Below are 576,716 nucleotides of genomic sequence, written 5' to 3'. Positions count from 1 at the left end.
CGCAAACCTGCATTAACGCAGGTTTGCCTTAAAAAGTATAGTGCCGGCTAGCGCCATTCCTAGATGCCGGCCAGGCACCATGTTTATGGAATGGCCCTAGCCTGCGCTAAGGCCCTGTTAGCAACCTTGGAAAGGACGCTAACAAGGCGGGGAGGCATAGGGGGAACCGAGCTTGTGCGCCAAATTATGGCGTTACAGTGTTTAGAGGCAAAAAAAATTGCCTCTAAGCAGTGTAGCGCCGTTTTCTGCCGCACAAGACCCATGGACATGGCTCCTGTCTTAGTATAGACAGGAGCCCTGCTCACCACCCCAATGGCCATGCCCAGGGGTCAAGGGTCCCCTGGGCATGGCCATTGGGGCCAGCACTGTGCAGGAGGCCCCAAGTCAGGGCCCCCGAGCTGTATTGGGAACAAAAATAATACTCACACGGACTTACCTTGGATGGGTCCCCCATCCTCGGGTGACCTCCTGGTGTGGGTGAGGGTGGGTGGGGGTTTTCCTGTGGACAGGGAAGGGCACCTGTGGGCAAATTCCATGGTCACTGACAATGGAAATCTGCCTACAGGTCCCCTTACTCCTGCCCAGACACCAGACGTTAAATAATGGCGTTAAGCAAGCTTAGCACCATTATTTAAGGCCCCCATCCCCGTGCTGGATTTTAGCACAGGGGGATAAATATGATGCAAAGGCCATTTCATTCTTTTCTGGACGGGAACACCTACCTTGCATCTCATTGACGCAATGTAGGTTTTCCCCTCCAGAAAATGACGTAAAATCCATAACTTTGGCGCAAGATAGTATAAATATGGAGTTAGGTTTGCGCTGAATTAGCATTAAAAAAATGACTCTATTTCAGCGCAAACCAAGTATAAATATGGGCCTTAGTGTGTATAGCCAAATGTGCTCTTTAAAGGGTGAGGGCTGGCATCTGACAATTTTTTGCAGATAGTCCACATTCACTAAACTCTAAATAGCGACCTTAGTGTCTACATTTTCAAAGGGGCATGCTTCCTTTTATGAACCTTTAGCTACTGGGGTACATCTGCATTTCGTTTTGCACTAGACTCTAACCCTGGTGGGGTTGACCCAAGTGGGGACGGTGTTTTTTACCTCACTCCATCTGCAATATGTCACTTGAATCGAGCGAATGAGCTGATTGGGCAAGTTGACAAAGTCCCTCCATGTGTTATTCACTTGGGTATTAGTTATGTTTTCTTGTCTTTTTATCGGTTGTTTTAGTGTTAGCAGGGGCAGCTCACGTAGGGGCAAAGTGGTGTGGCGGGGACACAACAACGTAAAATATATATATTTTTTTAAATAAACTTTCCTCTGGAGCCGCCACCTTGCTGCTCTTCATGCTCCACTTGCAGGCACAGGCTCTCAGCCTGTCCTACGGTCAATCTGAACGCTGCTCTCGCATGAGAGCAGCATTAGGATTGGCCGGAGCGCCATGCTTGGCATTCCGAGGCAGACTTGGAGCCTCTGCCTGCTCTCTCCAAACCGGCAACACAGGGCCGCGTTGGAGGGAGCCCAGTGTGCATATGTGTTTGGCTAGCCCTAGACAGCCGGCCAAACACACCTCCGTCCCAGTCATCATCCGTGGCCCCGCCCCCTGAAAAATAAAAACGATAGTAAACACTGTTTACTATCGTTTTTATTTTTAATTTGCAGCTCCTGCTGCTAGCGGAGGGGTGGGGCGACGCTCCACTGCCATAGCAGAGGAGCCACGGCTGAGTGTTAGTCTTATTGTTCGTTATTCACATGAATATACTATAACCCAACATAGTAATACGATTATTGCTTATATGGAGGCAAATGAGCAGACAGGTGTTACTGGACCATACATTCATTGGTCCCATTCTCTGTTACATAACAACATTTTGGGACCTCTTCGGGACACACTCTCATTTTGTAGGTCAGCTGTGTACACCTTGATGATGATGCCATCCAGAACTGAAAAAAATGCTTCGAAACAATTAACTAAGTTGTGTTTTTTTTCTAATTGGTGATCATACATAAGGGTGGGGGACGTGGAGTCATGGAGTGAATGATTTTAATAGGGACCGCCAGAGCAAAACAAATTGAGACATTGGGCTCTTGATTGCTGTTCTCTTCTCGAAAATCATAAGGCTGAGGAAGGCATGTGATGGGAAGCCCGCTGACTCAGAGGGACCACAGTTTGCTGCTTGAAGGTGCTACTGTGCCATGCTTGAGTTTCCTTCTCTACTAGAGAAGTGCAGCTTACTGATAGATATCAGACAGATAGGGTACTTCCTATGGCGCACCTGTCAGTCACTGCCATCTGAAACAAAAGGAACCAGATATTGAGTGGATAGAACACGATCTCACAGACGTCCGTTTGTCATAAAACTGTAAATGGGGCCCTCCAAGTCTAGATTGGACCAATTTTTCTATGGAAGCACACATCATCTGAACTTGTGTCCACCAACATGTGGGAGGAGCCCAAGCTATCTGTACTCCCTCGTTTTTTTGGTTGATCACCCAAGGTCGGACGACCTAAATTGCATCCCACTTCTTGAGAGAGAGAGACCTATGCAGCAATCATATTTCCCACATGAAAGGGTACATTAAAAAGATTGCATATTTACAAGCAAAGTGTACTATGGCGTACGATGTAATTACATAATATTTCAGAACATATGAGGTTTGCAAATGTCAACTGAACACTCTGCCCAGGCTCCTGCCCTTTTCATTTGCTTGTGTTTGCTTCGCTGTCTTGTGCAGGTCACTCCCCTGGCATCCCCTCGTGTGAGCCCCCTGTCCTTCTCTTTACCAGTCAGACTCTCTCTCATGCTTCCCTACTGTCTGCTGCTACAGTGCACTGCTGATACCCATGGTGTTCCTGCTCGAGAGGGAGGGCACCTTCAAGTGATGAATACATTTGAGGAATCACAACTCTGAGGAAGGTGGGGTTGGTTAAAAGCTCTGTCAGCAATTAGCATCATGCTAATAGTAACAGCTTAACTACATGGGCCACATTACACAAATAGCATTGACGCAAAAATGGAACAAAGGCTCTTTCACACCATTATTGTTCCTTTGTCCATTGCACATGGGGGGGCAGATTTACTAAAAGTTCACACAACGCAATGCAGCGAGGCAAGTTGCTGTGCTGCATTGTCTGAATGGGAGAGAGGTGGACAGTGGCATTTTTACACCTACACTGTTCACCTTTCTCCCTGCACTGGTGCTCTTGTGATTTCCTAGCACCATCGCATGTACCATTGCACCATATCAGAAGGGAGCACACTTTGTGGTTAGGATTCTTTGTAGAGAAAAGCATGCCTTCTTGCACAAAAACAATTCTCAGAGGCACATTATTTCTCTGTCTATGTGTGCTGTAGATAGCAGCACACATGGATTAAGGAATGGACGAGGAGAATTGTTTTTGCCAGCCTCTGGAACAGGCATGGCCTGTCCTTTAGGGCGGAGGAGCCATGCCCCCCACCTTTGCCCCTCATGAAGAGTGTCTGTCAGGCCGAACAAAGGTCAGCCTGACAGACACTCTTCATGTTCAGGTCAGGCAGCCAGGAGCAGACATGCAAGATTTACGCTGACTCCTGGCTGCCTGAGCTGAACTTTGCTGGGCTGAGGAGGTCACAGCTCCTATGGGCGTGACCTCCTCAGCTCAGCAAAGGTGCCTCGAGGCCCTCCCTTGGGTGACGAGGAAAGCGTCACCCATTGACTTCGACATGTGCGCTTCAGGTTTAAGCCCTGAAGCGCCCAGGGCGAGTGTCAAACAATTACCCCATACCACTCTGTGACGAGGCTGGGACTGCTGCCTTCCCTCATTGGCTGACCTAATCCTCCTGGGACCTCCGAGGCTGAAGGTAAGTGTGTGTGTGGGTGTGTGTGTGTGATCTTTTAAAATGAACGTTTGGTGCGTGCGTGCATGTTTGAATGTTAGGAATGTTGTTAATGGATGTACGTGCGTGTGTGTGTGAAAGAATGAGTGTGTGTGTGTGATCTTTTAAAAGGAATGTTTGGTGCGTGTGTGCATGTTTGAATGTTATGAGTGTTAATGGATGTGCATGTGTGTGTGTATGAAAGAATGAGTGTGTCATCTTTTAAAATGAATGTTTGGTGCGTAAGTGCATGTTTGAATGTTATGAGTGTTGTTAATGGATGTGCGTGCGTGTGTGTGAAAGAATGAGTGTGCGTGTGTGATCTTTTAAAAGGAATGATTGGTGCGTGCGTGCATGTTTGAATGTTATGAGTGTTGTTAATGGATGTGCGTACGTGTGTGTGTGAAAGAATGAGTGTGTGTGTGCTTTCTGCCCGCCCCCCTCTCTCCTAAAGCTACCTGCCTCCACTGCTCTGGAAGGCACACTATTTTGATGCAAATCTAGGTGTACTGCCGATAGTAAAACTGGGTTTGCTTCAAAATACATGGGAGCGCCCATGCTCCATCCATGCAATACCTACTCGGCGCCGTGAAACACAACGCACCTCAAAGTGGTGTGTTGCACTTATTTTTTTATTATTATTTTTACAATGCGATGCAAGGCAACGCAATTTGGCCCTTACATGCCTTTGTACATCTCGACCTGCATTCTGCGTCGTGGTTGCGCCAAAACAGTGTTTTAACCACAACGCTAAATGTTAGTAAATATGGCCCTACATACAGATTTTTGCACGAGAATGAACGGAAAAAACAATGGTCCACAAATAACCTTTCTTTCAGAATCACGAATCAAAGTGTTTTGCCCAACGTATGTTGTATTGAAATTAAGAAACAGAGAAAATTGACATTGCCTCAAGCATACTTGAATGTTTTAATTTTCATTTCAAGGGTGCCAAAAACGAATTTATTAAATTACTTAGCAAAAGATGTGCAAACGTGCTTTGATTGTCATTTGCGCCGGTGATGACAACTGGTCCCAAATCTGGCTCAAGGTCGGTTTTGCAAAAATAATGTGTTTGTGTCCAGTAGATGGCACTCTTACATAGTGGCCTTGAGGACAGAGTGAGAAGCCAGGATTTTGGAACTGTTTTTTGTGACAATAAGAAGACAAAGCATGAAGTATATGTCGACGTATTCGCACTAATGAGAAAATTAGAATGCAAAGGGTAGTAACTGAAATGGGTTCGTTTTATGGAGTGGAAGGCGCACACCAAGTAAACGACCTATGCTTTTAAGGGAGATTTCTAGACCTTTTTTAGAAGATAAAGCAAAACAGTGATCCTTTAAAGGCAAAAACCGCCAGCTTTGATAATCATTATGTTGTTGACTGCATCATAATGATGCTGAAAGAGTAAAAACAAAATGGTGACTGTTTGAAGAAGTTTTTTAGAAACATATAACCAACTCATTTCTATCTTTTTTCATAAGCTTAGCAAAATAACATTTTATCAAAGCAAAAAAAAACTGTACGTCCTTAAAGTTATTAGGAGTTAGTGAACACCCCTTCAGCCTCATTACTTGGCGATATTGTGCAGTTTGCCCTCATTGTTCAGTTACAAAGGCAATGCAATGCACAGTTCAAGGTGTTTTTGGGCTGCATGTTTGGCTACATGGAGCTCTGAAATGAAAGCAAGTTCCCCCGTGTCCTCAATGTGACAACCTGCCAGGCTGTACAGAGCGATGCATGTTAATGTTTTTGTTACAGTTTACCACGATGCACCAATTCATTTTCCGGGCTCCTTTATGCCACTGACTGCCTCCTTTAGTACAGGATCTGGTGACAGGGCTGTGTCTCAAGCTGAAGGTTAAGGGAACGTGACAGTATTGTCTTTTGTTTCCTTTTCTTTTTGACTTTGTTCTTTAACCCTTGCTTAGACGCCTAACAAAGCTTGTAGTACAGTGGAAGGAGCTGGGTGATGAGACATTGCATGTAAGTATTTGCAAATGTAGATGTTTTATTTTAACTCTGTAGCCAGAGACCTCTCCTGATCATGTTTGGTTTGTAAAGTAAATGTATCAACGTTGAGAGCCCTGCCTAGTTTCAGATCTTGTCACAAAGAACAGACTTAGGGTCATTGTGAGTGTGGCGGTCTTAAGACCGTCGCACTGGTCTTAGGCCCATCTGCCACATTACAACAGTGGCAGTTAGACCACCAGGGACCTGCCACCTCCGCCAGGATCATGGATCATGGATCCTGGGGACCTAGCGGTGGCGGAAATCGTAACCTGCCAGGGCAGCACTGCTGCCCTGCAGATCACGACCTTGTTCTCTGCCAGCCTTTTCATGGCAGTGTTACCGCCATTAAAAGGCTGGTGGAGAACAGGTGCAGGGGGCCACAGGGGGGCCCATGCACTTGGCATGGGCTGTGCAGGGGCCACCCTGCACAGCACTATTACAATGTGAACATTGTGAGTATGCTGGTGCACCCTGATGGCTACAGCATTGCTGCTGGCTCGATTACGAGCCGGAGACGATGCTGTAGCCTGTTTCCCGCTAGTCTGACGGGTGGAAACTGTGGTTTCTGCCCGCCGACTTAGTGGGAAACTCATAATGACTCCGTGGGGAGGTCAACGCGTAGGCGGCTGCCACCCTGTCGGGAGATTGGCGGACAGGCTTTCCTGTCCGCCAAAATCAAAATGAGGCTCTTAATCTCTGACTTTTCTGCCAATGTATTCGTGGACCCTGGAATACATAGTGCCACAGCACTTTCTGAAACTGTGCAGGTTAATTTAAGACATGCTGTTTATAAGATAAAGGGAGACTGTGATAGATGACTTAGTGAAATTCATTTTGTGGTGGTAAACTCAGTATGATAAAGAGGAATATATTACCCTACTTTGATTTAGAGCGGAAATTGCAGAGAAAGGCAGAAACTTCAGCTCTTGGAGAATGTCTCTTGGGTTCTGAATAAAAAGGCTGTGTTTCAATGGGAAATTGTGAAGAAGGCCTGCAGCGGGATGGTTTTGATGCCTGGACTTCCTTCGTCTGACCGGCTTGTGAGTGAGGAAGGCAGCTCTTGTAGTTGCACGAAGTGTGAGAGTGATGCCATTGCATCTTCAGATATTTGTGCATCGATCACTAAACACAAAGGATGTTTGTTTGGATCTCAATTGTTGAACTGAACTGTGGCATACCTAAGATGTGCAATGAGTCGCCTGCCTTGCATGGAAGTCGACAATACAGTATGTTAGTCCTCACCACCGAGCAGGATCTCTACATTTAAATGTAGACATTGTAGACTTTATTTGCACAGGCGGAGATAAGGTACAGTTTTACAACACAGACAAGTACGGAATGATGGCACTATGGTGGACTTTGAATACCTGAAGCCTAAATGCTATAAAATTATACATTGCATATTGTATACAGCAGTTATGCTATTCAAGTCACGTCTAATTGTATGAACTCTATCACAGTGAGAGACAAAACTATATGTGATGCTGATTGTTTTCTTCACTTTTGCTCACTTTGTCTGAACCTGTGTGTGCCCAGTGCCCCATTCCTTCTTTTTCTGGAGAAATTGAAGGGCCCGATTCATTCTTTATAAGGATCCAGGTTATAATACCATGAATGGCTAAAATACATGAACTGAATAAGACTTAGAGTGAAGAGTTTAGAAGGGCGTGCTGGTTTCATGCCTTTTCTTCATGTTCCACCAGGGACTGGAATCTATTCACCAAAACCTAATTTGATAAATGTATTAGTCACCAGTGTAAATACTTAAGGTAGTTCCGGAAGACAATTGTTTGTGTTGGGCAAATGGCTGTGAAATGGACACTGATAGCTATGCTCCCAACTTTCACCAGTCGTGGGCGAGAAAACGGGAACCTGTTCCAGACTTTCTGTAGTTGAGGGCAAGAAAAAAGACCCAACAAGCAGCTGCTTAGTATAGAAAGACCTGCTTTACCTAGGATCTGAGTAAAGCCAAGGGTCAGTTCCATCCAGAAGTCATCCATTGTAGGCCATTCTCACACATGTGAAAATATCCTGTGTCTACTAGCAAGCATTTTGAACAGTGTGCTGTATATATTTTAAAACATCCTATGGATCCTTTTGGGGGTCAAACAGGGCTTGTGTAAACATGCCAACTGAATATATTTCTGTTTCAAAGACCAATTCTGTGTATTCAAGAGATTTAATTTAATCTGCATCCCTCTGTTCTCTCCACGGGATAACTCACATTCTCTTCTAAGATCTAATAACTTGTTCCCATTGAGAGGGGTGCTCAATAAAACTAGGGCCTGATCTAGAGTTTGGCAGATGGGGTTACTCCATCACAAGCGTGATGGAAATCCCATCCGATGTATTACGATAACCCGTCCGTCAAACTCTAAATCAGGCCTCTAGTTCCTAATCTATGCCCCTGGCCTGGTGTGAAAAGGAGTTTCATCACCACATGTGTCTGGGGTTCTCCTGCCCCAGTTCATCAAAGCTGTTGTGTTGATAATTTATTGCCACTGTATGTTAGGAACGGAGCTATCAGTACATTCATTGAGTTGAGTTTTATTTAGGTACTCAAGGAACATTAAGGACCACAACGCACCTGAAGAATAACAATCTCCTTCTGTCAACAAACTCATCTCTGTCCATTCCTCCAAAATTGTCTCTAAAATGCCCGTGCGACTTCAAAAGGCCCATCAGTGGTAGGCCTGGTGTACATGTGTCGGTTGATTTGGGTTTCTGCAGGCATCGCCTCGAACATTTCATAGCGAGTCAAACAAAATGAGGATGATGCTATGAGTAGCTCTTCCCTCCCACCCCACCAAAGCAAAGCACTTCAGGAAATACAGTTTATAGTCAGGAGATGCCAGACTGCCCTTAGTTACTGGGATATTTAATTTGTCCAGTGCTAATCCGTGCCTCTTTGTACCCATACTAAGTTTTCCAAGTCTGTCAATATGTATTCCAATTCTTTCATTTATGAGTGAGGGCCCAAAACTGGCAAACTTATAAAAAGTACAGTAATCTACTGAGCACAACCTGCTTAAGTACAGACATTCTACCCATAATTGATATTAGCATTGATTTCCAGGATGCGATACAACCCCTTGACAAATGTTCCACCTATCCGAGGATATCTTCCTATATTTCCTCGTATAAATGATATGCGTATGCCTAAATATAAAGATTTAGAGCTGTGTTTTTCCCAATCAATATCAGGGCACAAAACCTACCATGGTGCTAACGCGTCCTTTTATATTAATTTATTACACATTAGGACTCGTTTTAGGCCAATGAATCTTGTGACCCAGTTGATAGACACAGTAGGACGAGATAGCTGATCAGTATGTCAATCAATATATCAATAATGTCATCAATATTTACTACAACAGTACACTTCACTTTGGTAAAAAAAATTAATCAAAATTTAGCGACGCAACCATGACCTTTCAGCCATGAATAACCACACCTTTATTAGAATTTTATGTATTTTATTCCCTATTGATTAGAATCTACGAGCAAAAGAGTCAATCTCAATACCAAAAAGCATAATAGCATAGTCACGATATGGCAACTGTGATAAGATTTCATTAACGCGAGAATCACAAACATTAGAACATAACACGGCGTAAACATAGATCAGAATACAGCAAATGTCATATACGTATCAAATCAGCATAGCATAATGTCAGTCATTTGTCTATTTGCGTCAGTCTAAGTGAACTCCTGTCCTAACCACAGATTAGCATCAGCATGTTGGGCTTCATGCAAAACAATTTAGAACACCAATTTGGAAAACATCTAACTATGGTCTCTAACAAAATGAGCAGTTGGTACCTAGAAAGGAAAAGCAAACAGACAAATTACAAATTGCATTGTCATAATTACCCTCCAAAGATTAGTTCAGCACCCAGGATCAGTCTTCGTCTTCAGGACATCAGTCAAAACGCCATCAAACAGGACTCAACTAAAGGGCATAGGGGACACTTCCCTCATAAGGAGGAGAAGTGTAAAAATGGGCAGTCTATAGATGAGGATGGTTTAATAATTCTCAAGTCACTGAACTGAGTGACAGAGTTTCTGGATAAAATCAATCAATCAATCAATCAAGAATTTATAAAGCGCGCTATGTACCCGACAGGGTTTCGAGGCGCTGGGGGGGGGGCGGGATTGCTGCTAGCGTTTGAAGAGCCATGTCTTGAGGAGTCTCCTGAAGGTGAGGAGGTCCTGGGTCTGGCGTAGTGAGGTGGGGAGAGAGTTCCAGGTCTTGACGGCGAGGAAGGAGAAGGATCTGCTGCCAGAGGTCTTGCGCTGGATTCGGGGGACGATGGCGAGGGCGAGGTTGGCCGAGCGGAATTGACGTGTGGGGACGTAGAAGTTGAATCAATAGCATTCCCTACCTAGTTATCTCGATTCTTCTGTGATATGGGTTTTTATCCCTTTTTCATAGTACAGTCCCCCAACATTTTATTGGTCATTTACTATACCCCACTATCTTTAACCTATCAAATTAAACATTAGGTAATCCCAATTGTCACCCCACGATTATTCATGACATTTTGATTGGTCTTCACAATTGACGTCTTCGGAGGTGGCACGTCCGGGGGTTACTTCATACCTTGGCACGTCTTCTCGGGTCAGCAGTTCCATTGTCTATTGGTTTAAACGTCCTTGTACATTACATTAATCTACACTTGTTTCAATTTTGTATACAAAACTCAAACTAAAGCGGCAAGTATGCGGTTGTGAACGGAATTACAAAGATACATGCATCTTCCAAGTTTGAAGAAAAATAACATTTGCAGGGTCATGGCCCTTTGCGAGTCAGCACACTGGAAAACAGAAAAAATGCATTTAATATGAGAGCTGAGCAACTAAACTACAGCTCACGCTAACTTAAGGCTTACAAGGAATTTCAATATGGTTTCATCAATACGAACATTAATATAAGCTTAATTGAATCTAATATAAACATTTTATTCATCATTATTAGTTTGCGTATACACTGGTGGCTATTTACCGCAGGCACAAATCAGATGCGTGTTTAAGCAAGTTTGCTATTATTACAGTTTCAATGCAATATCGTCACACATTAATATAGATATTCTACTTTTAATATAGGTTATATAAATCTACGCTCTCTCAGTCCCTCCTCTGATGACGCTCGTCATCACACAAAACTTCTCTCATGACCCCTCACTTTAATTTTTCACTTTGCGCATAATACGCATTTCAACATCTTGTTCCTTGTGTGAACTTTCCCAAATCTCATTGAACATTTTCTCTCTTTCACTTTCTTTATTTCTCCTGGTTCTTTTGGTCCAATTTCTTTTAACTTTATCATTGATTTTGCATGCTCCCCATAATCCTAATAGACAGGCCAGAACAATTATTAGACCCATTAGTATTTTAGCAAGTACCCCATTCCAAATGTTGGTAAACCAGCTCCCCACTCTGGCAATGCCCTTTCCAAATTTCTCCCAAACTCCGGGTTCCTTCAAATCCTTCAAATCTACGCTATCTCTAGTTAGGTTAGTAAGCATACCTCCAATCTTTTTACTATTGTCTGGAATGAATGAGCAGCAATGGCGCTCGTTGAGCATCTTGCAGACCCCTCCACTCTTTGCTAAAAGAATGTCTAAAGCAAGCCGATTTTGAAGAGTCATAGCTCTTTCTGCAGCAAGTTCAGTATCCATCAGGAGTATAGCCCCTGTAAAATTTGTCAGCATGTTATCCACAATAGTAGACAACTTTTGAATCTTCATAGAATTCAAGATAACCCCTACTGAAGGCATTATAGCTCCAAATATATCACCAATGACAGCAGTCACTGATTCTCGTTTTTGTCTAGCATGTTTTAATTCAGAAGTTTTAGGTATTTGTTTTAAGTCATCAATCTGGTAAATTTTTGGGAAAACTATCCCCAAATAACATGTCCCATACCATCCCCTAGGGAGACGGTAATAAGCATTTAGTCCACAGATGTAATAGATCCCAGGGATCGCTGGATCTTGTCCATTCAGCATAAATGCCCACTTACTCTGAAACAAAAACACATGTCTACATTGACCCGTTCCCACAAACAAATTGTCCTGCTCAGATTTTGGCCTATATATACAAAGCCTACCTACATGTAATGCATCTATAGCTAATTTGCCTTGTGTCTTTATTGCAGTGTAAGCATAATCATTTGCATACGTGCGTTTCATCAGTGTGATCTAAAAAGCTTTTCTCTACAGGTGATAGTAAGCAAGTCAGGTTATTGTGATGGGCATAAGCAGTTCCAAATGTAAGCGTCGGCTCAAAGAATCCTCTAACTATTTTTATATCATGCTCCTTAGCTAGCTTATTCAAGAATTCAATCACAGGCACAAAAGAAAACACAACATCCAGATTTGAATAAAAGTACTGCACATGCTCTTGATTATAGAATCTGGTTAGTAGCAAACTACAGCTAATCCCGTATGTTAATGGAAGGCTATGGTATGTAACCCCTTCATGCACAGATGAAGGAATCTTGGTACACACATAACAGTCTTTCGCATCCATGGTCTCCACATATTCATTTAGCAAGCGATAGAAGACATTAGTAGAAAGTTCCCCCCTTGAATGAGTTCCCTCATGCAAGTGTCTTGCATCCTGCTCAAATCTTTCCCATGGTGTTAGTGTTGTAGTTTCAGGTTTTGAAGTAGCGTTAATAGTCTTTTTCTCCAACCACGGCATTCCCACAATCACTCCTACAATTATTATTGCACACACAATACCTATTATAAGGCTTAACCAACCACACACCTTACTCCCCTTGTTACTACCTCTATTATAAGCCATGTCTGTATAGAATCAGATAGCAGAATAAAAATCAATTAGAGGATGATTTTAAAATTCTCGTTTTCACTCGCACCAGGACCCCTTTTGTCAAATTAGATTAGCAGCTTGTTGTAATCGGGTTTCTCAAAGTCAAATCCGGTTTTAATGTCACATTCGGTAATCCATAAGTCTTTTTTCTCAGTTTTCAATTTAGATTTTTTAACCAAGTTTTTTTTTTTTTTAAATCAGTTCAGGTACCGTAGTATTGGCCTGGTACTTCTCGATCAAAACAGAATGCTAGGAATTCTTGTTGCCATTCAGTTGTTGTAGCATACCCCCATTCAGGACATGTACATCTTCTGTTTGCGATTCTTTTTCTTTTCAACCTTCGTTCACCTTGCTGTTCTCCTTCACTTAGATCTTCCACTCGAGATGTATCGGTTTCCTCTGTTATTGTTTCATTTGGTATGTTTCTTATCCTTAAGAGTGGCTTCTCTGGCCAGTTATCACCCTTATGCGTCTTATTTCGATGTGTCTTTTCAGGACGTTGGACAGCGCCCTCCTCTTGTGATATGGTGTTTTCACTTGATAGACCTGCGACTGGCTCAGGGGATGCTGGCACACTCTGATCTCTTTGTATTACTTCTCCCTTTTCTTCTTCTTCTTCTTCTTCTGGATCTGTACCGGGTTCAAGTTCTAACCCGTATCTGTCTACTTCTGGGAGAACCTCTCCTTGACTTAGTTCTCCTGCTGCCTCTACTGAGATAGGCACTCTGTCACCTCTCTCGAACTCATTCACTGTTTGAGGGATGAGGCTGTTCTCAGTGGGCCCTTCCTCAGTCTCAGTTCCTTCTTGACTGTTTTCTAGCCCTGAGACTTCTCTTCCTGGAACTGTTGTGCCGGAAACTTCAAGTTCCTCATCAGCAGGACACGTTACCTTCTTTGTGTGACTGGCATGTATCCAATTTGGAACTCCTGCACACTTCACAGCAGTGGTAGTTGTCAAGATTACTTGATACAGCCCTTTCCAGCGTGGCTCCAAACACGATTTTCTCACGTGCTTCTTGACAACCACCCAGTCACCGACTTGTAGGGTGTGGCCTGGATCTCCAATCGGTGGCAATGTGTTAGCTTCTACCTGGTGAGAGAAACAGCGGATCACATCAGCCAAGCCTTTGCAGTAGTCCAACACCATATCATCTGTGATATTCACTAGAGCATTTGCAGGTACTGCTGGCAACCTCATAGCTCTACCCATGAGGATCTCATGGGGGGACAGTCCTGTTTTCTTGTCAGGGGTGTTTCTCATCGACAACAGCACTAAGGGCAACGCATCTGGCCATTTCATATTGGTAGCTGCGCACATTTTATGCCATTCTCGATTTCAGAGTACCGTTCATTTGCTCTACTAGTCCTGATGCTTCAGGGCAGTAGCTACAATGTAGCTTTTGTTCGATGTCTAGTGCAGCACACAAGAGTTTAATCACCTCATTGTCGAAGTGTCTGCCCCTGTCTGACTCTATAGAGACCGGAAACCTGAACCTTGGTATTAGTTCCCTAAGTAGCAGCTTTGCAACTGTGAGACTGTCCTTTCTACGTGTGGGGTAGGCTTCAATCCAGTGACTGAAAACACACACAATCACCAACACGTACTTCAATCCTCCACAAACAGGCATTTCAATGAAGTCCATTTGCATTTTGCTGAACGGACCGCCAGCTCTCCCAATGTGGCTCAAAGTTACCACAGTTCCCTTTCCAGCATTCATCTGTTGACAGATGATGCACCTGTGACAGATAACCTCAGCAGCATGTCTGAATTTTGGGTTGAACCAGTCAATTTTAAATGACCTGATCATTGCATCTCTCCTAAGGTGAGCCTGTCCATGATATAGCCTGGCAAACTGAGATAGAAGGCTGTTTGGTAAGACTAATTTCCCTTCCTCTGAGACCCACAAATCATCGCCTACTGTACACATTACATTCTTTGACAGCAACGTTTTTCCTCTTTGCCTGCATGACTTTGTAATGTTTTTAACTCATCTAGAGTATCAACAACCCTTAATGCAAGGTTCAAACATGTGTCATTTTCAGTTTGCGGTAACAATTCCCACTGGTCCTTGAACGATATACAGTTCAGTGCGCAAAATCTTGCGACTTTATCTGCATAACCGTTTCCCATGGACACAAAGTGTTGTGACTTAACATGAGCATTGCATTTCACCACGGCAATTTCAAGAGGTAACTGAATTGCATGTAACAAATCCTTTATTTGTTCACCATTTTTCACGGGAGAACCAGAAGAGGTCATGAAACCTCTCTGTGACCATAGTTGGCCAAAATCATGTACAATTCCAAATCCATATCTGCTGTCAGTATAAATAGTGACTCTCAAGTTCACAGCTGCGTGGCATGCCTTAGTAAGGGCAATTAATTCTGCCACTTGTGCAGAAAACACTCTCTCGAGCCAGGAAGCTTCAATAATACCAGCTATGGTACATACAGCATAACCAGCTCTCAGTGTTCCAACAGAATCTCTTAAACAGGACCCATCGACAAACATGATACAATCATTTTCTTTTAACTGTGTGTCCTGAATATCTGGTCGTGGTTTGGTACATAATTCTGTTACCTCAAGACAGTCATGTTTGAATTCTTCCTCATTGTTAATTTCAGTGTTTTCAACAGGAAGTAAAGTTGCTGGGTTCAATACAGTACATAGTTTGAGTGAAACATTCGGTGACCCCAGTATGATTGTCTCATACTTAGTAAGTCGAGCATTTGTCATGTGCTGCGTTTTGGTTCGAGTCAACAAAATTTCAACTGAATGTGGAACCATTACTGTTAGGGGATATCCCTTGACTATGCCTTCACACTGCGTAAGGCTCTGACCAACTGCTGCAACTGCGCGCAAACAACCCGGTAAGGCTGCTGCGACCGGGTCCAAGGTAGCTGAAAAATATGCTACATGGCGATTTGCACCTCCATGGACCTGTGTCAAGACAGACAAAGAACAAGCATCACGTTCATGACTAAACAGTAGAAAAGGCTTCGTATAATCAGGCATACCTAACGCTGGTGCCCTGCACATGCACTCTCTCAATTCCATAAATGACTCAAGCTCTTCTTTGGACAAAGCTATGGTATATGGCTCATCCTTGATCTCCTTGCATGTCAGTTTTATCAAAGGTTTTGAGATAATCGAAAAGTTGGGTATCCACTGGCGACAGTAGCCCACCATTCCCAGAAACATCCTGACATCCCTTTTTGTCGTTGGAGGGTTCATTTGCAATATGGCTGTTATTCTTTCTTTTGATATTCTCCTGGATCCTTTTTCAATTAGAGGCCCTAGGTATTTCACCTCTTTTTGAGAGTATTGCAGCTTCTTAGGTGACACCTTATGCCCATTCTTTCCCAAATGATTCAGTAAGGCAATGGTATTGTATTTACAGTTGTCCCTTGTTTTGGACGCGATCAGCAAATCATCGATGTACTGCACTAAAGTCGAATTGAAAGGCAGTACTAAGGATTCTTAATCCTTTTTCAATATCTGATTAAAAATAGACGGTGATTCAGAAAACCCTTGAGGAATTCTGCACCAACTGTACACCATATCCAGGAATTTGAAGCTGAATAAAAATTGGCTATTCTCATGAAGAGGTACCGAAAAGAAAGCTTGTGACAGGTCTATAACGGTGAACCACTCAGCATCACATGGAACCTGGAACATGATTACTGCTGGATTGGGCACTATGGGGCAACATTTTACTACAATCTCATTTATTTTTCTCAAATCCTGCACAATTCGGACTTTCCCACAAGGCTTTTTCAGACCCATTATCGGTGAATTGCACGGACTGCTCAAAACTTCCTTCAGGACTCCCTGTCTCAAAAAATCTGCAATTATTTGTGAGACTTCAATGAGAACTTCTTGTGCCATATGATATTGAGGCACCTGGGGAAACACTGCATTTGGCTTTACCTGTACCTTAACTGGTTCCACGCCTTTTATTAGTCCCACTTCCTTTCCTGTCAGGTCCCACACTTTCTCTGTTACTGTTCCCTGTAGTTCGACAGGTAGATCAATCATGGTAAGCATCGGGAACAGGGTAATTAAAGGATAATCCTCATTAGTCGTCCCTGTTTCCCCCTCTGAAAACTGACCTTCATCTCCCTCATCATCACTATTTGTCTGTACTTCGATTCCATCAATGGAACAGGTAATTGAACATTTTGTCTTACACAGTAAGTCCCTTCCCAGTAGGGATACTGGACTTGAATTGCAGACTACAAACCTATGTAGCCCCTGGAAGTTGCCGATCTCAACCTGTACTGGATCTGTAATCGGGTTTGTCAGATATTGGTTTGCTACTCCGACTACCCTTATGGTACGCCCTGAAAGTGGTAATTTTGGAACCTCCGCACTTCTGACTGTAGAGCGCGTACCTCCGGTATCAAGCAGCAACGAGACTTTGTAGCCCATCACCTTTTCTTCCACATAGGGACCCCTCTGATTTACCTCTAAAGATGCTGCAAGTCTGCACTCTTCGCTATCTGAGCTATCATCTGACCACTCTTCATTCATGCCATTATCACCACGTAATGGGAATTGTTGTACTGTATTATTTTGATTCATTACCTGACCTGTGACCTGTTGAGGAAGCATCACCTGCTGCTGTCCCATCGGAGCCATTGGTAATTGCATTTGCTGTCTAGGTACCATGGGAACCTGCTGTTGTACTGGTTGCATTTGCGCTGGCTGGAAACGCGGCATTTGCATCTGCTGCATGGGCTGTACCCCTTGCATCTGTACCAGGTTGTTTTGAAAACTCAGGTTTTGATGTCTCAATTTTGGACCGCTCACATTTTGCAATGTACCGACATTAGTGCTTTGCTGAACAACACCATCCTGTACCACATTCGGGCACTCCCGTTTCCAGTGCCCCACGCCCCCGCACGCGTGACATAGCGACATCTTTTTCGCCCCTTGTATGTCATTTTGAACCACAACAGTATTCAAGTCTGGACCGCGATTCACAAACCCTCGGCCTCGACCTCTCGGCTGTGTCTGAAACACACCATTCATTTGCGGTTGCTGCTGTCACATCTGTTGAACTCCATTTCCCTGTATTCCTGCCTGTGCAGCCCTTATCTGCATCACCATCACTTTCTCTTTCAGCTTTTTCTGCTTTAACTCAATTTCGTCACTACAGTATTTCGCATACTGCAACACTTCATCAATCGGCTTCGCTTGCCAACAAATCAAATGATTCTTAATCATCTGGCTAACTTCTGGTCTCAGATTTTCGACGAATCTAAACACAAGATGGTTCATGTCCTTCGGTTCAATAGTCTCAGTACCACTGTAGTGTTTAAATGCTTTTAACAATCTCTCATAGTAAGCATGTATTGATTCCTTAACCTCTTGTGAGGTCCGGTCAATCTTCTTCCAATCAGTCACCTTCAGCGACACCTTTTGTTTCAAAAACTCAATCACCTTATGATAGTACTTCATCACTTCTTCAGAGGGTGCCCCGGTCACCTTATCCCTTGCCGGCTCCTTCGTTGGCCAATCTATCCCTCTTTTGCACTCGAGCCATAAATCAGGCGGAACAGTGATCTCAAACCAGGTATTCAAGTCTTCCCAAAGACACTTTGCAAGTTTCACAAACCTGTCCGTCTGTTGGTACCACTCGATCGGTTTCTCCCTTAATCTGGGATAATCATTAGTAAAGGATAGGATGTCTCCCCTGGACCATGGTACATGAACTAAGACACCACCAGCTGTTTCTCGCATAGGTAGTGTTTTTACTGATTCCACATCGGGTGAGGCTTTGGCTTGATTTGACCCTGGACTGTCACCTTTTTCCTTATCCCTTTTCTTTGTCTATCTGCCTTCCCATTTTTCCAGTGCACCCCAGATTTAGGCACTTTGCAACAACTCTTTTAAATTTGCCTTCATTCCCACAGACCTCATGTGCTCAAAATCTTTGGAGTCAAAATCTAATCTGTAACTTCTTTTCAAATGTTTAGTGTTCCCGATATCAATATTGTATTTATCTGCCAGGTTCGCTAATCTCTGATGCACCTTGCCTACTTCTTTGGTAATCTTGGGGCACAGGAATCTCAATTCTGCTTCCGTGTATGACTCCAATCTATTTACTCCCATCGTACCTTCCACTAATTCAGCAGCTTCTGCCCCTAATCTTACAAAATGTAGGTACTCATCTTGCCTTTCCTTTTCCGGTTCAACTGTAGTCACTGTAGTCTTTTGTGAAGTATATGTCTTTTCTAGCCAGTCGTTTAGCTTTTGTACTGTAAAACCATGCAGCGAAATGTTCCCTGCATGTATCATGGGTGACTGTGAAGCATTCGTACTCATCGTCTGCGGAGTTAAAACCCCTAGCCCTGCTTGACGCATTGCTTCCATGGGTGCTCCCACTGGACTAAGGTCTATTAAAGACCTTGGCTTTTCAACTGCTTGTTCTCCCGGGCCATTATCTGGGGGGTTCCTATAGACCCTCCTCTTATCACATCATGGGTCATACCTCTCTGGTCACATATGTCTGTTTTGCCTTGAGCATACAATGGCACTGGTGGACCAACAGTAATTGGCAACGATATGCCAGCAGGCGTCTGACCCGGTCCCAAACTCCGTGGAGCAGTAACTCCATAGGTCTGTTCCAAAGTACCAGGGACAGGCACTAATAGCGGACCAGCTACTGGGTTGTACCCTGGTATCAATTGTGGTTGCGGTTGGGACAGCAATTTCGGAGTTAACTCAATTTGCACTAACTTTGATTTCGTATATATCGGTTCTGGCGGCACTATCAGATTTGTAGTAGTCTCAAGTACTGGAACGTCTGGGTAGATTCTCTGTATCTGCGGTGGAGGTTGCAACTGTATTGGTATGTCTGGTGCAGTGGGTACACTGACACCATTCTGTATCAAAGCCGTATCACTAGTCTGTACCGTATCAGCAACTCCCTTCTCCTGCTTCTGGTTCCCAGGATCCATGCTAGTGCTTGGAGCGGTATCGCTCACCGCGTAAGGTGGTGGGCGATCATGTAATAATCTGTCCATTGAATTCCTCATCATCTTCCTCTTCCCAAGTTCTTTTATTCTCTTTAGATTTGTTTGAATCCTTATCTGTTTTACAAGAAGCTTTCTTTCCCTGTGTTTCTTCTTCCTGTGCTATCGCTGGGAACAATTTTAATCCGTCAACAATTCCCCTTCTCCACATTTTATTTTCGTCATCCCAACTAGCTTCTGCATAAGATTTTTCTGCCCTTCTCAGTCTTCTCTGAAACTTCTCTTACCTCTGTTTAAGAGCCATTAGATCCCAAACCGCTAAAGCCTCATACTGAGCTGGCCTCGGAGGTGGTTTCTGTGTTATTAACATCCACCTCAAATTCTCTAGCACCCTCGTATTGACCGTTCCTTGTTCTGGGATCGCTAAACATCCCTCTTTCTCTGTTAATTTGCACCACTGTTTCATCCACAAACAAGGCGCGACACCTTTCTCTTCCATAACTATATAAGCTGGATTACCCTCGGATGGTGTAGGCTCCCCATCAGTTGCTACAATATATGCGTCTCCTTTCAGAGCGCTCTTAAATGCTTTGACAAAATTCATTTTGCGATTTTTCTCATATTTGTATTTAATCAGGAAGTGACTTAGTTCCCAGGATACTCTTCACCCACCTTTCTCAACCTATTGCCTCTCACGGACGGCTGCCAATCCGTGCGCGACCCCTCTCGACAACTGATCTATCTCAGCGCGGCACTACTGACGTCACACTCACACACTGCAACTGACAAAGTCTTGCAGCTCGTCCGCACCTCACTGAATCCACACAAACTAAATGCAATTTATTGCGAGCACCTTAAATGACAACACAAATCTGACGGTTTACTACAGGAAGGGTAACACATTTGCTTCAGAACTTTACAGAGATTTCACTTGAAGCCTCGGCCGCTACTTTCTCCTTATCAGCTCCCGCATACGCAAGCAGACTTCGACCCGCAAATTCTACTCTCGTCTTGTCAATGGCTTGTCCTAGTGCACTTTAGAACTTGCCAAGTCTCCATCGAAGGTTTCACACATGCACTTCAATTCAAACTCGACTTGTCAACCACGCCCGATTGACCTATTAAACCGCACAGATTACAACATAAACCCAAGTGTCTCCTACACTTGTCAACATACTCCGGAGTCTTAGACCACAACAGGTCCGTACATAAAACAACCAACCACGTGGATAATTTTGAGCATCAAGCGCCACACTCATATGAAGAACGCCGACTTCCCTACTCTCATACTACGGAGTACGCCTACTCCTACTAAAACAACATTTACCTGGCCTAGATACGCGCAAATTTCACAATCACCTGCAAAAGGCATAAGCTAAGCAAGCGCAAAAACCCTATAAAGACACATTACGATGCCGAGAACATTCCCATCTCACTTAGGCAGGCTCTGAGAAACCCGGGAAAGTCATGGTGAACTTAGAAATCCATCATACCTCCAATTTGCATTATCACAGAAAAAAAAAAAAATTAAACAATGATTCTCTGTCCTAGGGCCCCAAAGGGGCAAACCGTCGCTCTGCTACCAGAACTGCTAACGCGTCCTTTTATATTAATTTATTACACATTACGACTCGTTTTAGGCCAATGAATCTTATGACCCAGTTGAGAGACACCGTAGGACGAGATAGCTGATCAATATGTCAATCAATATATCAATAATGTCATCAATATTTACAACAACAGTACACTTCACTTTTGTAAAAGTCATTAATCAAAATTTAGCGACGCAACCATGACCTTTCAGCCATGAATAACCACACCTTTATTAGAATTTTATGTATTTTATTCCCTATTGATTAGAATCTACGAGCAAAAGAGTCAATCTCAATACCAAAAAGCATAATAGCATAGTCACGATATGGCAACTGTGATAAGATTTCATTAACGCGAGAATCACAAACATTAGAACATAACACGGCGTAAATATAGATCAGAATACAGCAAATGTCATATACGTATCAAATCAGCATAGCATAATGTCAGTCATTTGTCTATTTGCGTCAGTCTAAGTGAACTCCTGTCCTAACCACAGATTAGCATCAGCATGTTGGGCTTCATGCAAAACAATTTAGAACACCAATTTGGAAAACATCTAACTATGGTCTCTAACAAAATGAGCAGTTGGTACCTAGAAAGGAAAAGCAAACAGACAAATTACAAATTGCATTGTCATAATTACCCTCCAAAGATTAGGTCAGCACTCAGGATCAGTCTTCGTCTTCAGGACATCAGTCAAAACGCCATCAAACAGGACTCAACTAAAGGGCATAGGGGACACTTCCCTCATAAGGAGGAGAAGTGTAAAAATGGGCAGTCTATAGATGAGGATGGTTTAAAAATTCTCAAGTCACCGAACTGAGTGACAGAGTTTCTGGATAAAATCAATAGCATTCCCTACCTAGTTCTCTCGATTCTTCTGTGACATGGGTTTTTATCCCTTTTTCATAGTACAGTCCCCCAAAATTTTATTGGTCATTTACTATACCCCACTATCTTTAACCTATCAAATTAAACATTAGGTAATCCCAATTGTCACCCCACGATTATTCATGACATTTTGATTGGTCTGCACAATTGACGTCTTCGGAGGTGGCACGTCCGGGGGTTACTTCATACCTTGGCACGTCTTCTCGGGTTAGCAGTTCCATTGTCTATTGGTTTAAACGTCCTTGTACATTACATTAATCTACACTTGTTTCAATTTTGTATACAAAACTTAAACTAAAGCGGCAAGTATGCGGTTGGGAACGGAATTACAAAGATACATGCATCTTCCAAGTTTGAAGAAAAAGAACATTTGCAGGGTCATGGCCCTTTGCGAGTCAGCACACTGGAAAACAGAAAAAATGCATTTAATATGAGAGCTGAGCAACTAAACTACAGCTCACGCTAACTTAAGGCTTACAAGGAATTTCAATACGGTTTCATCAATACGAACATTAATATAAGCTTAATTGAATCTAATATAAACATTTTATTCATCATTATTAGTTTGCGTATACACTTCTGGCCATTTACCGTAGTCACAAATCAGATGAGTGTTTAAGCAAGTTTGCTATTATTACAGTTTCAATGCAATATCGTCACACATTAATATAGATATTCTACTTTTAATATATGTTATATAAATCTATGCTCTCTCAATGGCATGGCACTCTAGTGTGGCGAAACCGTGAAAGCCAAAAGCACACTCCAGCAAATACTTTGGCATTTGTGATTCATGGATTCACCATGGATTCATAGCTGATATTACCAATTTATAATGCAGAATTCCTGCTATTTGCGTTCGTCATATTGGTGCTAGAAAAGTCTATGGACAAACCTGTATTTGAAAACAGTGGTGCATAATGGAAAATGTATGTAATCAATGTGGATCAGTGATTTCCTACATAAATGATTAATTGTAAATATGTGTTTACAATAAGAAGTATGGATTTTTTATTTATTTTTGCACTTCTGCCTAGCATGAACTAAATCCTCCAGCGTAGCTAAACATTTTACATAGGATAAGAAGACTTCCAAAGAGATGGCGATTCATTTCTATTTTCCCTGCCTACATGTTCCTTGACAGTATGCTAAATTGTCTGCTTATGCCTGGAAGTGGTGTTGAAAGAGTAAGCCTTTAAACTCTATCCTGAAACTGTCACACAATCAGTTTGGGCCTGGTTTAGATATTAACAGACGGGTAATTCCCATCACAACAGTGACGGATATCCTGTCCGCCAAAATCTTAATTTCATTTTATCAAATGGGATTTAGATTCCGGAGGATGGGATATCCGTCACTGTTGTGACAGAGCAACCCTAATGCCAAGATCTAAATCAGGCCCTTTTTCTTGATTGCAGGAATCAGTGACTTGAAAACAGATGGAACATCCCCTGTGGAAGCTTTCTTCAGATATTTTGCTGTTTTTATTGGAGGTGTTTTTAAGTAGAGTGAATCGGCACTTCTGAGCCAGTAAAACCTCAGAGATTAAATATAGCGGGTAGTAAGGGTGAAGATTGGCCGCACTCGAAGGGGAATGTACATTGATGTGCAATATTCGAGGAACAGAATGTGGTGCACGTGATCAAGTGCCCTACTACCCCTGGACATAAACAATGTGTAAACTTATACACAAGTAATAGTAAGCAAAACACATCACAGCACACAATATGCGATAGTAGAACAGAAAAAAGTCATAGCATTTTGTAATTTTTTAGTAAAGGTGGATAAAGAAATCAAGCACATCGGTATTCAGATCTTGTCTTGAGAGGTGAGTTCCTTTATTCTGAGCGAAGTAGTATTCAATAAGCAAAGAGCATCATTCCAAACACAGCCAACACGTGTTTCGTCACACTGGTGACTTTTTCAAGGCTGTAGAGAAACATATATATATGTACTTGATGTATCAATGGCAGATTTAAATACATAAAACAATTGTATGTGACAAACGGATATTATCGTATACAATAGTTGGTGCGCGTAGGTGACAAGATCAAAGAAATCAGGCAAGCAAATACATGTACCATGGACATGGCTAAAGAATTCCAGAAAAACACATGTGTGTACCTAAAACACCCAAGTCTACAAAACTGCAGATTAACAGCAGATATTTTGCCTGCTAACCCTGAATTAGATGGTGTGTGAAATTTGAATATCCAAGTGTAGTGAAGTGGAAAAGAGCTCAATTCGAGTGACTGAAATCCAAGTGATAAAACTGAGAAAAAGTAGCAAGAAGGTTTAGACAAAAGTGAGAACCTAAAGTCAGACGAATAAGGAGACTAAATGGTCTCAGAGCATACCCAATCTGACGTAATGGTGACAACAAGGTAAGTCTGAAAGATCTCAGAAATAGTAGTAAGTCCAAAGAACTCTGAGTTATCTAAAGAAATGGGGGGAAAAACAAAGTACACTTAAGTAAATCATGTTAAACATGAACCAAGCGTTCCAAGTTGGGAGTGAAGGGATGCAAAGGTATCCAAATATAAGAAATACCTGTAGCTATTAGTGCCGGTATGTATGTGCCGTATAGGAAAACAGGGCGTCCAAATTGCGTGAGGAATAGCCCATCAGAAGGACCATGGTAAGTCCATTTGTAAATTTCTAAGAAAAAAGTGCAAGAAACCAAGGTTATACAAGAGTACAGAGGGAAAAAAAACCCTAAGGGGAGGTCAGAGACACAAGCAAAAAGGCGCCCCTGACAAAAGTTAAGAGATACGGGGTAGCACGAGTGAGATAACTGGTACTAATAGAGAACACTGGGTAACGAAAGTGAGTAAGTCAGAGAGATAGTAGTTTACATATACTGTTAGCGCTGTAGCAGTATTGAGCTCCTAAAAACACCTGGTACCAAAATAAGGTAATGCGTAATGGCGCATGTGTGGTTAAAAGAGGGGTACGGTTAACAGTAATACTCTGAGCGGGCGTACACACAGCCCACGAAAAGGCACAGCATATCCTAAAGCAAAAAGCGCCCTAAGCGCGAGTGATTAGTCGAAATCCCCAAAAGCTAGACAACTCTCCGTCGGTGCGAAGCGGAACCAAGGTTCCGACTTACCGCATGGCAGTCAAATGCCGTCAGCCCGTGGAAAGTCGTGTTTTCATCTGTTCTACATAGAGCGCTGTGAACGAGTCTATGTAGTCAACGTAAGGCACGTGACTACAGACGGGCACAGAGATAGAGGAAGGACTAGTGATAAACAAAAGACGATGGAGGGTGCAGAAAGCCAGTTGAAAGGAGGAGCCATATTGGTGTGTGGGTTGTTAACCCCAAAAAAACTCCAAGTGCTAAGTATATAACGAGTAACTAGGAATGGTTGGCATGCAAGGTGAGTTTATGTATATAAATATGCGGTAAACAAGAAAAAAGAAAAAAAGAAGAAAGAAAGTAAAAGAAAAAAAGGAAAGAAGAAGAAGAAAGAAAAGCCCTGGTCCCAGTCCAGCCACAGTCCTAGATGTTGCCATATAGGTGGACATCCGTAATACAAAAATAGTAATAAGTAACATATAGTATACAAAGTTAGCATACAGTCATAAGACCATAGTTGTAATTGTATAAGGGTATCAAGAGAAAGTAACAAGATTTAAGTGACAACAGGATTATTTTACGAGTGGTCAAACACAATTTTACAGGAAAGGAAGATACCTAATACAGAAAGGAGAAAACTACCATTTTGAATGTTATATTTCTTTTGGCAAAACCAAGAGCAGTATAAATATAGAAGTTTACATAAAACAGAAAGAGGCCCCCCAAAGAGAGGAACAATAGTACATATAGATGACTACATTTGCAATCAGGATCGAGCTAGTTAAGAAAAACATGTAACTCCCGGTCCACATTAAGGCCCATATCCACAGCTCTGAGTTTCAATATCCATCTAGCCTCACATTTACGTAAGTCCATAGTCCTATTACCAAACCTTGGTGCAGTGGTGACATGTGCAATGCCAAGGAATCTGATATTAAGAATGTCACCCTCTCCATGCAGTAGGTTGAAAAGTGTAGCAAGAGGGTAATGTTGATTATGGTTTCTAATAGCCCTAACGTGCTCCTGTATTCGTTCTTTCAAAGGTCGGATTGTACTGCCCACATATATTAGACCACAAACACAAATTATGCAGTACACCATATATTTGGTGTTGCAGTTGATAAATTGTCTGATGTGGTGAGTGACCCCAGTATTGTAAGAGAAAGTCGTGGTTTTATTGAGAGCCATTGCACATGAGACCGGGAGTTGCCATTTCAGTTCTGACATCTTTATTTCAAAGGACTGCTGGATTCATTGGACGATGTGCTGTAATGCAGTCAATATTAATTGTGTGTTGTGTTCTTCGCCACTTCATATAGATTTCAGGCCCACTGTTCTTTCCTAGGATATCTTGGATTCAGGAACCTTCTGAAAGTCTTTCTTGAAAGACTTCTGATTCCAGATACTTCAACTCAGTCTCTGAAGGGTTGGGTCCCGATACTTGTATTAAATCTTTTTCATCTGCCTCTTGAGGTTCTTTCCCTTTAGGGTTATTCCTCCCTTGCAAACTTTCTTGCTGCCACCTGCTAACAATGCATTATTTGCTCTGCAGAAGTAGTACTGCGGTTAGAGGAAGGAGTCATGCTAAAGTCAGGTAGCACAGAGCTCAAGAAAACACACACACACACACTAACGCTAAAGTCAGGTACTACCGAGATCAAGAATGAGCCCTACGAATTATTTTATCTAAATACTAAAGTACCAGTGCTAAATATATGAGGCAACCATAACAAAATGATTCTACTTACTGGATTAGGACACAAAAGCCGGCCCTACGCACGAGAAGTCCGAATGTCCAAGACAAAATCCGTACATTCACTCTTCGTCTTGTTGATATGAAGGTACAAAAGACACATAGAAAGGTGAGAGATAGAGAGATATACACTCCCCTCCTGTAGCATTCATAACATTCTGGAAGACCCAACATTCAAATGAAATGTTGGCCATGTAGGCTGGCCACCATTATCCTGAGGTGAGCACAAAAGTAACACGAGAGAGTATGTTACACTAATGTGGAAGCTGACTGTACTTAACTCAGTCCTGCAATAGAACATTCAAGCATCTTTGGACCGTATTTATACTTTTTTAGTGCCGCATTTGCGTAATTTTTTGACGCAAAAGCGGCTCAAACTTACAAAATACAATCATATTTTGTGTTTGCACCGCTTTTGCGTCACAAAATGACGCAAATGCGGCGCTAAAAAAATATAAATATGGACCTTACTGCCTAAACTGAAGAGCCAAAAAATATAAACATCCATCTCAGAATTTCAGATAGGATCACAGAGCTTGAAAATGTTTCAATGTGCTATACAACCGTTTAACAGTTTAATTTATTGAGTCATACATCAAAAGGTTGGAACTTTTCATGCCCCATGAACATGGGAGTGAATGAAATGTCTCCTGTTTTAGAGGCCATAGTCAATTAAAAAAACAATAGCGTGAGAAAAGATAATGCATTCTCCGGGGCTACAACGCACATCCTTGGTTTCCACGAACCAATTAAGGCTGCTTTACCAAATGAAAGCAGGAACCCTGTCTGAACGACCGAACCCCCTATCAAAAAAAAATGTGCCTAGAACTAGGCCTTCTTATATTAGTGTTTGATGTGTCACGGGTGTGCCCATATATAATGTTGCTCTCTTGTGATCTAAAAAGTAGGCACAAGTTAACGCACGTGGGTATTACATATTGCTTTTTAAATAGTTACGTCAAAGAAATCAAGTTCAGCTTTTTCTTGGTTGATGAAGTTATGTCTGTTGCAAGCTGACAATCATAAAGCCACATTTTAGGTCAAAGAACAGTGCAAACGTACACTTGTCAACTAGAATGCCAGCTTCAGGCTACACCAGCAGATTTAGCAAATTTAGGAGGCGTCGTAGCCAAAGGCCGAATGGGCATTAAGAGTTATTTGCAAATTCAAAAAGCAGACAGCCCGGCATGTAGAGGTGGTACAGACAGTGCTTAATTTGTGATTGTTGTTTCCGGTGCTGAGCACCGGCACTTGTTTCTGAGTGCCGGGGCTTATTCTTATGCCTCAAACATTTGCTGCGAGCGAAAGACATATAGGAAAGACGGATGACGGGAAAAACGAAAAAGAGTCACAAAGGGAGAAAGTGAAAAGCTGCAAGAGTGAGTTGAAGGGGCAAGAAGTGGCTTTATATGGATTGAAGAGGCCCGATATGGCTTTAGGATTACGCCGCCTCAGTATTCCATGTTCACATATTTAATTACAGCAGCCGCATGTTTAAGAGGAGGGTTTTGGGCACCGGCACCTTTGTGTTTACAAATTAAGCACTGGGTACAGATACATCTTCAGCAAAGTTTCACACAACCATAGAGGTGGATTTAGAGTATAGTGGTCGGAAGCTACTCCGTTGGGAGAGGGGAGGACATTGCCTCCGCAATCCTGAGCAAAATATCTCCATCATATTTAGAGGTGTCATACAACCCCGTGAACAACTCTAAACAGCCGTCCCTGTCCGTGTTGTAAAAGTTTGACGGGAGGCTTAATCAAACAGGACGGCCAACTGCCAAATTTTTCAAAGTTTTACTTTTTCGAACAATTACTCCCAAAGTGGGAGTTTGTTTCAGGATAAAGTAAAATTAATAGCCCCCATACCACTTTGAAATAGTACATCCTGAGACCCCCTCCAGAACAGACCACAAGCAACGTCAGGTTGATTTCAACCTACTTGCGGCCTTAGCCCTCGTCAGTGAGCTATAGCTTCAATTCTTTGGCACAGGGAGACACATCTGAACATAACCACCCAGGGTGTGACATAAAAAACACAAAAGGTGATGGGAGGATTGCTTGCAAAAAGTCTAGCCACTGGCTATCACTCTGGGTAGCATTCCATCCCACTTATGCAAAACATTACTGACCCTTCTCCTCATGGTACTAGTTCATCCCAAACTTCAAGGCAAGAAACACAAGCAACCCCAGACCATTTCGGCCTCTTAAGTGAGGTTTAGCTCAGACAGGAATCACCAACAAACTAGATACAAACACACACACAGACAAAAAAAGCCCCCTTCTTCGCAGTGCTTCTTCCTGGTATTGAAGCCCCACCACAATTATCGTCCAGTCTTAACAAGGTGAGGATGCTTTCAGAACATACCAAGCCACACAATATGGTGCTTAGGAGCAGGAGCTTATCTCAACCCTGCCCCTCTCTCTAACTCTCTCTGTCTGTCTCTTTCTATCTTGCTTACTGTGTCTCTCATACAAACACAAACACATACACACATCACGCACACACACACATAGTATATGTGAGCTTGGGGTGAATTGATGGTGCCTCACTCTTGCTTGCACTCTGTACACCTGTATATGGCACACTGAACTGCTGTATTCCTATTGTGAGGTTTAGGGGACTGCTGGGCACTCGAGTGCTCTGGCTTGAGGTTGAGTGGGGGCCACCAGGAGCAGGCAGGTGGGCTGTTTTCCTGTGGCCCTGGGCTCCAGCAGGTTACGGTGTTCTCAGGGGTTGATTCTAGGCCTCCTGCTTCTTGAACCTTCACCAATGGGCCCTGGCTCATTCCAGCACCACAGGGCCTCCAGCAGACTGCGTGTGCCAGTGTAGGCCTCTGGTGCCTTCAGGCGCTGGGCAGGTTTCCTGAGGGACTCCGGTGCTGAGTGAAGTCTGGCTGAAGGGGAAGAGAGGATGGGCCCAAGCAGCATTGAAGTGCCGTCCTGTCTCCCCCACCCCACCGGGTGTCGTTGTCGCAGGGAGACCAGGAGCCATCAGCCCAGTCCCGTGGAGGCGCTGCCCTTTAGCACCCCCACGAATCACCGCCTCCACAAGTTGGGCCGGTCTCGGAGCTCCAGTCAGCTGTTCCTGCTCTCTGCAGACATCGCTGTGTATCCTCCCATGGCCCCTGCTGCAATCTAGGCCACGGTCACTCCCGTACAGGTGGGCCATAGGTCGTGGGATTTCCCAGCCCTGATCTTGATTCAGCCAGCTTAGGCAGTAGAGGACAGTCGCTCCACTTTCGCTGTGTCCCCCTGCCAAATCGGAGTGGCCGCAGCAGGCTTCCTCAAAGTTAGGCAGGGAACAGCGGCGGTGGGGACGCAGAGACAGAGAAACATGTCTCACCCGTCCGCCATCTTAGCCACACCCCAACAGAATGGTTTTAAAAGACAAAAATTCAGCCGTGCTTTCCTTTCCCTGCAGCCTAGTGCCTTTAGTAGTTCCATCAAATCCCCCTGCTCATAGTCCATCTGTAGACGAATTTGCCATTTGGTGCGTAGGCTTTTCATTCGGGGTAAGGAATACAGGAGATGCATCTATAGAAGCCAGACATTAACCATCAAAAGCATCCCCTTGTCCTGAGGTAGGAAACCATTGGAGAAGGCTGGAGGGACCAAGGTGGAGGGCCCAGGCAGCAGGCAAGGCAGTGTCACAACTGGAGGTAACACCATGGTTTTTGAGGTGGGAGACCTCTTGGAGCAAGGTTTGAAGTGATCACTGGGCAAGCACGGGTGTAGGGTGTGGCTCACCATGTCCTCACCCTGTTTGTAGTGCCTGCCCTTCATCCATTGCAACGTGTACTCAACCTTGGAAGTATGAAGTGCATTAAGGTTCATGCGGGCCTTCTCCAGATGGTGCTGTAGGGGGACTGAGGGGTCAGCAGTATATAGGTGGCTGAGGGATGCGATGTCATCCTCCAAGGTCTGCTACTGCATCTCCCTCTGTTTGTTGGTGAGGGCAGCATCTCTCATTAACTAGCCCCAAATGGTCATGTGCTCCAAATAGGAGGAAATGTGGGTGCAGAGTTGGAATTTGCCCGGGGGGAGCAACAGCGTGAGGCATTGAGGTGCCATGGTTTGAGGCTCGGGAAGGACAGTCCCGGATCCAGGGAGAGGAGAATCAGGGAATGGTATGAGAGCTGACCCTCAAGGATCAGTGCATTCTGCGAAAGGGTAACTGAGTGGGAGACTAAAACGTAATCCAGATGGGATTGATACTATGTACCAGTAAACGGAAAGTAAACTTGTGTTCTGTGGGGCACGAGAGTCGTCAGATGTCTACAAGACCAAACAAGACTATGATCCATAACAATGTCATCCAGTATGGCCCGGTCACAATTATTGCCCACATCGAGCAGGCTGGTGCTGTCCATGGCCGCATCTCGGGACAGGGTCCAATCCTCCCCTATCAGCCAATGGGTGGCATTAATGTATATTAGGAGGCAATTAAGCAACAGGACAAACTGGCTTTTGGGCCCTGTCAACACATATACAGATTCTGCATGGAGCATCCTCTCACCAAAACGGAGCTTGACCAACGCATAGCAGCCGTCCGGGTCAGTCCATATCCCGAGGATGGTAAAGCGCAAGGAGTTACACAACAGGATTGCTGTGCTGCATTTCTGGAGCTGTCAAATCCTGTCAGCCGTGGTAGGGGGGTGGCTGCTGTGGATCACCCTCCCCACCCAGTCGCAATGCAACTTCTCCAACTTTTCTGGGGAGAGGTGAGTCTCCTGAAGGAGGGCTACATCAGCATGCTTGGTTTGGAGGTACACCAGTGCCTTCTTGTGCTTGATAAAATGAGCAAGCCCATTCACATTCCAGGAGATGGCAGTCAGCATCTTGGGGGGCCAGGAGGGAGTACAGACGGCCATTGAGGAGCAGGAACGCTAAGGCGGAAGGGAGAAAGGGGGGGGGGACAAAGAGGGGAGAAGGAAAGGTGAGGAGCACAAAGGGGAAAGGAGATACACGGAAAGAAGTAGAGATAAGAGGGAAAAAAGACAAAGAGAGGTCCTAAGCAGAGGGGGAGGTAATGAGGTTGGAGGGTAGGGAGTTAGGATACGAAGGAAAGGAGAAGTCGAAAGGAAAGCCCACGGCAGAAGGTGGTGCAAGGGAGCACAAGGGGACGTTAGAGAGGATTGAGGAGAAATCGTCCAGAAAGTTCAATCCAATAAGGGCAAAGGAGTGCTCCAGAAGAACACCAGGATAGGGGGCAGCCAAGTGTAGTCTGGGGAGCGCTGATAAAGGAGCCCCTCCATGAGGCCAGCCCGCAGAGTGTAGTGGGCCTCCACAGTGCCCAAGTCCAAGCTGACCTCTTCCAGGCCATGCAGGGCAGCGGACGACCACTGATCAACCCCAACAAGGGTCAGGAGCCAGGGGCCCAAAGTCACAGCAAGCTGAGGTGAGGGGTGGGGACTGAAGGGTTGCTGGGAGGAGGTATGTGGGTGTGCATCCCACTGGGCCTTCCTACACTGCGGAGCTCATCCGTCAGGCAGCCCATCTTTGGGGCAGCAAGACTCCACCTTCACGTTGGTCCTTAAGATAAGTAAAATATTCTGTGCATTAGAGTTAATAAACTAGTATAACATTAAGGACATATGATGATTTCTTCTTAACTTACTCACCAGTAGAGAGAGCTGCATTTCTGACATTTTCCCCTTTACACACTGAAACTTAGGGCCTGATTTAGAGTTTGGCGGCAGGGTTACTCTGTCGCAATGGTGACAGATATCCTGTCCGCTGAAATATAAATCCCATTATATCCTATTAGATTCATAATTCGGCGGACGGGATATCCGTCACTGTTGTGAAAGAGTAACCCCTCCGCCAAACTCTAAATGAGGCCCTTAGCCTCCTTGGTCAGGCAGAGTACCAGTACTCTGAGGGGCATCGCAGGACAGACTCAAGTTAGGCATGTAGCAATCCACTCATGTATTTACCTCAAGATTGCTTTGGATTGGGGAGGGCCTGCAGCACAGTGTGATTGACAGTTCAGGCTCCAATTGGCCACTGTGCAGTCATTCACAGTGTGACTGTATGACGCAGCCAGAACTGCCATGTCTAATAATAGGAAATCATGATTTTGACTGTGTCCAGCCAAAAGGTATTTCCATTTCAAGTGAAATTGGCACCCACTTGCACAGGGGACTCTTGTCATCTCAAATCTCTAGTTGCCTCTCTTCCTCTGGCCCATCATGCCTGGTGGCCCAACAAATTTTTTGTGCAACATATATTAATTGCCATAACTATGAAGTGTGCCTTCTTTCTACTTTTGGTGAAAACAAGCAGTTACAGCCTGGGCAGGGCCTGGTTGTGACTTCATAAGTGCAGTGAAGTAGAGGTTTCTCGATGGTGTGGTGTCTGGAGTAATACTTGTGGTGTAACCCTGAATTCCTCAAAACACGGCTTCAATATATAGTACAGAAAACATTGGTTATTATGGATCTATTCATGTAGCATTTCACAACTAGCGGGAGGCTCAGTAAGTCCTCTCAATAAGACAAGTTCATATAGACAATCAACTCTCAGCTCAAGTGAGAATAGATTAGTAATAACTTCTTTTTCATATAGAGAGAAACATAGTGTGCATTCAAGGCACTCCACAGTGGAAAAGAAAGAGTGAGAGGGCTTAGTCCAAATGAGCTAGGACAGAAGTTATGCAATAAGTTCAACAGCAAATCAAAATAATGGAGATCTTAGCTACAAGAGGCAAATTAAAAGAGAACAGTGGTACTATTCCCTCTCATCTTTTCTCAAAGCAACATCAATATTAATTTAACACAATTCAAGATCATTAGTATAGTTGGCATTTTGACTCAAAAGCATACAACTTACAAAGCAGGGTCTTCATCGGGAAAATTAAAGCTTACCCACCAATACATGGAATTGTAGGCTACTAATATAGAGGACGAGAAGTGACGTGCCTTCACTTCAAACTTCAGAAAAAATCCGGAGTCTCCAGATTTCCAAGACCTCTGCTGGTCAACTGCACTGAATGGGAAAAGAGAACTATAGTAGCATAAATGACAACACAGCATACAACAAGTGAGTTGCTTGTCCCCAGGTAAGGTAGGATGGGTGAGGGATAGCTGGTAAAAAGGAGAAGGGACTCCCCCTTTTCTTTAGCTGGCTTGAGAAGGCAAAGAGAGACAGAGAGGAGGAGGAATGGCACACAAATGAGAGGTATTGTATAAAACAAGGAGCTTGCAGACCGCCCATTGCTTACAATTCATTTGTTTAATTGTCACTCCTGTTTGCTGACTTTGAATTGGCCAACACCTGCTGTCTTTACTTCCTTTTCTTTCAGCTGGAGCATGGACTAACTACTGAATGACTCCATCTGATTGCTGTCTTTCCACTGATCACTCTTGGACTGAAGTAATACTTTACTTGTTTCTTCTTTCCTGTCGTCCTTCCTGAACCTCTTGCCATTTGTAGCTTTGTTTTAGTGTGCCACAGGCACTTCAAAGACTCTCTTTAGTTCTTTGAAACCGTTGTTTATCGTGACAAAAGATGTTATCTGCTTTCATTGTGACAATAGATGCTATTTGCTTCTAAATGTATTTCCATTAAGACATAGGCACAATTGCTTTCTGACTGTGATAGAATATTTTGCCAAATGTCATATTTTTTTCTTTTTCATGCTTAGGGGGATTAACTGATTTGCTAAGAATCACATGGGCATTGTGCTGACAAATAACAAGTACTGGCAAAGCCAATAGGTTTTGCCTTTTAGAAGTTTGGCTCTGCCATTGCCTTTCATTCACACTGTACAGCATGGGCATTGCTAACTTTGGCAATGCTTTGTAGCCATGCTGTATAGCACTGTGACTGTTGTGCAGCATGGCTACAAATAATAATAAAAAGGCTATGATGCATCCGGCTCTCATGTACCTTTAAAAAAAAGTGCAAAAACAGGGTGGGAGCACACTGCCTTGACATTCCAGTACCGTTACCACTCAGATGCATTCTGGTAAATGCAGTGCATGGTAGCAGCTACTTCCACTAAACAATCTTTAATTTTCACCATGGTTGGTGCAGCCAGTGCTGAGTATCTCTAGATATAAGCTCATGTGTCCTTCATTAGTAGAGTGTAACACATATAGTTAGAGGTGCTGTAAATGCTGCTCAACAGTCTTTTGAGGTCAGACTACCACTCCTTGAGTGCAGGTGCATTAGCCCTGGCTGCGTCATATGCTTTCTTAAATTAGTTTTAGCCAAACTGCAAAACATCCTCTCTGCTGTACAGCATGGCTACAAAACATTGCCAAAGCCAATACCTGTCATTCACCTGACATCCGCTTTATCACAGAGAACTGGCTCAACCTGACATTGCCCTGACATCACCACAGCAATCCCAGTGGGCCACAAGATCACTTGACAGGACTGCCTTCGAAATCAAGGAGGAGGACTCACTCTCATCTACAAGGAATCTTACAAATGCACAACATCCTATTCATGGAACACCTGCACTTCAAGCTACAAATCATAGAAAACTTCCCCTTGAACAGAACCCTTGCCTACTGAAAATCCAGACCATGAGCCATCTTTATCAACTTCATCACCAACTAAGTCGCTCTGCTCACCATAGACTCCAGAGCCTACATTCTCCTTGGTGACCTCAAATTTTACCTGGAACACCGAAATGACCTCTGCTCCACAGCATTCCTTGAAAGCTTGAGCATCATCAGACTTACCCAGCTCATTCCAGAACCAACACACACCACAGGACACACACAGAACCCCATCTTCACCACAAGTAACAGCATCAAATACAATTCCACCACACCGCTCATATGTATCGACCACTCCATCATATATTTCCAAATCAACACACCTCAAGTCACCACCCCTACCAGGGTCAGCATTTTAAGCCGCAGCTGGGGCAAAATTGCAGAAGCATTAAGGCTCAACGCCTTCAGCATGGATCAATCTAGTTCCACAGACAACCTCAACAAGGACATCCACAACTTCAACAACTGGATCAAGAACTGCGTGGACTCCCTCGTACCCATCAAACCCAACAAGCATAGTAGATCACACAAGTAGGCCAGCTGGTACATAGAAGACCTCTGAGACACCAAACAACACTATAAACAGCTAGAAAGGAAATGAGAGCTAGGCACCACACCAACAGAACTACCTACAAAACTGTACCGAGACGCTAGCACCAGCAAATAAGTGACACCAAGAAACAAGCATTTGCAATGCAATAGGTCTCACATTTTCTTGCGTTAAAACTATTGGAATTATAAATTTATAACTGGACTTTTCTTGCCACATAAATTGGTCAACCATGTCTCATATTTTCACCTTTTCCTGCCATGTTTTGGTGGTCACTGGCCGCTACTGACATCCGAAATCACAGTTCTTTGAAGAGAGACGAGAAGATGACTGCATTACCTCACTTTGTAGAAACATCTGAACAGAAATTGGAAAATAAGGCTGGAAAAGTATTTTCTTTTCATTTTAACTGAATGAAAAGTTTTGCAAGCATTCTTGCCTCGCATTTTAATGAGCAGAGCACCCTGAGAAGATTTGTGACCCCAATAAAGGAGCTAAGCAATGCCCTGTGTGTGATGTTGTGAGTGCTGGCAGGTAGGGGACCTGGATAGAGAGACTCGAGATGCGATGCAAGGCTGAGCAAGTTTCACATCATTGCTTCTAGGTTTAGCTACATTCTACCAGAAAGATCATATTGTGTCTTTCATGAGCTAAACGACCAGGTGTTTCTTTTGTAAAATAAGCTTATTTTGAGGACCAGAGGTAAACGAGGACAGCACTGGAATAAAGCCAAAACAAATGTCAGTGACATGGGAGGAGATCGGAGGAACGGAATGCTGAAATAAAATGCAGGCAGCCTAAAACACCCACAGTGAAAGGGAAGTACCAAAGAAATAACAAAAATAGTCCGTCACAGCAACAGATAAAGAACCCAAAGTGGAATAATACAGTAGTTGTTCACTGGTCTGAAACAGAAAAAGGAAGAAGAAAAAAGCAGAACTGCCCACTAGGGAGCAAGAATTTTTAAAGTGCACTGCAACCAACAAATGAAATTGCTTTAAGCCATAAGAAGTATACACGAGGCCGAACGCTTACACTTGACCAAACAAAAGCACTAGTGGACTGCATCAAAGGAAGCTCCAACAGCTGCATGGAGATCTTCTTGATCATCAAGGATTTCACCTCACCCTGAGCCACTGTCACCAACATCACTGCCTCCTAGCAACTCTGTGACAACCTATCCAACTTCTTCTACAGCAAAGTCACAAACATCTACAGCAACTTCACACACAAACCCAGACCCAGAGAACTCATTGCTAACCTACCCACCACCAACCAAGATGGCCACCTGAACGAATGGACAACCCTCACCAGAAATGACACAGCAACAATCATGCGGACCATCCACTTAGGAGCCCCACGCCCTCACAACATCTACAACCTGGGAAGATCAATAATCAGCACCACCCTGACCCATATCATCAACACCTCCATCACATCTGCCACTTTTTCAGAAGAATGGAAACTTGCAGAAATCAACACCCTCCTCGAGAAGCCCGTCTCCCAGCTTCTCTATCTAGCTAAAGTGACTGAGAAAACCATTAACAAGCAACTCACAACCTATCTCAAACTTCACCATCTGCTAGACAACGCTCAACCAAGATTCCGAAAGAACTGCAGCAAAGAACCACCATTCATCGTGGCCACTGATGGCATTTGAATCATCCTGGACTGAGAAGAAACAGCAGCCCCTCATCCTTTTTGACCTCTCTGCGGCCTTTGACACTGTCTCCAATAACACCCTCTTCAGAAGTTTCCAAGAGATTTGCATACAAGGATCCGCTCTCAGATGGATTTGTGAGTCCTAGTCCGGGTATGTCACAACACAACCCAAATTATCCTGTGCTCACTCTCTGGTAGCTTGGCACAGAACAGGCAGGCTTAACTTAGAAGGCAATGTGTAAAGTATTTGTGCAATAACTCAAACAGTAACACGGTGAAAACACCACAAACATATATCCCACACTGGGGTTTAGAGAAACAAACACTATTTATCTGAATAAAATAAAGTCAAAACAATGAAAATCCAATGTACACATGCAAAGTTATGAATAGTAGTCTGTTCTACACTGCGAGACAGGGGGAGGTGAGGCGTTGTTCCGTCGGGTTGCAGAGGGGAGCTGGTGCGGCGTCGGTGGTGAGGCATTGGTTCCTTGTGACCTGGCTTGGTCGATGGATCCAGTCAGTCAAGATGTGATGTGTTGACTTCACAGTGTTGCAATCACACTGCGGGTCGTCAGCAGGGTCGCAGCGACATCAGACTTGCATTGCAAGCCACGGTCGTTGCGTGTAGCGAGGACCATGGAGCCATAGCAGGCAGCGGTGTAGCGTCGGGCAGCGGCGTCTGTCCTGGAGTCGCTGAAGTCAGTCCTGGAGTCGCTGAATTTGGAAAACTAGCTAGAAGCCAGTAGGTGAAGTCTTTGTTGGTCCTGAGGCTTTAGAACAGGAGGCACGCTCAATCCAAGCCCTTGGATAGCACCTTTGGGGAAGGCAGAGTCCTTCCAGCAAAGTTTGAAGCCAGCAGGCAGCAGGGCAACAAGGAGGGCAGCAGTCCTTTTCAGAAAAGCAGTCCAGATAAGTCCTTTGGGCAGCCAGGCAGTTCCTCTGACAGAGTTCAAGTGTAGATCCAGAAGTGAGTGATTTGGTGGGGTCAGAGACTAGCTGTCTAGGTTGAATGCACAAGGGGATCCGTCAACCAGCACAGACCAGACGTGGATTGGAGACAGGCTGTTAGGCACATATGGGAGTATGTGCAGAGAAAGGCCCACTTTCTAAAAGTGGCATTTCTGAAATAGTAATATTAAATCCAACTTCACCAGTAAGCAGGATTTTCTATTACCATTCTGACAATGCTAAACATGACAGGGCTACTCCTGCCAGCACAGAATCTACCACTTAAAAGTATATGAGGGCAATTCTAATGCTAGTCTATGAGAGGAGCAGGCCTCACAGTGGTAGAAAACGAATGTGTGAGTTCTTCACTACCTTGACATGTAAAACACATAATTACATGTCCTGCCTTCTACCTACATAGCACCCTGCCGTATGGTTTACCTAGGACCTACTTTAGGGGTGACTTATATGTAGAAAAAGGGGAGTTTAAGGCTTGGCAAGTAGTTTTAAATGCCAAGTCGAAGTGGCAGTGAAACTGCACACACAGGTCTTGCAATGGCAAGCCTGAGACATGGTTAAGGGGCGACTTATGTGGGTGGCACAATCAGTGCTGCAGGCCCACTAGTAGCATTTAACTTACAGGCCCTGGGCACTTCTAGTGCACTTTACTAGGGACTTACAAGTAATTTAAATATGTCAATTGGGTAGGAATCAATGTTACCATGTTTAGGGGAGAGGGCACATGCACTTTAGCACTGGTCAGCAGTGGTAAAGTGCGCAGAATCCTAAAACGAGCAAAAACAGGGTCAGAAAAATTAAGGAAGGCAAGCAAAAGGTTTGGGAATGACCACCCTAAGACTGTCAAGTCTAACAATCAGGCTGCCACCCCTCACATCAGAGACCAATAAATTGACATAAGGAAACCCACAGGGTTCGTCCCACTGCCCTACCTTTTTCAACATATCCATGACACCACTCACCAACATCATCCAATCACAAGACATCACTGTCATCTCCTACATTGATGACACCCAGCTCATGCTCTCCCTGATGGACAAAATGACCGCCAGAACCAACTTCACCAACCGCATGACCATGGTAGCAGACTGGATGCAAATCAACTGCTTGCAGCTCAACTCTGACAAGACAGAAGTACTGGTCTTCAGCAATTTCCCCAGGGGACTCCACCTGGTTGCCTTCGGAGCTAGGGCCAACATCCAAACCCACCGACCATGTAAGAAATATAGGGATCATCCTGTACGACAAGATCTACATGATGGCTCAAGTGAACATAGTGTGAACCTATACATCCTGCTCATTCTGCAAAAAATCTTCAGATGTTTGCCTTAGATCACCAGACGGACCATCATGCAAGCGCTCATAGCCAGCATGCTGGACTACAACAATACTTTCTAAGCTGGAGTCTCCAAACAACTCCTACACAGACTCTAGACCATCCAGAACACCACTGCATAACTCATACTCGACCTCCCATGCTGCACCCACATCACATCGCACCTACGGACCCTCACTGGCTCCCCATTCCAAGCGCAGCCAATTCAAACTTCTCATGCACACATGCTAAGCCCTACACAACACAGCCCCAGAATACCTGAACAGCGGCTTACACTTTCACCATCCCACCAGACACCTGCACTCTGCCTCACTCTCACTCGCACACATTCCCCGCATTCACAAAGTCAAAGCTGAAGGTCGATCATACTCTGACATCGCACCCAAGACATGGAACGACCTCTCTTTACACATCAGAGGCTCCTCCTTACTTCTTGAGTTCCACAAGAAGCTGAAGACTTGGCTCTTCTTAGCAGCACCTTAGGGACCACAAAACCACACACATGCCCAAGGGCATGCATACCATCTCAGGCGATTAGTATGTTATAAATCAATATAACATAACATAGGTGAAACCTATTAGCTTTGCCAATGCTGTCTGGTATTGCTCACTTGTATGTCCCGTAGGACAAAACTTATATGTAATTGAGCATATGTGGATACCGCCTGCATGTGTCCTTCGCTCTGATATTATTAACACGATGTCACAAGAATTAGACATACATTTAACAATATTTTTTCTCACACTTCTTGCAGGCAGAGACAAACTTGATCAGCTTCTGAAACTTTGCAAAGGCTTGCCTATTAATTAGTAAATCTCCATAGTCTCGTTGTTTTAAATAGTTGGTTATGCTGCTTTTACCGACAGCCCCATGAAGCTTTGCAAACACGCTTATCAACATAACATCACACACCATAACATGACAAGACATAACAAAACACCCATATGTGCTGTATTTCAGACACTTTATACCCAGATAAAAGCTCTTATTCACAAATTAGCTACATAAAGTTCAATTCTAATTCACTTGATTCAGCACTCCTTCTCTGTGGCAAAGGGAGTATGCATTGAGGACCACACCACTCACCTTATTGATATCAATGCGTGGTGGAGTCAGTTGTGTACATTAAAGCTGCAAATGCTCGGACAGAGGCTACCTTTGAACAAGAGACCTCTATATCAGCGTTCACTCTTGCATTAATATGCTGGGGGGTAGGGAGACTGGCAGGGCCGCATTGGGAACCCAAAACAGCCCTGGCAATTTTGTCAGACCAGCCCCGGGGTCGGGGATGGGGGTGCAAGGGCGAAGCACTGCTGCTTTTGTTACTGGCGGCCGATTTTGCAGCACCACTGCAAATCCGGCCCCCAGTAACAAAACAAGCCCCCCACCACTGCAAAACCATCCTCACCCTTCCAGCCTCCCTGGAAGACCCCTTAGGCAGTTGTTGTGTGCAAGCTAGTTAATAGTCTAGACTTTACATATCACGTTCCACTCCTCCTGCGGATTAGATAAATCAAGGATTTTGAGAATAATATAACAAAGACCTAATTCCTCTTTTGCAGAACACAAAATAGGTGATGCATTACGAGCCCGTGATCATATTTCCTGGGTAACTTAAATTCACCTTGTGCTTGTGGACATGCCTCTTGTGTCATAATGATTACTTTTTTCTGCCAAATTAATGGGATAAACGTAAATAAACTGATGCATTAGCTGATGTCTTCAACAGTCTAGTAGAAATTTTAAAATTCTGTACTTTGTGATATGAAGCACAGTTGATGTCATTTGACATCACAGGAAGTCATCTATTTAAACCGGAAATGTAATTGGAAAAGCTATTTACATATACCCGGATGGTCCGTGGCTCAAATACCTTTCATATGTGAATTATGCGAGTCAAAGTGTAATAATAATACGCTATTAAACAAAAGTACAGAGGATCCTTTCATTATTCTACAGTCTGAGATGGCAACATATTAAAAAAAAAATTGAAAATGATATATCCATAAATGGAATTTTAGCACCGTCCACGTCTTATTCATTCACTTCCCAGTATTTAAGTGGGACGGGTGTTGTAAGACATTTTGTCGTACATGGTGGCTTGTGGTTTGCTTTGGGAAACTAGACCCACTGTGCCCTTTTATTCCTCACAGCTGGTGTTTAAATGGGCACCATTGCACCTGCTGGACTGTTGATAGCTAGGTCCTTGAATCTTTCTCATGGTTTGTAAGGACCACACACTCAAATCACCTGTTTTGATGTAATATTGGAAGTTTCCATTTTGTACTTGAATTTTTGGATAGTTTGTTCTCCAATTGTGAATAGGTTTCTAAGGCATTCGGCTGAGGTCTGTCCCATAATACTATGAATGTCGCATACGAAACGTAGGGCAGCATATGAAGACTGTGCTTGATTTCTCTTTCACTGCACTCTCCTTTGGGGGCTTGTCTGAAGTGTAGATTGCTATTTTCGTGTTTATGAGCCCACATGAACCAGTTCCTGGGGGGAAGGGGTTCTGAATTATGGGGTTCCAACTTCAGGTTTGATGGCATAAAAGGTACAAAGGCAAGCATTACATCACTTGACATATGTTGAAGTTATCTTATCTGAGGCTCTAAGATAATGCACCTATGCAACATCTTGGGTGGTTTTGTTCTCAAGAATGTGTGAGGTAATGTGTCCCTTCTGAAATTAGATAGACAGCACATAAATCAGCATAATTAATTAAATAATTCTCAAGACCCACGAAGGCTTAAGATCAATAAAGTTAGAAAGTGCTGTACAGAAGTCAAAAATAATATTCAAAATGCATGGTAAATCAATATCAGGAATCAATCAAATGCAGCAAAGAGTTGGACATAAAGTAAAGTCTCATTCTAAGTCCTAAGTAAGAGTATCAAGGGTCTGCGCTCAAAGAGTCGGGGCAAATCAGACTAGCTTACGCCCAATTTTGAGGTCTTACAAAGAAAAATACACATGTTGTCAGGATTAAATTAACTAGATGGTGTAAGATGCCACCAATCATAACACAGGATTTAACACAGCACTACATAGCACCATTCAAACACCATCCCCTAAATGAAAATCAGTATGACCAATTGTGACCTAATGACTTTGGATGTGACAGTACAAATCTAGTTACATACAAAGAAACGACAAGATTATGAGTGAATGATCCTACGGGGAAAAGGCAGGAAGAACCTTCAGTTGTTAGTTGTAGGGGAAAACTTCAATCTGAGTTGTTTGAGAACACAAAGTCAACACAGGGCATTTCAATAGTGCACATTTTCCTATGTGCGATTAGAGAAGTCGTAAAACCGCACTTCATGGCTGCAATGAAATCTATGATGAAATCAGACTCGATTTAGGCCTTGTTTGGGCACGCACCTGAAATTACAGTTTGCAAGCAGCAGTGCCTTTCGTGATAATTGCAAAATGTTCACGATGTTAAGCACACATTACTTAATAATCAGAAAAAATAAAAACATATTTTTAAGGTATGTAGTTGTTTTCCATAAATATAAAGCAAAACAGCAGGTAAGTAATACAAATAAACATAGAGCCTACCCAATAGGCTCACACCATCAAAAACAAACATTGCATCCGTCTGCATCCTTAAGGAAAAGGGGCATAGGTGAACAGAGTATATCTCCAGACACTTTAGGAAGCAGAGGGCGATGAGAAAAGAAAGGGAAACAATGGAACTGGATAACTACATCTCTCAAATCAACGTTCTACTGTCCCTACAATTACAAATATTAGAAGGAGTTAGAGTAGGCTCATACAATTCAGACAGTGGAGGTAAAGAAGAGAATAGGGGAGAGCTAGGAAGAGCAGGGACGTAGGAATCACCATTTGGTTATCGCACATTGTGAAGTGTGTGAATGTGACAGCTCACGCCTGGAGAAGGTAGAAAGTGGGCTTGAAGAGCATCAGCTGATGGGCATAAAATGAATGAATAACAGACCAAAGCATGCGTTTACAATGAATGCCTTTTACAAAACAGTCTTTCCCACGCACCAGCCACTACCACGCACGTCTTGATAATGCATGTCATTACCATGAACATACATGAAGGTACATTGTAAGTACCTTTACCATGCATACACTTCGCATGCATACCACTAACATGCTAACATTTACCATGCAATATTGACCAGCAGTCAGTGTCCAGCACTTTCCATGAGGTAAATACTTGGAAGAGCAAGAAAGATTATTTTGTTCCCAATCACTGTTCACCATCTTCCCCGAGGTAAGTACTTGGTGGAGCAAGAATAGTAGTTTTGCCCACAGTCAGTGTCCAGCATCTGCCCTGAGGTAAGTGCCCCCTCCCTATCAGTGTCCAGTACCCAATGTGTGTAGTAGACACATTTTATTTTTAATAAATAAACTTTTCATAATTTTCCTACAAATAAGGACTTTACCTTCTTTGGAGTATAACTAGAAAATCAACAGAAAATGAGGGCTGCAGGTAACTTTCACAATGTCTGTAAAATATTGACAATTTCCGAGTAAATATTTGTTTCTGGGATATTGTTTGTGTTGTTAGAGACCGTTAATGGTTAAGGCCTTCCTTACTTGTCTAGCTAAATGGAAGTGTTTGGAGCTGCCTGTGGATCTCTCACCCCTGGTCTCACTGGTGTGTGTGGTCAGGTCAGAAGACAGTGTACCACTAGTGACCAAAAGGTGGACTGAAGCTTTTGTATGTATTTAGTGAGTAAACAATAATTTAAAACAAAATATGCATTGAAAAGTGTATTTTTTCTGTGATTTAAACTGTGACTAAATGTATAATTATTTTGTTTGTTGAGAATAATGTGTTTTTGACCCTCTTGACAGTATGCAACAGCCATCTTGGTTGGGGACAAGGGAGATTGCATTTGTTGAAATGAAATAAAGACAAATGTGTACATGGTGATTGTATTAATCTGTTGAATAGACTGCTTGTAATATGCTGAGATGTGTTTTTAATGTTTTATTTCTTAATGCCGAAAATGCGGAGAACAATTTTATACTGTTAGATTGGTATGGATTGTGTTGCGTCGCCATGTAATCATGATTTTGTAATTTGCTCAGTGCTTCTTTGCTCTGGGATGTGTGCATGGTACAGAAATGTAGGAAAAAAAATTTGCGCAGTGCTGCGATGTATTGCATGTTTTTTCAGAACATTGCTTGATAATCATTTGTGACATGCATTTTACTATTTATATTAATTTACATTAATTAGTGTATATTTTAAATGTATTTAACAATATTTCTCTATAGTGAATAAAAATACTCCGGTATTAAAAGTAATACACTTCCCCACCCAATATAACTCTATCCCTTGCCAAGCACTGTAGATCAGCTTACATATTTCATAAAAGGTTAAACTTAGAAAAGGGAAGTAAAGAAAACACAAAAGTAGCAGAAAAGTCCTTATGAAACAAACTGCCAAGCAAAGTGCATTTATGTACCCAGCAAAACATGACAATTGATTACAAAAAAGAAAAGAATAAAAGTAGATATTACAGGTAGGGAAAAAAACAGTTATATAGTGTTACAGCAAAGAATAAACACTGACATTAAACAATACAATTCGAAATGATATAGTTTTGATAGTGAAGTGTAAAATAAAAAAAAATTCAATACCATACCATATTCTTTGCTGTAATTGGGATGGGTGGCTATCTACCTCAAGGAATAATCACAACGCTTGCAAGGTTGAACCCTCAAAGTCAGGCAGGCAGGGAAAAGGTAACTTTCTAAAGGTAACTTTTTCTTCTTATGTTTTAAAAACTCGATTTCATCATTAAATTGGAATTTTAATAACTATTTAAAATAGTTGTAGCTAGGCCTGCCACAGTGAAAAATACCTTTTGGGTGCTAGTCACTGTAAGGGCATGTTAACATTAATTTTCTATATGCCCTACTTCTAAATACCATGCACCCTGCCTTGTTGGCCACAAGGCCTAAATAGGGGTAACTAAATAATATTTAAAAGGGAGAATCTGATCTGTCAAAAGGATTTATTTAGACAGGTTGAATTGAAGTTTTTACACTGCTATGTCCAGACTACACAAGGTAGGCATGAAGACCTGTTTGCATGGCTATTGTAGTGGATGGCAGAATAGGCGATGCAGTCCACTGGTGGCATTTAACTTTCAGGCTCTGTGTATATCTTTGACCATATACTAGGGCTTTATAGGTAAGCTAAATATACCAATTAGGAATATGCCAAATCACCTATGTTTTTACTAGTTAGCAAGGGTAGAGTGCACGAAGTTCTAAAACCAGCAAGAACTATGGGGTCTAACAAATGGAAAAAACTCTAGGGTGACCCAGAAAATGCAGATTACCTACACATGTAGACATACTGAATTTCAGTTTTTTAATTCTATTTCCTAACTATAACATCCCTGTAACCTTTGTTTTTTTAAGCAAATTTCTATTTTTTTTAATGTAAAGTAATTTTAATTACTATACGTTAATCCAACCACTGCGGCCAGGCCTTGCACCAAACCCCTTTAACCACGTCACACATGGCCAGCAATTCAAAAGAAAGAACATACTCATCACAGTCATTACATGAGATATTGAACTAAAAAAAGCAAGGATTTCAAACACCTCTATTAAGGTTTATGGATAACTTTTCAAGGTGAATATGCAGAGAAAAAACACTTGTTTTGCCTGACCATGTGCTAGAAATTTGGATGATTAGCGGCTTACACAAGTGGAGCTTCAACTTGAGCACCTACTTTGTTTATAGCTGTGCTTCCCATTGAGCTTTAATTACTGTGAAATGAGCATAAATCCTGTCATATGTATTTATCCAAGAAGAGACCACTGTTTTGTGCAAAATGTCTACCCAACAAGAATACTTTCTACTGGCTAATTAGCAAGTGATTTCTCATTCGGTAAACAACAGACATCTTGTCTAATTAATTCTATAGCTCTGGGGAGGTGGTGGTCCCCGAGGTGTGGGAGGCCACTCACCCTCCCCTCAGCCCCGCATACCTTATTTTCATAGCACTGGGAAGGTGGCAGGCCCTGGAGTCCGGGTGGGTCCACAAGATATTTCCTTATCTTCTTAGCCCTGGAGAGGTGCCAGTCCCTGGGGCTTTCAGTAAGCCCTAGGAGGGACGGCCCGTGCACCCCCTCCTTACAATAATATACCCCTTGCACCTGGCCCACCTAGAGGCAGAAATAAAAGCAATAAAGGAGACAGCATTTGTATTTTTTTTTTAAATCAAGGCGAAAATCACAACTATTCCCGATTTATGCCATTCATTTAAAAAAGAACCCTTGGATCAAGGCTAGGGGGTTACGGTAATGGTACCCTACCCCCTTTTTTTTTTTTTTTTTTTTTTTAGACTTGGCTGAAGCCAAATCTCAAAATGGCTGCCAAAACATCCCGGTTGAAGTTGCACGAGATCAGGAGTATTTGTGAATTTGCTGCAACCCTAAATATACAAAGTGGGATTTCCTTTAATTTTTCCTAAACTATTGAATGAATTTACACCAAATAAAACAAGGCTCATCTGCGGACCAAAAGTTACCTTTCTGTCAAATGTGGTGTAATTCCATCCAGCGGTTTGGGCTGCAGGTGTGTCTTAAAAGACTATTGCCCTCATTTTAAGATTGGCGATAAGTGCCGCCTACTGCCGCAGTGACAGCCACCAAAAGACCGTCGCCGCGGCTAACATCCGTCCACCAAATTATGACCACAGCCGGATTTCCACCACAAAAAGGGTGGTAATAGAGCTGTGGATACTGGCAGATGGTATTAAGGTGGCGCTGCTACCACCTACAGCGCCACACCAGTAGACCGCCGCCAGCCGTATTATGACAAATTGTTCTGCTGGCGGTAGCAGTGCCCCGTCCCGTTTCCTGACAGAAGACCCCCTGGATGCAGGTAAGTTGGGTAACTGCCAGGGGAGGGGGGTGGGTGGTGTTGTGTGTGTGTATGTGTGTGTATGGGGTTGTGTGCATGAATGTGTGAGTGTGTGCGTGAATGCGACTGTGTGTGTAGTGTTGTTTGCATGGGTGTATGCATGTGTGAGAATGTGAAAGCGTGTCTGCATGTCAGTGTGAATGCTTGTACGGATGTGTGCGAGATGAATGGATGTATGTGTGAATGAATGCATGTATGCCTGTGTGAGTGAGTGTGTGTATGCGTGGTGCGTGTCTGCGAGTGTGCATGAATGAGGGGTTGGGGATTGGAAGGGGGGAGCATGGATGGAGGAGGGGTGGGGGCCATCTGGGGAGTGTTTGAGGGGGGTGGGTGAGCCTCCTACCAGTGACAGGGAAGGAATTCCCTGTCACTGGTAGGGCCTACCGCCATGGTTTTCGTGGTGTTGCGAACACCGCGAAAACCAACACCACAAAAACCATGGCGGTAGGCAGCGTCAAAATGCTGCCAGCGGTACAATAGCGCCAATGTCATAATGTGGCAGTATGTACCGCCAGCCTGTTGGCAGTACTACCGCCACATTATCACCGATCGCTGGGGTCATAATGACCCACTATGAGAATTAGCATGGGAAATGTACTTTTTTTGACACCCCTCCTTTTTCTTGGCCCCCACTTGACGGATCATCCCGAAGCTTTCCATGCACAACATGACCCTAGAGAGTGCTTTTTTTGGGAAGTTTTGTAAAGATTTGTCAAACAGGGACAAAGATATAGGCATGTCAAAAATTGCTTTTTCTACGGAAACTAGGTCCTATCTGGCAGGTGCTTACAGATGCCTAAACGTCAGCGGTGCTTGGTAGCACACTGCTGCTTCAGCAAATATTATTAATCATTCTTTTGCTGAGTAAAGAAAGGACCGACACTCCTAAGCTCTGTGCAAATAGTTTTAATCTCAGTTGCTGAGAGACTGAATACCGTCAACACGTTTCAGAGATCAAGCCTTGTTCACAGACAATTTAAGGAAAGAGGCTACAAAAGGAATGATCTTAAAAGAGGTCTCGAAAGATTTAAATTCAAAGCTCGCACTCAAGCTCTGATAACAAGAAATTAACAATTGTCAAATGCAAAGGATTACATACACATAAGACTGATATTAACATACAGCAAAGAAAGCCAAGAGATCCGAAAAATATTTAACAGACATTGGCATCTGATTTTCAATGATCCTAAAAATGGAAGAAGATTGGGGAAAATATATCAAATAATGTTCAGGAAAGCACCATCACTAATTAGATAAACTAGTCAAGAGTCACTTTTCAGAGTTGGGTGTCAACAATTAGCTAGGCGACTTACAAGCTGGGTTTACCAAATGCAATAGTTGCAAGACCTGCAGAATTGGGAAAAACATGAAGCTGATTAATGATAGAAACAAATGGCCAATTAGAATTAAACAAAGAATCACATGTGAATCCCAGTTTGTAGTTTATGCCCTTGAATGTGAATGCAGCCTACAATTCATTGAACATACCACTTACATGCTCAAAGACAGAACAATTGAATATGTCAGAGCCATATAACTTAAAGACATTAGCTATGCAGTAGCTAAACATTATGTGAAACATCATGACAACTATTGGAAAACCATGAGATTCTATGGCTTAGATGTGGCGATGAGACATAAATGAGGGTGGAGACAGAACTAAGAAATTACTACAGCTGGAATTGAAATATATAATTCGAATGAGAACCAAGTCCCTCTTCGGTCTCAGTAATGACAAAAATCTTTGTCTTCTTCTATGACAATAATGGAAAGAGACAGAAGACAGCTCACTTCGTCACCCAGGGAGATTAAGATGACTATCACTATGTTATGATAATTAGAAATTGTGATGGTTTACCTTATTTGAAATAACTTTGATTATTGATGGTTTACCTTATTTGAAATAACTATGATTATTGAATTTCAATATTTTTTTAGTTTAAAATGTTACATTTAAACTGACATTTTCACCTAGTTTTAATGTTACATTAAACTTTGGTTCTTTTCAGAGAAATTTCTGATATGATTTTATTCAAAATTAGATATTATTACCATATTTATCTATAACTTAACTTTAGCCTTTGTTTATTTCAGTGAATATAGATACATATTATTTTTTAACATATATATGTATAGATATATATATATATACATATATACATATATATGTATATATACATACATGTGTATAGAATGGAAATGGTCAAAGTACATTACAAATTGAAAATATTTTGTTTTTACTACTAGTTCTTTCTTGCGAAGTTGTGGCCTACTGTGTAAATGTAGCAATAACTGCCTGCGATGTAATGACTCACAATGCACTGCCTACAGTGTAATAGAAGTACCCCATTGTTATACTGTGCTTTAAAATCACAGAAGTGCAGTAAAAAATGAAACTATTTTTATTACAATTGTTTATGTATTTTAGGTTGAAGTCTACCAGACAGCACCGCTGTCTGGTTTTATTACAACTTTGTGTGGGCATCCTGAAAGCTTCCCTGGGAATGCGTTCTGTCCATTGCTGTCCATGGGCCTTGTGGTCTGTAACTCACATTTTTGGCTTTCTAGTTGTTGGCTTTGTTTGTTTTAGGATGTCCAGCTTCGGTTCACACCTCCCATCGGTCAAACTTTGTTCACTGTGTTCTTCAATGAACACGCTTTCTGTAAACAAGCCTCTAAATCTTGTTCTTATCCTGTCATGTTTGCTGTGATCACTTAGTCAATCAATCAAACATTTATAGAGCCCAGCAAATCACCTGTAAATGTCACGAGGTGCAAGAGCTGTATGCTGCTGCATGGAGGAATGATCTTTCAAACATCCAGGTCTTTAGTTCTCTTCTGAACCAGTGGAGGGACATTGCAGTACTGAGGTGTAGTGGGAGGTTGTTCCTAGCCTTGGCTGCCAGGTTCAAGAAGGAGCATCATCTGCTGTTGTCTCGGTGGATTCATGGAGTGTCTGCAAGGAAGAGGGAAGCTGATTGGAGGTGTCTGGTCAGTTGGTGGAAGGTCAGGTACTTGTTAAGGTATGCTGGTCCTTCGTGTGCAGGGCCTTGAAGGGGTGGGTCAGCATCTTGAACTGGCATCTTTTCTAAATTGGAAGCCAGTGTCGTTTTTTGAGATGGGGTGTGATGTGAGCCCTTCTGGGGAGGTCGAGTACAAGTCTTTCCGCTGAGCTCTATATTGTCTGGAGTCTCTTCAGGAGGCGTGCTGTGATTCCTACTTAGTGTGTGTTTCCGTAGTCCCATCTGCTGGTGAGGAGGGCCTGCATGATGGTCCTCTGGTGTCTGGGGGGAGCCACCTGAAAATCGAGTGTAGCATGAGAAGGGCACGGATGCAGGTGGATTAGACTGCGTCAACGTATTTCTTCAGGGATAGTTTGCTAGCCAGGATGATGCCGAGGTTGCGCGCAAGGTCTGTTGGGGTGGGGGTTGTGCCAAACTCTGTGGGCCACCATGGGTCAGCCATTGGTGAGGTGTTGTTCGCAAAGATGAGGACTTCCATTTTTTTGGTGTTGAGTTTTGAGACAGTTGTCGATCAACCAGTATGTTTTTCATGCATCTGGGGAAGCATGCTTTTGTGGTGAAGGGATCTTCAGACAGTGAGAGAATGAGCTATGTGTCATTGGCGTAGCAGAGGATGCTGAGTGTGTGTGTGATCTGACAGTGATGACCCGGGGGATCAGGCAAGTGTTGAAGAGGGTCAGGCTAAGGGGCAATCTTTGGGGGACTCCACAGATGATCTTTTTGGGTTCTGAGGTGAACAGTGGGAGACTGATCTTTTGAGTTCTGTCGGTGAGGGACGAGCCAATTCATTTGAGAGCATTTCCTTGAATTCCATTGTGGTGGAGTCTGTTGATCAGGATGTGGAGGGAGATGGTGTCAAACGCAGCAGACAGGTCCAGGAGGATGAAGGCTGCTGTTTCCCCATTTTCCAGAAGGGCTCTGTCATCTGTGGCTGCAATCAAGGCTGTCTCAGTGGTGTGATTATCTTGAAATCCAGACTGGGAGGGGTCCAGGAGGTTGTGGTCTTCTAGGTGTTGGTTGAGTTGCTGGGTGATCGCTTACTGGAGGACTTTTGCTGGATAGGAGAGTAGAGAGATGGGCCGGTAGTTCTTCAGTGCAGATGTTTTTTTCAGGAAGGGCCTCATTTCAGCATGTTTCCAGACCTCCGAGAAGGAAGCAGCAGTGATGGAGGTATTCAAGACCTTCCTGAGCTTGTTGCCGATTGTCATGCTTTTGAGGTTGAAGAGATGGTGGCGGCAAGGGTCTGCGGGTTTTCCCGAGTTTACAGAGTTCATTTGACATCTTTGCATTCAAAGACTGAAGTCAAATGTCAGTAGGCTCTGTCTTCTGGTGAAGCTTTGGGTTTACTTTTGTCTTCTGAGGAAGCTTGGTGTTTATTTTTATTTTTCTGACTTCAAAGTGAGAGAATTTATGTGGCAGCCCTGCTGAATACCAATGTGAGAGGAGACAATGTAGGATTTGTTTTCTTCTAGCAAACAACAACAAGCATTTGCAATGCACTAGGGTCTCGCATGTGTCGGAGTTACAGCTATTCCCAGTTGTAAACTCCCAACTGGATTTTTCTTGCACTAAAAGAAAAAAACAGCACGATCGCGCTGCTACAGTTCACTCGTAATAATACCTATCGGCAAAAGTGCAATTAAGAACGTAACCGGCAAAAGTGCAATTAACTGTGTAACAAGTCGATAGTATGCAAAGCGCTCAACTTCTGCCCAGCAAGATCGTGCTGCGAAAATAGAGAAAAATTAGTCCACAAACCTGACAGGAAAAAGCGAGCCTCGCATGTTTTCTGTACTTGGTTGCTGCGCTCGAGAAGGGCTCACCACCGGAAAAGGCATGATGTATGCATGCCTTCCACTAATCAAAGCAAGAAGATTCTAACAGGCAAGCCAACGTGCCAATGAAAGACACTGACGTGACGTCGACGGGGCTCCGAGCCCTTTTCTAATACCTAAAGCGTCTCGCTAGCGATACGCATGCGACGCAGGCTCGACCCTAAAAATGAACTGTTTTGATGTTTCGGAATATATCACATTTAGTGCAAATGAAGCGCATTTTTTGTAATTTTGAAGTGTGGTGGAAACAAATATTTGAATACAATCAAAACATATCAATAGTCTAGCTGATGACATTTGCACACATTATCATTTGTGCGCAGTATAAAAGTATTTCAGTGTAAATATCTGTTGTCTGTAATGGCAGTGCTCCAACACACCATGCATACTCCACACTATGCCACTTTACGACACTCCACTCCATTCTATAACACTCCACTCTACACCATGGCACTTTACTCTATGCCACTCATGCCGTGACATAATATATCACTCCACTCTATGCCCCTTCACTGTAAGCCCCTTCACTCCACACTATTTATCCTACTCCACTCCAATGTACCCCACTCCACTCCAATATATCCCACTTCACTCCAATCTACCCCACTCCATTTCACTTCAGTCTACTTCGCTCCAATCTACCCCACTCAACCAAATCTACCCCACTCCACTTCACTACAACCTACTCCACTCCAATCTACCCCACTCCACTATATCCCACTCCAATGTACCCCAACACACTCCAATCTACCCCACTCTACCACAATCTACTCCACTCCCCTCTAATCTACCCCACTCCACTCACTCTAACTCGATTAACCCTATCCAAGCAATTCCAGCCCACGTCAATCTATTCTACCCCACTTCAGTCTACCCCAATCCTCCCCACTCAAATGTACTCAAATCCAGCCCACCCCACTCTACTCCACTCCAATCTACCCGACTCCACTCCAATCTACCCACTCCACCCCACCCTACTCCAACCTACCCCTATCTAGTCCACTTCAATCTACCTGACTCCTCTCCAATCTACCCCCACTCCACTCCAATCCACCCCAGTCCAATGTATCCAGTTCATTCCAATGTACACCCCCATTCCAAATTCCACCTCAATCTATCCTACTCCTCTCCACTGTAACCTACCCCATTCTACTCCAATCTACCTGACTCCCCCTCAATCAACCCCACTACAGTCTATCACAATCTACCCCACTCCACTCCAATCCACCCAATCTACCCCACTGCATTTCACTCCAATCTATCCTGCTCTCTCTACCACACTACACTCTACCAAAATCTACCCCACACCACTTCACTCCAATCTACCCCACTGCAATCTACCGCACTCCACTCCATTCTACCACACTCCACTTAAATCTACCCCACTCCACTCCAGTCTAACCCACTCCACCCCACTTCAATCTACCCCACTCTGCCTCTATCTAGCCTACTCCAAACTATCCTTCCCCAATTTACCCCTCCCAATTTACTCCTCTCCAATCTACCCCTATCTACTCCACTCCAGTCTACTCCACTCCAGCCTACCCATTCCATTCCACCCACTCCAATCTAATCCACCCCACTCTACACCCCAATACACCCCCTGCAGTCCAATCTACCCCATTCCACTCCAGTCTAACCCATTCCACTCCAATCTAACCCATTCCACTCCAATCTACACCACTCCACTCCAGTCTACCTCACTCCAAACTACCCCACTCCAATCTATCCCACTCCAATCTACTCCACTCCATACCACTCTATTGTACTCTAATCCACCCAATCTACCCCACTCCATTATGATCTACCCCACTTCACTCCAACCACAATCTACCCCAGTCCACTCTCTCTCAATCTATCTCACTCCACTCCAAATTTGACTCCACTCCAATATATCCAACTTTACTTCAATGTACCTCACTCCAACCCACCCAATCTTCCCCACTCTATTCTACCCCAATTTACCACACTCCATTCCACTCTACCCAATCTACTCCATTCCACTTCACTCCAATCTACCACACACCACTCAAATCTACCACACCCCAGTCCAATGTAACCAACTGCACCCCACTCCAGTCTACTCCACCCACTCCACCTAAACTACTCTACTTCAATTTACCCCATCCCAATCTACTCCACTACATTTTACCCCACTCTAACCCAGTCTAACCCACTTTAGTCTATCCCACTCCACACCACTCCAATCTACCCCACCCCATCCCAAGCTACCGCACACCACTCTATCCAAATCCACTCCAATCTACCCCACTGCACTCCACTCCAATCAACCCTAATCTAACCAATCCAAGCTACACCACTCCAATCTACCCCTCCGAGCTCCAATTTACCCCACCCAACTCTAATATACCCACACCAATCTACTCCACACCACTCAATCTACCCTACTTCCCCAATCTACCCCACTCCACTCCAATATATAACAATTTACCCCACTCAAACTACCCCAATTTACCCACTCCATTCAAATCTGCCTACTATAGTCCAACCAATCTACCCCACTCCAGTCTATCCCACTCCACTCCAATCTGCCCCCACTTCACTCCAGTCTACCCAACTCCACTCCAAGCTACCCCAATCCACCCCACCCCACTCCACTCCATTTGACCCAATATATCTCTCTCCATTCTCCCTCACCTACCCCAAGGTACCCTACTCCTTCTATGCCACTCCAATCTACCTCAATGCAATCTACCCCACTCCAATCTACCCTGGTCTACCTCAATTTACCCCAATCTGCCCCAGTCTACCCACTCTACCCCAATCCACCCTAATTTACCCCAGTACAATCTACCCAACTCCAATCTACCACGCCAATCTACCCAACTCCCCATTTCAATCTACCTCACTCCAACCTACTCCACTCCAATCAACCTCACTTCACCCCACTTTCATCTACCCAAGTTCACATCCACTCCATTCTACCCCACTCTAATTCCACTCCACCCCGTTCTACCCCACCCCATGCCACTTACTTTTAGCCATGCTGAGCGGCAGCACTGGTGTACAATATGGCTAAAACAAATTGCCAAAGCCAATAGCTTTCGCATAGGTGAGATGCGCTGGCTTTGCCAATGCTTGTTTGGTGCTTGTTATTGGTGTAATTTTCTTATTCAATAAATGTATCATCTAGTTTGACTAAACTCATTTATTCATGGTAAAGCACCAAATATTATCTCATTTCAGTTTATTTGAAGTGTAAGATTCTAATCAAAAGGGACAAGGTGATACTTCAGGTAACAGGAAGGCAAACGTCACCTTCCAATGACGCTGAAGTTACGTTTTTAAATTTGCATAAATGAAAGTGAAAATAGCAGCCGTGCAATATTGCTCTCTAAACTCCAGTGTTTAAAATATGGTTTATGCAAAAGTGTACTTGACAACCTTTCTGGCAATCTGCTGCGACTAGCGGTCTGCAGATTATGACAAAGTTAATTTGTAGAAGAATGTGTCTGAAGCCAATCCTTCAAGTGAAACAAACATGATTGTTCTGCATGATTCTGTCGCCCTCAAACTATTCTCTCATAAAATCAATTTTATGTGTAGAGGGGCGAAATCTTTGCTATTATATGAGGTTCCTATTTTACATGTGACTCTATATTTTGCCCACTATGTTCAACAACGTTGCTCTTCTCACTGCCATACATCTAGTCCCTTCCAGGCGCTATGCGCTGCTATGTTTATATTACCTGTTAATTCTCGGAACAGCCATTCTCATTTTATTTTTTGGCGCTGCATGGTACAAAGAGATGAAGTTTCACTCTCTCTGCAAAGGGTCGGAGTCTAACAAATCATGAATCCTTGACTTCCATCCTGGATTCCAAGCTATTTATGTATATGTACATATGTACTGCTCTTTAAATAATAAAGTGTTCACACCTTCAGCTTTGGATGCAAAGCATTTTGGGGTATATTTACAAGCCCCTAGTGCCAACGGAGCATCACTTTTAGCAATGCTCTGGTGGCGCTGTGCACTGCGCCATATTTGCAAGGCGACGCTAAGTCACTTTTTGTGGCTTAACTACGCCTTGTAAATATGGGTCTCTCTGATGCAGTTTTCTGCGGCAGAGGGGCGTGCAATGGGTGTTGTTGTGGGCGTTCCACCACAACACCCATTGCTTTTTGCGCTGCCCCAGATTTACAAAGAATCGTAAATCTGAGGCATAGCCAAAAACTAAAGACACCCCAGGGTTAGCGTTAGCATGGTGCAACGAGGAGAAATACTGGTCACGTCTTCAGCTTCTTGTGGAATTCAAGGACTGAGGAGGCCGCTCTGATATGCAGGAGAAGGTCCTTCCAGGCTTTATGCATGAGGTAGGAGAAGTCACGACCGCTTGTTATAGTTTTGCATATACAAGGGATGTGTATGAGTAGGAGTCCGGCTGAGCAGAGGTGTCTGGTGAGTTGGTGGAAGCTGATGCGGTTGTTCAGACATGAGGGACATATATTCTGTAAGGCTCTGAACCTGTTTGAGGAGTTTGAAGTCAAGTGCCAGTGGGGTTCCTTAAGGTGTGGGGTGATGTGCATGCATGGTGGGATGTTGAGGGTGAGCCTTGCTGCTGAGTTGTCTATGGCCTGAAGTTGTCAGGCGCGCATCTGCAGAGTGCCTGTAGTGCCAGGCGTACAACTGGAGTCGTCAGGCGCTTGGAGTCGTCAGCCGTATACCAGTAGTGCCAGGGGTTCACCTTTTTCCTTTGAAAAACTTAACTCTGAATTTTCTGTAGGTCAACGACCCACAATCTTAGGATAGTGGAAATCTGCATTTGCACTGTCTCCAGAACCCCACTTCCACATCCATAGGGAAACCTTTTTTTTCCGTGTAGAGAAATTACTCCCCTAAAAAATGGAAGATTATGTAGGTGTTAGGGGAGTTTTCCCTCCATAATTACCCATTTACTCCAATTGTTTTGTAGCTACATTGTCGTTAATTATGATGGCAAAAAAATGTTTGTGCATACACACAAAGCTAGAGCTTTGTGGGTATTCTAATAATCCCAAATGGTGAACATGACATCCCCTGAGAATACCCGTTTTTGCACCCCTCTTGCTAAAATGTAATTGTGGAAAAGCCACCCATCTTGTAGATTTTCCTCATTGTAAGTGCTAACACAGCCAGTCCCCTTTCATCACATTATAATTGTCATGCACTAGAGGCCGAGTTACATAAATTGTGGTAGGTGGCTCCAATCTATTTGTCTGCATTAAATTTAGAAGGGTGTTGTTTTGCCTACAGTTAGTGTTATTTATTATATACAGTGCATATTTACGCAGCTAATTTTAATTAAACACCAAAAAGACAAAGTGCAATAATGCAGCTTTTTGGGGTTCTTAATGTCTACACCTTAATAAGGCTTTCTTGCTGTTCAGGTTATAAAATAAACATACTTTAGCAAATATAACAAGCATTGGAAAAGCAAACAGGTCTCGTCGTTATTGTATTATGCTGTAATTGCATTTATATGGATCTTACTTCCCCTGACGAGGCCTTGAACTGCTTTACAGAGTACCCATGCGCTGGAACCCAAGGATTAGTGGTTAATATGACTGCTGAGCTAATGGGTTTGCCAATGTTTGTCTGTAAAGTATTGTTTGAAAAAAGTAAAAAAATAAAATTCTAAGGAGGGAAAACAAACATATCTTATGATATCTCAGAACTGTGCATTAAATGCAATGTTTTTAATAAATATTAATGGCATGGTTTATTTTTAAAATATTTTCCAAACCGTAAACTCTGAACAGAATTTTAAAAGAGTAAGGAACTGGTGGAATGCAACAGTGGCTCCCCGCCAACAGGAGCCGCTGCAAATCCTAGCCGCTGCAAATCCTTTAACAACGAAATGATAATAAAGCATACGTTTATCATGCTTTTGTTGTTAAAGGGGGTGGGGTGTTGGGGGTGATAGGGACGAGGGGAGTGCACTGTGCACTCCCCTCAGTGCACGTGTGTTTGGCCTGCTTCTCGAGCCGGCCAAACGCACATACTCACTGTGCTGTCTCCAGCCCGGCACTGTGTTGCTGGGCTGGTGAAAGCAGGCACAACCTCCCAGTCTGTCTGGGAGCACCCTAGCTGGGTGCTCCCAGCCAATCCTAACGCTGCTCTGAGCAGCGTCAGGAGCAGCCGCAGGGCAGGCTGGGAGCCTGTGCCTGCAGTGACGAGGGAAAGAGGAGCGGTGTGGCGGCGGAACGGGTAAGTTGTTATTTTTAATTTTTTACTAAATGTTTTTGTTACCCCCTCTCCACATTTGCACGCTACCCCGCCCCTTTGGAGCACAGCGTGCCACGACTGGTAGAGTGTAAAGAGAAATGCTTGCTGAGGCCTAATTTACATTCTACAGAATTTAGCAAATTGGTTCTTACTAGCCCAGGCAGCAGAGTTATGGGCCTCTAAGAGAGGTGCCTTAGATGTCAGCTGAGTGAGTGCAGCTGAGTGAGTGCAGTAAATGGCCCTTCCATCAAGTCTGTGTGCCAAAGCTTGTGCTTTCAAGCAATATGGGGAATGCCTGAGGTACATGAAAACCACCCAAAATGCCTCCTGTTCATCCACACCCCAGCAAAAAATATCCCTGTTTCTGTGCTTTTCCAGACATGTTGGTATGGGGTGGAGAGCAACCGAGCATGGGGGCTGTATTTGTAGGGGGAAGAAGAACACAAGGGAAAGACCTACAAAACACATGCACCCTGAGGGAGTGCTGAAGAAAAAACGTAGCTCCCTAAATGTGAACAGTGGAAGGATACAAGTCAACCAAAACAAAGGACCAAAAAGAGTCTATGTTACAGGGGAGAAATAACATAAGAAGAGGAAGACAGGTCAATGAATAAGGAGAAAACAAATTAGAGTGACAGTAAAGACAACCAATGGTAAGCAGTGGGCAAGCTGTAAACCCAAAGTAAGTAGTAAGTTCACAATAGGTCTTTCACCGCCAGACATGATGTGCTGTCTGGTAGCGTGACCTAAAACTGGCTTGTCTTTACCTAATTATACACTAAACAGCCATATATAAATAATATTACTTCCGGTGCACTCATTAGCAAAGTCTGTTCTGTAGCACTATGATTTGAAAAAAAAGTAACAAACACTTCTACAATTTATGTTATTAAGGCACTACGCTTCAATTGGGTGAGCAAAATGTTTTGTGGCTTAAGCCCATATTATGCACTATATTACATTAGCATGGCCAATATGTAGGTTTTTCCTACTTTTTAACCTTGTTCCAAACCATGTTCCTAAACACAGTTTTGTATTTTATAAATTACTGTTTGCTGGTTGTTATGTTTTCCGAAATTATTCTGTAATATTTTTAAAAAATCCAACCAACATGAATGGCAAGTATTAATTACTGTTAAACTGCCCTGCAGCATTCATTTTGTTGATCTCAGAAGGATGAAAGCCTGAGTCGGCCATGCCAGGATTTGAACCTGTGAACAGGTGCAAAACAAAATAGAGTAAAGATAGCATACAAGCACAAGATGATGATATAACGTAAAGGTTTACATGTCCTTTTGATGCTCATTTTTAACGCTCTGCTGGATTCACACAGTTTTTACTGGAGTTTAGCTTGGATGTTACAAAACATCATTTACAAGGCACAATCAAGTTTCCAAGTCAAAAGTGGTGAAATTGTGCTGGTAAAATTATGAAAATGTGATATGATCCCACACAAATTCTGCCACTAGCTGGAATTTCATGTGAGAAAATCTGCTCTTCGGGGAGCTTTTGGGTGGGTCCACCAGAAACAAACTTTCGCAAAGGAAATGGGTCTCGCCTTTATCATCAGTATTTTTAATTAATGTTGTGCGCCAAAATGCTTTTTTTGTGGCTGCTGTGTGTACCATAAAAAAATAAGAAAATAAGTGTCATAGTTGGACTCTTGCTCTAGGCAAGACTGCTTGTTTAGAGATGACAGCACTTTTGTTTGTAGGCGACTAGGCCAATCCTACAACAAGTTTGCAACTGTCGGCCCAACCGTCCCGGCTCACAAGCAGTACCTCACCAAAACCCAAATAGTAAAAGGTGATTTGAGCAGCCTTTACGCATGGACTCAAGAGTGTGAATCCTCAGGGGAGTCGTGGTTAAATGGAGTTTACCCTTTTCTCACATGAGCAACAAGTCTCAGTCACACACAGGCAATGAAGGAGATGCAGTAAAGTTTTCAATAGGTTTTATTAACAACATTGCAATCTACTGTAAAATGCATGAGCTGCAATGATAAGGATAATGAACAATGCAAGAAACAGAATTGTAAAAATGAGAGTCATGAATATAAAGACCCCCACCATCCTGCAATAAATAACATGAGATGTGAAATAGGTCCTAATACCCCTAACCTAAAGAGAGCTAGGTGTGGTAAATCTATTCTGCCAGTACCATGTCCATGAGAAGAGTCCAGCAACCCTCAATACTTCGGAATGAGTTCTCTAGATCAGACTTCGTGGGGACACAAAGGCTGGGCCTGCATCAAGGTGACATGTAGCATAGATAGCGTGATGGCATCTGGTGGGAATCCCTCTGATAACCTTGTCTGCATGAGATGTACTTATACAGATCTTGTAGGACCCCTGATGTAGGTATGTTCCGAAACAATAGCTAAGAAGGCATGCTTGGGGCGGCAATTATATAAACAATTCTTTCCAAAGTACATTATGTTCCTGTCACACATAAGTGGGAAAGGGACATGTTGTGAATACCTATGAATATCACTTGTCTTTGACACTGATGGTGACGCCTTCACAGGATGGCACTGATAACGTGAAATGAAAACATCTTCCTAACTATAAACATAGAAGCCATTTTAGAAGAAATAATTAAATAAAGGTGCTAAAACAGAGCAGGCTAAGTAAGTTAAAAGTCACTAGGTGACGGGGCACAGGCCTACAAGCCAGAAGGCTTAGCTATCTCCTGTTTCCCAAAGCAACTAGATAGGATTCACTACACCCTCCCATTTGCCGGAACAAGTATGGCACCAAAATGATGACGCCAGAGAAGGTGAATGAACCCAAGCTAAAAGGCTCTGGACTAAAACAAGCTAAAATCCAATTAAAATATGACTAAAATCCAATTAAAAATGAGCTAAAAATAACTAAAACATATGAGGAGACAAAATGTCGACCATGACAAGTACAGCAGGCCAAAGTTAAAGGCAATGTTTGCAAAACCCTGAATTTTTAGAATAAGCCAATGGTCAAATTAATTTAACAGTAGTCATGATCTTGAAGAATGTCTTCAAAGCCATCAAAAGGAAGGGCATCCAGGAAAGAGACCACATCGTCAGGTGTCAGATCGATGACAGTATTGACAGATCCACAGAGCAGTAGTGTGCAGCAGCCTCAGGTGCAGGATCACCCGCGAGGGCAGCACCATCCAAAGTGCCTAAAGCAGCCAGATAGTCCACCAAGGGCGACTCGTAAGTTGCCTCGCGAATCAGCCTCCGTCTCAAGGGGCACGACTGTGAATGAACCATTATCAGAAACATCAGCAGTTCTTGGTCCCCAGGAGGCACTAGCGGGACAGCAAGGCACACCAAAGGTAGATGTTCAATCAGGCACCAGGTGCACTGAAAAACTGTTTGCACACACCATAGGACTGGGCGGAATGACAGTGACCAATCATGCTTCAATTCTTCCAGCAACGAAGCACCAAAGAACTGCACCATGCGATCACGGCATAGATGGGCTGGTGGTAGTAGCTCCATCACTCCGCATAGCTGAGAAGGCACAATCACTGCGTATCAGGAACAGCAGCAGCAGTATTGCGCTGATCAATCCCAAAGTCACAGGAATGCCACTAAACACACTTGAAAAGAGTGAATGGGGATAGCTGAAGGAATCACTCTGAGACAATCTGGAAGATGGACACAATTCCAAACCCGACAGCCTTAAAGAAGTGCACAACCCCTGTAGTGCTTGAAGTGTTGAATATTCTGGACGAATCAAAGGGACGGGAGTACGCTTAAGAAAACAGGCCAAGGAGGGACACCTGTTTGCAAATCATTGAATGACTAACAGAAGCCTCACATTTTCTTCCACTGAGAATGACCTCTGTTTCGCTGTTCACACATTTATATTCAAAGGGCAACTCCCACTGTTTTTTTAAATAGCTATCGCCTAGCCACTTGCATCTGCCCACGGCAAGATGTTTCAAGCATTTCAAAAATCAAAAGGTGGAAATGGGCAGATTTTTAATGCCATGCACGAGCCATACTGTTGATGGACTTTCTGCAACCGTGAAAGGCAACTTTTCTAACTGTTCTATATGCAGCATGGTGAAACTTTCTTCCCTTTTAACCACTGTATGTTTTTACCTGGATAAATTGAAAGCAGAAAACAGGTCACTACTGTTAATGTATTTTCATGGAACGCAGCAATTTTTCAGAATCTGAAGTGTCCAACCTAACTACAAGATAGAACGAAGGTGACTTTGTCCATGGTGTAAAAAAGACATGTCATTCTGAATGATGTCTATTGTAGATGACACTATGTTATTTAGAGAATATAGGGGGTCATTATGACCCGGCGGATGGGGTTAATATGGAGGAAAGTACTGTCAACAGGCTGGAGGTACTTTTCTATATATTAAGACATTGGCAGTTTGGCCCAAGCCAAACTGCCAATGTACCACACCGCCCGCCGCGGTGGTAATGACCGCTGGGCTGGAGACTGCAGTCTCCGGCCCGGCGGCTGTCACTTGCCGGCCTGCGGGATTATGACCCGCCTACCGCCACAGTTGTCGTGACAACCTTACTGCCACGAAAACCATGGCCATAGGCACTGTCAGTGATGGGGAATTCCTTCCCTGTCACCATAGGGGTCTTCCCCACACCCTCCCCAGGATTTTCCCCCTCTCCAGACCCCCCTTCCTTCACACACACATGCATTCACACACTCACTCCCACATTCATCCATGCATGCAGACATCCATTCACACACACATCCACACACACATACATACAAGCACACATGCATTCACACAACACAACATACACACACTAATACATCCATTATCCACACACATAGAAAATGTAACGCACACCGCAAGCACAGACATACACACACACACACACACACCCACACACATACAATACCCCCCCCGCTCCCCTACCCTGTCGGAGCACCCCACTTATCTGTTGTGAAGGGGCCCTCCGGCAGGTAACGGGACGGGGGCGCTGCTGCCAGCAGCAGCGTCCACCAGCAGAACACCGCCAGGCTTTATCATGGGTCATGATGCAATCTGCGGCGGTCTACTGGCGTGGCGCTGCTGCGCCACTTCACTGCCATCCGCCGGCATGGCCACAGCCGGATTCCCACCATCCTTCTGGAAGAAATCCGGCTGTGGTCATATTACGGTAGATGGCTGGTAGCCACGCATGGTCTTTTAGTGGCCGTCGCCACAGCGATAGGCGGTTTTTGCCGCCAGAGTCAAACTGACCCCCATATTCTGTTGGACAGAGTGTTCATACCGTTATCAACAACAGCTAAAGCCTTTTCCAAATTTTCCTTATCTATCTGCCTTAAATACACAGCTGCTTCTATTTGGGAAAGCTTCCAGATCTCATTGTATATGGCATAGATAAATCTTTTAGAGCAAGGCTATCTGGGACCTAACACGAAATCTTGTAAGTCTATGTCTTCAAATAGCATATTAAGATGTTCCTTAACTGCTGCTAAGGTGTTAGCCTGTAACCATTGTTGGCACAGTTTACCCACACTGTATGTGGTAACTATACCGGAGTGTTGACCGGAGACAAAACGAGGGTCTGGCTGGCTAAACTTGTAACCCCCTGAGGGATTAACAAAACACATCTGACACCCATTTGTTCCTACTGGCCACAATAACCACCTGCCAGGACTGGAAAGTGAAGAATTACAGGTACCAGCATGAACTGTTGAATCAAATCCTTCCTCTGTGACTTTCAGGAAGGTCTGCCAATAAGTCAAATTTGCCGGTGTGGGGATACTGGGCTCATTCATTTCCTTCATTTTTGCTAAACCTAGACAGGATGTCTGTTGAACTTTATCATTTAAAAAGATCATTTGAACAGGAATAAGGCATTCTCTAAATAAAGCTTCCCTGCCCTGAATTTTCCAGTCTTGCGTTCCCCATACACTTCTAACATCAATAGTGTTCTTCCAGTATTCGTATCCTTCAACTGCAAGTCGAGAAACAAAGGAATCTGAATACATCAATTTTGTGTTTGTTAGAAAAATCTTCCTAATTTTAGAAGGTGGTAACTTGAAGTAATATGATTCTGCATTCTTGATGCCATGTCCAGAAAAATATGTGAATTTATCTCACTAATGGTTTTGGTTCCTCAAAGGCAGAGTTGAACAGTATTCCCACTGTGTGCAATTAAATATTAATCTATGTCTAGTTGCTTGGTGCAGGTTGTAATGTACCCAATTATTATGACAGAACATCTCCCCATAAGTCTTTGTGTTAGTGTACACATCATCACTTTCACATACAGTACAATCCTGCAATCCAGCTAGCATGGAATCAACAGTTGTGAACATCCCACCTATCAGAAACATACATCAGTCATGGAAATTTTGAAAACATATGGAATTTGAATGATCTCAGTAGGCCACTATATATCAAATGGAACTTTAGCCCACACAATCCCATCAGGAATCGGTACTGCTGAAATATTCACAAGGGACAAGACTCTTCGGACCTTATGTGAGGAAAGATACGGAGTTAAAACTTCATCCAGAGGCTTAACACAAAAGTGTTCAGGAAGATAATGACCATTTATAAGGAAGAAGAAAAAAGTCACAAAACTAATCCATAATAGAAAGGAAAGCAATGTCAGAAATGTCCACAGATAATTCCATGGATAAATTAAATAGTTATTTTTAAGCCATATATACAGCTTACGTGTCTTTGAAAAACTTTCAGTAGCCAGTGCGGATGAAGTCGGAGAAAAGTCATCAAGGTCGATGAAATAACCAGAAGCAGTCTCTGCAATTACAGGAGCCGGTGCATTACTGGTGGGTGGATCCAGTTCATGTGGAGGCTCATAGTGGATGACGGAGTCAGTTTGTGTTGAGTTGGTGTAAAAAACAGCCATATCTTGGACAGTTGTTGTCCCTGAAGTGATAACAGGAATCAGCAAAAGCTCATCTCCTGCCCTCCCCATACTCGAAGAGGCATTTATAGCATTGTTGTACATGCTGGTGTAGTCAGAAGTGTTGTTGTTTCTTCTTTGAAAAGGTATGTCCTATTGGGTAGTGAGAGGGGGCCTCTGGGTCTACTGTGCAGGACTGGCCACATGGTGTCGTTTGATGTTGTCAATGGAGACAAATACGTTTACTCTGGAACCAGTCAGCGGTGGTAGGATGACAGTCATGGTACCTTGTATTCCCAGGACTTGGACCGGTGCTTTGTAGGATGGGCTGAAATCCTTCTTCACAGCAATCTTCTCACAAACCAGATCCCGACTTCAGGAATCCAGCCTGTAGAAGTTGTTGGCAAATCCCTTATTCCTAAGGTGGCAGCACAGGCGGATGAGTACTCTTCACAAAATTGCTGAAGCTCCTGCAAGACAGTAAGATTTTCATTTATGTCAAAAGGTGTGTCTGCTGACACCAAACCAGGGCCATCTAGATCTGGGACATACATAGGTATCCCAAAGAGAACCTCATAAGGAGTGCGTCCTCCCAAGGACCGTCTTGGCAGATTATTCTTTGCTCTCTGGACCCCATATAGTTGATGAAGCCAACTGTGGCCATAACCTAATACTCTAGTTGTTAAGGACTGCTTTAGATCTTGATTCCTCCTGTCCACAATCAAATTACCGTTGGGATGGTAGGGTGAGGAGTAATGGAGTTCAGCACCCATCGTCCTCATGGTATCCCTGAATGCCTTAGAGGCAAAGACCGGCTCTGGTCCGAATGGAATGCTGCAAGTGCATATGTACTGATAAAGATCAGCAAGTCTTTTATACCAGTTCAGCGGACTGCTGAGGCCATGCTCACAGGAATCTAGATCAAGAATCCACAGCAACTAAAATGTATTTGTATGCACCATCATGTTGAGGGGGACACAAATTGCAGTGGCCTATTGGATACTAAGAGGGATGTCTGTGGTGGGCGTTTGATATTTGACGCTTTATTTGCTGGCAAATGTCACAGCAAAGAACATGGTCTGTTTGTATGGACCCAGCCACCAGAAGTGTTTCTCTGATTGTGGCTGCAACACTTGCATGTGCAGAAGTGACACCCTGATGCACTGCTTTCATTAGATCTAATCTCTCGTCTTGGTTGGTGATCACTCGATCTCCAATCCCAGGAATTGTTGCAAAGGCAACATTCTGTGCACTGATGTGGTATGAATATTTTGTAGGGCATGCTTTTGGGAGAGGCTTGCCTTCGGCCGAAGATTTCACGGCAGCCAAAATGTAATTATCCAATCTCGTTTAAGAACAAGTCACTGCAGCAACAGAAGCCGTAGCTACTGCGGATTTGGCCGCTTCATCAGCTAAAGTGTTGCCAATAACGTGTACTCCTACACATTGGTGGCCCAATGTATGGACTACTTGAGCCTTAGGTAGCTTATCCTTAATATCAGCTACCCTTCCCCACAGAGCTTTGTGTTTTATTGTGTTCCCCTTTGAGTCTCTGAACCCAGTCAAACGCCAATGATTAAGATAATCATTGTAAGAATGGACACAGTAGTACGAATCACAATCAATGTGAGTTTCCCTGGATCCGTATGTTCCAGAGCTAAGATAAGTGCTTTAAGTTCTGCCAGCTGAGCAGTCCCCCAGGGTCTGCGCGTAGGTATTGTGTGGGTGGAATATACCATCCTTCATCACTCTGCTCACAATTGCATAAGCGGCTGAGTATTGATGTTTAGTACATACGGCTGGTTATGCTGAACCATCAGTGTAAATGACAGAATGGTATCTGTCAAGCGCCAAGATGTCTAGAGGTGGGGGTACTCCTGTTCATTTTGGAGGAATTCTTGAGTTTGAAGTTTTGGATCAAAGATATAATCAACATTGGTGGAACTCAGGGAGGTTACTCATTGAATGCAACATGGATGTAATGCTTTAGTGTTATGAACGCTTGCTTTGGTGATGGCCTCTAAGGCGAGGTAACGACAATAATGCGTTTCCCTTGGGCAAGTGTCATTGCTTTGATGTCAGCCATCTGTACTGCTGTTAGAATTTCTTCCGTAGGTGTAAAACATTGTTCTGCATTGGAACATAAATTTGATTAGTTAAAGATGACATAATTGAACCCTATAGAACCAGCAATTATTCTGATGACCAAATTTGTTTTGTTGTCATGGGTGTGTAAGTGTTTTGCTTCTAGCATGTCTTGTTGTAATCCTCTAAAATGTGTGTGTGTTCTATTGTGCAGTATCTGCTAGAAAAATCAGGGCATATCAAATCAGAGAGTGGCATGATGCATTGTGCATAGTCAGGAATGTATGTTCTGCCAAATTTATAGAACCTAGTATAGATTGTATTTCTTGATATTATTTGGTGGCTGGAGTTGAGCACATCTCTCTAAAAATGCAGGGACAGGCTCTTGCCCTCGTTTTACAGCTCATATCCAAGGAACAATACACTGAGAAAGGCTATTTTAGTTTTCCTAAATCAAATTTGTGACCAAGGGCTGCGAATCCCAGAACGATCCAGTCGACCCTGGCATTATGAATGTTGAGGTCGTCACCTGCAAGATAGCTGTCATCCACATAGGACAATGCCTCGAGATCAATATCATGCAATATTTATGTTACACGGCTAAGAACAGCCCTGGGTTGTTCTTGTAGCCCTGAGGCAAACAACAGAAGAGTTTTTGTGAGCCAAATGAGAATGCAATCAGGTCCAGACTTTTGTGTGCTACGTTTTGGCAGAAAAACCCATTGGAGATATCCAATGTTGTTTTTTATTTTTTATGCACTATGTTGCTAAATAGTGCTGTGCTGTGTAAATTTTGTATTGCATATGTTCATGTATGACTGTTTAAATGTCTGTAATCTAAGACAATTCTATATGAATGGTTGGGTTTAGCAAAGGGGAATAATGGGTTATTCATTGCAGAGACACAGGGCTCAATTATACCTTGGTACTCGAGCTGAGTGAGGATCTCCCTCACTGGAGCTTTGGCTTCATGTTTAATGGGATATTGGGGCTGAGGCTGGGGTGTAGACCTAATCGGTATTACATGGTAAGGAGATTCTTATCCCAACCTACATGGTTGCAGGATTGCGCAGGTGCCTGCGCTAAAGCCCAGTTGACAGCGTGAGCGTGTTTCACCACCTCTAGAACAAGATCAGAGAAAGAAGGTAAAATTACATCTTCCCCATGTGGGAGCTTACGAATGTGTTTAGGAGGCCAATCTCTCTCGGCCAATAGGATATCACAACTAAGTTCATCCCAGAATATCATACTAATTGTGTGCTCTATGTCTCCCTCAACCTGAATATTTAGATCATAAACCCTGTCGGGTGGGAGAACGCGCCTGTTCGCAGTCTCAACTGTAATCAATTCGCTAGTCGCTGTTGCACTCAGATGATCTTTCAGACTCTGGCAACATATCATGACTTCTGCCCACTGTTCAGCAGTGTCACCGCCCATGTCTTGTTCTTCAGCAATGTTCTCAAGTTTACTGACATTTTTAATTTGAAAGTGCTGCCACCTTTTTCTTTTTAAACTGTGGCTTTTGTTGTGGGGACTTGTCTTCTTTTTTGTCTGAAGACCGCAGTGAGTCTTTCTTCTGTATCATGTAGTCAGGACGTTGCTCTGATCTTCCCACTCTCTCGCTACGTCTATCCAGTGCACCTGAAAGGAACAAGAGGAAAATGAATCAGTATATCTGTCAGGAGCTTTTATATTTTCTCTTATTTCTGAGATTATATCTACTTTTGGAGTTCTCCAGGCGTGGAGAGGCTGCTCTCTGACTTTGTCTGTCTTTAATTCGCTTTTGTTTCTCCCAGTGCTTTTTAGAACCCTCCTTTGCTTGTTTAGTACTTTTCCTAGGGGTGTTACTCTGTATTTCAGGCTTTTCCAGCTTGGCTCCCAAACTATCCTGTCCTATAATGGTATAGGTATCTGAAATAATTTTCGGTAGCTGTTTCTCCTGTTCCAAGTGTGGAATCTCTCGGTGCCAGTGGCAAATAGCCAATGCTACCACTTCCCCATTAATGTTACTGAGTATTATTGAGGAGACTGCGTGGAAGTTGCACATCAAGTTCATCTCCAAATCCAGGGCTGGAGCGTGTTTGCTAGTGTAAATCGCAACAAAAACTGTACCCCATGTGGCGCAGTCATCCACTGAGGGAACCATTCCGAATTGCAAACACATTGTGAGAATTGTATGTTTTTCCTGTGGTCCCAGATGGGGAAACACAGCTTCCAGCTGATTCGTTTTTTGGGCTATCCAGAATGGGATTTTATCTTGTTCCACGGGCACTTTGCCCATGATACAATGTACTGTTTGTGGGTTGATCCCAGTTGTGGTCTATTGATATCCAGCGGGTGCTGGTGGTGCTGGACGCGCTGGAGTTGTGTTCAAAGTTTGTATTACGAACTGAACAAGTCGTCTATATATAATGTTACTAGCTCATTGTAAAGATTGCGCAGATCAGCTGCCTGCATATTTTATACAACGTGGTGAGGTGTATAGGTGGAAAACATAGGCCACGTTGGTCCCTCATTACTTCAAAGACCTAGCCTCACATGTTGTGTTACGTGTGGTAGGGCGCCATTAAACCAGTTCTGATGTTCTTAATAAGTAATCAGTATTTCAAGATACTGGTATGCTTGGTACCTAAGTGGTACGTTCGCAATTGTGTATGTGTGGAATATGTATGTTCTAGGGTCTTCCTCAGGAAAGGTGACCCAGGAATACAATGTTTCTGTTTGGTAAGCTTCATTAGTTTCTACTACAAATGTAACATCCCCACCCTCATCTCTTAAGCAATGCCCTATCAGATGTAGTTTTATTGCATGTCTGACATTTTCAGGAATGTCTATGGCATTAGCCATATTATGAAATGGGTAAAGAGATGGAATCCCAAATGGGGAGAAAGTCCTTTTAAGTGTTTGAGCTCAAACAACCTACAGCCTAGTTAGGTGCTCCCTGTTCAGCTGAGGAGGATTTCCCCAAAGACCCTCGACGTCTCTGTATAGTGGTCCTTGGGCTACCTGTTGCGTGTGCAACAGATATACTCAGGGCATCCTTAAATTAGTGATAAAAACACCATTGTTGGTGGCGCCCTGTCGTAGTTGGACTCTTGATCTAGGCAAGACTGCAGGTTTTGGGATGACAGCACTTTTGTTTGTAGGTGACTAGGCCAATCCTACAACAAGTTGCAACTGTCGGCCCAACCCTCCCAGCTCACAAGCATTACCTCACCAAAACCCAAATAGTAAAAGGTGATTTGTGGCAGCCATTACACATGGACTCAAGAGTGCAACATCTCAGGGGAGTCATGGTTAAACGGAGATTACCAATCAAGTTTCCAGGTCAAAACCGGTGAGATTGTGCTGTTAAAATTATGAAAATTTGATTTGCTCCCACACAAATTCTGCTACTAGCTGGAATTTCATGTGAGCAAATCTGCTCTTCGGGGAGCTCTTGGATGGAACCACCAGAAACAAACTTTGGCAAAGAAATGCGTCTTGCCTTTATTTTGACTATAGGCTTCACCAGTGTTTTTAATGAATAAAATAAGAAACAAGTGTCATAGTTGGACTCTTGCTCTAGGCAAGACTGCTGGTTTAGCACTTTTGTTTGTAGGTGACTAGGCCAGTACTACAACAAGTTTGCAACTGTCGGCCCAACCGTTCCAGCTCACAAGCAGTACCTCACCAAAACCCAAATAGTAAAAGGTGATTTATGGCAGCCATTACGCATGGACTCAAGAGTGCAACATCTCAGGAGAGTAGTGGTTAAATTGAGATTACCCTTTTCTCACATGAGCAACAAGTCTCAGTCACACAGGCAAAGAGGGAGATGCAATAACGTTTTTAATTGGATTCATTAACAAGACTACAACTACTGTAAAATGCATGGGCTGCAATGATAAATAATGAACAATGCAAGAAACAGAATTTTAAAAACATTAATATAGAGAATCCCACCATCTTACAATAACATGAGATGTGAAATATGTCCTAATACCCTAGCATCATGAACCTAATCTCTAACCTAAAGAGAGCTAGGTGTGTTAAACCTAATCTGCCAGGACCATGTCCATGAGAACAGCCCCACAACCCTCTTTACTTTGGAATTAGGTCTTTAGATCAGACTCCATGGTGACACGAAGGCTGGATCTGCATCAGGGCAACGTGTAGCATAGATAGCGTTGATGGCATCTAGTAGGAATCCCTCTGATAACCTTGTCTGCATGAGATGTATTTATACAGATCTTGTAGGACCCTTGACGCAAGTATGTTCCCAAACAATAGATAAGAAGGCATGCTTGGAGCAGCAATTATATAAACAATTCTTTCCAAAGTGCATTATGTTCCTGTCACACGTAAGTGGGAAAGGGACATGATGTGAATACCTATGTATATCACTTGTCTTTGACGCAGATAGTGATGCCTTCACAGAGTGCCACTGATAACATGAAAGCAAAACCTCTTCCTAACTATAAACATAGCAGCCATTTTGGAAACAAAGTTAAATAAATGCACTAAAACAGAGCAGGCTAAGTAGGTTAAAAGCCACTAGGTGGCGGGGGCACAGGACTGCAAGCCAGAAGGCTATGCTATCTCCTGATTCTCAATAAAATTAGATAGGATTTACTACAAAGGTGTAATGACGTGACTGTTACTGGCAGCTATGTCTTCTAGTAGGCAGCCTCATGCATCACCACATATGTATGCACTATGAAATAAAGTTGGCACAAGGTTTTTGTTTGTTAACCAATCCATGGTGGAAGATGCTATAATAACACAAGCTTTCATAATACATTCTGTCACAACCACTCCCACCCACATGAGTACACAAATAATACAATTCCAGACCAATCTTTACTCCAAAATTCTCACTCTTCACAAACATCTGCCACATACACTCCAACACAGCAACATTAATTCACCCACCTCTCATCCATTGCACAATTTAGAGCCTTAGATTATGATCCACATGCTCTTCCACCACCCCTAACCCATACTCCTTCCACCCTAAACAGAAGCAAACAAAACAAACAACATGCCACGTTTAACAACTTCACATCTTCCTGTCTATTACACAACAAAGTTACTCTACAAAAATAACTAAACTCATCACATCACTCTCAGCCACCTAGTCGACCACCAAAACACACAGATGCAACAAAATGCCTCCTCCTACTGCTGGATGAGGAACAAAATATAGAAAAACAACACTATTGTGACCCTCATACAGTTATCACAACTAATAACACACCTGCCACAAGCTCAAAATATACTGATCACCCTTCTCCAAAACAAAATTATACCACCACCAAAACACAATTTCTAAACTGCCAGCTCATAAATGCTCGATCACGCTCAAAAAACAAGCACCACATCTACAAACTGCTCACTTACACATAACCTGACTTACTATTCATAACAGAATTATGGTTGGGAGATGACATGGCCCCAGTGTTGCATGAAGCCGTTCCTCCAGGCTATGAAACCATCCACAAAACTGTATACGCAAAAGTGGAGGTGGACTAGCTATTATATTCAAACAAGCAATTGATCTCACCAAAACAGAAAACATCTCAGTGCAAGGTTGTGAAGCCCTCATCACCGGATGCAACCCTACACCAACTTCCTCCTGTACCTTTCTCCACCTTTACAGACCTCTGCCTAACAATTCAACATTCCTAGACACATTTTTAGACACAGTTTCAAACCTTATAACATTATTTATCCAATATCTGCAGTCTTGGGGACCTAACCATTTGGTTTGACCAGTGCTTAATTTGTAAATAAAAATGTGCTGGTGCTCAAAGCCCTCCTCTTAAACATGTGGCTGCTGCAATTAAATGCGCGAGCACAGACTACTGAGGCGGCGTAATTCTGAAGCCATCTCAGGCCTCTTCAATCCATTTACAGCTACTCCCTGCCCCTTCAGCTCATTCTTGCAGCTTTCTGCTTTCTCCCATTGTGGCGCTTTTTAGTTTTTCTCTTCCTCCATCTTTCGGGTGTGTGTCTTTTGCTCATGAGAAATGCTTGAGGCAGAAAAATAAGCACCGGCCCTCAAAAATAAGTGCCGGTGCTCCGCACCGGAATCAACAGGCACTAATTAAGCACTGGGTTTGACAAACCCAATATGCCACAATCAAAAACTATCACCACTGACCTAGTCACATTGAATCTACATCAGATTGTGCTCAATCCTACACATATCGCTGGGCACATCCTAGATGTCATTTTTGCAAACCCAGAACTAGTTACAGTTCAAAGCATGATGCCAGTCACATGGCCAAACCACCATTTGTTAACTTTCCAACATAAAACACCACAAATAAACACACCCAAGATCACCTGACCTATATCCATCTATCGACCATGGAACAAACTCAATTTTGAAGACTAAGAAACACAACAAACAGCCAACACTGATCTAGACACAATAAATTCTGTTAAAAAACTTTGAGTGGCCACAGGAAGCTTTCGCTATCCTAATACCACTAAAACAAAAATCAGGACAACAGAAAACCAACACCTTGGAGAAATACAGAACTATAGAAGATAAAACAACAAATCAGAGGGCTGAAACAAACTTGACTCAGAACAAACAACATTCAAGACAAACTTCACCTACACAAACTTAACAGATTATACAAATCATCAATCAAAAAAGCTAAAAAACGTTCTGCTAAGACAGAATTCGAAATGCTAAATCTACACATAAAGAATTTCATAAAATTCTCAATGAATTTCGAAAACCTAAATGCATGGAAGGAACTCATCCCATTACTCAAGAATTCACAAACAAACTGGCAAATCATTACGCAACCAAAGCATATACATAAAGAAAAACCACCAGCACTAACATGTTTCCTAAAATCCTCTGCACTCCTTCAAACAAATATCATAAAGTGAATTTATGGATTTGGTCAAAGCAAGCAGGCCTTCCAGATGCCCTTCTGACCCCTCTCCAGCACACATCTTCAAGAACATTATTTTAGCTACCTCTGCTGCCACACCACTAAGAAGGATCATCAATAATTCTATAACTACGAAAAGGCATACATACGCCCGTTATTAAAGAAAACTAACCTGGACCCACGTGACCCCAACAACTACAGACCAATTACAAATGAACCATTCCTGGGCAAACTGAGAGAAAGAGCATCATTCGCCCAGATGTCACAGTTCATTGACTATAACTCCATACTTTCAGACTACCAAACTAGATTCCGCCTAGGAAGAGGCAATGAATCTGCACTCATTGCAGTCTGGGATGATCTTAAAAACACCGTTTACCTCAAATGGAGTTGCTGCACTACTTCTCTTGGACCCCTTAGCTTCCTTTGACACTGTTGACCATGACCCTAATTCAAAGACTCCATGAAGCTGGCATAGAAGAAACTGCTCTCAACTGGATCACATCCTACCTTCAAAACAGAACAATTTTCTTCTATTCTCCCCCTTTCTCATCCAAACCCTACTTCACAAAAGCAGGGGTCCCTCAAGAATTAATCATCTCCTCTATGCTTTTCAACATCTACATGATGTCATTATCAGAATTGATCAATGAATTTCAACTCACATGCTACAACGATGCAGATGACACACAAATACTCCTTAAATTGGAATGCCTCAAAGACATTGGAAACTCACAAATCTTCAGTTGCCTCAAATTCGTTGATCAGTAGATGACTTGGAGCCATCTCATACTGAATGCTTCCAAAACGGAAATACTCACATGTGCCGACTGGAAAAATGATGACCCACTGTGCGCCTCGCTTGACAATCTGGGACCACCTCCTCAGGTATCTAAGGAAGTTAAAAAATTTGAAATTACCATAGACTCCAAGTTAACAATGAATGCCCAAGTGGAAAAATTAGCACAATCAAGCTTCATCACATTGAAAACCGTGACACATCTTTCCCCACCTCGGATTTCCACACAAGGTCTAGGCTACTTTCTCTCTTGTACTATCTAAACCAGGTTACGCCATTGGCCTCTACCATGGATCATCTCTATCTACTATGAAAAAACTACAACGCATTCAGAACTCGGCTACCAGACTACTACTACATGTAAAGCGACAATCCCACATCTCCCCTGCCTTGGGGCACTACATTGGTGACCAACTGCCAGAAGGTCTACCTTCAAGCTGCTTTGTATCACCCACAAATCAATATATGGAAGAGGACCGATTTTTATTGAGGAAAAAAATCCCCAAATACATTCCACAAAGAAATCTTCGCTCAAGATTGGCACCTCACCCTAAAACACCACCATACAAGAAAAAGATAATACATGGTACATCCTTTTCTGTTCAAGGAGTCAAAATATGGAATTCATTACCTCCATATATAAGATCCATGGATAACTATCTTGTCTTCAGAAGACTACTCAAGAGTTGTCTCTTTCCTTCTTAACCACCATATCCAAACAGCAACGGACTGAGTATGCCTGTGTTGGTAAACATTTATTATCTGTATAATTACCATTTCATAATAATAAAATATATTTATATACTGCTTAAGCCTGGTCAACAAATGTATATTTAATAAAGGTTAAATTTATATATGTGTGTGTGTGTCTGTGTGTGTGTGTGTGTGAATATATATATGTGTGTGTATATAGATATATTTGTGTATATTATTCTATGCTTAACAAGTTCCTAGTTGTTAGATTAGATACTTATGAATCCCTGCTTTTATTTTATATATCACAATGAGCAAATGTCACCTTAACTATTTTATCAGCAAGCATTTTGCTATTGAAAATTGGGGAAAGATAAAATAATGTTAGAGAAGTACACAGATAAATTCAAATTTTGCAAATCTTGAAAATCTGTGTTTATACAACGCAACTTTAAATCTCAAAATATTATATTCATTATTTTATTCCTTATATATTTACGTACTCTCCACGTCCCCACTCTCTGACTCATCCCAAGCCCAATCAACTACTGTGATCTTTAGAATAGCCCTGCCTAAGCTCTTCCCTCCTCTACCGCCCCTGGCTCACCCCAAACTTCAGGTTACTACTATGATCTCCCAAACTACAATACTGAATTCTCCCTCACTTATTTCACCTTTGACTCATCAAAACCCCTTCTACTACTACAATCTCCCTAACCCTTTTCTACAGACTCTTCCCTCCATCTCTCCTTTACTCATCCCAAGCCTCATCCTGTTACTACAAACCCCCACATAACACTTTTAAATTCTTTCCTCCTCTATTCCTCCATTATTCTATTCAAACCTACTAACAAACTCACATATCCTCTGCACAAATTAACTAATACTAATACTGTACTCATTTGTACTCATTTTAATCCACCACTAATCCTTTTGGGTTCAGGAGTAGCGTGCTACTCACTGAAAAGTGCTTTGATGCCTCATCAGGGGTAGCAAGCACTATATAACTACAATTACAATTTGAATTGGTAAATAAAAAACATAGAATTTTATTTGTGCCAAAGAGGTTTTTGCATAGCACCGTGACCCCACGGAAAATGGCAGCAGCTGGGCTTCCAAACAATGGTACAATTAAAAAAAAATATGTATGTGACAGACAGCAAGGGGGTTTGGGGGAAATGGGGAGAGCAGGGGGTATAGTGGAGTGAGACAGAGTGGAGTGGAGTAGTTTGGGATAGAGAAGAGTAGATTGGAGTGGGGTAGATTGGAATAGATTGTAGTGGAGGGGATAGAGTGGAGTGGGGTAGATTGGAGTGGAATAGGGTGGACTGGGGTAGATTGGAGTAGAGTGGAGTTGGTTAAGGTAGATTGTGGCTGAATGGAGTGGGGTATATTGGAGTGCAGAGGAGTGGGGTAGATTGAGGTATATTGGAGTGGAGTAGATTGGGGTAGGCTGAAGTGGAGTGCAGTAGACTACAGTGGGGTAGATTGGGGTAGATTGCAGTGGAGTGGGGTAGACTGGGGCAGAGTGGAAGGAGTGGGGTTAAAAGTGATAGAGTGGAGTGGAGCTGAGTGGGGTGGAGTGGGATGAAGTGGGACAGAGCTGAATGGAGTAGGGTATAATGGAGTGGAGTGAGGTAGATCGGTGTGGAGTGGCGTGAAGTATATTGGAGTTGACTGTGGTGTGGTAGACTGGAGATGAGTGGGATAGATTGGGATGCAGTAGGGTAAGCTGTGGTGGAGTAATGTAGAGTTGTGTGGAGTGGGGTAGATTGGAGTGGGGTAGATTGGAGTGAAGTGGGGTAGATTATGGTTAAGTAGGGTAGATAGAAGCTGAATATTGTGGGGTGGATTGGAGTGGATTGGGGTAGATTGGAGTAGAGTGGAGTGACATAGATTGGAGAGGAGTGGGGTAGATTAGGGTAGATTGGAGAAGGATAGGTTGGACTGGATAGATTGGGGTGGGATAGATTTGAGTGGGGTAGAGTGGGGTGGGGTAGATTGGAATGGGCTAAAGTGGGGTGGGGTACATTGGAGTGGAGTGAGGTAGATTGGAGTGGAGTGGGGTAGATTGAAGTGCAGTGGGGTTGACTGGAGTAAAGTGGGGTACATTGAATTGGGGAGAAGTGGGGTAGATTGGAGTGGAGTGGAATGGAAAGAGGGTAGATTGGGGTAGAGTGTAGTGGAGCGGGCCAATTGGTGTAGAGTGGAATGGAGTGCAGAAGAGTGGAGTGAAATGGGACAGATTGATGTAGATTTGAGTGGCTGGAGTGGGGTATACTGGGAGTGGTGTAGATTGGAGTGGGGTTGATTGGGTAGATTGGGGTAGTTTTGGAAAACATGGGGTAGATTAGAGTAAAGTAGGGTAGACTGCAGTGGAGTGGGGTAGATTGAAATTGATTGGAGTGGGGTAGATTGAGGTGGAGTGAGGTACTTTGGGGCACTGAGATAGATTGAAGTGGAGTGGGGTAGATTGGAGTTGGGTGGAGTGGGGTAGCTTGGAGTGGAGTGGTGTGAAATGGGGTGTCATGAGGTGGTTTGGGGTATATTGGAATGAGTGGAGTCTGGTAGACTGGAGTGGAGAGGGGTAGACTGGGATGGATTATAATAGAGTGGGGGAGTCTGATGTAGGCTGGTTAGAGTGGGCAGATTGGAGTGGAGTTGGGTAGGTTAGGGTAGATTGGAGTGGAGTTGGGCAGATTTGAGTGGAGTGCGGTTGATTGGGGTAGATAGGAGTGGACAAGAGTGGGGTAGATTGGAGCAGAGTGAGGTAGATTGGAGAAGAGTGGAGTGAGGTAGATTGGGCTAAATTGGACCGGAGAGGTTTGGGGTAGATTGGGGTAGTTTGGAGTGGAGTGAGGTAGATTGGAGTGGGATATATTGGGGCAGATTGGAGTGGAGTAGGGTTTATTGGGATAGATTGGAGTTGAGTTGGGAAGATTGGAGTCAAGTGGAGTGCACTTGGGTGGATTGTGGTAGACTTGAGTGGGGTAGAGTGGGGTACACTGAAGTGAAGTGGGGTAGATTGGAGTGGAGTGGGGTAGATTGAAGTGGAGTGGGGTAGATTGGATTGGAGTGAAGTGGGGCAGATGATAGTGGAGTGGGGTAGATTGGAGTGGTGTGTAACTGTGGTCGTTTGGCTACATCTCTTGCATCGAAGTGCATATAGGGAGCCTGAAAGTCCTTTCAGTGGAATACAAATGAGAATAAGGACTTAAGCACAGGTTTTAAGGAGTAATTGATCAGTTGCTGCACTGCACAAACTGAAGGACTTTAAACAGACACATACTATGTATGCGTACAGAAAATGTGAAAAACATATCAGACTGAGGACACAGGTTTTATGGAGAAATTGATTAACTGCAGCTCTGCCCAAAATTGAGGCACTTTAAAAGCCACATACTTTGTGTTTGAAAAGGCACAGATGTGTCCAAAATGTACATGTTGCTTAGCAGCAACCTCGCTTCAAGCAGGTCGCTGGACTGCTAATCTGGAAAAACTATAGGAGTCAATTTTCAGGCTTCTGTGCGCTTTAAACAGACACATACTTTTTATGTGTAGAGAGGAGGCACAATTCCATGCCATTAGTTTGGTGCTATAAAAGGAAGCACCGAACTGTCATACAAAGTCACAAACTGCTTTAATAGTCTTTGCCATTTGATTGGTGCTGTAAAAGGAAGTGCACAGCTCCAAAACAATTTAAAACCTGTAGGATGGAAGTTAAAAGCAACCGAGAGGTGTAGCATGGAAGTGGAAATGATGGACAGACTAATGAAAAAAGTGCCCTGAATTACAGCATGAGCAGCGGCAGGACAACAGAAGGACAATAATCAAATGAAATCAATTGGTACTTGGTCCACGCTCCGGAGAATTAAAAAGAAGTGATGTGAGGCGTATGGTGGCCATTTAGGCGTCAGCTAAAAAGAATGGCAAGTCAGCAAATGGTAAGTAATGGGCAGACTCCAAGCCGTTTACTGTATACAATACTCCTCACAGCAACAGCACAAAAACCTAAACTAGGGCTCTACCAGCTATGTGTACATTATTCGATCCATTGTCCTACCCCTCATCCCTCAGCAGAGAATAGGGGGCTACTGAAGGCTAGGGGTGGAGCAATGAAGAACCCTGTGATGTCTTTGGAATGCAAAGAGTATGTGATCCACATCTGTGTCATTTGTGCCACATCTAGCATTTTAGTGAATTGACGTCCATGATCAATTACTAAAAGGGGAAACAGATTCTGTTAACAGATTCAAGTCTATTTTTGTCCAGCGGAATACATTCGAAAATCTTAACATATGTAAGCTGCTAGTTCATAACTCTAAAGGTAGCTGCTTTTTGGGAGGGGTTTCTTTTTTTATGACAGGGATTGCTTGGTCTTTTGCACAACGTGTTTTTTCCACATTAATTTACCTTTTCTTGAGTACAAAAAACTTCCAAACGTCCATAAAAATATTGCTGCATTGCATTCCCTTCTTTTTCACACTCTGGAAATATGCTTTCTTGCTGGATGAGTTATGTGTGTACTTCCACTGTGCAAAGCGTCATGAAAAATGTTTGTGAGCAACCATAAAGTCACAACATAAAAGTGCTCACATGGGTTTGTATGACAATCTTTTCTCCCTCTATAAAATCCATTACTAGGCCTCTTTCTTTGCTGAAACAATAGGTGTAAAGTATTCTTCACTTTGGGCCTGATTCACAAACAGGGCCTGATTCACAAACACAACCAGCATATTGACACGTGTATATATATTCATACTCACGGCTACACGTTCTCTGACCCATTTTGAGTTTTGGATTTCACATACACTGTGGCAGGTTTCCAGGGGTACAACTCTGAATGTCATGGGAAATTTTTCCAAGTTGCTATTGCCGCAATGCAGAATTGTACACTCTGTGAAACGCCACATTGTAGAAAATCAGCCTGCTGTCCACATGTACATTTTTTCATGTTATTTGTTTTTCTCCACAGGCAAAATATTTTGTCTCATTGAGAAACCCCTGTGAAGTTTGGACGTGTTCCATTTCCCTTGCAGCCCTGGGGGTTTTCTCTAGCCTTTTATTGGAGCAAATGCCCAACCATTTCCAAGGTGAGAAGGATTAAGAGGGGAGTTCACAAAATGACAAAGCAAACTTGCCTTGGATCAGCCCATTCCCCATCACTGGCACGGCACTTAATACTGCATAATTATATGCAGTAGTGGAGTATAATTATGCAGCAGTAAAAGCATTTAAATCTGCTAGCTATTATTTTGCGGATGCCTGGCGAGCGAAAAATCACCAGCTCCCACTAAGATTGCCACTTTTTCCTCAGAAAAACATTGGCTATTTGTTCACGTTTTGAGATTCCGCAAAGGCCAGGATGTTTCATTTAACAGGACTTTATATCAAATAATTTGTATTCTTTTTTTAGCAAGGGTTTGCTATCTTTGTTCACTTTATTTTATTGGGTCTTAAAGACTGCCCTAGAACACATTTTAAAGTGTTCTTTCCTTCTACATTCTTTTCTTGATCTGTTGTTAGGCAAGACCTTTTGATTTTAATAAACGTGTATCTATTATATTTTTACTTATAGGAATTTCAACCAACCCTCTTCATTCATCGGTCTGCTGTTGTGCCATTCACATATTTCCTCCACCCAGTACAGCATACATCATGGTGGAAGGGGCCCACTTCGGTCACTAGATAACTTCACAATGAGTGATGACATTCTGCTCATTTACTGTGTGCTTTCCCATCCAGAAGGGGCAATGCAGACATGCAAAAAAATCTATTTCTGCAGACACAACCAATGTACCACAGACTAACTCTTAAGAGAGTTAATATTTGTGAGGCCTCATCGTCCCTCAACCCAGAGCATAATTCTACTTTTATTGATGGTGCTCAGAATGGAATGGTTTCTGAGGCACGCACCTTTAACAAAATCCATCCTAGTCGTACCTCATCACTTCCATAGAACACCTTCACCAAGTTGGTAACTTTATATTTTATATTTTTCTTTTCCTTCAAATTGCTGCATCATGTTTATATACTTTCTGCTGACAAATGTGTTGCGGTGGGCAGGAGACAGGAGCGCAATTCCTCTTTACCCAAGATTTGTTTATCGCATAAAACGCATTGTGCCACGTAAAGCAAGCTGCCTTGATGAGTCCATATGATCTGTCATGTATCATCAGATTCAGCTACAAACACATCAGTGCTGCAGAACTTTTTTTTAATATATTACGTGAACTTGCCCAAAGGCATTAGAGCACTTTACATAAGTATAAGACAGCATTACACAGAGCCAGGTTCATTTTTTATTACGGCACAGGGAGATTTAGGGCCTGATTTATATGTTGGCAGGAAGGGTACTACATCACAAAGGCAGCAGAGAACCCTTTCCATCAACATGAAGGACCGCCCGCATTTAAATTGGGAAGGTGGACCTTTAGTGTAACCACGGCAGAGACTATTCTGTCTCCACTGTGGTTACACCACTCTGGAACTCTGATTGACTAAGGGCCATCAGAGGTGGCCTTGTATGTCTGCCCACCCAACTTAAATGAGCAGACATACAGACCAGTTTTACTGTCCATCACTACAAGGGAAAGCCTGACAGTAAGGGGCAGTGAAAACTGCAAAATACCCCCTTTGCTTTTAAAAATAACTCATATGGTGATGAGGTAACATTTTTTATCTTTTCAGAAACAAAATCCCACGTTGGGGGTTTGTTTTTGAAAATAAAAACCAAATAGAAATTTTGCTGTGCGACTCCTTCAGGTTTGACTGAGCCATATGGCAAATTTACAATACAGTGGCAAGAACCGCCTTGTCAGGGGTTTCTGTCAATGGTTGAAATGGCCACTGGCCTGATAGACATTTCAAAATTTGGCAGTTGGGACCTCCTCCAGGCAGCAGTGGCTGCTTGTGATAATGTTCGGTGGGGTGGTGGGTGGTTTGTGCAGGGAGAGGGTCATGCGGGGGGATGCGCCAGAGGTGGGAATAATAAAATGTGTTTTTTTTTAAACCCACTTACCTGCTGCATGCTGTCTCTGTGGTCCTCGCCGCCTCTGCGCTTCTCTGCTTCTTGTCTCCCCACCAACCCAGATGCTTCTTCCATGCTGTTATCCAGAATGAGAGATGCACCTGCATTGGTCTGAGAAGCCTGAAGTGCCGCTCAGCTGGGGACTGGGAGCCTTTACCCTGGCTGTGCAACACAGCCCGTGTGGAGAGTTCTAAGTGTGCATGTCGGTTTGGCCAGCCTTGGACCGCCGTCCAAACCAACATGCACACTTAGTTTCCATACTATTCCTCCTCCCCGTGCTGCTGACGAGGATTGCCCCAACCTTATGAGGAGGAAGCGAAAAATAAAATGATAATACAATAATTGTATTATCATTTTATTTTTCTGCTGCCTTTCAGCAGTGGAGTGATGATCCTCTGCCATAGAGGAGGGCAACCCCTGCCATCAGGGTAACAGAATAATTTACACTGTCTCCCTGTCAGAGGATGGGCCGACAGCCAAATATTAAATCAAGCCCTAAGAGATTTGTCCAGAATCATAGGACATTTAGCCAAAGCCTGGGTCTCAAACCTGTTTCCTGAGGACTAAAGACTGGAGCTCTGGCCGTAAGTCCACCTCTCCTCCCAAGCACTTTACATTTTTTTCTCCCATAAAGTCCAACATTCTGTGTGCCCATTGTGGACTGTAATGTCCTCTCATCATGTTCTAAATGTCAGACGGCTCCTTTCATTGCAGCCTAGATGGAAAGCAAAATGATCAGCTGTAAGTTCTTTGCTCCCCTGCTGCTGTTTGTCATTGCATGCTCCCTAAAGGCTGCTTTCGCTCTTCCTCTGGATATCAGCCCTCCCGCTTTGTTCTTTTCTCCTTACTCCAGCAGTATTTTTTTGTGTTTTATTTTCCCGGAGCATCGTCTGTGTGATAAGTGCTCTTTAAATTCTTAAGCTCAACTGATATGACAGACTGGTAGACCAAGTAATTTTAAATAGAATTTCTTTTTCATATTTTCTACATTCGCTGAAACAAGATATAATGTATCAGAGGTGAACAAAAACAGCACTAGAAACTTCCGAGATTACACATCTGCTTTATATATTCTCAAACATATAACTAATCATGATTTAGTCCGTGAAGCATCAAGATTGGTGACAAAATCATGAAACAATTTTCACGTTGTCACGTTAAACCAACACAAAAAATATAACTTCAGTATTAAGTGGCACTTTGCTTACCTTATACTCTGTGCACTTTCAGTTCAGAAGTAAGTAGGAGGCCATCTGTCATTGCCCTGATCTGATGAGTATATGTGTTGGGCACATATATGAATATGCACATGTATGCATGTGCCAATGTAAGTATGCATGCATGCTAGAGCTCCTCTATAGGTGTATCAGTAAGAGAGTGCAAGTCTGAGAGTATTTGTACAAGTCAGTGGCGACTGGTGACTTTTGCAAGTGTTGGGGCTTAAAAGCTGCTAATGAGTTTGACATAGCAAGCAAATGAAACAAGTGGATCAGACCAACACAAGGGGGATTCCATGTTGCTCTCCCACTAGAAATAAAATAGAGGACAAAACGGGGCATTTTATAGAAAATGTCAATCAAGAATTTGGTTAAAAAGCAGCAAGGTTTATAAGGCAATTCTGAAAGTTTAACTTTCTCAAAAAGTGGTATTCCTGCAAGTTATGTTACTCCAGTGCTCCATTTCTTATTTCTCCTTGTTTATCATAAATTCACAGCAGTCAATGAAGTTTCCTTAGTTTACAAAATTCATTGTTCAAATGACATCCTGAAGCACATTCAACACCAGTTGTGTAACAAAGGACCAGCAGCCCCTTTGGTGCTGGGGGAGGGGGCCAAGGTCCAGGGGTCCCCCTCAGCACAGTACACTGTGCACAAGTGGCAAGACCCTGACTGTGTCCAGGGGGGCGGGGCACCCTCCAGGTACTTAGCAGGGGGTCAACTCAAGTTTCTTCATGCCTCTGGCCAACACGTGTTCCAAGGAAAACCACCTTCCTCAAGGCTTATCGGACGACAATAACACAATGCTGATAGTTTTCAAAATAGTGTTCCATGAATCACGATCTATCTATATTCTTCTCTGTTTCCCCAATGTTGGTATCTTATTGGACGATAGTAACATAATGCTGATAATCTTCAAATAGTTTTCCAAGAATCATAATCTATCCATACTCTTCTCTGATGCCCCAGTATTGGGTTCAGTGACTGAATCTCAGAAACACAACCTCACAATGTGCTTGCAACGTCACACTGCTTACAATGCTAATATCTTGAAAAATAGAGGGCCAAATGGTCCATTAAACAATTCATAGCATTTTGATTTAAAAGCAGCAAGGTCTTTTAAGGTAACTCTGAAATACTCTTGAAATACTTAAAATCTTAAAAGAGTATTCTCATGCCTGGTGGCAGTACATTTTTTTCAGTGTCCATTTTATCTCAGTCAGGAAGAGATTCTCCTAATCAAATGATAATGTTCTGCGTATGTTATTCACATCTTTCGCACTCTCATATAAAAATACATTGTGTTGCCTATGAAGGATTTCTGATTAAATGGAAGTCAATTTAATCAAGATTCATGTACAAATTCGACACTAAGCATCCTCATCTCTCAGGGATATAACAGAATGACCCACTAGGGATGAAAGTAGATGAAATTGTGCACACTGCTGCATGTGTAGCTCTAAATTCAATTTCAATACATTTTGTAAATAGATTTAATCAATGTATAAGATTGAGCAAATGGAAATACCTTCTCCTTGAGCAATGCTACATAAAAGGATATCAGGAAAAGGAATATGGTTAGCAATCTGAAATGTAAACTTTCAATAAAGGAATATCATTATGCGACATAACTATTTATCAGGGAGAAAGTAAGAGGATGGTACTATTATTATATGAAATAAATGCTCATTACACCAAACATTTCAATAACACAATGCATCTTAAATTTGATCAGCAAGCTGTTATCATTAAACAAGTTTAAAACGGTAAATGTGTTTGCTTACATAAACAGAATGCCCTGATCACCTTGGCAATATGAATTTAATTCTGTAACTTATTAAGAGTACGGAACAAAAAAATCTTACCTCGATGATGTTCTTATATTATTTGCAGGATTGAGCACACACTTTTTGGCATGGCTTTGAGCTGCAAATTGGTACACACCCCTCCCCTTCCTGCGCTGTTTAGCTGTAATTATGTGCATGCCAGCCCCACTCAGCCCAGCCAATCCAAACACTGCTCTCCTTCTGTTTGTAATAGTGAACAGCTTAATAGTAGTGTCAGGATGAGATGGGGCAGGTGAACACAGTACTACACCTCAGACCGATGGGGCTGTGTCTCTGCTGCCTGCTAGGATTGATTGTGGAGTCTGAACTGTGCATGTAGAGGTGACCACAGGCAAACACCAGTGTTGGCAAATGGCTTCTCTGAAGGTTCACCCTAAACTTTTTGCCTTCCTCCTCTTCTTTTTCTGACCACATGTTTGCTGGCTTTAGGACTCTGAACACTTTACCACTGCTAACCAGTGCAAGAGTGCATGTGTTCTCGCACTCGAAACATGGTAACAATGGCTCATACCCAACTGACATATTTAATTTACCTGTAAGTCCCTAGTACAGTGCACTACATGTGCCCAGGAACTGTAAATTAAATGCTACTAGTGATGCCTGCAGCACTGGTCGTGCAACCAACATACCTAGCCCCTTAACCATGTCTCAGGATTGCCATTACAAGGCCTGTTTGTGCAGTTTCACTGCCACTTCGACTTGGCATTTAAAACTACTATCCAAGCTTTAAACTCCCCTTTTTTAGGGGCGAGCGCAAAGCGCTCTGTCCCTCTTCTAATCTCTCTTTTGGGGGATTTTAACCACGCCCATGTTAAGTCACTCACTTCCATTGGTTCGTGGGCTTGCCTTTTAAAATCTGCTTGTTTTCATTCGTGAAAGGCATGCATACGTCACGCCTTTTCCGGTGCTTAGCCCTCCTCAAGAGCACCAGTAAACTATTGGAAACATAGGAGGCTCCATGTTTTCTGTATGGTTTCTGGATTACTTTTTCTCTGTATTTCGCAGCGCAATCGCGCTGTGTAAAACACAGCGCAATTGCGCTTGTTTTTTTTTTTATTTATTTAATGTGGCAAGAAAAGTTAGGAGTTTACAACGCTAATAACTCTAACTCGACGTAATGCGAGATCCGTTGCATTGCAAATGCTTGTCTACATATGTAGGCCCTAGGCAACCCATAGAGCAGGGTGCTATGTAAGTAAAAGGCAGGACATGTACTTATGTGTTTTACATGTCCTGGTAGTGAAAAATTCATAAATTCATTTTCCACTACTGTGAGGCCTGTTTCTTTCATGGACTAGCATTAGAACTGCCCTCACATACTTTTGAGTGGCAGATTCTGATCTGCAAAGAGTATCCCTGTCATGGTTAGTGTTGCCAGAATGGTAATAGAAAATCTTGTTTGCTGGTGAAATTGGATTTAATATTACTATTTTAGAAATGCCACTTTTAGAAAGTGGGCATTTCTCTATACTTACTGCCATCTGTGCCTTACAGCCTGTCTCCAATCCACATCTGGTGTGTGCTGGGTGACAGCTCCCCTTGTGCACTGCACCCAGACAACCAGAAACACAGAACACTCGGTCACATCTGTATTCATCTGCATACTGAACAGATCTTCCTAGGCAGGAAAGGTTGGAGGGGCTCACACTTACATTTCAAAGGCCAGTGGCCTGCCTTCACACAAATGACTGATAACCCCCTCAGGGATCCTGGCAGGCGGGACTGGGTTTAAAGGGGAACTTGTGCACTTTGAAACCACTCTTTGAAGTTTCCCCCACTTCAAGGGCATTTTGGGGTATAAAAACTGGGTCTCTAACACCAACAAATCAGACACTTCTGGACCTACACCTGCACTCTGTCAGAGGAACTGCCTGGCTACCTAAAGGACTTATCTGGACTGCTTTGCTGAGCAGGACTTCTGCCCTGTTTGTTGCCTTTCCCCTGAAGTGCTCTCCAAGGGCTTGGATTGAACTTACCTCCTGTTTCTGAAGTCTCAGGGCCAACAAATATTTCACCTCTTCAGGAAACTCCTTCTGGGTCAAAAATCAATGCAATGCCTGTAGAACGTGGCGCAAAGCCTGTATCGCGGCTGTGAAATCACAGCACGCCGACCGGAACGATGAAGCACTGACTACCTGGTGTAGAATTTGACGCTGCGCCTGCCTCGCGATGGAAAATTTGATGCATCGCCTACTGGATCAATGCAGCGCCTGGTCCTTCTACCAGAGTGTCAAGGATTTTCAACGCATCATCCCTGCATCACAGTGAGGAACCCAGACTGCATGCCTGAAAAACAATGTAAACTCTTGCGGCATAGAAAGAAATGACACATCATCTGTGCCATGGCGGAAAATCGGACACAACACCTTATTTTTCCGTGCATTTCCTCCTCTGTAAGGTCCCCTTGCGACGTTATTTTAGACGCCTACCAGGTACTGTGTGTTACAAAGAAACAACTATTGATCTCTAAGGATTGAGATTCTTAAACCTTTTAAAAGTGATATTTAAACTTGTGAATATTTAACCTTTGTTGTTTTGATCTTATTTTATTCAGATAAATATTATCTATTTTTCTAAACCTGAGTGGTGTGTTTTTGTTGTGTTTTCACTGTTACTGTATGATTTATTGCACAAATACTTTACACATTGCCTTCTAAATTAAGCCTTTCTCCTCAGTGCCACAGTGACAGAGTGTGGGCACAGGATAATTTGGATTGTGTTGTGACTTATCCTGACTAGGATTGTGGCCCCTACTTGGACCAGGGTGTATACCTCTGCCAACTAGAGACTCCATTTCTAACATTTGTGATCAGCGGTGAGGATAGGACTTGTGTTTGTGCAGTGTCATACGATGATAGCATTGATTATGGAGTCTGAACTGTGCATGTGGGGATGGCCACAGCAAAACACCAGTCAATCTGATAGACGCAGTTCCATTACACAGCCTTAGCTGCAACCACGTCCTAGCTAATACCTGTATAATGCTTTGCTGGGAGAGAGATGTCTGTGGCTCCACCACATAAAGGAAGCTATAGGAATTGCACAATGGGGGAAGTATTTTAATTGGGAAATACATTTTTTAATAACCAAGTCTGGGGTGTAGTTGCTTGCAGTAAGCAGGGTAATGCACCAATGCTGCTATAGACGAGCTGACACTGGTACAGGTCGGAGTGTGAGGGAGTGTGTGGGTGTTACTGTGTACATCAGAGAATGTGTGAGAGCTCCAGAAACCAGAAGACATGTTTACTTTCCTGGGTACTCGTGTGTGTGTGTGTGTGTGTGTGCGCGTATATGTTTTTGTTTTATATGCTGCACATATTTTATTTGTGAATGCTTATGCTCGTATGTGCCTGAAGATGTTTGCAAGTGCAAGAGTGAGCATATGTGTTCTTTCATGTACGAACCTTCATGTATGAGCATGCACAGACATATATTTGCGTACATGCAGTCAATGTCTTGTGCATATGCCCATGAACCAGTGCTTTTGTGCACATGTGCATGTGCATCTGCACAAATGGGTGTAAATCTGCACATTTGTGTGCAAAACGTGCATAGTTGTGTGCATTTGCAAATGTCTGAGTATTTGAACATGTATAAGCCGATGATTGTGTCTAACTTGTTTAATGCCTACTTGATTTTTAGGTCTAGAGTTTGTCAAGACCATTTGTTTTTACTAAAATTATATAGGTAATATACTTACTGGTATGGGCTTTCAGCCAGCCCTCTTAATATATTAGTTATTTGTTGTACCATTCACATATTTCTTCAGCCTATTACAGAGTACAGCAGGGGACAGTGGGTCAGCCCACTTCAGCCAGTAGCTAATGTATTTGTGATTGACGGTGTTCTCCTCTTTCACAAGGAGCCCATTCACAAAGTAGATACCTTCAGTGTTAGGCACTATTATGGCAATATGCACCTTTGACAAAAAATATTTTGCCTTTAGCCAATGTTTATTTTTATATTGACACGAAGAGCTAATCAACACAACTCCCCTCAATAAGGTTTTACAAAAACTGTGAGAAAGAAAGAAAAACTGTGACAAACCCAATAGGCTGACAATCAACACCAGACTTGTTGATTTTGCTAATGCTTGGTTAAATATTTACTGGAAAGGGTAGAAATACAGACTTTATATGATTTTCCTTATGTTTGTACCTACCGGGGCAGGAGGAAACTGGCCATGCCAGTAAAAAAGTAGCCAAGTGGCAACCTTAGCACCCACAGCCAAGCATTTCATGACATGTACAGGTACGCCAGGTGTGCTCTATTGTCTCACATCTGTCTGATTGCACTGTCCTCTCTTGCAGGGCCACTAGAATTGTACAATTCTGTGCCGCTGCTGTTTTCGCATAATTACGGTTTTATCATATTTGCTGCATAATCCTTCATCTGTTGCATAATCTACAGATTTTAACAAAAAAAAGTTTCTAGTTTAAACGTATGAAAGATATTAAAAACGCGGCAACTTGCGCTCGCGTGCAGTAAAAGGCCCTTTGCATGGGCTAGCTGGGCATCTTTTAGTTGCTTATTTCTGCATTTGGTTGTTAAACTGGGACTTAGGAAGGGAGATATTTTCCCAGACATTATTACCATCTGGAAAAATGAAAACTATGAAAAAATGTGCCGCATTATGCCACATACTTTACCATTTCTTGCCGCATAAATTAGTCAACTCAGCTGCAAAACTTGGTGCCCCGGTCGCACAATTACAGGGACACTGCATATATGGCGCACTGATGTTATTGCGACTATTTGTTTTTTGTATTATTTGCAGCGGTCTTCAAGGTCATACTTGCAACTGAAACCAGCTTCCTCTCGGAATTAGACGATATTATCTTTCTCTGGTGTCGGGTTAATCATAATAGCGTGGCCGTCACAATACTTACAACCAGGCGACCCCTCCCTCGGGGCTCCCCCGTGTATCTGCCCCTCTCTCAGGGCGCGAGAGCGGCCTTTTGTTGAAAGCCGTGTCTTCAGTCTGACCGACTTCAGACAGAGCAGGACGAGGTACTTCATTTACATTAGATTACCATATCTCTGCTCCTCAGATGGGCCAGGACCCTATTTAGTTTTAAAACCAGAGATTAGCGCATACGTCACACATCTGTTAAGGTACCCGCCTCTTTCACATCTCCGTTTTCATCTTGCCCCCAACTATGCTTCCAGAAGGCGTTCTTTTCACGATAAGACACCAGGAGGTGGATATCGCGATCTTTATGGCTGTGCCTAGAATCAAATTATTTAAAACGCCTCTGCTCAGCTCAGGGGCCTAAAGAAACTTGAGGGGCTCCGCTGCAAAGTACGTGCCCCCCCCCCCTCCGGACTTACTCAAGTCCATTAAGGCCAGGGCACTGTGCTGAGGGGGGCCCCTGGAGCTCGCCCCTCTCCCTCCACCCCTTGCCAGGGCTACGGGGGCCTTTGTTACGCCTCTGGCTCAGCTGTAGCCTGTGTCACCCACCTCCTCTGTTTCAGTGCTGCGGGTGCCTAAATGAGCACATCCACAGGAGCGGGAGCCTGTGAATTTGGTGTTAGATGCATTTTTCTGTCAAGAGAAAAGCACATATAAAAATCTGACTTAAACCTGTCTATCAACATGCTTAATGACAATGCAAATTTAATTAGCAAACTATATACAACCCTGTACATCTCAAGGTCGAGGACGTGACAAAGAGCACACAACCTGCACAACAGAGAGAGCAGTTAGCCATCCTTTATGACTGCACGGTAAGGGATTTAGGGCCAGATGCATCAAAGATCCATTTTGCATTCCTTAAATAGCGAATTTTAGGAAATCGCTATTTAAGAAATGCAAAATGGGATGTATGAAATTTGCAATTCGGTAATAGCGATTACCTAAAATTTGCAATTGCTATTACCGAATTACAATTAGAGAATGGGATTCCATTCGGCCCATAGGTGCAAATGGTTTTGCATTTCCCAATTTGCGAATTCCAGTTAGGAATTCGAAAATTAGGTAATGCAAACCCCAGGTTGCTGGGAGCCTAAGGCCCCCTCTGATGCACCCCAAAAAAATATTTGCGGACATGTGAAGCACACACATGCTTTAGGGGCATGTGTACGCTACATGTCATTTTAAAAAATGCATCTATAATGGATTAAAAAAAATTGCACATGCTTACCACCAAATCCAATTGCATTTCCTAAATGCCCAATTTGCATTTAGGAAATGCTTGATACATGTACTTTGGAATTCCCCATTTGCGATTTCCTATTTAGAGAATCGCAATTTGCAATTCTCTAAATGGGGTCGCAATTTTAAGGAATCGCTATTTTAGCGATTCCTTAAAATTGCACAGCGAATGCCTTTCATACATCTTGAAAGGCATTTTTGCATTCCCAAACGGCAAATTTTTTCGATTCGCACTGTTTGCGAATGCAAAATTGCTTGAAACATCTGGCCCTCAGATACTTTTTCACTCGTCCAGAAGAGCGTTGTGCAATGGATACATAAAGCTATCAGTGCGTTCAATCTCATATGTGGCCCTCGGCGCACAACATAAGGAATGAGGGGCAGGCTCCAGCCTTGGGCGTAGCTATCACTACTGCTTAGGTGCAGTGGCACGGAGGGGCATGGATTTGAGGGACACCCTGACACTCACTTGAAGCTGTCATTTACTCACAAGTTAATAGATGGGGTCAATTTTCTTTGCCTATATTGGGGCTCATACAGGGCATTGAGTGGGTCTGGTCTAAACCCCATTGATAATTAAAACAAGCATTTGCAATTCAATTGGTCTCACATTTTCTTTAGTTAGAGCTATTGGCGCTGTAAATTTATAACTGGACATTTCTTGTCATATAATTTGGTCAAGCCTGCCTTATAATTTGGCCTTTTCCTACCACATAATTCTAGTGGCCCTGCATATAACTAAAGCACTTCCATTTACCTTCCATTTACCTTCTTCCTCTAGCTGCAGCTAAAATTTAAAATGTTTCCATTTAGCATCCTAATTTAAATCTGTCATGCAAATTCCAATGGAATGCCACTTTCACCACCCTACCATAAGAGTTGCTGGCTGACTAACACAGTTCCCCAAAAAAGGACACACGACAGCCACAGAGGAGTAACAAGAGAAATAAACTAAAAAGGTCACCCAAACATATTAAGAGTGTTAAAAAAGTCATAGAGTAATAAGGAAGTTAAATTGGGTTGAATCATGGTCATAACTGCAACAACGAGAGATTAATAAACCTTATACAATTATCACATAAACTCAATAAAAACCTTTATCAGAAATAAACTTTTGGCATTAGACTGTAATGCTTAGAACAGCTACTAGAGTACACCACAATGAAAATAGCATTTGTAACAAACGTGGTCATGTAACCATATAGTTAGCTCCTAGAGGGCATAACGACATGAAAAGAAAATGTCAGAAAGTAATGCAGTGTAACCATATATTTTGCCCCTAGAGAGCAAAACGCATTACACGTTTTTAGGGCTAGCAGGCCAACTGCAAAGAAATTACAGACAAGGCCTTTAAAACACAAACTACTCCCAGCTGTAAAACAGAAAATACCACCATGATGGCGCTTAAAAAGACACTGAATGGTGGGAGGGGTTATTATTTTGGGGTCCCCACTAACCTAGTGTCGGACCCAGAGATGATGTAGACAGAAAGAGCACATTGTGGTGAACGTTTTAGGTGAACGTTTTAGGCTCAGCTACGAGCAAAAATGTTTTGTAAAAGTAATGCCCTGCAAAGCATTATGGGGCAAGTTTCTGTGGCGCAAATATTGTACTATGTTGATACGTTGACTGTAATACTTAGATCAGCCCCTAGAGGACACCACAATGAAAATAGCATTTGTAAGAAACATGGGGCCAGATGTATCATCACAGCCCTTTGCGAGTCGGAAATAGCGATTTTTAAGAAATCGCTTTTTCCGACTCGCAAAGTGCCATGTATCACATTTGCGATTCGGTAATAGCGATTTCTTAAAAATCGCAAATGCTATTACCGAATCGCAAATTGCGATACCGGCCCCATTCGCACATATGGGCCTGTTGGCCAATAGCTGCAATTTTTTTGCATTTCCAAAATTGCGATTTCTGGTTCAGAAATCGCAATTTTGGAAATGCAAAAGCCCAGGGTGCTGGGGGCCTAAGGCCCCCTCTACTGCACCCCAAAAATGTCTTGGGGGACATGTAAGGTGCACACATGCCAAAAGGGCATGTGTGCTTTACATGTTCAATTTAAAAATGCATTATAAATGCATTTTAAAATTTTGCACCAGGTTACCACCTGGTTTCTTTTCATGGTATTTTGCATGTGCAAAATGCCATTCTGCGAAAAATCGCAATTTGCGATTTTTTGCAGCATCTCCTTGCGAGTTGGATTTTGCGAATCGCAAATTGCGACTCACAAAATCAGGTCGCAACGCAAAAAAATCGAATTTTTTGCGATTTCTTATTTGTGGTCTGCGAATGCCTTTCATGCATCGCAGACCACTTTTTTGCACTCACAAACGGCCGAATTTTGCGATTCGCACCGTTTGCGAGTGCAAAAAAATTTCATACATCTGGCCCATGGTCATGTAACCATATAGTTAGCCTTTAGAGGGCATAACCAGATGAAAAGAAAAATACAGAAAGTAATACAGTGTAACCATATATTTAGCCCCTACAGAGCATAGGGCCAGATGTAAAAAAGCCTTTTTGCATTTCTTACTAGTCCAAATTGGTATTTCGGGCCATTAAGAAATGCAAAACAGCCTTTTCGTATGTACAAAGGCCCTTAAGGAATTGCAAATTGCGATTTCTACTTTGTAGAAATCACAATTTGCGATTCCCGCAATAGAAAATTGCAAATAGGAATTCCCTATTTGTGATTCCTATTCTGATGTACAAAGCATTTTCTAAATGTGACGTTGGCATTTAGGAGATGCAATTACCACCAACTGGAAGTTGGTAGTAACCAGGTGCAATTTCAAAAAAGCAACCCAAAGTGCTTTTTTAAAATTGCAATAGAGCACACACATGTCCCTTAGGCATATGTGTGTTCTACAGGTGCACCCCTATTTTTGGGGTGCACCCAGGGGGGCCGTTGCCATTCCTGGTTTTGCATTTCCTAAACAGTGATTTCTTAACAAGAAATCACTACTTAGGAAATGCAAAACCGGTCCATTGACTAAAATGCAATGGGACTTCTTAATACCGATTTCCTAATAGTGATTCCTAGCATTTTGCATTTCTTAAATGCGATTACTGTAAAGTCATTATTTAAGAAATGCAAAATTGCATTTTTGTACTTCTAGCCCATAGTACCTTACACATTTTGTGAGTTAAGAGACCTATTCCAATGATATTACAAACAAGGCTCTAAAACACAAACTACTCACAGCTGTAAAACAAAGATGAAGCTATGAGAGAGATTAAACAGACATGGAATGTTGGGATGGGTTATTATTTTGGCGTCTCCAATAACCTAGTGTGGGGACCCAGAGATAATGTAGACAGAAAGAACACATAATCGTGAATGTTTTGGTGGTGATCCTATTGTCCTAGGACAGGCTGAATTATAAGCAAAAACATTTTTCTAAAAGTAATGGCCTGCAAAGCATTATGGGAAGAGTTTCCAGAGTGAAGTGACTATTGTAGTATCGCTCTCCCACTTTGTTGTTTTTTGGAAAGCTATGGAGAGTGGAGGGGAGAGCCAAAAGAAATTACTTTGATTAGGTAACAGTGTGAACAATGTGACCAGCGCTTCAATGTCGCCAATGGATTTTGCATGAAGGGGAGAGACTAAAGAAAAAAATAGTTCACCATGCTTAAGTATATCAGCAATCATGCAATAATCCATGTAACAGGGTCAATCTGCAAGGCGGTAACAAAACCGCCCCAAGGCGAGACAAACAAAAGGCATTTACTAATTACATCAAGGGATTTTTGAAAAGTAATCCCACGAACGAATGAAAGTGATAGGCGTGAGATGGGTGTGGTTAAAAGCCCACAGAATAATTACAACAGGTCAAAAAGCGATTGCACGCTCAACCTAAAAACTGACATTGAAACAAGGCCCTATTGGGCGTTATGGACACGTCTTAACTTTAAAGGCAGACACTAAGCAATTTCTGAGCAGCAATATACTTCCTGTTTACATTTCATATGTTGTAGTTGATCTTGCATTAGATAACAGTGTTTGATTTTTACAGGATGTTGTATTTCTGTATTTTAGAGTACAGCATATATCTCTTGTATAGTATGAACAGGGTCTCCTCTGGGTGTCTGTGTGAGTTGAGCTTGTGGGCAGGTGTTTATGGTGAACCACAATTGAGAGCTCTGGGGTTGAGGCTGAAGGCAGCACACATTTTCTCACAGTGCTAATCAGGGGGTCATAAATGTGTTCAGATTATATGATCATCTACTCTTTGACATTATTTCCTACCTTCTCCCTATTTCAATCAACACTACAGGGCATCTCATCAGCCAGAAGTCCCCTGCATAGAGTGGATTCAGACGGAGGTCTATTAGGGCCAGATGGGGCCTTGGACTGAAACGGCTGTTCCAGTGAAATTTCCAAGGTTTCACCCAACACCCCATACTGGCAGTCCCCATGACAACACCTAGATGAAGACCACCCAGATAGTCACACAGATAGTCACATAGCTTTCACACAATATATAGACCCAACCTCGCACACATCCCACTAAATGCCACACACCGTTAACCACTACGCAAACATTCAAACTTATGCTCATTAACACTCACTCTGTAGTACTCCATACACCGGGCATCACAAACCTCATCATCTGTTATAAACTTAATGCCCTCTTCATCACAGAAAGAAAGTTAACTCCTGCAATTTCGCACATCCTAGATATCCTTCTTCCCACAGGCTACAGCACCAATTGTGTGTACAGTGCACCTAAGAAGGGAGGAGGCCTTCCTATCACCAAAAATAATTCTGGCCCTGTACCCAAGGCAAGTAGGCAACACTCGACTCCAAGGTGCTACTGACATTCGATTTCCCACTCTTTGCAGCTCAGACCTCCACCTTCCATCTCATCTACAAGTCTCCTGGTCAGAATAAGGGCTTCATTGATGTTTTCTCAGATCTCCTAAACAACTTGTTCATCTGACATGCCCATATCACTCTCATGGGTGACTTAAACCTCCTATACAGCACAAGCTCATAAAAACCAGACACCCATTTAATTCTCATGGATACACTCAACCTGGCACAGTTTGTCACATAACCAACACACTCCTAAGGCCACATTCTCAGCTGTAGCTTCTCAACATTACTAACAATCCAATGCAAACCACTGGTAGCCCTGGACTGGACTAAACTGACCAATTTGCTATCCCTTTCTCCATACTCAACATAGTATTAAAAACCAATATCAACATAAAAGAGAAGACTGTGGGCCAGATGTATGACATTTTTTTGCACTCGCAAACGGTGCGAATCGCAAAATTCGGCCATTTGCGAGTGCAAAAAAGTGGTCTGCAATGCATGAAAGGCATTCGCAGACCACAAATAAGGAATCGCTAAAATTGCGATTTCTTGCGTTGCGACCTGGTTTTGCGAGTTGCTATTTGCGATTCGCAAAATCCACATCGCAAGGCGATGCTGGAAAAAAACACAAATTGCGATTTTTCGCAGAATGGCATTTTGCACATGCAAAATACCATGAATTGAAACCAGGTGGTAACCTAGTGCAAAATTTAAAAATGCATTTAAGATGCATTTTTATATTGAACTTGTAAAGCACACATGCCCTTTTGGCATTTGTGCACCTTACATGTCCCCCAAAACATTTTTGGGGTGCAGCGGGCCTTAGGCCCCCAGCACCCTGGGCTTTTGCATTTCCAAAATTGCAAATTTCTGGTTCAGAAATCGCAATTTTGGAAATGCAAAAAATTCGCAGATATGGGCCAACAGGCCCATAGCTGCGAATGGGGCCGGTATCGCAATTTGCGATTCAGTAATAGCATTTGCAATTTTTAAGAAATCGCTATTACCGACTCGCAAATGTGATACATGGCACTTTGCAAGTCGGAAATAGCGATTTCTTAAAAATCGCTATTTCCGACTCGCACAGGGCCGTGATGATACATCTCGCCCTAAACCTTCAGATCCTTCAAACACTTCTCCACAGACAACCTAATGCTTGAATTCATCTCTCATCTTTTTGTTTCCATGTTCGATGCCAACACCCTTCTAAACAACTTTTGCACATTTTTGGAAAACTATGTGAATATCCATGCCTCAACTGCAAAACACAGTTGTGAGCCAATGCTTCAGCACCATGGTATTCTAAAGACCTTGCTGATAATAAATGATCCATACGTAGACAGGAAAGAAATGGAAGAAAAGAAGGACTTGTGAGGACAATCCATACGTAGACAGGAAAGAAATGGAAGAAAAGAAGAACTTGAGAGGACCTCTTGATATGTTGATACAGAAGTCCCTCAGCGCAACACACAAACAGCAAAGTTTTTTTTTGCCACCAACAAAAAACAGAAAGCTGTTCAACGCAAGCACTGCAACAATCCCCTGCTGGACCCACCCATTCCTAATTCAACTGATAAGAGCAATGCCATCAACCTCTTCTTTAGTGACAAAAATACAGATGATCTGACCACACATCAACGATACTAAGCATACTTCATCTTTCAAACCCACGCCTTTCCATGGCCATCCAAGCCATATATCTTCTAGACGCTGCTGACATACTCAACTCCCTCAATGCCATTTCTTTTGAAAATTATGCCTTACAATCATCAAGCAGGTGTTTTGCTAAAAATTAATAAAGAATGTTCATGTATTCTGAGTAATGGATTTGCTTAGGAAATGTAATAACATAGAAAAATATGCATTTGAAAATGTGATCACGATGAGTGGCCACCAATGTTCACGAAGTGTACTTATTAAAAGTTTATTAATATGAAATGTTGAGTATGTGTTTGACTAATGTTGTAATGTGTCATATAAAGGATTAGGTACTATGTATTAGCTTTATTAATTGTAGGCCTTAACTTAGCGGAAGTCTTGGCCTAGTTACCTGGCCTCATGTCAAGCTGCATTTTTTACCATTTAGTAAGATGGTTGTCCTAGAGAGTTAAACTGTGATTTTCCATTGTATTGTGTAAATATGCTCATAGCAAAAAGTCTTTCTCATGAGAACCAACTGCTAGAAGATGCAGTTCTTGCTAAATGTAACATTTTGAGTGTAATGTGTGTAAGACTGACTTTCTCAGGAGGAGAACAATGGAGACACTGACTGGAGTATAAGCTGCAACAATATTGTTACCTGATGAGCCGGACAATGAGAACGTTGCAGGAGAAGCCAATCAGCGACATGTGAATGGAGTAGTGGTAGAATTCATAGATTTGAAGCTTTAGTTTTATTGGACAAAGTGTGAACATGCGATCCCTTGACCAATAGGGACTTGGGAAATAGTTTTAGGAAACTTAACGGACTGCACCAAGAGAAGACCAGCATTTCTCTCTATACTTCTTGAGGGTTTACCTCTATTCTTTCGAGTTGCTTAAGGACTTTGCGTTTCTGGACTGTGATGCTGAATTCTGATGCCTTGCTAACTGAACTGATGTCCTGATGTCAAAGATTATTTTAGCCTGCCGATCCAATTGAGGAGAGGTGTTATTTTACCCATGTGTTTGTTATGCCTCTTTGCTTTTTCTTTCTAGGTACCAACCGCATTGTTTTGATAGCCCCATAGTTAGATCTTTTCCAAATTTATTTTTACTAAATTGTTTTGCAGGAAGCCCAACATGCTGTTGCTAATCTAATGTTAGATAAGGATTCTCACTAATGAAAATCTGCCAATAGGGAATAATGTTTGATGAATTACTCTGCTGAATCTAAATGTATGTGATATCGTTTTCACAATTGTTCTTGTTATTAGTTAGTACTGTAACCTTAAAATGTGTAGTAGTTCAAGCTTTGATTAGATTGCGTTTCTTCTGCAGATTTGGACAGCCAATGTTGTTTCTGTATGTGTATCTTTTGATTTTGAGATTATCTTACTTGACATTAGCATTGCTAATATAGGGAAATAAATATTCTAACTTTTACTAAAAGTTGTGGTTATTCATGACTGAAAGGTCATGGTGTGTAACAATTACTGAGTCCAATGATTATTAAGGTCATTGATTATTATTGATGTTATTGGTTGATCATTCATTATTGGTCTGCCTGTACTCGATCTATGGTGGGAATATCTTAATTGTGAGTCAAAAAGTTCATCGACCTATTTGCGTCTCCTTGCAAGTTTACTTATTAAGGTCAGACGCACTAACACTAACCATCTCCTGCACTACTACCAGTCTGGATTCAGATCATAGAGCAGCATAGAGACCGCTACACAACACACTGTAGGCAATGCTCTCTTGATCATAGAAGAAGATGACCCCTGACTCCTGAAATTGCTGGACCTCTCTGCTGCTTTAGACTCAGTTGGCTTACCCCACCCTCATATGCACCCTTGAGTCCTGAATCTGATTAAACTGCAATGTCCTTCACTGGTTCTCCTCCTACCTTTCCAACCAACATCAGTTTGTTAACATGGGCACCCACAGGTCACAAAAGATCTCTTTTACCTTTGAAGTCTCCCAGGGTTCCACCGTCTCCTGTCATCTTCAGCACTTACATGTAACTGCTTGGTGCTCTACTCACAGATAACAGCATCAAGATTCTCCAATATGCCAATGATATACAACTCTAAAAGAAAGTTTCCTCTGCCGCCAAAATCTAGTGTCAAACACTGCTTGCAGACCATCCAGACCTGGATGAAATTACTTTGCAAACCTGTCTTAATTAAGTGGCCTTTTTGCTACCACGAGAAATGGTGCGTGGTGTTATTGAACAAAAACTATTGGAAACTGCACTCACATGAATCCTGTTTAATTAAAATTGATGAACGTGTTTATTAAGCAAAATATGATGTGCTATGAAGGCACCTGAAACATAGTAACAACTATAATTAAACCTTTCTTCCAAACCTATCAGTCCTCCGTAACCTTCCGTAGCCCCTGTTTTCACATGTAGGTGTTCTTTTTACTGTGATTCATGTTCACGTTGTAGCAATACTTCTAAAACGAAACAATTAATTGCAATATTTTGGACTGCTTGCTATACACTGTGCCAACATTGTACACGCCCTGCTCTTTTAACATTGCATTTCTTTTGATGTCATTCTTCCATTTTTTATTTCATGTGTTCTGTTTGCATTTTTTAAAGATAATCCTTACTTTAGTCATTCTGTGAACTTGAACAACACAGTGACACAGTTGAGACATTGGACCAGATGTAGGAAGCCAGCTTGCATTCCTTAATGGTCCGAATCGTTATTTTGGGACGTTAACAAATGCAAACCAGGCTTTTCTTAGGTACGAAGCCCTTTAAGGAATCGCAAATTGCGATTTCCACCCTGTAGAAATTGCAATTTATGATTCCCAGAAAAGGAAATTGCAAATAGGGATTTCCTATTTACGATTCCTTTTCTGATGTACAAAACATTTCCTAAATGCAACTTGGGCATTTAGGAGATGCAATTACCATCGACTTGAAGTTGACAGTAACCAGGTGCAATTTTTAAAATTGCAATGGAGAACACACATGCCTTTTAAGCATATGTGTGCTCTACAGGTGTACCCCTATTTTTGGGGTGGACCAAGGGGGCCCTTTTGCACATTGCCATCCTTGGTTTTGCATTTTCTAAATAGCAATTTCCTAATGAGAAATCGCTATTTAGGAAATGCAAAACCGGCCCATTGACTCAAATTCAATTGGATTTCTTAATTGTGATTTCCTAATAACAATTCTTACTTTGTAGGAATTGCTATTAGAAAATCGGTATCTTAGTAAATATCGTTTTGCATTTCTTAAATAGCGATTTCTATGTAGTCTCTATTTAAGAAATACAAAATTGCATTTTTGTACATCTGGCCCATAGTCTGTCGCTCTGGGCAGGTCAGGCACACTATGGCCCTCATTATGACATTGGCGGTAAGTCCCGATTACCGCCATGCCGACTGCCGCCAACATACCATGACTGCGGCAGTATACCGCTACCCATATTATGACCCACACATAGAAATCCGTCACTATACAGACACACACACAAGTCCGCCAGCCCAAAGATTAGTGATAAAATGGCGGTAGCAAAATCCACACCGTTATGCCAACAGCATTATGACCCATGAATCACTGCGGCTGACATTCAACCACGGTAAACCATTGGGCGTACATACCGCTGCACTCAAAATACACACAACCTAACAAAGCAACACCACATTGGACAATTCAAACTACAAACACCTGACACTCATACACACACCATACCCACACACCCACACTGCTATAAAACACACACCCACACCACCCACATCCCTTTACGACTACAAAATAATTTACAACTGAGAGAGAGAGACACCAAGAGCACCCACAGAACCAGAGCCACAGAACACCATCACCCATACACTATCCACGCACCTCACAGCACACCCCAAAACATCACCCCACACACCCTCACACACACCAGTCACAACACAGCCATGGCACCACAAAGACTACCCAGGTTCTCTGAGGAGGAGCTAAAGGTCATGGTGGAGGAAACATCCGGGTAGAGCCACAGCTGTTTGGATCACAGGTGCAGCAGACATCCATTACCAGGAAGATGGAGCTATGGCGGAGGATCGTGGACAGGGTCAACGCCGTGGGACAGTACCCAAGAACAAGGGATGACATCAGGAAGAGGTGGAATGACCTATCGGGAAGGTGCGTTCCATGGTTGCTGTACAGAGGACTTACGGTGGACCCCCACCTCCTCCCCCACAACTAACAACATGGGAGGAGCAAGTCTTGACAATACTGCACCCTGAGGGCCTGGCAGAAGTAGCTGGAGGACTGGACACTGGTAAGTCAACCCTTTACTATCACTCCCTTTCCTGCATGCCATCACATACCTCCACCCCTACCCTCACCCCCATCACCCCACCCCACCACCTCACATACACCCCACCTGTAAGGAAATGCCCCCTTGGCATGGTTACCCACTGACTTTTTGCCTTTGCTGATGCTAAGTTATGATTTGAAAGTGTGCTGGGACCCTGCTAACCAGGCCCCAGCACCAGTGTTCTTTCCCTAAACTGCACCTTTGTCTCCACAATTGGCACAACCCTGGCACTCAGGTAAGTCCCTTGTAACTGGTACCCCTGGTACCAAGGACCCTGATGCCAGGGAAGGTTTCTAAGGGCTGGAGCATGTCTTATGCCACCCTAGGGACCCCTCACTCAGCACATACACACTGCTTCACAGCTTGTGTGTGCTGGTGGGGAGAAAATGACTAAGTCGACATGGCACTCCCCTCAGAGTGCCATGCCAACCTCACACTGCCTGTGGCATAGGTAAGTCACCCCTCTAGCAGGGCTTACAGCCCTAAGGCAGGGTGCACTATACCACAGGTGAGGGCATATGTGCATGAGCACTATGTCCCTACAGTGTCTAAGCAAAACCTTAGACATTGTAAGTGAAGGGTAGCCATAAGAGTATATGGTCTGGGAGTCTGTCAAACACGAACTCCACAGCACCATAATGGATACACTGAAAACTGGGAAGTTTGGTATCAAACTTCTCAGCACAATAAATGCACACTGATGCCAGTGTGCAATTTATTGTAAAATACACCCAGAAGGCATCTTAGAGATGCCCCCTGAAAACATACCTGACTTCCAGTGTGGGCTGACTAGTTTTTGCCAGCTTGCCACGCACCAGACATGTTGCTGGCCACATGGGGAGAGTGCCTTTGTCACTCTGTGGCCAGGAACAAAGCCTGTACTGGGTGGAGGTGCTTCTCACCTCCCCCTGCAGGAACTGTAACACCTGGTGGTGAGCCTCAAAGGATCACCCCCTTTGTTACAGCGCCACAGGGCATCCCAGCTAGTGGAGATGCCCGCCCCTCCGGCCACTGCCCCCACTTTTGGCGGCAAGGCTGGAGGAGATAATGAGGAAAACAAGGAGGAGTCACCCCCCCAGTCAGGACAGCCCCTAAGGTGTCCTGAGCTGAGGTGACTCTTACTTTTAGAAATCCTCCATCTTGTGGATGGAGGATTCACCCAATAGGATTAGGGATGAGCCCCCTCCCCATAGGGAAGAGGCACAAAGAGGGTGTAGCCACCCTCAAGGACAGTAGCAATTGGCTACTGCCCTCCCAGACCTAAGCACACCCCTAAATTCAGTATTTAGGGGCCCCCAGAACCGAGGAAGAGAGATTCCTGCAACCTAAAGAAGAAGAAGGACTGTTGACCTGAAGCCCTGCAGTGAAGACGGAGAAGACAACTGATTTGGCCCCAGCCCCACCGGACTGTCTCCCTACTTCGACGAAAACTGCAACAGCGACACATCCAACAGGGACCAGTGACCTCTGAAGCCTCAGAGGACTGCCCTGCATCCAAAGGACCAAGAAGCTCCCGAGAACAACGGCCCTGTTCAACAAACTTGCAACTTTCTGCAACAAAGAAACAACTTTAAAGACTCCACGTTTCCTGCCGGAAGCGTGAGACTTTCCACTCTGCACCCGACGCCCCCGGCTCGACCTGCGCAAAACAACACCTCAGGGAGGACTCCCCGGCAACTGCAACCCAGTGAGTAACCAGAGACGACCCCCCTGAGCCCCCACAGCGACGCCTGCAGAGGAAATCCAGAGGCTCCCCCTGACCGCGACTGCCTGTAACAAGGCACCCGACGCCTGGAACCAACACTGCACCCGCAGCCCCCAGGACCTGAAGGAACCGAACTCCAGTGCAGGAGCGACCCTCTGCCTAGCCCAGGTGGTGGCTACCCTGAGGAGCCCCCCCCTGTGCCTGCCTGCATCGTTGAAGAGACCACCGGGTCTCCCCATTGCTTTCTACACAAAACCCGCCGCCTGTTTGCACTCTGCACCCGGCCGCCCCTGTGCCGCTGAGGGTGTACTTTCTGTGCCTGCTTGTGTCCCCCCGGTGCCCTACAAAACCCCCCTGATCTGCCCCCCGAGGACACGGGTACTTACCTGCTGGCAGACTGGAACCGGGGCACCCTTGTTTCCATTGAAGCCTATGTGTTTTGGGCACCTCTTTGACCTCTGCACCTGACCGGCCCTGAGCTGCTGGTGTGGTAACTTTGGGGTTGCCTTGAACCCCCAACAGTGGGCTACCTTGGACCCAACTTTGAACCCTGTAAGTGTTTTACTTACCTGTGAACTTAACATTTACTTACCTCCCCCAGGAACTGTTGATTTTTGCAGTGTCCACTTTTAAAATAGCTTATTGACATTTTTGTCAAAACTGTACATGCTATTGTGATTATTCAAAGTTCCTAGAATACCTGAGTGAAATACCTTTCATTTGAAGTATTACTTGTAAATCTTGAACCTGTGGTTCTTAAAATAAACTAAGAAAATATATTTTTCTATATAAAAACCTATTGGTCTGGAGTAAGTCTTTGAGTGTGTGTTCCTCATTTATTGCCTGTGTGTGTACAACAAATGCTTAACACTACCCTCTGATAAGCCTACTGCTCTACCACACCACCACAAAATAGAGCATTAGAATTATCTTTTTTTGCCACTATCTTACCTCTAAGGGAATAAGTGATAGGGAACAAGTGATAGTCAGAGGTGCCGCCTCACCCACAGGGGAGTCCAGCATCTCTGGAAGCATTGAGGGCAGCCTCACTGAAGATGACCTCCTGTTAGCCAGGATGGCCAAAAGATTGGCTTTGGAGAAACAGCTCCTAGCCATAGATAGGGAAAGACAAGAGATGGGCTTAGCTCCCATCAATGGTGGCAGCAACTTAAATAGGGTCAGAGATACTACTGACATGCTAAAAATCCCCAAAGGGATTGTAACAAAGTATGAAGATGGTGATGACATCACCAAATGGTTCACAGCTTTTGAGAGGGCTTCTGCAACCAGAAAAGTAAACAGATCTCACTGGGGAGCTCTCCTTTGGGAAATGTTCACTGGAAAGTGTAGGGATAGACTCCTCACACTCTCTGGAAAAGATGCGGAATCCTAGGACCTCATGAAGGCTACCCTCATGGAGGGCTTTGGATTCTCAACTGAAGAGTACAGGATTAGGTTCAGGAGGGCTCAAAAATCCTCGAGCCAGACCTGGGTTGATTTTGTTGACTTCTCAGTCAAAACACTGGATAGTTGGATTGATGGCAGTGGTGTAAATGATTATGAAGGGCTGTACAATCTGTTTATGAAAGAACACCTTTTAAGTAATTGTTTCAAATATAAACTGCATCAGCATCTGGTAGACCTAGGTCCAATTTCTCCCCAAGAATTGGGAAAGAAGGCAGACCATTGGGTCAAGACTAGGGTGACCAAGACTTCCACAGGGGGTGACCAAAAGAAAGGGGTCACAAAGACTCCCCAGGGGAAGAGTGTTGAGACATCCAAGGGAAAAAGTAAAGAGTCTTCTAGGGGGCCCCAAAAACCTGCTCAGGAGGGAGGGTCCAAAGCCTCTTCACAATCCTCATTTAGGTACAAGGGTAAAAGCTTTGATCCCAAAAAGGCCTGGTGTCGTAGCTGTAATCAGCAGGGACACCAAACTGGAGACAAGGCCTGTCCCAAGAAAGGTTCCACTTCTACTACTACTCCAGTTAGCACTGGAATAGCCAGTCTCCAGGTGGGATCAGCAGTGTGCCCAGAGCAAATCATGGTCCACACTGAAGCTACATTAGTCTCTGAGGGTGGGGTGGACTTAGCCACACTAGCTGTCTGGCCCCCTAATATGCAAAAATACAGGCAGCAACTCTTTATTAATGGGACTAGTGTAGAAGCCCTGAGGGATACAGGTGCCAGTGTCACAATGGTGACAGACAAACTGGTTTCCCCAGGACAATACCTGACAGGACAAACTTATCCAGTCACCAACGCTGACAATCAGACTAAAGTACATCCCATGGCTATGGTAACTTTAGAATGGGGAGGGGTCACTGGCCTGAAACAGGTGGTAGTCTCCTCTGCTATCCCAGTGGACTGTTTGCTTGGAAATGACCTGGAGTCCTCAGCATGGGCTGAGGTAGAACGCAAAACCCATGCAGCCATGCTGGGTATCCCTGAACTGGTGTGTGTCAAGACAAGGGCACAGTGCAAGGGTCAGGGTGAAAAAGAGGTGTTGGAGTCTGGAATAATGGCCCAACCCTCAAGAGAAAAGGAAAGAAGACTGGGGAACCAGCTTCAACACAGCAAAAGAAAAAGAACCTCTCTTCTCAGGAAGAAGTTCTATCCTCTGAGGGAACTGAGCCTATGGAGTTGGAACCTTATCAGGTTGAACTCTTAGGCCAAGGGGGACCCACAAGGGAACAGCTGTGTAAGGGACAAGAAACCTGTCCCTATCTTCAAGGCCTTAGGCAGCAAGCTGCTGAGGAAACAAAAGGGGGAAAGTCCATGGAACCCACAGGGTCTATTGGGAAGATGGACACCTTTACACTGAGGCAAGAGATCCCAAACCTGGTGCCACTAGGAGAGTGGTAGTGCCTCAGGAGTTTAGGGAGTTCATTGTGACCTTAGCCCATGACATTCCACTTGCTGGGCATTTGGGACAAACCAAGACATGGGAGAGGTTAGGCAACCATTTCTATTGCCCCAACATGTCCCAGAAAGTCAAGGAGTTTTGTCCCTCCTGTGTCACCTGTCAAGCCAGTGGTAAGACAGGTGGCCATCCAAAGGCCCCCCTCATTCCACTTCCAGTGCTGGGGGTCTCCCCTTTGAAAGAGTGGGAGTGGACATACTGGGTCCACTTGAACCTTCTACAGCCTTCAGGGAATCAGTATATCCTAGTAGTAGTGGGTCATGCTACTAGGTACCCTGAAGCAATTCCCCTTAGGTCCACTACTGCCCCTGCAGTAGCCAAAGCACTCAGAAATCTTGTGGATGGAGGATTCACCCAATAGGATTAGGGATGTGCCCCCCTCCCCACAGGGAGGAGGCACAAAGAGGGTATAGCCACCCTTAAGGACTTAAGGACAGTAGCCATTGGCTACTGCCCTCCCAGACCCAGCCACCCTCAAGGACAGTAGCAATTGGCTACTGCCCTCCCAGACCTAAACACCCCCCTAAATTCAGTATTTAGGGGCCCCCAGAACCGAGGAAGAGAGATTCCTGCAACCTAAAGAAGAAGAAGGACTGCTGACCTGAAGCCCTGCAGTGAAGACGGAGACGACAACTGATTTGGCCCCAGCCCCACCGGCCTGTCTCCCTACTTCGACAAAAACTGCAACAGGGACGCATCCAACAGGGACCAGCGACCTCTGAAGCCTCAGAGGACTGCCCTGCATCAAAAGGACCAAGAAGCTCCCGAGAACAGCGGCCCTGTTCAACAAACTGAACTTTCTGCAACAAAGAAACAACTTTAAAGACTCCACGTTTCCCGCCGGAAGCGTGAGAATTTCCACTCTGCACCCGACGCCCCTGGCTCGACCTGCGGAAAACAAACACCTCAGGGAGGACTCCCCGGCGACTGCGAGCCTGTGAGTAACCAGAGATGACCCCCCTGAGCCCCCACAGCGACACCTGCAGAGGAAATCCAGAGGCTCCCCTGACCGCGACTGCCTGTAACAAGGGACCCGATGCCTGGAACCAACACTGCACCCGCAGCCCCCAGGACCTGAAGGAACCGAACTCCAGTGCAGGAGCAACCCCCAGGTGACCCTCTGCCTAGCCCAGGTGGTGGCTACCCAGAGGAATCCCCCCTGTGCCTGCCTGCATCCTTGAAGAGACCCCGGGTCTCCCCATTGCTTTCTACACAAAACCCGACGCCTGTTTGCACTCTGCACCCGGCCGCCCCTGTGCCGCTGAGGGTGTACTTTCTGTGCCTGCTTGTGTCCCCCCCAGTGCCCTACAAAATCCCCCTGGTCTGCCCCCCGAGGACACGGGTACTTACCTGCTGGCAGACTGGAACTGGGGCACCCCTGTTTCCATTGAAGCCTATGGCCCTCATTCTGACCGCCGCCCGCCAAAGTCCCGCCGTCAGGTTACCGTTCCGCGGTCGAAAGACCGCGGCGGTAATTCTGACTTTCCCGCTGGGCTGGCGGGCGGTCTCCTTCAGACCGCCAGCCAGCCCAGCGGGAAAGAGGCTTCCACGATGAAGCCGGCTCGGAATCGAGCCGGCGGAGTGGAAGCTGTGCGACGGGTGCAGTTGCACCCGTCGCGTATTTCACTGTCTGCGCAGCAGACAGTGAAATACATGTAGGGGCCCTCTTACGTGGGCCCCTGCAATGCCCATGCCAGTGGCATGGGCACTGCAGGGGCCCCCAGGGGCCCCGCGACCCCCCCTACCGCCATCCGGATCTCGGCGGTCCGACCGCCGGGATCTGGATGGCGGTAGGGGGGGTCGGAATCCCCGCGGCGGTGCAGCAAGCTGCGCCGCCGCGGAGGATTCAATGGGGCCGCGGTACACTGGCGGGACCCCGCCAGTGGTGCCGGTCCGACCGCGGCTTTACCGCCGCGGTCGGAATCCCCATTGGAGCACCGCCGGCCTGTCGGCGGTGCTCCCGCGGTCCTCCGCCCTGGCGGTCAAAGACCGCCAGGGTCAGAATGACCACCTATGTGTTTTGGGCACCTCTTTGACCTCTGCACCTGACCGGCCCTGAGCTGCTGGTGTGGTAACTTTGGGGTTGCCTTGAACCCCCAACAGTGGCCTACCTTGGACCCTACTTTGAACCCTGGTAGTGTTTTACTTACCTGTGAACTTAGCATTTACTTACCTCCCCCAGGAACTGTTGATTTTTGCAGTGTGTCCACTTTTAAAATAGCTTATTGCCATTACTGTCAAAACTGTACATGCTATTGTGATTATTCAAAGTTCCTAGAATACCTGAGTGACATACCTTTCATTTGAAGTATTACTTGTAAATCTTGAACCTGTGGTTCTTAAAATAAACTAAGAAAATATATTTTTCTATATGAAAACCTATTGGCCTGGAGTAAGTCTTTGAGTGTGTGCTCCTCATTTATTGCCTGTGTGTGTACAACAAATGCTTAACACTACCCTCTGATAAGCCTACTGCTGGACCACACTACCACAAAATAGAGCATTAGAATTATCTCTTTTTGCCACTATCTTACCTCTAAGGGGAACCCTTGGACTCTGTGCACACTATTTCTTACTTTGAAATAGTATATACAGAGCCAACTTCCTACACCACCCATCCCAATACCAAGCCCTGCATGCACCACCAATGCATGGACACCACTCACAGCCCTGCATGGACACCCATCACCAATGCATGCATACTAGAGAGAATCACCTAGCCCACCAAACATACCCATGAACAAGATGACACACACAGAAACTATAACACTGCATTTACATCCCCACAGGTCCCCCACCGGAGAGGAGGTCCTAGCAACATCCAGTCCCCCCACAGAAGAGGCCTACAGTGATGACAGCAGCTCTGCACGCCTGGATCAGGATGACCAACCTGGCCCATCAGGGACCTCTGGACAGTCGGTTACCCAGCCACAGTCCCATACCACCACAGAGCCACCCCCCCAGGAAACACCAGCACAGCACCCACCCAGCAGGCCCATACCTCTGTCCCCAGGACAGGTCAATCAGCAGTGTGTCCACCACTACAGGAACCCCAGGCAACCCCACAAACACAGGGCGATCAGGGACCTGGGGTCCATGGCAGTGGGCACACAGTTCAGAGGACAGAGTCACAGGACAACAGGGAAGCTGGGAGAAAGGGGAAGGACAGGCCCAGGGAACCGACTCTCCAGGAGGCACTCACCAACATCCTGGGAGCATACCACCCTTCCCAGGAGACGATGGGCCAGATACTGGCCAAGTTGCAGGAGACTCAGCAGCTGCAGGATGGACAGTACCTGGGTATCAGGGAGGACCTGAGGGACATCCACACCACCCTGATCACCATTGCAGGGGTCCTGGCTGACATGGCCAACACCATGAGGGAAGCAGTGGCATACCAACGGACCCCTGACACTAGCCACACCGATGAACAGCCCTCCACCTCCACCAACGCTAGTGGACAGGAGGCCCCGCCAGAGGAACAACAGGCCACCAGCACCCCACCCCCTGCAGAAGGAGAACCACCATGCAAACGGTCCCTGTGATCCAGGCAGAAGCCAGAGAACATTGCCAAGACCCCCGCCAGGAAATAAGACTCTCCTGATTGTCACCCTTGTTTCCCACTCTGTCACCCTGTCCACCTTGAACTGCCATTGCTCCACTTCCTATGCCCCCTTGGACAATGCACCTGTGATACAAATAGACTGAACTCTATGCTGGACTTTCCTCCATCATCACCCCAGCCCATTGCACATCCCCATTCACTTTTCAGCACTGAAATAAACACCCTCTTAAAAAATACAAGTATGGAGTTTGTCAAATGATTTAACAATCTGTGGACAATACAATTAGACTTTACAGTTATGTATACATAGGTATGACCTGTAATGTGCTGCAGTCAATACACCGGGAGCCAGAGTAGGGCAAAAAGATCTGTGAATAGACATGTCAAAGGGTGCAGTAAGAGGCCAGAGTAGTGGGAATAGCAGCCTGCCTAGAGAAATTAACTACACAAAACTGCAATGGAAGGTGAAGTTACAGTGTCTTACCTGTGTGTCACTGGAAGTACTGTCATATGCTACTTGTTCTGTTGTCCACATCCTCATCCTCTGCCTCCTCTTCGTCACTGTCCACATGCTCCACAGCTGCCACACGCCCATCTCCAGCCCCAGCCTCCTGCAGAAAAGGCACCTGGCATCTCAAGGCTAGGTTGTGCAACATGCAACGATGATCTGGCACACCATCTTGGGTGAGTAGCACAGGGATCCACCTGTCAGATGGAGGCACCTGAACCTGGCCTTCAGGAGGCCAAAGGCGCGCTCAGTAATTCTTCTTGTACGCCCATGTGCCTCATTGTAACGTTCCTCTGCCCTTGTCCTAACATTCCTCACTGGGGTAAGTAGCCATGAGAGGTTAGGGTAACCAGAGTCACCTGCAAATATCGAGGGATACCTGTTAGCCACACACTCACCCTTAGGGCCAACCCCACAACCATATACCAACAGACACTGGGTGGGCTCCATGGACTCACCTATTAGCCACACCCGGTGCCTCTGGAGTTGAGCCATCACATATGGGATGCTGCTATTTCTCAGGATAAAGGCATCATGCACAGACCCAGGATACTTTGCATTCACATGGGAGATGTACTGGTCCGCAAGGCACACTATCTGCACATTCATAGAATGAAAGCTCTTTCGATTTCTGAACACCTGTTCATTTCTCCAGGAGGGGACAAAGGCAATAGGTGTACCATCAATTGCCCCAGTGATGTTGGGGATTTGTCCCATTGCATAGAAGTCAGCCTTCACTGTGGCCAAATTCTCCATCTGAGGGAAAACGATGTAGCTGCGCATGTGTTTCATCAAGGCAGACAGCACTCTGGTCAGCACATTTGAGAACATTGGCTGTGACATCCCTGCTGCCATGGCCACTGTCGCTTGGAAGGAGCCACTTACTAAAAAATGTAGCACTGATACGACTTGCACACTGAAGGATAGCTGTTATCAGGTCTGGCTCCAATTGGGCACACAGCCTTTGGGTTGTGGCCCTATCAAGTCTGTAGGTGAGGATAATGTGCCTGTCCTGCATTGTTGCCAAGTCCACCAGGTGCCTGTACAAGGGGGAATGTCTCAATCTCCTATTCATCTTCAGCGGTTGTACTATAGGGAGATAAACGATGAGCGTCTGGTCAGTTTTTAACATTTCCTCATTGTACAATGCATTGCATGTTGTGTCAGAAACAGTATGTTTATGTTTATTCCCAAAATGTGCTTAAGTCGGCTGTGACGCAGTTATGTGGCATGGCCTGACCCCCCTGAAATGGCAGACGCCTGTCCTGTGTGGAGGTTCAGGTGGAAATTAGGTAATGCCGCTGACATTGTGCGCCGTTGCGGGAGGTGGTAAAGAACTGCTGTGCAACTCCTCATTGGTTATCATTGGGCCCTATGGGTTCCAGTAGCCAATGGTGATGTGCGCCTGTGGTGACTGAATGCACCGCCACGGACGTGACCGCCATTTTCTATCTGTCCACACACTTGTTACCTGACCTTCAACAGGAGAGGACCTACACTGCAAGTGCTACTGTGACCTGTGTCTGGAAGTGCCCATGGCTCGAGTCTCTGGGGAAAGGGCCCCAGCCTTCACTTCGGACGAGTTGGAGAGACTGGTGGATGGGGTCCTACCCCAGTACCGATTGCTTTATGGGCCTCCAGACCAACAAGTGAGTATACTGTGTGCACAATGCATGGTGCATGAATGCATGGAGTGCTGTGTGTGAAGGCCTCGTGTAAGGGGGGGTGGTTGAGGGGTCCGGGGCAGCGTGCTGCATGTGATGGACAAAGTATGTACGTAAGGGGATGGGAGGGATGTGGTGGGTCATGACTGTAACAGGCCGGTCGGCATGACTCATAGTATTAATCTATGTTTATTTGTCTGCAGGTCAGCGCCCATCAGAAAAAGGGTATATGGCATGCCATTGCCAAGGATGTGCAGACCCTGGGGGTCTACAACAGGCGGAGCACCCCCTGTCGCAAATGGTGGGAGGACCTGAGACTCTGGGCAAGGAAGACAGCAGAGGCCCAGCTGGGGATGGCCTCCCAACAGGGAAGGGGTGCCCGTCGAACCCTGACCCCCCTGATGTTCTGCATACTGGCGGTGGCCTATCCGGAGTTGGATGGGCGCTTGAGGGCATCACAGCAGCCACAAGGGGGTGAGTACAGTTTCCAATTCTGCAAATTGCGCGTGGTGGGGTGTTATCTGGGTGGAGGATGTGGGCCTGTGGGTGCCCCTAGGCCAGGTTGAAGATTGCAGGGTAGGTTCCATGTTGGGCAGGGTCTGTTGCACTTCACCCCCAAACATGCTAGTGGGTATCTACTACTGGGCAGGGTTCTGTGGGTCTCAGGTATGCTGCTGTTGGCTGTAGGCATTATTCTCCATGGCCTGGTGACTAGCATTGTGACTGTTAGTGCATCACCTAGTGCATAGGGCTGTCCCCTGTGTGTTGTGTATGCCAACAGTGGTGTTGTTGCTGGCATTGACCAAGTGTATCCTCTGTCTCTTCCCCGTCCTTTTTGTTTTGTCACCCTGTCCTTCTGTGCATTTGCATAATCTGGCGGAGGAGCAGAGGTACCAGTGATGGAGGGAGCTGCATCCCACATGGGCATGGAGGCCGAATCCACCGACCGTGAGGGCACCAGTGGGATGGAGGGCGAGGGGAGCACCACGGATGAGTCTGGAGGGGACAGTTCGGACAGTGATACCTCCTCCAATGGAAGCTCCCTGGTGGTGGCGGACACCTCTGTGGCCACCCCAACTACAGGTACAGCCGCCACCCCCCGTACCAGCACCGCCCTTCCAGCAGCCCCTCAGCGTGTTTCCCGTGCCCGCTCACCCAGGAGGGTGGGCATCTCCTTTGCCACAGGCACCTCAGACCCTGCCCCAGTCAGCCCTGCTGCCCTGAGTGAGGAGTCTATTGACCTCCTGCGATCCATCTCTGTTGGGCAGTCAACCATTGTGAATGCCATCCAGGGGCTTGCAGGGCATTTGCAACAAACAAAAGCATTCCTGGAGGGCATTCACTCTGGCGTGGCGGCCCAACAGAGATCATTCCAGGCTCTGGCCTACTCCCTGATGGCAGCCATTGTCCCTGTCTCTAGCCTCCCCCCTCCAACTTTCTCTACCCAGACCCATTCCCCTCAATTCCAGCCTATCCCAAGCACACCATCAGACCAGCATGTACCCAAGACAACACACAGGAGTGGCTCAGGCAAACACAAGCACCACACATCATCCCACAGGCACTCACACAAACACCATCCAGAAGCAGACATGCCAACATCCACTGCCTCCAATGTGTCCCCCTCCTCCTCATCGTCCACCTCTCTCACAATAGCGTCTCCACTCACAACTGCATGCACTACATCCTCATCCACTACCTCCATCACCAGCACGCCAATCAGTACACACCCCTCACTGGCAGTCACCACCCCCACATCCATGCACACGTCCCCTGTGTCCTCTCCCACTGTTTCTGTGCCCCCTCCTCCCAAAGTACACAAACACAAGCACTCAGACACCCAACAGCCATCCACCTCATAACAGCATCCAGCACATGCACATGCACCAGCACCCAAACACAGCAGACAGACAACTTCAACCACCACTCCCTCTTCCTCTACTCCCAAACCTTCACCCTCTTCCCGCACCAGTGTCCCTAAAAGTTTTTTCCTCTCCCCCTTGACCTCTTCCCTGCCCTTCCACCCCCCCCCATCCTTCTCTTTGGGCCAGGGTAGGCAGAACCCAGGCCAGCACCTCAGCCACCCAATCCACGGCCACTGTAGTTTCGGCAGCTACAGGTATGAGAGGCTCTAAGGAGACACCTGTCAGCACTGCCATTGTGCCTGCACCAGCTGGCAAGGGCAAGAAGGGACCACCAGCTACCAAGGGCAAGGAGGCACCACCAGCTGGAAAGAGGAAGAAGGGACCACCAGCTACCAAGAGCAAGGAGTCACCACCAGCTGGAAAGGGCAAGAAGGGACCACCAGCTACCAAGGGCAAGGAGGCAACACCAGCTGGCAAGGGCCAAGAGGCACCACGAGCTGGAAAGGGCAAGAAGGGACCACCAGCTCCCAAGGGCAGAGACAAAGGTCCAGCCACTGCAGGCAGGATGGATAGGGGGGTTAGTACTGGAGCTGAATCTGAGCACACAACACCAACCATGGCACTTCAGCCATCCGAGGCTGCAGGGGATGGGCTGGAGCCTCCCCCCACCACTGCCAGCACCGCCACCAGCAATGCCAGCTGCACCGCCACCTGCACCATCACCTGCACCACTGTCAGCACCACTGCCAGCAGCAGCAACTCAAGTCAGTGGTCAGCCATCCGAGGCTGCAGGGGATGGGCTGGAGCCTCCCCCCACCACTGCCAGCACCGCCAGCTGCACCGCCAACTGCAGCGCCACCTGCACCACTGTCAGCACCACTGCCAGCAGCCCCAGTGGTCAGCCATCCGAGGCTGCAGGGGATGGGCTGGAGCCTCCCCCCACCACTGCCAGCACCGCCACCAGCACTGGCACTACCACCACTGTGCAGCCGTCGCCGCCGGTGATTGGACTGTAGTCCTGCCTCCATGGAGTGTCATGCATCCTGCCCACTGCAAATCTCGTGGGTCTGACACCCAGGTGAGGGTCTGTGATCTGGCACTCCCCAAGTGCCGCATCACTGGGCACAAAGCCGCCTCCAGAACCAGTGGAAGAAGGCATCCACTCACTCCCTCCTCCATGATGAAACACACTGGGCACAAAGCCCCCTCCAGAACCAGTGGAAGAAGCCATCCACTCACCCCCTCCTTGCCAGGATGAAGCACACTGGACACAAAGCCCCCTCCAGAACCAGTGGAAGAAGGCATCCACTCACCCCCTCCTTGCCAGGATGAAGCACACTGGGCACAAAGCCCCCTCCAGAACCAGTGGAAGAAGCCATCCACTCACCCCCTCCTTGCCAGGATGATGCACACTGGGCACAAAGCCCCCTTCAGAACCAGTGGAGAAGCCATCCACTAGAGCAGAGGTCTTCAAACTAGGGGGGCGGGCCCCCCTTGGGGGGCCTCAAGTGATCCCAGGGGGGGCACAAAACTCTGGTCAAAAGAAATATTATACAGATAACATGCCTTTGTTTTAAGCAAAAGCGTGCTATTGCAGTTTTAAAAAGGTAACAGTACTTAACTGCAATGTTTAAATAGTCTTAGACCTATTTAAACATTGCCATCTTTCTTAAATAATTGTGACAAATTCTGAGGGGGGCCCAATGATTTTTATTTTTCAACTGGGGGGGCGCAGCATGAAAAAGTTTGAAGACCACTGCACTAGAGAGACTGTGGCCTTGCACTCCCCAGGACCAAGCAGTGGGCAAACCACCCACTTGAGAGACTGTGGCCTTGCACTTCCCAGGTCCAAGCAGTGGGCAGACCACCCACTAGAGAGACTGTGGCCTTGCACTCCCCAGGACCAAGCAGTGGGCAGACCACCCACTTGTGAGACTGTGGCCTTCCACTCCCCAGGACCAAGCAGTGGGCAGACCACCCACTAGAGAGACTGTGCCTTTGCACTCCCCACGACCAAGCAGTGGGCAGACCACCCACTTGAGAGACTGTGGCCTTGCACTCCCCAGGACCAAGCAGTGGGCAGACCACCCACTAGAGAGACTGTGGCTTTGCACTCCCCAGGACCAAGCAGTGGGCAGACCACCCACTTTAGAGACTGTGGCCTTGCACTCCCCAGGATCAAGCAGTGGGCAAACCACCCACTTGAGAGACTGTGGCCTTGCATTCCCTAGGACCAAGCAGTGGGCAGACCACCCACTTGAGAGACTGTAGCCTTGCACTCCCCAGGACCGAGCAGTGAGCATGTGGCCCCCTCCAGGAGCAGTGGCTTTGTACCATCTTCAGGCTGAGGTGCCCCCACCTTCCCCTTCCCCCTGATGTGGCTGTGTATTTTCGACCTGATGCCCCAGCAGTGTTCTCTCCATATTGAGGCAGGAGTCAAGTGGGGCCTTGGCCTATGTGATATGGCCCTGTGGCCCACAGACATTATGGACTGGGCAGTGTCCCTCCATTTGTATTTTTGTATATACTGTGTTTATTTTTGAGGACGTATACCTGTTATTTAATCTTATTACACTCACTTTAATCTATTTCTTTTGTCCTTGCATTATTCCTGAGAGGTATATGTAATGTTACTGCATCTGTTTGCGTGTATGGTGTTGGGGGTGGGGATGTTGTGTGTGTGTGTCACTCGCTTTTTCCTCCCCCCTCCCCTGTGTGCTAGGGGCGGTACTCACCGTGGTCGTCTTTGCCGGCATTGGTATTCCTGGTGTAGGAGGAGGTAGACCAACATGGGTAACACCTGTAGTTCGGGCTCCATGGCGTCATGGTTGTTCCCTGATTGTCCAGAGGTGAGTCGTTTCCCTTCTGTGTACTGTTTCCACTGTACTTTTAATGGCGTTGGTACTGCCCCGGAAAAGCTGGCAGATTGGCTTGTTGTAATAGGGTGGGTGGTACATTGTCTTCCGCCTGGCTGTTGGCGGTTACCGACGCGGTGCTTGTTGCTACCGCTGTCGCGGTCGGTGTGTTACAGTGGCTGTCTGTGTTGGCAGTTTCCACCGTGGTCATGATTTTCTTTTTACCGCCGGCCTGTTGGCGGTATTACCGCCGCTTTATCACCGACCGCCATGGTTGTAGTGAGGGCCTATGTTTTTTTAATGTACTTTTGAAAGTGTTTGCAATATAAAATTAGTAGTTTGTTAGTAAAAAAATAAACAGTAAAACAAATAAAGGTGAGATTGACCCAAAAGCACTGGCACTGAAGTGCATTACTTTTTAGGTGAATACAGTGCAAGAAAGGCCATGGCTGAAATTGGCTGATCCTTCACACGTACTCCGTGCAGCAGTGAAAAGAAGCCAAATGGAAATGACAACATAACAGAACAATGGATGGAGACTCCTGACCTAAGGCGCCTCTGTGTACGTAGGTACACAGGTATTGTTATTTAAGAATGTTTTAATATGTGCAGCTATTGCTTCTAGGCCAGACCTATATAATTATGTAATATATATTAGTTGTTTTGCAGTGATTTCTGCACCACTATATTCACGCACCCCAAGCTGGTAGTCATGTCAGATGTCCCAGACTGGCAGGGGTGTAGTTTCAGTATGAGTGCTTGGGATTTAACACTCCACAAGTTAACGGCTACGTAGTTGGTTCTGTGGGTCCTGAGTCGGGTCTGCTATGTCTGTGATGGTTTTGCTTGTCATCCTGAATTCAATAAGAGGGTCTAACTTGCCTACAGTGGAAAATCTGCACCCACAGAAGTACTTCTTGAATGGATACAGATTTACTAATTTTTGAAATTCATCAATATTGGCATCAGTAACCTTGAAAGGCTGCACCGGTCCTTGGTTTCTAGGCAGATTTCTGGAAATCTATAATCCAAAAGGTGATGGGTCGAATGCTTACAAATAGTCTAACCACTGGCAATCACAGGTAGCATTCCAAACCATTGTTTGTCACCCACTGTGTAACACTAGACAGATGGCCTGATTTAGAGGGAGTAAAGTCAAACAGGACGGCAGAGGACTTTACGCCCCCCACCCTGCCTTTATTCTGCTCCCAAGGGTAGGTCGCTCCCCCTGCCGCTGCAGCTCCTCCAGGTTCCTGAGTTCCTGAGACCCACCTCACAGTAAGTACCCCCCCCTCCCAGCCCCTCGCTCTGCCCCGCGCTACTCACCCTCTCTCCTGCTCCTGCTTCTTTTCTTCTTTTCTTCTTCTCTGTTCTTCTGTTCTTCCTCCTCGCTCCTCGTCTGTAATCTTCTTCTGTACTCTTCTTTCCCCCGTCTTCACTCTTCTTCTCTTCTTCCTCATCTTCTTCTGTGGTCTTCTGCCCTCTGTTCTTCGTTTTTCTGTATCTTCTTCTGTGTTCTTCTGTGTTCTTCTGTGTTCTTCTATGTTCTTCTGTGTTCTTCCGGTCTTCCTTTCTTCTCTCCTTCCGGTCTTCTGATCTTCCTTTCTTCTCTCCTTCCGGTCTTCTGTTCTTCTGTTCTTCTTGTCTTCTGTTCTTCTTGTCTTTGGCTCTTCTGCCTCCTCTGTCCTCTTCTCCCCGCGCCTGCCCTCCTGCTCCTGCCTCATCCCCCTCCCCCACTTGCATCCCCCTCTCTATCTCTCCTATCTAACCCGTTCACTATCTACCTCCCTCACTCCTCCTATCTACCTATCTCTCTATCTCTCTATTCCACCATCTAACTCCCTCACTCTCCACTTCCTCCTATCTTCCTATCTCTCTATCTATTTCCCTATCTATCGATTTCCCTATCTATTTTCTCTATCTATTTCTCAATCTCTCCCCCCCTCCCTCACCCCCTCTATTACCTATCTTCCTATCCTCTCACTCTACCTCTCACCCTCACCCACCTCTACAACCCCCCCCTATCTTCTCAACCCTACTCCTATCTTTCTCCATTATCTCCTAAACCTCCTAACACTCACCCCCCTCCACCCTTAAACCCCCTTCCCCCAGCTCTTCTCACTCTACCTGTCCCCCCCTCCCTCGCGCTTTCCCGCTGCGACCTCCTGCACGCCCCCGCCCCCCAGCTCCCATTCGCCCCCACCTGACCCCTCCCCCCCTCCTACCTCATATGGCGGCCGCTGCGCGACAGTGGTAGCAACCCTTGACCCAAGGGTAGGTCGCTCCCCCTGCCGCTGCAGCTCCTCCAGGTTCCTGAGTTCCTGAGTTCCTGAGACCCACTTCACAGTAAGTACCTCCCCCTCCCAGCCCCTCGCTCTGCCCCGCGCTACTCACCCTCTCTCCTGCTCCTGCTTCTTTTCTTCTTTTCTTCTTCTCTGTTCTTCTGTTCTTCCTCCTCGCTCCTCGTCTGTAATCTTCTTCTGTACTCTTCTTTCCCCCGTCTTCACTCTTCTTCTCTTCTTCCTCATCTTCTTCTGTGGTCTTCTGCCCTCTGTTGTTCGTTTTTCTGTATCTTCTTCTGTGTTCTTCTGTGTTCTTCTGTGTTCTTCTATGTTCTTCTGTGTTCTTCCGGTCTTCCTTTCTTCTCTCCTTCCGGTCTTCTGATCTTCCTTTCTTCTCTCCTTCCGGTCTTCTGTTCTTCTGTTCTTCTGTTCTTCTTGTCTTCTGTTCTTCTTGTCTTCGGCTCTTCTGCCTCCTCCGTCCTCTTCTCCCCGCGCCTGCCCTCCTGCTCCTGCCTCATCCCCCTCCCCCACTCGCATCCCCTCTCTATCTCTCCTATCTAACCCGTTCACTATCTACCTCCCTCACTCCTCCTATCTACCTATCTCTCTATCTCTCTATCCCACTATCTAACTCCCTCACTCTCCACCTCCTCCTATCTTCCTATCTCTCTATTTCCCTATCTATCGATTTCCCTATCTATTTTCTCTATCTATTTCTCAATCTCTCCCCCCTCCCTCACCCCCTCTATTACCTATCTTCCTATCCTCTCACTCTACCTCTCACCCTCACCCACCTCTACAACCCCCCCTCCCCTATCTTCTCAACCCTACTCCTATCTTTCTCCCTTATCTCCTAAACCTCCTAACACTCACCCCCCTCCACCCTTAAACCTCCCTCCCCCAGCTCTTCTCACTCTACCTGTCCCCACCTCCCTCGCGCTTTCCCGCTGCGACCTCCTGCACGCCCCCGCCCCCCAGCTCCCATTCGCCCCCGTCTGACCCCTCCCCCCCCTCCTACCTCATATGGCGGCCGCTGCGTGACTGCGCAGCGTGCGCGCCATTGGCGCGCCAGAGGCAAGCCCGTCTGCGCCCGTCCGCGCCTGGCCCGCGCCCAGCGCCACGACCCCTGGTCCCCAGCTCTCCCAAGCCCTGCTGACCCGCTACGACCCCACCACCCTCCACGCCCTCAACCCAGGAAGCTCCAACACCTGCTTCCAAGCTCACCCCAAACGCACCCATGGACCCTTCGCCTGCAACTCCTGCAAACGCACCTTCCACCACGCAACAACCACGACCAGAAGCCCACGCGCCATCAACCACCTCAAGTGCATCCTAGTCAACGCTCGCTCCGTCCACAAACACGCCATTGAACTCTGGGACCTCCTGGACTCCACAGCACCGGACGTCGCCTTCATCACGGAGACCTGGATGAACGCCTCCTCGGCCCCTGACATCGCCACTGCCATCCCCGAAGGCTACAAGATCTCCAGAAAAGACCGCACCAACCAGGTAGGAGGAGGTATCGCCATCGTCTTCAAAGACCCCATCAGCGTCACCACCTCCACCGAAGACACCCCTCTCGCCGCTGAACACCTGCATTTTCAGATTCGCACCGATCCGAGGACCACCCTCAGAGGATCCCTCGTCTACCGTCCTCCCGGCCCACACGCCCCTTTCAGCGACGCCATCGCTGACTTCATCTCCCCGCACGCCCTCGCCTCGCCGGACTACATCCTCCTAGGTGACCTCAACTTCCATCTGGAACAAAACAACGACCCCAACACCACCACCCTGCTCGACAACCTCGCCAACCTCGGCCTCAAACAACTGGTGAACACCGCCACCCACATCGCCGGACACACGCTTGACCCCATCTTCTCCGCCAGCAAACACGTCTTCTTCAGCCACGCCTCCGCCCTACACTGGACCGACCACAGCTGCGTCCACTTCACATTCCGACGTGAGACCCGCCACCTCCGCACCCAACCCATCCCTCGTCGACAGTGGAACAAGATCCCCGAAGAGCAACTCTTCTCCGCACTCGCCGCCAACCAACCCACCCTCACCACCGACCCCAACGACGCAGCCCTCAACCTCACAAACTGGATCTCCAACTGCGCAGACATCCTTGGTCCCCTCAAACGCACGCATCGACAGACCAACACCAAAAAACCTCTCTGGTTCTCTGACACCCTCAAAGAATCAAAGAAAACTTGTCGCGCCCTTGAGAAAGCCTGGCGCAAGGACCGCACCGCTGACAACATGACCGCCCTCAAGAACGCTACCCGCGAACACCACCACCTGATCCGCGCTGCCAAAAGGAACTTTTTCACCGACAGACTGGACAAAAACAGACACAACAGCAGAGAACTCTTCAGCATCGTCAAGGAGTTCTCCAACCCCAGCACCAACGCCAACGCCGTCACGCCCTCACAGGATCTGTGCGAATCCCTCGCCACTTTCTTCCATCGCAAGATTAGCGACCTCCACGACAGCTTCGGACACCAGACCCAACCATACACCACCGAACCGGCATCCACGGCCATCACCCTCAACAGCTGGTCCCACATCAACACGGAAGAAACCAAATCCATCATGAACTCTATCCACTCCGGCGCCGCTTCGGACCCCTGCCCGCACTTCATCTTTAACAAAGCCGACGACATCATCGCCCCGCACCTCCAGACCGTCATCAACTCTTCTTTTTCTTCTGCTACCTTCCCCGAATGCTGGAAACACGCCGAAGTCAACGCCCTACTAAAGAAACCTACGGCTGACCCGAGCGACCTAAAAAACTTCCGCCCCATCTCTCTTCTGCCTTTCCCAGCCAAAGTAATAGAGAAGACCGTCAACAAACAGCTGACCACCTTCCTGGAAGACAACAACCTGCTCGACCCCTCACAAACCGGATTCCGAACCAACCACAGCACTGAAACCGCCCTCATCTCAGTCACTGACGACATCAGAACCCTGATGGACAACGGTGAAACAGTCGCCCTCATTCTGCTCGACCTCTCGGCTGCCTTTGACACCGTCTGTCACCGCACCCTAATCACCCGCCTCCGCTCCACCTGGATCCAAGGCCAGGCCCTGGACTGGATCGACTCCTTCCTCTCAAACCGTTCCCAAAGAGTTTACCTCCCTCCGTTTCGCTCAGAACCCACCGAGATCATCTGCGGCGTACCCCAAGGCTCATCACTCAGCCCGACACTCTTCAATGTCTACATGAGCCCCCTCGCCAACATCGTACGCAAGCACGACATCATCATCACCTCCTACGCCGACGACACCCAACTTATACTCTCCCTCACCAAGGACCCCGCCAGCGCCAAGACCAACCTACAAGAGGGTATGAAGGACGTCGCAGATTGCATGAGGCTCAGCCACCTAAAGCTGAACTCTGAAAAAACGGAAGTCCTCATCCTCGGCAACACCCCGTCCGCCTGGGACGACTCCTGGTGGCCCACGGCCCTCGGCACCGCACCGACCCCCACAGACCACGCCCGCAACCTCGGCTTCATCTTGGACCCTCTTCTCACCATGACCAAGCAAGTCAACGCCGTGTCCTCCGCCTGCTTCCTCACCCTCCGCATGCTCCGCAAGATCTTCCGCTGGATCCCCGCCGACACCAGAAAAACCGTGACCCACGCCCTCGTCACGAGCCGCCTGGACTACGGCAACACCCTCTACGCCGCGACCACAGCCAATCTCCAAAATCGCCTGCAACGCATTCAAAACGCCTCGGCCCGCCTCATCCTCGACATACCCCGCAGCAGCCACATCTCCGCACACCTGACACACCTGCATTGGCTCCCTGTCAGCAAAAGGATCACCTTCCGACTTCTCACACACGCACACAAAGCCCTCTACGACAAGGGACCGGAATACCTCAACAGACGCCTCAGCTTCTACGTCCCCACCCGCCTCCTCCGCTCCTCTGGCCTCGCACTCGCTGCTGTCCCTCGCATTCGCCGCTCCACGGCGGGTGGGAGATCTTTCTCCTTCCTGATGGCCAAGACCTGGAACTCCCTCCCCACCAGCCTCAGGACCACCCAGGACCACTCCGCTTTCCGGAGACTCCTAAAGACCTGGCTGTTCGAACAGCGATAACCCCCCCCTTTTTCCCCTAGCGCCTTGAGACCCACACGGGAACCCGCACGGGTGAGTAGCGCGCTTTATAAATGTTAATGATTTGATTTGATTTGATTTGATGCTCCCAAATATAGAGATGTGCATCAGCTCTGGGGCCTGATTTAGAGGGAATAAAGTCAAACAGGATGGCAGAGGACTTTACGCCCCCCACCCTGCCTTTATTCTGCTCCCAGATATGGAGATGTGCATCAGCTCTGTAGACATCTCTATACACTGGCAGGAACTGCCTTCATGGCAGTTTCTGTCAGCCTATGAAATGTTTGAATGCTGGCTCCATCAAACGTGACAGCCAGTCATCAAACTTCTCCTGGGTTTTTTATTTTTTTTAAATAAACTCCAAATGCAGGATTTTAAAAAAACATAATAATTAAACAAAACTAATGACAACCATGTGGGATCTTTCTCCCATGGTTTGGGAGGCATATTTAATTTTTACAGTCTCACCACCAGGATGCACCTGGTGGTGACATACAATAATAATAAAAAAAAGCCACATGACTGTCCACTCCCTGTAGGACAGATGGTTGAATGGGTTACCTATGACAGCATACTCTGTAGGAGTAATGTGACGTTTACTCAGTTGGCTAAAACTTGCGGTCCACCAGAATCAAAATATGGCAAATGAATATGAGTTTGATGGACAGGGTAATAGTCACCATTGCAACAGAGTACCTGCCAGCCTTACTCTATATCAAAAAACAAAGAGGCCCACTAAACCCAACAAAATACTGACTCTGCTGCCCCAGGGATCAGTTCGTCCTGCACCTTTGTCTTCTCATCCAATCTCCCCACGGGCTTGACGCAGTGCTTAATTTGTGCTTGTTGTTTCCGGTGCTGAGCACAGGCACCTATTGTTGACGGCCGGCGCTTAGTCTCCTGCCGCAAGCATTTGCTGCGAGCAAAAGACACGTTCGGAAAGACGGAGGACGAGAAAAACAAAAAAGCATCACAATGAGAAAGCAGAAAGCTGCAGGTGTGAGCTGAAGGGGCATCGAGTGGCTTTTAAATGTATTCAAGACACTCGAGGTGGCTTCGGGTTTAGGCTGCCTCAGTATTCCGTGTTCGCACATTTAATTGCAGCAGCCGCGTGTTTAAGAGGAGGGCTTTCTACACTGGCACCTTTTGATTTACAAATTAAGCACCGGCTTGACTCAAGTATTTAGAATATAGAAAGAGGACTTTTATACTTAATGTGGAGGTAGGTATCAAAAATATATAGAAACATATCTTTCGATATTTTGTCCCTCAATATTGTTGTAACAAGATTCTATCCCGTCGATATTTCGTATTCAATATTCTCAGCCTACACGCTTTTTTTAGAGCAATTTTGGAACAAACCTAAAAGCAGAACCACGCTATTAAAAATAAAAAATTTGCAGGTTCTTCCCTTTTACTGACCATTCATGTTCCATGGTTGCTCACTGCCTCACTCCCGCTCATGATTACTCACAGTCCGATTGGCAATGCAGGGCCCGATATGGTCAGACACCAGGTTGTGCATCTCTGTGCTGTTAATTAAATTCTGTGTGGAATGACTTTGAGGCTCCTCCACTGGAGGAGAAGCATGGATCACAAGTGAGAGCTAGATAAGACGTCAAAGCAGGAGTTAAGAGAGGTACACTGAAAAAAGTCTTAAGTGCTGCGAGGTCCTGAGCCTAGGTGTTCGTTGATGTGTTTGTGTCCAAGTGTGCGTTTGACAGTACATGCATGTAGATGTGTGCGAAAAATGAATGTGATTGTGCATGTTTATGTGTATGATGTCTGTGGTATCAATCAACCCGCAAGTGATAATAACTAGCACCAGAACATTCTTAGGAAATGAGACATCTTGTTGCCCCATTTAAAAAAAAAACAAAATGTCAAAGGGAGAATCCCCTGAAAATCTTTAAATGCACTCCGACTCTCTTGCATCATTCACCCGCACTGTGGAATTTGAAATTAACATTGACACTCAGACTACAATCCACATTCAAAGTCCACCTTGAAAATAAAATTATTCGTATACATGCTAATTTTGATCCTCATGTGATTTCTTTGGAATCCCTGGCAGCTTCGGCCACAGACAGTAACATAAGGGGTATATTTTTAACTGACTTTCAAGCCCCCACCCAGGACCAGGTCGAAAAGATGATTTCTGAAATTAAGTCAGGCTCCACACTGGATCCATGCCCCCTGCTCATTTTTAGATTAGTTCCTGACCTAATGGCTCTGGCTTTGGTCCCGATCTTCCAAGAAGTGCTAAACTCTGGGATCTATCCTTCTTCCTGGAAGGGAACAATAGTTACCCCACTAAAGAAAAAGCCAGATGGGGATAGTCAAGACTTAAATAACTTACGGCCTATAGCACTCCTTCCCTTTCTGGCCAAAATTCTAGAGAAACTGTTGAACAAAGAACTGGCAGAATTCCTAATGGATGGGGGAAGCCTTGATTCGTCACAACATGGCTTCAAAAAAGCGCACAGTACGGAGACCGCCCTGATCTCCTCTTCTGATTCTATTCGGAAATTGGTCGACGATGGTCAGGGGGCCATTCTTGTACTGTTGGACTTGTCAGCAGAATTTGACACGATTTCTCCTCATCTTCTGATCTCCCGCCTCAGTCAAGCGGGAATCAGAGGTCGAGCCCTTATGCTTCTAGAATCCTTCTTGATAAACAGGTGGACAACTGTAAGCTGTGGCAATTTTCGATCTTCTCCCTTTCTATTGCCATGTGGGATCCCCCAGGGCTCATCCTTAAGCCCTAACTTGTTTAACCTTTACGTGGCACCTTTGCCCGACATCATCTGGCTGCTGCTAAAGGTTGGAATTCATTACCACTGAATATTAGGCAAGAACCAACCTATTTAAGGTTTAGGAAACTGGTCACGACCTGGCTCTTTCCTCGACAGTCCGTGTTTTTTTTCTTCTGGTTTCTCTTCTCTTCCTAGTAGCATGCTGGAAGTACGGAGGGGGGGTGGGATGAGGGTTGGGTTTGCTGGTCTGTGTTATCTTCCTCACCTTCTACTCTTTTAGCGCTTCGATGCTCCTGGTGAGTTGGAATGCGCTCTACAAATACCACATACATACATACACCTTCCTTGCCTACGTAGGGAAGCCCTTAGTATCCCACCAATATGAACGTTCACTAACCCCCATTGGACTTGCCTCTCAATGATGAACCTTGCCTCGTGGGGGCAGAAAAAAACTGCCCCCCACCTCTGCCACTGATTACAATTCCTTTCAAAGTAGCTTTATCTTATTTACTAAAGAGGTGGTCCAGATGCATTATTTTATGCTGGCAGAACAATAAATGAAGTTTAAAGTTGAATACAAAAGGCAAAAATAAATATAACTCGTGCTCTGATACGATTGTCACACATTTTTTTTATTTCTGCTGCAGTCAAATCCAGTCTGTCTCAACGAGGGTTCCCAATGAGACTGGAGGCCCAACAACTGTTTACCCTCAGACAGCTACAATGATTTTATCAGGATTTGAAACGGGAAACCTAGGTATGGCAAAGGTGAGTCACACCAGAGAAGAATCTATGAGCCATTTTGTTCTACTCTCGTTACCTTAATTGCATGTATTTTTTAGAAGAAAATTGCAAAGATTGTTGTGGGGGTCATTCTGACCCCGGCCGGCGGCGGTAGCCGCCGGCCTGGCTGGGACCGCCAGAAGACCGTCCCGCGGTCAAAAGACCGCGGCGGTCATTCTGGGTTTCCCACTGGGCTGGCGGGCGACCGCCAAAAGGCCGCCCGCCAGCCCAGTGGGAAACACCCTTCCACGAGGAAGCCGGCTCCGAATGGAGCCGGCGGAGTGGAAGGTGTGCGACGGGTGCAGTAGCACCCGTCGCGAATTTCAGTGTCTGCTAAGCAGACACTGAAATTCAAAGTGGGGCCCTCTTACGGGGGCCCCTGCAGTGCCCATGCCATTGGCATGGGCACTGCAGGGGCCCCCAGGGGCCCCACGACACCCTTCACTGCCATCCTGTTCCTGGCGGTCGAAACCGCCAGGAGCAGGATGGCGGTGAGGGGGTCGGAATCCCCCTTGGCGGCGCAGCAAGCTGCGCCGCCATGGGGGATTCCTCAGGGCTGCGGAAAACCGGCGGGACACCGCCGGTTTTCTGGTTCTGACCGCGGCCATACCGCCGCGGTCAGAATGCCCTCAGGAGCACCGCCAGCCTGTTGGCGGTGCTCCCGCCGACCCCGGCTCCGGCGGTCAAGGACCGCCGGGGTCGGAATGACCCCCTGTGTCTGGTAGTCGTGCAGGAAATTCTGAATACTGTTAGTAATTGTTAGACTGCGTTCACCACTGTTGATGTGCAATTTCATCTTTGACATAAATATAAACGTATTTTTTGTCTCCAGGGATCCCCGATTTGAATTTGTTATGCACAATTTTGAATTTATTTAAATGGTAAAAATGGCAAACAGACCGTCAGAAGTAAATCATCAGACAGAGCACAAGTCGGTAGTCCGTATGGGTTCGATATCTGCACAGTGACAGCTTCGAGATATGCTGTATTCAACTTCCTCTTCAGAGGCAGGCGAAAATGCCTCAAGTGATGGAATAAATAACAGGTAGTCCATCTTTTTTTATTTAAGTTTACTGGGGGCTTTGTGATTCACTGGAAACCGACATGTGGTGACATCAGTACACTGTACACAGGGTTACCTAATGAAGTTTGCAGGCACTCATGGGAAAACCAATTACTGGGCAACCAGTCAATAGTCCAGTTGAAGGATGCGTAATGTCGAGACCTCTGCCTTATTCTTGCGTCACTTCCCCCTTCAGAGTTTAACCTTTTTGAACTTTTAAGCACTCAGAGGTAGAGAAATCTAGGGCACACCGAGCTGAGCTCAGAGGTTTTCAAAATGAACTAGCTGTACACCACAATAGCTTGATACTCAGAGGTACTCATCTTGTGAGACTTTGCCCAGTGGAAGACCATGTAGTTGAACTGGCCTACAAAGTACACAGCGGTATAGTCACCACAAATTGTCTGGTTTTCTGTGCTTGATTCCCTGGGGAGAAAATAATGGGGAATTGTCATGTGTGCCAGGCCCTGGGAAAGGACCAGGCTCCAGAGCGGATGCAAATATTCCCTTTGCCACAGAACACGTAAGAAGTGGTGGCAATTTACTCTTTTTAGGCTCGTCACTATTGGACAGTGTCTATTGGTAATGATGGATGAATGATCTCACTTCCCAGAAGTTATGGCCATTCCTAATTCAGTTGCTTACATCGTCATCCCAACACTCAACAAAATGTTTGCCCCATTTCACATTCCCTGCCTAGTCAAATCTAACAATGGGCTTCTACTGAATGGAAGACAGTCCAAGGAATATTGTTCATGGGAATTGAGCAATGGAAAAGGACACTCCTGTGGTCTCAGGCCAATGACATCTTAGAGAAATAATACCCACTGTCAAAAACATCCTGCAAGTAGCAAAACTACTAATTCACCTATATCCAATGTACTTTTTCAGATATTGAGGGTTTAAAGAAACACCACTCATAGCACCACGCATTTCACCTACAGAGCTGATGTTTGAAGAAAAATTAAGAACTATTCCTAAACCTACTAGTGAACCGTCTCCTCAGCTGGAATGCAGAGTAAATGCTCAAGACACATGAAATAAGGAGAAAATGAAGTAATATGCTAAGAGGAAAAGAAGAACCTGAGTGTATAAAATGTGCCAACAAGAGTTGATATTGGTGAGACTACATAGATGTTACAAAGTTGACCCAACTATGGCCCTCAACGCTCTTTGGGGTCTGCAGACTCGAATGGTCATCCCATCGGTCATAGATGACAAATAAAGCCAAAAGGTAGCTAATGCCAGTGGATGTCCTGTTTGAAACAGACTGTGAGCCACACTATGGCTTTGTACCTCCCCTTACGTTGCCATCAACATCTTCTTTCTTTCTCTCTGTGGTTCACATTGTTATATCTGTACCCCTACCTGCTTCCTCGTCAGTTATTTTTCCTCACCCTGTCCCCTAGGTACCCTCTGAGAGGTAAAGTATTGTCCTCTGGTATCAGGTGGAATCTGGAATTTTGATCAGACATTTTGTTACTTTACAACTGTCTTAAAATGTGCCTGATTACTGCCCCAATACCTGTGCCAGTCCATAACATACTGTGCAGTCCAGTTTGCAGAGATGCTACCAAATTTCCTGTGATAAAACCTGTACCTGTCATCTAGCTTTAGGAGGCAATCCCTGTTCAATTTTGGGCCGTGAGTTTGTTAGTTTTGGGATTGTTGCTGTTGCACTTGCCCAAGCCAATTAAGTTTTCATTCAATCTTGTTTCAGACCATGCATGTGACCTAGAATTAGTCCAAACATTACTATGTTGCCTACTGTCTTTGACCTAATTTTCAGGGGTCTAGAGCAGTGGTTCTTAATATTTTGACTATTGTGGATCCACATGTAATCATTTACAGGAATTCAGGGACACAGCTGAATCATAATTGGAATCTGGGTACCCCCCCATTGAATCATTATTGAAATCACTGGACGCTGGACTAAGCAATTCCTATGATTTGGACCACCAAACAATACACAAAAATAAAGAAACATGTATTCAGCAAACAAATACACAAATGATGAAACATTTTATTTCATTTGCTAACAAATATACAAACAAATCCAAGTTATGGAAATGTTGGAGCTTTTCTAAATTCAATTGAGGACACCTATCGTCCACACCATATTCTGTCTGGTGCTCTTGTACTGTTCCCCCAATCAATCTGAGGATACCAACTTCGGCTCTCGTTACGGGTTTGGCGATCGGAAAACTCTGACTGCCAAAATTGCGGGGAGGAAGCAGCCATCATACCAGCTGCCCCCCCCCCCCAGTTGTATTACGATGTTCCCGCCAAGCTGACCGGTGGGAACATCGTATTATGACATTACTGCTGGTCAGACCGGTGGGAACAGTACTACGATATTGGTCTCAGCTCCATTAATGGGAGCCAATACGACAGCACTACATCACCCTCAGAATGTGCACTGTCTGCAAAGCAGACAATGTGCTTTCCGAGGGTGAAGGGCAGGGGGTATAGGAGGTGCTCAAGCACTGCCTATGCCCCTGTGGCCTCCAGCACTGTGTTTCTGTCTGCCTTTCCACACCACGGAAAGGCTGGCAGAAACAAGAGTCGTCATCAGCATTGCAGAGCTGAGTTCAGCGCTGCTGTGTCTGACCGCTGTCAGCCCATCAGGAAGCTTGTTCTCGACGGTGATGGCGGTCCCCTGGAGGTCCAACCCCCAGAATTGTAATGTGACGTTGGACCGCCTGGGTCTGACAGTCACTATGAGTCTGGCGGTCTTTGGACTGCCAGACTCGTAAGGAGGTCCTTAGTTTTTAGCCTCCAATTTCAAATGTATTTACATTTACTATACATTAAAAAAAATCAATACTACATTATGCTTCATCATTTTTATACACTTTATTAATGTTAATATGTAATTTTCTAAGCAGTCACGAACCCCCCCGAGTAGGTGTCGCAGACCCCAGGGGTCCCCAAATCACACATTATGATTCACTGGTCTTGAGCTTAGATGCTCATCATAACACCCTTGCAGTGTGTCCCTCAATAGACCATGTTCTATGGTACACTAAAAGTGATTTTTCCAGGCCAATTTTTCTTCTGGACAGTACTGTGAGTTGCACAGCTATCCATATAGTGCATGAACCATACACCAAGTGATCTCCGCATAATTAAAAGCATCAGATAACAACAGCCTTTATAGGCATCTAGCTAGAGCTCACAGCAGATCATCTTTTAACATAAAGTAGGTTGACCAAATGAACAAGCACCATATGTAAGCACTGTCAAACTAACTGCAGAGGTCTGACACCCAGAAATGATAATACCTTTATCAACTGCTAGGTTGGAAAAAGATAGGTGTGGAGAGGATTGTGGGACCTTGTGTGCACATTTACTGACTGGTACTTGTAGTTAATGTTGACGTTCACTTTTTTTCTGTCATTCCCCTTTTGCATAATACATTTGGTTCTAATAAAGAGCTATATAGTCTTTATTACACCATAAATACACTGTACCTCATTTAGAAAACAGTAGACCAGTGGTTCCCAACCTTTTAGCTTCTGTGGACCCTCGCTTTATCATTACTGTAACCCGGGAAACCCCCACTGAATCATAATTGGACTCCAGGGACCCCCACTGAGTTATTACAGAAAGCAGGGGATGTAATCAGTTAATATAATTTCATTTTCTATGCCGTCGCGGACCCCCTGAGGAGGCTTTGTGGACCCCCAGGGGTCCCCGGACCACAGGTTGGGAACCGCTGCAGTAGACAAATGGCAAATTGCTTGGCCAGGGAAGCCCCTATTCGGCCACAACTATGCAACCCACTGCGCCACATACAAAGTTGTTCCACCAATGCTGCAAGAACACTTCCCGTAACATTGTGCTCAATGGCAGCTGATAAAACAGATAAGTAATATAAGAACAACTTCAATTAATCTTTGCCACTGGTAAATACTCGAGACACATTCTAGGTAAATTTTTTTTGCCCTCTGTGCCATTCGAGAGAGAAATCAGCCATATGCAAATCTATTTTGGTCTTGACCCTATAGGTAGAGTTTAGGCTGAGCTACAAGGCCATGTAGCACCTAGAGGGAAACACAAGCAAACCCAGTCTAGTTTCAGCTTGGTTACCCTTGTTAGGGTTTCAGTCCAATGGCACAGTGCACATGGGACTCAGGTGCCTGTTCTAATATAAGCCACTGATAATTACTTGGGCCACGTTCCAGTCCATCATTTGTGTGCCACTCCGGACAGCAACCAGACATATGCAAAGTAGTCCTGTTCCCAACAAAGCAGTGGGGCTTGCCTCATAAGAAATCCCAGGCCAATTGCTGGTCCTTCTGCTGCCAGTCGGAAGTTAGAAGGGAGCTGGCTAAATCAGGGGCACTTAGTTTTGTCTATTGATTTGAATTGTTTTGTTTTATACATTCTTTACGTTCTGTAAACCTGGTGTAATATGAGTTTCGCATATTAGTGCCCCAGTGTTCAGGGACACTGTTATTATAGCTAAGAGGAAAGTAAAAATTATATTTGATTCCTAAACCCACCGCAAATAAATCCACTATAAAAGAAACCAGTCCTAAAATAGAGAAGCAACGCTCAGTTAGCAGTGTGGTGCTGCTTCTTAACAAAAGAGATTCTGGCCACCAAAGATTGCCGAAGAGCCTAACAAAAGGAAAGATAAAATAAATTGTTACCTTGCATGTGTCACCGAACACCATACCAATAAACTTTACTTTTTACTTAAAAATAAGCACTCAAACGTACTCTAGAGTCCTAAATCTTCCAGGTTCCACTTATGAGTCAATTTACTTAAAGAGAGGTGGAGTTTTCTGTGTAAATCAGAAAAAACACGCAGGTTACAGAAGGACAAATCAATATAGAGTTCCCAATATTATAACAATATTCAGAAAAAGAGTGTGCCCATATGCTCTTATATTCCCCACAATTCCAAACAAGATGCCATCAATCCTCGGAAAGTTACTACCTTAAGTGAAATGAGCATACCTCAACTCTTCATTTTAGCCCAGGTTGGCTGACATTAGAAGGTTCCAAAATCTTTGGGGGCTCCTGAGAGCAACACCCCACAGCAGTCTAATGCCATATAGAGAGGGAATCGGATTCAGTCCCCCACAGACATGCAGGTCTCTTTGCTATTAAGGTTTCCATCAATTACTGATTTGAATGTTGCTGGCCTAGTAACAAAGAAGGTTTATACACTATCCACATTTTCATGAAGACTTTAATATATGATGCCTCAAGAAAATTGGGTGCCACCGCCATTGTATGAACATGGGTTTTCTGTATACTTCCTTCCTGGTCTTAGAAATCCAGGACGAAACCTGTCTGAGATTTGATCATCTGGATTGCAGCTAATTGAAAATGAGATTCCAAAACAGTGGACCAGCAGGGATGCAGTGGGCCCTTATGCAAGCAAAAGAAAATGAACCCACCATTGCCTGGTTTGTAGTAAAACCTAACATCAACTAGGCTCCCGTGAGCCCGTTGTACCCATAGCCATAGTGCCACTGCACATGCAGCACTATTAGTAGCTACACCTCTATTAAAAAACTATTGCTTACCTCCCTCGGTTATCAAACATTTAAACTAAATGTAGACAATATTAGATTTGTTTATTTAGCATATATAAACATAATCGCAGTGTTGAAGTAGTAGATTTCCGAAAAATATTATCTAATTCAATGATTTCTTTAGAGGTTTCTCATGCAGGCCCATATCCTTAGTTGTTGGTGATTTTAATCTTCATACAGAGATTAAGGGCTAGATGTACTAAGAACGGGTTGCAAAAATACTGGTTGCAATTCGCAACCAGTATTTTTTCAACCACCCATGTAGTATGCAAACCAACCTCTGTACTAATAGGTCAGTTTGCAGATTACATATTCCCAGTGGATCTCAATTCGAATTTACTCATAAATATTAATGAGTTAGATTGCAAACTGCGACCCACTAGGAATTGCAGACATCACAGGGATGTCTCAGGGAGATATACTAAGGTAAGCAGACTACCCTGTATGTGATTGTTTCTAAATAAAGCATATTTTTAAATGCAACCCATTTTCCTTAAAGAAAAACGGGATGTGTTAAAAAATAAAAGTGTAACTCTCTTTTGTAAAGAATGGGAAGTGGTACTCTTAAAAATGTTTTTGGCAACATTCACAAAGGGGAAATTTTCGAATTTGTGCAAATGGCTTACCACCTACAAGATTAAATGTGTGCAATGTAAACATACCTCTGGGATTCGGTATTTTTAAGGGATGCCCAGAGGTCAAAGGAGCAGCATATACTGATAATGGCATTTCCAAGCTTTTATAATTTTACAAAACAGTTCCCAAATTGTTTGTTGAAAAACAACCATTTCTTAACAGTATAACAGTTGACCTTTAGCCTCCTCAAGCAGAGGGCAAGAGGGTGTCTCCTGTGTTGTGAAGCCACGCAGAGTAATAGACAGCTATATGAAAGAAAAGCAAATGTAAGCAAATGCTTGGGGGCCAGTATAGACTTTCATTGATGTAGGCATTTGAAGCTTTAAAAGACAAGGAATGATTATTTTTGAAAGGCACTGTAAGAGTGTTACCAGGTTCGGAATGTGTATTTTTAATGAAAACCTATTCAAAAAGGTTTGCCTTAGGTACAGCTGGATTGTGTATTACTAAAACTGTACCTTTTGAAAGCAGTGTACGGACGTAAACTTTACGACAGCCTGTTTTATACTGTGTTGAATACATTCTTTGAACCAATTACTTTAATAATTACAGTACTTTCTGTCACAAACTGGGACCTCATAACATTTTAAATACACTTCTCTATTCTCCAGTGCTCCAACAACGATTGAAATCAGTGATCCTCCGCTTACACCCCCAGACATTTGAAGTGACCACAAACTGAGCTTTCCTATCAGAATTTCCTACACATTAGTTTAGTTTAATAACGGTGCTTGCATTATATTTTTGATGCAGTTACCTATAAGTAAAAGGCCAACAAAATAGTTACAGAATGTTTTGGTATTTTAGCCAAATCCCTGAACCTGCTCCCAAACTCCGTGACCCCTCTCCCCGTTACGGTCAGGATCACAATTCCCATACCTTTTTATGCATTGCTGCAATCATCCAGTACTCATACTGTGCCATCTTTTAGAAGCAACCATAGAGAGGATATGGAGAAGAAGAATTTCTAGGCACCCGCGGGACCGATTAAAGGAGAGAGCTCCTTTTTGGGTAAATGGACATCATTTAGGGGTCGCAACCCCTGGCTTGCACTTTGCGACCCCTGTCACTGCCTTTGCAACCCCTGGCCTCAGAGGTGACAAATTCAGTGCCAGGAACACAATGGCAGCTCGTCCTTATGGGCGTCAGTTGGGAATTCACTCTCTTTGTTTTTGTCAATTTTATTACACTAATAGTGAATAATATGTTATTACTCACTATTGGTGTAATAAACATGAAGTACAGTTAGTTGAATATGCCCTTCCCTGGCAGCTAAAGTAAGTAAAAATGCTTTTCAATGTATGTTGGGCACGTGCTTGCGGGTGAGAGTGTGTTTATGTAAGAGAGTGTGTATGTGAGTATGAACGTGTGGGTATGTGTAAGTATGTGTGTGTGTGTGTGAGAAAGTGGAGGTCAAAGGGCGCGTGATGTCACTTCTGCTTCCCCTGGAATTTTGGTGAATTGACTTCCATGCTAATACCGTTGGTCCAGAGCATGGTGCCCTCACATGTTGTTAGCCTGTGTTTTTGCCAATGTTGTACAAATCGGTGCGACGTTCTGTGCTACCTTATACCGACTAATGAAAGATACAAGGGACAGGCCTCTCATATTGGCCTCCAGATGGGAAGGGCAATCAATCAGTTGGCAATACAAACGTTAATGATGAATAATATTACTCTGAACATATATATGACGATTGTTCCAGTCCAAGCTTAACACACAAGTTTGGGAACAAAGAACATATCAACTAAAAAAATTAAAGCAGTGGCTTAGGAAGGGCGCAAACTGCAATAAAAATCACAAATAGCTAGGCCACTGCAGTTATAGGTCAGAGGAGGACCGAATTATGCAGCAGAGCTGACTAAATTATGGGGGAAGAAATGGCAAGTTATCAGTGCTTAATTTGTAAATTAAAACGTGCCGGTGCTCAAAGCCCTCCTCTGAAACACGCGGCTGCTGTATTTAAATGGGCGAGCACGGAATACTGAGGCAACGTAATCCTGAAGCCATCTCGGGCCTCTTCAATCCATTTATAGCCACTCCCACCCCTTCAACGCACTCTAGCAGCTTTCTGCTTTCTTCCTTTGTGACGCTTTTTCGTTTTTCTCTTCCTCCGTCTTTCCCATATGTGTCTTTGGCTTTCAGCAAATGCTTGAGGCAGAAGAATAAGCGCCGGCCATGAAAAATAAGTGCCGGTGCTCAGCACTGCAAACAACAAGCACAAATTAAGCACTACAATTTATACAGTGCAATGCAGCACATTTGACAATAGTATTGCTTTATTGTTTTATCATTTTACACAAAGGTTTCACGTTTTCGTAGGGCAGGTGTATTCAAACTAGGGGGTGGGAGTCTCAAGTGATCTTGGAGTCGGGAGGGCAGGTTCTGGCCAAAAGAAGCAGTGTGGAGATAGGTGCTTTGTTTTAAGCAGAAAACAATATGTTGCATTTTTAAAAAGGTATCAGAACTTAACCGGAATGTTCAAATACGACTAGACATATTTAAACATTGCCAATTTAAAAGAATAATTGTGAAAAATTCTGAGGTGGGCCCGATATTTTTTTTTTTCCCTCAATGGATGGGGGAGAGGTGCAGCATTAAAAAGTTTGAAAACCACTGCCGTAGAGCCTTCCACTGACGTACACATTGCTGAGTTTTTAGTAACTTTCGAGCTGTCTGAGCTAGAAACTTTTTTCTGAAAATCTTCAGATTATGCAGCAGATGTTGGATTATGTGGCAAATGCGTCAAATACATAAGTATACGGTAAATGCCACAGCCGCAAAAAGGCATCATTTCAGTTGCATATAGGCCCCTCTATAAATAAGAGGTAAAATGGGACTAAATGGGACTAAATAATGGAGCTATGTCAGGAATTGATTAATGTACAGAATAATATTTTTTAAAACAGTTCAAGGATATGTTTTGTTCTTTTTTCTCTATGCATCTAAATGATGGAGAGTAGTGGTTGTTAGATCACAGAAGTCCAGCCACCTCTATGGAGAACACAGAGCTCTTGTGCAAAGGAGTCTAAGCTTAATGTTTTTAGTCCTCTCGAACCTGCAGAGCTAACACAAGCAGTGTCGACCTTCGTCAATGAGGTAGAAATCATACCTACTAACCATAACGAGTTTTAATCTTGTGTGAAGACACACACAATACAGATGTATGCAAGGGTATTTTCCCTGACACATTTTTAAAATGCATGACATGATAGTCAGCCAGAAAGTCAAAGGCTTACAACAGGAAGGATGCTCTATCCTAGGTACAGACAGCGCAGAGGCATCTTAAGGCATGGGTATGGTGAACAAAGTGCCAAGGCCCCCACCTTCCAGGTGCCGCCTAGTAAATGGTAGTAGTGTTAGGATTGTCAACGTGCCATCAAGTTTGCCAGCTGTGATGAGGAATGTATGTCTGACTTTGAATATCCAGCAATTAAAGCAACAATTTCAAACACAATATGCATACATTTTATTTAATTATTGTGTACTATTCCAGTAAACATGCACCAAGATGTACTTGCTGTGTCTTTTCCACATTGGGAGGACCAGCCTGGATACACTCTGAATTCCTCAGAAAATGTAAGATTAAAAATATAGATCAAAAAGCACAAAGAAATTGCTTAATTAATGATTGCTCAAGTTTTATTTTGGTACTGCTTGCATGCCAGGTACTTGGAAACTTGAGCTTTCAGCTATTTTACGTGTCTGTGGTTCTGAAAGTTTAGTTTCTAACTTAATAGTACTTGGCATCTAGACAGATTGAATTAACTGAAATACATAATAAAGTCAAAGTTGTTCCAAACAGCGGATCCCAAAATATGTCTTGCTAAGTCCACCAAAAATGCTTAATGTGGCACTGGGAGAGCACAGTCAGTTGTGAAGTATAAGGTGGCCCACCACCAAATGCTGGACAGGTAAGACAACAGTAAGAGCAAGTGGCAGGGACATAAATGGTATTTTCCCCGATACTTGCATGCAAAACAAAAGGAACACTAAAGGTGAAAAACCCGCGAACGCAGCACAGTGTCACCTGGTCCCCTTTAATTGTGACCGGTGCTTTCAGATGAATAGCCATCTAATCCTGTCCACTGTAGGGCTTCTTCATCAGATGTCTGATATAGTTGTACTCTTGGATGGTAAATGTACTCCTTCGTGCCTTCTTGAGCCTCTGTGGACATACTTCTTTGCCAGAAGTGACTGTTGGTTTTGTAGTGCTGAAGATGCATTCCACCTTCTTCTCCTGCCTGTACCACAGTCACCAACAGTCTGCACAAGATCAAGCAAGGTGCAATTTCAACTTAAAATGTCTATGGAGCACAACCTACGACCGAGAACGTTTTTCATGAGCTACATATTCAGATTAGCAACATTGACAACTTCAGCAATGTTACCTTGTTCTCCACACTCTGGGCCAGATGTACTAAGAATCAATCCTGTGACATTGGGCACAAATTGAGCACCAACATTTACTGACTCGATCTTTGTGTACTAATAGGTCAGTTTGCAAAATCACCATCCGTAGTGGGGTGCAATCCGACCTACCTCATTATTATGCATGAGGTAGGTTGCAAAGTGCAACCCACTACGATTGGCTACAATTATAGGGATAGTAGCCTTCCGGGGTCAGCAGGCCATCATGTCTGTGGTTGCTTTTCAATAAAGCAGGTTTTTTTTAATTTTCTTTGTAAATGCAGCCTGTTTTCCTAAAAGGAAAACAGGGTGTATTAAAAAAAATAAAAAACATTCACGTAGGGCAGGGGCTTCTTTGGGGACCACTTCCCGTTTGTAAATAGGTTACCACTACTTTTATATAGTTGGTAACATAATAATAATAATTCAATCATACTTGTCACAAAGCATTAGTACATCCCATTGCGAATCACTATTTGGAAGGGACACCTTAACACGCCCATTCCACGTATTGATTTCATATGTAGTCACACTGTAGCATGTTAACAAATCACAATTTTGAAGCATGTTAACAAATCACAATTTTGTTTGGTACATACCAGAAGGCCATTTTGCAGTCGCAGAAGGTCTGATTTTGGAAGTTGGACCCTAAATGCATTAATACGTCTGGCCCTGAATGCCTCAAATGTCTGAAAATGATCAAAGCTCTTGCAATATGGTGTCAATAACTTACTGTTTACGAGTAAAGTACATTTGATCACTCTTTCAAGCCTATCTACCAGCTGTCCATTCCCACAAATTCCACCATCATCCACCTCTCCGCAAAAAGAAACCCATGACTCAAGACAAGGCTTTGCGCACGTTTATTTAGCAGGACTACCATACCCTCTGCAACACGACTTCTACATTGCATCTCGTCCAAGCTCCTTTGTTCGCAAAAATGTTCCAGGCTATTTTAAGAGGTACCTTTGTTCCAAGCCAGATTATGCTAAAATTACAGTTTGGCATTACAAGCTGCTGCACTGCATGCAAAAACCACACACCAGATGAACTGTGCACAAGACATGGAGTAACAGAAGATTAGTGTTACATTAAAACGTGGTAAAACAGAGTTACGTTTGCTGCTTTTGCCATCCAATAAATATGATCGATAACATTGAAGTCACAATGACTTTTAACTTGCGTGCGCAGGGCAGACGCTACATTAAAATTAGCACCTTCCTTCAGCCACATTCTATTTGAGACAGAGTCTGCCAGAAATCATAAAAGCCCTCTCTCTGCATTTGTCAGATTTCCTAGCACTGGAACGGTGCCAAGTCATTATCGAGTTCCTTGCAAATAAATGGGTCGCCTGACACCCATGCATTTAAAGTGGCAAGCAGGTTAAAATCATATATTACTGAACTGTGCAAAGCATATCCCCTTAGCCTGTTCAATCGTATTTTACGTGAGATTTTAAAATATTTATGTGGCCATTTGGTTCAATGCATCCTATTTCAGGAACCAGAGAATGTAATTGCACCTTGTCTCTGCAGAGCCCGGTCACTCTCCATGTGAGCATTTAGAATATCCATCGACTGAAGGGAGGAGCGACCTCCCCTGCGGGTGAACAAATCATTGTTGTTTTATACATTCAGTGGCAGGTGATTGATCCGAACAGTTTCGCTACCCTCTTCCTTCTTGCTGTCAAACTACAAGGATGACATTGGTCAAAGGATGGGATCAGTAAACTGACTAATGCACAGCTTTAATTATAGAACGTTTATTTGCCAATAAATCACAATCTTTGATCATAAGGTAGCTAGGTCTGTAAGGAAAACCTAGCAATCACTACACGACTTCCCGGAGCTTTCAGGTCACTCAAACTAACAAGGCACATTGTAGGAAACGTGTTTAAACTTTAAAGTGCACTTGAAAAGTTGGGAGAAAATATTCCTCGCTAAACTGTAGTTGCCACATTTGTAACTGACAGCATACTTGGAGAAATGACAGACCAAAGAGAGGAGGGTTAACCTCTGTTTATCATCCACACATATTGGCAATGAAATAATGACAAAGCAGGCCATTGATCAAACCGCAAAACATACAGGATTGCAGTTCCTTTGAAATTAACATTATCCCCCGATGCTGTCTCTCTGGCAGGCGCGAGGTGGGTGGCAAAACTGTTCAGTTACTATTCCGGGTCGAGACTCCCTTATCTGAGATGGGATCAGGATGAAAACTGCCACGTACAAATGAACAAAAGTAGATAAATAAATTGCTGTTCCACAGTGAATGTTGTGAAATGTTAGTCTGCACCCACTCTTGTGAAAATAAATGGGCATCCTATTGGGGCATGGATGAATACTATCCCATCCTTTAAGAATGAATGAATACGTTAATTAATTAAATACTTGTAAAGGGTGACAACTGTCACTGGAGGGCATAATGGCTCTATCATTCCAGGTGTGCCTCAGTGGTTGCATGACAGCCTATGATTTTCTATGCTCCACATAGAAAGGTTTACATGGAAACAAATCCTAAAGTATGCTTGCGAGACAGTCAACAGCCGCACACAGCACTGGTGTGAAGCAGTGTGTCAGGAATGGTATGTGGATTTGTAAAGGTCACTTATCACCTGTGGGGTGTGCTGGTGCTGGAGTAGGTGAGTAGGCCTATCGGGTTCCTAGTCAAATAGCCAGGTCTTCAGTTTCTTGCTGGATTCAAGAAGGGATGGGGAGGTCCCGATGCGGTGTGGAAGGCCATGCTAGGATTTGGCGGCGAGGTAGGAAAAGGAGCGTCCTCCAGACTTGCTCCTTCAGATGTGGGGTATTTGCGCAGGAGGAGTGAGGGTGAGGGCAGTTGCCTGGTGGGTTGGTGGAAGTTGAGGTAGGCAGATCTGATGTTGTGGAGAGTTTTGTATGTGTGGGTGAGCCGTTTGAACTGGCATTGCTTCTGGACTGGTAGTTCATGTAGCTTTTTGAGGCGGGATGTGATGTGTTTGTTGCGGGGGTGTCGAGAATGAGTCAGGCAGTGACATTCTGTGTATTCTGGTGTCTTTGTGAGAGTTGTTTCATGATGCTGGTATAGTATGCATTGCTGTAGTCCAGTCAGCTGGTGATGACGGTCTGGGTGCCGTAAGCTTGAAGTTGGTGGAGAGCTAGCAGAATATTTTGCAGACCATGCGTAGGATGAAGAAACAGAAGGAGGTGAAGGCATTCACTTGTTTGTCCATTGTGAGTTTGTCATCCACAATTATACCAAGGATTTTGATGTGGTCAGTGACCACGGCCGTGGGTCCCAGGTCTGTTAGATAGAGTGGGGGCAGGGGTAGGTGGAGGCTCCTTAGTGGGTTGATCTCATGATTTCAGCAGTGTCCTCATTTGTGAGGGGCTTCCAGCTTGTGATGTGGTGATCTGAGTTAGTGGTGGTGGGCAGCTGGTTGATGAGTTTTTGTGCCTTGCCTTGGGGGTCGAAGTAGCTGTAGATATTGAGGATTTTGTTGAGGAAGAAATTGGAGATGTTATTGGAGAGGTCTTGGAAAGGAGTGGTTGAATTGGTGGCGGCTGAGGGGTTAGATAATTCTTTGATGATGTTGAAGAGATCTTTTCAGTTGTTGGAGCTGTATTTCAGTCTGAGAGCTATGACTGTTTTTCTTCCCTCATTGAGTTGAGTGCGGAATTGTAGGAGTTTCTTGCAGAGGTGTCCCGACTGGTCCTCCATTTTCTCTCCATTTGCACGGTTGCTTGGAGTTTCTAAGGTCTTTGGTGTACCAGCTGGATCGTGTGTTGCTTCTTGAGTGTCTGACATTCTTCAGGGAGGCTAGGGTGTCAGCACTTGTAGCAATCAAATTGCTGAAGGCTTTGATGTGAGCATGCAGGTCACCGAATGGGTTTGGTTTGTTGGCAGTTCAGACCGTGTACTTTATCTTGTTCCAGCAACATCTGAAGTAGTAGATGATCGTGGCAGAGGGGGGTTGGGGTTTGTTGATGAAGAAGTGGATGATGGAGTGGGCTGCCTAGGTGAGTAGAGGTGGCTGAACTTGACCTTGTTGCTGGTTGTGAAAATGTAGTTGAGTGTCCTGCATTGTGGGTGGGGCCCTGGACAATCTAGATGAGTCCTACGATCTTGAGGCTCTCAAGTAGATCATGGAGTGGGGCTCATTCCTGTTGTCCAGATCGAAGTTAAGGTCACTGAGTAAGATGAAATCATTTGAGATAATGGCAACTGGAGAGATGAAGTCTGTGAGGAAATTGCTGAAGGTGCTGTGTGGTCTAGGTGGTTGGTAGGCAAGGGGGCCTTTGATGAAGGTGTGGTTGTCAGTCTGAAGTCAGAAGTGCATGTGTTCCATGAAGGTTGTGTCCTCGTTGGGGGAGGTTGTGCAGGTGATGGAGCCCTTGTGGATAACAGCAAGTCCTCCTCCTGGTTTGTTCAGTCTGTCCTGGAGGGAGATCTTGTAGGCTGGTGGGTTGACTGTGGCAATGATAAGTGCCAATGTGGGGTTTAACCAGGTCTCTGTCAGGGAGAGGATATCTGGGGACTCTGTCACGATTGTGTCCCAGATCTTGGTAGCATGTTTGTTCAGTGGTCTGGTTTTAAGGAATGTGCATGCGAGACATGGTAAGGTGTGTGTGTGGTGTTTGCCAAGTGTGTGTTGGTGAAGGAGAAATGGCAGTGAGTGCATTAGAAAGGACCTACCATGGAGCGAGGTGAGGCGCAGAAGTAGCTGATGTGGTGGCTTCTTGTGTTGAGTGCATGCAGGATGGAGGCTGTGTAGCAGCGCCATTCAGTTGGACAAGGGTCTGTGGTGCTGGGTTCAGTACAGGCGGGGACAGGTGCAGACGGTTAGGGAAGAGTAGGATGCATGAGGTGTGAGAAGGCACATGATGGAGAAGTAGGAAGGAGGAAGGGAGGCAGAGGTGGGAAACCATGGAAGGGGTAAGGCGGGAAAGCATGGGAGTAATGAATGGGGCACAGAGAGGCACAAAGAAGAGAAAACGGGGCACATAGAGGCTCAAAGAAGGAAAAACAGGCACAAAGAGAGTACAGAGTGGAAAAAATGGGGACACAGATGCGCAAGGATAAAGATTGGAAAGTGAAAAACGGACGCAAAGGAGGCCCGAGAGAGAGAGTGTGGAAAGTGTAAAACAGGCACAAAGGCAGGCCAAGAGAGAGCGTGTGGAAAGTGGAAAATGGGCACAAAAAGGGAGCGGAAAGAGGCAAAAAGGTACAGACAGAGAGAAGGGTGAGAAAAATCAGTAGACAGGGAGTGAGAGAAGAAGGAGCACAAGAATGAGGTGGGGCTTCGAGGCAGCGACACCGGGTCATAAAGGGCCTTAGACTGGTCGGAGGACCAGTCCAGGTGGGAGGCTGGGCACCTACCTTAATTAACATGTGTGCAGTTTATCTCCAGGACCTGGATGAGGACCCTATATCGGCACAAGTTAAACAGCAGTATCTTCCCAAATAACCTTTCATGTAAGTGACATTTCATGCTGCACATCACATCACAAGCCTTCATGGCCAACTCAATAACTGGTGTAAGGAGCATATGCAGCGGTCACATGCCTAAATCACCTACACAGGAACCCCTGTTCCTCTGTATAGTTCACACCATTTGATATGGACAATTTAACATTCCAAGAGGGTCGGACAGCTCCCTAAAGTGTAGACATATATTTCCTTTTTTAACCCTCCCATGATACTGTGACTCCACTTCTCAGTTGCAAGTGTGTGACTTGTCTCTGGGTAGTGAGGCTTCATTTGAACTTTTAGAAGCAATTCATAGCATGAACAGTCAAACAACATAGATGTAACATAGATGCAGCAGATATGTGCTGCACAAATGCACAGCTCCTGCAGATGTCAAATGAACAGGCCTGGTCATGAAATTGGTATAAACTGTTGGTCCCATTGTAAAAGACATATGGAGGAAGTACAATGGTAAGGTACGTATAATATGTGCATTTATAGTAAGCATCAGTTGTGGGAAATAGGGCTGGATGGGGTGTGGTTAGTTCATGAAGATATAGAGTGCTAACTTGATCCTCTAGTTAGTGAAAATAATTTTATGTAATGTGTCTAGTAGTGGTGCAAAGCCCTGCTTCGTGTTGATAAAAGACAGCAGCAGTATAGCAGTAGTGCAACAGTCAGAGGTCTATTTCGACATCATGGTATGTTTATTAGCATCAATAAAGTGAGTAATGTTAGTGCAGAGTCTTCTGATCTTGAACTAAGACTGTACCATCCCTCACACTGAACAACTCCTGTGTTTATCTTGTGTTTCTTCTGACTCTGTATGGACAAAAGACACTATTTATACAGCCTTTCATAGTGCCATATAGAGAGTTACTGGCCAGTATTTTTGTGACCAGAAAAGATTTCTAAGAATGGACCTATGTATTAATGGGTTTGTTCTTAAATGTCTGAATTAGACTCATGCACCTCATGCATATTAGTGAGGTAGGTCTCGAATTCTGTTCCACTATCAGTGGAGGCAATCATAGGCATTGTGGCCTGCGAGAATCAGCAGCCTACAATGTCTGTTATCACTTTTTAATGCAGCAAACATTTCTTTTTGATGCAACTCAATCTCTAAGGGAAAACAGACTGAATTTAAAAAAAAGGTTTTCTTTTTTTTAAGAGGAGGCAGTGGTCCACAGCACCTCTTAAACACACTTTGGTATAACATTCACAAAGAGGAAAAGGTCACAAAGGAGCTCCTTCTGTTGTAGGTCCCACACTTAGTCTCCATATTAGATTTCCCTTTTAACTCAACATATTTCTCTAATGGTGGCTTTTTACATATTTCTTCTCACACAGGAATGTGCTACATATGCACTTATTCTTGGTAGGCATGGTTGCCCTACAGTCTGCACATTTAGTTCCAGGGTCGTATAATCAGAGTGTGATGCCCTCTTTTTCTGTGTTTGACGTAGATAACTCTTTTACTGTAAACAAACTAAAGAAGCTGTTCTGCACCTCTCCCACTGTATGATAAGGATAGAGTTGTATTATATAAACAGCATCCATGCCGGTATGGGTGAGAGGAGGAATTCATGCTGAGTTACCATGGAACCACTGTGTACTGTGACAGAGATGCAACCCTGCCGACTCCGACCTTCACCATGAGAAAGAAGATACCCTATACACTTAGACAAATGCATGTGTGAATGCACTGAGACTGACACATAATACCAAGGTATGGGGGTTAGAGCATCCCAACAGGTCTGGCAGAGGGTAATCCCGCTATGCTGTCTTTAGTATAGGTACTAGTGACAGATAGGAGTAAAGTAACATTAATAATAATTAACATGGTTGAATTGTTTGTATATTTGACCATTCTAATAATGATTATTACAATGCCCTAGCTCTTCTGCTTAATCATCGCAGCTCAAATGTTTATTACAAAAAATATGATCTCTTAAATGTATTTTCGTATCTTTCTTGTTGACACCTTGGGCATGGAAGAGTAACGAAGAAAAGGGATAGCTCTGTGTCTACTCATTCCTTGGAAATCAGAGTGGTCATGTTCGAGGTTACCAATAATGTAGATTTTCCTAGTTTATGACAGAAAGTCTTAATTTTAATAAAGACACGGAGGCGAGTATTATGCGTTTCTCTTCTCGCTTTAATAAACAGAGCAGTCAAGAAGAAACTACAAATCCCATGAGGCTAACACAGACAGACAAATGGGATTAAAAACGTAGTACAGAACATGTTAACCAATAGAAATACCCCCCATGCCATTGTGATGTCACTTGACTACAAGCAGCCCTCTTTTCTTGTGAATAAAGTCAATTGTTGAAGAATAACGGGAATAGAGAACAAAGAATAAACAAAGCCATCAGGAAAGCAAAAACGTCAGAAGAAAAGTCCAAAATCCTACAAAAAAAGGAGTGTTCCATTAAATCAGGAGAATACGATCCTGAACTTGCAATGAACGGAGACTTCCAATGATGTGAGGAGATCCTACTAGTTGGTTGAGTGGCCGGAACTGGCGCTGGAAGAAAGGGAGGGAGAAAAAACAATGTTTATACCAGAGGTGGGATAATACTCGCCTCCGTGTCTTTAGTAAAATTAAGACTTCCGTCATAAACTAGGAAAATCTACATTTTATGACAAGACCGGAGGCTCCTATTATGCGAGTTTAAAGCATATTAATTACATTCAGTGAAACATCATCAACAGGTTTACAATAAAAAACTCTAAAGGTATTGTCATTAGACCAGTCTGCAGATTTTAGAGTATCCTCTAAACGAGAGCCCGCCCAGAAGGCTTTGGAGGCCATAGCCCCTCTGGCAGAATGAGCTCCAAATCTGGAAATATCGATACCCGCTAAAGACATAATCCATTTAACCCAACGAGCTAAAGTGGCAGACGAAACCGGGTTATAGGGTTTCCTAAAAGAAATAAGAAGTTGGGAGGAGGATGTTCTCAAATCTGCAGTTTTTTGTTCATAAACTTTAAGACATTGGCCCACACATAATTTTGGATGTTGCAGGAAATAAGGATAAAAAAATGACGATAAACTGGTCTTGGTACGTCGTACAACCGAAAACAGCACCCCCGAAGCAGTGAATTGTCGGTTGAAGACATCCAATGCCTTTACATCCGATAAACGTTTAATGGAAACTAGACATAATAACATTGTTGATTTAGCAGATAACATTTTTAGTGATAAAATAGGATTGTCCGGCAATGAAATCAGAAATTTTAGAACATTAACGTCCCACAATTGATTATACTTTGGTAGAGGAGGTTTAGAAAATGTTACTCCCTTTAGTAATCTGCATACCAGCAGATGTTCGCCTATCGGTTTTCCATTGATATGGATATGATTAGAAGAAATAGCCGACCTATAAAGGTTGATAGTACGGAAAGCTTTACCTTTACTGGCTTCTGCGGCCAAGAAATTAACTAAAAACATTACATCTGCTGAAAAGGGATCAATATGCCTTCCCAAACACCAGCCGTCCCATAAAGACCAGGTTGCCTTGTAGGCTTTCTTGGTACCAGGGGCCCAGGAATTTGAGATGTATTGGGAAGCCTCTGACGAAATGACAGGGAAAGATTGGGAATTCCTGAGATCTTCCAGGCGGATAGAGTGAAGATGTTGTCCACAATGAGTGGGTGAGGACGCTGAAGAGGGTCCAACAGAAAGTCTGGGAATGACGGAATTAACAAGGAAAATCCACTTAGAGTTCCAGTAGGATAGGGAACCATACTTGGGATTGCCAAAACGGGACTATGAGAATAAGAGAGGCATGCTGACGTCTGGCATGTGCTAGGACCCTGTTGATCATGATAAAGGGAGGAAAGGCGTAATTGAGGGAACAAGACCAATCTTGTAAGAAAGCATCTGATGCCAAGGCGAACAGGTCTATGGAGAACGGACCCCATAAAGATTAAATCTTGTGGAAAATTGAAGGGTGAATTCTCCAATCGCTGGAGTCTCGGAGATGATGAGAATGCAAATCTGCGACTGAATTGAGAGCTCCTGGAAGGTACTCTGCATGAACCGAAAGATGGTTTGAAAGGCAAAACTCCCAAAAACTCTTGGCCAAATCCGCTAGAGGTTTGGATTTTGTGCCTCCAAGATGATTTATGTATCTGACTGCAGATATATTGTCCATCCTGAGAAGTATTGCGCAATGCACTTTGTGTTTTGCCAGGCTTCTGATTGCAAAGGAGCCGGCAAGCATCTCTAAACAATTGATATGGCACTTGGACTCCTCTGTAGACCATGTACCTCCAGTCGAGATGGAACCACACCGGGCCCCCCAGCCTAGACGACTTGCATCGGATTCTAACACAAGATCTGGGGCTGATGGAAATATACTTTTCCCGTTCCAAGCGTCCAAATGGTCTATCCACCATTGAAGCTCTGTGCGGGACTCCACGTCTAAGGGGATGAGGTCGGAATACGATAGTCCCTTCCTCAAGTGTTGAATCTTCAGTCTTTGAAGAGAGCGGTAATGAAGGGGACCTGGAAAGATTGCCTGGATAGAAGAGGACAGCAGGCCTACTATTTGAGCTAATGTCCTGAGAGAGATAAGAGAGCTGCGAAGGATTTGTAGAATTTCTGACTTGGATCTTATTTTTGTCATAGGTAGAAGTAGGGTAGCTGAGATGGAATTGATTTGATATCCCAAGAATTCTATGGTTTGAGATGGCATTAGGAGAGATTTTTCTCTGTTTATTATGAAACCTAGATCTTCTAAGAGTGAGCAGGCTGTTTGTAAGTGGAGTAGAAGAGTTTGAGGAGACTGACTTAAAATTAGGATATTGTCTAAGTAAATTAAGAGCCTTATGCCCTGGGACCTTAGAAAAGCCACCACAGGCTTTTAGAGCTTGGTGAAGCACCAAGGGGCGGACGATAGACCAAAGGGCAGAGAGGTAAAGTGATAAGTTTGGTCGAGCCAGTGGAACTGAAGGAATTTCCTGGAGTCTGGATGTACAGGAACCACTAAATAGGCGTCCTGCAGATCCAGTCTGACCAGCCAGTCGTTTTGAAGAAGTATATCTCTGAGGTGAAGAATTGTCTCAATTTTGAAATGTCTATATACCACAAACCGGTTGAAATGTTTTAGGTTGATGACCGGACGTATCTTTTTGTTTTTCTTTTGAACTGGAAAAATTGGGCTGGTAAAACCCAAAGGGTGGGGTTGAGTGATTGAAATCGCTTGTATTTGCAAGTGAGAATTTACCTCGAGAGATATTAGATGGGTAATTTCTGTGGAAAATTGGGGAGGAGGAGTGAAGAATGTTTGCACCGGGGTAGAACAAAGGTCTATTTTGTAACCTTGTACAGTATTTAGGACCCACACATTCGCGGTAATTGTTAACCAATTTGAAAGAAAATGGAAGATGCGACCCCCTGTTGGAAAGAAACCAACTTGAGGGCTTACCTGTTGGGTTGGAGGCCTTAGTGTGTCTGAAGGACCTGGAACGATAACCTCTTCCGCGCTGGGGGGTAGAGATGCGGTCTGAAGTCTTGCTGATAGGAACCGTAGTAACCTCTGGAGCCTTGGTTGGCGGAACCCCGGCCGGTAAAGCGGCCCCTGCCTCTACCGGCCCTGGCAAAAACCCGTTGATTGAACATTTTTCGCATGGACTGTTGTGCTTTGTCCAAGGAGGTGAATGTGGCTACATATTTGCTGACGTCCTTAATGAAAGAGTCCCCAAAAAGCTGTCCTTCTGTGTGGATTTGAGGTTGAACCGTTGACAAATTAATTAACTTAGGGTCTAATTTGATAAGGAGGCCCTTCCGTCTCTCGTGTATAAGAGAGGAGTTAGCATTCCCGAGTAGACAAAAACAACGTTGAACCCACAAGGATAGTTCTTCTGGATCTAAAAAGCTACCATCCAGCCTGGCCGTCTCAACCATATCAAAAATTCTCGTAAGTGGACCAATGACGTCCAACAACTTGTCCTGACAGGACGACCACGCTTTATCTACCCGTTTGCGAGGGTCCTTGCCCTGTTTGGTAAAAAAGGTTAGCATCTGTTGGTCGATGGAAGAGGTAGAAGTAGCCTTATGTGGAAGCACAGGGCGTGGACATTCTGACTTGAGCTTGGCTCTGGTTTGTTTATCTAGGGGTGAGAATAATTTGTGAGCCACGTAATGACCCACATGGTCAGCAGGGCACCATTCTGTGGAATTGGGACGAAGTATGTGGGAGGGGTCAAACATGGGAAAGCCTTCTGCATCAAAAAGAGGAGGAGAAACAGAGGGAACCTTAGGTTTCTTAGGAGGAGGAGGAGAAAAGGAATCAGTATCGTCTTTGTCAGAGACATAGAAGTCCGAATCCGCATCTGGGATATCATCATCAGTATCTGGAGTGGAGGCAGTGGGAGTGGGGAGAGAAATATTCTGTTGTTTAGCTTTTCGTTTCAAAGAGGGTCTAGGAGCCATATTGTTATACTCCTTGGCAGGAGCCTTATGAGGAACTGCGTCCTCTGCCATATGTAAGGTAAACTCACTCTCCGTTTGTGCCAAACCCGTAGGGTTGGCAGGCAGGTGTTGACTGCATTCCCCCGCAGACTGGGCCGAAGATTTGGAAAAAAAATTAGAAAAATTTGACTCCAAATTTTTTGATAATTTTTGCATTGATGACGCCATTGCCTGATGAACAGAATTCTTAATAAAATTCCGGAGTTCATTTCTTATATCCTTTATATCACCCTGTTCCACAGAAGAGGTATTAGGTTCCATGTTAAATAAATTTAAATAAAGGAAGAAAAACTCCTGAGGAACAAAAACTTAGAGTAAAGAAAAAATTATCCTTGAAGGAAAATTAGTCAGGCAACCGGGGGTTAACTGTGGAGAATAACAAAGGAAAAAATAGGAAACCCCTCCTTCCCGAGGGCAGGGTCAAGGAAAGTGTTGCCAATAGCAGAGGAGGAAAAGCCCCTGACACACGTCGTAAATAGGAGCTGCACGACAAGTGTATACAAATACCAAGAGGTGAGGAAGCGCGTCTGCATTGATTGGCCTCCTCGCGTCAGGAAAACCGAGTAACGGTTATTTCCTGACCCGAGGGAAACCCTGTGAGAGCGTCGCGCGCGCGGCGCACACTAAGCTGTTTGTTTTCCTGACTCGGGAGCAACCGGGTTGCTACCCGAAGTCAGGAGAATGAACGCAAGCACGAGGAAAGCGCTTAATAAGAGCAATGCGGCAACTTGCCCACTACATAGTATGAAAACAGCACTGAAATATACATCAATAAAAAACAACTGTTGCCATTAAATAAAACGACATGAGTGGAAAGAAAAGGTGAACTTATCTTGACTGCAGCAGCAAGAAAAGAGGGCTGCTTGCAGTCAAGTGACATCACAATGGCATGGGGGGTATTTCTATTGGTTAACATGTTCTGTACTACGTTTTTAATCCCATTGGCTGTCTGTGTTAGCCTCATGCGATTTGTAGTTTCTTCTTGACTGCTGTGCTTATTAAAGCGAAAAGAGAAACGCATAATAGGAACCTCCGGTCTTGTCATAAAATTTCTATTACCCTGGTCAGATTAGGGGTTTACATGTGGTACTATGAGCTAGCCTAACAAGCAAACCAACATTTAATGATGATATAAGTAGACTAACTCACTATATTTTAAAGTTCTTTTTGACATAATACACAGTCCTACTTCTCTCATAGGTACTGTATAACATTTCCCTTTTTTCAACTGGGTTACCACCGCCTTTGAGATGTTGATAAAATATCAATGTTTTGCAAGTGGATTTCAATTGGAAAACTCAAATACATTAGAGACTGAATCGGTATTTGGAATTAACACTTACAACACACCAGTCCAGTTCCCAAATCAGTATCCATTCATAATCCCCGTTTATGAGTCGGAAAAACCTTTCTCCTAAAATGGGAATAGCTAAAAAGAAACAGCATTTTAACAGTCACAAACGCAGATTAGGAGCACTTGTGACCCTTAAAATGCTTAGTACATCTGGTTGTAGGTGATATTCTCAAATCGCACAATATACTTAAATACTTAAATGGAAAAGCAGAGATTAGGCCACAGTCCTCCCTGATCACTGTCAACACTTTAATTTAAGCAACAAGCCAAATCTCTTTTCGATGTTAACTATTATAGGTAAATCATGTTTCTTTTTAACACTGACACCCTTGTCTTTGATGGGTGTGTGCCCAGCTGTGATTAAGGCATATAATGGGTTTCATTTTATAGAAATGTTCTTGAGTCATTTTAAAATTGTAGAAAAGTAATTGTACTTTACTTTTAATTTTACAACCACCTTCAGTTTTCAGCCTAGGGCGTTTCTGTTGAATAAGACTGAAAATGGGCGTTGTCTTTATTTCAACAGTACCTATTAATTCAGTTTAAAACATTTTGTACTGGCACAGGTTATTTTGAAGAAAACTAGGTAGGGCGTAATCTTGAATACAGAGAAACAATGACCTTTGAAATAATTGCTAGAATCTGAAAAAATATTTTAATTTGCTGGCATAAGCGTCGAGGAAACCAGAGTAAGTAATGCCACTGACAATCCCAAAACTTGTACCTTCTTCTAATGCTTGACATCAATGCACGCCTGAGGCCGTATCACATAAAGTGAGCTCTTCGGGTGCCAAATTGAAGACACAGTTTCTTCCCCAGTTTTGGACTGTCTGGTGTCTTAAATAGTTTTAAGAGCCAAAGCAGCTCTAACTTACCACCTTGGGGTGTCTTAAATGGTTGCTTGTCACAGAAACCTTACAAGCATGGACTGTTTTCAGATGGAAATGTAGCAGCATTTGTTGATACATCTAAAATAACATAACAACACATTAACGTACCCTAAGCAACGTGGCAACACAATTAAAAGTTAACTGGGTACAAGAAAACAGAACGCGATACAACAACCACAGGGCAACAGAACATCACATTGCAATAGTGCGCCGCACCGAGCAGGTGCTCAGGCGCTGCTCCCCACCTACCTCTGATGGGCCTCCATCAGCTCCAGGATCCGTCCTCTTCAAGGCCCTCTCTGCTCTGCTGCATTCTTCTTCCTTTTCCTGTTTCTGCGCCACTCTCTTCTCAAGCCTCATCCTGATCTAATTTCTGCCATTTTTGCCGCTCCTGCTCTCTTTCCGGCCCTTTTTGCTGCTCCTGCTCTCTTTCCCGCCCTTTTTTCTGCTCCTGCTCTCTCCCACCATTTTTGCTGCTCCTGCTCTCTATCCCGCTCTTTTGCTGCCCCTGCTCTCTTTCCTGACCTTTTTGCTGTTGCTCCCGCCAGTTTCTCACCTACCATTTCCCACCCATTTTTCTTATTCTACACTTCAGTCTTTTATATTTGGCTTCGTTCTCATCATACTCCCTCATTCTTTTGTGCTCTCTTATTTCTACCCTCTTTGGGCCCTTTTAGTCCACTTTCCTGTTGCCCTTCTTCGCCCTTATCCCGCTCTTTCTCCCGCCTCCCCTCTCCTTCCTGCCTTTTTGCCAGCCCCGTTCACTGCCTCTTACTGCCCATCCCACCTCCGAGGACCTAAATTCCCCGCCTTTTTTTCTGCTCCTGCTCTTTCCTGCCTTTTTTGCTGCTCCTGCTCTCTTTCCCATTCTTTTTGCTATTCGTGCTCTCTTTCCCTGCCTTTTTGCTGCTCCTGCTCTCTTTCCCATTCTTTTTGCTGTTTGTGCTCTCTTTCCCTGCCTTTTTGCTGCTCCCGCTTTCTTTTCTGCCCCTTTTTGCTACTGCCTCCACCCGTTTCCCATTTTTTTCATTCTCCACTTCAGTCTTTTCCTAGTGCTTCATTCTCACCTTGTCGCTTCATTCTTTTTTGCTCTCTTTTAGCTTTTTTCTACCCTCTTTGCTCCTTTTTATTCTGTGTTTGCTGCTGTCTTTTATCGCTGTTTTACAGCTCCTTTCTCCCACTCCTTCCTCCCCCCTCTTTCTCACCTTTTCACCAGCCCAGCCTATCCAAGAAAAACTGGTGCTCAAATATTCTGTAAGTAATACAACTGATTCTATCGCACCTTACAGAAGAACACCTGAGACGTATTGTTATATTAGACTTTGCTGTGTTTTTTTTAAATCCAGTGGGTGCAGGAAAAACTGTTTGAAATGGAGAAACATTACAATCTATGTGGAAATTATTGACTGTCTGAAGAACTCAAAGAATTAAAGAAATTGCTTTACAATTCTGAAGAGATAGAGGTATTCTCTCCACTTTTGCAAATGGAAGAAAAGAGAAGGGCTCACAGAGAATATAAACCTAAGCATCATAAGGTGTGCAAACCTATGACACAGTACGAAAAGAAAACTGTAACTCTGGTCTTGTTGGCCAAAGGTTAATCCAAGCTTTACGAAAGAGCCCTGAAACTGGACCAGAAGTAATTACAGTATCACAGAAATGGATAATCTAAATTGTTAGTTATTCTGGGGAGTGGAGAGAGTTTTTGGTAGCACATGATGCGTTCTCCATACTAGAAACTGCAACACTTAAGGTATCCTACAACCTTTTTTGTTAAGTAATTTTTATGACTGAGTACCAATTCCACTATCTGTGATCCTGTGGTGTTTTTTTAAAGCCTTACATACCCTATTGGTGTCATGCTTCAGGTTTTATCCTATAAATCAGGGTGGGCTCAACCGTATTCCAGGGAGCACTTTAAATATGGATCTTAATATGGTCTGCAGGGGTATATATAAAAATATTTAAAGATCACCACAAATTCCTTTATTTAGGTGCCTTTGGCATGGTTAAAAGCAGATACTTCTGGGGTGTTCATATATGTCTAAAAGTTATTACATCCTAGTAATTAGTCAACATGTGTCAGTCTTTCGTTATTTTCAGTTTTATTAGGTTTTGCATGCAGATGCCTTTGATGGGCTGTTATAGAAAACATATAGGGGGTCATTATGAGTTTGGTGGAAGGAAAGGGCCGCCCGCCAGACTCCCGCGGTCAGGTTGCCGCCAGTTCAACCGCCTTCCCATGGGCCCCATTAGGAGTTTCGTTATGTAACTAGACCCTGCCAGAACTCATTGAGTAATGTCTCTAAGTGATTATACTCAATTTCACTAGAATTCAAGTTGTACACACATCGATATCCTTTTGATAGAATATAATTATTAGTACAATTATCCATGGGTTTGTGTGGGTAAAACGTGAACCTAACTATAACGTCCCTTTAACCTTTAGTTTTTATAGTGAATTTCTATGTTTTTTTTAATGTAAGGAGCGAGGATGAAAGCAGCTGTTACTTCTTGGAACAGAGCACTTATGCTTCTCATTTTTTCCAAGGGCTCCACACGAGAAGGCCACCTATTGCAAATGAGAAAAAGAAAAGTGATACCATTACTACAGAGTTCAAGCCAGAAAAGTTTCACCTACACCTGAAGCCGATAACCTACGAAAAAAGAATGTTAGCTACCTCTATGACACTATATCAAGAGTGAAAGTTCACAACTAATTCAATAAATAATGTTGACTACCCACTATCAAGAGTCTTCATCTATTATTCGCAAAGTCCCAAGGCGCCACGTGGTGTCAGAAGTGGGATGCTCGACATCTTTTAAAAGATGGAAAACATTCTCCAACAATTGGCTGAAGGATAGAAGTAATTGGAATGGGCTTTGGAAAGGTACATGACTATCACAGTAAAAGAATGCAGCATCTATCGCGACACCCTGAAAGCCCAAGCTAACACTTACATAAGGTATCAACTACAAATAACTACCAGAATAGTGCAAAGTAAATGATTGGTTCCTGCAGGGCCTTCTATATCATTGCAGAAATTCCTACCTGCAAAAGATCCTGAGGCCTTTCTTCTTAATTTTGAGAGAGCCGCCAGAGCCAGTTCATGGCAAATTGACAGGTGCCCTTATTATCTAGCTCCCCTTTTAGCAGCAAAGTGCAAGCCACCTATCAAACAGCCAGTGTCACAGGAACAACCACATACATGGAAATCAAAAAAATCATACTTGATCGGTTAGGGGAAAATAACCTACCCCTACCACAGTAGTCTACCACAGACTACCAGAAGATACCCCTAGAATCATTTTTTTAAAAACGAAAGATACTGCGGACCACCGTCTCAAACCTCAAGACGTGACCTGAGAAGAAATAATGACAGAAATTTGCCTGGAAAAATACCTGGAAGCATTACCTGCCCGATGGTGGCTACACCATCCCGGTTTAACCCTAGAACAAGCAATGGAAATGCCACTGGCTCAGTCCTGAACCAGTCTCTTTGATGAAAAAAAGGGGGGGTCAAGGCAGTTACCAACTTCTTCATCAGGGAGGAATAGTAAGAGGCCTGTTAAAGTACAAGTGGACTCAATGGAACCATGAACTACTAAAGTAGAACTGGTGCAAGCGTCGGGCCCCAGTGTGGAGAATTAGGTGATATTGCCTGATTTTGTATGAGTTAGAATTGAGGAAGAACTCATGGACATTAATCATGCACCTCTCTCTATTTACTAAACACAAGAAATTGGATCCGGTTACTATGAGAGTTTGTAAATTAATCAGAAGTGGGTGATTGCTTTGTTAAATTCAGGGTGCCGACAATCTGTATTTAAAGATGACTTAGTCTTACCCCAACAAATACTTACAACATGCAAGTTTGTATTACATGTGTAAATGGGGACACAAAAAAGTATCCCCTAGCCAAAATTAACGTGAGGACTACAGATAGGCAGGAAACTTGGTGGAAGTTGGGATCCTCTGGAATCTCCCTGAAGATGTGATCCTGGGCAGGAATAACCCCCAGTTCCTCACCCTATTACTGAAGACCCTAGAGGAACCAAATGCAGGGCCACAGGAAACCCCTTTCCAATAAGAAATGTTATAGAACGTCCCCACTACTAAACCTGTAATGCCTTAGAAATCAGGGCAAGAACCAAAACCAAGCTGTCCCTCACACTTCCTTAGTCATACAGGAATTATGTACTTTAGATAGCAACCTCTGAGAAGCTCAACAAAATGATTCATCCCTGCAAAGTGCTTGGCAAAGGGCCAGACAAGAGGAAGGAAACCAGAGACAGATGCATCTCCTGTTTAAGATTTTAAAAATGGCTTACTTTACAGAATAGGAAAGGAAAATGACTCACCCCATCTTTTAGTCCCCAATAATTTCAGAGACCAAATCTTATTTTAGACTCATCCTAATGTAATGGCGGGGCATTTCGGTGCTGGGGAAAACCACACAGGTTATATAAAACCATTTCTACAGGCCCGGAATCCTGGCTCCAATAAGGAGTACTATCACAAAAGTGAGGTATGTCAACAGAAAAATCCCTATCAGCCTCCAAGAGTTCCGCTATTAGCAATGCCTGTCACTGGGAGACCCTTTGAAAGATTGGGAATAGATCTAGTTGGCCCGCCACTCCATTCTGGTAAAGGGCATAAATATGTAGTAGTGCTGGTAGATTATGCAATAAGGCATCCCGAAATTGTCCTCTCCGTGAAACAACCTCCTAAGTGGTAGCCCAAATCATGATTGAAATCTTTTCTAGAATGGGATTCCCAAACTAGGTATTCACTGATCAGGTACTCATTTTGTGTCCCAATTGATTAAGCAAATCCATAAACAACTACTTATTAGTCACATGAAAACCTATGTGTACCATCCCAAAACAAATGAGTGGGGTGTGAGATATAATGGGACTTTAAAACTCATTCTAAAAAAATGCTGATGGGAGAAGGAAGAATTTGGGACCAGCTACTTTCTTTAGCCCTGTTTGTGATCAGAAGTCAGACCCAAAGTACTCTGGGCTGCTCTCTATTTGACTTGCTCTTTGGGTGCAAACTTCGACCTTTGTTGGAAGTTACCAAACAGGTGAGGGAAGGAGCCAAGATGGCTGCCTGAGCAGATGTGTCACCCTGCAGCTCTGACGGATTACTGATTCAGGACCCCCCCCTCCGGTCCCATCCGTTGCAATCTGGGGGAACAGTGCCTAAGAGAGGCACCCAATTTTGGGCATGAATTGCTGAGGTGCCTGTGCCCACCTGACAAAGTGTGGTGCTTAGTGAGAGTGTAAAATGGGCACAGGCTGGATCTCAACACCTGGAGCCAAGGCGGCCTGGAGGGGTGGCCTTGTACGCTGTGGGGCTACGTTAAAGACAGCACCCACACCACGAGTGAAGCATCAGCCGGGAGTGAGCTGGCCGAGGAGGAGAGACTCAGGAGTGGTGCTGGGCTTGCCTGGGGCCAAGAGGCAGCCTCGTAGAGGGCCAAAGGTGAGAGGCGCAGCCTAGCAGCCCCAGGATGATTGGAGGCAATGACGTCTGTGGGTCCTGGTGACTGGCGGCCCAGTGAGGCTCTTCACCAGGTGGGTGAAGTGATTGTTACTCACCCCTCCCCTTTTCCACAGACTTCTCCCTTATGGCGGTGAACAGTGTGTGGAGCACAGGCCGGGGTGGACAGTCCTAAGAGGAGAGAATTGGGAGCGGTACTGGGAGCGAGGAAGTGAGCTGGTTGTGGGTCAGAGGTCAGAGTCACCCCAGGGTGATTCGTGATCACCATGTGAGCAGGGCCGATGGCCTGGTGAAGATTCCACAAGAGTGGGGGTGAACGTACCCCACCATTTTTCACAGACCTATCCCCTGCAGCAGCAAATACTATGCAGGGGCTGCCCCTTGTTATCAGTGGGAGCCTGGGGGCTGAAGCTCTGCTATGAGTGCTTGCGGCATTCAACAAAATGTTCAACTGGGAAAGAAACAATTAATTACAAAAAACAACAAGACATGAATAATATATTGACCAATCACATAAGTCAACTGTGACCTTTCAGAGAACTATATTGTAAAGGATGGTATATTCAGAAAGCAATCAAAGCAAAACAAAACAAAAGTGTGCTCCAAGTCACGGCGCAGAGAAAAAGTGATATAAAGTGAACAATCATAGGAAAAGTGTATATACAAAATGCACAATATAGTGCAATGCGCCAGACGTCGAATCCACAACAGATTACTAGACCAAGAGATTGAAACCAAAAAAGTTTTTCAAAAAGTGATAGTCCAGTATCCAGAAATTACAGTCCCAGATGGGCGAAAGATCCAGTCGACGCTTTGTTCAGGATGAATCCACTATCATCAGGAGAAACAAAGGTAGACACCAATCCAGATCGACCCACGGAGACCAACTCCTGAAAGGGCTTCCATCCACATTTCTTTATTGATTTCACTTACGAATACCTCAGTACACTTAATAAGATAAAGTGTGACAACACCTCTCTGTCCAGTAGCACAATGAAGGCCAGAATGTGGCACAAAAATAAGGCTCACCGGAGGTCAGCAATGATAAAAGTATGGCATGTGTAAATACTGCCACCCAAATTGCAGCGCGTCAAGCCCATGTCTATATTAGGAAAAGCACAGAAGAGGGGAAGAAAAACCCTCTCCCCGGGTGTCCCGTCTGCCAAAACTGCCAATAATTCAGCTGAATAGTTGCAGGAGGAGGTGACAGCGTGTCTCTTCCTGCCTCATCCATTTGGCATGACTGCACAAGAGAGAGGGTTACCCTTGGATATTCCCTGGAGGAGACAACATACAGGGAGCCGAGGCCTGATTAAGGACACACGCAGAGGGCTTCTCCATCCTTCCACAGCCCGCTACAGAGCAGGAGTAGAGGGGCTACCGGACTGGTGGTCGATGCTGAGAATGCTCTGAAAGTGCCCCCTCCTTTTTTCTGACATTGGAGGCCCGGACTGGCAGCCGATGCTTCGACTGCTCTAACAGTGCCCCCACCTTTTTCTGCACAGGTTATAGCATGCCTCTGGGCTTGAAATGAGGCTTACAGGGACTTGCTTGCCCACATCACTGGGCATGGATACCACCTAAACCCAAGGGGCCCTGGGCACAACCTCCAAAATGCGCCATCCTATTGAGGAGGGATTGGCAAGGATGGCTCAGAATGTGACTTCTAGTGAGGAGCCTGTCATGAGGAGGCCGCACCCCCATTCAATCTTGATATTAAAAATTTGGTTCTGGAGGGCAATCACGGAAATTATCGATGGGGTGGCCATTACATTGGCGTTGTTGCACCAAGATAGCCAGCTAGTGGATCAGGAGAGGCGCTTGCAAATACAGGAGGCCAAACTGGCAGACATGGAAGATAGGTCTTGAAACAATAATGAGCGCACACTAGGTTTGCCAGAAGGAATAAAGTCCACACCAGTGGAACAATTTCTGGAAACATGGTTGCCCACCATTCTACCACGATTAGGGGGTAAGTGGGAACTGCCAGTTGACAGGGCCCACAGAAACCCTAGTGGCAAACTAAAGCATGGAGAACCACTACGTATGCTGATTGCTTGGATGCTAAGATAAAAGGACAAAATGGCCATATTGGTGACAGCTTTACAGTAGGGTGATGTGGAATTTAATGGGGACAGGATCCCTTCCTACCCTGACTATGGTGTGGCAACCCAAAAGAAAAGGAGGTTGTTCGTGGAGGTGAAAAGAGAACTTAGAGATTGTGGACTGGCCTATGCACTGTTGCCCCCGGCACATCCATGAGTAGATTTGCAGGGGAAGGGACACTTTTTTGATTATGGTGAGGACTCATTGCAGTTTATTGAGAGCCATTAATCTGCAAGTCGGAAGAGGGCACACACATATGAACACAGATTCACAGCTCAGTGGGTGGGAGGCTGCCCGCAATGGTTTGTACAAAACTGAGGGAGATGCATCTCAGATGATTGAATATGATATGCAAGTCAGACATGGTAGGGGAGGTGTAAGGGTGCACTAAACACTCACCTGGGTGTGTGGGTGAAAACTGGTGGAGTTGTTTCCGAGGCACCCCATTCCTGGGGACCACAGGAGCAGCGCACTAAGTGGGCGAAGTTTGATTGTTGCTAGTGGGGTTGGGACGACACCATGTGTTTCACTTGAGGAGGACAGGTTGGGGTGGGCCACATGGGTGGGGTGGCAAGTCTGTTTTTGGTTTTTGAATGGGGGATCGCTTTTCTTGTTTCTAGAGGGGGGAGCTTAAGCTATACACAATGCAGTGACACAATGGCATGGGCAAGTCACGGGCAGGAGTGGAGCACACCTTATACACATAGGATAATAGCATTATCCTGGAATGTTAAGGGGATACAGAACCCAATCAAGCAATAGAGAATATGGTCCTATGTGCAGAAGCATCAGGCTCAAATACTAGTGTTCCCCGAGATGCATCTGTTACCACAGAAACATGAGAAGAAAAGGACTAAATGGGGGAGGAAGACTGCAGTATGCTAACTTTATTTCCTCAGCTTGTGTGGTGCTGCTGTGAGTGGATGTCAATGTCCCCCTTGAGGTTGAGACTGAATTGAAGGTGGCAGATGGCAAATACATCGTTGCTGTGGGGGAAATATGAGGTAAACTGACAGTACTATTGAACACATAGATTCCTAACACAGACAAACAGGATTTCTTTGAGGGAGCGGTATGCCTCTTGACACCATATGCACATTATATTATCTGGACTGGAGCATGTAACTGTGGGCTGGATAGAAATTTGGATGGTTTATGGCCAACTGCTACGCCATTGGGCAGGTTATCTAGGGCGCTGTTGGAGAGCATGGACACTCTAAATCTATTGGAGTTATGGAGTGCACAACACGGTCAGATGAGGAGTTAATCCTTTTATTCTGCGCTGCATGGGACCTTTTCCAGAATCAATTACATGTCTGTTCATCCAGAACAGGCCGCGCATTTTGCTGCAGCCTGGTATCTAGACCCTGCTCTGTAAGACCATACCCCACTTGCAGTGAAGCTACAGGGCCAGACCTATATGGTGCCTGTGCTACAATGGCATTTCCAACCTCAAGCGTTGCATGATCTGGGAAGATATTAGAGAGGCAGTGCTGCAATTCTTTGCTGTCAATACAGGGATGGTATTATCCGCCAGAGTGGTATGGGAAACCTCTAAGGAGACCATAAGGGGAAGTGTATAGCCACAACAGATGAGGTGTGGAAATCATTGGTGCACACAGTCACAAGACTGGAACAACAGATAGCAGACATTGATAGGCAGACTCCACATAAGTGACTGGGGAAGCATGACATAGATTACAAGAGTAGCTGGATGAGGCTCAGGACACATTAGGGAAACATTACCATACAATGTATATGGAAAAGGAACATGAACAGGGAGGTAAACCTGATCAATTATTGGTATGGTTAGTTCACAAGGAGAAAAGGGGGAATGCTGTTATGTCCCTCAGGGATGCAAATGGGGTGACCCTGACAGCTCAGGATGATATCATAGGCTGGTTTGCTGAATTGTATGCAGCACTCTGTGCTCTACAATGCTAGAGTGATGGGGCTGGCATAGCTGCCATCTTAGACAAGACATACCTGCCTAGGGTGGATGAGGACACAAGGGTTCTATTAAATGTACCAATGGAAGAAGCAGACATCAAGTGGGCAATTAAGCACATGAATGCAGGAAAGGAGCTGGAAACACATGTCTTGAATCAGACACTTCTAATGTAAGAGGGGGGAAGGGACCGGGAGATTGATTGGTCCAGTGTACACTCTCCCTAAATAGTACAAAACAAGCAAAGTACACTGTTCCAAGAAAAGAGAAATAAAGAAACTAGGGGGACCTGAGATATCAGGAGCAAGGACCCTCAAGCATCGCAATGGATGACTGGCATCATCATTGGGTCAAGCTCCTCGCCAAGCCGGCAGTGCAACGCCTGACGGGCTCCCCACATGGAGGAGCACTGAGCCGTATTGTTCTGATAGTTACTGGTGAATACTAACTATCTAAACGGGCATGCCTACATTCAAGCACCAGTACATAAAGGAGAGAACAAAAAGAATTAAGGATAAAATTGGTTAATCATCACTACATATATCATCATTTTAATCAATAGTCAGGGATGAAGCCAAGATTAAAAACCAGGAGAAAGTAATATATAGAGTGTCAATGCTCAATTACTTTCAATGAGCAATAAACTCGGAGGAATAACCCTCTAGGAATCCTCCTCAACTAGGGTCAACATGTTTCGCGTCGTGTGGTCCCCACGGATCCAATGACGCTTCATCAGGACCAAAATATTAATAAGCTCTACTCCAATTAAACAAATATTATGTCACAATCAAGAAATCCATAAGCCGGTCACTTACATTGAGGAATACTAGGCTAAGTCACAGTCAGGTCGCCCTAGAAAACAAAATTAGAGACAAAGCACCAAATTTTTGCCCAAAAAGTGGTCATAGGTGTAATCATGCAAACATTGTGCAATAAATCACAAAAAACAAGTATGATGACAATAAAGTGGGCTTACCACCCCCAAGTCGGGAACAGGCTCCTTGGTAAGCACGTCCCAAAGACTCAGCTATCAGCTAAACATAGTAGACATGAATCATCAATAAGTTTCAATAAAAGTTGTCTGTTATAAGGGTATTAGTCAGTGTCCTCATTTGATAGTCTACATAGTAGTGAAAATGTATAACAAATATCCCTTCGAACACTGTATATGGAAAAAGAGAAGTATAGGGGCCATTGTCCAGTATCAAAATCATTAAAATGGTAAAAGAGTCAGTAATGAAGAGAGAAGCACGTAATGACACTTAAGTTCTGATTTAACACAGAGCTTCGTGCTGACTATAGCACTGGAATTGCTAGTGTAGCAATATATATGAATAAAAAGGAAGTATGGAGACCATCGTTCAGTCACAAGGTCATTAGGAAGAGAGTCGGCACTGAGATAAACATATAAAGGTAATAACGTGGTATTGAACACAGTGCCTAGTGATGGCACCGAAATACCTAGTATGGCGGGTTACAGATGGTTCAAAATAAATTTACAAGGCGCTCAATCGGGTTACTGAGAGCGTCAATCTGCTCATAAACGTAATGTTGGTGCCATCCGATAATAATGTTATCATTACGAGGGAAAGGTGTCCAGTATACTCACTGCGAAAAAGCCGGTCCGAATTATGGAGCTACCCTCCGGGACGTGAATCCGCATGTTAACGCGGTAAAACGATCCCGGAGCATTTGAGGACGTCGAGGACCCGGAAGTAAACAATCGGTCCGGGTCCAGGCACGTCTCAAAATAAGTGAAAGAGAAAAGGTGTTCCCAAATGGTGGAAGTGTCATGAAAATAAAGGATGGCCAAAAAGTGTCGGCCATCTTTGATGGGGAACCGAGAGATAGACTAAACAGTGAGAGTCAATGAACAGCACAGTCGTAGACTTATAAGCCATATGAACAATAGGTGAAGAGTATCAAAGCTGTTCAAAATCATAGGCAGAGTACCATAAACAACAGGAATATTGGATCAGTACAAATAATGACTTAGTAATAATGAATATTTTACTAGGTCTATGCGAATCTGTCACTCCAAAAATACCATCATGGGACACAAAATAGTGATATTCGAATATTACACAGATATCACACAACCTATGTGGTCCAGTCAGTGCATGAGTAAAGATCAGAATGCGTGGATATATTTATGCATAGATGTATTTATGCTAAAGAGGTCCAGGGAATATCATCATTAAGACCCCGTATATTGGTGCCCAATTTGAACACCCATCTCTGTTCCATCCTAAAAAGATATCCTGAATCATTGGGTCGTATTTTGGGTGCTTCTAGAACCACCCACCAGAGGTCGTCAGGGGAGTGTTTTACCGTCAGGAAATGTGTACTGAGCTTAGTAGTGATCCTATTGCACCTAATGTTACTACGATGTTCATTGATCCGGTTCTTAACCGGTCTGGATGTCATGCCAATATAACGTAAATCACATGGACAGGTAATCATGTAGACACAGTTCCTAGTGTTACAGTTAGTGTGTTTCTTTAAATGCCATGTACCTATCGGATCTAAATTTAATGATGATAAATGTCTGGTGAACACACAGACACTGCAGTTACCACACGGATGATGTCCTATAACCGGGGGAAGACCCCACAATGTCTTCTGGGTGTAAGTATTGGGTGGTGGTCGTGGACGGGTATGGATTATCATATGCTTGATATTGGTTGAACGTTTGAACGCAAAAAGGGGCCGAGAGATCTCACAGCCACCGCTGGTCAAAATAGACCATCTTTTATTAATCAATTTCTTGATTGAATTCGATAGGGGAGTAAAGGTAGAAACACACGTAATTCTCGACTGGGGTGTCTTATCAAAGGTTGTGAGTAGAGACTCCCTGTTGTTATTTCTTGCCCGTTTTCGTGCTTGACTCACAATTCTGGAAGGATAATGGCGTTCCAGAAGTTTCTCTTGAAGAGCATCAGCTTGATGATCAAATTCATGGGAGAAACTACAGTTCCGTCTGAGTCGTAAAAATTGGCCAACCGGTAGATTGTCTCGTAGCGATTTAGGATGGTGACTTTCATATAGTAACAAAGAGTTACGGTCAGTAGGCTTGTGATAAATAGAGGTAGACAATTTACCGTTATGAATGGTAATCATTAAATCAAGGAAAGGTAACTGTGTGGCAGATACAGTAGTCGTGAATCTCAGAAAAGGATCAAGAGTGTTGATCCAAGTCGTGAAATGATCCGTAAGTGACAAAGGACCATTCCATATGATCAGGATATCATTGATATAGCGGCGCCATAGTGTGACATGATTTGAAAAAGGATTAAGCGGTGATAAAATAAATTTCTTTTCAAAATCATACATATACAAGCAAGCCAAGCTTGGGGCAAAAGTACTGCCCATCGATGTTCCCCGGACTTGATGAAAAAACTGATCCTCAAATTGAAAGAAATTTTCAGTCAGAGCCAATCTAGCTAGGTGCATAATGAAGCAGACTGGAGTGGAAAGTGTGCTTGATGACTCCTGAAGGGCTGACTCTATAACTTGTAGAGTAGCTTCTTGAGGGATGTTGGTATATAATGCTTCAACATCCATAGTGATTATGCCTTGTACAGTGCCAGAGTTATTAACCGACTCAATCAGATTAAGGACATCTTTAGTGTCCTTCAAATAAGTGGAGGAATTCTGAACCAGTGTCTGAAGAAAATGATCACAAAACATTGATAATGGTTCTAGGACCGAACCTATCCCCGAGACAATGGGGCGTCCTGGGGGTGGTGTAATGCCTTTATGAATTTTCGGTAAGCAATAAAAATAAGGAACACGGGGATGCGGTGTGTCAAGGAAATCAGCCTCATTGGATGAGATCCAAAGATTGTTCCTGGCTTCTTCAATCAGAATCCTAATCTGGGTCTGTAGTCTGGTAGTGGGATCATCCCTAATCTTAACATAGTAGGTGGAATCCCTTAACAGACGCTGACATTCTTGTTTATAGTCTGTGGAGTTCATGATAACGATGGCACCGCCTTTGTCAGCCTGTTTGATAGTGATCTGGGGGTCAGATGCTAGATCAAGAAGAGCTCTCTTCTCTTTGTTAGGGATGTTAATGAATGGGTGTTTTGGGCATAATCTATTTAAATCAGTAAGTACTGCTTTCTCAAAAGTCACAACTTCACTGGGCATAACTGCTTGTGGTTGCACAAAAGTAGAAGGTTTTTTTAAACCTGAGTCACACTGTGTTAGTTCTGCTCTTTTGTCCTTATAAAAGAAATGTAACCGGATTTTCCGGAAAAATTGAGCCATTTCAATGTGTAGTCGAAAGAAGTCCTCTTCAGGTGTGGGGACAAAACCCAAACCCTTATTGAGTACATCTGATTCTGTAGATGTAAGTGGTCTAGATGATAAATTAACAACTAGGTTCTCGCTGAGGGGCTTTTTGTTTGGCTCCTGGTCACCATCTGGGATTCCTCTCTGGACCACTGTACCCGTCTGCCTCTTCCTCTTCTTCTGCCTCTGCCCCTGCCCCGGCCGTGGCCTAAAAAAGGCATATATGGCATCATAGGGCGGGGCTGAAAGAAGAGATAGGGAGGTTGCCAAGGCATAGATTGGTGTACTGGGTAAGGAGGATAATTATAGAAGGGTTGTGGTGGATTATCATCCATACTCCAACCATCAGATGATGAACCGCTACTATAAGTGCGAGTTTTTTTAGAAGTTGTCATAGATTCATCGGACGGTCGTGACTGATTATCAACATCATAATCATCCTTAATGTAAGGGTGCACCTTTTCTCTACTGAATCTAATGATGTCTTTTTGAAGTTTCTTTTTTTTTGATGAGTTAAGAACTCTTTAGTCTCGTTTAATTCTGTTGTGATCTCTGCTAGCCGGCTCTTAAAGGCTGTTAATGTTATGGTGGTCTTAAGGCTGTTCTCAATAGCATTTATTTGAATGGTGATAGTATCAGCCAGACGCTTTGAAGTATTGATAATTAGAACCAACCAATCTCTGGTACATTTCCAGGCTATTTGTGCCCAGTCCTTTCTGAAGGCTAGATCTTGTAAAAATATTCAAGGTATGTTAGAAACCAAAAGACCGTTGGGAGCGATGTTGGCTCGTAGGTACTCTGTCATGATGGTCCCATGCATGACAGTCTTTATCAATTCTTTTTTCAAAGTTGAAAGTTTATCCCATTCAGGTTTAAGACTACCTGTTGCGGCAGAACCCTCATTATCAAGAATCGATGGTGTCTGTAGAATAGCTGATACCATGTCATCATCATAGCTTAGGCCCTGGAAATCTTCCATTGTGAAGAATGTAAGCAGGGCTAACTTAAGCGAAAATTATTATTAAAAGGTCCCACAGCTGACTGCTGTACAAACGTCTAATGTAAGAGGGGGGAAGGGACGGGGAGATTGATTGGTCCAGTGTACACTCTCCCTAAATAGTACAAAACAAGCAAAGTACACTGTTCCAAGAAAAGAGAAATAAAGAAACTAGGGGGACCTGAGATATCAGGAGCAAGGACACTCAAGCATCGCAATGGATGACTGGCATCATCATTGGGTCAAGCTCCTCGCCAAGCCGGCAGTGCAACGCCTGACGGGCTCCCCACATGGAGGAGCACTGAGCCGTATTGTTCTGATAGTTACTGGTGAATACTAACTATCTAAACGGGCATGCCTACATTCAAGCACCAGTACATAAAGGAGAGAACAAAAAGAATTAAGGATAAAATTGGTTAATCATCACTACATATATCATCATTTTAATCAATAGTCAGGGATGAAGCCAAGATTAAAAACCAGGAGAAAGTAATATATAGAGTGTCAATGCTCAATTACTTTCAATGAGCAATAAACTCGGAGGAATAACCCTCTAGGAATCCTCCTCAACTAGGGTCAACATGTTTCGCGTCGTGTGGTCCCCACGGATCCAATGACGCTTCATCAGGACCAAAATATTAATAAGCTCTACTCCAATTAAACAAATATTATGTCACAATCAAGAAATCCATAAGCCGGTCACTTACATTGAGGAATACTAGGCTAAGTCACAGTCAGGTCGCACTAGAAAACAAAATTAGAGACAAAGCACCAAATTTTTGCCCAAAAAGTGGTCATAGGTGTAATCATGCAAACATTGTGCAATAAATCACAAAAAACAAGTATGATGACAATAAAGTGGGCTTACCACCCCCAAGTCGGGAACAGGCTCCTTGGTAAGCACGTCCCAAAGACTCAGCTATCAGCTAAACATAGTAGACATGAATCATCAATAAGTTTCAATAAAAGTTGTCTGTTATAAGGGTATTAGTCAGTGTCCTCATTTGATAGTCAACATAGTAGTGAAAATGTATAACAAATATCCCTTTGAACACTGTATATGGAAAAAGAGAAGTATAGGGGCCATTGTCCAGTATCAAAATCATTAAAATGGTAAAAGAGTCAGTAATGAAGAGAGAAGCACGTAATGACACTTAAGTTCTGATTTAACACAGAGCTTTGTGCTGACTATAGCACTGGAATTGCTAGTGTAGCAATATATATGAATAAAAAGGAAATATGGAGACCATCGTTCAGTCACAAGGTCATTAGGAAGAGAGTCGGCACTGAGATAAACATATAAAGGTAATAACGTGAATCAGACACTATCAGATGGGGGGGAAAGGGCAAACTCATCAAATAGATCTATGCCTTATTGTTGCCGTGCATGGCTACCTGCATTACAATGCTGAAATTACAGTGGGACGGTAATTTGGGTGTGGATTACAGAGAGCATGAATGGGTTTACATATTGGGTAACTGTAGAAAAGTGATGCATAATGCACACCTGAAACTGATACACTACAAGTGCGTCTACAGCGATTTTATTACACTGCAGTGCTTACACAGGCTAGGCCCCTCAAATCAAGAGCATTGATGCAAGTGCAAGATAGCAGTGGGGACTTATATACACATGTGGTGGATATGCCCAGGCATGGGAGCCTTCTGGTGTAAAGTGATACAGACACTGGGGGAACTGGACGAGCTGCCGCTACAGACCACAAACTATGCTTATTGGGCCTGGTGACCTGTGCTAAACATACTAAATATGTGGAGAATGTGCAGGAATTGGGATTGGGATTAGCCATGGCCAAGAAGTGCATAGCTTTCAGATGGATGACTTATTACTAATCAGCTGCCCACCTGGAAAAAATGGTTGTGGGAATTTGTGAGGTGGGTGCAAGCTCAGTGCGGGGGCCACACAGATTGGTGTATAGTGGGGCAGGCCAAGGGATCAGAATGGGCTGGGACTTAGTGGCGGTCTGGTTACAGCAAGAAATGGAGGATCCTGCAGCTGGTTGATTGCCAGATGCAAACATGGTAATGATGAGGTGCAAAATGTTTCAATGCTTATGTTGTCAGTGATTCATACTGCCTGGACGCCATACACATACTGATGGTGAAATGTACTTGCTGTGGCATGCTTCACTGTTCTGTTTGAGGGGCAGGGGTCAGTGAGGATGGGAGATGTAGTTACATTGTACTGTTGAATAACTGCTAAAACTCATAAAAGAAAGATTTAAAAAAAGAAATTACCAAAGAGGCATTGGAGAGAGACCGCCCAAAAGAAGCAGGGAATCTACTAGATTGTACTAATCAAATAAGAGCCTGATTGGGAAAACTGAAGGAATTAGCTCACACTAATTTAGAAAAGGCACAAAGAAGGCAAAGACAAGTCTATGATAAAAGGAAAAATGGAGGGAATTGGCAGTAGGTTAATGGGTACTGGTATTGCTTCCCACTACCAAAAATAAGATGAGATTTGAGTGGCAGGGCCCTATTAAAATGACGCAGAATATTGGGAAAGTTAACTATAAACTTCAGCTGGCTGGAGATCATAAACAAATCTACCATATGAACTTGCTTAATAAATGGGTTAGACCTCTACCAGTCGTAGTACAATCCACTATTCCTCTGCAGCCTACAGAGAGTACCCTTGACAAAGTCTGTCTGAACGATTCTCCTATTGCTTGTCAAAGGACAAACTCTTTCAGTGCTACCCTTTGCCCGAATCTTCTTGTATCTTCCTGGAAGTACAAATCTGACTTCTCATGCCACTTATACAAAGAAAAGGTCAGTAGTAAAACAAAGTCCCTACCAAATTCCAGAAGGCAGAAGGAAGGACATACAGGTGGAAATTCAACAGATGCTAAATCTAGGGGTAATTGAGCCCTTGACCAGTAACTGGTGCTCTCACACTGTATTAGTACCTAAATCAGATGGAACCATATGATTTCGTATTGACTTCCGGGCTGTGAATAATATATAACAATTTTACAACTACCCTTTGCCTCGCATAGATGAGCTAATGGAATGATTGGGGGAAGCTTGATATGTTTCTACTATAGATCTCAATAAGGGATATTGGTAAGTCCCCCTGAGACCTGAAGATAAGGAGAAAACAGTCTTCTCAACACTTTATGGGATTTTCCAATGTACTGTTCTCCCTTTTGTGCTACATGGGCTCCAGGCACTTTCCAACATCTAATAAACTACCTTTTAAAATCTCATCAGCAATATGCCTCAGCATATTTTGATGACATTGTAATATTCAGTAGTGACTGGGAATCTCACCTTAAACACCCATGCCATGGTCACAGAATTGCAGGCTACTGAGCTTCATACCAATGTGAGAAAATCCAGCCTTTCATATAGCATAGTCAGATATTTGGGTTATATGCTAGAAGGGGGCCTAATTGAGCCGCACACAGAGAAAGTGAAGGCCTTTACTGAGACCCTATTCCCTGTGAATTAAGGAGGGATGGGGACTTTTTTAAGACTCTTGGGCTAATATAGGAGGTTTTTCCCCCCAGTATTCAAGAATATCCTCCCATTTAACAGATCTCCTTTAGAAGAGGACAACTAACAGGGAAAAAACATCCTTCTTTACATGTCCTTGATGCCTCCAATCAGTTAAAACCAATAATTGCATCCAAACCAATAGACCAATCTCCTGATTTTACTAAAACTTTCCTACTTCTGACATTGGTATTGGGGCTGTCTGGCCTCAAGAGATGAAAACAAGTGAAGAGAAACCTATTCTCTTCATCTGCCACACATTATTCCTCTGAGAGATGTCCTACCCAATTATTGAAAGAGTGTCTTGCAATTAAATGGACCATAGAGAAATTGCAATATTATTTGGAAGGTAGGCATTTTATTGTGTTTACTGATCACTTCTCCCTAACTTGGTTAGGTAGGAACAAGTGTACTAATCCTAGGGTTCTCAGTTTGTATATGTCCCTCCAACCTTTTTAATTCGATGTTCGACATTGAATAGGAAAAAAACAGGGCAATGTAGCTTTTCTGTTGCGGTATCCACTTTTGCCCATCTGGAAAAATTGAAGGAATGGGTGTGTCACAAGGGCATCCCAGGGGACAAAAAAAAAAAGGTGGAAGACTTACCAGAGCTTCCCTTCCCCAGACAGTGAAAAACAAAACAAGGAAACCATTAACGGGGAAGAAGGACAAGACCAGAAGATGATAAAAACAACAGAAACAAAGGAAGCACTAATATTTTTACAGGGAGCAACAAATGGAAAGGACAGTGAGGAAGAACGAGAGGAGAAAACAGAGGTGGCATTGATGGGGCAGAGCAAAGAGACGAGGTGGAATCGAAAGTGCCATGGAGCGGGGAAGTCACAGGGAGGTCGCTGAAAGACGCAGTGAGAGGTGAAACGTTGGCTGCCTTGGAAGCACAAGTGAAAAAGACCAAGGTCAGCAAAACAAAGATGGAAGGCACCCTTTGTGGTGATGACTACCGGAGTAGCCATTGGTCCTGCCACACTCCAGGAGGAGCCTAACTAGCAAAGGTATGTATTAGGATGGAAGGGGGGAGGGCGGATACTGGCAAGCCAGGTGGTAGGAAGTGAGGGGAAACTTCCAGGGAAGGGATTTTTTATTTTATTTTCTCTTTGGTTCTAAATAGCGAGAGGAGAGTTGGCCTGAGTTAAGGAAAGGATAGTTGAAAAGGAAATGAATAGGGGCAGGAAAGACCTATGAAAAATGTTTTCAGATGTGTTTCTTTCGAATTACAATGAGTTTTTTTTTATCATTAAAATGGTTTGGGTAAAAAAGAGCCACCACTTAAGTACCTGCCAGCAAGACAGCCACAAGGGAATCGGCATCCATATAAGACCCAGAATAGTTTGAAGAATATCAGAAAGTCTATTGTAAGCAGACAGTAGAGGGGAAAGAAATCTCCACCCAAAAAATGGGATAGGAAAAAAGAAAAAGAAAGCAGATAACCTAGAAAGAAAGAATGTTAGCTATCTCTATGATACTTTATTAAGAGTGAAAGTTCACAGCCAATTCATTAAATAATGTTGAATACCCACTATCAAGAGTCATCATCTATTATTTGAAAAGTCTCAAGGCAACAGCAGATGAGCAAAAAAGGGATGGCTTATGGGTCGTTGTGACATTATATATTGATGTACTTCCATATACAACTGTTATGGCCCACAATAAAACTAAAAACATAAAATGCAGCAGTCAGCAACAACCTGTAGCTTATACCTATTACAAATCACACAATACATATTTGCTATGAGAGTTGTCCATCACCAGCACTGCACAGCCAAAAAAACAAACATCATCAAATGAACAGCCACAGGATAACTGAAGAGATCTGTTAAACAATACTGGATGATTTATGGAGGACTTTAATATAGTCAATTCATTGCAGGTCCAAAATATCTAAACAATATGACCTATTCTTTATATGCCACATAGAGAGCCAGATATGGGATGATAGTAAAAATGCCCACCCCTACAGATCTCTCCACTTCTCTCTCCCTCTAATGATGCCTAGAGATTTCTCCACTTCTCTCTCCCTTTAAAGATGCCAGCCCAGGACCACAAAATCTCAGATTGGACAAGCCAGTGCAGTAATCAGCTAACCAGACTATGGCCCTCATTATGACTTTGGCAGTCTTTTAACAAGACCGCTAAATCTGTGGGTGCCTGGCGGTCTTAAGACCGTCGCATTACAACTGCCTTCAGATTTACTCCTGAAATCGGGTTGAAATTTGACAGCAGTTGTGCTGGTAGTCGGCAGGGAAGAGGCGGGTTCACCGCTGGCACGGTCACCCCAAAAGGATGCTGCACGACGTACTACAACCCATAATACGGCATGGCGGTGTCCTGATGGCAGGGCACTACCGGTGGTGGAAGCACCAGGACTCGTCCCCTCCCGGATGACCTCCTCAACGGATGAGGTAAGTGATCGTACAACAGGGGATGGGGGTGAGGTGTGTGCGTGTGTGCGTGTGTGAGTGCATGTGTGAGTGTGTAAGTGTGTGTGTGAGTATTATGAATGTGGGGGAAGGTGGGTGTGTGTGTATGTTGGTGAATGCGGATGGATGGGGTGAGTGCGTGTGCGGGGTGCCGAAGGGGTGGGTGAATGGGTCTACGCGGTACGGAGGGTGGGAGTGAATGGATGCATGCGACTGAGGGGGTGTGAATGTGGGTATGCGCTGGAGGGGGCGTGAATGGATGCATGCGGGTGAGGGTGGGGAGGGAGGTGTGAATGTGGGTATGCGCTGGAAGGGGGAGAGGGGAGGTGGAGTGAATGTGTGCGTGTCGTCGGTGTTTGTGTATGTATGTCAGTGTGAATGGGTGTGTACTTTGCGTATGTGTGGGAGAGTGGGGGTGTGTTTGTGTGTAGAAGTGTTTGTGTATGCGTACAGGTATGTGGAAGTGTGTGCAATTGTGTCCTGGCGACAGGAATGCTTATTCCTGTTGCCAGAATGCAAGACCGCCAGCTTTTTCTGGCAGTGTGACCACCAGAAAAATGGGGGAGGTCTCCCGTGTTGTAATACTGATGTCTGCCGGGCTGGAGGAGCTCACCTCCAGCATGGCGGACTGCGAAAAAACTGTGGGATGGGCAGAGTATCGGCAGTTTGTCTGACTCGGACATTGGCGGTCTTCACTGCCGAGTCGTCGGTGATGAGACCGCCACAGCGGCCCTGCCATTCTTCTGACCCTCAGGGTCGAAATGAGTGCCTATATCATGTGAAATGCCAGAAAGAGGTCTGCAGAGCTGCTCAATGCTAATAGCATACTGAGAACCATAAAACTGTGCATTTGCCTCTCACACTTCATCATCCAACACACTGCTACGCGCTGCGTTCCATAGCAAGATAACCTCACCTCAGTGGTCATAAAGCACGAAATGGAAACACTTCCCACATAGGGTCAAAACAAAGACAACATTCTTCTATCTACACACCTTATACAATATAGCCTCATGTCAATCTAAGCAAGCACTCCAGCGCCCCACAATGGAGTATAAGAACTACTTAAAGGCTATAGTACATAAATAATTACATACTCACGAACTATTGAGCAGTGCAGATGTGTGTGTGTATTTTTTGGAACCAGGTGTACTGTAATACTGCAGTGTTTTAATGGCATCACTAAACGTAGAAGTATTGCCATTGTTTAGTTATTTATTAATATTTCTTTGAATCTGAGACATCATTCAGACATTAGCAAGTGGAAGAGCGAAATAGGAAATGAAAAGGGACACTGATTATTTACTACATAAGTTATTTGCTTCCTAAAAATACAGGCTTTTTGATCCTGACAGTATCTATCAAGTTTTTTACGACCCCGGGGCTCATGGGCAGCTTATTGTCGTTACAGTTGCAAGGTATTTACTTTCATCTCTAAAAGCGTTCACCTGGTATGATTCATACGTTTTGCTAATTTACCTTTCAAAACTTTTAGATTTCCTTTTAAAGTCTGATGTCGCACATACATATTTTTTATGTGGTACGGTGCATAAACAAACGTGTTTTACCGTCTGTAAGTCCCAAGTTACATACAGCAAGAGCGGTTTAGCGAAATCTTAAAAGCAGGACAATTACTGTGACTTTTGGACGCGAGCTCGCAGTTTTGGGAATGGATGTGAAGCAGTGAAAAGAGCACTGGTAATTACAAGGCCCTGACTCCAGGGGCCAGCATTAACGTAGGAAGCCACTGTAGTTTTGACTTGTCCGCTGAGCATTCCTCCAGGAGGGCAGGGCTGTCTTGCTTCCGTGCACGAGACACATGCTCCATGGGACATGTAGTCTTCCGAGGAGCGCGCACAGCGCTGAACGGGCATCAGGGACCGCATCTCCCAGGGCGCCTCGCGCCGCAGGCTGTCATAGCCTTGGAATGACTTCACTGCGGTCTGCCCTGGCATTAGCAGACAGTCCCTGTCTCAGCAGTGCGGGCTTGTGATATGGCAGTGGGGCAGCAGTGAGGGGGCTCAGAAGCTGCAGTGAGGGGCTGCGGTGAGTGTCCTGCAGGTTCATGGCAGGCTGCAGCCGGGAGGGGACGCCGCGCTGCTGAGCATCGGAAGGCTCGTGACCTCGGCATCCCCTCCTCCGGCTTCAGGCGGTAGCTGCGCCTCCTCCTCCCCGTGTCGTGGGCTGCTGCCCTACCCGGGCAGCCAAACCTCTATCCCGGCATGTCGGCTGTCCTGGCTGCGGTGGAGGAGGAAGAGTACCAGCGCCTGGTGCTGCAAGCTAGCGCAGACTGGCTGCGCGCCGAGGTGAAGAGGCTCTTCCAGGAGCTGGGCGAGACCAGCCGGGAGAAGATCCAGGCGGCCGAGTACGGGCTGGCGGTGCTGGACGAGAAGCAGCAGCTCAAGCAGCAGTATGACGAGCTGGAGCTGGAGTACGAGACCGTCCGGCAGGAGATGGAGCAGCTCAAGGAGGTAAGTGCAGCCCAGCGCGAGCCAGCATGTTGTCACTGCATGCACTGCGGCGCGCGAGGATCTGTTTCTGCAGTCCAGATCTGTCTCTGCAGCCTGCAGAGGTCTGTCACTGCAGTCCGGAGAGGTCAGGCTATATAGCGCCGGTAGATCTATATAAACACCCCCGTGGCGATCAGCCACTGCTGCCCTGACTAAGCACCCCAGGGAGATTTACCACTGTTGCCAGGGGAAATCTTAGCCCGGGGAGAGCTGCCACTGTAGCCCGGGAGATCTGTCACTGTATCCTGGGGAGATCTTACACTGTAGCCCAGGAGATCTGCCCAGGTAGCCTGGGAAGATCTTCTTACACTGTAACCCAGGGAGATCTGACACTGTACCTACCCTAAAGCCACCTATGCGCTGACGGTCAGGAGGGTCGGATAGTGCATGCACTGTCTGCAATTCGGGGACTTTTCTCACTGTGTGTGATACATATCAGAGAAGATCTGTCGTCATGAATTGCAGCGCAAGAAATGGCACGGCATGCACCGAAGCTTCAGGAAAATCCATCACTTTTTTGGTCTTTGGTTCCGTGCGATTTTTCAAGGCATGCACTGCAACTCGTGTGATTTATAATTTGCGTGCTACGATCCTATGAAGTAAGCCACTGCACGTACTGCAGTGGAGGGCTAGCTAGCACATGCGGTGTGCTTTGAAGGTTAACGAGATCTGGCTCTATGTTTTGCTGCGACGTACGATCTGCCACGATGTACACTGTAACTCATGGAGATTCATCAATGTATTCATTAAGTCCGGGGCGATCTGTCGCTTTCTGTGCTGCAGTGCATTTCAGAGCGGCTCGGGGAGACTGCCAAACCATCCTTGTGATATGTCACTGTATGCACTGCAGTTCAGCGAGCTGTGTTGCTACATGTTCTGCAGCTCATGGGAGTTCACATAAGCTCTGGCTGATCTGTCGCTGTAATTATACTGCAGTGTTCCTTCATGCATTACAGTAGTAGAGGAATCTTTGTCGCTGCATTTGTAGTAACAATGAAAATAGGTAACTACATGCAATCTCGGTACATCAGTGACAGCATGTTCTGGTTCTTGAATTATGTCACTGCAGCTCTGTAAGATGCTACTGTATGTGCCACGACTCAGGTAAATCTTCTCTACAATTGCTGCAGCACAGTGATTTCTTTCACTGCCTCCATTGCAGCTTGATGAGAATACTACCTATATGCCGTGTAGTTTGGGTCAATCTGCTAGTACATCCACTGCAGTTCATGGGGTTCTGAACTTTGAGTATTGTAGCTCAGATAGTACTCTCACTGCATGCACCACAGCGCTACCTACTATCGATGCTACCTACTGCAGTGATGCACTGCACCTCATTGATGTGCAGCTGCATGTACTGCATCTCAAGGACTTCTGTTACCACGGATGCAGCAAAACTGAGATGGGGTGCTGTCACTACATGTGTTGGAAGGGTGAGGGTGGAGTTTCAGCTGCAGTTGTGGGCCTTGCAGCTGCAAATATCGTGGCCTTTCATCTCTATAGCATTGATGGAAACACTGCTTCATTGTAGCATAAACCTCCATGGGATCATAAACACTTGCAAGTGTTGTTCTTTTGTTAAATCTGATAAAACATGCTAGCAGTGCGCTTCCAAGACATCTGTCATTGCACGTGACCACTGCACCTCCAGAAGTTCTGACAACGCATCAATAGTGCAACTCTCGTGGAGGTCGGGTATGTGCAAGCTGTGTAACTCCAAGAGATCTGACGGCACACACACGCCCGTCAGTCACAGGATAACTGACACAGCTGTGCAGCGTTGTATGTGATAGCAGAAGAAAGCAGTGCAGTTCAAAGAAGGCAAAGTGAACATCACTTGAGGCAGGTTAGCTTGGGGCGGGAGGCAGGCCAAGAAGTCCTCCACCACTGCATATAAAACCTCCGGCTTAGTGAGGCTGGTCCCGGGGAGGCGCCTAATGCACTGTGTATATGAGAAGTGTGAGGCGTTTGCAGTTGGAATTTGAGAGTGGAGGCGCTGGGAAGAATCAAGCAGCCGCGGGTTACGTTGGTGAGGGCCTAAATCAGAAGAGGGTTGCTGCAATTTCAGCAGGTGAGAAAAGAGGAATGAGGAAGTGTGGAGGAGTCTCTGCTGCTTTGAACTGCTGTAGCTCAGGAGGCAGGAGGAAGTCAGGCGGCCCTGCAGCTGCATGGAACCGCTGCAGCCCTAGGAGGTGGGAGGAAGTCAGGCGGCCCTGCAGCTGCATGGAACCGCTGCAGCCCCAGGAGGTTGGAGGAAGACAGTCCCCCCTGCAGCTGCATGGAACCGCTGCATCCCTAGGAGGTGGTATGAAGCAGGCCCACCAGCAGCCGCATGGAACCGCTGCAGCCCCAGGAGTTGAGAGGAAGTCAGGGGGCCCAGCAACTGCATGGAACCGCTGCAGCCCCAGGAAGTGGGAGGAAGTCAGGCCCCCCTGCAGCCGCATGGAACCACTGCAGCCCCAGGAGGTGGGGAGGAAGACAGGCCCCCCTGCAGCTGCATGGAACCCCTATAGCCACAGGAGGTGGGAGGAAGTCAGGCGGCCCTGCAGCTGCATGGAACTTCTGCAGGTCAAGGAAGCAGAAATAGAAAGGGGTAAACTGGGCGTCTGTGGCGCTTGCAGCCTCTTGTGTCCACTCCAGCTCAAGGGGACAGGGCTAACTTGGGTGGCCAGTGCTGAAAGTTAAAGAGGTGACGATATTCGGGCCAGGTCAGGTCTGTCATAGCGTCAGAGGGGACGGAGCCCGGTAACTCTCCAATGAAGTCTGTGAGTGAGGACTGCTGCTGGATTGGAAGTAAATATGTTAGCATGAACTGCAGAGCAGCATAACCGCTAAGGTGCCTTTTGTCTTGTCTGACACATTCCATCAGTATTGTTTTTTTAATTTAGTGGTTACTTTGCATTCTGGGACTTGTAGTCGCAGCGTCCCCAATATCCTAAGTGCTTTTAAGTCCAGCTTTCCAGGTTTACTATAGACGATGGTGTTAAACATGAATCGTTTCCAGGGGGCAAGAGTCGGGGCGCAGTGCCGCTTAGCAGGTTTGCTCATATTGACATTCCACTGGGACGAGTCTGCAGTAACATGGCAACTGTTGTGAACGCTGGCTGTGCTGTTATTGTTTATTAATTCCTTTTTATGAGTTTTTCTACTTGTTGTTTACAAGTATTTCTGGAGGCCCCGGCCTGTCCTAAGGACCCCCGCTCCGCAGCAGTCTGGCTGGGGGCTGCTGTGTATCCAGTCACTAGGATGTGGAAGTGCCCTGCATGTGGGCACTCCGTTTTGCTGGCAGAGTACCACAGTTCCTGCATGCTGTAGTGACAGCTCTGCACCGAGCATGCGCAGTACAGCTGAGATTACTGCGATTTGCCAGAGTGGCAGCAGCGCGGTCCTAACGTTTTAGGTGGCGTAACGTTGGAATTCACAGAGGCGTGTGTCGAGAGGCGCGTAGTTTGCGCAACCCCTTCATGCAAACGTGCTTGGTAGGCAGTTAAACCTTAGACGGACTGCGTAACATCGTTATTCTCAAAAAAGGGCGCGCTGGCAGCGAGCCTGCCGCAAGCTCTGCCCTTCTGAGGAGGACATCTGGCTCGGTTCACGATGTGGTCAGGGGGAGGGGAGGAAGCCCTCCTCCTTCAGAGATGCTGAGCTTGCTGCAATGAGTGTGAGGCCCGTGGGAGGATCGTTTTCTCCTCATTTGACGTAAGCTCCTGATGGCCCAATGTTTCACTCCATTGAATCACCAAAGTAGTGGCAGATGCAGTTTAAGTGCCCAAAAGATGCATGCATGCCAGGTGACACCCTCCACGTTCTACCAAACAGGACGTTTGTGAAATGTTTGATTATTAACTGAAAACATACCCTTTAATACTTGATATTTTGAGGTGCGGGGCCGAATGACTCTTACCACTCAATCTCTTGGTGGCTGTTTCCTTCTGAAACGCCCAGTATTTGCTTAGTTACTTTTTTAAATATGAAAATAAGCTTGTGTTCGCCCTGAATTTACCGATCTTTGCGGTCCATAAAATATGATTGTAGGTGTAAATCAAAGGCTATCATGATAAAATACACGATCTGAAATGTTGGGAACTAATTACTAGCAAAGTAATACTTAAGTACAAGTACACCTGACATTTGAGCTTTTTTATTTCCGCACAGTGAGCAACAGGTGCGTATGTTTAAGGAAAACAAGGAGCATGACGCCCATGGTTTCGTAACGTTGTATGCACCACTAAAGATACCCAATCACAAAACATGAATGTTCATGCTCTAAGTTGGCAATACATATTTTTTTTTTATGCATATGTTGTAGCTGTGGCCTAGCATCAGAATAGCGCTGGTCACTTTACAGAAAACATTTTTTTGTTAGGTAGATGTCATACACGAAGTGCCCTGCACCCGTTTGGCCAGTCTTGACATTTTTGGAGTGCCCCTGTATTACATAACTCACGCTGTGAAGCTGAGGGAGATGCGAAATGTCTAATTGGGCTGCACAGGATTCAATTACCTACTTACACTATAGCTTCACACTTGCCAAGGTTTCACATTATGTTCTACCTATGCTCCCTTACAACTTACTTTTTAAGGATATAAATATACTTAACCGCAATCCTTTGACATTTGGCCAAGTTGAACGACAAGCAGGTTCCTTAGCCCCTAGACGGAATCTGCTCCCACAGAGTAGGATAGTCTGAATTTCGGAGTTGGCGGCCGTTGTGACAGTTTTAGCTAGATTGATTTAACTACTCCAGTTTGGTATGTGTTAGTGTGATTTTTTTTTTTTTCCTCAGGTGTAGACAGTCTTCACACTTATTTTAAAGTATATGAGGTTCTTTGGCAGAGGTGCTAAACTCAGATGTTCTATAGTGTATGAACACCCAGGAATATATCCAAAATTAGTGACTGCCCTTCAAAATCGGACAGGAGCAGGCAGGTGTGTTTGGAATGCCCACTTTGTCCGTCAAGGCAATCTGCAACATTTAGATAAAAGGCAAGAGGCTGTACAACAAACCTTTTATAATTTTTATGTTCAGTCGTTGGATTTAGTTTGAAATACGGCAGCCAATTAATTACCAACTCTATCACACGGTTAACCTCTTATAAGCGTATGCTCTCCCCAGGCATCCTGCTGTCGGTCAAATAGTTCCATACCATCTGTTTCTGGCCTGTCTGGTTTTCTGTGTGGCAGACCTTACATCATTCAGACACAGAGAAAGAGAAACCCATGGCTGTATGTGGGGTAGATTTGTTGCTTGGCCCACAGATGTGTGTGTGTAGGCTGACAAGATGCTTCTTTACCTGGAAATTCTAGAAAAAGTCTTTTTGCAGAGAATTTGGTCTAGGCACTTCCTTGATACGCTTCCTAATTATTTTGTTAATTGTTCAATACCATTGGTGTACATGTTATTTCTTATTTTTTGAAGTTACTACTGTCTTCTTTTTAAACATGTAAGAAAAAAGCTTTTTCATTCGGAAACGTGAAGAGTTTTGATATTTGCAGAAAGCCCCTTCACCATCTTCTAATGTTTAGTGTTTATTGTGCACGAAGTGCCAATAATTGGTTCTCTCATTTGTTTGTGCTATTTATAGTTAATCGTTCATTCATTCTTGCACATTTGAGCCCAGAAAAGTAATTGTTCATTGTTCAGGTGGGAAAAAAACGTTGCTCCTAGTGGTGTTATAAAGCAGGGTGCAAAGTGATGTTTTTCATCTAATCTACGATTGCCATTTTCTGTTACATTTCCTGAAAGACTAAACTCTCTATTCCCTTCCTGATGAATAACACCTGTGACAAACGTAGTTACCTACTTGCATAGCCATATCGAGGATCAAGGGATCACACTAAGAATTTCAAAACATCTAGCCAATCAAATAGCTCTCCTTAGTGAACCAATGAAGGCTTGCTTGATGGGCATGGTAAATAGTAATTTTAGGGATCCACAAAGTATTGCCTGCAGAGTACTGAGAACACTAATGAGGTTCCCTGTGTCAATAATTACTAAGTACTGTTTTACTGACCAAAGGACCACAAGTACTCTTTATGACTTTTTACAACTGTTTCTCTTATCCTTAACCTTCTTTGAAGTTGTGGGAATCTAAAATATATTAAACCAGAGTGTTATCAGGGAATGTGTAGAAAAACGCATTTCTAAATACATGTTGCACAGATACCTGATATGCCTAGTGGCAAATAAGTTAAAGTAGACCTGTACATGCCTGAAACTAGAAGGGTACTAGGTACAGGGCTAGCCTGCATGGTTCCCCACAACTGACATTTTTGCCACATATTTTTCATATTGGCAGTACAAGAATGTAGTATTACTAAATTGATACCTGCGTTCAGATGGATGCGAGAAATAGACACCTTTGCCCATCCAGCTGACCACTTACCTACCGACCGCAACACCCAAAGATCTTACATAGTCCCAGTCTTTACCGTAGCTCCCCCCACCATTTATTCAGCCTCTTGCTTGTGATAGGCTTCTTAAATGTTCCCAGTCTTTGTTGCTTACTACTTTTAACTTCACCCCACTTTCAACACTTTAACATCCAGATTTCACTTTCTTACGAAGTTTCAAAAAAGTGGTCGTCAACTTGGTTCCCTTCATGTTTCCATAATGGCTAAAACTATAATATGCCACCTTCCCTATATGCTCTTTTTGCACAGTCTCTGAGTTGTTCATGCCTTATGTCCCTGTTGGAGAGGATAACCTGTAAACACAAGAGAAATGCAAGAAACCAGTGACCGCTAACCTGTCTCCGAACATGGACTACAGTTTTCCATGATCAGCCCGAATCCTGCATCCAACTCAATAAATACCTATCACAACCTCAAGTCAAAAATCCTTACACACTCACAAATGTCACAGCCGTATAGGGAAATACTTTGCACCATCACACACCTTTCTCTTCCTTTTGTCTATTCCTGTTCAGTTTCAACTTTGGATAGAAAAGTGTACCCCAGAGATGGTTTTGCAGTTTACTCTTTATTCGCCACTTCTGAATTCGAGTGTAGGCCTTCTCTGCAAATTGTTGGTAATCATAAGGGCACTCGGTATTTCATTTTTTACAGTTTAGCAATTGTTTTCTCCAGTAACACATTTTGTGAGGGAAACTGGTTGTAGTCCCTACTAGGATAGCCAGAGTTCTATATCTTTCACCATTGCTGTGATGTATGCTGCTTTGCAGAATTTATTGGAATAGACATCCCATCTTATCACTGATCCAAGACATTTGAAACAACAAACCACATCATTAGCTTGAACGTAGTATGGCCAAATCTATGTCCAGATAACAACAATGGCGTACCGTTGAAGTAGGGAGTTTAGCCAAATGTAACTCCAACTTCCTTTCATAGTAAACTTAAGTGTTTCCCTACGAGCACTGCATCATCTGCTGATTTACACTGTCTTTATGGTTGAGTAATGGAGGCAGCTCAAGTTGATTTTTTTCACAAAGTTCATTAAGTTGCTGACCTCAGATCTTTGACTTCTGGATCCATATCAAAGGCTTAAGCCTGCAGATGTTTAACATTTAAGTATATATCTCTTAATCATACATACATTTAGTTTGCTCTTCTTCTTGGCCTTCTCAAGGGAAGGCAGACTTAAGTTGTACAATACAGATGACAGATGTTTCATTCAGCCGGGCTAGTCTGAAACCAGTGGTGGGACTTTAAAGGACATTATACTTTGTTTTACTCATTAGAATGTCAGAATAGAGATTGTCATGTTCGTGGAATTAGAAATGTAGTTCTCCATAGAACACACTTTTCCAAGCATTTGTTATGACATTTGCAACTGAGTGAAATAGAACATACAAGCGCTAATGGAATAAACTGCTGATGGAATAACCTGGCCTAGATGTGCTACAGTGGTAATGAGCCATGTGGCCAACATCTACCAGTTGCACTTACGATTTGCTATGTTTGTATCTGGATTGCGTTGGTTCAGAAACGGGCTGGTTGGTAGCTCGCTAGATTTAAGTGAAGGGGCCAATAAGGTTCCAGGGCACTCTGAGCAAGCCTGTGGCCTACCTTTTAATTTAATACTCATAATTGGTGAGAGCTTCTCTTGCCACACCGTGGATGACCCCAGCCAGGCGGAAGAAGACTTGTGGCTACTGAGTAGCCACAACCTAGTTATTGTTTCAGTCCAGCGTGGGCATTTGTAAGGTCACCCAGAACTACACATGGAGTAGCACCCAATTATCTGTCTGATTCTAGCAGCCTAGGGGTATGTATGTTTGTTTGTTAAAAAGTTTTATAGCAAACTGTTCTGATATTGCTTCAGTGTTTGTTTCCATGTGAGGCGACTCAACTTGCGTTGCATGGCATCGGTTTGTTTACGTTTTTTTGTAAACAACCCCATACCTTTCCAAAATAATGTATTTTTATCATGCAGTGTGGGGTGTACGGTCTTAGAACATGAGAATGCCCTTCTCGTGTGTTAACTTTTGAAACATTCTCTGAGATGTTACCAAGCGTCGACTGCAGATACACCCCGGTATTGTACGGGTTTGTGGAACAGACCAAATTGCTATGCAGAGCATACAGGACCCCGTGCCCTTGAGATCCGCCCTCTTTAATCCATTATGCTGTAAAAACTCTTTAAGTAATAACGAGAGCTCAAAACAACCCATTTAATTATTTTGATAAACAAAACGTTTTAATAGTTCAGTGTACCTTAAACTGTGGAATGCAGAGCACTACATGGTTTTAATTAAATACATCTGTTTGTGTACCATGTCATTATCAGCACTCTTACAGAAGACTCAAATTATTCAATATATACGTGAAAATATATTCTATATTTACTCATTCTAATGCTATTGCGTTTTATTTGTCTGTGGATCATAGCAGTCCGCTTCTAAATTGTGATTTACTGTTTTTTTCTTTTCCATTGTCCCTAAATTGATATCAGAATGCGTGCTGTATAAATCACTCTAACTCTTCAATGACTGATGCCAGCCATGTGGTGCAATGTTGTTTAAGCTGTTTGAGTCAGAGAGAGCAATGCAATCAAATCATAGCTAGAAATAGCCTTCCTCTGCCTTACTATGTTACTTTCGAAGTGCTATCTTTTTGTTCTTGTGTGTTTTGCTAAGCATGTTTCTGATCTTACCATAGCAGCCTTTGAAACGTAACCCAACTAAAGATGGTGGCCTTAACAGCATGGGAGAGACGCATGTTCCGCTTTCACTTTTCTTTACACTGTTTCAAATAGCAGACCAGAGATGTTGTCTAGTGATGTATCGGTTGTGTCAAACCCCCCGGGCAGGAAAGAACAGGTGTTTTACAAAGCATCCGAAACAACATTGCAAACGAAGATTCATATTTCTAAATAATGTTTGTTGATTCAACATGGATCCGTTGCGTCAAGCTGTGTCCTCTTCTTAGGTTTCTGGGTTATAAATTGTACAGTCAGGAGCACCCATAACTGTATAACTCTAATCCTAGAGACTCTTGATCTCAAAATATTTTTTTTAAGAAATACATTCTTAATCAGTATGTTGTTATTCTTCAAAAACCTTAAATGCAAAGTCTTCTGGTACTTTATTTTATACAAATAGACTGCACCAGCCAATGTGAACTCTCCTTTCCCTATTAATCAAAAATCGTTGGTTCTGGGGTGGAGTAATCGCACTTCATCTGATGGAACCACTTCAAAATCTTGGCACTCCACTGGCCTTCTTAGACCTTTGTGATGCTTGTAGGAGGTCCCCTGACACAGCATCTTTCAGAAGGCTGGTCCCTTTCATTAAACATGTGTGACCAAGGTGGATTTACCAGAAGGGCGAGCAACTGACACTATAATGACACGTTGATGGCCCTACTGCCCTCTCCACCACCCACACAAAAAATGTGTGGCGAATTACTTCTCTGATATTCTTAGGGGCTTCTGTAGCAGTTCCTAGAAGCATATTCATTTCAGGGAAAACCAGGACTGATCAGGAGCAAATTACCACCAAGGTTAAACGCAATATTGTCCTCTACGGGGCCAGCATTTTTATTATCAAAGTCTGCAGGATGTCAGTTGAGATGGGCAGTTTCTTGGCACAAAATAATGTGCCAGGAAGCTGTGACCTTAAGAAATTAAACATTCCACAGTAATATACATGTGAAAATACTGATAGGTTTAACAGCATCCCTATAAATAATTGATCTCTCACTGACTGTTAAAGTAACTATCAGCCAGGCGGGGTCGCTCTTCCAATTTCGGTGGGTAAATCCTAATCAGTGGGTAAAAAGCTACCTCCTCATCGATGTTATTCCGCTGCAGTGTCCGAATGCCATTATTCGCAGCTAACCTATCAACAAACAGAAGAGCTTCAATTGTATGGTGACAACGAGTACCTGGTAAGTGGACATCTGCACCCTGACCAGTTTCTGCAAATGAAAAAAATCACTCAGTTTTGAGATGAGTTCCTAAAAACATATTGCAAAATAAAACACAACACTTTGAGAAGCCTAAAAGTCTGACGTGTCTAATGGAAACATAGGAAATATGCAAGCAAAATAATAGGCAACTATTGTCATTTCACTGGACCAGATCTCACGCCCAGTATCCAGTGCGAGCGTGTAATGCTAAAGTCTTTACGATTTACTCTCACTTTTGTTCATTGTTTTCCCAATGCAAGTCAATGGAGATGCGAATGCTTGATAGAAATTGTTACTTCGGCCGAAACCTGTTAATGAGCAGAAGGCAGGATCTTCTCCCCAGAAAGAAAGTGAGGTGCACTAAAATAGGATACTAAAATACAAATGAAGGCTGACTCACCTTCTTGTTTAATTCATGCTTTACGATGCCTAACTTTAAAACACGGCTACTATTACTACATAGTGCAATTGTACACCACTAAACACTAAATACAATGGCTTCTAGAACTCAAATACATGAAACTACGAAGACATAATAAAGTTAATATGCCCTTCAGATTGATATAAAAATGATACTGAAAATCAGTCCTAAATCATATTAGTGCCTTTTAAGGCATGTGTGTAGATTGTTTTTTTCATAATAAATCATTAATATCAAGGCATGGTGTGTATGATTCTGCTTTCTCAGTGTGCACTACAATTATAAAGTTGTTATGTCATAGGCCTCACTCTTACTGACACTGTTGTAACCAGCATTTATTTAAGGACAGGAATCTGTGCATGGCTGCTACACTGCCTCACCTTCACTCTGATGTACTTTGCTGCAGGAAGTGATATCCGGACAATAATCCCTGCAGTAAATGTGCAGGATTGGTCAGCAGTACACATTAGCAAGCAGTCTAAGTTATAAAGAGAATATCAAGATGTGGACATATTTTCAATTAATGTTCCCCTTATTGACACAAATATTTTGAGGCAACAAATTATCATTGTAGTCAATGTTTAGGTCTAGTGTTAGTCACAACCTTTTTGTTTTTACAGAAATTATATGCCTAATATACTTATTTACATGGTCTTTCAGGCAGTCCTCTTCATCTATTGGTTTGTTACTGTGCCATTCATATTTTTGCTTCTGCCCCGTATAGCATATAGCATTGGTCAGTTGGTCAGTTCATTTTAACCGTTGACTAAGGTCAATGTGAGGTACAGCATTCTGTCTTGTCACAAGAGGCATTTTTACACACAAAGTAGTTCCCTTTCTTTCAAGTATCAGGGACTACTGTGGCAATGTGTGTTTTGTGGGACCCAAAATTATATTTTGCTTTTAGCATTTTTTTTTTTTTAGATTGATGAAGTTTTGGTAGTTTCCACACCAATAACGTTTTTCAAAAACTATGACAAAACAAAAGATTTGACAGACATACTTTGCCATTGCTTTTTAGGGTTGAGCGCAAACCGCTCAGTCCCTGGTGTAATGTTTTTGTGGGCTTTTAACCACGCCCACGTCAAGCCCATCAGTTTGGTTGGTTTGTGGGCTTGCCTTTTAAAATTAGCTTGATTTAATTAGTGAAAGGCATGCATACGTCATGCCTTTTCCGGTGTTTAGCCTGCCTCAAGCGCACCGGCCAACTACTGAAAACATACGAGGCTACATGTTTTCTGTATGGTTTCAGCACTACTTTTTCTCTTCATTTCATAGGCAGCACAATCTTGCTGGGCAATAGTAGAGGGCTTTCCATGACATCGACCCTGTTACATGGATATTTGCACTTTTGCCGGTTACATGGATAATTGCACTTCTGTCGATTATGTTTCACTGCGAGGAACTCTGTTTCCTTTTGTGTGTTTGCTTTCCGCTCAGGGCGGCCATTGGTTCACTTATGTGAAACTGTTCTACTTTTGATTTTATGTGGCACGAAAAGTCAGGTTAGGAGTATACAAAGCTAATAGCTTTAACTCGAGCAAATGCAAGACCCATTGCATTGCAAATGCTTGTTTATTTATGTTGCTGACTGCTGTCCATTAAGTCCTTCTTCAGTCCCCCTTGATGTATAAGTGCAGTCCTACTTCTGTGTCAACGCTGCTTATAGGATTTTGATTCTGAAAATAGGATCACCTTATAGGGTGACCAGGCATCCTGGATTTCCCGGGACAGACCCAGTTTTTCACCAGCTGTCCCGGGAAATATCTTGAAATTTAGCTCATATCCCGGTTTAGAGGGTCGCCTGGAATTGGTGGGAAGCGATTTTTTTTTTGTTTTCCAAAGCAGAGATTCTTAACAGGTGTTATCAGAAAGCAATTTTATTAACTGGCATGATACTGGCTTTAAAAATTGCTTATGTTCTTAGTGCCACTTCTGCTAATTCTTTCCTGATGGGCACTGTCATTCTGTGCCCTCGATTGACGTAAACTTGAAGTCCTTCTTCTATTTTTGGGAATGTCCCGGTTTTTGGCTTTACATTTCTGGTCACCCTATCAATTTTCTACTAGTTTGTGTAAGTGGATGATGGATGGGCGTGGCGTCCACATGTGGTGTCAACTTGACTCTGCAAATGGTTAATGCAGCTAGAGGCTTCTGAAAATTCAGGCATCATTTCCCGCCTGTCTTCTACGGAACCAATCATAATTTCCAACACTGCAGGTTTAAAAGGCACCTGAACGGCAGTAACTGTGAAAAGATTTCGTTCTTAAGAATACCTTTGGTTTGTTTGCTTATCCTGTCCTGTAGGATACAGTGAGCGAACTTCCCGATAGTGTTTGGCATTCTCTCCCACAGTGCCAGAGGGAGGATCCCCGCTGCACATCCCGTGAACAGAGCAGCGTGGTTAAATCTAAGGAATTTCACATACATTAAAAAGATTAGACAGGCGACGGGATTTAGCGCTGCTAGGAAAGCTCGCCTGGGGAGGTGTGAATCGTTGTATTGTATATGAATGTGTGTTTTTAGTAAGGCTTATTGGAATTTCTGTTAAAGGCGCACTGCATTCATTTTCGCTGCCGCAAGTTTTCAACTGTGTCAAAGAATTAGTTGGTAAAATCTTGTTTAAATAATTCTTTGAAGAGGGACATTTCCTCCCTCATGCTATGGTATTAGAAGTCACTTGGTGCTGGTTGCAGTTGTTAGACGTGGGCAGTCTTTAGTGCTTTGGAATTCCAAGCATGTTCGACAGATTAGCTTCAGGGGCCTCTGGTAAGCAGAAAAGGCGAGTGCTGAAGTGCCCGAGTGTTTCCGGGTTGCTTTAATTTCAGAAAAGGTGATTGAGAATTCTTTCGCCTTTCTAAGCATTATTCATGATTGAAATCTATCACCTTTAATGGACAGGGCTGTGGATCCTATTTAAAAAACACATACAGAAAGTTCTGAAGATTTCTCAATGATCTTTTTTTTTCATTTGTCCCCTTCTCTTGCACATGTTTGTATTAACCATACCTTTCCCGGACCAAACACTGCGATAAAACGCCTTGGAATGCAGCCACTCCTTCGAGATAAAAGAATGCAAACAATCTATGTGTGCTCACACAAAAACATCTGTACCTGTGTAACGTAGAATATGCCATTTTATGGTACTATTATGATAGTTGTGGAAACCTGAAATCTCGGCGATTACGCACACCCCTTCACCAGCTTTATGTGGTGCATTCGTTATTTTATATTGCACTTCCATTCGCTGCCCTGCCAAGGACAGTACATTTCAGGCTTAAAGAATGGTCCAAACAGCAACCAAACGTGATTGTCAGAACAAGGAACAAAGCAGCGTATCACTGTTGGCAGGTAGGGTGGTTGGTCAATGTTGGGGCATGATGTTCCATCAAATGATGGTGGATAGCCAAAGCAGAAAGATGGAGTCTTGTTCCACTGCTCTGTGGGGTGGGGAGGCCACACTTTGCCTAGAGCCTCCCAGTCACTAATGTAGAAAAAGTAAAGATATTCTATGCTACAGTCCTAAACTCACATTGGTATTTCCTCCTCCTTTATGCGAGTGTTGTGTAAGTGCCACACACGCCTGTCTTACAAGAATTGGAAACACACACACGTTGACTGCTTATTTTGTATTAGAAAGCCTTCTTACAAGAACAGTTGTTTGGTACACGCCACGTTGACTTCTTATTGTGTAACAAAAATCCTTCTTAAAAGAACAGTTGTTTGATACACACCATGTTGAATGCTCATTTCGTACTAGAAAGCCTTCTTGGAAAAACAGTAGTTTGGTACACACCAGCCAACTTCTTGCATTGGTTCTATGCCTGATGCACAGAAAGCCATGCATCTGTAGGGTTCTTTGTGTCTCACTAACACAGTAAGATGAAGGTAGTCAGCGGCCGTGGTAGGTGAGTGCAAGAGGAAATGATCTAGCTGTAAGCTGATGCCTTGCTGCACAGTATGTAGTATGTGCTATTGTGCTATAAACACCAGCTAGCGTCAATACACCTGCATGCCCCCTTTTGCCATGACAACGGAGGTTAGGCAGTGGTATATTTTCAGATAAGTGCACCGACGCAGAAGTTATTGTGTGCATTTACTAGAGCCCATCTCCCCTTTGGGACTTCACAGAAAAAGGAAAGGAGGGGGGGAGACCCTCAGCCCGCATGTTTTTAATAAAGGGCTTGTAACCCAGTGTGCAGGCCTTGTTTACGAGCAGGAAACACTGTGCGGATAATGGCCATAAGCTGAGCCCCTGTGCGACCTCCCCACTTCTCCCTGCTCGTTATGTCGTGTAGAAACAGGTCCCTCTCCTTTCCACCGGATGTGAACAAGTCCAGGCTGGAGCTGTAGGTTAAAAGCATACATTTAGAAAACCTTTGCACAGTTTCCAGCTATTTGTCATTGATGGAACCTGTAGAGGTTACACTACAAACTCAGTTGTCTCTGGGTTACGAGTAAAGGAGGGGGTTGCACAGGTCTACGACTAGAGAGATCCCTGGTAATTAATGGGCTGTTAGCTAAGGGGGTTCCCTTGTTTGAGACACGCGAGTCCAACAAAACGGTCCCAGAATGCACAATTTTCCCCCAACTTGCACAAACGGGTCTTTTAGGGTACCGAGCAGCATTTGGGTGTCTGGCTGGTACATTGGTGCTTCAGGCATGCGTCCTGTGAGGAAAGCATATTTATGCCCCCGCCTGTGATCTTTGCCGTACCTGCAAGCCAGAGGCACAGACCCGACCACCCTCTCCTAGTCGGTGCAGTGAACAGCAGCGCTAATAGAAACATGGATGCTTCATGCCCGGCACGTGTGTGTCCACGTGATACTGGTGAACCAGAGGCACAGGCCCGACCATCGACAGCAGTGCTAATAAATAAAGGCAGCAGAGCCTGTATCCATTCCCCAGCGCTAGTTAAAGGAACCAAGCACCCCGGGCACGCGGCTGCCGGATTCATTATCTTCATACGTCATGCTCAGCGCCGTGTCCTGTGCAGACACACTGAACAGGAACAGGAACTGGCAGCCGGGCCTAAATGAGATCGAAGGAAGGTGGCGGCTGACAGATGCTGTCTAACCTGAAGCTGCGAGCAGGGCCACTGCTGAGATTTTATTCCCCTACTTCTGAAACGAAACCTCTCACCCCTCAACACTGAGTAACCCCCACCTCTCACCCCGAGACGCCCTTCTCACAACAACAACATAGAAATGATATGCAGCCTTAAGTGAGGCAACAGAGCTCACAGAGAACCAACTAAAATATGAAATAGGCGTTCTCGCAATTTTAAAAATTCATGTTCATTACATGTTACAAGTGCTTTTTATACCTTTCTTCTTGGCTTGGTGCTAGTGTTAGTTTTAGCACCAGTAGTAAAAGCTGGGGTTAGTTTTGGGGTTAGCGCTAAACTAGGGGTGAGGGCTAAGGTCAGTGTTAGAGTTTGGGTTAGTTTTAGGATTAGCGTTAGATTTAGGGTCGGCGATACTATTAGTTTTGGGATTAATGTTAGAGTTGGAATCAGTAGTACGGTTAATTTTAGGGTTAGTGTTGGATTTTGGGATGGGTTTAAATTAAGGGTTACCCTTAGAATCAGGAAAAAGTTAGTTTTAGTGTTAGTATTAGCCTTAGAGCTTGGATCTAAGACTTAGAGATTTAGGGTGAACCTTAGACTTTGTGTCAGACATAGGGTTAGTTTTGGGGTTAAAATTACACTCGGGCATGGAACAGGGTTTGTTTTAGGATTAGTGTTAGACTTTGGGTCAGAGCTGGTTTTAGCTGTGGCTTTAAGATTAGCATTAAACTGCAGTTCAGGATTTGGGATGCTCATTAAGCCTATGTTTAGCGCTGGTTTGTGACATTTTCATTTATTTATAAGTAAATAAAAGCTAGATTGCGTGTGGATGGGTTGATGTAATGGAAAGACCTAGTTTAGCGCACATGCTCATTTTATACTTAATCTAATTGGGGTTATCAAAGCCATCTATTTTCATGTACATTAGGGTACGAATCCACTGCCACATAAAAGCAGTAACTGAAGAATTAAATAAAGCTAAAATCATTAAAGAAATGAAAATAGATACATTTATCAAAAGCACTGCCACTATAATCAGCTAAATTACCTTATAACTTCCCAGATGCCGGACTTTTAAATGAAAAAAGAGAGGCTGTTTACAGCACCTGATGGATCAAATCACAAAATATTACTCGCTCATGGGTAGGGTTTTTTTTATTTATTGACATTTTGACCAATAATATTTCACAACACGAAATGCAAGATAACTGGAACAATATCAAGGAATATTGCAGAGCAGAATACCACACAAAGGCTACAAGCAAACAAAAACACAAAGGCAGCAGCCAAAATGCAGAATCAGCTGTCTTGTAATGTAGTAAGACTCCACGAATATTATAAGATTCCACGAAGGATAGTAGAAAGGTTTAAAATGTTGGGAAGAGTGGACAAGTATGATATGGAATTTAGGGAACTGTTATAGATGTAGTGCCTTGATTCTAGTTGTTGGTGTCAAGGTTGCCTTTTTCCTCTTCTACTGCATTGATATTGCTTTGTGATATCAATGTTGCCTCTTGTCCTGTTCTATGCATTGATACTGCTTAGTGTCAGCAGTGTTACTGATTTCTCTTGTAGTACATTGATTCTACTTCCTGGTATCAATGTTGCTGTTTGTCATTTTTAAGTTTCACCTTTACAGTGCTTGTGCAGGGTATTCCTGAAGCCTTATTTTACTAAAATAAAATCTTTAAAGGGACTTGGAATCCACCCCTACATCGCCTCTTACTTACCTGAACTTCCTATTTGTTCATTTAAATGTTGCGCCAACGTCGCTTGAATTTACTTGCATTTCATTGGCTAGCAGGTCACTTCCCGCTCTTCTGTTCTACTTTCTGTTCTTCTTTTGCTGTTGCGTGGAGCATGGCTTAAGTACACCTTCTGGTTTTTGATGATTGGTTACTTTTTAGTGTTTGTACACCAAAAGATGACCTGAATGCAAGTCAATTCGCTTTGAAATGTGTGTAAACATGTCGGCTATCTTGCAATGGAGTATCGAGTATTCCATTCCTGTCGCTGGCACACACATGCAACCCCCCACCTGTCCACACACTCACAAACACACCCCTACCCCTTCACGCATGCATTCATTCACATAGACACTCATTCAGCATACGCATACATGCACTCAGACACCCCCACTCACTTGCATTCATCCACACAGACACCCCCATACATGCACACAGACATGGACACACACATTCACATTCACTTGCATACATGCACACATTCACCACCCCTCTCACCCCTCTGCATACACGCACACATGCACCCAAACACACAGACACCCTCACTCCCCCCCCTTTCAAACGCCCACTTACCTTCTCCTTCGAGGAGGATGTCTTGCAGGGGATGGGTCCTGGAGGTCTTCCATCTCCAGCACAACCACGCCAGAAGGACTCCACCAAGCTGTATTACGGCTTGTAATATGGCGGGCAGAGTCCTGCTGCCTTGGCAGTGCTGGCAATAGAACCCCCTCTGCATACACGCACACATGCACCCAAACACACAGACACCCTCACTCCACCTCCCCCCCCCTTTCAGACGCCCACTTACCTTCTCCTTCGAGGAGGATGTCTGGGAGGGGATGCGTCCTGGAGGTCTTCCATCTCCAGCACAACCACGCCAGAAAGACTCCACCAAGCTGTATTACGGCTTGTAATATGGCAAGCAGAGTCCTGCTGCCTTGGCAGTGCTGGCAATAGAACCGCCTCTGCACCTCTGACTGCCAGCACGACTGCTGGTGACTTTCCACCACAAGTACGGCAGATGGCTGCCAGCAGCCATAGTATGGCGGTCTGCTGACCGTCAACACTGGTGGTCTAGTGGCGGGTTTGGCTTTGGCAGTCAGGCAAATTGACCGCCAAAGTCAAAATGAGGACCAGAGTGTCAGAACTTCTCTAAACACAGATTATTCCTAGATTTTACTTCTGAACAGGCAGTCACAAGCGCAGTTACCTTGCAGGCATTAGGGTCATGATTTGAATGGCTCAGCAGGGGCAGTGGCACTGTGCCAAAAACTCAAGGAACGCCACTAAACACAAATTATTACTAAATTTTACTTTGAAACAGGCAGCCACAAGTGCAGTTATCCTGCAGGCATTAAGGTCATGATTTGAATGGTGCAGTGGCATCGAGGCCAAAAATTGTCACAGCTTCTCTAAACACCAAATATTGCTATATTTTACTACTAAAGTTGTCACAGTTGTGATTATGTTGCAGTTAAAAGGGACATGATTTCAATGGTGCAAAAGGTGCAGTGGCACATTGCTATACTCTAATGCAGTGCCAAATTAAATACAGTACAGATTACGGGTTTGGAACCCTGGGATATTAATTTAACATAAATCACTACATAAACAACTATTAACGGTTTATCAAATTTAAAACAAACATTATTATAACCTTTTTGTAGTATTTATAATCCAGTTAGTAAGATACAATGCAAAAGAAAAAACAGCGGTGAAGTCTATTGACTTTGCCAATGCTTATTAGTGCATTGATACTGCTTGGTGTTATCAATTTTACTGTTTTCTCTTACAGTGCACTTATCCTACTTGTTTGATATCAGTGTTGCTGTTTGTCTTGTGTAGTGCATCAATGTTGCCGCTTCGCCTCTATTGCCTTGATTCTACCTGTTCGTGTCGATGTTGCTATTTCTCCAGCTAGAACATTATATGCACTTGTTGTCATCAGCATTGTTGTTTTGTCTTCTAATGCATTGATACTGCTTCTTGATAACAAGTTTGTTTGTCCTGTTTAGTGCATTGATAATGTTAGCATTATCAGCATTACTGTTTTGTCTTGTAGTGTATTAAATCGGCTTGTTGGTATCTTTGTTGCTGTTTATCCTGTGTAGCGTATTGATTCTACTTATTGGTACCAATGTTGCCATTTATCCTGTTTAGTGCATTGACACTACTCGGTTTCAGTAATGATAGTGTTTTTCTTTGCTGTACATTAATTCTGCTTGTTGCTATCAGTTTTTTTATTTGTCGTTTTAGTGCATTGATTGTACTTGTGGTTATCAGTGTAGCTCCTTATACTATTTAGTGCATTGACACTACTTGATGGATCAGTAATGTTAATGTTTTTGTTTATTGTGCATTGCTTCTACTTCTTGCCATTTTCTTTGGTATTAATGTTAATGTTACTGCTTTGTTAGTCTGTTGTGCGATGTATGAACAGTAAAAACATGCATTGCCATGCATGGGTGTCTGACCTTGTAGAGAATGGGAATGTCTTACACATTCCTGTTTCTAGATCTTATTTCACTTAAGAGTCTTGCATGTTCTTATGAGTCAGTCAGTATTTGCCCAGTTTTCACGGTGTTTATTGGGATTAGTTGGCTCTTCCCAACTCAGTCCATTCTCCCATCTCTACTGTGGATGGTCATCGAGACCTGCCTTCCCTCTGCACTTACATTCCCTTAAGGCACCGCACCGACATATAACAAATGATACGTCACAGAACTCAAGAATCTTCTAGAGCAGTGGTTCCCAACCTGTGGTCCGTGGACCCGTGGGGGTCCGCGAAACCTCCTCGGGGGGGGGGGGTCCACGACTGTTTAGAAAATTAAACAATGTTAACAGATTAGGTCCCCAGCTTTCAGTAATGGCTCAGTGGGGGGTCCCCGGATTCCAATTATGACTCAGTAAGGGTCCCTGGGTTCCAGTAATGATAAAGTGGGGTTCCACAGAAATCAAAAGGTTGGGAACCACTGTTCTAGAAGGATCACAACCTGGAGTAATTGTGGAAGATTACAGCACAGAGAGTGTCCGCTTTCCAGAACTTCGACCTTTTTAGACACCTTACCCGGATGATGACTTAATCATCAAAGAGTGGTAACGTATTTTGGCAAGACTTTTGAAGACGTTATTAAAAATACAATGTTACAAGTGCACGAGACACATTTAGGAGGCGCATGCCATCGGCAACTTGGCTTTGAAAATGAAAAACGGTTCATACATCTCAGACCGTTCAAAGCGTGGAACGCAGCCAGTGCTGCTGTTGAAGTCACTTCACCAGAGGACATCTTGAACAGGGAGTAAACACTTGTTCATACTTTTGTGTGCTTCAAGTGAAGTATTCCTTCGGAACGTGCTGTACTAAAATACAGAGCTTACGTTCAATCTTTGAAATGTGTAAACATTTCTAAATGTTCCTAACGTTACTTGTACACCAGTCCTTTTTGTTACCTTACAGAGTATTTTAGTTGCTAGGCCCTTGAACAAGGCAAGAACACTACAAGATGTCTCCATCACAGTGTGCAAAAAGACTATTTTCCATAGAGCAAGGATGGAGGGTTGTATGGGCTGTAGTCGTTTGTGAAAATTGCAAACTCCGAGACACTTAGCCTGGCACCATGTTTCTGGAAGAGGCACAATGCCACCCCTGTTAGTTTTCTTGTGAGCTAAGGGAAAGTCTAATTAGGCTGATTCTCAGACTGACTTTGTTTGGAATATTAGGAGTAGCCTGCAGGGTCAAAGTGCAATGTCTGTGGTCAGCAGTGCTTACCTACATTCTCTGTCAAACATTCTTGTTTAAGGGTATTTTGAGAGACGTCATGTTAGTTTGAGATGAGCCTGTGAACATGGCTATGTCACAACCCCTCGTTTTCCTGTTCTAATATATATGGTAGTAACCAGAGAGTAAATGCGAGCTCAAGATGAGCCTGCAGGCCAAAGTGTGCAGAAATAGGATCTTAGAGTGAGAGAAAGCATGGGAATTGGATAGGCTCTGCAAACTAAATAACATACAAGTTGCAGAATATACAAAACTCCTGATTGTTTGAGTGTCAGTAACTTTCTTAAACCAGCATTGGTAAAGTCGAAAGGTGGGGCTTGGCCATTTTCACATGACTATTTTTATATTTTTGTTAATCAAGAATTTACCGCAATATAAAAAAATATGCTGCTGCCTAAAAAAGAGCCATATGCTTTCAATCAAAAGTGAAAATAAAAAAATATTAATTATGCATATAATTATTTTAAGAGTACGGGCACTTCCTATCAGGAAGATGTACTTAGAACACATATAGAAATCCTTTTTATTTTTAATGCATGCCATAGAAAACATGAGCAAATATTTACTAAGCTTTTGCATCATGCAAGGCGACGCAGGGAACGCAAAGGCTTATTTGGGATTAGCAGTGCCACGAAAGGCTTGATTTGCGTGGCCTTGCGTGGCTTTGTAAAGAAATGTAATGCAACACAGTAGCTTGCTTGGCTTTGCATTTCTTAGTGTTTGGTGTTTTATGGGTGAAGCATGGGAGTTCATGTGCATCCACCCATGGATTTCACTAAATTCCAGTGGTTATAAAGCTAGAATTGCGTGAAATCGGTATACTTACCACACAGAAGTGTAACAAGGAGAAATATGTTGCTTTCCCCTTATGTTCTTTTTCTATATGTGATGCATTTTGCATCATGCATAGAAAGGGGAACATGCCTATTTCAATTGTTTTTGTTCATGAAGGCTTTCCTTGCTGCACAAAACAATCCTTCCCATTAAGCAGGCACCCTTGCAGCATGGCACAAGGGTGCTTGCTTCAACGCTAGGAGGCCACAAGCGTGCCAGTGCTGGGAGAGTGTAGAAGAGCTTCTTATCTGTGTAAATATGGTGCTCTTGAGCTCTCTCCTATTCACACAAATCAGCAACTGGCTTTTCTGCACTTCATGAACGCTTAGTTAATCTTCCTCATGCTTCCCATTGGCACAAAGAAGCTGTGCTATTGCTTTTTAACTACTGTCATATGAAGTCACAGTATATGCATACAAGCATGACTTAAAGAAACGATAAAGTGTGCAAATAAATATCATTGGCAAAGTAAAGTATTGGCTCACCAGCTCCAGCATTGAAGTGCACTTCTTTTTAGGTGAATGTGCACGTTATTATGAAAAATGAAATTGTTCTCCATGAAGGGGAGCCAGTGACTGAAGGGGGGGACACACATTTCCTCTTGCTGTATGTTATGGTAGGCAGAAGCAAAATGTGAATGACAGTTGAACAAACCAGTTGATGAAGACTGGTTACCCAAAGCTTGTCTTTGTATGTGCACGCATATGTAGTTGGTTAATGTATACATTTTGTTGGTCACATGACACTGGCGAGACAGTAGAGCTGTCTGTAGTCCAGCTTAACAGTCCAGATAGTATTAATGTGTGTCGAAATGACTAAATAGTGAAATAATCCTGACACAGAATCTGCCTCATTACACCACATAACTTGCCTTTCTTGGGGCATGATTGAGGGAACCCACCACATAACTGGTCCTGCTTTGCCACATAATACTAGCATTCCTGCAAAGCCATGTGATGTTGATATTCCTTAACATCACAGGCTGTTTTGCAAAGAGCACTAGCATATCTTTGAAAGAAGAAGATGCCAGTGATGCTTGCTAGGAGGAGCCGCCTCGTGGCTTGACTAAACCATATGGGTCTTCCTGTTGCAAAGGTAAAGATTTTTCTGGGAAAGCCTGATGCAATGAATTGTCATAATCTGCACAAAGGTTAACAGCAGAGAAGATCCCTAAAACTCTGTTACTACGGGGGATAATAGGAAGAAGTATATTTTAAGGCAAATACTTTGAAGCAGATCGTTTTTCTGTCGGAAGTCCAAGGTGAGGGATTGGTCGTTACTGAATCATAGATTTTAATGTGCATTTGCGCATTTGATTTAAGCAAATAGGGCAGGGATTTGAAGGGATGCAGGTGAATGGTACGATTTTAGTACAGAATGATACACACGTATCCCTCATATGCCTAACAACAGCGGCAAGTGTGCAGCAACACAAACATCACACCCTACACCCAATGCTTCCCGCCTAGGTCACAGAATATACACACGCTTTCACAACCATACATGATATGCTGGGATACTTCTTATGCGACCACTGAGGACACCGCTTCGTGTCCACACCAGAGTTATAGAGCGCCATGCTTATAACTAATGTAATATAATGCAAAACGTTCTTCTCGGCCAGGTCTTACAGGTGACACGAAAAGAGGGCCATTTCTCCTGTGAGGAGTTCACACAGAATGGGTTCCTCTGCATCTTTCTTTACGGTGATTATTACTTGGTGATGGTTAGATCCAGGCTCTGCTCTCTATACGTAAATACTGCTTTACTCATTGATTTGTGTCCATTAAAAAGGCACCAAACGTAGCCAAAAGATTTAGTATTTGTGATCCTTAGAGCTGTGACTTCTCTGGTGCCTTTTGGAAGAAAGATTTGATGCCTGACAAAAAGAGATAAATATCTGTTCACGTTTGATAGCGCCTAGAGGTCACTTGGGGTGAAGATGCACTCTGTAAAAATGCTTGTTATTAGGTTTCTCAGACGCCGTATCCGTCAAGCAGTCCCAAATCTGTGGATATGGTGTCTATGAAATGTGATTAGGTTCTTTTGAGATATTCATGCATTTCATTGTCTAGGTCAGTGGTTCCCAACCTGTGGTCCGGGGACCCCTGGGGGGCCGTGAAGCCTCCTCAGGGGGTCCGCGGTGGCTTAAAACATTTAATAATATTAACAGATTAGGTCCCCAGCTTTCAGTATTAATTCAATGGGGGGGGGTCCCCAGATTCCAATAATGATTCAGTGGGGGTCCCTGGGTTCCAGTACTGATAAAGTGGGGGTCCACAGAAGTCAAAAGTTTGGGAACCACTGGTCTAGGCCTCTTGTGTTTAGCAATCCGTAAAAGCGGGAATCAGCACTGACATGCCTGCTGATCAGGGGCTAGACGTATAGCTTCCGTTGATGCAACAGGTGCAGTGGCACCAAGGCCAAGAGAACTGAGGGGCTTACATAACCTTGATTAGTGCTGTATTTCACAGTTCAGACAGCATCCCTGGGCCCTGTTTCCTACCTTTCACAAGGGCCTATGACACACTGGCTATGCCACTGTAAATGGTATTTGCTAAAGGTTCATCAGGTATCTCCAGGTGCCACGGGGCATCTCCATATTTTATAAGCAAGTGTGAGTGAAGAAGGTGGATGAGATGTGGCAAAATCAAAACATTGAAGCTAATTTCCAAGACGCTCTGGGACAGACTTTTTAAACCATGGTCTTCAACATTGTATTGAACACACAACTTAAAACATCAGGGCCCAAAGCTGCGACGTGGTTTGTTGTTTTTTGGGAGACTGGGTTGTATTCAGAAGCTCTTGTATTATGGAGGTCAATTTACACTTTCACAACCACTACTGAAGAATCGGCTTTGTACAGGGGAAGGTACCCACTATGAGTTGGGTAACTTTCCTTTCAGAATACCACTTTGTGGAAGGGAAGGCAGGAACAAGAGAAGGTGGACCACTTCACAAAGCAATTTACGTCCTCATAATCGCCTTTGTGAATTACTGCTTTTGTCTTTTTCTTTCTGTTTATTACATTTTCTAACCTAATGCAGACATTTGAGATGCCTGCCAAATAAATGGGAAATAAGCTATGTGCGACTTTGTCGAGAAAACTGCGTTTTTCTGCAAGGCACAATTTGAAAGCATAAGAATTTATATATTTTTCAAAAGTTCTGTCTTCTAACACACATTTATGGTTGTTCTTCTGTTATCTTTGTTCTTCCCAGTCATGTGGACAGCAGTTGATGCTTTCAAATATGCAAAAACGTCTGCTTGCTGGGGAATGCTGGCTGAGAATTCCCCTTTCCTTTGTATATTAGATTATGAGTCATTTGTGGCACTGCAGGGCCATGGGACCCTTCTGGGCATGATTCATTTCCCAGGCATTTATTTGCTGCTCTCTCTAGTTTGGCAGAGTCTCAGGACGTGTTTGCTGAGACCCTGTATCCCAGCAACAGAGGTAGCATCAGGACCGGGACTAAGGAATCGCTTTCCACGGGAGAGAAACACAAAAGGGCACTTGCAGCCAAAGACCTTCTCCTAACTTCCAAAAATACATGACCAGGGAATCACCTTTCTGAGTCTGGATCCCTTTGGCAGGAATCAGAGCACTGGGTATACGTTTCTGAGCTCTCATTCGCCAATTCTCAAACGTTTGTGCACTTCTAAGTTAAACGTAAGTGAACGAAAAGCCTCCAGCAGTCATAAATTCGAAGATCCTGAATGACATTATCAAGATCTGTGGCTTGATCAATGATTCATCAAAATGCCAGAGATGGAAGAAGTGTCACATTGTGTCCATTTCCCCCCATGCCCTCCCCCTCAGTACCCTCCCTTGTGCCCAACCCCCCATCGCTAACATCAGAGAATTTACCTCTTGTTCCCTTGTAATCTTTACCATTCAACAACCTGATTATTTGTGCTTAGACGCTAAGGCAAAAACAAGGAAAGAAAACTGCAGGAAGTAACCGTGGCTTACCTTCACCCGCTGCTCCTGCCTTCACGACTCTTGAGATCGGGATAGCAAGGGCGGTGCAAGGGGTAGCAAAGAGTAAGACAGGGGAGGAAGTTGCTGTCCCTTGGCTTGCACTAATTCTGATTAGTGTCTATGGTCTTTAGGCATATACTGCTGTACATCGAATTTAGTACCATGGAACAGTTGAAAATATATTCGATTTCCTAAAGGATCAAGATTACCAACAGCGTCAGAAAAGTGAGTATTCCATTGTGGGAGGGAGTGAAGGTGAAATACTCATAAGGCGCGCAGCCATACATTTGTTGGTACTCACAACTATTTTAAACTGATATCCCCCCTTGGAAACATGTATGTCTAACCCAAAAACGTTTAGAATATTTATGTTATACACAATATATGATAATTAAGTTCAAAGCGGTAGAGAGATTATGTACCGTTCTCACAGTGCACAGGAGTTAATTATGGAGGAGGAGAACTTTTACACACTTGCTATGCGCTAGGCTAAATATCCATAACAACTCTTAAGGAATTTTATGAATCCCTATAGCGGTAAACCTGTGAGGATAATATTTTCAGTTTTTTTTGTTTACATAATTTGTGAATTGGATCCCTAATATGAAGTTTTGAGTGCTGGGGGCCTTGCATGCATTTTGCCATTTTCTTGGCCATAGGCAACATTTTTTCTGTGGTACATCTTGAAAATACAGTAGTGGCTGCAGCTCTTACGTGGCTAATTCAAAATAGAGAAATGCCGCATAAAAACTCATTGCATCCACCCAACACAACCCAGATAGGTCAGCAGACAGCTATCTGGACTCAGCAACACCAACTATTACCTCTATTTTATACACATACTTAGCAATGTGGTTGGTAATGTGCAAGACGAATAACCCAGATAGCCCTGAAGCATCTTGGCAAGACTTCCAGCACACCTACAACACATACAATTATGAATAACAAAAACATAAATTGCCTTCATACAGTTACCTACAAATTGCATCTCACAAATGAAAACAGATTGTGGTCTGTGAAGGAATCCTAAAAAATCAGGGTGGAAATAACTAGACCACATTGGCGCAGCCAGGACACTCCAAACTCCTAATCTGCTGCATATTGAGACACATAACACAATGACATCCTTAATTTGAGTCTATGGAAGTCAGACAGTGTTGCAAATCTGAGACAAAAAGTTGTATTCAGATGTGCGCAAGCTGTGGCCTCAAGTCTGGTTCTTCTGATCTTGGGGTAACAGCATTAGAATCTGGAAAGAGTTATATTGATTGGCTTGGCTTCCATCCCAAGATAGAAGATTCCAACATTTGAGAAGTGGCTGATTGATATTTTGCTTTGAAAATCATTTTCTGACTTTAAATTGCTCGAACAGTTGGACCCTACTGCGGCCCCACCCATTGCTGAATATTGTCCAGGTGGCCATTTCGTTGGCTTCTCTTTAAACCACTAGGCAGCCAACTCTGTTCATGAATGAGCGATTTGTCTCATTCCAGTGTAAACATTTGAACTGTGAGCTTCCATAGCAATTATGTGGGAATTGTTTTTAGTCTGAAGGACGAGTATTCATCATCTTTGGCAGACGAGCACCTGACGGTGCCACAGCGTGGTTCTACCATGTGCATCAAACACAGCTGTGCGAGCAAATTATCTCTGATTACTTGGGGTGGCCATCCATTTAGTGGTATGGCCAATTAAATTAGTTACACGTCAATGAGCCATCCTTTCTAGTTATAGTCAATTAGAATTAAGACACAAAAGTGACACTTGCAACTAGATCATTCAATAAGGAATCCCCTCACGGAGAGTGTGATATGTTTGCTTAAGCGTGATGTCCGGGGCAAGACTAATGTGATTATTTCGGTAGTATGATTGCAGGAGGGTGCATGGCACAATGTGGTTTTTTTCACCAAGCTTTAAGATTCAAAATAGAAGGCATTTTAATATTTGAACAATCAGATACATCGCATTAGCAGCCTTCTCCTGATATCATTAATTGAATGTGTGCGTAATTGGGGGGTGTTCTTCAGTATTTATATGCATGGCATAAAAACAGACTTATTTATCAATCTGAGATGGATCAGCTAAAAAAATGAGGGTGTAGCAGGAAAGCAATTTATTAAGTCCAAAGGATCACTAGCGGTGTGCTGCCTGGTCCTCCTCCACCTCACCCCTCCAACCCCCCCCAAAAAATGTTTTTGAAAAAAGACAGTGGACATGCAGGGCAATGGATTAGAGAGTGGGAGGAAGCAACAGGGAATGGGTTAATGAGGAGAACAGCAGCACATGAGGGAGAGCAAATAGGGATGTGGGAGAGAAGCACATCCAGCAGGAAGCAACATGAAACATGGCGGAGAGAGAGAGGGAGTTTAGCAGGGGAGAGCCGCATGCGAGAGTGCTTGCAATATGAGGGAGGCACCAACACAGAGCACAGGGGTGGGTATTTAGTGGGGGAGAAAGCACACAAGGAAGAAAGTTGGAACACATGTACTCTCACGCTTAAGCAAAAAATAAAAAAGTAGTTCCCTAAAAGTGAGAAGTGGAAGGATAGAAGTCAGCCAATCAAAGAGATGTCAAAGCGGCTATGCTCTAAAGGCGAGACAAACACAAGATGGAAAAGTGAGCCATGGAATAAGAAGCAAGTAAATGAGAGGGCAATAAAACCAATTAGTGATTATCAGTTAACAGATTGCATGTCCCTGTAACTTCTTGGTAATGCTACAATAGGGCATTTGCTGATTGACTAAAAACGTTGGATTCTCTCACATTTTACGTACAGTTAAAAGTGCCTAAAGCAGAGGACATTCCACCAATGTACTCCTCCTGCTATGCTTCAATCAGATTTGATTGTAAAGCCTCCAAGCACTCGCTGGTGGTCGTTATGACCCCCTACTCACGGAGCAGCTTTAATTATCCGTGCCTGCCTCTGCAGTAAAATGCCCAAGGACCTCAGCCTGTGCCTGCAAAATCCAACTGGGGATGGATGTCGGAACAGCGACTGCGATTACAGCGAATGGCTTTACAGTAATGGTTCTGCAACGAAAATGCCTTTACCACAAAAGTTTTTAAAGTTTCTGGAATGGCAGGGGCCAATTTAGTTCTATAGCGGTGGAGCAAAGAGTTATAGATATAGACAGCTTTGAGACAGAAGGGCGCACCTCCTGCTCTCTGCCCTCTAAAACAATAGCTTATGAACACAATGTATTTGATTTCCTTCTGCATTTCGGTGCAGTCTCTGCTCACGCGCTTCTGTGGTGCTCTCCCGGGAGTCTTGGAATTCAGCCCTTGCGTTATTTTTAGGAGCATTGGTGTCTTTTTTTAAGAGTTTCACAGAAGACGTTTTGATCTGGTGTTCCTTCCGTTTGAACCCCCTTCAGACAATGCACGCTTCGATTAAAGGTTTTATTTTTTGTAAATCTTAACAGTTGGATCCACTTGGTAACTCTGGACGGGGCAAATATTGAGACAGAAATGTCTTGTTTTTTTTCAGATTTCTAGACTTAACTGTTGTTTACAGCTGTTTCCCATTCCGCACAGAGCTCGCCAGAGATTTTTTTTTAACTCACATGAACTAAGAAAAAAAATCTGGTTTATGTTTGTCCACGTATGGAAGAGGAGGTGTATTTAGGTCTGCATGTGACAGAGGAACTGGGCTGTAAATTGTGCAGTGTCTCGCAAATTCTAGTTTCCATCAAACTGCAATTGACCTATCAAGGAAGAAGTACGTTTTTCTTGTCAGCTCTGGCAACTTATACATGGTTTAATTTTATTATTTTGCATTCGTTTTATTTTATACTGTTCTGATTTTATCAGTGATGGCAACGTTGGAAAAACCCTGCATGTTCCTAGCTATACAGCGGAATTCTTAAAACTGAAATTAGTAATATGGCTTTACATTTTTGCCTCGTTTAAATTGAACATTGCTGTCATTTCATAAGATTGCTTTTAATGGTACTGCTCAGGTGGGAAAATGTGCATTAATGAAAAAGCCTTTACTAGACAGGTTGATGAGCCTTGATCTATTGCTCAATTCTAGCTCTTTATTACAATTAATTTCTTTTGATGAGCTGAGAAGTAGGAAACTATTAAATGATGGGTTCGTGCTTGGGAAGCCATCTTCGATACATAAGTATAGAATGGCTACTTGCACTCCTGCATACAACTCAGAGGTAGGTGGATAATGCTCTATATCATTGTTTAAACTGTAAATCTTACTTGCAGTGCACCCAGGGCAGTTAGGCGTGGAATAGCTGGTTTTAGCAAATTACCCTCGACCTTGCTTAACTCCATCAACTCATTTTAAAGAGACTGCTTCCAGGCACAGAGCTGATTTAAACCTATATTAAGTCTGTGTGGTAAGGGAGTCATATATGCCTTTCTACAGCAAATGCATGTGTCTTGGATAAGCTGTTTACATGTCAATTAATTGCAGTCTGCAGGTCAAAACAAACTGTTTTAGTGGAAAGTGGGCTGTGGTGTACATGTTCTGTTATTTGTCTTATTTATCAGTGCATATCCAGACCATTTGTACCAGAACTGTTGTACAGAGCAATAACCTCTCTCGATATGATAGGGTGTTAGTGGTTTTGGGTGCAATACACTGAAAAAGCAATTGGATTTGGTGGATGGTGGATGCTGAACGATAACAGAATGGTGCATATATTTGACATATGTACAAAGTTTCAGTGACCGTTTAGTGTGGAGTTAAAATTATTTAATATTAAGAAAAAAACTATTTAGGATGATTTCTATTGGATGAGGTTTTAGCTAGAGAGCAATCGTTTTTGAAAACTCAGTTATCCAACCCATCTCAGGTGAAGACTTGCAAGCTATTGAAATACCTTAATTTTTGCGTGACATTCTAGATTGCAATGTGAGATTTGTTAAGAGATACCTTACCACTAAGACATCTTTAAATTAGAGTATTGCCAAATTTAAACAGCCAGATTAGTGCAAGGCAGGGTTGTGTTTGTTGGCCAAGCAGGTGAGTTACATGGTTACAGAACTCTGTGACTTATCTTATCTGAAACATGGATTGAGGGATTCTGTATTCCTCACAATCCTGATTCCTAACCACAGCCTGGGGACTGCTCGCTTCCGGAATCCAAAACCCCTGTATAACTAACATACCTTTACAATCTGGTTTTGGGAAACATCTAAACTTCACCTAGAGGCTTAGTCACATGTTTTGTGTGCTCATTTAGTAGGACCCTAAGTCCCACACACATTCTGCTGGAGTGTGTTCATCGGGTATTGCGGCCTTCCCAAACCTCTGCTGGCGTCCACAGTAGAAGGGAAGCTAAGTGTTCAGTAGGAGGAGGGAGCAGTTTATTTTTAGTTGTTTTCCTTCCTGTATTTATTGGCTGTCTTCCTGCCTTTGTCCATGTAATGTCATGATGTTAGCTGTTTGTTATTTTTTGTACACTGTATGTGGTTAAATTGATAAAGGGTGCATGAATGCACTTGTTAGGCAGGACACTGGAGTGGGTCTACTCTTTTCTAACTGTCCGGACACAGTGTGTCCAAATGGAACAAGTTCAGTCTGGTCCAAAAATAATTTTTGTGTAGTTCTCCAATGCTGAGGACCCTCCCTATCTTGTTTAATGTGTACATGGCCCAAATGTCACGCTTAATCACAGCCTGTGGCCTGCAGCTTCAAAGGTATGTGGATGATAACCATGTGAATCGCAAAGATGATCTCTGAAGCAGGAAGCTGTTGTAATATGTTTACAGAAGACCTGTTACGAATGACTATTAATCATCTATGTCTTGCAGTCAAAAGAGAAACTGTGGCCTGTTGTGTCAAGGATCCTTTATTAGGTTTACTTGTCCTCTAGACTTCTATTTAGTGCCATCACCAATGCAGGCCACCAGGATCTTCTATTTGAACTAATTTTCAAAAGTGGCCTCATAGTTGAGTATTTCAGATCGGGTTTTATTGACGCAAGCCATCTGTCAGTGGCATATTTAAATATGATGTTAATAAAATATAGAAACCCTTTGGGCAGTGTACAGTTGTATAATTCAAATTAAGTTTGGACTAAAGAAATTTGATCATCTGACACACTATTGTGCATCCTTGCGTAGCTTCCAATGAAGGATCATGTTATTTTCCTGATAACATGTATCATCTGAAAAGCATTTCGTGGATTGACTCATGATTACTTGAAAGGCAGACATTCCACAAGTCTGTCAGAAATGTATCTTCATCCACAGACCCTTAATTCCTCTGTTCTAAGTGGGCATGTTCTATGTTTGGTGGAAGGATGCTGAGTGTGACAGGTGTCAACCTTTGGAATGTTCTACGGTTTGACTTGTGGCACACAACATACTTTCAGTGGTTTAGAAATAAATTAAAATTGTATTTATTGGATATTGGTACTTGATCGGTTTGTATGTTATTTTTTCCTATGATTTTTACATTTTTTTTAAAAATTGTACTGAATAACATTTATTTTACTGTATGTTCATACGTGTATTTTCACCCTATAGCTGCACTTTTTCTGGTGTTGTTCTGTGCTCTCAATTAAAACTACTACTACTGCTATCTCTCATTTGGAATTGAATTTTTCTTCGTCTCAGCAGCCACACATTACATTCAGTTTGGGTCAGAATGTACTAGCAGGCTTGTTTGCTGTGACACAGCAGAGCCATTGCAGTTTTTCATGTGTTTGATTCCTTGGGTATATGTGCTTTGGCTACGTATTGATATGCTAAAGGAATGTTAGCAGTTTCTTGATACTATTTATATTTCCAAAAAATGCGTCACTGAAATGTATGTACATGGTTGAAACCGGAACAATGGAACTACGTGATGACTCTGTTTAGCTGCTAGTGAACAGATGTTCACATAATGTAAAACATGATGATAGCTGGCTCCTCACCAGAGGTCAGGAGGGGTGGACAGTGGATATGCAGATGAAGATGCCATACTGTTAGATGGAATGAAGTAGACCGCACCTACAGTTGTTGAGGTGTGGTCATGGGTAAGCACTTCGCTCCAGGATGTTGAGAGCATAATCTGCGATACCTGGAACTCCCTCCCCACCGACCTTCGCAAAACCAAAGACCTACTGGTCTTCAGAAAGAACCTCAAGACTTGGCTGTTCGACCAGTGACCCTCCCTGCCCGCCCCAGTACACCCCCCCCCAAGCGCCTTGAGACCCTCACGGGTGAGTAGCGCGCTCTACAAATTTCTTTGATTGATTGATTGATTGATGCCCAGGTGTAAAGACTGAGAGGTCCTGATTTTCACCAATGACCCCACTCCACCAATGACACACACACACACACACACACACAACACACAACTCACTCTCACTCTGTGTGTGTCACTGGCAATCAACAGTTCTGTGGGCTGGGCAAAGGCTATTTAAATTAACTTTGTTTTCAGTCAGGATAAACCTATTCCACAGCTTTGTTTTAGTCTCTTGAAGGTTTTGTGAATGTTCTCATGTCTGGGATTCCTGGTTGTTTTCTAAAGAGAGCAATATTTGATTTTGTAAGGACTCCAGGCTTTTACTTCCTATAAGCGGTACTAAGAACCTTATTCTCGCAAATGCGAGCAGAATATGAAATGTTTTCAATGCTGGCTATGCGTCTAGTGATTCGGGCACATGTCATATGGCGTAGAGAGTTCTACAGCCAGTCAGATTTCTAAGGATCACGTCTATAAATAGCAGTATGAACCCTTAGCCGAAACTCCAACAGCTTTTTACAATTCTAGCAGTAAAGGTGGTGTGAGAGAGCTCGCATATGCATGTGCTGGAAGCATTGCTGGCCAGGCCTGGGGCAGATGTTTTAGCTTCAGAGACATTCTCCCTCTGTTAGGAATGAGGCGGAGCCTTGAAGGTGATGGGGCCTGTACTGGGTGGGGGGGCCTGTACTGGGTGGGGGGCCTGGCAGAACCTCACAGCTGTGAAAGTCAATGGAGGGTGTGGATTCTGGTGTAGGACTGGGGTTTTATGCTCAGACTTGCCACTCCCAACCCCCTCCCTTTCTGTAGTCGTGTCCTCAGAACTAGGGAGTTTCAAAATTTCTAATGGATTTTACGCAGCCATCACTCGCTGGCAGAAACCTACTGTCTGCAGTGATTTCTCGCCCTCCTTGTGATCGCCATGTGACCGTGTGAAATGTGCACTGTTGATAGGGCTGCTGTGCAGACATCCATGCCAGAAAGGCCATGGGGTAGAAAGCAATTCAATTTCAATTCAATTCAATGAAGTCTTTATTCGATATTTCATCATAAAAGACATGCTACACATCATAATACTTATAAAATTATCAGTGCTAATGATTATAACAATAAATACAATATTTCATAAAAGCTACTAAAAACGTATTAAAACTATCTAATGCATCATTTGTTAAATATTATGACAAATTAAAAAAAAAGGGAGTACATTACTTTAAAAACTCAGTTCTAAAATTCAAGATAGTTTACTTATCTAAAACATGTAGCTGTTTTAGTAATTCGGAACGGATTATCCATGCCCACCCCAGGAATTTGGCCACCCCTATAGATGTAGTAGGGGAAAGATCAGTTTTAAGGATCCTACAAGCAGTCTCGGCCGATTGTGTGCCCAGACTTTTGCATAGGGGTACCAACCACTTCTTCCTTGGGGCAGCATATAATGGACAGACAAAAAACAAATGGCTCACATTTTCCCGCATTTCTGTACACAATGGGCATTTATCTGGGCCTCCAGTGCCCCAGGTTGAGGTTAAACACCTTAATGGTATTGAGCCCACTCTAACTTGGTGATATAATTTCCGGCCATAGGTTTTGTGATAACATCCCAGTACTTTTCAATTGCAGAGGCATCTTTCACGTGTACAAATGTTGTTGTAAGGGAACTACCTATAAGGGATGAGTGTCTTATGCCTACCACCCATTCCCAATATAGTTGTTTCAGCTCTTTTTTTGAAGGAAAAGTAACTGAGTCTGGGTTGAGCCAAAGGGCACCTAGACCCATGGCACAAAGGGTGGTTCTAACACCCTTAAACCAACCAATCTTATCGGATCCTAGGGTGTCCCTTACCTCGAGGCATGCTTTTGCATATGATAACAGCTCTGGGGTAGACCACAACCTCCGCCAGAAGGCCAAGGGCCGAAATCTGGCTTGATCTTCCACCGGTTGGAGCCCAAGGTCATAAAGGAGCGGGATACGTGGGGATGATCTCGGAAGACCAACCGCCCCTCTTGTAAATCTGTTTTGGGCCAACGTCAGTCGGTCCAGATTGCTATAACCCCAAAGCTCTGCCCCATACAAGACTGAGGGAAGAATTTTTGACCCATAGATTTCCATGAGTGGGGACATCGGGCGGGTAAATGATCTTTTATGTTCCTTAAGAAGGGCACCGCCTAGTTGAACATGTTTGAGTGCTTGGATATCAATCTGGGGTTTCCAACTAAAATTATCACTAAAATGCACACCCAGATATGTAAATTCATTAGTTTGCTCAAGAATAGCACCACCCATTTTGACCCTTGCCACAGTTTGTGTTCGACCTCTTAGTACCATAAATTTTGTTTTAGAGACATTTATTTCTAGCTCATGCTCGTCACAAAATAACTCAAATCTGAGTAGGGCCTGCTGGAGCCCTTGCCTTGTCTTAGATAATAGCAAGGTATCATCCGCGAACATGAGCAATGGTACTTTCATTCCCGCTATCTGGGGAGCATCCGTGGGATGTGTTGCAAAATATTTGGTAACCCCGTTAATAAACAGGGAAAACAAAGTGGGAGCCAGAACACATCCTTGTCTAACACCTTTCAAAACATGGAACCTGTCCGTAACCTCGCCAGGCTTACCCCAGCGGACTTGGGCATAAGTGTATGCATGGAGATTCATTAAGAGTCGCACTAGAGCCCTGGGCATTCCCTGTTCCAGTAAGCAATCCCATAATTTAGTCCTAGGGACCAAGTCGAATGCAGATCTTAGGTCCACAAAAGCTGCATACAACTTGCCCTTACCCAAAAAAACTGTTTTCCAATATAATAGGGCAAAACGAAAAGCTTGATCAAGGGTGCTTACATGAGGTCTAAAACCCGCCTGTAACGGAGTCAAAATATCTGAGTCTATTATCCATTCCTGTATCCTCCCTAAAATGAGGCGCGCTATAATTTTTTGGATCGCATCAATAAGGCTGATAGGCCGATAATTTGAGGGTACTGAGCGATCGCCTTTCTTGTATATAGGCAGGATTTCTGCCCCGTACCATGAGTCAGGAATTTTAGCGCCTGCTGCAACTGCATTCACCAGGTGGAGTATATAAGGTACCCACAGGTCCTGGTCTTCCAAAAAAATGTCAGCTGGAATACCATCAGGGCCAGGGGCCCTCCCTTTGGGAATGTTGTGCAGGCAATTGATGACTTCAGTAACTGAGAATATTAATGGCTCGGCGGGCTCAAGACAGTGGGGTATAGTCTCTTCTACTGTATGACACTTAAACTGATCCTCAAAAATTTTTACCCACTGGTGATTAGAGACAGATGCTGGGCTATAGTGGGCGTCCTGCGAGATACCCCATTTTATGAGGTACCAGAACTGTTGCATATTGCGTTTACCACAGGCTTCTGACAGCATAAGCCAGCGTTCCTCGTCCCACTTTTGTTTTGCTTTGCGTTTTGCCTCATTATAGAGTTTTCTACAAGATCTAATCTGGCTATGATTTTTGTTTTTAATGGCCTCAAAGAGAACTCTTTTTGTCTTACTACACTCTTTATCAAACCAGGTAGTGGATGAGTATTTCTTGGTCCTAGGTTGTTTAGGGATAAATTTGATGAACAACTTTTTAAGTTCCTGAAACAGGTCAGAATGGGTACGTATAAGTTTGCTGTTAATCTCGTCCTGTGAGCCACAATTGTTTAAAAGCTCCACAGAACTAGACACTAAGGTTCTTATCGCCCTACGGGCCCCAGCGTCCACAGCTATTTTGGACCAGCGTACCCTGCGCATATCATTGCTCACAATGACCTCTTTTCCTGTTATATTAGGACCACTGCCCACAGACCTCTGAAAGCTGGAATCCCTTAGGGTCAAAACCAGCGGGTCATGATCGCTCTCTGGGCGTTCCGTAACTAGCATATCAACAACTGCAAACCACTGCCTCACATCGACCAAAATATAGTCGATACGACTACTGTGTCGGCCGTTGTTGAACGTATGCCTACCCTTCCTATCAGACTTGACCCTTCCATTAACAGCTCTCAGACCCATATCCAGGCATAGCCCCTTGATATAGGTGGCTGAGCTCGACCACTTAGCAATCGAGGGTAACTCGAGTTGGGGAATACCCCAGGATAGATCCTCATCCTCAGTGAGCGGGCCGTCCTCAATACCCAAAGGCTCAAAACAAGTATTAAAATCCCCCATCACAATCTTGTGGCCATCGGTCATTGATCCAGATAAAATGTCATCCAACAGGAGGAGGGTCGGAGAAACCCTTCCTCCCTGTAGGCCCCTGACATAAATATTAACCAACAGGATGCTTAAACCTTGGTTGGACTTTATCTTTAAGGCAATTATGTCTGGACTATCAGTTGTCACTTCTTCAACTCTTACACCCGCACTTTGGCGGACCCAAATTGTAAGACCTCCAACAGGACGCCCTTTCTGGCCTCTAATTGCTGGCTTGCTAAAGTTCAGATACCCCACCCGAAATATCGGTGTGATAGCCCATGTTTCCTGGAATGCAATTATGTCGCCCTGATCTATGAAGTCCCTCCAATCAGGAATACACTGGCTGGACTCCAGACCGGCTATATTCCAGGATATATACCTTGATACCATATCAACAGGCTCAGCAAAAGCAGAGGGTGAGTCCGTACTAAAATTGGGTAATGCAGACAATGTACCAACGGGGATAATGTCAGGGTTATTACTTTGATCTGTGGCAATAGCCTTCCAACTTATATCTTCTATGTGGGGGGATTTCAATAAAGTTAAATTATCTATTTCTTCTCTACCAGTGAGTCAATCATTCTCATCTAGGCAGGATAACGGGCCATATTTCCCGGCAGTGATCAAGGGTTCAATGCTTACTGGTGCGACCCAACCCCTGGGAGGGTTAATGACATTTTTGTTAATCTGGGATGGCACCTTCACCTCGGGATACACCGTAGGATAAAAATCAGGGAGTTCCCACGTGACTATTGGTCCATCTGTAGGTTGTGGGCACCAGCCTCTCAAAAATGGGACCACATTTGTACTCCTGAAATTAACTATTACCAGATCACCTGGAATATCTTTAGTCATGTGGCCAAGCCAACCCACCCTTCTCACATTTAAGATTTTACCATCAATGGAAGGGAGGAGGGGTCTATTCTTAGTAAGCCAGAAGGCTACTTTATTTTTTAAGTCATTGGAACCTTCTTTTTTACCTGAACTAAGTTCTGGGACTCCTGACAGTATACATACAAATGGAGCGGCCTCCGGTGGGAGATCAATCCTAACATTATAATTATTGTTGTGCTCTCCTGCGTCCTTATGGACTCGAGTTGGTTGAGACCTACCCTCTAGGGACCCTCGGATCACTTCCCTAGGTATAGTGGGCTCCGCCTCCAAACTTGTTTCGTTACATGGGGTTTTATGTCTTAAACTGCTTCCCGCGAGTATTGCCTGCTCAACACAATTTCCAGATGGTAAATCTAGAGGTACCGTTAGAACATCTGCTGGTGTCGAAGTTACTTGTACCCTTAGACTATGAACCTCTTGGGTGAGTACTTCAATTTTCAACAATAATGTGCTAAAAATTTCAGCCATTTTTGTCGCTAACTTATCCTCTACTGTTGCCAGTATATTTTCTATATACTGCCTGTTATGACAGCAACCCACTGGCTTATCAGATCCCCCGTCTACTCCCTTTGTTTTAATAGTATGAATTTTTGCTTCGAGGGGCTTTCGAGAATTGCTGACCTTCCCCACTCCTCTTTTGCCCAACGACTTTCTACAAGCCCTAACTTCTCTTGCTGGTTGGGGGGGAATCTCTGCCATAACCACGGGGCTAGATGGGCTCTCGCCAATTATACCCATTGAGTCTAAGGGATTAGAATGTACCTGTGCCTCAGTTAGTATCATATCCTTGTCAGTGTTGGCGCCCAGATCCTCAAAAGTAGACACTATATGTGGGGAGGAACTAGGGTGTGTCTGAATGGGGGAACCTCCTTTCCCTAGGGAGACTCTGTGATCGCTATTAATCTTTTTAACCACTTTAACCAGGTAGTTATCAAGCATAGTAGCCCCTAGATTTTTGGCGGAGTTATTACAGTTAGCCATCATAGATTGGTTGCAGTAAGTACCACCAGCTATAATTCAGCAATACAAAACACAAAACCGCGTAATCAAGATGTAATACAGCTAATTTACAGTTTTAGGCAGAGTCCCGTGCCCAGTCCAGTCTCTTCAGGCCTCACTTCAGGCCTCTGAGGGGGCCCGCCCCTTGCCCGGTGCCGCCCGCGCGCGTCCCCGCGGTGTACCTTGGTGTACCTTGTTGCAATTTAAGGGCCCGGGGGCGTAACAGCACTTTCGCGCCACTTGGCGCACGGGAAACCCAGAGGATTCTGGGTATTGTAGTCCTCCCAGCGTGTATTGGCAGGCAGCCTACAACGGTGGTGGTCCGAGCCGGCAGCCCTATGTCCTCATCTGCTCCCAAACAGTTGGCCTTTCTCTTCCGACCAGGCTGAGCTGCCACTACCAGCCAGGCTGGAGGGTTGGAGGATTGGTAGAAAGCAAGGCTTGCAATATGCATAAATTTACTGGAAATATGAACCCTGCTGTGAATAAACAGATGACTCCTGTTTTCGTAACTGCTGGTTTTATCTCCAGTACCCACTTATTCTAATTCAGCCCTCTCTATTTTGTCCCCCACTCGAATATTGCTAATGAAGGTAATACATCGGTTTGCCCGCTCTGTGCTGCCATGCGTCCTCGCTGGCACATCTGTGTATATTAGGCCGAAAAAAACAAGATGGCGCTGGGCGGGACAGCAGACGTTTTTCGGCGTTTTTCAGCTTTTGCTGCATCTTTAAATTACCCTGAAAATGTTGGAGTTTGGGGGATTATTTTTCCACGTTGTAAATACTGTGTATTGCTTAAATTTGCTTGGCCCCCAAGGTCGCGAAAAACACATCGAGGCCAACAGAGCATGCAATTAAATCTCACATCTGTTTTCACTCACTCTAGTTCTGAAGAGCTTGGTAACATGCAGCGGTTTCCTAGGCACATCCTCATAAAAGTCCCATTGTTTTAGTAAAGCCTTTTCTCCCTCATGCCTGCACTTGAAAAGTCTCGGAGAGCGTTTGTAATTGCTTATAAAATCTGGCGTTAAATTAAAACTGGCATTTTACTTTTTTGGTTCACTTTTGTACTAATAGAATGGATTGAGATGTATATATTTTTAGAATGTAAACAACAGTTACATGAAAGTTGACCCTCGGAGGACGGCGGGAGTTTTTTAGGTACACAATGGCACGCTGGCACGCCGGGGCCATGTTGACATGTTTATATTACTTCGTTCATGGCGGTCTGTGTCCCATTAACGTAATCAACATTAAACCCCGCTCTCGGCTCCAGCCGAACAGTAATCCCAGCTCCAGTTGCTTGTGTAGCTTGGATGGTAGCGCAGAAGAAAAGTGAGCTAATGGGATTTTTACTGTATGTGAATTTGTATAGTATTCCACACAAGGCAGGGCGGCCTCTGGGCGCTCAGTGGATCGAATTAAGGGGGGAGGATGGGCGCAGGGAGATGGTGGGGCGACTTTATGGATTTAATGCTATACTTCTAACAGCAATCTAAAAGTAAACTGTTTTTAATGTTTCACAAAAAGCTCCCCCGTAGCCTGCCAGTCTCTGGTGTTCTGTAAAACATCCCATAGTAGTCGAGTCTTCCATTAACAAACTCCATACTTAGTTTGGTGAAGTTGGACAAGCATAGTGTACAACCCTTGTTTAAAGGTGGAGTCCTTCCTTTGTGATATCTGCACCTTCTGTTTTACAAGTGTGTGGACCCTGTCTACTAGTCAGTTTACGCCAGTGTAATGGGTGTGCAGCTTTTGCTCCTCTCAGTTTTGCAAATTCTGTTGAGAGCTTTTAGCATTGAATTTTTGAGTATTCTCTTCTGGAAAACATCAAATCTGGAGCAGTAGATGTCAGAAAGCGTAAAGTTGTGATGGCAGGCTCTTCATAAATCATACCTAAAAATCACCTTTCTTTTTTGTTGCGTTGATGTGATTGCTATGTGTTGAGAATCAGACGCAGAGGCTTCTTTTTGTCTCCATTGGAGCAAGAGGGATACCAAGACCTGTAGATTTCCAAAATGACCTTTAAAAACCTCTAGTTGGGCTCCAATATGGGACAGATTCTTGGAGTGCATCCATAGGTGCTGCATCCATATGTGGGTATCCCCACAGCAGTAAAGTAGTTAGTAGTTAGCATTGTCTCAGGGATTCTTCACTTCCTTTAAGTGGGATGCACAGCGAGTACCATGGATGTCGAGTCAATGATTCTTCCAATAACAATGGGTTGTAACTATAAGTGGACTCATGCATACATTAAACGGAGGGGGTAGGGGAATTTACCCTTGTACAGCGCAATTGTCTTGCCTCATGGAATTCCTAAATCTCATCTTTTATCCTCTGTGGTCTCATGGTAGGAAATGGTTTAAGCCAATGCATTGTCAATGTGGTTGATGCAAAAGAGCACTTACAAGCAGCTGAAAAGTCCAGTAATGTGACAAACGCTGCCGTGGAATCAAACACAGAACATCGGAGGAAAGTGTGGAGGCACTGAGGTGCTTGTTTTATGGCGTTTAATACTCCACTTGTTGTCAAAGCAGTTTGCAGTAGTCATTTACATATTAGTGAAGGCAATCTAAGCTCTGCTATACAGCTGGTCTTTAGCTGCTTATTAATGAAGAGCCTCTTGATGGGAACTACAATAAATAACTTCTACTTTTTCTTAGTATTTGTGGCAGTGAACAGTTAGTACAACTTCCATAAGCTAAGTTTAGAAGTCAAGCTAGAGAAAGAGAAAAAAAATGAAAATCGCAGCACTGTTTACGCAGTCCGGCATTACCAACATTCACCACACCAGCATTTATTTATTAGATATTTTGTGGTTGGGTTTTCCATCATATTGTCAAATTATTTGTTGGATGGCTCCCTTAAACTTGACACTCATTCTTTGTTATTTCAATTACATTTTATTACTGGGATTTCTCTCATCTTGTTCATATTTGTTGATCGTCTTGTTGCCTGATCTGTTTTGAAGGCAAGGAAGAGATGCAGTATACAGTTGTTAGGGTCAAGAGCACAAGCGTTCCAACCCTGTTGTTATCTCTCTTTGGGGTTTTAACCACGCCCATGTCATGCCTGTCGCTTTCATTGGTTCGTGGGCTTGCCTTTTAAAATCTGCTTGATTTCATTAGTGAAAGGCATGCATATGTCATGCCTTTTCCAGTGTTTAGCCCTCCTCAAGCGCGCTGGCCAACTACTGAAAACCTACGAGGCTCCATGTTTTCAGCCTGGCTTCTGCACTACTTTATCTTTTCATTTTCCACGCATCGCAATTGCGCTGGGTTTTACGCAGAGCAATCGTGCTCGTTTTTTTTCTTTCGGTTTATGTAGCAAGAAAAGTCTGGTTATGAGTTTACGACGCTAGTAGCTCCAAATCGAGCAAATGCAAGACCTGTCGCATTGCAAATGTTTTTTTTTTTGTTGCAAGTAAAAGTAAGTGATACCTAAGCTGACTTTGTCACTTTGTCTGCTTTAACGTCATCCACACCTTCTTGGCACAAATTGGTGAAACACTGCCGAAGAATCGTGTGGTTGCCTCAGATCTCTGTTTTGTAGGTTAGGATTTTGCATTTCCTCAAACCATGCCGATGAAATGGTACCTGGATGATGACATCACGTCTGACAAATGCTCTAGTTGCAGGGCATAACCTGTTAAATGGCACCAGGTTAAGCTATTCTTGCAGATATGGTCACATTTGAATTGATGTGGGCATTGTAAATTGAACGGAGGGCTTGCCAAACTCAGAGGGAAACAATGTGCTCTACGTCTGTGCCCTCAAGTGTGCCAAAGTTATCCTTCCATCAGTTCAAGGAGCACAATTCAGTATTGTTAAGACTTCAAAAGCATTAGCTCACTGTTCTCATTGGATACAAACTCTGCAATTATACATAATGTTTTATCTGTATTTTACTTCACTGCTTGTCTATAAAGCCTTTGCCTGCTAGTATGGTGTGCATAAAGAATTTTGATCTGGAAATTAAAGATCATACCTGAGGTTGGTGAGCAGTGGTTTTACAGGAAATTGGCACTTATAAAATTACTACAAGCATGTGTACATATGTGCATATTGTTTTTAACAATCCTTGTTTATCTTTTGTTGAACCCGTTGGTCTTGTGTGGACCCAACGTTTGTATCTGACACATAGTATATTTTATTGTGGTATGTTCCATTTCGGCCCAGCCAAACCACCAAAGCATCTATAGTCATTTCCCATACCACGCACGGGCTGTGGTACATGATCTGTGATCCACTCTCCAGATGGTTAGTGCTTCTAAGTAAATTTACTTGAGTAGAATCTGGAGGGCTATCGGTAGGGCATACTATTTACCACAGGTTTATAGATTAAGCCCCCTATTTTCTAATTTAAAGCATTGTTTATGTACCAATAGTCCCCCAATTTTGCTTTGCAGTTTGGGTCACACTGCTCCTTTTTCATGTGGATGAACCGATTTCATTATATTGGTTTCCCTGTGCAATGGCAAATACGCCACTGAAATGCTGCAGAGTTACACAGAGTGTATCAGTAGTGTAACTCGGGTGCTTCCATCGCATTGTCTGTCCTCTGTTCTCAATGTCTAGATTGTCAACCTATACCTCAATGACGAGGCTCAGTTGAAGCAAAACATTTCTGGTGGTTTTGTGTTGTCTCACGCAGAAGGGATGTGGTCCATCTGCTTGGGCAGACTTCTCTTTTTGTGTGTGGTCGAGCAGTTTTGCATCAGGTTGGTCCCTTTCAGTAACAATTCAAGTGACCCTAAAAATAATTGATGATACCCAAGGACCACTTATTTCAGAATTATTAACCCCAGAAATTCTATCACATCTTTTCTTCTTAGACTTTTGCTCTTCATGGTAAATCCTTGTATGCGGGCACCACTCACAATCACTCCCTTTTTCTTTTTCATTTCCCTTCCCTTTCTCCTTTCCCCTCTCCTTCTCCTTTTCCCTTCCCTTTCTCATTTCTCTTTCCTCTTCAATTTCCCTTCTCCTTCTCCTTTTACCTTCCCTCTCCATTCCCCTTTCTCCTTTCTCTTTTCCATTTTCCCTTTCCCTTCTCCTTTCTCTTTCCCTTTCCTTTTCCATTTTCCCTCTCCTGTCTACTTTTTCTTTCGCTTTCCTTTTCCATTTCCCTTGTCGTTTTCCCTTCTCCTTCCCCTTCTTCGTTTTCCCTTCCCTTCTCCTTTTTCCTTCCCCTTTACCCTTTTCCCCCCTCTCCTCTGCTTATTCTGGTCTGAGGAGGTGGCAACCAATTCAGTTTGTAGAGGGTGGTGGCCCATGTGATTCTTTCAGTCGGACAGTGGTCACTTAATCGTATTTGCCTTCATGTCCCAAAGTACAGTGAAGATGTGGAATTGGTGCAGCGTGTTTCATGTGTTTGGCTACATCTTTAAGACCCCGAGCAATGCACATTTGTTGTTCTCATCCAGACTCCAGCGAGCTGCTGCTGTCAGGTTCTCGAAAGGAGTACTAAGGGAAGTATATGAGGAAAAATCTCCTGATTTCTCACACCCTCTTAGAACCCCGGTCAATCAGTTCGTAATCAACAACATCTGACATTTTAATCGTCAGAAACCCTGAACTACATACACAGTTTACTTCATACCTCGCAAAAGCCTTGAGCAGCCATCCATAAAATAATCAATTTATAAAAAGAAGAGATTGTCTATGTTTCTTGTGACCGGCCCATGTGGAATTCTAATGGAAGCTTCAACACTGTGTTTTTAGGATAAAGAATTATTGTTTGGTTGTTCTTCTGGTTCCTTTTATCGCCACATTTTTCCATGAGAATAGAGTTATCTCATTGCAGAGACATTCCACAGAATGGATCTGAGTTGAACACCCCAGGTCTCATGCCCAAACCCCTGCGAGGCAGACTCAGATTTCCATCCTTCCAAGGTGGGTAACTCGAGTACAATTACACTGAAAAATAGCAAATGTTTTTATGTGCAGCGCTTAGATACAATGCAAGGGCGATATGAAGCACTTATTAAAAAAAAAAAGTTATTATTATAAGGACAGGACCTATCCTTGTAGCTTCACTCTGTGAAGACTCGGCTCCCAGAGAATTGGCTGCTTTAAGGACTATGGGAACCCCAGAGTCTGACCCCAAAACATTCAACATTCAGGGCTAAAACAGCTAAGAGAGTCCTTTACCTCAGTAGCTCGTCTTTTAGTCCCGTGGTAAAAGTAAACACATGTGAATAAAGTGACTGAAAAGAGAAAAGGCTATTTTGAAATAATCCTCTTACAGGCTCCTTTCAGCTGTTTTGTTTGGAAACCCAACTGAGCCTTTGAGAGCCGCGCTCTTGGTGTACTTACAGCACTTAAGTGGGTTTCTCAGAGTTGGTTTAATACCTATTTGTAATTTATTTACTCCCCTCTAAGGTCACTCTACTGTGATTTGAATTTTGAAGCTGTGAATGGTATGATATTTCAGTTTTTGTGTAACGCATGTCTACCCTTGATATGACCTGAGAATTCTATGGGCTGTCTGGAGCATGGATTTCACGCTGTTCTGGGCTTTTTCGATATCCTTGTCAGTATCAGGGTGTATCACCGTATTTGGCCTACATTGCAATTCAAATATTGTAAATATTTGTGCAAAAAATATCTTTCTGCATTGTTGGGACACAAGAGGGTCACATTGGTGCAGGTAATCGTATGCTGGTACAGTGTCGAGTGGGTAAGCCCTCTTACTTTTTGGTCGGTTTCTTGCTCCATAAATATTACAACAACTGCAAGGCGGTGGGCCCCTCCAACGGCAATGTGCATACATTCCAGGTAGTGCAGATTTCGACAGCAGGGCCTGTTCTGATAAAGAGCACTCTTATCCCCTTGCTCTACAGTAGCATTGCATTCTGATTTAAGCCACAATGCAGCTCATCACCTTGACTCTTCCTCATCCAGAGTACTTGATCATTTTCCATTTTATTAGGTGTTAGATCACCTAGAGCTTTGGATAGGAATTTGCTGATCGCTTGGACAAGCACAAAGAGGAAAGCAGGTTCCAGGTCTTTCCCATGTGCAGCTACTGCACTGTGAAGGGCCCTTCCAGGTGATCTAAGATTGATTGATCAATTATTTCCCTTTAGGAAGAGGTTGAAGGCGTGTCTTTTAGAAAGCAAGTTTTTTATACTGGTCATCACCAGGAACACATAGTGAATTATTTAAGACGTTAGCGCTACACAAGATGGTGGTTGATGGAGTCCAGAATGAACGATCCAGTAATTGAGATCTAACTTTGTGATGCACATAAACTCCATTACGTCTACAATTACCAAAGGATGAACATATTTAATAAGATATATAACACATTTAATTTTGTGCACACTACTAACTCAAATGTCTCTCACGTGGGTGATGGTTTCTGTTCACACAAAAATGTGAGCGACTTTGAGAACTCCGTAAAGCACGAGTTTTTACCTAGTTCCATGCCAGATTTTCAGGATGTCTAAGTACAATATGCAGTGAATATAAATGGAACTAATTTGCATAGTCATCTGTTATCGGGGAAACTCTGTCCGTGGATCTGGGTTGGAACACATTTGCCACAAAATACACGTAATTTGAAATGGCACCCGCACAGACCGAACAGGCTCAGTGGCATTGTGCAAGCCTGGAAAGTGGAAAGTTTAATACGAACAGTGAGCCGGTTTACGTCAGAGGGGGTTTTAAAGTGTATCAAACTTGGTATCTTGTGACTGCACTGCATGAGTGATTTGTGACTGCGAGAGCTTGTAAAAAGAGAAGTGGCCGGGTAAGTAGCATGTGATAAACTGGCCATGTATAATATCAGGCTGGTGGCTGTGAGTCAAAAAGTCAAAATCGTAAGCAACTTGGAAATTGTTTATAAGTATTACTCTGCAGGCACACAGATGTGAGCGATTTTTCAATTTGAGTTTAAGAAGCACAAATGTGGGCAAATCCCAAGTAAAGTGTATTTTTCTTCCATCAACAAAAGTACATTTGAGCATTGTGCACTATATTTTCAGGAGCAGCTTGTGTTACTTTTTAGACGGGGAAGGGGGTGAGTATTATGTAAAAAAAAAAAAAAAAAAAAAAAATGAATCATCGCCAGCACCGCTGCGCCTCTCGTCTGCTGCAGGGAGCCTGTGCCTGCTCTCTCCACCCCCGTGCCAGGCTGGAGAGAACCTACTGCACATGTGTGTTTGGCTGACCCGAGACAGCCGACCAAACATGCATGCGCAATGAGGGGGAGCACTCGCCCTCAGTGCTGTCATCCCTAATGCCCCGCCCCTTTCTTTTACTACAAAACGATAATAAAAGTAGTAGAAGGTTTGCAGCTGCTGGCGGGAGGCTACGCTACGCCCTAACGGAGGAGATGTTCCTGGACACCTGGGCTTTAGTCGTTGGAGTTTGCTGGACCTGTTTTAGTTCTTATGCATGGTTGGTAAAGTAAAAGTAACGCTCTGGATTTTACGGTTGCCACCTACCTCAACGTCATCCCCACTCCACATTTCCACTTCTTGTCTTTCATTTTGCAGATCATTGAAATCTAGTTGTCAGTCGAATTATTCTAACGGAAGGACCCCTAGAATACAATAGGTTGTCAATTGAAATTCCAGACCTGAAAACATGTATAGCTGTACGCAAAATATGTCACTGAAAAGTGAAATCCACCTGCCAGCGTTTGCTTTTTAGTCATCCTGTGGAGTGAAATTCAGTGTGAAAAAATCACCAGAATTCACTAATCAGTGGAACTGGAAAGTGGGGTGGGTTTTGTGCTTGAACACAGTTAGCCAACTATGTTCAGGCTGTGGTCCTGGGATACATAGGCAGCTCACATCTATCGTGATTGACTGATTGACGCCAGTCAGTACAGTATAAATGCAGGGATCTCTTCTGGTTGCACTAAAGTATGGCGTAACTTCAGAGATCTCATCTGATTGGTTTAAAAGTCAGTTTGGTGGTGTGATTGGTCACTCTGTCATTAGGAAGACAAGCCTGATTGACTGGAAGCAGCCAATCAGAATGTAGTCCAGGAACAATTACCCTGACTCAAATCCAGACTGGATGCTCTGCAGCGTTCCACTGACCACTTCAGGATACCGCCTGCACTCTGCAGTTTCCTTCAGTCTGGAGTAGGTGGAAGCAGATCTTCAGATAAAGGTGGATTTGATTCAAAAATCACTTCATTGTATCATGGACTGAAAAAAAGAAAAAAGCCCTTGATCACCTACAGCTTATCTAGTCACTGGGACCATGCTGTCTGACCTTGTGCCAACGGTGTATGTTCTTTGACCAGCACATGTACAATTGAGCCTGTATCATATACTCCTGCCCCAGAGTAGCTATGTCCCGGCCCCACACCTTGTGATAGTGGCCAAGAGCAATCACCAGTGTTAGATATTAATTCAAGCATGACCTGGAGTAATTACCAGGGTTTAGATGAATCGGAGTGTGACCAGAATAATTATCAGTGGCTGAGATTAATTAACACATTTCACCTATCACCGTTTTGTCTTTCTCTATGTGTTCCTGGACGCATTTTGTCATCTTGACCCGAAAAGTGTAGGATCTTGTCCCAGAATTGTGTTTGATCCTAGCCAAGCCTTTTGTTATCCTGGCCCAGCAATTTGTAGTTTTGTCCCAGCATTGTGTGATCTTGGCCCAGTAGTCTGTTAACATCGCTGTACAGTTTTGGCCTATGTGTGGGGAATCTTGGTATATTGCTCTGTGTTCATGGCCCAGTACTTGTTTTCCTTGCCCCAGAGTTATGTGAACTTGGTCCACTGCTGTGTGATGTTGTTGGCCCAGTGTTGTGTGATATTGGTCCAGCGCTGTGTGATACTGATTCATCATTGTATTTTTCTCTCTTACACTCCTTTCCTATCCAGAGGAGGGGGGCATTTTTGTCCTCCCAAGGAAGAAATAGTCACATTCTAAGCTTTTTTGAATCCTAAAGTCGTTCCTTTAGTTTGTTGTTTCCCTCACAGGCGTTTGTGCACCTTCACTCCTTGTTAAGGTGTTGGGGTTGGTAGTGGTGTGGAGAAGGGGGTGTAGTAGTACAGAAGATCTTTGTTACTTTCAGTTTCCACTTCTCTTGACCTTGACCCCTGAGACCATGGGGGCAGTGTCCGGGAGTGGGGGGGGGGGCGCATGGCCTCCAAAGGGTAGCAGCTACTACTCCTGCATACTTTTAACTGGCATCCACCAGGTGAGTGTCATTGCCCCCCATCCCTGTCAATAAAGTATGAAATACTATCAGTACATGGCAGAAGGTACCGTTGGGTTCAGCCCAAACTTCAGACCTTGTCTCTGACTGGACATGAATGCCAACACATTTCCCCAGAGAGGGTTTCTAAAGGATTATATGGGAGTATCCTTGTAATGAACTGATTCAAAGTCTCTTTTCTTTTATGTTTAATGTGCCACTTAAAGAAAACAAATGGAATTTCAAAAAAGTGGAATTCCAGGACACTGTTCCATTAAGGACTCTGCAGTCTTACCCACACAAAACTCTGCCATTCGTTCACATTACACTGACATAAATAGAAAACCTTACTGGGTGGTCTGGGCATCTGAGTGATGTCATGTCGAAGAGGCAGGCCCTCCTATTTTGCGTTTCTTGCAAGTCACAATTTCGTGTGGAAACGGGAGTGTTTGCCTATATGGGAATTCGGAGACGTGCTCTATTACCTAATGCAGAGTTTCCGATGACCCATTTTCAAGGTACAACCTGGCAGAGTATCACCTTGGAAAATAGCCCAGAGATTAAAATGTATGCAAAATATGTGAAACCTGTTAACTGGGATTTACGCAAGATTATGTTTACCTATTAAACCTTGTCCACGTCTACAATGGGTCTATCTAGATAAAGCAAAATGTGTTTGCCTATAAGAGTTCTGATAACATATTAGGGTATTGTACTAGTGTGGGCGCAGAATCTGAGACTGGCTCAGATGCATGTACTGGATTAGTGCATGAATAGAAGAAGATGGTAAATAACAGAAGGTAATACTCTAAAAATGTAAATGAGTGGGTCTTGAAGGTTATGTTTTGGAACTGGCTGAGAAGGTTTGATTACAGGCTACCGTGCAGATATTTTAAGTCCGTCCCTTATTTTTTTTCATCCATCCATCTCGATTATGCTTTTACAGGAAGTTTGCAAACTTTGGAGGTTAAACCCTGAAATGTTCAACTTTTGGAATATTTACACATATGTACCTAGAGGAGTGGGAGAGGAGGGCGTGGCTTTTAGAACATAGGCACTGCCCGAGCAAGCTGGCTGTCACAAGCCAGCACTCTGGGAAGACGCCCAGGGCCACATCCACCTTCCAAAGAACAACTAACAACGGTGTCTGGGGCTGCCCAACACCCACTAGCCTGGGGAAATTGAAACCTTTCCTAAAAAAACCACAGGCTAGGATATTGTGTATTTAAATCGCTTATGCGTGAGCTGGAAATCTTTGCTTTGTAAAGGCTCAGCTCATTGTAGGCTTCTCCGTCCTTATGACAAGCTCTCCTCATCAGATGGCCGAGTAAAAAACAACGTGACACGTGATGGCGCGGCATCCTGGGAGTTGGCAGTCACGCAGCCCGCATGCCCTGGTGCATTTTGTGATGTATCCCACGCCTTAAACGGTTTTCACGATAGTTTTAGTACTGGAGTTAGACTAAGAATTGGAGCAGGTCCCACAATTTTAGCAGAAAAAAGTAATTGTGAACAGCTGTCGCCTGGGCCAAGGGGAATTAAGGTGACAGACATTCTCTGCTGAGGCTGGGGAGAAACGGCGGTAGAACAAAGCGCGCCAAAGCCTCGTCAGTGGTTATAAACGCTGTATAAATACAGTTAAAATACACCTGAGGGAGAATGGGGGCGTGGCCCAATGGAGCCGGGGGTAAGTGGGGGTGTGATTTTTGGGCCAGGGAAAACTCACTGTAAACTGAATCAACAGGATCCACTGAATAATTTGCAGCCATTTACTTGTGAGCTGGACGATTAAGGTGAAAAATGCAAATTGTTTGGAGACCCGAGAGGCCCTTTACCTCTACAAGTAGACGCCTGTCCTGGTAGGGTTGCAGGACTGTTTCCGTTTGAAAACAAGCAGGATGTGCGAACTTTAAAATTGCCAGTGATTCTTTCAGCAGTTAGGAAAAGCGTAATGTGAAGTCTGGTGGAGTGAGGAGACCGTTTACTAACTTAAGTTTTCAGCAGTTGTAATAGCGATTTAACAGCGCATGATTCAACTTGGAAATAGGACGGTGGCCGGCAGAGAAATATCTGCGGCCTGTCCCCTGCATTTTAGCACTTAACTTCGCCGTTATTTATGTATCTATGCTTTCATGCATGTGTGTGGTCGTAAAGGTTGATATTCTGGGATTTAGATGTTACTCCGAATTGATGAAAGGGGTATTTTGGGCTATCAGCACACGTACAACATTCTGGTATGAGCAGAATGCTTGGAACGAGAGGAGATGCCGGCCCCCTCCCCCACCCAGGCTCTTTCAGTCGTCACTAGTGCGGAAGTCTTCATCTGTCCACGCTTTGGGGCCCTCGCTTAGCTTGTGTTTTCATGATAACCAAAGCCCCTCGAACACACGTCGTCTTGTATCAAGGTAGGAAGGCGGAGATATTTGGCCCGATTCTTCATTTCATCTTCTTGTTTTTGTAGAATTGTTGCCACAGACTAAATCATGATCCCGTTATGGGAACTATGAATCAACTCTGCCCCGTAGAACACATTGGCAAAACAATTTCCAAGTTAACATTAAATACTTCAGGACCTCGTTCCATGGGCTGCAGTAAATGTATGCGGTACACCACCCAATAAAATGACCAATACCGCAGTGAGTGGTTTTTACCAGATACGCTTTTACCGCCCGAGTCTGAGGTTTGCCCCTCGGAAAGGACAATAAGGCGGCGATGCCATGCCTTCTGCCATTCTGAGCTGTAAAACTCGGAATTTGCTGTAATTTCCCTGTACAAATCTTGTCAGGTTTTACTTGGCAAAGTTTGTGCGTGGAAGGAGTGCAGTTTTACTAAGCAGTTGTAATCCCTATTTGGGCCCAAATTGCTGTTGGCGGCCTAATCTTGATTAGTCGCCGGATAAGAACGGCCTTTGATGAGGAGCGTGCTGCAAATATTTAAACTTCCCTTGTTGATGAGTCCTTGAGTTAGAAATGAAAGAGTTGTGGTCAAATCTGTTCAGGTTTGCCTGTTTTTTTAAGTTTCCCTATTTTCGTGAAAAAGTGCTGTAGAACCATTACATTTTAATTGGTCCTATTCTCATGTCATGCCTTCTTTTTATGAAGATACGTTATACCAACAAACACAGGCAAAGCCAATAGGTTTTGTCTTCTGGTTTGCCAGTGCTCTTTGTCAGTTACGTTCAACACACAATGGTTGTTGCTCTGTTGATGCACAACAGTGCCGGCTAAAATTTTACAAAAGTGTGACGATGCACATGTGCATACACCGTCATGCGTGTGCACCTGTGCCTCACAGTGCATATGGCAGTCCTTGCATCACCACGCATACTATCTATTTTATTTTACTTTGCCATTCCAAGGTGGCACGTGCCTATCCTGGAGTGGAAAATTAAAAAAAAGAAAACCCGTAAAGTCCCAAGGCGTTTTTTTTTGTTTTTTTTTGTAAGGAAAAAGCTGCCTGATAGCAAATTACAGATACAGCCTTTCACACAGGATAAGAAATAAAAAAAGAGACAATGAGGGGAGACAGTAACGATAGAGCAGGCGTGTGGTAGGCAGGGGAATGTTGAATTTAGTGATAAGTGGCGGTTGAGCAGCCGGTGGTGGAGGGGCTAGAGGGGATGAGGTGACACAGAACAGGGGAGATTGTAAAAAAAAAAAAAAAGATCAGAAAAAGGGACAGGAAACCAAGGATGACTGGGTAAGTGACAGACCAGCTAGGAAGGGAGGTGGCTGTAGATATGTTTAAAAAGGACTCGAGCATGTGCTAAGGATGTATATTTTGGGTAACATGGAGAGCCCAGGGTTGGGGATTTCAGTTGGGAAGAAGCACAGAAGTGAGAGAGGAAGAAACTATATACATTTGCAGAAATCGCTGCAACAAAAAAAGTAGTTCCCTGATGTGGCGCTGTGGAATGATACAAGTCATCTAATAAAAAGAATGGTAAAGAGGAAAAGCTCCGGGAAAAAACAAACTCAAACAATAGGAAGAAAACCCTCTGGAGAAGAAGTAAGCAAATGAGATGGAAAGCAGTGGGCTGACCCAAAGCCCACAGTATTGGTATCATCCTTAACAGGTCTTCAATAACAGAAAGCTAAAAGATATGTGTAGGAGAAATCTAAAAACAAGCCTTGTCCCAGCCAATAGTCTTGCCTCGGTGGCTACTGGCTTTGCCAATATCCTTAAGCCATGCTGCACAGCATGTGTGATGCATTTGTACAGCATGGCTTAAGTATATGCATTTGTGATGGCTAAATAAGGAAAAAAAAGCCTATCATGTTAATTTGTAAGCAAGCATGCCACACATCCAAGCCCATAAAAAATGATGTGTCCACACTTTTTTTTTTAAATAGCTAGATTGGCAAATAAAAAGAAAAAACGTGCGAAAGTTTTTTTTTTAAGTGGGTGGGAGAAGCATCATAGGTGGGGGGGGGCATGGAACCAATATGGGGACAAAGTGGGTGGGGGGTAGCAACATGAGGTTGGTAGGGGCTGAAACAACATGCGTAGCCAAAACAACGCAGAAGGTGTTGGTCGAAGGGAGGCTGCATGGAGGGCACGAGGGAGCAAATAGGAGGGAGAGCAGCGTAAACCATGGAGGGTGGTGGGAAAAAGCAAACTGTTGAGAGAGAGAGAGAGAGAGAGAGAGAAACGTGGAGCTGAGAAAGGGGAGAAGCACATAAGCAAGAAAGCAATGTAGGGGGCAGAGCATCTGAGGGTGCGTGCATCACAGAGGGGTGGAGAGAGCCACAGGACTGAGAGAGCGCAGCGCAGAGAGGGGAAGAGAAGCACACTAGGAAAACAACTGGAAAAAATGCACTCCAAAGGAGTGGTTAAAAAGAAGAAAGTAGCTCCTGAAAATGCGAGCAGTGTAAGAACATAGTAGTGCATTAATGCTTCAGGGAACTAGCAAACACAAGTAGATGTGGGAAAGATCACACACACTAATGAATAAGAAGCAAGCAAATGAGAGTGATAATGAAACCAATCAACAGTACGCAATGGATGGGATTTCTGCCCAATGTATGCTACGAATATATCTGTCAATACAGAGTGCATGTGGTGTGTAGTAGATGAGGTCTAACGATGGGGGCCTTCATGGAAAAACATCCATAAATTTGTTTTAATAATTGATTTCAAAATTTGTATACATTGCATGCAGTTAAATCATCCATATACCGTCAGGGAAGGGGTAACTTTGTAGTATGAAACTGGGGTGTTCATTTGATTATCTCCATTTTACTTTGCTTTTGCTCTCAGTGACTGCTTCCACACTGGCATCCTAGCCCTACATCATTGTAAATGTGCTTTATGTTGTGGAATTAAAAGGGCCTTCATTTGTTGTCTGTGTATAGGGCTACCAAGGCTTCTGCTCCTCCACCAAGAAATAGCAAGTAGCTTGCAATAATGTTTTTGCAGGAATCAGAGCTTCTTCTCTTGCCTTGCTGCTTGATGTTGGAACGTCCCAGCTTCACCATTCTTTTGAACCTCGCTACTTTGGCTTCTTGATTATTCACAGCAGTAAGAATGACACTGGCCATTGTCCAAGAAGACATGGTGGCTTCTGCAGTCTGTTTGTTTAGCACGCAGAAGGCCATGGCTGTTGTCCAAGAAGACATAATGGGTTCTGCAGACTATTCCTTTTTCCTGTTCATCTTCCTACGCTTGCCTAGGCTGCCCCTGGCTCTGCTTACTTCAAGGATCTTCTAGTGTGGGTGGCAGTCATTGATCCCCTCACCTGAGAGGACCACCTCCTCCTGTACCAACACCAAGTAACTGGCCTAACTGGTCCCTTGCATTAGTTCTCTGTGGTCCACACGGCCCTGCCTCCTCTTTGACATTTACCTTTCCACTTTTGAAATAAAAACTGGGGGAAAGACTCTAGCTTCATCTTTTACTCTGTCTAAGTACAGCCTTTTATACTGAAAATAAATTTCCAATTAGCTCCACCTTTCATCTCTTTGGGTTTTAAACCATCGCATGTGTGCTAGCGAACAGTAACTGGCTATTAGAGACCACTTCAGTAGAGGAACATAATTTAAACTGTATCAGATTTCCTCGTATATTCAAACGTTTTCTGCGCCCAAATGTCATACCGCCAGGAAATGCTTGACGTGGGACCGGTGAACGCAGCTGTTCCATGTTAAAAACACAATTCGCATGTCTGTCGGTACTTTCTTAACGCCTGACATCACTTGGAGTTTTCCAGATGCAGCTTTGAAGGATAAACATGATCCGAAGTCACTAAAAATACGAACTTCCTTTATTTTCTGTCTTTTAGTTTTTATCTGACGCGTGGCTCCTTCTCCAGTCTCTAACGGAGTCGTCTGTGTGCACCACAGACCACGGGCTTGACATGCCTTGTGTTCTGATTGAGTTTTTAAAATAATCCTCGCTCTGCTCAGAGCAGTTGCTTGTTGCTACGAAGGCGTGAAGGAGTGCCGGAGGTGCGGACCCGGGAGGCCGTGTGTCGCTCTGACACAAAGCCTGTTGCCGGCAGAATGGGCCTGTTGCCCCCGTGACCCTCCCATTGTGGCCGCTCGCAGGCAGCACAGTGCGGCCATTCATGGCTCTCATTCCACGGCGTGTCGGGCTGCAGCTGGAGAGCGCGCCCTGGGATGGCACTGATGCGGTCCTGTCTGCCGCTGAAGCGGGCCTTGGCGTGAGGGCAGACGGTGTGAATCCTCGGCGCGGGGTGTGCGCTGGAGGCGGCGGTGTCTGTGCGCAGCGGGCAAGCCTGAGACATGCAGGGGTTGTGCCTCGTTTTATCTGGCACGACTTTGCTTATTGCATAATTCACTCTTACCCAACTCCCTTCTCAGTGTGGCATGGCGCAGCTTACAAGCGATCCGGGATTTTTCAAATATTGAGCAGTAAAATTGCTTTTTTTACGCCGAAATTGTAGGGGTTCCGATTCACAAAGTTTATCTTCATAAGTAAGCATGTCTTATTCATGAGTTAGTCACATCTTGGTCTGTAGGAAACACGAATATTCATATTCATTTTTTTTTAGCAAATTACGCGTCAAAAGTATACAAGGTCGAACTGAAAACCTAAAATCAGGCCTGGTATAGATGTGTAAGGCAAACCCCCATTGCACGAGGACATGCCTAGAATAGAGCCACGAGGGCATGAGTGCAGCATGGCAACCTATTCTGCTCTGAAAGCAACGCTAAGTACAGCCCACCACCTGGAAAATGCCAGCACCACATAAGGCCAGCCCGGCCCCTGTACCACTCCATATCTAAGCTAGGGTTACGTGACTTAGTTCTATTAGAAAAGGTTTGTGTATCTGGCTCATAATAACTACCACGTGGAAGGTATCACATGCAGAATGTAGTCCCAGAAGGTAATGTATCTCAAAACCCAGAAGTAATCCCTAGTGGGGATTATAGGGGGGGTGGAGCATCACCACCCACTAATCCTTGCCAGTGTAGATCCTGTGGAAGTGCCAGCCATGAGCTAAATCATCACATCACTACATAGTAAGGACCGTCAGTGGCGAGACACCCATAAGATGGTTTGCCTCCTATAAACCCAACTGCTTGCAAAACCAATATAGAAAAACACAGTGCTCCTGAATAATTACTTAGGCCCACATTTATACTTTTGTGGCGCCGCATTTGCGTCATCTTTTGACGCAAAAGCAGCACAAACTTACAAAATATAATTGTATTTTCTAAGTTTGCACCACTTTAGCGTCAGAAAATGACGCAAATGCGGCACAAAAAAGTATAAATCTGGGCCTTAGCTTCAATGATTAAGCGTACTGCTAGGCATATTAAAATAAGCCTGCTACTATTTGAGATGCACTGGAATCCCAAAGTTTGGTTGTTACTCAGAATACTGGGTGGGGTTCAGTTGTATTCACCACTTTGTTGCTTTCTCTCATGCCGCTTTGTTTACTCCCTGACAGGAGTCTGGGGTCCACAACTGACCGAATGATAAGACATAGGCTTACATTTACCATGGGAACTCAGAGGCAGAACATCATAATGATTGTTAGTAAGCAAGGCTGATGTAAATATTGCTAATAAGTCTGAAATGTATCTAGTACTCCAGGCAAAAAACTGCAAAGAACAGAGAGGGTCGTCAATTGCAGCGTGGCCTTGATTCATACGCGTGTGGGATGCTGCTGACATTATGAGAATAAACAATACAGTCATCTCTTATACAAAAACATGCCCTCTCCATCTTTATGTAGGGCCTATTTAAAGCTCTAAGTCGACAACTAACTACCAAGTATAATTTATGCACACCTCTTCACTCTTTGCTTATGGGTAGGATAGAAGTATATTCTGGAATACAGATTTAGACCAAATGTAATATTTTTTAGTTACCTTTACTGATTTACATTAAACATCAGATTAGAAAAAATAATGTCATGTTGTCACTGTTTGGTCCAAAAGTTGAACACAAAAGATGACTTTGTCCATGTCATTATGTCCATGTATTATGAATTTGGAATCACGCACAAGTAACTTCGAGTGTTTCGTTTTTGTTGCTGATTAAATACATACTCCACATAGTAATATTTTATTTTAACTTTGGTATTCATCTGTTTTTAAGTTTAGATTCTTTCTCTGGTGTAGCCTAGTCTTCGTTTTATTAATAAGTGCTCCCATATTGGTTTTCTCAGAAGGACCTCATCTTGCATTTTAAAAATGGAAACTCTATGTCCAGGTTTCTGGGCTTTAATTATAAGAAAAGATTTATTATATTATGTAAATACAGCCCAGACCACGCACCCCCTTTTCTGATGTCTTTGGCAGAACCGGTCTCTTCAGCCTTTGGAAAGCACACTGCACCTGAACTTAATTTGATAATTTTAGAAGCACATATGTGGAAACCTCTTTGCGTACCTTTGACACATACTTTTAAAACTGTACAGTATATACAAGCCCAGGAAGCAGCCTGCTGCAACTGCACTAATGGAAGCTGGGTAAAGATTAGTTCTACCAGGGGTGTGGCCATCACATGTGTGCTGGCTGAGTTTTAGAACAGGAAGTCTACTTCTCTGTGGAAAAAGCTGCTTACTTAAAGCATGAGTGGATGCTGATGTTGGAGCATCCTTCCCGTTTTAGGACTAAAAGTCACTCTAGTGAGGGGTACTTTTAAATGCACTTCAGTGAGTTCAGTGGGGATATTTATTCTTATAAGCTTAAAGAAGTTTAAATCAAAGTTTGAAGATCTTTCATTTCACTAGCTGAATTGTGCAGTGTGGGCTTGAAGCTCAGGGTCGTCCTATCCAACATAGAGGTGTTGGAACTGAGGTTTTCGCTGACTGGTAGGCCCATATGCATCCATTTGGGTGATCTTTTCCTGAACAAACCAACATCTTCCATGCCACATAGCCTACTTTTATTACCAGAATTGGCCACCCCAATTGCATATAATACTGCTAAAACTACAGTTTGTCTTTAAGATAAAATTAAATTATTACAACTAGTAATAAAAAAAATACATGACCAGTGTAGTAAGAGGGCGAGGACTAAGTGCACGTTCATTCTGCCACAATTTTTTATTTATTTATATTTTTGCTGAGCCGCAGCTCTATTTAAGAAGAACGGCACTTTTGTCATTTCAGGAGTGTAATTGAATTAAGAGTCACTTTCTTTGTCCTTTTCCACATTACGCTATTTCAAACTGCCCATGAAATCGAAGGGAACTGTGTCTCCTATGTTTCCAACTCCTAACTACATTTTTAGAACATTTTTTTCTGGAGAATATTTGCCAGAAGGAAACTTCCTTTGGGTTTAATTTTAGAGTGCAGAAATGTTATAGGGTGTATCTATGTCAATTTTCTAGCTGCCTCCAGTTTTAACAATAGTTCTTATAAAGATTCCCTAGTATTTCACATCATGCAAACCACAAGATGACCCAGTGAGCTAAATACTAGATGCTGGCATCTGGTGTGATCTCCATTTCTTTATTTTGAACCCTAAAACAGCCAAATCAGACCCTTATCCTTCCAAGCTTGTTAAATTTAGTACCACTAAAGCATCACTTGTTACTTTCAGCACTTAGAAATGGCCAATAAGTATTTAGTGCTTTGCAAAAATCAATGTTGTATCATTGCATTTTTATTAGATTACTCTACTTTGCTGTTGCAAGAATCCAGTGAGAGTGTCCTCTAAGATTCAGATCACATTTCTGTCCTACAGTTCACATAGAGAGTTTCTAATAGTCATTTAAGTAACCCATTAGAACCTACTATGAATCATTAGAATTACTTGGGAAAATCATACTGTCAAAGGGCCTTGTTCCCAATGGAGTGGATGTCCCCAAACGTATGCAGTCTAAATCTACTGTGGCAAACACGTGTCTTGTACTTGTAGCCAAATAGTGCATCCATTTAATGGAGTCTGCAGTCTACTGATGGAGACATGTTGGTACTACAGAAAACATAGAAATACATTAATGAGTTATGGGAATAATAATAAATTGAATATGCATAAGACCCTATGATTACATGTATTTGTGTAATGATCAAATTATTAAAATTCTGTATTATTTTTTTAATGATCTGATGTGCTGCGAATGGTATGACACTATTTAAACTTATGCCCAAAATGTATGAGCTGGAGTAATCGTTTTGCTACTTTATTTTTTACATCAAAGCTGTGTTTCAAAGACAAATATATTTCACAGAGTCGGGGGTTCATTGTATTGCATTTGGCCTCCCTCCAATTTGGTGCTGAGCGAATGTCACTGTAGATCTCCTGTTCACACCACTACCTACCCAATGACAGCATGGTCTGAAAAAAGATACGGTCTGAATACTAGTGATGCACTGCACACTGCTCTTGGAGATTTTACAAACATTGATGAAAACGAATCCCTTAATGGAGCAAGCTTTTTTTCATAGCTAAAATTTGTCTTTATGTTTTTTGTGGCTTTTTTTCCATATTAATTATTATGGAGTTGCAATTGGTAGTAATACTATGGACGTACTCACACTTCGATGTTTGTAGGGCTTTATGCGCCTAGTAGTTGTACACGGTGAAACAGTACACACACTTGAAAAATTAGCAAAGCATGGGTAGCACATCTGCAGCTATTTAAGCTTCACTAGGATATCCTGTTCCTTTGATATAACTCTCAATGCCTGCATTATAAAAGAGAAGACAAACAGGTAAACAGATGGTTTTTCATCTGCACTTACCGTCAAAACCAGTAAAAGAAGGCGCGTCTTAGATGTGATGAGCAGGACTTTTATTAAAGTGCCTCCATCCACGGTAATACATGCTGAGATTGTTGTGGTATCTGCGGCCAGGCTCCTTACTTTTTGAGAGGTTCTTTGTAGTGGTTGGAAGCCTACCCTTTTTGCTGCTTATTTCTGTATTTGGGAGATAAAATGGTACTGCTGGGGTTTAACCTTTGCAAGTTGGTATTAACATTGGGGAAAAACTAGAAAAGAAGGAAGTAATACTATCGCAAAATAAGCCACATTGCACCGCATAATGTGCCTTTTCTTGCCACACAGTTTAGTCCCCCGTCACATAATTTGGTATCTCGTTCCACATACTTCCACTGGCCCTGACCATGTCCTGTCATTCACCCTTTGTGCTGTGCCACCCAAGCTCGAGACACTCTCCTGCCTTTATTAACCAGGCTAGCATTCATACAGGAAGATAGTGATTACACAGCACGAGCCCAAGGCCATCTTCCTGTCCCTTGAACATCTTTTGTGTTCACAAGACGTAAGACGGGCCGCCCACAGGTTTTCACTTGCATCTCCGTAGCTGCTCCATTGTTCCTGCTCCGACATCCTTATCTGAGAGCCCCTCTCTGCTGCAAGCCAATTGCATTTCCTTATCTGCACGTTGTAACCCTTGTTTTTCAACAAGGTGCATTTCGAATACAGGGGAATTATCTTTTAATACATTTGAAGTTGAAATAGGATTTTAAATCATATTACCTTAGACGAAAAATGACCCCGCAATTTCCATTTTCATCAATACATATCCAGTGATGACAGATAGCTCTTCTAGAATTTTAAAATGTATAACTAACTTCTTTCCTTTTGTTGACCTGAAATGCACTTTAGATCGGCCTGCACCCTTGTATCTCCGCTGGGAAGAAGCTTATGTAGAGGCAGACACCACACGACGCTGTACAAGATTTTCTCTTTGCTTGTGACAGGCAGACCATGCTTCCGATTTGCATGCCCATGAATGAGGGTTCTGTGCCTTGGTCGATGGTGTGTTGATTATGCAAAGGAACCGACCAGCTGTGCTTGAAAGATTGTTTCTTTGCCCCCTCTTGGAACCTCAGTCAGGCCATCACCCAGACTGAGACCCGGCGTCTCACGTGCAGACAGCTCCGGCATCCATTTTGTGACGCATCACAGGCTTGACACTGGCCTCCGAGCGGCGGTCTCCGGTCGATCTGAGCTTTGGTGGATAAAACGTTTTATACATCCGCCAACATCGATTGCAATTAATGGGTAATCTTTCCTAAATGGTGCTAAATCCACCCTTTATGCCGCATAAGTAGGCGAATCCCGGTTCTCTAAAAACAGATTATTGTTCAGCAACAGCATCCGAGCCACCCCGTCTGCAGAACAATCGCTTGAATGCCATGGATGTCCTGGGGGGGCCGACCGCATTGTACACAGCGTTTTGTGTGAGGGATGCTCGAGTCGGTGCTTAATTTGTGCCGGTTGTTGCACATGGAGGCAACCAGTTCTCATTCTGGGGCCAGGATTTTTTTTTCATCAGACTTCGACCCAGCGCAAGAGAGTGGATGGCAGAAAAGAGTGAACAGAGGGAGAGAAAGATGGGCCGATAGGAAGAAAGTGGGACTGAAAAAGGAACATACCTGCAAGAGTGATGGAAAAAGGCAGGAAGTGTAGGTTGGTGGTAGAAAGAGGCATGAGCCGGAGTCAAGACTCGACAGCCTTCGTATTCGGTAACCATGACATTTAGCGGCTCCAGGGGAAGCTGCTAAAAAAGGACAACTGGACTTATTTATTTTTAATAAATCAGTCACTGGTTCCTCTCTAGTTGGGATTGAGTTTGAGCCAGAATTTTGCCTACATGGACATTTTCATGTGAGTGCTGTTAAAAATTGTAAAAAGCAACAAAATATAGTATTTCACTCCCAACCCTGCCTTTCTGTGAAATATTAACTTGCAACAGCAGTTGCTACAAGAAATCAGTTCAGAGATATATTCAGAGTTGGAAGTGTTCGTCCAGGGTTATTACAGTAAGCGGTGGTAGACGACTTAACTTGCAAAAAGTTGTATTTGGGTACACGGTCCTGCCCTTTCTAAAATCTTTAAAATATGAACCTATTGCTGGTATTTGTTTCTGAGAAACGTGCACTGCTAACTATGGTCAATACTATTAAATGTACATTTTCTGAGATTGCCTGCCATCCAAGATGGGGTTCTCGAGGGTAGTCTTGCTACAAGGGCACGGTGCATGTTTAGATTTTCGCAGAGATGCCCATGTAAACTATAAACTCCTGTAAGTGCTAAAGTTTCCCTGACGAGTCACCGCACTCGGAGGTCTGGCATACCCTTGCTTGGTATGACACGCTGCTGAGCTATCTCAGCAGTGGTTTGCTAGTCACTGCTGAGGGATAGTTTCTGCATTAGACAGCTCTGCTTAGTGCTCACATGTAAGCGAGGCTGGAACCGCGGGGACACTTTCTGCATTCACAAGGGCACGGGCAGCATTCGTGATAGTTGTACCACTGTTCACGAAACCCACAGGTATTTGGAGCTATGCTCTTTCAGAGAAGGACGCCTGAAACCTCCTTACAACTGGCGCAGGTGGCACTTTTTAAATAGCATACACCACAAACTGAGTTTTTAACTTGGATGTGACTTACTGGAAATGGGTTTGAGTTTATCACACGTACTCATGCAAAAAACAAACAAATCATCTTTGTGATTTAGCCCACTTTGTTTTAATATTAGATGTCGGACTTATTCACCTCATTTATACTTGTTGGATGAGCTCAACCTGAATGTCAACCTGCATCACTGATGTTACATTAAGAGCTTTAGTGTTGACATAACCCACTGAGCTACCTTACCTCTGTATATCAATAATGTTCACTTTGCAAACCATAGTAAGAACGCTGTGGTTTACACACCAAATGTATTTTATATTCACTCCTCAGATTCATGAATTGAAGGCAGTCATGTGTTTATGATACATTGTTGACAGTTCACAATGCTAATATTGTGTCTGAATGTAACAGACGTCCAAATAAATGCCTAGGTGAGGGCAGAATCCTATTTCACTGTGACAGAATCAGAAATGATCAAATTTTTCTCCACGCAAATGACATGCGCTCACACTGACATTTGTCAAGCAAATTTGCTGCAAGGGGTGGATTTTCAGATGTTTCCGGATAGGCCAATGCCTGCGCATAGTTTGTCACCTTGAGAAAGTTTAGGTATCATGTATTTTTACAGTGCAAATAAGTAGAAAACACTGTCAGTAGCATTGTGTAACAGGCTTCCACAAGGGATAATGTGCATTTAACACACATTTTAGTGTGTTGATGTATACAAACCACCATGTGTTTTTAGAGGAAGCACAAGGACATTTGGGTACATTTGTGAATCTGTGATGGTCATAGATTCCCAGATGGCACTTGTGAATTCCAAAAAGAGTAGATGGATTGCTACTGGAAAAAATTTCCGAGTACTCCTTAGACATTTTTGGGATTAGGACAGTAACCTTGTGTTCGTTGTTTCTCTAGTATAGATCATTGAGTTTGTCCTTGTGTTAGAGACTTAGCTCATTTTTACTAGTAATATCTTTCCCCTAAACTTTTGTGACAGTGATAAAAAAGACTTAGCAATTGCTTGAAAACTAGTCACACTGCTTTAGGCCACTTTTTTATATTACACAGATTGACAGACAATATAGCTATTTTGCAATAAAACTGTAATTAGTCTGTATCTGTGCAGCACTAAATTATTTCGCCACACTTTACTTGGGAGTACCATCCACCGTCATAACAACAAATTCTGGTAGTTCAGTACAGCGCTGCAAAACTGGGCAATAATTGCTTCAAACCCATTGGACATGTAGAAACTCAGTCAGACTGGACAAATCCGAGTCCCTTAACCCTCCTACCTCAAAGCTTCACTGGGGATTTAGGGCTGTCAGTCACAATGCCTCACTAGCTGACGCCTCATTGATTGGCTGGATGTTTTCGGGACGTCCCAGAAAGAAATACAAGAATCTGTAGGACATTTAAATAGTAGGTTAAAGGCACATTTGGGGCTACTTGATCTGAGGAAAGGTCCCCCACCACTCTTTTTCTACATGTCAGGAAAAAACGATTTCTTTAAGGTAAAGTCTGCCTTTTAGCTGTGGAGTTGTGTATGAAATCTGACCCACACTGTCCTAAAATACTTCCCATCTTACTAACACGCTGAGATGGCTGCTAAGATTGAGGAATTCCACTAGTTCGGTTCCTAAGATTCCTGGATACTAGGATGCCCGTTCACCCTGTTAACATTCCTTGTGGGCAGCCTGAACTGCTGGCCGTCCCATTGATCAAAAGTGTTCCCTATGGTTACACACGTTTGTTTGGTTACAGCTAGGGCTAAACTTTAATATGTCACTTTCAACTAAGGCCAAATTAAAACCTGCCTCCTGTGCTCATGCCCTGCTTATTCTAGTCGAACAAGCAAATTCCAAATGTATTGTTGCCTTTCCGTATGAGGTCCTTTGTAGTTCTGCTTCATCATATTTAGTTAAAAGGATATGTGCATCAGCCCACAGGTGGAGCGGCCTACTGTTTAACACTCAAGTGCATGGCTTTCCTGACCTATGACTAGCTCTCTTGTAGGCCTGCTGTCCTTTTTAGCGGCACCCACTTCTGGGGGTATCTCCCGAATTCCCCCTAATCCAGTCCTCTTGTATATGACTCTTGAGTAGTACTATTATGAAAATTAGGAAAGGACTCTGACAGTGCATACTTAAAATGCGTCAGTGTATTTACGTGCATTGCTTGCCTTTGATAAGTTTGATGTACTTATGCTGAATTGTGTTAGAGATGAGGTTTCCACTAGAACACACAAAACTCGTGGTATTTGAGCAAAATGAATAGCTCATCATATTGCACTTCCAAATGCCATCAATAACAGATCTTACTCTGACCCATTTCATGGCACTCAATTTACTGCCCATGGAAGGATAGTGTTGGTCTTCCTTGCTTTCAGACTTCTGACCATCTCTCTGCCAATGTAGCAAAGTCGCTAAACCCACTTACTAACTTAGTTGAAGTGATATTGCTAAACAGACTGTAGTATTTTGAAATGATTACAGGCATTTTTCTGTTTAGCTTGGAGTAAGTAGATTCATTTTTCAGTCTGATTGATGGACTATATCTAAAAGCTGTTGTTGGCCTTTTTGTTGGTGGTATTTTTGTGAATATTGACATAAGCTGATGTTTAACCTTGATGCGAATTGAAAAGAATCTAATTGCATCTCCTTGCTGTCCATTGTGAAATCCCTAGCCATTACTGTGCTTGTCACTGTCATGTCCATCTGATGTCCTTTGCCCGTCTCATACCTCGATCAATTTACTCACCACTCTCTTAGCTGCTGGGCCTTCCAGTATGCATCTGCAGTATCCCACCACATACATCACTGTTCTTCCTGGTGTCCACACTAGGATGACAGATCCCCGGGGGCTGTCTCTGAAGTCTCATGCATGATCAGCTAATTAAATGTGCCGAAGTTACCTTTGGTAAGTGTGTCCCTTGTCGTACATAACGCCGAGCGTACCTGCCAATCCTGGTTTCAGTAGATTGCATTTTGACATCACATACAATCTGTATCAGCAGAATTGGTCACGCTTTATTTACTTAAACCCAACCAGCCGTAATGTTACTTTTTTTCTACAGAACATCTGCGACTAACCTCATTGCAAAACCCCCTGTGCCCACTTCTCACTTTCTGCTCTTCATCTGATCTTTAGCCTTTCATCTTTTTTCCTGCCTGTTACCTACCCAACCATCTCATCAACTCTTTTCTTTCATCTGCGCATTTGGGACTTGTTCTTCTAATGGGGCTCTAGTCTCTGACAGCAGCAGTCAATGTAAATAGTTATTTCTGGCACACTGTAAATGGGGGCCGCACTATCATTAGATGTTTTCAAGGCTACATTTGACCCACTTATAGCAGGGTACAGTAGTTTCTTCCACTGATTGAGGCTTGACAAGTCCATCTTTATTGTTAGATAATTTTTTACTTCTAGACATAGGGGTTTGAGTAGATGCTCATGCCATCAGCAAACACATAAAGTTATTCAATGGTGGCTTATTTACAGCTTTGTGTGAAGTAACCATCTTACTAAAATATAAACAAATAGCTTATGGAGTCCACACTGTCCTGTGACGTTTTACTTACTGCGTACACAGATCGAATGCTATATAAAAACTGCAAAAAATGCACAAAGATGTAAAAACAAATCCTTAACGTAAGGAAAGACAGAAAAGTCTTTTGCTGTCTGATTTGTACAATGTGAAACAAGAAAGCCTGGATAAATCGTGGCATGGCAACTTAAATTGTGATTTTGAGGAAACATTGTAATTCACCCAAACTCTTGTTTTTTCACTATCGTATATGAAAGCACTTATATGAGTTCAGAAAACCTATTGTGTGGTTGATTTATCAGCCTATAATTTTGCCCTGTAATAATTTGGGCCACATACAGACACTACATGACAATTGCCTTGCATCTTAGTGCACTAATAGTTTATGTTTTAAAACTATTACTTTTAGTAAGTACTTCTCAATGTACTACTATAATGTGGCACATTAATGTCAAAGCTTGACATATTATAGAAATATACATTTTCTTAATTTTGAAGCAACTTTATCATATTTTACTTGATGTTTGTTGTGTGATTTATATAGCAAACATGTTCAGTGCTCGGCTCGTGCACAGGCTCTGAGATCCGAGCCAGGCCAATGGCCCAGCTCTGGCTCCCCCTGAAGAATGATTGTCTCGCCCACCTCTGTAGACCTGCACAATAAACATCTGGACTGAAAGAACACTTGCGCAGCCACTTTACATGGTGGCTTGGAAGGCCAGTGACGGGGACTGGTTTCAAAATCACTTTCCCCTGTCATGTTTCCTATAGCGTCTCCCATGCTCCTTGTTGCGCTCTCGTCTATGTACTTCTCTTGGCCTGTGTTTTCTCTCCCTTGTGTGCTTCAACTCCACCTTCCATATTACTTCCTTCCTTGTATGCTGCATTTCCTCTCCCCCGCCTATTTCCTCCCCTCACCCCTCCCCCCGCCCCCAAACACACCGCAGTTCTTGTCCCTCCCTCCCACGAGGCAGTCGTCCAATTAGCAGTATTGTTCGAGACGTTTCTGTCACAAGCACCACAGAGCAATTTAGGAGACACTTTGAGCGTAGTGGTGTGGGAATTGTACTTTTTTCTGTACTAGCCCAGTTTGTAGAGCATTTGACCGGAAATGTAGAATACATCTCACTAGCGAGGACTGTGTAGTAATAGACAAAGCTGGCAGTGCACCACCCCCTTAGCGGTAGGACCAAACTGGCACAGAAACTATCCACTTGGCACATTTTGGTTGTAAAAAAATGGCCGCCGGCCGCTGATCCATTGACCAATGGCGATGCATTATACAGGGGTACCAAGGCCCTAATTAGCGCTGGCAGATCTGCCTTCAGTTCCTATTAAAACGCTCCCTTCTGAAAACAAACAAGCCTTTGATAGAATCCTCTAGGTCAGGTTCGTTTTAATGATGACAAGTTTTCAATTAGACGTTGCCCTATGAAAGGCCTCCTGTCCTGCCAAATACACTGTAATTTGTGTTTTACCTTTTAGAAGCCCAGAAAATGCCCTTTTTTCCAGGCTGAATTTTCTTTGAATAAAGTGGAAGTGGGTACGAAATAAAAGACCTGATCAAGTCTGGAAGTGTCCCCAGGCATTTTGCGCTGAATCTTTTTACAGCGCGGCGGGGTCTTTGTAAAATCGTAGACTGTGTCCAATTGCTGACTTGTTCTGCTGCCAACGCACGGCCCATCTGCAAGAATCAGTAAGTGTAAAGAGTAAGAAAAACGTTGCAAATATATGCCGCAGTTTCCCTGGCAGTGTGCCCTTCCATTCTGCTGTTGGGAGGAAGCCTGTGATGCCCTAGTGCCTCCCCCTGGGCTACGTCTGGGAGATGAGCTCACCAGAGGCAGGCCTTGGTTAGTGTTACAGGTCCGCCGGCTGCTGAGGGCGCCGTCTGGACAGGATCCTTGTCAACTGTCTTTGCAGCAGCCGCCAGGTCTTAGCGTCCCCGTGTTGCCCACAGGATCAAATCCTGTTTTTTTAGGATTAGACCTTAGGAACGAAGCTGGGTTTGTGGCAGCTTGCTGTGTGTTGTCATCAGATATTAGCGAGTGCCACTGTGTGTGCGTGGAGTCTAAGAGTCAGGGCACACGATTATAGGATATGCATTTAATAGGGATGTGGAAATAAACATGCCAACCATTGGAGCCTGGGGTAACACTTCAGACAGTGGGCCAGAGCTATCCTTAAAGCCAACACAAGAATCCCGAGTGATAAAGTGTGCATTTTAAACATATTGGAAAAACACAGACAGTCAAAACAAGCGTTTTAAGAAATATGACAATATTTATAGGCTACGACAGAGCTCTTTAAAAAAAGGAATCTAAGGAAAAATAACTTTACAGGTTTCAATACAAAGCACTTTAGAAACAGTTTTCACGCAGCTATTTCAGCCACCCTTTTTGACAATTCCTTCTGTGAGATGACAGTGATTTCTTCACAATATTTTTAAATCCATCTTCAGAAAGAAGCTCCTGCCTGAAAGTTGATCGAAAGTAGGCTTTCAGGCTGCACATCTGGATTTAGCAGCATACCCTTGTTTGAGGCCGCACGCAGATATCGTCTCAGAATAATGATCTTAGTGGGTTAATGCTCCAAATGTAGGGATCTGTGACTGGCAAATTGGAATTCAGGTGCTTTTTACTGCACCAGATATATAAAAGTACTCTGATGTAAGTTATTCGTCAGGCACGATTACTAGTACCTATTATGTGTTTTTATAGAATAACATGAAGATTTTGATGCTTACTGCACCACACTCACACCATACACACCAAACTCGTGTGTCACAAATCTAACATAAAAACAAAAGCTCATGGAATGTGTGAAATATTCATATCTTGGTGTTTGGTGTTATTAATACCTGGTGACATTCGCAGGTATGAATGGTATTGGCTGATTTTAGTTGTAGCATGTTGTTTTTTTAGATCAAGCCTACCAGACTGTACATGCAGTGTGGCTGCTAAAGACCTGTTGTAGGCTTACCATTGCTTATCGTTGTTTGGCTTTATTGTCCCTGTTATTAGCGTCTTCTTATGGCTTTCTTTGGCCAAGCTTGTCCATCCTGAGTTTGTCTCTCCCTTTGAGCATTATCTCTTTAGCATTTCTCTGGATGGCCGGCTTCTATCCTTCCACTGCTCACTTTTAGAGAACCTTTTTGTGTTTTCTAGCTGCCTCCCTCATGTGCTTCTCCCCTACACCTCATTTTACACTGTCATGTTTCCTAATAGCTTCCCCCATGCTCCTTGTGGCGCTCTCGCCTATGTACTTCTCCTCTTGGCATGTGTTTTCTCTCCCTTGTGTGCTTCAACTCCACCTTCCATATTACTTCCTTCCTTGTATGCTGCCTTTCCTCTCCCTCACCTATTTTAACCCCTCCCCATACCTGCCAGGTGGACCCAGTTCTCTGTTGTCTCACCTCACCGTACAAGGTTTTCTTCTTCTCAACTTTAGTATACTTTTTAATAATTTATTTTTTCCTTCCTTTTGATTAGAGGGCCAGGCAAAAAAGTGCTGACATCCCCTGCACTTAAAAAAATACTTTTTTTTATTTATTTTTTATTTACACATCTATGTGTGATTGGTAAACAAAAAAACAGCCCCAAGTCATTTCGAAGTGCACACATGTACAGTGATTCATGTGCATGCCTATAAAATGACGTGGGCACTGGCAACTGCATCAGTGCACCTTTTTCTCTTTTTTTTATTTTACCCTTTTGACCTGAAATGCTTTTTGTCAATGCTATATAGCATCACCAAAATGCATTGAAAAGCCAATAGGTCCCAAAGGCGAGAACACTTGGCTTTCCAATGCTTGTTTAGCTGTGGTATTAGCCAAAACCTTTTGAATGATTGAAATTGCAAATAAAATATACTTACACACTTATAGGGGATCTCAGCCAACTCTCTTCATCCATTGGAGTGTGGTTGTGTCATTCACATTTTTCTTCTGCTCACTCCAGCATACAGTAAGGGTCAATGTGTCAGTCCACTTCAGCTGTTGGCTAATGTCACTGTGAGTGACCGCATTCTGTAAAGTAGTTTCCTTCAGTGCCAGGGGCTAAAGTGTGTAGTTTTTGAAATCCTAGAAATATTTCAGTTTTTTAAGAAATTTGTTTTTTATATTGATGAGGGCTTGGCAGCTCATCCAACAATAAAGTATTACCGAAAAAACTGACGTTTGCCAATGTTTGTTTAAATTGAACTACACAAGGCTTCATTAAGTAAACAGCTACTTTTGGAAATGTGATGTGAAGAATTACTCACAATGACCTAGTGGCAAAATCCTTTGCAATTGACTATGAAACACATCTGCTTGATCTCACAAAAAAACTCAGATATGGGATGATAATCGAAATGCCCATCCTGACAGATCTCTCCATTTCTGTCTCCCTTCAACCTTGCCACCCCAGGACACCAAACATACACAAAATCTCGGATTAGGCTACCTAGTGCAGTAACCAGCTAAGAAGACTACATCATACGATATACCATAAAGGATCCCGCAGAGCTGTTAAAGGAATACTGAAAACCATGAAACTGCTTGTCTATTTATCACACTTCATCATTCAACACACTACTGTGCTCTGCGTCCCATAACACAATAACTGCACCTCGGTAGTCATCACGTAGCCCATGGAAACACTTCCCACATAGTATCAAAACAAAGACAACGTCCTTCCAAACACACACCTTACATGTTGTATCATGTTACTCATGTAGGGAAGCACTTGATTGTCCCACATAAGGTAGTAATCACTATATAAATGCAAGAAGTTCAGAAGTTTACCATGTTCCCTAAATCCTGCAGAGACAAACGTGTCCTACATGTCAGTTCCCACCAAGAAATGACAGGCTGCAGTCAGACTGGCCAAAAAGACAGAGAAATAAATAATACCTTTGTTACCTTCCCACACAAACTTTTTTAAACGAAAGCACGATTCCCAACCCTCTCGGACCAGAATTGTTCACAGAGTGTTCACAGTGAGAAAGAGAGGCCACCTAGGCATTATTGTTTATTATTAGCAAAGCAGAGGTGAAAAACAACATAAGAAAAAAATAAACACTGGAAACAAAGGAACACGCAATTTACGAAAGGTTTATTTCTCTCATTGTAAACTCAAGCAACATTGCCAAGGAAGCCCCAGCTATACACATATGCAGAGATATACACTTTGAGAAAGCATACCCCTGACACTTTATTTGAAAGCAAGCAGAGGTCACACTCTCATTCTTGGACAGGACCATACATGTTATGGGTCCCTAAGATTTGTACTAACAACTGAACGATTACCTAATCCTCTGCTCCTAAACATTACGCTCAGCCCTAAACCTTACGGGCACCGAAACATATCTTCAGTACCCATAACGCTTGGGCACTCATTTTGACTCTGGTGGACGGAAAAGGTTGTGTGTGAAAGTCCTGCCAGCGCGGTGACCTTACTGTGGCTCCTATTACAAGTTTCCTGCTGGGTCAGCGGGCGGAAACAGAGTTTCTGCTCACTGGCCCAGTGGGACACAGCCCACAATATTGTTGTCAGCTCATAATTGAGCCGTTGGCAATGTTGCGGTGCGTACGGTGCACCAGCACCCGTCACGCTTTTCACTGTCTGCATAGCTGTCAGTGAAAAGTGCAACAGAGCAGGCCATGGGAGCCCCTGCACTGCCCATTCCAAGAGCTTGAGTAGTGCAGGGGCCCTCATGTGGCCCCTGCACCCCATCTCTGCCATCATTTACATGGCGGTGCAACCGTCATGTAAACGCCGGCGGAGAACGCTACCCTGGCAGATTCAGACTGCTGGCGCTGCCAGGCTGTGGGCCAGTGGAAATGTGGCAGTGCCGTCACTCCGACCGTGGCGCGTTCGCCACAGTGGTAATGTGGAGGCTGGACTGCCACATTGGCCACAGTCGGACCGTCACCTACGACCCTGGTGGTCTCAAGACTGCCAGGGGCGTAATTAGCACCTTAGTCTCTGTCACTCCTCTCCCATCTTTGTGCCTGAAAACCTCCCCATGTTCCTTCGCTTTCAGTTCTTCACACTGCCTACATGCCTGCACCTGACAACTTTCTCTGTTCCAGACCTCCGCAGATGTACTCAGACTTCCTTCCCTTTCTGTCCTCTCTGCTCCTCTACACCTCCGTCCTGACACCCTTAACTTTCATCAGCACATTGCTTTCCCTCGTGCACTTGCAGTTCTTTAACCCACTAGTTCAGACACCCTCAGGGCACGGAAAAACAGGATAGAAAGAACAGCTTGGTGTATTCTAGCTGCCCAGGTGGATGTACATGCGATTCTTGCCTGCATCACTCTAACGACCTTCCTTGCACATTAATTCCTTCCTGCCATTCTGTCTAGCTGATCCTTCCACAATATGCCTCAGAAATGTGCCACCATTTGACTCTTTCTTAGCCCTAGATGCATTTTCCATAGAAAGCTATTCCTGGCAATTTATAGTTACTGGTGGCAACTGTTTATCAAGCTGTGTCACTATGAAGTTCACCATGTCATCCTTTCATGCGGCCATACATGCCCATTCTTGCCTCTTCTGTGTGACACCCCTGATATACTCTTCCCAAATCTCTCTGTTCATGTGTCTTGTGTACCAGACCAGTGATCCTTTCCACCAACTGCAACTCCTTCACCCTCCTAGAACCCTTGCCTCTTCCACTGAAGCTTCTCCTGGTCTCTGTTGCTCTCAGTCCACGGTATCTTGACCACTGAAGTCGAGACAGTGCTTCAGCAATCTCGTTATCCAGCCTTGGTTTGTGTAGTGTATAGCTGTCAGGGCTGTTTGTGTTTCTCATATGTGCTTTGGTTACCTCTCCAAGGGGGTTGTGTTCAAATGCAGGTGTGTCTTTGCTTCTACCATGCTGCAATGGGTTGTGTAGCTGGTGTCCTCCATCGCTTGAGTTGAGCTGCAACTGCCGCATTGTTGTCCCAGGCAGGCAGGTGCAGTGTGGTTTTGTATCACTTGTCTTGGGATATATCTTGAGTGCTGATCATGTGTTCCATGTTTGTGCATTCTGCCTTCTGTTTTGCTTCTAATTTGAGATTGCCTATATATGCTGCATAGCATAAACTATGCATATTTATGGTATATTCCTTATTTGGAAAAGCAGGTAAGGTCTAACATATCTTTCAAAGAAAAAATGAATAATTTATTTTTCACGCTGTAACCTGACTTTCTGTTCCTTTCGCACTTATTTTTTCACAGAAGGGTATTGTGTTGTCACAATACACTTTCGAGTTAGATACCTTCATAAACATGAATGCTGGTGGGACGTTGCATTGATTCCACAAATGTCCTGTTGGCTGTGCATGGGTTGTGTCCCTGTCGATCCCTGGAAGGTGGTTAATATTTCAAGTGCTTGGATAGTATTAGCTTGCCGGAAATGGTCGATGACACCTAACTTTGACACTTAACCTCTGGACCAGGACGCCAAGACTCGCAGTGGGGGTGGGGTAAGTCATATTAGCTGCAAAGAAACGTGATCTTGCAGTCCAGGGGTTTGATGTTTTATTGTGGTGGCTCTTTCAATGTGTGCTCTAAAAGCCCTGTCTATGGCACATATTTTCTCCATTTCCGGATGCCTTTGATGTTATGGGATGCGTCTGTTGTATGAATAGAATGTTATCTTGGCCCTGGTTCCTCCCCTGTTTGGGATGTCTCAGCTGCTATCCCGATCAGAGCTTTTTGGGACATATTCCCGTGAGATTACATCAGAGTGGGAAATTACTTTAGTTCGAGTTCACATTACTGTGCAGCAGTGTTGGAATAGCATCCTTTTGGCACTATTAGTTTGCGTGCACAAAGTGTGTCCGTGTGCGCGTGCCTGTACTTTGTACTCCGAAATAAGAAACACTCCCAGCAAAAGCTTCAAAATGGAAGACGGCTATTACAGAAAGGAGAGTTGAGCGTCAGAGCATTGGCAGACATGCTGCTGGGTTTAAAGATTATGCATACATCAAAGTACCAAAATTATTAAACCCCAAACACAAAGCAAAACTTTAACACCAACCGAGGTGAATTCGTGCTAAATGTGCAAAGTAACAAACTATTTAGCTAAAAGCACAATCCCAGTTGATGAGCCTTTTTTTGATTGTGACCAAATATAGTCATCAGCGGTAGAACCAGGCTAGGGTTTCAAGTATCCACATGGAATACGTTTACGGACCCTGGATACAGAAGGGATTCATTGACATGGGACTGGCTATTTTGTAAACATGACACACTTGTGCCTCTCCAGGAATGAGAGGTCAGCATCCCTGTGACTGGTAACAGTGCAGTGTACCAACACACAGCAGGCTCTGGGACAGGTGTTCCTAAAGACTCTCTGAATTTCCCACAACGTGTTCTGATCTGATTTTCAGGACGCGGCATCCCTCAAATGCGTTTTTCAGTTTTCCAACAACTGCGTGAGTTAACGCAAGTGGTTCTTTTGTGTTACTCATGCAACGAGTTGCGGCTAAAGCATGCCAGGGCTCAATCGCGATAACTGAGAAAAACTGATCCGTGTGCACGCGAAGCCCCCAATGTTTTCCTCAAACACTTATCGTCCAGAAATGCTCTGGCAAAATTTGCATTGGCCAATGTTTGAAAAGGGAGAAAGCGTGCATTAATCAGTGCGCTAAGCAGCACTGTGCATGTTATGCCTCAACGTGACCTGCGGAACTGGAATCAGTGCTTTGTACCACACCCTGTAAATACCACGCCAGGGTGTCAGTATTTACTGGGAGCGTTATTCACCTTCTCCACTTAGAACGAGCCTGTCAGTGATTAAATTCAGGACAATTCTGAGTCACTCAGTAATGATGATTAACCGAGAAGCGAACTAAGAGAAGGCAAAAAATTGGTATTAGTAATCTAGACACTGCTATCAAAGACAACTGCAATAGGCTAGCGAATACGTGTCAGGGAATGTGCCTTTATTAAGATGGAACCGGTTTAGGGTATGATTCGGACACTCCTGGAGATGCCCCTGGCATATATTGCTCCTTCTAAAAACCAGTACCCCCTGCATATGGTAAATTCAAGCTGTTCAGAGGTAATGGGAAATAACGTGGATTTTGGTGCTTACGGCACTGAAATCTGCATGTCTTGATAAGTACTGGGCTCCCCGCATCCCTGCATTACAATCTGGTAGGTTTGACCTACCGAAATTTATAGTAGGATGATGACTTGCCTGAATAACTTCGAATTCCCACTTCTCTTCCAATAGGAGTTTGCGCAGGGATTAGAATTTTCCAACACTGATAACAGGTCCTTTGGCAGGATGGGAGTAATTCCACTGACCTGGTGACCATAAAGGTTCTATGGCAGATGAAACTGATTGCACCACAGACTTGGCATTGATACCACTAGGTATGTTTGCCCACGCCCACCCGCTTTCCTTTGCAGTTCAGGTAGTGTGGGTTGTGGGTTCCAGTCTGCAGAGTGCTATCATCGGGTCTGCCTACGGGCTCCATGAGTTGAAGTGTTTTAAATTCTGGTCTACAAGAACATAGCATGGTTTCCAACACCATCAAGTACATTTCCAATTTAGATCAGATTGGATACACCACAACGTCGCCTTTGTGAACTGGGCAGGTCAAAACCAATTTTTAAACAAATTAGTCTTGTTTTCCCTTGCCCCATTCCCTGAAACTATTCAGTCTTTTAAGGGTGCCTCCCAGATATCCTCACATAGGAGTCTTACTTACATATTGAGCAGCAGAAGTATTCCAGGCATCTCCACATATGAGCAGGCTGCATTCTGATGCACTGTTTGACTGTGGTAATTTGAAGATGATGATGATAAAGATATGATTATTATTATTATGATGATGATGCATGGCGTCTCTTTAGGAAATCTGCAGTCATTGGGCTCCATTGGACTCCTCCTTTGCCTGATGAGCTGGCTGGCTCATTAAAGCACATGGGCATTACAAAGAAACCACGGGCCAAGGTGAACTTCCTGCTCCCTTCCACCACCTGGGATGTTTTCAGTGGTGCACATGTGGTGCCATAAATCTGAAATTTCTTAGCACCCCCTCAAGATGTAGAAAATGTGTTCAGGAGATCAGTAAACAACTAGCCTCTTTGTTCTAATTCGTAAATGTCTAAAGGTCAGGAACATCTGGCACATGAATTTAAGCTGCCCCACCCCCTGCAGGGCTCCAGCTTTGTGGTCCACAGTGTGTCCTAACTTTGTAAACCGTTGCTAATAATTCATTTAATGGAGCATTTCATCAAGATAAACATTTACTTCTGGTGTAGTGTGGCTCTGAGGTAGGTGCAAACAAAGGACTCTACTGAGACCAGATTAGGCATGAATGTGGCTTCTTACTTCAATAATTAGTTGTGTCTCTGTGGCCCTTAAGTACTGCTAGCAGAAACCATTGCATTGGTAGCATGCAAGCGGGGTGCGAGACAAGCTGGTAGTGCATGCTTTCCCTTTTGCCTGTATTTTCAGATAGTGTACTGTATCTCTGTACGTACAAGCATGCCCACTTATTCACTCGTATGCAAATTGATAATGCCTCCATGTGTTTGAGTGGTGAGTTAAGTAGCCATGTTTGAATGGTGACCATGCTAAGAAGCCTGAAACCACATCCATTCGGATACAGGTGCACCATTATTGTAATATCAAGGCTCTGCTGCATAAGGGGTGCCACTATTTCACAGTGTTGGTCATCAGTCTGGCTGCAGAATGGAGGTTAGCATGAAGAGGATTTATGCTGGACTAACGTTGTCTGGTTAATAATGCTTCCCTTTGTTGTCTCCATGCTGTCACCAACGCCTGTACAGTGGCTTTAAAGTCATATTTCTTGATGAAGGGTCTGGTGTTATGGAGCAATTTCAGTTGAACCCCGACACACTAGTTATTTCTCTTAAATGGAGCCCAAGACTGAGAGATCAATCCAGCAAGACGTCTAAAGATTTGGTAGATTCACAGACTTAAGAAATATATTAAAGTCCCTGAGTTTAGTGATCCAATGTGGGGGAGGACCTTAGGCTTGCTTGGAAAAAAAATAGAACAAACTCAGTTTTTATAGAGGCCTGTCATGCAGTCTGATAGTCAGATTATACAAGGGGGGCTGTGGCATAGCACGTGGGATCCCCAACTGTGGCACGGCGTGTCGAATCAGGCAGTAGAGGAATACAGCAGCTTGTAATGAGAGCACACGCCAAGTGTGGAAGAATTAAGTCAGCGCTGTAAATGCAAAAGTGGCACGTGATGGGAATGACCGCATGCTTGGTCACATGGGGCGTGTATTGATGCACAAACCTCTGCCGTGCGTGCCAGCCGCACCTGGGAATGTCACATCATGGCTGTTGCATTACTGTCCGCCTCTTTGCCTGTCTCTAACATGGTCTGTAGTTCTGAATACAGACATCTTTTTTTTGGCGACGTACACACAACCCAGCATCATTTCTGCCAAATGAGAATGGGGATGCAATGGACCAGTGAAAATGTTGATATTGTCTATGAGCAGCAACGCATTTTTACGTTTCTTGCACATGCATTAACTCTCTCTAAAGAGACATAAACTTATTATTGTTGTTGTAACCAAAGGGATGGAGTTAATCTGATACAAGTACATTTATTTGGATTATTGAAGTAGAGGCAAGATCGTTTCCTAAGTCATGTGATTTTAATAGAGATCTCTTCAGTTGTAGCATTACATCGTTTGAAGAAGGCAGTCGAGGAGATCTCTAAATCCAGGGCAAAGCCCTCTCATCTTGTCCAAAACTATGTACTTCAGCCAGGGAAAACCACAGTTTGAGCTGACTTCGATTCCACAGTCTTTAATACTTTCTATTACTGCACACAAACACCCCAAGCAGTCTTGTTGTTTTTGTGGGATGCTTCTAATTTTTTATGTTGTGTGCCTTCTCACTTATGTCACATTTGTTAGCCCACTTTGTAGGTGTTGATTTGGCTTATTTTTTGTTGAGTTGGCAAATCACAGAATTCCGTTATGCAAATATGACCTGCCATCTGCGTGCTAGCCCGTGAATTAGTAGCTGCTATGCTTGAAGGAAAGACGAGGTTTACTGACGATGTTTACAGTGCATAACTTACCACAGTTCTGAGAAGCAGTTTGTTGGCATCCGTCATGAAGATTGTTGCAGAGGAAATGATGATGTTTCACGCGCTAGGTCCATTCTCTGCACAATTCAGATGTGCTTGTTTGTATGTGGCCAAATATCTTCTTACAGAGGGATTTGTTTAGATAATTTAGAAAGAGATCAGTCCTTGATTCTCTATCAGTTGTGGTCTTAGAGTGGCAAGGGACCTCATTCTTAAAACCTGGTATTTATTCTAAGATCTGCGAACAGCAGATATGGTTCAAAACTGGAATAATCCACCAATTGTTCACCAGTAAATTTAATTATTCGCTTTACACCCTGCTCTTCCCAGTAATAACAAAACGGTTCTCCTTTCTAATCATCCTAAAACTTGATCTCCAGTGCTAGGGGATCTCTGGATGGAATGTGGGAAATACCTCACCTTTATGTTCCAGGGTGCCAGGGACCGAAAAAAGGATGGAGAGATTTGTTGAAGAGTGTTTTGATTTAATGTAGGTCACCTGGAGCCTGAGGCAAACCGACCAGTTCAATTAAGCAGTAGCTGGGCTGTTTTTAATGTTTTTAATGTTTCTTTGCTCGACATTCATCTACAGCACCTAACCTACATGAGATCCGGAAATACCCAAGAATGTTTTATATAGGTCAAAAAGCACCCCTTGCCTCCTATTACAATTATGTAGGTTTTGCAACATTCATTTATGGCAGATGTTTTTTCATTTCTTACAATGCGTGGTCATAGTCACAATTTCCACAAATGGCTTAATGAAATCAGAACCTGTATTGCAAAATTAAGCAGACACAAAGCATTTGTAATTTATTACAAAAACATATATTATTTAATGTAAGTCCGACTAAAAAATGCTGTAGTTCAGAATGTGTATAAACATGCAGAGAGATTCTTTCTTTCCAGTAATGACCTCTAGCCTGCAAAAACAGTCATGTCTATGTAAACACAGATGAAGGGAACACAGTGGAGATGTATTTTGCCGTGTTTATTGGTTCATCCAACAAAATAGAGTATCTGATGTTAGTGCGGCTAAAGTACAATCAAAAGAGATGAACCTTAGACTTTCTTTTCTTTTGCTTTCCGACTATTCATTTGGCCTTCTACTTTATACATAAAGATAATAAAACTTAGAAATCGTTATCTTTAAATCAAAGATATTTTGATGACATCATAACATGTCCTCCATAGTTTCTTAGCTGTTCCAATGGATTGTGTTTTTTTTTTTTTTTGTATGATGTGATTTTGGTTGGGAAGGTTGCTCGGTGATGCTTTTCTAGATGCAGAAGTGATCCCCTGCTTTAATAAGTGCGAGAAATTTGAGCAACATGTCGGGAGAAAGAATTGTGAATTCTAGTTTCAAAAATGTAAATTTTGCAGCCACCCCTTTATCAAAGCTACAGGATGAAAACTATCTCGGCAGCTTACTTTTCATTTTGACAGCCAGTCAGCTCAAGGTGGAAACCAATGGTTGCCATCTAATGTAAAAATAGCTTTGAGTAATCCAGTCACCCGCTGCTGGCTTATTTTCCATTTGTGAATGCATGATTTGCCGTTCAGAAGAAAGTTGCTGCTCCCATTAAATATTATAAACGACTGAGACCAAGCATGCACTTTACATTTCTGACTCAATCAAATGTATCTAAAGAGCCCTTTTCTGAAGAATTGCTCTTCGTGTTTCCCCGCCTGCTTCCTTACCACCTTGTTGTCCTTGAGTGGGTGATGAATGCGATGCCAGGAGCAGCCCAGCTGAAGCCCAGCTGCATGCCCCATTACCGCAGGGCAGCATCATTGTCGTTGATGGAGCTATGCTGTACTTGGAGTGAAGTGGTGCACACCACTAGATTTGCACCGCTGAGTTGCCTTATGCTCCGGTCTCTCCTGATTAGCCAACATTGTTATCGCCGCCGACATTGCAGTAGAGCAGGGTGCAGTAATCTGGGTCACGGGGAGTCAGGCGGTTAACCAGAGAATCAATTCAACGCGATAGGCCTGCCAGCGGACATCTCCCTACATTTTGATGAGAAATATTCTTTCTGTTTCTTAAAATTTGTTGTTGCTTACTTTAGCTTGTATAGATGGAAGGAGTGTAAATACTACTTATTCAGTACGGAGGGGATGTGCTTTTTGTACCTCAGTGGTGCCTACACCGTTGTTCACAGATATTTTTTATGTCCTTTTGTGAGTTACGTCTTTGGCGTTGCCTATCCCTAAAAACCAACACTCATGGGCAAAGCCAAGGGTCTAATTTTTCATTTTGATCATCGAGTAAAGCATCATAAAAGCCTGCTGCAGTGGAAAAAAGAAACTAAACAAGCCCTAGCAAAGGTAATAGGTCTTACCTTTATAAGTCAATCGCTGAGTTGTTGGATTAATCAATGCTTTTCAGTTAAGTATTGTTTTAGAAAAATAAAAGGAAACAGATTTCACAATACTGGAGGAAAAGCACACACATACCCTATGGTATCTCAAAACTATACTGTGAATTCAACATTTTCAGTCTCTGGTAATGGTAAGGTGTATTTTTAACATACTTTTCACTCAGAAACCTCGAATCAGAATCGAAAACATAAAGAATCAGGAAGTGCAAGACTATAAAGGGAAACACCTGCCAAGTCGTAACTTACTTTGCACAGGATTCCCTTCTGGTCTTCAGTAGTAATCCACAGAGCAGTTTTATAGTCTTCCTGGAGAATTGTCATGCTTGGTGTACCTTCGGCCTCGGACGCCAGATGAGTTTAGCATGCAGCCATTCCCCCCACGGTTGTAAAAGCCTTAGTTTGCCAAAGCTTTTGCCAGTGGTTCCCAACCTGTGGTCCGGGGACCCCTGGGGGTCCACAAAGCCTTCTCAGGGGGTCCGCGACTGCTTAGAATTTTGAATAATATTAACAGATTAGGTCACCAGCTTTTAGTGATGACTCAGGGAGGGTCCCTGCACCCCAGTAATGATTCAGTGGGGGTTCCTGAGTTCCAGATATGATAAAGTGGGGGTCCACAGAAGTCAAAAGGTTGGGAACCACTGGCTTATGCTTTTATGCAATATGTGTAATGCAGACGATAAAACAAAAATAGCCCTATATTCCTCCAGTTGAAGCTAAAGCCCACTCTGTGTATTTTGATGAATTGGTAACAATGCGTCTTGCAGACAGTTGAACTCTCAAGCCAGAATTAAACACTGCAATAGTAAACAAACGGAGGAGTAGGCTCAGAGATCAGCATGGTGAATTTCTAATTTTGCAGCATTACATTAATTGAACCAATCATGATTACACAGTGTGTGTTTTACTGATCCAAAAACTGGCACTCATGCTTTTGGAAGTAACCCCCTCGGTAAATACATTCGGTCATCACAGTCCTCAGATCCAGCACACTGGTAATTTCCATGTGTCACCGTGTAGGAATGATATTTCCCAGATGATTTTTACTTTAGCCTTTGCAAAGTTTCTTGTGAATACACCATACCACTCCAAGATTTCTCTTTATTGCCTTAACTGAAATTCCATATTTTCTTTCACTTTAGATGAAGACGGCCCCTAGGGTCTGAGGACTTGTTTTATATTCCTATTGTAAAAAGTAAATTTATTGATCGATCCTACATCAGAAAATTGCATTAATAAACCTGGAACCTCTGCGGTGAACCGCACAATATAAAAATGCACAGTGAAAGCATAATTGGTTGAATTGGTTTTCTTCCATAAGGGTACTATTTTATTACACTGATCTGTGTGCCTATTCCTTTTCATTATAAGTATTGTTTATCTTACTACGTAGACCGAGAAAAGATAGTTGTTGATATAGTTGGTTAGATAGTGCTCTATGTTTTCTATTGATTTTAAAATTTGTTTAACATGTATTTTGATGTCGTCGCTAGTTTCTGCTTTTCACTTTCAATAGTGTGACAGACATTTTGTGGACCTAGTTTTCTGAGGTCGTATTTCACCATCTCTGATATATTGGCCAGCCTTTGTTATTAAATAGTAAAAGTGTGGCCAGTGCTTGTGAGGATATCATACTACATGAACTGAAGTAATTGAAAATAACTATATTGTCAATGGAAATTGCTCGTTTGAATGACACTCGGGAAAATGCTTGTGAAATTTCCTCTAAACCCCCGAAGATGTTGCACTTTTTCAATGAAAGGAAAACTTTGCTCCTAAAATTCAGAATTACTAAAGGCTGCAGCCTCTGCACCTTTGTTGGTCCATCATCTGTACAAAGTCTTTATCACCATCTTGTGCTTCCCATTTCTTTCAAAGCAAATTTTCTTGCTGCCTTTTTTGTTTGCTTATCTTTTGTTTCAGACTCTGTTACAAATCTTTGTAGACTACATTTATCACTTTTCCCTGATCAATTTCCTGGGGCACCTTGTCAGAGATATCAATCAGCAGAGGCCTAAAGCATGTCAGCGGGCTAATTGGGACCTTCATTGTTCACATGATGGGGAGGGTCAGATTGATTTTTGGCTTCTACTGCAACCCTGTGAATTAATGAAGGTCCTCTGGTTGATTCTGGACTGTTATCTTCTGCAGTAATGTGACAATCTGATGACTTCTGCGTATTGCAGCCCTTCCAGGCACATGGGTTGACTCTTGCATACACCGAGATTAATACAAAGATCTCTCCTGTCCAGGATTTCACAATCCATTCTCTTTAATATTGATTAAATTGACTTGAAATATAGTATATTTTTGTAGTTGAATTATACTGCATGTTGTCTTTCATTTCTAAAATACACAAATAAGCACAATACATTATATGGAAACGGGAACTTTATAATAATTAGATCCTATCGTGTCCCCTTTCCTGTCCTTGGCGAATATCAAGTTCCTGAAAAAAAAAGAAAAGTTGTAGTGCATGGTTAGCTGTTTCTTTCTCTGGGAAATGCCTAAAAATTATCGTGCATACATTTTTTAAGGGTTCACCCCACAAGGTTGTTATTCTCATAAGTAAAGGTGTAGCGTTAGTACTTCTAGTGATGTTGAATGTGCAAGTGATAACAGCGTCTGGTCCATATGCCGCTCTTCTCTTTTCAACAACAGGAACTGAATGCTCTCCACTGAATGTCCTTTGTTATTCATTAAGTCTTCAGACAACAAAGTCACTTGCTGTGTGAAGGAAAACGTTAATTTTTCTGAGGGAATGAACATGCATCACAGGAGTGAAGGAAGGAATGAGCGACCTAAGGCAAACATTCCCAGAGACACTGTGCCAAAAGGGAGACATTGTTAAGTTAGAATGTGTTGCAAAGCTCCCAGTCCCCAGAGAAAGGCCTCTTGGGTGAAACCGTATATGCAGTGCTAAATTGGAACAAGCCAGGTGCTTATGTGTTACCTTAATATCTCTCAATCCTCTGTTTCTCAAAGGGACTGCTTAAGTGCATTCCAAAGCTCGGGTGCCACAAGGTGATTAGTTATGCCTCTACAGTATGGGGAATTCTGGACTTCACAAATCGTCACACCGTAAGATTATGGTGCTGTTGTGGGGGCCTGTCTAGACAGCATATTATATTGTAGTGTAAGTGCTTTTATATAGTACATACTACCACTGATGAGGCTATAGCATTTGCACATCATAAAATGTTAGTGTGGGTGGTACACAAAATCTAATATGGAGGCACTGGACAGTAGGAAATCTGTGCATGGTATGCAACTAATTAACACATTTGAAAACACCATTACTTATGTTCTTTCAATTCTTTCACATGTCAATCCATTCCTCTTTCCTCCTTAAGCTTTTATCCGGACTTTAATAAATATCGATGTTATAGGAATGAACGTTTTCCATGGTGTACCCCAAACCCCTTAATCCTCTGATTTTTGCCTTGACTGTTTCTGCTGACTGTAGAACTCTGTGCACTCTACCCCTGCTAATCCGTGGTAACGTGCCTGTGCTCCGCCGTTCAACTTGATGACGTTAGTATACTCCTAATTGGTATTTTTAATTTGAAGGTCCCTAGTATATAGTATAAAATGTACCTTGGGCATCCACTACAGTGAAATGGTAAAACATGGCTTGTGGCCTACCGATCTAGCCTCACTGTAGCTGTGAAGGAAATTGCAATTCGACCTGTCAAAACAAGCCCTTATAACAGGTCAAAAACTCACATTTACATATTAATTAGCCACTCCTGTGTAGTTGTGCCACTCACAAGGCAGGGGGCTTGGTATTTAAAAGCAGGACATGTAGAAATGTAATGTAAAATGCCCTTACATTGACTAGCACCCAAAAGCTATTTGTGAGGAAGAACAGAAGAGGACTGAACCTAAACCTAAGAAGAGCACTAAATGACTGCACCTGCTCTCTCTTGTACCTAAGGCAAAGAATTGAACTCCAAGGGTAAAAAGGCTGACCTCCTATTTTAGCTGCAGGAATACAACAAGCTACAAGAGGCCTTTCCTGCTACTCTCCAGCAAATCAGTGATGATTGGACATTGACTGGACCATGCCTGACAACCTGTGAATCTCTTGCTGCCTCCCGAGAGGTCCTGGGGGCTTTATGGGTGGATTGAAACTTAAAGGACTAAAGTGAAAAGGTTAAATCTTTGACCAGGACAAACCGGGTTGGTGAATCTTACTCTTGCACCATCGTGATCAGCATGAAATTGCACCTAGGTCTGTTCTACCGCAACCAGTGACTGTCATTGGCACTTTATGCTTCTTGTCACTATTCATACTTAAAACTGTAATACTTCACACCTCCAATTCCCCTTGTTGGACTTTTGTCATTTTGGTTTCATTTTGTTTATTAAATTGAACTCTACTTTTACTAATTTGGTTTAGGATTTGTATTGTTTTGCATATTGACTTTTATTATTGTTTTGGTACTGCATGAATAAATTATACATTACCTTAATTTAAGATTCTCTTCTCTGTGGCACAGCTGCCAGGGTGTTAACTTCAGGTTAATGTAGTGACTTTGAGGGTTGATCCTGACATGGGTTGTGATTATTCCTAAAGGTGGAGAGTTACCCACCCCAAATAATAATCCACTAACTTACACATATTATATGTCTCATTGTACAAATGTGTCAAACTGAAGTTTTCCTGATAGTTCTGGCTTGTCTTACATGTTTGTCATGTATTTCCTGTGTTTACCTACATATGTCTATATACAAGTATTTTGCTTAAGTGCTGAAATATTGCTGCTGTTTTTTGCTATGCTATCCAGATCGTCTTGTAAAGAGCCCTGCCATCCTGGTTGTGGCGTAGGGCTGCGAACAGTCCTGGTGACATAGGCCTGCTCTAAGGCATGATTGTTTACAATCTCTGTAAATTCACACGCAATTACTTTTGAATACTTTGATATTTTTCACTGCTTCATTCTTCAGTTCATATTCTCTATAGGTTCACAGTTATTTGTTTAAATCTCGTAAACACACATGGCCTGCAGACTGAGGCACTCGCAAGGAGAGCGCATCCAAATTCCTGTCCTGCTCAGGTACAGGTATGACCGGCCTGAAGGTATGAAGCGAGGGTAAGATAGTTTAATTTGCCCCCCTCCCTGTTGGAGGGAGTAGGTTAGCCTACTACTACTGATCTCCCCTTGAAGGCAGTGGTAGGCATGCTTAAACTAGTCCCTCAGTGGTAAAACCCCATTACATCCACCCTTTTTACATTTGGGGAGGTTTCCATGCTCCTCATTACAACCAACATTTCTAGTATTTCCATGGTGGGATTGGTGGTTCAAGATACGTGTGAATATCCACAAATATAAGACTTTGTGGGTGTTGCGTTTATTGTGCACATTTACTTTGCCGCCAGTCACGCTGTTAAACTAAACGTAAAATGGAGAAAAATACGATAACCTGGTGATTTTACACCACCATAAATCAATATTCCAATCCTAATATTGCTCTCATCCTGGGAGTGTGGTTATTAGAATAATGTTTGCCTTTTTATATGCACATATGTCTCACTTAGGTGTACAGAAGTTGTTGCGTTAGACCCTAAGAATGTTGCTTTCCTCATACGTGTCCTTAGAGTTGAAAACTGGTTTGGCCCTGTATTACAGCATGTACGTGCTTTAAGGCCACTTCCATGACTCACAGGGTGGACAGACCTGCTTCTCAGCCCTGCAAAGCGTCGCCATCCAGGTCAGGTCCAACACATGCCATTCATCATCCTAGAATTGAGATACTGTGTCCGTATATTTTCAACATCTCGAGAATGGTACTCCTCTTTGAATGGTTTAAAATCAATATTTCCAATTCATTTCACTATATTTTCTTTTTGACAAGCTGTTTACCTTTGCTGAAGACAATTAATGCAATGTAGAATGTTTTATGTGACATTCAAATTATCGCCTACCTCACAAGAACACTTGGCCTTAATGAGCCCCACAGGTGATAACAAAGGCTCGGAGCTCTGCTAATTATACCGCTCTCACAAGGAAGATGAGTTTATTCTCCGGATTATTATATGCTACTTATTCTTATTCAGTTCGGGTTAAGTGGGGATCACTTAAAAAAAGGAAGTTATTTTCAAACAGACTAGATGTAGACATTCAGAACAAAAGAGCAGCCTTTGTTATTATCAGACTGTGGGGGGGGGAACCGGTGGCATTATAAATGATTTGCCAGGTCTGATTATGATTTCCAGAGGAGCAGATCAGAACACAAAGAGTATAGCACTAAAGTGTTTTTGGATTAACTATTATTATCAATTATTTTAGGACCCATCTTCATCTGTGTCATTTCGTCTGGTTGAGCTGTGATTAGGAAACACTTAAAACCTCACACCCTGTATTCATTGCTAATATTTTAAGCTGTGTTAATAAATGGGTTTTATTTTATGGCACTTCTAACCTGTTTTCTGTGACTTGGGATTGAAAACTCAAAGCCCTCTTTCACATACTAGTGGGTCATCTCCCACACCTGTAGAGGGTTGGCATATACGGTTAAGAAAGAATTACTCGCTCCTCGGACTCTTTTAACCCATCCCTATCCTTTCGAGTTGCTCCGAATGACCCTAACTCCTCTCCAGCATCCTGTGTAAAGGCCCAGGCATCATTAAATGGATGGAGAAAAGTAACTGAACTCCAAAGTTACCCGCAGACAAGTTTAAGGGCAGGTCCGTAACACTGGTCATATCATGCATTTGCCCGTAAGCCGAAGTTAATCTTCTGCTCTGTGATATGCTACTTGAAATTCTCTTCTTTTGTTTGTGGGAGGGATGTAATTTTAGCCCAAAACTAGGGGTCTGCAGCAGTGGGAATATACAGCCACTAAGGTTAGTAGCTTGAGAGTTACTGTTTGTAGCTGTACGTATTATGAGCACAGTCATTTTAGTTGTAGAGAATTTTCTGTGATAACTTTATATACCTTTTAATTAAAAAATCCTTGATGACCAAGCTACCCAAGTGGAAAAGATGAACAAGCTACCTAACTTGAAGAGTTGCAGCGCTTGGAGGTATCGTAATAGATAAATTTTACTGTAAATTTTGCTTTGGTATTGCTTGGCATGGTCTGGACACATTTGTCATGACTGTAGCCATTATCAACTATCTTCCTGATATAAGAAACCAGCATAGTGTTAATATTTCAATATAAAACTATCATTAAGGTACAAAGTGCAGCACATTAGTTTTGGTAAAGTAGGTGATACCTTGTGCACGATTGTATTGAATGAGTTGTGTCTTGCATCTGCAATCTCCTCATACACATAATTGAACAACTCTGTCTTAGATATACAACATTGTTATTGGTCCTGTTAAACAGTTGTTGTGTAGCATGATATGACTGCAACTCATCTAGTTGATCAACTTTTGTTTCTGAAATCTACAACATTTTCATCAGTTCAGCTAAACAATTCATATACATTTTATGCCTATAACTTTCTTCTGATTGTAATTGGACAATTCGCAACGTGAAGATCAAGTACTTTTTCATGTTATCTACAACCATCTTATAAATTGACTTGAACATTCTCATGGCAAAGATCAGAAATCTTCTCATGGGTCCACAAGTCTGGTGCTATTTGAATAATCATTGTGGTATAAAACCGGAACCTTTTGGTGTTTCCCCTTTAACAATTCATGTGTCATATGGCTGCATCTTTTAGGTCGAGCACAGCAGCGCACAAGCGCTGATTTTCCGACCGGTTGGTATGTATTGTGGGCTTTTAACCACGCCCACGGCACGCCCATCACTAACACTCGTTCGTGGGCTTGCCTTTCAAAAATCCTTTCTTTTTGTTGGTAACTGGTTTACGTTTGTCCCTCCTTAGGGCGGTTTTGTTACTGCCTTGGCCATTAACCCTGTTACATGGATAATTGCACTTTTGCGTTAAATTTGACTGCGGCATACTTCTTTTTCCTTTTGTATCTCTCCACGCTCACGGCGGCGCTTGCTCATGTCAACTGTTTTACTTTTTATATCAGTTTGTGTGGTGAGAAAAGTCCAGTTAGTGATTTTCAACTCAAATAGCTTTAACTCGAGCAAACGCGAGACCCATTGCATTGCAAATGCTTGTTTTTCTTGCTGACCATCTCCACGCCTCCTTCTCTGCCACCGATGCATGTTCAGCTGCCCACAGATCCAATGTAATAAAAAGTATCTGACAATTCCCCTATTTCCGAACATCGCCTTTATTTTTGAAGCAGCTTTTTGACCTGATGAAGATTGACATTGTAAAGCTTTTGAAAGTAGCCAGCTAGACAAAGGGAGAATGCATCGCTTGTCTTCCTTCACTGGAGAGAGCATCACATTAAAGGCTCTTTCAGATGCAGAAGGGAAACATGAATGCCAAAGACAAGCACAAAAATAAATAAAGGAATAAAGGCAAATTCTACTCTGCTGCTCCCAATCTCGTCTCTGTGAAAAGTCTAATGATGGAGGAATGAATCCATGCAGCTGGAGGCTGCAGATGGGATAATTTGCTGCCGTTTTCTAAAGGAACTGGGGCTCGACCCAATTGTTCTAAAATATACTGTGCGATCCCTCATTTGGAAATGAAGCAACCTCGTTATCGTGTGTCAAATATATGGACTACAATTGATGGGCACAGAGAGAGTGACACCGAGGCAGATTTTGGTATTATTTTTAAGTAGTTCTATTTTCACCCTAATGGCATTTAGTTTGAAAATGCTGCTTATTGCATTTATACGTGAAGGACGTGGCTGGCATGCTGCCAGTAGGAAAGCTTCAAATAAAGCAGGCCTTCTAAGCAAGTAAAGAAAGCTTCATAATAATCTACAATCATATCTAGAACAAAGAAAACCAGGCTTTCAATACAGCAGCTGTAATGGGGTGGTGTAATTGACAATCTGCCTATAGGATTATAAACTAGGGGACCTCTTTTTCTTTTAAAAAAAACACATTGATTTCTGACAGTGAAGCAGACTGCATTCATTATATGATTATAATCAGCCCTATAATTAATATCTGGGAATAGGTTACAGAGGGAGGGGGGTATCCAGTCTTATTAATGTTAAATATTAATTATGGCGATAATGAAACACCTTTTAATTCCACTTCAAACAAATGACTCCTTCTGTAAAGCAGCATTACTATCATTATTCGTAAAAATCACTTGGTTATACGTGACCATGTGTAGCAAAAAAACTAATATACATTTATTACATTTTATTTATTGGCAAAATGGATTTATTGGATTTCACAAACAAGATTTTGGAAGGGGCGAGAACATGGTGCACGGTGCAGTCTTTATCGTTCTGATTTTGAGAACAAGAGGGTAAAGAAAATAAATGTAAAAAGATAAGTCACAAATGTAAAGCTCGATGAGAATAATAAGGTGAAGACTTGCTGTCACACTGTGATTGAGCCCTCTCTTTCTTTTGGCGCTTTCCCTTTTTGCTTTGTTACTTCAGTTGCTCTATGCCTTTTAAATATTTATTTAATCTGTTTATTTCCTAGGTTGTGCATTTGCTTTTCCTCGCCTTTGTTTAACCGTCTTTATTATTCTCCATCATACTTGTATAGTGTGAGCTGGGTGCTAGAAGAGACTACCCATAGCCATTTGGCATCGAAGCGTCGGGAACAAAAGGATACATAAGGCTAGGTTTTGACCACCATACCTGAACCTGTGTACCACAACATGCTCACACACCCACCCACTGTGATGAAGATGCTTTTTATTCACAAAGCATTATCACCTCATCTTCTATCTATTCAGCGTCCTGTCATGCAGGTTGAACTGAAGAAATACCTCATCGCTCAACTTTATGCCCTAATTAAGTGGCTATCTTCTTTATGTTCTTAAAAATCTAGCTATGGCTGTCACCCAATGCTCAGTGCTGTGTTTAGTCCCAGCTTTAGTTGCATGATATAAGTACTCCTTCATACAAACAGTATGTCTTTGTTCATTTCATCCATGGGCTAGTATTAGTTACATGTTGTTACTAGTGCAGCTAATAAACACGTTTGCCACACACTTTATGTACCTTATTTCAGAAAATCATAGGTTTTTAGTACAGTTTGAGATAAGAGCATTTTCAATATTGATTTTAAAATTAGACTAACCAGAGAGTGCCATTGTCTTCCAGGTTCCCTTTGGTGGAAACCTGTTTTGATTAGATTGCTGTTCTGTGTGCACTATAAAATTATTACTTCCAGGGCAGAGAACCTCCCTTACAATTCACAGATCATGTGGTTGCTGTAGGGTATCTCCGGACACGCAGGCTACAGATGTCTCATTTTCACAAATTACTCAAATTAGGGTGTGGAGCTTTAATAATTCTGAGTCTGTGACATCCACCCATGTCTGCCTACTCTGTTGATACATGAAAAGAAAACTCTTGTGCGACAAAGCTTGTATAAATTGCAAATAATGTGAGGAATGTAGATGGGTGTGTGTTAAGGGAATCAAGTTCTTGGTTGTTAGTCCTGTTTACAGAAAAATATGTAATGATGAAGAACATGCAAAGTTCTATCTGTCACTGATGTAATTGTTGACTGTGATGATTAGATCACTAAGTAGTTGACAATTATCTTCAAGAACCCCAAAGTATGACTACCTATGAAAAACTAAGATGTACAATATGGAATGACCTGAACGTTCATCTAGAGTCATTGTTCTTAACCCCTTCGCTGCCAGGCCTTTTCCCCCTCCTGTGCCGGGCCTTTTTTTGCCTATTTGGGGCAGTTCGCGCTTAGGCCCTCATAACTTTTTGTCCACATAAGCTAACCAAGCCAAATTTGCGTCCTTTTTTTCCAACATCCTAGGGATTCTAGAGGTACCCAGACTTTGTGGGTTCCCTTGAAGGAGGCCAAGAAATTGGCCACAATACAGTGAAAAATTCGTTTTTTTCAAAAAAATTGGAAAAAGTGGCTGCAGAAAAAGGCTTGTGGTTTTTCCCCTGAAAATGGCATCAACAAAGGGTTTGCGGTGCTAAACTCAGCAGCTTCCCAGCTTTCAGGAACAGGCAGACTTGAATCAGAAAACCCAATTTTTCAACACAATTTTGGCATTTTACTGGGGCATACCCCATTTTTGCAGTTTTTTGTGCTTTCAGCCTCCTTCCAGTCAGTGACGGAAATGGGCAATGCTGGATCCCAGAAACCTAAACATTTCTGAAAAGTAGACAAAATTCTGAATTCAGCAAGGGGTCATTTGTGTAGATCCTACAAGGGTTTCCTACAGAAAATAACAACTGAAAAAGAAAAATATTGAAATTGATGTGAAAAAAACATAAATGTTTCTCTACGTTTTACACTGTAACTTTTCCCTGCAATGTCAGATTATCGAAAGCAATATACCGTTACGTCTGCTGGACTCCTCTGGTTGCGGGGATATATAGGGCTTGTAGGTTTATCAAGAACCCAAGGAACCCAGAGCCAATAAATGAGCTGCACCCTGACGTGCGTTTTCAATCTATACCGGGTATAAAGCAATTCATTTGCTGAAATATAAAGAGTAAAAAATTGCTATCAAGAAAACCTTTGTATTTCCAAAAAGGGCACAAGATAAGGTGTTGAGGAGCACTGGTTATTTGCACATATCTGAATTCCGGGGTGACCAAACTAGCATGTGAATTACATGGCATTTCTCAAATAGATGTCTTTTTTACACACTCTCCTATATTTGGAAGGAAAAAATGTAGAGAAAGACAAGGGGCAATAACACTTGTTTTGCTAATCTATGTTCCCCCAAGTCTCCCGATAAAAAAGATACCTCACTTGTGTGGGTAGGCCTAGCGCCCGCGACAGGAAACACCCCAAAGCGCAACGTGGACACATCCAAATTTTTGGAAGAAAACAGAGGTGTTTTTTGCGAAGTGCCTACCTGTAGATTTTGGCCTCTAGCTCAGCCGGCACCTATGGAAACCTACCAAACCTGTGCATTTCTGAAAACTAGAGACCTAGGGGAATCCAAGGAGGGGTGACTTGCGTGGCTCGGACCAGGTTCTGTTACCCAGAATCCTTTGCAAACCTCAAAATTTGGCTAAAAAAACACATGTTCCTCACATTTCTGTGGCAGAAAGTTCTGGAATCTGAGAGGAGCTACAAATTTCCTTCCACCCAGCGTTCCCCCAAGTCTCCCGATAAAAATGACACCTCACTTGCGTGGGTAGGCCTAGCGCCGGCGACAGGAAACACCCCAAAGCGCAACGTGGACACATCCTAAATTTTGGAAAAAAACAGAGGTGTTTTTTGCGAAGTGCCTACCTGTAGATTTTGGCCTCTAGCTCAGCCGGCACCTAGGGAAACCTACCAAACCTGTGCATTTCTGAAAACTAGAGACCTAGGGGAATCCAAGGAGGGGTGACTTGCGGGGCTCGGACCAGGTTCTGTTACCCAGAATCCTTTGCAAACCTCAAAATTTGGCTAAAAAAACACATGTCCCTCACATTTTTGTGGCAGAAAGTTCTGGAATCTGAGAGGAGCTACAAATTTCCTTCCACCCAGCGTTCCCCCAAGTCTTCCGATAAAAATGATACCTCACTTGCGTGGGTAGGCCTAGCGCTGGCGACAGGAAACACCCCAAAGCGCAACGTGGACACATCCTAAATTTTGGAAAAAAACAGAGGTGTTTTTTGCGAAGTGCCTACCTGTAGATTTTGGCCTCTAGCTCAGCCGGCACCTAGGGAAACCTACCAAACCTGTGCATTTCTGAAAACTAGAGACCTAGGGGAATCCAAGGAGGGGTGACTTGCGGGGCTCGGACCAGGTTCTGTTACCCAGAATCCTTTGCAAACCTCAAAATTTGGCTAAAAAAACACATGTCCCTCACATTTCTGTGGCAGAAAGTTCTGGAATCTGAGAGGAGCTACAAATTTCCTTCCACCCAGCGTTCCCCCAAGTCTCCCGATAAAAATGACACCTCACTTGCGTGGGTAGACCTAGCGCCGGCGACAGGAAACACCCCAAAGCGCAACGTGTACACATCACAGAAAACAGACCTGTTTTTAGCAAAGTGCCTACCTGTAGATTTTGGCCTGTAGCTCAGCCGCCACCTAGGGAAACCTACCAAACCTGTGCATTTCTGAAAACTAGAGACCTAGGGGAATCCAAGATGGGGTGACTTGTGTGGCTCGGACCAGGTTCTGTTACCCAGAATCCTTTGCAAACCTCAAAATTTGGCTAAAAAAACACATGTTCCTCACATTTCTGTGGCAGAAAGTTCTACAATCTGAGAGGAGCCACAAATTTCCTTCCACCCAGCGTTCCCCCACGTCTCCCGATAAAAATGATACCTCACTTGTGTGGGTAGGCCTAGCGCTCGCGACAGGAAATGGCCCAAAACACAACGTGGACACATCAAATTTTTTCATAGAAAACAGTGCCTACGTGTGGATTTTGGCCTCTAGCTCAGCCGGCACCTGGGGAAACCTAGCAAACCAGCGCATTTTTGAAAACTAGAGACCTAGGGGAATCCAAGATGGGGTGATATGCGGGGCTCTGACCAGGTTCTGTTACCCAGAATTCTTTGCAAACATCAAAATCTGGCTAAAAAACACTTTTTCCTCTCATTTCGGTGACAGAAAGTTCTGGAATCTGAGAGGAGCCACAAATTTCCTTCCACCCAGTGTTCCCCTAAGTCTCTCCATAAAAATGGTACCTCACTTGTGTGGGTAGGCCTAGCGCCCACAAAAGGAAATGGCCTAAAACACAAATTATTTTTTCACAGAAAACAGAGTTGTTTTTTGCAAAGTGCCTACCTGTGGATTTTGGCCTCTAGCTCAGCCGGCCCCGGGGGGGGGGGGAAATGCCCTAAAATAAATTTGACCCCCCACCCCCCCCAACCCCCCCTGCCCAGGTGCGACCCTTGCCTACGGGGTCGCTACCCCTGCGTGACATTGGCGCCAAAAAACAAATTCCCGGTGCCTAGTGGTTTCTGCCCCCTTGGGGGCAGATTGACCTAAAATCGACCAATCTGCCCCCAAGGAGGGCAGAAATGGTCTAAACACAGTTTGCCCCCCAGGGGAGCGACCCTTGCCTGATGGGTCGCTCCCCATGTCTAAAAAAACAAACATACAAAAAAAAAAAAACACACAAAAAAAATTTGCCCTGGCGCCTAGAGGTTTCTGCCCCCCCCTCGTGGCAGATCGGCCTAATAATAGGCCGATCTGCCCCCAGGGGGGGCAGAAATGGCCTAAAATAAATTTGCCCCCCGAACATCCACCCCCCGCCCCCGGAGCGACCCTTGCCTATGGGGTCGCTCCCCCTGCGTGACATTGGCGCCAAAAAACAAATCCCCGGTGCCTAGTGGTTTCTGCCCCCTTGGGGCAGATTGACCTAAAATCTACCAATCTGCCCCCAAGGGGGGCAGAAATGGTCTAAACACAATTTGCCCCCCAGGGGAGCGACCCTTGCCTGATGGGTCGCTCCCCATCTCTAAAAAAAACCAAACAAACAAAAAAAAAACCACACAAAAAAAATTTGCCCTGGCAACAAGAGGTTTCTGCCCCCCCTGGGGGCAGATCGGCCTAATAATAAGGGGCAGAAATGGCCTAAAATAAATTTGCCCCCCGAACACCCACTCCCCCCCCCCCGGAGGGACCCTTGCCTACGGGGTCGCTCCCCCTGCGTGACATTGGCGCCAACAAACAAATCCCCGGTGCCTAGTGGTTTCTGCCCCCTTGGGGCAGATTGACCTAAAATCGACCAATCTGCCTCCAAGGGGGGCAGAAATGGTCTAAACACAATTTGCCCCCCAGGGGAGCGACCCTTGCCTGATGGGTCGCTCCCCATCTCTAAAAAAAAAAAAAAAAACAAACAAAAACAAAAACACAAAAAAAAAAATTGCCCTGGCAACAAGAGGTTTCTGCCCCCCCTGGGGGCAGATCGGCCTAATAATAGGCCGATCTGCCCCCAGGGGGGGCAGAAATGGCCTAAAATAAATTTGCCCCCCGAACACCCACTCCCCCCCCCCCGGAGGGACCCTTGCCTACGGGGTCGCTCCCCCTGCGTGACATTGGCGCCAAAAAACAAATCCCCGGTGCCTAGTGGTTTCTGCCCCCTTGGGGCAGATTGACCTAAAATCTACCAATCTGCCCCCAAGGGGGGCAGGAACACCCACCCCCCCCCCGGAGCGACCCTTGCCTACGGGGTCGCTCCCCCTGCGTGACATTGGCGCCAAAAAACAAATCCCCGGTGCCTAGTGGTTTCTGCCCCCTTGGGGCAGATTGACCTAAAATCGACCAATCTGCCCCCAAGGGGGGCAGAAATGGTCTAAACACAATTTGCCCCCCAGGGGAGCGACCCTTGACTGATGGGTCGCTCCCCATCTCTAAAAAAAAAACAAACAAAAAAAACAAAAAACACAATTTTTTTTTTTGCCCTGGCAACAAGAGGTTTCTGCCTCCCCTGGGGGCAGAAATGGCCTAAAATAAATTTGCCCCCTGAACCCCCCCCCCCCGGAGCGACCATTGCCTACGGGGTCGCTCCCCCTGCGTGACATTGGCGCCAAAAAACAAATCCCCGGTGCCTAGTGGTTTCTGCCCCCTTGGGGCAGATTGACCTAAAATCGACCAATCTGCCCCCAAGGGGGGCAGAAATGGGCTAAACACAATTTGCCCCACAGGGGAGCGACCCTTGCCTGATGGGTCGCTCCCCTTCTCTAAAAAAAACACCAAACCAATAAAAAAAACACAAAAAAAAAATTTGCCCTGGTGCCTACAGGTTTCTGCCCCCCCGGGGGTAGACCGGCCTAATACCAATAGGCCGATCTGCCCCCAGGGGGGGCAGAGATGGCCTAAAATAATTTGTCCCCCCCACCCCTACCCCCCCCGGGGAGCGACCCTTGACTACAAGGTCGCTCCCCTTGTGTGACGGCGCAAAAAAAAGATCCCTGGTGCCTAGTGGTTTCTGCCCCCCTTGGGGGCAGATTGACCTAAAATCGGCCGATCTGCCCCCAAAGCGGGCAGAAATGGCCTAAATACATTTTGCCCCTCCAGGGGAGCGACCCTTGTCCAAGGGGGTCGCTCCCCATCTGTAAAACAGAAAAACAAAAAAATCCCTGGTGCCTAGTGGTTTCTGCCCCCCTTGGGGGCAGATCAGCCGAATCAAAATAGGCTGATCTACCCCCCCCAGGGGGGCAGAAATGGCCTAAAATAATCACCCCCCCCCAGGGAGCGACCCTTGCCTAAGGGGTCGCTCCCCTTGCGTGAAATTCACGCAAAAAAAAAAAACTCCCTGGTGTCTAATGGTTTCTGCCCCCCTTGGGGGCAGATTGGCCTCATCAAAATAGGCCAATCTGCCCCCAAGGGGGGCAGAAATGGCCTAAATATAATTTGCCCCCTAGGGGAGCGACCCTTGCCTAAGGGGTCGCTCCCCACCTAAAAAAAAAAGAAAACATAACAAAAAGAAAAAAAAAAAAAAAAGATCCCTGGTGCCTAGAGGTTTCTGCCCCCCCTGGGGGTAGATCGGCCTAATAATAGGCCGATCTGTCCCCAGGGGGGGCAGAAAAGGCCTTCCCAAAAAATTGCCCCCCCTGGGAGCGACCCTTGCCAATGGGGTCGCTTTGTTGCGTGACATTCGCGCGCAAAAACAAACTCCCTGGTGTCTAATGGTTTCTGCCCCCCTTGGGGGCAGATTGGCCTTATCAAAATAGGCCAATCTGCCCCCAAGGGGGGCAGAAATGGCCTAAATATATATTGCCCCGTAGGGGAGCGACCCTTGCCTAAGGGATCGCTCCCCACCTAAAAAAAAAGAAATCATCACAAAAAAAAAGAAAAAAAAAAAGGTCCCTGGTGCCTAGAGGTTTCTGCCCCCCCTGGGGGCAGATCGGTCTAATAATAGGCCAATCTGCCCCAGGGGGGGCAGAAAAGGCCTTCCTAAAAAAATGCCCCCCTGGGAGCGACCCTTGCCCAAGGGGTCGCTCCCTTTTGCCAATTTCAAGGAAAAAAAAAAGAATCCCTGGTGTCTAGTGGGGTTTCAAAAGCCGGATTGCAAGCAATCCGGCTTTTGAAACCTGTGAGAGACTTCAAAGGGAAGGAAATACATTTCCTTCCCTTTGAAGCCTCTCGGGGCCTCCCCCATGGGATTGAAAAAGAAATGCAAAAGCATTTCTTTTTCAATCGCGCTGGAAGCTCTGCTTCCAGCGCGATGGGGGAGACCCTGTGACTAATCAGCGCGCGCTCGCGCGCTGACGTCACAGGGGGGGTTGGGGGGGTCGGGGGTGGGAGGGGAAGGTTTTCCCCTTCCATCCCTGACTTGGGGGGGTGGGGGGGAACCCCACAGAGGGAGCGAGAGCGCTCCCTCTGGGCTCTGTGCACAGGACGTAATGGTTACGTCCTGGGCACAGCAGCACTGTGCCTCAGGACGTAACCATTACGTCCTGGGCACAGAAGGGGTTAATATATATATCAACATTAGTCAGCTTAAAGCAGAGGTCTTCAAACTGGGGGGCGGGCCCCCCTAGGGGGTCCTCAAGTAATCCCAGGGAAGGTGCCAGACTCTTGCCAAAAAAAGCATTATAAAGATACCAGGCCTTTGATTTAAGCAGAAGCATATTATTGCATTTTTATTGCATTTCTAAAAAAGTAACAGTACTTAACTGCAATGTTCAAATCGGTCTAGACATATTTAAACATAGCAATCTTTATAAAATCATTGTGAAAAATTCTGAGGGGGACCCAATAATTTATATTTTTCAACTGGGGGGCGTGGCATTAAAAAGTTTGGAGACCACTGGCTTAAAGTAACAGACGAAAGCTAAATTGAATCACCATGTCTTAGGTGTGTAAGCAACCTTGAGGCAATTTTTCTTCTAATCTTACAGGCCATTGCAATATAATTGACACAAAATGGAAATCTCTAAAGGGAATCTCAAATTCTTAGTTGCTAGTCCTTTTTACAGAAAAATGTAATGCTAAGTTCTCTTTGTTACTTGTGTAAGTATTGACTGATGATTCAGTCGCTTAATAGTTGATAATTTTCTTCAAGAACCTGAAAGAATGACAACCTAAGAAAACCCTATATATATATATATATATATGCTTCCATCTAAAGTGCATAATATCCTACGACCTGAATGGTCAGCTAGAGTCATTGTACTGTATGTACATCAGCACTATTCAGCTTAAAGTGTTGGAAGAAAGCTAATTGAATCTGCATATCTTAGGTACGTATGTAACTTTAGGACAATGACTTTGCAAACCCTGTAGAACATTGTAACATAGATGACACATAGTGAAGTTAACTAAGCAGCTCAGAAGAACATATCAAGTAGAATTTTCTCTATGTCTGTTGGAAGAATGTTCACGGAACGGTGTGTTGCTGTGGGTATGTATGTGTATTTGTATACATATTATTATCTGGTATATCAGCATGACTTCAGCCAACAAGTGTTTCTCTCCATGGGCACAGTGTGGCTGGTGCTTTCGTAAGGCTGAGATAGATATGTCATTCAGTCTAGTTTCTCTGGGTCTGGTATGTAACTGGGAATGGGAAAAGTCATCTGCTCAGTAACATGGATTCCATGCAGCTACCTGTGATAACAAGAGTTGGTCGTTAGACAAGTGATAGGACACCTGCCATGAGAGGAAGTGCTTAATGTAATCTTGTATGAAGCAGCCATACCTGCCCGCCCTCGTGCTATCTGTTACTTGTGTGTTTTAGATAAAAACAGTTTGCTTTGTCAATATGTTTTAATCAATGTCTCAAAAATGTGTTCTATTTTTAATAACTCCTTATGGTGTGTTGAGTTTTTTAAGCATGACATTCATGATATCATCGATGCCATCTCAGGCCCTCAGACAACACAAATAGGCTTTTTTGACAGCATGTGTTGTGAGTTTAGTCATCCATCCAGGTAAGATGATAGGGACTGGAGTAGATTCCGAACCTGCAATTGAATGCCACGTATGAGCCCACTTTGGTAATTACCATTGGCCTCACTGACAAAGAAGTTATATATCTCTGCCTGACAAACCTTGTGACTCCTCACATTTAGAAACATAAGCCTGATTCACAAAAGCCCCATGAACATTCAATACATAGTTATGGTTTTATGTAATGTTTTGTTATGCCGCAATGTCACCTAAACATATATCTGTGGATTGTCTGTAAATGAAGGGTTTGTGTATTTATGATTTTTTTCCCTTTCACATGTATATTCCCTTTCCCCTGCACCTTCATGAACTATGAGCTTGCATTATGCACCTTTGCACTTTTTAGGTTGCAGCCTACCAGGCAACACAGCTGTCTGGGTCACTAAAGGCATCTTGAGGACTTTCATAAAGTTGACCTAGTAATGCATTCCGCTTGTTGATTACCATTGGCTTTGGTTTGTAACTCACATTTTCTGTCTGTCTGTTTGCTGGCTTTATTTGCTTTAGGCTCTCCGAGTTAATTTCATCCCTCACATTCACTAAACCTTGTTTACAGTATTCTTCCCTTTCTGTAAACAGGCCTGTAAATCTTGTTCTTATCTTGTCACATTTGCTGTGCAGTCAGAGTCGGAGGTCAAATGTCAGGCACTGTCTTTCAAGGCCGCTTGTTTACTTTTCTTTCTCTGACTTAAAAGAAAGAGGATGATGTATGTGACAATCTTGCTTGATACTGGCAGTAGAAAATAGGTTTTTTCTAGCCCATAACATTCAAATTAACTTTATAAGTATTTCAGAATGTATTAGAATTAGGAACACAAAGGAAGCAAATGTTTGTTATTTCTGAAGCATGTTGGAACAAATAGGTTAATGTGATCAAAACAAATCATTACACTAGGTGATGCAATTTCCACACATTTTCATTTCTGCATTGTATAGTTTTGTTAGTAAAAGTCTATGTCTGTGCAAATGTAGTGGTCATTTCAATTGAAAATGTGTTGTCTGTAATGGCAGTGCGCTACCATACTATGCATACTCCACTCCACTCTACTTTGCACCACTCCTCATCACTGCACCCTGCTCTGCACCACTCCACTTTACACCACTGCACTCTGCACCACTTCACGCCACTGCACTCTATACAAATTCACACTACACCGCTCTACTCTACGCTGTACCACTCTACTCTATGCCAATGCAGTCTTTGCCAGTCTACTCTACACTCTTTGCCACTGTCCTGTATACCACTCCAGTCTAGGCCACACCAATCTGCTCTGCTCAACTCCACTCTGTGCCACTGTACTCTACGATTCTCTGCACTCTGCGCAGCTCCACTATGTGCCAATACACTCTACACCATTGCACTTTACTCTTTAACACTCAACTCTATGCCCCTGTACTTTATGCCACTCAAGTGGTGCAGTCTACTCTGCACCACTACACTCTGTGCCACTCCACTCTACACCACGTTAGTCTACGCAATTGCACTCTAAGCCACTCTACGCAACTGCACTTTACCCAGCACCACTCCACTCTGTTCCACTTCACTCTACTCTGAAACAGTCTACGTTATGCCACTGCTCTCTATGCCACTGCTCTTTATGCCACTCTACTCTGCATAAAAAAGAAAAAAATGCACTCTGTGCCACTGCACTCTATGCCACTCTACTCTTAACCTCTGCACTCTATGCCAGTGTACTCTACACAACTGCACTGTAAGCAACTGCACTCCACTCTGCATCACTATACTCTACGCCACTGCTATCTACACCTCTCTATACCACTGCGCTCTGACACTCAACTCTGCAACACTACACTCTCCGGCACTGACCACCACACCACTCTTCTCTGCGCTTCTGCACTCTACGGCACTGCACTCTATACCTCTCAACTCTACTCTGCGTAACTGCCCTCTGTATCACTCAACTGTATGCCACTCCACTCTGCACCACTCTACGCCACACCACTGCACTCTATGCCACTCTACTCTGCGCCACTCTACTCTGCACCACTCTGTTCTTTGCCTCTCTGCGCCACTGCACTCTGCACCACACTATGCACCAATCTAGTCTACCCCACTGCATTCTGCAAATACTGCATTCTGCAAATACTGCATTGTATGCTGCTAAATGCAATGTCACTGCACTCAATGCCACTGCAATCTACGCCATTGTACTCTGCAACTCTCTATGCCAATGCACTCTGCACTAGTGCTTTCTACTTTATGACGCTCCAGTGTATGCCACTCAGTGTGACTCCACACTATGCCACTCAAATACATAACACTCCCTACCACTACATGCAGCAACACTCTACTCCACTCTTTGCCATGCAACTCTGCAACAATCAACATACCTCTTCTCTACGTCACTAACTTTAGCCATGCTGGTGTACAACATGGCTAAAACACATTGGTAAAGCCAACAGCTCTTGCATAGGCAAGGCCTATCGGCTTTGCCAATGTTTGTTAACTTTGTCAGACTGACCCAGGCTTAAGTGATGTAGTAAAATTCATATAGTGCATTGAAGTCCCCCATTTCCAGAAGAACACTTGTGAAAAATTGTCATCAGAAGGTGAAACAGATGTTTTTAAGTTAACATAGTAACAACACTCTAACCCAAAAATATAAAGTTAGAATATTATGTTAGAAAATATTTTTGCTCCCTTGTCACTGTAAATTGTTTTTCACTAACGGTCTTTCTTTCAGTCAAGAACTTTGCTAAAACCTGTCATTTTGGTGCATCTTGCCTGGGTTTAGAAATCACGACAAGTGTAACAAAGGCACTGAAAATGTTTATGAGCACCCACAAAGGTTGCTTCGTGGGTATTCACCAAAATATCAGGAGCCTCTCCCCTGGCACTCTTCGGGGAACAGGCACAAGGTGCCTTCTCCAAGCGCTGGCTGTAAATTTTCTGCACTCATGGGCGACCTTTCACGGTCATGACTGGCATCTACTCAAATGCACCTATTCGTCCACAAGGGTACACCAGATGCAGACTACTAGTTACCCATCAAGTTCCAATTATTGGTTTATAGTAGCTTAGTTGGCCAATGCACCATCTGTACTGACCGAAAAATACCTTCAATTGTGTAAAACGTCAGTGGATCTGATTAAAGTCTACTGACGTAGCAATAAACTGACCTATGATGACATGGAATACACGGATGCGTCAGTCAGAAACTGTGTGTATATATATATATATATATATATATATATATATATATATATATATATATATATATATATATATATATATATATAATAAAATATAGGTGTTTTTAAGTAATTTAAAATTACAGTGGGAAAATATTGTGTGCCTTATATAAAGTAATTTTAATGTGTCTTACTTGTTTTTGTTGCTATTATCAAAAAATGTTTTCCCTTCACACCAGCTTTTTCGTTTAGTTCAGAGACTATTATTGCGTTTATTATAAAGGCATAACATCTGATGACGTACCAATACATGATAAAGATGAGCATTTAGGACAGTGGCATTGAAGAGAGAGGGTGCATGAATCATGAACAATGTTGTATTTTTCATATAATACATATTGTAGTGCATGGTGTATGACATAAACACTCCTCTGTAAGCAGTGCTTAATTTGTAAATAAAATGGTGCCGGGGCCCAAAGCCCTCCTCTTAAATACGCGGCTGCTGTAATTAAATGTGTGAACATGGAATACTGAGGCGGCATAATCCTGAAGCCATCTCGGGCCTCTTCAATCCATATAAAGCCACTCCCTGCCCCTTCAGCTCACTCTTGCAGGTTTCTCATTTCTCCCTTTGTGACGCTTTTTCGTTTTTCCCTTCATCCGTCTTTCCCATATGTGTCTTTTGCTCGCAGCAAATGCTTGAGGCAGAGGAATAAGTCCCGGCCCTCAAAAATAAGTGCCGGTGCTCAGCACCGGAAACAACAAGCACAAATTAAGCACTGCCTGTAAGCGATTGCAGTACCCTGTAGTTAAAGTTGTTACCACATGAATACTGATGGCAGATATGAGAGGCACTCCCAGGGGTATCTAACTTCATGACAAGAGGAGAGAGCATGAAAATTGAACATTTTGTATACTTCGTTAGTAGGAGAGAATGTTATAGCTTCTACGTACTGGTGTATCGCCAGTGAGACAAGAACATAACGGAACTGAGTATGGGGAGGGTGAGTGAGTGAGATATGCGGTTATTGGTTGTTACTTAGTTTATGATCCAGCGAATGTTATAGGGGACAATTCCCCTTATGTGGTATTGTTTTCCGTACACATGTCTAAGGGGCACCACATTGTACTAGACATATGGGGCGAGGATTGTATTTTAGTCTGTAGGGAATGGGCTCCTCTGACATATGAAACCCATGCCCACCAGGTGTGATGGGAGAGGGCATTAAATGACTTCCATTCGGAGAGGATGACTTCAATTGCAATGGTCAGAAGAAGACCTAACCCTTGACACCAGGTTTAAATGCAATGTGCATTTTCCTGCCTCCGCTGTCAGTGATATATTTTTGAATTTTTAAAATCTTTTTAAAACGTGCATGCAAATGATGGCGACAGCCGGAGATTTCATTTTTCACCCATTCCCAGAAAGTATCACTAAAGTTTGCGCTATAAGTTTCCCCAGCTGTAGCTAAACACATGTAAATCTATATATACATGCTTGAAAAAATGAAAAGGCATTAGCTCGTAAAAGGCAGCATTTTCTTGGGCTACATACAATTAAACTTTGAATCTCTGAACACCCATCACAATCTGCAAGGGAAAAAGACTCATTTTGCTAATTTGCCTGCTGAAGTCTCTCCAAGTCATCTGAATCACTGAAGCACCTGCCACCCCCCTACTTCCAGTTCCCGTTCACCATACCTCCATTGAGCCACCGGATATACCCCTAGCTCAAGGGTTTGAACATTTCTGCTCTCCTCCTCACTTCCACTACTTTGAGGTGGCAACTAACACAGCATTGTTTGTGTGCATTCACAAGCAGGCATGGGAAAGGCATGTGGTTGCTGACGTTGGTTCATCCATTGGCTACATATAGCTTGATACAGTGCACTGTTTCCACTGGGATGGAAAGGGCAGTATGGCCGCTACTGAATGCTGCCCCTTGTTCTATGACATTTTCAGAGCCACACGTCACTGAGTCCTCCAGTCAGCACCTACTCAAACGAGAGTTAACTTCTTGACTAGCTCAGCTGCCTCATTGGGGCTGTAGAGGCTATATTTACTGTATTGCAGTGGCTCCCAGCCTGTGATCCGGGGACCCCTCAGGTCCGCAAACTCGCCTCTGGGGGTCCGCGACTACTTAGAAAATTAAATAAAATTAACAGATTAGGTCACCAGCTTTCAGTAATGACTCACTGGGGGTCCCCGGATTCCAATAAGGATTCAATTGGGGTCCCCGGGTTCCAGTAATGATAAAGTGGGGGTCCACGGAAAGTCAAAAGATTGGGAACCACTGCTGTATTGTATTGTATTTGCATTTATATAGTGCTTACTACCCCTGACGAGGCATGGAGACACTTCATGGCAGGTAGCACTCTGCTCTTTAGCCCAAACTTAGTGTTTAACTCACAGGTTATTTATCACTGTGGTAGATTTGTTCGTTATTGGGTTAGTCTGGTGCTCTGAGGGAACTGAAGAGCTTTCCCAATTTCAAGTGGACACGTAGTACCTTTACAGGAATAAAATTAAGGTAGGATATTAGAGTGAGATAATGTAAGCGGAAAAAGAGGGTTGAGGATTTCTCATTGTGAGATAGAAAGGAGAGGTTAAACAGAATGAGACATTCATTGCAGAGGGATGAGTAGATAGGTTTACTCTGTGAAGAGGGTAAGGCTATTTTACTGCTATTTAGTAGAGCGTAAGGCAGCAGGCGTGTGCAAGGATAAGGTAAGCCCAGAGTCCCTAAGGCACGCCGAGGATGGAGTGTAAGAGAGTCTCATGCAAGTTCTAATATTAAAGAAGCAAATATTAGAGGTGCAAAAATTATCCTAATGCTTATGGGATTTAGGGATGTGAATTTAGCAAAGGGAAGCTTGCCTCTCATTCCGGCGTCAGTCTCGCGTGTCTAATCACCGGTGTTTAATTAGCGCACGCTGTGTTGGTGGCTCCTACGCCCATGGCACAGAAAACTATCAGCATTTTAATTGCATCTTTGACTGGTAGTCAGGGAAGCCAATTTTTGTTATTAATTTTAATTTCTCATAAGATTAATATATTTTCATTTGGCCACAGAAGTCACTTCTTCCAGAGCTGGGACCACCGCATTCTGAGAATTAGCCCTTAAATGTACTTGGCGCCTAAGGCTTACATAAACCTGTGCATCAGCGTAGCCTTGCTGCCGACTTTGCCTCGTGTAAGGTATTTTGTGCCTAAAATACAGTTATTTACAAAGAGCCTAAAAGCAGGTATTCGAAGCGCAGTGACAGAATAGAGCGGATTCAAAGAAAGCCTCCCAAAATGGCACCGAATGTGTCTTATAGAGGTTATGGGGCAGCACAGAGAGGAGGTGGGAAGATGCACAAATCCACCATATATTGTTGAGCAGGCGGTGCCTTTTGAAAGGAACTAGTAAGTCTCTGTTTTCAAAGGTCACAGATGGCTTGGTAAGGGAAGTGTTTCTTCATAGGCAGGAAGGGGCAGGCACAGACCTTTCCGCTAGTATAGGCGTCAGGGGTTTAGAAGGTCACAGAATGTGAGACAGCACATTGAGATAGATGGCCTTCACAACTGAGCACCTTTAGGGTCTGGAAAGTAGAGTGCATATTCTTTCTTCACTGTTGCAACAGGTGGAAACAGGGCTGATTAGATAGGGGCCTGGGCTTGTATGAGTCCCCAGTCTATTTTCCCAATATGATGTAAGCATTGTATAAATATGATTTAACTATAGTATAAAAACATAAATACCAAACAGAAGCTGAACCAAGATTCATTAAAGCAAAAGGAAAGTTGTTTTTGTTTGGAAAAGTCAGCCTTTTAATGTTGTGTGGAATGTCCGAGCGACAACAACAAGAATGAGGGAGCTACTTAACAAAACTGCTGGGGGTGAATTCTTGAGATGGCTATAAACAAAGAACTCTTGCAGGACTGATGCTGGCTCTCGAACTCATTCACGTGAGTGAAAGGTCTTTGCATGCCGAGTGAATCCAACGATAACTGAATACATTTGTTTTATAAAGAAAAGTGGTGTGAGGTTGGTGCAGCAATGCGCCCTGGCCTTCCCCTGCACAAAAGACACCTTGGAATAAGACTGAGTTTTAAAAAGATCTATGAGATGAGGTTAGGCTAATTGCTCTGAAATGGGAAGTGCAATAAATAGACCGTAGTGGAGAACTAGGATTAAAAAGCCAATAACATGAGCCTGAGCATTGAACATGGGATTGGTCGGCAGGGGAATGATGCCTAATGAGGCAAAAAAATGTGACATGAATTTACTAACGTGACAATACTTTTACAAAGAATGTTATCCACTACTTGGATATTGAAGTTGTGCCATTTGACTGGGAACATTGCATATCTGGTTATTGTCTATCAAATTTGGAAGACAAAGAAGTGACTAACATGTTTTGTGCAGTTATTTGATGATAGCAAAACTGTTACAATCGCTAATGAGAAATACTTGAAGAGCGATTTCAAAACAGTGGATTCAGGATTCCAAGCAAGATAGTCAAGGGAGGGTTCTCTCAACAGAATCTAAAGAGGTGACCCGTAAGCAGCTGTTCGCTGAGGTCTCGCCATAGGAACTCTCCCAGTACACTTCCTTGAATTTGAAAAAGAGTCACTTAGACTGTTACAGATATCGGACAAATTAAGAATCGGGTCATTTCAGCACCGTGTCCTGAGAGATACCTCAAGGAGGAAGGCAGTAGAGAATTCATTCAGATGTTGGGCACCGAATCCCGATATTCAGCAAAGCCGGTTAATACATTGGCTCGTAAATTGCTCTAAGTTAAGATTTTAAGTATCATCCCAGTCCTTATACTGATGCTTATTACATTCCGTTCTCTGACAGCTCTCCTTTATCGTTGATGCATGGCCGCCTCCTTGCGCACCCCATGAAATGCACTCTCAAATCCATCTGACGACCGGTCACCCTCCAAGGCCCTGCTTCCTCTCATCGGTCCCATATTGCTGCTCCTGTTGGAGCAAATGAGTGTAGCCCCGAACTACGTCACTTTCTCGATTTTGTAAGACAATTTGCTTTTGAAATATTCATTCCATATAGAAGGACAGTTTTGAAGCCTCCCAACCAAACAACGCTGCATGTAGCAACTCACTACCTGCAAAATTGCGGGAGTCCAAACTACGAGCAGTCATGGATGCCCTGACACTGCAAAAGTATGAACCAATGATCCTTTACTCTATTGAATATGCAAGAGGCGTATTCACTCCCAGCTGTGCATACGAAGATTCAGTCGTTCCTTACAGCTGCATGTACAGAGGAGCCACTGATACCAGAATAACAGATGAGCTTTCACAATACCAGCCTCTGGGGACTAGAATTTTCACCCAGGTGCAGGCACAGTGCACTGTGCATGCAGCAGTGTGATGGACACTGCTCAGACTTTCGTGATATCTAAAAGTGGTCTTCTGGATGTAATAATGGAGATGCAGATTATGCTATACATTATTTAAATAGGAAGGTGAGCTATAGTGACTGATCATGTCCTACTTTAGGCCCCTCAACTTTGCATCACGCCCACATTTTGAGAGGAAAGTTATTGACTTCTGTTATTCTGCTGGATATGATTCCAAGGTCTGCCTCAGACTTGCTGTGCATGAGTAAGCAGACACTAAAGAAGTTCTGTATAGTCTTAATAGGGTGTACAGTTAAAATGAGCTCAGTATAATTTCACACTCATGCCATTGGGCACCAGCATCATATTAAGATTTTTTAAGTATTTGGAAGAGCACTGCATGGCTCCTAGTGTGATCTTACTCGGTGATCCATAAGCTGTCCAAGCACTGTAAAACCTTAGTATGGAGGCCATTTTTTTGTTGCAGTACTTTGGAATAGGCATGAACCTCAGCAAAAAATGAATATTTGAGAAATGTTTCTAAACATATTTGAGCATGGCTGCAAAACGAGGATTTTAGAAGTTATTGGTGAGCTCTGCTCCACACCCACTTCCTAAGATACAGCTTTGAAAAGAATTGGAGAATGACTTTACAGGAAATTGACCAACATTAAGCAAGGTTTTACTTTAAAAAAATATGTAAATGAAAATTAAAACCCACAGTACAGTACTACTGGAGATGGGACTATTATAGATACATTGAGTAACTTTTGTAAAGTAATCAGAGATGTTTATTGCGTTCCAGAACAAGTGATCAGAATATGAGAAGAGGGGCGAAAAGAAGGAAAATCCTCCCTTGGAAAATATTGGTATTGAAATGTATCTGAGTTTTAAGATCTCAGTACTGGATGTCATTTTAATGAGAAAGTGAGTGAAAAGCTAGAGACTAGTATCTGGATCAGCACAGTCAATATGAACGTGGGGTGATGTCACAGGCTAGACCGTCCTTGGTCTTTGACAACTTCAACGTTTTTAGACCTTATTCGACAATCGACAATTGAGATCAGGTGATTACTAAGTGTGTACAGGGAAGGCCGCTCTACAGTTGTAGTTCCATAGTGCTCCAAGGTCTTTCAAGGAAGACCCAGATCAGAAATTGCCACTACAACTTTGGTCTTATAAACAAAGAGCCTTGACGCTGCAAGGTCAATGAGAAATGAATTCTGGTTCCTTACCAGCATTTTAACTATCATAGCTTATCAAGAGGTTTTATTAGCGGTTATCCTAATGACACCTCATACCTTGCACCGCACTGTCTTTTGTTTACAACAGAGCAGTTTGCGTAACTGAAATGTGCTTCTGTGGCAGCCACAAACCCGCTGAGCTTGTTCCTGATCTTAGCTAGAAGCTTGCAAATGCCAGGAGAGGGGCGCGTGTCAGCAGATGTGGGCCTGTCAGCACATTGGATGCGTCAAGGCGTGTTCCCATGAACTGTGCTCATGGAACAGCTGTTGGCGAGAATTGATGTTTTGATGTAATTAAATGGGCAGGTTTTGCCAAGGGTAGTGGAGGAGGGAAGGGAATGAATTGCATATGGCAAGGTGTCTTGTTTAGATCAGCGCGTCTCTGTGATTGAACCTTGGTGTATTGAAGAAATTAATCCTCCTGAACGCAATCCAGCTCAGTAATGCGCTAAAGTCCTTCTTTCACTTTGCCCTTCTTTATCCTTAGCACTGCTCATAAATTCATATTATACTGAGTGTGGCAGCAGAGCTTTTGGTTTATTTGGCCCGCCTTCCTATAAATGCAGTGAATTTCTACAAGGCTAAATTCCCTGCTGTCAAAGAAAGGACATTTGATTACCATGTTTTGACTTTAAACTCTGTAAGTGGACTGGCTAATCCAGGGCGCTTTTATTGAAAATGCAGAAAAGGTAATGCTCCTAAAAATATTCTGGGAGTGTGTTAAAGTAGATAAAGCAGATGGTGACCAGCGCCAGGCTTTCTGTTTCTCTCCCTTCAGAGATTATTCTTCCTCTAGAAATTGGTAGTGTTTCTGTTGCCACTTGTCTCCAAGTCAGGTCCTTTAGAGCTTCATCAGACTTGCCACACGGTAATCCTGTGGATGCCAATGATGGTAGCTACTGGTCTTGCAGTTTGATAAGATGTGTGGTAAGTCATCGGCTCCGCCAGTGAGGTGTTTAGTGAAATTGGCGTAGAAACACTGATTCCTACATGTTAGTCCTTGAAAGCGTACAATTGGGAGTAATTCTGCCCCCTCAGCCCCACCTGTGGAGTTACCAATGCTAGCTGTATTGGTAATTTTGGTGGAAGGGGAAATTACCTGGTCGTTTTTCTAGCCAGTGCATAATGAGCCCCTAAGCCTTTGGCATATTGTCATTCATTCGGCTGAAACCCACCAGTCGTGACCAGTTAAGCTCTCGCGCCTTACCAGCATCTGTCACTGCTCCACAACATGCCGCGACAAAGCCATATGCGTGAACAAGATTAAAACAACCAAACAGTGATTACAGCACGTGCAGTAAATTAGGCCACACGATGATTTGTTAGGATTAATCTATGTGAGAACATATTGATTCGCAGCATGAACACACCAGCCTCCTATTTTATCCCCCCTACTGTAAGGCCCAATGTTTGTTTCATAATGCAATCAGATGATAAGATTATGCTAAATCTAATACGTCCCACTGTTTCCCTAGTATTTTTATGTTAAGAAAAACTACCATGCACAAAATTATCACAAAACCTAGTCCATTCTAATTAGAAGAAAGTGTTTCAGAAAAGTGTTTCAGTAAATATATATATATATAAATATATTTATAAACGAAATAAAACATATATTTATTTCTGTATATGTATAACAATGCCTAATCTATGGTGTTAAAAAAACAGCCGAAAACAAAATTCTTATGATACCATGCTATGTGTGTCTTTTTTTTTTTTTTAAAGAGGACACAAGTGGTGTGACTATACCTTTTCCTAGTATAATGGAGAAGTACCAACCCCAGGAGTCTGTCACTATTCTACTCATCATTCCAGTTGTAAATAGAATTTATTGCCCAAAATTCCGTAGTGAAGAATTTTGTATATTTTTGTATTTCCACAAATGTGTAGCCATAATTCATTCTTATCATTTGCATACTTTTTCAAATGATCACAGCGTCCGGCCATGCTTTTAGGTTCTTATAATATTTTCGTACTGTTGATCGCTCTTCTGCAGATGTGCACGTGGTGCAGTAAAGCTGCAAGATGGTGAGGTGCATTCCTGTGCTGGGGGTTTTCAGTAAAACATGGGTACTTGTGAAGGTTCATTCATTTGCCTTCTGCTCACACTCTCCAGCCACTGCCTTCCATCCATGGGGAAGGAGGTTTGGCTGGTGCTTCAGCAAAAGCAACATGCAATTCTGCCATGCGGAATTACCAACCAGTAAAATTGGGCCTGTTTCTCCCAAACAAAACTGACACACTGGGAATCAGGTGGAGCGAAATTCCATGAAGTAATTCCCCTATGGGTGATTCGCAGTGAGGGCCGTTATTTCTACTAATTGCACGGCTACTGGTCCAGCCCCCTGTCTAAATTTATAGAAACATTCACAAGCCTTTATGCAGCAGCTTTTACCAGCAGAAGTAGTTGTGTTGGGTGAGTTGGAATCTTTCATCCTTTGGTCTTCTTGGTATCATGTTATCTTATTGGCAGTTATATAGGGCATAATCCTCCATGGGTATAGAGCAGTATCTCTTTCAGTAATCCATGTGTGACTTTTCCAAACGGTTCTGAGGTTTCCACCATGGACCACAGTGTGAATTGCCCTTTGAAGATATGTCATCCGTAGCGAACATGTGGATGTGCCTCTGTAAGACGAATGTGTCAACCTGAAAACGTTAATTGGGGAACTTGATGACTTTTCCCATTGGAACTGGTTCCATATTCGAGGTTTGCACCCTGTTACAATCCCTGTGTGGGTCTGATGAGTGTTTCTCGAATTAAGTAATTATAAAAGATTAGAACATTTTAGCCTTTCCCCCAAACTACTAACTCGAGCCCTAGGAAGCTGAGGGATACATTCTCACTTTGAAACGAGCTTCTTATGATGGTTCCATTGATGATTCCACACTCAAGTTCTTGGGAACCTGCTCTCCTGAGCACTCTAGTGAGAGCATTTCCAATTGGTAGGACTGAAGGGGCGGGGCGGAAGAATGACAGTAAGCAACGCATTGAAAAATGTCATATAGTCCTTATTGCCAGGGCAATGGCATTAGATGATATGAGTTAAAAATTAAACCTGTGCTTACAGCGCTGGTTTTTGGAATATCCTGTCACCTGATTATTGGCTGCAGGAGTTTTTTTTTATTTACCATCTCAAGAGCACGCATTAATCTCTGCGATATGAAGGGTCATAGCGTGGGAGAGCTGCCACTGCTGCTGTCTTTCCAGGAATACTTCGTAGACCTCATGCTTCATGGACATCTGTTCTTCATGTGTGCTTGTCCTTTTGGGGTAGTCCGTCTGGACTAAAGCACGCAACTGAATGCTCTGCACTAGGTTGATGCATTCAGTTTGTTGTACTGTTGCCACCACATCACAGGCTCTGATTTAGCTTGAAATTAATGTCAAAATGGACTTGGTTTCAGTTTGGTGGAGACATATACTAATTTTGAGATTTTAACACTCCATTTTTTTCTAAAAAATAACTTCCCAGTTTGGCTGGTCACCATTTCAGAGAATGCCAAGGGATGTAGAATCTTAGAGAATTTGAAAGGGCATGATTGTTTATAGTCGCCATACATGTGAATACATAATTAATGAAAATATTTGTATTTTGTTGTTAAGGTCTCCTTTTTACATTCCTAATGAAATACATATTATCATGGTCAGTAGATTTTTGGAAAGAATCCAGTGCAACATAGAGGTTTGTAGCACTCTCGCCTCTTGCAAGAGTAGTTTGAGCCCTTGTTACGAGTTTTGCTGGCCACACAGAGCAAGAAAACCATAAACAGGACAATGTGGAGGGCACCAATATTCATTGTGATTTGTTTGGAAAGTGGCTTTTAACTTTCAAGGCAACCAGCTAAAATATTTGGAATATTTAGGTCCAAGCTGCTGTCTGTGTGAGGGAAGGCCTTTAATATTTGCCACAGTAGTGACATGTCCCTGTAGGCTTCGTGTAGCCCTTGCATATTAGACATATTGTATGCCGTTGAGGGGGGGGGGGGTAGGTGAATCGTGCATACGGAGGGCAGACAGGTGATGCTTGTTACTCTGCTCTAGATGTCCTCCTGTAGCAGTTTACAGTATAACAAGTTGGGTTATATTAGGAGATGGTATAAAAGAAGTTGTTATGCTTAGGGTTGGAGTAAGGGGTAGTGTTAGGACTTGGGTAAAGTTGGGATTTAGTGGAACAGGTAGAGTTAGCGTAACAGATGACGAATGGGTTGGTGTAAAACAAATTCTGCAGAATGATGGCTAGGAGGTGGAATAGGGATGTTCTCCCCACCCTAAAATGGCATAAAACATGGTGTAATGCGTCCATTTTCTTGCGATAATGGCATTACTCCTAGTCCTACTCCCTCGCCTTCCTTTAAACCAATGAGGCTTCCTGCCTCCCACTAGACCCTCCCCTTCCCTTTAAAAAAAACCCCCCACCCCTACCCCCTCCTGTACAAACACCAAGCCCAAGCAGCAACTCAGACAGTCCGTACCGGGAGGGCGGGAGCCCTAGACCAGGACCCCCCTTGAAGTATGACATAAGCCCTGGCCACTACGTTGCCCGAACAAGCACCGCAGAACCACCAAATGACCTTGCAGCCGCAATCATAGAAAAGCACGGAGGGCCGTCTGTACCACAACCATCCACACCATGGACCGGAGCACCACAAACTTCTCCACTGACACTGCCACCAAGCCAAGAAGAGTCCGAAACTGAGACCCCAGAAAACTCAGATCCTGGGATGGGACTAAACCGATAGCCCCCCGTTGATTAAAAAAAAAAAAAACGTGGTTCTGCCGGACACCAGAACTTGGGCAACCTGCTTCCGAAATTGAGGGCCTGCGAGGTAGAATGGAGCAAATGTCGACCAGATATGGATGAGTAAACACCCCTTCTGAATGTAGCAAAGCCACCAGGGGGGCCAGTACCGTCGAAAAAAATCTGAGGAGAAGTCTTGCGGCCGAACGGCAGAACACAAAACGGACAGTGCACCCGATCCACAGCAAACCTCAGGAACTTTTGAGAGGATCTTGCCACAGGCACGTGTAGGTAAGCATCCTGCAGATCCAGTGACACCAGAAAGTCCCCACATCTGACCAAAGGAAAAATAGTCTGAATGGACAGCATGCGGAAATGCACTGTCCCGATCCAGGTATTCACCTCCTTTAGATTGAGCACAGGCCGAAATCCCCCTGAAACTTGCAGTACAAGAAACAAGACCGAATAAGTGCCCTGACCCCGTTTGCCAAGCGGAACGCGGGAAATGGCCCCTTTGACCAGTAAGTCTCGCACACCGTTCAACAATGCTCCTCTCCGTGACCCCCCTGAAGGCAGAGGTGTGGGACGTACCCCTGAATCTGGAGGAACCACAACAAAATCTATGACATAACCATCGGTCACAATGTCTATTACCCAATGATCGTCTACACTGTCCTCCCAAGCTGACAGAAAGTGACACAGTCTTCCCCCAACCGGCCCTCTGCCAGGCCCACAGTGATTGTCAGGACCCCTACTTGAAACCACCCCGGGTCGCAGGAGCAGACTCCTTAGGTGAAAAACGCGGCAGAAAACGTCGTTTCCCGAATGAAAAAGGATTGAGCATCCCTAGTAGGAGAAGATCTGGAATGATTCTTCCACCCTTTACCCGAAGAAGAACCCCCTCTATAAGGTAAGGCATGCTTCCTCTCCTTAAATGCCTTGGAAAGCATGGACGGCAAATGCCCACCAAATAGGTTACGGCCTTCAAACGGCAGTCTCAACAAGGCCGCCTTCTCCCCTGAATCAGCCTTCCAGGAACGCAACCAGAGGGACCTACGAGCCCCAATCAAAGCCCCAGAAGCCAGAGCCGAAGTACGGACCACATCTGAAGACACATCTGCCAACAACCAGGCCGCTGCCCCATACCAGCCAGGAGCTCCGAACACTCTGCCCCATCCTGAACAGCCACTGCCAGGTCATCCAAGTCCTGCACCAACGACTGGGCCGCATAAGCAGAAGAAATACCTGCCCTCAGAGCCAGAGTCTCAGCCGCAAAAGCCCTCTTAAGCCCTGAGTCCACCCTACGGGCCGTGGCATCAGCAGGCACACAATCCTCCGGATTGACAGCTGTTTTGCCAATCAGGGGAGCCAAACGTGAAACCAGGAGGACCAAGGGAGGCCATACTTCCTTACCCTAAAGTTAAAGAACGTATCTGAATGAACCGTGGAACCTGAGCCATATCCACAACCCCACTCCCAAAACACCATATCCTTCACAGGTCCCCGAAAAGGCATGGAAAATTCAGACAGCGTCTGATATCGTGGAAATAAGTGAGAGCCAGCGTTGGCGGGACTAAACACAGGAAACCCCAAATTGTCCCGTACATGTGCCATCACAACCCACATCACCTTCCAGGAGCCAAAATCACCCCCCAGAGGACGTAGATGGAGCATCCCCTCCCACACTCTCAGAGGAGGACTTCCCTGCAATTAGAGGAGAATGGGTAGCCCAAGCCCCACTAGGCCAGGCCATCCCCGCATGAAGAGCTCTGGAAACAGCCTCCTGCACCTCCTCCCTGGACATGATGGGCACAGCACCACCACCCTGAATCTGGGGGCTCCCAGGAGTGGAAATGCCATCAGCACCTTCCTCCTTTGAGGAGGAAGAAGAAATAATCCTCATAAGACATTTTTAGGGTGTAGGCGGGAGTCGTACCACTGTACACAGGTAACCTGCCGCACTAAAGGTACTTGATCTCGCCACTGAGCTCTAGCACCTGGATTCCGGCCATCAACTGAATCTGTAGGCACGATCTCATCCACAGATAAAATATACAGGGCCCAGGAACCATATCCCAGAACCAATCCAAATAAAGGATAAAACAAGAATATCAGTCAAAATGCGGGCAGAACGCCCGTCTTACCCGCACAGAAACCCAAAAACACTCTTCGGCATCCCTCCGCGGCGAAGAAAAACCGGAACTGAACGCCCCAGCCACCAAGAGCCGGCTGACCCCGTCAGCCGCCTCCCAGGACGCGTCTTACGAGCAGCCCCGCCTGCTCAGAAAAGACGCGCCCGGCCGAAGCACACCTCGCGGAGCTCCGCTTCCCGAGGAGTGCATCCAACGATGACCTCCAGGCCCCGCCGCGAAGGTAAGTGAAAAGGGAAAGTCTAGCGTGGGCTAGACAAAAAGAACAGGAGGGGGTAGGGGTGGGGGGGGTTTTAAAAGGGAAGGGGAGGGTCTAGTGGGAGGCAGGAAGCCTCATTGGTTTAAAGGAAGGCGAGGGAGGGACGGGAGGTAATGGGAACATGCTTATGGTTAAGCATAAGGAGAGAATAGCAGTAATAAATTGTGTTGTAGACCAGTTACAGAAATAGTTAATCTTAGTATATCTTCATGCCTTGAAATATGAAGGCCAGACAGGCCAACTCTGGTGGAACTTCCAGTGACCAGTTAGTACTGATTTTTCTTGATTCCACTCGACGCTTTTTAGATTTTCAACCCTCTGTTGAGTAGGTAGGGATAAAATTCCAGTTGATGGGAATTACATCCTGTTTATCTGGGTTTAATAGAGAGATACAATTGGCATCCGTTATTTTATTTATTTAAACAATAGTATTTCTTTTGTGTTTTCCTGTCCATGTATATACATATAGTTGAATGCCCTAAATCAGTTGGCCTTGATCGGGTCAATTAGAAACCATTTAAAAATGAGCAGATGTAATTTCCATCAGGGGATAGCCACCTAAAAGCTTTTCTGGCGCTGATCGCAAACCTACTCAGAATAAACCCTTTTACTTGATAACAGAACTGTATAGAGTCAGTTCTATATTTTTGAAAAAGAGATTTTTTTTTTACTTTAATTCAAGTTGTTCTGTGTTATTTACCACTATTAGGTTAAGACATTTTGCAACAGAATATCCCGTCCAGACGGTAGAGAACAGTGGGGGTGGTTAGCAAAGACTAATATTTTTCAGAACTATGGTATTGCCATTATGTGTAATGGGTCTTTGCACAATGATTTATGAACCCAAAAGAGTTATCATTTTTCCTGTAATGATGTATTGCCTGGCAATTGCAGTCCTACACACACATTATTCTTAACAGTTGATAGGGTCGCCACGGGTCAGAGGTCCAGGGTGCTAGCGTAAAGCTTAATAATAAATGATGGCGAGGCTGCCTAATTTACACCTTGTTGGCTCCTCTGGGAAAGGCACCTGGTGAGAGAGAGATGTCTGTGCCCGAAGCAACTTCACTAATCCGAAGGCCTATAGGTTTTGCTTCTATAAATCGCGTAGTTTTTGTCATAAATTAAATGATATAAACTGCTACTTTGTTTTATTGCTTGAGGTTAAATTAGGTACAACATTTTGTATGAATTTGTACACCGATTTTACGCACAGGATACATAAGAGATATTTTTCTCTTGTGTGCCATGACATAGTATATTATTTATTAAGATCCTAAATCGTTCTCATTTCAAGGAATTTCATTCAAAACAAATCTGTCCTCCTTAATATTTTTCCAACATTATTTCAAGGGACCATCTAGTGAAGAGGAAAAAGCAGTTGTCATTACCCAGTCCTACATTTTTAACAGTAACCAACAAAAGGCTTCCCAGAACGTAGGCCTGTTTTATGGCGTCTCCGTGGGGTTTGAGATGTGTTGTGATATCTTGTACAAGACAAGATGGCCCCTTTAAATTATGAAAATACATCAGTGATTAGGCTGCTTTGCTACTGCATGTTCTTCATGTCTATGCTTAAACGTACTCCATTGAGACATTGAGGCTCCTACAGATATAAAACAACACATTTGAGAGTATGCATTTTTGGAGAGTGCTTATGGTAAAGGAACTTGTGGTAACTCCTCAAGTAAATACCGACGTGCCCCACCACTGTCGCCCGTAAACTCAGTCCATGATTAAGTCTTTGTTTCTGAGCTAGAGAATCCAGAAATTCAGACATACCATGGTTCTGTTTATGGGAGTGTATGAGCATGCTTAGCTCTGCGTTTGCAGGAAAACCCTTCTTTCATGGTGTCCTTTTATGAGTGTGTGATACTGACTCAGTCAGAGGCCATAATGGACGTGTAGCTGGTTCCTCATATGTTTTCACAAAAGGACATGAAAGTATTTGAATTCTTTAGGGATAGCATACACAATAGCACACACTCTTTGCAATTGACTAACAAGGGCTATAGAATAGTGCTGGAAATCAGCTAAGCAGGTAAATCAGTATTATAAGATTTAGAACATGGAAGTGCTGAAAAAACGTGTTTAATAATTAGGATAGGAAATTTGATTGAGCTTTGAAGCTGCTTTAAATCACTCTGGGGGGGCTTAGTGCTAATGGATACTACAGCATGAATTAACACGTGCTGATTAGGATAATAATACCTCTCCACCATAAAGGAAATTATAATACAGTAAATGACAAGGGGGTCACTTTACATGAGTCTTGTCTATATTTTAATAAGTTTCTTCCATCCTGAAGTCTCATGTGGCGAAATGCTGCTGCTTCCTATGAACGCCATGAAGACAAAACCCTTTATTGTGATTCTGTTGATTATTCCTCATCAGTTGATCTCTTGCTCTTTCCACATCTTCAACTAAATATTTCTTCATGCATAGCGACGTTGTGAGGATAACCGAACTGGCTAATCTTTTATCCACTGTCTTCCAGACTAGCCATACAGCTGTGGAATTTCTTGGAGAAATTGAGTCCAGCAAAAGTACATTGCACACTGCCCCAGAGTGGTTGTCTTTCCTCGTGATGTTTAACTAGCATGGACAACTTTTGCAGGAGATACTGCGTTAGCTGGGCATGTTTTACATTTAGGCTGATGGTGTGCAACTGATTTTAAAATAATGTGGGTACTTTCCTGTGGAAGCCTTCCAATGACAATCTTTCACAGGACTAACTCTGCCTAGCATAGTGCTGATCAGTTAACGTAGATAGGTTAGTTGCACGGCCACCATTTTGGTGGACTAGCCAACATGGTGTTTGGAAACAGAAGCAGACACAGAGGCATGTCCAATAGCAGGCCTGTGCAGTGAAAGCAACACGTAACAGGGTTGTTCTACCTGTGAATAGGTAGACGGAGGTCCTGTTGTTTTTTTGTGTGTTGTTTTTTAGATCCTCCTTTACCGCTCTCTTCCAAATTAGACCCTTAGTCCAGGCTACTTTTGTTATATATACTTTCGTTATAGACTGTCCTAGTAGGCCTCATCTGTCCTCACTTTATATAAGTATTTCTTTTTGTTAGAGCACCAGGTTTGCCTTTGGCTTTGTTTGTTTTGGCTAATCCTCTGATGGATCCAACACCTTACTTTCTTCACTTGCCATTGTGTGTTCCACAATTTAGCCTCATCTTGTTTAGCTTTCTTAGCTAAGTTTACTTGCTAGAATCAAATACAAACAGTTTGTGGTTTTGGCTGGCTAGGCACAGCTCATCTTTTGGCAACAGTTGAAATCAAACATATTCTATCACCCAGCCTTTACCAGCAGAGAATGGTGGAGGATTTGGCGCCACCCACAGGGCTTTGAGAAATTGCTTTATGGAGGACCTGACACTATTGTCAACGTCTTGTAAAGTACCAATGTGGTATGGAGCTGCTTTCGAAAATATATTATTCTTCAAAAATGACCTCTCAGTACAATAACTAAAAGATGGTTTTGAAATTGTGGTTAATTTACGCCTCACTTGCAATGCTGACTCCGGTGCAAACACCTGTCTGTGCACGATTCGGATCACCAAGCCACTTGCAATGAGGGCATTGATGATTCAATTACAGTACACGTATTTATTTAAGTTTATAAGGTAAAACCAGGGCCTTGATTTCTGAGCCCATAAAGCACATCAGTTTACCTGCAACAGTTGTGGGGGATCCATGTTGACAGCTGAGAATAAATTACATTTTGCGAGGTGGGAGAAACTACATTATTCATTACTAAAGGTCAGGGAGTGAGGAGCCGGGCAGCTATTGATCTGGTCCTCATTGCAGCTTGTTATTAGAGGAGCAGGGGAGCTCGGAGGTCCACGGTAGAATGCACAGTGATCCTAGCTCTGTTGGAAAACCCTAGGGATTCACAGCCTAGCTTATTGACAGATGGGCTTCTCAGTCTTTCTGATTCTAGTGATTTTAATGTAGCATAAAACATGGAGGTCCTGGGATGTGCACGTGCGTTTCTCTTGTCTGCCTTCTAGGGGTCTTAAAGAAAACATGTAGGAATTAAAGTATATTTTCAGTAACAGTGATAAAATCCCAGCAGTTTATTACTATTCAGCCATTTCTATCATTCTGACAAGAATTAAGGTCTGGGGTTCCCATATCGACATTAAAGGAGTCAAATCCTCACCGATACATTAAAATCGGACATCTTTGATAGCAGAGAGAACTCTTTGTGGAAGAGATTCGGAGAGTCAGTACAAGTAACAATCGTCCATGTTTTATACACACAATGGCCCTCATTCAGTGAAAAAATGCAAACATATATGTCTGTAGTTTTCCACCTATTGTTTACTTAGATATCTGGGTTTTTGGGGATTCACAAAAATCTCTTTAATACACCTAGATTTCCACCTATACTACAACACCTCCCGTCCCCAGTGAACTCTCACCAGTAAATAAAGCGTTAATGTACATTTGCACTAACATCTTTTTTTTTCCCTGGGAAAATATGATTTCATTTTAAGAAGTAATTTTCCCTACATTCACAGATAATTTGTAGGGGTTTCTAATTATTATTTATTTAAAAACTTTTATGAGGTCCCGCTACATGTGAGCATGTGAGTGGTCCATGAGTAAACAAACTGTTGCAAGTAACAATATATTAATTGACAACATTTAAAGCAAACAAACAAGAAGGCAGTCTACATACTAGTGAGAAATAGAGGTAAAAGATAAGTCTTAATGCATCTTCACACTCCACCATGAAATATTGCGGTGATCGAGTTGCTCTTCCATCCTTGCAACAGGTGGGTAAGGATATAAAAGGTTCTTGTGAATACCTATAGCCCTACTTGTGTTCTCTGAAGTTTGCATGGCCCTTCTCGTGACCTAGGCCATTTACGGCTCCTAACACTAAAACAAGCATTGGCAATACTTATAAGTCTTACTTAAAATGAATGTTATATGGTAATTTGAAGCACTGCAAGTAGATAGTATGGGAATGGATAGGTATTTGTGTGGAAGCATCTATAATAATGTTGGTGTGGGTTAAAAGGGCAGTTGACAGTTGTACTGTCAAGCCAGACCTAAAAATTCATGTAGGTCAATTGCCTGCCCTCCTCCCATCTCTGTTGCTGCCAGGGAAAATACACATAAATTATCTAATTATCCAGACACTTCAATAGCTTTATAATGTCACGTGTGTGCCCCTGGAGATTCAAGCCCAGGCAGGTGGATAAGTAAACAAAATGTTTTCTTTTTTTGTGGAAGCTCACAACGTCTGCCCAATCAAAACGTGTACTACTGACGTCCAACATATGGATGGAACAAAGACCCTCTCCTGGTGATTCTCACCTAAATGTCTCATGACAGGTGTGTTGTCATGCCAGATGATAACTAGTACCATGGGCAGTTTCCTCCACTAGTTCATAGCACCAATGGTGGAGGGAGCAGCCTCAAACAACATGTGTTGGTTGTTCCTCGAGCAGTCTACACTGTGATTATGAGGGTGCAGAGATACCAGTGAATGGACTTACGTTCATTTATAATGTGACTGGGAGGGAGGCACTACTGCACAGAAGATTTTAAAATATGTTTACCTTTAGAGACAATAATGAGTAGAAATGTGAACACCTACAGCGTAGGCCCCCAACACTCATCAGACATATTCCAAAGCTATTAATGCAACCATCGTTCACCAGATTGAGTTACCAGCCAATCCGCTGTTTATCTATTAGCATACATGCCCACAGACCTCGTTTTTGTGCAGTTGGGGTGCAAACATTTTTTTTAATCAGCCCACTATACTTGTTCCTGCAAATACAAAAATTGAAAGTGTGTGTATATGAGTGAGAAAGAAGGACACCAAGATGATATTTTTTTTCTAAAAGTTTGTTTCTATGCCTTTGATGGAGAAGATCTTGCAGTTGAGCAAGTTTCTTGTTTGCTGTTTTAAATGTAAAGTAGATTGTTTTTGCTGGGACTTTTATGATATAAGTTGGAAAGACAAACTGATAAATATGGACCACTGGTAACACAGTGGAATAGTTAAACTTATGTTGAGTTCACCATCAGTGTGGGAATGGAAACAAGGCATGGATAGACGAGCTCTAATTGAAAACCCAGTATACCCAGCGATGGGCTGTCCCCACAAGGAACTAAGGGCCCTGGATATGAAACTTTTGCTTTCATGTTTAAGAGATCCACATGACTCTTGTCACTAAAAGTTACATTCATGGATAACAAACGTTATGTTGTTTATGTAAAGTGATGCAAAAATGACTGGGAATGTGTACACTATAACGATTGATGCTGTACTGGTCCGTTCATTGACTAAAACCAATAAAAAGAGTTACAGAAAAAAATAACTCATGGCTGAATTAAAGTGTTTACCTGAATTGGAGGTAACAGGTCTGGCTGTCACGAGATGTAGGACGGAGTCCCTTCAGCAGGTTGTATACTGAGGGGATACACCTACCCTTCAGAATTTTAATGGGTCTTTGAAATTTAATTTGTAAGTCTTCTAATGTTGGTCTAGACTGCTTCCATATCTTTGAGCTACTGGATAATTTGATTGTGGACGTTTGAAAATTGATTTATGCAGTTGAGATTGATGCACCAACATTCAAGAGCTGAAAACCGTCACTAACAAATTGTGACTAACGTGTGTTGGGCGAGAGCAATGGGGGGTGTCAAACCCGAAGCGCATCTGTCACACTGTGTTAGTGCCGCTAGGTCTTTTATGATTGTTCACGGCTTGTTCTTTCACGATCGCTCATGGATCCGTGTGGGCAGTGGGGCAAATAATCTGAAAATAATGATTGATATTTTTATTTTAGGTTAATATTTGTGCATTGTATCTTCAGTGTGAAATGCCAATAGCTTCAAGTTGTTTCAGTACATCATCAGGGACTTTGCTTCTTTCGGCTTAAGTAGCTCTGCTGCCTATGTCACAGATAGTTCAGTCTGAAGTCATAGTAGGTCATTCTCTGCATATGTGTGTGTTTGTGTCTATTTTAACAGTTTTGGAGGGTATGTGTGTGGTCTAGTTAATACATTTGGGAGCTCATGACCAAACCACATTATTTCGTCCGCTTCCATTGCTTTTCATATCAAAATTGTGAAGTAAGAGTTTGACTACCAACATGAAGTGATACGTAATGGCACATCATTCGTTTGAACTCGAAAGTGCCAGAGGCCATGCAATGCACATTGTTGTGCTCTTTGGGCTACCTTGCTTGCTAACAGCCAGGTACTAGCAAACCCTAAAGAAATTACATGCAAGTGATGTACAGTAGTTGGCAAATTAGCCCTTTGCAGAAAGATGATAGTGCATCATGTTACTTGGACTCCATTGAATAAAGATTACTTTCTTAACATTGAAGTGTGCATACGTGTCTCAAACTGGGTAGATGTTTCCACAAGCCTCTACCAGGCACCAGGTTCCAGTGAGGTTTATAACACATATTGAAGAAAGTCACTGCCACAGTACATGGACGAACTAATTGTGACAAGACAACATCAACAGGATGACGAAAGAAGATAACTGGCTCTGCTGCAAACTCTTGGTCGAAAGCCAGCATACGTTTTTACCCACATCAAACCTTAATTTCAGCCTCCTCATCTACAACCCATCCTTGATGATTTTATTCTTTGTCCGATATGTCGGGTAATCAGTTTAGCTCAGGATAATTGCATTGGTGCACAAAAGGAGTGGCCATTAAGGCAAGTGTTAGTGTGAAGCTGCGATTACTTAAGCACTAAACGTTGTCCATCTTCCATTCCCTAGTTATTGCTACAGCTATTAATTATTTGTATTCTTGTGTGCTTTTAATTTTCACTTACAGACAACTTTAGCTGCCTTGCTTCAAATGGCCGTTGTGAACAATAGTAATGCATACAGTGGAGTTCCGATCAGTCCTTTGTTTGTCATTGGTTGGCTTTCTTGTCAATCTCATTTGCTTGCTTCATTTTCTTAGCTCTTTTCCTCTTCTTGTGTTTGCCCTTCCCCTGGAGATGAACTCCTTTACCATCCTTTTTTTGATAATCAAATTTTATTATTTCAAAAGTAAGTTGCAATAACAAAATACGTAATAAACAGAAGAAGTGCTTCCCAATGAGGCCCCGCTATTCCACCCCCCCTAAATCTCTATCATTTACAGAGGCATCAGATTACCTACGGATGTGTTCTCCTGTATTGAAGACAAACCATAGTACTACCACCATTTACCACAAATTTTGTGGAATTTCCAAGGACAACCTCTTGCGATGTAATCGGTTCTTCCTGTTTAGTGCACCAATCCATGCCGGATCTCCATAGTGCCAGGCTAGCTGGTTGTGGTGACTTCCAGTTTTGTGTAACATCTCTCTTGGACATCAGCGTTGCCAACCCATTCAGTGTTCGGTCGCCCCTCGTTCCCACAAGTTCTTCAAGAATCCCCTTCACCAATCTTCCAATTGGATAGCTAGTATCCTTCCCCTACGTACACTCAGGAAACTTTCATTTTCATTTTGGTACTCCATGAGAGTTCAAAAGTGTTTTCATGCTGTCTATCCCCTTTGCCTTGGTGTGATGCTTCCCCTTTCAAAACACGCTCCTTGTGCTGTCCCTGTTGTTCTCCCACCCTCTTCCTTGTCCGCTGCTTCCTCTGCCTGCTCCCATAAAGGTGTCTTAGAGGTCTTTATTGGGTTGTGGTATGTGAGTGAGTAGAGAGATAACTTATAGGTAAAATTGAGTGGTGCATTGCTGAGTATGACTGTGAACACTACAGCAGCTGTATCAGTGTAAAGTGAACTATGCATTTTGATTGTTGAAGGCTATCTATCCTGGCGCTAGAAGCATTAGGCGGGAGTATGTCTGTGGCAGTCGAGGAGTTCATGTGATGGAATTGATGACCTATTTCAGAAGTCCAAGGGCATAGGGAGGTTGGTCAAGAAAGAAGTTTTTACATATACTTAGGAAGTCAACCATTTATTGTCTTATTTAAAATTCATATTTCTTAGTCAAATATTTCATCTCATCAAAGAGTATCAAATATGGTACACTTATAAGTTTCTCCAACAAAACCAGTGCCCTTTTTTAAAAAATAGCATGCGTTTTGACATGTTGGGTAATTACTTCAAGAAATTCACGTTTAATTATCTGTTGTTGGCACAAACAAAACGTTCACAACTTGGAAGGCAGAAAAGGTTCTATTCTTTTTTTCGCAATGCTTAATTATTGTATCTTCCAGCATAGTGCACTTGAAAAGTTTTGATAATTTCCAGAAAGAAATCATGAACACTTCTAATTTGCTGGCCGGCCATAGGTTTCCCATTACCTGCTATAATAATAAATAAATACACAGCATTTTGCAAGATTGCTTATGTAGTTAAATTATTAATCTAAAATTATACTTCAAAACAAAAGCTTTTTCTTCTGTTTTACTCCTCCCTAGAAGTGCAGTTGCAGTGGGTATAAAATATTTCCATACAGCAGAAACTTTAGTTTCAATAGCTAGTGAGTTTGTTTTTTGACAATCGTTTCATAGACTAAGATGCCAGTAAATAACACAAATGGAGTTCTACCTAGCTAGCTGAGGAGGAAATCCTCAATACCACGGACATCTCCGTACATAGTTCATGCTTGTACCTATCCAACGCAGTAGGTTGTTCAATCTTGAACCTTAAAAGGATTAACCCCCATTTAGTTTTCTTCTCTCTAACACAGAAAGTCACGGGGGAAATATGGAATGAGTAGGTTGAAAAGGGGTGTATCTAAAGAGGTTCAAAATTATTATGCCCACCAATAGTCTGCAGCATCCTCTTTATTTTTTTTCTGTCACGCCCAAAGACACTGGCCATGCAGGAAGCCTTGTTCAAGCCAATCTACCTGTAAGGAGTCAACAATTGGGAGGATGAGTCAGGTTAGAGTGCAACTTGGGTGTTTACATCCCTACTAAATATGATAATAATTATACCTGCTTTAAATCTCCTTTTTCTAAAGAGAGGGTAAAGCAATGTGGAATTGTCCTTGAAACTCTGGACGCCCTGATAGCGCTGGCTATAAATCAAATTGTTCTGGTAAGCTGTTTATCAGTTAGATATCCCAATTTTCCTTATTTACTGATTTTTCCAGATAAATATAGGTAGAAAACCCTGATTCTCCGCCTGTGTTGTCTGTATTTATTTTTAAATACGGAAAAAACATATAAATCGGGTACTCTTTTGAGATAGTCATAGTGTTTTTAATGATGATTGTCAGGACAGTGACTGTGCAGATTGACAGGCATAGGCATTTAAAAGGTGGGGGGGGAGTTGTTTTTCTACTGAAGCTTGTATAGCTGCATGAGTATGTGGGTCTAAATATTAATATTTGCAGATCAGAGTATGTTTTCATTAAATAAATGACCACTTCTATCCCTAGAAGTAGACAGGCACCTGAGTGTGAATGTACGTTTATTAGTGAAACAAATGTACACATATACTGGCTTAAACTTTATATTTTTTTCACTTATCTTAATAAAACTATAGTTTAATTCTGACAAGAGAAAAAAACATGAACAAATACAGAGACAGCAAATATTATCTTCAAAAGGGGATGGATGAATAGTCAAAGGCAATTAATGGTCACCGCAAAACATATAAGAACTGAATTTTTGCCTTGCCAGCAGAAGCCTGGTCCTTGTAAAATGCGCTACCTACACTAATAAGATACAATGACCAGTTGCTCCATTTAGAAAGTGAATTAAAACATACCTGGTTGACCTGGACCAGTGCCCTTCCTTTGTCGCTACAACACTTGCTTATTTAATCACGTTAGCATCATAGAAAACACAATTCATAATAATGTGCATAACACCGACAAATGTACACCTAGAGGCTTCTCTGTGTGATGAGAGGTGGCCCAGCACCAGCTCTTTGCAGAGACTAGATAAATCATGTGTTGTCCATAGAAGCAACCTGTCCACGTAATTTTGTCAAGATGGAAGAACTCACCTGCCTCTGGCAAAAGGAAGAATTTTACCTGAGCTGGTGACTGTGACCATTATCTGATCTTCATTTGTTTCTTAGGTGATTCTGTCTTAAAATTGCTGGATGTTAACCAAATATTTGTTGGGAGCTTTTGCATATTTTTAGAAGTGTTTGTCCTTTTTTAACTAAAGTCACCAATTGGAAAACGAAATCATATGTTTTATCTTGACAATGGCGTTATTTTTTATTCCTTCTAAATTTGTTATTTCAGGAATATGTATTTCACCTCTTCTGAAATCAGTTTGTACCCTTGTTTTGTTGAAAGGTCTGCACTTCCTTACCTCTTGCAATACTACGTGACCTCTAAAAGTTTGAAATATTTTCGTTACCTATAAGGTGCGCATGACCACTACATTCAAGTTAAAGATCCATATGTATTGGTATTTATACAGCACACCTCTGCCTCGTAACAACAGAGTGCTGTACATCAAGGCCTACGGAACCAATTTTGAATTATGGGCATATTATATAAGAGGGTTTGGTTCTTTCTGTTAAGTGCAGTGGAAACTGAGAAGTCACTTATCATTGATTTAAAATGCTCCATGAAATTTGCTAGATCCTCAGCGCTGGGCAGCTTGACAAGTTCTTTGGTCTTGGAAACTTTCTAAACTTACCTTCCTGTCTTTTACACACTCCCATTCTCCCTTACTCTCTCTTATCCTTTTAAATACAGGAGACTGGAGAAGTACTAACTGCACAGAGGTCGCCACTTTGCTGTTAGTTATTGGACAGGCAGCCCATATTGGCAATATGAGTTGTTTGTTGAACAATATTTGTGTTGTTGTTTTTCTAATTAATTTGTAGTGGCAGGTCCATGTACACATTCTGTTCTATGCACATGAGTAGGTAATGTTTGATACCCCTCAAACCTGTGTTTCCTTTTGTTAAACCATCTACTAGTTCATGAAAGTAGATCATTCGGATAAACTTTATAGCTTATGCTTGCATTCTAAAGCACTTTTGTTGTTTGATGAAAAGGTTTGATGCAACAATTAACTGAAAAATGTTAACGTGTTTCAGCTTGCCTCTAAAAGACTGGTTTGTACCATAAATTTCCAGGCAGTAGTGTTCAACCTAGAATGTCTACTTAGGACACAGTGCTCTGTGCTTCTATGATAGCACTTTCCGTTAGCAAAATAAAGCCTGCCATTTTTAAGGCTACTGTCTAAAGGAAGCTCGAACCCTCTGTAAGAAATCACTGCACTTCTGAATGAGGATTTGTCCTCCTGAAGAAAGCCTTGTTTTGCTAATGAAAGTCATGACAATCTTAAACAAGCATTGGCAAAATCAATAGATCGTGTCTATGCAAGAGCTGTTTTCTTTGTCATTGTTTTTTAGCCATGTTAAACAGCTGTAGCGCTCCTGTAAAGCATGGCTGAAAGTAAAGAACATAAAAAGCGCTATGACGTGGTCAGCTGTGGCCGCTTCATAGTGCTTTTTTTTCCCTTTACTTCCAGCCATGTTGTACAGCAGTCCTACGACATAGCTAAACAAAACGATAACAAAGCCAATAGTTTTCGTAAAAGCAAGACTTATTGGCTTTGCCAATGCTTGTTTAAATCCGAGTGCTTCTCTGCACCTTTGTGCTGTACAAGAGAGACTACTGCTGAACATGCAACATCCTATGGGCAAAGCACATAGGGGGACATTACTACTCTGGTGGTCTCACAGTGGCGATCTGACCTCCCCTAAACCGATGGTCCGACTGCTTTGGCAGTGTTCTGACCACCACATTACAACCATGGCAGTTGCTCCACGGTTGGACCACCAACACTGCCAGTTTACCCCACAGATGAGCTGGCTGTCCTAATCCTCCAGGGCAGTGCAGCAGGCAGTGCCCCCTGGGGATTATGACCCCCCCCCTCTCTGCCAACTTTTAGATGGCAGTAGCACCGTCATGTAAAGGCTGGCGAAGACGGGGTGCACTGTTGCAGAAGGTGAACAACGTGACGGGTGCTGGTGCACCGTACGCACTGTAACATTGGTGTTGGCTCAATTATGAGCCCAGTGGGCCAGCGGGCAGAAACACCAGAAACATTGACCCAGCAGGGAACTCGTAATAGGGCCGCACTGGCGGCAACCTGTCCTCAGGAGTTTGGCGGACGGCCTTTTCTCTCTGTCAAACTCATAATGACCCCGATAATCTCCTTGTGCCAAAAAAACGAATGTGAATTTATTTATGTATTGTAACTGTCGCTTATGTTACATCTCTGATACCGCTGGTTCAAGTTCCACAATATATAACAAATGATGAAAAAAGGAAAGAATAGTAGCTTGATAATAGCGCAAGCAGCCGTGGGATGCTAATCAAGAGAAATGAATCTCTACTTGGTCCATACACCTCAGAAACAAAAGGAAATGATGCAGGAAGTGATGCCTGTGAATTAGAAGGCAGCAAAGAAGATTGATAGTAGTGAGAACGAATGGTAAGTAATGAGTTACAGCCATAGGATGGGCACACCTAACTTTTTTCCTGCCTCCCTCCATTTTTTGGACACTGCTTTTGCTGGTTTTAGGACTCTGCGCACTTTACCACTGCTAACCAGTGCTAAAGTGCATATGCACTCTCCCTTTAAACATGATGACATTGGTTCATACCCAGTTGGATTACTTAATTTACTTATAAGTCCCTAGTAAAGTGCACTATATGTGCCCATGGCCTGTAGATTAAATGCAACTAGTGGGCCTGCAGCACTGGTTGTGCACACACAAAAGTAGCCCTTTAACCATGTCTCAGGCCTGCCATTGCAATGCCTGTGTGTGCAGTTTCAGTGCCAATTAGACTTGGCACTTAAAAGGACTTGCCAAGACTAAAACTCCCCTTTTCCTACATATGAGTCACCCCTAAGTTAGGCCCTAGGTAATCCATAGGGCAGGGTGCTGTGTAGACAAAAGGCAGGGCACGTACCTCTGTAGTTTATATGTCCTGGTAGTGTAAAACTCCTAAATTAGTTTTGCACTGCTGTGAGGCCTGCTCCTTTCATAGGCTAACATTAGGGCTACCCTCATATACTTTTTGAGTGGAGCTACTGATCTGAAAGGAGTAGGAAGGTCATATTTAGTATGGCCAGAATGGTAATACAACATCCTGCTGACTGGTGAAGTTGGATTTAATATTACTATTTTAGAAATGCCACTTTTAGAAAGTGAGCATATCTCTGCACTTAAATCCTTCTGTGCCTTACAATCCACGTCTGGCTAGGTTCAGTTGACATCTCCCTTGTGCATTCACTCAGACAAACCCCAAACACAGGATGCTCAGCCACACTTGCATACATCTGCATATTGAATGGGTCTTCCTGGGCTGGGCTGGGCTGGGAGGGTGGAGGGCCTGACACTTACATGTCAAAGGACAGTAGCCTGCCTTCACACAAAGGACTGCCACACCCCCTACTGGGACCCTGGCAGACAGGATTGAACTGAAAGGGGACCTTGTGCACTTCTAAGCCACTCTTTGAAGTCTCCCCACTTCAAAGGCACGTTTGGGTATTTAAACAACGCCTCTTCCCCTACCAACTCAGACACTTCCTGGAAAAGAACCCTGAATCAGAACCTGCAAAGAAAAACTGCCTGGCTACTCAACGGACTCAGCTGATTTCTTTCTGAGAAGGACTGCTACCTTGCTGTTGCCCTGCTGCCTTGCTGCTCTCTTGCTGTGCTGAAGAAGTGCTCTCCAAGGGCTTGGATAGAGCTTGCCTCCTGTTCCATGAAGTCTCAGGACCAAAAAGACTTCATTCCTGCAAGAAGAACTCCCTGTGCGGTGAAAATAGACGCACAGCCTGCTAGAAACGACGCACAGCTGGCATCGCAGTGAGAAAATCACCGCACGCCGAAACGGAACGACGCAATGGCAGCGTAATGACCGGAAATTCGACGCACGGCCCTCTGGATAGACGCAAAGCCGAGCCGGAACGACGCAGCCTAACTTCGTGAGAGGAATTGAGGCAGCACCTGCCGTGTGGTAGTAATTTCCACGTAACGCCCACCAGATCGACACAGCCCCTGTGACTTTGTCCTGCCAGCGCCGGATTTCAATGCATCATCCTGGGGCGTCCGAAAACCCCGAACCCAGAAGAGGATCCAAGACCAAGCGCTGCAAATCAACGCAAAGCCTTCCCTGAGTGGAAAATAAACGCCCATTGCCGTATGAGGCCCGAGAAATCGACGCACATCTCCCTGTTTTCCACGCATCCCCTCCTCTGTGGTTCCTTGCGGAGATTTTGTACGCAAACCAGGTACTTTCTGCTTGCAAGAGACAATTGTTGCTCTTAAGAGAATAAAGACACTTTATATCATTTTTACAGAGATATTTCAAAATATACGTATTGCATCTTAATCGTTTTGACCTACATTTATCCAGATAAATATTGTATAATTTTTCTAAACACTGTGTGGTGTATTTTTGTGGTGTTATACTGTGTTATTGCATGATTTATTGCACAAATACTTTACACATTGCCTTCCAAGTTAAGCCTGACTGCTCAGTGCCAAGCTACCAGAGGGTGGGCACAGGATAATTTGGATTGTGTGCTACTTACCCTGACTAGAGTGAGGGTCCTTGCTTGGACAGGGGGTAACCTGACTGCCAACCAAAGACCCCATTTCTAACAAGTAGGGTAAATGCCCTTTTTTGAGTTTAAAAAAAATTAAACACAGTAGATTGTCGCCATAGCAACAGCGCATGCATGCTCCATGCAGGCGAGGCCTAAAACCCCTTACCGTCCAGAAAAGCCCTCAAATCTAAATAAAGCCCTGCCCTTCTCAAATCTCATCCTTCTAAAGACATTTCTACCCTTCTGAGGAAAGTCCTGCAATTGTGAAGAAAGTCTTGTCATTCTGAAGAAAGCAATGTCTTGCTAATGAAACCCATGGCCTTCAGAAAAAGGCTACACTATCCAGAAAAGTTGGCCCCTGTAAACAAACATCTGCCATTCTGAAGAGAGGTCTGATCTTCCAAAGAATGCTGTGCCTTCCTCTGGAAAGTTCTTCACTTCAAAAGAGTTTGCTGCTCATCTAGAGAAAGAAAGGCCCTTCTAAAGAAAGTTTTGGTCTTCCAAAGAAAGTTCTGCCCTTCTGAAGAAAGTCCTGCTCCTCTTAAGAAAACTTTGTAGTTCCAAAGAAGGATACCCCCCTTTTGGAAATACCCTGCTTTTCGCAGCTGAAGCACTTCCCAACTGAAACCAGTCTTACCATTCTCACAAAAAGTGCTTTCCTTAGGAAGGAAACCCTGCCCTACTAAAGAAAGCCTTGTCATTCTCACCAGAATTCCACACTTGCCAATAGAATGTTACGCCATTCCTAAGAAGACCCTGCCCTTCTGCAGAAAGCCCTACTTTGTTGAGGCTAGTGGGTCACAATTGCTGTCTTCCAGTAGCGTAGCAAGTGTGCCATGGTTGTTCAGAACTGATATGTTCAGTGTTGAATGGCTAGCAGGATGCAGAATGTAAAATACGAGTTTTACCTTGTTTATGCTTTTTGATTGATTATCTTCCCATAATGACTCTAATAATAAGAAATGTATTCCATTGGCAGTCTGTAAAGAATGCTGAGATTAGAACATCCTATAGGAATGCTTAGATTGCTGGCCCTAGCTACTGTTGCTATTGTTTGCATTCATACAAGTTCAGTGAGTGTGTTAAACAGAGACTCAAGTGCATAGGCTTGTAATATGCCTATGTAGGGTGGAATTAGTAGAGTATGTGTTCATTGCCCTAACACTCACATGCTTATTATCCTTGCCAGCTGTAAACTGACCTTGTCCTCATTATTTATGTCCGCTTGCCTTATTCTTGGGCCCATAATCACAATATGGGCGGTTAACAGCTATTTGAAAATTATAAATGTTGGGAGCTTGACTGAAGACACTTAAGCAGGGGTGGGGGTCAGTTATGACTGGCATAGACATTTTGCTCTATCATTCCAATGCATGTACTTTTACTTCTCTGTGTTTATTTCAGAACATTCTGCTCTCAGTGGTTGGAATATTCCAATAGCATTATAGCCCTTCTGTCTCGGACTATATCAGTTGTTAAAGGCTCGCTCCTTCATTAGAGACACTCACTTGTAACTGTGGCTCAGACATTTAACAACTTTCATAGCTTTCAGCCTTGGGCTATAATGTTTAATTCATAACCTCTGCAAAGAGTATTAACTACTGTTGACACTGAGCTAAAGACAATAGTGCTTAACAAAAACAAATGTGTATACTCTCTGTTGCCTTTTTATAATTTTGTGCAAGGATCTTGCAGTTCAATATATTTTTCAAACCCAGTCATGTATGCTTACACACTTTGTGTTTATAGAAGGATAGGGTACCCTTTTAATATGACAAACACTTTTTTTTTTTTTAGTTCTGGAGTGTCCGCAAAACCTACTGTGGGGGGCTGAAACTGCTTAGGAAATTAAATAATCTTTAAACATTAATAAAGTGTATATAAACAAAAAGGCAAAATGTAAAATTGAAAAAATTCAAAACAATCCGTAAATGTGAAAACATTTGAAATTGGAGGGTAAAAATTAAGTTAGTGACCTCAGATTGATTCAAGGGAGCATTGCAAATGCTTCAAACCGAATATAGTACGGACGGACGAGGGGTGGCCTCAGTTGAACTTAAAAGAGCCCAATCATCCCATTAAAAGGAGCATTTTGATTTTTTTAAATACTTTTTTGTGGATGAATTACAATATATCGTGTCCATGTGCATTTGCTTAATGAATGTTTGTGTATTTTTTTTTAGATTCAAACCATCAAAATTACTTAAGCCCTACCCCCCGGCTTCCATTATTGACTCAGTGGGGTTCCCCGGATTGCAAAAATGATTCAATGAGTGTTCCCGGATTACACTAATTATAAATGTGAGTTCATAGAAGACAAAATGTTAAGAACCACTGACATTGAGGATAGGGGAATGGTTGAGCCTTCTTCAACCATTGGCTATCTTCACTGTGAGAGGTCATTCTGCCCTTTCACAAGGAGCACCTTCAAACACAAAGTAGTTCCCTCTAATGCAAAACTATGAGGGCAATGTGTGCTTTTTTAAGACCAAAATATATTTTTGCTTTGAGCCAATGATTTTTTTTTTATGAATGAGGGCCTGGTTGCTTCCCAAACAATAACATTTTGCAAAAGCCACAATAAAACAAGCGGTGCGGTGCTGGCTGTGGAGAATGCCGAGACTCATCCTCTCCTGGATGACCGCCTCACCGAGACATGTAGATGGACCGTCCAAAGTGGTTGGGGGTGTTGTGTGCATGTGTGAGGTGTGTGCATGTATGTGTAGCAGTATGGGTGTGCTAAGTGCGAATGTGTATGTAGGTGTGTGTGGAGGGTGTGTGTGTCCGAATGGGAGAAGAGGGGGGTGTGTTGGGGTGTGAGTGCGTGTGTGTTTGTATGCAGAGGGGTGAGGGTATCCGTCTGAGTGCATGTATGTGTGCGAATGGGGTGGATGTATGCGTGCGTTTGGGAGGGTTGTGTGCATGTATGCGGAGGCGGGTGTCGGAATACGAGTAAGTAGGTATGTGTATTGGGATGCATGTGAGTGGGGGTGCATGTGTGCAAGTCTGCAAGTGAGTGGGTGTGTATGTGTGCAAGTGTGTGGATGATGGGGTGCATGTGTACAAGTCTGCGAGTGAGTGGGGGTGTCTGTGTGCAAGTGTGCCAATGGGGGGGTGCAAGTGTGTGGAGGGGGGTGGCGGTGTGAATGATTGCAGAGGGAGGGTGCGTAGGTGTGAGTACGGGTGGGGGTGTGTGTATGTCAGTGTGAGAGCGGGTGTTTGTATGGATATGTGCGGTTGGGTGAGGGATGTTTGCAAGTGCATGGACGGGTGTCTGCATGAGTGGACTTGTAGGGGGGCGAGTGCCAGCGACAGGAATGGGGGTTCCTTTCGCTGGGTGCGTTACCTCCAGGGTTTTCGTGACGAGGTGACCGCCACGAAAAGCCTTGTGGTCCGCTGCCTCCTAATATGGCCAGCGGCCTTAGGCCTGCTGCCGGCACGGAGGAGATCACCGCCGGCCATAGCGGTCTGACTGGACCGGCGGGACTGGTGGCGTTGTGGCGGTTTGTCTTTGGCCAAACCACACAACTCGTAATGCGTTGATCTTTACCACCGGGTCCGCTGTGGTTAGCCCGACTCCGTGAGTTTGGCGGTCTCATAACCGCCAAACTCTTAATGAGGGCCCTAGTACTTAATTTGAGCCACTGGTTGCCAGTGGAGGGCACCGACACTTATTTTGGGGGGCTGGCACTTATTTTTTTGCATCCGGCATTCACTGCAAGCAAAAGGCATAAATGAGTAAGATGGGAACGCGTCACAAAGGGAGAAAGTAGAAAACTGCAAGAATGAGTTGAAGGGCAGTGAGTGACTGTAAATGGATTAAAGAGGACTGAGATATTTTTAAGATTACGCTGCCTTGGTATTCTATGGTTACACATGTAATTGCAGCAGCCTCGTGTTTCAGGGAGAGCTTTGAGCACTGGCACGTTTTTATTTACAAATTAAGCACTGCAAACACCCTTTACGTGCTGCACGTGATACTCAGATGAGATGTAACCATTAGGGTGTTCCATACTGACTCCTCAGTTTATTTACAGTCCCGCCCTAGAGCATCTACTGCTCTGCTGTTTAACAATTATAGCATTTTAAGTAGATGCGTATCCCTAAACCAGGGAGTGTGTTTGCAATGTCACTTTGAATCTAAAGTGATGCTGTGCAACCTATACTTACGGGGCGTCACGTGCCGTCTGGAGACTGCCATCTCTGACTTTCAGACCCCCGCCTCGCCAGGACAAACATTGCCATTCCAGACGTGATTAATTGTGTAGTGGAAAAAGAAAAGCGGCTTCGCGATGCAGCAGTGTCGAGTCAAGGCAGTTTCAAAGTATGGGGGTATGCGCCTTTCAGGGGTCGCCATTCGTGGTGTTATGAATAAGACCAAAGTGTCCGCCCTGCGATAGGAAGATCGCTATGCTATGATTACTAAGAAATAAAAAGCAATATGTGTGCGATTCACAAATCCTTTCCTGGGAAGACTTAAAACTAGAAAAAGGCTTTCATTCATTGTCTTGATGTTTATATAGTGCTTTCAGTCCCCCCTTACAAGGCTTGAAACGCTTTTTGGGTGTGATTGTGTTATTTCTATAGCACTTCATAACCCTTGTGATGTTGTGAAGCGATCTGATTTGAATTGGTATCCTGTGAGAGTTTTGGAATGAGGCAGGCATCCTGTTTGCCTGATTCGCTTAAACATGCATGTGTACAACCTACGCCTGTTTTGTATGTGTGTTCATGTAGACAATATCTGCGTGCATTTTTCATGTCTAATTTAGGATTGTTGTTTCAGAGACGTGCCTGGCATAGTACATTATGGGTATTCCGTATGCCTGATTGGTACACTGCACTTTTCCACGCTCCAGAATTACAGCTTCATTAACCTGGCATAAGAATGCTATGCGCTTTACAAATGACATTTTCATTATTCGTTCATTCAAAATGCAGTATAATTTGCAAACCTATGCACTTTTCTGGTAAACTGTGTGCGAGTGCCATGCGTATGAACATTTAATAGCACTGGGCAAGAAATTAAAATCCTAGTAAATGTGCAGTCGGTGCCTGCTCCTAAACCTATGATTAATGTTTGTATTGGACATATTAGGCAATGTGAGCGTTTGGAAGATTTCCTACATTTTAATATTAAATCTTAAGAATTTGTGTTCTATAATAAGGATTCCCAATTAGGTTTGTAATTAGGGACCTCTAATGGCCAGGATGCTCTTGCGTGATGGGGCCTGGCTAGCTCTTTGCATGATCCTGTGTAGCACAGTGCTGCCTACCATTAATTCTTAGAAAATTGACTAAATTGATTTCGTTGATTGAGTTTCTCAGTTTATCAGAATTTAAAGTAATATACTAACCAAGGATCGCTCCTGGATCTTGGAAAGAAGCCGGTTTCTGTCTTCCCTTCCTATGGCTATCTCCTTAGCATGTATGGAACCCGTCGGTATTATTAGGCGTTTAAGCTGCTTTGTACAGTTAAAACTCATTTGACAGAGAGCTGCACAGATGGCGCTTTCCTTTCTGTCGGAGACCTGACGCTTTCTAATTTCCCTGGGGTTGGCGAGTGAGTGTGGCCGGCTTCCTGCGGGGGTTACGCATATCTATTTCCCCTGACATGCCTATTTGAAATTGAATACAATCTGATCAAGACCGTAAGTGGCTGCCTTTAAAAATGTCTACCACGGCAGACGGCATCAATCATTGGTGCCATTGAAGCCTGATTATTTAATGACCACATTGTGAGGTTTAATAGAACGGTATATAATTAATAAAAGCTGGACTCATCTGTGTGGTGATTTGAGGAATGGGTGTCCAGGTCGAAGCTTCGTCGGTCTGACACACAAAGAGATGGCTTGTTGTAAAGGTGTCCTTGAACGATGGAGTGGGATAACTCTTCTGAAGTTCTTGAAGTGACACTGATATGCCCTTGGATGGGCTTCTAGCACAGAATTTGATGACAGCATGGATCTCTGACTTCTTGTGGGCTAGCTAAATGGATACACTTCTCTGGGCTTACAGGATACGCAGTCAGTTCAAAGCCTCGAGTTGGAGAAACGTTGTAAGAAGGTCTGACAACTGATTAGGTGTATGGAATATAAGAACATGTACAGAAAATAGCAAATGGCCACCTTTTCTCACTTTCTCAAGCACTTATTTTGTCTTAAGTTGAGCCCCCTCTTTGATGTTCAGGAAGTCCTCTTCAATGACACTGTCTGGCCCAATAACATGTTAAGTTTTTGTCATGGTGAGACCTACAGTAATATAAGTGTGTGTATGCTTTTTAGGTTTTAGAATGATAAAGGGAGAGATTAATGCTGAAAAATAGCAGATCAACTGCATGCTTTTAAAAGATGTGCGCAGTTGAAAGTATTTTCAGGTTGATGTGTGATAACAAACCTCACCAGTTTTTCCACCTCAGTTATTCAGTAGGCCCCTGTAGCATGTTACGTGCCCACTGCTGATGAAACTGTTTACTACTTAGCTCAGAATAATTCTTGACACATCCCATTCACTAGAGGCCAGATGTACTAAGATATAATTCTCAAAACTGGACGCAATTTGCTCACTATCTTTTTGAGAACCGGTATATTAACTAATAGGTCCATTCACAAAATATTGAATGGCATGGGGTCACAATTTGACCTACCTTATGAATATTAATGAGATAGGTCACAATTTGTGACTCACTGTGATTCGCTGCCATCACACTGATGATTGCCTGCTGGGGGAAGCAGACCACCATACCTGTGATTGATATTAAATAAAGTGTTTTTTTGTTAAATCAGACAGTTCTTTCCTTACAGGAAAGAAGGATGTGTTTTTAAAAAAGGTTTTAAAAGGTATTTTTATTATTTTGCCTACTCTACAAACATCCTTTCTGACCATTCACAACGGGTTACCAATACCTTTCATTAGGCAGTAAAATATTAATGTTTTGTGAATGGATTTGGGTTGAAAGACATTAATACATACCATAAGGAATCACTATATGGGATGGTGTTCTAAACACGTCCTTTTCAAATAGTGACTCCTAATGGTTTCCTAAACCCACTGAGTGATTCAGTAAGGTGTTACCAAATTGCTAAATGGAGCTACTACATTCATAAAAGCATATTTACGTTTTCTTGTCGCAAACACCGTGATTTACAGAATCTCAACGCTTTCGGACAGAAAATGTGTTTGTAGATCTAGCCCTTTGCCTGTTCTGCTTTTCCACTGGACAATCACAAATCTATTCCTAGATTTTTGTGGCACCCATGATTTGTAATCAAGTGCTTACTCAGTTTGCGTTTGCAAATCAAGAAGCTTTTCCAGATTTGGATTTTTTTAGCTTATATTTGTAATGAGTGTGGTGTCTGATATATCATAGGGGCCACAGGCTAGCCCTTAAAAAAGGATGCAAGCCCTGACCCACCAACCCAAGTAGCATCATCTGGGTGCTGTTCATTCAAACTCCGTGTGCGTTGTTTGAATGACCTCCTGTTGATTTCAGAAGCCTTCCTGAGGTCTTTTTGTTGGGTTCTCTTTGTGTGAATAAATGATATCCCATTATTTTATTGAGGTTAGCTATGACCAGATTTAAAGCTAAAGGTGAAATGTGGGCACTTTCTATGGTTCCCCATTCTTCTGGATGGAATGCATGCGAAGTTTGCACTGAACTTCCCAAATACCAGTGCACTCACAACGAGGCTGAGTGTGTTGTATGCGCCACAGTTAGATTGCTTTAAAAAAAGTTATGCATCGCCAAAAGTCTTCTTAGGAGCCTGCTGCCAGCGTTGCTGAATTATACCTTTCCAGTTTTAATTAACCACTACAGGTAGGTACAACTTATAGTTGGGCCCACAAGAAGAAGAACTTGCTCTCCAGCCCCTAGTTTAGGCTGTTACCTTCATGCAACTGTCTCGTTAACACAGCACAGATGATGCTGCACTTTCTGCCTTTAGAAAATAGCATTATTTACAATAAGAGCATCTAAGATAACATGGTATGCAACTTCTAACAATGTAGTCTTGGATCAACTAGTGATCTGCGTCTGCTTCAGAAAAAAACTTAAAAGTTGCCTCATTTTCTGAGTCTGTGCAGCATAATTGCAGAGCGCCTAGAAGAGGACGTGCGTTGACATATTAAAATTTGAAATCAATTAAAGTGTGAGAGCCAGGATTTAGGTGTCCCCTCCTACCTGACGAAAATGTTGGAACTTTAATTGTGGTGTTGCTGCTGATTTTGCTGATCCATTGAGGAAAGATGAACTTAGTGGAAAAAAAAGCCTTTACCAGACTCTTCGTAGATATAGTTAGATTTTTTAGGGCGATGGAGTGCCTACAAATATTTAAACATAATAAAGCCATTGCTATATTTTGGTAAAGTCTAAATACTCCCAGCCTTAACAGTTTGGAAGGAAATGGCTTGTGTGACAAAACAGTAGTTGTCAGTAGATAGATGAGGTGCCTGGCGTCCATTTTCTGCTTTCTGGTTGTTAACTCAGAGTGCAAGATAGAATGTGAAGCAGCCAATGGAATTTGTGGGTAGTTGCAGTTTAATCACTGTCAGCGGGGAGGAAAGGGAGCAACAAGCCATCATAGCAGAGGTGGGGGTCTGTTGCCATTTTGAGTCCGTATTAAAATGTAAAATAGCCTTCAGAATTGAAAAAATAATTGTTTTCTATAGCAGACGTCTAATTAAAAAAATGAATGTGAGATGATTCTGTATACTTCCGAAATATAAAATAGTCCCTCTTGCTTTGAAGTGCAAGCACTCCGGAGGAGGTGGAATGATACTCTAAACAGACAATGGCTCAAGGTGAGAGAGAAACACTTGTCAAGTCAGAAGCAAGTCGACTCTATAAATTTTAAAGTATAGTCAATGCTACTAGAATTATGCAATTGTGCAGATGCTGCAGTTTTTGCATAAATATAAACATGCTGCATTTGCCACATAATCCATCATCTGTCGCATAATCTGCAGATTTTACCTAAAAATAAATTTTGTTTGTAGCTCAAAGGGTTCATAGATTACTAAAAATGCTGCAACACGTGTTGCTGCGCAGTGGAAGGCCCTATGTAAAGCTAAACTGGGAACCTTTCTGTTGCCTATTGCTACATTTGAGTGTTAAACTGGTACTAATGAGATGTAGCCAATGCCCAGACAGTGTTACCACGTTTAAAAATGTAAAAAAATGAAGTAATACGAGTTTGGCCCTCTCCTGCCGCATAGTTCCATGCCCTGAGTATAGTTAATAATAGATCTTGCAGACTGTTTTGATTTCAAAGATGTTGAAAACTTCTTGGTAGTCGGAAAGTACCTCTGAAATTTCAAATCTGGAAATCATACTTTAAACAATGGGACATTTGTGGACAACTTACTAAATTACACTTTTGGCGTTTCCGGTTTTACATTGGATGCAACTGGTGCTGTAATCCGCGTTTGTTATCCTTAAGTTTATAATTTTTAAAATAGGAAGATGGTTTAGTGCTCTATTGGCACTCTACTGTGCTGATGTGCGATCTGCAGAGTGCAAGTTTGGATCTTGCCTTGACCACCTCAGCCTTTCAGTTTTCAGAGGTTGAAGAATTTATTATCATATTGTTTCACCTGCAATGTATAGTCTATTAAGAAGGCCAATAGTGCAATATGAAATCCTATGCAAAAACGAACTAGTAATGTGAATGTAGAATGATTACTTTCTCCCCACCTGCTCTAATTTCATAATTATAAGCTGTTGTTAATATACTGAAATATTAATAATGTCTACCAAGTAACTATTGGACAAATGTATTGCTGGACATTCAAACTCATTTTGTAGCTAAGTAATGCTAGTTTTGAAACTGTTCCATTTTAAATTTGTTGATATTGCTATTGAGTTCTACACAGAATGATGCACGTACAATTTGCATTAGCGTCTCTGGTTCTCTAAAATAACAAGCGGTTGTATCATTAAAGCTGTCAGCGTGAAGAAAGGTCCGCGGCCCACCCATTGTTTTTTGTGTAGGGCAAGAATTGGATTTGTGTCAAACAGTAACATCATATCTGAATATTGGAATTATGGATCAATATGTTGACTTATGCTGTTCACGGTGTAGCGGGCCGAGGCAGGTGAGCAGTGGAAATCGTTAACGATCTACATTCAAGATAAAACAGAGCAGTTCAGTTTTCCTCCTTTCAAATTTGGTGAATTATATTCCACTAAATTTAATTCCACATTAATAGTAATACTTGTTATTTACAACAATTGGAAATACCAGTAGTGACACCTGAAATGCTATTAAAAAGGTTATTATTATTGTTGTAGTTTTTAATTATCAGTGGTATTAAAATGCTCTGCTTTCTCAACTGAACCAGTATGCTCTCTTCCAGGCTTTCGGACAAGCTCATAGCAACCACAAGAAAGTTGCTGCAGATGGGGAAAGCAGGGAGGAGACCTTGATCCAGGAGTCAGCCACCAAAGAGGAGTACTACATGAAGAAGGTTCTGGAGCTGCAGACGGAGCTGAAACAGTCGCGAAACGTCCTCACCAACACCCTCTCCGAAAATGATCGCCTGAACTCTGTGGCACAGGAACTGAAAGAGGTAAAGATATTCCAGGGGCACCAGAGAATATGGATTGTGCTGTCAGCACAATTTCTTTTCTCTGGCGTACTGTCAAAATATGTGATTTTTAAAGATAACTTGTTTATGGGTTTATTGCTTAATGCAGCGAAGATTAAAAAAAAAAAACAGGGAAGAATCATAGATCACTCCAATAGTACAAATCTGTACTAATATCGTAGATCCATATTGGATAAGGTGTTCATTTGGGTGCATGTGGCACACACATTCGTAAGTTGCTCTTCCTCGTTACCCTTTTGAAGGGTTGGAAGGGTCATGTCACACGCATACACATATGGAGAATCACTTTGGACCTCTTCGTTGGTGTAATTCAAGGATATTCTTGCTAATTCTTAAAATGTGCCTTCTTGTTTTATAATATTTTTAGAGAAGCTAGACAGCTCCCGGGCCATGGTTTATATAAATATGCAAAGGGAAATCCAATATCTTTTACTTTTAATGAGGATGGTGGCAATGCGAGAATAGGAGGTAGATTCAGGGCTCTGCGTCACAGTGCTCTGACAAAGTAAAAAAAGGCGGAGTTGTGCAAATACCTCCAGAAATAGGAGGTTATCTTTTTTATGGTGAAATGTCCCTTTCATCCTGTTGTTTCTAGGGCTGGATCTAAAGAAGAGGTGTCACATTTATTTTCATTTGGAGTTGACCCGTATTAGATTATCGTAAATCGTGAAAGCCACTGCTTTTACATATATTCTCCAAGAACCAGGGCGAAATTGATCCTGGCTGATACCTCTCATCGGTTTAAGATGAGAATGGACTCAGAACATCCTTCTATTGTTGCTATTATGTATATCTCCACTCCTAGTTCTGACAGTGAAGGTATTAGAAGCTTCTTAGTAGGTCCCTAATTTACTCAGCCTTAGTCTTCTTGGGAGAATTTATCATGTCTCCATGCCTTATTGCATATTGTTTACCCCCTCACGTGAACTGAGAACTTAATGGCAGATTCTAAATGCAAAATATTCGGTACAATATGTGCCGTTCTGCAATGAGTTTTAGTGTCCCTAAAAAGGTATTGTGCTGTCATGCAGAATTTTGCAAAAGATGTAATACTCCTAACATCTGTTTTGCCTCTTCTGCATCTTCTTACTGCTCCAGAAACTTAGCAGAGTAGATATCAATATGAAGTAAATAAATATACAAGGTACAACAAATCATAGATTTCCAGGTGAGTTTCAAATTTTCTGGTAGTACCCCTTTTTCTCTCTTGTGAAATGTCCACTATTTCCTCCTCTCTGTGTAAAGATACAAAATTGATTTTCTCAGCACACGTTAGTTATTCTTCAAAGGCAACAAGATTAGGGCTTAGCAACAGGAGCCATCAAAATAATTGAAATTAGTAAACGTGATTGAATCTGTGGGTTTAGTTGATTAAGAATTTCCCACAGTGAGACCTCCGGCAGTTAGTTTGTCTGGCATAATCTAAAATATGAACATAGTCATAAGATCACAGGTTCCAAAGGTTACGTTTTCAGAACTCATTATTTGGCCTTTCGCTATTTTACAAACATCTCTGTGTGTCTGATTGTGTAGCGAGGGCCATCCACAGACAAGTAAATGCTAAATTTTACCAACTTTTTTTGTTCTATGCAATGATAACTCCTAATGTACTGGAGTAACAGGCGCATTCATTGTACCCACACGTCTAAAAGAGAAACCTACTTAAGATCACACATTCATCTCTGATGACAGAAAAACACAGTTACAGAACATCTTCATCACTGCTCATGGAATTGCCCGTCCAAGGTTACTTTCCATCCTCCCTGGAAGAATTGTCCGTCTAAGCCATCTCTTCATTGTTGCACAAATTTTGCCTATCCATAGTCATACATTTAACCTTGGTGATAGAACTGCCTATCCAGGATTGGTCATTATTGCTCACAGAATAGCCAATCCGAAGTCAAAACATTCCTTTTTGGTGACGGAATTTCCCATCCAAGGTCACTGCTTGTCTTTGCTGGTAGAACTGCCCATCAGTAATCCATTTTTCTTTGCTGGTAGAATTCCCAGTCGTTGTAACTCTTCATTATTGCCTCTGAAATGGCTATCCAAGGGTACATTCTCATCATTACAGGTACAATTGCCCACCCAAGACATTCTTTGCTATTGCTGATATTATTGCCTATTGTACTTACTTTTCATTATTGCTAGTATAAGTACCTATCAAAGGCTATACATTAATTATTGCTGAAAGAATTACCCCCCTAACCATATATCCTTATTTGTGTTAGTGTGAACAGCATATATTTACAGCTTTGTTGATAGCGTATTCAGTGCAGGGTCACACCTTAAATCCCGGTGGATATACTTTCCCATGCCAGGTCGCGCTGGCTTGCTTGTTGACAAAATTGCCCATGGACATTACTTTATTTTTCTGATGGATTCACATGGGCAAAGCTATGTCTTTATCCCTGAAGGTGGGATTGTGGCTCACTTGAGGGTATATTGGATTACACTGTCTTTTCTGCTACAGAAATTGCCTGGTCCATGTGATATCTCTCGTTCTGATGACTAACTCTCGACTTTTTCTGTATGTGATTCACACATCGACTGAAGTGGGCAATGGGTTTTCTACTCTTGCAGCTTGTAATATATTTCGCTTCTGAAATGTTTTTCCTAAGCCAGCTCAAAGTACTTTTTTCACTCACGAGTCCACATTTTGGAATTTCATTTCCATTTAGTGTTCTCTGCATAGAGTTGCATAGAAGCTTACGTTCGTACTTGCTATACATTACTGTTTTCTGCTTTTTCATGTTTTCATTTTTTTAAATATGAATTATGTTATCACATTTTAATCAGTTTTGTCATGTGTCACACCAGCCACCTGTCATTCTGTTGGTAGAGTATGCACTTATATAAATAGTTTGCATAAATGAAAGTTATCTATGTGTTGATAAAATGACCCGATCACATTTTCTCCAGGCTTCCTTTACATCGATATGGTAAATTAATGACAAATAGCTACTTTGAATGAGAATATCGCCCAGTGAATGTTACATATTTTTCTAATAATGACGGGGCATTGCAATTCAGGGCCACGTGTTCAGCCCTCGCAGAAGTGAGAACAAAACACACTGTGCTGAAGCACAGCTTTAATTTTGGATTGCATTTTGATATTTAATGTAAATGTTTGATGTAAATGGAATATGGGAAGGTGCAAAAAAACTGAGAACAAAGAATGTGTTTGAAGTAACATTTTCGAAACAGGAAGGCAAGATGCAAGAGATTCCTCCCAAGTTGGCCCGAGGTTCCGGAGCAGCCACCACAAAAACATGGCCATCTGCTTCACGGAAAGTAGTTGACTGTAGACTTATCAATAAACATGCTCAGGGAAGTCCCACAGGAGCTTTCATTAATCGAAGTATTGTTCTGGTTTTTTTTATCTGTGAAATGTCTTTACCGAGCTAATCAGATTATCCGGTCCGTGAAGCAGGATTGAGATGCTTGCAAACGACGATCTGGCATGGTTTATTGCAGGATGTGGGGGAACAATAATGATTTCAGTGCATTCTCTGTGATGATGTGAGTCAGAAACATTGAAAGTGTCTGTTACAGATCCCTACATAAAAGGATGACTCAGCATTTTAGGAATTGCGAGGCACAAAAGCTGCTCATCTTTATACTCTCATGGATTTAGAGCTGTATTTTAATAGGAATTATGGAACAGATTTTTTTTATAGTGCTTCATAGCAAACTGCTGAATTTTGGCAGAAAGCGCTATATAAAATCAAGCTATTCCATAATAGTGCTTCGGATAAAATGTGTTGATATTACCTACTTTAATGGTACGCAGTGTACCGAGCTCTGAAGGAAGAATGCCCTTGTCAGGTTTGAATAAAGCAACGGTCCTCATGCTTTAAAAAGAGAAGTACAGCATGGCCTGTAATTATTGTTCAGTGTTTGTGTATGGGACTTGTTCTTCAGGAGCAATATCAGCTCAGTCAGTAGGAAGACAATAAATAACATTACTGAGGATACTGAGAATAGTCAGGCGTTGCTGCACAACTCGGCCTGCACCACTCGAGAAGCATTCGAAAATCGAAAACAAATCATCGTTAGGCGAGGCTGAGATGGTTGTATTTTAGTCCTTAGGTTTCAAAAACGTAAGAAGAATAATGTTTTTTTTTTAAGGTGCAAAAGAGCAATTCTCATTCCCCAGTAGAGTGTGTTTGTGAATAAATATTTACATTTTAAAACATGGGCATTGTTAATGTAATCCATAATCCATTTCTAAATAAATGAAAAGATATATTTTAACTCCAAATACCTTCTCTAGCTTAAGAACCAAGAAGTGTGAGCCCCTTACATCTTTTACTGATTTCATTGCTCATTATCATTACATCATTACATCATTACTCATACGAGCAGAGAAGTGCAGTCAGGAGCATGGCAGGAGCCTGTGTAATTTTACTTGTTCATTTTAATTTCAAAACTTACTGCTTGTTTTGGAATGTGGCAACTGGTCCACTAGGGTAGTGGTGGGATGTACTCCATTGACTTGGTGAAATACCTCTGAGCCTTCAGCACAGCTGCTGGCTTCTGGTAGTCCTGAACAGGAAATGTATGTTAGAATGTCCACCCTAAAGAGGACAGGTGGGCTGCAGTACATTAACAGATGGCCCAGTAGTCGATGGCTGTTGGTGGGATTCCACTGGCTGAGCCAGCATAGGATCCACCTTCAGGAAAATGAGGCTTCTCCCCACTCTAAACAGCGCAGGAAGATCATGAGAACAGTGGATGGTACATCTGTCACTTTCTTGGCAGATGCCCTGCATAATCCAAACTTTACATGAGGCCCACATTAAAAGACCATGATCCACCCCCATTTACGACTTGCTTGGAATAGGCGGTAAATGAGACTGGGAGAATATTTGTGGGCCAAGGCATGGGTAGTTGGATTACCTCAGAATGGGTTGTTCTAAGCTGAAGGAGTTTCTTTCATGGCATGGGAGAAAGAGGAGTGGCCACACCTGCTGTTGACTGCGTCCCCAACATCTCTCATGTTAGGTCCAGGTCTGGTGTCTCTTTGCCCAGGATAGTTCTGGTCCCCGAGACACCATCAAATTTGGAATGGACCAAAGCAGTAGCCACCCTGGGGATACTGCTCCAGCAGAGCCGTATCTCTCACTCGAGTACGCCGCCCGTCTTGAGTCCTGGCTGATCTGGGAGCGACACTTTACTACAGATTAACAATTGGATCAGCTCAGTGGGACACAAGTATTGGGCTCCTTTTGGACATCATCTTTGTGATTAGTAACAAAGGTTTTCTCCTCTTGCCAATAGCGTATATTCATATTATATGAAGACTGGCTGAACCTCCCAGAGGTGCTTTAACACATGTGTAAGACATGAAATAATCCATAAAAACATGTTTTTTTTCTGTGCCCATCTTCACATCATCTACTTTCCCAGGCAACTCACTCTCTCACCCTCTTTCTCAAACTCCTTCATTTTACCTCTGCCCACCACCCACCTCCATCAAGCTCCACATGATTCTCTGACCACCCCCCCTCTTATTTACAGCTTCCAATTGGCCCACAACACACATCTCTTTTGTTTGAATACATCTTTCTCGGTCACATCACTTCTGACTCCTGCTCCTGCAGAGTCCTTTCACACCCACACCATAGCTGACCACCCAACCAACAGCAAACTTACTCAAGTTCCACACGGGCACCACTTACCCACCCTCTCCTGCACCCTTCAGCCCCCCTGCCATATCACCTCGTCCTCTGATTTCACCCTCATTCTTGCCTTTGGCTTTTCTTGAACCTCACCCGCTTCTAATCGCTAGCTTTGCACACAAATGGCCACCCCTAAACCTATTTCGTTTCATGTCCTTGTGTACTAACACAAAGACACACATCCCTATAACTCCTATCTCTCCGCCAATCCCTTCCTATCAGCCCACCAATCTACCCATCCCACCTCCTTCAGCCACATCCCCCTTCTCCCTGGATTGGTTCCGATCACACACCTTTTGGCCCCCATCGTCAACAGTGTCAGTCACACTTACCGCTGACAAACCGTCAGTAGTAAATACAGTAAGGTCCCATGTATCCATACATCCACTTGAGCTGTGCTACTCATCCTCTTCTGCATTCAACTGCTCACAGTCTGTCATCTCTCCAATCAAACCCTCTCACTTCAGTTTTTATCTGTTCTTCACCCTTTATAGATTCTGAGTGGTGATTTGGGCTGCAGGGCCTGCGACATACGTTAGCATTGGCCTAGGTGTGCACTCTTCCATGGTATTTACTTGTAGAAGTATAGTGACTTGCCTTGTATTCTGCTCTGTACCCTTAGGAAGCTCCTTCTACAAAAGGGGCTTCATATATGTTAAAAGACAGTTAACAACTTGCCTTTCCAGATGCAAGCTTCTGTTGTGTGGGCCAGCCATTTTTAGCTCAGAGTACACCTTATGTAAACTTGATTCAGGGGCAGTTCCTCATTTTCCAGACTGCCTTTGACATGCTTGCTCCAAGCCTGATAGTCCCAATGGTGCCTCTACCTCCAGTGTACACACTGTTTGGTAATCTCTGCATAGTGGCAAGGAAATTGGGGCTACAAGTACCAAAGTTTGGTTTTGCGAGTCGCAATTTGCGAGTCGCAAAACCTTATGTTGCATAGTGTCAATGACACTATTTGCGATTTGCAAGGGGCTCGCAAATATCCAGCTCAGGAATATTCATGAGGTAGGTCGCGATTTGCGACCCCCTTGGGAATAGCGGCCCTCACAGGGATGGTGGCCTGCTGGAGTCAGCAGACCACCATGTCTGTGACTGCTTTTAAAAAAAAGTTGTTTTTCTTTGAAATGCAGCCCTTTTTCCCTAAAGGAAAACGAGATGCATTTCAAAAACAAAAAAATGAAATGTTTTTGTTTCATTTTTTCAGAGCAGGTAGTGGTCCCCAGGACCACTACCTGCTCTGAAAAAAATGTTTTTACTGACATTCACAAAGGGGAAGGAGTCCCACGGGGAACCCTTCCCGTTTGCTAACTGCAATTGTTTTGCGACCACATTCGCGTATACAAAACAATCATACTTGGGACTGCAAGTCGCAATTATCAAGGGAACACCCCTTCCTAATTGCGAATCGCAAAAATGGTTTGGAACATGTCAAAGTGCATTTTGCACATCACAAAGGGCCCAATTCGCTGTTTGCGATGTGCAAACTGCTTCCTACATGTAACCCAAGAGCCCTTAATTAATAAGGTATTTCCCCAAAGACACACGATGGGTACCTATGCTTCATCAGACCCTGTGTTTCCTTTTCGGTGATTTGTAACCATAAAACACACCACTGTGACCAACATCTACCCTGAATCACTGGCATCATCAGATTATAGCCCAGTTACAAACATCTGGGCATATGGGAATTTAAGCGGATGCATGGGCTGCACCCTAAAAGTGTGAGATGAACCGTGCAGAGAGACATACAGGCTTTAGTGGCTGCATACTGGCGTTTTGTTGTTTCTTTTTAAGAACACGTTTAGTAGTCAGTTCTGGATTCACCACATAAAAGCGTAATTCTGAATGTCCTGCTGAACTTACATGGGAAAGGCGCACACAGAGTTATAGATAGCACAAGGCTTGAGTATTCTGAAGGTAATATTGTTACGTAAGGATTAGTTTAAGGTGTAACATCCAGAATCGACGATTTGCAGGCGGGTTTCCAGGTTTGAACAGGTGTCCTGTCTCAAGGTGTGCGGAATCACCTTTCTGCCTGACTTCGAATTACAGGGACCTGCTGTCAGGACATTTCAGCCCTTTCGGATGACCAGTGGCTCCCGCCCAAATACTCAGAGAGCTGCATTCTCCGATACAGACAGGGTTACAGGATGCAGTGAACGCTGTGTTCTCCACCCAGTTGCGAACACTGCGCTTGGATTTATTTTTTACCATTATGTTTGTATCTTTAATTGTTGTAATACAGTTTTACACTGCTTTACTGGTGCTGGCAAAGTGTACCCCTGCCCTCGGAATGCAGAGCTGTAGGCATTGGCCGCATGCATAGATTTGAAAGGGGCCCCTTCTTATCTTCCGCCGGCCCTGGGAATGAGCTTCCAATAGTAGTAATCATACACGGTCCTTGGTGGGAGTAGAAACAGAAAACGCACTCATGTAGGGGTCTCACCTTTCACTGCAGCAGCTTTTTGAACATTATCTATGACCATGTCAGCTGTAGACCTCTTTAAACCTTACTGAAAATGAACTCGAGTAAACCTGCACACGATGCTTTTCTGTTTTTTCTCTGCATGCTCGTGTTGGGACAGGATGGAGAGGGTGTTACCGATTATGAAACATTTAACTGTTTTTGTAAGCTAGTTCACATGTTTTGCAGCCCCGGAGATATTGTCAGATGAGTTTACAGGTGTCCTCTCACTCGACACTCCTTTTTATTGTACTGCGGCCTTCACTTGTCATTTACGGGTACGATTTAAAATAACATATCATCAGCAGAATGCCACAGGTTCGTGCTTACACTGAACCCCCCACCTTTTCTTTTTAGCCCCGAAGTGGTTTAAGTCAGAATTTTTAAATCTTTGGGAACTGCTGTAGGGCTTTTCCATGTGAGGCACTCAGTAGCTACGACAAAACGTTTACAAAACTAGAAAGTCCAAAGAAGCACACTTCCTGGCATGATCAGTGCTTGAAATAGAAAAATAGAAGTGAAGTACCTACTCACTTCTGAGAAGTGCCGCTACACTACAATTAAAAGTATAATGTTTTTCTTGAGAAGTGCAGGTACTTTCCCTCTAAAAATAAAAAAGTGCTGGTACTCCGTACCGGACAGTACCGGCCCATTTAAAGCACTGGGCATGATCCAATGCAGACTGCTGAAATTAGCTCAGGAAGTGAGACAACTTGGGAGTGTGGTTGTTTATTACTGAAGCACGTTTCATCCAGTTGCCTGCTACAGGCACATTAGCTCACTGAGCTACAATTAGGGTGACCAGACGTCCCGGATTTCCCCGGACAGTCCGCTTCTAATTTTAAATAAATGTCCCGGTTTTTTGGACAAAGGTCTTATGAAATAAACGCTCGGTTTTTGGGACAAAGGTCAGATCATCTAGGGAAGCATAAATTAGAGAGGCCTACAAAGTCTGAAATAATTAAAGTATTTTATCTGTAACTGTCAGGCGACACAGTCTCCTGTCTGCTCCGAGCAGAGAGACGAGTGGGAAGCAGAGAGAGGTGGGTGGGAGCAGGTTAAGGGTGCAGGGTGGGATGTCAAGCCACAGCTAATTTTATAAATGTAGTCTTATACGTGTGTGTGTGTGTGTGCATATACACACACGCACACATATGTATAGGCACACATTCACAACGCTATGCACAAAAACAGGACAGGCCAGATATAAAAGTGAGTAATGTATTTAGCCCTTCTTTTATGTCTTACCTGTCCCGGTTTTTGCTCCTCAGAATCTGGTCACCCTAGCTAGGATACCAGTTTATACAAATTTTTAGGGGCCAGCGCAAAGCGCTCTGTCCCCTGATGTAATCTCTCTTAGGGCTTCTAACCACGCCCATGTTACGTCAGTCCCTTACATTGGTTCGTGGGCTTGCCTTTTAAAATCTGCTTGCTTTCGTTAGTGAGCACACCAACCAACTACTGGAAACATAGGAGGCTCCATTTTTTCCGTATGGTTTCTGGACTACTTTTTCTCATTACTTAGCAGCGGAATCGCGCTCGTTTTTTTTCCTCCATTTAATGTGGCAAGAATACCCGTTCCATTGCAAATGCTTGTTTTTATGGTAGCATGCCCCAAATTAGTAGTATGTGTTTTTATTTTATGCGGCATACTTTCTTGATGGGCTTGAGACATAAACCCCATGGGAGGAAGGCAAGAAGGGCGTTAGAGTCACTGGGTTCAAATTCTGACACTTCTATAAAACGCGCGTCAACCCTCTGAGCTATGGTAATTTTGTTTGGCCGGATTTAAAAGTGGTTTGTTATTCCCTTGGCTGTATTCCTTCCTCGTTTGGACATCATAAGCAGTGCAAATGACTTTTCATTTTAGTTCCTGCTGCACTCACAAGGCCTTAATGCAAATGTATTTTTAATTTATATGGAAGTATGTGATATTTGTCTCGGCTGAACCTAGTGGAATGGCAGCAGAGCGCTGTGCAGGATGGAATGCAGTAATACATTCAAAGTGAATCCTGGCGGGGTGCAGGGTTCTGAGGGAGGGGCCGGCTGTTTACTAAGTTGCAATGTTGTTTTTTCGGTGCTGTGAAGCGTCAGAATCTCAGGGTGTTAAGCCGAGGCCGATTCAAGCCCGCTCCCCAGTTCCAGTGTCGACTGCGGAGCCGCAAGGCCACCGTATACTTTAAAAACGTGTATTTTAAACGGGCTACGGTTTTTAGAAATGATGTCATAGCAAAATTACCAAACCGTCAACAAACCAAAGCGCACGGTTTCAGAATTTATTTGCGTGGTTTGCAGCTGTCCACCGTTCACCACTCACATTAAGATGACACGGCTGCCTCAAAGGCAAGTTTCTCTGCTGCTTTGTTTCTCCGGACATGCACGTAATATCCGTTTTGTTTCAGCCTATTTTCTACTCGGAAAAGATCGGTTCTCAGAGGCCTAGGCCACCCGTACATCATCAGACATGACAAACACATGCAAGTCTAGTGCTAAAGTTTGGGTGAAGTTGGGAGTCACGTGATTCGGGGAACGTGTTTGTGGAGGGAAAACTTTAAGCATGACTGCGCTTGCACAGAGACAGTTTCTGCTTGGAAACAGGAAGGGGAAGGGAGATATGTTTTTGAATATTCAGCTGTGTCCGTGCTTGCTTTCTGAACAGTGTGACTCATCGTCACGTTAGTTGACCGAACAACAGATTGTATCTTCGCGTGTCTGTTTTATGTTCTGGTTTCTTCGTCTGTTGCACGGGTTTTAGGGGCCCTAAGCAAAATAGCATGTTGCCGTTCGGGTGCTCTACGGTCTGTAGAGCACCCGAACGGCAACACGCTATTTTGCTTAAGGCATTTTAGGTTGTCTGGTGTCGTGGTGTGTTAGAGGTTTTTTGCTTATCTTTGCTTTAATGAAGCACTGGTCCAGGATGTTTGAAACTAACACACGGACCAACAAACTGGTGGGATTTGGATTTGCCCAGTTACAATTGATTTCTAAATGATCCCTTTGAAACATGAGCCCTGCGTGATTCGTTCTTTAGTTTGTATCCCACTCAAAGAAAGAATTTAGCTTCTTCGACAAAGATTGACTTTGGCATCTATGTGCAGCGATTTTACGTCTTACAACTGATGCCAGTTGTTTGTGGATTGTTTTTCAACTTTGAAGTACAAATGTGCATTGGAAAACTACAAGGGCAATCCTGTCTTTATAACTAAATACCAGCTAATGACACTATTTGACACTGTAGTCATCAAAGGATGTAGTCGGAATCATGGAATTTTCTCTGGAGATGTCCACATCCCCCACGCCAGTGACTGAAAATGTAAAATCATTTGGGCATGGTGAGCTGGAATTTGCATCCAGTATTCATTCCTAAGTTTAATGTGAAGAAAATATGGATTCTGTTAGGCTTTACCCAGGAGGCGAAAAAGGCTCTGTCACAGCGTGATGTATTGGATAGCCTTCCGAGGTTCAAGGCGATCTGCATGTCTGCTGATCAATACTGTCGCGTGCCTGTCCACCCCCATCCTTTAACAAGCATCACAGTGCCGTCTCCTGGCATCTGTTAATTAGATACAGCTTCAGTCCACTCTTAAATGGAAAAGATTTGTGGGATTCATTTATAATGGGTTTCCAGTGTCCTTCTTTTCAGGTCTGACCTACAGACAGATTTAGGGGCCAGATGTAGGAAGCATTATGCATGGTGCAAACTGCGAAAATCGCAGTTTGCTCCATGCACAATGCCCATCGCGATGCTCATTCACAATTTGTGAGTCGGTACCGACTCGCAAATTGTGAATACGACTCGCAAATAGGAAGGGGTGTCCCCTTCCTATTTGCGACTCGCATCGCTATGCTAAATTGCTTTGTGACCGCGAATGCGGTCGCAAAGCAATTCTTAGTTACCACCAGTGCCACACTGGTGGTAACCCATTCGCAAAAGGGAAGGGGTCCCATGGGACCCCTTCCCCTTTGTGAATGTTGCCCAAAATGCTTTTTCAGAGCAGGCAGTGGTCCACTGCCTGCTCTGAAAAAACGAAACCAAATGGTTTCGTTATTTTTTTTATTTTGCAACTCGTTTTCCTTTAAGGAAAACAGGCTGCAAAATAAAAAATAAAAAAACTACTTTATTGAAAAAGCAGTCACAGACATGGAGGTCTGCTGTCTTCAGCAGGCCACCATCCCTGTGAGTGCAGGGACTCGCTATAGGGTCGCAAAATGCGACCCACCTCATTAATATTAATGAGGTGGGTCTTTGTGACCCCATAGCGAATCGCAGACGGTGTCTGAGACACCGTTCTGCATCCGATTTTGCGAATCGGAACTTCCTACATCTGGCCCTAGGTGTTTCTTGTTCCTCGTGTTTTTTTTTATAAACATAAACATACATTAATAGGCTCAGGGTCAGCCCTCTTCAATCTCTGGTATGCTGAATTGTCATACTCATTTGGTTTTCGCCCACCTTTCTTACCAAATAGGGCAGTGGGTCAGCCCACTTCAGTCGTTGCCTGCCTTGCACAATGAGTGACGCCAGTATGCCTTATCACATTTGCACATCAGCCTAAAATGTAGTGTATTCCAATACCATGGTTGGTGGGATAATATTTTAGTTCGATGGCATCTGTCGCTGTAGATACGCATGTTTTGCATAGCTCGCCATCTGGTGTTGGGTCGGAGTGTTACAAGTTGTTTTTCTTCGAAGAAGTCTTTCGAGTCACGGGACCGAGTGACTCCTCCTTTTGTCTCCATTGCGCATGGGCGTCGACTCCATCTTCGATTGTTTTTTTTCCGCCATCGGGTTCGGACGTGTTCCTGTCGCTCTGAGTTTCGGAACGGAAAGATAGCTACATTTCGGAAGATTTTCGTCGGTATTGTTGCGTTCGGGATCGGCGTAGTTAGAATCAACACCGCATCGAAGATCGAAGAGCTCCGGAGCCCTTCGGGGTAGTTTTCGATCCCCCGTCGGGGCCTGCTCGGCCCGACCGCGTGTAGAAGAACGCCGATGGAACGGACCCCGTTCCGTTTCTGTCCCAAATGCCACAAAAAATACCCCTATACAGACCAACACTTGGTCTGTAATCTGTGCCTGTCAAGACTTCAAATGGCGTCCACGCCGACAGCCCACCGAGAGTTCGAGGTACAGGAAGAGGAAGAAACCTTTTCGATACACGAATCGGACTCCGAGGAATTCGACGATCCACGAACCGTGAGTAAGACGTCGAAAACCACTCATAAGAAGATTGTCAAGGCCCAGGGGACGCCACTGCCACCAGGCCATGGCTCCACCCATAAATTCGGTGACCGACCGTCGGCACCGAAAAAGGCCCAAACAGTGCCGAGACCGTCCGACTCCGGTCGAGACACCGGCACGCAGCCTTCTCGGGACCGAGAAAGTGCTGGAGCCATACATCGACACCGAGATAGCGGTGCAGACACGGCTCGACGCCGAGACAGCGGCACCGATGAAGAACGACGCCGAGATGTTTCGACTCCGAAAAAGAAAAAAGTCACCTCGGAGCTGAAAAAAGATGCAGACAGGGTTTCGGTGCCAAAACAACCTGCAACCGACCCAGTTTCAGGCTCTTATACAGAAGAGCAATCAATGACCTCCCAAATGCGAAAGCATAGGTTTGAGGAAGACCTGCAATCCACCGATGTAGACCATACGCAGAAACGTATTTTTATACAGCAGGGGACAGGAAAGATAAGCACCCTTCCCCCTATTAGGAGAAAGAGAAGACTGGAATTTCAAACTGACCAAACACCACAAACAAAAATGGTGAAAAAGGTTACTCCGCCACCCTCTCCTCCACCTATAATTCACGTCTCACCAGCACAAACTCCATCACATTCCCCGGCTCACACCACCATGAGCCAAGGTGACCAGGATCAGGACGCATGGGACTTATACGACGCCCCTGTGTCAGATAACAGTCCGGAGGCATACCCTACAAAGCCATCACCACCAGAAAACAGTACTGCATATTCTCAGGTGGTGGCTAGAGCAGCACAATTCCACAATGTAAGCCTCAACTCAGAACAAGTCGAGGATGACTTTCTATTCAACACCCTCTCCGCCACCCACAGCTCCTACCAAAGCCTGCCTATGCTCCCTGGTATGCTTCGGCACGCAAAAGACATCTTTAAAGAGCCGGTCAAAAGTAGGGCAATCACACCAAGGGTGGAAAAAAAGTATAAAGCGCCTCCTACAGACCCTATTTTTATCACTACACAGCTGCCACCAGATTCTGTCGTTGTAGGAGCAGCTAGAAAAAGGGCCAACTCCCACACATCTGGGGATGCACCACCCCCAGATAAGGAAAGCCGCAAGTTCGATGCAGCTGGAAAGAGAGTCGCAGCACAAGCTGCAAACCAGTGGCGCATCGCTAACTCTCAGGCACTACTTGCGCGCTATGACAGAGCCCATTGGGATGAGATGCAACATCTCATTGAACATCTACCCAAAGACCTACAAAAGAGGGCAAAGCAAGTGGTTGAGGAAGGACAGAACATTTCAAACAACCAGATACGCTCCTCCATGGACGCAGCAGACACAGCTGCAAGAACAATAAATACATCTGTGACCATCAGAAGGCATGCATGGCTATGAACGTCTGGGTTTAAACCAGAGATTCAGCAGGCAGTTCTCAATATGCCATTCAACGAAAAAGAACTGTTCGGTCCAGAAGTGGACACGGCGATTGAGAAACTTAAAAAAGACACGGACACTGCTAAAGCCATGGGCGCACTCTACTCCCCGCAGAGCAGAGGAAATTACAGCACCTTCCGCAAAACACCCTTTAGAGGGGGGTTTCGGGGTCAGGCCACACAAGCCAGCACCTCACAGGCAACACCATCCAGTTACCAGGGACAGTACAGGGGAGGCTTTCGGGGCCAATATAGAGGAGGGCAATTCCCTAGGAATAGGGGAACATTTCAAAGCCCCAAAACCCCTACAACTAAGCAGTGACTCACATGTCACTCACCCCCTCCACACAACACCAGTGGGGGGAAGAATAGGTCATTATTACAAAGCATGGGAGGAAATCACTACAGACACTTGGGTTCTAGCAATTATCCAAAATGGTTATTGCATAGAATTTCTACAATTCCCTCCAAACATACCACCAAGAGCACAAAATTTATCAAAACATCATTCCGAGCTCCTGGAGATAGAAGTTCAAGCACTATTGCAAAAGAATGCAATCGAGTTAGTACCAAACACACAAATAAACACAGGAGTTTATTCACTGTACTTCTTAATACCAAAGAAGGACAAAACGCTAAGACCAATCCTAGACCTAAGAATACTAAACACATACATCAAATCAGACCACTTTCACATGGTCACACTACAAGAAGTGTTACCATTGCTGAAACTACACGACTACATGACAACCTTAGACCTCAAAGACGCGTATTTCCATATACCAATACATCCATCGCACAGGAAATACCTAAGGTTTGTATTCAAAGGAATACACTACCAATTCAAGGTACTACCTTTCGGTTTAACAACCGCACCAAGAGTCTTTACCAAATGTCTAGCAGTAGTCGCTGCACACATCAGAAGGCAGCAAATACATGTATTCCCGTATCTAGACGACTGGCTAATCAAGACCCATTCGTTAATAACGTGCTCACACCACACAAATCAAATCATACAAACCCTCTACAGACTAGGGTTCACAGTCAACTTCGCAAAATCCAACATTCTGCCGTGCAAGGTACAACAATACCTAGGAGCCATAATAAACACAACAATAGGAGTAGCCACTCCAAGTCCACAAAGAATTCAAAATTTCAACAACATCATACAACGCATGTATCCAACACAAAAAATACAAGCAAAGATGATATTACAACTCCTAGGCATGATGTCTTCATGCATAGCCATTGTCCCAAACGCAAGACTGCACATGAGGCCCTTACAACAGTGCCTAGCATCACAGTGGTCACAAGCACAGGGTCACCTTACAGATCTGGTGTTAATAGACCGCCAAACTTACCTCTCGCTTCTATGGTGGAACAATATAAATTTAAACAAAGGGCGGCCTTTCCAAGACCCAGTGCCACAATACGTAATAACAACAGATGCTTCCATGACAGGGTGGGGAGCACACCTCGATCAACACAGCATACAAGGACAATGGAACGTACATCAAACAAAACTGCATATAAATCACCTAGAACTGCTAGCAGTTTTTCAAGCACTAAAGGCTTTTCAACCAATAATAGTTCACAAATACATTCTCGTCAGAACAGACAACATGACAACAATGTATTACCTAAAAAACAAGGGGGGACGCACTCAACGCAATTGAGCCTGCTGACACAAAAGATATGGCGTTGGGCAATTCACAACCAAATTCGCCTAATAGCACAATTTATCCCAGGGATTCAGAATCGACTCGCAGACAATCTCTCTCGAGATCACCAACAGGTCCACGAATGGGAAATTCACCCCCAAGTTCTGAACACTTACTTCACGCTCTGGGGAACACCTCAAATAGACTTGTTTGCGACAAAAGAGAACGCAAAATGCCAAAACTTCGCATCCAGATACCCACACAAGCAGTCCCACGGCAATGCCCTATGGATGAACTGGTCAGGGATATTTGCCTACGCTTTTCCTCCTCTCCCTCTCCTTCCTTATCTGGTAAACAAACTCAGTCAAAACAAACTCATATTAATAGCACCAACTTGGGCAAGGCAACCCTGGTACACAATGCTGCTAGACCTATCAGTAGTACCCCACATCAAACTGCCCAACAGGCCGGATCTGTTAACACAACACAACCAAAAGATCAGACACCCAGATCCAGCATCGCTGAATCTAGCAATCTGGCTCCTGAAATCCTAGAATTCGGACACTTACAACTTACCCAAGAATGTATGAAAGTCATAAAGCAAGCCAGAAGGCCATCCACCAGGCACTGCTATGCCAGTAAATGGAAGAGGTTTATTTGCTACTGCCATATTAATCAAATCCAACCGTTACACGCAACTCCAAAACATGTAGTGGGTTACTTGCTTCACTTACAAAAATCTAACCTAGCTTTCTCTTCCATTAAAATACACCTTGCAGCAATATCTGCATACCTGCAGCCTACCTATTCAACTTCCCTATATAGGATACCAGTCATTAAAGCATTCATGGAGGGCCTTAAAAGAATTATTCCACCAAGAACACCACCTGTTCCTTCATGGAACCTAAATGTTGTCTTAACTAGACTTATGGGTCCACCTTTTGAACCCATGCACTCCTGCGAAATACAGTTCCTAACATGGAAGGTTGCATTTCTCAACGCCATTACTTCTCTAAGAAGAGTAAGCGAGATTCAGGCGTTTACAATACAAGAACCTTTTATACAACTACACAAAAATAAGGTCGTCCTAAGGACTAATCCTAAATTTCTACCAAAAGTTATTTCACCGTTCCATCTAAATCAAACAGTGGAACTTCCAGTGTTCTTCCCACAGCCAGATTCCGTAGCTGAGAGGGCACTACATACTTTAGATGTCAAAAGAGCATTAATGTATTACATTGACAGAACAAAGAGCATCAGGAAAACTAAACAGCTATTTATTGCATTCCAAAAACCTCATGCAGGAAACCCAATATCAAAACAAGGTATAGCCAGATGGATAGTTAAATGCATCCAAATCTGCTACCTTAAAGCTAAACGACAACTGCCCATTACACCAAGGGCACACTCAACCAGAAAGAAAGGTGCTACCATGGGCTTTCTAGGAAACATCCCAATGCAAGAAATATGTAAGGCAGCCACATGGTCTACGCCTCACACATTCACCAAGCACTACTGTGTAGACGTGTTATCCGCACAACAAGCCACAGTAGGTCAAGCCGTATTAAGAACATTGTTTCAGACTACTCCCACTCCTACAGGCTGAGCCACCGCTTTGGGGAGATAACTGCTTACTAGTCTATGCAAAACATGCGTATCTACAGCGACAGATGCCATCGAACTGAAAATGTCACTTACCCAGTGTACATCTGTTCGTGGCATCAGTCGCTGTAGATTCGCATGTGCCCACCCGCCTCCCCGGGAGCCTGTAGCAGTTCGGAAGGTACCTTCAACTATTTGTATATATATTATTTTAACCTTAAATAGGTACATACTTAGTCACTCCATTGCATGGCCACTATTACTACAATACAACTCCTACCTCACCCTCTGCGGGGAAAAACAATCGAAGATGGAGTCGACGCCCATGCGCAATGGAGACAAAAGGAGGAGTCACTCGGTCCCGTGACTCGAAAGACTTCTTCGAAGAAAAACAACTTGTAACACTCCGACCCAACACCAGATGGCGAGCTATGCAAAACATGCGAATCTACAGCGACTGATGCCACGAACAGATGTACACTGGGTAAGTGACATTTTCATTTCGTATCTTTTTTTATTCTTATTTTTTTATTTGTATTGTGCACGCTTGCATAAAAAATATAGAATTTAAAAACATGGTTGCCAAGGTCAGACCTGTTGGCTTTAACAATCCTTGTAAATGTTGTTACTGTTTCTAAACACAGTTTTACCAATAATACTGGTGACATGATCTATGTGTTTTTAGACCAGCGAAACTCTCTATGGGGGAGCATGCTTAAAAATGATAAGTTTATTTTGTGTCTTCTCATTGATTAAGGTTTTAAGAATCCTGTGTGTTGGGGAAATGCTCTTCTGTTCACCCCCTTTAATCCTTGAACAGCTAATTTTAAACGTTATATGAACAAGGTCACCTGTAACCTAGTCATGTACTCAGCGGCGGCTCCTCCGTTAGGAGCGTCACCCGCCCGCCAACAGCAGCCGCTGCAGATCCTTTAACAAAACGAAAATAAACATAGTTGATTATCGTTTCATTTGTTAAAGGTGCGGGGCATTGGGGATGACGAGGATGAGGGGAGTGCACTGTGCACTTCCCTCAGTGTGCATGTATGTGTGGCCGGCCGTCTCGGGCTGGCAAACACACATGCGCAGTAGGCTCTCTCCAGCCCGACACTGTGTTGGCGGGCTGGGGAGAGCAGACACAGGCTCCCAGTCTGCCTGGGAGCGCCCTGGTTTGGGCGCTCCCAGCCAATCCGGACACTGCTCTGAGCAGCATCCGGATGTGCGGCGGGGCAGGCTGGGAGTCTGTGCCGGCAGCAGTGGGAGAAAGAGGAGTGTCGCGGCGGCAGTTGAGGTAAGGTGTTTTTTTTTTTTTTTTTTTTTTTTAATATATTAAAAAATATATATATTACATTTTTCCCCATCCTGTCCCCATCCCCCCACAACCTGGCGTGCCGCACCCACCCTGCCCCTTGTGAGAGCAGTGAGCCTTGACTGTACTGTACAACCATGACATTTTATTTTCAGTTGAATACAATAATAAGTGCAAGTGTTGGTCTTGGTAAGGAAGACTACGGATAATCGAGGTGTGAGACAGGCTTGATTGAAGTACAGACACTAATAATTTCACCTTCAGATTCTGCACAACTGAACAGGTGGACTCTTGCTGTAGCTGTCAAATGTAATTAACCAGGGCATTAAAAAGTGCACTGTCTGGCACAGGCGCGCAGACAACAGCTTTACTCTACAGGGAGTGAGACTGTCTGATGGTAAGAATCAAGTGCTGCCTTAAGCCGTGGGTCTGCTCCAAGCCAAAACAATATCTTTCGAGGTGTTGCCTTCTGTAGCCTCGAGAAAAGCAGCAGACAGCCAACAGAGGCCGCAAAAAGTAACATTCTTTTTTGCAGTTTTGCCAATATGAAGAATATTGCACATGGTGTTCAAAGTGCTGTGATTCCTTGCTTTTAAGCACTGGTTCTGTCTCCACACACCTCTAAAGAACCAACTGACAACACATGTACAGTCAATATAGACTCGAGTTGGATCATCTGTAGGCATGGATCTCATTTGGTATCTGGAAGTCTTTGGAATCGTAATTGTATTTATATAGTGCTTACTACCCCTGACGAGGCGTCAAAGTGCTTTTCTGCGAGTAGCACTCTACTCTGGAACCCAATAGCAATTAGTAGCGGATTAATATAGGGAAATATAAGTACAGTGTTAATATTATTGTATAATTGTGTATTCCTGCTTTGTAGTAAGGCAAGTAGCTGTGAGCAGTGCATTTTGGGAAGTGTAGTGTCTGGCTTCACTGTATCCAGCATTACTTCCCGTCCCTCCCTCGCCTTGCTTCTTAACCAATGAGGCTCCCTTGCCTCCTATAGACCTCTCCCTTCTCTAAATAAACCCACCCGCCCCTAAATCTTCCCACCAATAGGCTTGTGACACTCTGAGTTTTGGACAGGGGAGTGTGCCTCTTCTCTCTGGGGAGGACTTGCAAAAGTGCTTGGCCCGGATTCATGAGGCGTCAGTTATGGCCTCACCGTGATGACCCGATTAACACCTCTTTGTGGGGTTCGCGGCATCCTGACTCACTCCAATTCTCATCGACTTCTCCTAAGGCCCATGAACGATGTCACCTCTGCACGGCAAAATCCAGCATTAGTGGTGGCTGTGTATGTTTCTTTGACCTTGGATTTGGAGGCGCCATCTACTTCTTCTGTGGGGAAATGTATTTCCTGAATGGAATGGTGGGATATTCTGGCCCCTGTGTTGGTTCTGTTGGGGTTTTCTGTACTTTCCGGCTGTGTATGTTGGGGGTGCTCTGTTTCCTCAGCAAGTTCAACCCTCTGGGTGCCATGCCCTTTCCGGTTCCTGTTGGGTTATGGTTCTGAGGGTCTTGCCGGATGTTGATATGTTTCAGGTCCCTCGCTTTGTATGTTCATCTGGCCTCTTTTGGCTACCCTGCTTGGCTTGACCATCTTTATTCGGGAGTGCAGTGCTCTCGCTGATGCCTCGGATAGATCAGTAGTTTCTGGGTTTAGGTGTGTGTACTGCTGAGTCATTGGCATTGACAGCTGGTCTTTTCTCTGCATCTTTGGCGTGCACCTTAGTACTGGTCTTCAGTCAGCTGGCTGTGGCCATTCTGGAGGATGTGGAGTGCTCTGACCTGTTAGCTGCTATGGAGAAGCAAGTGGGATTGGTTGCAGGCATTTCACTGGGCATTATACATTCTTTGCTTGCACTCTGGTTGCGGCAAGGAGAGCTCTTTGGCTGGGGCAATGGATGGCAGACGCCTGAGGAGGAGCCGCCTTGATGTATGTTCCATTTGTGGGTCGGGCGCTCTTTAGGGTAGGGTTACCTGCCATATTCTCCAGGGCATTTAATGATTAGCAGCGTGCCTTGCCCATTTAAAGTGTATCAGATCTATGGGTCCTGTCCATTGTGGCCATTGGCTACGCAATAATCTTCATGTACTTTCCCCCTTATGCTGGTGTCCTTCTGCCTTCGTTTCCAGCGACCGGAGGTGATTGGTTGGCCCTTCGGGTTGGAAACGGGGCTAGATGGTGGTAGGGGCCATCTGCACGATTCCTGATGCTGGTAACAGGCCCTCTTCCATCATGTTTCTGATTTAGTTTGTGTCAGGGGCGTTTTTTGCCAGTCCTGGATGTCCAGTGGGTCTTTTCATGGATGAGTTCTGCTTATTTTTGCCTGTTGATGGTTCAGGCTGTTATTCATTTGATGTTTTCCTGGGGGATTTTTGGCATCTGTGGGTCCCTGGGTGCCTATCTTCCCATCCCTATTGAAGTTCCCTCTCTGCGGTTTCTCTGGTTTGTGTTGGGGCGATAATTTCCAGTTTCTTGTCCTTCCCTTTGAACATAAGTTATTACCCAAGGTCTTTATGACGGTTCTGGCTTTTCTTTCCATGGAGGGGTTGTTTGTCCTTCCCTTTTTTGGTGATCTGTTGGTGCATTCCCCAAAAGTGTCCCTGTTGGTTGATCCTGTGGAAATGGTGTTGCAGGTCCCGCAAGGGCTCAGATTCTTGATGACTTGTGAAACATTTTTCTTCGATTCTGTCACTGGACAGGGTGTTCTTTTGGAAACGTTTTTGACCTCAGTTGAGTGGTTGCATGTGTATTTCTGGTGCCTTGGGCCAGGTTTCATGTACATACTGGTTAACCGGATTCTCTCCCTGTGGGGGCTGGGGGTTGTCGATCTTCTGGTACATTTCCAGAGGTTGGCATTGGTTGGCACGGGGTTCTGTTGTGATGGCTGGTGTGGGATTGTGTAGTGAATTGGATTTCTCTTTCAGCTCTTGTGGTGGTGTCGACAAACGCCATTCTCACCATTTGAGGTGTTTGGCTGGTGTCAGTGCTGGTCCTGGGGATGTGGGCTCTTCAGACCTCTGGAAGGTCTTCGACCTGGTGGGAGTTTGTCTGTTCTGCTGGCTTTAGATCATTTATAGGCAGGCCTGAAGGGTTCAATGGTGCTGGTTTAGCCGGACAGTTTGGTGACGCAGTGTTTCATTCTTCCACAAGGCAGTATCAGATCCAATCCTTGGACGTGTTTGCACAGGCCATTTTCGTTTGGGCTCTGGACTATATTCTGTCTCTGATTGCACTATCCATTTGGGGTGGTGGTGAATGTCTGCGGATCTTTTAAGCTGGGCATTTCCGCCCTCTGAGTATGTCTCTCTGCACCCGGCCTGTTCGATATGTTTGTTCAATGGTGGGGTGTTTTGGTGTTTGACCTGTTTGCTTCTCCTGAGTATGCCAAGGGACATATGTTTTGTTCCAGGGGAAGTTGTCGTCGGACGTGGGCAATGGGCAGGTTGCCTTGTCGTTGGCCTCAGGGTCTGAGGCATGCTTTTCCACCCTTTTCCAGTCGTTTAGGGTATTTCCGGTACAGGTCTGATTTGTTGGGGTTCGGGATTTTGATTACTCCAAGGTGGCCCCCGGCAACTTGATTCCCTCTTCTGACATTGTTGGGGTGCAGTCAGGATTTGGATCTTCTGGTTGTCCCGTCTCCTCTAGTTTTACCAGCTTTTCCACTGGGATCGTTAGGGTACTTGTACTTGGTGACTTGGTGGTTGGAAGCAGTTAATTTGCTGGTCTAGAGGTCCCTGCGTGGTTGGCACTGCCTTTCCTAGCTCTGTGGAGGTCATTTCCACTGCGTTCTTCTGCCTGGCATTGCATGATTTTTTCGGGGCAACCGGTGGATTGGACTTTCGCCAAGCCTTTTCTGATTATTCAGGGTTCTCTGAGCGGTGATTAAGACATTTTTGGCTCTGGAAGTATTCTGGGTCATGTGGTTAGGCTGATGCCTAGGTTTTTCCTAGGGTTGTCGCCTTTTTTCCCTGGTACGGCACGCTCTGTCCCTGGGTGACATTTGCTGTTGCTGTTAATGGCCTTGCCTATTCCTCCATTTGTGTCCTTTGTTCGGGTGGATTGGCTTCTCTTAACATTTCTTTCTTGTGTTTTTGGTGGACACTACGGTGGCTGTATTGCAGGGGACCTCAGTGGTGAGGACTTGCTGTGCTGCGACTTGGGTTACCCCTTTCTCTTGTGTTCATCTCTTTTTTCGGATTACTGAGTTGGAACATTTGGATTATCTGTTGGGTCGCAGAGTTTTGTTGTCTGTGTGGGTAAAGGAGTATTTCTCTATATGTTTTGGACACTCTCTTTCAGTTGGGTGTTTACGACTCAGTTTTCCGTTTTCTGTTTTACTTGCTATGGCTCTTTGGTTAAGAAGGAAGGTGAGGGAGGGACAGGAGGCAATGCGCCCAATACATAGAGATAGTACGCCTTCCTTCAAGGTTCCTCCCACCCTCCCAGTACGGAATAACTGAGTGTCTGGGTTGGCTTGTTTATGTACTGGACGAGGAGGGGCGCTGGCATTTGTATTTAGAGATGGGAGGGGTCTATTGGAGCCAAGGGAGTCTCATTGGTTAAGAAGGAAGGTGAGGGAGAAGGACTAAGAGTAATGCCATTATTGGTAAGTAATGGACTCATTATAGTATGCAGAAGTAAAAAAAAAAAGGGCAGATTTCCGTTCCATGTATTTAAGTAATCCAGCACATTTGTTTATTGTGCGATAGGTAGTGAATATGTCTTCTGCATGCCATGTGAAACAGCTTATTGACAAAGGCTTCGGGCATTAAGCTTCTAGTCCTAAGATCTCAAACTATGGCACCCGATGATGCCCACAGGCCACCTCCTCTCTTACAATTACATCTGTTGAGCCACCACTATCCGCCTTTCATTCATCCCAGCTACCTGCCTGGCATCTACAGGGTGCTGAACTGTATTCCTGCAACATTATATGTCAGCGAATGAAGGGTGTTTACCCCTTCTAGCAGTAAGGTGCAAAAATTGGGCTGTCCTCTCTGCTAGAGCTGAACCTGGGTATGTAGTATTTATCAGATACAGGGAGTTCTGTTTAGTTTTTAGCACATCTTTAGATATGCGTTTGCTGAATCTAACAGAAATGTAGAATTTGACCCAAGCATAATACCTAAAGTAACATAATTATTAAAAAAGGGAAACATTTGCAAAAGACAGTGGTTCGGTAATTGGTGCTGTATCTGTACACAGAGTTAGTTGCAATTATATTGCATCCCAGTGCTGAAGTACTCGTTATGTTGTGTACAAATTGAAAAATAAAATGATAGCAGTATGTATACACAAGTGTTAAGAAGCCAGTTGTGTACCAAAAAGGGGAAAAACATTTTTGGTGTTTTAGATTCAGACCCCTTCAGGGTTTAACTGCTCATTTGTCCACTTGTAAAAAGTTGATGTTTCAACTTTACTCGCTTTGCGTCTATGGGTCCTCATCAGGACATGTATATAGTGGGTGATGCTGACCAAAGAAACAGATTGCCGCTACAAATGTAATTACAACACCTTAATGGTACTATTCACATACACTGGCCTGATGATGCTGGAGCAGCTTTGAAACACTTATCAGCTGCCCTAATTTTATGAACTATTGATTTGAAAAAAATCTATTCCGATGTAGAATGGTGCATTTAGATTTGTATTTCTTTGGTGTGTTTTGTGGTCCTTTTGGGCTATTGTACCCCTCAAATAAGAACCTTAGTGCTGAATAGTAGTCAGCGAAAGTACCATTTTGTGAAACATCATTTACGTATAGGTGACTTATTTAAGGCAGCTGTATAAGATGTTCAGAACATCTGTGCATCATCCATTTGTGGGATACGTGTATACAATGATGAAGGTCATCTGCACTCATTCAATTGAGGATTTTCGAGAGCTAGTTATTGGACCCATTGACACCTATCAGTTATGTCATGGCTGTGTATCTGTGTATGAGGAGAAACTGAGGTCAAGATATAGAATAACACATGTACAACTGTATCTTTCCTCTTTTGTGCAGAGTATTGTAGCCGCCTACAAACTTCAGGAATTCAGTCACATTTTTTTTTATTTTATTTTTTTATTTGATGCCTGCCTAGATATTTCGTTTATCTCCATTTTTAGGAATACAAATCGTGTTGTTCACCTCCCCAATTACAGTGCTGCTTGTCTTTAATGTGGAAGCATAGCCTGAGTGCTATCCTTTATGACTTTCTGTTGGTTAGTTCTGTTTCCAGAGCCTCTCCTGGGAGATTGACTATTTTGCTCAAGGGCCATCACTTCGGAAGAACATTACTGTGGTTGCCGGCCTCCTGTGCCTCAGATAACCCAGGGACTGCCTGAGGGAACACTCTTTTACAACTCACTCCTTCTTATTCTTTGTAGTGACTGGCCTTCTAAAACTGATAACCCAGAGATAGCCCGAGGGGACACTCTTTTACATCCCCCTCTCTGTTTTTTTAAATTTAGCCGCCAATGGAACTACATCCATCACAGTAAAACTGCCTAAGCTTCAGAAAAAAGCATTGAATAACGAAATGAGTTCTGTAAGTAGGAATAAGAACTTCTAGTGTGGAAGCAGATCTACTGCTCAAAGGAAATAAAAGTTCCTAATTTAAGTAATAACAGTGATATTATTAATATTATTGATGCAAATTACGTGTTTTAATAAAGTAATGGGGCGACAGCAATTTCTTCTTTGAGTCTCTGCAAATAACAAGTGCTATTGTTTCTTAACTCAATGCAGCATTTTTACCTACCTCATAAAGATGAACGACCGAGTGAGCTCTGCCATAATTGAATCCTCTTACCTCAGATTAGGCACAGAGCACTGCAGGGTGAGCGATTCGAGCTGTACTATTTAGATGTCTATTATTAATTGGTGCTCTGACCTAAACACCCGCTGCGTCCTCCAAACGGGGCTAAAATAAGCTTCCAGCAATAAATATTTGTCAGAGACTCAATTTTATTTGGCCGAGTCTTGACATTGTTTCAAGTGTTCTGATGAATTCTAAAGCATCCTTTTGTCTGCTGGAAGGCAAGGTCCAAGCAGTCCCTTATCACTGTTGCTTTTGTGAATTGGCGAAGTTGACATTAAAGTCATTTTATGCTGATGAATAGCATCCATTCTTTAAGGTCAGCGCCTCTCAGTATTTTTGTCCCCAGCAGTCACTCATCTCTGTGAGCATCAGCCTGCGCATGTATCCCACATGAAGAGTTGCTGGGCCAGTCAAGAGTTCTGCTAGGGTAGGCATGTTCGAATTCCACGGGGCCGTGAAGAAGTTTGAGATTGGCGCCTCGTCCTCCTCACTGATAGCACTTAACTCCCATTCCGCCACTTGTACTTTATCTGATCCAACCGTAGCGCTTTGAAGTAATTGAAAGATAACATGAGCGCTTGTATTTGAATGTCTACTAAAAGTAAATGAGTAAGGGCTTTGTGCATCAGGCTGCGAACATGTTCCATAAAGAGAATAATATTATAAATAACACAGATCCCTTTTTATTTGCCTTACTGTAGTTTATGTAGTTTTTTTAATCCCCTTGCTAATGCTTAATTTGTTTTTGACAAAAAAAGTGTAGGGGTGCAATTTTTTTTCTTAGATGCTCACTGTCAACGCGCTTGAATGCCAGTGTTGCCGAATATCAAGGCTGCCTACCTTTGAATCTAAATCATGCCTCTTTCTCTCCACCACCCTGCACATTCTCTCTGTCTCCCTCTTGCAGATAATTTTTTTCATCATTGCTTACTGCCTCGGTCACATTTTTCTAATCTTTTCCTCCCCTCATCTTTCTCCATTTTTTTTTTTTTTTTCTTGCAATCTGATCAAAGTTTGCTGGTGTAAAATAAGCCATTGTCTTCAAAATGGTGGCCATTAGCTGCAGTCACTGCAACAAATTAAGCATGTTTCTTCTTTGCCGTTTGCACCTTAAGGCCATCTCTTTTCAGGGAAAGGAGTGCTTTTAGTCTTCACAAAACATGTAGGCCCCAATAAGGACACTTTAGGGAGAGTCAAAAGATTACAGACATTGGGGGTTATTCTAACTTTGGAGGAGGTGTTAATCCGTCCCAAAAGTGACGGAAAAGTGACGGATTTACCACCAGCCGTATTACGAGTCCATTATATCCTATGGAACTCGTAATACGGCTGGTGGTATATCCGTCACTTTACCGTCACTTTTGGGACGGATTAACACTCCTTCAAAGTTAGAATAACCCCCATAATTTCCCTAACACACATTTCTTCCAGTGTGATATGAAATGGAGAGAGGTCAAGCATTATGTTTCTGTGTTATGGAGCTTAGAACCTACTAATGGGGTTCAGTGGCCAAATCCTTACGTTCTTGAATCAAGAGAGCTCCGCAGTAACTACGTCTGTCCCAGTCCATCACCATTTGCCCTGGCTACATTGATATTTTATTGGGACCAAGGATACTTTCACCTCCTCCCTCACTCAGGAGGATGAGGAAGGTGACCTTGAAGCCAGGGATCCAATTTTTGAGTGTATCTGATTCTGTCAGACATTGGAATCATGTCACCCCTGGAGTGCCATGTAGAAAAACAAGCAAGAATGAATGGCTACCGCAAAACACTCCAAGCATCAATGATGCTCATCAATTGTACCTTAGCTTTAATGTTTGTTGAATAAGAACCGGGGTGAATAAATGGGCAACCTATATTTGCATATAATCCAAATATTTCAAGGGATAACAGAGGAGACAATTTGAAAGATAAGTCCCAAAACCATGCTATATACAGTTTTTTCTTACAACAGGGGCAGAGAATGTATATCGTCCAATAACTTTTGACAAAAATTATATTCATACTTTTAGTTTCTTGCCTTGCTGTATTTAACATTTCATATATTTCAGTGGTGTATAGTTTTGCATTTTAAATGTAGGTTTTTTGATTAATGTATTGGGGAAAAATGTTGTTGGCTTTCAGAGTCTTTTCTGTAGAGGTCGAAAAAAAGGCATGACATGGAATCACAACTTGGATGTTCTAAGTAGCCCCAGCCCGTTTAACCAGGCTGTCTTTAAATTTACCAGATGACAAAAAATGAAGACGTCTCTAAAGCTGAGACCTCCAAACTGGACTTTTCTTGCCTCATAAACTGAAAATGAAAAGTAAAACATTAGTTGACAAAAGCAGCCGATTCAAAGCGCCGTAGCTGCCAAGAGCATGAGTGCAAAGGGGAGACACAAAAAGAAAAAGAAGTTCGCTCGCAGTCAAACATATCGGCAATCATGCAATTATCCATGTAACACTGGCAGTCTGCAAGGCGGTAACAAAACCCGCCCAAAGAGGGACAAACGTAAACCATTTACCAATGATGAAACAGGATTTTTGAAAGGCAAGCCCACAAACGAGTGAAAGTGATGGGTGTGCAGTGGGTGTGGTTAAAAGACCACAATACTTACAACAGGTCAAAGCGCATGCACACTCAACCTAAAAGCGTCTTCCCTTGTACACATTGAAAAGTGACTAACCAGTTCAAAGTGTGTGACTAATCAGTTCAAAGTGTGTAAAGTGACCATGCTCATCTATGCAGGAAGATACAGTAAAGAGGAATGTAAAACGAATCTTGTGCTTACCAAGATCAAGATTCCATAGTTTGTCTGGAAGTGTTTTCAGCTGCCGAGCTTCTAAGTTCCTGTTCGGCTCTTGCTAGGTATTTCACCAATCTGCTATTTAGCTGTATGTCAGAAGGGCCAAAACAGGCAATACCTGCCTGCCTGCCTACAATGGCTTAGTTCCCTGATGTTAAATGTTGGTTTTAATATGAGTTTTCGGTTCTACAAAGTTGATTTGCATATGCAGGTTTGATGAGCTATGGTTTCAGTGCCTTGGCCTCATATTCATATGCCACTGTGATGTCAGAGGTGCTCGGGCTTTGTGCATTGCTATTGTTAACAAAGGAATGGCGTAGTTTGGAAAACACTCCCTTTGTCAGGCAGTAGAGAGGGACACTCGAATATTCTATTTACAGTGCCCTTAACTTGGGAATAACTGCCAGTTGAGTCCCATAATTGATGCCCGTTGAGGCCAAGGGATGCTGAGGCTGAGAGGAGGCAACTCCTAGCAGGGAGTGGCCTCATTGGCAATTACTTCCCAGAGTTGGTAGTTCAGTGTTTGGTGGGGAGAGGGGGTTGTTATTTTTTAATTCAAAGCAGAGCTTGACAAATCCCCCCTGCCTTACTAAAGTTTGTTTAATAAGGCCAAACTCCAGTCTAAACTGAGCTGGTGACGTGTAGCTTGGGAGAAGGAAAACCGACTTGAAAAGCCTGATTAAGAGCTTTTTCAAGTGAGGTGCAGCTCTGCCTTTCAGCGCCTCGCTGCCATAGGCTGTGGTTGATACTAGTTTAGCCTGTATTGTCTTCAGTAAGGGTGTGAATGTTGATGTAGCTATAGTTGTCTTTAGATGTTGAAAGGTTGCTGAAAGGGAATTGGCTTTCAGCTGCATTTGCTTGGAGAAAACCCTCAGCATGTCAGGGATATTTTGTTTTTCAAAAAAAATTAATTTTGCTTTGTGGCTCCCACACAGCAAAGCTTTGGTACCTTTAGAGGAGCTCCAATGGTGGCATCTCTTCTGAAAGCACAGAGATCTCTTCCAGGCCGAAAGAGCTCTTACTACAGTGGGCTCTACTCCACTGGGCAGCACGATACACCCCTACTGTCTCCTGGCAGTGCAGAATACAGACTACCAAGGGCTAAGTAAATTGCAAGGTGAGAACCCCACTTTTTTCAGTGGACCTAAGTTCTGCTTTTTAGGCCTGGCCTTTGAGACTGGCTTAGCTGATTATTGTTCTCCAATAAATTCATACATGATATACCTACATAGAGGGGCTTTTGGTCAGCAGGCTTCATCCATTGGTATGCTGAATTGTCATTCACACTTTGCTTTCTCCCAGCACATCATACAGTACGAGGCATGGGTGGTCCCACTTTAACCTTTGGCTTCCTTCACTTTGATTAGCTGAACAAACCCTGTGCAAATTGTTCACTTCCACTTAAACATATTGCCTTTCTCCACCTTGCTGGCACCCCCCATTGTCTGCAGACGACACCCTGGTGTGCCTGCGAGACCCAGAGAGATCAGTACCGCTGTTGTTGGAGGGATTGAGGAGATTTGCAATGGCTGCAGGTCTTTATGCAAATATAGGTAAATCCAAATTATTTATCAAGGGTCGATTGTGGCGCAGAGGAGCTGCTCTACTGCATGGATTAGGACTGCAGTGGGTACACAATAGGTTCTGATATATTTCAATCTGGGTAACATAGTGTCACAAAGCACATTGTAATTTTAATTTGGGAAAGATGCTGGAAGGACTGTTTCAGTCTGCTGATTCACGGAAAACATTTCTATTCTCTGTGATGGGACGGATCTCTGTAGCTAAAATTGTGTTTTTACCACACTGCCTTTATGCGTTACAAAATGCAATGTGTCCAGTTCCACCCTGCACATTCACTCATATGGAAAAATAGCTATGTGCACTGTTGTGGTTTGCTAGGCTGAGCCAAGGGAATTGAACACATTGAGACTTCTGTGGTGGGAGGACAGATTGGGACTTCCTGATCTCTTTCTGTATTATGCTGCTACACAGCCAACATGTGTTGCATTGGTTCGACAAAGGGACAAACTGGGAGAAATCACTGCTAATAGGAACATATAATTCATGTAAGTTTCTGGAGGTATCCATGATGGAGAGGAACAAATTCCACCATCTTCCCTATTTGTCGCAGCAGAAGGCTGAGGTGTGGCGTACAGTGGTCTCTAAGGTCTTGAAGAGACATTCTCATGTGGGCCCTTAGGCCATTCTCCACTATGTTAAAGGACAGATTCTTCACGAGATGGTGTGAGATGTGCAGCACAAGTGCAGGATACCTCTATCTCAATAATAGGTTCATTTCCTGTCAGGAATGCACCGGGATATGCCCAAGGCAATTTTTGAAATACACTTGGTTGGCTCACACGGCCTGAACGATCCGGATGAACTGCAAAATCATACAGAAGTGCATCAGTTGCTGGCGGCTTTTAACTTATTTGCATGTGGCCTTACCAATAGCGGTGGCAAGACAACTCACATTAAGGATCTTTGGAGTGTAGACTGCCCAAATGAGTTGACCGAGGGAGAGGGGCAGAAAGCATATGAGCAGGTCCGACAGGTATCCCCCAATGTTAGATTTAAGCTAATTCAGTTTAATGTCCTGCACTGAAAATATGACTCCCAGGGAGCTCTCTAAGATATCCCCTATGTGCCTGTCTGTCTGTGGCAGATGGTGTTTGCTCTCAGCAGACATTTTACACATAACATGGTCCTGCATACCACTGGTGCAATTCTGGGCAGGAGTCATAAGTACATTATCACAGATAGTGGGTGTGGCTCTGACATGGACTGTGAAACTGTTGGGTGCCAAGTAAAGAAAATGGCCACTCAGTTGATGGCGCTTGGGATAGTCCTGACGAGGTGCCAGATCGCAATCCAGTGGACTGCACCCTGAGCACTGGAGGTCCAGGTCTGGCTGATAGATTTACTGGAGCCCTATCATGGGTCTGGCTTATAGATTTACTGGAGTGGGCACTGGCAGACGAACAACTCATTAAACTGACCCGTAGGGATGAAAAAGTTGAGGAGGATTTAGTAACTAGTTGAGGGGGAGATGATCACTAACATAATGGACTGCTAATAGACCTCCTAAAGGATGCAGAAGGACATTTATGGTAAATGATAGACATAATCTTATGGTTGAGCATATGTGTAGAATGTCTCAGAAACATGGTCGCTCATGACTGCTATGACTAGATGTGATTGTATGGTCAAATATTGCACATTAGTTGCAATTGTGATAATGTTGATGTTGTTGATACGTTTTTCTAGAAATGCTAATCAACATATATTTAAAAATTGTTCCTTTCCCTTCAGAGCCAAAGCTCACTAAGTGTGTTTTTTGTTTTTGTATGTTACCTTTAAAAATGGCTATTTATTTTTCTTGTAATTCTGGTACCCAGTTAGGTGATGATTTTCTCCAATCTCCTTTATAAAATTACTTTAATAAAGAGTTTAAGTGACATTGTAGCTGCCTGCAATTTGAGTGCTTCATTGGAGATACCTTCTTCTTGGTGCCTTCATAATACTAAATGGTAAATGCATGGCACAACCAAATGGCTTGTGTTTGTTAGACATCATTAATTAAACAGTCACATCAGTAAATGTGTTTTAAATGTAAGCTTTTCCTAATGCAAGAATATGGTGGCCATGTTTAGGTTCTGGTTTGTTTTCTTTTTACTTTGTGGCATATGAATGCAATAAAAGTCAGACCTTTTTGGCTTTGCATATGAATGATATGATCATTGTTCTGCAAGGCGGCCAACCTTAGAGGCTGCAATCACTCGCCTGCAGTTGAACGGAAATACTTTTTAATTTATTGCCATTGCTTTATTTTATCTTCTACATGGAGGAATATTTTATGCATTCACGTTCCTTGAATTTCCCCTTTAATTATATAGTCTTATCGGCCCTTTTTGACAACATTTTGAACTCACCTACGTTCAGCTTGGGTGCACCAAAAATAAATACGGATCTGCATTCATGTACACTCGCAGATATAATTTAAAGTCACATAACATCTAACTACACGGTGACGTTTCTGCATTATTACTATGGTTAGGGGTATGGTAGGATCGTGGGGTGGTGGTTGGAAAAGTAGTGATTACCAACAAATTTACACCTTTGTGCTTACTCCTGACCTTTCTCATTTATTGTTCACATCCAATTTGCACACCTACACTTAGCATTACACAACAGTAGAAGAAGAGTGAAAATTGTGGAGGAAAATCATCAAAAACATCCATACCTCAAGGGAACGCCAGAAAGAGGGGGTTCTTTATCAAGCAAAAATGTTTGCTAGAGGAGGAAAAAGCCACAAGTCTGGTCTGGTAATTGACATTTCACACGCAATTAGGCCATTGCCAGTGGCCTATAGTAATTATTACCTTCATTGCTCTGGCCCAGAGTTGAGGAAATAACCCTAATTATGATTTGTTTTTAGAGAATGACATGTAGAAATTGAAGTTATCCCTGATTTCCACACACTTTTCCTGGTTACCCCAGGAGACTTTACCAGCTTGAAGCAGGTGAAATCTCTGGGCCCTTCTGATGGGCTCGGGAACTCTCTTTATTGGGCCCGAAGGAATTAACAGGCAACTTGTACTGAAGACCTCAATTGTCTTTAATGTCTGCCTTTCATCTGATCTACAGGAACACATTTGGGCTAGTAGGAACATTTTAGTAGATGTCTGTTGTACTCCGCATGATTTTAAGTCCTCAAAAAGCTGAAAATCTATTTGGGTTGTTGAAGAAAAGTTATGTTTAGTAGATTTTTGGCTTCTAAAAATAGGTGTCTGTGCCGGCGCCATATGAGAGGACCTTCATCGCGTTGCCTAATTTGCAGAACTGATTTCGTCAAATTGGTTCCCAAAGGCGGAGTAGGAAGTCAGACCTTTCAACTTGTGAAAAATGCCTCCGTTAAAAAAATAGAATAGAAATGTAATTGAATTTTCGTGGCTTTATGTTAGAGGGCGATAATGTGTAACCATCTTGGGAGAGTCTGTGATAGCCGCAGCGACCTCCAGGCGGAACCATTTGTCCTTTATTTCTTTGTTTCAGCAAAAATGGATCCGTCTTTTAAGCAGAGGCTTCCACATCCTGGGGAGCAAAACAACCACGCTGAAGAGGCTCGCTTGTTCAGCAGTATCTTCAGTAATTTGAGGGCTGCGTATCCATCATGAGAAGGCAATAACATTATCAACATAATTGAGAAATGCAAGGCAGAGACCATAATTATAGCGCTCCAATGAGGGTAGAAACATCCAATTAAAACGTGTTACCTCCATTCTCATTTAAAGCTGTGATCCGATCCACCAATTTAACCGTATAAGGTTACTATTTCAGGATGCTTCTGACTAATTTACTCTTCCTGCCAAAATGTATGTGTTCCGTGATGTTGACCTGGCACACATTTCAGACAGCCATAGAGCTTTACTCATCCAGAGCTCATTCCTTATAGTGTGTTATTACTATAAAAAGTAATGCACTTCTGTGTAGAATGGTAATTTACAAACGAAACACCCGCATCTTCAGTTGTTTACAAAAGGGGAGATAGTCCTCAGTTTCCTGAACAAAAGATTACAGAGATGTTGCTTGTAACCTCTACTACGTCGCACACTTTCTCTAACCGAACGCACACAATACAATTTGCAAATGGCACTGTTACTGTCGTGGCTGTGGGGTGATAGAGATAACAGAACAGCTATCTTCTGCAAAGTAAAACGTAGTCCTTCTATTATGTTAGTAGCGCCATACCATAATAAAAGGACCATTTTCTGCAACACAAACTATGGCTCACTATGTGTGAGTGTCTGGGGCTCGAGGCAGTGCCATGGCACTGGCAGGAGCGAGTAGAGCACACAGGAGCGAGTAGAGGACACTGGGCAAAGAGATGGATATAATGTTTAGCGTAAGGGGCTTATACTTCCTCAAAATGCAGCACCAGAATATTCATTCGATTTTGGAGGTCGACCAGCCAAAGCTGGCCCATAAATGTTCTTGTGTCCCTATGCATTTGAGTAGATCATCTAGTAATATTCCTTGGTCAATTTTAGGTTTTCCTATGTCTAGTTGCAGGTTTTACTCTATTACATAAAGCAACTCAAGCAGTATACCCTGCTTCACCTATGATTAGAACTGATGTAGAAGAAATTCAAGTTTGTGGATCAGCAACCTATTGGTCTCCGGGCAAACATTGCCAGTGTTTCATTTCTGATTAATCTTTTCTGTTTAAACTAGACAAGTGCTGATGTTTTGAGACAGTATACGTTTTAAAGATTTTCATAGCTATATCATACATTTTTTTAATTGTTTTTATTTTTAGTTTATTCAAATTATATTTTTTATTAAAACTGTATAAAAGTGTTTGTTCGTCAATTCACTGTGTGGTATATACAGTGTAGCTAATACACACTGTATGGGCTAAACCTATAAGATAAACGTGCCATCATTTCAGAAAGAGGCAAATTCTAAGAATTGCAGTTGTAATTTAAATGATGGGGACTCTAGTATAGATTTTTGTTATGAAGGTCCTTGCCTTCTTATGATTTATTGAGAAAGGACTTTCCTTTCTAGTTTCTGGTAGCTGTATATACTTGCAAGAAGAATTATTTTTGGAGTCAAAATAGATTTCGATTTATGCAGAGGAAGTTCCCTCATGGCGTGGATCTTAAGAAAATCCTGGGTCTTACATTGTGCTTAAGGAAACAAAATGACGCCTTAAAAGCAGGACCTGTTACTTGGGATATTTGAAAGGATGTCTTGGTGAATGGACGCAGTAATTGCCAGTGTGTGGCTCGTCGCAGGAGGTATGAAACCAACAGCAGTAGCATGACACTACCAACCGCTGGGCGCGATCTCGGCTTATTAAAGACTGATACGCGCGGCAGATGTTCTGCCGTACCCCCTACATCTTATCCTAATCACTGTTGATTTTTCATTGGCAGCTTGTCTGCGTTTTCAGAGATTACTCATGTTTTAACTAATAATCATGTGCCTCTTACCAGAGTATCTTGTTTGAATTACAATAAATTTCATTCAGCGTCGCACCCACTTTACATAAATTCCATTACAATGCTTTGCATATAGTTAAATAGAATTTTGTAAAGAACATGTTCCGCTATCACTATTCTATTCAGGCTAATACAATGCTAGCACAGCTGTAGCAACAATAGAGACAGACACTACAATTTCCCTCTCTCCCTCCCTCCCCTATGTACCGACTGGACTTCATCTATGTCTAGAAGGACTCAGCATGGACAACTACTGATGATTACTTATGACTATCTCCAGGGGAATATCTCCCTAGATACTTGTGCTTAGCACACCAGTAAGGTGTTGTCAGTGCCTTCAGATTCAGAAAGTTTGTAGTGAAAATGTGCACACCTTTGAGCAGTTTACGACCAACCAAGTTCTGGTAGGCCTAGTTATCATCTTGCAGAGCGTGTTGGATCGACAGCTTTCAACAGAGATCAATATGTAGGTTGCCTACTCACTTCTGGCGAGACTGAATTGGCCATTCGTCCGCTTGATGCCTATAAAAGAATGTCATTGATTTGGGTGGGTGCGCCTATTACTTTAATGTCAAGAAGGAATTTGGGCTGTGGTGCGCACTTTATAATCTGTCAACAATTTTACAATATTTTTTGGACCTCATTACATGTTAACATAAAACAGAGATCCTGTACCCACTCTCTCCATCAGGAGGACCCCCCCCCCCTTAAACAAATTGCTGCATGCACCCTATCTTAGCTTCCTGTAATTCTCTGTTTTCTGCACCATTACTTTAAAAAATGAACTTTTGCATACATGAGCGTGTAAACATAGAAAAAGTATGGAGCTCCGTGAACGACCACCAGGCCAATAAATCAGACTTGCGCAAGACGTCATGCGTGCGACAAAAAACTTCACACCTCCCCCCCCCTTCTTTGCTATTCCCATGCTACAGCAATGACGCTGCAAACTGCTGTTGTTAGCAAGAAAGCTCTTTGTGAAATGTGGGTTCCTTTTTGTAGTGGTTGCAGAAACGCTGCTACTTTTTAATTAAATTTCCCCAGACCCACCAGTGACTTGCTAGCTCTGTGCCTCGCCTTTCCACCTGAGGGCTTTCTGATGACTAAGCAGTACAGAACAGAGTTGGCCTGAGTTTTGGAGCCTGCGGGCATGGAAATATATCTATTTGAAAGATGCCCTCTTAGTAAAGGATTGGAGACAGTGTGATGTTCAGAAGCGGACACGAACTTGTCTAAGACCCCGAGTTCAGAGGGCTTGCCTCCATCATTGATGTGGAAAGTGTCTCAATTACTAAAGATACCGGATCCGTTTAAAATGTGTAAGTTATGGTTATACTTATATTACACGTAGTCATGTGTTGGTTTAGGACAGTTTGGGCATTCATATGCATTTGTCTGCTGGGTGTGTTATATTCTACATTAATATCATCCGGTACTCACATACTTTTCTTAGTTAAACTTATTTTTTAAGCTTGTTATTTAATGTTGAATTATTGTTTTAATATTTTTTCATTGAAATTAATTTGCACACCACATGACTCCACTTCCTATATTCGTCCTATGCAAACTGGGTACGTGTAACGCACTAATTACATCTGAACCATGTGGGTGTATAGTGGGTGTGAAGAAAAGTCTGAAATGTGCATTTCCAAAGCTTTGATGGTAGTTCATCTTTTACAGGTGTGCACATAATTTTCATAGACGTTTAATGGCCACATTTATGATGCTTCCTTGGGAGCATCTACCTTTCCACACCTATGTGGAAATTATAAAAGTGTAGTAAATATGTGAGCAAAGTTACTTTTTTTGTTTCTTCAGGAAGAATATCAACTTACTGTTGGACCTGGCATCCTTAGGGTAGTTTTACCCCAGACTTTTTACCTTTCACCTCTCGTTTTCCGCTGTATCTTTTTGTTGGCTGTAGGACTCGGAGCAATTTACCATTGCTGACCAGTGCTAAAGTGCAGGTGCTGCTCCCCTAAGCATGGTAACATTGGTGTATCCACAATATGCATATTTAATTTACTTGTAAGGCCCTTGTAAAGTGGTATCTCGCATACCCAGGGTCTGTAAATTAAATGCTACTAGTGGGCCAGTAGCACTGATTTTGCCACACACTTAAGTAGCCATGGCATTGGCATTTAAAACCTCCTGCCAAGCCTTAAATTCCCTTTTTATTACATAGGCCAGCCCTAAGGTGGCCCTAGGTAGCCCATATGGCAGGGTGGTATGTAAGTGAAAGGCAGGACATGTGGTTTTAAGTTTTACATGACCTGGTAGTGAAAAACTCCCAAAGTGGTTGTTCACTATTGTTAGTCCTTCTCATCTCATAGGCCACCAGTTGGGAATTCCAAAGTTCAAAGACCGTCATATATACATCATAAAAATATTAAAATAATATTGTATGTAATAAGGGTACTTGGGGAATGGAAAGTTAAAAGAAATTGTCTAAAATCAGGCTGGGATTGATTATACAAAGTGTAGTCATTGTATCTTGCGTATCAAGACAGCAGCACTGTTGGTTGTCAGGAGAGGCACATATCTTTGCTCGAAATTCTCTACAAAGACAACAAATAGCGAGTAAGTATGAAGATCAGTGGCTTGCTGGCATCACTTTTCAACAACCTTAATGCAACTCTGTAGTCTCTAAAGCCCAGATTCCGGCATAATGGCAGTATCCAGCAGCACCTACTAGTCTTATAAGCAGGTTAAAAAAACAATGCACGTTTTAGGGTCTATTTGGGGGGCGCCACCGGCTGGACACTGCCAATCGTCCACTCTATGGGTTTTTGGACCACTTGGCAGTGAACGAGTGGAGGGGTAGGGTCCTACAGCAGAACAACAAAAATAAACACCTAGGTGATGGGGGCTCTATCTCTTCCAAGAAGTCTTTTCTATTGAAGGCATCTTTAAATGTAAGGAAGGCATCAGTCAAAGTGCCTCTGCTTTCCTTGGAATGTATTAGAGAATCTCTGCTGCCAGTAGGCTGATTTAATGTTGGACTTGGATATCAGCCGTGCCTCGCCTGGTAATTTCCGCAAAGTTACTAGCCTAATCTCTCCCAGGGTAGCTTTAACATACTTGATCCCGGGAATATTGCAGGAGCCCGCAAGTCGCAGTATTTCTTCTAGGCCTTCACAATATGGATCGAGCTCTGGGGTAGCCCAGATCCTCCTCCAATAAAGGATTGGCCATAGGCCTGTCTTATCCGATAGGTCTCTCACCCCAAGATCTAGTCTGGGGGGCGAGTACTAATAGAGACGCTAACTAGTAAGTGCATGAATCATTTTTCCACTGAGTCTAAAACAAAAGCATACACATGGCCACACAGCTCACCTCCAAAGATGGCTGTCCTCAGGGCTTGATGTTGATATACCCGCAGGGCTGGTTGTACAAGTCGAAACTGTAAGCTATGTGCCAACTTGATAATGCCTCCTACCTCCTACTCAAGTTTTATCCTACGTTGCATGATGTGAGCCTGCCACCCCAGATGATCAGATATTGTAATACCCAGATAAGAGAAGGTGTGCAATCTGTCCAATGGGGTCCCTGCTAATGTCGGATTTGCCCTGGTAGAATGCCCTGGTTCAGTATCATATACTTAGGTTTACCCACATTACTTTCTAAACCTGGTTCCATACAAAATTCCTCAAAGCAATCCAGGAGGTTTTGGAGACCCATGGGGGATTTATAGAGGAGGAGGGTGGGTTCAGCATACCTGAGGGCAGGGATCCTCATGTTTTCCAACTTGGGAGCCTCAATACCACTCTGATCTAAGAAATTGATAAGGCTGTTGAAATAGAGTGAAATATCGTGGGAGCAAGTACACACCCCTGCCTAACCCCTCTGCTTTCAGGGAATGGCTGTCAGCTCACCAACCTGACCGCACCTGACCTGCGCATAGTTGTTGTTATGCATCCTCACAATAATATCTTAAAGATAACTGGGTACCCCTAGCTCTTGCAGGACCCGCCATAAAGTTGGTCTAGGTACTAAGTCAAAGGCAGATTTAAGGTCCACAAATATGATATACAGGCAACCACTCCCCAGTGTAACTACTTTCCAATATAATAGGTGCCAGAATACTTGGTCATTCGTACTTGTGGCCGGCGTAAAACCCGCCTGTAATGGGGACAAAATATCATTATCTACCAGCCATTCCTGTAATCTACCAAGTAAAGCTCTACTGAATAGCTTTTGTGAGCTGTTGAGAAAACTAATGGACCTGTAGTTGTCTGGAAATTCATGAGGACCCTTTTTATATAAAAGGATGATTTCAGCCCCAGCCCACAACAAAGGGCAATGGAACCCCATTCAGTATTGGGTTAAACAACAGTTTGAAGTAGGCACCTCATATGCCAGCCTGAGTAAGGCATAGGTCCCCGGGGATTTTGTCCAATTCGACCACTTTGTTAGGTTCGATGCCCTTAATGGCTGGGGACATTTCCTGTGCTGAGATTTCATGACCAATGAAGTTCGGCCCAGGAACAAAAGTTTCAATGATTTCTTCCACCTCGCTTGTACACATGATTGGTTGTCCCAGAACATTCTACCCTGTTGGGTCACAAGGAATGTCGGTCAAGTCTCTGGGCTGTACATACGGTCTGGACAAGTGAGCTACCCTTTCACTAGCAGAGATATTATTATTTGGAATTCCTTAGTATGTCTTTAAGTTGTAATTCATGATCAGAAAGGAGTAACTGCATCATGTTTCATACAATTGGAATTGTAACAATGAAGTTGGATTTATTATTACTATATTAGAAATGCTATGTTTAGAAAGTGGGCATTTCCCTTCTCTCACTGCTATGTAAGCCTAACAGCCTGTCTCCAATACATGTCTGATCTGATCTGGGCTGGGTGACAGCTACTTTTGTGCATTCCCTCTTGACACCCACTACACAAGACCCTCCGCCTCATCTGAATTTAGCTGCATACTGATGGGTCTTCCTGGACAGGGAGGATGGGAAGGGCTCACACTTACACTTCAAAGGATAGTGTCCTGAGCCCCACACAAAGGGCTGATTACCCCCAACTGATAGTCTGGAGCAGTGGCTGTGATGAAAGAGGAACCTGTGCACTTCAGAGAGATCCTTTGACGTCACTCCCACCCACATCAAAGACACTTTTGTTTATAAATGCTGGAGCTCTGACCCCCTGAAATCTGATCACTACTGGCTTTGGAAGAACCCTACGGGGGTAAAGACTGATGTGCTTTAAGGATCGCCGCTCTCCCTGGACCTACAGTTCCAAGGAACTGCTTCTCTGCATTGCTGAGCTGCCCTGCTGACGACAAGGACTGGGCCCATCTTGCTGACCCAGAGTATCTCCTATGGCTTGCTGGCTTGCCCCTGTTCTCATGCAGTCTCAGGGACATCAAAGACTGCCTTCAACTCTCCTGGTGCTGATGGCCTCTTCACTCAGTGAGTCCTTTTTTGCCTGAGGTGCCCCCTTCAGGCCCGGGCCTCAGAAGTGGGTTTTCTGCAGCTTTTTTCACCTTGACGCTTCAGGGGCTTTGCACAGACCGCAGCTCATGCCTCGCCTCGGAATGCCAAAACAGGAGCTGCTTGATGACATCGCCTCGACAAACTGTGCAGTTCGACACCGACGGACATTGCAGCTCGACATGGATGCAGTGCTTGCATCACAAAAGGAATCGACACAGAAGATCTCTCGACTTGGCGGATTGGTGCCAGTGCTCACCTCCATCCTCGGGTCGATGACGACGCTGCACCTCCTCGACCACGCACCTTGAATCTTCAGCGCCCACAATTTGCTCAATCCAAGGTATTTTGTTAGCGGGACCTGTCTGAGTCCTGTAGCCGGCCTACTCTCCGTCGCGGTTGGCCTGAACTTTGAATTTACCTAAGCCCCTTGCAACCTTGAATAACCTTTTAGCGCTGTTGACTTTTAAGCACTGTTTTCACATTTAATCTTTAAAAATTAATATCTTGACTTCTACTGTTGGGAATGTTGTCGTGTTGGTCTTGTTTTACTCAAGTAATTGTTCTCTATTTTCCTAAATGTGTGGAGTCCTTTTGTGGTGTTTTCATTTAGTTACTGTATTTAAAGTGTTGCTCAAATACTTTACACATTGCCTCTTAAGTTAAGCCTGACTGCTCTGTGCCAACTTACCAGAGGGTGAGCAGAGGTTAATTTAGGGAGTGTAACTGACTTATCCCGAGTAGGATTGTGGTCCCTACTTGGACAGGGTGCATACCTCTGCCAACTAGAGACCCAATTTCTAACACTTACCCATTAAGGGTCTTACTCCTTTTTTGTAGTGTTATTATTCTACATTGCGAGATTTATTTAGAATCTAGAGAACCATAAATCTGAGGTTTGCTCCTCTGCTAACTGATTTGAATATAATCCTAAAATAAACAAGCATTTTCAATGCAACGGGTCTCGCAGTTGTTCGAGTTAGAGCTATTAGCATTGTAAAGCAAAAAAAAAAACGCAGCGCGATCATGCTATGCAACATGCAGCGTGATCGTGCTGCGTGGAAAATAAACAGATAAAGTAGTCCGGACTCCAGGCTGAAAACATCGAGCCTCGTATGTTTTTGGTACTTCACCGGTGCTGTGTAGGTGGGCTAAACACCAGAAAAGGCATGATGTATGCATGCCTTTCACAAATGAAAGCAAGTGGATTTTAAAAGGCAAGCCCACGAACCAATGTAAGTGACTGACGTGGCATGGGCGTGGTTTCAAGCCCAAAGAGAGATTACAGAATGGACAGAGCACGTTGTGCTCACCCATAAAAATGGGAGATGCTCCCTCGTAGCTAAGGCTACATTTCTGGCTTCACAATATTGACATTTTGCTAAAACTCTACTCTTTCCTCAGAGAAGTTTTTACTGGGAGTCCTGAAGACTCCAGCTAGCTCATTATTTAGGTACTCCAGATATTTATCATGAACAAATATACCCTCACTCACTCTTTCAAGTCATGCATTCACACCTGCTACCGACCTGTCAGCTTCCACGAGGGTAAACTACGTACCGCTTCCAGTCAGCACCAGCCGCAGCTTTCTGTGATCACAGATACTCTACAGCTGTGCCTGGACATAGAATGTTCCCCTGAGCGCAGTGCTTTAAATGGGCCGGTACTGTGTGGTACGGAGTACCGGCACTTTTCTATTTTTAGAGGGAGAGTACCTGCACTTCTCAAGAAAAACATAATACTTTTAATGGAGAGTACCAGCACTTCCCAGAAATGAGTAGGTAGTTTGATACAAAGTACCTGCACTTCTATTTTTCCATTTCAAGCACTGACTGAGCACATCAAAAGTGTTCATCAGAATGTACCAGCCAGGAATCTGTGTTCATGACAGTCCCAGGATAGAGTTCAACAATGACTCAGGCCATTGTGCTTCAGTTCACCTTTTCCAGGTAGCTGCAGAACCAAGGGCCAGATGCATGAAAGGGTTTTACCCATTCTGTGTCAATGGCAAAATGTGTTCGTACATATGGCCCCAGATACCTTAGCTGTACACCTCCGATGCGCTTCATATTCAGCCCAAATTCAAGCACATATCACCCTCCTTCGTGTCATTTCACCTTGTGTAACAGCATAACTTTTCCTTTTATGTACATAGGGGCTCTGTGTACCGACCGGGGCCCGTGTTCAGCGCACAAGAGTTGAATATCGAGAACTCTGACCCTCAGTGTGGTTTGGTTTCTTGTTGCCATGTGCAATTTAAAGTCCGTAGCACGTTGTGTATTTATGCTGAGGTGCCCTGTGCGGTGTCTGGTGCGCATACTTGTGGTTAAAAAAACTATAAAAAGGAGTTTAATATTGGTTGGTGGTCTTCCTTGACCAATATTTCCAAAGTTGTTAGAATCTTTCTGTGAAAAGTTGAAAGTTGTTAATTGACCTTTCCTCAGACAAGCATCTTAACGTTTGTAATTGCATAGATCCGTGCGTTTTTTTACCTCACTCTAGGGATTTCAGTGCTTCAAAACTCTGGCCTACCTGCCCCATTTTCGCAGTTCATGTGGTTTCCTTTGTTCGGGACTGACAGCTGTAAACAATGCTTTACTTCACTGTGGAGGTGCCACAATTAACATTCTTCGTGTGCAGTCTAATTACAGGATTGCAGTGTATTCTCTCGTTTCGTTTTTTCATTTGCCAGGGCAGAGTTCACTCTGTGTTTCCTTTCATGGAACTCGAGCAACCTACAGACCTTCCAGTCCTCGGGTAGGACCGCAGTGCGGTTCTTTCTAGCCTTTCCCACTTGGGGTGAGGGTGCACTTGAGAGGTGCTCGCCCATCTTGTAGCTTTTGAGACAGGCCCGTCAGCTTGAAGATGGTCTCTGGAGTTTTCACTGCTGGGTTCCGCTGAGCAGCCACAAACCTTTGGCCTAGTTTCCTACAGAGAGGTTGCTAGGTTAACAGGATGACGTTTTATTGCTTTGCTTTTGCCAGTGTTTTCACAATCTAAACTTCTATGGATTCCCATGCCTGTCAGAGTTAATCGTATTTTCCTAGTTGCCCTCGAAATCCAAAAGGAGGCATTGAATTAGGCCCAAACAATTGAAGACAGAATCATTTACTACAGTTTAAATACATGGCTAAATAGAGGTGGTAGCTTCAACATACACATACAGGATACATGGTGCAGGCAGTGTACACTCGGATTACATTGTTGATGTGTCCTGGGTAGACATTACTACAGCTGAAGTGGCAATTCATACAAGAAAAAATATGTTAGATGAAATGTTGATTGCCAGCCTATTCGGTTTTTTTCAAACTTTATTGACTGATTTTGATGTTCACAATCCGGATCACATATTTATACGTTCGCATACATTGCTCACATGAAATGATAGCAGCAGAATGACTCTTACAAGCAACTTCTAGACGTGAAGTTGGGCTTGTAATGCTTGCTCCACAGTCTGCAGCCTCACTACAAGCAATACTGTTAGACAGTGCATGACATGACCCACGTCTGACTGATGGAACCCAACCAACCAGATGCAGGAACCTGCTTCCAGAGTGAACAAGGGGTATGTCACAGGAGATCTCAGGCCTCCTCCTGCTGCCGATGACCCTGACAGCAAGTACACACGTAAAGGTCTCTAGGTGTATTTGGGGTGAGATGACACTGAGTGCATCTCTGCGTACATTTCAAAATGTTCATTACAGTAACCGGGATCTTTCATTGTTATCTTCTGTGTAGGTGCCTGACCACGTCCCAAGGTCCTAGTCACCAACCTTTTTTTGCAGATAGCCAAGTCTAAGCAATGAACATCCTGTTTGCCTTTTTCATTAATTTTACCCATCCCAGGTGCGCCACACGGGGTTCTAAGTCTATAGGCATCATGACCGTTTTGGAAAACCTGCTAATAGTAGAAAGTAGAAAGGCAGAGACGTCCCACTAACTTTTCAATTTTTTTTGCACACCCTACAAGTCTCTTTCTTAAATGTTGCACGCATAAACCAACCCTTTTAGTATCAGTTATTACTTCGACTATGAAGATGGAGAGGCAGTGCCCAAACACAGGCACAGGCTTACCCTATCCAGCGTCTCCAATATATCGTCTGGACCCTGTGAACCTCCAGTTATGGCCCAGAAGCTCTCTCCAGCCTCATTTACTCCAGTGCAAAAAAGCTCCAAATGAGCAGGCTTTGTCTTGAATTTTCCAATGATTAGTTGCATGTCCCAAATTCAACACAGCAGGGTCGCCACCTCCTACAAGAACCACTAAATAAATCAAAACGTTTGATTAAAGGAATGTCATTCCCCTCCTGTACATTGTTTGGAAGGTGGGTTACAATATCTATAGCGCCTACCCCATTTGTATCCCCCACTCCCTTTGCACATACAAAGCCTTCATTTAAGTATGAGGGGCTCACACTGTCCAACATGGCCGCCGTGTGCTGCTTTCTGTGACCTTGTAGGAACATGACTGGAAGTTGAGATGGGCTGGTAACTGAGCAAGGGCGATCTTGTACACTTCATTCGGAACAGACTCAGCCACCTCGAGAACGGTGCTCCGGCCTCTGGCATCCTCATCAGAATTAGTAAGCTTTACCCAAAGGCTAAAAATGAAGTGACTGGATGATCATTAGCTGTTGGATCATTGCAAATATTGGCGTTCGATACAAAAAGTGCCTGGGTGGTTGGTTAATTAACCTGCTGGTTCACAGCAGATCTAAGTAATTGTTCCACAGAATGGAGGGATCTTCCAACAGCCTAGAGGTTAGCTTTCTCCTGTAACTATCTTGAAACTATTGAGTGGAGGCCCCCAAACCTGTACGTGAAAGACAGTCATGAAAAGGACCGAGTGTTGAGAGGCGCCAGTTGGCATTCTCTCCAGGTGGCAGAGATGTAGCACTTGTGCAACCTGCAGGCCAATTGTACAACCATTCTCAGGGTTAATTTGAACCAACATAGGTAGGATTAAGGCTGCCCAGCGCCGGCCTTCGTGGGGCTCCGTAGATGCATGGTTTAGGGTGAAGGAATGCACAGTTGACTGTTGGTGGCCTCGGCAGCACGTCAGAGAGTAAGTTTATTGAAGTAAATATATCCCTAGAACGTGGAAGAAATATTAACGTTTATTTTTTCCTTCACAATTCTCAATATGTATTATTTAGACGAATTAAATTCATCTCGTTCCTCTGACTTAACAAGAAAGCATATCAGACTCTTTCTGGAGGCTTTTGAATGTTCCCTTATTTACATATTTGTAGGTGTCTTTAACAGTGATGGCGCCCAATGCCTCTTTATTGAAGCACCTCCATGTTCTTGTAGGAGTATAGCATCTGCCAACAGGCTGCCTTCGTGCCTGCAGATCTCTTTCGTCATTGTGTTTGTTGCATTTGCTGCTGGAGTGGGCAGGCTGACAGCAGGGGAAACCCAAGTCTCCTCCCCTGCGCCGAGACGCGTTGGCACGCCGAGGCCTCCGCTGGGAATGGGAGGCCAGCTCGGGTTCCATGCCCTTTGAGTCCCTGGTGCGTGTGCCGTCGCAGCACAAAGGAGACAGTTAGTACCACTTGTGACACAAACGTAAGCACCTGCCCACATTCCTCTCACACAGCCAAGGAGATTTTTGAAAAGCTACTGAATGGCCATCTGATAATGGCATTTGCTTGCCACTAACATGGCACTGGATAAGTAACTGCACAGTGGGGAGCTCACAGGCCATTCCTCCCTCCTAGACCACATTCCTCTCTGCGAAGGCCAGACAAGGAGCTGATTATGTGCAGTACCTCCGGATTAGCCGCACAACATAACATTCAGTATCGCATGAATTGGCATGTTGAGAGTTGGGCATGTAATACTATTGCTTAGAAAGCAGTTCTTAACAAGCACTCGGGCCCTGCACTGCATTTCTCACAAAAGACACCTTGTTAGAAGAATAGGTCGCGTGGACGGGCTAGAGATGGGACATCCATATTGTAACAACAATATTGACCTGGCAGCCGTCTATAATGCGTCATCTTCCTGCGCCTCAGGCCCATACGTAGGGTGAGGCCAATAACTAACATTATTGATTCAGGCGTGCTTGAGATTTAATTTTCACGGTGAAAATAAGGATGCTAAATATTCTCGATTTTTCTCTTTTTGATTAACAAGTTCTGCGCTGGCATACCTGGAGCAGTCTGTGCTGCAAAAGAGAGTACATTTTGTAATAAATGTTCTAAAATAATGAAGGACATTCCACTGCCACGTTTTCCTCAAGATTTAGAACTTCCAACTCAAGTCGGGGGATTATCCCTCTCCACCCAACCTGAAACCAAGGACTGCCAGTGAAGACAATTATCAGAAGCACTTGCTTTCCAACTCACACTGTGCACCTGCGTGTCCCCCAATATTGGCACAGTGAGCGAAAGGTGAGTAGAAAACCACTAAGGGGAGTAGGTTTTTAGCTTGCGTGTGGGGCTCTGCACTTTTGAAATCTGCTACAATTTACAAGACTGGGCATAAAACCCTGCCCCATACTGGATCCTACTGTCTCAAGTACCCATCTATGACTGTGAGGGTCTCAAAACCTTGCCCGCAATACAAGTCCCACACCCACTGAAACCCACTCAAACATTAATAGTGTTTGCAAAGTTGGCAGGCGAGTAAGATTGGCAGAATCAGCTTTCCTTGTAGGCTGCTGTCTTTGAAAAAAACGAGGACCTGATTCATAAACTGAACTTTTGAGTAAGTTTACTACTTTCTGGTATTCAAAAACTGCACTTTTGTAATAGCTTGCACTTTTGTAGAAAGTCCAGCAGTACACCTGGCCACCCACTGGTACCGCAGCACTCTTCTATAAAAAATAATAGATAATAATAGGTACAAATATAACTGCATATATATATATTTTTTAAATATATTAAAATAGTACATTTTTATTATTTACTTATCATATATTTATCAGCCTATTTTGAAGTTAAAAAAGAATGCCACAATGTTATTAAAAGTTAATAACATTGGTACATTATTTTTAAAATTAAAAATAGGTTATTACATATTTGATCATTAAAAAAATAAATATGTAGTGTATGTATATATATATATATATATATATGTTACGTGTGTACACACACGTATAGAACTACAGTAATTTATATTTAAAATAATCTAATTTAAACGTTGCGTTACCCACGGTCCCACTCTGTACCATTGTCTTGCAAAATGTTAACACTTTACCATCTAATTGATTTAAGTCACTTGGGAAGATTAGTAGCATTAGCTTTGCTATTTTATTTTCCTTTAACAGGAGGAGCGTTGGTCATCTGAAATCTCGCTAGCTGTTGTATCACATAACACCTCTTCTAATGCCTCTCGTTAATTGAACTGTTGTGATCTGCCTGTGCTCCCAGTTCTCTGGTGACCTCAGTGGCTTGTCTGACCTCCAGTGTAAACTTTGAACAGATGGTCCACTGAAGCATGTCTGTCTCACCTCAGGTGCCCCGAACGTCATGTCTGGTTTGTGGCACTTGTAGAATGAGCTAGGATCTCTTTGTCAGGGCTGCAGGGAGCATTAATTCTTGCTGCTCGAGCAGTCACTCAGTTTTGATTTAAAGTGAGTGCTCTAAGGGGCGCATTGGCCTCAAGCTCCCACTGTGAGGGCCCTGGAATATACAGGGGCATAGCTTGGTCAGTAAGATTGAGGGTGTGGGCTTCTGATTTCTCAACAATTGCACTGCCATAGAATGTTACAATACGTTATCTGACCAGTAGGGGGCATGAGAGGGGCTAAAGGGGCAGTGGGAGACGAATGCGGATTGGTAGGGATAAAAGAGAGAAAAAACATTTTTTTGTAAAATAGCCAAACTTTTTGAAGACTTTCAAAACAGAGAGGTAAAGAAATTGTGTATGCGTTTTTGTCTGCGTGTACGTAAAAATTACTATTGAATTCCGACAGACACCTCACTATACCCGACTGAAAGCACCTGCACCTAACTATTTAGCAGAAAATACATTTATTAGGGAGAGTGTAACACCCTAAATGCACCCCACCCTCCAAAGCTACGCCCCTGGGAACATATCAAGGCACAAAAACATTGCCCCTCCTTCTCACTGCGCTGCTGAATTACTTGTCTGATGCCAGTGACAAAAGTGAAGAAAATAACCTCTACGTTTAATGTTAAGTTTAGTGTATAGTTTAAATTACTTTAATTTAACTGGTTTAATTTAAATTAACTCATGTATTTTGGATGTATTTATTTCATTTACTTATATATTTTATTTATTTAATGTGTTTAATATATAATGTATTTAATGTATTTAATTGTCAAACGAATGTATTTAATCAATGAGTATAAATTCCTGCAATGTAAATAATTTAGCTTAATTTAATCTAGTTTAATGTTTACGTTGAATTAATTTTAGCCCACTCATAGTCACCTACTGGAGAGAACGCCCAGTCCGTGTTCGGGCTTTATCCCCACAAGATGGCAGTCAGTGGGGATTCTTACTAGATTGACATAAGATTACCAAGAAGGTCACGTAAAAGCAGAGGGGCTCGCCCAATTCGAAAGGTTGCCTAAGCGGTTGGCAGGGGCGCAGCACTCCCCCCGGCTAAGTGGGTGCATAAGGTCCTTGCCCAGGCTTAAGTGCCTTTACCTGTGCCCCTGCCGGCCGCCCAGGCGACCCCGCTGACCGCTGCTGGCCAATGGATGCTGAGCGTGATTGGCGCTCAAGTGTGCAAATTTTGAAAAAAAGCACCAATGGTAAAAAGGCTGTTGGTGCCAACCTCCCCCCCGGCCCAGGTATTGCCCGCCATTACGGCTTGCCCCTGTAATTCAGAGTAGGGACCAACAAAACCCCAAGTTGCCAAAATATTGCATTTTTGTTTGACTTTCTTTTGTTTCCCTTTCTCAATAAGCCAGGTAATTTCAAAGAGAAGGTGTTCAGTTGTTGTGCTAAAATTAAAACGCGTGATGCACAGAAATCCCAACATGTCCTATGTTTGCAATGCACGTTCTTGATACTGACAGGGCGGGCCCTGACACTCAATAGTCTCCTTTCTTTGAGAACAGAGTGTCTTGTCCTGCCAGGCCTTTTAAGCATAATCCGCGAGTAAGCAGTGGATCCACTTCACCTTTTATTGTCACCCAGCAGGCAGTGCGCTCCTTGGCCCCGGAGAGATATGACCCACCCCTGTCTGCATGAACTTCCGTTTTTCAGGATCAAAGGGGCGGGGCCAGCGCGTGAGAACTCTGCCAGAAGGTTAATACAGCCCTAGTCAGGATGTAAAAGTGCTCTTCGGTTTGCACTAACCACTTCATGCCAATGTCAAACTTTTGTGCCATTGTATGTTTTACTTGTGAGAAGTTATAAAAAATTTTTTCGGTGAGATTGCAACCTCAAAAAAGCTGGTGTCCTGCACCATAAACTACTGCAAAATAAACTGCAAGCTTCACTGTGTTAACTATTCCATATATAAATTACCATATTTTGCTGCAAGATTGAGCCAGTAACTTACGCTGATTTCAAATGCAGGGCTACATTTCTATTACTCTGTAAACACATGTTTGCACAGTTATTGGAATTACCAGTTGTGTGATAATTATCAGATCCTCGCAGTTTTCTCCTGGGAAATACCTCCCTCTGAAGTAAAGGTATTTACCACATGTGGTATATACTTTACCTATTCCGCCTACCTTGTAATAAGGGCCAGTGCCATAAACGTTCACCAGTGGAGTGATCTGAAAATCAGAATTGTGTATCCTAGCAAGGCAGACTCCTCCTTCTCCTTGAGGTTGGTGATTTGTGTACCATTACATTGGGTGTTACAAACAGGGCCGGCTTTAGGACTGGTGGTGCCCTGTGCTACAGTTTATGGTGGCACCCCCCACCCCATGACCTCCTCCTAGGTTTCACTCACTACCACAGGGCAAATGTGCCCCTCATCTCTCCATCGCTCCCCTTTCACATACATACATGTTTTTTAAAGCACTTGCAAAGGCTGGCTTTACTAATCCACTCAGCTAGCCACATAAAATATAGGGGCATATTTAAGAGCCCCTAGTGCCATTCCAACGCCACAATAGGGTCATTTTTTGTACGCTAGAAGGCCCAAAACACCGTGCCATACATACAAAGTGGCACAATGCATGCATTGCGCCACTTTGTATCTCTTTGCGCTACATTATGCCTGTGCCAGGCATAATGTACGCAAAGGTGGTATTCCCCGTTAGGGAGGGCCAACCCAAAAAATGATGCAAAGAAATCTGACAGATTTCTTTGCATAATTTTTTCCGGCATTTTAATGCCTGCTCATAGTAGGCATTAAAAGGAGGAGTCTGTTGCTTACAAGGGCCCTCTGGGTGCTTTGCGGGATTAGCATCAACATTTTTTATGCAAATCCTGCAAAGCGCTGGACTAGCGTAAAAGATTCTGACACTAGTCCCCTAAATATCGCCATGTTGCACCGTATTTTAAATACAGCGCACACATGGTGGCGTTTGGGGAGCACTAAGAGACGCAAGAAAAGTGGTGCAGCACTGCGTGCAGCGCCACTTTTTTCAAATGTGCCCAATAGGGGCATATTTAAGAGCCCCTAGTGCCATTCTAACGCCACATGTAAAAAGAATTTAAGCTAACGTGGCGTTAGAAGGCCAAATACGCTGCGCCATATTTACAAGGTGGCGCAATGCATGCATTGCACCACTTTGTAACCCTTAGTGCTAGATTATGCCTGTGCCAGGCATAATGTATGCAAAGGGGGCATCCCCCCGTTAGGGGGGCCCAAAAAAGGCGCAAAGAAATCTGACAGATTCTTTGTGTCCTTTTTTTTCCGGCACTTTTACCGCCTGCTCAGAGCAGGCATTAAAAGGAGGCTTCCATTGGTTACAGTAGGCCTATGGGTGCTTTGCAGGATTAGCGTCAACATTTTTTATGCTAATCCTGCAAAGCGCCGGACTAGCATAAACAATTCTGACCCTAGTCCCCCAACTACTGCCATGGTGCACTGTATTTTAAATATGACGCACACATGGTAGCGTTAGAGGGGGTGCTAAAGGGCGCAAGAAAAGTGGCGCAGCACTGTGTGCAGCTCCACTTTTTTCAAATATGCTCCATAGGGCAGTGCTTAATTCGTAAATAAAAAGGTGCTTGTGCCCAAAGCCCTCCTCTTAAACATGCAGCTGCTGCAATTAAACGTGTGAACACGGGTTACAGAGGTAGTGTAATCCTGAAGACATGTCAGGCCTCTTCAATCCACTCCCTGCCCCTTCTGCTCACTCTTCCGGATTTCAGCTTTTTCCTATTGTGACGCTTTTTCGTTTTTCTCTTCCTCCGTCTTTCCCATGTGTGTCTTTTTCTCACAGTAAATGCTTGTGGCAGACAAATAAGCGCCAGCCCTCAAAAGTAAGTGCTGGTACTCCGCACTGGAAACAACAAGCACAAATTAAGCACTGCCATTGGGGCATATTTAGGAGCCCCTTGTGCCATTCTAACGCCACATTACTGTCATTTATTTACACTAATGTGGCGTTAGAAGGCCAAAAACGCTGCACCATATTTACAAAGAGGCACAATTCATGCATTGCACCACTTTGTAACCCTTTGCGCTACATTATGCCTGCACCAGGCATAATGTAAGTAAAGGGGGCATCCTCCCGTTTTGGGGGGGGGGTTGGCGGGGGGTGCAAAAAAATGATGCGAAGAAATCTGTTAAATTTCTTTGCGTCATTTTTGCCGGCTCTTTTAACCTCTGCTCAGAGCAGGCATTAAAAGGAGGCTTCCATTGGTTACACTGGGCCTCCGGGTGCTTTGCAAGATTAGCGTCAAAAAATTTTACGCTAATCATGCAATTTGCCGGACCAGTGCAAAAAGTTCTGAATCTAGTCCCCTAACTACCGCCATGGTGCACCGAATTTAACAAATGACGCACACATGGTGGCGTTCGGGGGGGCGCTAATGGGTGCAAGAAAAGTAGCGCTGCACTGTGTGCAGCGCCACTTTTCGTAAATATGCACCATAGTTCTGTTTTTTGCAGCAGGCATATTAACCCCCTATGCTACTTTTTGTGGAGTCAAAGCTGCCACTAGGCAAAACTCCCATCTCTCTCTCTCTAGCAGGAACATTAATCATCAAGAGGTGTCTTGACATTTTAATTGTTTCTTGAAGGGTAAACGCACAAGGAACCTTTCAGCTGGTGCTTTTAAATTGCAAATTTCGGAAGTTATTGCTAAACACAGCGCCCCCCTGAGGTCAGCGCCCGGTGCGGTTGCACCGCTCGCACCGCCCAAAAGCCGGCCCTGGTAACAAACACTGGGTGTTCACAACGCTTAGAAACGGCAGAGGTATAATTATTAGATAGTCTTAATATCTAATCTGTCCCAGTATTTACCACGTAGAAAGTAGTCGGGAAAGGTCTCGACATAGGGCTGCCACCAGAATCTACCCCAAAGCCACAGGTGTGAAACAAAATTGCACACTTTCTAACTACAGCATCTAATGTTAGTCATTACCCGTACACAATTTGCATCCATCATTGCAATGCGATTGCGAGGCCTTTTTGCTGCATGCGGTGATTGTAGGAGGCTGGACTGGCTTGTAGTGAGTACCAAGGGGTACTTGCACCTTGCACCAGGCCCAGTTATCCCTTATTAGTGTATAGGGTGTCTAGCAGCTTAGGCTGATAGATAATGGTAGCTTAGCAGAGCAGCTTAGGCTGAACTAGGAGACGTGTGAAGCTACTACAGTACCACTTAGTGTCATATGCACAATATCATAAGAAAACACAATACACAGTTATACTAAAAATAAAGGTACTTTATTTTTATGACAATATGCCAAAGTATCTTAGAGTGTACCCTCAGTGAGAGGATAGGAAATATACACAAGATATATATACACAATAGCAAAAATATGCAGTATAGTCTTAGAAAACAGTGCAAACAATGTATAGTTACAATAGGATGCAATGGGGAAACATAGGGATAGGGGCAACACAAACCATATACTCCAGAAGTGGAATGCGAACCACGAATGGACCCCAAACCTATGTGACCTTGTAGAGGGTCGCTGGGACTATTAGAAAATAGTGAGAGTTAGCAAAATAACCCACCCCAAGACCCTGAAAAGTGAGTGCAAAGTGCACCAAAGTTCCCCTAAGGACAAAATAGTCGTGTTAGAGGGAGAATGCAAGGAAAACACAAATCAGCAATACAACAACGATGGATTCCTGTCTGAAGGTACCTGTGGAACAAGGGGACCAAGTCCAAAAGTCACAAGCAGCTCGGAGATGGGCAGATGCCCAAGAAATGCCAGCGGTTGGTGCAAAGAAGCTCTTACTAGGCTGAAGAACTGTGAATACTGCAGGAACGACAAGGGCTAGAGACTTCCCCTTTGGAGGATGGATCCCCCACGCCTTGGAGAGTCGTGCAGAAGTGTTTTCCCGCCGGATGGACGCCAACAAGCCTTGCTACACGCAAATCGTGCGTTTGGCGTTTTTGGACGCTGCTGGGGCCCAGGAGGGACCAGGAGGTCGCAAATTGGACCTGCAGAGAGAGGGGACGTCGAGCAAGACAAGGAGCCCTCACTGAAGCAGGTAGCACCCGGAGAAGTGCCAGAAACAGGCACTACGAGGATGCGTGAAACGGTGCTCGCCGAAGTTGCACAAAGGAGTCCCACGTCGCCGGAGACCAACTTAGAAAGTCGTGCAATGCAGGTTAGAGTGCCGTGGACCCAGGCTTGGCTGTGCACACAGGATTTCCGCCGGAAGTGCACAGGGGCCGGAGAAGCTTGCAAAGTCGCGGTTCCCAGCAATGCAGCCCAGCGAGGTGAGGCAAGGACTTACCTCCACCAAACTTGGGCTGAAGAGTCACTGGACTGTGGGGGTCACTTGGACGGTGTCGCTGGATTCGAGGGACCTCGCTCGTCGTGCTGAGAGGAGACCCAAGGGACCGGAGATGCAGCTTTTTGGTGCCTGCGGTTGCAGGGGGAAGATTCCGTCGACCCACGGGAGATTTCTTCGGAGCTTCTGGTGCAGAGAGGAGGCAGGCTACCCCCACAGCATGCACAAGCAGGAAAACAGTCGAGAAGGCGGCAGGATTAGCGTTACAGAGTTGCAGTAGTCGTCTTTGCTACTATGTTGCAGGTTTGCAGGCTTCCAGCGCGGTCAGCGGTCGATTCCTTATCAGAAGGTGAAGAGGGAGATGCAGAGGAACTCGGCTGAGCTCATGCATTCGTTATCTAAAGTTTCCCCAGAGACAGAGACCCTAAATAGCCAGAAAAGAGGGTTTGGCTACCTAGGAGAGAGGAAAGGCTACTAACACCTGAAGGAGCCTATCAGCAGGAGTCTCTGACGTCACCTGGTGGCACTGGCCACTCAGAGCAGTCCAGTGTGCCAGCAGCACCTCTGTTTCCAAGATGGCAGAGGTCTGGAGCACACTGGAGGAGCTCTGGACACCTCCCAGGGGAGGTGCAGGTCAGGGGAGTGGTCACTCCCCTTTCCTTTGTCCAGTTTCGCGCCAGAGCAGGGGCTAAGGGGTCCCTGAACCGGTGTAGACTGGCTTATGCAGAATTGGGCACATCTGTGCCCAACAAAGCATTTCCAGAGGCTGGGGGAGGCTACTCCTCCCCTGCCTTCACACCATTTTCCAAAGGGAGAGGGTGTCACACCCTCTCTCAGAGGAAGTTCTTTGTTCTGCCATCCTGGGCCAGGCCTGGCTGGACCCCAGGAGGGCAGCTGCCTGTCTGAGGGGTTGGCAGCAGCAGCAGCTGCAGTGAAACCCCAGGAAGGGCAGTCTGGCAGTACCAGGGTCTGTGCTACAGACCACTGGGATCATGGAATTGTACCAACAATGCCAGGATGGCATAGAGGGGGCAATTCCATGATCATAGACATGTTACATGGCCATATTCGGAGTTACCATGGTGAAGCTACATATAGGTAGTGACCTATATGTAGTGCACGCGTGTAATGGTGTCCCCGCACTCACAAAGTTCAGTGAATTGGCTCTGAACAATGTGGGGGCACCTTGGCTAGTGCCAGGGTGCCCTCACACTAAGTAACTTTGCACCTAACCTTTACCAGGTAAAGGTTAGACATATAGGTGACTTATAAGTTACTTAAGTGCAGTGTAAAATGGCTGTGAAATAACGTGGACGTTATTTCACTCAGGCTGCAGTGGCAGGCCTGTGTAAGAATTGTCAGAGCTCCCTATGGGTGGCAAAAGAAATGCTGCAGCCCATAGGGATCTCCTGGAACCCCAATACCCTGGGTACCTCAGTACCATATACTAGGGAATTATAAGGGTGTTCCAGTAAGCCAATGTAAATTGGTAAAAATGGTCACTAGCCTGTTAGTGACAATTTGAAAGTAATGAGAGAGCATAACCACTGAGGTTCTGGTTAGCAGAGCCTCAGTGAGACAGTTAGGCACCACACAGGGAACACATACATGCACACCTATGAGCACTGGGGTCCTGTGTGACAGGGTCCCAGTGACACATACATATAGGCCACAACCTTATGAGCACTGGGGTCCTGACTAGCAGGATCCCAGTGACACATAACAAACATACTGAAAACATAGTGTTTTCACTATGAGCACTGAGGCCTGGCTATCAGGATCCCAGTGAGACAGTGAAAACAGTGACAAACACCCTGACATACACTCACAAACAGGCCAAAAGTGGGGGTAACAAGGCTAGAAAGAGGCTACCTTCTCACACAACCCCCCCCCAAACGAAGGACAATAAGGCTAACCTTGGCCAGTTGAGACTTTATTGTCTAAGTGGTGATAAGTAGAGAGTAGCTCTGCAATAGACTGGTTACTCCCTTTATCATCCACTATATGGTTACTTCCCTGTGGGGATGTAAACCACCCTGTTTGAAGTTTTTTAGCTAAGCAACAATGTGAAGATGTATTTTCAGAGTTTCTATCAGTAAGTTTTAGTTTAGAGCAGTGGGAATTGTCCACTGAACCTATTTGTAGTGATGGAAATGCCAGACAGGGATGCTGTCTCAGAAAAGCCATAGCTGGGCAAAAACTTTGTCCATCTGGCTGGAAGAGAGAACAGGGATGCTGTTTCTCTTGAGTTGGAGCAGGGCAGGGATGCTGTCCTATGAGCTCCACACTAGGGCAGGGATGCTGTCCTAAGTGTTGTGAGGTAGTGCAGGGTTTCTGCACTAAAGTTTCTCTGGGAGGGTTGGAGGGATGCTCCATGTTAACTAAAATGGTGCTGTTTTTCTCACCAATGTTAGTTATCCCACAGAGAGGTACTTCCACCTCAGGGAGTCTAGCTTTGCCAGCTGATGATTCCCTTGGAACAGGTGCCACCCCAGGAGAGGTTTCTCCCACCACAGGAATAGTATCCTGAATGGTAGGGTGGTTAGGGGATACTGTGATACCCTTTTTACCTGTTGATGGAGAGGGATCCTGAGTTTTCAGGCCTTCTCTCCTTTGCTTTTTCATTTCACTTGAAATGAGAGGGAACAATTCCTCAGGGATGCCCAGCATGGCTGCATGGGCATAAAACTCTACATCAGCCCAACCTGAGGCCTCTAGGTCATTACCTAAGAGACAGTCTACAGGTAAGCTAGGTGATACCACCACCTGCTTAGGGCCAGTAACTCCACCCCAACTAAACTGAATTATAGCTAAGGGAAGAAACTTAGTGGAGTTATGGACATCAATAATCTTATATTGTTGTCCAATGATGTGTTGTTCAGGAGGCACTAGGTTTTCAGTCACCAAAGTGAAACTGGCACCTGTGTCCCTGTAGGCCAAGGCCTCAACACCATTTATTGAAACTGTCTGCCTGTACTTATCCATTGTAAGGGGACAAGCAGCCAGTGTGGCAAGGCCAATGCCACTAGGTGTGACAGAAACTGTCTTGGGACTGATTACATCAGTTTCCACTATGGACCCATAAGTGAACCCAACTACACCCTTTGCTTGACTGTTGCCAGCAGTCCCACCACTAGTACCACTACTGCTAGGGGCACTAGAGCTTGATGTATTAGTGGTGGTAGGCTCAGGGGGTTTACCTGGACAGGACTTATCCCCTGGCCTATGGCCTCTATTTTTACACACAAAGCACCAAGGCTTTTTAATGTGTGCAGGTTGGGAAGAAGAGGAAGAATTTGTTTTATCCCCACCCTCTGAAGAGTGTTTAAGATTTGAAGTGGGATCTTTGGTTTTACCCTTATCCCCATGCTTATCTTGAGATTTTTCACCATCTTTCTTCTTATTGCCATCTTTGTCACCCCCTGTATGAACTTTTCTGTTCACCCTTGTTCTGACCCATTTGTCTGCCTTCTTTCCCAATTCTTGGGGAGAGGTCAGATCAGAGTCTACCAGGTACTGGTGCAACAAATCAGACACACAATTATTAAGTATATGCTCTCTCAGGATTGTGTTATACAGGCTTTCATAATCAGTAACTTTACTGCCATGTAACCACCCCTCCAAGGCCTTCACTGAATGGTCAATGAAATCAACCCAGTCTTGTGAAGACTCCTTTTTGGTCTCTCTGAACTTTATCCTGTACTGTTCAGTGGTTAAGCCATAACCATCCAGGAGTGCATTCTTAAGAACTGTAAAATTATTGGCATCACTTTCTTTCACAGTAAGGAGTCTATCCCTACCCTTTCCACTAAATGATAGCCATAGGATAGCAGCCCACTGCCTTTGAGGGACATCCTGTACAGCACAGGCCCTCTCAAGTGCAGCAAACCACTTGTTAATGTCATCCCCCTCTTTATAAGGGGGAACTATCTTGTGCAGATTCCTGGAATCATGCTCTTTTGCAGGATGACTATGGGGAATACTGCTGCTGCCACCATGGGTATCTAAACCCAACTTCTGTCTTTCCCTCTCTATTTCTAAAGACTGTCTATCCAAATCCAGCTGTTGCTTCTTGAGCTTCAGTCTGGTTTGTTCCACTCTCAATCTATTGAGCTCCCTTTCTAACAATCTGTCATCAGGGTGGGTGGGAGGGACATTTCTAGATACAGAGGTATGATGGGAATGAACAGAAGGAGACCTGTCCCTTACAAGGGGCACCCTAACAGCTTGGCTACCAGCATAATGTGAGAGCACATCATCAGTATGATGTGATTCAACCTCTGTACCAACTATGCTAGACTGTCTAGTAATGGGCAGGCTGAGAAGTTTCTTTCCTGAACCTTTTCCTGGGGGAGTCCCTGGATCAGATTGAGAACCATTAGCTACTTTTTCTACAGATTGGGCACTTATGGCCTTATCCTGTACTCTAAGCATATTAATTAACAGTTCTAAAGAAGGATTCTTCCCTACACTCAAACCTCTCTCTATGCAGAGACTCCTTGCTCCTTTCCAGCTAAGGTGATCATATGCAAGTTTGGACAGTTCAACTTTTTGGCCTGTGCCAGACATTTTTAGAGAGAGTTAAAGTGATAGACAAAAGAGAAAAAAAGTTTTCAGAACTTTTTGGAAAGACAGAAAAAACTTTTTAAACTTTTAAGAACTTTTTGAAAGTTTAGAAGTACTTTTCAGCACTTAGAAAAGAGTGAAAAGAGGAAATGCAAAACTTTTTGGCTATGTGTATATACACTGACCTTGTTTTGTATATTTTTCTCTTATGAAAAGTACAATGACAAGAGTGGTAAGTAGTCTCAAAGCACTTATCCCACCGCTGCCACCAATGTAGGAGGCTGGACTGGCTTGTAGTGAGTACCAAGGGGTACTTGCACCTTGCACCAGGCCCAGTTATCCCTTATTAGTGTATAGGGTGTCTAGCAGCTTAGGCTGATAGATAATGGTAGCTTAGCAGAGCAGCTTAGGCTGAACTAGGAGACGTGTGAAGCTACTACAGTACCACTTAGTGTCATATGCACAATATCATAAGAAAACACAATACACAGTTATACTAAAAATAAAGGTACTTTATTTTTATGACAATATGCCAAAGTATCTTAGAGTGTACCCTCAGTGAGAGGATAGGAAATATACACAAGATATATATACACAATAGCAAAAATATGCAGTATAGTCTTAGAAAACAGTGCAAACAATGTATAGTTACAATAGGATGCAATGGGGAAACATAGGGATAGGGGCAACACAAACCATATACTCCAGAAGTGGAATGCGAACCACGAATGGACCCCAAACCTATGTGACCTTGTAGAGGGTCGCTGGGACTATTAGAAAATAGTGAGAGTTAGCAAAATAACCCACCCCAAGACCCTGAAAAGTGAGTGCAAAGTGCACCAAAGTTCCCCTAAGGACAAAATAGTCGTGTTAGAGGGAGAATGCAAGGAAAACACAAATCAGCAATACAACAACGATGGATTCCTGTCTGAAGGTACCTGTGGAACAAGGGGACCAAGTCCAAAAGTCACAAGCAGCTCGGAGATGGGCAGATGCCCAAGAAATGCCAGCGGTTGGTGCAAAGAAGCTCTTACTAGGCTGAAGAACTGTGAATACTGCAGGAACGACAAGGGCTAGAGACTTCCCCTTTGGAGGATGGATCCCCCACGCCTTGGAGAGTCGTGCAGAAGTGTTTTCCCGCCGGATGGACGCCAACAAGCCTTGCTACACGCAAATCGTGCGTTTGGCGTTTTTGGACGCTGCTGGGGCCCAGGAGGGACCAGGAGGTCGCAAATTGGACCTGCAGAGAGAGGGGACGTCGAGCAAGACAAGGAGCCCTCACTGAAGCAGGTAGCACCCAGAGAAGTGCCAGAAACAGGCACTACGAGGATGCGTGAAACGGTGCTCGCCGAAGTTGCACAAAGGAGTCCCACGTCGCCGGAGACCAACTTAGAAAGTCGTGCAATGCAGGTTAGAGTGCCGTGGACCCAGGCTTGGCTGTGCACACAGGATTTCCGCCGGAAGTGCACAGGGGCCGGAGAAGCTTGCAAAGTCGCGGTTCCCAGCAATGCAGCCCAGCGAGGTGAGGCAAGGACTTACCTCCACCAAACTTGGGCTGAAGAGTCACTGGACTGTGGGGGTCACTTGGACGGTGTCGCTGGATTCGAGGGACCTCGCTCGTCGTGCTGAGAGGAGACCCAAGGGACCGGAGATGCAGCTTTTTGGTGCCTGCGGTTGCAGGGGGAAGATTCCGTCGACCCACGGGAGATTTCTTCGGAGCTTCTGGTGCAGAGAGGAGGCAGACTACCCCCACAGCATGCACAAGCAGGAAAACAGTCGAGAAGGCGGCAGGATCAGCGTTACAGAGTTGCAGTAGTCGTCTTTGCTACTATGTTGCAGGTTTGCAGGCTTCCAGCGCGGTCAGCGGTCGATTCCTTATCAGAAGGTGAAGAGGGAGATGCAGAGGAACTCGGCTGAGCTCATGCATTCGTTATCTAAAGTTTCCCCAGAGACAGAGACCCTAAATAGCCAGAAAAGAGGGTTTGGCTACCTAGGAGAGAGGAAAGGCTACTAACACCTGAAGGAGCCTATCAGCAGGAGTCTCTGACGTCACCTGGTGGCACTGGCCACTCAGAGCAGTCCAGTGTGCCAGCAGCACCTCTGTTTCCAAGATGGCAGAGGTCTGGAGCACACTGGAGGAGCTCTGGACACCTCCCAGGGGAGGTGCAGGTCAGGGGAGTGGTCACTCCCCTTTCCTTTGTCCAGTTTCGCGCCAGAGCAGGGGCTAAGGGGTCCCTGAACCGGTGTAGACTGGCTTATGCAGAATTGGGCACATCTGTGCCCAACAAAGCATTTCCAGAGGCTGGGGGAGGCTACTCCTCCCCTGCCTTCACACCATTTTCCAAAGGGAGAGGGTGTCACACCCTCTCTCAGAGGAAGTTCTTTGTTCTGCCATCCTGGGCCAGGCCTGGCTGGACCCCAGGAGGGCAGCTGCCTGTCTGAGGGGTTGGCAGCAGCAGCAGCTGCAGTGAAACCCCAGGAAGGGCAGTCTGGCAGTACCAGGGTCTGTGCTACAGACCACTGGGATCATGGAATTGTACCAACAATGCCAGGATGGCATAGAGGGGGCAATTCCATGATCATAGACATGTTACATGGCCATATTCGGAGTTACCATGGTGAAGCTACATATAGGTAGTGACCTATATGTAGTGCACGCGTGTAATGGTGTCCCCGCACTCACAAAGTTCAGTGAATTGGCTCTGAACAATGTGGGGGCACCTTGGCTAGTGCCAGGGTGCCCTCACACTAAGTAACTTTGCACCTAACCTTTACCAGGTAAAGGTTAGACATATAGGTGACTTATAAGTTACTTAAGTGCAGTGTAAAATGGCTGTGAAATAACGTGGACGTTATTTCACTCAGGCTGCAGTGGCAGGCCTGTGTAAGAATTGTCAGAGCTCCCTATGGGTGGCAAAAGAAATGCTGCAGCCCATAGGGATCTCCTGGAACCCCAATACCCTGGGTACCTCAGTACCATATACTAGGGAATTATAAGGGTGTTCCAGTAAGCCAATGTAAATTGGTAAAAATGGTCACTAGCCTGTTAGTGACAATTTGAAAGTAATGAGAGAGCATAACCACTGAGGTTCTGGTTAGCAGAGCCTCAGTGAGACAGTTAGGCACCACACAGGGAACACATACATGCACACCTATGAGCACTGGGGTCCTGTGTGACAGGGTCCCAGTGACACATACATATAGGCCACAACCTTATGAGCACTGGGGTCCTGACTAGCAGGATCCCAGTGACACATAACAAACATACTGAAAACATAGTGTTTTCACTATGAGCACTGAGGCCTGGCTATCAGGATCCCAGTGAGACAGTGAAAACAGTGACAAACACCCTGACATACACTCACAAACAGGCCAAAAGTGGGGGTAACAAGGCTAGAAAGAGGCTACCTTCTCACAGTGATGCTTTGTCTAGGAAAACAAACTTTGACGCTGGGTAGGGGGTGGCGACGAGGAAAGGGGGCTTCCCATATGAAATAAAAGCACATGGAAAATTTTAAGCAGGAAAAAAAAAATCAGTGCCAAGGCACTGCAACTTTCTCATGACTGAGCTCATCAGAAAAGAGCTAGTGACATAACTACATATCTCTTTTTTTTGTAGTTTGAACTGTTACTGGAAAGAGTACACTCGTGTCTTCCCAATTGCCTATTGAGTTGATGAAGCCACTTTTCAGTGATATCAGTGATGGCTAAGTGTGTTTGTGCAATGCATTTTGATATTGTAAGTGAATGCGCTGAATATGACAGATGTGTTGTTTTATTGGTGTACCTATCTGGCTATGGGCATCCAGTGGACATGCTGCAAGTCACAGAAACCCCAAGGCCTTTTGTAAAGGATTGATTTTATTGCATATGTGAAGTGCTGTGTGCCTGTAGAAGGGCATTAGTAGCTCAAAGCTAGTGTCTCACGCAATAAGTATCTTGAAGAGAGTCCAGTTTGTTTGTTTGAGGGAAGCTTGGTTGACTCTTGTTAAGGGGACAGTTTACAGTGAGCTTGCAACCAGCAATAGGAGTGTATTTGTTTACAATGATAGTACTTTGATGCTCTTCAATTGCAAATATAAGCTCATCTCTTCGGCTACCTTTAGCTATTCTAGTCGACCAGTTCAACACATTTATTTGTAATTTCAGAACACAGGGAGCACGTGGTAGTATTGCATGGTGAACACAGATAAAAAGGGTGCGTGGTAGGAGTGGGGTATGGTGTCTTCACCCGCCCTTCCACCCATAGTCCCCTCATCTTTGGATCAGTATGCAGGGGCGCTGTCATCTCCTTTACAAGCTTCCGCCATGTTAGACAAGGATTAACAAGCTCACACCTTGAGTAATTGATGTTTCCAGTGCCATTAAACATGGCGCCTATGCACTGAAAGTAGGAGACACAGATTAAGCACATACAGAAGAGAGCTCCTAAGGTCATACCTGCACACAGGACACACACTGTGGAGAGGCACATACAAAGCAGGGATGAGCATATAGGATGAAAGAAACAAGGAGACAGCAGGGTCACATACATAAATAGCAGGACAAACGCTGAAGAGGCACACAGTCACTAGACCAGCGGGTTTAAAATTTTTACTTCTGTGCATCCCCACTTAAAAGGTGCTGGACCCCGGGGACCCCCACAGAATCATTATTGGAATCCAAGGATCCCCACTGTGTCATTTCTGGAAGCCAGGGACCTTGGCTTAAGCATTTCTGATGATTCGAACCACAAAACAATACACAAAAGTACTACAGCAACAACAACATTTTATTTTTAATGGCAAGGTTGGAGCTTTTCATATTGCAATTGAGAGCACTTATCAGTCATACTATATTCTCTATGATGCACTTGATCAGCTCAACAAATCAATCTGGTTCTTTATTTGTTAACACTTTAATAATATGTTAATAGTATTTAATTATCTAAGCAGACACCGAGTAGGCTTTAAGAACCCTCAGTGTCCACGGACTACAGGCTAAGATCCGCTGCACTAGACATATGAGAAGATGGGGCATGAATTATCATAAGAAGGGATCAGACAGTGGTGAAATATACAGATACTTAGAGAAGTCCTCTGGTGTGTGTGTACACACACACACACACACACACTCTCTCTCTCTCTCCCCACCGCACCACACCCCACCCTTTCTCCCCTTGACAAACCAATAATTATGAGGACTGGCCATTGACCGTAATGAAGTTTGTATTTACTATTCTAACCCCACATGGTTTGATAGAAGGGAAGGTTATACAGCGGACCGAGGCAAATATAACTGCACTTTTAGTTTTTTGATGCACTCGCTTGAAACTACCTAAACACACTATGGGGAAAGATCATCAAAATTCACCAGTCCTCCAAATGCACCAGTCCTCACAAGTTTGTTTGAAATTGACACTGTTTACCCACGCTATGAGGTTTGAACCGGTCCTCACAACGTGGACAATACACACGCCCCCACACACACACACACAGGCCTCCCCCATTGACTATACACTTCTTTCTTCATTTGTTGTCAAAAGCATTCTGAAGATGCCCTCTGTCTCTGAAAGCAGAAGATGCCTTGTTGCACAGATCCTGATTTTACAACAAGCATAGCTTAGCTCTTTTTTGTTGTTATTTCACTTAACCGTAATTGTATGCCAATGGGCAAATCACTGTATCTATTCATGCTTCAGTGAGGTTATCTGCAAAAATTGCGAACACATAAACTATGGGAGCACATCAGTGTTAGATTAAAATCAGAAAACAGACCTTTCTATTAAACCAAGAAATAACTAGGGATTGTTCAGTTAGTGGTGATGCGATATGCATGTCTGCATTTCAGGGGCAGGGGTGTTTGCTGTTGCCTGAGCGGTCTCAGCTTTCAGACATATCTGCAGCTCTTTGTTATCCACTACTCTCTGTAATCACAAACCTCCCTTCATGATCCAAGTCATACTCCACTACCTCCACTGTAACTACCTGTTCCCCCTTTCGACTCTCAGTGAGCCTTTCCATTACTCACCTGCTCTTCTGCTTCCCCTATTTGCATCAGTTCCCACAAACAGCATTGAAACTTCTCTTCCCCTTACCTTGGTGGCTTTACCATTTCCTCCTTAGTAGGGATGGCTAAGAGGCATGGCATAATTATGTGCATGCATCCCCAGAATTACGGTGGACCCGCCCAGGTTAGTCCACCACTTTCACAAAGCACCCCACCTCCAATAGAGTAGATTAAACCTTAGTAGTAAATGTCTGAATTTTTTTAACTTCCACAGTATCTCTAGCAGTACTCAGGTGTGATAATTTTAGGCAGCATTATAACTATTTTCATTTGTGAACGTGGACATGTGATGAGTTTGCGCTTTCTTCATTTACTGTAATGTTTTGTATAGTGATATGTGGTGCCTTTCGTTAACTTCAGAGAACTAACAGGAAGAAGTTACAGATTGATCCGTGTAGGGGAAGTCAGCCTCCCATAGGATGATGCGAGTAAGTGTTCACATTTTTTTCCTTGTGACCCTTGCTCCTACACAATCTCATTGGAGTGCGAGCCAGAGAAGTACAATTTTCAGGACTTTCCTAAACTTCACGTGATAAGGTTTGGCTTTCTATTCCTTCTGCATAGGAAAATATTTATTATGGGTGTTTTACCCCCATTCCTCCAAGAAAATGCTAGTACTTCTTTTCCAGGGGCTGATCGATCACTAACCTAGTTTGGCGATTGCATAAAGCGCTAGGCTGTATTCAACGCTGTGGGGCCAATCCTTTTACTGCCCCAGGGCCAGTTCCTTGCTGTTGTATTGTCGCAATACTGTTAATGCTCATAATTATGATTAACCTCTTGAAAGTTAATGATATGTTTTTAGAGCCGCCGTTTGTTTGGCACCTTCAGTATTGCAGCCCCTCCCTCTCATGTACCTTGTGGGTGGGGGGTGGGGGAGGCAACTAGCCTCGAACTTCGGGGAGGGTGGGAGTGGGGGCTAACAGATCATCCAATGGAGGCCTGGCTAATACTTCAAACAATGGGATGGAGTTATTCTTAAATGCAATGAAATAAAATAGAATGATAAATTGTGAATTTTAAGCACGCTGGTCAAACCCAACACTATTACAACAAACTCTGTTTAGTGCATTTAAAAACGTTTATATGCTATTGTCTGAGATCTTTAAAAAGAGTAATAAGTGATTTGACAACTAAAAAAACAGCTTCTACAGATTTGAGTACAGAGCACTTTAGAACCCATTTTAGCAACGCTATTTCAAGACAACAACAAACTCTATTTAACAATTTCTTCAGTGAAATGACAGAGAGCTCATTAAATAATTTATATTCTATCTTCAGACAGAAGCTATTCCCTGACCGTTGACCAAAGGTACATTTTCAGTCTGCTGGAGATGTTGCAACATATTTTTGTTTGAGGCGGTGCACATCTACAGGTCTCAGAATATTGAGCTTAGTAGGTTAATGAACCTAATTTCGGCATGTATGTCTGCCCAGTCATGGGTTGATTCCTAAAGCATATTTCATTCATCCTTAGATTGAGTGAGTAAGTGCCAATCAGTTATCAATGTTATTGCCTGTTAATTATTTTGTGTGTGTGGTATCCTACATCAAAAATAAAATAGTAGTTGTTGGTACCCCACATTAAATAGTTCTCATCTGAGATAACTGAGCGTCATCCATGCAGGAAGCAAACGGGCCTAAAGGAATGCATTAAAATAACTTTGGAAGGAAAGGTGTTCTAACATGCAAAGATTACAAGTATTCCTTCAAGCTTGAAAACATGTAGAATGTGTGGCTGATGAGCAACATCCTACAAAAAGGTCACTTCTACAGAAACAAATTGTGCCTTTTTAATGACATATGTTATAATAACAACAGACATGCTTTCAGTTGTGTTCTCAAACCCTTAGTACATAATATATCTGATAGAGACTTCTAGTTGCAGATTCCTTACCTTAGAATTTTCCCCAGGCGTCAGACTGGATCTGGAGATATTTCTTCGAGCAATACCCTTGCGCGTCGGTCGACTCCACAGGCGTTGTAGGCGTTGTGGTCGCCGTGATGACGTTGGGAGTACTACATAGATGCCGCCCTCGTTCAGTGACATCAGTTCTTTTCTCCCACGCCACGCTTTGATCCGGAGAGAGCTACTCCGGTTATTTTTTGGCCGAATTCAACCATTTTGTCGAAGTTTTTGTGTACGACTTTGGTGTGTCGAGATGTCCCCGAAGACCGGGTTCAAACCTTGTGAGGACTGCCATCGGACGATGTCGGTAACGGATCCTCATCGCGTTTGTCTGTAGTGCCTTGAGTGCGACCACGAGCCGAAGTCGTGCTCCGAGTGTCAGGCCATGCACCTGAAGGCTTTGAGGGAGCGTTCCCTAAAGCTAATGGTGACCCGGCACTTGACTCCGCGTAGGTCCCGCTCGAGAGGAAGGTCTCAATATCAGTCGCGGAGTCATCACCACTCGTCTTCTTCGAAATCCTCGGGTCAAGGTAAGAAGAAGTCGAAGAAATCCCATCGCTGTCCGACTTCACCCCGTTGCTCGGCCGACGCGATGTGGAACGAGCATCCACGCACTAGGTCTTCTTCCTCAGGGCCTGTGTCTTGGTCGACTCCGCGCTTCCCCGAGTGACCCCCGCCCAACTGAAAGAGTTTTACGAGGCCATGCGCCTCATCTTTGGGTGGGCTGACCCCAATACGGCGCCTTTGGCCCAAGGGTTTGGGCTGAGGGTCTTCGGGTTCCACGCCGGCGGCTTCCGCTCCGGCCACAGAGGTCACCTCCGGATCCGTGCACAGATCCGCACTGGCACCGGGTCAATTATCAGTGCTCTGACGTCGGTAGTGCCCAGTATCGACGTCATCCCAATTAATATCCCCAACGACTCGGAGTTGGAGCCTTTGGCTTCGGTGGGGCCTATTCACCCAAGGTCGGATTCAGACCCTTTTTCCTATGGGTACGAATATGGGGAGGAATTAGAGGGGTCCCTGGACCCTTATGAATACCAGGATGACCCTGTTATGGACTGGGCACAGGATTTGGGCAAAGCCAGTGGTCTGGATACCTCTCCTGATGCTGGCATGCTGTCTCCTCCTACCGTGGCTACGGCGGAGGGAGCGACTTATAGTATGGTGGTCAGTAGGGGGACTGAGGTCCTCAACCTTGAGCTACCTACTGTAGAAGTCAGGTCTGATCTCCTGACGGAGGTGCTTCAGCCTGGGGCTTCTACTTCAGAACCCCTTTTACCATTCAATGAGGCCCTCACTGATGTCCTTTTGGGTACATGGTCCAAACCCAACACAGGGGCTCCTGTGAACAGGACTATCGCTCTCCGTCATTGGCCTGCACCGAACGACTCAAAATTCCTGTCCCAACACCCCACGCCTTCATCTTCTTCCGGCGCGTTCCATTCCGCACCCCCGGATAGGGAATACAAAAGGCTGGAACAGTTTGGCAAGAAGTTGTTTTCTTCCTCCAGTCTAGCGCTGCGGTCTGTGAACACTGCATGCCTTTTGGGCTATTATACCCACTCCCTGTGGGATATGATTGCGCAAGTCCTGCAGCAGATAGTTCACAATCCGTTGTGGCCTGGATACGACCGACTCTCTGGGAAGATCGGTTGCAACGGCAGTGGTCTTACGGCACCACGCCTGGTTACGCACTTCTGGTTTCTCGGGGGATGTCCAACAGTCATTTATGGACATGCCCTTTGATGGCACCCTTCTCTTCGGAGACAAAGTGGACTCGGCCTTGGAGAGATCCAAGGATTCCCAGGCTACGGCTCGATCCCTCAGTCTTTCCTCCACCACTCGCCCACCACTATCCGCTTTTCGTCCCTTTCGTGGACACGGAAGGGGCGCCCTGTCACGTCCTATACCCAGCCACTGTGCCATACACGCTGGCCAGCCAATGCTTGGCCGAGGACGTGGAATCCCACGTCGCTGTGGGACAGGGAACCAGAGGTCTGTTCAGTCCACCTCTGTCCCTGCTACAGCCTCCAAACCCTCCTAGTCTGTCCCCTCACTCCCACCCAGTTGGTGGCAGGATCCGCCATCACCTGCCCCACTGGGAACATATCACCACGGACGGATGGGTTTTGCAGATCATTTGGAAGGGCTACTCCCTCCCTTTTGAATCTGCACCACCACACATGCCACCATCCTTCCATCATCTTCCGGAGGATCATTCGGTGCCTCTCCACCAGTCGCGGCTCTCTTGGCCAAGGGAGCTATAGAAAGGGCCCCTGTGCCAGAATTAGGTCTTGGTTGCTATTCCCGCTACTTTCTGATACCAAAGAAGGACAAGGGCTTACGTCCTATCCTAGACGCTTATTTCCCCATCCCCATCCAGCCTGCCCACAGATGTTACCTACGATTCGTGGTAGGTCATGAGCACTTCCAGTTTACCGTGCTCCCCTTCGGCCTTACCAGCACCCCTCGAGTGTTCACGAAAGTGATGGCAGTAGTTGCAACTCATCTGCGCAGGTTAGGGGTCTCAGTCTTCCTCTGCCTCGACGACTGGCTGTTGAAGGCACCCTCACCCCAGACAGTCGTCTCCCACCTTCAGACTACGGCGAACCTCCTGCACACGCTGGGGTTCACTATAAACGTGCCGAAGTCACACCTGACTCCCTCTCAGACTCTCCCTTTCATTGGAGCTGTTCTGGATACAGTGCAATTTCGGGCTTATCTTCCCGACAAGCGAGTCCAAGACATTCAGGCTATGATTCCAATCTTTCATCCTCGGTCTTGGGTTTCTGTGTGACTGACTCTGAGGCTGCTGGGCCTCATGGCCTCCTGCATCCTGCTAGTAACACATGCCAGATGGCATATGCGGGCTTTGCAGTGGGACCTGAGGTTCTAGTGGGCGCAGCATCAGGGGAATCTTTCCGACATGGTCCAGATCTCGGAGGGGACTGCGAAAGACCTGCAGTGGTGGCTTTTGAATCCAGATTGGGTCAACGGCAGATCCCTCTCCCATCCCCTACCAGATCTCTCTATAGTGACAGATTCGTCACTTCTGGGTTGGGGCGGCCACATGAGAGAGGCAAAGATCAGAGGCCTCTGATCTATAACGGAGTTGGGGCTCCACATAAATCTGCTGGAGCTCTTGGGCGATCAGGCTTGCGTTGAAAGCATTCCTTCCTTCTCTCAAAGGAAAGTGTTCATGGACAATACTACCGCCATGTGGTACTCCAACAATCAGGGCGGGGTAGGGTCCTGGACCCTTTGTCAGTAGGCACTACGCCTCTGGACATAGCTGGAACATCAGGGCATTACCCTGATGGTTCAACATCTGGCGGGCTCTCTCAACGCCAGAGCAGACGAACTCAGCTGCCAACGCACAGTCGATCACAAATGGCTTCTCTATCCGGAAGTGGTGCAAAGTCTCGTTCACAAGTGGGGAGAGCCTTGGTTAGATCTGTTCGCCTCCGCAGAGAACGCGCAATGTCAGCTGTTTTGCTCGTTGGAATTTCCAAGGCGGCACTCGCTCGAGACGCTTTTCATCTCGAGTGGCGCTCCGGCCTCCTTTACGCCTTCCCACCTATCCCTCTTCTGCCCAGAGTTCTCAAGAAAATCAGGAATGACCGGGCCCAAGTCATCTTGGTGGCTCTGGACTGGGCTCGAAGAGTGTGGTATCCAGAGCTATTGAGCATGCCCATCGATCCTCCACTCAGACTGCCTCTTCGGGCGGATCTTCTGTCGCAGCAACAGGGAACGGTTCTGCACCCGAACCTGTCCAACTTCCGCCTTCATGCGCGGAGATTGTCCGGCAACAGTTGACGGCTTTTGCCCTTCCACCCGAAGTCTGCAATGTTATCTTGGCAGCCAGGCGTCTATCGACTAAAACTGTATACGCCTGACATTGGAATAAATTTGTGGCATGGTGTACAAAACAAACTGTTCATCCCCTTTCTGCTCCTCTGTCAGAGGTTCTTCTGTTCATTCTTTCTTTAGCCCAGGAGGGCTCTGCTTTGGGCACCCTTAAAGGGTATTTATCTGCCAGTTCTGCCTTTCTTAGGCTACCTGATCAGCCCACACTCTTCCAATCTCCTATTGTGAGTAGGTTCCTAAAAGGGCTCACCCACTTTTTTCCTACCACTCCATTTATCATGCCTCAGTGGGATCTTAATCTTGTTCTTACTTATTTGATGTGTACCCCCTTTGAGCCAATGCATAATTGTCCCTTGCGACTCCTCACCTTCAAAACTGTCTTTCTGGTCGTTATCACCTCTGCTCGCAGGGTGAGTGAGCTTCAGGCCCTTTCTTCAAAACCTCCATACTTGCCTGTACACCCCGACAAAGTAGTGTTACGCACTAGAGCTTCCGTCCTTCCTAAAGTGGTTACACCATTTCATGTAGGCCAGTCCATCACTTGCCTATCTTCTACGCACCCCCACATCCTTCCCATGAGGAGAGACTCCACCGTCTAGACTCAAAAAGAACGTTGGTGTTCTACCTCAATCGTACGAAAGATTTCCAGGTGGACAATCTACTCTTCGTTGGCTATGTGGGTGCGAAAAAAAGGAAGGCGGTACAAAAGCGTACCATCTCTCGATGGGTGCTTTTGTGCATCAAACTGTGCTACGTTTTGGCTAAGAAGCAACCTCCTGAAGGCTTGCGTGCTCATTCAACCAGAGCAACTGCTGCTTCCACTGCATTGGCACGCGGAGTTCCTGCCCTGGATATCTGTCAGGCAGCTACGTGGGCATCCCTGCATACATTTGCTAAGCATTACTGCCTGGATAGTCGGGTCCGTTGAGACGGCTACTTTGGTCGTTTGGTCCTGCAGGACTTTCTAGTATGATCTTGGTTCGCAGACCACCACTGAGGATGGCATTGCTTGGGTATCTATTCTAAGGTAAGGAATCTGCAACTAGAAGTCTCTATAAGATGTACAAGTTACCTTCGGTAACGAAATATCTTGTAGAGACATTCTAGTTGCAGATTCCTTACTGCCCACCCATCCTCCCCACTTGCAAACTGAGTTCTATGGAGAGGTATTCCCCCTTTCAGGTCTGTAGCTCTGGCGCAGAAGTCTCAGTGTTCTTAGTGGCTCTACGCTCTGGCTTGGAAAGTCGTTAAAAGAAACTGCCGTCACTGCGCGAGGGCGCGTCTATGCACTACTCCCGACGTCATCATGGCCCGACGCCTACGATGCCTGCGGAGTCGACCGACGCCACCTACGAAGCGCAAGGGTATTGCTCGAAGAAAAATCTCCGGATCCAGTCTGACGCCTGTGGGAAAATTCTATGGTAAGGAATCTGCAACTAGAATATGTCTCTACCAGATATTTTGTTACCGAAGGTAAGTAACTTGTATGTCAAATCCAATAAAATATCAAAGTTGTTTTTTAAACCTGCAGGGGCAATACACATAATAAAATGGTACATTTGTTGCTAATTTCCACCACATTTCTCAATTCCTTTTAGAAGAATTACCATTTTCTCTGTATTGGTTGGCTTTTTATTAGACTCAGTTGAAGTGGGTTGTTGTATTGGGAAAGATGTTCCCAATCTTTTTTAATTTCACAAGAACAATTTCCATACTTTTTGCTAAAAAAGGACAGTTCCAGAACAGATAAAGCGACCTTCACATGCTTTTTTAGTGAAAGGGGAGTGCAGGAGGTCTCCTGTTCTTAGAGGTGAGCAAACCCCCAAAAGGTTGAGGCAGTCGTGAGACTGATGTTTGACTGTGGCTCATTACAAGGTCCTCTTGGACCATCCAGTGCCCAAAGTGAGCCGAGCTTTCATGTGATTTTTACCTACCATCCACACTTTAATGTCACGCACAAAGAAATAATAAAAACGAAGGATAGACCTTTGAAGTAAAAAGGAGAGGGAAAAGAATTCCATCGAGTGACTGAATTGCACAGTTTGAAACCAGAACACCTGGGATGAGTCCTGGGTTTCCTGCTTGACTAAACAGTGTGATCCTAAGCAAATATTTTATTTCACAGAGCTTCCATCTTCATGAGCACTTTCATGAGTACATTTAAATATCTGACTTCAGGGTGTGCACTTTACAAGAGCCTACTATGTTTGATTTATTAGGTTATAATTTTGTGCCATGCGTAAAAAGAATTTAGACCACATATAGGAGTAGACATGAAAACTGACTTGCTTTTTAGTTCACTAGTGGCATTGTCATCATGGCAGGGTTGTGGGGGCATGAATGTTGAAGAATACACCTTTTGATTTTTACATGATGCCTGTCACTTGAATTATATGCCAAACATTTTTAAGGGCTCTAGGAGCAAATCCAGAGCCTTGGCTCAGCTATCCCCGTTAATTAGTTAGCTGAACCAGCTCTACCTGCTTTTGAAGCCAAGGGAGAGACAGGCAACAAAAAAAAAGAAACAAGCCTTCTCACCAGGATATTTGCTTCCTGAAAGAAATGTAAATGTATGCAATTGGTTAATCTGTAACTCTGAAGGCTGCTTGGAAACCCCCTACCTTGCTCTAATTGATGCAGCCATTGAGGCTTCATTGTAACAAAGATGTATTCGTTTTTGAGAGGCAATGGAAGGGTGCTACCTGCTGAGTTATGGATTGCATCCTTCTAATGGAAATCTATAAGAAACAAAGGTTTGCACTAGGTACAGTCTGATTGTGCATTACTGAAAATATATATTTTCAACACATACACTAAAATGCATTTTGCGGTAGCCTATCATACAGTGTAATACAATTTTAAAATAATGACTTGAATATTCACAGTGCTTTGATTTTCAGGCTTGGGCCCTCGTGGCACTACAAATACTCATTATTCCCAAGTGCACCAACTGTATTCAGTTCTGTGACTGGTTACACAGGCATCTGAAGTGATCACATTGACCTATTGAGCTTTCATATGATGAAAGAATACATTTCCCAGAAATTACCTTTCCTTGCATTTATTTTTAATTTATGGTGTGCTTGTTCCGTTTTATATGTGTTTACTTAGAAGGTGACAGGCCAAATAACGAATTGTAGAATATTTTCTTCTTTTTAGCTACTTCTGTGATCACTCTGCTAATCTCCTGCCCCCATTGCTCCCACGATCACAGTTCCCATATATTTTTATTCTCTTAAACCTCTGGATGATCTGTAAAAAACGTTGTAAATGGCTGTCATTAAGTAACCAGTTTCCAGCGCTACCGGCCCAAAACTTTTGAAGTATTGTCTTGGAAGCTGCAACAGTGTAGGCTAAAACACGAGTGGTGGGGGGCTTGAAGGAGGAGGACTGATGCCCTGTTTGCCTCAAGGGGGTCGAGCCTCAAGAGCGTTGACATTGTAATCAGACATTGGCCTTCCACTACAGGCACCTTTCCACGCTCTAGTTCACAGTGTGCAGAGCTGTGTGACAGACACATCCAATCCAGGCCCTTAAAGGAAATTCTGCTGGAGATGTGTGAGGCTTCTCCGTCCCTGCCACTGCCGTTGACATACCTGAAAGTTATTGGTCATTAACCGCAACACTGCAGGACTGTGGTTGTTAACCAACATTTACAAGTGAACCCACCCCTGCAACCATATTTGCTCACATGGGAGTTTGTTCAGGATGTGCTCACTTGGAAAAATTGTCATACTGGTGTGTGCACAAATCACGTGTGTGAAATCAAACTTCCTTAATTTCTCATTCTGTGAGCGACTCATGGGAGGCATGGATTTTGCCCCCGTAAATAACGTTTATGTTCATCTAATTCATCCTTAGGGAGGCAGAGACCCTTTAGAATTGGGCTACTTGTGTCTCGCTCAGTCTTGCTTCATCGTTCTCAGATTTCTAATTAACAGCTCTGATTAAAATGGGACATGATGCAGTATGACTTTGTAGAGACAGCGGTTTCTATACTGTGCTTGATTGGAAAGTGGTATTATTTTCCTCCTAAACAATACTTCTGCTTTTAAATGTGCTCAGTGGAGAACCAGTCATTGCAGCATGGCCAAATGCCATTGTTCCAGATTTACGGTTGGGTTGTAATGGAGAATCCTCATATTTCTAGGGAAGGTTCTAAATCAGGAGATAATCCACTGGTTTAGTTTCCGCAACCCTCGAAATAGTATGATGGAGAAAATTCCACCCATTGATTGTCCATACATTGGAGGATTTACTCCTGCCACCCGACTTTATATCAGGGCAGTAGTATCAGCATTCTGTAGCCAATGGGCTGAAATTTAAGCCTGATTAAAGTGGCACATGAGCATCCTTGCGCACCTTCAAGGCTTGTTTGAAGAGGAACTGTGTAGAGGAAACTTATTTGAAAAAAACAGACTTAATCCTTGCTTACTTTAACTTAAAGGGAAATGTCTGTCTTGCATGGTTGAAATTGTGCTTTGATTTTTTTTTTCCACTTTTTTTTCTCCAATGGAAAAATATTTTTTTTGTGTGAAGTCCTTTCGATTACATCCCCACCAATTTGTGCTATATTTCTATACCAGTCACACCTTGGACCTTGGAAACACATCTACTCCTGTCTTTGACTTAAGCCTTTTTGATAGTGAGAGTCTGGGTGGAATTGGTCTTGGGGGTTGAGGAATGTGATAGCGGCAAGGCCATCAGTGAGCCCCAGTATTTTCAATAACTAGAGAAAGCCTTTTGGCATCTCACCGGTGAGGGGTGAGAGTACCGAAAACTGGAGAAAAAAAACTCCTGATACCTACGTTTCAAGAATGACACCCTCGAGCCGCGTTAGTAAAGACAGCCAAAGCTGGTACTCACTCCATGAATATGCTATGATTGATAGGTTTAAATGCCAGTGCCAGTGATTCCCATCCAGAATATGTAAGAGATCATTGTAGATGAACAAGACAATCCTGGGGGTCTTCCCAGAGGGAATCTAATGGAAAGCAAAGGGGAACCAGTGGGTGCTCTAGGTGCATCAGTAGCACGAAGGCTCATTTCCTTCCAGTGACCTTCAATGAAACGTCTTTTTTTCAATTTCTTGACGGCTAGAAAAGTCTTTTGTTAATACTACAGCAATAACATTCAAATTCAATGGTTGGTGAGGTTACTTTCGGGTGCAGGTGTAAAGGCGTCCCTGAACGGAACTGATTATTGCATCTTTTATGGGCAGATCGATGTTGCTGTGCAAATGTTTATCCAATGTTATCCGTTGTTATTGTTAATTGTCAGTTGTATAGTTTGTTATGGACAGAGTATTGTCTTGGAATATTTATATAATTTGAGATCAGTTGGGGGAATGAGAGAAGATCATAGAAACAACTATGGAAACTCTCGACCTCTATGGGAATGTTAATAGTGGAATTGATTGTCTGAACGCTCAACATAGAGATATTCTTGGCTTCCTTGCACCAGACTGGAAAGGGGTGACATTGTTAAAAGGCTGCTCAAAATACGTTTGTTGGAACTAACCATGAGGGTGGAATAATCAGTTTGTGTGCCTGGTAGCATATGTTCTCTCTATGTGGATGTGTCGTTTTGATTGTGCCCTCTAAAAATCAGTCTTCCCTAATCTATTTCCAGAACTGGACTGATAGTTGCTACGAGGAAGAGGAAAATTAAGCCTTAATTTTTCTCCTAGGGAGGTGTTTACAATTCTTGATTTGGAAAAAAGCATTATCATCTACTGTCTGAACGATGGATTTATACCTGTGTTTAAAGAGTCTTCTACATTTTCATATAATGGATAATTGAGGGCACTGTTTGACAAAATTACAATAAGGATAGTGGGGGTGCAGTTTCAGAAGCACTAATCTATTCATGTGTTTATTAAACAAGGAGCACCCCTCTCTAATTTACTGCTGCACCATAAAGCACAACAACAACCCTTAATTTAATCTGCTTTTTTAATTATTGTTTTGAAGTATTGTATTTTTAAATGTATTTATTTGAAATTAATTTTAAATGTAATTCCTAAACATAGGTTTGGTCTGTATTATTAAAGTGTTTCTTTTTAGGTCTTGGCCTGTTGCTAACAATCTGCATAGAGTGGGCTTTGGGTCTGCCCCTTTAACGCCTTGGCATTCTTTGACCAGACTCTTTCATCCATTGGCTTTAGATTTTTTAAATCACTTGTTGGCTTAGCCCATTGGTGTATTCAGCTCTCACATAATGCTATTGTCTGTAAAGATGTATTCTTCCACCTCCGCGTCAATATTTGCATTGAACTACATAAGAGACTACTTTACAACTATACCCTTTCTATCTTCTTCTGCTGACTCTTTCCTAAGTCTTATATGTATATTTGTCTATCCGTCTATCCTTTTTTCAAGGTGTTCTTGGGTAAGCACAGGCCTATGATCAGGGCCACAATAATTATGTGTCAGGGGAGAGCCAAAATATGGGAAGGGTTGACTAAATTGTACGGCAAATTAAATATGCGTAGTGCAGCACATTTTGTGCTAGTATTATTTCTTTATCGCTGGGCAAAGGTTTCACTTCATTAATATTAATTTAAAACTCAAAAATAACATTAAGCAACAGGGAGGTGACCTGTGATCCTTTGTGAAGGGCCTTGCCCTGCGCGGCAACATGTGTCGCTACATTTTAGTAACTTTTTATGCATTTGAGATAGAACATTTTTTTATGTTAACATCTGCACAATATGCAGCACTTGATGGATTATGTGGCAGTTGCAATAAATCCTATGTGGAAAACGTCACAGTGCAAAGTCACCTAATTCAAGTGGCTCTGCCATTGATGCTTAGAGTACTTTGGTCTCAATTGTAGACTTAAAGCGGCCTTGAAGATTTCAGCAATAAAAGATTTTCTAGCTAGCCCGTCAAAAATGTTCAATTCTATTAAAGACAGGGACGCAAGGAGTCTGCTTCTTTTCTTTTACTACTGGAAAACACAGCAGCCAATCAAACATTAACAAAAATAATAACTACATTTCCCATGAGTATCTGACCATCGTCCATATTGTTGTGTTTTCCCGTAGTAAGGAAATAGAAGCATAATCCGAAGCCGAAGACATAGAATTTGGGGTACCTGTTCTGCAGCATTGATACCACAGAATGTAATCATTCGATTTACAGATGTACTATATTACCCCTTTTTTGTTGTTAAAGCTCATCTGATTTCATTAGCTGTTATTAATCCCCTTGCCCCCTTGGCCATGAATTTGGATCAGTCTGTCATGCAGTGCAGGGGACAGAACATGAGAGCTGGCATGCTTATATTAAGTGGAAGGGAAGCATCTGGTGTTACCAGAGCAGCATTCTAACCTTGAGAGTGTGAGCAAGTCAAACAGTACTCATCAGAATGGAATAAATAAGGATTACAGTGACTGTGTGCCAGTGAATATTGAGATCCGTGTTTTATCAGGATATGTTTGTTGTGCAAAGTTTAATTAACGTTTATGTGTATGCATATAATCGGATTCAAATTGACCCACATCTCTACATTGCAGTCCAAATCACCTGTGAAAATTGTGCCACGATATTTCACTCTAACCTCAAAGGACACGCTTTGCTTAAGGATTTTTCCAAACAGCACTTTGCCTATAACGCAAAAACTGATTTTGCACATGTACAGATAGAGAATTCACTTATTTCTCAAATGTGCTGCATGTGTGCACATAGACTTGGACATATGTCCTCCCCAAACCCCCGTTTCAGCTTACACTAATGGCCATGCCAGGAGGTGTACCGAGAAAAAGTTCAAGCAAATCCCGGAGGGATTTGATGTAATTTGCACTTTCTCACCTCCCTTCCACCTATAGCTGGTTTAGCACAGTTGTGCTGCAGTGGAAGTGAAATACAGGCATGAACCAGACCTGTCTGCATCCCAGACCCCATACAGGATTCTTCCGGAAGTGCATGAGCGGTGGAGTTCAGAATTACGCGCTCACCTGTAACTTATGGGTGGCAGTGTGCTTTGCCGCATTTGCTGCATGCGTTGGTCCTTTAAAGGCCTGTACATGCTGCTGACTTCCCACTAGTTCCTTGGTTGCATGACTCTCTTAGCATGACAATGCAGCAGTCACATACTATTTGTTATGGTCTGGCAGCGGTTGCCAGACAATTATGTGAGCATCACGAGAGAGGGACGTTGGCTCTGCCCACATGTTGGGAGCCAGGAACACATGTTTCGAGCGGGCAAATGTGTGCTTCTTGTGAATGAATCCTTTCACTTACATCCCCTCCGATTTCTGCTGTTTTTCCCTCCCAGTCCCACTCCGGAAGCACATCTACTCCCCTGCCTTGTCTTGAGTGAATTTCTAACCCTTGGCAGGGTAGTTTGTGAACACCCTCAGACCAGTGTGTATGTACTTGTTAACAAACTCTCAATGGCATACCTGCTTTGACACTATTACACTCCCCCGGAAGAGGATTTACTTATACGAATGAATGTGAGTAAATATTTCTCTGAGTGTAACGTCATTTTTTACAAACTGCAGTTGAGCATTACACGAGTAAATGTGCCCATCTGCTCGTGCAATTTCATTTTAAATGCCCTAATGGCTGTTGAATCGGACCCTGGGAGCTGCATTCTGAATTCTGTAAGTTCCTGTTTTATCTGTAATAACAGTTGATATGGAGCATGATTCTGGCATTACATGACTTCCTGACCGAGGGGAAACAGCAAGGCTTATTTATTCCGACCGGCTGAGTCGAGCCAAGCCAGAGTGCTTGCTTCAAGCTTTTCATGCGGGGGTCGGTCTCCGCTGCGGGGAGCTACACCAGTGGCTGGCGGAAGGGACGCTAATGCAGCGCCCAGAGAAACACAATGAGGTCACGTCCGGATGTGTGCCGGCAAGGCGGGGCTCCCCTCCCACGTCTGTGCTGCTGAATAACACATAGGCTGGGAGGCACCGTCTGAAGCAACTGGAATGATGGCTTCATCTGCTGCCGCCACATCTTAATGGATTCGAATAATGTCAGTGAGTCACGGCACCCTGCAGTCTTCTCAGCAACCGGAGAGCGCTAGAATAAAAACACGCATTGGTTTTTTGTTCTGTGAATTGGAGTTAAAAATGCTTTCGAATATTTCCTAATGGAACAAATGCTTTGATAGTTCTGGTAGAACTATGCTTGTTTACAAAACGGGAGCATATACAATTAAAGAACCGGATGTGTTCCTGGCCACATCCGTGGATGATACTCCGTGTGGTAATGTGTCGCACACTTCCCTTCTTCATGGCAAGGCTCTGGGGCTCTCATTACGTGTTGCGCGGCAGTCTCGTTTGCCAGTGCTTCATTTGTAAAAGAATTAGTGCGGAGTCCAGAATTTTGCTCTGAAGCTTGCAGCTCACTCTGTTGGGTGTCGGTTTGCTGAATACCAAGTCTGCCGTCTTAAATCCACCTCAAACCACCACCAGACACTCTCTGCCCCTTTAACTCACTCTTACATGTTCCCACCTTTTAGGTCCAGCAGTGCATCGCGCAAGCTTGGTATGTATCTGGGCTTCTAACCATGCTCACCTCACGCCCATCACTACCACTCGTTCTTGGATTTGCCCTTCAAAAATCCTTTGATGACATTCTATCTCAAGTCAAATAAGATGGACTAAAAACCCTGATCCAGTGAAAAGTCATGATTCATCATAATCATTGACCAATTGCTACCCCCAAGTTTGATAGAGTTACATAATATATTGGAACAATTGTAGTAAAGCGCATAAAGTGACAAGTGCTGTGCAAACTATTATATCCTCATCTCGTAATTCTTCTAATGATATTATCTCTATTACTCCCCATCTTAAGTGACTGGAATGTGACTCCCTCCATATTATCAAGATATAACATTTTTGAATACCCTGAGAAATAGAACAGATAAAGGTAAATGAGGTGGCCTTATTTCATTATGCATAATAGCTAACATTTCCTCTCCCAGCTATAGTCGTATCTTCTTTATCATAGCTAACCAATAATCATTCTTCCTACATTTCCCACAAGGTTTTCTAGATATTTAAATCAACTACATACTGCGAAGGTCCTATGTTCAACCCCTTATGGATCTATTGCTCCCAAACTGTATGGTCCTCATACTCATGTCCAACAGTCACAGACTTCATTGGGACGGGGGAGGGGACAGCCTAAAATATCTAACAGCATATTTTCCATTTATTTTTGTACGTTACCATTTCTTTTATCTAAAGTTCTAAAGTGTAAAGCATATTACTCACTCCTAAAAGTTTTTTTTAATATCTAACCATAGACCAGGACTGGATCACAGTGCTCAAGCTTTCAATCATATGTCCTACATCCAAGTCTTCCAGCAGCATATTCTAAACTAAAGTGCAAGACCCTTCCAAAAACTGGGCTCCACATTTTACACATAGACATCCATGTAGTCTGCATACATGGGGCTAAAATATATTATATAGAGCTTGCCCCATTGCTGATATTTTGAGGCCCCATCCTTCATTTTATTTTCTGGGGTATATACGTAAGGGGAATTGCTTCTCTCTTTCCTCATATCCCCAACATTGGGCCTATGCCAATTCATTTATATATGGACGTGTATCTCAGCATCGAGATTGTGCCCCCATGGTCTTTCAATTCCCAATGAGAGTATCATCTTGGACTCTGTTCTCCTTAATTCCAATTCTCGGTCCCCTTTCCTAGGGTTAATCTTGATATTTTAATGCCATAAAATTGTAAAGTACTACAGTCACCATTATGGACATTCCAGAAGTGTTTTGCCATTGGGTACGATCTATCATGATTTTTAATGGCTCTCAGATGCTGTAGAAAATGAACCTTAAGTTTGTGAATAGTACTCCCTATATATTTCTCGTGACAACCACTTTGGAGAATGTACACCACAAAATCAGTTTCACAAGTAATTATTTCTGTGATACTACACACTCTACCCTCAAATGTCTCATAAGACTGTCTGTTCACATCATATTTGCATGCCTTGCAATGTCCACAACTCCAGAAACCCAGACCTCTTTTAGTTACCCATGTTGATTTCTCATTTGTAACAAATAGACTTCTAGTTAGAATGTCCCCTATATACCTTTCTATTTTTCTGGGGTGTGAGGAGGTGCGGTTTCATAGTTATTGAAAATATATGGATATGGGAAGAACTGACTGATGGGGTGTGTGGCTGTGTGAGGTCCTGAGTGATTAAAATGTGGATGTGTGACGTGGTGAGAAATGTGGATGTGTGAGGTACTGAATAGTGAAAATATGGATATGCGAGGGGCTGAGTGAGGGAGAAAGAGAGTGTGAGGGCCAAGTGATAAAAATGTAGATATTAGGGGCTGAGGAATGGTGATGGTGGATTTGTAAGTTACTGTACGATGAAAAGGTAGGTGGGTGACAAGCTGAATGATAGGGAATGTGGATGTAAAAGGGGACTGAGCAGTGAAAAATGCAGATGGCTGAATGTGCCCAGGAATGGAGATCATGCATGGATGAGGAGCTAAGCAATGCAAATCTATGGGTGAAGAAATTGAGCTTTTTGGAGAGTGGCTAGGTAAGGGAATGATGGATGGGGAGTGACGAGCATTGCGGCGAATGGTTGTGGTTGAGTCTGGCCAATGAGGAATGAGAATAGATGAGAGGATTAGTGAGGAGGAGTGACGAGCATTGCGGTAAATGGTTGTGGTTGAGTCTGGCCAACGAGGAATGAGAATAGATGAGAGGATTAGTGAGGAGGTAAGCAATAATGCCTGTGAATGGGTGAGGACGATGAATGTTGAAGAATGTTGTTGAACGAGGGGCAGTAAGTTGGTGCTTGTGGATGGGTGAATAAACCTTGTGATTATGAATTTGGATGGGTGAGCGGGCTGAGAATTGCTCACTGTGGATGGCTGACTGGAAGAGTGAGGGTAAGGATGGAGGAGTGAGAGGGACGACCACTGATGAGAAAGGGTGGTGAGAAAGAGCATGGGTGAGTGAGAGGCCCAAGTATTGATGAATTTGGATGACTGAGGGAGCTGAATGACAGGGCCCTGCTTTGGGGAGTGTGAACGACAAGGGGATTGAGCAGTGGAGGTTGTGGGTTAGTGAGAGGGCGAGGGTCAGGGAAGACTTGCTGTCGGCGGTGGTTAAGCCCTGGGAATGTAAGGCTGGGTTAATTTAAAGGAGGTACTAATAGGATCCGGTTGCACCGTGTTAGCTGCACATAGTTTGTGTGCCTGTACCCAACAGATGTGTCATTCTTGCGCAGGCATGCCGCAGGCAGTGGCAATTCGGCGCCACTGCAGTCCAAGGAAACCAAACAAACAAAGACGGGTGGAATTGTATTGATGTTTCAAGTCAGTGTTGTACAACCACGTACAATGTCCCCTTGAGTTTAAAGTGGATGCAGCAGTTGCACGAATGGATAGGTCCTGAGGGTCACAATAGTAACTCTATGTTGCAATAGCGTGACATTGTCGTCAGAACAGCAGTCGGGCTCTAAACAGCGTAGACAGGGCGTGAAATTGCCCGGGGAAATCACAATGACCAGCGAAATCGCTCTGTCGCGTGCCACATCTGGGCTGCTGTGCTTAGGGAGGGCTGTCTGACGGGGTGTGGAGGGCCGGAGTGTTTTGCATTGTGTTGCATGCCTTGTGTTAAGTTCCTCATCCTTGTTCTGCTTCATTTCTGCAGTTGCTAGTTTCCCCCGTGTTGCTTCGTTCACGCCTTTCCCAGGCGCTGTTAATGAAGACCTTGGCAAACACGTTTCTTCGCGCTTTTAAAAAAAAAAATTGGACCGTGGGGGGCCCACAAACTTTTCTTTGTTCTAAAGTCCTTGAGGTGTAAATAGACTGCGATCATCATACGGAGCTTTTCCTCCCAGCTAGTTTTCCGGTTAGATTTGCTGCTTTTGTGCATGTTGTTTGCTTCTTTGTACATCTGGTGCTCATTTAGTATTCTTGGCATTTCTTTCTATGCTGAAATATGCTCTTTGTTTATTGCGACGCCATCGCTTTTGAATTCGAGCGCCTCCTTCTCTCCCATGCTTGCCGCTCCGGTTGGTGCGCCAGCTCACCGTTGCAGGCCTGAGCTAAAAATGGCCTGTTTGCTTTTAGACCAGAGTGCTTGTTTTAGCATTTTCCGAGCTCAGAACCCACTCTTCCAGCATTACCTCTTCACAATGTAGCATGCTTGGCCTTTTGTGTTGTTGTGCGTAACGACTGTGTTGGCTGAGTTAGGGTTGTGATACTCGCCATAAATGGTGAATTGCAGTAGTTGTTATGTTTTTCGTCGATATTATTGTGACGTTTTAACAGAAGTTTTTTCAGAGGAATTTATTATTGTCTTTCTGGGAGAAAACCCATAACTTCCCTTTAACAAAGTTTCTGCAATGATCTTTTTTTTGTTTGTTTTTGTTTTAATGTTATAGACACCTGGCCAGATTATGAATAATAAAAATAAATAAATAAAAAAAAAAAGTACCTCACCTCCGTCCCTACCGCCTCCTGCTGCCTCACGCTCCTCTTCTGCTGGGACCCTAGCAGAGGCTCCCCAGCACTTCTGGCGCTGCTTTCATGGAAAACTTTGCATGAAAGCAGTGCCTGGATTGGTCTGAGCGTCAGTGACTTCTGCTCTGACACAGTCCTGGGGGTCTATGCAGTTTCTCCAGCCCGGCTTTGTGCACAGCCATGCTGGAGAAACCCTAAGTGCGCATATGTGTTTTGCCGGCCTCAGAGAGCCGGCCAAACACACATGCGCACTTAGCTGCACTCCCCCCTGATCCTTCCCATCCACCTCCTGTGGCCCAGCCCTGCCCCTCCCTGCTGGCTGAGCCAGAAGCAGACAAATAAAACGATTTTTCGTTTTATGTTTTATCTGTCTGCTTGTAGCACAGACAGTGAGGCGATGCTCCTTGGCCATAGCAAAGGAGCTGCCCGTGATTGGGACCCTTTATTAGACTGTGTGTGTGCGCCATCTATTGCTTTTTAACGAGGTGGAGACAAGGTAATAGGGGAACACAGTAATTGGGCATCCTTGCCCTTGCTGAGTAGGATCACCCCTGAAAATGACTATGAGCTTTTCTTCTCCATTACCATAGACCCTGTCATTGTGCCCCAGCAGTAATGGGGATGTGGCAGACCTAGGGCAGGGGGGCGGGCGCTCCCTGCCAGCACTTAAAGGTTGCCTCTGTCAGATCGACTTAAACTCAAGTGATGAGATCAGCAGTCAGCTCATTAATGTGTATCCGATAGCAGCGCAGGAAATGCATCGTGCATCGGAGGACATTAAGTTGTCAAAAGCGAAGGAGACTAAAGAACAAGCGCGACAAAAATATACAGAGAGCAGGGACCGTGGATAAGAGGAGTCCGCCTAAGGCACAAAGCTAAATAACACTGATGTCCTCTGCAGACCGGATAGTAATGTCTACAAAAAAAGTGTACTGAGAAATAGTCGCTGCTTTGGTCAAGGAGCCTGGGTGCATGGACATTTTTGATCTGCATTTCCATAAATTTCCTGCCCGTGATAGTTTTAGTAAGGATGAGCAGTTTCAACCCATCACCAGTAAACTTGTGAAATTGACAGAAATGAAAATGTTGCTCTTTCTACACAGGTGCTGAGAACAATCCGCGAAGCAAGCCAAGTGCTGAGTCTACAATTTAATTGTAGCTTCCACAGAACCTCAATGGTTATTGCACTGCCAAAGAGCAGGTCTGTCTGGGTATCACCCAGCACCGGATACTTGACTTGTGCTTGGTTCTGTGTTGCTGTTTCACTTTAAAACCGAACTTGTGCACTTTGTGTTGGTGTGTAAGTGCGCATGGAGCAGCACACATGCAGGGACTTGTCTTAAGCCTCGGAATCTCTTCCCAAAACACTCTGGAAAAGGTGCATCTCTGAGAAATAAAACCCAAATGCGGCACACCCCGTAAAGAGCCACGTCTGCTACAAACTAATACGGTTGCGATTTATTTTTCGTTTTATGTTGCAAGTAGATTTCCGAAGCTTACCTTGAAGTCAGTATGCAAGCTGGTTTCAAGTCTCCCCAAAAGGGAAGAGGTAATCCCCCACAAATAAGTTATCTTCGTGTGTGTCATTTCATTGATAGCATCTTTCCTACAACAGACAAGCTAATGGATTGGAAAGGGACACAGCTGTCTTTTCTGCATCGGTGAGGGCTTTATAATGCCTTTCGGTTGGAGACATTATTTATTTACTTTTATGAATTATTTGTGTGTTGTTCAGCGCTGAATGCCCCCTGAGTGGTATTGCTGTGCTTAGCACTGGAACTTGCAACCAGGCAGTTCACTCTTTGGTCTGAGTAATAATAATGGCTGTCGTGTGAGGGAGGAGGGTTCTGCTGGTGATCCTAGATGAAGGTGCAAATTGTGGTGTATATAAAATGTTTAATTGAAGAGCAGACTCAACATCTGTACACCTCCATCTTCGAAGGCCAAGATTAAACATGTAAACAGACCCATTTACCCTGTGTCAGCAAGTCCTGAGTTAGCCTCTTCAGCATGCCAGCACACATGGGTGTTCTTAGTGGACTTCTTGTTTGCATTTCATCCGCAGCACCGACTTCCCGTGGTTAGTGAGAAATCTAATAATTCTGAAGATGTTGAAACTATTTCTTGAAAACATTGCACTCTTTTGAAGAAGAATGGGGAAGCTGTCTCTAAGCCCTTTAAACCCATTTCACATTAGTGCATGTGGCATGATGCGGATGCCTCCTTGAGTCTTTCGATATATTTCTAAGCTACTGAGATTCAAGGTCTGTTTTCAAAGCAGTGACTCTAGTGCTGTGGAGTCCACTCTGTCCTTGCTGTATACAACAATAACAAGACTATCATACATGTAGCCAAAAAGTTCTAGGATCAGCAAACCAATAGCAGCCCTGTAAAAAATTGTGACACCAGACCGGAGGCACCAGCACCAATGCACCTTGTTAGGGGCAGGACGTTTTATGCACATACAATCAGGATTAAAATAACAGTGTTGTAACTAGTATGCAAAATTAGCAAATGTGGCCCCCTGCTGCTGAATTTGGGGACTTAACGAGTGAATTCCTGTCTACAAGAGTATTTTTCAAAATAAGGCTCACCGATGTATTGTTTTTTCATAGTTGGTCACAGTATTCAGGACCAATTTTCTTAATTTCATTGTAGAAGTCCACCATAAAAGCATGGACCTTCTATTCTAGGTGGATATACAGCTATCTAATAGCTATAACCTATAAAATAGTGCCGCATACCACACTTCTGCCCCATCTAAGTGTTGTAATAAACAGATGCTACTACCAGTCTCTTATGGTTCTCAATTTACAGATCTTTGAGGGGATGGAAGGTTGAGTTGGCCTTGCTGGAGTTTGAACTTGTGAGCTGCTGATCTCTACTTTGTTCCTGTGGCGAATGTTTCGCTCATTGAGTTATAGCTCCACCCCTATGCAGCCACGTACCCTGTTTCCTACTATTAATGTGGAAGAGGGACATGGGAGTCACAGGGTCATTGCCAATGCCATGCAAAACCTCAAGCAAATGCAAGCATTGACCTTAACCCCTATGATACTGTGAGCAACATTTATAGTTAACTTTCTCATAGACAAGCACTAGCCATTTGTATTTTTTTAATAAATAAATCGTACTGTCCCTTTGGAATGTGTTGGCTGATTTGAGGTTCCTCCATATTTTCCAAGTCTTCTAAGAGTTATAATTATGTTACACTAAACAATTTTGCACAGGTTAGATGTGGGCCGGAGGACGAACTGGTGCGCTCCTATTCTAGTCAAACGGGCTAGAGTCAAGGGTTCGTGTTGGCTCCAACTCTTTTCCTTTATATTAACGTTTTGGTGTCTCGGTTGGAGAAATGCAAAAATGATGCCCTGAGTTTAGCTGGGGTTAAAATCCCGGCCCTTCTGTTTGCTGATGACACCCTTCTGATATCCAAATTCCCTATGGGGATCCCGAAGGTTCTGGATTGTTTTGGGTCTTTCTGTGGGCAGTGGGTCCTGGAGATCAACCTCTGCAAAACCAAGTATATGGTCCTTAACCCATGTCCAGCGTCACGTTCTAACCCAACTCTCAAATGTGTACAGTTGGAGAGTCAGTGTGTTCATTTATCTCAGGGTCACGCTCACCGAGCATTTTGACTGGTCACCGCATGTACAGAAACGCAGGCTCAAATTCAAGCGGTAGTCCGTGGATCTAGTGAGAGCTGAACGTCGCTCTTTCCGCCCAGTAAATCCAGCTCCTGAAATCTATACATGTCAAGCCTTTGGGGCTACCTTATATGGTGAGGAACTGAGGGGTTTTAATGACGGTAGATCTTTGGCGATTAAAGAAAGCCACTTTATGCGTAATCTTAGTAATCTCCCTGTCAGCACCCTGCTTATTCCGTTACGGCTAGACTATTGCCTTAGACGTTTTAACGACATTCCTGGACTTAAACCCCAGTTGTATTGGCAGAGACTTTTGGTGGCTCCCGAGCTTTTGCAATTCTGAAAAGCACTAGAAGATAAGATGTCTTGGGGCAACTTGTGGCCCGTAAGATCGCTTAGTTTCGTTACAGAAAAGATTGATTGGGCCAGATTGGGTGTGAAAACCTTTGGTCTACCCCTGTAGCTGCTATTGAGGCCTCAAAAACAATGCTAAAGGGGTCTTGCTGGTGCTATATTGATGGCTTGATCTCAAACTCAGCCAAGATTGGTACCCTTTTGGCTTCCTTTATGGAGTTCAAAGATGTTTATTGTTTGGAGGTCTTTCTGGATGAGCTAGGGCCTCCCTTGCCAAGTCACTTTATGTTAAATTTCGTTTGGGGATGCTAGTGCTTTGATCTTCTACAGCAAAATGGAAGTGTGTCCCTTATGAATCACCCGGTTTTGTACCTTTTACTGACAGGTTATGTACCTTTTTCTGCCAGGTAGAGGAAATTGTTGAGAATGTTGTATTCTTCTGTCCTATCTGCCTCTGTTACTGAAAGAATTGGATTCTTCCAGTCTGTCGTAACCTGGGCTTCAGTAATTTTAGATTCAGATTTAGAATCCTAAGAAGTGATCCAAGACAATCTGTTATGTCTCAGGGTTTCTGTTTCTGTTCTGCTTCTACGTGGAGGCCTAGGCAGAAAAGGGTGTTTTGCTGATTGGTCCGACCCCGTTTATTTGACTTTTTAATTACCAGCTTTGATCATTTTTCTGCTTTCGTTTAAACTCTGTACATAATTGAATTTCATTATAGGATTCTAGCCATTCATCTCTTGTATGATTTTTATTTCTGAATTGTATTCTATTTTATTGTCTTGGGTATTCTTGTGTATTGCATTTTTTCTATGCTGTTTTATGGTTGTAGAGCTGAAACAAAGACACCGGACCGGAATAAATAAATACTGCAAATATTACTGTACTTTTTTGTTTATCATGGCTATTCTGTTTCCCCTTTGTTTCATTTTCATTTAGGATTAGCTTAATTAGCCCTAAAACACTACTGAGGCAATTTTATTTTGTTTTGCTGTTTCACATTTACATTTTGTAATGGAAACATACTGGTGAATGTGACTTTCACAGTTTTTTGCTGGCATTTACATGCAAATACAGGCAGTGCCCAGGAGCGTTTTCTGGGATTACAGGTGGTGGGGCGGAGTGGCATGCGGGGGAGTGTGGGTGTGGCGGGCGTTAATGGAATTTTAATTAAAATAAATAAACTTAACTCTGTGCCGCTTCTCGCTACACCGCTCCTCTCCTCCGTCCTGCAGTGCCGGTACAGGCTCCTGCGGCCAATGCTGACGCTGCTCAGTGCAGCATCAGGATTGGCTGGGAGCGCCCAGATAGGGCACTCACAGGCAGACTGGGAACCTGTGCAGGCTCTCTCCAGCCCGGCAACTGTGTTGCTGGGCTTGAGAGAGCCTACTGTGAGGGCCGGCCAAACATACATGAGCAGTGAGGGGAGTGCACAGCGCACTCCCTTCACCTCTCGCCCACCCCATGGCCCCACCCCCCCTTCCTTGTGAAAGATTTGCAGTTTCTGCTGCTGGTGGGGGGCGACGCTCCTCTGCCCAAACAGAGGCCTCCCCCTGGCCAGTGCCAGTAAAATGCTGGCTGGGTGGCTGCCCTAAGCTGGTTTGAAGCTTGCTTGCCGATTTCCTCCAGTATGTTTCTATTGTTCTGTGTACTCCACGGATGAGGTGAGGTTATGACATTTTTTTTAAGTACTTTCAAAACTGCCAATCAAATTCCAAAGTGGATAATAAAAACTGTTGCATATCAAATGTAAATACCAAAATGCCCTGGAAACAAGTATTTTCGAATGTGTCTCTTTAAACAAAAAAAAGGAGCAGGATTGTATAGCTGGCTTGCTCCTTCTGACAGAATGAGCTCCGCGAGTCTACCCTGCATTTCCGGTGGCTGCCCTGCTGACCCGGATGTATTTCTTGTCTAGTTACCCCAGGCAAGACCTACATTCACTGCTTCACAGGCTCTTTCGTTTTCCCGAGTCCCTCCCACGAAGGAAGATGCGTGCTGTGCAAGACTATGGATAGTCGAACGAGCATCCCTGGACTGTAAACAGCGAGCCTGGGAATGCAAACGAGATGCATCAAGTGGTCCCAGAGTGCATCTCTCAGCAGAGCAGCAGATTCAAAGAGAACACAATTTACAAATAAACTAATTTGCACAGAAAGCAGCCTCGTACCTCCGCGCCCATCTGTATGTGCACAGATGTCGGGGCCCCTGTTAGCTTCACAAATAGGAGTCTTTAGGCTGCATGAGAAACGCAAAGACACAAAAGGTTCATTTTGTTCCTCCGTGTTCTGCGTTCAGGTTCCGACAGGATAAGGCCTTTTAGAAAAACGTTTCAACCGACAATCATCATAATCGCTATGGAACCCACCCTTATCTAATACAATTGAAACTAGAAAACGTAATAATGGCATTTGTGGTAGTAGCATGTTTATAGGGTTAGTAGTACATGTGGTTTATCTGGTAGCACTGTTATTTTAAATACCACTTCTCAGTAAGTAGTTGGTGGAGATCCTGTGTCACAATTTGTGATTTGCCTCAAAAGTGTCTCAGTAACTTTATATAATTACAACTTTTATATAACAAGGTTGTGTGCCACATAATCTGAGAATAGAGAGGAAGACATGATTATTCCGTTTGAGGTCCACTTTTCTTCCCCTTACCATGGTTCCCAGTTTTTACCTTCCACCAATTGCCTGAACCAAGATGTAACTGTGGTAGTATACGTACTAATTTTTAACGCAGGTATGCATGTTATATGGATTTAGAGCTGTTCTCACTTTTTGTGATGGTGTGTACTGCAGTGTGCTTGTCACAGTTATACTGCCGATGATATCCAGGTATCCTAAAACGGGATGAACCCTCGCACCTGGAAAATTCAGAACTCAAACAGGGGTTACTGATTGGTGGTTACTAAAAAACAATGCTAATCTCAACTCCTCAAAAACAGAGATTGTCATTTGCGTTGCACTGCAAAAATATGACCTCTCCACTATTTGGCGTATGGAAATTGGACCACCTAAATACTGCCATAGAAGTAAAGACTCTGGGTTTGATAATGGACACAGTATTCTCACTCTGGTTAACCAGGTTTGCAAAAGGGCTATCTCTTCCATGATCATTCACACATGATCTCCCCTTACCTAAGACACATTCACAGGGTTTGACTTCAAGAGCTCTAGTTCTATCAGGACTCATGATGCCGCGACACCTAATCTGCAAACTAGAACCAATCCATAATGATGCAGCTAAACAAGTCCCAAATGTGAACTGATGTGACCGCACCATTCAAAGCCCTGACTGTTATCAGCCACAAGAAGAATCTCTTTTCAAAGATTTCTACATGACCCACCACGTGATCAATGGAACAGGAACACATTTCCAATAATCAAAACTCAGACTTTATATTGTTAGAGGAGGAACAAACTTAGATGAAACAATCTGATTGTTAGAGAGATCCTTGTTGTACAACGTACAAGCTTTAAAACAACCTTCTGAAAAATGTAGGATAATCAACAATCATGTACAATTTGGAAAAGCAATTAAGGCCTAGCTACTTCCTAAGTCCAGATTTCAGCTGGTGGTATTCTAAAACATTGATATGTTTGTGTGGAAACTGTGATCTTATCTCTGTATTGTATAGTAATTGCATTTACATAGCACTTACTACCACTGAGGACGTGTTGAAGTGCTTGATAGCGGGTAGCACGCTACTCAGTAACCCAAAGTTAGTAGTTAATCCAGTGATTATTCCTTGTTGTTGTTCATTTGTTGGTTATTGGGTGCCTTGTGCTTTGATGAAATGGAAACATTTCCTCTAGTTTCTAGTGATGGGATACGTTAATAGGAGTTAGGTGTAATTATTAGAGTGAGTTCATGTAAGTGGAAAAAAATGAGAAGTAATTAGAGTAGATGAGGTGAGACATTATGAGATTGCACAGAGAATAACACAGAAGGGGAATTGTGGTTTATGGGAGTGGAATGAGTAGAATGGTTAGTAAAATATTAGCCCATTTAGTCATGGTTACTCAGAAGGACATTTTATGAGCTGTAAGAAGGGGGCAGTAGTTAGTTTACTGAAGTATGGTTGAGAGTGCAGCAGCAGGCATGTGATAGAGTAGCGTAAACTTAGAGGTAGGAGGAAAGGCAGAGTTTAGAGGTTAAGGATGTTGTATGACATTAAAATTAATGCCTTTACCACACATGCCTTTACCATGAATTGCCTTTACCACGCCCGGGACATCTTGTTTGGGGTCAAGGGCAACAAGTTTTTATGTTTACTTTGTCCTTGGGACAAGTAGGCCCAACCCCCTGCAGCACAAACCCTTTGGCTGCCTGTTTACAGAGAGTTGAACTCTCTGCAGTTGAGGTAATGTGTTTCCAAAGGATAATGCTGTTCGAACTTGTATTTATGGTTCATTATTTGAAAGCCTTCATTATTAGGGTGCGTGCTGTAAATAAATGTTTTAAGGTCACACTTCACTACTGACGTTGGTTCCAGTACAAAAAAAAAAAAACGTGTACACACATGTTTGAAAAGTTTAGGTTAAGAGGCTAAGTATAATGCTCCCAGAATGCTCTCTGATTATATGCAAATGAAGTGTCATTTAGTAAAATGTGTTGATGCATGCTAGTATTTCCCAAAAATATTTCTAATGGAAAATTAGTGTAACCATTTTCAACACGATTATGGGAAGCATGAAAATAAACAAACACTGACAAAGCCAACTGATCTGACATATTTTTATAAGTCTTTTAGTTTCATCAATGCGTGTCTTGTTTTGACATGGCTTTTGTAACACTTTATTGTTGTGGGAGCTACCAGGCCCTCAACATTGTAACAAACATTGGCAAAGCCCCCCCAAAAAGTTTTTGAACTCTTAAAGCACACGTTGCCACCAGCGGCATAACAAAGGCCCCGCAGCCGCCCTCCAGGGGGCCCCGTCAGCACAGCACCTGCCCTGAGTGAGTCTGGAGAGGGGGCTCCTCCATGTTCTTTGCAAAGGGGCCCCCTCCAGTTTTGTTACGTCACTGATTGCCACTGTAGTTCCTGACACTGAACAAAACTACTTTGTGTGGCAATATGCTCCTTGTGGAAGAGCAGAATGCGATCACTCACAGTAAAGCCAGCCGAAAGAGAGAGAAATAGAAGTTTAATAAAAACAAAATGTCTTTGTTAACACCAGACCTAATTAGGGACCAAGACCCACATGTAGGTAGCATTTTGCATGTCGCAAACAGCGACTTTCGCTGTTTGCGACGTGCAAAAAGCACATTGCGATGCACAAACCCAGTTTTGCGATTCAGTAACCTGGTTACCGAATCACAAAACGGGTTTGCGACTCGCAATTAGTAAGGGGTGTTCCCTTCCTAATTGCAACTCGCAGTGCAATGTAGGATTGTTTTGTGACCGCGAACGCGGGCGCAAACCAATCGCAGTTTGCACCCATTTCAAATGGGTGCTAACACTTTCGCAAAAGGGAAGGGATCCCCATGGGACCCCTTCCCCATTGTGAATGTCACTGTAAACATTTTTTCAGAGCAGGCAGTGGTCCTGTGGACCACTGCCAGCTCTGAAAAAATGAAACGAAAACGTTTCATTTTTCGTTTTTGTTATGCATCTCTTTTTCCTTTAAGGAAAACGGGCTGCATTACAAAAAAAACTGCTTTATTGAAAAAATCAATAAAGCAGTCACAGACATGGTGGTCTGCTGTCTCCAGCAGGCCACCATTCGTGAGGGGGTCGCAAATTGCGACCCACGTCATGATTTTTCATGATGTGGGCATTTGCGAAGCCCTTGCGAATCACAGATGGTGTCAAGGACACCATCCTACATTCGGATTTGCGACTCGAAATTTGCAGGTCACAAATCTGAACCTACCTACTTGTAGCCCCAAATTCTTAAAGAAAGTCACAAAAGTGCACCCATGGTATATGTCGTACCCCTATAAAATATTTGTGAACTGTATTTTAGCGTGGGTAAATACGATGTGTAGATTTGCTCATGTGAAAATCTATTGAGCATTTGCAAGTTCATTTTCCCTCCAGCCACTTTCTTCCCAACCCTGGAAGAAGTTCTAATTCTGCCATTGTCAGGAGTAAATGTCCAACCTTTCTTATTATGGGAAAATATTAGAGAGAAGCTGGTAAAAATCTTTAAAACATGCAGGTTAGTAGGTTTGCAGACTCAAAGGCATTCCAGCCCTGGAACTATTGCTTACTGCTTCCTCCAGCCCCAGTATGCAGATCTGCAGAAAGGTGGCAAAATAAGGAAATTTCTACAGTAGGGATTGAAACTCCAAGTATTCAAGCCCTACTATGGTAGTAGCCCTGGCATAATCAGAGAGGCTATTAATTGCTGCCATAATTCGTCGCCACACTACATGGCACCAAAGGGACAAGTAGATCTTTTTACAGGACAAGTAGATTTGAGAAGCAACCTGTCCCCTGGACAAGTAGATATTTTAATAAATTCCACACCCCTGAGGTAAGTGAAACCCATATACACATATATAAATATATATATATATATATATATATATATATATATATATATATATATATATATATATATATATATATATATATATTCCCTTATCAACCCCTAAAGTCACCAACCATTAAACCCTGAAAACATCCTTACCCACCAATAAACACTAAAACACCCTTACCACCTAATACCCTTACCCACCACTAAACCATAAAAACACACTTACCACCCAATACCATTATTCACCTCTATACCCTAAAAACACCCTTACAACCCAATACCATTACCCACCCCTAAACCCTAAAAACACCCTTACCGCTCAGTAAATGTACCTACCCCTAAACCCTAAAAAAGCACTCTTACTACCCAATATCCTAACCCACTCCTAAACCATAAAACACCCTTACCTTAATCCCTACTATATATGAGTAGATAGATAGATAGATAGATAGATAGATAGATAGATAGATAGATAGATAGATAGCATATGTACCATTTCATTGTAAAGGCAATGCGTGATAAAGGACACATGGTAATGGTAATGCGTGGTAAATGCAATTTTTTAAAGACTGTCTCCCTTTAAGGATAGTATCCTTCAAATAGGATGGAGAGAGTAGTCCCTAGCTATAAATCAGGTTAGTTTTCCTGCATGCCTTTTGAAATATAGAAATAAGAGGATGCAGTCTGAAGAAGTGTAAAGAATAGAAAAGGAAAGTTGAAAGTTTATTACCTGTGAACAGGTGACGTACGTTGATGCGACTTAGGTTGTTCTGTTTGACTGTTGATGGTCTTGATACTGTCTCTGTGTTATTTTTAAAAATTTTGCTCTGGCCTCTCTTGCTTCCCTCACTTTATGTAATAAGGTACTGCAGCATGGCTGACACAACAGCACATCGCCAAACCTCATGTACAGCATGAAAACATCCCATTCATAGGCCACAACTTCACTCAAAATCTTCTGTCTGCATAGCAAAGGGATTTACTTGTTTACCTTGAATACACATTGGCCCTTGCAAGGGTTAGAAGAGCACCACAGGGATGCAATTGCAATACAGTAAAATTCAACTATGGCGTTAGCTTCAGTAATTCTTAATAAAGTTGTATTTTTTCTGCTTCCAATTACTTTTTGGGCCATTGTGGATTCTTGGCTGTTATCCAGAGAGGCCATATAGAAATAATTATTTATATTATGTAGGTTGCACACAAGAGAGACATTATAGCAAATATTGTAGACTGGTGCTTTTGCATTGTTTTTGTATCACAGTGACCATTGTAGTGATTTTTGCTTGTGCTTAAGATATTTCTCCTCTGGCACTTCTTTGGGCATATTTACTTTTGTAAACATGACTTTGTGACTATTTGCGGGGCGTAGAGACACAATGTCTACAGAGCGTGCCTCCTGCCTTACATTTCCTGGCTTTCTTTGTGCACTTCCTTCTGAAGTCCACAAGAGATGATATGCTTGATCTGTTTTCAAGCTATATTTTTGTTTGTTTTATGTTCTCACCAACTCCTGACATAATTCAATATCCGTGTGGTGTTCAGACTGCCAGATATCTATGCTGTGATCCATAGATTTTTTTTAGATTATCTAATTCAGCACTTTTTTGTGGCAAATTGAATGCATGAGTCTGTTGGTAGGTGGGTGGCTGACTATCTCATACCTTCTACCACATCCAGAATACTTGCAGAAAAGTTTGCACATTTCAGTTTTAGCGTGATGGGATACCATCTGCTGAAGTAGAACAGAATTTTGTCCCATTGCCAAATGGGGTGTGCCCATGATTCCAATCAAATATTTTGAAACTTGGTGCAGACGTTCTAAACCATTTGGGCATAAAGCACAATGGATGGGTGGGATAACAATCTCTTAAAAACAGAGAGTTAAAAGAAATCCATAGGAGAACCGCGAACGCTTGCTCATTGAGGCACAAATGCATACACCTTGCTGGGAATACACCAAGGAATGGAACACCTCAGTCTTCAATTAAAGTTTCCACTGGCTGAAAGTATAGCATCCAAATCAGAGTGATGCCCTCTCCCGTTGAACTGATCACTAGAGGATTTTTCACCCTGGGATGATAGGTTGGTGAAAGAAGTTACCAAGAACAGTCCTTAATCCCTTAGTCTCACTGCATTCTTGCTGAGCCAAAAAAAGCTATTCACCTTTTACCTGAAGGTACCCTGCGGAAAGGCAGCTCAAACGTCCAGGGTCCTTATGTCCTCCACGGAATAAAAGGATCCATTTCGCAACTAGAAATATAGCCTTGCACTTAATTTTTTTTTCTGCAAAGCAACTCAGAGACCACTCACTGTATTGAGACGCAAGAACACGTCCTGATATATGAAATGTGCCCTATGTCTGTAGACTTCATACTGGTAGAGCGAAAACATTACTACCAAATAACGGAGGGGTGTACACCGGATGGGTACAGATCTTCCTTTGGGTTGCTGTGCCTTACCCAGGTCCACTTCATGCTGCACCTGCACCATTCCCCCTGCTCTGGGAGACTGGATATTTGAAAAGGGTAGAACGTGGAAATCCCAAATACATAATGTTTGCACTTCACCAGTTAAATATGCGTAACTCTAAAACTTCATGCATCTCTTTACCTATTTGAACTGTTAGGTGAGGCCAAGGCACTCGTTTGGAGTACTGTTCTTTTTTCTGATGCAGGGAATGTCATCCCTGTCCAAATGTGAGAATGTGGCAGTATGAAGGTGCAAGAGGTCAAGAGTTAGAGGCCCTTCTTGCTGTTAGTGTGGTCCTTTTCTTGAAGTGACCAATTGTTCTTATCAGGGAGGCTATCCCTCTTCGAAAGAGGTAATATATGACCCTGCCTTTTTGTCCATCATGGCCTCTGTATTGGAGACATTGACATAAAATAGACACTAATTCGTCTTCATTCACAGAGATGTTCCAAGTCAAGAAACCCCCTCAAAGTATGTTGAAGGGAGTGGGGGGAATTAAGGGTGCAAGTAAGAAACATCCTTCTTCAAATTGAGGCCTCCCAGACAACGAATTTACAACTACATCTGGAAATGTTCCTTTGTAAAGGTCCTAGATTGTCTTCTGCGAAATATGTTGCATACTACTCCCTTCGTTTTCTTAAGAGAGGACTGTTTTGTGTTGCACCTGGATGGAGCGCCCAGACGAGTTTACTGTTTGAGTCTTGACCTGTTGTTTGAAGTCGAGCCAGTAGGAAGGAGGGTGATTTTAGAGCGGTATGGCAGATCCTTCACTTATCAATTGAAGAACAGTAGTGGCTGAAAATTCTGACAAATATAGTCACCACTTTGTCTCATGCTAACCTCTAGACCAAGAAGAGAATAAACCCTCATTTATAAACTGGGGTAGAGTTTAAAGTTCACCATTGACCAACAGTAAATGTTGGGTAGAGCGGAGTGACAAAATTCCACTCCTCCTGTCTCGTGGACCCAACCACCTGCTCACAGGGTAATGTGAGAGAAGGTGAGGTGCTCCCCTCCACCCAGGTCTACGTGATGCTCCACCTGCACCGTTCCCCCTCACGTCTCTGGGGAGGACATCATGGCCCCTAAGAAAGCCTGCAGATCAAAAGCCACCAAAATGCTCTATGATGCCCATTCGACAAACGTGGCGGATGGGTGTCCACTGAGCATTACATAATAGACTGTAGGCTGTCTTTTGTTGGCAGCCAAGACAGCCAGCAAACAAATTTAACAACACACAGGATTTTGATTTTGGGGGAACAGTGTCTTAATTCATTTGTATTTTCTGGGATTAGGTCACATGGGTGAATGACAGTATTATAGGCACTTTATTTTTAGTGCATCTACTTTCTCCTACTTGTTTATTGGCTTGGGATTTCCATTCTTAAAATATCCAACACTAGCTATTAAACAATAACCATATGATGTTCTACATGAGCATTGATCTTGTTTTAAGTATTACCAAGGCCCTTTTCTGGGACACATTTTAAAATAGTGTTTTTTTGTCTAATTTTACCTTCCGAAACGTCTGTTGTAAGGAACACCAGTCCATGTAATGCTGCCGCTTCTCAGCAGCACAGGCAGAAGGTCACCCCATACTGTTAGGGCCTCCTCTTTCATGGGCTTGTTTGGGGTCAGCAATGTTTGCCAGGCTATAAATTTCAAGGAGGGCCTCTGCTCGCCTCTGGTTTACTTGCACCGCCATGTGTGCCAGAGCTCAGGGCCTGACAATCCTGAAAATTTACTGTGTCCGGCATTCATGTCACAAGCAGCTGTGACAACCTCTTTTGACCCCCATTAGATAAAATATGGGAGAGGAGCAGCATTTGCCTTCAGTCAAAATGAACCTTAAAATTGCATAATTTTACAGCATCTGTGCTGAAAGAAGGCTCTGCAGGCAGAGACAGAAGGCATTCTCTCGCTTGACAGTGGTAATTTGGAGATCTGTTCAGAGTCGGTAAAATCTACTGAGACTTCCTTAATTTACGGCGAACAAGTGGAACATCTGTCTCTTTGAAGCAAGCCTCTATAATTACCTCTTACAGATACATTTAAGGATGAAGGACATGTTTTGTGCTCGACATCCTTGCAAAATTTTAATATTTAAAGTCCTATCTTGGGTTTCATGCAGTACTGATTTACCGGGGGCTAGAAAGTAAAGAAATGATTGGAAGAAGAGGCAGACATTTCTGTGTGTTAGGATCCAGAAAATTGAATATTTATCAGAATCCTGTAAGAACCTGCAACAAAAGAAATATGCTCTCTTACATGTGCTATTTAAATATATATATATATATATAAAAAATAAAATGTTACTAATTTGAATGATGTTCATCCCTATTCTCTCACAGTCTTGCTACAGATGTTTTGGTATCACCCTAATTTTAAGGGGAAAGCAGGAGATTGACACATGTAAACTAGGGCATGTAAATAAAACATACGCATATGCTTAGGTTGCAGCTGTTTGGATATTTCCAAACATTTCTTTGTGGATCAAGCCTAGAGTACAGGTTACATTGTATTTTATTAATATATGTTTGTATCTGTAGATAGTACTTAGTTGCACTGCTGGCTGGTACCGAATTGTCCTCTGCCTACATCTCAGCAGTTAACACAGCGCATAAAGGCAGGTGTTATGGGGTAAGAAAATTGTGAACTTTTTTTTTTTTTTTTTAACATTTTTATTTTTTCCTTGTGCTGAAATCATTTTTTCATAGAGCTCCCCCCTGCACCCATTAAATGAAAATGAGACAGACTGGTGAAAGTTCTCACACATACGTGTGATTTGTGTGGCTTTAAGTCATGTGTTCAGAGAAGCTTCGGATTATATTTCAAAACCATTGTAACTACCCAAGGAATTACTAGCTTTTTGGGTGTGCACATATTGTGTTGTATGTTCTTTCTCACAACACCTTAGCTCTCCAATAGGGACACCTATTCTTCACGTCTATGCGGAAAGAGGAGGGTGTGTGTGTGTGTGTGTGTGTGTATGTGTGTACATACTACATGCACTGTAAGCATCAGTACTGTTGCACGCTAGTAATTCAACATGATTTATAGTCAGCATAATAATAACAGTTGTTTCCCAGAGTAGCACATATATTTTTTCTCTTCCCTCCACTGTGACAGTGTCTCTGGACTACCCACAGTGATTGCAGTACCACAAACAAATGTGCCAGTACACCGTGCAGTATCAGTAATAACATGCATGCAGCAGGTTAAAGAAAGAATTACCGCATTGCCTTTATCTAAGGAGCCTAATCTGCATTCCACACCACTTAAATGTATTGCATCTTAGCAGCGCTATTTGCAGCTTACATACAAAGTTTTTTTGCTGTCTTAAAAAAGTATTACGCAAAAAATAAGTTTACATTTTAGTTAAGTTACATTGTATTCACGTAGGTGTCAGAAGTGGCATAGGTAAGTGAAATAAGAGTGCATAACTCAGGCTTCTCCAACGAGTAGCTCGTGAGCCGCTGGTAGCGCTCCAGCAACCTGCAAGTAGCTCTATGTGTGCAAAGCAGTCTTCTAAATTAGAAGCTTTTGCTTAGTGAATATATGTATAACGAAAATTGAGGAAATGACATTTGAGGGGATCAAAATCTGTGCATTTTCAGAAGCTATCAGCTTACATTTGAAGAAAAATTGCTGTTTTATAAAATACATTTATAGCTCATATTTAAGAAATAATTAATGCGGCATTGGGGAGATTTATTACAAATATTATTATCTTGGTGCCAGGGGCATTGTGACTGTGGCTTTTATGCATTACCCATGCAGAGACATTCCACATTGACAAAGAGTTACTGCACTATTGATGACAAAAGAGCCTAATTAACTGAGGTTACCACTGCTGGTACATTTGCACAGGATGGCCACTAATGTAACCGTGTCTTATGTGGTCACTGTTGCAATGCTAATAATATTAGTGGCTCTTGATGATTTTCATTTGAGCATAAGTTACTCATCTTACAAAAAAGGCTGGAGACCACTGGCATAACTTACTCGTGCACACCTCATTTAAATACTTGTTATTTTTATTCACGTCACCCTAGTGGCTATTGACAGGAGTATCTCAGTGAGCTGGGATAGTCTCTACACCAGTGGTCTCCAAACTTTTTAATGCCACGCCCCCCCAGTTGAAAAATAAAAATCATTGGGCCCCCCTCGGAATTTTTCACAATTATTTTATGAAGATAGCAATGTTTAAATATGTCTAGACCTATTTAAACATTGGAGTTAAGTACTGTTACCTTTTTAAAAATGCAATAACTTACTTCTGCTTAAAACAAAGCGCTGTTATCTATATAATGCTTCTTTTGGCTAGAGTCTCGCGCCCCCCCTGGGATCACTTGAGGCCCCCCAGCTTGAGGACCTCTGCTCTACACAGATGTTCTAACACACGCTTTGGTGTAAATTAGTTGCTAATGCTCATGAATTAAAAAAGGATCTACTTTCCTGACCCTTAACAGCCGTACTTTACAGATTTGATAAAATAAGCAAATGTTTGCTCGAGATACAGGAGTAAGTGTGTTTGTTTCAAGCACACTTACGCCTGAATCTGTGCTGTGTTGTGCTGTGTTGTGTTGTGCTGTGCATGCTGGGCTTGAGAGTTGGAACTCACTCTTGTGGCAGGAACGTGTGGGGAGTCTCCCAAACTGGTATAACATACAATTAGATGTAGTCCTAAACTATACTACCTTCTTAAATAGGGAACAAACATTTGTGTTGTTCTTCTAACTTTGATCTGTTCCCATAATAAAATGCCTCCTTTGCCAATCTCCTTGCTGATAAATGTTCTTTCTGCGGTCTTGCCTTTCATTCTTTTGATTGCATGTCTTTATGTTATTCCTTTCCTTTATTTTTCCCTCCTTCCTTCTATTACCTTGCACATTCCCCTTTAGTTTCTTGCCATCGTTGTCTTACTTTCTTTCTTCCTCCCTTTTCTTCTCTTCTTTCTTACAGTCCGCGTTCTACGTTTCCATGTCATCTTTACCTGGTTGCTTCTATTTTCCTCTTTCGTATTCATTCTGTTTTTCATTCTTTCCCTCCCTGACTTTTCTGCTCTACATCTTTCTTTCTTCACCCCACACACTCTCCCATTTCCCACTTACTCTGGATCCCTATTTTCTTATAGGGATACTCCGTTCCTTCCAATTATCCCTTTCGTTTTCCCCGTCTCTTCTCCTTCCCTTCATTTCCCTTCCCTTTCCCCGAACTGCCTCTAAAATTATTTTATGTAATTTATTATTGAAGCCTGGGCGTAAAGTACCATTTAAGTGAGAACTTTAATACTACAGTGATACTATTATTAGTCTTATCGTGGAGAGTTAATGTATGTGTCCAGGAAGAAAGGCATCCCAGGCTCAGAGCATCACTTTGACCGTGTCACACACAAGCCACTGATGTGATGGGGGCGGATCTCTCCTGCAGCATATGCTTCTGAAATCCCGTTTCGCCCATTCACTCCCATCTTGCCCCGTCTGTAAGTAATTTCTGACTTGTTTACAGTTTCCTGAAATACGCCAGAATGGCAGCAGGAAATGTTGCGACTTAAGGTTGAAAAGTTCAGAGTGGGATATAATGTGAGGATAAGAATTAAGACCAGAGCAGATTATATTTTAATCTAGAAGGACGCGTGCAGTGCGGTGCACACACCGCTGCGTGAAGCGTGGTCCGCCTGCTGAATGAGCTCAGAAATGGACCCCTAATGCTGCGGGGCTCAGCGCGTCCGTGATTAACGTGCTCTTGGATAATCATAAAATCGACATTCAACATTTCAAATAAGACCTGCTTGGATAAATACAAAATACACCAAGAATTCAACTCTAGAATCCCTGTCCGTGGCACAGAAATAAATCATTCTGTGTCTGAGGAGAGCATGTACTGCAGTAAAATGCAGTGTCAAAGCCTATAGGTCTCGCCTTTTACACCTATTGGGTTTGCAATGATTTATAGCCGTGCTGCACAGACGCATGGCTGAAAATAATTAAAAAAAAAATAAAATAAGCATTGTGACGTGGCCGTCAGATCATTTTGTAGGTGTGCCATAACACGGATGCGCGCAGCTACAAAACGAGGCAATTTTTTTTTTCATTTTGTTTACTAGTCTGAAATGGACTTGGAAATACATTGTGTGAAATGCTCTTCTTTCATAAAGCACTAATTAATGCGCCTTTTTGATATAACACTAAAGGCCCAATTCACAAAGCACCCTTGCAGATGTGGCTGGATCTCCGCGCTCATGGCGGGATCTCCGCACTGCAGAGGTCCCGCCACGAATGTTGAGATCCTGCTACGACTGCGGAGACTGTTAGTGAATCGGGCCTTAAAATATTAAAAAAAAAAAAAAACTTGTTGGGTTACAGGAGTGGGCAGCAACAAAGCAGCATGGAGGGAGGGAAGGCAGGAGAAATAGATGTGGGTGGGGAGAGAACAACCATGGCCGGTCATATAGGGCGGAGGGGCTGTGCCCCCCCTCCTTTTGCCCCCCATGAAGAGGGTCTATCAGGCTGAGCAAAGGTCAGCCCGACAGACACTATTCATGTTCACATCAGGCAGCCAGGAGCGAGACTTGCGCGATCTGCGCAGACTCCTGGCTGCCTGAGCTGAACCTTGCTGGGCTGAAGAGCTCACAGCTCCTATGGGCATGACCTCCTTGGCTCAGCAAAGGTGCTTCGAGGCCCTCCTCCTCAGTGATGAGGGGAAACTTCACCTATTGACTCCCACCTGGGCGCTTCAGGTTCAAGCCCGGAAGCGCCCAGGCCGAGTGTCAGTCAGTGACACCTCGTCACAAGAGTGGGGTGGGGCCAGAAATCTCACTGACCCCATCCCACCCTGTGACGAAGTTGGGACTGCTGCCTTCCCTCTCTGGCTGACCTAGGGTCAGCCAGAGAGGGAAGGCAGCAGTCCCAACCCTCCTGGGATCTCCAATCTGAAGGTAAGTGTGTGTGTGTTTTTTAAATGAATGTTTAAGGCGTGCATGTATGTTTGAATGTTGATGAATGTTGTGAATAGATGTGCGTGCATTCTTGAATAAATGAGTGTGAGTGTGCTTCCCGCCCACCCCCCGCCCTCCTAAAATTACCGTCCGCCACTGGGAGAGAAGGTTGAGCAAGAACAGAGAAGCAGTCAGGCAACACAGCTTTGGACGGAGAAGCACACACAAAGCAGATTGGCGGGCCGGGGAAGCACAGAGTCAATGGAGGGTGCGCCGTGGACTGTGGGAATGCACATGGACAACAGCAGACGGATGGGGATAGGGAACCACATGGACAACAGAGGGCATGGGATGTGGAAGCACACTGCCTGCGGAGGGTGGGCAGGCATGAATGGAGAAGTAGAGGGCGGCTCCGCGGAGGAGTGTCGCCCCCCTGGCCAAGAGCCAGGAGATGAAAAATGAAACAATAGTTCCACTATCGTTTCATTTTTAATTTTCAGGCACAGCCAGCAGAACAGGGAGGGGCAGGGCTGGGCCAGGGAGGTGTCTGCTACTGCATGACAATGTTTTCTGTCATGGTTTTTAGCACAGCTGTTTGCTGGTATTTGCCTTCTGAATGCTGGTGCATTCTAAAAGCTTTTAGGATTGGAAAAAACTATTTTCAACAGCCAGCATGGACCAAGAGAGGGTGGTGTGCTCCTACAGACCTGAATATGGTTTTCATTTAAATAAAAGACTGATTAAAACGTGCTGTTGTTGCAAAACAAACAGTGATAATGGATAAATACAAATATAATCTGAAAACAGGAAATATGGATGAATACAAGTTGCAATGTGGAAAACAATACTACGAAAGCAGTAGCCTTAATTATGTGGCAGTTGTATTGCTCAAGGAATTTTTTTTCTCGGTAACTAAGACATAATTTTTAAAACAAGCAGTGGCAAAACCAATAGGTCTCATCTTTTGGCTCTGCCGATGCATACCTATTGATTTTGCCAATGCTTTTTTTGCCCAAGCTGTTCACACAAGTTGTTTAACGTGTGTTTCCCGGGTGAGTAAACTGTTGGTGAAAACCCAAAAGCGTGATCACAACATTTTGATGTCATAGGTATGTCTTCCGCACAGACTATTCCATTTATTGTGGTTGGGTGAGTCGGGGTGTAGAATTTCCAATTGCAAATGGGTTTTGGTCATGCAAGTGCATTTTGTGTATTTCGGCACAGTGTATCTTCGCTTACTTCTTTGCATGAAGCAACGAGGCATACTTGATGAATAATGACAGCAGCATATGGTCCATGTCTCAACACCCTTGATGGATGCTGAGGTGTATCTGTTTAGAAGCAAGAGGCTCGTCTGAAACATTATTCAGGCGGGTTGTTGATTGGAGTGTTCGAAGGTGAGAAGGCTGGGGAAATTCCATTTTAAATGGTGTCAGCCGATGTATGAAACTTTACTTGTATGTCCCTGCGGTTTTATTTTATGCAAGATGGATAACTTTAATATCCGAAATCAAATTGAAAATCTACTCTAATGAAAGGTTGAAAAAAGTCCAATATGAAACGGTGCATTAAGAACAAAAATCTCCCTCCTGCAATGAATGTGAGAAGTATTCGTCTTATGGATGTGCATTTTTTATAATTAATATTGATTATTTTTTAATATTCATGGTTTTATTTTGTATGTGTAATTTGATATTTATTTTCTCCTGAATTGTTTTCTTAACTTGTAATTGTCTTCCTCTTGAATGGGGCATCTGTGTGCAATATAATAGCAAACAGTTAAGCCTCGTATCACAGATTTAAGGATTAAGAAACAGGAAAAGAGATAGGCTTTTCAGATCTTAGGATCCGTGCTAGGGATGGCAGTGATCCATCCACTGGTTTGGGGCTTTGCCTGGTTGACCCTAAAGACATGAGCAAATAATATCCAAAATATGCCAGTATATGCTGGGTGTGTACATAAACGTATATTTCCTAGGCATTAGCCATGCAGTTACTTCAGCATGTTTAGATCCTGTTAGGAAGTGTATTGGAAACCTCGCTCAGAGATGGCCGATGGATACTCGAATATGCCATTGTGTTGTATCGCATCAGCCATGGCCTTCACAGCTGCAAATCTTATCACAAATTCGTGACCATTTGTCCTGTGGTGTGCATTCACGTTTTCGGTGCACCTTGGGGCAAATTGATGAAGCTAAGGGGGCCTTCAGAGCACAGTAACAAGCTCTTGGCAGCTTTACGTCGCCTTTGTTACTCATTTCGTAGCAGTCAAACAATGTCCCTTCTTTGCATACTTAAGGTGCGTGGAGTGGGTCGGTAACATATACTTTGAATTTTCCCTTTCTTTTAACTGGGAAGGAATATTTGGGGCATTCATTTTAGTCCATGTATTTTGAGCGTTTACAGACAGCCTTCTTAATCCATTGGTCTATTAACTCATCATTTACATTTTGCTTCCGTCCACTTCACCCATTTGCTTTCTTTGCTATGAGTGACTGAATCATCTTTATGCACATGTGCACATCCACCTGAAAAGTAGTCCACTTTAGTACCAGGTTTTAGTAGGCTGATGTTGCTTTTATTTTATTTTATTTGTGATGAGTCATTTCTACTTATTGTGGTTTTTTTTTTACACATCTGCATGCCCCACACAGTTAAAATGTTGTTACTGTTTATTACTTTTCACTTTTAATACCTTTTTTCATATATCTGCAAAATAAAGTGATAAACGTAAAACCATTGCAAGGAAGTCAATACTAGGATTAGATGTCTAATCCTTATAATTTTTTCCTAATTCAGCTCAGTAAGACGGGATAATACCTCTGTGTTGCATACCCTTTTTATATGAGTATCACAGGCGTGAGTCATGGTCGATTGCACTCTGGGTTCAGGGACAGAGGCCTTGGTGGGAAAGAGGTTGTTAAATATGTGATATAAATTGGCAGTAGGATGCTGGTCCACCACAAATGTTGCAGCATTCAGACGTCTTGGACTCGGTGATTTGCAGCTACTTCTTGAAGTTTGATGTTTGTGGATCTCACCTGCAAACTGATAATACATGGAATGGATTGCATTTTCGAGTGCATTATCGGAACCTTATGTGGGTGTGCAAATTCCATGATCCAGACTGACAGAATCAGGGCCAGCGGTAATGCAAACAATGCAAATGACCCCTTTGCGACCGTTTCAGTGCTAAATAATAGCCCTAATTTGAGTGCAATGGACTCCTCAAATCCTGTGCCACCGCTTATGCTTCATTATTAATAAGTGCACCCCCGTAATCTCAATCACGACACATTTTCACCTCATTTTTTAATTCGATTTACCCTTGCGAACAAGCCACCAGTTTAATGAGCAGGAAACCTGGCACTTTGTAGGTTGACAATTAAAAACGTTGGAGGATATGCACAAATATATTTTGGTGTATGGTCACAGGCACTGTAAATATATCTTGCTACCATGGATAGTTACTCATGAGAGCAGCGTAAGTAAAGCCATTTCCAGAGTGGCAACTTAGTATTTACATCCCTATGTGTCATGAGGATAGTGGAGTTTGTATATTTCCACCCTGTGTTCTCCCACATACAGTGGCATTTCACTGGTCTGTATATGGTGGCACACAAGCGCTCTTGAAAATACATTTCCGGGAGCAATCTGAGGGTCCTGGAAATCCATGAAACTACATAAATGTATGCAGGTTTTCAGCAGTGTGTACATTTATTTACACATTTTTTTTAGTACTGCATTTTCTGAGGTATTTGCATTTATTGCAGAACCGTTTAATTAATTGACATACCACTGCTAGCCATGAAACCCAGTTGTTAGAATGGAATCTGCTGGTAACGTCAAGCGCTGCACGAATTACCACTGACAAATTCAAATACCGCTGACGGGTTCAAGTGCTGCTTCATTAACCTTTTTCTGACGGTCCTCCTAGCTCCCACAAACCCAGGTGCCGCAAAACATAACTATTTATGTGATATAACCTCATACTTTTAAACTGATAAGAATAGAAGTTGTAAACAATAAAGACAACTTTGGAAATCACATTGTCCTCATGTTTCGGAGGGCATGGCTTTTTCCAGCTTTTAAGGTCAGCTCCTAGTTTCTCCGAGTAGGTACAGCAGCAAACTGTCAAACGTGGAATTCAAAATGGTGGAATCTTCCTGGGTGCAGTGATGTGCTCGAGTCCAATGCTTGCAATTGGCCTAGTGTCACTACCTTCACTTCCTCCCAGTTCTCAGACATTGATGTGCGTATGTCGCTTAAAGAAGTATCCAGCTCTTGATGTACCTTAAGTGTTTGAGGGACACATGAACAGTGATATAAATGAATAAGCAGTGGAAAAGCCAGTAGGTCCATGCAATGTGTTTTAGCAATGTTGTGCACCAGTGTGGCTCCTGTTCAGCATGTCTAAAAGTTAGTGGCGTGGAGAAAAGTGGCTCGGAGTGTTGTAGAGGGGAATGGCGGTCAGTGGAGTGTTATAAAGCAGAGTGGCAGATAGTGTCCTGTATTGAAGTGGCATAGTCCAGAGATGCACAGACCAGCATACACTGGAGTGACATAGAGTAGAGTGGAATGGCATAGAGTGCATTGGCATAGAGTGTTGCAGAGTATTGTAGGGTAGACTGCAGTGGAATTGAATTCAGCGGCGTACAATGCAGAGTCGTAGAGTGGAGCGTTGCAGAGTGGAGTGATGAAGAATAGAGTGGCATAGAGTGCAGTAGAGTAGAGTGAGGTAGAGCTGAGTGATGCAGAGGACAGTGGAGCAGAATATAGTTGAGGGGCACAGAGGGCAAAGTAGAGTTGAGTGGCATAAAGTGCAGTAGATAGAGTGGTGCAGAGTAGAGTAGCATAGAGCAGGCAGAGCAGAGTGCAGTAGCATAGACTGCAGTGACGCAGAGTGGAGCAGTGCTGAGTAGAGTGGTGTACAGTTCAGTGATGGAAAGTGCAGTGTTGCTGAGTTGAGTCAGAGTGCAGTGGAGTACAGTGGGATAGAGAGCAGTGGCATAGAGTACAATGATGTGGAGTAGAGTGCAGTTGTGGAGTGTGCATTGGCCTAGAGTGCAGTGGTTAACAGTAGAATGGCGTAGAGTGCAGTGGCATATAGTGGAGTGGTACAGAGTGGAGTAGAGTGACGTAGAGTACATTGTTTCAGAGTAAAGTGGCATAAAGTGGAGTGGTACAGGGTAGAGTGTAGTTGTATAGAGTGGGATAGAGTTGGCATAGAGTAAAGTGGTGTAGAGCGCAGTGGCATAGAGTGCAGAGTAGATTATAGCAGCACACAGTGGATTGGCATACAATGCAGGGGCATAGAGTTGAGTGTTACAGAGCATTGGCAGAAAGTTTTTTTTAGCATACAGTGTAGTTGCATACAGTGTAGTGTTTCAGAATGTCGTAGACTACAGAGGCATTGAGTGGAGTTGTGCAGAGAAGATTGGTGTGACCTATACTGGAGTGCTTTAGAGTGCAGTGGTGAAAAGTGCAGTGGTGTGGAGTAGAGTGGCAAAGAGTGCATTGGCGTAGAGTAGAGTGGTACAGGGTAGAGTAGAGAAGCGTGGCGTAGCATGAAGTGGCATTGAGTCGAGTGGTGCAGAGTGCAGTATAGTGTACTGGTGCAGAGTAGTGTGGAGTGGTGTAGAGTAGAGTGGCAGATAGTGGAGTATTCATAATGTGGTAGCACACTGGCATTACAGACAACACATTTTCAATTGAAAGGACCATTACATTAGCACAGACATAAAGTTTTACTTATTAAACTATACAGCGCAAAATGTGCGAAAATTGCATCACTTAGTTAAATGATTTGTTTTGATCATATTAAAGTATTTGTTTCCAACATGCTTTAGAAATACAAAAAATGTGCTTCATTTGGGCACTCATAATTTTTATATATTCTGAAATACTTGCACAGTTCATTTAAATGTTGTGTACTAGAAAAAAAACTATTTTGTACCCCCACTATCCAGCAAGATTGTCACATAATTTCTTTCACTTTAAAGTCAGAGAAAGAAATGCAAATAAAGCTCCCAGAAGACAGAGCCTGTCATTTGACCTTGGTCTTAGAAAGCACAGCAAATGTGATGAGATAAGAACAAGATTTACAGACCTGTTTACAGAAAGTGTGCACTCTGAAGGATTCTGTAAATCAGGTTTTGGCCAGGAAAGGACAAAACTCAAGATGGTCAGCCTAAAAAAAATAAAGCCAGCAAATGTGAAGCAAGAAAATATGAGTTACAAACCACAAAGCTAATGGCAAGCAACAGGCAGAATGCATTCCTAGGTCAACTTTCTGAATGTCCCCAAGATGTCTTTAGCAAACCAAATAGCTCTGCTGTCTGGTAGCCTGCAACCTCATAAGAGAATTCTCAAATTGAGGGCCTAGCATAAATAGCACCCTGCCTTTTGCCAATTATTCCAGTAGATTTGAAATGATCCAACTGTGCTGGTCTGCTCACTGAAGCTGGTGGCTCAGAGTGCAGTGTTGAAATTGATCGGCTGAAAAAAATGTGATTGTCACACACATGCTGCAGGAGACACCAGCGGGGACACCAGTTTCTAAATAACTTCCCTTTCAGCACTTGGAGCCCTTTGTAAAGGGTGGACATGGTACTAATGCACCAACCTCCATGTAGAAGGATCTTCACAAATTTATCATTTTCAAATGGCTATCATTTGGGAGGTAGGAGATGTTAACCCAGGCTTATCTGTTCTCTGGTACACCTGGCTTTGTCCTGGCTGCTTCTGGTCTCTTGGGTCATGATAGGCCGAGAAACAGAAAGTAAACTGAGCTCAAAGTGTCCACTTTATTTTCTGACATTTCCACTCTTTGTTCTTTTCCTTCCTGCAATTATCAGGTTGTTGAAAGTCCGAGAGGAGGACAAAACGTTAGATCTGTGATGTATTTGTTGTTTTGTGTCATTTTAACTAAACCTAGCCTTTCAGAGTACCAGTGTCCATGATTTATGTATTCTTTAAAGTTACATTTTTGTCAGAAATATTAGAAATACAGTTGTTTTTTCATACATTAGTGTAACAGTTGTGCAAGTTAATGGTACTTATTTTATTAACTTTAAAACTGTGAAAAATTTAAAGTACCCGCCCGACCTGTGATTTGCAGCCTCTGCAAATATTTTATGATGGTGACAGGCCCTAAAGGATAATGGGTTTGCAGGGTAAATGCTTCCTATTACCAAATTGTAATTATCTGCCTACAAGATGAATGTCCAAAACATACTCTGTAAACATTTTGTGAAACACGTTTTGCTTTATATAAGCCTTCGTTGAACACCCCATGACTAGAATTCTTGGACTTATTTTGTTTAGTGAAATGCAGGACCTCAAATGTTCTCTCCTCCTACCAGTGCAAGATCAAGCAATGAAGGTTCAGTTAAGCTTTTAAGTAATGCCCATGCTATCACTCTGTTTCCTTGCATATGTACCTTGCAGGCATCCCATTCTCTGTGTAATGTTTAATTATTTTAATTGCAGCTCAACCAGAATGTGGAGGTTCAAAGAGCCCGATTGCGAGATGACATCAAGGAGTACAAGTTCAGAGAAGCCCGATTGCTACAGGATTACACTGAACTCGAGGAGGAAAACATCTGCCTCCAGAAACAAGTGTCCATCCTCAAGCAGAACCAGGCAAGCATTGTCATTTCAAACACTGTAACTGATGAGTGATGTAAACACAGAAGAATTGCTAATGCTAATGTGTATATATACCTATTTCAAAAAATGGCACATATAAAGAGCCACTTCTGCGATTTGGCAAAACGCCACTGACGGAATAGGACATAGAAGATTGTGATCCAATACCAGAACTATGATTAATCTTCAACTTTGCATTTATTTGTGCTTATGGCAGCAAGAAGATGCCATGATTATAATTTTTCAAGCACCAGTCACTGAAGTGCAGCTTTATCCCTCTCCACCTTACTTTGGTAAAGTTTGTCGTGGAACACTTGGTCCAAGTTATTTTGTATACATGTGGTACCAAGTAGCATATTTCTAAAGGTGCTTACATATTACTATAAACTTACTTCTGAATAATTTTCGCATGCTGTTCTTTACTTCCTTTAAGGGAAATCCTTTGCTAATACATCCAGATTAAATTAATATTCAATTTGCATACAATGGGGATTCTGAAGTGTCATGCCCATGATATAAATGAAGCCATAATCAGTGGGCAAGTCTGCATCATAGTAACATCAAGTTTCACCAAGTTATCTCAAAGGGTCTTCCTCACACAACACTTCGGGCCTCATCAAGAGTGTGGCTGTTTTCTGGCCGCCAGATTTGCAGTGGTGGTCAGCACCCTTGGATTGCACACTGTCTGATATGGCAGACAGCTTGTGTTCTGAGGGTGCTGGAGGCCACCCTTTGTGCGATGGCATTGGCCTTGGCTCCTTGAGCCAAGGCCAGTGCCACTGCCTGGGTTCCACTGGGCTGACCGGTGGGAACCTCAGATTTCTGAGGTTTCCATTGGTCAGCTCAGTGGAAACCTTGTAATAGGGCCAGGGGGGCAGACCACCAGCTCCGCGGTGGTCTCCTCTTTACGGGGCTGGCGAGCCGACGGTCAGCTCCCCAACCTCATAATGAGGCCCCTAGCATTGCCAGTACTGCAAATAATGTAGTCCAAAAACAACTTTTTAAAATCTCTGGAGTAGTTTTCCATAACACAGTAACGCTTAGTGCATTCAAAGTGCTGTTTTAGGATCTCTTCCTTGTGCACCATGTACATGTACCATGCAAAAAATTATTAGTTGGCAAAATCTGAATTTGTTGCCTGCCTTGTGGCATATAAAAGCAATTTGGTGGCCTATGTTATTGAAGACACTTCAAGTCACTCACTATCTCAACTATAATTACTATTGTCTTACACTAGGTACATCACTGTGACCTTGGGCTAAAATCCACCACATGCACAAATAGTTATGATAAAAAATACTCCTTCAACTGTGCACCAGCCTCCGTGTACTGCAGTGTAACGATTGAGGTCACTCATTGTCCACTGAAAGTGTAATAGGCACTGCTGTTCCAAAATATATTTTTGTGGGGACATGTTGTCTAATAGTATAACAATTAGTAAGTAGAACATTAACACATTGACCTGAACACAGATAACTCTCCAATACAGTGTGCAAAAGGTTATTTTGCAGTTCTGTGGTAACTGTCTCTGGAATGTAGGCATCCCAACTCTGCATGGTACTTCTTGAAGCTTTCTGCATCTCTGTATCCCATTCCAGATCAGTAAGTTCATTCCTAATACCTGTAGTTAATGATTTTAATCCTCTGAATGCTGTGCGTAAACTCAGAGCTGAGATTTTCCAGACAGTGGTTTCCACTTGATGTTTTTGTTTTGAATGCTGGCAATACTATTTCATGTGTGGATTGTGACCAAAGTACATATGTGTGCTTGAGATGAGAACAGTGATGTGCCTGAGATAATTTCACTTTAGCTTTTAAACAATTTAAGATTTTTTAATTGTTATTTCATTCCCTAAGGTGGAGTTTGAAGGACTCAAGCATGAAATTAAAAGGCTCGAAGAAGAAACAGAGTTCCTAAACAGTCAGTTGGAAGATGCCATACGGTTAAAAGAGATTTCAGAAAGGCAACTAGAAGAAGCCCTGGAAACACTGAAGACCGAGCGGGAACAAAAGAACAACCTGCGGAAGGAGCTCTCGCACTACATGAACATCAATGACACCATGTACACCAACCACCTGAACATCTCCTTGGATGGACTAAAATTCAGTGATGAAACTGCTGAGCCCAATAATGATGACATCATGAATGGCTTTGAGCAAAACTGTCTTAGCAAAACGAACAATGACAATAAAGTATCCACTCCAAAGAAAGATGACAATTTCCCACCAGCACCGAGCCTGGTCTCCGACCTTCTGAGCGAGCTGAATATATCTGAAATCCAAAAACTGAAACAACAGCTCATGCAGGTAACACCAGGTGTAGCTCAAGGAGCTAAGCATTATTTAAAAATGGTTGTTCTTATGTCAGATATTTACAAAACATAGGATGCTGTATACATGCGACTGTAAATCTGAATGCTATAAATTTGTTACAGATTGTGATATACTAATTTTATATTTTTGGGGGCCAGCTTGTTACTGGTTTGTGATGATAACGTGGATTTTAACATCGTACATTACTATCTCCTGAGCTCTCATACAATGAGGAAACATAACATTTTCCTGACGCAGAAATTCCTCCCTCTAAGCATCTCTACATCTATCTCCTAAATTGTAGTTTTGCTTCTTGTGTGTGTCTTGTGTTTAGCTGCTGTGATATGGAGTGAACGGAAGAGATTCACTCACTCTCATCCACCCCACTTAGCACTAGGTCAGCTCTAAATCTCTGTGTGAAAAAGCTTGACTCTAGGTGTGGCTGCTACCATCAGTAGAGGTAGCTATGTGGATAGGTATACTGCCACTAAATCTTAAAAACAAATACCATTTCAAAGTCAATCAGATGAATCACACAAACAAATTTATAAACCTACGTACATAAGAAACTCATGTCAAAAATTAGTTCAATAAACCTTCCCTGTAGGAAGTAGTTGCAGAGACCATTGAGGGAAATTATATCCTTCTAGCCTCTGAGATTGTCTTTTCAGTTAGTTTATTGATCTTCCTATTAATAACGTACTATTTAATCCTGTACATTGCCTCCCAGAGTGTATATTGTGTGTGTTTGTTACGCATTGGCTCTTATGGTTATTCTCCACTTTTAAGGAGTTCACTATAAATTGTTCTCGTTGCAGATGGAAAGAGAAAAGATCAATTTATTCTCTACACTCCAAGAATCACAGAAACAGCTGGAGAACACCAGGGGTGCTCTCTCAGAACAGCATGACAAAGTCAGCAGGCTCACTGAGAACCTGAACGCTATGAAAAAGCTGCAGGCCAGCAAAGAGCGGCAGTCTGCCCTTGACAATGAGAAAGAGCGGGATAGTCACGAGGATGGAGACTATTACGAAGTGGACATCAATGGTCCTGAAATCTTGGAGTGCAAATACAAGGTGGCTGTCTCGGAGATTAGCGATCTCAAGGATGAGCTTAAAATTATTAAGACCAAATACGAGGAATGTGGGTCCAAGTATGAGGAGGAGAAGGGCAGATTTGACAGTGAATCGCTTGCATTGACCGAAAAAATTGCCTACCTTGAAAGAACTACCAGGCAAGACAGAGACACGTTGGTGAGACTCGAGAAAGAACTGAGAAAAGTAAGTGACGTGGCTGGAGAAACCCAGGGCAGCCTCACTGTGGCTCAAGATGAGCTGGTTACCTTCAGTGAAGAATTGGCCAATCTGTACAACCACGTGTGCATGTGCAACAACGAAACACCTAACAGGGTGATGCTGGATTACTACAAAGAAGGTAAAGGAGGACGCAGCAGCCCCGAGAGTCGCAGTCGAAGGTCTCCGATCCTTCTTTCTAAAGGTCTTCTGTTAACAGAGAATGGGAATGGAGAAGGGATTGTGTCTCCTGCTTCACCGCTCCCGTCTCCAGTGTCCGATCCTCGAAGAGAGCCGATGAACATTTATAACCTCATTGCTATAATTCGCGATCAAATCAAACACCTGCAGGCTGCTGTTGATAGAACAACTGAGCTTTCACGGCAACAGGTTGCCAGCCAGGAGTTTGGGGCTGCAGGAGACAAGGACAAGGATGTTCTCATGGAGGAGATTCTGAAGTTGAAGTCTCTGCTAAGCACCAAGAGGGAGCAGATCGCAACTTTAAGGACTGTCCTCAAAGCCAACAAACAGGTGAGCAAGTCATTATGACCATAGTCGTGGACACATGAAATAGTACATTGTTAGCTAAATATGTATTTGGAGATCATTTCAGTCCCAGATATCAAGGACGCACAGGAATGTACATTGATCTTTGGGGGTTATCTGCTATCAAAATGTTTATTTTTAATTTGTTTTTCATCTCGATAGCCTCCAAGCATTTTGATAATTGCAATAGGCCTGAAATAGCAGCAAATGTCTGATGCATTGATTTAGCTTTAGTTTCCTAGGACATTAAACCTATTAGGCCAGAGGAAACAGACCCAACTGCCCTGTCACAATCAAATGCACTTTCTTGTCAATGTTACAATGTGTATTGTTGCCTGAACCACAGTAACCATAACTGTTCATTGTGTGGGAATTGTTCTTTCCTGTCAATGTATCATATATGTGCATACATTTTACTTGTTACGTTTGATTCCGTTTGGTTGCTGGGCCCTTCAATTATATTTTCCCTTACAGTAGAATACTTTTTTTAATTTTCCTAATTTCTACCCACTTTTTGTTCATATTAGTATTTCTTCAGTGCACAATGCAGTGTACCTACTCCTGTGCACCTTTTCAGCAGCAGGCTGTCTGAATTAACATAAATGGTATAATAATTGCTCATGAAGTGTGCCTAACCAACCATGTTTTGGGTGACCTGTAAATGATCTGCTAGATCGTAATTCCCATTAAAAAAAATGTCATAGTCTAGAGCCTAAGGCATAGAGGCCTTAGTGGTTTTGGTACATTTCTCTCCACATGTCTTTGTTTTAGTTGTTTGCTTGCTTAGCTTCTCATCGACGTGGGCAAAGAAGCTTATAAAGGCTGGCATATTCGTGAAGAGAGATTATGCTTGTTTCACACTCTGCTCTATGGATCGGAGCGAATAAATTAAATGAGATTGCTTGAAACCAAAAAACTCAGAACAGTGTTTAGTGGGTTGATGTCACATAATTAACTTTCTCAACCCCCCTATAAGCCTGTCAGCTAAATTCTGAACTGCCTACATCTGTGAAGTCAAGAACTTAGGTAGACCAAAAACTGTAATGCTAACACAGTGTGGATAAGATTGAACAAGGGAAATCACCACTGTCTTCAAATCTGATGCCAAAAGATGCAAAATCGTTCAAAGCAAAAGAGCGTTTTGGTAACATTTCAGTTTAAATTCATGCCATTAGATAATGGAAGACATTATCACCCAAAAATTGATGGGCCTGTATACCACAACTTGTGCCGTAGGGCTTTGGCAGTAGGGTCTTTAACTAAAATTAAAAACATGTCTATCACTTTCTCCTCTTTGGTTTATCTTTCTTCTGTTTCTTAAAGGTCCATCTCACAAATTCCTCAAACGCTTACATGTTGACTTCGCTCATTGTGTTGGCATTAACGTTTTCTGTTTCACGCTTCAAGGTGCATTTTTCCAGGGCCTCTCCAGTCATATCTTTTTCTCAACCTCTTTCCTTTCCTCGTTTGTTCCTCATTTGAATACACTCATTTGACAAATGTGACTCAACTCTCATACATGATGCAGACATTGGCAGGATAAATCAAGTCATAAATTACCAATATAGATCAAATCAGTAATGATTGCATAACCACTGGCAACACTGGGCGTATGTGTTGAGCATCAGAAAGTTTTTCATCTGGAGTCCACAAATAAATCTGTGTGATTTTTCTTTGGAATCTTCCCTAAGGGAAGGTATCAGAAATCAGTAGTGAAGATAGATTCAGTAAGACAGTATTTGGAAAAATGCCAGTTTTCTTACTATCTTGCTGTATGCTAATGGTTGTTTTGAGTTACCAGGTCAGAATTTGGATGGGACTCTTTTAGCTACAGTTTTTTTTCAGAGAATTGACCTTAAATGGTAGTGCCGTCGAATTATATTTCACTTATAGCTCAGGAATGCTCTTTGTTATGTACCTTAGAGAAGTTTGATAAATATATATGGCATGAGAACTTATGATATTGCAAAAATAAACTTATTTCACTATACAATGATTTTGCTAAAATGGTCATGTGGATCCATATAAGAAATGTGATTTGTATTACTAATGGATGCTGTCCCTTGTTTGTGCACTAGTTGTCTGCAGGAGTGCATGTTGTGATTGTGTCCCTCCACTTTCTCTTTATATGACAGACTGCAGAGGTAGCCTTGGCCAACTTGAAGGGCAAGTACGAGAACGAAAAGGCAATGGTTCGGGAGACTATGATGAAGCTGCGCAATGAGCTGAAGGCCCTCAAAGAAGATGCTGCTACATTCTCCTCGCTGAGAGCCATGTTTGCTACCAGGCGAGTGATCTCTCCTTCATGCATGCAGATAGCGTGTCGAATACTTTATAAATGTGGTAGAAATTGTGAGATAGCTGAGTGAAGAACCAAATCCTTGCACAGTATGTCCTTTGTTATTATTGACAAGCTAGAGTAAACGTACAGTCGCTGTAATACAGGGGCTATCAATTTGCAAGAAATACCTTGTGGGTTCAAATTGTCACACAGATGTTAAGGATCAATGATAAATGAGCAACAATGTATTTGATAGCTCGAATTTGCAAACTCATAGTACTGTATTGTGTTTGAGGGTTACCATTGCTTAAACCTCTAGGTCTGGTTAGGTCGGCGCTACATAAATCGCATACATATTGTACCATAAGCTTATCTTCTAATTTTGACTGCTGCTTGGTAAGTTATTAGGATACCCTGCGTGTTAGCTGTTGCATCTATACAGTGAAAGCAAATCTCACTCTATGGATGAGAAAAATTCACAGCAGAAATGTGCTTGTTTTGGGCACCCCTAAATAGACCTTGGTTGATCCTGGGCCTAAGCGGGACTTTGAAACAAAACACAATTTATTTTCCATATAATTTCTTTAGTTATTAAGATCCTCTCTTGACATGAACCAAGGATTCTGCTTGAAACCTTCTCATTACCTGTCACGTTTCACCACGCGTCAAACCATACACACAATGCCTCGCGTTTGGGTGGATCTCGCCATGTCTTGAAAAAGAGCAACACAAAAGAATGATGGACGGAGTGCTGAATCCATCGTTATTTTGCTCACCATACCACCCCAATTTGGACCCAGCCATATGCAAATCAGCCTTGACCTTGTTCCCCATGGAACAGTCCATCCCGATCTGCCAGGCCAGGTCTTCCCTCGATTGGAAACAAGCATCCTGGGACCAGTTTCAGAGTATCACCCTTCATCAGACAGGCTAGCTTGACTAAATTAAATTGGCACAGTGAACAAGGAATCCCCTTCTGGGCATACCCTTCCCACCTAGGACAACTTCAGCAACACAAAAGAGCTGTTGCACTGACTTGTGATGCGAATGAGGGCCCGCCCGCCTCCACCTAGTGAATATATTCCTTGAAATGCTGCGGCTAACAGCTATTGCTGGTTGCTGACAGAGGAAGTTTCAGCCTCCTGGACGAAGAAGCGCCTTCTAAACTGCTGCAGGCCCAGCACCATTCTCTTCTCGGCTCGGGAGCAGCGTGATTTGGACAGATGTGCTGACAGTCTTCGGTCACTGGGACGTGACGGGGAAGATTCCCTCATCGGCTCTTTTGAGCCGACTGTGTCGAAGGCCAGTGCTGACGCTGCGGGTTCAAGCCTCCTGGCCTGGCACTGCACATGCCTTCTAGATAACAAATGTTTACGCCTCAGTCTTAAATTAATTAGATGCTCGGGGAGCGAATGCTGACAAGGTTTCCGAAAACTGAACGTGAAAATGCAAAAATGTACCTTTAAAGATGTTTGCCGTCCTCCAAAAGATAAACATGCTGGGAAAACAGATAACACAAAATAACCAAATAGAGCTATCGCTAAGGATTCTGGGTATAAGTCCTAATAGGGCAGACAGCTAACATTTGGGAAAACATTCCGCAGTCATCATTGATGGCTCATTAGGCAGCATCAACTGGAAATGCAGCAGCTCCAGTGTGACCTCCGAGTGCTTTAGGTTCAATTCGCGCTCTGCCCGGAGGTACTACTTGGGTCAGTAATGTTTTTGCTACGAGGACATTCACATTAAAAATAATGGGCTCACATTTCGCTGAGGAGCAGCGACCATCTGGCATCCAATAAGGAATATTCTTTGTAATTGAGAAAGACTGACTGTCATTTCTTCATGGGCTAGCAGCAACACCTTTTCTGAGTTGCAGTCATGGTCTAAGGTAAATAAAGGTCAGAAAAAAAATCTTGTTTTCTTAATTATGTTGCACGAGTTGTTCTATGTTCGTTTGTGTGCTAGGAAAGAAGCCCCTTTATTGAACACTTGGAATTACCAACCCTCCCCCGCAGCATCACCACCTGCTTCCACATCTCTTGTGGCATGGTCAGTGCCTCGGTACGTTCCCCTTACCATCTTCATTTTGACAATGCCCAAGGTCTCTTCACATTTAAATTATGGCATGGGCCAAATTCAGTTCTCATAAGGCCTAGAAGAAATGTCTGTTACGTCAGCATCATTTTGTGTAATTTTGGTAATATCACATTATGCTTGTTACATGAAATTCTGGAAATTACATTAACACACAAAGTTTCATAATTATGCACCGTTTGTGGCAAAAAAATGAATACAAGCACACTGGAATAACCAAAACTTTTACAGCTGCTGCTTGTGGTACTTAGATTTTTGTTTTTTTTTGGTAAGATATTTTTTCTTAGCACAAAATGCATCCTAGAGCCCAAAATGACTGCAAGTATCAATTTCAAATTAACACTAAAATATAGCGCCAATTGTCAGTTTTGCATTCAATGTATTTACAGTACATTTGCATCACTGAAATTCTCAGGACTTAGGGAAAAAAACAAATGAAAGAGAATACAAAAAGAACTGCTTACTTTTTCTTCCATTTTCTGAGCTTATGTGAGACATTAATATTGAGGTTTAATGGTTCATTCACAATAAGAGTAACTGTTTGAAAACATCAATGCACAATCTTGACCCACGCTTGATTTACGCAGAACAAAAACAGAAAATAGAAAACAAGGTCGATTAATAGCGCACTTAATAGAAACATCTAATTCTCCTCTTCATCATGTTTTATGAGTTTAATTTACAATTGATCGAAGAGCGCAGCAATGACGGGCAAAGCTGCTGATTGGGTGGTGACCCCATCACGGATTCATCACCCTGTATTTAGGGGTCGATCAGGTAATTTTGAAGAGGGCAACAGGTTGGTGGAATGTAATTTGTAGTGAATTTCCCCGAGTGACTAGCTTTAGAGTTAGGTATCAAAAATGAGGTTGCAGATGCTACCCTGGATACCTTTGTATTTAACAATCAAAAACAAAGAACAATGGTTGTTCTTCTTCTTGGTACCTCTGAGTCAAATTGTAATAACTGTTGCTCCATAGTAAAAACAAAAAAGGTTTCCTACTTGTGAATTTGGAGATCTGATGTGATAATAAATTTGTATTTTGGCTTCAGAAGAACAAATAAGAACCAGAATGATTCTGTTCGCTAAGCATAATACCCGATACCATAAGACCAAACCATTGGCCCCACACAGAGAGAACTAGATTTTAACAGAACCACACTGAGTGCTCCAGTCTATTCTTCAGCTATCTCCTGTAAAGCTGTAAGTCTTTACAGAGCTTCACAAAGGGACATTTTTATTTTTTTTAACATTAAGGGCTTGATTACAACTTTGGCGGAGGGGTTTAATCCGTCCAAATGTGACAGATATCGCGCCCGCCGTATTACGAGTCCATTATATCCTATAGAACTCGAAATACTGTGGGCGGGATAACTGTCACATTTGGGACGGATTAACCCCCTCCGCCAGAGTTGTAATCAGGCCCTGAGTCTGTTCATCCCTGCCCGACTTTCACAGGAACTTTGCAGAATATATATTAAAGTGTGTTCCTGGGAAGAAAAATTCTGCTTATAATATGACAAAGATCTGCTTCACATTGCAGCCCCCACGGTTCCCAGGCAGCTCACTCCTTACCATTAGCTGCAGAGGAATAACCCCCAAAACACTGCAGCTCCATCTTTCAGCCTCCCCTATACATGGTGCCAGATGAGGTGCATCAGTGACCGTGCCTCTGTCCCTCCTACTTACTTGTGAGCAGGCAGGTCCCGGAGTGATGCTGTTGTGGAAGTCCTTCTGGAGGCGGTAAAAGGAATTCGACTATTAAGAGACCCACAAATAAGCAGTCTGGAGCCATTTGGTGCCAGTTGAATGTTGGATTAAGGTTAGAAGGAGTGGATAGTGTCACATGACAACTAACGTACCATTAGTGCACCTATAACAAAAGGAAAATAATGTTACCTTTAATGCATAGTCTACACAAACAACGTCTTTGGTGCACAGGCACAGAGTTAATTTGTGGTGTGCGTTGTAAATACACAGGTAAAGAAAAATGTTTGCCTCAGTTGCATCGATTTTTTCTGACTAATTATTAACCTTTATGACATTCACACGGTGACAGAAAGAGAAAACAGATAATTCTTTCCTGATTGCAATGACTTCCTCTTTTTATCGTGGAAGTGTATTTTTACAACCTAATAAATTCCACAGCAAATGCCATCCATCTTTAAAATCTCTTCTGTGATATAGTGATTTACAATTCCTAATTGGCTGACATTTTTCTGTTTCTATTAATCTCTAACCATTCAATATGAAGGGATATAGGGCCCTTGGCCTGGTGTTTTTGTTTTGAGAACATAGCTGGGAGGGTACGTGGCAAATGTAAATCAAGGGTTCAAGGAGGGTCCAACATTGCCCTCACCCCTCCCCTACCCCTCCGTTGCCTGGCTCCATGACAGATTTTTATGACTTCCACATGAGATACATTTATAAATAATGAATCAAAACGGAAATCATTTATATTGTGACTATCCTGAAATTCGAACACAACTGTTGTCCAAAGATAACCATGCACCATTTTCTGAAACCCACCTCTGGCCTCCATCTGTTCTGGATTAGTGAGTGGGTAAATACAAACATGAGTCAGTGGGTAGAGGAATGAATGCATGAGTGAAAGGATCATTAGTAACATAGTGCATGGATGGATGAGTTGGTGCGTGTTTGGAGGCATCCGTTCATCGACCCATAGACTCATTTTTGCATTCACCCAACATCCACTATTCCATTCACACACAAACTTTCCAAAAGAGGAACCTTCAAATATGTGCTGACCTTTGGGTTTGCCAGTGCTTGCCGGTTATTTCTTTCCCTTTGCATCCTAAAGTCGTGTGCTTTCCACTACAGACCAGACACATAATTAGGACAATTTTCCATCATCTGATGTAATAAACGGAAAGTGCCCCTCCTACTTAGTGACCTTAAGATGTATTGCTTCCTGTCCTGTTCTCATTCTTAGGATGTCTGTGCCAGAGGTGCCTAACATTTCACTTCTAAGTATTGAACTTAGACCTCAACCTCTTGGGCCAGCATTTCAGCTCTTTTTTGCATCACTCCTCTTGTTTATCGCTGTGTCTTGTGTTCAACCCAATGACAAACCTTTGAGTCTTTTTTGTATTTTTATTTCTGCTTTTAAACATACATCACAAAATTACAAATAAGGCACCCAATACAGTACTCTTGATATAGTCACATATCACATTAGTAGATGTTGGTGTATCTAAACCCCCCATTCCATCTTCTGCTACATGCTTTAACTCTCGTTAAGCTCGACTTCCTTATTTCTCATATTTGTTCTGTAAGGTTCCCAAATGTTTCTTGGGCGTGTCTTCGGATGCACTATTTTACCATGTTTGACCGTCCTTTTACTGCAGAATGTGATGCCTTTGAGCCATGCTTCAGTTGTTGGGGCCCTAGAGACCATCCAAAGGATGGACACTGGGCTCTTGGCCAGCTAGAGTCTCATGGACACCAGTCTGCATGTCCCTTTTAGTGTCCTCGCTTAGTGCCACCAGTGCAATTTCTAGGCTTGACATGAGTTCCAAGTCCACCATTATCACCAATATTTCAAACACCTCATGTCCATATTGTCCCACATCTGGGCAAGGCCATGTGATATACAAACAATGCTACCTTAATCGCTTTACATTGTTAAAATTTAACTAGACTATCTGACTTATATCTAGCTCTGCTCCTGGGAGTATAAAACAAGGGGTGTAGCATTTTAAAATGGACCCGTTTGTGTCTAAATGACATCTTCTTATCTTATGTGCAACAATATTTCCAGATTTTCTTGGGTAGGGGCTCGCCTGGCTCTACCTCCCATGCTGTCCAATCTGCGTGGTGAGGAGTTATCTTATATTTGAGGATCTCTTCATACACAAAAAAGATCGTCTTACCCCACTCTCCTCTCTGAGTCATCTTGGTCAGTATCTCCAACTCCCTAGGAGTGTGAGAAATCCCAAACGTTTTGAAGGTGGCTCCATCCTACAACAGTACCACTAACGCATTACCACCCCCTTTCTACATGAATTCTTGTAATGCAATAAAGATTTTTGAATCCTACACATAAATTGACAGCCCTCCATTCCAGGTCCCGCACAACTGCACTTTGCCTCGGAGTTGTAATAATGAAGACAAGCAGAGCACATATTGTTGAAGAAAAGCAAGGTGGCAACAAGGAACATTGTAGTAAGGGTGAGCTTCTACGACGCATGACACAGCATGAGCACATCAGGAGAGAACAGAATTGCATATTTTACAATAACAAACATAGATTTAATAGTCACACATTATTGTTTATATTTCTTGTAGTTAAGGCACACAGTTTGTGTAAAGACATTATTTGAGTGAAGGGTGTGCCCTGAGTGATTTAGATAACTCATTCTCGTATTGATCTTCGGTGGTTTTCCTAGTGTCTTGGTAGTTTCTTCTTTGGTCCACCTACCTTTGGGGTACATTTTTTTAAATTCCACGACCAAGCATTTAGTGTGCATCATTGCCTGGAATTGTTGGGTCTTATTGGGTTAGAGGTTTCTGTTGTGATCAGAGTACACACGTAAGCATGTTTAATGGTAGTCCTTCTTGTGGATTTGAGGGATGTAGCACTTGCATTCATTATTGGTTGCACTATTTGTTCTCATTGTTCTATCTCTCAAAGCACCTCTTTCCATTACAACACAGTCCTGAAACAGTACTGTATATTTTATGTTTAATGTGTATATGTCTTATTAAGAGACTATTTTAGATGGAAAAAAACGCAGACTAAAAAGAGAAGCAGAATATATTTGTGAGCCTTCTGAATGGTCATAGTCTCTTAAAATAATTGCTGTTTTGTGATGTAAATATGAATTTCAGTGACTAGTAAATTAAAACATTTTAATGACAATAAGGAACCCTTTTCCCACCTTTTCTAAATGGTATTTAAACATGCACGTTTTTTGTTTCCCGATGCTCATAAAAGACCTTCCCCCAGTCCCTCAATTTGGCATAATCACACCGCCTGGCATTTACGCTAGAAACATGTTTTATGGAAATCTGACAGATATCCAGAAGATTATGGGGCCGGTGCTGCCGATCAATAATGTGTGGAAAACGTTGTGTCTGCTAAACCATCTGATTCCAGTAGTCCCTGAGGAAGGTGCATTTTTTCTCAGTTGAACAGTCTGGGAAGAAGAGATGCACCTTGCTTGAATAATTCTATGGGGGATGATTTTCACTGATAATGAGGAGCGTGGGTGTTGCTAAATATAGATGTGCCTCAAAGACTGGAAGCACAATATTACTTTAAGTGCATTTTAATGTTCTGCATGCTGTGCTTGGTTCGTGTTATTTTCGGAAATAAAGTCTTTGTCCGTCTCAATCTGTTTGACACACCCTTCCCTGAGACATGTAAACACTTAAGGTACTAGCTGTGTACATAAGAAGGCCTGTTTAATATACATTTAATTTCATCAGGTGTTCATCAGATGGGCATGGAACGATTTACAAAAGTGCAATTAGCCATCATTAATAAGGTTAGTTTTCCCTCGGTGCTGGAAACTGGCCTGGGTGTTTAGTGTTGATAGATGGTGATTCCTTCTCTAAAAACATTGTAAATTGTGACAGCTTCCTCTTTGAGAATATTTTGAGTGGCCATCGTGGAAGCGCCCATATGAGAAAACGTTTTTAAGAGCCTCTGTCTCTTTAATGGATACAAGCTGTTTTTAAAAATGTTTTTAGCTTAGGAAAGCAAATACAGTGATGGTGGTCATAGAGGGGACACAAATTGGAACCCTCCCATTTAATAATCATCATGCAAGTCGTTTTGTGACACCCTGCGAATGGACACTTTGCATGGAGGCTTGTCGATCCATAGACCGTACTGTTACGACAACAGACAGGCAACACAGTTTGCACCCGGTAGTCGCGACATGCCTGTAATTGCTCCAGGTCCCTTTGGGGTTATTTACAGCCATGGAGACGAATCAGGTGCAAACAACCCAGGTGCAGGTATCACGCTCACTGAGTATTGAGTGTTGTTGGACCAGATTATCACTTTTGTGCCAGTGTAGGGAATAAAGTGAGTAAAAGAAGTTTCTCCCATTTTATCGTACTTTAAAAGTTGTCATGCGTGGGCAATTGCCAACAGCTACATGCTGATGGATAGTACCAAAACATGGACAACCTCAGTTTGGGCACCAACCACTAACGAGATCTGGTCCTAAGCGAGCACTATTGGTATTTCCACCTACTTTACACTTTGGTTCATTCCTTATGACCCCCATCTGAGTGATCCTATAAGCAAGATGGACTTATCCCAGCCTGCCCTGAGAGAGAGCCAGCAGAAGGGAGGCAGATCCTAGTGTCATCGGGGATGTTGTGGAGGGAATTCTATTATTTAGCTGCTCTCTCTCTTAAGGGCCGTTGCGGCTCGTCTTATGTTTACAGGAAAGCAAGTAAAGAAAGTACATTGCAAAGATGCATTTTTAAACGTCCCTGGTTCCTAAGCAACAGTAAAGAAAGTAATGTTTTGACAAACAATTTCATATATTGGACAGGCTATTTTAAACTGTGTCAGAGAATGTGCGAGCAAGACAAGAGACTTTACCTAAAGGCACTGGTGATTTGCGTGAACCCCTTAGTTTTGTTATGGATATGCGAATAGTAACAGTCCAGTTGTATATTTTTTTACTCAACTATTGCTATGAGTTTCTTAAAATCTTTTGACAAGTCTGCATAGGATGTTTCTATGGTTACTCAGGATTCCAATGACATCACTAATAGATGCCATAGTCTGTAAAATACCCAAACACTTAATTGTCCTTCTCTGCCCACTACAGTGCCCCGTGTGACCATTGTTATAATTTCCTATGTGCATTATCATCATGCCTCCATCTGTTTGTTTTCCTCTGTACGATGAACATTTTACCTGAGTTACACAGATGGGTCCCTATGTTGTTAGAGCTTTAGCCCTGTTATATGCAGAAGAGAGTTGTGAACTACGATCATCTGGCAAGGTTCCCACCTATTGATAAAACTCCACTTCCCACGCTCTTGAAGTAGACTATTGTGGCAACTGACATCCTTCTGTAGTTACCATATTGGAGATGTGGCACTTTATATTACCCTCACCCCCACATAAAAGAAGTAAGTAGATCTTCATTTTGGGCTTTATTGACTTGCTTGGGTACTCCTTTTGCTGTGTGACCATTGTGCCTCAATTTGGTCTTCAGTAACCATATTTCTTCCTGTTAAAATTCTTGTTGGCCAGCAAGGGAGCTCAGTTTCCTTACCACCGGCCCAAAGATCTGCAGGTCACAGGTTCAAGGCCAGGCAGGGAGGACCAATCCTTTCATTCTTCAGTGGTCTTTGAAGAGATAACTATTGTGTTGAGTGATGATACACATCGTGGTGTAAGGTATATAAATGGATATCCTTTGCAAGAGGCAGTTATTTCAATTTCTTACACTGCAGTGGATGTCATTCAGTTAGAACAATTGTATTTGTCCGAATTGTTCGATTCAGGCACCATAAGTGCAACGTTTGGTCTGAAGCCAGCTTCTTAGTATTAAACCCGCCCGTAGAAGAAACCAGTAACATTATGAAGGGGATTAGGAGGGAGTAGCTATAATATTTTAATGACATCCTGCCTCATTTTCTTGTAATGATGATTGCTAAAGACAGTACTTGTTGGTATTAGGGACACCCTTGAATGACACGTGGGCACTACTGTGTAGCATAATTGTTTGCCAGACCTGCACAACATGTTCCAGATTCCTTTACAAGTGTACGAAACCATAAGATTAGAATTTGTGACATTCAAATTAATATAAATATGAACAAATAATTGTTATTTGGAAGACGTGTACTAATAAACAGATTTGCTCTCCATTATTACTAGGCTACAAAGGTAAAATCTTGCGTTATTTACACAATACATTGTAAAGGGTGTGGGAAAACAGTTCACATTGCCTCACAGTCTCCATTCTAATATCAAAGAACACAATTGGGGCAATGCACCAAAACTTTGTTAATGTAGCTTCATCTAACCTCACGGATTTAGGGCCATATGTACGAACACATTTTCCCATAGACACAGAATGGGCAACACTGCTTGCTACATCTGGCCCTTAATTCCTTCTGTTCCGGACTTGATTAGATAGCTTTATTTATAACTACTGCACATGAAAGAAACACGTGTCATAATCCATACAGGCAGAACAGCTGAGTATAATATGCTATTTATTACCGTTGTTGAGGGAGGGAAGTGCTCAAGACACACTCAAAGCTTCTCTGGTGAATCAGGGCAACTCCCTACTGCATATTACAGTCTGCACACCTGCAAATGTACTAAATATTTTAGGAGGCACACGACTGTAATCATCATAAATATCATACAGATGTCCACAAATGTATATGTTAGTCATACCATGCAGTTGTTTCTTTTCCTAGCTATTTATTAAATACTGCAAAGGACATACTGTGTTTATCTTAAACCAGCCCCTATTTCTTTGTACAAATGACAAAAGTGAGCAAGTCTGTCTCTGGAGGCTGTGTGTGAGAAGGAAGTGTCCCCCCCAGCAACATTTTTAGTATAAGCATTGGCAAAGTCAATAGGGTTAGCTGCTAGCCTTTTGGTTTAGCAAATGCATTTCTTGTTTTAGGTTTGTAAAACTTTGCCAGGGAAGCTGCTGGACCCTCTTGAGTCCAAATAAAAATATAAAAAACAAAAATATTATTCTTAGTCTATATAAACACAGAAGTCCCTCCACTGAAGGGGAATTATTTAGTGTGTGGGTTGAGAGAGGGCAGAATACTGTCACTCACAGGGAAGTTGGCCAATGGCTGAAGTGGGCTGAACCATTTCCCCAAAAATGAACATCACAGTAAAAGACCAATGGGTGAAGAAGACTGACTGAAAGTTCCTATAAGAACCTATATTATACATACTATTTTTGAAAACCAAAAGAGTTAAAAACTTGATCCCAACAGTGCATATTACAACACTTTTTTAGATATCCTAGCTTAGCACTTCAGACCTTGATGATGTCAGCCCATTCAACCCTGCAATCAGCACTCTACCTTGCAGCACACTTGAAAAATCTCAGCGTCCTAATGTCAAGTTCAGCATAGCAAGCAATGGAATCCCCCTGTCACATAGAGAACAGGTACATGCATGGGAAGCAGAGGTGCAAACCTCACTGAAATTTCCCACCCCTTTGGCTTTCTCCATTCTATACTATATCTCTTCCACATGAAACCTCCCACTTACCCCTGACTCCGCGTACACACACACACACGCACACACACACATGCTATGCTGTACAATATCTTCCTCTGCCTTAGATTACTGTTAGATAGAACAGGCGGCATGCACATGAATACTGGGGGCATTGGATGGAGGCAGCACACATCAGGAAGTCAGCCAGGACCGGGAATGGAGTTGAGACTTGGGGCTATTCTATTGAAGGTGCTGTGCTGCCAACACCCCCGTGGGGCCACCTTAAAAAACAGCGAGGGAAGTAGAAAGCACTGCTCCACTTCAGCAAGCTTGTTCAGAGTGTCACCCTCTAGTGGGCGTACTGCCATTACCTATCTCAGCGGGTTCCCTTGAATTTTGATTCCAGTGCACACATGGCGCTGGTCAAGAGACAACAACTATATCAGCCTCTTCCATGCCAGAGCCCCAAATGCTGCTCCTTCCCGTTATCCCCCGTGTTGCAGTGCATTGTTTAATGTATTACACATAAAATATGACATTGACATTCACTTAATACCTCTTCAAAGACAACCATCAAATATGCTGTAAGTCATGGTTAGAGTAAATGTAACTTTGTACTTGTAAACCAGCTTTACTCCTTTGCTAAACAGGCGTGTTCTAAAGCAAATCTAGTTACATCCTATAGGCAATATTTAATGTTTTTTCAATCATTTTCGCTCATCATGATACTATTTTCGTGGGACATCCTGCTCTTCTGTGAAAATAGTCAATACAGACTGAAGTTAGCTGCACAATATTTTGTTTAAATTCCAGCAAGAGTTGGAAACAGGAAAGGCCATGGCCATAGGATGGAAACACCCAGACCTATCTTGAAATACCTCTTTTGAACAGGAGCAAGGTATGCCTCTTGCTATGTGTCTCACCGTTGGACATTTCCTGGCAAATATTTTCAGTTGAAATTAGAATAAAACCTGGAACACATTCAAAAGCCTGCCAAGTTCATCCATGTACATTGTGTTTTCTATGCAGTTCCTGTACTATTACCACCTAATCAAAACAGGCAAAATGCGTTTGTTACCTCATTATTCACACATTTAGTATAAGAAACAAAATTAGCTCTAAGGGATCAAATAACCAGCTTTTGTAGAAACTAAAATGTGAATTGCTCTTTCCTAAAACAGTTTCCAAGTTCAGAAAAAGAGTTTCAAAATACCTGTGCATTGCATTGATTGGGTAACAATAAAAACATCTCTCTATAATTGGGTAAAGCCATGGAGTTATACTGCATGTGGAGGACTGATCATTGGACTGTGCTGCTGTGTGACTCCACTCCACTCAAATAATGTAAAAAGTTCTGGCTCTCATGTTGGCCTCAGAATTTACATGATCTATTTCTTACTTCCTTTGTTTCAAACAGCAAATATCCTGTGGCATGAGAGTTGCAGAATCTTCTTTGAATCTCACATTGGTACATTCTGCCATGGTGACCAAAAGAAAACCAGCCATAATATGATGTAGCTGAGCTTTCAGGCAACAAAAATATCAGCTTATGGCCAGTGGTGCTCATACCCCACTGGGACTGGATCCTGCTTGTAAGAAGTTCTGTGCTTCAGTTGGCAATCCTTTATCACTTCTAACCGCATTCTTCAGGTTGCTGAGCCTGCTGGGGTAGTAAAAACAATTTCTGCAACAGCATCATAAAAGCCCAGAAAACATACATATTGTTTACGGAAGGAAATTGTAAAAGTTGCTACAAGAACATTCTCATCTCTTTTGTGAGCAGAACGGTCTCTCGGGCAGAGATTGCGGGCGAACCGGAAGCACACGGAGCGGAAACCGGAAGCGCATCACACGTTGTGAGTGCAGCAAGGAAGCAGATCCGATCCAAACAACCAAACAGCCCCGAACAGGGCCACACAGCCTCCAAAACCCCCTCCACAACCCCCACAGCCCCTAGCCTTCCATCCTTCGGAGCAGAGCATGGCAGGGACAAGAGGAGGGAGTGGGAGGGTGAGGCAATCAAAGGTTGAGCAGGTGAGGCACAGTGCGAGTGCGGCAGCCATAGGTGGCTGCCGCCAAGAGAGAGCCCCGGCCCTCCATGGAAGCAGCCCAGCTAGGTAGTGGTGTGGCTTGCAGGGAGGCCGGAGACCCACTTGCCAGCTGCACTCTCCGGAGGGGGCCACGCAGGCACACCAGCCCCAAGCTATACAGGCCACACAGTAAAGCCAGGACCTGGTCACAGGAACCAGCGGACCCAACCGGCCCCCTCCAAACCCCCGCCAGGACAGACCAAGGCCAACGAGGGCTACGAAAGGATCACAGCAGGACATCAGCAGGGCTCAGCAGGATCCAGAAGGGCTCAGACAGCCACACCAGCAGCAGCTGCAAAGCCAGCTGGCCCCCTCCACCAGGCCCCCAGGCCCCAACCAGGGCTACGGCAGGAGCACAGTAGGGCAACCAGCAGGGCTCAGCAGGCTCCTCTGAGGCTAAGATGAGCCCACCAGCAGTCCATTAGCTGCCCAGCAGCCCAGAGTGGGGTGCACTCCAGGAATCAAGGTACGTGCCCCGCCACATCATCAGATACCATTTCCCCAATCAGCAGCGAAATTATCTGCCACAACCAACAGACACCTAAAGTGGGTGAGAACTGCAAAGGACTATGAGAACACACAGTTCCCTCCTCCTGAGTGCCCACGACAGGATCCAAAACCTAATGAGAAAAGAGAAAGCAGCGCCCAACAAGCAGGGTGGGGGAAAGATGAAGCGCGCTAGGAGACATCGAACAGCAATAGAGGCCGACCCCCAGTGTGCCAATGAGTTCGAGGAGCCTAAGGTGTGTACCCCGGAGAACATAAGCAGGGACAAGGGGGGTGCTGAAGCACCAGGAGCCAAGGAATTGACAAGTAGTTTACACCACTGGGTAGAAACGTCTGCGACAAACTCCTCTCAGGAGAAACATTCCCAAGACCACAGCCAAACGGAAGATCCTTCAGCGACAGTGCCATTACACTGTTCACCTCCTGGGAAACCACTCCCCCGAGTAAAACGGCACAAGAATCCATGCCAGACTTGTCCATCCCAAGCATGTTAAACACTCAACCCTTCCATGTTACCCAGGACAATTTAGTCGAGCATACCATCAAACCGTAAAAGTGGGAACCCCCTGTATCTCCTATCATAGTGATAAAAGGCAGGGGAGGGGGCGGGACACCCAGAAGCCACAGAAACCACAATCCCAATAAAAACAGCACAGAAGGTAACCAGGACAAACCGGGACCAGCATCACCAGCACCAGCCTTAGCAAAACATTCAACCTCCCCTTGCTGGGAGGCCACACTTACACAGGACGAATTAGTTGAGGTCTTCAACAAAGAAGAGGAGCAGTGTACAGAGGAAGGGGGAGAGGACGCCCTCCTCGTAAACACAGAAAAAAGCTTTAAACATTCCAGCACTATAGGGGAACAGGCACTTGAAATAGCACAAATCCACAACCAGAGCCACATGGACACGAAGGACGTCCTGCCGACCGGTTGGGAAGCCCTAAACAACACACTGATGTCCATAACCAATGAAACGATCTTTAATACAGACAAACTAGATATTCAAATCGAAATCCTGCAAAATTTGGCAACCACCTCAATGGCAATAGACAATAAGCTGGTACTATTAAACGTGCTCATTCAAAGAGCACAGTCCGACTTGGAGGCTGAGAAGGGCAGGGTATATCAGACATACCAGTGTCACTATAGCCCAATTTTAGATAAACTCCAAGAACTGCCATCAGTCATTTCTACATTAGTGACAGATCTAAAGCAGGAATTGCTCCAGCCGGGAAACGTCAAGCAGCTCCTACAGAGCCTGCAATGCACAAACAACCCACAAAAAAGAACATCCATTCATCCCACCCATGACGCAGCAAGCCCAGCACGTTTAGAACAGTCTTTAGGACCTTCAGTCGAAGACTCAAACCAGGAACACACAGCCACAAATGGCCCCTTTATCCCTGTTTTTTCCAGAAAAAACAAAAAACGCCTCTTGAAAATGCACAATAAAACGGTGATGGAGTCGGAACGTAAATACTCACACCCCTCCAGCCACAGCAATCGCAGCTCACCAGGAGGAAACCCCAGGGCAAACCAAAAGCAACACACAGCCGCCCAACTAGGCGACTCGAAGTCACCAACCACAACAGTCCATGGGCTGCCCCTATGGCCCAGGAACAATCCTACCAGGCTGCAAGAAGAAGGTAAAACAAGACAAACCAGACACAAGATCATGGGGATACTGGGCCCGAAAATCACAATAGGAGACTCAAATGGACTAGAACCCAACTACACAGGACCCCTAACCGTGACACAATATCTAACCCCAAAAGCAACCACACAGCTTCCATCGATTAAGAAGACGGACTGTTCTGGAACAAGTCATAGATCCACCCCCAGCACAACAACACACCGGAAAAGAACATGTGAACAAGGACACAGCAATAGCCAGCTCTACTCAGACCAACGCAAGGTGCATACACTGGTATTCTTCCCTGGAAGTGACCCAGAGGGCACAAGCAAGGGGATCGGTGATCCCAATCACGAGAAGTCTACACACTGGACTGCAAAATCAACAGTGTCCTTCCCAAACCCTCCACACCACCAGCGACACACAAATATAACGAATCAAGTGATAGTCGAAGCAGAAGAAAAGGCAACCATAGATGCTGCAGTTACAACAGCCCTGCACACCACAATCGGCGTGAAATCAACAACTAAGCTGACACCCCCAAAACTTGGGGGCGTTAACACCCTTACTTTTTGCCCTTCATACAAATCACAGGGCCCTTGGGACATCCTTAATCGTAGCAATCTTCTGAGAATCTGCAAGGACTGGGAACAATAAGTAGCAAAGATTTGCAATATGTGGCCTTCATTACACACCAAAAAAAGGCGACACTAGTGAAAGTACCAAAGTCTACTTTAACAGCACAGTTAGTACTGTCCAAATCAGAGACATTCAAAGACTGGGGCATTAAGCTAAAGGAAACTCGCAAAGCAAAATACCCCTCCTTTCTAATCCCGCAAGAAGAGACCAATAAAAGGGACAACTTCAGGACAACTATCTCCCGAGCAGCGAATCAGCAATCTGTTCTACAACACGCTAAAGGGGCATCCACTACATTCACTGAGAGCCCAGAAAAGATCTCTGTATCCATCACTCAGGGCATCCCGCAGATAAGGCATTGTGAGGAAGGTGGACAGCAAGATGAGGAACGCAGCTGGTACAAATCCACTTAGCAATCCTGACGGAACCCTGCAGCATAATGATAGACCTGGAAGTTGCACTGCTAAAACTCTCCCAACTGGACCAACGCTGTCCAAAAGCAAGTTGTGGGTCACAAATATAATATCATGAAACATTGCAGGGGCCAGCAAAATCAGGCAAGACACAAATTTAGAAGCCTATTTGAACGACTTCAACATCATCTGCCTGCAGGAATCCTGGAAAGTATCAGAAAATCCGTTAGCTGAATTTGAAGAATTCCTAAGCCCGGCAGCTAGACCTAAACCCAAAGGGCACCCAAAAGGCAGCCTCTCAATCCACATAACTGCACCCAAATCTTTCAATGCCAAGATCATAGACCTGAAGTCAGCTCATATGCTAGCCATTATTATCAAAAACTGGATGTTGGAACAAACACTGATGCCCATAATAATAATAAATATTTACATCAACCCTAACATGATGCGTAACCAGCACTTGCTAGACACAACATAGAAAGAGTTGCCAGCCATAAAAACTGCATTTGGAAACACCCCCTGGATCATCACAGGTGATTTTATCCTTAACATGACCAATCATGGCAAAAGAAGCTCCCGGGAAAGTGCCCTGGACCAACGTCTGGGCATCCCACCACAAGAATCGCCCTTCAAGGACAAGGACAAATGTGACCACCCCCTGGTCAGACTGCTAGCGGCGTTAGGACTAAGGGCCCTAAATGGCAGATTCCCTAAAGAAATCCCAATGAATCCAAGCCACATCGCCAAGAAGCCCGCTTCCACCCTAGACTACACCTTTGTCTCAACAGACATTTTCAAGTACTTCCAGGATTTCAGCATAGAGGTGAGATGCGAAAGTGACCACCACCCACAAACAATAAAAATAGCAAACAATAATGCTCTCGCTGCTCCACTACCGAGGATTGGCGAACAAGATCCAGGAAACCACATCCATCGCATAAGATGGTCTAACAAGTGCATGGAGAAATATGAATTATGGAAAGCCAACTTAACGTTGTATCAAACGGAACAGGTGGAAATAATTTGAAAGGGGAGGCCACATTAACATCATTAAGGAACCAGCTGGAGCCTAAACAACCATTCAAGGCCGGTCCACTACTGAGCAGAAATGGCTGGTTCACGCAGACATTAAGGCAACAAAGACAACAGCTTAACAAAACTGCCAGACCCCTAAAGAACCAACCACCAGGCAACAGCTACCAGCGTACCTTTCAGGAACTAAGAAAGGAATACAAGAAGGCAATATGGGAAGCAAAGCAAGCTCACATTGATCAGGAATGGATCAAAATCGTACAAGCCACCTAAGAAAATAACAGCCGATCATTGTGGTCTATAGACAATCAGCTGGAGCGCAGGACATCTGGGAACCAAAGTAACGCGGTCCCGGAGAGAAAGTGAATAGAACACTTCTCCAACCTCTACGGCAGCCCTAACACAGTGGAGCCATCTTCCACCGTAAGCAGCAAGGCAAAGCCATTATCTTTTGAAATACAAAATGTCGAGGAACAATTACGGCGCTGCAGACAGAGTGGGGCTCCTGGGCTGAACAGTCCCCAGCAGGAATACTAAAACATGACCCTGCCCTTTGGACCGGCCTGCTCTGCAATCTTTATAATGCCAGCAGCACGGAAAACAAAATTCCGGATTCCTGGAACGGGGCAATTTTCCATCCAATCTATAAGAAGGGCCCCTACGGCAACCCAGACAGCTATCTACTAATATTACTGCTTGACGTTGATGCAAAAATATTTGCGGGCCTCCTGCTTGAGGATCTAAAAGAATGGGCAAGCAAATTCAATTTAATACCTCTGAATCAAACCGGCTTCCGGCCATCGGCAAGCACTTCTGACAACCTGATAATGCTAGCCATGCTCGCTGAAAAATATACAAACAAAAAATTTCCCTTTAAACCTGTTTCGTGTACTTGTCCAAAGCCTTCGATTCAGTGGACCGGAACAAGCTGTTGGGGAAACTAGCTAACTTAAAAATTCCGCCAGAGCTGCTAAAAGGAATACAGCTTCTGTACTCAGTAAATTGGGGAAGGGTGAAAGTTGGAAACAACGGAAGAGCATCAGCTGGAATCCAGATAGACAGAGGTGTTAAGCAGAGGTGTGTCCTGGCTCCAAGCTTTTCAACCTCTATCTGGCAGATCTGTGCACACAGCTAAACATAATTGGCTCCCATCCTCCCAAACAGAGCAACTATCCCCTAACTGCATTACTATATGCTGACAACATCGTCTTGCTGAATCTCTCAGGTACAGGACTCCAGAAAGTGCTAAACACCTTCAATCAATATTGCACGACTAATGAGTTGGTGGTAAACATGGAGAAAACCAAGGTAATCATTTTTGGCAAACGGATAATCAAGAAAACTAAATGGTTCTGTGGTATTCAATCCGTGGAAAGAAACTGAAGCTATAAATCCCTCGGTGTCCGGCTACAGGAGCGCTGATTGCATCACCTGCACCTGAACACCTTGAAAGCGAGGTTGGCATCACTGCTTGCATCAGTCCTTGCCCTGGCCTCAAAACTACAAACCCCAATCTGGTGTCCACTACTCACAGTGATAAAAGCAAAATTCCTGCCAGCCTTAACATAGGGTTCGGAAATATATCCAAGCAAACGGAACTACTTCATGAGCATTGCACAAAGCAAGGTGTTTCACCTTCTCTTCCGCCTCCCACACAGCTCCTCACCAGCGCAGATTAGGTTGGAATTTGGATTACAAGATCAAACATTAGTTCAAGACGGGGCATTACTCAAATATGCATCGATGCTAAGACTGGCCCAACCAAACACTCTAAAGGCACTGATTTGGGAGGAAATCAACATAAATCAGGCAGAATCCCCAGCTCTCGCCATAAAGCACCTGCAGGCAAAGGAGTTATGGCAAAAGTTTTTACCCCATAAAAATGTCAAGCAACTTCTAAACAAACAATTCAAGATGCTCTCCTGGAGCAAGGACAAAGATAAGTTCAGAATTCAATCTCATGCTTGGATGACAATTAACACATATAAGGCTCCAACAGCTCAACCTCATATGGCAAAAATATTAAAAACATCACTAAAAATAAAGGTGCTACACGCCAGACTCGGACTGCTACCTGCATTGGAGACTGATCCAAAAATGGCTCAGATCCACAGACTATGGACGATGCAGACTTTGCGCACATCACCGGGAAGACTTCTTACACATCCTTTGTATTTGCCCCGCCCTATTACCCTGGAGAAAGCTGTATCTGAAAAACATTTTTAATACCAATGGTTTCAGAACATGCTGGCAGGCTATCCTGTTTAGTCTGAAAGGATTGACGCCACAACACATGGCCAGTTTTGCAAAATTTATTTTAAAAACAGAACATTCCTTAAAACATGCCATAAAAAAACAAGATGAGATAACAAGCCCTCAACTGGCATAGAAAATGCACACTGGCAGCCCCAGGGCTTAACTGGACTAAAAATCACAAAGAAAGCAGGAATGTATTAATTGTTTTATGATGTTTCTTAAACATCTCCGCTTGTACGGTTGCAATGATTTTAAGTAATTACGCAGTGAAGCATAAACTATGTAATGATGGGGGCAGGGTATACAGGAGATGCAGACAAAATAGATAACCCAGCAGAACAAACATCCGTGTCCTCTTCTGTATTCACTATTTTGTTCCCTAAACCTATTTTTTTACTTCTCGGGGAATACAGTCCAACAAGAAGCACATTAATCTGCCAAAACAAGAATAAACATGCAAAACAGCACAATTGTGATGTTATGCTCAAGAGACTATCAAGCGTCCAAACAAGGACAGTCAACATAATGATGATAAATAGTTAGGCAAGTGAATTCCACAATTTAACAAAATAACCCAAATAAACTGAAATAGACAGCAGAACAAAGATCAAAAACTCTGTATGCCATATGCAAATGTCAAATGTACGCTTACAAATATTTTGCAAGACCTAGCAATGCATTACAGTACTCCCATTGTAGGAGGGATAGTGTCATATTTAAAAATTACTATTTTGTTTTATGTATTTCCTTGTTTATTTTAAGAATACTAGTCTTGTAACATTGTTACTGTGCAAGTTATGGTTTGCATGGATGGTGTGTGAGTTATGAATTCAGGCTCTTAACCTTAACTTGCAAATTTCAGTGGTTTTTCAGGTGAAATGCATAACCAGAACTGCTCTTTAAATGCATTCATAGAATTGCTGAGGTTTTTTTAAACCTACCTTCTGGTGTTATATGCAAAGCTTCACATAACTTCACTTTAACCATTGTGTTTATTTCAATGTTTTTTCAAGCTTTTGGATCATATTCCACATCCAACAGCCCCAGTTGCACAAGGTCCAAAGGCCATCCTCAGTGAATGTTAAAAGCCGGACTCAGCGTTAGGTCATGCCCTGTGCCCAAACCTTTGCAGAATGCCAACTCCCACTCTGTATATTCAAAGGCCATGCACAGCAGGGGTTAGCCTGTGTCCATGCCCTACATCCAGCTTGCCACAGCAACCAACCCTTTCCCAGCATGGCCTTTGGCTGTGCGCAGTGGTGGTTTCCCACTGGGCCTGGCCATATGCGCCCAGCCCACTACTGGCAGACCCCCGCCCTCTCTCCCACCGTTTGGCCAAGTCCTCTTTCTCCCTTTTACTTTTTTAGAGTTCATAGACCCCATAGAAGAGTTTGTAAACTCTCGTCAAGCTACATGTGTGGTCATGGTCACAAACCCAAGGTAAGCTCCATCGGTCAATGGGGTCTGCAGACCTGATTGTTGGGTTGCTGAACCCATTCAAGGGACAGCATAATCCCATGAATCTTGCAGGGGGTTAACAGTCCCCGCCCTTGAACCTTTTTCCAGATTTGTGGACCATGGACAGTATTCACCAACTTTGGTAATATTATCATGTTTTGATGTGCTAAGTGTGCCACCTCAGTTTCCTCTTATGTGATATGATATTATTTATTGATTGCACTTATCGCCAAAGTTTCCTAGTGCGGTGGGGCCATTTGCTCAATTAATTTAAAGAAAGTCAGTGAGCTGGCTGGTTCACCCTACGAGTGAATGGCCATTTCGTTACTGACGTAACGGGTTGACCTACTCTCATCAGATAAAATCAGCAATGTGGAAACGCCAAATGAATGAGTTAACTGAAACCAAGTACTGTCACCAGGAAACAGGGATTAATGGTTGTTGGAGCAGGCAAAAAATACACTTCTGCCATCTGTGCCACATCAACCACATAGATGATGGAAACAGGGCTGTGCTCCTTTGTTACGAGGGACGCAGCAGATATTCTTACTGTTCGTGAGACAAAGGTTCAGTACACTTACATTTGGTACTTTAGCCATATCACACCCTAACATTAAAAATCTTCTTGAATTTCCCTACTTTTTTGCCTTAGATAATTTTAAAGGTAAGGTTTCTCCCCTATTTATACTGTCTTAAAAAGAGAATTTAGCTCATTATATCAAGTGAATTCTTTTATTTTAACTTTAATAAGAACATTTTACTTGACAGCAAATAATTGCAAAGGTTATGTCTGCTGCTTTAACATACCATTTCTACTGATTTATGTATTCATAATTTTGTAAAGTGATACAGACCATAACATTTCATCAAACACACTTGATACAAAAACTAAACACTCGTCTTCAGCTCTATCAGTTACCCACTGGACTGTCTAAAAAGCACTTTGGGACCTTGACAAGAGGTAGGGAAGCACTATAGAAATGCTGCAATGCAATATAATATAAAGTGCATGTAAAGTGGAGGAAGAGGAAAATTAGCTGTCAGTCAGTCTGTACAGCAACCTTCTCAACAAGTGCCAGGGGAATGTGAATTGGGAATTGATGTTTCACTGAAGAGGCCACGTTAAGATGCCTCTGAAGATGGAAAGCAGAACCAATGGAAAATGTGTCATTGGAAGGCAGTGGAGTGTGTAGCGACCAATTCAACTTGTATTGTGTAGATAGGTTAGATTTAGTCCTGCCCTAAGCCTCTACCAGCAAGACTACAGGTGGTCTGGAAGACATGTCTTTCCAATCCTCTTTTCAAACTACAGCAGAGGGATATTCCAGAGTGTTGAGTCTTGAAGGTGTGGGGACCTATTACTAAAGCATTCCTAATTAATTTAGGTTCCCTCCCACCAATGTGCCGATAGATAGATAGATAGATAGATAGATAGATAGATAGATAGATAGATAGATAGATAGATAGATAGATAGATAGATAGATATGGGATGGCCATGTAGCCCAGTACTGTCTGTTCTGCTTTGTTGTATTCACCTAGTCTTTGAAATATGTGCCATGCACCCAGCGTTACAAGAATACACTATTGAACATTGCGTTTCCAGTGAGATTTCATTTTTAAAAACACTGCCTCAGCTGTTTAGGCTGAGCTTCGTGCACAGGAAATACTCATGTGCAAAGCCAATTACATTTGAATGTGCAAATGGCAGGCAGATGTGGAATCAGCTGGTACAACATCAATTGCTCCCTTGCCTAGGATGACGTAGGTTTTCTTGGTAACAGGAAAACATGTATTGATAGACAGAGAGGGCATTTTGAAAGTACAATTCTAATAGCATACACTCCTAATCCAAATGCATGCATCAGAGGTATCAAGGCGGGACGTGGCAGCATAGATAGGGTAAAGATGGGTGTTTAATCGTTGTAGATCATGATTGCTTAGTGTATTTTTTATTCCAGTACAATTTTAAACTAAACGCAGCAACTTCAAAGTGGAGCGAGTGTCGGTATTTCAGCGCCGTTAATCCCAAAGACCACTGAAGGAATAAGCACCACCCTATAGTTTTTATCCGAGTTTTAATCCTGCCACTGTCTCATCGCCCAGATTTGTGGGAGGTAATATTCCATGCAGTAACCTTATTGTTTATTTTTACGACTGGACAGAGGGGGCTTCAGCCCTGATTATTAATGCCTGAATCAGAAAGAGTGTTGCTTTCTTCAGTGGTTGCATGTAATAGCTTTTCTCTTCTCATTCAGTCTTCCTTTGAAATTCATGCGTCGCCACTGGCATGTTTAGCTGTTAGTTGTCTGTACACAGTGGCCCTATGTTGGTGACACACTTAGGTAAACAAGGTGGAGGTCGATATATTGGCCATTTTAGGTCATTCACTGGGTTCGAGGCTGAATGTAGAAAATTGTTAATTGCTAAACATAGTTGATTGATTTAAGACAGCAAGAAACTTGTCACCATTACTTCCATGAAGATAGCTCAGTTAGGTCAAGGTGGTTTCTGATCAGCCCAGCACGAGTTTAAAAACTGACAAGACCACCTTGGTCACCCATCTTTCACAGGTTGGTGAATCGAGTACCGCTTAACCTGGTAATAAACAGTAGCACCTTTTATTTTTAGTGCACATAATTGGTAGAAGTGCGATACGAAGCACTATGTAGATAATAATTTATTATTGTAGTGAGAAATATGCAGAATGTTTTTTTTATGTGGTCGGGAGTAAGCCATTGGTGACGATTACTTGAAATCGATGTTTGGGTACTCTTTATCTTCCATTCACTGCTCCCTTCTCAAATTTTCAATTATTTTCTGAACTCACCTTTGTTGTGCATCTTAATCTTTCTAAGAGTTTTCACAAAAGACCATACTATTTAGATGGTGCATGGTGCAATTGCCTGCTACAGTAGTAAATTGATGAATTCGCTTTTGGTCGCTGTTCAGTAGATCTCTGTGACAAGAACAACTGTTACCAGCCCACTGGCATCTAACTCACCAAACCTGTCTTTACCACCATGATCTCCCAAACAAACCGAGTAAATTCTCCCTCATTTATCTCACCCTGCTACTATGATCTCCCTAACCCCTTCCACAGACTCTTCCCTCTTCCATCGTCCTTTACTCATCCCAAGCCTAAATTCTATTACCATATACTCCCAATTAGCACTTCTAAATTCTTTCCTCCTCCACCCCTCCATTACTCCAGTCAATCTAACTAACAAACTCTCAGATCCGCGGCTCAAATTAACTCATAATAATACTAAAACTGCACTCATACGCTATATAAATACTATTACAATGCAATATTAAGGCTTTTCATCTACACAATCTGACTTTACGAATAGGATGCCTGACCATGATACGGATGCACCTGGACAGGATCCATGTCACCAGGTTCTGCTGCCGGTGCCCTGTTTGGAAGGCTTGTGTCAGGTGTGGCTGCCGCCGCTACATCCAGTCGGTTACATTTACATTTGGCATTCAGGGATGTTGAACAGAGAGCTACCATAATGCACACATGATAAGGCTTTGATTTTCGGCCTCACAAATACATTTAGCTCATGCAGCGAACAGAGCCATGAAGCGATGTCGGGCACACTGCAGAAACAACCCACTACTAGGGTTACATTTTCTTTATATTCATCCACCACTGACCAGAGGGTCAAGGCACTTTTCAACATTGCGGTGGACCATCTAAAACCACCTTTTAATACTGGATATGTTTTAGGAACAAGTGCATTGAATTGGTAATATGTGATCGAAAAATTAAGGCCTTTGATCCTGCCCCTCGCTGCTTGTTTTCTCCTCCTATTTTGTCACATTTGCAAGTCCAATTTATGGCATGCATTTTCTATAGAGTGCTCGTACAATAGGCCCATATGTTTTTGTATATTACCTAAAGCAGCATGTGCAGCTAGTGGAGGGGGACAGTCCTTGCTGTCCATGAACATCATGGCCCACTGTTGACAGTCATCCAGTCTCTGACATACCTTCATTAGCTTGCCATTTGACCAGAGTAATAGCAGAGAGCAGAAGAGGATTCAGGCCTCTGTGTTCCTGATAGGTCTAGTTTTTTATGACCGGACACAACTTATTAATGTATCTAATGTGTGCAATGAGGTATCTATCTATCTATCTATCTATCTATCTATCTATCTATCTATCTATCTATCTATCTATCATAATGTAAATTATATAACAATGTTATATTTTTTTGGGGTGGACTCCCATCCCCTCTTCTTAGTTATCTTTACCACCCAATACCCTTACCCACCCCTAAACCCTAAACTCACCCTTACCACCCAATACCCTTACCCACCCTAAACTCCAAAAATACTCTTACCACCAAACACCCCTACCCACCCCTAAACCCACCCTTGCTAACTGATACTGCTACTGACCCCGACCCGAAAAACATCCTTACCACCCTATACCCCTACCCATCCCTAAACCCTAAAATACCTTTACCACCCTATAACCCAACACATCCCTAAACCCCTACGCAAGCATTAACCCTTAAATGCATATGTGTGTGTGTGTATCTATACACACACACGCACACATTATACTTACCTTAAATAGACTTTCCATGGATGGTAAAGGTATGTGTGGTAAAAGCATATGCGTGGTAAACATTTGTGTGGTAAAAAATGCATGGTAAAGGCACTGCGTGCTAACTACCACATTTGTAAAGGCCGTTTCCCATTCAGTGTAGTGTCTTTCCATAGTCAGTGAATATAGAAATGTTTTGAAATGTGTTTTACTTTGTGTTGATACTCCTACTTTTGAATGGACATTAAATATGATCTCATATAGCCTTAGAACCCGCCGTAGCGGGCTCTACCGGCTATTAAAGGCCCGCTCCCGAGTTAAATGCCCGAGCCGAAGGCGAGGGCATTTAACAAGGGAAAGGGCCTTTAATAGCCGGTAGAGCCCGCTACGGCGGGTTCTAAGGCTATTAGAACATTCTGCCACTCAGGGCAGAATGTTCTCTTAAAAAAAACAAATTGCTCACGGAGCCCGAGGGGATTAGAATCCCCTCGGGCTCCGTGAGGCTTTGTTCACAGCTGCTGCTGTGAACAAAGCCCATTGGAATGTTGGCGCTGCGGGCTTTTACCGGCCAGTAAAAGCCCGCAGCACTCCATTGTTTTCAATGGAGCTGCCAACTTCCAATGTTCTAATGAGTTTTAACCAAGTTCCCTTTTGAAAAATGTCCTCTATAATAATTCTTAGTCAAGTCTTTAATTACCAATGTTCGGGAAAGTTCTTAACTTGGGAAGAAAGTTAGTCAGAACATCTTTCCTTGCACTACACCCACTGCATCTAAGGCAGCACGTACAACTCTGTTGGTGAGGGGAATAGAATCTGCACTCCTTCAGCCTTTGATTAAAGCTCACAGGTGCCAGTCAATTTTTCTTTTCTCTCCCCATAAATCGGCTTCCCAGGCTGCTACAGAGCACTAAATAGCTAGATCATTTGTTGCAGTTCCTAGTCATACGGAAAGGAAATGGTAAAGTACGGATTTTCCTTTAAATTATGGCGCTTCCTGAGACAGTTGTTATATCGTGTTAAGTACCTACAACTATTCTGTGCACATCAATATAAATTCAATACTGGGAAAAGGAGATAATCTAGCCAACATACGGACTGGGAGAAATTATCACTTATGGTTAAGGAACATATGCTGACCCTTACAAGGAGTCACAGACCTCGTGATGGTGAGATATTAACATCGTGACAGAGGGATACTTAGGTCAAGACTAGTACAACGTCATACACTGACAGTGGACAAGATGTGAGAAACTGAACACTGACATAAACCAGACATACATCACCTCTCCTGAGAACTTCAGTTTGCCACTGGTTAGGAAGCCCGTAGCACTGCAAGACGAAACCTACAGTGCGCATACATGCCAATAGGCCCGATTCAGGCGGGAGACTTACGAATTTTCAAGCCCCAAATGGCTTTATTTCGGCTGTCTCCCGCCAAAAATTGTCCTTCCTGCAACAGAAGTGAATGGAGAAAATACATTCTCCCGATATATATATATATTTTTTAACTTCCATTTTCCTCTTCTAAAATGTTGCCATGTGTGCAGTACGTTATTCACAGTACAACACAAGAAGGTTACAGAACGGCACAGGAGACTATAGAACACACACATGAATATGCGACACACGAAATACTGACTCGAGATCTCCCAGCTACCCCACCACAAAAGTATTCTCCATGCAGAAAGGTCCACAGCGCTACAAAAACATAACAAAGACAGACGTACAGTTTGTATACGAAAGTGACAGTAGCATATGGAATAGCCTTATAGAAGCTACTAAGCGTGTCAGTAACTTCCTCAAATTTATACACGGGGGGACACGTAGACATTTGAAGGTTGTTGAACTTTACGCCTGATTTTGGTATTGTGCCCTGTGCCCGTTTCTTCAAGTCAAGGCCTTTCGGCCTCTCAATAAAAAATCATCAGGCTGGTAAATTTGTCAAAATGAGTCTGATGGATGAGTTGTAACGAAACCCACTATCACACCACACAGACGAACGTAAACACACAGGATCATGTCGTCACTGCGCACGCGTCTGTTTATGTGCATATCTTGTGAAGGCATATCTTTCGAATCTTTCTCCCTTTAGTTTTCCTAAGTAAATAAAACTTACATCCTTTCTGTGACCATGAGATCAGTGGTTGTGCAGGAAGTGTGTTGCAGTATGACGTGATGTTCCAATAAGAGAGGGCTGTGAACTGATTTCCACTTCTCCCCCTGGTGGGGAATACTCGAATCGATCTCTGTTCCGAGCCATGTTGATAATCCTTGCATTGGCTTGCACAACACAGAGGGCCTGTGTGACAAAGCTTGTCATTTAAGTACGACTCAGTTGCCTAATGGGTATATGTTTTGCTTTACATTTGAGATTAATGTTACATTGTCACTTATTTGAAAAATGCTTTGGCCAAAACTGGCAGAATTAACATATTACATCTAGAATGGAAATGTTTGTTACAGCACCTTCTGGTAAATTATCCTAACAAATCAATAGACTGCTGGTACTCAAAACTAAGCCCTAGTTATGGTGTTGTAATGGAATAGACCTTTTCATAGCGCCTAAGGAAGAACTGTCTCTAGGCGCACCCTCATGGGCCGATGGTTATCACATTCTTTTTAACCCCTATGTCAATGACTGTTTGATGCAAAGCCGCCATTCTTCCATTCAAAGTAAGGCTTCTAAATTTTCCACTTCTAATTGCAGGTGTGATGAGTACGTCACACAGCTGGATGAAATGCAGCGACAGCTGGCGGCCGCAGAAGATGAGAAGAAGACCCTGAACTCTTTGCTCCGCATGGCTATCCAGCAGAAACTTGCACTCACCCAGCGACTGGAGCATCTTGAGCTTGACCACGAGCAGACCAAAAGGGCGCGCACAAAGTCAGCGTCCAAAGCCAAGACCAGTAACCCCAGCGTAAGTCATATGCGATCCTGTGCAGACAGGACCGAGGGGTCTGTTCTCCAAAATCCGGTGTTCTGCAGTGAGAAGTATAAGATCTATTGTGACTAGGGAATGCCAGAAGGAATTCATGTTACGCATCTAACTTTTATGCTTGGTCAGTGTGAAGCCCTTCTGTCCATCATGTTGCTGTGAGTTGACTTGACAGGTTTCTTGTTATACCAAATAATGCAACCTCTATTATTCCAGTTTGAGCTGTAACTAACGCCTGTGTATATCGACATGTTTTTGAGAGGTTAATAGTGGAAGGGAACTCAACTAAATACATCCACCATTAACATCCAAGCTTTGTTGCTCTTGAATTGTTACATGTCAAGCATATATATTTCTCGAGGTTGTGTCTTGACCAGATCTACTATATCATTTATTAATAAGTCTAGTGTGTATAGTACCAATGTAATCCATACATTTAGGCTTGTAACAAAATTCAAATTAGCGATTGCCTTTTGAACAAAGGGTGGGCACTGTGGTTTGAGAAGTAGTGAAATGCAACTCATAAAAGTAGATGTGTAACATGTAAATGCGGAACATGTTCAAACACGAAACCAAATGTACTTTACATATGTCCAACTGAGCGTCTGTTAGATTTCTATGTCATATCACCACTTAATAATGTTCCAAAGCTATTACTAACAATGCATTTTGGGGAACAAATCTCAAATCTCATGTAAAGATAGAAAGCTAAGCTAAAAAAACATGCATGTTCATCAAAAACATGTGTGCAGACGATCTCTTTAAATTCAGCAAGAAATATGAGGTTCTCGTAGATAGACAGTAGCAGATAAAACACAAAATTAGTTAACACTTCGGAGTCTTTAATTAAAGGAATAATCTGTTCAGTAAACAATCACAGGGAAGCTTGCCAATGTACAAACTTTCCTTAAGATCCTTAAAATTGGAGATTTTGCACAAGAATGGCTTTGACATTTGGGCAGTGGGGCATCATATATACAGTGAGTACAAAATACGATGGCCCTCTAATTAATGTGTTGCCATTTCTTGATGTTATTCTTAATAAAATGAAAAAGATATCTGGAGGCTTATTAAATGCAATTCAGATTGAAGTGCTAGGAAACAAATTAGGTAACTGCTACAGAAAATTGAAAATAATGAAAATGCCTATCCGTGGGACTGAGATTTGGGTATCCTAACAGTGCAGTGTTGTCAAAATCTCAATGAAGTTCTTCACAGTATTAGCGATGATAGTGTTCAGGTGCTTAACAGACAATTGAGAATAATATATTACCTTATGCAAGCACATGTTTTGCAGGGCTCTACATTATAGGCACATGCAATCCAGCTAGCTCAGCTTACTTCTGAGAATTATGGAAGTAGGATAGAGTATTATTCTAAATGTGACTTTTGGACTATTGAATGGTCATTTAACTACTTAATTTCAATGTTTTCACCATTGAAAAGTATATATTCTAATTGGTGCCTGTACATGTGGAAAGGAGATTTGGTTTAACAATGTTGCTTTACAAATTGTGAAAATAATTATTGAGCACATTAAGACACATTTTTGGTAACTGTGACTTTAAAGTGCCTAAAATCAAACTATATTTTAATGTAAAGCCCTGCTTGTTTTATACTCAAAGTAATTTTGTATGCTTATAGTATGAATCAAATGGATGCAAGTTAGCACTGTTTCATCTGCGAATAGTGTCAATGTTTTTCAAAAGCCATTCTAATAATCCCACTGTGGGTGCCTCCCGCTATCGCTGTTTCTGGTAGTTTATCAGCAGCTTGTTGTTTGAATCTCACCGCTCTGCCTGAAAGTGGATAGGAGAAGTCACAATGTCATCGGGTAGTAATAAAGCACACACAGCTCTTGCTTTTCTGTAATTTAGAGCCAGATGTATCAAAGGATTTTACCCATTCTGTGTCTATGGGGAAAAGCTTTAGTACATATGGCCCTTAGTCCCTTGGCACTCTGCAGTGCTAATTATTGCAAGAGTAAACCAATTTTAATTGGGATAGTACAAAATTGGAGATTATTTAAAATGTTTTTGTCAAGATAAACACAAATTTCGTAAATGATGGGCACATCGTTAAAGTTTAATTCTTAACACGTTTGCCCAAACAAAACCAGGAATGGATTTTCTTGGTCCATTCCAACGCATAATGTGAATACCAGCAATCATCAGACATTTTTATTATGAGCTTTTCTCAAAGTTGAAAAGAAGCCTAAACAACGCAGTCATATAAGCAGATCCGAGTGTATTGATTACTGCTTCGCTTGTGGCCAATACTATATTCTCCTGTAGCTTGAGCTTTATAGTTACTATAAAGAAGGGTTAACAGTGTTAGAAGTGTATCTCTTAACAGTTGTTTCAACCTTTTTCCTCTTGTTGATGCACAATCCTTCAAAGAAAGCCTTCCATATTCCTCTAGACACATTGTAGGCAATTGATGAATGCCTTGGAAGAGAGGGACACTTCATCATGTTGCAGTCATAGCACATTTTTTTACACTCTGAGTAGCCAAGTTATTGCTTCACGTTAAGTAGATAATGAATACGTTCACTTGATTCTTTCCCTAAAGTGTTTTCAAATATTGACTTAAAAATAAGGAAAAGAGGTGCATTTATTGGCTTCTCATAAACTCTCAGAGTTTTGGCAGTTCTAAATGTTATCAGTGGTTACTATAAGATTGGTGTAAGCCTAACCACACAATATAGAAAACCCTATATATAGTACCATTTCACACGTAATGCTTTACTATCGCTAAAGAAAATTAGATTTGAACAGATAAAACGTGTTAATAGAAAATCCATATTGAGTTACTATATAACCTTGTACATTAGGACGAGAATAATGCTACACAATGTTAATTTTTTTTGTCCTCACGTTCTCTTAATTTTCATACATGAAAGTGACTTGGGGCTTTCTCGAACTGTAATGCACGTGCTTCCACTGTACGGTGGTCTATACTTTTACTGGCAAAGTCTGGATTGCAGCATGGACTCCATTTTTTACGCCATCAGCTACCTCTGCAAGTGGATTCTCCTCTAGAAATGATATCTGCTGTCTGTGGCTGCCTGCATGATATACTGACCTGCATGTCTCTGGAGAACCTAAAGCTTCACTGATTATCTCTTTTAAGTACCTGTCATCACCTCTCAAGCTTGATCAGCAAAGCTTTGTTCAGTACTTGTACAGAATTTCTCCTTCCTGCACCTGCCACTTACTGGTAATGCTATTGCAAACGTTTGGGTTATGCTTGCATCGTGCAAACAGTCTACAACAGATCTCTGATCTACTTTTAAAAACTAACAGCCTGATTTCTAAGCTGCAGTGGAGCTTTTCCTACACAATATTTCTTAAGATTATGAGTTTGTAAATCAGAGAATGATGATCATTTGTTTTCTAATTACATTTTATTTTCCATTTTTCAGCTGTAGATTAGTTCCTGGACGTGGACTTTCCATCACGTGCGTTGAGTTGCTTTGCAGCTTCGTTCATTATCCCTTCCAGTTTAAGATATATGGTGGTAGTATGTCACACATAAGCGTGGGAACCACTAAAATAATGCTAATTTTACAACCTTTGCCATGTAACTCTTACCACTACTTCAAAAACCTATTTTTTCACATTTAGAAAACAAGGCTTTGCCAATAAGTGCTGCTTCAGGAAGAAAGTTTGCAAGTGCTGAAGAAACCTACTTCAATTATAGTTATCAGTGTTTGTTTCTTATTCACTAGAAACACTCAAATGGGAAAGTGGGAAGGGATCTTTCTTATTTTCTTTCAGATATTAATTGTTTTTTATCTGATCATTAAACCTGTGCACTTTTGATATTTTGATATTTTATGTTGGCTTCTATAAATCTTTATGTAGAAATGTTTTATAATGCAGTGATTTTGTGCTAATCGTCTCCTTTTTGGGAGCAGGGTTTTTGCTTGTTGGTTCCAGTATCAGCAGGCCAAATACCCTTTTCTGTTTTTGTTATGCTTTGGTCTGGGTTTCTAACGTGAATAAACACAACCCAGGGCTCTGCTAAGATCGTACATATGCTGTGCTTCAGCAGCTGTATTTTTTTTGTTTTCATCATACAATGTTAAGTTTTATGTTTAATATTACTGATTTTAACTGCCATGTTCATTAAGAAATCCAGGGTCTTCAAATTCTGGGGTTTTTCATAATGTATTATTATTCTTAGGAATAGTTCAATGTAACAAGAAGAAAACTTGACTTTGCTCTGGTTAAAACAATAACAGGCACTTGAAAAAATATTCACTATGTAGTATTACCTACAGATGCCAGAATTCCTGGGTGTTAGGAAATTGCAAAGCATTATTGATGAACAGAATTTTGTACAACTGAAAAAATTAAATTCCAAATTGGAATTGTTTCATTATTTCTTTGTTTGCTGTGCCAAATTGTGGTGCGTTTAGAAAAGTAAAATTCTAAAGTTGTCAAACATAGGGTGGTCTGTTTCTGCACCTTTTTTGTTCTTAATTATTGCCAGTAGTGCCTTTAATAATTTGACGGGAGTAATCCAGAATAGCTTAGTTTATGATAAATGAAAACTCTGTTTTGGAACTTGATGAAAAAAAAATCAATGAGGAGCAATAAGTGCAAAGAGAACTCCCCTTTAGCACATTTTTAATGGGATAGTCTTAATATATAGATATAGATGTATATTCAAGAAATTGTAAACAATTCTGTTGGTCAATGATACTTTAATATGCAGATCATTGCAGATTCAAGGTTCAAAGAAACCATGAAAACATGTTGGGAACCAAATCTAATAGCTTTGGACTTGTAACGAACAAACGCAAGACGTATTAACACATTTGTGGTTGCAGTACAGAAGTTGTATTGGCAATATTAATATTGATATTAGCTTTGTACGGTGGCGGTCACAGATTAACCATAGTATTGTTGGCAAATGTGAAAAATAAGATACTATCTTCTCTTGCATGTTATACCTAATGTTTGTTATTTCAGGAAACAGAAACTGAAGCGAGCATCAACAAGCTGTGCCTAATTATTCTGGTGTTGTTTGTTGAAGCTAGGAGTGATTCAATTGGTACTTCGCAAAAATATACTTTTTTTTGTAAAAAGAAAAGTTGCAAATTGTATTATTGTTCATGTTTATGGGAATTAAAGATTTCTGTTTGCTGGAAGAAGCACATTATAATTCCTAGTGTGGGAACTTTTATATTTTTATTTTCTGTTGCAGTATTGATCCATAAGAACTATTGTTGCATAAACAAGTATTTCATCTGTACGTGGGTATTTATTTGAAATGATGTTTAAAAAAAAAAGTACTGTATTAAGTTTTATGTGCATTACTTTTAGTGGCGAATTGGTCTCCATTTAATGTCATATGCATGTATTCTTGCAAAGCAACCTTTACACAGAAAGTGAAGAGTGAATGCCCTTAAAATGATTAAAACTGACAGTTATCTATTCAAAATTGACAGCATTGTGAGACACAAAGAGGGAAATGTATTAACTGCAGATTAATACAAAATTGTGTTGGAAAAACGTTTGGCTGTGTAAAGGTACAGACTTTGGCAAATTCAATAAAAATATAAAAGACAATGCGTATTCTTCATTATTTGCCTTGGAGCATCCTCATCAGACTGCGCCTGCACAAGGAAAAGAGTTAATCAAAATAAGCATTGATGCTAGTAGTGTGTTCCCGTGCGTGAGAGCTGGATAGATCTAGGTGTAATCCAGAGATCCGTTGAAAATTGGAAGACTTCTTGTATGTGTTGTGTGTGCTCTGAAGACATGAATGCATATCCAAATTTGTGACCATAGCCAATAATTGTTCAGTATATTACCAAGGCGCCTGGAATTATGGGTCAACTGAATTTCTGCAGTAGATTTAGACCCATTGTGCGGACCTCTTTAAAAAAATAAGCATCTTGCTATAAAGTTGTTCCAGATTAATAAATTAGACTCGGCAATATATTTCCAGCACTCAAAGATAAAAGGGCAATATATTTGATGATAACCTTTGTAAATATTGGAATTTTATTATCAGCATTTCAATCGCTCATAAATGGGGTTCTCTATATGACTGATATGATTTCAAGATTCTGTGAAAAAGTTAAGATATGGGACAATTTAAAATCATGAATAAGTATGCAAGTGGCACTTTCGTACAGCCGTTTTGCTTAATAAAATCAGTCAAAACAGCTACAGAATATTTAAGCTAGATCAGTAAGTGGTGTATTTTAAGTGCCCCAGGTTAGCAATTTTATGTAGCCCAGAGGCAAAGTCTTGTGGTTTTTAAATGTAATGTTTTCTTCCCTGGCCAACAAAGCAGAAGGGTCTGCTAAGGTCACATAAGGTAGGTACTAAATTAAAAAGCAAACATTTTTTACTGATTGTCCCCCTTAAATCATAATAGAGAACTAATTGTCTTTCTTGCGAATTTATTAACCATCCTAACCAGATTTCCAAAACAACAGAATTAGAAAAAAGAACACCTCAAGATATATCATCACTTGGATACAGGTGCTTAATTTCTCATTGTTTTAGCAATAATGCATGCTTTATTTTATTAAATTTGTTAATTCCTTGAATACAAATAGACTGGCTTGTAACAGTTATGTCCCGTGGGAAGTGTTGCCCCATTGGCAACTGAGCCCATACCCAGAACTTCGAAATAGCATAAAAGTAGCACCCCTGGTTCTCAGCCTCAAAACGGGTCACATAAACAATCTGGGCCTCGTGCTCCTTCAAAGTAGTTTAGTTTTGGACAATTCGACTAGTTAAGCAGGTTTTTATCAGATAACTTCACATCCACATAAAAATTAGGGATACCAATTATCACATCCAATCTTGGTCAGTTACACAAAAATAGTATACTGATAAGTCCAAACCCTCTCCTTAATGGCTCTGAGATTTTAAATTCCTAGGCATCCCGTGAGTAAACATCCCATTGCATCCCACTAGATACACCATTTCTTTACTTTTTTCATACACACCTTCATTTAGTTCATTGTAAAATTAGTCTAGTCAAACATGCGCTCAGCCTTAAGTACTAGTGTGCGTTTACCTCCCTATTTTTTTTTAACCATAATGAAAGTGGTTGAATTGAAAACCGATGTGTCACTTCATCATTTAGATGAGCTGTGATTCTCGGGATCAGTAGGGCATCCCATTTTTTTAAAGGAGGAGCATTATTTGAGCTGGCAGCTCAGATTGTTTCCTGAATCTAGTAAAAACCATGTTAGATGTTACGATTAGTTGCACAGGCCAATCCATTCTGGATGTCCCTTTAAAGTGTCATGTCTCAAGGCCCTTATCAAAAGTCTGCTATCTCAGATAGGTCCCCTATTGTGGACTACATTCCATAAGTCGTGGATCCCTCATGTCATGGGGTGTGGTAAGTCTCAGATGCTGTATTACTACGCCATTAAATCCTTGAGGTATTCGAGTGGAGAAGAACCATGGGAATCGGATTTTGCACACAGATTCCCATATATTTTCTCTTATTCCAGGTCCTTATCCCCATCTACATTTCACAAGTTGTACCTGCCATAATGTGCACTGAAAACAACAATCGGGAGTGTGGTGTGCCTGCATAATTTGATTTCCAGATTCGGAATGATGCTGCATGAATTAGCTAGTTAGCACCCATTATAGGCAAGTCTGATGGTAAAAAGTGTAATCCTGCTTACTTTGCGTTGGAATCTCCAAATGCTTCATACTGCATGGGTCCCAGGAATTGAATGATACAATTATTTTGGATGCCTCCATACCCACTACCTTTTGTCTACCATGTTTGTAATCTGATTGAAGTTCCCTACCAGAAGTAGTGTGCACACCCCAGATCCTAAATGGTTGCACATACTTTTGAGAATAATTTCTCGGAACAATAATTCAGAGGCATTCATGGAGTTCAAGGTGATCATGTCAATGCTAAGAGTACCCTTCACTATCACATAACTCTTCTGTCTTTATAAGTGAGCATTTCTCAGATGAACAAGTATATTTATATGGCACAGATTCTCTTTACTAATGTTTTAATTTGCTACAGTTTATATTTGTAGTGAGGAAAGCCACTGTGAGCTCATCCTTTCAGTATCCCTTTGTAAAGGTAAGTCTCTTGTAGCACCACTTGAATCACATTGGATTTCATTAGCATTGTGTGTAGCCTCATCCTCCTATTTGTGGAGTTTCATCCCTTCATAGCCAACATCAGTATTGTGAAATATCAACTTGCATAGTGTGAATCAAGCTACCCCCTTGCCTACTATTCCCCCCTTTAACATAATCCACCCATCGAACAAAACACTATTACTGGTAAAACATATTTCCTTTACCCTCTCACTTTCCCTCTTTTCCCACATCTGCATGCATCATAGCTCATATGACTTCTGACTAAGGGCATTTTCCAGGTGGCATATTGTTCACATCTCCAAAACATATGTATTTTTTCCACAGAAAAATACTCCCCATCTTTTTAAACATAGTACATGTCCCCTTTGTTGCTTAGTAGTTCCAATTGATGTGATCCATCTCCTTTTAGATGATCCTTGTTTAATGCTAACAAGAAGGTGTTTTGTGGTTCTTATACTTCTCCAGTCAATATCATCTATTGCCATGCAACACCTTGTTCTGATGGATACTCCTTACTGCATTATCCTTACTTTATAAATATTCCCAAGCACCAGTCTAAATCCCGAAACAAATCCTCTAGAAATAGTTCTCCACATGACTTGATATGTCTCCATGAGACTCCTCTCTCTGCTGTGCCAGGAATTGACAACACTAGACTATATGCATCACTTCCTCACATGCTGGTGTCAGTTCTTGGTTTTCCCCAACATACCTACACAGGTATGAAGCTCTTCTTTGCTGAGTTTGGTCCTGCCTCAAGTCACGGATGTGCCTGTTCACGTAGTGGCAACACCAACTAGCCTATACACATCAACACCTTACATACTGGCATTGGGTATTCTTTTCCCCACCATATCTACCCAGATCTGGGGCTTTTCTTTTCTCAGTGTGGTTCTGTTCTTTCATGTTGCTAGAGAGAAGGTAAAAGATTTATTTGACAATCGGCCTCTTGCTCATCTCGTCCTTCAGCCGAAAACTCACTCTTCGGCTTTTAAGTGTAAGGAGAAAGATGAATCAGAGGCTGATAACAACCTTCCTCCTCATAATACAGATGCTGAGCTTCACTCTGATCTTCGGAAAGCCATAAACCTTGATACATCCCATAAGGAAGGTGTTCTGTATCCTTCTGAGGAAGACTGTCCCATTCACACTCTTTGAGCATATAGCAGCAAAGGCACTTGAATTCCACCTGCCTTCTTTGGAGCCTGAATCCATCATTCTCATGGAAATCCCAAAGCTGTCTCCAGTGGTTCTGGTGCAGCTTCCACCTTTTAACCAAGCTGTACTGTAATCAATGCTGACTGCCTGGTGGAAGCTGTTTATGGTCCTGCAGACATATTGCTTGACACTATGGATCTGCACCCTCTGTTCCAAAATTATCATCAACTTAACCTTCTGTGGAGGTTGAAGCACTGCCAGCAAAACTGAATCCCAACAGTTTTCATACAGCACTACTGTACCATGTGTCTGAGCACCTTGACTCAATTGGATGGCAGGTTTTCAGTTTGGGTAGTCAGGCTCTACAGAAGCACAAGGGCGTCAGATGGCCAAGCCTTGAAAAGGTTTTCGCTGGAAGCCAGGCGCCCACAAAAAAAATGTCCTTCCAGTTTCTGGGCCGCCCAGTTGAAAGTCTGTAACTGGCACCACCTAATCTCCATGTATGCAGCTGAAAAGGTTTAGGATTGGGATTGAAGACAGAGGCCGATGAGAGCTTCTAACTGGCACCACCAAGTTTCAAGATTGGGATTGAAGACCTGCGTATCCCATTGCGAAATAAACCTGCTTTGTCTTGGAGAAGAAGGGAATGCCATATACTGAGTCTGGCTCCAACAGATAGGTGAATCAAATCTAGTTTGTGCCATATATAGAATGGTATCATCACTTTCAGGGTTGGCAGAGTCACAGTGGCTTGCCTCCAACTGGTGACTTTGGAGAGGTATTGCCAGAGGAAGACGTTTCTGGATCTTGTATTGCTGCCTGAGAATATTTGTTAAGAAAGATAAGTAACTTTTCCTTTGCTGTATCTCTGACTCCCTCCAATTTCTCCCTCACAATCCCCTTCCTGTTCGTGTCATCAAAATATCCTTGATCTCTGTCTGTACCCTTTGAATAGAGGAGAATATGAGCAGTTCAGACATCCCTCAGATGTTCCTGCAAAACAAGGGCTTGACTGTTTGACATGTAAACCATTGAGGCACTCTGCTAGGTCAGTTGTGTATTTGTACCAGTCATCATACAAATTGTAAACCACAAGCATCGTCCAACTATATCTCATTAACCTTCAATTAAAAATTCCATGATCTGTTCACCGTTTTCTTTTTTTATAGAGTTGTTAGGGCCAAGTCTAGGAAAAGTGTTATTCTGTTATTGTGATGGATAGCGGTGATTGTCTTGTAGCTTCCATTACGATTGCCTATTTATGTAAGAAAGCATATTAGATAGGATGTTCTAAGGTCTCTGATAGTATGCTTCTCGTTTTGCTCTAACTCAGCAGGTTTGTTTCCCTCAATATTTCCTTTTTGTAGATATACCGTATGTATGTACAGAAATGGTATGTATTGCATAATGTCCCTTCACTTCCACGGTATTGCTTGACGGTATTCAGTTTTAAGCTGCAGTGTTTTAGTCGGCATTTCCGATAAGGATTGTCCAGCAACATAGACTGTTTCCAAGTCTACCAATTTCTGTATTTGTTATCATTCTCCATGACAATCATCCCCAAGTGATCAAAGTATTCTCTTAAACCTGTGTCAGCACTGGAAAGGTATTGCCTGTTTATTTTTGCTATTAAGAGAGACATGAGGTAAATCTTTAGCCACTACTGGAAATCACGGAACAGATCTCTCTGAAGTGAACTGTCTACTCTTTTATATATATATAAATGTAATTTCGTCTTAATCTTTCTGTGGAATAATTATCCAATGCTGATGTTGACAAAGTCAATACCCAACTACCATTTTCCAAGATGTTGTCAGACCCATTTTACTATTTACTGAGAACATATTTCACAAACAATCTCTTTTTATTCCTTTTTTGTATTTGAGGATGTTTTGTATTGTAAATCCTTTTGGTCATTGTGCCTTCAGTGGAAATAGAGAAGGATTATAAAGGCTCGAATTACAAGTACCTGAATAAAATCCTGATTTCAGTGCACTGGCTGCTAATTAGATATTCAGCTGTATTTTTTAATTCCTCTCTTTCTTATAATATGTGCAACTGTAGTACAGTGAAATTGCCATGTAGTACAGACTGTACATGCAAGAAGGATCTGCTGCTGTCCTGAACATTAGTTATGACATAGCACCAAAACAACATATCGTAAACCTTCAAACATAACAAATGCAGAGGAAAAAAGGGAGAAAACAAGACACATGGCTGACAGTATTCAGTATTGCACAATCATTTATGCACTGGGTGTAAAATAAAACAAATAGCGCGATTACCAACTTTGAGCATGCAAATATTATTATTTTATCCTACTTAAACTTGTGAGTCATATACAGGGTGGCTACTGCCTGGGGTAAAGTGAGGCCCATAGAGATACTCCTACCAACAAGTGAGGTCACGTATTGACCTGGGGTAAGAGGGAATGAGGAAGGAGACCACACAGTTACATGGCCTATTCGAATCAGCAATTTTTAAATTTCTTCCTTAATGGCCGGTGATCGCATCTTACTGTCACGGGACTCCACCCACTGGTTGAACGTAGAGATAAAGAGAGTTTCTCATTCTCTTTTTTTCTGGTAGGTTCTAAAGTGTATTCCATTTAGTTATATGAGTAGGGTCATGTTGTAGCCGCTCTTCGTTTAATATTGTGTACCCATCTGCTTACACCCATTTATTTAATTCCCTATTTCATTGTTCCTGCATAGAGGTATACACAGTCTTCCACTTTTGGGCAGAGAGATTATTTTGCCAAGTACAAGAGACAGGCCAATAAACTTGGTTTCATATTTTCATTTATTAACTGTGCACTTCATTTTCAAACATATGCTAAAACTAAGTCTACAAAATTTAAAGGTTAGATAAACACCTAGAACAACTAATAATACTATACTGCGTGAAATAACAACTACTTACAACACCTGGTCTTAGTTCCCGGCACTGCTTATGGGTGAGCTGCTTGTGCAATATTAGTCAAATTCTTGAAATATACTTGCTAATATTTTGAGAATTATCTGTCACATGTACAGCATTGAGTTTAAATCACCTTACAAACACCTCTCTCTTTTGCTAAAAGCATATCTAAAGCCAATCTATTCTGAATTGCCATGCTCCTAATTGGGAGCATCCTTTCATTAATACTAGGCTATAGCATCTTCTGTGTTATTTGCTAAATGTTCTATTAAAGTAGACAGCTTTCTAATCTTGGTACCATTTAAAGCAAACCCAGTAGACAAACTCAAGGCAGAGAAGGCATCCAGAATCCTTTCCCTGCCACTACTGTACTGCACTCTACTATGTTGATCATCTTTTAAACTGTTCATGTGATAGATTTTAGGAAACACTTATGCTAAACAAAACGTGAAATTAGAAGTCTTGTTACATATGTGATAAATACCTATAGAGATAGGACTAGCTCATAAAAAGTAATGCCTCTTTATATCATAAGTAACTGTTTTTCCCCACAAAATCATAAAAGCAGGCAACTCATCTGTTGGAACATTACTGTCTATAGTAACTCCCTCACAGTACAAGGTCTATGGGATCCCATTCAGCAAACTTCACATATCAATTACCTGGACCTTCAAGCAGTTTTCCTAACACTGAAACCTTTTCTTCCACAACTCTCACACAAAGTGGTTCTAGTCCATACAGACAACATCACAACCATGTACTATCTGCAAAAACAGGGAGGACATGTTCTCCTAAGTTGTCACATCGTGCTCTGACAATCTGGAAATGGGCAATTGGCTACCATATTCACTTAATGGCAGAGCATCTATCAGGCATGGGCAACCAATTTGCAGACCTACTCAGCAGGATGCAGCAACAAGTCCATAAATGGGAACTCCACCCACAAGTCCTTCAACAGTACCCCTTAAAGTAGGGAACACCTCAACTAGACCTCTTTGTCACTGCAGAAAATACAAAATGCGGCAACTTCGCATCTGATACACACACCCTCAGTCCAAGGGCAGTGCTCTAAGAGAAGCACGTAAACCTACAACCAGACAGCGTTATGCTACAAAATGTAAATATTTTGTGTGCTATTGTCAACCTAAACACAATGACTCACTTAGAGCTTCCATTGAAGACATTGTTATTTGCTACATTTGCAGAAAGCAAAACTTGGCATATTCCTCTAATCATCTTCATTTAGCAGCTATATCTGCTTATCTCCAAACCATCCCTGTTTTCAGTATCCCAATTGTTAGAAATGGAGTCTTTGGTTGGCAGTCAGGTTACCCCCTGTCCAAGCAAGGACCCTCACTCTAGTCAGGGTAAAGGAAAATCACCCACAGTTAAACCCTGCTCACCCCATTTGTGGCCTGGCACAAGCAGGCAGGCTTAACTTCAGAGTCTAGCTTTAAAGTATTTGTACCAACACACATGGTAACTCAGTGAAAACCCTACAAAATGACGCAACACAGGTATAGAAAAATAGGGAATATTTATCTAAGCAAAACAAGACCCAAACAACAAATATTCACCATACACAAGTCAAGTTATGAATTAAAAAGCGAAAACAGTCTTAAATCCTTAGAAAACAGTGCTAACACTGTTACACTGTTAGCGTGAAAAAGTACCTGGGTTACATCAAAATAACACTGCATGGGCGAGTGGGCGTCGGAAAAGACCAGCGATGCGTTGATTTCTCACTCGCAAGCCTGACCGTGAGTCATTCCTCCTCCAGTCGGGTCGGCATGCGTCGTTTTTCCTTGCTGCAGTAGAGCGATGCGTCAGTCCAGACAGGCCCCTCAGGCCCGGGCAGGCTTTGCGTTGTTTCTCCACGCCCAGCGATGTTGCATTGAAAATCCGGTTGCACAGCATTACAAAACCACGCTGCGTGGTTATCAGCTTCCATCAGTGGGTGTTGCACGTTGTTTCTCCAGCTATGTTGCGTCGATGTACCAGCCGCGATGCAGGTGGAGTGTAAATTTAAGCCGAGAAGCCGGCAGCACGTTGTTTCTCAGCCGCATCTCGGAAGGTTTATCGAAAATTTCCCCGCATGTCGATCTGTGCGTGGATTTTTAGTCTTTGTCTGCCAGCTTCACCTTTCAATGGCCCTGGAACTGGATAGGGCACCACTTGGCAAGGAAGGAGTCTCAGCAGAGAGTCCAGGTGCTTGCAGGGGAAGTCTTTGATGGCCATGAGACTTCAACAACAGGAGGCAAGCTCGGGTCAAGCCCTTGGAGATTTCTTCACAAGCAGGAATGCACAACAGAGTCCAGTTTTTGTCCCCTTTCACAGACAGAAGCAGCAACTGCAGGATAGCTCCACAAAGGGTAGCACTTCTCCTCAGCTCTTCAGCTGTCCTCCTTGGCAGAGGTTCCTCTTGATGTCCAGAAGTGATCTAATTTTTCAGGGGTTTGGGTGCTCTTCGTATACCCATTTTGGCCTTTGAAGTAGGCCTACTTCAAAGGAAAGTCTCTCTTGTTTGGGAGATCCTGCCTTGCCCAGGCCCAGCCCCAGACACACACCAGGGGGTTGGAGACTGCATTGTGTGAGGGCAGACACAGCCTTTTCAGGTGTAAGTGACCACTTCTCCCCTCCCTCCTAGCACGGATGGCTCATCAGGATATGCAGGCTACACCCCAGCTCCCTTTGTGTCACTGTCTAGAGAGAGGTGCAAACAGCCCAACTGTCAAACTAACCCAGAAAAGGGAGTCCACAAACAGGCAGAATCACGGAATGGTTTAAGCAAGAAAATGCCTTCTTCCTAAAAGTGGCATTTTCAAACACACATTCTCAAAACCAACTTTACTAAAATATGTATTTTCAAATTGTGAGTACATAGACCCCAAAATCCACATGTCTATCGGCTCCAAAGGGAATCTACACTTTAATCATATTTAAAGGCAGCCCCCATGTTAACCTATGAGATAGAGTTAGGTTGTGCAACAGTGAAAACCGAATTTGGCAGTATTTCACTGTCAGGACATATAAATATAATATATGTCCTACCTTAAACATACACTGCACCTTGGCCATGTGGCTACCTAGGGCCTACGTTAGGGGTGTCCTACATGTAAGAAAACAGAATGTTTAGGCCTGGCAAGTGGGTACCCTTGCCTAGTCAAATTGGCAGTTTGAAACTGCACACACAGACACTGCAGTGGCAGGTGTGACCCATGTTTACAGGGTTACTTATGTGGGTGGCACAACCAGTGCTGCAGGCCCATTAGTAGCATTTGATTTACGGGCCCTGGGCATCTCCAGTGCATTGTACTAGGGACTTAACAGTAAATCAAATATGCCAATCATGGAAATCCAATTACACATACATTTTACATAGGAGCACTTGCACTTTAGCACTGGATAGCAGTGGTAAAGTGTTCAGAGTAACAAAAACAGCAAAAACAGAGTCCAACAGTAGTTTATTAGAGTAGTTTTTCAAACAAACCCTAAATTCCTTCCAAAGGTAGTTTCATAATTCCATGTCAAGCAATCAGTTGAATTACCAGTTTACTTTCCACAACCAGACTCGGTTGCAGAAAGAGCTCTCCACATACTAGAAGTTAAAAGGGCTCTTGTGTATTATATATATAGAACAAAACAGTTTAGGACATCTAAACAACTTTTTGTTGTGTTTTCAGTACCTCATAAAGGCAACCAAACATCAAAAATTGGTTTCGCCAATGGATATCAAATGTATTCAAAATTGCTATGCTAAAGCCAAACTGCAGCTACCTGTTACCCCCAGAGCACACTCTACTAGAAATAAGGGTGCTTCTATGACTTTTCTAAGTACCATCCCTATAGCAGATATATGTCAAGCTGCTGCTTGGTCTACACCACATACATTCACTAACCACTATTGTGTAGATGTATTAGCACAGCAACAAGCCATTGTAGGCCAGGCAGTGCTCCGAACACTTTTTCAGTCAACTCCAACTCCTAGAGGCTAGCCACTGCTTATATGAAGGGACTGCTTTACAGTCTAGGCAAAGTGTGTGTATCTACAGCCACACATGCCATAAAATGGAAAATGTTACTTAACCAGTAGACATCAGTTTGTGGCATGAAGTGCAATAGATTCACATGCACCCTCCCTCCTCCCCGGACGCCTGTAGCCATTTCAGTTACATTAACATATAATTATTATACATATGTAAATACATTGCATGGCCATCTATTTTTCTTTTCTCTCTGTATACTCCTTAACCCACCCACCAGCAACCAGACTCTATGCCCATGTGCAGTATCACCGAGAGGACTCACTTGATCCTGTGACTTGAAAAGATTCTTCGAATACAACTTGTAACACTCTGGACCCAACACTGGATGGCAGACTTATGCAAAACATGAGAATCTACATCACTACGTGCCCCGAACAGATGTCTAGTGGGTAAGTAACATTTTCCTTCTGGTTCCCTAACACTACGAATGTGTGAGGGATGAATCCCAAAAGGTAGTTCCTTACACTTTACTGGAATGTTTTTTACAAGGATAAGCTGATTAGCTTCTTCCGTCCAAGTTTTAGACAGTCTCTTCTCACATGGTTTTTTACAAGAATTCACTCTCCGGATTGTATTTCATAATATGCAGCTGAAAAGAGGGGCTCCATCCAAGTTTTAGACAATCACTCCTCGCATGCTTTTGGACAGGAATCCACTCTTCGGATTGTATTTCATGACATACAACTGAGTAGATAAAGGGAGTAGAAAGCTGCACCTGGTGAGCGATAAAGTCCACAGAGTCAGACAAGCACTTGCAATAATCCAGGATCAAGTCATCAGTAATAGTAAGCATGTCTGCAGATAGGATACCAAGGATCCCCATTAGTCTACCCTTCACTACTTCATGCGGTTTTGAACAATTCTTTTTGGATAGAGTACATCCCATAGTCCGCAACACCAGAGGGAGTGCATCTGGCCATTTGAGAGAAGCAGGGGCACATACTTTCAGCAGACAGTTTTTTATCACCCTATTCAGTCTGTCAAGAACACGGATGAATGTGGGTGGTAACTGCAGAGAAACATTTAATCAATGCCTACTGCCTCACAGCTGTCTGTGCATTATAGTACATTTCCTTGTCAGGTATGCCTCAACCTACTTTAAAAATATGCACACCACTACTAAGATGTACCCTAGATTATTACTTGGTGGCATTTCCACAAAATCTGCCTGCGTTGTAGTTAAAGGACCATGTCCCTTTCCGCGATGACTCATGACTACATGAGGTTTCTTTTCAGTACTATTTTGCTGACAAAATGTATACCTGTGACAATGACTTTCTGAGCTATTCCTTAAGTGAGCGTTGACCCAATAAAGATTAAATGTATTGATCATCCCATCTCTTCCCACATGTGTAAGTCCATGCAAAAAAATCAAACCATTCATGAACAGTGAATTTGGCAAGCCAAACCTTTGATCAGTGTTTTTATAGACGCCATCCTGTCCTTGTTTACATCCCACATTTCCCCAGTCCTTCTTTTCTCCATCTACCACTGCATCCTGTACTTCTCTCAAATTATTAGTGTATGTACTGACACACAAGAACAGGCGCTGCATTATTAAAAACCTGCATTGGCAGTGCAGTACCCGTTTTTGCATAGTAAAATGCATCTGCATAATTACTTCCCTTAGTGACAGCACTCACCCATTTATGTGCTGCACATTTTACAACTATAATGTTAGGTGGCAAGCTCAAAGAATTCAATAAATCAAGAATGTGTGATCCATTTCGAATTGGTGCCCCAACATGCCATGAAACCAATGCTATTACCACCACTATCCAAAACCGTGCACTACTCCAAAAGCTTACTGACCATCAGTGTAAATTGTAACACTTTGTGCGTGAGCAATACAGCAGGCTGTAGTAAGAGCAGTCAGATCGGCAACTAAGGCAGGAAATATATTGCACAAATATGAAGCCTCAACAATGTATGCTGGTTCGCAGTCAGAAAATGCTGCACACAAATGTCCTTTGGTCTCTAATACGTAAGAGCCATCAGGCAAAAGAAGAACATCAGCTTGATTCAGTAGTACGTCTTGTATATCAGGTCTCAGTTTTGTGCACAATTATGTGACTTCCAGACCACCATGTTCTTTGTCATTGTCATCAATATCATTTTCTACGTTTGGAAGTGGCAAAAGAGTAGCTGGACTAAAATACTTCTTCTGACTGACAGATTTGAGGCTGCAAGTATTATTTGATCATATTAATTAATCTTGCTTCAGTAAGATGTTGGGTCCTTGTTTGGTTCAAAAGTGTCTCTAATATGTTTGGCACAAACACAATGCACATATGGCTCAAGACCACTCGATCCTGTGCGTAATGTCTACAGCAGTATCGGCAACTGAATTTAGGGTTCCAGAAAAATAAGCAACAGGTCTTTTCCTTCGTTAGTAAGTGATATCAGAAAGCGAGGGATCTATACAAAAATAACTCTTTCTCATAATCTGGCATTCGTAGAGCAGGTGCTGTACACAATGCGAGCCTGATTTAAAGACAAATTTACTCTTTTGTTTAAGTTTACTTCTTTTTGATATTCAGATACTAATTGCAGAATTTTAAGGCTCGGCTCTCCATAGACCTACGTGTGCTGAGTTCTCAATAGAGACTCTGCAGTCGAGGTGAAGAAATCCACGCACATAACTACAGGGAGTGCGGAGTTGTACAACTACGCACATACTTTCTGAATAGTTAAATGTAGCAAATTTATACAGTAGTGCAATTATAACTTGAAGTAGGCCTTGAGTGTCTCAGCTCCAGAGAGGAACTCAAGAATTCCCCATCCTAGGGAACTGGGTCTGTATTGTCACCATGTGTCAGTGTCTGTAATGTCAGCAATTAGGGAAAAATTTGAAATCCTCTGACGACAATTGCTCAACATTCCCAAGAACATTCCCACATGTCTCTGTGTAGAGGGTGGGCTCACATGGAGAATTTCAGAGATGTACTATTGTGACACCTTTCTCACTCTTTTCTGAACTTGATGTCCCAAATGGGTAACCTCTATCTGAAAATACTGTACTTTTCTGATGAAATCTTATGTCTCTCCTCAACAAAATGATTTAGCAATGTAATGGTTTCCAATTTACAAACGCCTCTTGCTTTGTGTCAGTCATAAGATCATCTATATGTTGGACCAGAACTGACTCACAGGGTGGTCTCATTGGATCGAGATCTTTCTTGAGAGCTTGTCAAAAGATGGATGGTGACTGTGTGCCTTCGAGGTAATCTTTGCTACACAAGTACGTTATTTTGAAGTGGAAATCAAAAGGACGCTGGCTTTCCTCATGAAGAGGATTATGCTGAATATAAATCAATAACTGTGACCTACTCTGCATCTTCTGGAATTTGAAACAATATCACTACTCGATTTGGGGCCACTGGACAATATGGGACCACTATATCCCCACTATAACCCTCACCGAGGACGAGACCCATTCCACCATGAGAAGCATCCACTCCAGGAGCCCCTACTGATCCCTGTCCTCACCACATCTTCTGCAAAGCCAACACCTCCATCGCACCCGAGCTCCGCCACACTCTCAACTGCTTCATGAAGATGGCCACCTTTTCCAAGGACTGGAAGCACACCGAGTCCCCCAGGGCTCCTAGCTGAGCCCCACACTTTTCAACATTTACATGGCCACGCTCACATCCATCGTCAGGAACCATGGATTGAACATCCTCTCCTATGCCGACACCCAACTCACTGACAGAAAACCCTACAACTGCCAAGATGAATTTCCACAATGGAATGGAAGCCGTCGCTGCCTGGATGAAGGAGAGCTGCCTCAAGCTCAACTCTGACAGAACCGAGATCCTTATCCTGGGACCCTCCACATCAGCCTGGGATGTCTCCTGGTGGCTTGCTACACTGGGCACCCCCCCAAAACAAACCTCGCACACACCCTAGTCTTCATCGTGGATTCATCGCTCAACATGACCCACCAAGTCAACTCTGTTGCATCCTCCTGTTTCCACATGCTCCATCTTCTCCGGAAGATCTTCAAATGGATCCAGGCAACTGCAGACTCGACTATGGCAACGCCCTCCACGCTGGCATCACCAAGAAGAACCTGAAGAAACTACATTACATCCAAAACACCTCCGCCAGACTCATCCTGGACGTCCCCCACTGCGAACATCACCACACACCTAAGAGACCTCCACTGGCTCCCGGTCGAGAAAAGGATCAACTTCAAACTCCTCGTCCCTACATACGAAGCTCTCCACGACCTAGGACCCACCTACCTCAACTACCACATCACCTTCTATTCCCCTAACAGTCCTCTCTGCTCCGCTCAATAGGCACTAGCCACCATACCCCACATATGGAAGACCTCGGCTGGAGGAATATCCTTTGTCAACCTTGCGGCAAAGAGCTGGAACACCTTGCCTCTTCACCTTAGGCAGTCACCATTGTTTCCTCAATTCAGGAAGGACCTTCAGACCTGGCTCTTCAACTGAAGCAGAGAGAACCAACCCCCCACACACCGCGCCTTGAGACCCTTAAGGGTGAGTAGTGCGTTCTAAAAATTCTGACTGATTGAAATTCTGATTGATTATCATTAATCTCTCTTAAATCAAGTACTATCCTGCAATTTCCATTGGCCATGCAAATCGCTATTATAGGGTCTTACATGGTCTCCCCCAAATTTCTTTTACGAAACCCTACTGCACCATCTGCTCAATCAATGTGGCAATCCTTTTTCTCAACTTTTCACAGTCTGTTAAATCTGGAGGTATGTCCTCTTCTGTGAGAGCTAGAAAAGACTTGACTTTCACTGATTCTTCTTTCAAATTACACTAAGGTCATTTGTCTGAATGTGAGCACCAAATTGTGAACAATAAATTACACAATTCTCTTTACCAAGTTAATCTAACCCAACAGATTCACAGGAGTTTTGTTAATCATAAATTCATGATTGTTTGTAACAGAACCTACTTTCACTGAAACAGGAGCTGAAATTTGATGAATCTTTTGTTTATTTGCAATGCCTACAGCTTTTCAGGAGAGGTGCAGTTAAGGAACGTCCACCCATCTAACTGTGGACCAGGAGCACCAGCATCAACTAGGAAGGCCTTGGGATAACTACTAATCAAATCTACCACATATGGTTCACTCTAGTCTACCTCAAGAACTGCACCAAGCATGCAGTTCGTCTCCCCCTCACACACCATTGTTATGCCTGACTAGGTCCTTGTACCCCTAGGATAGCTGCATATTGTGAAAATGAACCAGTAATCATTGATTATCTCACAACCTGTTGTGTTGAATTTGCTTGCAGCTGTAAATTCTGTGGAAACATTATTTCACCATTATGTCATAGTGGTGTTAAGGATGGTACTAAAGGCACAGCTCTGTAGAACTGCCCTGTGTTCTGCACATGTGTCTGTTGGGCTGAGATGTGTGATATCAACATCATCCCATTCCTTTGGGTAGGGCCCTCCTTCCTGAAAATAACTGTCTGTGCCATCATTAATGTCTTTGTCAAATTATTTTTCAATTCACAATAATCACTACAATATTTTGCACAAGTCAAGTGACTTCAATTGCCAGCACATCAGACTCTGTTGAATCGGTGTGCTCAGCTCTGATTTCAGTGCCAGCACAAAAGCTAGCAAAACTACATGCACCTTCCTTAGTAGGATCTTTCATCCCACTGTATTGTTGGTACACCTCCTTCAATCCTTCATAGTACGCATGAACCAACTCATCTGCGGGCTGGGTCATTCTCATAATTTTCAACCAATTCACCTGCTTCACTGGAACCTTAATCTGCAAATAATCAAAAACCTCATTATATTTCTCCATAACCTCTGTGTTCAAGGCTGCTCAGTCCGGTTGGCTAAAGCATATGCTCAGCCAGGCAGAACATGCCACCCCTGTCTGGGGAGGGCAAGTACACCTGCTAGATAACCTGCGCTCACCCTTGGATAGCTTGGCTCTGAGCAGTCAGGCTTATCCTGGAGGCAATGTGTAAAGCAACAGAACAGCATGTTCCCACAACACCCTGGCTGAACAATCCCAAAAAAGGCTTCACATACATTGTATGTATAGAAAAATTGTATTCAACAAACAAAAATAATTAACTCAATTTGATTACAATGTGTTCTCAGCGTAAATGTCAATGAACACTCAACACACAATAATATGCAATGTATGTTTGGGCTTGAGTATCGACCCACGCAACATGCAATAATAGGCCCCACTACATTAAACATTGATCACTGTATATACATTTGGGAAAACCATTCATTCCCTCCCGCACCTCCTTAAGGTGCTCACCTGCTGTCAGCACTAGGCCCCTCCTCACATTACCCACTATCAGTGTAACACATGCAATCCAGGGTACGCCCCGGGGCTGACAGTAGCAGCACAATGTATATCACAGTAAACCATGCTCCCACCGAGACTCACGGCCTCATCCACTCCAGTAAAATATGATGTCAACCTTACGAACCCCCTGGCAGAGCCTGAGTACCCAGCAATACCACAATGCTGCCCACAACACTCACTTGTTCTCACTCTTTCACATTCACCCCATGCCTAGGCACGTGGCACGGGTATCAGTTGACACTGGTACACATGCACACACTCTCATACGCACTGGCTTCTGGCACCAAAATGCGATGCCCTTTTAATTGGCAAATGGCGGCCCATACGCTTTTACACACTCTGGCTCCCAACCCGCCCTCCACCTGTCCACTAGCCTCCAGTTAACCCCGCCCCACCGCAACCCCAAAGATTATAGTAACTTTCTCCTGGGCACCCAGACACTCATGGGTAAGTCACAACTCCAGAGGTGTCGGGTTCAAGGTGGGGGATGGGAAAGACAACAGACAGTACACAGTTAAGGAGGAGGTGTTTAGGTTCCCAGTACGAGGTTCACTCAGGTCTGTAAAACAGAGGGGATGTCACCAGGGCCAACCATTACACTCTGAGGTGTCCAGTCCTGCCAGACAATCCAGTGTTACCACATAGTAAGCAAATTCAGCACCTTCGGAATGGAGAGGCACTGTCTGTATGTTTTGACTCGACCCTCTCTTGACACTTCAGGTTGCACAAAACAAGTTATCAGATCCATTCTCCAGATTGGAGACTTGGAGACACCCTGTCTGGTGCCCATGAACTTCCAGTGGCCCCACACAGGTTTGATCCCATGTAGAAAGTGCTCAGTGCTGTACTCCCGATGACTGCAGGTTCCCGGGCGGCACCAGGTTTCTTCAACCAACTCCTAGCATCGTACCCTCCTAGATAGGAGGCACTAGTCTGGTGCGTGATGTCTTGAACTGCACCAGATGTTCCAGTTTCACTCACAGCTTGGTTTCGGTACCCTCAGGGTTGAGGTATTCTGCCCAGGACGCTATGACCTTAGCAGTACAGACTCTCTGGACGAACACACTAGATGCTTGTTCCGTCATGCAATCCTACCTATGAATGGTCACAACACACAAATAGCATGCAGTCGAGGGTCACACAAGAGAAATGCGTCCCACTTGGCCTCAATGAGCCCCAAGCAGGATTCCACAACAGTGATCCATTTACTTCACAAGCCGTCTCAGGGTGCAGAAGTCCCCATGATGATGGGCCACACACCAGTACTATGAGCAGTACGTTGCTACCTCACTCCTTGTGCTCTGAGGCTCCAGACCTAGATCCTAGTACACATGCATACCGCTCCTGCCAGGTGGAGTCTGGCATGATTTACATACATACAGAGGGCACTGCTCTTCAGTTGTTACCGATCACTATGTAGGTCTCTCTCAGTAGGTTTTTGATGTCCCCGAGACCTCTGCAGAGAACAAGAGGCAGCCAGCCTGCCCTTGGAGAGCAATTTCAGGATGCCACACATCAGCAGGTAATCAGCCTCAGGCCAGTCTCTCATCTGGAAGAGTGCGCCAATCCCCTTCTGTTGGAAATGGCCTTTCTGCAGGGTCACCCCCAAACTTTTTGCCTTCCTCCTTCTCTTTTTCTGACCTCATTTTTGCTGGCTTTAGGACTCTGTACACTTTACCACTGCTAATCAGTGCTAAAGTGCATTTGCTCTCTCCTTAAAACATGGTGACATTGGCTCATACCCATGTGGCTTATTTAATTTACTTGTAAGTCCCTAGTCAAGTGCACTACATGTGACCAGGGCCTGTAAATTAAATGCTACTAGTGGGCTGCAGCACTGGTTGTGCCACCCGCATAAGTAGCCCCCTAACCATTTCTCAGGCCTGCCTCTGCAGTGCCTGTGTGTGCAGTTTCACTGCCACTTTGACTTGGCATTTAAAAGTACTTGCCAAGCCTTAAACTCCCCTTTTTTTACATATATGTCACCCCTAAGGTAGGCCCTAGGTAGCCCACATGGCAGGGTGCTATGTAGGTTAAAGGTAGGACATGAACGTGTGTTCTGGTAGTGTAAAACACATAGATTCGTTTTTTTACTGCTGTGAGGCCTGCTCCTGTCATAGGATAGCATTAGGGCATCTCTACAATCAAATCCTTCTGTGCCTTCCAATCCATGTCTGGATAGGTTTAGTTGACAGCTCCCTTGTGCATTCACTCAGACAACCCCAAACACAGGATGCTCAGTCACACTTGCATACATCTGCATATTGAATGGGTCTTCCTGAGCTGGGAGGGTGGAGGGCCTGCCACTTACATGTCAAAGGACAGTAGCCTGCCCTCACACAAAGGAATGGCGCACCCCCTACTGGGACCCTGGCAGACAGGATGGAACTGAAAGGGGACCTTGTGCACTTCTAAGCCACTCTTTGAAGTCTCCCCCACTTCAAAGGCATATTTGAGTATATAAGCAGGGTCTCTGACCCTACCAACTCAGACACTTCTGGACAAGACCCTCTTGTCACAGACACTGCCTGGAGAAGAGAACCTGAATAAGAACCTGCAACCTGCCCAGAAGAACTGCCTGGCTGCCCAAAGGACTCACCTGACTGCTTTCTATGAAGGACTGCTGCCTTGCTGTTGCCCTGCTGCTGTCTGGCTGTGCTGAGAAGTGCTCTCCAAGGGCTTGGATAGAGCTTGCATCTGCAAGAAGAACTCCCTGTGTGGTGAAAATCGACGCACAGCCTGCCAGAAACAACGCACAGCCTGCATCGCAGTGAAAAATTCACTGAACGGAACGAAGCAGCCCGACTTCGCAATGAGAAGATCGACGCAGCACCAGTGCAGCAACCGGAAATCCAACGCATGGCCCACTGGATAAAAACACAGCCGAGCCGGAACGATGCAGCCCAACTTCCAGAAAGGAATCAATGCAGCGCCTGCCATGCGGTAGAAGTTTCCACGCAATGCCAAATGGATCGACTCGGCCCCTGTGACTTCGTCCTGTCAGTGCCGGATTTCAACGCATCGTCCCTGGGGCGTCTGAAAACCCCGCAACCTGAAGAGGGTCCAAGACCAGGGCGCCGGAAATCGTCGCACACCTCCCTGTTTTCCACGCATCTCCTCCTCTGCAGTTCTTTGCAGAGATTTTGAACGCAAACCAGGTGCTTTGTGCTTGCAAGAGACATTAATGGCTTTTAAGAGACTAAAGACACTTTATATCATTTTTACAGTGATATCTCAAAATATACTTATTACATTTTACTCGTTTTGACCTGCATTTATCCAGATAAATATTTATATATTTTTCTAAACACTGTGTGGTGTATTTTTGTGGTGTTCTGCTGTGTTATTGCATGATTTATTTCACCAATACTTTACACATTGCCTTCTAAGTTAAGCCTGACTGCTTAGTGCCAAGCTACCAGAGGGTGGGCACAGGATGATTTGTATTGTGTGTTACATACCCTGACTAGAGTGAGGGTCCTTGCTTGATCTCGAAGAGTGTCATCGAAGTCACCAACCAAGGACCTCAAAAATGAGTCCACATCATCAGATGTTAAATCAATCGCCAGGCGGGTAAACGGATCCACAGAGCAGTAGTGCGTGTCAGTCTCTAGTGCAGAGCCATCTGCAGCAGTGCCGTCGTCCATGGTACACATTAGAACGGAAGGCTCATAAGTGGCCTCACGGAGCAACCTTAGTCTCAAGGGGCATGACCGTGAATGAACCCTCATCGGTGACATCAGCAGTTCGTGGTCCACAGGAGATGCCGGTGCAACAGCAAGACATACCATAGGCAGGTGTTCAAAGAGGCACCACACGCAGTGGAAAACTGGTTGTACACACCAGAGAAGTGGCCGAAATGACAACGACCAATCATGCTCCAATTCCACCAGCAAGGGGGCACTGAAGATCCGCACCATGCGTTTGCGGCACAGTTGAGTTGGTGGGAGTGGCTCCATTGCTCTGCATAGCTGGAAAGAAACAACCACTGTGAATCAGAAGAAATAGCAGTAGTAGTCTGCCAATCAATGCCAAAATAATTGGAAAAACACCAAACACGCTTGAAAAGAGCGAATGGATGTCTGATGGGATGACTCCAAAAACAGTCTGGAAGATGGACACGAAACCAGACCCGACAACCTTAAAGAAATGGACAATCCCAGCAGTGCTTGAAGTATTGAATATTCTGGATACCAGTTCTCCAAAGTGCTTGGGGAAGTTGGTATTTATATGGGATTGTATCTTGGCTGATGATCTCGCTATCTGGAGAGCACACGTCTCTCTAGCGGATGTCAATGTGACCTGTTTTTGAAACAATAGCGCCTTTAGTCTGCTCAGCTTGTCATAATTTACATTAAAAGTATCTATGTGGGGCCACATGTCAGATACTTTTATCTCTCGTGTGTGGGGTGGGGGGAATGAAACATGTCCGCAACACGTAACAACCTTTGAGACCGAGATCGCGTAGGCAATTCCTGGTCACATGCCGCAACAACTTTGATCGCTCAGTACCACATAACTTCCATTGGAAAGTACATGAAATACCAGTCGAATGAAAAGGACTGGAGTACCCTTCAGAAAACAGGCCGAGTTCTTGACCCCCGCATTGAAAAGGCCGTGAAGGGACACCTGTTTACATATCATTGAATGACTAACAGTAGTCTCACATTCGCTTCCGCGCAGAAAAACCTCTGTTTTGCCATTCAAACATTTATAATCAAAGGGCAGCTCCCACTCTTCCTTAATATAGCTATCGCCAGGTTGCTTTTGTCGAAAACTGCTAAAGCCTTCTCTAATTGCCTTAAACGTGCAGCAGCTCCTATCTGTGAAAGTTCCAGATCTCTTTATATATAGCATATAGGAACCTTTTAGAGCGCTGTTTCCTAGGACCTACCAGAAAATCCTGCAAGTCTACATCTTCAGAAAGAGTGTTAAGATGTTTTTTTACTGCGGCTAACGTGTCTGTACCCATTGTTGGCACAGTTTACCCACACTATAAGTTGTAATTATACCTGTGTGTTGACCCGATACAAAGCGAGGGTCTGGCCTGTTAATTGAAAAAAGCCCTGAAGAGTTCAAAAAACGTGCTTGACACCTGTTGGTGTCAGTTGGCCATATTAACCACCCGCCGGTACTGGAAAGTGAAGAATTATAGGTACCAGCCTTAACCACTGCATCTAGCGTTTCCTCGATGATGTTAAGGAAGTAGTGCCAATCATTAAACTTTGCTGGTGTGGGGATACTGGGTGTGTTCATGTCTTTAATTTTTGCTAACCCCAGACAGGATGTCTGTTGGTTCGTGTCATTCAAAAAGATCACTTGCACAGGAATCAGGCATGCTCTAAACAAAGCTTCTTTACCCTGTATCTGCCAATCTTGTGTTGCCCATACACTTTTAAAGTCAATAGTGCTCTTCCAGTATTCGTAACCTTCAACTGCGAGCCGGGAAACAAAGGGATCTGAATAAATCAGTTCCGTGTTAGTTAGCAATGTTTTCCTAATTTGTGAAGGAGGCAATTTGAAGTAATGTGACTCCGCACTTTTCGTGTCATGCCCAGTGAATTATGTAAATTTATCTGTATAGTGTTTTGGACTCCCCCACTGGTGGTGTTGAACAGTGTTCCCACTGTGTATAGTTTAACACTGGCCTGTGTCTATTGGCACGGTGTAGGTAGTAATGTCCCCAATTGTTGTAACAGAACATTTCCCCATAATTCATTGTATGTTCATATACATCATCACTTTCAAATACGGAATAGACCTTCATTACAGTTAGCATGGAATCAACTGTTTGGACATCCCAATCATCAGATACAACATCAGGTGTAATCACTTCTGTCATAGATATTTTGAACACGTATGGAATTTTAATAACCTCAGTAGGCCCGTATATATCAAATGGAACATGGTACCACACAATCCCATCAGAAATCGATATTGCTGTAATATTCACAAGGGACAAGTCTCTTCGGACCTTATGTGAGGAATGATATGGAGTTAAGACTTCATCCACATGCTCAACAGAGGAGCGTTCAGGAATTAAGGGCCAGATGTAGGTAGCAAAAAAATTGCGAGTCAGAAATTGCGAGTCCTTTCCGACTCGCAAACAGGTATCCAACAAGAAGAAGCGACTTCATTTTGCGACTCGCAAATGAAGTCGCACCGCAGATTGCGAGTCCGCTGTTTGCGAGGTCGCTTTTTGCGACCTCGCTGAAAACGAACACGCAAATTGCGAGTGGGTGTCGCAAATTGCGACTGTGCCGTAAATTGCATGCAGGTGCAGCAGAACACTCTGGAAAACACTTCCTGGCTCCTCCTGATGACATCACAGCCAGGAAGTTTACAAATACACCTGGGAGGAGGTAGGACCACACCTATTTCCAACTGCTGAACAACCATCCAGGAGGAACAGCAGCTACAATGGAGGACTCAGGCTGGAAGAGGAAACTCAAATTCTCAGAAAAGGAACTGGAGGTGATGACAGATGAATGCTTCCAGCACGCTGAACCACTTTTTGGAAGAGCAGCCCTCAGTGTGCCTGAGTCTGACAAAAGGAGGATTTGGACGGACATCCAGGAGAAGGTGAATGCAATCGGGGTGAGCCACAGGAGCATAGACGAACTGAAAAAAAGATGGGGCCTGGGACGGATAAGCCACGCTGTGGACATGATGGAGGCAAGACAGGTGGCTAGGGGCGCGGCAGACACGCCTCAAGATAGTGAGGAGGGCTCCACTATCAGTAGTGCATCTGCCACAGACACCAGGGTCTTGAGGAGTGGCAGTGCACGGCAGGGATCTGCAGACGCTCCAGGCACTAGCCATGCTGGGCGTCCCAGGCGTAGGATATGAGCTACGCACTTACGAACAATAGAGGCACATGAGGTTAATGTGTCCTCATTGCAGGTGGACATGTACAGCCCCTGACCAATAGTTCAGTTCTATAGTTTTTTGGTTCACTTCATTAAAGTTCTTGTTTGTTCCACTTCACACCTGAGCTCTTTGTTTGTGACATTCGTGTGTGGTGACAGGCAGCACATACCTTCTAAAGTATTGGTTTGCAATGTGGTCCTGTCTGTGTCTGCCTTGATTAGCAATGCTTCTATCCCCATGATGGCGATGTGGTAGCTCTTGCTCCTCATCCTCCGAATCTGGGTCTTCAGGGATGAGATGTAGCCCACATCTGGTGGCAATGGTGGCTTCTGTGGAGGCATCTGAATCTTGCCTTCAACAGTCCAAAGGTCCTCTCTTTAACATTTCGGGTCCTCCTATGTACATTGTTGTATCGCCTCTCAGTCTCATTGCTGGGTGTTAAGTACGGGGTAAGTATCCATGATCGTAGTGCATATGCATTGTCACCTGTTTGGCAAAAATGAACAATGTTAGCAGGGCATGGATAGTTTCCACATTGACCTGTGTGTATGTCTGCAAGGTGTATTCAGCTATACCTAGGAGATATCCTTCTCCAAACTCCCTACGTTCTAGGCGTTGGTGTATCCCACTGTGCCTGAAAATGTAAGAGTCATGTGTACTCCCTGGAAATTTGGCTACCATGGAACAGAGAAATGGGGCAGTAAGGGTGAGAGGTGCCGCTCTTCTAGACAGTAGACATGTGGTTTAAACAGAATAGATAAGTGAGAGTAAAGTCCGGTGCAGAATGGCCCGGTGCCTTACTGCCCGGTAGGCACCAAAACGGGTACTAGGAGTACCCTAGAGCAAAAATGGGAAAACATTGGCCACAGCACACAGAGAGTAATGTCCAACAGTAAGGCAGAAAAAGATATTCCTGGTGTGGTTCCGAGAGTTGAGGGAAGTATAAAGTTGAAACGAGTCTCAAATCCTGTTTGCAGATGGTGTCTTTATTCGTAGGTGCTTAGAAAGCATTAAGTCATCATGGAGATACAGCCAACACGTGTTTCGTCACACAAGTGACTTTATCAAGGCTGTAATAAAGTAATGACAGCAAACATTGGATACATATGTGTGTATTGGAATCTGGTGTGAAACCAGAAAGCGTTCTGATTGTGTAAGTGAGTAAGTGATTAACATGGCTTTAGAGGTGAGTGGTAGTGGGGTCAAATAACAGCACCGTGATCAAGTTTTAAAGTTGGTCTATAAAAGCAAAATGTTGGAGAGTAATAGAGTATATGCAATTTGAAGCAGTGTGAGCATGCAATTGTTGTGCAATAGGGAGAAACTTAAAAGTCTACGAGAAATGCAGGAGAGAAAGTAGAAAAGATAAAGGGGAGATACGGCTAAATGCAAGTTTAGAAAAAAGAAACAGTAATGAAGGCGGTGAGCCCAGAGGGCATAACAGAAGGGTGAGAGTCATACCTGGGACAGCAGGCTTAAGTAGGTTTGGTGGTGGTGTGTAGTAGTGAAGTATAGGTGGGCTGGAGAGAAAGTGAGTGAGATGGATCAGAGAAAAAGAGAGAAATAGAATGGGATAAGTAATCGTGTGTGACAGGATAGTTGGGAAAACGTAGAGAGCTAAAAAATGTAAAGGTAAGGTGATAAGAAGGAAAAAGGTGGGGAAAAATGTAAAGGTAAGGCGATAAGAAGGAAAAAGGTGAGGAAAAGTTGGATTAGAGAGAAAGGAAAATCTATATAAATAGAAGAAAGATAAGAATAGTCAGTGAGAACATACCTGAGTAAATGGTAAAGAACTGAAATAGGTATGGCTGCGCCAGGCAGCTGCAGGTGCGTGTGTAAAAGGCTTGCATGAAATCGAAGATATGAGAAGGCCCTGATAAGCCTATAAAATGACCTAAAGTGGTAACAGGGAAGAAAATAGGTATATAAAACGAGGGCAGGATTTTAAAAAAGAGTAAACGCAATAAAAGCCGGTGAATGAATATCCAGTTTAAATAAGCGGTTGGTAATTGGTGATTTAAGGTCAAAAGAATTATTTGTTGCGTCTGAGTAAGAGTCACACCGGTATAAAGACACAGAATCGGGGTGTACAGTGGCCTCAAAATGAACAAGTCACGGTTGGGAGAATGCAAAAAATATAACCCGGGTCGTGGTGAGCGGCTGGTGAGGGCTCGACACACGTGAGTCTAGTTAATTAAAAATGACCGCAGGGGCGAGGGCGTGCACTAAATAACGGTGAGAAAATCACTGAGAGAAAGGATAAAGTGCGAGTCTCGATCGTAAGGCGAGGTAAGTGATAAGCACATTGAAGTGACTGTTGCCCGTGAAGAGGAGCGTAGGGGTGTGGGTATAACTAGAGTGATTAGGGGGGAAAGGAACGCTTAAAACATGGAGTAATAGAAGCGATTCTCGTTCTTAGGAAATATCTAGCAAAATGCGTTAACTAGTGGCAGTGAGGACCGCGTTACGATGAGCGTGGCGAAGGCGAGTTGGGAACTTACCGAGTAGTAGCGTAGTGGTGAGCTGTCCGGTAAACGCGAGATCGAGTAATGATCTGCGAGGGGAAATACTAGTAGATTAAGTAGGAGGCAGAGGTGCAGTTGACATGGAAAAGGGACTAGGTTAAATAAGCTGCACTGACGACCCTCTTTGGTGTGACTGGGCTGAAAGGGTGAAAGCGACGGCCATCTTGAATGTAAATCTGAGAAAATGTGATACCATATAATAGGAAAAGCATAAACAGTAGAAACGTTAGTAAGGGTTCGACAGTGACTCTGTTGATGCTGGGCACCGAGAAGGTGCCTGGAGAACCGGAGAAGAGGATAGAATCAAGACATAAGAGAGTGACAGTGTGATTGTGTCCAAGGATATAATAGGTGTGTAATGTTACACTACTGCACTATACAGTTGTGATGGTAAATGAGACCAACAAGAGGTAGAGGCAATGAAGTGTAGTAGGTAGGTGCAATAGTTGAGCCACATGCATAGAAACATGTATACATCAGTGGGATATACAGTAGTCCTCAGTATTATACAGTGTTTGGGAAATATTAGTCAACAGTATAAGAGCCATTCATATTTGTTATAATGAAAAGAAACAGAAAATATATAGTTCTTTGTATTGAATGTGTTCTCAGTGTAGTGAGTGGGTGTAGCAGTTCACACCCATTGCATAAAAACATGTGTTTATTAATGGGATATACAATAGTTCACAGTATTGTTAATGTTTAGGAAATATTAGTAATAGTTGTAAGAGCCCTTCACATGTGTCGTCGTGAGAAGATAAGTATATAGCACTAAGATGGTAAACAGTGGTCCACAGTATTACTAGAGTTAGGAAATATTAGGTAACGGTATGTGAGCGAATCTCATGCGTCGCAGTGACAAGTTACAACAATCAAATCAGTATATGTGGACGTACTGTACATGCGCAATGGAAAATCAAATTATAGAAATAGAGACCATGAAGTACAGTAAGTATAGTAGTTAACACAATTTGTGTAAGCGCATACATGTACCAATAAGGAATACAGTAGTGCACAATATTAGTGAAAACAGGCAATGCTAATGTGTATACTGTAGACAGGAGGAATGGCGAATCATGCGAGAAAAAAGTGAAGTTCACGATCCGTGTTCAAGCCTAGTTCAACTGCGCGAAGCTTTATGATCCATTTAGATTCGCATCTACGTAGATCCCTGGTTCTATCTCCCCATCTTGGTGAATTGGGAACTTGAGTGATGCCATGGAATCTAAGGCTCAGGAGATCCTGCTCCCCGTGCGATGTGTTGAAATGGACAGCCATAGGATAGCTGATGTTAGCATTCCTGATGGCTCTCACATGTTCCTGAATACGTTCTTTCAGTGGGCGTATTGAACTGCCAACATAGATCAGACCACATACACATATCAGACAGTAGACAGTGAACTTCGTGTTGCAATTCATGAAAGTCTTGATGTGATGCGTGGTCACGGTGTTGTAGGAAAAGGAAGTGGTTTTGTTAAGGGCTAGTTGGCAAGAGATACAGCAACCACATTTGTAAAAACCATTTGGTTTCGCGGGAATCCACCCTGTGGATGGTGTCAGAGGTGTAGGACAGAGAAAGCTCGGGCACAGAATGTTCCTAAGGGTCCGACCTCTGCTGTGTACAATGGTAGGAGACCCTCCTATTGAGTCTTTGAGGCAAGTGTCCAACCTTAACAGATGCCAGTGTTTCTTGAGAATACGTAGCACATCCTTACTTGCAGGGCTGTATTGGGTAATGAAAGAGACCGGTCTGCTGTTGGAGAGACCCTGAGCCACTGGTTCTTTGCGGTTCTTAATCAGTAAATCGTGTTGGTTTTTGTTACATATACGTTTTCTGGCCGCCGAGATGAGTTTGTTGGTATACCCTCTAGTTTGAAAACGGTAAGTCAGGTTCTTAAGCTCCTGTTTAAAGATGTCATTGTCAGTGCAGTTGCGCCGAATTCTAACCATTTCGCCGTATGGGATGGCCCTAATCTGTGAAAGGGGGTGGGCGCTGTGAGCATGTAGTACAGAATTGCAGGCGGTGGGTTTCCTGTACAGTCTAGACATGATCTTGTTGTCGGTGATGTACAAAAGCAAGTCGAGGAACTCGATTTTGGTCGTGTCCATTTTGTGAGTGAAAACTAAGTTAAAATCATTGGTGTTAAGGTGTTTGATGAGTATATTGAGATCCGAGACATTGCCAGTCCAGATAGCTAGAATATCATCAATATATCTACCCCAATACAGGATATGTTCAGTAAGATCAGATGTACCCAATACAGCCCTGCAAGTAAGGATGTGCTACGTATTCTCAAGAAACACTGGCATCTGTTAAGGTTGGACACTTGCCTCAAAGACTCAATAGGAGGGTCTCCTACCATTGTACACAGCAGAGGTCGGACCCTTAGGAACATTCTGTGCCCGAGCTTTCTCTGTCCTACACCTCTGACACCATCCACAGGGTGGATTCCCGCGAAACCAAATGGTTTTTACAAATGTGGTTGCTGTATCTCTTGCCAACTAGCCCTTAACAAAACCACTTCCTTTTCCTACAACACCGTGACCACGCATCACATCAAGACTTTCATGAATTGCAACACGAAGTTCACTGTCTACTGTCTGATATGTGTATGTGGTCTGATCTATGTTGGCAGTTCAATACGCCCACTGAAAGAACGTATTCAGGAACATGTGAGAGCCATCAGGAATGCTAACATCAGCTATCCTATGGCTGTCCATTTCAACACATCGCACGGGGAGCAGGATCTCCTGAGCCTTAGATTCCATGGCATCACTCAAGTTCCCAATTCACCAAGATGGGGAGATAGAACCAGGGATCTACGTAGATGCGAATCTAAATGGATCATAAAGCTTCGCGCAGTTGAACTAGGCTTGAACACGGATCGTGAACTTCACTTTTTTCTCGCATGATTCGCCATTCCTCCTGTCTACAGTATACACATTAGCATTGCCTGTTTTCACTAATATTGTGCACTACTGTATTCCTTATTGGTACATGTATGCGCTTACACAAATTGTGTTAACTACTATACTTACTGTACTTCATGGTCTCTATTTCTATAATTTGATTTTCCATTGCGCATGTACAGTACGTCCACATATACTGATTTGATTGTTGTAACTTGTCACTGCGACGCATGAGATTCGCTCACATACCGTTACCTAATATTTCCTAACTCTAGTAATACTGTGGACCACTGTTTACCATCTTAGTGCTATATACTTATCTTCTCACGACGACACATGTGAAGGGCTCTTACAACTATTACTAATATTTCCTAAACATTAACAATACTGTGAACTATTGTATATCCCATTAATAAACACATGTTTTTATGCAATGGGTGTGAACTGCTACACCCACTCACTACACTGAGAACACATTCAATACAAAGAACTATATATTTTCTGTTTCTTTTCATTATAACAAATATGAATGGCTCTTATACTGTTGACTAATATTTCCCAAACACTGTATAATACTGAGGACTACTGTATATCCCACTGATGTATACATGTTTCTATGCATGTGGCTCAACTATTGCACCTACCTACTACACTTCATTGCCTCTACCTCTTGTTGGTCTCATTTACCATCACAACTGTATAGTGCAGTAGTGTAACATTACACACCTATTATATCCTTGGACACAATCACACTGTCACTCTCTTATGTCTTGATTCTATCCTCTTCTCCGGTTCTCCAGGCACCTTCTCGGTGCCCAGCATCAACAGAGTCACTGTCGAACCCTTACTAACGTTTCTACTGTTTATGCTTTTCCTATTATATGGTATCACATTTTCTCAGATTTACATTCAAGATGGCCGTCGCTTTCACCCTTTCAGCCCAGTCACACCAAAGAGGGTCGTCAGTGCAGCTTATTTAACCTAGTCCCTTTTCCATGTCAACTGCACCTCTGCCTCCTACTTAATCTACTAGTATTTCCCCTCGCAGATCATTACTCGATCTCGCGTTTACCGGACAGCTCACCACTACGCTACTACTCGGTAAGTTCCCAACTCGCCTTCGCCACGCTCATCGTAACGCGGTCCTCACTGCCACTAGTTAACGCATTTTGCTAGATATTTCCTAAGAACGAGAATCGCTTCTATTACTCCATGTTTTAAGCGTTCCTTTCCCCCCTAATCACTCTAGTTATACCCACACCCCTACGCTCCTCTTCACGGGCAACAGTCACTTCAATGTGCTTATCACTTACCTCGCCTTACGATCGAGACTCGCACTTTATCCTTTCTCTCAGTGATTTTCTCACCGTTATTTAGTGCACGCCCTCGCCCCTGCGGTCATTTTTAATTAACTAGACTCACGTGTGTCGAGCCCTCACCAGCCGCTCACCACGACCCGGGTTATATTTTTTGCATTCTCCCAACCGTGACTTGTTCATTTTGAGGCCACTGTACACCCCGATTCTGTGTCTTTATACCGGTGTGACTCTTACTCAGACGCAACAAATAATTCTTTTGACCTTAAATCACCAATTACCAACCGCTTATTTAAACTGGATATTCATTCACCGGCTTTTATTGCGTTTACTCTTTTTTAAAATCCTGCCCTCGTTTTATATACCTATTTTCTTCCCTGTTACCACTTTAGGTCATTTTATAGGCTTATCAGGGCCTTCTCATATCTTCGATTTCATGCAAGCCTTTTACACACGCACCTGCAGCTGCCTGGCGCAGCCATACCTATTTCAGTTCTTTACCATTTACTCAGGTATGTTCTCACTGACTATTCTTATCTTTCTTCTATTTATATAGATTTTCCTTTCTCTCTAATCCAACTTTTCCTCACCTTTTTCCTTCTTATCGCCTTACCTTTACATTTTTCCCCACCTTTTTCCTTCTTATCACCTTACCTTTACATTTTTTAGCTCTCTACGTTTTCCCAACTATCCTGTCACACACGATTACTTATCCCATTCTATTTCTCTCTTTTTCTCTGATCCATCTCACTCACTTTCTCTCCAGCCCACCTATACTTCACTACTACACACCACCACCAAACCTACTTAAGCCTGCTGTCCCAGGTATGACTCTCACCCTTCTGTTATGCCCTCTGGGCTCACCGCCTTCATTACTGTTTCTTTTTTCTAAACTTGCATTTAGCCGTATCTCCCCTTTATCTTTTCTACTTTCTCTCCTGCATTTCTCGTAGACTTTTAAGTTTCTCCCTATTGCACAACAATTGCATGCTCACACTGCTTCAAATTGCATATACTCTATTACTCTCCAACATTTTGCTTTTATAGACCAACTTTAAAACTTGATCACGGTGCTGTTATTTGACCCCACTACCACTCACCTCTAAAGCCATGTTAATCACTTACTCACTTACACAATCAGAACGCTTTCTGGTTTCACACCAGATTCCAATACACACATATGTATCCAATGTTTGCTGTCATTACTTTATTACAGCCTTGATAAAGTCACTTGTGTGACGAAACACGTGTTGGCTGTATCTCCATGATGACTTAATGCTTTCTAAGCACCTACGAATAAAGACACCATCTGCAAACAGGATTTGAGACTCGTTTCAACTTTATACTTCCCTCAACTCTCGGAACCACACCAGGAATATCTTTTTCTGCCTTACTGTTGGACATTACTCTCTGTGTGCTGTGGCCAATGTTTTCCCAAATTTGGCTACCATGTCAGTGATAACATAATGGGCGTCACATACCACCTGGATGTTCAGTGAGTGGGTACACTTCCGGTTGCGGAACAGATATTCCAGATTTACAGGATGGCATATTTGTATGTGTGTCCCGTCTACACACCCTATTACATGCGGAAAGTTGGCAATCCTGTAGAATTCCAACTTGGTGCTGTTGATTTCTGCCTCATTCCTGGGTAGGTATATGTATCTGGACATGTGTGTGAGTATGGCATCTAGGAATGATCTGAAGAACCGTGAGAGTGCACTTTGAGATACCCCACCTGCCACAGCAATGACCCCCTGATAGCTACCCTAGGCCAAGAGGTGCAGTGAGCATAGCACTTGCACATGTGTGGGGATGGCGCTGCGGCGCACAGTCTGGCGTTGCAGCTGCGGATTGAGTAGATCTATTAATTCTAATATTGCTGCACTGCTGAGTCTGTATTTATTATATATCTCCTCCTCAGTTTGTTGGAAAAGTGTCTGTCTGGTTCTGTATATCTTCTCCTGTCTCTGGCTCCTCCTCCTCATCTGCTGTGCGGCGTCGGCTCTCCTCCTCCTTGCTATCACATATATCTCTGCCATCTTGAGTAACCCAGGTGCCTTCTGGGTCTCCTTTTATACTTTGGTTCTGGTTACCACCTGCTCGGAGTTAGTGGTAAATTGGGTGTGCAAAATGGGCTTTTTGCGACTAGTCGCAATTTGCGAGTGGCTTTTTCATATGGTTTGCGACTCGCAAATTGCGACTTCCTATTTGCGGGTTGCAATTTTTGCGAGTCGGTAATGGCTCGCGTCGCAATTTGCGATTCGGGATTGGGGTTTTTGCATCCCATTTCCGATTTTGCGGGGTCGCAAATTGCGATTCGGGCCATTTGCGACTCTCAAATTTTTGCTACATCTGGCCCATAGTGACCAGTCATAAGAAAAAAGAAAACAGTCACACAACCAACCCAAAAAAATAATGCTGAAAATGTCAAACAGAACCATAAATAGTTCCATGTGTAGTTTAAATAGTTATTTTTAAGCCATTGATACAGCTTTCTTATTTTTGGAACATTGTCAATCACAATAGTGGATGAGTCTGAGGAAAAGTCATCAATGTCTACAAAATAGCCAGAGGCAGTCTCTGCAAATACTGGAGCCGGTGCATCACTTGTACATTGGTCCACTTCACGTGGAGGCTCTTGTTAGACTGTGTCATCAGTCTGTGGAGTGTTCATGTAAAAAACAGCCAAATCTTGGACAGGTGTTGTGGTTGAAGTGGTAACTGGAACTAGCAAGAGTTTGTTTTCTGCCCTCCCCATGGTCGAGGAGGTATCTGTAACAGTATTGGACATTGTTGCATAGTCCGTAGTAGTGTTGTTCATTCTACTATGTAGAGGTATGTCCTGTTGGGTAGTGAGAGGGGATTGGGAACCACCTAAGGGACCTCTTGGTCTACTGTGAAGGATTGGCCACATGGTGTAGTTTGATGTCATCAATGGAAATTAATCTGTTCGTTCGGGAACCAGGCAGTGGTGGTAAAATGACAGTCCTGGTGCCTTGAATGCCCAAGACCGGTACAGGTGCTCTATATGATGAACCGAATTCCTTCTTCACAGCGATCTTCTCATGAACCAGATCCCCAATTTAGGAATCCAGCCAGTCGAAGTTTTCGCTAAATCCCTTATTCCTAAGGTGGCAGCACTGGTAGATGATTTATCATCACGAAATTGCTGAAGCTCCTGTAAGACAGTGAGACGTTCATTTATGTCAAATGGTGTTTCTGCTGCCACCAAACCAGAGGCATCAAGATCTGGGACATACATAGGTATCCCAAAGAGAACCTCATAAGGAGTGCGTCCCCCCCAAGGACCGTCTTGGCAGATTATTCAGTGCTGTCTGGACCCCATATAGGTGATGAAGCCAACTGCGGCCTGAACCTAATACCCAAGCTAAGGACTGCTTTAGATCACGGTTCCGCCTCTCCACAACCGAATTTCCCTCGGGATGGTATGGTGAGAAGTAATGGAGTTCAACACCCATCGTCCCGATGGTGTCCCTGAATGCCTTTGAGGCAAATGCAGGGACCTGGTCCGAATGGAATGCTGCAACCACATATGTACCGATAAAGATCAGCAAGTCTTTTATAACAGTTCGAGCGTCAGCCAACCGCTGCGGCCATACCCACAGGAATCTAGAACAAGAATCTACAGCGACTAAGATGTATTTGTATGCACCATCAGGTTGGAGTGGACCACAATGATCCAGGTACACACATTGTTTTGGCCTGCTTGACACTAAGAGGGATATCTGTGGTGGGTGTTTGATATTGGAGCCCTTTATTTGCTGGCAAATGTCACAACAAAGGACATATTTCTTTGTCCGCCTGCATAGACAAAGAAGCATTTCTGTAAGAGTGTTATCGTGGCCGAAATACCAGCATGTGCAGAAGCGGCACCCTCATGCGCTGCTTTTATTAGATCTAATCTCTGGTCTTCGTTGGGGATCACTCGATCACCCCAACCCATCAGCCAAAGTGTTGCCGGTAACGTGTACTCCTACACGTTGGTGGCCCAATGTATGCACCACATGAACACACAGTAGCTTATCCTTAAGATCAGCCACCCTCCCCCACAATATCTTATGTTTAATGGTGTTCCCTTTTGAATCTCTAAACCCGTTCAGCTTCCAATGATTGAGATAGTCATTGTATGACTGAACGCAGTAGTATGAATCACAGACTATCAAAGTCAGGCATTCTGGCTCTGTGTGTTCTAGCGCTAATATAAGAGCTTTAAGTTCAGCCAACTGAGCTGTGCAGTCCCCTAGGGTCTGCGTGTAGGTGTTGTGTGGGTGGAAGACTCCATCTTCTATCACTTCGCTCATAGCTGCGCAAGTGGCTGAGTACTGATGTTTAGTACCTACAGCGGGTTGTGCTGAACCATCAGTGTAAATGGCAGCATGGTATCTGTCAAGTGGCAGGATATTTAGAGAGGGGTACTCCTGTTCGTACTGGAGAAACCCTTGTGTCTGAAGTTTTGGATCAAAGATATAATCAACATCAGTGGCGGTCAGAGACGTTGCCCACTGAATCCAATGTGGATGTAATGCTTTAGCGTTACGAACGCTTACTTTGGTGACAGCCTCTAAGGCCGGCACTGGGGGAACGACAATAATGTGTTTCCCCTGGGCAAGTGGCCTCTCCTTAATGACAGCCATCTGAACTGCAGTCAGAATCTTTTCTGTAGGTGCAAAACGCTGTTCTGCGTTTGAGTATAAATGTGATTTATATGCTATGGGTACTGTGTTGCCTTCGTTGAAGGTGACATAAGTAAATCCAATGGCACCAGCAATTATTCTGATGACTTAATTTGTTTTATTGTCAAGTGTGTGCAAGTGTTTAGCTTCTAGCATGTTCTGTTGCAATTCCCTAAGGACGTGTGTGTGTTCAACTGTCCAGTGTCTGCTAGAAAAATTGGGCTGAACCAAGTCATAAAGTGGCTTGGTACATTGTGCATAGTCTGGAATATACATTCTGCCAAAATTGAAGAAACCTAGTAAAGACTGTAGTTTCTTGAGAGTGTTAGGAGGGGGCAACTGTGCACATTACTCTAAAAAGTGCAGGGCCAGGCTCTTCCCCTCGTTCGATAGCTCGTATCCCAGGAACAATACACTGAGAAAGGCAATCTTACTTTTCTTCAGCTTAAATTTGTAACCGAGGTCTGCAAATCCCAAAATGATCCGATCAACCCCTACAAGATGAATGTTGAAGTCGTCGTGCGTGAGATATATGTAATCTACATAGGATAACACCTTGGGATCAATATCATGTAATATTGATGTTACAAGGGCTGAAAACAGCCCTGGGCTGTTTTTATAGCCTTGGGGTAAACAACAGAAGCGTTTCTGTGAGACAAATGAGAATGCACTGAGGTCCCGACTTTCATGTGCTAAATTCTGGCAGAAAAATCCATTATAAATATCCAATGTTGTTTTATATTTTTTACGCACTATATTGTTTATTAGTGCTGTGCTATGTGAGTTTTGTATAGCATATGTACGTGTATGACTAATTAAATGTCCGTAATCAATGACTATTCTGTAAGAATGGTCTGGCTTTGCAACAGGGAATAACGGGTTTTTCATTGCAGATGTACAGGGATCGATTACTCCCTGATACTCGAGCTGAGTGAGGATCTCCCTCACTGGAGATTTTGCTTCATGTTTAACAGGATATTGTGGCTGAGGTTGGGGTGTAGACTTAACGGGAATAACATGACAAGGAGACTCCTTGTCCTAACCTACATGATTGTGATATAATGCAGGTGCCTGTGATAAAGCCCATTCAACAGCATAGGCTTGTTTTTCTGCTTCTGGAACAAGATTAGAGAAAGAAGGCAAAATGACATCTTCCTCATGTGGTAGCTTATGGACGTGCTCAGGTGGCCAGTCTCTTTCGGCCAATAGGATGTCACTAGTGAGTTCATCCCAAAATATCTCACCAATGGTGCGCTCCACATCTCGCTCTATTTGAATTTTTAAATCATAAACCCTATCGGGTGGGAGAACGCGGCCGTCCGCAGTCTCAACAACAATAAAATTGATAGTTGCTGTTGCATCCAGATGATCTTTCAGACTGCTGACATATCGTGACCTCCACTGCGCTGTCCAACAGTGTCACTGCCCACGTCTTGTTCCTCAACAGTGTTCTGGCATTTTTAGCTGACAGTGCTGCCACCTTTTTCTTTTTAAACTGTGGCTTTTGCTGAGGAGTCTTTTCTTCTTTTTTAATTGTAGACTGCAGCGAGTCTTTTGTTTCACGTATTTAGGACGTCGATCAGGAGGGCGCCCTCTCTTGCTACGTCTATCCGGTGCGTCCTGAAAGGAACGAGAGGGACGTGAATCAGTATATCTGTCTGGAGTTTTAATATTCTCCCTATGTCTGAGATTGTATCTCCTTTCGAAGTTCTCCGGGTGTGGAGAATCAGCTCTCTTATTTCTTCTATCCTTAAATTCTTTTTGTTTTTCCCAGCGCTTTTTAGAGCCCTCTTGTGCCTGCTTCATACCTTCCTTAAGGGTGGTACTTTGCAATCCTTATTTCTTTGGCATGGCTCCCAAACTATCCCGCCCTATACTAGTATAGGTGTCGGACATTATTTTTGGTAGCTGTCTCTCTCGTTCCAATTGTGGAGTTTCTCTGAGACTCTGGCGTATTGCCAGTGCTACTGCTTTCCCTTTAATATTACTGAGTATTATTGAGGAAACTGAGTCAAAGTTACACATTAACTTCATCCCCAAATCTAAGGCTGGTGCAGCCCCGTGCTCATTCTGTATTTGTTTGAACCCTTCTGGTAAATTGGCAAGTGTCTGGGCACCCCATGTGGCGCAGTCATCCACTGAGGGAACCATCCCAAGGAGCAAGCACATAGTGAGGAGTCTATGTTTTTCCTGTGGTCCCGTATGGGGAAACACAGCTTCCAGCTGGTTTGTTTTCTGGGCTATCCAGAACGGTATTTTCTCTCATTCTGTGGGTACTTTACCCATGATAGTATGCACTGTTTGTGGATTAATCCCAGTAGCCAATTGGTATCCAGCTGGTGCTGGTTGAGCTGGACGTGCTGGTGTTGTGTTCAAAGTTCGCATTACGAACTGAACTAGTCGTCTATATAATGTCACTAATTCATTATAGTCATCTGTCAACCACTGAAGGTGTGGGGTAGTTAAAGTTGAGGGTGGAGCTAGATCAATGTACCCTCAGGTATTAGTACGGGCTAGGTGGGGATTCGTGCTAAGGGAGATGTGTAATGAGTGTCTCTAAACGGGTGGCTGTGTTAAACAAGGGGGAGTTCCTTTACGGACTAGGTGGTCTCACACACATAATAGTGTCATGCTTCATCATTTGACCACCTAGCCCCACCCAGGTAAGATGATACTACCTGGGTGGACTCAACCTCTTTGTTAAAAGAACAAGAGGGAGTGCTGAAATTAATCTTACTGGATAAATATCAGGGATCCAGATAGAGTTAGAATAAAATTACCATACGTGTCACCTATTTCAATTGATTACATTTAATAGAGGTGCATGTCGGTAAGGTTAAAAAAGGGGGGAAAGACTCAATAGAGATTTATGTCTCTTAGAGTCTAGAAAATAATCATGACCAACATGTTTCTGCCCTCTCTATGAGCTGGAAGGTCAGGGGCATTCGGCAGGGTCTAGGATCCCCAGAGCACAGCTGCTAATGGGTGTGCTCGCTGAGTGAAATAAAGGAAGTCTAAAGGCCTACCTGAACAGTTGGTTCATTTTTTGGGTAGGTCTGTGAGGAGGATAGATAAACTAAAAGTTACAATCAAGTAAAACAGGGTGACACACCACAGCACACAACACATCAAACATGATGGTAACACACATGGTTAAAGATGATAAAGACACTCGAAAACACATGCAGTGGTGACTTACCCTAGAAATAGGGGCGATTGGGGTTGGGTTTTCCCTTGTAGTCACACTCTAGGGGGAAAAAAAGGGGGAGGGGAAATAAAGAAGGCAAGGAGAATCAGATAAAGATAAGAGAGGAAGGAGGAAAAGAGACTGGGGGAAAAAAGGAAATGAAAAAAGAAAGAAAGAAGAAAAAGGAAAAGAGAGAAACGGGGGGGAGGAAAGAAGACTAGAAAAAGAGAGGAAGGAAGAAAAAGGAACAAAAGGGGCTGGGACAAGCCCAGCAGTATCAAATTAATTCTGGTGTTCAGTGGGGATTGCCACAGAACTGAGGTGGGAGGAAGGGGTCTACCTCCTGCCAAATGACAATAAAAATCCAAAATGCAGGCAGTGCCTGAATAAAAACTTACCACTCCAAAGGAAATACCTGGTGGGAGTACCTACATGCCGGTGCCCGACCGCTCTGATATCGAGCTGAAGGTGGGCCCGGTATTTGAGGTAACTGGTGGAGTGGAAAGCGTGATGCATGCTGGGCCGGTGGTGTCCGGCGTACAGAAAATGTATGCGGTGCTCCCGGAAGGTCGTCAGGGCCAGGTATGTCACCGTAACCAAGCGAAGGGAGTGCCACGCTCAAGGAATGCGCCGTATTCGAAGGCGCGTGTGTGGTGAAACCCGGAGGTGCTGGGGTAGTTGAAGTGGGATCGCTTCAACTGTGTCTCGTGACGGGGAAGCGCATAGGGATGACGCGTCGCGGGGTACGCGGCGCGTCACAAGGCTCCCCGGGACGGTGGGAGTTGTAGTCCCGTGGGAGCAGTGCTCAGCCCAGGACGAGTCAAAGGAGACCCGGGGAGAGCTTGCATTGATGACACGCCACTAGTTTTGCAGCGCGTCAAGGAGCTCGATGGGACGACGGGAGTTGTATTCCCCATTGAGCTGTAAAGTCAAGGCATTTATCCATGAGACAAAGGTGGTAGCCTCCTCCTTCGTGCCTTTCCAGATGAGGAAGATATCGTCGATATATCTTTTCCATATTTTGATGTTCTTGAAGAAAGGATTGTCTTCTGTAAGCACCATTTCTTTCTCGAAGTGGTCCATATATAAGCAGGGCAGACTCGGTGCGAAAGTGCTCCCCCATTTAAGTACCCTGGATCTGTAAATAGAAGTTTTTGTCAAATTCCAAAAACTTTCTGGTCAGGGCCAAGTGGGCGAGGTCTAAAATGAAATCTTGTGGAGTAATGAAATCCCAATCGCTGTTGTTCAACAAATTGCTAATCACTTCTAGAGTTGCCTCCTGTGGGATGTTGGTATATAATGACTCCACATCCAGGGTCATCAGTTGCTCTCGGTCCTTGTCGAACTCAAGATTGCTTAGTAGTGACAGGAAATCTTTCGTGTCTTTTAGATAGGTGGGGATACGTCTCACAAATGGTTGGAGGAACCAGTTGCAAAATTTCGAAAGTGGTTCCAATATGGAGCCAATCCCTGACACTATCGGTCTCCATGGAGGGGGGTGCTTATTCTTGTGAATCTTAGGCAAGAAGTAGAAGTAGGGTATTTTAGGGCTGATTTGGTTGAGGAAGACGGCCTCATGTTTTGTGATCCAGCCATTGTCAAGGCCTTTACTGACTAGAAAGGTTATTTCTTCCTTTATGTCTGTTGTAGGGTCTTTTGACAGTTTCCTGTAGTGATGATTATTGCCTAATAAGCGTAGCCATTCTTCGTTGTACATGGTCGTAGGCATTATTACTATAGCACCTCCCTTATCAGCTGGTTTTACAACGATCGAGTGGTCATTGCTTAAGTCATTGAGGGCTTTGAGTTCCTGAGTGCTGATATTGTGAAAGACCTCCCTCTGATTCGTTTGCAGGTCATCGATTTTCCTGCTCACCGATTTCTCAAAGGCCAATACTTCGGGTGGCATTTGTTGGTACGTGGGAGTGAACTTAGATTTTGGACGTAACCCTGTATTCCTTTCCTGCCCAACATTGGTTTCAGGATTATGGAGGAAGAAGGTTTTCAGTCTAATCTTACGGAAGAAATCGGCCAATTCAATTCTCAATTTGAAGATGTCAGGCTTAGGTTTAAGATTTTTCTTGGGAGTATGTGTGGGATAGTATCACTCCCATAACTCTCTCCTTGTGTTTCACTAATTCATTCTATACATTTTGCAGATCTGCTATTTGCATATTTGGTATGTCTGGGTGAGGTGTGTATGTGGCAAACATAGGCCACGTTGGTCCATCATTACTTAAAGGACCTAGCCTCACTCTTTGTAAGACATGTGGTAGGGTGCCTTCAAACCAGTTCTGATGCTCTTGGTATGTGAGCGATATTTCCTGATACTGGTATCCTCGGTATCGTTGAGGTACGTTTGCAATTTCGTATGTGTGGAATGTATGTGTTCTTTGGTCCACCTCGGGAAAGGTGACCCAATAATAAAATGTTTCTGTTTGGTATGCTTCATTAGCTTCTATTATCAGAGTAACATCCCCGCCCTCTGGTGTAAGGCCATGCGCTAGTAGGTGTTGTGTTAGTGCTTGCCTAGCATTTTCAGGAATTTCTATGGCGTTAGCCATGTTCGTTTAGAGAAACGGAACACCAAAATGGGGAGTAAAGTCCTTTTATGAGTTCGAACAACCTACATCTTAATCAGGTGTTACCTTTTCAGCTGAGGAGGATTTTCCCAAAGACCACGGATGTCTCCATATAATGGTACTTAGGGTACCTGTTGTCTGTGAGACAGTGATAGTCAGGGTATCTGTAAATTAGTGCCTAAACACCATCGTTAGTGGCGCCATGTCGTAGTTGGGCCCATATTTATACTTTTTGACGCTAAACTGCGCTAACGCAGTTTAGCGTCAAAAAGTTTTGCGCCGTCTAACGCCATTCTGAAGCGCCATGCGGGCGCCGTATTTATGGAATGGCGTTAGACGGCGCAATCAGACCGGCGCTGCCTGGTTTGCGTGGGAAGAAACCACGTAGACCAGACAGCGCCGGCGTAGGGGGAAAATGGCGCATGGGCGTCTTAAAATGGGGCAAGTCAGGTTACGTCGAAAAAATCGTCTTAACCCGACTTGCGCCATTTTTTAACGACGCCCATCCCCCATCAACATGACTCCTATCATTGGAAAGATAGGAGTCATGCCCCCTTGCCCAATGGCCATGCCCAGGGGACTTCTGTCCCCTGGGCATGGTCATTGGGCATAGTGGCATGTAGGGGGGCACAAATAAGGCCCCCCTATGCCACCAAAATAAAATATAAAAAATAAAAAATAAAACTTACCTGAACTTACCTGAATGTCCCTGGGGTGGGTCCCTCCATCCTTGGGGGTCCTCCTGGGGTGGGCAAGGGTGGCAGGGGGGGTCCCTGGGGGCATGGGAGGGCACCTGTGGGCTCATTTTGAGCCCACAGGCCCCTTAACGCCTGCCCTGAGCAGGCGTTAAAAAGTGGCGCAAATGCGCCGTTTTTAGCCACGCCAACTCCCGGGCGTCTCTTTTGCCCGGGAGTATAAATACCACGTAAAGGCCTGGGAGTCATTTTTTAGACGGGAACGCCTCCCTTGCATATCATTAACGCAAGGAAGGGGTTCACGCTAAAAAATGACGCACATTCCGGGAACTTTGGCGCTATTCGCCTCTAACGCCATAGTATAAATATGGCGTTAGTTGGCGTTAGTTTTGCGTCGAAATTGCGTCAAAAAAAACGACGCAATTTCGGCGCAAACGGAGTATAAATATGGCCCTTGGACTCTTGCTGTAGGCAAGACTGCTGCTTTAAGGATGACAGTACTTATGTTTGTAGGTGACTATGTCTATCCTACAACAAGTCGCAGCTGTTGTCCCAACCCTTCCGGCTCACTAGCAGCACCCCGCCAATAACCCAAACAGTAAAAGGTGATTTGTGGCAGCCTTAACGCATGGACTCGAGAGTATGACATCTCAGGGAGTGTCGTGGTTAAACAGAGATTACCCCTTTCTCACAGATACATCATGTTTCATTCAAACACATGCAATAACGAAGATGCAGTAAAGTTTCAATGGTTTTTATTTAACAAAACTGCAGTCTGCTGAACAAGAAGTGACCACAGCACTCAACAACATACAACTTTGAAAAGTATGAGTAAAAGCTTGTGTGTAGCAGTTTTGTTAGTAAATCATTCAGTATTCCTATTGGTGTTCCAGTAGGTCTTCTATTCGGATTAATATTCGTAAATCCCAGAACACAGTCAAACAGGCACTGCCTTGTATAAAAATACACAGCATATAATGAACAAGAAGTGACCACAGCACTCAACAACGTACAACTTTGAAAAGTAAGAGTAAAAGCTTGTGTGTAGCAGTTTTGTTAGTAAATCATTCAGTATTCCTCTTGGTGTTCCAGTAGGTCTTTTATTCGGATTAATATTCGTAAATCCCAGAATACAGTCAAACAGGCGCACACCACTGCAATCTGCGACAAGTTGCATGGGCTGCAATGATTAGGATAATGAACAGTGCAAGAAACAAAATTGTAACAACAAGAGTCATTATTACAAAGACCCCCATCATCTTGCAATAGCATAAAATGACAGAAGGTGTGTAATATGTCCTGATACCCTAATATGATAGGCCTAACCTCCTACCTAAAGGAGAGCTAGGTATGGTAAACCTAATCTGCCAATGCCATGTCCATGAGAGGAGCCCCCAACCCTTGGGTCTCAGACTCCATAGGGACACGAAGACTGGGTCAGCGTCAAGACGACGTGCAGCATCGATATCAGCGATGGTGACGATGCCCTCTGGTCGGAATCCCTCTGATTATCTGTCTAAAGTGTGATGTATTTATACAGATCTACTTGGACCCCTGACGTAGGTGTGGTCCAAAACAATAGATAACAGGCATGCTTGGGGCGGCAATTCAAATAAACAATTCCCTCTAAAGCATAGAGAGGGAAAATCCCTAAGAGTGAACACCTACTGTTTGTTTGTCTTTGCCACTTGATCTTGACGTCTTAACGCAGTGGCACTGATAATGCAAAGCATAACAAGTGGCCTAACTATAAACAAGGCAGCCATCTTAAAGGAATTAAATAATTAAATCTGCTAAAACAGAGCAAACTAAGTAGGTTAAAAGTCACTAGGTGATGGGGGCACAAGTCTGCAAGCAGAAGGCTAAGCTAACTCCTGTTATCCCATTAAAACTAACTAGGATTCGCTACAGGGTAACCTGACTGCCAATCAAAGACCCCATTTCTAACACCTTCCTTGGACAGTTATCCTCCTGGGCACCCAGAGTCTTCTGATAATGTGCTGACAAGGTCCATCCACACTCGTCCCATGTATCCATCATTGGTACATTTGCAGACTTTGAGTACCCCTACTTATACTAAGTAAAACCTTAGAAGTGGTAGGTGGTTTGAAGGGTATTCCTTTGAACCACAGATGTTGCCCTGAATTTTTTCCATGTCTGCCCAAGGTTCTTGGGATGCAGATCTTTATCTTTATGGGTGCCTGCCCTAGGGTCCTTACATGCGGCTCTTTATCTTTTGGGTGCCAGGTTTTGGCTTCGAGAGGCCAAGTGTCACAACCGCTCCCCCTATCTATCTCACCAGGGCCCAAATGGCAGGGATCTGTCATTCTGGATACCCGAGTTTTATAGAAGTCATCTGGAAAATGTGCAGATGTCCGCTTCCCCTGGAACCCCTATAATGAAGCCTTTATTTATGGGGCACCAGAACCAGTCCCAACATCTAGAAATGCCCACTTCCTAGAAGTGGTACTTCCTGGCCAAGGGTGACAAAAATACCATGATCAACGGCTCGGGTTTGTTACCCTGAATCCAACAATATCAAACAGTATGAGGGTGCTCCCCTGCCATCCCTTATTGCAACTGAATTTAATAAGCCTTGGGGTCCTATATCACTGTATGGGTAGAGCAGCTCTTATTGGCAGTTTGAGGACGTGTAGGTGTTTGGCACTTCTTGTGCATTTGTGCCCTAGCGCATGCACCAACCTGCCAAGGCAGATGACACCTTGGTTACAGCCACCACCTCGGCTGGCCTGAACCCTCAGGCTCTGCTCCTATTGTGAATACTCGTACATAAATACGTGTGCCTTTGCCACCTTGGCCATGCATGCATCCACATAGGAACCACTCCATCCGGTCGTAGACATAGACGCCCGGTTTGGGGAAGCCAACCCCCATTCATACCAGGCCCTGCCTGGATAGCCAAACCCGCACACCAGTGATTGTGGCAGTTTCTAACTAATATGGATGGCATGGGCAGTTTCACCCTGCATTGGCAGAGGGAAAGTGCTCCAAGCTCCTAGGCTCTTGAGTCATATGGTGGCCAGCTGTGGCTAGGCACCTTCTGGGCTACTGTGCCAGCACACTACATGGGGGGGTCTCCAGCATGTGGGTATTCTGGTACGGGCTGACTGTCCCAGGGCCGTACTTTACCTGGCCCTTCAGGCCTGAGGCACACTCCGGGTCCAACCATGGCTGGTCCCACAAGCTAGCCAATGCAGTCTACCCACTCAGGAAGTACCTACACCTGCATCTCCACACTGCCCACACAGGGGGCCAATGCTCGTGGTCCGTGGCCAGGTATCAGGGAACCAGCATCCCACTTTGGGATCAAGCTGGCTCCCTTTCGGTAGGAGTTTCCCCAATGGGGTGTCCACCCCTACCTGGGCACATCCTTCAGATATGCCTGCCTGCCTCCATGCGGATGACCGACCCTTCTATCTAGTACACCTATTGCATGGGTCCAGCTGGGGGGCGGTGCTCAAGCCACGACCTTCCTCCCCACCCTATATTTGGTAGGGCGAGATGCTTGCTTCCCCAAGTGTCCAGAGTCCTAAGGTCAAGTACAAGAGACGGCGTAGGCTGGGAGGAAAAAGTGAAAAATGTCAAGATTTTTCCCTAAAGAGAGCCATGTCCAACACTCTGGCAAAGGCTTATAATTCAGTGTAGTCCTTTTTTTACCCCTTAATCACTGTTTTTAATTCAAGCCACAAATCCTTTGATATCACATTTGAAAATAATGCATACAAATCTGCCCATAAAGCCTTCAACACATTCAGAATCCATTCAACTTCTAAATACCACTTCCCTAGTTCATCTCTATATTTTGGAAAAATCTTCTGAAAAAGCCCATATCTGCTCCATGGCACTTGGGAGAATGTTAGACCTCACAATTGATGAACCTCTATCAATGGACACTACTCTTCAGCAGTACAATGTAGAAATAATATGCATTAAAATAAACCATTTACACCATTACTTCCTTCACCTTTCAAAGGCTTTGAAACCCATTCACTCTTATGTCTTTCAACATCTTCACAGTCTCAGGAGTTTTTCATCATAATGTCTCTGCTGCATGTTTTTTTCCTTTTGTAATTAAGCTTCTAAAATGTCCATTGCATAGAAGTTATGAATTCTCCCCTTAATGTAATTCAAATTAATTTCTCTCATTAGCACACCTGTTTACCTACTTCCAGAATCAGAAACACCAACTCATCAGATGTTAATTTTGAAGCATACTACTTAAATTGCATGAATCCATAAAAGGTTCCAAATTCAACTCACATGCTGGAACGACTACTTTGATGAGATCTTGCTTCAGGCTCCAGCGACACCATAACCGCTGATAAAGTGACATCTTTCTGTACTCTGGGTGTTCCATCCTGATTATATGGCAGCTGCTTTGTACTCATCAACTCATCTACCATTTCATCTTCCACATCCAAATCATAATACTTTGCAATTTCAAATTTTCCCTTCAATTTGTCAGTGGCCACCAAACCAGTTACAGAAGGAAACCCCCCCACAGGGTTTAACACTTTTCTAAGACATGTCTTCTTTTGCTGCTACACTCCATCCAATCCTGAATAGCTTTGCTAGCATGCCCATACATGATTTCTTGATTCACTTTTTCATTTATTCATGTGTCTTACTCAAGTCAAACCAATCTTTATTCGGATATTACTCCATAAAAGATATACAATATATTTTTTAAAAAGAAACCAAAGATAACATGCAATAAAATATTTCTACACATTAATAATAAATAAATAAAAACCTTCATTTTAACACGTTTGTCCATTATTCATTCTCATAATGGAGGCTTTCTAGGTGCATACCATTTTTCCTCTGTTCTATAGCACATAGAATAAATGTAATCACTGCATAATATTTCTCTGTAGTATTCAATATACATAAATAATTATTTCCTGATACCATGTTATAATCTTCAAGATATAATAAAGTGGATTGGGCAAATCGTCCTGCACAGGGACACTTCGGTCAGTTTGTACTCCATATCCCCATCTTTGGGAAAGCCACTAAAAAATGCAATGTCCTAAAACGCATTTGAGTTAAATAAAATCTTTCTTCAATATTTGATACTATTAATAAAACATTTTGAATAGTCTCGTTGGCTTCAATCATATAAAGCGCTACTGTCGATTTCTTACATGCTCTATTGGCTCTGTCACTTTCTCTCAGTTCCATTAGTTGGTTTTCAATAATTTTTTGCTGAGTTGAAGAATGGTGCCTGGGTCATCTAGATTTGAGTCCAGATTTATACTTTTCATTAAATATTGTAGGTGCACAAACCATGGAATTCTGACCCAATGTTCTAGTGTAAGGCAGTCTTTAATAAATTGTAAATTGTGTCCCTTTTTTAGACCAGAAGCTATGCCATGCCAATAAGACACTAATATGTATTAAGTCTTCCACATAGGGACAACCTAATTACCTACGTACCATATAAGTAGAAGTGGTATTTGGGACAGCAAGTAGTCTACAGAGGAATTTATCCTCTAATACTTGCAATGACTGAATCTCAGGCATTGAGCCCCAAAGGACAGAACCATACGTGATATTAGTAATTGTTTTAATTCTTGAAAATCTAAAAACGGCCTCTGTTGCACTTATATACTTCATCTTAGTTATTTCTAGGTGTTGGTTCCAGTGCTCGTATTGGAATACTGTACACCCAGGTATGTAAAACTATTTACCTCTTCACATTTGTGACCCTTAATAAAAATAAGTTTTCTTTCTGGCCTTTCCCAGCCCACAAGTCATTACAGCTGTTTTGTTCAAATTCAGGCACATATCTCTACCCTCCATAAACTCTACAAAGCCCTCAATCAGCCGCTGCAGCCCATTTGCGGTTCGTGACAACAGGACTGCATCATCTGCAAATAGGAGGACTGGGACAGGACATTCCCCTATTTTAGGTGTATCAATTGCCATATTTTATAGGTGGGCATCTACCCTGTTGATATAGAAGGAAAATAGAAGGGGAGCTAAAACGCAGCCCTGATGTATGCCTCTCCCATTCTTAAGTACTGGGGTACATTCACCATTTCTTCCATACTGTACTCGCGCTGTTAAATAATTGTACAATTGTGCCAAAAAACTGATTATATCTAGGGGCGCACCTAGATCTGCTAAAACTTTCCACAGCTTTGCATGATTCACTAAATCAAAAGCGATGCTAAGTTCTGCAAAGCAGAGAAACATATGGCCCTTTTTATCTATTATGTATTTACTTATTATTAGGTTAAGATTTATGCACTGTTCCAATGTACCAACCTCAGGTCTAAATCCCAATTGGACCTTCGTAAGTACCTGATTATCGGTTGCCCGAGACTCTAATCTTTCTAGGGGTACTATCCCTAAAAATGTGATTGAATAGTCTAAAAGGGAAATAGGTCGCTAGCATTTAGGGTCGGCTCTGTTTTCCTTCTTAAAAATAGGAACAATGATACTTTCTGTCCATGAAGTTAAAATATATCCATTTGTCACACTCAAAAAAACTTGGGTCAAAATAGGGCACTATAGATCCATGTATGTCAGGTAAGCATCTCCTGGCACCCCGTCGGGGCCTGGTGCCTTCCCTTTCGAACATCTTCCCAGGGCAGATCTAACTTCCTCTAAGCTAATCATTTTCAGAAAGGGTGGCTTGATCTCAATTATTCTAGCATTCGGTGAATGCATAGCCAAGTGGTCTGGATTAAATATTATACCAAAATGGGAGAGCCAGTCTGCTGATGGAACATATGCAGTAATTTCAAGTGCATCTGTATTTTTTAGGAATGGTTGTTTAATGGTTTTCCAAATTAGGGTACAATCTCTCAATGCCGCTGTTTGTTCAAGATTAACCTATGCCCTAGCTCTCAATTGTGCCTTCCTAGTCTCCAGTGCATGTTTGTAGCTGAAACATTTGGTAATGACTTCTTCCCTATTTCTTGGTCGAGCCTGTAGGGTTTGCTTAAGTTCCTGACTTGTTTGTGAGCAAGTATGATCAAACCAGCCCTGTTTTACCCCCTTCTTATTACCAGATGTCACTTTTAGGCCCTCTGAAATGGCATTGCTAAGTTGATTGAAGGACGCTAACATCTCTAATGGACTTTGATTAAATTCTGTGCATATTAAAATTTATTGTTCATGTCGAGTCACAATTTTTATTATCAGGTCTATTTCATTTCTACCAGTCCATTTTATGGTAATTCCACTTTCCCTTTTTATTCCTATGTTTCTTGCTAATCGTTCTCCTATATTATAGGGTTTAGCTAGTCTTAGAGTAAGTGACAAAGGGTGATGATCACTAAATATAGTTGGCTTAATCTTTAATGGTTCAATCATAACAACATTATTCCAAAAGATGAATATATGGTCAATAGTTGAAAAATGCCCTCCTTCCCTAAACATTGGATGCTTCTCTCCCTTGGCCCCCTCTTGTTCTAACAGTTCCAGATCATATCTAAATATTATTTCATTCAATATAGTTCCATAATTATTATGTAAAAAAATAGATTTGGCGTTTCCCCGATCATCGGTAAATCCACATGCCTTTTCTGTAGTAATCTGCCACGTCCCGTGTTAAAATCTCCAGCCCATAATAATATGTATGTGGATGTTATATCATTTAGAAATAGATGTAGATCATCTTGGAGGGTTAATGTCACTGCTTTTTTTTGTATCATCAAATTTGTTATTATAATAATTGATAAGTACAATTCCTATAATACTATTTACCCAGTGATATAAAAACTGATAATAAGGGGAGTCAAGGAAAGTTTTCACCAATGTAAACGGTACTAATGTTGAGATCAATGTTGCTAACCCCCTTTAGCCCTCCCTCTAGATGAGGGGGAAGCTGGTGTAATAAATGCAGAGTATCCTTCGATAAGGAAGGATCCCGTGTGCCATGTCTCTTGTAGGTAGATTATATTTCACAAACTTAATATGGTCTGCTATTCCTTATCAGCCAGTTTAGTTCTTACCCCAGCTATATTCCATGATATAAGGGTAATTGAGTCGCTTGTTAAGGACCTCCCGTCAATCTCAACATTACCATTACAACTCAGGATATTGGATTTTGACTCTATAATGATGGTTATAGTTTCATCTGGGGCAAACACCCCTGTTCTATTTGTATCCTCCTGCTGTCAATCCAGATCCTCGGTGTTACTCAGGCGGGTAAATCGATTAGAGCATTCTAAGTTGTCATACCTATCCAGAGTGCTGGGTACTTCCCTTGTATCCCCTGAGCGTCTTGCACCTAGAATATTCAGCGTTCTATAGAATTATCCTAAGGGGGCAGCCATTATCTCCCTTGTCACGTTTTTGCAAGTTCGATGTCTTTTATCTAAATCTAACAATAATTTTCCCACAAAGCGAGGGTCACGAAAAGTAACCACTATACAATCTCCCTCTTCTTTCAAATATCCCACGCACTGAACTCGTCTTGCATATACGATTTGATGAAATAATATATCAGGTGGGCATATATTCATCAACATCCAATGTGATACTTTGTTACGTAATTCTGGCCAGGTCTCAACAATGTTTGATCCTAATTTGGGAAATTTTTTAAGTATAATTGTATATGGAATGGCATCTGGGGATAGTTGTCAAACCTCCTTCATGGATCTATCTCTATTCACACTCTGCCATTTATGATTTACATCTAATTGCCTCATTTGATTAGTAATAGGTGCCTTTAGTTGAGATGATTCCCTCTGTGCAGAGTGATAGTTTTTCATACCTCTTTTATTAGAGTCCACATTCCCTGTCACTGTAATGTTCCTTGTACCTATATCCACTTGATTTGCGATCAAGGTGATATTGCAACCAAGGATGGGATTTTTAGCATTAATCACTGTGTTAACACATTTTTTTAAATCTTGCTTACACGGTCTTTTATCTCCTTAATTGCTAGCAATACTTTTGACTCTATATTGTCTAATTTGCTTTGTAACTTCTTAAACATAGTTACCATACTTTTTGATAGGGGGCCATCATATCCTATTGGTGGGGCTAACGATTTTCCTCCATGTATTTAAGAGGTTATTTTCCCACCCTTAGGAGGCTGTAACAGTGGTATGGGATTAGATTTTATCATCTGCCTGCTTCTCTTCTTAGGTGCAGGAGGAGTTCGATTATCTATACTATTCAGGGGTTCAATTCCTACTATTGTTTCTGTTGGTACTGATGGGTCTAAAGAAGACCTGGGAACCACACCAAAAGTACTTTCCTTTGGAGATTCTCGTTCGATAATCGAGTTAGCAGTTTTAGTACTCACTTCAATAATGGTCTCATGTAAAACACTTTTGGTTGCCACCAGATGTGCTTCAGCATTGATAATCTCTTCATTGAGTTTCCCCATTGTGTCTGTAAGATAGTTAGTAATCATGTTGGTGGTGCTAGAAGTTTTTGTGCTAATACCATTCCCAACTTGGTTTTGCTTCCTTTTCCCCATTATAAATGTGATCTGTAATTGCTAAATAGGGTTATCTTTACTAATCAAGGCAAGATTTATACAAATCCTCAGTCCAACAGATCAACAGAGTATGCCCAGCCCAGCCACCTCGGATCTCTGAGGGGTGCAGACGGGCCTGCTCTTGGCCCGGGGGCGTCCCACGGAGCGGGAGTGGAGCGACCTTTTCACTGCGCCTCCGGGCGCAAAATGGCAGCCGGCGGTTCTGATGCCACAGAGGAGTTTGGGGCTTGTGGTTCGGGCCCGGCCAAAAAAGCAGAGAGTTCGTCACACGGAGCGGGCGTGGAGCAACATTTTCACCACGCCACCAGGCGTAAAATGGCAGCTGGCAGTTCTGAAGCCGCAAAGGAGTCTGGGGCTTGTGTTTGGGCCCCCCCTGTCAGGAACAAGGCTGTGCACGGTCCAGGTCCCACCCGAAGGTTTGCTGCGGTGATTTGCGGCACTTTATGCACACCACTGGTCATCCCCGCTTGTTCCAAGAATGGCCAGCAGCGTTGTTTGCCCGGTGGTAAAGCTCACATATCTGCAGGTTCAGGCCATTGGTGGTCAAGATGCACTTATCAGTGCTATCCTATGAAGGGACTACATTTCCCATGTTTTTAGAGGCAGCGGCCATCTTCGGGTGTGGGTGGCCTATAAAGCCCAGCCACACCCAAGCTCGTGACTCACTTTTTTGAAGACTTCGATGCAGTCAGACCTCGAGGGACCTTCCATTGGAGCAAAGCAGAATTTCTTCAAAGCAGCTTGCAGTAACTCGAAGGTTTCCCGTTTTTCATTGGGAATTCAGACACGAGTATGTCGTACTCGAGGGCGGTAAGGTCGTGTAGAGCCAAGGTGAGAAGGGAGTTGTTTCTTCTTAACTTTCAGCACTCCCCTCGCCTAACGAGCATGGTGTTTTAGGCCACTTGAGTTCAGCGCTTCAGTTCACGGCAGCAATGCGCTTAGGGAAAGCGCTTCAGTTCACGGCAGCAACGCGCTTAGGAAAAGCACTTGAGTTCACGGCAGCAATGCGCTTAGGAAAAGCACTTGAGTTCACGACAGCAACACGCTTAGGAAAAGTGCTTCAGTTCACGGCAGCAACGCGCTTAGGAAAAGCACTTCAGTTCACGGCAGCAACGCGCTTAGGAAAAGCACTTCAGTTAACGACAGCAACACGCTTTGGAAAAGCGCTTCAGTTCACGGCAGTGATGCGCTTTTGATATAGCGCTTCAGTTCTCAGTAATAACACGCATTGGCACAGCGCTCCAAATTCCCCGGAATAACGCGCATTGGCACAACGCTCCGATTAAGAGGAATAACGCGCATTAGCATAGCGCTTTAGTTTCAGAGGAAAAAAATGCGCATTGGCCTCAATGTTCGAAAGCGCTTCAGTTCACTGAAAGTAAAGCGTCCTTGGCTCAGTACTTAAAGTGCTTTTAATTTATAGGAGGACATTAATGGAAAAGTTTCAAAGATAAATAAATCACAGTTTCATCGTTTTAGGAAGCATGATATGTGAAATACATATTAAGGTGTTTTATATTAAGTGAAATACTTATTTAAGTGTTTACGAGTTTCTAAACTGAGATCTAATGTTTAGAGTTTTAGCAATGCATAAGTGGTTCCATGATTGATATTTAAGAGAGTGTTCATAGTCTAAGACTCTAGTCTTCTCAGGACTCTGAGGTCTCAGTTCATTCTGTTTTCGCGATTTAAAGAAGGAGCTATTGCCCAATTCATAAAGAGTTTTAATCTGATATTATGGAAATGCATGTCCGTAAAGGCTCTAATGGTAAGCTAGATTGTCATAAATGAGTATATGCATATTTGTTCTAACTTTTTCCTTTCAGATCTCTCTCCCAGCTGTTCCCTACCCTAATCCCCTTCCCCCACCTGGCTTCATCATAACTCTGTGCTTTAAAGCTTTCTGAGTTGGTGACACTGGGAGGTGGGCCTTCTTGTTCGGCAGCGTGCAGATCCAGAGGAAAAGACAAAGTGACAGAATAGTGAGCCCACGATTTAATACTTTCCTCTTGGTATGTATGTTAGCTACGCAGGAATGGCCACCTTAGACACCCCTATGCAAGCAGTGGCTCAGATGCAAAAAGATTTGACAGACTAAAAAAATTTCATAGCTAATTTGGTTAGTAAAGTAACTCAGTTACAGAGTAAGGTGGATGGTTCTGATTCTACTTCTCGCCCTATGGTTGCCACACCTATTAACATAGCTGTGAATGTTCCATCACAGATTCCTCTAGCTGCACCAGAAAGGTTTTCAGGCGACCCCAATAAGGTTCAAGTTTTTCTCACAAAGGTGGAGTTACATTTTCCATGTCGTCCCAGTGCTTTTCCGGACCCACAATCTAGAATTGCATTTCTGATATCGTATATGAGTGGTGATGCAGCTATTTGAGCTGTGCCTTTAGTTTGAGTAAACAGCCCCTTGTTATATAATTGGCGTTGTTTTGTGGAAGAATTTGAAAAAGATAGCTTTTGCTTTGGAAGACTCACAGGAAAACTAAAATGCCCAAGAAAAAATGAAGCGGACCTCTTGGGCAAATTAACAATCCATTCAGTGTGCTAATGCATAAAACTATTACATTTCAAATTAGTGCATTCTCACACCTTGACTATTAAAATAAAAACCATAAAGCTTAAAACCAGGCATGCTGCACCTTATTCCTTTGCAGACACTGTTCCTGACTTGCAAGTCGATTAAAACCAAAATCAAGAGATAGAATACAGATGTTTCAAGCCATAGTCAACAACAGAGACATCCATAATACCAATATCATCAACAATAACACATAAACCATGCACTAGACACGCCTTTCTGCTGCCTACATCAAAAGCTATGCCCAGTCATGTGACCCAAAACAGGTTCCAGCACAAAAGGGCAGGAAAATGGCAACTTTCTTAAAGTAAACAAGCACATCATCAGTTGTTTTTGCATTTGTCGCCCTTAGTGGGAAGGGTATGTTCAGATGTGGGTCCTGTGCTTGCCATGACACCAGATTCGAGCTAGCCTGACTCATGAAGGGTGATACCCTGAAACCGGTCCCAGGATGCTTGTTTCTGGTCCAATGAGGATCTGGCTTGGCTGTTCGGGCTGGACTGTTCCCATGGGGATCAGGGTCAAGACTGATTTGCATATGGCTGGATCAAAACTGGAATAGCATGGCAAGCAAAAAAAACATTAGGGTTAAACCCAGATTTGTGACTGGGGGTGAATGTTTGATTTGTTCCGCATTCCGTCCATCATCTGTTGTTTTTGCATTTGTCACCCTAAGTGGGAAGGGTATGCCCAGACGTGGGTCCCGTGCTTACTATGCCACCAAATTCAAGCTAGCCTGACTGATGAAGGGTGATACCCTGAAACTGGTCCCAGGATGCTTGTTTCTTTTCTGGTCCAGGGAGGACCTGGCCTGGCAGTTCAGACTGGACTGTTCCCATGGGGGACAGGGTCAAGACTGATTTGCATATGGCTGGATCCAAACTGGAATGGCATGGCCAGCAAAAAAACTGATGGATTAAACCCAGATCTGTGACTGGGGGTGAATGTTTTATTTGTTCTGCATTCCGTCCATCATCTGTTGTATTTGCACTTTCTAAATGTGGCATTTTCAAAACTGTAATGAAAATGTTGAAACTACCTTTAAATAACACCATTACAATTTCATTGGTACAAAACATGACATATCAACCTCCTCTCAAATATATTAAGTGTAATAAGGAACCCCCAATGTTATCCCATGGAAGGGGTAGTCCTCACAGTAGTGAAACATGAATTTGGTAGTTTTTCACGACCAGGACACACAGTACATAAAATCACATGTCCAACCATTTAATTACACAGCACTCTGCCCTTACTTAGGGCCTACCTCAGGGGTGACAAGTAATAAAAGAGAGTTTAAAGCTTTGCAAGAGGGTTTAAATGCCTAGTTGACATGGCAGGGTGACACTGCATTCTGGCTGCAATGGCAGACAGGAGACAAGCTTTAAGGTGCTAGCTACACGTTGGTCTAGGCCCTCAATATTGAGCTGTGATAAGACTGTCCCTCTGCTATGCTTTGACTGTACTATAAATTCCTTGGGAAAGTCAGGGGTCTTGAGCACAGCGTCTTTGCACATGGCCTGTTTGAAGGAGTCAAAGGCTCTCTGGCATGCTGATGTCCAGATCACCTTCTTTGGCTGCTTTTTGGAAGTCAGCTCAGTAAGGAGGGCAACAATGGTGCCATACCCCTTGAAAAATCTCCTGTAATATCCTGTCAGGCCCAGGATTGCTGTCACCTCAGTTTGTGTTTTTGGGGGCTCCCAGGCCAGAATGGTCTCTATCTTGCTGTGTAGGGACTGCACCTTACCCCTGCCCACCATTTGTCCCAAGTACACCACAGACATCTGCCCTACTTACAGATCTTGATAGTTAGACCTGAGTTCTGTAGGGCCTGAAGCACTTGCTGCACGTTAAAGAGGTTGTTCTTTCAGCTGCTACTGAAGACAGGTATGTCATCCATGTTAGCGGCACTGAAGGCCTCCATACCAGCCAAAACCTGGTTTACCAGCCTCTGAGAGGTGGCAGGCGCATTTTTCAGTCCAAAAGTGCATCACTTCGTTAACCTGAAAGTGACCCTCTGGAGTGGAAAAGGCCAACCTCTTTTTAGTTCCTTCAGCTAGGGTAATCTGCCAATATACGCAAGTTAAATCAAAGGTATTTAGCCCCTAATCTATCAATGAGGTCATCAGCTTTGGGCATGGGGTGAGCATCAGTCTTGGTGACTGTGTTGAGCCCTCTGTAGTTCACCCAAAACCTGAGCCCCTTGGGGCAGCTTTGGTGCCAGCACCACAAGGCTGGACTAGGGGCTATTGGATTGCTCAGTCAACACAAACTCTTACATCTTAGATTCATACTCCTTGAAACTGGCCCTCATTTTATCAGACAACCTGTATACTTTGTTTTTGACAGGGGGACTGTCTCCACTATCAATGTCATTGGTACACAGATGCATAAGCCCAGTGGTGAGGGAAAACAGCCGAACTGCACCAGCAATTGGCAACAATCCCTCTGCTGTTCTGGGGTCAGGGTAGGGGAGTGGGTGACATACTCCACTGACCCATCTTTTTCTTTTGATGACAGGAGTTCTTGGAGAGGTTCACTCTCCTCAGTCTCCCCGTCATGTCACCAACGGCATTGTGCCCTTAGACCTCTCCAAGTGTGACTTGGGACAGTTGATATGGAACTTAATATGGAGCTTAAGGAGTGTTTGGGTGTCCTGAGGTCCACCACATAGGTGGCCTCCCGTTTCCTCTCAACTATCTCATAAGGCCCTGTCCAGTAGTCTTGAAGGACCCTGGACTCCACTGGCTCCATCACCCACACTTTCTCCCAGGTTGTCATTACACAAAGGTAGTTGTTTGGTCATACCACTCCTTCATCACATTCTGGCTACCCTCCAAATTCTCAGGAACCTTCTTCCAGAACTTGTCCATCTGGTTCTGGAGGGCTAGCATGTAGTTACCTACTTCCTATGGAGGCTTTTTGGGTGCTAGCTTCCACTCCTCCTCAACCAGATTGAAAGATCCCCGAACAGGGTAACATACAGAAGCACAAATGAGCTAAATTCAACCCCCTTCCGTGGTACCTCCATGCAGGCAAAGAGCAGGCACCTCTGTCTCATGGGCACAGTTAGGCCCACAGTCATACACTTCAGGGTCTTGTTGAATCTGTCAACAAATCCATTTGCTTCTGGAAGGTATAGTGTGGAGAATTTATGAATTTGTAAGTATCTCCATACTCTTTCCCTATTGACTGCATGTATGCAGGCATGAATTTGGTACCCCTTTCAAACACCACTTTCTTGGGGAAGCCCACGCTGGTGAAAATCCCCATCAGGGCCCTAGCCACTGCTGATGCAGTAGTAGTCCTCAGACGTATGGCCTCCAGGTACCTAGTGGCATGTTCCACCAAGACCAGGGTAAACCTGTTGCCTGAGGCTTCCTTGGGGTCCCGGGACCCTACAATGTCAATGTCCACCCTTTCAAAGGGTTTGCCAATGACTGGCAAGGGATTCAGGGGAGCTTTCAGCTTTTTTCCGTCTTCCCACTAGCCTGGCGTGTTACGTAAGTTCTACAGAATTTTATCAGAGGAAAACTTCACCTGGGAGCCAGTAAAGGTTGGGACAAGCCTGGCAAATGTCTTGTCCTGCCCCAGATGTCCTGTCAGGGGTATCTCATGAGCCAGCCCCAGTGGGAAGGCCCTGTAGGATTCAGGTTTCTAGTGGATCCTATTTAGTTTTAATGGGAATCAGGAGTTTAGCTTAGCCTTCTGGCTTGCAGACCCGTGCCCCGTCACCTAGTGACTTTTAACCTACTTAGCTTGCTCCGTTTTAGCACATTTATTTAATTATTTCTTCCAAGATGATTTCCATGTTTATAGTTAAGAAGAGGTTTTAGTTTCACGTTATCAATGCCACTCCGTAAAGGCGTCACTATCACAGTCAAAGATAAATGAGACACATAGGTATTCACATCATGTACTTTCCTATTTTCGTGCAACAGCAACATAATGTACCTTTTCAGGGAATTGTTTATATAATTGCCTCCCCAAACATGCCTTCTTATCTATTGTTTGGGAACATACCTGTGGCAGGGGTCCTACAAGGTCTGTACAAATACATCTCACACAGACAAGATGATTAGAGGGATTCCTACCAGATGTCATCAACGCTATCTGTGCTTCTCGCCGCCTTGATGCTGACCCAGTATTCGTGTCCTTACGGAGTCTGATCTAGAGACCTCATTCCAGGGTAATGAGGGTTCGGGGGCTCCTCTCATAGACATGGTACTGGCAGATTAGGTTTAACACACCTAGCTCTCTTTAGGTTAGACATTAAGTTTATCATGCTAGGGTGTTAGGGTTCATTTCACATCTATTTCATATCTTATCCATCTCTTTAACTATTACACAATGTGGCTAACGCCATAGACATTCCTGAGAATGCTAGACAAGCATTAACACTACACCTAATAGCGCATGGCTCCACGGCCGAGGGCGGGGATGTCACATTCATAGTAGAAGCTAGTGAAGCTTACCATACAGAAACATTCTACTCTTGGGTCACCTTGCCTCAGAAAGACCAAAAATCATACACTTTCCACACATACAGAATTGCAAACGTACCAAGCATACCAGTATCTTGAAATACCGATTACTTATCAAGACATCAGAACTGGTTCAATGGTGCCCTACCACACGTAATACACCCCATGAGATTAGGTCCCTTAGGTAATGATGGACCAACATGGCCTCACCCCGGTGTACAAAATCAGGCAGCTGCTCTGCACAATCTATACCTTGAGCTAGTAATACTATATAGACGACTCGTACAGTTTGTAATGCGAACTCTGAACACTACACCATGGCGTCCAGCACCACCAGCACCTGCTGGATACCCATTGGCTACTACTGGGATTAATCCACACACAGTACATTGTATCATGGGCAAAGTGCCCACAGAATGAGAGAAAATCCCATTTTGGATAGCCCAGAAAACAAACCAGCTGGAAGCTGTGTTTCCCCATACAGGACCACAGAAAAAACATAGAATTCTTACAATGTGCTTGCCGTTCCGGATGGTTCCCTCAGTGGATGACTGTGCCACATGGGGTACAGTCTTCGCTGCAATATATACTACCACACATGGTACCCCCAACACTTGCCAACGTACCAGAAGTGTTAAAACAAATTCAGAGCAAATACAGGGCTGCACCAGCCCTAGACTTGGGGGATGAAACTAATGTGTAACTTTGACGCAGTCTCCTCTATAATACTTAGTAACATTAAAGGGGAAGTGGCAGCACTGGCAATACGCCAGTGGATCCGAGAGATTGCACAGTTGGAACAGGAGAAACAGAACTGAAAATAATTTCTCACACCTATACTAGTAGAGGACGGGATAATTTGGGAGCCAAGCCAAAAAAGCCTGAAATACAGAGTACCACCCATAAGGAAGGTACCAAACAAGCACAGGAGGGTTCCAAAAAGCACTGTGATAAATAAAAGCAAATTAAAGACCGACAAAGTCAGAGAGGAGATTCTTCACACCCGGAGAACTCCAACAGGAGATATAATCTCAGAAATAGGGAAAATATAAAAGCTCCTGAGAGATATACCAATTCATGTCCCTCTCGTTCCTTTCGAGATGCATTGGATAAACGTAGCGAGAGAGTGGGCCGGTCAGAGTGACATCCTGACTATGTGAAACAGAAGAAAGACTCACCACAGTCTTCAGACAAAAAAAGAAAATAAGTCTCCACAACAACACCCACAGTGTGAAAAGAAAAAGGTGGCAGCACTGTCAATTAAAAATGCCAGTACACTTGAGAACATTGCTCAAGAACAAGACGTGGGCAGAGACACTGCTAGACAGTGTGGCAGAGGTCACAATGGGGGTGATTCTGACCGCGGCGGACGGCGGTCACCGCCCCCCAAGCGGTTCCCGCCGAAAGACCGCTCCGCGGTCAAAAGACCGCAGCGGTCATTCTGGCTTTCCCACTGGGCCGGCGGGCGACCGCCGAAAGTCCGCCCGCCAGCCCAGCGGGAAACACCCTTCCCACGAGGACGCCGGCTCAGAATGGAGCCGGCGGAGTGGGAAGGTGCGTCGGGTGCAGTTGCACCCGTCGCGAATTTCAGTGTCTGCAAAGCAGACACTGAAATTCTTCGTGGGGCCCTCTTACGGGGGCCCCTGCAGTGCCCATGCCATTGGCATGGGCACTGCAGGGGCCCCCAGGGGCCCCGCGGCACCCCCTACCGCCATCCTGTTCCTGGCGGGAGAACCGCCAGGAACCGGATGGCGGTAGGGGGTGTCAGAATCCCCATGGCAGCAGAGCGCGCTCCGCCGCCATGGAGGATTCTCAAGGGCAGCGGGAAGTCGGCGGTACACCGCCGACTTTCCGTTTCTGGCCGCGGCTGAACCGCCGCGGTCAGAATGCCCAGCGGTGCACCGCCAGCCTGTTGGCGGTGCTACCGCCGACCTCCGCCATGGCGGTAATTACCACCAGAGTCAGAATGACCCCCAATATGTCGCCAGAGTCTGAACGATCATCTGGATGTGACAGCAACTAGCAACTTTATTGCAGTTGAGACTGCGGACGGGCAAGTTCTCCCACCTGACAGGGTTTATGATTTAAATATACAGATTGAGGGAGACATAGAGCTCACCATTAGTGTGATATTTTGGGATGAACTTAGTTGTGATATCTGCTGGCCGAAAGGGACTGGCCACCTGAGCATGTCCATAAGCTCCCACATGGGGAAGATGTAATTTTGCCTTCTTTCTCTGATCTTGTTGCAGAGGTGGTAAAACAAGCTTAAGCTGTCAATTGGGCTTTAGCACAGACACCTGCACTATACTGCAATCATGTCGGTTGGGACAAGGATTCTCTTTGCCATGTAATACCTATTAGGTCAACACCCCTGCCTCAGCCACAATTTCCTGTTAAACATGAAGCAAAAGCTCCAGTGAGGGAGATCCTCACTCAGCTCGAGTACCAAGGAGTAATAGAGCCCTGTGTCTCTGCAATGAATAACCCGTTATTCCCCGTTGCAAAACCTGACCATTCTTACAGAATAGTCTAAGTTTACAGACACTTAAACAGTCATACACGCACATACTCAATACAAAATTCACACAGCACCGCACTAATTAACAATATGCGTAAAAAATACAAAGCAACATTAGATATGTTTTTTTTCTGCCAAAAGTTAGCACCGAAAGCCGGGACCTGAGTGCATTCTCATTTGGCTCACAGAAATGCTTCTGCCGTTTGCTCAAAGGCTACAAGAACAGCCAAAGGCTGTTCTCGGCCTGTGTAACATCAATATTGCATGATATTGATCGCAAGGCGTTGTCTTATGTGGATGACCTTTATCTCACAGATGACGACCTCAACATTCATCTTGCCAGGGTCAATCGGATTGTTCTAGGATTTGTAGCCCTTGGTTACAACTTTGATTTTAGGAAAAGTAAAATAGCCTTTCCCAGCGTATTGTTCCTGGGATATGAGCTATCAAATGAGGGCAAGAGCCTGGCTCTGCACTTTTTTACAAATGTGCTCAACTTCATCCACCAAATACTATCAAGAAACTGCAGTCTTTACTTGGTTTCTTTATCTTTAGCAGAACTTACATTCCTGACATTGCATAACGTATCAACCTACTCTATGACTTAGTACGCCCTGATGTTTCTAGCAGATACTGGACACTAGAACACATATGCATCCTTAGAGGATTGCAACAGGGCATGCTAGAAGCAAAACACTTACACGTCCGTGATAACAAAACAAATTTGATCATCAGAATAATTGCTGGTGCCAGAAAGGAGACATGGTGCCCATAGCATATAAATCACATTTATATTCCAATGCAGAACAACACTTTGCACCCACAGAAAAAATTCTGACTGCTGTGCAGATGACTGTCATTAAGGAGAGGCCACTTGCCCAAGGGAAACGCATTATTGTTGTTACCCGAGTGCCAGACTTAGAGGCCGTCACCAAAGCAAGCATTCCTAATGCTAAAGCATTACATCCACGTTGGATTCAATGGGCAGCCTCCCTGACTGCCACTGATGTTGATTACATCATTGATCCCAAAACTTCAGACACAAGAATTCCTCCAATAAGATCAAGAGAACCCCGCACCTCTATACATTTTACCACTTGACAGATACCATACTGTCATTTACACTGGTGGTTTAGTACAACCAGCTGTAGGTACTAAACCTCAGTACTCAGCCTCTTGCACAGCTGTAGGCGGAGTGATGAAGGATGGTGTATTCCACCCTCACAATACCTACACACAGACACTAGGGGACTGCACAGCTCAGGTGGCTGAACAAAAAGGTCTTATCTTAGCACTAGAACATACAGACCCATGACAACTCACTTTGATTGTCTGTGACTCACACTACTGCATCCAGTCCTACAATAATGATCTCAATCTTTGGCGACTGAATGGGTTCAGAGACTCCAAAGGGAACACCATAAAACCTAGAACTCTGTGGGGGAGGGTGGCTGATTTTAAGCTTAGGCTACTGACTGCTCATTTAGTCCATACATTGGGCCACCAACATATAGGAGTACACATTATTGGCAACACTTTGGCTGATGAAGCAGCCATATCAGCAGTAGCTACGGCTTCTGTGGCTGCAGTGACTCGTTCCCACACAAGATTGGATAATGAAATATTGGCTGCAGTGAAAACTTTGGCTGAAGGCAAGACTCTCCCAAAAGCATACCCTACAAAATACTCTTATCACATCAGTGCACATAATGTTGCCTATGCAACACTTCCTGGGGTTGGAGATCGAGTGATCCCCCAACAAAGACCAGAGATTAGATCTAATAAATGCAGCGCACGAGGGTGTCGCTTCTGCACATGCTGCAATTCCGGTCACAATAACACTCTTACAGAACCGTTTCTGGTGACCAGGTCTATACAAACAGACCAAGCAATATGTCCTTTGCTGTGACATTTGCCAACAGATAGAGGGTTCAAACAACAAACGCCCTCCGCAGACATCCCTCTTAGTGTCCAATAGGCCGCTACAGGATGTGTACCTTGACCACTGTGGTCCACTTCAACCTGATGGTGCATACAAATACATCTTAGTCGCTGTAGATTCTTCTTCTAGATTCCTGTAGGTATGGCCTCAGTGGTCAGCTGACGCTCAAACTATTAATAAAGACGTGCTGATCTTTATTGGTACATATGCGGTTGTATCATTCCATTTGGACTAGGGCCCCACCTTTGCCTCTAAGGCATTCAGGGACACCATGGGGACGATGGGTGTTGAACTCCATTACTCCTCACCCCGCCATCCAGAGGGAAATTGGGCTGTGGAGAGGAGAAATCGAGATCTAAAGCAGTCCTTAACAGCTAGAGTATTAGGTTCTGGCAGCAGCTGGTTTCATCGCCTAAATGGGGTCCAGAGAGCACTGAATAATCTGCCAAGAAGGTCCTTGGGGGGACACACTCCCTAAGAGGTTCTCTTTGGGATATCTATGTATGTCCCAGATCTAGATGGCCCTCTGTTGGTGGCAGCAGATACACCTTTTGACATAAATGAACGTCACGCTGTCTTACAGGAGCTTCAGCAATTTCCTGATGATAAATCATCCACCAGTGCTGCCACCTTAGGAATAAGGGATTTGCCGACCACTTCTACTGGCTGGATTCTTATAGTCATGGATCTTGTTCGTGAGAAGATTGCTGTGAAGAAGGAATTCTGCCAATCATACAGAGCACCAGTTGAAGTCCTGGGAATACAAGGTACCAGAAGTGTCATCTTACCACCGCTGTCTGGTTCCAAAGCAAACAGATTCGACTCCATTCATTGACAACATCAAACTTCATCATGTGGCCGATCCTACACGGTAGACCCAGAGGTCCCTTGGCTAGTTCCCGGTCCCCTCTCACTACCCAACAGTACATACCTATTCACAGAAGAAACACCAAGACTTCTGACTACACAAGCATGTTCAACTATGCTACCAATGCCTCCTCGAGCATGGGGAGGGTGGAAAATGCTGATTCCTGTCACCACTTCAACAACATCACCTGTCCAAGATGTGGCAATCTTCTACTCCAACACAACACAAACTGACGACATAATCTACTATGAACCTCCACGCAAAGTGGATCCTTCCACCATTAATGCACCTCCTCCTGCGTTTGCAGAAACTGCTTCCGGTTACTTCATCGACATCAGAAGCAAGTGAGAGCGCGGGTGGCTCACCTCGGGGGAAGTCTACTCCCCAATTCTGGTCCTGTTCGCATCGCAGAGGTCTCCAGCTGCCTCGGGCCGGGCCTGCCATGAGTGCGACGGTCCAGTGCTGGGAGCTCGTCAGTGGACAGAGGGCTGGGCGCACAGGGGGTGAGTTGAGTGCCAGTGTGCGGGGCTGTCAGACGGGGAGAAATTCTGAGCTGTTGGCGGCCCTGTCAGCAGCAGTGAAGTACGGGTGCCCCCCGAGCACTACCACCCAGGCGGGGCACTGCGCTGGGGAGCTCAGCAGCGGCTGTCACAGAGAGGGCACCTCGCCTCAGTGGGCCATTGATGCCTTTAATTTTGGCCTTGTTTGCCTCTAACAGAAGTATTTTCTGAACTTCCCTTCGCAATTAACGTTGGAAAGGCTGCCAGGTCCCTCGGCTGCAGCGGGTAGCTTCTGTCCCACAGAGAAATGCCTTCAGCAACTAAATGACCACAGTGGAGTTTGTTTACATCTTGGGTGTAATAGTTGTTATATGATCCACTGAGGCAAACGAGGTTCAAAAAGACAGTGTCTGGAGTGTAAGCTCTGAATTCGAGACACTTTTCACTTGGAATCTCCCTGACTCTCACTGGCCACAGCAAAGGAAATACACCGGCCGGTCAGGCAATCATTATTAAGAAGGCAGAGAATGCCATGTTTTGGTTGACGAACCATCACATTGGATTCAAACAGAAGTAAGATCTGCAGATCCACTTTGGAGAGAGGATTATTTGTGTTTTAGGCAAGGGACCAAGCACTCCTGTTGGCAGATTTATCTGTGGATTTTGAAAACATTTTTTTTTCTACCCAGTTGTTATGTTAGGCTTGGCTGCTGCATGGTGACGTAGGGGCAGGACCACAAACCCCAGACTTAACAGCGGGAGTGGAGGAGGTGGGATCCTCAGCAGCTATAAAACCTGTGCTGCATTCCCGCTGCGCAGACGAGGACCGTCTTCGCCCGTAATCGTCCGGAAGAGGCCAGGTCAGGCCCCCTTTCTTCCCGGCTTGGTTTTTGGACTGTTTCCCCCCCACGTGGGGCAAAATAAAGCATGTGAGTCCTATAATTCAAAATAAGGAAGAGGAAGACAATTGTGCAAAATGAGAAAAGTAGCCCAAGTGCCTAACTGTCCATTACAAACTATCTCCTGTCATGGGAGTCATAGAGTCTGAACTAGAGCAAGTTGAGGTCAGGATTGGGGCAGTGCAGAAGTTGTCACAGAGGCCCCCAATGGAACCTCAAGTTTTAATTAAGTCCTCTGCACCAAATCCCTTACAGCTGAATTCTCAGGTTAGAGATCCCCCCAGGACGGAACAAAAGTTCACCCTTCGTATTCCACCCTGCAGGATGGGAGCCCAATAAGGGATCTGTCAAAGCCTTTCGACAACTGATCTCTCCCCTGTGGCTTCTCTGCCATTGAAGAAAAGAAGGGCGGGAGCAAAAAAGCAGCTGGCTACAGTAGGGAAAAAAGGGACACACTACTCATACACTTCTAAATGAAACTAAGGATGTCCAAGTGATTGAGGACATGCTGAAGGGCTTCGAAAAGGTAAAAGCTATTTTTTATGATTTTTGCGATAACATTGACTATATATTAAAAGCGTTTTGTTAACTCTGGAGGAGAAAATTACCAAACTGATTTCTGAAAAGATGGAATGCTTGCATGCAAACTTGGCTAGTGTAGTCGCAAACACAATCAACTCTGAGCCATTAATATGTGGAAAGTCAACCATCCCAGAGTTACCATTGCGAGGTGACAGGCACAGTCTGGAAGTCTCTTCAAGAGCAGAAATCAATAGGCACAATCCCAAGCTCCGGGGTGCCTGGTTTACAGACAGCTCGTTTTTGTGCTAGTTCCCAGATTAATCAACGAGACCAATCCTGTACTCTAGGAAATCAGACCTGGTCTTTTTCTGGGTCCCAAAAAAAAACCCTCCTCATCTCACTAGAAATGCTAACTTATAAGGAGGTTTGCACCTACCTCCTGAAAGCTGGCCGGCCGTTCATTATGGTAAGGGAAAACGTGCAAAAATCAAGATATTCTGTGGACCTAAACAACATGATTCTTCTTGCTCGCAGAGTGAACTGGGTTGGCCCTTTGAGGAAATCTACCAAGGGAGACTTTGTTGTGCTAAACTTTAAAGACCCTAGGCTGGTGAGATGTTTGGTGGGGATTTGGAGCCACACAGTAGGGTAAAAAAGGAGGGATCAAGGTGTATCCGCTTAGCCATTTTCATGACCCATCTGTTCTATACTCAGCTGGCTTAAAGGTACTACAAAATAAGCTGGATCCTTTAGTAAAGGTCAATGTTCCTACTGTGAATTGTTATGAGCCATTGAACTTATTGGAATTAAATAACTGACTAGCGAAGAACCCCCCACATGGCAGGGAAGCCTCAGGGAATTTAGGAGGAGAAGTAACTCAAGAATTACCTACTCTATATGGAGGTATGAGTGTCCTTACTCTACCATCCCGGGTCCTTGCTTTGCCCAATTTACTGGAAGAGACAAACCCCAGAACAAGTACCAAATCTTTATCCTTGATTAGCTGGAACATTGCGGGAGTCCAATCTAAATTACAAAACTCAGATTGGCTAAATTTTGGGTCCTCTTAGACTATTCTCTAGGAGACCTGATCAACTGACCCCTTGTATCTAGATGTTTTTCAAGCCCTACACCAACTGGCGATTCCATCTACAGCAGGAAGGGTCAGTGGGGGTCCTGTGGTCCTTGTCTCACTGAATTTACACAGGACAAGGGCATTATTAAAATGGGCCTCACCTTATTTCATTCTTGTTTTATTAATGACTGCGGGGAGTAAAGCTATCCTTTTAATAAACTTTTATAATAATGCCCCTTATGGTTCCCTAAAGACAATTCTTGAGGATGTAACGGACTTTCTTGATTCCTCTAACTGGCTTCAAGATAACGATGTAATTATGCTTTGGGTAGGAGAGTTTAATATGTCTTTGTCACATAGCAGACACAAAACAGTGCAGTTTCATTTCAAAGGGCTGCAAAATATCAAACCACTTTAGACACTCAGAAGCAGGGGATGTGCTGAATTCTTTTATGCATAAATATGACCTTATGTTTACCAGTGAGGTAAGCTTACAAAGCACACAGAAAATCCATACATTCACAGGAAACTCCAAACAAAGCTTTATCGATTTTAAGATAATCCCCCATTGCGCCAGTGATCATAATCCTAATACTGTATTAGGTGCTAAGAAAAGGGACAGGAGCGGCAACTTAATTTTCAATAGAAATAAGGGCATGCACATTAAATGGAGAACGATTGACCAATTTGGTTTTAATCAGAAAATTATTAAAGAGAAGCTAGAATCGATTAATATCTGCCTAGCTACTAGACCAAATAATGAGCTTGTAGTGCAGGAATATGAGCAATTGTGCAGTGCCATCTCCTCGGCCTTGGTTATTGACAGGACAAAACCGGCTTCAGCAGCACGGCATTGGTTTAATTCTGCATGCGTGGCTGCCCACCTAAATCTTTAAAAAGCCCTAAAAGAAGTTCCACACTCTTGTGTTCTAATTAAAAGGGCAAGGAGCCAGTATAAAGCATCACTAGAAGAGAGGAAAGTTGAAATTAGAAATAAGGCTTGGTCTGATCTTATTGCTGCTACTCAACTGAAGGACACCTCTAAGTTTTGGGGTGTGGTAAACCACCTTTATTTCTCTGAACAAAACATTGAATGGGATGACTGTTTGATACCGGAGGATGTTTGGGTACAACACTATGAAAGTGTCTTTCAGGAGGAAAATGAACAATCGCTTGTAGGGACCGATGGCCCAAACCCAAACAGTGTGGATTTAAACATTTAAACCCAGTGTCTTTAGAACTCCCCCTCCCCCAAATTAATGCACAGGAGGTCTTAACAGCAATACATTGTTCCGAGGCAGGGAAAGCGCAGGGGCCCGATGGAGTCAATGTGGATTTATTTTAAACTCTGCCAAACCTGTGGGGGCCCCTAATCACAAACGTTCTGAGAAGTGAGACAATGTCCCATATCCCCCCTTCTTGAAAAATGGCCATTATAGTTCCGATTTTTTAAGAAAGGAAATAAGCAGGATCCAATGTGCTATAGGCCTATCTCCCTTATAGATTCCACCATCAAAATTCTAGTAAGAGTCATTCTTTCAGGATTGGAGGAGTGGGTAATAGAGGAAAAGATAATTTCCCCTATTCAGTATGGTTTCAGGCCATCTCTATGTACAATAGACCAAGTTTTAAATCTACAGCTCATCCTTAGTAAATACATAACAGTTAAAAAAGGAGCCATTCGAATGGCATTCATTGACCTTTCCAGTGCTTTTGATTTGGTAAATAGAGGGAAGCTCTGGCAGAAAATGGAATCCTTGGGTGTTGACCCAAAGCTGTTAAACTTAATTAAACGCTTACACACGGACTTCAGCGTGGCTGTGAGGTACGGCCCAAACAGAGAGAGAACTCGCCCAATTCCCTCCAAACGAGGAATAAGACAGGGATGTATTCTAGCCCCTCTATTATTCTTACTATGTATAAACAAGCTTTACAATTTTTTACTTAGTCATGGGAAGGATTTTCCTAGGATGGGCCAGAGACGGCTTCCAGTTCTATTATATGCAGATGATGCCATATAAATTTCATGCACTGCAAATGATCTTTAAGGCCTGTTCGACCTCTTTTTATCTTTCATGCAGGACCTTGACTTAAAGGTAAATGTTGCTAAATCTTATGTGATGATATGTGGTCCTTTGAATACAAAGTCTAAACAATTTAGAATGGGTGGCCAAACCCTTAATAAAGTGAAGAACGTCTGTTATTTGGGCATGCATCTAAACTCCTCCCTCCTATGGAATTTCCACCTGAAGGTTAAGTCCCAACAGCTGGAAAGGAATGTTGAGGCGATTTTCCATTTTGCCCGCAAAGTAAGACATAAACCTATACCACAGATGGTGACTCTATATTATACCAATGTCTAACGGCAGCCATCTATGGTGCAGGTTTGTGGAGTCATGGCAAAGTTGATTCCTTGCAACGTATCGAGAATAAATTTGTACATAGATTACTATGGGTACCCAAAAATGTAGCAAATATATGTCATGAGGAACTGGGGTTGCAGTACCTAGAGGATTCAATTGCTGTTACGCCACTCCTACTGTGGATTAGATGCTGGAGAAACCCAGAGACTACTTTGGTCCAGGACTGACTGTTTTACTTTTTACAACTGGCCCACTCATATAGGATCCCATGCTTGTCTTATTTAAAAAAGTATTTTCAAAAGTTGGGGCTTCAAATTATGTTCACAAATCCCAAATCTTTGCCGAATAAAGCAAAAGAAGTAATAAACTCATATTTTGACCCCAAGACTTCAGGGTGCGCTTAAGTTGAGGTCTTTTGATCCGTGTTGCCAGATCTCAACCACATATGCCCTGGAACCCTATCCTGGTTCGAGAATTCAGCAGTATGCTCCCTTCTAACCTCGGTCAGGCTAAGTTTAATTCATTCTAGAGAGGCGTTTCCCATACATGGTACCTGGCACAGAGAGTTGCCCTTGTAATTTAAAATCAAAGCAGAGCACAAGTCACTTTATATTATTCTGCACATTGAATACTGATCCAAGTTCAGATTTTATATTGCCAATGTTGCGCAGGGCAAAGGTTAGGCATTACAACGAAGCTATGCCCCATATACAAAAATTGTCTTTGATTAAATCCTGACTCTCTATTTTAGATTTTATCCTATCTGATTTAGCTATTAGGAAACGGTTGATGTTTTTAATTAACTGCTTTGTGGACACTTTGAGTCTAAAACGATGTCAAATTATTGGTAATGAGCAAGAAAGGGTATTCTCTATTAGGGTATTCTATTTTCAAATGTTGTATTTTTAACTCAGTTTTACTGTAACATATTTTGGTTTTATCGTGAAGCTATTAGAATTTTATGGGTATGTAAATGTAAATATGTCTTTTATGTGATTCTATGGCAAAAGCTGAATAAAGAATGATTAACTGACTGACAACAACATTGATGACTTTTCTTCAACTTCATCCACACTTGCTACTGAAACTGTTTCAAAGACACATAAGCTGTACATATGGCTTAGAAATAACTATCTAATTTATCCATGGAACTATCTGTGGCTATCTATGACATTGCTCGCATTTTTTCTATGTATTGGTTTTGTGACTGTTTTCTTTCCGCTTATAAATGGTTATTACCTTTCTGAACGCTTCTCTGTTGAGCCTGGGGATGAAGTTCTAACTCCATATCTTTTCTCACATAAGGTCCGGAGAGACTTGACCCTTGTGAATATTTCCGATTCCTGGTGGGATTGTGTCTGATAAAGTTCCATTTGATATATACGGGCCTACTGAGGTCATTCAAATTCCACATGTCTTCAACGTTTCAATTACTGATGTAATTACACCTGGTGTTGTATCTGATGACTCAGATGTCCAAACAGTTGATTCCATGTCAGATGAAATGAAGGATTACACTGTATTTGAAAGTGATGATGTGTACACCAACACAAAGAATTATGGGGGGGGCGTTCTGTTATAACAACTGGGGACATTAGTATCTGCACCGTGCAACTAGATACAGTACGATAGTTAATTACACACAGTGGGAGCACTGTTCAATTCCACCCGTGGGGAGCCCAAAATATTATTCAGATAAATTCACTTATTTTTCTGGGCATGACATTAAGAATGCAGAGTCTTACTATTTCAAAATTAGAAAAATGTTGCTAACTGACACAAAATTGATTTATTCAGATTCCTTTGTTTCCCGACTTGCAGTTTAAAGGCTACGAATACTGGAAGAACACTATTGACGTAAAGCAGCATAGGGAAGATTTTTTTAGAGTGTGATTTATTCCTGTGAAAATGATCTTTTTAAATGACACGATTCAACAGACATCCTGCCTAGGGTTAGCAAAAATGAAGGAAATGAATGTGCCAAGTATCCTCACACTGGCAAAATTCACCAATTGGCAATCCTTCCTGAACGTCACCGAGGAAGACTTAGGTGCAAAGGTTCAAGCTGATATCTATAATTCTTCACTTTCCAGTCCCAGCGGGTGGTTATTGTGGCCAATAGATGCAAATGGGTGTCAGGCGCGTTTTGTGAATTCCTCAGGGGGTTTCAAGAATAGTCAGCTGGACTCTCACTTTGTCTTGGGTCAACACTCGGGTATAGTTACTACATACAGTGTGGGTAAAATGTGCCAACAGTGGTTACAGACTAACACCTTAGCAGCGGTTACGGAACATCTCAATACTCTTTCCGAAGATACAGACCTACAGGACTTCTTGTTAGGTGCGAGGAAGTCGCACTCTGAAAGATTCATCTATGCCATATACAATGAGATCTGGAAGCTTTATCAAATAGAAGCTGCTGCACGTGTAAGGTAGATAGATAAAGAGAATTTGGAAAAGGCTTTACCTGTTGTTGACAATGGCATGAACACTCTGTCCAGGAGGACTTACTCTCTTAATAACATCATGTCATCTGCGATAGACATCATTCAGAATGACGTGTCCCTTTTACACCATGGACAAAGTCAGCTGCGTTCCATCATGCAGTTAGGTTGGCCACTGCAGATTCTGAAAAACGGCCGCATTCCATGGAAGTATATTAACGGTAGTGACTTGTTTGCTGCTTTTAATTTATCCAGGGAACAACAGACCATGGCTAAAAGGGAAACAAGTTTCACCATGCTTCACATAGAAAAGCTAAAAATGTTGCCTTTCACGGTCGCAGAGAGTCCACTGACAGTTTGGCTCGTACAGGGCATTATAAATCTGCCCATTTCCACTTTTCATTTTTCGAAATGCTTGAAACATCTTGCTGTGGCAGATACGAGCAGCTAGGCAATAGCTATATTAAAGAAGAGTGGGAGCTGACCTTTGAATTTAAATGTCTGAATGGCGAAACAGAGGCCTTTCTTAGCAGAAGCGAATATGAGACCACTGTTAGTCATTCAATGATTCGCAAACAGGTGTCCCTTCATGGCCTTTGTAATGCAGGGGTCACAAACTTGGCCTGTTTTCTGAAGGGTAAACCCGTCCCTTTGATTCATCTGGCATTTCATGTACTTTCGAATGGATGTTATATGGTGCTAAATGACCAAAGCTGTTGTGGTATGTGACCAGGAAGTGCCTACACAATTTCAGTCTCTAAGATTGTAACATGTTGCGGACATGTTTTATTCCCCCCCCACACAACAGATAAGAGTAGCAGAAATGTGGCCTCACATTGATACTACTAATGTAAATTATGACAAGCTGAGCAGACTAAAGGCGCTATTGTTCCAGAAACAAGTTGCGTTGATATCGGCTAGAGAGACGTATGCTCTCCAGATAGCAAGATCATCAGCCGAGATACAATTCCTAATAAATACCAACTTCCCCAAGCACTTTACAGAATTATCAACACTTCGAGCACTACGGGGATTGTCCATTTCTTTAAGGCTGTTGGGTCTGGATTTGTATCCATCTTCCAGACTGTCTTCAGAGCCATTCCTTTAGCCATCTATTCGCTCTTTTCCAGTGTGTTGGGCGGCTTTCCTGTGACTTTGGCATTGATCGGCGGGATACTGCTGCTGTTGTTCCTGATACGCCGTGGTTGTGCCTTCCCAGCTAAGCAGAGTGATGGAGCTACTACCACCAGCCCAGCTGTGCCTTGATTGCATGGTACAGTTCTTTGGTGCTCTGTTGCTGGAAGAATTGGAGCATGATTGGTCATTGTCATTCTGACCAGTCCTATGGTGTGTGCAACAAGTCTTTCATTGCACCTGGTGCCTCTTCGAACATCTACCTTTGGTGTGTCTTGCTGTTCTGTCCATGCCTCCTGTGGACAAAGAACTGCTAATGTTCCTGATGAGGGTTCATTCATGGTTGTGCCACATGAGACTGAGACTGATTCGCAAGGTCACTAATGAGCCGCCCTTGGTGGCCTCTCTGGCTCCTTTGGGCACTTTGAATGGTGCTGCCATCACTGGAGATCCTGCATCTGAGACTGCTGCTCACTACTGCTCCATGGATCCGTCTGCCTATCCTGTCATTGAGCTAACATCTGATGATGTGGTTTCTTTCTTGAATGCCTTTCATTTTGATGGCTTCGAAGACATTCTTCAAGATCATGACTACTGTTAAATGAATTTGACCATTGACCTATTCTAAAAACTTTAAAGTTTGCAACATTGCCTTTAACTTTGGCCTGCTGTACTTGTCATGGTCGACATTATGGGCCTGATTACAACTTTGGAGGACGGTGTTAATCTGTCCCAAATGTGACGGATATCCTGCCCACCGTATTACGAGTTCCTTAGGATATAATGGACTCGTAATACAGTAGGTGGTATATCCGTCACATTTGGGACGGATTAACACCGTCCTCCAAAGTTGTAATCAGGCCCAATGTCTCTTTGTATGTTTTATCTATTTTTTAACACGTTTTTAATTAGATTTTAGTTATAATTTTTAATATGATTTTAGCTTGTTTTAGTCCAGAGCATTTTAGCTGGGGTTCATTCACTTTCTCTGGCGTCATCATTATGGCATTATTCTTGTTCCGGCAATGGGAAAGGGGTGTAGTGGATCCTATTTAGTTTTAATGGGAATCAGGAGTTTAGCTTAGCCTTCTGGCTTGCAGGCCTGTGCCCCCGTCAACTAGTGACTTTTAACCTACTTAGCTTGCTCTGTTTTAGCACATTTATTTAATTATTTCTTCCAAGATGGCTGCCATGTTAATACCTAGGAAGATGTTTTAGTTTCACGTTATCAGTGCCACTCTGTAAAGGCGTCACTATTAGGGTCAAAGATAAATGAGATTTGTAGGTATTCACATCATGTACTTTCCCACTTTCCTGCGAAAGTAAAAAAATGTACCTTTTCAGGGAATTGTTTATATAATTGCCTCCCCAAGCATGCCTTCTTATCTATTGTTTGGGAACATACCTGCATCAGGGGTCCTACAAGATCTGTATAAATACATTTCACAAAGACAAGATAATCAAAGGGATTCTTACCAGATGCCATCAACGCTATCTATGCTACACGTCGCCTTGATGCTGACCCTGTCTTCATGTCCTTACGGAGTTTGATCTAGAGACCTCATTCCAAGGTAATGAGGGTTCGTGGGCTCTTCTAATGGACATGGTACTGGCAGATTAGGTTTAACATACCTAGCTCTCTTTAGATTAGATATTTGGTTCATCATGCTAGGGTATTAGGGTTCATTTCACATCTATTTCATATCTTATGTTATTGCAAGATGGTGGGGGTCTTTGTATTCATGACTCTCATTTTTACCATTCTGTTTCTTGCATTGCTCATTATCCTAATTGTAGGAAGTTGGCTCTGTATATACTATCTCAAAGTGAGAGATAGTGTGCACAGAGTCCAAGGGTTCCCCTCAGAGGTAAGATAGTGGCAAAATTAGATAATTCTAATGCTCTATTTTGTGGTAGTGTGGTCGAGCAGTAGGCTTAACAGATGGTAGTGTTAAGCATTTGTTGTACACAGACAGGCAATAAATGAGGAACACACACTCAGACTTAACTCCAGGCCAGTAGTTTTTATATAGAAAAATATATTTTCTTAATTTATTTTAGAACTCCAAGATTCAAGATTTGTAGTAAATACATAAAATGCAAGGTACTCCACACAGGTAAGTAAGGAACTTTGAATTAGAGCAGTAACATACACAGTTTTAGTTAAAATGGCAATAAACTATTTTAAAAGTGGACACAGTGCAAAAATCAACAGTTACTGGGAGGTAAGTATTGGTTAGTTTTTCAGGTAAGTAAGGCACTTACAAGTTCAAGTTCCTGGGCACAGGCAGCCCACCGTTGGGGGTTCAAGGCAACCCCAAAGTCACTGCACCAGCAACACAGGGCCGGTCAGGTGCAGAGGTCAAAGGAGGGCCCAAAATACATAGGCGCCCTTAAAGAACAGGGGTGCTCTGGTTCCAGTCTGCCAACAGGTAAGTACCTGCGTCTTCGGAGGGCAGACCAGGGGGGTTTTGTAGAGCACTGGGGGGGACACAAGTAGGCACACAAAACACACCCTCAGCGGCACAGGGGCGGCCGGGTGCAGTGTGCAAAGCAGGCGTCAGGTTTTCAATAGGAATCAATGGAGGGACCCGGGGGTCACTCTGGCGGTGCAGGCAGGGCACGGGGGGGTTCTTGGGCCAACCACTGACTGAGCTAGGCAGAGGGTCGCATTGTGGTCACTCCTGCACTGGAGGTCGGTTCCTTTTGGTCCAGGGGGCTGCGGGTGTAGTGATTGGTCCATGCATCGGGTTCTTTGTTCCAGGCAGTCGCGGTCAAGGGGAGCCTCTGGATCCTCTCTGCATGTGTCGCTGTGGGGGTCTAGGAGGGTCGTCTCAGGTTACTCACGACGTTGCAGTCGCCTGCGAGCCCTCCCTGTAGTGTTGGTTCTCTGGAGCTTGAGCCGGGGGCGTTGGGTGCAGAGTGTGAAGTCCCACACTTCCAGCGGGAAGAGTGAGTTCTTTAAAAGTTGCAAGAAAGTTGCAAAGTTGTTGCTGTTTGTGAACAGTGCCGCTGTTCTCAGGAGTTTCTTGGTCCTTTGGGTTCAGGGCAGTCCTCTGAGGCTTCAGAGGTTGCTGGTCCCTGTCTGATGCATCGCTGTGCAGGTTCTTTGAGTCTGGAGACAGGCTGGCAGGGCTGGGCCAAAGCAGTTGTCGTCTCCGTCGTCTCTGCAGGGCTTTCAGGTCAGCAGTCCTTTTTCTTGTTGTAGGTTGCAGGAATCTGATTTCCTAGGTTCTAGGGTGTGTTTAGGTCAGGAGGACAGTAGCCAATGGCCAATGCCCTTTTTGTGCCTCCTCACTGAGGCGAGGGTGGCACATCCCTAATCCTATTGGGGGAATCCTCCAATCTCAAGATGGAGGATTTCTAAAGGCAGGGGTCACCTCAGCTCAGGGCACCTTAGGGGCAGTCCTGACTGGTGGGTGACTCCTCCTTGTTTTTCTAATTATCTCCTCCAGCCTTACCGCCAAAAGTGGGGGCAGTGGCCAGAGGGGCGGGCATCTCCACTAGCTGGGATGCCCTGTGGTGCTGTAACAAAAGACATGAGCCTTTGAGGCTCACCGCCAGGTCTTACAGTTCCTGCAGGGGGAGGTGAGAAGCACCCCCACCTAGTGCAGGCTTTGTTTCTGTCCTCAGAAAGCACAAAGGCTCTCACAGAAGCTTGTCTCAGTGGCAGGCTGGCACAGACCAGTCAGTCCTGCACTGAAGGATTGGATAAAATACAGGGGACATCTTCTAAGATGCCCTCTGTGTGCATTTAGTAATAGATCTAACACGGGCATCAGTGTGGGTTTATTATTCTGAGAAGTTTGATACCAAACTTCCTAGTATTCAGTGTAGCCATTATGGAGCTGTGGAGTTTGTTTTTCACAAACTCCCAGACCATATACTTAATATGGCCACACTGTACTTACAATGTCTAAGAATAGACTTAGACACTGTAGGGGCATATTGCTCATGCAGCTATGCCCTCACCTGTGGTATAGTGCACCCTGCCTTTAGGGCTGTAAGGCCTGCTAGAGGGGTGACTTACCTATGCCACAGGCAGTATTTTGTGGGCATGGCATCCTGAGGGGGATACCATGTCGACTTTGTCTGTCCCTCCCCACCAGCACGCACAATCTGCATTGGTAGTGTGCATGTGTTAGATGAGGGGTCCCTTAGGATGGCACAACACATGCTGCAGCCCTTAGGCACATTCCCTGGTCACAGGGCCCTTGGTACAACTGGTACCTTTTACAAGGGACTTATCTGTGTGCCAGGGATGTGCCAATTGTGGAACAATGGTACATTTTTAAGTGAAAGAACACTGGCGCTGGGGCCTGGTTAGCAGGGTCCCAGCACACTTCTCAGTCAAGTCTGCATCAATACCAGGCAAAAAGTGTGGGGTAACTGCAACAGGGAGCCATTTTCCTACACTGATCATTGCAGCCCATGCAATTTATCGTAGATTGCAGTCTTGTTAATAAAACATATTGAAAACTTTACTGCATTTCCTTCATTGCCTGTGTTTGACTGAGACATGGTGTTCATGTGAGAAAGGGGTAATCTCCATTTCACCACGAACTCCCTGAGATTTTGCACTCTTGAGTCCATGTGTAAAGGCTGCCACAAATCACCTTTTACTGTTTTGGGTTTTGTTGAAGTGCTGCTTGTGAGCCGGGAGGGTTGGGATGACAGTTGTGACTTGTTGTAGGATTGGCCTATTCACCTACAATCATAAGTACTGTCAAGCTTAAACCAGCAGTCTTGCCTAGAGCAAGAGTCAAACTACTACAGGTTATTCCCCTAATAGATGCGGTGATCTTGGGAAGCAGCCTTAACCACAACTCCCTAACAACGAAGTCGTGGACAACGAAAGCGGAACAGCGCTTTCGTTAATCACAACTTCCTTGTTTGGTGCCTTAACCACATATGTGCTGAACCATGCACATGCGTGGTTAAGGCACAGAAGATGGGAGTCATCTGAGAAGGACGACGTGATCAGGTAAGTGGGGCTGTTTTAGGGTCGAGGGGATCGGGGTATTTTTAGTTTTAGGGGGTGGGGTCGGGGTGGTTTAGGTTTAGGGGCGGGGGTCTGGGGGTCTGGGGGTCAGGGTATTTTTAGTTTTAGGGGCAGCTTAGGTTTAGGGGCGGGGAGGTGGGGTTGGGGTATTTTTAGTTTTAGGGGTGGGGGTTATGGTTGTTTAGGGGGGGAGGGGGGGAGGGGCATTTTTAGTTTTAGGGGCGGGGTGGGGGGATCGGTGAATTTTTGGTTTTTGAGGTGGGGGTCAGGGTGGTTTAGGTTTTAGGTGCAGGGGTGGGGGGTTGTGATGGTTTTAGGGTTTAGGGGCGGGGTGGAGGGGTCGCAGTAATTTTAGGGGTGGGGGTTGGGGTTTTGGTAATTTTAGGTGCGGGGTGGAGGGTTGGGGAGGTTTTAGGGGCAGGGTGCGGGGTCGAGGTAATTTTAGGGGCGGGGTGGGGGGATGGAGTGGTTTTAGGTTTTAGGGGCGGGGTGCTGGGGTCAGTGTAATTTTTTGGGGGCGGGCGTGGTCCCTGGCACACAGCAACTCTGTCCAAGTGACTCCCACAGTCCATTGACTCTTCAGTCCAAGTTTGGTGGAGGTAAGTCCTTGCCTCCCCACGCTAGACTGCAAAGCTGTGTATTGCGTGATTTGCAGCTGCTCCAGCTCCTGTGCACTCTTCCAGGATTTCCTTTGTGCACGGCCTAGCCTGGGTCCCCAGCACTCCGTCCTGCAGTGCACAACCCTCTGAGTTGGCCTCCAACGTCGTGGGAATCTCCTTTGTAACTTCGCATGGACTCCGGTTCACTAATCTTCTAAGTACCTGTTGGGGTACTTCTGCGGGTGCTGCCTGCTTTTGTGAGGGCTCTCTGAGTTGCTGAGCGCCCCCTCTGTCTCCTTCTCCAAGGGGCGACATCCTGGTCCTTTCTGATCCTCAGCAGCATCCAAAAACCACTTGGACAGAGTTGCTGTGTTCCAGGGACCACGCTCGTCAGGATGAGAGGGGACCCAGAGGACCTGTGATGCAGTCTTTTGATGCCTGCGTTAGCAGGGGGATAGATTCCGTCGACCCACAGGAGATTTCTTCTGTGCTTCTGGTGCAGGGTGAAGGCAGGCTACCCCCAGAGCATGCACCACCAGGAAACAGTCGAGAAAGCCGGCAGGATTAGGCGCTACAATGTTGCTGGTAATCATCTTGCTACTTTGTTGCAGTTTTGCAGGCGTCCTGGAGCAGTCAGCGGTCGATCCTTGGTAGAAGTCGAAGAGGGAGATGCAGAGGAACTCTGGTGAGCTCTTGCATTCATTATCTGAAGAATTCCTCAAAGCAGAGACCCTAAATAGCCAGGTAAGGACGTCTGGCTGCCAAGGAAGGAGGATTAAGGACGTCTGGCTGCCAAGGAAGGAGGATTGGCTACCAAGAGAGGTAAGAGCCTATCAGAAGGAGCCTCTGACGTCACCTGCTGGCACTGGCCACTCAGAGCAGTCCAGTGTGCCCCCAACACCTCTGTTTCCAAGATGGCAGAGGTCTGGGACACACTGGAGGAGCTGTGGGACCCTCCCCTGGGAGGTACTGGTCAGGGGAGTGGTCACTCCCCTTTCCTTTGTCCAGTTTCGTGCCAGAGCAGGGCTGGGGATCCCTGAACCGGTGTAGACTGGCTTATGCAGAGATGGGCACCATCTGTGCCCATCAAAGCATTTCCAGAGGCTGGGGGGAGGCTACTCCTCCCCAGCCCTTCACACCTATTTCCAAAGGGAGAGGGTGTATCACCCTCTCTCAGAGGAAATCTTTTGTTCTGCCTTCCTGGGCCAGGGCTGCCTGCACCCCAGGTGGGCAGAAACCTGTCTGAGGGGTTGGCAGCAGCAGCAGCTGCAGTGGAGACCACGGAAAGGCAGTTTGGCAGTACCTGGGTTCTGTGCTAGAGACCCGGGGGGATCATGGAATTGTCCCCACAATACCAGAATGGTATTGGGGTGACAATTCCATGATCTTAGACATGTTACATGGCCATGTTCGGAGTTACCATTGTGACGCTATACATAGGTAGTGACCTATGTATAGTGCACATGTGTAATGGTGTTCCCGCACTCACAAAGTTCGAGGAATTTGCCCTGAACGATGTGGGAGCATCTTGGCTAGTGCCAGGGTGCCCACACACTAAGTAACTTGTCACCCAACCTTCACTAGGTGAAGGTTAGACATATAGGTGACTCATAAGTTACTTATGTGCAGTGGTAAATGGCTGTGAAATAACGTGGACGTTATTTCACGCAGGCTGCAGTGGCAGGCCTGTGTAAGAATTTTCAGAGCTCCCTATGGGTGGCAAAAGAAATGGGTGCAGCCCATAGGGATCTCCTGGAACCCGAATATCCTGGGTACCTCAGTACCATATACAAGGGAATTATATGGGTGTATGCCAATGTGAATTGGTAAATTTAGTCACTAGCCTGCAGTGACAAATTTGGAAAGCAGAGAGAGCATAAACACTGAGGTTCTGGTTAGCAGAGCCTCAGTGATACAGTTAGGCACCACACAGGGAACACATACAGGGCACATACTATGAGCACTGGGGCCCTGCCTGGCAAGGTCCCAGTGACACAAGGACTAAAACAACATACATACAGTGAAATATGGGGGTAACATGCCAGGAAAGATGGTACTTTCCTACAGGGGGTCGCGGTAATATTTGGGGGCGAGGTGGGGTTCAGGGGGGATGCATGCTGGAATCATGCATGCCGTTCACTAATGCCTTTATCAGGAATGCCTTTACAATGAAAAATCATTGTTAAGGCATTCGTGGTAAAGGTATTAGTGGTAACAACCCGGTCATTGTTCCGACCACGTTGTTCAGGCATGCCTTGCTCCAGCATGTGTTGTTCCGACATACATTCGTGATCTTCAGAGGTATTAGCAGCTGCCTCGGCTTCAACCTGCTACATCATGCCCTCCAGAGTTGGGCACTTCTTCTGTGCTTTACAGAACTCCTCCCTGGAGGGCCCCCCTTCTGCTTGCCATCGAGCAAATCCAGGTAGGTCACCAAGGGAGGAAATGTCCTCCCCAGTAGGTTCAAGGATGGCCTCCTCCAGCACCCCATCCCCTCTTCTAAGGGATGTTCAGAGGCTGGTTTCCAGTGCCTATTGCCCTTCCCCCTCTTCACAGCCGTCTGGGTAATTTTTCCAGGCTCCAGACCTCTTTGACTCCTGTCCTGGGCAACCATGGACCTGGTCATCATACAGACACACTCAAGCAACCCCAAGATTTCCAGGTGACACCTGAGTTCCACTTCCGTCCAGGCAGTGTGCTCAATATCATTCCCTAGCAGATAGCCCACAGGTATGGCAGGGCTCACAGCAACTTTCAGAAGACCTGTGACCCTCCACATATCCCCCACCACACACTTGAAGGGAACTACAGCCACAGGGTAGTGGCTCTTCAGATTGTCTGCTACTACAACCTGATGGAATGTATTTGGAATCACTTGCTATGAGGATACAAGATGACAGTTTACAGTAGTCATGCTGGCTTCTGTGTCCCTCAGAACCTCCACTCTCTGCCCACTGATGGTGACCCACTGTCTACACTTTGCAGAATTGGAAGGCATGTGGGCTTTGGGCACCACCTTTTTGTCACCCAGGAACAGTAGAGTAACCTCAATGCCAAGCTGTCATGGCAGTGTGGCCCTGCATGCAGGCTTCAGTGGCAGGCCTGGGCCATGTTTTAAGATGCTAATTAAGTGGGTGGCACAGTAAGGTTGCAGGCCCACTGGTAGCATTTAATTTACAGGTCCCTGGTATATTGTACACCGCTCTACAGGAGACTTGTAAGTAAATTAAATATTCCAATTAGGTATATGCCAATCAAACCATGTTAAGGGGAGTGAGCACAAGGCCTTTAGAACTGGTTAGCAATGGTAAAGTATACAGAGTCCCAAGCCCAATAAAGGCAAAAATCCAGCAAAAAATTGAGTTAAGCAGGCAAAATGTTAAGCATTGAGAACCACCAGATGCCATTAAACTTCTTGATACCCTTGGAGGGAAATGAACCACTACTCTTTAAATCTATGGTTCAATTCAGTTTAATTTTCACCAATTTCTCTGGCGAAACGTGGTTCAAATGCATCATTGAGCAATCATTTTTTTCTCAATTCCTTGGATGGAAAATTCCTTAGTGCGTTTTAATATGTACCATTTGTCATGAATTTTCAAGGCATTTTGAGAAGGAGAACGTAAACGAACGTAACATTATATGCATTTTTATCCAATCCTTCTAGACCACTGTGCTTTCAAATGCGCTATTTGCTACCTGAGAGGGGGAGGGGACCTCCCTTTGATTCTTACAGGCATCATCTCCATGTTGTCATTATTGACGGGCTTGCCTTCTGAAACATGGATTCTCGGATGTATTCCCGGAAGTGGGCTGGAGGAGCTCCGTGAGCTCAGAACAAGCAGTCATTCGCTTAAAGCAAGCTAGGCAAAATTGTACCATAGTGTTTTATTTGCGTTCTGCTAATTCTAGTTGTTATAATCAGGCGTGCCTATGTGAGAAATCGGATCCTTCTCTGTGTAGAATTGGAGCCTTCTCAACATGTGGGGTTTGACTATAGTAAATTTGAATGAAGATGACTTATTTTGTCGCTGAAGCGGTGTCATAATTACTAACATTTCCCAACATTTGCTTCATATGTGTTCACTAAATTAACTTTTCAGTGTACCTGGGAGTGGGACACGTAGCTTGATGTTATGTCAACCTACTCATTTCTTTAGTGTGAAATACTTGCAAGTAAATAGTTGCAAGGCGTCAGTGGCCCACTGGATGGCAGCAAAGCTTGTAATAGTGAATTATGCACAGTAAACAAAATACAAGTCCGTTGCTGTTTTTAAATGTAGGTGGGCAGCATAAGGTGCAACAACCAAATTTGGAAAGTTCAGTGTTTATTAGATTTGTATGTATTTCCATCCATCCACACGTGTAAATGATTCCGTTATTGATTCATTTTGTCGCTAATCGTTTCATTTTTGTCATCAATTAGTTTTTACGCATTCGTGTATTAAACTCGTTTCTGACTCTAGGGTAGCCTTACATAGACGAGCACCAATATTGGTAGAAATGCGCAGTTTTGCTTTTGATTTATCCACGATGATCTTCGAGGCTCTGGAGCCTCCACCCTCTCTCCGACCGCCCCTAATTTGCCGGGTGTACCCCAGGACGTCATTTAGGGACCGCCCGGGGTCGCAGCTGCGACCCCTAGCACTGCCTTTGCGACACTTCTAGTAAATTATATTTTATTATTTATTATTAGTGTACTAAAGAATTAATTACAATTTTCTGGAATATGGCCCTCCCAGACACCTGAGGTAAGTGGGGAAAAATATTTTAAATGTATGTTGTGTGCATGCTTGCAGGGGAGAGTGTGTGAAAAGTGAATGTGTGTGTGTATGTGTAAATGTGTGTGTAGGTGTAGACAAGCGAATGTGAGTAAAAGTAAAGGTGAAATGGCGTGTGATGTCACCTCAGCTACCCCTGGCAGTTTGGTGAATTGACGTTCATGGGTGTACCTCTTACTATTTTATCATTTATTTATTTTGTGTTTTCTAAAGCGCTGCAAACCTTCAACTTAGCCTCGTTGTGTGCTCTCTTTTTTTTTCTTCTTTACACGAAGACAGATGTCTAGGGTACATCACTCATTAACACATTTCAATGGCACCCATTTGCACCCTTGACCCGGAAATACTCTCCAACCTCCAGGTTCCAGCCTCGATGCTTTTTCATAACCAAATTCTTCATACCAGCATGTACATGGTGAGCCCATGATGACCAGTGCCATAGTCCTCCTGCCTTTATAATTACTGTAATAAGCAGTACAATTATCCAACTCAATACATCTCGAAGGGATGAAGGAGAGACTCCGGCTTCCTGGGGTTCCAAACTGACTATAGGAGCCAAGGAGGTGCTTAACTCACTGAGTTTTTCAGAATCCAGAGAAATGCATTAAGAAAAAAGGGAACTTTAATACAAGTTGTACATAAGGGTATGCAAGTAAGGGACCTTCTGTTTAGTCACTAAGCTTGATATATGCCCATAAATGTAATTTCTTATTTTGTATCATCTATTTCTATTGAAGCCCTGAACAGAAACTCCAGTACTCTCAGATCAAAGGGGTAACCTTCACTAGTGAGACCGGTGAGTGATGTACAGGTCAAGAGCTAAAATAATAAAACCACCATCACGGGGCTAGCCCCATAACCCATAGAGGGAGAGAGGGGAATACACAACATCAACATGAAATGTCTACGTGGGTATCACTTATAGATAATATTGTACTATTTTAAAGACTGGTGACCCAACTGGCAGTCTCAAACAATGTATAATTTAATTTTATTCACGGAGGCAAGAACTGTCTTGATATACATACCTTCTCGTCTGTTTAGGTTTAAGAGTTTTGCAATTCAAAGTTAAATGCTTATGGATGGTGAGTGACTGACTGCAGACAGTCATGACCCCAAGATTATGGTAGACGAGAGACTGACTACTGACATTCATGTACCCAAGAATCTTCTGCTCTACACCTACAATCGGTTGCTATGCAAGTTACTGCTGAATGGAATATATATTTGTTAATAATGAAAACGGCTGACCCAGGCCAGAAATACAGGGCGCATTGGACTACTGTCTCCGGGGCCGATGCAGTATTAAGGCAGACGTTGGCAGCTGCCTAATGACCATCTGCAAAGTGCGGCCACATGTCTTTTTAACTTATTAAAAACAAGTATTGAGACTTATTTGCAAGCGCAAAGATGCTACATAGAGTGATGGTACAGGAGGTGACATCACAGGATGCGTAGTCGCAGACCTATCAGAGCTTTAATTTGAGGCCCACTATAGAGTCAAACTTGGGAAACAACCTTTGTTACATGTCCCTACCTACAAAACACATATATGTCTGTAAAATCAAAGGATTTAGGTAATACATTAATCCATATTTAAAGTACAGAGCATTCTCTTACAAGCATTTTATTGTGTTCTATTGCAGTATTTGACGAGGTCACAGAATGCTCCACTTTTTATCTCTTTCGTTCTCCTTGGGCTGTTTGCTTGAAAAGATGTTGGATGTGGTCTTTTTCATAAGGGAAATGTTCAGTGACTTTCAGATACATGCTCTCAAACAAGGTGTGATTGCTCTTAAGCATGAATTGTTGCAGAGAGTGTGAGAATGGATGCAGTTTCACGTGCGGATGCTTATTGTCGTCAGGCTGGCTAAGGTCAAGGTGGAATCTGCCCTTGATGACGATCAGCGGGGTCCACAAGTGTTAGACAATATGAAGACAAGCATCCCACAGGATCGTGGTGACCCCCACACATTTTTATTTTATATTTTGGCCTGGATGGTTCGTCTCTGACCACCCCATATTCCTCCCCAAGGACCATGGATTCAGGGTACCCCTACACTCCTCGCACCCCAATATGGTATTTTAAAAATATTTTCAGGACAGGGGGCTAAGTCCTATAATGGCCGCCCCAACATTTATGTTCATGTTGAGATCAGCCAATCAGAGTGCTCACTCCAAAAAAGCCACCTCAGCCAAATTAGAAGGCATGATTTTTTAAATTTCAGCCCAACTGTCAATACAGCTACAAACACTGAACCATAATTTCTCCAAAACTACTGAATGGATTAAACCAAATGTCAAAAAGCAAATTTTTGGGGTAAAAATCTAGGGGCCAGATGCCATAACATTAGCAATAGCGATTACCAAAATGTGATTTTTTGGGAATCGCTATTTAGTAATCGTTAATACTAATGCACAAAAGTTATATCTGGCCCCTTTTTCCTAATTAGCAACTTGCACCACCTTTGGCGATTCTCAAAGTCCTCCATCTTCCACATAATGTCGGAGAATTTCCCCCTCATGATTCAACCTGCCTGCTTGGGCCCCAATGTCGGCTCCTACCAGAGATGTTTTCTCTTCAATCATGTTGAGCTTCTTTCCGATCTTTACACAGGTTTTTGACACTTTCTTTAGTGTCCCCTGAAAGTGATGGTGGTCAACCGAGCCCTCTGGCTCTCTGTCTGAGTTTCTGTCTAAAGTTCTTCTATTTTGCTATAGATAAGATGTAACATTGAATTACCGGTCTCAGCAATGGGATCGTTATGGCTTTCCCCTTTGGATACAGATAAGTGCTCTGGCCCTCCCTCTTGAAATAGTAATCTTGTGGCTGAATAGTCCTGTTTCATGGCTACTGCTTCCTGCAATTCTTTACCTCACACTGCCACAGGTGCCAATCTTACTTTCAAGCAGTCTATGCTGTTTCCGCCTCTTCACTGTGTATCCTGGTGCAATGGATAAACTGCTTTCACTGACAAGCGACAAATCAGCGCTGGCTTCATCTTCACTTGGGTTGGAGCTGAAACTGGCAGATTCTGAGCCAACAGTGAGGGAATAGAATTTGCCTCCTCCTTCTCGAGATAGGTCTGGACTTTTACCACTCTTAACCATATCTTCTTTAAATCCAGTCTCCGTGAGCCCCCTTCGACTCCCTGATCTATGCAGATTTGTACAGCTTTCTGTGCTCCACTTCAAGCTTTCATCAACTGGATTGCCCTGGCTGTTGCACTGGGCAATGTATTTGCCTCCCACGGCAAAATGACTGACCCCTTGTCCTTTAAGAGTTATCAGGGCCAATTATGCTGAGAGAAAGATCAGACTTTCCCAAACTATTGCCTTTAGATGGCCCTGTTTCAGGCTGCATCTGCATCTGTGTCTCTTCCAAGCCTGTTTCATGATGTTTGCCCCCACCCCATAGTCCTTCTTGCCACAGAACTATCAGTGGGATGAATTAATTGCATATTTTTAGCTGGCACCCTTCCTGGCACCACACGCCCTTCCAGAACATGATCCCTGCTTTTCTCAGATGATATAGGGCCCCCTCCTTCTTTCATGTGCATTGCTGTTCCTGTTTGCTCCCTCGTGGGGGGCAATACCCTATGCGAACTGATTTGTGCCCCAGTGTGAAAAACTCTGTGATAGCTGGCTGCGGGGCCTCACATTGCAGGAGTAATGCAGAGTCAGCAGTAATCAGGGGTTTAGGAGCAGCATCAACTGTTGCAGTTGTAGGAGGTTTTGTACAGTCTAGTTGAGCCTGCCTACCTAGCCCGCTCCTGCTTCTGCCATCCAGCTCCCTCCGCTGCTCCAGGTGCCATGTGTGCTCAAGGAGCTCCACCCTCAGTCTGTCCCTGGCTGCTCTGATGCTCTTTGGCACCATACTTTCACCAGCTGCCTCAGTGCCATCCACCACTGAGCCAAAGGTGAACACAACAGTACTCAGCCCGGAACCACAAGCTTTATGGGGGTGGACGTGTGTCCTGAGACAAATCAGTACGAAGACAATGGTGTCATCAGCCGGGCGCACCATCCAGATCCCATTTCTCTGGTGTTTGATTTTCCTCAGTGGCGTAGCTTGCAGAGCCGCGTGTCTCCCACAGCCGCTAAAGAGGAGCATCATCCCTGCGTCTCCACTTCCTCTTCATCCTACTGCAATCTCACAGCATAGCAGTGTGGAGCCCAGGGGGAAAGCCTGCAAACAAATGGCACTACTTGTTCGCCATCTTGCCTCCCACCAGAATAACCTTACGCTTTCTTAGGATAAAAGAAGGGGCTGAAGGCAATGACATACAGGTATTGATGAATGACCTCCTTAAAAACGCCTTCCCTGATCCCATGTCCTGGGATTGGGAGTCAGAAGTGTAGAGAGTGCACAGGTTGTTGATGATGTGAAAAAAGCTGGGTCTACCTGAAGGTGAAAATGAGAAACATCCAAGAGCAATGCTTGTATTTTTTGGGAACCTTCTACTTAGGCAAGCCATTTTCCAAAAAGTCTGATGCTCAGAGATGTTTTAATGGACATTCATTTTTTGTGCATCCTGACTTCTGCCAGGTCACGATGGAGCGCAGGTGGAGACTAAGACAGATGATTAAATCCTCCCAAGAAGCCAGGAGAAGCTTTTTTATCCACCCCTGCCCATCTGCTGAAAATTGAATTTAAGGGGAAAACTGGAACTTTTACATCTAAGATCTTGGCTAAAGAATAGTTGAACGATTTGGCCCTACATAATTAGATTAAATATTGGGCTTCTCTGGTTGCCATTTGGTTATACTAAGTTTAAGTCAATATGCATGTGCACTTGCTTATGTCTTGGTGGAACACCGGCTCCGTTCTTAATGTAGCTCAGGTATTCGTTCTGGTGGATTAAGACTAGAGTATGATTGGTCATGCTCAGAATATGTTTAGTTTTGGGATTGATTGTATCAACTAGATTCGCAGATAAGCTAAGAGTCTTATGCAAAAGCATTAATGTTTTTACTAGTTTGGTAAGGTGTAAGCTTTGCACCCTTCTTCTATTCTCTTCCTTTATATTGATTTGTGGATGATTTGATGATTAGATATTGAACACGGGAGCTGGTTGGAGGAGCCTGCAGTAGCACAAAGGGGACCCATCATTCAGGCCATGGAGGCCTGATTGCCTTAGGTGGCGGGGTGGGAGAAAGGTGAGGCTGAGGAGGGGTTTGGGTTGCTGAAGGGGCTGGGCTGAGGTGGGTTGGGGGAAGCAAGACAAGAGTGGTCGGGTCACGTAGGGATAGGGGTGGGGGATCCACATAAAAGACATGCATGGGAAGGGGAGTGAGGATGCAGTCACAGCGTTGGTAGTAGGGAGGAGAAAACAATACAGCAGGGAAGAAGATTGGTTATGGAGAAGAAAGGAAGTGGCCCTTTGTGAGGGCACGAATGATCTGCAAGAATGGAAGTGGCGTGGTCAAATATATTGCAGCCTCTTTTAAGGTGATGGGTTGTACTGGGATTGTGGCTAAATTGCGCATAGCTTCTATAAACATAGTGGCTTGAACGGCGCTGGGAAAAGAAAAAGGGTAGCAGAGGATCTAAAAGCTTTGAGGGCAGATATTTACTGTCTCCAGGAGATGCATATAGATTGTGCCAATAGGCATTTGTTAGAAACTTTGGGTCTGACTCTCGTGGTTAGCACTGTTCAGAAACCAAGGACTAGGGGTTTGCTATATTTGCCCGTGGCAAGGTGTGTGACTGTATCCACTGCTCTGCAGATAAATAAGGGAGATGGGCTATAACAGAATGCCAATATAATACAGGGTCTTTTACCTTGTGCTCACTGTATGGCCCAGTATTATATGAGCCGGTTGTGCTAGATATTTTTATCAGTGGAACTTGCGGCCTGGCCAGTTCCCTATGTTGTGTGTGGTAAACTGAAGTTTAATGGATCTTGGACAGTCTTGAGGGAGATTGCAGGTTCTAAATCCGGCCTGTAGCAGTTCATAATCCCAGTGTTTATAGACCTCTCTGTAACTTTGAAAAGGAGAATGGCCTGGTGGATGCCTGGAATTAGCTTAAAGTGCCAGATCCCGGCTTTACGTTTTATTCAGCTCCGCACTGCTCTCCAGCCCGCTTAGATAATTTTTTTCCTGACTTCAGATTGGCTAACAGGGGCACGTATAGAGCTATTCCCCTGGTACATGTCTGACCATAATACTTTGGTAATAGAACTCACCCTGGAAGGGTTCAAAAGGAACGGATGGAGCTGGTCCTTTGAGAGAGGTCTTCTGATCGATCCAGCTTACGACCAGCATATGAATATGTGGATACCTGAATTTCTGAAATACAACAGTGGCAGTGCCCCAGCAGGAGTCGTTTGGGATGCATTCTAAAGCAGGTGTCCATGGGGAAACCCCTAGGTATAGTCTGAGCTGCCAGAAACAGATCCATTCTTTTATCAGGGAATCACATTAGAATCATGGTCGGGCAGAAGGTCTTCGAGCCTCTATGGTAGCCGATGGCTTGGATCTTGATGCTGCCCAGCAGCAAGATGCAATTGCTAATACTACAATCAATGATATCATGGCTAAAAAGGCAGCAGAGAATTTTTTCTCCAGACAGCAGGAATGCTATGAGAACAATAAATGGGTAGGACATCTCTTAGCAGTACATACTTGCCAGTAAGTGGCAGCCGGCCTAATTATTGAAATAAGGGATATGCAGGGTGGTTTGGCCTTGGATCCTGGAAACATTAGAGAAGTTTTCAGGAGTTATTATCGTGCTCTGCCTACAATGGGGGAACAAAATATAGAATTGTTTTTGGGTAGTGTGAGATTGGATAGAATTATTTGGGAGGAGTGCAATGGCCTAGGGGTGAAACTCAAGAAAAACAATCCGCGGTTCAAGAACTGCCATCAGGGAAGGCTGTGGGGACTGACCAAATCCCACTAGTCTTTTGCTCTGCACTTCTCCTGGTTATGCTGGAGATTCATGTACAACTGTAACAGGGTTAAAGGCCTCCAGAATCTTGGTCAAAGGCTAATATCATAGCCTTCCTAAAGAAAGGAAAGGTCCCTTACGACCCGGGGTCATATCGACCTATAACTTTAATAAATAAATAGTGATGTAAAGATTTATTCCAAAGTTCTGGCAACTCGACTGAGTTCTGTTATTACTAAACTAGTTTCTACTAAACATCATGGCTTTATCCCTGGAAGGGACACCACCAATTTTATTCGTAGGGTCATGCCACTCTTTGTTGCTACTAATGTCACAGGTGAGTCCATGGGTCTGGCCCTGTTGGATGCTGAGAAATAATTTGACTGGGTTAACTTGGAATATCTGTGGAAAGTCATGGGCTTGCTCGGACTAGGAGGGAGATTTATCAAAGCACTGCAGGCTATTTATTATAAACCTGTTGCTTGAATGCAGCTGATGGGAGCTCAGTCTGGTCCTATATATATTGAAAGAGGCACCAGGCAGGGGTGCCCCTCCTTCCCATTACTCTTTGTGCTATACATTGATCCCCTTCTTCACAAGCTAGAAGCTACCCAGTTGTACTACCAGTATGGCACTGTGGCTGAAATACGAACATTTTAGCTTATGCGGATAGTGTGGCAGTTGTACCTGCCAATCCGGATGCTGCACTCCTGGAATTGAGGCGGAAGCACATACGTTTGGAGAGTTCTCAGGGTACTCTATGAATAGTATTAAAACACAGCTGGTTGTAAATATTTACACGACTACCCAAGATGCTCGGATGGTTGAGCATGGAGTGCATTTGGGGATCTGTATTAGCGTCAAATTTGATCAGATAGTCAAGTTAAATATGGCTCTGATAATGGGGAAAGCTAAGCAAGATTTTGTAAGATGGAATAACTTGCATTTATCCTTAATAGGGGGTTGCAATTTTGTGAAAATGCTATTTCTACTGAATGTTCTTTATGTATTTAGGGCTATCCCGAATTTGAAAGATCATGGTTTAGAGCTGATTCCTCATCACCAGATTTATCTGGTCATATAGTAAGATTAGGAGGGCGAGGAAGTATTTGTCCTTACCCAGGGAAAGGGACAGGTGGTCCCTTCTGAATTTAAGGCTATATCAGCTGGCTGCTGCCCTTTAACACATGAGGCATCTTATTGTAAGCAAAGAGGTGGTGCAAGATTATATACCAAATATTTATGAGCTGTTAATTGGGCCAGTGTGTGTTGAATGGCAGCTTGCTAACGCTGGTAGAACCTAGCTGTTATAAAAAAGGTTTGATTTAAGGTGCTTGAGGCTGCCTTTAGGGGTTGGACCACCTGGTGGAAAAAAGAGGGGCTAGATAGACTTAATTGGTACTCCCCGGTCCTCAAGAATCCCTTCCTACCAAATATATTTCAGGATGCTTGTCTGGCTAGATGGGGTAGCAGGGGCTTTGAAAATTAAGGGATCTTTTTCAAGGAGCAGATTGGTATCCTTTGAGGAGCTCTGGGGTTGGTTTGATTTAAACGACAGAGATTACTTTAGGTATTTACAGATCTGTGATTTTTTTGTATAAGAAAACTGGTGGTCTGGTCAGATTTTCTAAGGTCCCGCTCTTGGAGGTGTTGATAGGGGTTGAGAAATGTTCAGTCTGTCTGATGCATTCAATCCTTAGCTCTGGCCTACATGACGATTTATAGAAGCATGATAGCAAGTGGCAACTAAGACTCGATACAGATGATCATAGTTTTTGAGTCTTTGGGGCTCAGTTGCACAATAATTTGCTCATCGGGGCTTTAGGTGCAGCAATGTAAAACAATCTTTCATTTATACATTACCCCTGGAAAGATTGCTAAGTGTGGGGAGGTCCTGAGTGGAATATGCTGTCCACACTATCAATCTTCCGAAGTGTATCTTGTACATATGTTTTCTATCTGTCCTAAGTTAGATCCACTGAAATTAGAGAGCTCTAAATTCTTGGGGGAAGTGCTAAACACCAGCTTGGTACTTAAAACAATGGTCCTGGGGGAAGAAGAGACACTGGATGTTACTGAGGGGGAATCTTTGATTTGTATTGCAATGGCCATGTGTCGTATTTTTATAGCTGCAGCATGGCTTGATCCACAACCCCCCCATCCTTTCAGCAATGGCTTGGGTGCCTCCTCTCAATGTTAATCTAGAGAATATGCTATATGAGCTCAAGGGAAGAAAGGCAAGGCGGAAGGGAAAGACATTTTGAGGTTTGCTTGCAGATTGGGTTAATTCTTGCCACCAGATGGGAGAGTCTTAAACTAGATGACCAGTTACTCCTTGAAGCTACAGTTGGAGAGGTGATATGTCAACTGTTTGATATTCAAATACATTTTTACTGCATTACACTAATGTGGGTACTCCCCAGCACTTTCGGTATCTTGAGCACTTTACGCATTCAAAGCACCTTAGGGTATAGTGGTCTGAAACGGACCCTGGGGATTATTGCAATATGACTGAAGACTTATTTTTGGTGCTCTCTTATGGAATCCTATATTAATGAAAGGCTGAACATGAGTTATTATCCCTTGTGAGTTGCTACTGAGTATGGCAACAATTAGGTTAAAGTACATATCCAGTATCTGAAGCTTTGATCCATATGTTGAATTGTGTTTGTTGAACCTCTGGCTGCTGATGCATGCATTCACTTTTTGATGTATTGATCAGCATAACCTGATTTTTTTTCTTTGTCTGCTCCCATTCCCCCTTTTTGACACCTGTAATGAATTAAATATGGATTGTTTATAAAGCAGAATATTGAAGAGGTTGGTCTCAATTTGTGACCCACTGGAACTTGCTGCCATCACAGAGAAGGTGGTCTGGGGTCAGCAGACCGCCACATCTATGACTGTTTTTAAATAAAGCAATCTTTTTTTCCTTAAAGGAAATCTGCCTACTCTTATAAAATATTTTTTAAACATTTGCAAAGAGGAAGGTGTCCTGAAGGGACCTCTCCCCATTTGTGAATGGGTTACCTCCAATTTTGAGTTATCCTGATTCTGTGAAACAGGGGCTTTGCAATAACAAAAATCCTTTGTACATTTTGCATCTAGTTTTCTGACAAATTTGGTATATCTCCATTCAACAGTAATGGTTGTAGCCCTCACTAAAATCTCCTATTCAGATTGAATGGGGAAATTGCATTTTGGGGACCTCCCCTTTTTCCCAATCTGTGCTTGATGAATGACCCAGAACTTTTTTTGTGACGATGTGTCAAATGACACCTAAGTTATTAGCAAAACAAAAAACATTCTACATATGAAAAATAGACAATAACAATATAAAAACATGAATATAATCCACATTAACAATGTGTGCTTGAAAACAGAATGAAAATGAAGCTACACTTCAAAAAGGTGAAGCCTTTCCCTAATGTGAAAACAAATCATTATATCATTGCTAAGTGATACATGTGCTCCCAGTGTGAAAGTAAATAAACTTTCACACATTAAACCTTATCATTGCAGACCAAGGTTCGCAGTGTTAATTAGGGGCGTGTGGCGTGCTCACGGGTGTGTGTGGGGGGGGTGTACTGGGGAATTAATAATAATAAAAAAAACTTTCCTGAATCCTCATAGCGGCCGTCGTCACCTCGGTGCTGCTCCTCTCCCGCAGGCTGCAGGAACAGGATCCCAGAGCAGCGTCAGGATTGGGTGGGAGCGCCCAGCCAGGGTGCTCCCAGGCAGACTGGGAGCCTGTGCCTGCTCTCGAGAGCACACTGCGCATGTGTGTTTGGCTGGCCCGAGATGGCTGTCCAAAAATACATAGAACACGTCACAGCCTGTGGCCCCACTCCTTTTATCGTTTTTGGTAAAAAGTCTGCAGCTGCTGCTGCTGGCGGGGGCACCGCTCCTCTGCCCTTGCGGAGGAGCTGCACCTGTTGCGGCCACTGTCTTGGAACTAAAAAAAAAATTATTGCACGATTGTGTGCGAGGGAGATAAGTTATTCATTGAATATGACGTGTTGTTTAAGAAGAGATATATAGAGAGTTAATGGTATAGTTTAAAGAGCAAGACCCCTACTCATTGGTTTAAATCGAAAAAACAATTTGCCATAGAAAACATGCATAATGCAAGCATTTTACCTCACAAAGCTTTGCTGCTGTTCCATGCAGGCATCCATATTCGGGGTGATGAGGGGGAGCAGAAACCCTTTTTTGTGGCGCTTGGAAATAGAAGTAGCACTGCTAACACACTGTCTGGTGTATAAAGAAGTGCATTGGTATTTCTATGCCCCACTGTGGAATGGACTGACCCGCCTCTCTTCAGCTGTAGTGCGTGTTTCTTCTACTCTAGCACACTCCACCACTGCCGAAGACGGCATTTCTATTGCGGTTTCTAAGCCCACGAGTGACTCATTGACACTGTCAGAGGACCTCCACTGTGGTACAGACTGCACATTGCCATCCACTAAGCACATTCAGACCAGCTGCCAGGAAGAATCCCCAGGGCTGAGCGCCTGCCAATGTTTAGCACAGGTTTCTGTGACAATTGTGCCCTGCACTGGCCGTCTAGACCCCTTTTGCAAACCTGCCAATTGGCCAATTTTCATCCCTGTCAAACTTTTGACCGTGCCCTGGCATCACTCTTTTGTGGTGCCACCTCCTTTGACCCTGAGCTGCACACTTGACTTTGTGTTGCTTCTGCTCAGTAGCCTCCTTGAGCTTGCAGTTACCCTTCTCCCTGGTACCCTGCACTGCTCGTGTCCCCTCTTGGCTTTTCTTAAATGAGAAGATAGTCATTACTTTTTTGGCATACAATATTAGTACAGCATTGGCAGCGGCAGTGCAATCCACAGAATATGTGGGAATTAAACATCCCCCTTTAAACTGCCCTGTCTGCTGCTCAGATTCTGCCTCTTCTGTGCATTACTGAAGCTTGAAGACTCATGTAGTTCAACATGCATAGGCCAAAAACGACTGCTGCTGCTGAAGCTTACTTTTACAGGGAGTGCAGAATTATTAGGCAAATGAGTATTTTGACCACATCATCCTCTTTATGCATGTTGTCTTACTCCAAACTGTATAGGCTCGAACGCCTACTACCAATTAAGCATATTAGGTGATGTGCATCTCTGTAATGAGAAGGGGTGTGGTCTAATGACATCAACACCCTATATCAGGTGTGCATAATTATTAGGCAACTTCCTTTCCTTTGGCAAAATGGGTCAAAAGAAGGACTTGACAGGCTCAGAAAAGTCAAAAATAGTGAGATATCTTGCAGAGGGATGCAGCACTCTTAAAATTGCAAAGCTTCTGAAGCGTGATCATCGAACAATCAAGCGTTTCATTCAAAATAGTCAACAGGGTCGCAAGAAGCGTGTGGAAAAACCAAGGCGCAAAATAACTGCCCATGAACTGAGAAAAGTCAAGCGTGCAGCTGCCACGATGCCACTTGCCACCAGTTTGGCCATATTTCAGAGCTGCAACATCACTGGAGTGCCCAAAAGCACAAGGTGTGCAATACTCAGAGACATGGCCAAGGTAAGAAAGGCTGAAAGACGACCACCACTGAACAAGACACACAAGCTGAAACGTCAAGACTGGGCCAAGAAATATCTCAAGACTGATTTTTCTAAGGTTTTATGGACTGATGAAATGAGAGTGAGTCTTGATGGGCCAGATGGATGGGCCCGTGGCTGGATTGGTAAAGGGCAGAGAGCTCCAGTCCGACTCAGATGCCAGCAAGGTGGAGGTGGAGTACTGGTTTGGGCTGGTATCATCAAAGATGAGCTTGTGGGGCCTTTTCGGGTTGAGGATGGAGTCAAGCTCAACTCCCAGTCCTACTGCCAGTTCCTGGAAGACACCTTCTTCAAGCAGTGGTACAGGAAGAAGTCTGCATCCTTCAAGAAAAACATGATTTTCATGCAGGACAATGCTCCATCACACGCGTCCAAGTACTCCACAGCGTGGCTGGCAAGAAAGGGTATAAAAGAAGGAAATCTAATGACATGGCCTCCTTGTTCACCTGATCTGAACCCCATTGAGAACCTGTGGTCCATCATCAAATGTGAGATTTACAAGGAGGGAAAACAGTACACCTCTCTGAACAGTGTCTGGGAGGCTGTGGTTGCTGCTGCACGCAATGTTGATGGTGAACAGATCAAAACACTGACAGAATCCATGGATGGCAGGCTTTTGAGTGTCCTTGCAAAGAAAGGTGGCTATATTGGTCACTGATTTGTTTTTGTTTTGTTTTTGAATGTCAGAAATGTATATTTGTGAATGTTGAGATGTTATATTGGTTTCACTGGTAATAAATAATTGAAATGGGTATATATATTTTTTTGTTAAGTTGCCTAATAATTATGCACAGTAATAGTCACCTGCACACACAGATATCCCCCTAACATAGCTAAAACTAAAAACAAACTAAAAACTACTTCCAAAAATATTCAGCTTTGATATTAATGAGTTTTTTGGGTTCATTGAGAACATGGTTGTTGTTCAATAATAAAATTAATCCTCAAAAATACAACTTGCCTAATAATTCTGCACTCCCTGTATATCACATCTCTGTGGCCTGTGGATGGAGCCTTATGAAAAATGAGATGCAGACCCTTGACTTCATTTTTAAGCATAAAATTATGTTATTCCAAAACAAACGAAAAAATACATAATTCTCAAAAAATGTGCTACCCTATACTTCACAGCTAGGCAGCTATTAATATATTCTGTCCCAAAACTCAAGCCTCCGAAAACTCTCCTGTTGAGGTAGCTGTGCAACCATAACCTTTCCTATTACATGTTTCGTGACATCACCCATGATATCACAAATATCAATTCACAGACGTGCAAAACACATAGTGGGTTTAGCCTGCAGATCTGCAGACTAGATCTCGGATTATGTAACCAGGAGATCGTGAAACTGAGAACAAATGGCTTTCTCAACTTTTCATCCTTTTGAGATTGGTAAACAAGTGAATACAATTAAAGTTTGCGATGGGGTAAAATGAACATGGCAGTATGTATATTAAAAAGGCAGGATATTGTTATGTATCTAACTCATTTCAGTTTGACTTATAAACACTATTAAATACCCAGAGTAGGCGAAGGGTAGCTTTCGACCTGTAATATGTTATAAATATTATCAGATAGGAATTTGACAGGTTTTGTATGAATAACAGAACTCGAGCCGTATTACTTCGTGAGAGGTATACATTACTGGGCGTGAGAACACCTACGATAAAAAACCTTCAGAGGATTACAGATAATAATTGACTACTGAGGTTATCGGTGCATTCAAGCACAACATCAGTACCACAAATGCGGGATCTCGCTATGTTCCTCGCCGCTACTGACTTGTAACTCGCTCACACGTGTATTACATTTCAAGAGTGACTGATCTAAAAATGTGATTGACAGAGACAGTTTTCTCTCCGTAAACGCCCGCAGCTATGGATCTTTAGAATACACTGGGATGTTGACGTCATTATTATTGAAAAGCTTTTCAAAAGGGCTGATAATGAACAGCTCGTGACAAGATGGCGGGTGAAACTAAAAAAACGAACACTATTCTACAAAACACGAAGTATGCCACGATGAATTATGTGTATCTGTACAGACTACTGAAAATGTTGTTGCTAAATGGCTTACGTTGCACTTTTAAATTCAGAACAATCATAGGGTGAGACCATTCAGGTTGTGCGAAAATGTATTTATTTGTAAACAAAATATTTCTGTGAGAAATCTGCACATGGAAACAGGGCGATAGACTAAGTTACAGACATCAACATCGTTACAAATAGTAGGTGTCGAGATGATAGGTGATAAATGAGACGAAATAATGAGAATATGTTACATATAATATGCCTTACAATTATTCCATGTTTTTCATCGCATACATGTATTAGTTGATGCCCAAGGACATAATGTGATATGTCCATAATCACACAAAGCTTAGTCGAGTGATAAAGTCAAATTGGGGCAAACCTCTTTCTATCTAGATTTAGCAACTCAGGCAGTAGACCCCTGATAGAATAAAAGAACAAATATGTCTACATTAGGAAGAATCTATGGGCCAGATGTATCAAGCTCCCGATTTGCATTTCTTAAATAGTGAATTTGAAGAAATTGCTATTTAAGAAATGCAAATTGGGATGTATGAAATTTGCGAGTTGGTAAAAGCGATTTCTTAAAATTTGCAATTGCTATTACCGAATCGCAATTAGGGAATGGGACTCCATTCATTCCTATGGCCTGTAGGCCCATAGGTGCGAATGGTTTTGCATTTCCCAATTTGCGAATTCCATTTTGGAATTTGCAAATTAGGTAATGCAAACCCCCAGGGTGCTGGGGGCCTAAGATCCCCTCTGATGCACCCCAAAAAAATATTTGCGGACATGTGAAGCACACACTTGCCCTAGGGGCATGTGTGCGCTACATGTCATTTTTTAAAATGCATTTATAATGCATTTTAAAAAATTGCACATGCATACCACCAAATTGGATTTGGTGGTAATTGCATTTCCTAAATGCCCAATTCCATTTAGGAAATGCTTGATACATGTGTTTTGGAAATCGCAAATAGGAATTCCCCATTTGCGATTTCCTATTTAGAGAATCGCAATTTGTGATTCTCTAAATGGGGTCGCAATTTTAAGGAATCACTATTTTTGCGATTCCTTAAAATTGCACAGCAAATGCCTTTCATACATCTTGAAAGGCATTTTTGCATTCGCAAATGGCCGAATTTTGCGATTCGTACCGTTTGCAAATGCAAAATTGCTTGATACATCTGGCCCTAAGTGCTTCTACAGATGATATCATGAGCAGACGATTTTACCTGTGGGCATTTTAACTTTTTCTAGCTTCGGGGACTACTAGTTATGTGCAGTTCTTTTATAATGTTCTTCTTTTGGGGATACAAAGGTAATTGGTGTCTAAATTAGAATCTAAACAGAATGTTGCTCCCATGTTAGTGACTGGGAGCACATCTAAGGATCATGGCACTCCCATATTCACCCAGACCTCTTACTATTGATAGATTCTGTAACAAGTGCTTTTCAAAGTACTTAGTTCTTACTCTAATTGTTACTTTCCAGACCTACATGCCTGTGTTTATGGCTTTCCAGCATACCACAAGCTTGCTGTTTTCTTAGTGGCGAATTATAAATCCATACTTGTGCTTACCATCCACCTGAATCTCCTCTTCAATAAATGTTGACTAACAGATGCTCCACTCCACACACAACAACCAACATTCTTGGAAGAATTTCTTGACTTTGTCGACATCACCTTCATCCACAGCAACCTATCTTTGGCGACCTCAGTTCCTGGTTTGACAAACCAACCAATCTCAAACCTGATTACGCTTTGCTGACATTAAAGCTTGAATTTGTACCAACTGGTCTTAGACCCAAAAATCCACACTGACATACCCTCAAAATTATCTTTACTAACCATAACAGGAAGCAAACCCTCACCTACAGTTAACACAACGCCATAGGCTGCCACCGTAGTCTACCTTCTGACAGACTATGCCAATCACCTGAAAGACCAAGATTATCATCAGTTTATGAATGAAATTCGCCCTCTGTGCTCTTCAGTTGCTTCTATCTTATTCACCGCCAAAGGCCACAGTGACAACCAGCAGCAGTTAAAAATGTCATTACTGCAACTTTTGACTCAGTATTGCAGTACATTTTCATTTACAATCACATTCACATTTTAGCCACACTTCTATAATGCAATACTGGAGACACTTATAGATGCAATATATTAGCTCCTACCACTGACTTTTTAAGGGCAAATAACTGAACCACACACACCTAAGAACTGGACAGCCATAAAACACAGAGGACTGACATTTGTAGTAGTCAGGAAGCACGATAAGCAAAAGCAAAGTGACCATCAATCAACTGACATTAGACTAACATGTAAGGCTTATGGAAACAACATGATTTCCAAGGTAGCCTTCCCTAAATGTTAGTACATACAATTTCCCCTGAAAGTCAGTTTTCTTTAAATGACCACTTCAAAAAGCCAAACATACCACAACATACTTCATACATTAAAATAAAAATAAAAACTGGAAAACATGAAGCCAATCCAGGAAATGCGTTTCTCATAAATATCCCCATTGTGAAGGATGCTTGACAGACTAGCCTCAGGCAGAACAGCACACTGTGCCAGAGACAAAGTAGGCCAGGACGGTCTAAGGCAGGGCCTGCAGTGCAGATATGCACTTACAAGCCAATGACAGAAGATATGCAGATCGCTCAGTGGCGTTCTCGCACTCCCACACTTTTGCACACAGTGCTCTTACTGATGCTGAGCATAAAGGAGAGAGAGTACATAGCCAAACTGAGGGACAGATGCTATGTGGCTTCAAATTACAACCACATGGTGACTGGCCATGTTGTGGAATTATCCTGCCCATGCTCTATCTGTCACGACTGTGCAGCATGCACTGGACAGTGGTAACAAATGCCTTCCTCCTTTGCCAATCCTGACCTTACTCTCATGCTGTTTATTGCAATAAATAACATGAGAGCAGCACTGGGAATTGCTGGACAGACAAACCCAGTTCTTCATAGGAGACAGCGGGACTGTGTCTCTGACCCCTCGGCCCCCCAGCTCCCTGAAACAGCACAGGTTCTGCAGGCATGAAGTATGCTTTCCCACCTAGCTGTGGAAATAGACCGGTAAGCTCAACATGTGTACTTCAGTTCAGTGTCTTGTTGAGCTGATAGTGTCAATTAACATAATGGCCCATGCCCTCCACCACACCCAATGCTATGAGGACCACAGACTCGAAAGGACCCATGATGAGTCATTAAGGGACGAAGGGGAGTTGAAAGTTATGAGAAAAAAATACTAAATTATTCTAAACACGTCTGTGGATGTGGTTTATAGCTCATAGTGGGAAGCAATGCCCTAATGATCCTATGGACAAGCCACCACTGAAAACATTTGACTGTCTAAAGTCTTAACTGTACAAAATTGCTGTGGAAATACTTTCAAGAAAACGTACAGTAGGAATTATGAGCTTCACATCCAGTGCCACTGCATTTAAAATTAAAGTGATTTCATTACAAGACCCACATTTCCAAAGTAACCTGTCCTTTTAGACCACTCCATTAAATCTCTGCTGAATTCTGGAGTTCAGCATGAAACCCGTCTGACACCATCCACAACTCTCCAGTTTGTTAGCAACCCGTTTCATTTCTACAACCGAAGCCCTGGACAGCTACTTCCACACCACGTTACTGGAAGAACATCTATCAAAATCTCCACCATTCAAGACTCACTGCTCCAGACCATAAGCCACATCGTTCTCCTTCAAACCGCTCGCCGCCAACAACCTCAAACAGCTCCTCAAAGCAAGTCACACAACTGGCTCCCTGGTGGCTCCCTGCATTTTGTAAGTCTTCAGTCTTTCACCCTCACCTTCTTAAAATACACTGATGGCACACAGATCATCCTGAAGCTGGGAAATCACTTTGACCTGGAATCCTCTGTCTTTTGCTCTGCTTCCTCAGAGTGGACAATTGAATGAAAGCAACCACCTTATGCTTGTCACTTTAAAATTAGAAATCGTGACTTGAGAAAATTGGTCCCTTGAGAAACCCATTGCAATCCGGCCATGCAAAGTAGCAAAGTGAGAAAGCTGGGCATACTCAGGGATCTGGCTTTTCTATTCTTCTTCACTTAAATCAAGGGACCAAATTCACTTCACTATTGCATCCTATGCTGTATTTTCTTATAACATGGTTTCCCCCAAGGGTTACAGACCACCATTACCTGGTCCTCTCTTTGTAGAACACAGGTTACTGTAAAGCTGGAAAAATAGTCCGCTTATCACCATAGGGTGGGACTTCCAGATTGTAATTCATTTCCAGATCAATGGAAGCAGAAGAGTATTGAGCAGCTTTACATCCTAGCCTGTTCAACTGGCAACAACTTGTAGTTGCATTGGCTCTTCACTTTGTTAGTTAGTTCACCTGTATTGGCATCCTCTTGTTTTATTGTTTTTGTCCTTCTCCAGTTCCCACCTGGATCCTTTCCATGCTACCCTTTTGGCTTTTGTGTTTGTGTTGTATTATATGTCAGTATTTTGACCATCTGCTGTTACACAGTGGTTTCCAATGCTTGGGCATCTTGGGTAGCATTGCCGATATCCAGATCAATGCCTGCTCTCACCACTGGTGTAGCCACTGAGGATTTGGGTAAGCTTATTGGCATGCTGAGGTCTTCTCTGAAATTAGACATTTACAATATGTCTGCTTACTGATCTCTGTACCCTTCTCACACATAT

The 576,716-nt window shown here is 43.6% G+C and overlaps 1 protein-coding gene across 2 annotated transcripts; it reads left to right on the top strand.

The window, feature by feature from the left end:
- Positions 1-176,985: 176,985 nt before the first annotated feature.
- On the top strand, positions 176,986-474,518 carry BICD2 (BICD cargo adaptor 2). Of its 2 annotated transcripts, XM_069206428.1 has the most exons (8): positions 176,986-177,602; positions 320,780-320,992; positions 433,527-433,679; positions 435,543-435,992; positions 436,817-437,821; positions 439,972-440,123; positions 468,711-468,921; positions 472,364-474,518. In XM_069206428.1, the coding sequence occupies exons 1-8, from the start codon at positions 177,354-177,356 to the stop codon at positions 472,367-472,369; spliced, it is 2,439 nt and encodes an 812-aa protein (XP_069062529.1). In that variant the 5' UTR covers positions 176,986-177,353; the 3' UTR covers positions 472,370-474,518. The 2 variants fall into 2 exon arrangements, with proteins under 2 accessions (XP_069062529.1, XP_069062528.1); XM_069206427.1 differs by lacking the exon at positions 472,364-474,518 and having other exon boundaries at positions 468,711-469,155.
- Positions 474,519-576,716: the final 102,198 nt, after the last annotated feature.

This window comes from Pleurodeles waltl, chromosome 9 (genome assembly GCF_031143425.1).
Source record: "Pleurodeles waltl isolate 20211129_DDA chromosome 9, aPleWal1.hap1.20221129, whole genome shotgun sequence".
NCBI classification, from domain to species: Eukaryota; Metazoa; Chordata; class Amphibia; order Caudata; family Salamandridae; genus Pleurodeles; species Pleurodeles waltl.
The sequence above is the reverse complement of the archived record's forward strand: the minus strand, read 5'-3'. Positions and strand labels throughout refer to the sequence as shown.

Bases quoted from the DNA above. Each gene is read 5' to 3' on its own strand.
- BICD2 (XM_069206427.1), top strand. From the start codon at position 177,354: ATGTCGGCTGTCCTGGCTGCGGTGGAGGAGGAAGAGTACCAGCGCCTG. The intron at 435,993-436,816 runs GTAACACCAGGT...TTCTCGTTGCAG, and splicing joins TGAAACAACAGCTCATGCAG to ATGGAAAGAGAAAAGATCAA. The intron at 440,124-468,710 runs GCGAGTGATCTC...TTCTAATTGCAG, and splicing joins AGAGCCATGTTTGCTACCAG to GTGTGATGAGTACGTCACAC.